This window comes from Amblyomma mixtum, chromosome 3, assembly GCF_055824585.1.
Source record: "Amblyomma mixtum isolate Tamu chromosome 3, ASM5582458v1, whole genome shotgun sequence".
NCBI lineage: Eukaryota > Metazoa > Arthropoda > Arachnida > Ixodida > Ixodidae > Amblyomma > Amblyomma mixtum.
In genome coordinates, this window is record NC_143014.1 from 413,325,911 (window position 1) to 413,902,626 (window position 576,716).

Below are 576,716 nucleotides of genomic sequence, written 5' to 3' on the forward strand. Positions count from 1 at the left end.
CGCCAAGTTTATGGCAAAATTTGTTGCAGTAGCGCTGCTCCTTTCACTCCGCCATTTTCCTTGCAATAAAAAACCGACGAGAGCACTGCACACTGCCTCACTCAAACGCTGCTTCCCAGCGACTGACGCTATCGACAGGCGGGAAAAAATTCATGCATGCGCATGAAGGTTCAAGGTCGCCTGATGCAAGCGCGCTTGTCTCATATCCATCAGGTGTTCGCAAAAAAAAATAAAGTCGGATACTTTTCTAACAGACCTCGTACTCCGCATTCTCCGAGCATTTTCTTTGTCCGCAGACAGACACCTCGCCTGTACACCAATAAAACGCAACCATATCGTTGCGAGAGTAAAATGCATACGCTTAGATAGGAGAATAGGTTAAGCATATGTCATCCAGGTGCTCTTGGAAGAATAACGAGATGAAGAAAAGGGAGAAATAGTACACAAAGAAGAAGAGAGCCCAGGTATAAAATAGGGGCGCGCGTACTACGTGACCACAACCCCGGATAACAATACAGGTCCAGCCTCACCTGGATAACGGAAGAGAACCCGTGTATCTAGATGCGTATATGCATTGCATGCACGGCCGATAAGGTATAGGCTATCCCTGTTATCCGGGCCCGCTTGGGGAAAGGTGATGAATCAGGGAAGAAGCATAATAGACGAAGAAGATGACGTTAGTCTCCAAGAATACGAGCTCCCGTGGGAGAAGCGCAACGGAAAATAATGGAAGATGTACCGTCTAATGTAAAAAAAAAAACACAAAAAACCTACTGCATTTCATGTAGTGGGGTAGCCCAGGCGTTATCGCCGCAACGCACTGAGGAGGCGGGCGACGGCCGCACGCGTTTTTCCCTTTTTAACTTGCACTTCTCGCAAGCAGCCATCGGCAGCGCAGGTCGACGCCTCGTACGTCGAAGTAAATCTTCCTTGTGTGTTCTTGGAACAACAGGAAAAATGCGTCCGTAAATAAGACGGAAGCTACAGCCACACGAACATCGCACTGTAGTCTGCGCACTGCGGGGACCTTTGAGACGCGTGGCGGAGAAGAATACGCCTGTCAGAGGCATCGCTCAGATTCCGTTGGCTTTTCGAGAAAACGGGCTGCCTAAGTCCCGCATCCCCGTATCAACTGCGGCGACGCTTTTCCCTGGGAGAACGTTGTTCGCACACACCGCTTGCGGGGCCTCGTTTCATCCTCTTCGTTTTCATACGTTATTCGACGAACGTGCGATGTATACTTTGTTACTGCTCTTCAGGAGTTTCGATCCTGAGCGGTAGATAACATGCTCTTTAAGGATCTTTGGTTTCACTTCTAGCAGTTGCTTGGCGTTTTCGCACGTACAGGATCTCGGCGGCGATACTTACACTGCTCGACTTATGAAAAGCCATCGCCTGAGCTGTCATTTAATAAAATTTGTCGATGACACGCGGTTTGAGTTCCATGTAAGAGAAATTTTTTCTTCCACCGCTTTAGGAACGGTACGCGTGGAGACGCATGAAAACTTTAAAACTGGTCTCCTTCGCTCTTTCCCTTCCCGCTGGCAATCGACGTTCTATCTCTCCTTTGTTTTCTTCCTTTTTGTGTAGTACAGTCGGATACAACTTCACTCTGCAGTGAAGCTCCGCCCACATTCAGCCTCCGCGCACAGAATTCCTCCACGACGAAAAAGTAGTCCGCAGATAAAAATTTTCTCGTTACCTAACCAAGAAACTAATCGCATGAAAAAACAATTATAAGCTCTAGAATTCTGTTACCTGGCTCACTTAATAAAGCCAAACATTAAAAAACTGGTTCCGTTTACTGTAATTGTTATTGGCTAGCGGAATAATACAGGGCGCCACGGACCGCGGCCCAGTGTTAGCAACTGCAGTTTTTTTTTTTTAAGTTGTATCTTACTATAGTTGTTTCAGCGACGCATAAACGCACAAAGTACACTGAGGATTCGGCTGAATATTTAAAGGGAAAAAAAAAACGGCACTGCTGCCGCAATCGCAGCGGCCAGTTTTGCCGGCACTCTCTTACGCCAAACGTACTCTAAGAGTTCAAATTTTTAACGCTTCGTCGCCGGCTCGAATTTCGGCGGCTGTATACCTTTTAGTATTAATCGAAAATGTGGGAGCAGCATGTTGCTCAATAGACCTTGCAAAGGCGTGCCGGCTTTGTAGCTCTGGTGATAGCAGAGGTACAAATTCGGGGGACACAAGTTCCGCGTTAAGAGTATTATTCGAGAGCGTTAATGGTTCCCTTCGGCAGTCTGGTCTCCTCTCTGCGCATCACTTCGCAGCATGCACCGACAATGTCGGACAAGACACAATCCCTTCAACGAAGTCCAACGAACGTGCCTTGGTGGCTTAGGGTTACCGTGTGTGACTCGGGACTCAAGGGTTCCGTTCCAGTCTCACCTCAATTTTCTTTTCAACGAAATAAGTTTATTTTACATTCTCACATGTCAACGACGTTTGAATCATGTTGCGACCACATATTCAAAATTTATGTGACGTTTTAATCGCTTTTTCGAATCCGCCGTTCCACGTGTGACGTCGCTACCTTTTCGACCAATCCGCATTTTCCCGCACGCCGCCGGGTTCTGCGCTGAACGGGAGCCATATATGTCCCGTTAAAACTTTATTGAGATTGAGTCTTAAAGGGTGAGTGGGACGTTGACCCGAGTCCTCCTGGCCGTTGGAGACGGGGATCCGGGTTGAAGTCACCGCTCCGAAAACTTAACTATACACAGCAGTCCCGGCGCGTACGGCTATCAGCTCACTACTCAAAAAGAGAGAAAGCGTGGAGGAAGCCACGCGGAAAGCAGCGCGCTTGTCTATTGCGCAGTCCTCGCGCTGCCTTGTGCTCTTCGCGCCATAATTTATTCAGCGCCTCTTTTTTCTCTCCGAGACTATCAACGACGTCTGCAGCGTGCACGGAATTGGCGATGAAGGCTCTCGCCAGTAGCCTTTGTCTAATGTATCGCGTGTCTGATACAATGTTGTCGAACAGAGCGGCTTTCTCCCCTTATCCCGCAAACGTTCTCATTTTTCTAGCCGCCAAGACTACACGCGAGACGGATTTAGGCCGCAACACTTGCAAACTCGAAACGCTTGCAATGTCGACCGAAGCTGCGGCGTGTAAAGAGGAAATTGATTAAGTGGACTATCGTTTAACATTTTCGGCGCACCTGTAACTCCTTTCCGTCTGGACGGAACGCCTCCTTAGCACTCACTGGTTGCTCCCGGTAAAGTGTGACCCACGACTATCGATGTTGTCGGCGAACAGTTTTGTCTGAGCGGGCGCATTTTGCGACGCTCTGTGTCGCGAAAATGATATCGAATCAGCGGGAAGGCGACATATCTCGTCGCTGTAAGCGTTGGTCACGGAGTCATCGGAGGTCATGGAGGCCTGTTAGTTTAGAGGGTGGCGGCATAATAAAAAAAATTTGTAGAAAAGCGTCTAGGTGTCATCAATCTATCTTTTAGCCAAGGTGTCTACCCGGAGCCCCGTATCGTCGCGCTGGTGCTGAGGCGAAGTGAACGCGCTGGTACCGTCCTGAAACTTCTGGCTTTACACTTGCAGTTACGGAACAGCCAGTACTGATACACAGTGAACGTGTCAGAATTTGTCAAGTACTCGAGCACGCACTTCCTGCAATAACAACAATGCAGTGCGCACCGCAAAATTACGTCTCGCAATTAAGGAACGACAGGTGTGCGGACAATGTTTTTGTTTCTTTCTTTTTATCTGGCCCCTTGTAAGTCCGGTTTCTTTGCCTTAGCGGCTCCATTTACCGACTGTCCAGCTACTGGTCGATGATAGCCACGCAAAGAAAAAAAAATGTTACACGCGGTTTCTCATAAACTTGGCTTGTAACCGTTGTAACCTATTCCGCTATCTTCTTCTCCCTGTAGCACATGCCTCAGCAGGTTGTTTCAGGTCCGACGTCCGCGCAGAATACCAAGCACGGGCCTCAGCATGCCCTCGATCGAATAAACAGCGCTCTATTCCGCAGAGAAAGAGCCTTCATGGCGCAGGTGTGTTTTCACGCGATACAAGAGATATGGAAGCCTGTTTCTTCCGTACGTTGGGGAAGGTGCCTTGTGTGACGGCGTTCCGTCCCAGCCTCCTCTGACCATCTCAAGAGATGTCGCAAAGGGGCGAGACAAGAAAGAAATTTAACTGGTACGGCCACGAAGATCTTTAACTTTTGCCAATTTTTCACGGCAGCTCGCTTCTGTAATTCTCCTTGCCGCCTTTCCCTTCTTCACGCGGGATTTAAGACACTCATTTTGCCCATCTAAAGGTAACGAGAAATATATTTATCGGATTGCTGATGTCTTTGAAAACCTATCTTACCTTTAATAGTTTACTTCTGTCTTTCTTGCGTCTTGAATACTGATTTTCGCGCTCATAGAGTGCAACGTCACACGTGTCACATGCAAACAATCATTACGCGTCTGGTTATTGAAGAACGCCACTACATGTAAGACCGAGCAAAGAGAAGGAGGAAGCGCAAAATCTTCCAAATCCATTATTTCGGCGCGCATTTAAAAAAAAAACCAGGCGTTCGAAATTAACCCCGAGCCCTTTAGCCACCACAGTGGGCGATCGGGGCCTCAGCGTTGCTTTGTGACGCCAAAAACCAAGCACCACTTGGGCAAAAATCGCCTGCAACTACATACCGCCAGCTTTATTTACACAAAAAAGCATAACTACATAAAGCGCAGGCAGGCAGGAAAGAACTCCCCAGTTCTCACAGCACAACTGAACTACTCCGTTCCTCTTCTTGTTTTCACTACCTTTTCATTTCTTTTCTTTTTTTTTCGCGTTATTCTGGAGAAGCATCCAGCCTGACCGCGCCCATAAAAAAAAAAAAAGAAACCTCATACGGTCTTGAAATTCTTATAAAGCATCGAAGAAAAACGCACTGATTGCAATGAGCGGAAATGCCGGAAGGCTTTATCTCTATACACACACTGACCGCTTGCTCCAACAAGCCATATACTGCAGCGGCACACCAGACCCTCTTCGTACAGTTTTCATGAAAAATATACGAGCTATACCTATTTTGCCCCTGGGCCGTACAGCATAGCTCGTTCTGATTCTTCACGGCTGCACTACTCAGTTTAGGAATTGCAGGTGTACAACTAGAGCTCCATTACACACCAAACCCGGTGGTCTGGATATTTCTGACAAATGGTGCATGTCTTTCGTGGGTAATTTATCATGAAATTAGTTTGCTGCATTTTTTTTTTTACTTCTGGGATGGTAAATTTGTAGGCATCGGAACACGCGCATCTTCTGTGAAAGTCTTCACACCAATGTGCTTGCGGCCGTGGTGAGCGCATGGTCGTATATGTGTCGACGCAGTGACCGCCGTCACCCACTATAGCTTCGCTATTGAACGCGGCAGAGGAGAAATTCTGTTACTGCTCATTAGCGGAGAACAAATCATGGAAGCGGGTCCACAATGCGCATGCGACCGCGCATTGGTCATGGATGCGTTGGCTTGCAAACTTTTTCAACGAATATAGCGCATCGCGACCACGCAGGAAATGAGAATTTGTTACGTGTCTCCGAACTCCGACACAGGGCATCGCAGAAAAATAAATATGCGCATCAATATCAAGGGAAACATTGTCGCGAAGTATAACGGCCGTCCAGTGTGATTAGATGTCCGACCATGCAGCGGGTCTTGTTCACAGTTTTTGGCCACGACCTCTGCCATCTGCACAGATGGGAACGACGGCCAAGTATCGTTGATGAAGAGATCGATGTGACAGTGACAACGTACGGCAAGGCCTAGATTTCCTAAGTCCTCATGGAACTGACTAACCACTTCTTATCACCGTTAACTGCCATCTCGATAGTTGTTCACTAACCACCCTGCTAACGCATCAGACAACCGCATCCTATGCGTTCCCTCTCGGTGCAACTTTTCTATACCGCCACGGTTGATGCAATAAAGCCAACTGATGACTTGCCCGCGATGTTTTTTTTTTTTTTTTGCTTCTGGTTCTGTTATTTGGCGTCCATCCAACCATCCGTCTATATATTCTGCTCTATAATCCATTCATCCGTCCTTCCATCCGTCCGTCCGTCCATCCATCCATCCATTTGGAGTTGTTGTCATAACCTGTTTCAAGTGACAGAAAAAAAAAGGAAGACACGCTTGCAACCTTTCAACACCTGAGTTGCATTTTGTTGTCGAGACGTATGGAATGAAACCCGTGGCTTTTCGCTCCGTCCTCCATTTGGCGGGCGAGTAACTCTCCCTCTCTCTTCGTTCCTTATTAGCGATATTGAAAAATCAATGACGTAGATTTGTAAAAGCAGAAGCTGATACGTGTATCTGTATGTGAAGTTGCAAACTATGTGATCCCGAACTCCTGGTTTCTCAAAGATATGTGCATATGTGCACTCCGCACAGTACGTATACACTGTGCGCGGAGAGTTTGTTTTTGCGGCGGGCCTGGGTGCTTGTCAGGTTCTATTGCTCTTAGCGTTCATTACATAACGAGAAAAAGAGTAGCCAGCTCCAGTGAAGGTTGCCAAAATCTGCTGAACTCCATATGTAAATAAATAAAAACGAATGTTCGGTCCACAACTCCGCGTCTCTTGAGATTGTATAATAGAAATTACGAACAACACAAGCGTCGTGCGGTCGATTACCTCTTCACTGCGGCAGAGCTGCGCGCACATGTTTTCAGTGGACAGTTTCTTCGCACCTTCAAGTAGGATGTCTACTTTGATTCCAACCCTGCAAATTGTTCTGTTTGATGGCTATTTCTGGCCCAGGTTTCCGGAGCGGTCGTGCTTACAGTCAGAGGAGACACATTTACGGAGAAACATATCGCTGACGTGAGAGATGCGCGGCGGTGGTTGTGCATCATCGGCGAACGGATGCATGAGTCACGCCTCTGTCAACCGATGGGTGCTTTATCTCGCCGCTTGTGCCGGCAGGTGCCCGCGGAAAGCTCAGAGGAGACTCCTACAAGTGTCGCGAACATGTGGGCCTCCGGCACGTGCTCGGCGGGGGGGATACGCGGCCGCCGCCGCCGCCGGGATGCGGAGCAGAGATGCTGGCGAGGAGCGCCGCGGCGGTGGCGCTGCGGTCGTCTCGGGGGCCGGCGCCGCGTGCCCCGGCGGCGTCCAGTCGGCTCCGCAATGCCGCCCAGGCTGCTAGCATGACCCGGCCTCTGCCGCTGCTGCTGCCCGTGGTGCTCGTGGCAGCGGCCGCCTCGGGCGCGCGCTGCCCGCAGGACCAGGACCGCTGGGACGCGAGCAACAAGGCGCTCACGGCGTCGCTCGTCTTCCAGGGTCGCCTGCTGTCCAAGTCGGAGGACGCGGCGGGCAACCTCCTGGCGCGCTTCCGCGTCCAGAAGGTGCTCAAGCCCATGCCGACGGCGGGCCTGCGCCGCCGGCAAGAGGTCGTCGTCGCCCTGGTCAAGAGCCGGCCGCCGCCCGTGCACCTGAACCGCTCGGCGTCGCGCGCCCCGCGCCGCGACGCCCTCAACGAAGCCCTGGCGCCCCGCCGGAGGACCTTGTGCCCCGTGTCCGTGCCGCAGGGATTCGTGTTCAACGCACGTTACCTCGTCTACGCCAACCCGGTGGCCGGCCGCGCGGCCCGCCGACTGCTGCTGCCGGCAGCCGCCAACTTCTCGGCGGCCGCCACCCCCGACCACTACACGCGCCGCGCGGGACGCGCCGTCAAGAAGGTCGTCTGCAACGGATGCGGTGAGTCCCCTCGGCGACCCGTGAAAGGCTTCCCCGGCGCCGCTGCTTCCTCCTTCGGCCACTGGTCCGTGTCGGCGACGTCCGCGAGTCACCCGATACAAAACGCAGACCGGCGTCAACTTTTTCGGGCGCGCTAGCCCAAGTTAGGACCTCTAACTTAGGCTATCGCCTGCCGCCATTTCCTTCCTTTCTTTCGCCCGCTCTTGCCCTGGGACATCCTCCAAGCGGCGCTTCTTCCAAGATTAGAGAGAGGCAATGTTGCATGAAACTTTCTAGACCCCACTGTTTCCGCCTTGCATGCTCCCGTGGAGAAACCTGCGGAAGCATTCAGTATCTGCTTATCCACCCAAGGTGCGCGCCTCTGCTACGCTGTGACCCTTTCTTTTTAAACTTCTTTATTTCAAGCAACAAAGCCGCCTGAGCCCGAACGGCGCACAAACTACCCTCGCCAAAAAGGACACCTCAACTGTAATCCGAGTTTCGCATTGCGGGGGCAAAAATGCTAGAAGGATACAGGCGCATTAATAGGCCGAGCAAAACGGTCTCCTCAGAAGAGAACACGCTCCTCTTTGACGTGCGACCGCCTTGTTCGGGTTCTCATCGTTCCTTTAAAAGGCTACCGAACGCTGTCTTCGCCCGCCCTTTCGGAATGCGTGGACCCATGCCCGCTTGTCAACTGTAAATTGCGATGAGGAGAAACCGTTCGCAGATCTCGGCCGGAGAATTGCGCGAGCGGCTGCGATAACGGCGGGCCCGTGCTTAGCTGGTCGGCGCGGCGTCGTGCGAATTCCTGGCAGATTAGCGTGCGCGACGGGAATACTCCACGCTTTGTTCGCAAAGATAAACGTCCCGCCGAAGAACGCTAAACAGATGCTGGAAGAATGCGGTAATGGCCACTGCTTATTTAGGAAAGAACGCTCTTTCGGCCTGCTGCCGGCGAGATGTTGCTGTAGGGCCTGGTTAGGGGGTGGGGGGGGGGGGGGCTCAAACAAAAGGTATCCGCGGCTCTTTAAACTGCTCCCAAGGAGCGCTGACGTGCGCGGCGGCTTTTTCACAACGCGGCCGCCGGCTCTTTGGAGAAGCGCTTTGCAACGCGCGCGCTTTTTGCTTCGAGGCCTGCGTGAAACGGATACGTTCCTCTCTTTCCTTTCCTTCCTCCGGTTCTCTCTGCGAGGTTCGTGGCGGAGCGTGCGTCTCCGCTCACTGACGCCGTCTGTGCTAACGAGCGCCGCTGTTATTTTCTGCTCCCGCATTTCTGCATTCTTCCCGCGCGCCTTAATATTTGCGACCTTTCGGGGGATGCGTTGTGCCTCGTGCTCTGCTCGTAGTTCGGAAAGAGGCAGCGTTGTGTGTATCTACACGCCTTACAGAAGCCGTCTGGCGCAATTGAAACTGAGCGAAATTGCTCGGGGCAGCGTTCGTGGTGTCTCGTATGCGGTCTGTTTGTCCCCGACGCCGTGCTGGACGAAAGCGATTGAAATCCACCAGTGGAGAGGGTGAACGATAAAAAGAAAAAAACACAAAGGTGTTCACTGTGCGCGGTGACTTCCAAAGGACGTCGCGCAAGCGCCATGTTTCTCAGCCTACTGGTCAGCGCCAGCAAAAGAGAAAAGGTTTGGTTTGGTTTATGGGGTTTAACGTCCCAAAGCGACTGAGGCTATGAGAGACGCCGTAGTGGAGGGCTCCGGAAATTTCGACCACCTGGGGTTATTTAACGTGCACTGACATCGCACAGTACACGGGCCTCTAGAATTTCTCCTCCAAAGAAATTCCAGCCGCCGCGGCCGGGATCGAACCTGCGTCTTTCGGGTCAGCAGCCGAGCACCATAGCCACTGAGCCACCGCGGCGGCAGGAAAAGAGAAAAGAATAACAATAGCCGCTCGTGCATTCACTATGCACAATGACGGGGCTTCAGTGCATACGCGCTCCTAGATCCGTCTGAACGGTTCCCCCTGCAGTTCCTGCAAATTACACTCGAATGCAGAGTTCTTTTTTGTTTGCGAAATACCGAGCAAACACATGTGGCAATCATTGCAGGAACGTGGATCTGGATCAAAAGCGCAGAATTCCTGCGGCGTTTTTTTTTTATGTTGCCAAGTAATAGCGTTCACATAATCAGGTGGAGGATGCGCACATGTTTCTGCTCCTCAGTCCGTGGCCACAACAGTCGACTACCATCAAGGCTTACAAGGCACTGTTCTGTTTTTTGAGAGAGACTGCCTTGACTGACAGATTGCGACTGTGTTTCCCGTTCCTTCTCTCTTCCCTCTTTAACCCCCTCATTCCCTTCCCCGGTGCAGGGTAGCCGACCGGAAATCTTTCTGGTTAACATCCCTGCCTTTCCCCCTCTCTGTATCTCTCTCTCTCTCTACTATTTGGGCGGAAGGAAAACCATCACGGTCGTCATTAATTCTACCGTTGAAGTTTGAATTGACTTTTAGTAGGGGCACGCCATCGCAAATTGTTCCACAGTCAGATTAGAGTACTTGATATCACCCCTGTGGAGACGCCGACTCGTGGGTGTACAGCCCGTATAGAAGCATGCGCGTTCAAACGTTTCAAAAACAGGTCCAGAACCGAAGTAAAGGTTCCACACCACCGTTATGAGCCTCCTCCGGTGCTGGTCATGTGAAAGTTCAAAACGAAGAGCTCAAGGCAGAAGAAGCGCAGTGTTGCAGAATTTTTCTGTGATTCGACTCGGCTTTTTCTCTCCAAGCGCGCAAACAGCCATTCATAATTTGCGCGTGCGTTACTCCCAGGGTGTGCATGAAGGCCTCCAGGAACTGACCCTTCATGATTGGCTCAGAAGTGACCCGTCTCCGCTCTGAACAAGCATGCACTCTTGAAACTGGACGGCTCTGAGAAGGTCACTGGATTATGATACTTTTGTGCTGTTCTTTTTTTCGTTCTTCTTCTTATTCGCTCCGGATGCTTGCGTTCGATTTTCACTTTCTGTATAGTGCTGCTATTATCCTTATGTTACCATCCAGAGATGTAAGGTGCGGCGTCACGTTTTGCAGCTTGCGCAATTCTTGCGGCACTCGATGGCTGTAACCACCGAAATGGGCTGCAGTGTTCTGCCGCGCGCGTTTTATGATCGGCGCATGTTTTGTTTTTTGTTTTTTTAGCCTGTCATGTCGAACCAAATACAATAAATGGGAATAGTGAACCGGAAATAGCAGATACGATAAACTGTCCTATCAACAGCCCACCAATTATGTTTTCTTGTAGCGCGATATATATGAATACCGGGTTTTTGCAATCGTCGGCTGTGCAACGAAGCAGCGACTGCGATGCGAATTGACTGGTGCCCAGACGCTTCGACAAATTCTTTCGCCTGGAAGCCATTATTGCACGTCTAATGTCGCTGCGCATTTGACACCGAGACAGTCGACAAGGCAGAAGAATTCCCTGTGGTTTCTCGGCCACTTGATTTGCTCTCACGGCAGATGCTGGAAAACAAGTTTCGAACCCGACGCAATGCGCGCGTAAGATGGTCTTTGCAGAGTTACGCCGGTGCTATGAGGCGGAGCTCGCCGACCATTGACAACGCCTCGGTGCTTTTTCAGCACTTTGTTCGCTCGTATCACAGCGGTAAAGAAATACACCGCAATTTCTGCGTACGCGGAAGAGGGAAAGTTGTGTCACTCGTCATTACGATTAATAATTAAGGGTCTAATTACTGACACGTCAGGCCGGAACTGCACGTGAGCTTGCCCCCCTTCTACGCGTGAAGTCTTCATTTCTTTCGATTTCGCATTTCCGATATCGTCGTTCCTCTGGCGCCAATATCGCGCGGACTCTATTTCAGGAGGTCAACATAGCGTGGCTTATCGCCCCTGACGGGGCACCGCCGGATTGAGCGATAACCCGTAGGCGCCACACGAGCCTTCGGCAGCATCTGTGCGATACGGAAAGTGCGGCCCGTTTCCGAGAGCCTGGTTTCTTTTCCTGCTTGTAAGATAAGTATTGATTCAGAAGTAATGGAGACGTTGATTGCGCCAACGGGAACTGGTTGGTCCAGCAACTAGACGCTGTAGAAGTGGGTATAGAAAATCACCGCTGATCGATGAGTGACGTCAAATGACAGAAAAAAAATGTGCATAACTGAGAGAGTAATTGCTCATCAGCATACGCCCAAGCGCAGCCATACGGCTGCAACGAAAAGCTGTACCCCGGACCGGGGCGGATTTTTTCTTCAAGTGCGAAGTTTCTGTGAAAGCTGTATATATCTTTCCTTTGTAGTCGTACGGCAGCGCTTGTCTGGATGGCAATGAGTTATTGCTCCCTTATTTAAAATCTACTCCATCTCGGTGTAATCCCCCACCGCCGCATTTGATAAAAATCAACAATGTGAGGAAGTGTAGAGGGGTAGGCCGGAGTAACGTCTCTGGCCTGCTACCACTCGCTGGGGTAGAGAAGCGTTGGAGAAAATGCGGAAATAGCAGCGGAGACGAGAGGAAATGATGCAGCGTTGAATGTGATCAAAAAGATGAAACAAATGCTACGAGCGAATAAATCAACGAAGAAAGCACGAATCGACCCTTTCAATACTGACAGTATCGCAACTGGCAAACCGCAGGGTGGTAAAGTGACCTGTGCGCCGGTGAGCGCGCGTGTCTGGCGCGCGCTGAATGGGAATCGCCCCCGCCGGGGACGCCCGCGGTGCGCCGAAGGCCTGTTTACCGGATCGGCCCCTTGGCAGAGGCGCGCATTGTGCCCTGACAGGTCTGCCGCGTGACGTTCGCTGTCGCACTGTTGTCGGCGGCGCGTCTTCGTTCCGGAAACGGCAGCGCAGCAGCCCGCCTCAGTCGCCACTGGTAGCGGCCACTGCCGTCATACGATTAACCTTTCGGGACGCCGCTGCCGACGGGATCCTCCTGGGCGACGCTTCGTGCACGCTCGCGGGGCTCGGGCCTTTAGAGGGCGCGTTGACTGGTCGGGACATCTGTGCCATAAACTTCGCTCTTCCCGCAACCCTCTTAACGACCTCCGTCAATGTCTTACTTTCCGCGACCCCTTTGAGTTCTTTCTTTGCCTCACGCGAAAGCCATGCAACAGTTTCAGTTATCCAGACCACAAGGAATAGTGACGAAACAAGGTGTTATGGCTTATCGTCGCGAAGATGCGGCACAGGATGCCGCCGCAAGCTTCGGGCATACATCTTCCGCCCCTGTCTGCACTGGATTTTCATCCTCGCTTTCGCTGCCTTTATCATGCTCCACACGAGTGGGGACGTTGCCTGGTTAACTTCCCTGCTTTTCCTTTCATCTCTCTCTCTTCTTTTTTTTCTTCCCCATCGTATATATGCGCCATGCTTGCATTAAAATTCTCTGAAGGTCACGCTTGTGTCCTGCTAGAAAGGCACATTTAGTGGCGGTAAATGAAGTTGGCGTGTGTGTTTCGCAATTTTAAACAGCGTTCATTTATAGTTCCTCTTTATTTTTTATTGCTAGCGCACGAATAAATTTAACGTCTGCACTGCTTACAACAAGTCGCCGTTACCATGGCGTTATCTGCTGCAAAAAAGGAGAACATGTGCGAGAAAGTGTAAATTGTTCGGTTCGTCGTCCTCCCAAAGCAGTTGGATGGTGCCTTTGGAATACTCCCGTTGGATCGTGTCGCTGCTGACTGCTTTCTGATGGTTTTCATGCTGTGCAACCTCTACCCAAGGTAGTTTTTCATGATGGGTGCATAATGCATTTAAGAAAAGTGAGCCAAGTTGGGGGGAGATGTCGGGAGGGGCAGGAACATAGGAGTGAAATGTTCGAAAGCTTACCTTATTTTCGCGCCACGACCATCACTTAAAGCTCTTAAATTACTGTCGAGTGATCCGAAACTACGCATTTGCATCGTTGGTAAACCATTTAGCGGGTGGAATTAAAGGCTCGGTAGTTCAGACCGGGGCTGAAATTTTTAGGGGTCTTGCCGCTTCAGTAACGATAACAGAGACAGCGTATGGAGCGACAGCTTCTTCCACAGCGCTGCAAGGAAGGGCGCGTACTTTAATGGGACAAACACAAACAAATAAAAGGTCAACAAGCATCTGCGTGCAACCACACCCACGGATGCGCGCGAGCGATCCGGAAAGCTCGCTGGACGTGGGCAGCACGGCCGCTAATTAAAAGTTTCTGCAGGAAGAGAGCTTCGCGGTGAATTCCCGTTTCCGGCCGGCGACTGCGCGTCCTGTGCGCGCGGGGCGCTGGACGAGAACTTCAGTGCCGTCCTCCGAGAAGGACTCGCGGAAGCGCAGTAAATCAGTGCCTCGAATCGCGTTAAGGAGACCCGCGCATCCCTTCCGCTCTGACGGGCCTTCTCCGATTGCGCGGCTGGAAACTCTCGGAGGGGGGGAAGGGTGGCCACTTCGAGCCTTTCGTCGATGTCCGCGTCGGGATAGGAAAGTTCTATCTCCCTGCCCCCTTCGCACCTCGTTCGCGGGCTTTTCCTACAGGGGCGGGAGGGCACGATAGACAAGAGGGAGGAGCTTAAAGCGCGCCGCAGGACGGGGTGAAGAAGGGGAGGTCAGTCGCGGAGCCTCCCCCCCTCTCTTTGCAGTCGGGCTTTTAAGGGCCCGAGCGCTGTTTGCTAAGTGGCTCGGACCGCGCGCCGGAGCCCCGCGGACCGGAGAGACATCGTTCGTTTTAGAGAAAGCAGCCGCGCTCTGGGAGAGGGGGGGGGGGCCTCTCCGGAAATAGGAACCGCCGGGAACCACGCGGTCGAGCAGCCCCGTCGCAGCGGCAGCCCGCTGGCGGCACCGCTCCATTTTCCGACTCCCCGCGCGCGAGCCGGGGCATGGACATCGACATCGGCCGTGTTTGGCAGCAGCGACAGCAGCGAGAGGCCAACGCGCCCGTCCGTCGTGGCCACGAGACGCGCTTCCTCCTCCCCTGAGACAATGCGCTCCCCTCCGCTTGTTCGCTGGTCCGCGGTTACTACCGTTGCGTGACTGAAACCTCGGCTGCAAACATGTGCTCACTGGAGTATTTGTATAACCGCGCGCTGCTCCCTGCACTGCTGGGAGTGTTCGCGTTGTCGGTTACGTGGTAAGAATAACTGAAGAAACTCGCCCCCGTGTTTTTGTTCTCTGTTCCTCTCTCTTTTTTTTCTCTCTCTCACCATCGGTGCAGAGGACCGATCCTTGCACCTAGGAGCGTCACAGCCCGTTCTCAGAGCGGTAACGATGTGACCGCTACATTTACGCACTGGCAGAAACGAAAAAGACCATGTAAGCCCAGATAAAAAAATAACAAGAAAGGCTGTTGCGATTTGTCAGTAGTATCGAGATAAGCCGGGGGCTGAAGCGCGAGAGATTTTCTTTGCCGCACAAGCAGCTGCTAATCAACGAGAATAGTATGATTTTTTTTTTTTTGCTGCTACCTAAATCATGCAGCTGTAGTGCCACGAGAATGCAAACATATTTACGGGTATGATTTTAAGAGACGAGGGTAGAAACGAGATCCTACTGTGTCAATGCGGCAGACATTTCCACAATGGCCACGACGCATCCTCACCGATTCCAACAAACGGTGGCCGGCAGCTCGGCTCCCAGCTCCGCGACGGCAACCAATAGGCGGCCTTTGTCCACTATCGTGGTCCCGATTAGAGCACAAGGCTTGCCAGAGAGGCTCTCTTACGTACACGAGGCACTACCTAGTGAGATCTAAAAAAAAGCATCGACGCTCTGTCTATCTGCAGATCGTTCATTGAAAATCATGCAAAGGGTCAACTGAACGCAAACACCGCCCTAGATGCCCCCCCCCCCCCCGCCCCTCATCATTAACTTCCTCAGGAACTCGAAAAAGGCTCCGAGTCCCTCCGAAACACTCTAGATTTGAGCGCCGAAGAGTAATCGCCGACGCCGCATTAAGCTTCGCAGCTTTACACGGCATCAATAGTCATCGGACCGCAACACGTTTACAAGGCGTTCACACCTGCGTCCCTCTCGAACGGAGTGCAACAGCGTCTGGCACCTTATAATATGCCTCGCGAGGTTAACAGCGGCCGCGTTGCCGCACCTCCGCGACAGAATCGCTGTGTTAGTATAGCGCCGAGCGGTAGCCACGCTCGCCGCCGGCGGGAGAGCGAGAAGTCAGCGATAGCTCACTCCGCCGCGCAGAGTCTTTCTCGGGCGCCGCGGCCGCGTTTGCGCGAGTGTGGCGGCGCGCGACGCCGCCGGTTATTGGCGCTCGTAAAAACGCTGCGCGCCGGAGTGAGTGTGAGCCTCGTATTTCTGCGCGTGGGACGTCCCTGCCTGGTTGAGCGCCCCGCCGTGTGTCTCTTCTTTTTCTCTCTCTCTTTTTCTTTGGGCACGCTTGATGGGGTGCCTCGGAAATTGGCGATGACTGCGCCGTTCAGCAGAATCTACCTTCCAATTTGGAAGCGCAGATCGGACACTTTCTCTTAGCGCCGGGGCGAGAAGCAAAAAGAAGCGTGCGAGAAAGTGTCGAGAAAGCGACAAAACCGCCGTACTGGCGGCGAGACTCAGCCAGGGTCTTTCCGGTATAGCGACAGCAGCGCGTACTCTCGCCCTCTGCCCTCCCGCCGGGTCCCTGCCTTTTTCCAACTTTTCCCCCTCTCCCTGCGACTTCCCAGGCCGACGCCGGGGAAGCTATTTTTCGTCTCGCCCGGAGTGTGCGAGGTGTCTTTTCCCCGCTGCCTCGGAGCCGCTGGAAGACGCGAATCGAAGGGAAACGCGTCTGTCGCCACTTATAAGCTCGGCGAATGACCCTACTTGGTGATCGCCATGTGTCTTGGCGGCGCAAATCACCTGGGGAGGGGGGACTGACTTGTCGCGGCAAGATGCCCGCCGGGGGTCACTGCTGCGCAATCCTTTGAACGATAGCTGTCGTTTGCAGTGCCCCCAGCTGTGTTGTCCCAGTGATGTCTGGGGAGTGAATGCCTTTGCCTCCCTTCTTCCACCCTATCGTCCTTTCGTCGTGCGACTGATGGATTCCGTCGTTAGCGAAACGAACGCAGTCGTCGCCCGGTTGCGTTCTATGTGGCTTTCGCATTTTTCCTTCCCCATCAATGTCGTCCCCATTTGTTCCCTCTTCATTTCTCTCGGCGGGATAGGCCCGAGTAGTTTCCCCGAGACGTGCGCTGCCCACCATGATGCCAGCGTGCACCGAAGCCCCGAGATCTGGTGATGGTTGTGACAGCAGGTGCACGCACGCATCCCGGAACCGGCCGGTCAACGACTCGGTCACCCGTCGTCGGCGTGTCCACGTGAGAGGGGGCCCTTGCGCGGTTACTTACCGTTGTCTTTACGGCCTCTTACTCGATTATTTATCGCTTTGTCCTCGGTGGTAACGACTTCCCCCTTAATTTCCCCGACACCGTTTTTATAGGCCACGCCGCGTAACGAAGCCGCGAACCGGGAGGAACAATAGGCGCTGATGCAGGGACGGCCCGACGTCTCCAAAGGGAGGGAAAATCAAAATGGCCGAAGATGCCGCCCCCGGGAGGCGCATACAAAGAGACAAAAATGGCTTTGAGCGGAGCAGCCGACGGGTGATATATTAATTGCAGCCCTTTCTCTCTCGGCCTTCTTTTTCTTGCCCCGGAGGGAAGGGGGAGGTCTGCGGCGCGCTCTAGTTTTCTCTTTCACGCCGCCATTGAGAGCCGCATTGCTTTGGTGGTTATTTATCGGTTTGTGCCACGTTGAAACATTAACGCTACCCCGGCCTCCGGATACATAGCCAGATAGAGGCGAAGCGCGAGCGTTGTAAATCTGGCGCCATCTGCTGGATCCAGAATCAATAACAGCGCCGACATGCATGCCCCTGACGTTTCGGGTTCGTCCACCGGGCGGCACGCTCTTCTGGGCCGCCGCCTTTCTCGCTGTTTTGTGTGCCCGGCCTTTGTCTCCTGCCGCTCGTGCATACGTTAGGAGGGGGGGCCCGTCTGCGCCTCTGACGTCACGCGTCCACCTGGCGCTGCGCTTGAACATGGGGCACGCGCGGAGGTTTCTCTTCCCCGCCAACGGAGAGAAGGCATGCGCCCTCTGTCGTCTTGGGCGACCACAAAACGAGGCCGCCTCGCTACTACAGCCAGTGCTTGAGCGAAGACGACGATGGGAACAAGCGCTTTTGAAAAGGCCCAAGAAAAGCGATTTGAGCTCACCACCGTCTCTCTTCCTAACTCCGCAGCGCTCAGCGCAACTAGTAGGAGCCGTCACCGCGCAACCCCACGGCCAGCACTGACGCGTACACCAGCCAGGTACGGGCGACGCGCGAGTGCCAACAGCAGCGGCACACCAGTAGCGCACCCGGCTTCTCGCTAATGAGCCTCCCGGGGAAAGCCAGGTAGACGGTGTCGAAGCGCGGCTCGCGGACAGGGAGCGCCTCCTCGTTAGGCCATCTCTCGGCAGTAATCCCTCACGCGGCTCCCCTAAATGCGGCCACCCAGAAATGCTTGGAGCAAGACGAATCGCTTTCGTTCCGGGGCGTGGACGAGTGGCGGGGATTTACCCCATCCCACCCGCAATGAAGTCATCTGGGCACAAAGAAGTGTTTACTTAACTCCGCGCGGCCGACTGTCGGCGGCGCACCGGTAATAACCGGATCGGAGTTTCCGCCGGGCGGTCCTCGGCTCTTTGTGGGCAGCAGCCGGCGCTGCTGCTCCTCCGAAGGGGTGCGCCGGCATTTCCGCATGTATGAGCACGCATCGCCCCGTGATGATGATGATGACATCTGCCGCTCTTCGCGCGCACGGTCGTGACCACCCTGCAGGGGCGGCTGTCGGCACCGGGCCCCTCTCCGCGAGGTGTCTGCGCTGGACTCAAAGCGCCGCCGTTGTCAACTTATTCGCCCCGTGGCAGGTCGAGTGACTTAAGCCGTCCAACTCCTGCGTGCCGCTGGTGACGGCGCAGTACAGGACGTCTATTGGCGGCCAACGCATCGTCCGGGCACGCGAAAGCGCTCGGTGGGTAGACACGTAAGCTGCTTGCTTTGTGCGTACGCGTACGAATTTTCCGTTTGTATGGCCTGTCGATGCGCAAACTGCTACACAAAGCCGATCGCGGGGAAGTAAGGAACTTGCTTTTTTTGTGCGCCTCCTTTTTTGTTTTGTTTTTCTTCTTCTTTTTTATGAATAAAATTAGCCGTCACCGAATACCTTCTGCGTGGGCAGACAATATCTTAGGTCCTTCTAGACCGACGTCAGTTGCGTGAGTTATTGTTGAGAAAACTGTCGAACCTTGCTCTGTATTTAGCAGAATGTACAGCCTGTGTGAAAAGTTTACAGTCTGGTTCACGCCGTGTGGCTTGTTATGCAGCACCAACGTTCCAAATCTTCTGAAAGCAAGATCTCTGCACCTGCCCCCTCCGGTGTATAGGACTTGAAAGGATACGACGGCCCCACTACACTTGCTACGATAGTCGAGCAGGCATTACTAGCATCTCCAAATTTGCATCCAAGCGTCGTTTTAAACGCCGACGAAAATCGAAGGTGCCTCAGGCGTGTAATTAGAAGGCGTCCTAATTTCTCTTCATCACCGCAGCTGGCCAGTACGATGCGGAAGAGTGTGGTTGAAGCGGGATAGGCTTCGCACGCTGTGCAGGGGGACCTGGATGTGTCTGAATAGACTTGGAGTCAGTCCCGAAATCGGTGGATGACGATTTCCTACGATCAGGGTGAACTAAAGAGGCCGTAGTTGATTATGACCACGCGCGAGCAAAGTCTTGGCGTCCTCCACCTACCCCATGGCTTTTCCCGCTCCCTAGCTTTCGTTCGCGTTATTCTTAACGCCCATTTAGACTGCTTTTGAGCATCTGACGTCGTTTCCCAAGCCATTTGCTCCCGCTGACGCTCCAGAGACGCACTGCAGCTCCACTGTACGCGTTTCCGCCGCCGCCGCAAACAACGCTGTATACACATCAAGCGAAGAGGCCCAGATTAAGACGTCAGCGCCATACTGCTGGCTGCAGATGTCTTCCAAAAGAGAACGGTAAGCAAATGATGATGACTGTGGAGAATAAAATACAAAAATGTGTTCGTGGTGAAATTTCGGCTCACATTAGAGAACCACAGGTGGTCAAATCAATCCAGACCCCTCCAATATGCAGTACCTGATATATAGCCTACGGCCTTGCTTCGGCACATAAAGCTCCACGAATCATAAATCACACGGATAATGAGTTCCCTGAGCATTAATCACGAATCAAGGCTAACTTTTGAGCAAAAAAAAAGATACGGGCGCTTGTTTCTCGAGGCCCACTGGGGTGGTCAGCAAGAGCGCCATTAGCGAGGTGCCTCAAACAGCGATGACAAATTGCCAGCTTCCAGCAGCAACACTGGAACCAGCGCGAGAGAAAGCAATAGACTGGGCTTCACCAGCGGCCACTTAGCAAGCGGCCACCATGTGCAACAGCTGAGCATGCCCCACGGAATACCAGACGCACCTCCTCTCGCGAAGAAGGGCTGGTGACGCGCAGAAACCACCGCGACGACCCTCGAGCAGAAGGCGGTGGTAACCCATGCACGAGGTGGTAACCCAATCTTGCCGCACTCTCCGGCGCCCAGCAGGGCGGCAGCACCATGTGGCCGGACGCAATTGCCTGCGGGGTGCCGACCGGGCGGCAGCGGCGGCTTTTTTAAAATACGAACGCTCTCTTCCCCCCCTCCTGCAGCGCCGTGGCGGCGAAGTTAAAACGCGGAGAAAGGCCTCCGGTACCTCCGGCGAGATAAATAATTCGCCGCTGGCGGCCCCTCTTTTTGCTTCTGTTTCGCGCCGGGTGCGAATGGGTTGTCGACAAGGCCCCCAGACGGGCGGCCATCGAACGGAATGCCGCACGGCCGCCGCCGCTCCCATTGGCCGAAGCCCGAGGCGTGCTCGCGCGCCGGCCAATGGGCGGCCCAGGTTTCTCACTGCCCGATACGCAAACAAGCCCCGACTGCACGCGAGGGAAGAAGCGGAACATTCTTGCAACCTCGCGAGGCGCGCCGGAGAAGACAAAGCTGTCCATTGTGACAGCAGCGGCGCCTCCCGGGGCGCGCGTGGCGGACACATCTGCGGCGTGTGCTGGCCGACTCGGGCATTTTCGCGGCCACCTCGGTCGAAACGGAGCAAGATGCGATGCAGTATAGCGTCGGGTGGGAAGTGGGTGGACGCTGTTGACTGCGTCTTAATTTTGGCGGTCAGAGATGGTTTTTCGCTCAAGCGTTCCTTTGTTCAGCTGCATCCCGTCGCGCCCCATGTACGATCTAGATTCATACTGCCGCTGTTGCTCCCCTCTACGATGGTGGATGTTGGCAGGGTGCGTGAATGGATCATTTCGAAACTATGGCATACAGTAGCGCGCTGTCACTCGTATGTGACTCCAAACCATTCCATACTTTTCGCCGTTATAGGCCGTAGGAAGCGTATGTAAACCAAATGTAAGGCTAATGTTATTGTATCAACAAAGAAGGTTCGTCAAGCTGGTGCCAAGTAGGGATTCATTTAAGATTGAAATTAGGATTTTTTTTGTCACGTAATTGTTGGTTGTACTCGTCCAGAGCGTTTTTTAAGCGAATGGGGACTGTTTGGTGCATGCAAATAACGCAGCAGCGAATAGTTAAAGTGGTGTCTGGAACCATTCTTGTAACGATGAAGATCTCGAGTTTCCATTGCCTTTCGATTATTATCCCGCCACCGTGGCACCAATGGTAGCAGCAGCCGTCTTCGGCACCCCCATACTTATTCAGAAGTGATCCGCTGGTCAGTACGCCGCTCAGTGCGCCACATGTTGCGAGTCAGCGCTCCCTGTGAACATGAGCCACTCTCTAGACACGAGTAAAAACCTGGGCCCGCGTCGAAGAGTCTGCTATAAGCCGCGACGTCATAGCCTCACTCTTTTCGTCCGACCTCGCATATTCGTGACCGCAGAATAAGAAGCTAAATAAGAAACAACCACGGGAATGTGCACGCGCGCTCACGCATAAGCGTTTGTACAGTGACACAGAAAGCGAAGACAACTTGTTTTGGGTAGGATGATAAATCGCGAATGAGGAGGCGTGCGCGTACAGGAGCTTAGCCGGGGAAGCTCCGGAGGCCCCCCCCCCCTTTCCCGAGTCCTTTTCCTCACACCGGAGGCGCCTCTCCGCCTCTAATCGCGTCTTCTTTCCCCCGCACATGGACACCGGCGGGGAGTTCTCTGCTCTCCCGGCGTTGATTCATTATTCCGGCGCGCGCGCAACGCGGCCCGTCGAAAATACCGCTCGCGCGCATCGGCGCGATATATCCGCGCGCCAGAGATCCATCAAAGTGACGGCGCGCAGGGGCTCGCGGCGGTGGCCTTTCGGTGCGCGGGAGGATGCGAGGTTATGTCAATAGAAGAGGGGCCGCCGAATAGAGCCGTCTCCGCCGCCGGGGGGCCGCTACCTGTCCGGCCCCTCGCGAAACAGGATTGCAGGCACAAGAACAAAAGTAGTGGGGCGGCCCTACAAAATGCTGTTCTCTCACCCGGAGAACACGAAAAAGATGACGCCGCGGCCGGGTCCATTAATCACTCAAAATTACGATAATCGGCCGATTGGATCTTCCTCGGTGGTCTGCCCCGGCGGCTCGCTCTCGTGCCTGACCCCCATCGGCGAGGGGGCCGCCGGGGCAGCAGCCGCGTCAACTGTCAGCCGGGGGGAAAGGGTGGCTTCCCTCGCAGCCCGGAAGTGACAGATGTTTGCGCGGCTCCAATTCGGAGGCGGACTGAAATTGTGCCACTGCTCGCCGCGTGCGGACATCCATCCGCTGCTCGTTCGCTGAAGGGCAAAGGAAGCGCGCTCTCTCGCTTAAGTCATGTGTGCCAAGTTTGCGGCACCACAGCAGCGAAGACCGTAAATGAGGTTGCACGTCACGTCGTGCTAAGCGTGTCGTCCTTGGTAGGCTGCCGTCCAGATTAATTGCTTCGGACATCAGTCGGGGGGTTGGAGCTGCTCGCTCATGAACGTATACTAGCTAAAACGGCGGGCGTTTCTTCCAGAGAATGGAGTACTGTCTACCGTGCGAGGCTCTATAACCTCCAAAAAAAAATCGCGTATGAACCGCAAGTGTTATCACATAACTTGTAAGCTACGTTGCGTTAGTAAGCCGTCCGAACAATATCGATATGCGCTAATGTCAGTGCAGACACCTTGCGTATTGCAGTGACTGCAACGGCTCTACTGCATTCGACAAAACTATCACAAAATGGCTCGGTTATCCTGGAGCGCCGGCTTTCAGTCATTGTAATGAATGGGCCGTCATGGCAGCAGTCATGCGAGCTGCGTTCTAGTGCGTGAAAAGGAGATTGCCCCATCGACACCAAACTGTTCGTGAAGTTTGAAATTTTGTTGCAAAAAAAAAAAACAGTATAACTGTTGTTCAAGAACTATCCTACCTCCGACTGCAATAATAAAACCCCAGCGCTATCTTCGCTATTAGAGCCTGAAGGAGACACGATTGTACGACTGTCGCCTACGTCGGGAGATAGTTCCTGCGCAGGGCTCTCACGGTGCACCACTGAAAGTGCGCGGAGCGGTTACGTAAGGAAGCAACATCCTCTGGTCGGAGGGTCAGCCTGCAGGGCTGCAAGGGATGCCAGGAAAAGCGATCCCTCGCGGTGGTCGCCGACTGCGAGACGCGCGGCGCTGTACCAGACGCCAGCGTCGCGCCAATAAGCGGCGCACTGATGACGCCCGCAAAACAGGCCTAAGTGACGTTGACGGACGACGGGACGCTGACAGCAGTGTTTGTCCGAGGGCCGCCCTGCCCACGGCCGCAATCCATCAGGGCCTTTGACAGGGGTCGCGCGTCTGCAGCGCGCTGCTCGCGTCCGATGTGCGCGCTCGACGACGCACGCTGGCTGCGCTGGCCGCCGCGGTGTGCGCAGTCTCGCAGCCGCCCTCATGCGCAGTTCTCATTCGCTGCAACGCTTGCCTGCTTGAATGGGAAGAAACCGAGTGTCAGTGATTGTGTGTTACTTCTTTTTTCATGCCTCGCGTGACCTAAACAAGCCTTATACGTCACAGCCATCTGAAAGCGAAACAGCACGAGAGAAGGAATTCGGCGATAAATTAGTTAGCTGTAGTAAGCAGACGTCACCTGGTGGACCAAGTGCTCTAATGTCTTATATACATCATTACAGAGAAGAAAAAGATCCGCTAAATTTAGTTGTCATAGTGCTTTAACTGCCTGCTGGAGTAACGGCAGTTGGAGCACCCCTATAGAATGGGCGAGGCACTTGCGTCTTGGGTTCCAGTTTTCGGAGTAACCGAGAGCTACAGGTCCCGGCGGCGTAGCTGACCGATCTTGTTCAAGCAGACGAGCTCTGCTGTTTCCTGCTAGGTTTTCCGTCTTCTTAAGGCGCAGGTGTGAACGCGTGACCGTCACGGGTCCTTGAGCAGAAATGAGCGTGCGAAGTGGCGCGCCCTTGTGGCACGTCACCTGGCGCTTAACCGATGCCCCACCGTGACTATGACTACTGATACGTCGCGAATATCTTGGGCCAAAGTTGGATTGTAGATTGGATGGATGCGTGTGTGGGCCCTAGCGCGTCAGGCCTGCAGAAGGAGACCGCGAGCGATTTTGGTGGCAAGCGAGGTCCTAAATGCGGCAGTTATTTTTTTAATTCTTACAGACTCGTTTACTGAGCGCATACCAGCCCGGCTGCAAATGCACAGCTCACTCGGACCCTGAAAATACGGCAGCCGCGTTTCGTGCGCGCATCACTTAGCTGGAATCGGCCGGGTTCGAGTGTGGTGGCGGAGTCCGTCGCCTTGACCCTGGGCGTTGGGGCCTTAGGGGCTCGTCCCGCGGCCCAGCGAGAGTGGCTGACAGGATCCCCGTGATTGGCGCGGCCGTGATGGGAATGCGGCCACCACCGGGGAGGGCGCATATGCTCCCTTTGAGACCGCCGCGCGGCCCCGGGGAGGCAGCGGAATTGAAAGCGTCGGGGCGTGGCGGCGGACAATCCGGCTGGCTGGCTGCCACGCGGCGCCGCAGACGGCCCGCTGAATAATCTCCGCGTCTACCTGTGGCAACGCCTTGTGAGGCCAGCCGCTGCCTGGCCTTGGCCGAGAAACGGGGCGCCGGCTTGTGTAATTTTTAAAGCAGGACCCCCGCGCCGCCGGCAAGGAGGGGAGGACCCAACGGGCTCATCGACGACCACCTCTGCGGAGCGGAAGAGCATCCGCCACTGCGCGCGACAGCGCTTTCGCCGGCTGCGCTCGCCGTGCACGCTGCTTGTGCTTATACGAAGGGTCGCAGTGTCCGAATGCGTACACGAACAAGGTGCATTTTTTTTTAACTTGTTGTAAAATAAAAAAAAAAAAGATGCGTCTGGACGGAAAGGAGCTGCCGCGTGCGCAGTTCGCTTCTGCAGTTTCAGAAACGACGGCAAAAAAGAGTATTCCAAGGCCGTGCATGGGATGCTCAAGCTCCGTATCATTCGTCGTCGTGCGTTCAGAAGCAAAGGTCTCAGTACCACGGAAGCTGTGCAAAAGTCAAACTTGCTCGCCTCCTGCCAGTCCCTGCAGTCCCATATTCCCCCAAGGAAGATGCCCTGCAGCGCGCGCCCAACTGGCTGCAGGTGATGAAGCCGTGTTTCATTTACGACCGAAAGCGTTGTTGGACTATAGCTGTATTGGCACCGAAGAATCAGCGCGAGCGCCGCTGATTCTTCAGCTTTCGTCAGAACGGCTCGACGCTCTTAGGAAAAGGGGTCTAAACGGGGCGAGTAGTCTGGCTCAGCTGCCACTGGCATTCGTCCTTTTCGGGACTAACTGCAAATTGTCTAACCGTTGGTCCCCTTGCACAGGGATGCAACAGTTAGTTCCCGGGCGCAGACGTTTAATGGAAAAAGTGCAAACGAAGCGTGATTTCCAGCGTAATTCAGAGCGGGATACTTTCCGACAGAAGTTGACACATGTGCGGAACGATGAAGGAAACAGAAACAACGATGAAGGAAACAGAAACAAACACACATGAAAACACCAGGATTCGATCCCCCAAACTTTGGATTAGGTTCAGAGCGCGGATACGACTATAGGCCACCACAGCAGGCGGTGCGAGGTAGGAAATAAAAGCCTTATATGCGAAACACGCGCATCGCCTGTCTTTACCACTCGAATTGTTGTCAAACGTATTGCTGTTTGGAGCACGGTATGGTGATTTTGCTGTCATATGTTTCCGCTACAAGCTGCGGTAAGCGCTTTAATGCGCACGCACAGTGATCTAAATCACGTTTTGGCCAAAAAAGAAGTGCTGAACTGTGTGTACATCACTACCGGTACTTCGCAACCACGGCAGTTGTTTTCTTTTCGTTTCTTTTTTTTTTTGCAGATGAGGTGGTCTTATTTCTGGCAATTGGCAGCTGCACATTACAGCCGGTTGAAAACAGATATAGAAGACCATGATGATTCACTTCGTTTTTTGTTACTGGCGGACAGCGGCGACAGGGAATTGACTGCTTGCCACTCACCGTTTCGCTAAGTGTCGCCGATACTTACACAGCATCCCATAAGCTCGCAAACAAATGGCAACGATATGAAACTACGTGTACTTGCTCAACCCTAACCTTTGCAACCCACATTCGACACGTATTGAAGCTCGCTGTATTTGTTTATGCTGTTGCACAGCTGCCAGCCGTCTCGGTTGCTCGGAGCCTTTTTCTCACGAAAAAGAGTCTATCCGCTTCGTCACAGGCAGCGGCGGTGCTCTTACTGGTCTCAGACGACATCCTGCGCTTCAGAAATCGAGTACTATTGCAGTCGAGGTCTTGTCGAGCGATTTTTGCGTGCTGCTATGCATGCTATTTGCCCCCCTTTAGTCTCTTTCTCGGCAGTTAGTCCGTTGAGTTTGCGCACGGCGCGCATTTGTGGCAAAGAGTGTCGTGTGCAAATTTAGGGACTAACGAGCCATTTTGAGGACTAAAGTTGTCTTTGCGTCCCCCTGGGCCGTTTTTTTTTTTTTTTTGGTAGAGTGTATAGCTGTCTGCGCGCCCTCCAAGGAGACTGCAGAGGTAGAAGCACCCGATTGCAATCTCGGAGTTGCACCGTTATCGCAAGGATCGGAAGCTCATTTGAACCTGCCCAGCGCTGGTTAATGCACTGTGACTCCGCGGTAGTTGCGTGCATGTGTACGAGCGCTGCGCCTCGAGAAATCGCTTCTTCGCGCTTGCAAGCGGCAGTGATTGTCCAAGCTCGTTTTCTTCGAGAGGTATCTGTTGCTGGCGTGTCTTGTCTTTTCAAAGTAAAGAATAACAGTGGAGTGTGACTGAACCCCTGATGTCATTGGCGTTCCCATAATAGCGCTGCTTGCCCTGTATATGGTCCGCGTGGTATGCCGACTGGCTATCAAGAAGTGCAGTCAAATGGCCGCCGTTGCAGGTATAACAGAAATGTCGCGATCGTAGGCTGCTCTAGGTCTAGAGGATGGCACCGCAACCATGCTCCCCCTCCCTTTCCGCAGCCATTTCCCCGCGAACGCCCACGTACCCCGGTGAAGGCAACTATATAGTCGGGCAAAGGAACGACCTGTGCACCGCGTCGGTTGCAGTGCTTCGCTGTTGGTTCGAACAACCACGCAGGCAGGCTTTGTGATCTTCCCCGGGATTATTATTATTATTATTATTATTATTATTATTATTATTATTATTATTATTATTATTATTATTATTATTATTATTATTATTATTATTATTATTATTATTATTATTATTATTATTATTATTATTATTATTATTGAAACCACGCATTAAAGTGTTCACAGGCGCGTTTAAGTGCTAAGGGAAATTGCGCGCAGGATGAACATGCGGCTCAACAGCTATACACGCGGGCCTTATTAATTGGACATAAAAAATAATAAATGCACTCACGTGCTTCGGAAGGGGCGATTAGCAGCTGGTCGCCTTATTAAGCGACTTGCGTACTGGGCGCGGGCGGTTTTGTGCTGTGTACCAACTCGTTGAGCGAACTGTTCGGCAGATAGTGTCCGTTCGGTCAAGCGCGCGTAATTGTGGTCTCACACGAACCATAGAGATCCCTCCCCCTCCCCCCCCCCCCCCCCCCCCAACCGGCACATTATGTAATAAGCGAGCCGTACGGCATTGTTGTCTGAAATATAAGGGAAGAAATGACCGCGAGTTCCTCAGTTTTGCCGAGAGACGAGGTAATAGGAGAAGCATTGTAAAGAAGGGCGTTCTTTGTCTTAACACAAATGAAACTGCCGACAGCGCTGTCATCCTAATAGGCGTCAGCGAGGGCTCATACAGGCTCACATGCATTGCAGCAGATATGCTCTCGAGCGTTCTAGTCAACACATTGCGTGATAGACGAGGCATCATTCGTCTATCGGCAGACTGGGCCGTTCTGCGAGACACGGTGTGACGTTCCCGCCTGTCGGGGGTCAGTCACAATGCAACACAGTTGTTTGTTGCCATCTACGGGTTCTGCTGAAGCGAGGAGAAATGAGCCAACACACAACGCCTCCGAGTCAACCTAATTTATTTACACTCTCTGCCTGAAGGTGTAACTGGGAGTTCCGCTCACCGCTGTCTTGTATCAGGCGTCGGTGCGGTCCGGCCCACAGGTGCCTCGCTCTCGGCTGCTCTGGCAGGGTGGCGCTCAGGCTGGTGGCGGTCCCACGTTTCGGTGACTATGACGGGTGGTGGCGTCAGGCTTCTTGGGCGTCTCAGCTGGCGGTACTCTGACGGGTTGTGGCGGCCGGCTTCTTGGGCGTCTCGGCTGGCGGTACTCTGACGGGCTGTGGCGTCCGGCTTCTTGGGCGTCTCGGCTGGCGGTCAGTTTGCAACGGATGCCCTCGGGTCCGGCCTCACCGACTCCAGACCAGCGCGATCTCCTTCTGTCCGTACACTTCGCCCGTCTCTGCCCGTTCTCCCCTTCGTTCTGTCCTTTGTCTCTGTCCCCAACGCGTCTCTCTGAGGACTCCCTTTCTATCCTTCGGTGTCCTCCTCGCCTCCTCTGCTGGGAGCCCTCTTGGTGCTAACTTGCCGGCCTCTCTCGCCACCTCGAGCCATTAGTAAGGCCGTCGCGCTGCAAGACAATGCAGGCCAGTGGGCCCGCGAACTCCTGGAAGCTGTTCGTGCCGCGAGCGTTCCGGCCTACCCTCCGCGCCGCAGGGTGCCGGCCTCTTCGCGAACGCGGGTCTCATGTTTAGCCGAAGACGCACTCCTCTCGAAGTTGACATATTTATGAGGGTCACGGCTGTCCTCTCTCTTCTCGCATCAGAACCCGGGGTGGTCTCTTCCAAGAACCGCGGCTTGGACACGTGATCAGGGCATTCGAAAACTTGGCCGTCAACGGACAAAGGGAGTCCTCCTTCAGTAGCGGAAGAGAGCAGCTGCCCGGGGAGACAGTCTGTTTTCCAAGGGCATGGGGCCCTCTTTTCTTTTGGGTTAACTTCCCTTAATAAAGACCCAACCCCCAGCCTCCTCCGAGTCCACAGACCGTCCCTCGCAACAAGGCCGTCTGCAGGCGTGCATGCGCGCACACACAAACGCACAAACGTGCCTGTCTCTGTGCCAAAGGGGGGGGGGGGAGTTGGGGACGCGCTGCAAAACGGGCCGCAGGGATGCGTGTGGTCGCGCAGGGCTCCGCGCGCGGCCTCTCCTCTTTTGCCCTCTGGCTATTTCGCACGTCTTTGTGTTGCGCCCGCTGCATTCTACACAACCGCCTTCGCTGACGGAGCAGGGCGATAATTTTGAGAAAGACACAGTGTCTCTGGTGTTCGTCGATGGAGAAAGAGTTCTTTCGGGCCATGCCTAGGCCTCCCGTACACAGTCCTTCACAACCCCCTCTTCTTATAAAGAAATTTTCTATGAAAATTTTGTGATCACCGCACTTTCACAACCAACAGTACGTCGCAAAGTTCGCAACTCAATCTTATGGCAGCAGTCATATTTCGAGCACAACAAAGCTGCCAAACATCGTCGTCGCGCACAAGCACTGGTTTCACAACACGGCACAATGTGGGCGGACCCTCAGTCACCCCAGGCAGAGGAGTAAATTTCACACGGCGGGTAATTCCGCCCTCTATATGTAAAACACGCAACCGCAGAAATCATGAGCACAGTTCAATTGTCGTGGCAACTCCCAGACTTCCCCTAGGTCACACTAAGATCAGGAGGTGGTCCATGCAATTCGCTCACCCTCGGTTTCTTTCTCAACTGGCAGTTTCTGCAGTGTTCTGCAACATCTTGTCTCAGTCCATGCCAGAAATAGCCTTTGCTAACCGCCCGGCGGGTCTTTTGAAATCCTAAATGTCCTCCGCCTTCCATATCGTGGCATAACCTGACAACTTCACTCCTCATTAGCAAAGGGACAACTACTCGGCTTGAGGCACTGTGCGCTTTGTCTCTGAAACGCAGCAAACCACAAGAATCCAAATGATACAATCTTGACTCTTTTCGTTCTGAGCTTTCGCACTCGTTTATCAATTTTAGCACAGACAAATCTTTCCTTTGCTCCTCGTACAGGCGGGTTTGCTCAATCACAGGGGGAACCTCGGTTAGCCTTGCGTCCGCCGCGCTGCTGAGCGCGTCTGAATGGTGATTGGTCTCCCTTGGCTCGCGAACTCCTTCTGCTTTGTCCGTGCATAGGCTCACTGCCGCTTCTGAACACCCTCGCTCTGCACGGCTCTCAGTAGATGTTTTATCTAGCTCCTTGATACCTTCAGGGCTCCCCTCGCCTTCCTTCTTACGCTGCTCGGTGCGGTCCAAGCGCCCTGAAATGTGCCCGTGCGATACCCGACGCAGACGACAAAAACGTGAGATGTGCCCTAACCTGCCGCACGAGAAGCAGGCGATTGATTTGACGCGTCGATTCAATTCTCGCGCCTGCCCAGATGGAGGGCCCTCACGTATCCGAAGGACCTCTTCGAGCAGCTTCTCCAGCCGATCCAGACGTTCACTAAAATCACCATTCTCCTCTCTGCTTTCTACACGTCGGACAGTCGTGGTGCTCGTGCGCGTCACTTCCTCTATTTGCTCTTCTTTAGACGCTACCTCTACTGCCTCTTCGAATGTCTTGGGATCGTGTGACAGAGCAAATCTCCTTACCGGATCGCGGAGCCCATTCAGAAAAATAGAGGTCAGCTGCTCCCTAAGGATTTCGCGCCTCGCTTCTCTCTTCGACGTGTCATCGCCATCGACGTCCTCAAAAGCCTCCGTTCCGAGCCTACGCAAGCGGCTCGCAAACGAGCGTACATTCTCATCAGTGTTCTGCTTCGCGCTTAGAAACTTCTCAAACTTCCTGCACGCCGGCTCAGTATCATATCGTTTCAGCGCGAGCGCTTTAAACGATTTATACGAAGTCACGCCTGCCACCTCTTCATCCAACCACGCAAAGTCCAGAGCAGCCCCGACCATCTTACATCTCGCCATCCCGACTAACTGTTTCTCCTGCCATCCGCCCAGATTACCGACCTGCTCTAAAATTTCCAGAAAGTCCCTTATTTTGGGACCGTTCTCACCCCCCGTGAATAAGGGAATCACAGCTCCCAACAGCATCTGATTTGCACCTATCAACCCTTCGTGAAGACTCGGTGATTCCTGTAGCGACATGTTGGCTCCCTTCTCCTCGGGTACGAGGGTGAATGTCTCGCACCACAACTTCAGCAAGATCCCACCGCTGCCACCACTTGTGACGTTCCCGCCTGTCGGGGGTCAGTCACAATGCAACACAGTTGTTTGTTGCCATCTACGGGTTCTGCTGAAGCGAGGAGAAATGAGCCAACACACAACGCCTCCGAGTCAACCTAATTTATTTACACTCTCTGCCTGAAGGTGTAACTGGGAGTTCCGCTCACCGCTGTCTTGTATCAGGCGTCGGTGCGGTCCGGCCCACAGGTGCCTCGCTCTCGGCTGCTCTGGCAGGGTGGCGCTCAGGCTGGTGGCGGTCCCACGTTTCGGTGACTATGACGGGTGGTGGCGTCAGGCTTCTTGGGCGTCTCAGCTGGCGGTACTCTGACGGGTTGTGGCGGCCGGCTTCTTGGGCGTCTCGGCTGGCGGTACTCTGACGGGCTGTGGCGTCCGGCTTCTTGGGCGTCTCGGCTGGCGGTCAGTTTGCAACGGATGCCCTCGGGTCCGGCCTCACCGACTCCAGACCAGCGCGATCTCCTTCTGTCCGTACACTTCGCCCGTCTCTGCCCGTTCTCCCCTTCGTTCTGTCCTTTGTCTCTGTCCCCAACGCGTCTCTCTGAGGACTCCCTTTCTATCCTTCGGTGTCCTCCTCGCCTCCTCTGCTGGGAGCCCTCTTGGTGCTAACTTGCCGGCCTCTCTCGCCACCTCGAGCCATTAGTAAGGCCGTCGCGCTGCAAGACAATGCAGGCCAGTGGGCCCGCGAACTCCTGGAAGCTGTTCGTGCCGCGAGCGTTCCGGCCTACCCTCCGCGCCGCAGGGTGCCGGCCTCTTCGCGAACGCGGGTCTCATGTTTAGCCGAAGACGCACTCCTCTCGAAGTTGACATATTTATGAGGGTCACGGCTGTCCTCTCTCTTCTCGCATCAGAACCCGGGGTGGTCTCTTCCAAGAACCGCGGCTTGGACACGTGATCAGGGCATTCGAAAACTTGGCCGTCAACGGACAAAGGGAGTCCTCCTTCAGTAGCGGAAGAGAGCAGCTGCCCGGGGAGACAGTCTGTTTTCCAAGGGCATGGGGCCCTCTTTTCTTTTGGGTTAACTTCCCTTAATAAAGACCCAACCCCCAGCCTCCTCCGAGTCCACAGACCGTCCCTCGCAACAAGGCCGTCTGCAGGCGTGCATGCGCGCACACACAAACGCACAAACGTGCCTGTCTCTGTGCCAAAGGGGGGGGGGGGAGTTGGGGACGCGCTGCAAAACGGGCCGCAGGGATGCGTGTGGTCGCGCAGGGCTCCGCGCGCGGCCTCTCCTCTTTTGCCCTCTGGCTATTTCGCACGTCTTTGTGTTGCGCCCGCTGCATTCTACACAACCGCCTTCGCTGACGGAGCAGGGCGATAATTTTGAGAAAGACACAGTGTCTCTGGTGTTCGTCGATGGAGAAAGAGTTCTTTCGGGCCATGCCTAGGCCTCCCGTACACAGTCCTTCACAACGGCACGCATCGTCAGCGCAGATTCGGGGCCCGAACATATATATATACTGGGCCAGCAAGGCTTCTTAATTGTCGTTTTGATCGCGAACATCGTAAAATCCATCAGAAGAAGGCTTAGTATTTAAATATGACGGAATACGGCAATTAGAGGCTCGTCAGGGGAAACATAGCTACCGATGGAGTAGGTCGCCTATAAAACTACCTGTACGCAAACGTGGTTTCGTCACTTTGCGTGTATGCAAGACTTCCCTAGATGTCAGTATGTGAGATGAAATTATGCGTCTGAACAGGGTCGCCTCACTTGGCTCAACAAATAATAAGAAAGGAAAACAACTGTAAATAGTTAATTGATTGCATATGCTATATCGTAGACAACTGACGGACCGCATGAATTTTGTCAGTAGCCGGCGGAACGTAAGTGAACCTGTATGAAGCTTGAGTTTAATTCTCCTAACCATAATTTAGGGAGAAGACAAACATTGCTACATTTGGACTGCGCAGTATGACATGAGATGCAGTATAAGTACAGTGTACTAGAAGTTTTACAGTGGCTCGAGCGGAGGCGCCTCCTATTGTGCGCCGCGTACCCTGCTTTGGAAGAAAGTAGCGGCGGCGCTGTCGTCGCCCGCACTTGAAGCGACTGCGCGCGCCTTCTGCTCCCGCAGTTGCGTGTCGTTGTTTGCGTCGTGGTGTGTTGCTCCGTGCGTGCGTTTTCTGCATCAGTGTTTACGATGCCTCCCAAGCGGCGGCTAAACCACTGTTATGCACCAGGTTGCACAACTGGCCACGCGAGAACAGCACAGGAGCGTGCTGCTACTACCTGCCTCGGAAGGAAAGATGCTGAACGCAGCAGTATTCACAAGAGCCTGTGACTTCGGTGGCTTGCTCTATCCCTCTATAAAACTTTTCAAGTTTATTACCAACCTTGAAGATATATTTACAGGCTGCTTCAGCTCGAACAAGCTCCATCACGACAGCATCATGGATGTGCTGGCTGTCATACACAACAAGCACATTGCAGCTATTGGATGTGAGGAGCACAACCAAACACTTACAGCCAACATGATTGGATTTTATGTGGTGACCCGCATGCACTTTTATGTTAAAGGCTTGAATAAGTCTCGTGATGCAGCACGCAGAAAGTCGCACCAGCATTTAAAGCTTAGTCGCATATGATGATCACATATCAACCACGCTGTTGTGCAGTGGTCGGCTTAAAAGTGGACATATTGTGCAGTAAAACTCATTGTTGTGGTCTGTGAAAACTTTGTTTGTTGTTCATGACTGTGCCAAGCACCTGTGCGTACCAAGTAGTAGTAGTAAGTGCAGTGCAAATTCCTTGTGATACAGAAGCATAGATGAAGATATTAAATGCTTTGAAAAATAATGGAATCTCCCTAATAAACCAAGAACATGTATCCAGTACCACACAGGGTATTCAGGTGCGTCACGTCCCCTGCCCCGCGCGTGCGCACGCACGCACGCACACACGCAGCACAAATAGAATAGCGCCACGACTCGGCGTAATTAAATGCCGCAGCTAGTTCCGAGGCTGGTTACAGAGGGAGGAGGTCGTATGAGTCACGGAGAGCAATTTTAACATTTTGACAAAGCGTATTTCTTTCAAAATGCTAGTAAGGAGACAATATTAATCGCCGTTTCATTTCACTCACGGCGAACTACCTTCTTTATGTGCTCTTGTCTCATGGTCGGTGGTATCTTGATCATAGACAGGGAATCCTTTTTATTTCGTATTTAATGGCGCTTGAAAGCGAGGACGCAAGCACATATTTTGTGTGAAGCGCACCATCAGTGAGATGAAATTTACCATACAAAGAGTATGAGCGAAGCGAGGAATGTATATTGCATTCAGCTATACAGCTGAGCCGCCCGCGAGAATCGTAGTGAGCGTTTGCAAAATCACTTTTTTTTTCATTTTGCTCGTTCATGGATAAAACAGGGTCAATATACTAATCAAGGCAAACTGCAACGAATACCACCGCGAAATGTGAAGCGGCTGTCCCCGGCCAGACAATTACGGAACTCTTCGGTCCGCCAGCGACAGCATCGGAATATTTCCACATGCACAACGAAGCTACACGGGACAGAAAGCGGAAAGCAAACATTTTTGTCCCTTAGTAGTTTTGCATCCCTTCGTGGTGGTAAACTTGAATCGCCTAAAACATCGGCGGAAGCGGTGTCCTGCAAGCGCGACGGCCGCCTGAAAGGTGCCGCGGCTGACGCGCTTTCAAGTGCGGGCGACTACAGCGCCGCCGCAACTTTCTTCCGCTCGAGGCCCTCTGCAGCGGAGGCGGTCGCGCCACTAGAAATATTCTAGTTCACTATAGTATAAGTGAGCATTTGGGCCCTCGATTCACTGCGCCGAATCGCTGTCGAGTCCCAGACGGCCCATTTTCCAATTTTGTCGGTTTTGCGACGATGCACGCCAAGTTCTAACGACTGCGCCAGTGCTCTGGCAGAAGATATACAAAGAAAAACTATTGCGCTACTCTCTTCAACCATCTAGCAAAGACTTGTCGAAGAAGCTGATGAAAATGTGATCACAAGACCTTTCTTTCTTTTTATTTGTCATGTCGCCCATTGTTTCTCACAAGTTCCGTGCCTCACACTTCTTTCAGAAAAAGAGAGAGAGAGAGGAAAAATTTTACCATGCACCAGACAAATTAAAAAAAATGCAGTTGCGCTTCTGTTTTTCACGCGCATACCAACACACTGCTTGAAAAATTCTTGGAGAGATCAAGGTCACCTCGAATCGCTACGCGAGTTCTCGTCTTAGCCCATTTCGCATCTGCAAAACAGCTACGCATGCCGACGCCGTCCAGTTCATTGCACCATATATCTACAGGTGGTCACGTACTGGTCGGTTACGCCAACGGCTCTGCAAAACATATCAGGCAAGCCATGTGCTTTAGACAATGTTCGTGGTAAGACGCGATTTAGTGCCCCATTTGTTTGGACGTATAGCATTAGCCGACATCGCAATCAGCGACTGCGGTCGAAATGGACCGCTTTTCTTTTTTATTTTCTTTTTTCGGCCTCGGATAGCCTTTTGGACAAAGCCGCTTACACGTGCATCTACAAGGAGTCATTATCTGTCTAGAAGGATAAGACAATTTGAGCGTGCCTTCCCCCCTCCGGTCGTCTCGCTAGGCGATCCCCTCTTCGTCCGTCGTTGAGACGGAGCGTATGACAATTCGATAAAAAGGCGCCCCCCTCCTATACCGGTCCCTGTTAAACTGCCTCCCCCATAATGCACTCTTTCCGGGTACGGGCAAATATGCACTGCCGCCGCCCGCAAAGAGCCGGCGGAATGTCCTTCTCCCGTCTCCCTTTCGGCGGCAGATTAGGGGCGGTTTGTTCTTTCTTGGAGCCGCGGCCCGTAATGATCCGACCGCCGCCGAGTGGATACAGTCTTGTTTGCCCAGGGGGAGGCAGCGGCGGCAGCCCGGGTGTTCAAACAGCGAGGCAACACTGTGTTAGCCGATCGTCGTCGGGGGGGACGACGCATAAAACCGGGCAAACCCGGAAGATTGGCGCGAGGGACAACTTTATTTACGGCCCGGGAGAGAAAAGACGCGCGAAAACCCTCGAGATGCGCGCGCCGCCGGCGGAAGGCGTGTCCGGCAAACGCGGCGAGAACGGCTTTATTGGCCGCCGCACGGACGTCAGCGGGTACTTAGCATTTTGAAGCCTAACGACAACTCGCACGTATTATTACGGGGTGAGTTATGAGAGCGGCTCGGAGGCGGCAATCAGGGCCCTGCCAAAGGGAGCCGACCGGCGACGCGGTAGGTCGGGGCAGACCACCGCCGGGCTCTTTGTTCGCCGGGGGGAGGGTTTGTTTGCTCTCTCTCTAATAGCGGCGCGCGCGCCATGTTAATTAACTTTTCGACGGACCCGGGAGTGCTGGCTTTCGCGGCCGTTTTCGGAGGTATGATTTTCAGGAGGGAAATCATCGCTTGCTTTTGTCCGGGGGGCCGGCAAGAGTGATGGAGTGAGGAAAACGGGGCGGCCTGTGATTTGCAGGGGGAGGCGCCGCCGCCGCTTGCGGTGGGCCCGTCTGCCGGTGACACGCGGTCGCGAGATTAATTGCGGCGGCCCGCTTGTTAGACTACTCCGGCTACTAATCCAGAGCGGAATCCGGTTCCCCCCCCTCCGCCGGTAACGGCTACTCCATCCGGTTTCGCCCCGCAAGCCGTTAGATGAAGTCATTTGCTCGAACACTGGCTGCCCAAGTAGCTCACCCCGACGATTCGGCCCAAGAAACGCGGGCTTCTGTCACGGAGATGCCGGCAACTTCCTCTCTCTCTCTCTGTCCCCTGTTTCCCCTTTCCCACCGGTCTCGTCGACGCAATCGCGCACACCGCCTGAATTTACGATGCCGACAATGACCGCGCGACACTTTACACTTGTGCCACTTTACGACGCGCTGCGGGTTGCAAACCATCCAGTCGGCAGCATGCATGCCAGCTGCCGCAGCCTTCCTGATATGTGCCCCATTACTGCGACTTGATGTAAAGATGGCATTCTTTGTAGCAAAGCGCGTTATCGAAAGATCTTGATAGCGCGCAGTTCTGAGATCGCCTATCGCTGTAAAAATAGAGGTGTCCCCTGGTAAAAAAAAAAATTCCAAGAACGAGAGTGCTTCCCTTTTGTGGTTTACCCTATTTCGTGAGCAACTTGAGTAGCAAGTCCTCGGTTGTTCACTTTTGTTCGCTTTCTTCGTGGCGCATGCTTTGAGGCGACAGCGTACGTTAAGGGCACCGTGCCGCAGAAAAGGCGGCGTCGTCGTCGTTGACCATGGGCGAGAAAATGCACGAAAATTCCCCAGATGAGCAACCAGGGGGGGGGGGGCCACCTTGGTCACGTGACCTTGCGACGTCATCACAAGCTGCGCACCGCACTGTGAGCGAAGTGCCCACGGTGGCTGGTCTCAGTTAAATTAATGATTAGCGAGACATTGCTCAGGAAGAGCGACCTGTGCCGCACAAGCCCGCCACCAGGGATCTATGTGTCCCCTCCAGGTTTTGCTTGTCGTTGAGTGGACAATTTCTGAGTAGTAATAGAAGACAGCGAAAACAAATCCGATCTAACTTGTGCACGGATGTCCATGGGAGGCTGTTACGGTTGGCCACGTTTTATTTGCGTCTGAACTTCACGTTCCATATCAGTGGGCCACCGCGAGGCCGTCCCGCGGACATCAGTTGCCTCTGTCGATCGCACGAAGACTCAAAGATATATCGCTCGCCTTGCGTCTTCTCGACCTGCCATTCTCTTGCTCTCTCGATGGTTTTGGTACCCAAAGGTTTCTCATATGAATCATGGTTTACAGGATTTCGTAGCGATACAAAATTCGTGGTAGAAATAGGTGTTTCGTCGTTTTTTCTTTTTTTCCCCCGCTCCTATTAAATAAGCGACGGCAAAAAAAAAAAAAGGGAGTTGGAGGGCAAATGAAGAAAAACTTGACGGCCGAATGGAGCAGAACCCAGTTTCAACTCGGGCAAGAAGCCGCGGAGAGCAGGATCGAAGCCCCTTGAGCGAGGCGTCGCCGTGATTAGAGACGCAGCGGCGGCCGGTCTCCGGGGGCTCAGTGACAGCCGCCGTCGGGGCCTCTGTCGCCACCGTCGGCCGAGCGGAATGCCGCCCAGGGGTGTGTGTGTGCACATACCTGGGCAGCAGCCTCGACCTTAGCCGCCGCACGGGGAAGACGTCCTGACCGCCCGCTGCGGACGTGGCGGCGGCGGCAGGACAGCCGACGACGCTGGCCGGCGCTGCCGTGCTGCATCGGCTGCAGGCGCGTGCGCGCGTGCGGCCGCCACATGACGCCATTAGCATTCTGGTTCCCGCGGACGTCGGGGGACTGCGTGCCGCGCGGGTCATGCGTGCTGCCTCGCATGCACGTGTCACTCCGGCGGACGCCCCGGGCTGGGAAGCGCGTCCTCGGTGCCCTTTGCGAAGCCCGCGGTGTGGACGGAGGAGGCCCACTGGCGGCCCGAGAGGACATTCGTCGCGCGACACCGCTGCTGCTGGCGCAGAGCTGAAGCGGGCGGCCGTGCTCAGCTAGGGCCGCACGCGCGGTGACAAAACGAGTCTCATCCGTCGCGCCCAGGTGGAGACAAGGCCAGCAGGGCGGCCCCGTTGGGCGCAGACCAAGGCACTGTCCGCCCCCTACGAAAATAAGCCGCGCGCCGCATGCGAGAAGAAAGAAAGAGGGGCCGTGGCCTCCACCATCCTTTGCCGCCACCTTGCTCTGCGCGTCTGCTGCAGTCACCAGCCCACTGAAATCTCGGTTATGTCCAAGTTGACTCTACCGTTGGGCGAGATTACCTTCCTAATGACTCGCCGCTGTTTTAGTGTGTTGGTGAATTGGTCCCCTTATCCATATTCTGACGAGTTAGCATAAAGGTTGAACAGAGATAACACTTCCCAGGGTGGTCTGATCCTCCAAGCTACACTTTCTCAAGTATGGTATACATATAATAGTTTGGTTTATGGTTTATGGGGTTTTAACGTCCCAAAGCGACTAAGGCTATGAGAGACGCCGTAGTGGAGGGCTCCGGAAATTTCGACCACCTGGGGTTCTTTAACGTGCACTGACATCGCACAGTACACGGGCCTCTAGAATTTCTCCTCCAAAGAAATTCTAGCCGCCGCTGCCGGGATCGAACCCGCGTCTTTCGGGTCAGCAGCCGAGCACCATAACCGCTGAGCCACCGCGGCGGCGTATACATATAATAGGACCAGCGAATAAACTTGAGGGCACTGGGAGAAGACGTACTATCAGCGTCAAATGAAACGCGAACAAAACACCTGAGACGCGATCACAAAAAATCAAGCACATTAGAGGCTGGAGATGAAATACAGGTGTGGGCTATTAACATTTCAGAAGAGCGGTCTTTTCGGCTTCGATGGGAAAATCAAGTGCTCATGTATTTTGCTTCTCTAGTATAATATCTGCGAGTTGTGCTGTTCTCGTTTCAATTGGCTTGTTCGCGTTTCAATTGACGCTGATAGTACATAGGGTAGCGCTAAGTACGTCGGTATATCGGAGGGAAAACACTCGCTATGTCGCACTCGGGCTGCTGTCAGTCCTTCAGACTCTGATTTGTGTAACACTTTGTCCACGGCGCGGACTCTCGTCAACGCTGCTCAGATGACAGACGTGTTTCTCGAGCGGCATTCCGTGCAGACACTTCTTTTCACCACTCTTGCCCATGGACTGTCCTGGAAACCTCGCGGAGCCTCTGGCTGCCACTGGCGTGGGAACGCCTGCCCAGTTAAGAGGAGACGTGTGCTCGGCAAGAGCGCCTTCAGTGCGGGACATTTGTTAGGGGGGCGGCACGCGGCGAAAATAAAAATAAAATTGTTCGGCCCGCACCGGCTACGGCACCACGGGCTTGACAGCGACAACAGAATTGTCAAGCGCAAGGCCTCGCTTCCAGCAGCCATCTACACTCTTTCTCGTGATCTCGTGGTACTGAAGATAGCGCCGTGGAATCAAGGGCGAAATTCTCAAAGGCGGCGAGGCGTTAAAATGCGCGCGTGAGTGGCCGCCACTTGCGCTACCGCACGCCGGGCTACCACGATTGCAGAAGTGACGGCTGGGAGCCGGTCACCAGCCGTGTCTAACGCGCAAACAGCTGAGGGCACCGCGATCCTGACGCCAACCGCAGCTTCCGTTGCGTCAAACTGTGTCCTGGCGAGCAGGGTTCCCTCGCCGACGAAGCGGAAGCACTGAGACCGCAGGACCCCCACGTCTGGCGCGCCGGCAGCAGGTACGGGACCGGCGGCGGCAGCCCCGTGCCCGGCGCGCGGCGGAGGCGTGCCGTGAGTAAGGGAGCGTGACGACCGCGCGTGCGAACGCCGCCGGGAGGCGCAGCGAGGGGGCCTCCTCGTCGCTGGACGCCGCAGTTCACGGATCCGTGCGCGCCGAGGTTCGAGCCTCGAGGGCGAGGAGGCCGAGGCGTCTGAAATAGCAGCGCGCGGCTTCCCCCCTCCCGGCGGCGGCGCACTCTTGGCCAGGATCGGGTTACGGAGGTCTCCTCCCGCGACGGGGACGACACCCCTGCGCCGCCGCCGCCATTGTTCGACTCACGGCACGCGACGCGCGCCCACCGCCGCACGTGCCGAGAGTGCGCACGCGGACAGCGCGCGCCGCCGCACGTCTCTCGGATGGTCGCTGTGCAACGCTGTGTAGTATATGCTCCATTCTCTGTACTGCCGCGCACTGTGCACTCCATTGTACTGCATCAGCTTCATCCACCTGTGCTTCCTTAACGAGGCAGTTCATCTAACAAGACGTAATATTTCGAGTAAACTTTCATGTCATTGAGGACAGAAGGAACCTTATGACCATGATATTAGGTAAGAAGCCGGTGAGACGCAGCCTTCTGCTCTCGACCTCCAGGCTGCACGTCCACTGCCTGGTCGTGGCAGTCACATTCGTGGGGACAAAATGCTGAATTCTGGATTTTATCCCTCGATGAATAGCTCCAGTTCGTTGGCATTCTTCCCGTAGAATGTATCGCACAGCTACGCCCTCGTAGCTCAGTGGTGCCCTGCAGCTTTGGGACGTAAATAAATGCTCGACCTAACGGCTCACTGATAGTAATGCAATTTCGCAGCCGATTTTGTTCTGTTCATCAAGTATATGGGCTGCTACTGCAGACGCCACATAGGAGGGTACTTAGATCATGTTGAACCCTCTAACCTTTACAGGCTGATCGAGAAGGCGAGTTCGGTTGTTGTCACCGCAGAAATGCTGGAATCATTAAACAAATCTTGGCACCGCAAGTATAAAAACCTGAGTTGTAACCCTTCTGCGACAGTCGAGTAGAAAGGAGCGGGCGGGGAGGGTTGTTTGCTTTTGTTATTTAGACGAACATGCGAGGAGATGCTGGCACCTGAGAGTGGACTATGGGCTTTTCGCAGAGGTTGTTTCTTCCCGTTAACCTGCCTGCCTTTCTTCATCCTCCCTCGACCGCTGACGTCCGCGTACAACGCAGCGAGCAGAGTACTTTGCTGCTGTGCTCTCCTACGCAATACTTCTCTGAGCTTCTTGACCAAGCAATGATTTCTTCCTGCAGCAAAGAATAAAAACGATACGCGGTTATTATACATGCAAACAAGAAGTGCCGTTGGCTTGCACAGTTTCATAGTTGTCATTGGGGAGGAAAAGGGGGTCATGGAAGCTAATGGCTGCTACGCACGCAGCACAAAGCGCAGCCTCGCAGAAAGACATCATCACAAATCCGGCTGTTGGTGAACGCATCTGGGATGAGGCCGTACGTAAGCTTTGGAATTTACGAATTTACAACGCAGCATGATGTTCGCGCTTCGTACTGCTGGATGCCGCGAAGTACTACATTCTCATTTCCCGGCAGAAAGTAAGCTTTGCGCTCTATACAGTGGGAACATAAATATCACACACCTTTCACAGCATAAACGCCATTGAATTTGGCCCAGTTGTATTGGCGTCTTTTAAAACACTTTCGACGCGGTCTCGCCTTGGGAATAGCTAGAGAAATTCAAACTTCTGGTGTCAGCGGAACGAGGCTGCCTGCACGCCTGTCATGCATGTCACCAGCCGTGCATCGAAACAGTTCAGCAAAAGCCTGATGGAGTAGTGGCACAAGGAAGCATGTTGTGTAAATGCACTCTGTTCTTAGCGAGACATTTTCATCTTTTTTATCCATCCCTATGCTGTTTAGTCCTAAAAGCTGGGTGCTAGTGTAGGTATGCTTTCTTGAAAACGCGAGGTGACTGAACGTTGAAACCGATGCGGCAACCGATGCTGCACTGAAAACGCACCGCTCTACCGCAAAGTCTCGTCGCTTCTTCGTGCGGGTGTGTCAGCTGCAGCAGTATGGGCGACAGCCAACGCCATCGTACGCTGAGTGACGAGAAACATCGCCTCGCGGTTACCACTTTAAGATGAAAGGAGCGGGTCACGGAAGCCGATAACTGGGAAAAGGCAGACAGAGAGGCGACAGGGACGCTGAGCGCTGATGTTGGTCGGGGCCTTCGTGTTTCAGTGGGGGAAAAAAAAAAATGTACGTCCGTCGATTATGACGGCACCGTCGCACTGTTTACAGCGCGACGCCGATTATACCGTGTAACTTCGTGAAGTGAGTATGTCAATGGGGCACCTTATAATCGCAGTGTGCGAGCCGCGCTTGGTATTCCAGCATCACATCATGTACGCACATCTGTTGCTGTTCCGTTCCTGTCCTGTTGCTTTACGTTCCTTTGTGTCCTCGTCCCTGTTCGCGGCTTCGCTGTTTCAAGCATGGTGCTATAGAGAGTATTGGTCGTGGCGGCAATCGCTCTGCCTCACAAACGAAGCGTACCTCCTGCCACTTCCCTTCAGAAGGCCGCTGCAGTGCATTCAGAAAATTTTATGCACTCAATCGGTAGAGCGCCGGAGGAGTCGATAGGTCGACGGTTCGACTCCAGACCAGATCGGCAACGCGAGAGTCTCTTCCGTATATAACGCGATGATTTAGGTGACGGGCTTTCCTCGAGCGAGAGCTGTGAGGGTGCTCGAAGTCTTGGCTGGAAGCGTTTTAGGCTAAGCAGTTTAATTCACTCGCCTCACCTTAGTAGTTAAGTCGCAGTTCACACCATGGGCATCGTTGAAGGAAGACCGAAAATCGACCCGACCCGACCCGAGTGGGTAGAGCGCTCGGCTACTGCGCCGGAGTATCCGGGATCGAACCCGGCCGCGGCGGCCGCAACCGCAAAATTCGGCCGTGTGCTGCGCAATATCAGTGCGCATTAAAGGCTCCCAGGTGGTCTAAGTTACTCCGGAGCCCTCCACTACGGCACATCTTTCTTTTTTTTTTTTTTTGCTCCCGCTTTTCTCCCTTCCCTCACGGTGCACTTGTGGTGTTCGCCGAGGTGTGAGGCAGTTACTTCACCTTTCCTTTGCCTTTTTCATTGCCTCTCTGCATTCCCGAGTGGGCTCTGCGCTAAGTCTTGTTTCATTTCAGCAGCGTATGGGCCTTCCGTCTATTGCGCACAACTGAATAACGAAGCAAGTTTAAAAACTTCCGTGGCTGTCCAGCATGCAGGTGGCAAAGATGCCGTCATCATTCCACCGTGGCTGTCCGCAAGCCCCTCACTGCGAGAAGAGGGGTAAATTAGCATGGCACGAATAAGTAGCCCGCAGACATTTGTGTAAACTCCGAAATAATTTTCACTGAAAGGCAATCTGATAAAAAAACACACAGCTAGCGTACAGCTAATCCCAGTTTGGGTTTTGCTCTCTGCATACACTGATCCCCTGATCTAATCGCACACATTCAAAGAGCTGTACGCAAGCTTTTAGGAGCATCGGAGTAAAACTGGCGGAGGGTTTAGTTCAGTCGCGCCAGATTTTTAGGGCCATTAAGCCGTGAGATGTCGCGCACTTGAACTGCGCTTTACCAGAGCTTCGAAATATTGACTTCACCCTGGATGGTCAGGTGCGGCCGTGCGAGAGCAAGTCGCCAGCCATGCCGCCGGCCGCGTCATTCGGGTTTCGGGGCGAGCTAATCGACGGGAATGCAGTGTAGTGGCGGAGCGAGCAGAAAGACCCCTTCTGCTTGTGACGCGCCCCACTCCGACGGGGTCTCGCGGCGTGACCTTGCACCTTCGCTGCTCGTTTCGGTGGCCATGACGCAACGTGGCGCAACGGTGCTCCGACCCGGGCCATCCGACGCATAATCGAGCGGTGCGTGGGAGTGGTGACGGAAAGCAGTGCGCTGCCGGCGGCTTTCCAGGGAAGCCTTCCCCAGGCGGGGTGCTTGACCCAGCGACCCGGGGCCCGGTTGCGCGCGCCTTGGAACGCGGGGTCCGGGCGGGTGCCAGGCACTTGGCAGCCACCGAATGGGGTCGGCCAATCGCCGCCCGCCATCGCGAGCGGAGCCAGCACGTGCGCTGCAGCCGCTGAATGAACCGGAGCGCCGACTTTGAATCGCGCCAGCTGCTCCGCGGCCAGCACTGCTCGCGGTGGTATACGAGTGAATGTCGCTCCCATCGTTGACGAACCTCTCACTGGGGGATTTTCACACTGCGGGTCTGGCCGTGTCTGGGAGATCTAAAGGGCTGCCATTGGACGGTCTCGTCGTGGGTGTTGCGTAGTCGTGTTGTTGGAGCGCGTGGCCTTCGGAGTCGGGGCTACATTGGCTCAAAGAGGTGCAGATTTACTGACTTCATCCGGACATCCGGACGTCTTTCCCACAACCCCACCTTCACGAGCTTATACGGGCTCTGTACGTTGTCAGAGCGTTGTTTAACAAGTACTCCGATTTTTGTTTTTTTATTTTTAGAACGAAGCAGTCTATTTATAACGAGCTTGAAATCGCTTACCATACGTTCCAGCTTGAATAATCAGTGGATGATGCAAAGGTCTGGGTTTAGCAAGAGCTATGCGTTTTTTTTTCTTGCACTCGCGACGACTGGCTCTATAGCATTTCGCGCTCTGTCAGTGCGAAAGGACGTTCGCCAGAGATGTATAGCTGAGCGGCCTCCAGGTTTGTTTGTTTTGTCGCTTTCTCGCATTTCCCGTGCACGCCTGGCTCCTGTCGATCCGTGATAATTTGTTCACCGCAAAAAAAAATTCAGGGGGCACTTTGACTGTCTAAAGTGCGTAGAGGCAAAAGCGTTTTCGGCACCACTTTGCCTGCCTCTGCGGCACTGGATGACGCCACACATAATTAAGTACTAATTACTAAGTAATGACAAATAGCTAATTAATGACTCATTACTGATTGATGACTAAATACTAATTAACTGCTAATTAATGCCGCTTAAGCTTCGCCTTTAGGAGTGGAACGCGACAGCGTGTTGTAGCACACCCAGGCAGTCCACGGAACGCCACCACCCGTTCGGCGCGATGCCTTGCCGTTTGAACGCAACGCTTTTTGAGGAAAGGAAATGGCGCTGTAATTCTCTGTCATCCCGGTGGACACCTGAACCGCACCGTACAGGAAGGGAGGAAGTGGAGTGAAGAGGGGCCGTAATGAAGCAATGGAAAATTGTATTTGAGGAACGGAAATTACGCAGTAACTGTCTGACATATCTCGGTGGACACCCGTCAAGGTGGACACCCGTCAAAAGCGGGACACATTTTGTTCATGACAATGGCGAGCCATTAAAGGCTTTCGCCATAATAGATACGAACCTTGTTCAGTGGATGTCTCATTCTGGAGTTTGATAGCATTGTGCTTGTTTCTGTGGCAGCGACGTGAGGCAGGCAAACTGACGTCAGCACGAGAATGTATCATACAACTGAGGCTGCGACAACCGTCTGCACGTGTCGCGTTGCTTTCGAGTAGCTTATATGCAGCGAATATCGTTCTCGCATCCGGCTCCTATAGGCGAGCTCGGGTGAATTAAGGGACGCATACACGAACTACTACTTGCACGCTTCTTGAACGCTTTGTCGCCTACATTGCGCGACCTATGCTGTGGAAGCAGTTATGATATTAATATATAACGCATGTTAACCCGGCTGCGACCATTTCAGAGTGAAGACTGCCCCGCTCGCAGAGTAATGACAAGAGAGAGGCGTATATGAGCGGTTGCATCCGAGTCGGGAGGGCGCGGTGAGAGAGGAGGTAGAGGAGCCCCCCTTTTTCCCGCGGAGCGTCGTCGCGCAGCTGGCGTTGCGGCCCCGCACCTCCTCGGGTGGACAGAGGAGGTGCGTGCTCGCGGGGCGCCGCCGCGTCGGGCGGCGTGTATTTTGGACCGACCTCAACCCCGAGCTACGCGCGTTCAATTTGGAGCCTGGCTGGCGGGCGACAGCCCGACGGCGCCCCCTGCGCCGACGATCGGGAAGACGGCAAGGACGACGACGCCGCATGACAGGACTCGATCGCGCACCGGCTGCGCATATCAGCACGGGCCACGTCGCCCCGGACGCTAGACAAAATTTGTCCTTTCCTTTTATTTATTTTGCCGCCGCGGTGGCTCAGCGGCTATGGTGCTCGGCTGCTGACCCGAAAGACGCGGGTTCGATCCCGGCCGCGGCGGCTAGAATTTCTTTCGAGGAGAAATTCTAGAGGCCCGTGTACTGTGCGATGTCAGTGCACGTTAAAGAACCCCAGGTGGTCGAAATTTCCGGAGCCCTCCACTACGGCGTCTCTCATAGCCTCAGTCGCTTTGGGACGTTAAACCCCATAAACCAAACCAAACCTTTTATTTATTTTTTTGTGTTCTCCGTCCTCATTTTCCTCGGCGTCACTTTTTTTGTGAGATATGACTTTAGTTGCCTCTTGTTAATGAACTTGCCGAGTTATAGTTAGGTCAACAAACAGAACGCGGCAGCAGACATATAATCCAGAGCGACTACAGCCGATGCACTCTCGCATAACTCACTTTTATTTGCGTCCTGTTAACACGCCGCATTTGATCTTTATCGTCGACGTGCTGCAGTTCTGACCAACGCATTACTTCGTGTTGCTTTCGTAAAGCGCCTCGGGTCATTTCTTGCTTTTTTTTTTTCTTCAAGAATTTAGATACGAAACCGGCTGCTATTGTCCGAAGCCAGCGGTACGATTGAGTAACAACAGCAACTGCACCTAGATGAGAAATGCTCTGCGCTTCAGATCAACTGCGACTAAAGCCACCTCACGAATCTGTACGCACCAATTACCGCCTTCCTTTGTCTTACAGAAGCAAGCCGCGGAGAGAGCAATAGCCTACTAACTTCTAAACAGACATTAATTCGAAAAGTTGTCGCTTAGAACAGCAAATCCACAGGAGCCGTTTTTGCATCAGAAGCACGCAGGAGCTGGCACTGTAACCGGCTGCAGCGAAGCGGTGCAGTATGAAGATATCATCGGGCGCATAACGGATGACCCCTAACACGAGCTGCGAGACGCGCCGGAGTGCACAGTGTCATACTCGCGGTACAAAGGAGTCGATCGGCAACTGCAGCGTCAGTAACACCGTGAGACCGCCCGAGACTCGCGCCACATTTTGGAGCTGGAAATACACAGCGACCTCGTTGCAATCGAGCGGGCGCTGCGCGACGTCACACTGAGAATGGAAAGACGCGCGATAGCCTCTACCTTTATGGCACTTGTGTATACAACGAATAACACCGCGACCTGCACCCCGTGAGGAAAGCAGACAGAAACTGGTACATGAGTCGGCGCAAATACTTGCACCCTGTTTCCATCAGGCAGAAGCTGTGCGCCGAGTACCTCGAAATCGGCCGCGGAAGCCCCGGGCATCGCTGTGGGAGTCTGCCGGTAAGAGTGGGACACACGCCCTGGGAGGCCTCCCGGCTCTCTTGCGCACCGCGGAGGCCGCCACTCGCTCGTGTTGGCTCCGAGGGCCGTTTCACACTGATCTTGTTTTCCCAGAACTCCCTTTTTCTCCCTTGCCCGCCTCCTATGAAAAGCCGTGCGCTGAGCGGCGAAGCCACGTTTCACACTTTGGGAACAGGCCTAATCTTCTTTTCGCCGGGGATAAGCGCAGCAAACACGCCCATGGTCCTCCACGTCGTCCCCTCCCTCGCTCCCCGCGCATCGCCCTGTGAAACGCCCTCCATTGAGTGGCGTTACTGCTTCACCTTGCCGGCGGGTCGTCTCACTTGGTCTCACTCGTTTCGTCGCCTCTTTTCACCGGCGCTTCTAAACGCCACTAAATGCGGGATTTTCCGCCGGTGGACACGTTATGCCGCCGGCTCCGCACCCTCCCCGCGTGCGGGGGTAGCGGACTCACCTCCCGGGAGAGGAAGGGCCACTCTTGGCTCCCCTGTGTCGTGACCGTGAAAAGGGCTTCTCTGGAGATCTGCCAGTGGAGGCTGATACTCGGCGTTTAGCAGCGCGCACAGATAGGCATGCCATGCGGTATGTGGTATTTAATAACGTCCCGAAGTTGCTCGTGAGCTATGAGAGGCTTCCGTAGCGGAAGGTTCGTGATTCATTCCTGCCCACCTGGGGTTCTTCAGCGTGCTCTGACATCGCACTGTACACGAGGATCGAATGAGGCCGAACGTGATTCGATCCCGTGACTTCGGGCTCAGCAGGTGGAGTTAGAAGACGACGCGCTCAGACGGTTAAAATCATTGTTTGCGGGGAAGGACAGCCAGCGCGAGAATAATTATCAGCGGTTCAGCGGCGGGCATCCAGTTGGCTCGGGGCTCCCCTCTGCAACATCGCCACAGAGCGCACGGCACTGGCTTTCAGAACATAATCGCCATCGGGGCAGCGCGCTCCCCCTCCGCTCTGGCTGCTTCGAGGCTTGTTTTTTTAATGCCGCAGCATCCCAGATGCCGACTTCCCAAATGCACGCGCCAGGTAGCGCCTGTTTCCGCGATAGTGCCAGCAGCGGAGAAAGTTCCGAGGACGCGTCCTCGGCACTGGCAGCTCTCTCCCTCACCTTGAGTGGCTATCGTGCCCGCGAGCCACCGCGCCACGACTAACGGCATCGGCAGCAACTGGGCCAGCCGACTGCTGCCAGCGCCATCCCACCGACAGCGGCAGCTGAACGTCTAACGTGACGTCGCTCCAAAACGGGGCAGCAGCCGTCGGAAGAGCCCTTCCGCGAGGCGCCGAAGGCCGCCGCGGAAGAGCGTCGGACGGAGGCCCGAAGGCCACTGTCCTTGGTGCTTACGCAAATGCTGTCGCCGCCGCGGAAGCCCCGGGCGCCCCCTTGGCAGCGCCCCGAAGGACGGCGGGAGACGCCGCGCAGACTGCCGAAGCCGCCGCCGCCTTTCGGGGTCCTCGGCCCTTGCCGCCGCCGAGCGCCCTCGTTGCGAGTGGGCCAGCGGCGGCGGCTCTTTGAGAGGACCTCCCGACGACCGGACCGAGAATTTCTCCCACCTCAAGGGATGCGAACTCTAGCGGCCTGTTGGATGAGGACAGAGGGGGTGCTTACATGGGGCTAGCGGCCTCATTTTTGCGGCTGGTTGGGACAATAGCGCCGAAAGTAGGCGGTGTGGAAGCTTACGTCCAATCAACTTATTTCACTTCAGTGTCGAGAAAAAAACTATTTCACTCCAGTGTCGAGAAAAAACTAATTGCGGAAAGGCGAAACGTAAGATGCAGAAGGCACGAATCAAGCTCCGAACTAGCAGCAGACTCTCTGGAGCCAACCGAATCGATTGTTCCGTATTCCTATCGTCGCGTCCGTGCATGTGCTGTTTGTTGTTCTTATTGCTACGCATTGCCCAAGCATGGACAAGCTTGCTCAGCTGAGCAGAATGTGAAGACAAGGGCTGCCGGGGTAAAAAAAAATCCCGGGGAGAGGGGCGCCTCCGACTGCAATCTGCCAGAAAAACCCAGGAGGTCCCGCCGTGCAGAGATAAGGCCACTCGCGAACAATAGGCTAAAGCTGCACGCCAAAGTAATTATCAGAGACGTGACTGGCAGACGGCTGACGTTGGTGATGGCTGTTTTATACTAGTACAGAATGGGCATGAGCACCTCTGTAGTCTGATACAAATCAAGAACGAAGCGGCAATTGCTCCTCAAAGGTTGCAGCCAATGACGCCGACCGATTTTCACGTCGTCGTAGCTAGCCGCCTGCTAGCTTGACATCCGAGGATTTGCCAGATGAAATTGTGTTAACCGCGGCGTCATGAAAATCGGTCGCGCTGGAAGGCCACCTCTGCATCCGCCGCTTCGTTCCAGAGTTATATCCGACTATAGTCGCTCTTTGCGTCTCCGTTGGGAGCCTTCCCTTAGCGTCGCTTGCCGGTGCAACTCCCGGTCCGACCAGTTGCCGCGCCCCGCGCAACCCCGACCTGCGCCGTCGTCGTCATTTCCGGCGGCAATGGGCCCGCGAAAACAAAGGCGGCGATACTCCCCGCGTGGCGTCATCGGGGGAATAATCATCGCGCCACAAGAGGGCTATTCCGCGGCTATTTCGGGGCACGCTTTCTTTCCCCCTCGCCAGCTCTCGAAACAGTAACGGCGTCCGTTTGTTTTCACTGCGAGTCACACGATAAACAGTCGGCTCCCGGACACGAACCTTAAAAAGTGGCCGCGAGCCTCCGACGGCGATCCCTCCCGGCGGCGCGCTGAGCGTCGCCGTCTTATGGGGGGGGGGGGGGGACGCCTTGTCATATCGCCAAGAGCGGATGGCGCCACGCTCTTGGCGAGACCCGGCGGTGCTTCCGGAAACAACGGCAACGCTGGCACAGGTCTCCGACGTCTCGGCCGCTGGCGCGGACTCCTGGCGTCGCGTCGGCGAGTCCACGGCCGGACGCACGTGGGTGCGTCTGTAGGGGACGGGCTTAGCCGCGAAGCGGACTGGGTAGTCATGCGTGTTTAAACGCCGCGCCGTCTAAATGTTGTGCTCGCTATAGCAATCCGCGTTGGTTATAGAGGGGGCAAAAGGCAACCAGTGCAATCGAGAACAGTTCATTCGCTTTTTCTCTGCGCCGCCGTTGGGTTGTCGGAACTTCGCTGCGCGCCCCAAAATATTGGAATAAGCGAGTTTGATAAAAACAAAACAAGGACGGCAGTAATGGATATATCTTAATATTACTGCGCTGTCGATACTCATGCAGAGCATTGCCTCCACGGTGCTACCCGAGAAAGAAAAAAAAAACAAAAGGAATTCCTTTCTTCGGGCCGGATTTACCCCTTCGTGGATAACGGTTCATTGTCGCGCCCTAGGCCGAGCACGGCGGAGCGTTGCTCCTTGCGAAGACTGCGTACTCCGACCAGCAGAGCAACAAACCGCGCGGAGACAAGCGCCCGCGTTATCGGCCGAGCGCGCACTAGGCCCGGAAAACACCCCATAACAAGGAGCACGACTTTTCGACCGGGCAGCAGCAGCCTCTTCCGCATCACTCGTGCGCGGCCTAGTACGCGTCGTCCCCCGCGGGCCCTTGTGGCCTGCGCAGAGCGTCACCCCCCTCTCCCCCCGCCTCCGGCGAAGCGTGCGCCCCTCAAAGCGCTCGTCCCTAATGGACCGCAGCGCATTGTGCGTCGGGCCGGCCTGTTTACACGCCGGCTTACGCTGCGGCAGGTCGCCCCCGCCGTCGTCAAAGGGTCCGCCGCGGCGGAGCGACAAAAACACCGCTCCATCGAGCCGAGATGCTCCGAGATGAAAAGGGGCCTTGAAAGAAAGACGCCACGAATTCCTGGGAAAAACGCGGCATCCATCACAGTGGCTGCGGCGAACTCCTCGAGTTTCCGACTCGACAATGGTCGCCCACCGGCGGCGAATCTGCATTGTCACCGCTGCGACCCACTCTCTCTCTCGCCGGCGGTCCAGTTCGCGAGGTGTGAAGAGGAGAAAAACGAACGGGCAAGTATTCCCTAGGGAGAAGAAGAAATGTCGCCCCTTCTCTGGTTCTCGAAAATCGCGTGCGCTGTCGGCTGTGTCCCTCTGTGGGTGAATGTCGCGGAGAGCATTGCTGACACCCCTCTCGCATACCTCTGTGCGCACCGCGGTCAGAGCGTGTCTAGGGTTCCTCTCCTTCAGTGGCTGTGCCCCCCTCCCCGGAAAGCGCCAATTTAGCACGGGGGACTCTGTGGGCGGTGACGGCCACAATCATAAGACGTGCGCGCATGCCTCCAACGGGGAAACATGCGCCCTCCGCGGTTGCACGCTCGGAAGGGGGTTTCGACCAGTGCTCCGCATATCGCACTGTGGCGACGTACCTGGGCACTCACGATTTTACAAACTCCTCAACTTTCAGTCAAGTCCCCACGCAGTTCGATGAAATGTGCTGGTGGCTTATTATTTGCGCATGTATTAGTGCGCGCTTGAGGATTGCTTGTTGTACAGTGGGCGCCCTTAATACGTTGACTGGCTCTTCACTGATAACCCTCATGCTGTGAACAAGCTTCCCGTGAATTAATAGCTTGCGCAAATTATCTCAAATACAGAGTTTCCACAGGCTGGCTTACACCACTGTCTGTTGTTGTGTCTTCTTTTCCCCCTACAGTCACGGTAGCCTTACGTAATGAGTGACAGATCACACTGGAATGGTACTGCAGGAACTAACTTGCCACGAATGAGGCAGACTACGTTGACATAGTCCGGACTTCGAGCCTTCCCAAATGGACCGCAATGTGAACTAAGCTGCCTTTGAAGCTGCCCTAATTTTGCGCGCGCATTAAAAAGAAAAAATCAGTGCGTTTATTTTCACCTGCAAGCAGAAATGTATGTCTGACCTGTCACCATCTCCTGAACCGTCGCATGAGTTAAACAGTTCGACATATCACGGACCAACTGCGTGTATTATGTGTTGCTAGAAAAAATATAACAGCGCTAACACATGCGACCGCACAACGAGTGTGTCTAGTGTTTCGTCTCTCGTTCTGTGGCTGCACGTGTTGGCGCTGTAATTTTTTTCTAGAATCACGATGTACCAATACGCCAAGAAAGAAGTTTTAATGAAGTATTACGTGTTCTCCACTGACGATGGCATCAGCGTGCTTCATCGGGCTCTTACAGCACGCAGAAACAGTGGCGACGACCGTGGAACAAGCGTGCGGCTCGTAGACCGGCTCTTTGCGTCGCGGTCTGGTATACCTAATCCGCGAAGGGGGCGCATAAAGGTTTGCATGGCTGTTTATCGGTACTTGACAGGCCGCATGGGGCCACTCGCAATGGCACTTTTCTTTTCCTTTCGGCGTGCCCTCTCCCTCGGCCAGAGGGCTCTCGATCAAAGCAGCGCGGGCGAGACGGTCGGGGAGAGGAGCCGCGGTCGCCGCGTTGTCGCGCGCGCAGAGGGCGTAACGTCATTTGTCAGGGCGCGCGAGGTATGCGCGCGCGGGAGTCGTTACGCTCGCCGTGGATCGCGCGTATATATTGGGACTCGGCCCACAATGAGCGCTGGCCCGGATGGCGAACCCTTTCTTCTTCTCGGCGGCTGCCTCCCTGCGGCCCACGCGATGACCGGGGACGAGCCCCGTCGGATCCCTCCCGCCGCGCGGAATAAAACATCAAACGGCTCGCTTTGTTCCAAACCGACCCGGCAAGGAAATCGACGAGAGGCCAAGCGACTCCCCCGGCCATTGTGCGCGCTCTGCGCGATGCCGCCTCTGGCCGCTCCACCTTTTGTGCGGACGCGAGTCGTGGCCGGAGCGTCGTCGCTGTGGGGGAGGACACAGTTTTCCTTGCCGACGTCGGGCTTCAAAGGGCCACCGAAGAGGTGACAGCGGGGCGTGGGCGCCCACCGCGCCTGGGCCTTCGAAGACGGGGCCCGGTCACCACGTCTCTTCTGCCCCGCGCACAATTGGCGTGTTCCAGGAACAGGGTCACCACGGGGGCCCGGGCAAGAGGCAGAGCCGATACCCAGTAGGGAGGGCGGCTTAATAAGGCTGTTCCCTAATAGACAGCCTCGCTAGGCCCGTGGGGAAGGGCCACTGTTTGAGCTCGCCGCTGCGTCCACGCTGTTGACAGTTCGAGAGGCAGAGGTGTCGCTCGCTGCACTTGGAGCCTACTGTAGCCTTTCTTTGCTCGATGCGGTGAGGAGGGGCCGCCGAAACCCGAAACGGTTTGCCCGTCCTTCTCGAGCCGAAAATTACTTTTCCCAGGGAGGGGGGCGTGGACATGAGGGACATCCACAGTGCGGTCGCTGGGCAGCATCGTGGCACGGGATTCGAACCATTCAAACAGTCTCGGTGCCGCTTTCTTCGCGAGGCTTTACGCCTTCTCCCTCTCGTCGGCTGCAGAGGGTGATTGGCAAACGATTCCGTGTAAGCGCTATGGTTAGTCGCGACAGAGCCCAGGGAATGGAGCCCATCGGCAAAGCTGTTGTAGTACTTCTTCTACGATGCCCACCAAATGAAACGGCGCGCGGAGTCACGAAATCAAACGCCCCGAACGAGAGTAACCTAACGGCACCGTTCGTTGATGCCCGTGGCTAACAGCTTCTTATGCCGCAAGGATTATCTAGTTTGCCCGGCGGCGATGTCAACTAGGAAGGAGGCCGACCGCTGCCTTTCTATATATTTCAACGGGAGTAGACGATCGTGCACTTAGATGTGGCTCAGCTCTGTTCGCTGCGGCTTTTGTATCCACGGCTTTTGGGTCATTTACTGTTAGAGTGTGGCTGTTGTAACAAGTCGTCTCCTCCACCTTTATTCCGCCCGTGCTTCTACGCCGATTAAATGTACGGCGGTATACTGAATCAGTGCTGGTTTCTCCGCAGGACTGCGCCGCTGGGTCCGCATGAACCCGCAACCGAGCGCGGTTATTTCAAGCTTACAGGCTCGAAACTTCCCTGTCTGCGGTTATGCTATTGTGGGCACGTTTCTTGGAATCAAGCACAGACCGTTGTTAGCGAATTAAACGCGCGTTCAGTTCCTCGAACTAAATTATAAATGCAACGACCAACCGCTTCGCTTCAACTCAGCTCCGCGTCAAGCGGTCACGGGAGAGAATGCCGAGTTCCTTTCCTTCAGCTTCGGGAGGTTAAATTTCAGCGCGGTTTGCCTTGACCCTGCAGCGAGAGGCGGTCATCGCGCTCTGCCGTATACGCGAAGTCGCAGTTTGACCTCCAGCAAACCCTTGTCGTTTCTGCCGCTTAGAATTGGTCCGTTCCACAGTGGCGTATACGTGCACGGGACACCCTGCAGCACGTAGCGTCGAGGTGGGGGGTCGCGCGGCTACGGCTCCGAGTTCCATGTGCGCCGTGTCTTACTCTATGCGCCGATCGATCTTGCATCGCCGAGAGAAGCTGGCCAGCCTCGTCTGACGGAGAGCGCGGCGGCAGAAGAAGCGGCTCCGCAGCAGCTGGCCGCCTTCCAATGCGCGCGCTCCGTCGCTCGGCGAGCCATGTGTTTGTTGTACGGGTCCCCTTAGCATGCTCTAATGTGCGCCGGTGCGGCCTTGGGCTCGCGCGAGCCGCTGCAAGGACGCGCCTTTCTCGCATTGTGAGCGCGCGTGCCGCGGCTATTTGTCATGCACCGCGGTTTGCACCCTCTCCCTTTCATTAACTTCTAGCCTGATTGCAGTTGCGGCGGTGCTGGATGCTCTCTGTGCAGACGATGAGCTGTGTCTCGTGTGGCGTGTTCCTTAATAATTAAGGGAACGTCGCATTTTCACTGTGCGTGTCCAGCGTGACACATGCTTGTGCCATAGTTTCGTAATCGAGACTACTAGCACTTCTTGGAATTATTAGATAACTGACTGGGCTTCTTGGAAGTATTAGATAAGTAACAGGGCTGCTCGTTCGTGATTGGGACGAATAATTATAATAAGTATGTTTATTGTCACTTTGTAAGCAAGAATCAGGCCCGTCAAAGCCAACAAGTCGCTTGAGGGACTGGGCCCGGCAGTTACGGCAAAGACGACAAAATGGCAACGGAAACATCAATAAATAACACTAATCATTGCAACACAAAATAACTACATGCAAATAAGTAGGAAACAAAGGTTCATTGAATCATCTTTGGGAACATCAATGCTATTAACTTAAAAGATTAAATCGTATAATTTCAAGATCTTCACCACAACTTCATAATCAACAAAAAAGAATAACAGTTGTAATAATAAAACAATAATAAATTTATTTCACTATCACTTCATACATGATGGATCACAAGCTCTCAGCAGCTTGACAAAACAACGGTTGATCGCATTGCACAGCAGAACATCTATAAGTACCTGTCCAACCAAATTCTGTAAAAATATTCACTATGCAAAGACATGGCCAAGGCAGATTAATAGAAAAGGCAGAAATAACATTCTGCAAAGCCGTCGGTTTTCGTTGCTTAAACGCGGAATAATTAGGAAAAGCTTACGAAAGAAAGTAAAATCTGACACACTGCGGTGTTGTATCCTGTCTCAATATGTCATGAAGAATTTGTTGAAGCCTAACAGTTTTTTGAAATGTGTAGGCCATATCGGCCATATGACGTCGTTAATATCAATCCCATGGTGAAAATTGTCATTTACGCTAACAATGTGACGCCATGGTTAACTGCTTGCAGCCTGGATGAGCTAATCATTGCAGCAAATAGAACGCTTATGGATTTAGACATATGGGCTTAACTCAACGACCTTCGTTTAAAATACTTGGAGTCAAAATACGACCTGGGCAGTCACGGGGACCACGTTATGTTAAAGTTGTCTCGTGTCTTTGGGCTGACGTACACAGATATATTCTACCGTCAAAGGTTAAACTTTTATCCTATAATGCACTATTTTACTTCCACGTAAATTATTGCAAATGAATTTGGGGGAACACCGCCAAAAGTAATTTGGAAAGAATCAAACTATTGCAGAAAAAAATGTTAAGAAATGTTGAAAACAGCCCCAGAAGGCACCCTTTCAAACCTGTTTTTGAAGTATGCTATAATGAAAAAAAGATATTACTTCCGAAATAATGTCTAAAAAGGAAATACAATTGTTTTTCTGCAGCAAAAATCATTTCATGTGATCGACTTTCCCATGTTTTTGCTTGCTGTTTGTGTACGCTACACATCCTTGGAGTAGAAATTAATGTGCTGTTCAAGGTAAACAACACGTATCAATTTTTTCTTGTCTGTCAATTTATGCATCGCTTGGTATATGCGAGTTTTTCAGATGTGCACTACTTTGTGCACATCTCCTCACTCCTCACTTTGTGCACAACTCGCTGCTCAGGCCATTCTTCTGTGCACTTACTTTATCATTGGCGTTTTCGTGCAGTTAAGTGGAAAACTTCGTTTCTCTTTTCCTTTGATATCTACAATCAGTTTTCTCAGTTTTGTGAACTAATTATTTCTGCACTATCATTTAGTTTTTTGTGTTTTATGTGTTCTAATTGCTTTAATATATATTCCTTCGGCTCTTACAGTGCGAATTCTGTTGAAATAGGCTCTGTAAATTCTTATTGGGATGCGGTAAGCATGTGCTGTTAAGATTAAAATCGATCTCACAAGCCATACCTGCAATTCGTCTATGTCACATAAAGTATAATAATTATCAGCTCTGCGAAAATGGGCATTAATTGAGCTTCATTTAATGAATTAAGATAATCGTTTATTCTCCAGAGGGATATATTTCAAGGCTTTATCCACATCTGTCACAACAAAGTATTCATTAAACTCCGCTACATTTTGCCTGACACATTCACCCCGTTTAATTCCACCGAAGAAATTTCTCTAGGATTACTATCATGTGTTATCTGATTGTTTAACTTTTTTCCAAAAAAGGTCACTGCGACCTTTAGTTTAATCGAAATCAGTCGTGAAGTATTCATTCATAGCTTAATGTTCTTTGTCCATGAGATTACGATGGCTTTTGAAAATATGCAAGTCATCCAACTCTGTTGCCTTGATAAACTTGTGGTAGAGTTCTTTCTTTCTTTTTTTTATCTTGAGCACAAAATCAGGCTTGAGCCATGGTTTTCGTTTTTTTTTTGTAAGTTGTTTTGTAACCAAGCTTTGTAAGTTGGTTTCAGAATTGTAAGGAAGTCCTCATAAGTCATTTGTGTCACGTTCAGAAAAAATAGCGTTCCACCCAGCTTCGCATGCACATTGTCTAAAACTGGAAAGGCTTTCGTCTGTGTTTGCTTGATAAGAGAATGGTTATTTCTATTTTGTACCTTGTTTTAAAACGTAATATAAGCAGATTGCTAATGTCGGAGATAATTAATCCGCATTTGGCTGACAAGGGGCGGATTTTTGGCTCACTGCTGGTGGGCCGGGTGGCGAAGGAGGTTGGGGCGGATCCCATTTCAGCCATGCATTTCTTCGATTTATTTCGCCGAAAAATGGGACTCAGCATAGTTTTTCGAAGTAAAATTTCTATCTTTGGGAGGGATTGCTGACCTATTGATAAAATTCATAATGAATAGATGTATAATTAACGATGATCTAGCTGTTATGTGTGTTGGTAGCTGAATCACGTTAGACAGCCAAATCGCTTTCCGTAATAAGTACAAACTTTATGCTCATATTTCGGCCACAAACGAGAGTGAGTTTTGTCCCAGACAAAACAAAGATTCAAGAAAATCGATGGAAACAGAACTGCAACCCTTCGGAGGACGATAGCAAACGACGGTAAGAGTATTGGGGAAGTATTGATGGAACTTCGTAATCTGCTGTTTTCTCAGTTAACTATGATTAGAGCTCAGGTTCATACTCACTTTTTTAATCACAATCAAACGCCACCACCACGCTCTGCAATGCGGTGTAAGAAGAATGTTTTGTAGTTAGGAAACCCAGGTACGTCTGAATCATTTGTAGGCCATGTTTCTGTTGTCATAATAACACCGAATGTCACGTCTAATTGTTGCAACAAGATAGTTAAACTAGGTAATTTGTTTCGATTTGGTTGGGCATTTAGATAGAGGCACCTGGAAAACTTACGAAAGGCTGGGGCAATTTGATTAATGAAGTCACTTAGGATAACATGTGATGTATCCTGTACAGGATTAATAATTAGCTAAGGAGACTGAAAAAAAAAACACGTGCAAACTCGCTCAAGTAAGCTTAGCAAGCTCACTTGCCGCAGATAAAGCAATTGTTTTCGCGCCGTCACCATTTCTGATCGCAATTTTGCCATTGTTGTGCCAGACATATACTCGCGCTGAATTAGCGCTCGTGTTGTCTGCTGTTCCTTCTAGTGTCCCGTTTTTGCTCTAAATTCACTCCAATGGAAGACCAACTAGCCAAACGCAGCAGGCGCATGAGCACACAATCTTTACGACCGCTTCGATGGTTATGGCCTCCATCACGTTCACACAGAGGCATACGCGGGAGCACACCCTTCGACGTCTCCAATCGGCGTTGACAGAAAACCAACGTCCATGTTGCGGCTAATCGAAAGCCATATAGTGTCGCAGCCCCACACCTTAGACATGCGTCACTGTGATTGACTCCAGGACCACTGATGAAGTGGGCCGTTTCGGGCCTATCAAACAAGTCGCACGTTGCTTCCGCGCTTGCCTTCAACAGCTAGCCCTACCATACGTTTCATCTTCTTACTGCAATGTTGTGCACTTTTTCGTGGACGGATTGGCGACGGCAACTTCGTCAGCGAAAGCTGTAACGGAGCCTGCAAGCGGTTCAATATTATGCACAGGACGTCTATACTGCAACTGTATAGGCCGGCAGACGAGATGAGCTACACTGTAGTAGCAGGCTCTTTACCAGTGGCCGAAATTTTGCGCCTCTAGGCCAATGCTGCAGCTGATAGGCTGTTATATCAAATGAAAGTGCGACCGATGATGTCACATAACATTTTCCTTCTTTTTTTTTTTCTTACGTGTGTCAGACAACAGTCATCACACGGTTTCAGTGGATTCCGAGCTGCGCACTCGCATAATGAACTGATACATGCAGAAGCCAAGATAGACTACAAGGCGACTTAAAGTTGGATTCTCCAGGACTGAGGTTGCAATGCACAGGACTGAGGTTGCAATGAGGTTGCAATTTATGTGCGATTGCATTGCACATAAACTGCCAAGGACGCTCGCTGCACTAATCACCATCTACAGGATCGCCTTTGTTGCCTGGGCGCTGGCTTGCGCGCTTTCAATTTTCGCTCGAGATGTGACGAAGCCTGGAAACTATAGTCTGCCTCTTAAGTTTCGGCGTGCGCATATTCGAATACACCTCCAGGTTATTGGAAATGAGTGGAGTCATGAGCACTCTCTCTGCATTACTCCGAAGACCATTGTTTGAATCATTTCCTAGGGCATTTCCTAGGGCTATTGCAACGCTAAAGACGGCTCTCGAGCTCGGATGTCGGTCAAGCCCGGCGCGCGGATCAGACTGGCGCATGGACGCCCGTCGCCCATGCCCCACTTTGCCGAAGGCGTGCGTGTGTTCTATGCGTGCATCTGCAGATTGCCGCATTGAATCCGCTCCCATCTCCATGCTCTCCCTTCACCCGACACTGTCTCTTCCTTTTCCCCAGTGTAAGATAGACACTCGGGATATATCCTTCCTCCACGCATTTGGGTTTCTGTCGCTTCGTGAGCGCGGGAGCGGGCCGAAAAGGGAAATCGTGAAGAAAAGGACGCAGGCAAATACACGCACATAAAAACAGACAAGTGAGGAGTGGGAAGCGAAAGCGGGAGGGTGGGGACGGAGAGGGGGGGGGGGGGGGATAGAAACGAGCAACGGCAGCGATCAGTTGCAAGAGTGGGGCTGGCAGGCCACACTGTCCCATGCCCCAGTTTCGGTTTCTTCCGGAGCGATCGAGGCGCAAACCGCGCCGGCGGGACGCGCCGTTCGTTTTCTTTGCTTTGTTGTTTTACGGCGCGCGACATTTGGGGATTCTCCTCGTCGCGTCGCTTCTTCCTTTCTGCGGTGTTTTAGCTCGGAGGCTGCGCTCGTTCCTCGCGTGCTTTGTGCTGTGCCGCGGCCAGCTCGCACGCCACCGAGGCTGGACCGCCGGGTTCGAATGACGTGTTTGCGCGCCTGTCCCCGGGGGATAAAAATGAGGAGGCGCCGGGTTTGTTTGGAGTAGGGGCGCCCGCGCGTGTTCCCTTGAAGCTAGCAAGATGTCGTGCGGCGGCCGCCGTCGAATACCTTCTTCTCGCTCCTGCTTCTTTCTTCTTTTATTGCTTTTCCCTCAACACCGCGACGGCGGCACACGCTCCAGCTGGCCACTCGCGGCGCGAGATGTTGCGACAACAAAGAAAACACAGCGCTATCGAGATGTGGCTCCCGTGCGGGCCCGCGTCGCCAACGCCTGCCGCGCTCCGCACGCACCGCTGGGGATGCTGTTTCGCTCGGGATTAGCGCCTGCCTGTCGGAAGGATTGGCATCCTATGGCGCGTGTTGAGCCTCGCGTTGCCCTTTCTGGTCCCAAGTAGACGCAAGGATGGGTGAAGGCCGGCCCGCTGTGAGTGCTTAGCGCTACTTCTGTGGCCATCATTTTTCATCTTCAAACACCCGCAGCCGCTGACGCTGAGTGTGCCGTTGTGAGCAGAGAAAACACGAATGGTTCAGTGCAAGTGCCTAAACTAACAAGGTCTTTGTCGGTAGATGGTCTATATTGGCATGGATAGTTATCCCCTACGAAGAAAGGTGCCATCGAATGTCATATCAGAGCACTGCCTGTGCCACAGTGGTTGGTCTGCACCAGCCGAGATCTTCCTGCTAGTGCGTTTTCATCTGTACCGCATTGAAACTAATCGAGCCGGGCTGATTTTAGAAGCCCGTATATGCGAGACATTGCAATGGCTTCTCAGTGGAGTCACCGGGTGGATAACTAGCGGTGTGGGATGACTGCTGATGACGCCATTAATAAATCCCTTCAGGCGCAGTGTCCGCATACATGGACGCGACCTAAACCTAATTATATTCTGCATACAACACCAACTTTCGCCTTTAAATTCCGTGCCCTAAACATTTAGACACTGCCTCCCAAGCCTGTGGTACCATCGCTCGCAGATACAGGGAAATGTGTTTGCAAAAAAAAAAAAAACTCAATATGCGCATCTGCATATTTACTCCCGGGACGAAAAAAAAGTTGCTTTCTTTTCGCTCGCTATCTTTCCAACTGGTCGTTTATGACGCAGTTTAACGTGCAAAATGTATAGACAAGATAATGGGCTAACGACCCTCCAGTTTTCGTTGTCATGGTCAAAAAAAAAAAAAAGGAGCCGCGGTAGACTTTCACAGTTGAACATCGCGCCTTAATGCCCAAAATCTCCAAGTGTCGTTTCCTTGTCCCTGTGCGCCGTTTTTGTGAGAAAGAATTGTACTAAATGACCTCGATAAATGTAGATGTTCGACATCGGGCGTCTGAAAGGAGAGTCTTCGATGATTTCACCTCTGCAGCGTTGTTCGTGTCGATCGCCAATTGAGATGCTTTTCACGGTTACTTTCTCGCTAATTAAACGGGTGGGAATTCTAACGAGTTGTGCTATCGGGGTCAATCGCTTGAATGGTATTTCAATAAAAATGGGGAAATAAAAGAGTTGAACATAGGAGGAAGAGGAGGAGGAGAGGTTTCCTCAAAATGGAGACCTTGTTTTCGTATATTGGCAAGCAATGGTACTGCCAACGTGGCCTCAACCATCGTGGCCATAGGTGAAGCTGGTACAGTTGAAAGCTATATAGAGTGAAGCTGCGAGTGTTCACGTCGACATTGAAATCCCTAAAGTCAGCGTCGAATACAAGTTCGTGGGGGCGTCGACCAGCTATATTTTTCATTGCCTGTACCCACTGTCCACAAAAGCAAGGAAATGACTGCGTTTGGTCGTCTCGTAATTTAATTTAATTTGTTCTTTACAACACTTGGCAGGAAAACCTAAACCTCTGAAGTGCCAACTTATATTTGCTCGCCTTTCAAACTGTTATTGCTGATATAGTATTCGCGTGCAAGAAATAAGCTCCGAAGAAGCGCAGCCGACCGAACCACGGAACACTGCAGATGGTCGCAAAGAATCCTCACAATAAAGAGCCACTGGAGACGAACCAAAGCGCTGTGCTGGGTGCAGTCAAAGGCTCCAGGGTGCGTGCCTGCCGTACCCGCAGCAGTGCAGACGTGAGGGCACTGAAAGAGCCTTATCCGGCACAGGAAATGCGGAATCTTTTTCCTGTATATCCTAAAAAAAAACAGCGCCTTTTATGTCTTTCACAAATAGCGCAGTAAAGAATAATCCTGCGAAGGACACTCTGTGATAAATAGACATTTATCAGTGTCTACGACTGAGCTGGCAAACAGGCGAAAATGCTGCCTTGGTTTTGTACATGCAACAGCTTTGAAACGCAGTGTCCACGTATGTGGGTGCAACCAAAATGTGTGGAAATGTGCAAATTTTTGCAATGCGCTTCCAATAGGTCTTCTAATCGTGACTTATGCAATAAATCATTTGTCCTCTCGGCAAATTTAATTGGCGCTCAAGGGATATAATAATAATAATAATAATAATAATAATAATAATAATAATAATAATAATAATAATAATAATAATAATAATAATAATAATAATAATAATAATAATAATAATAATAATAAAGCGTTTTTGATAAAGCGCAAAGACATAGGTCGCGTGGTTGGGCCACAATGGAGGGGCCCCAGTTAAGGGGGGATGAGGGTCTTAAAAACTTGTTCTTTATTTGTCAACATGCCTGCTGAAACTTGGCATGCAGGTGCATCTTAGAATGCTGATTTCAAATATGAATTTATATTTCAATTATCTCATCTGAAAAGAAACGTATGGCAAAATAACTTCTTAACTCGGTATTTTCTCAAATGCCTTTGTGGTAATTTCTCGGTTAAAAAAAAAGCTTTTTTAAGAATAAGTATACATTTCCAAAGGTCCACCGCACATCCTAAAGCTTTCCTTTTTTTCTCCAAGCATGACGGATTAGCAATTAGGTCAAGTGCGGCCTAATTACTGCCAGATCATTTTTCTTCCAAATTAGTTATTTAGTTACGATCAACAAACTGAATTTATAGGCATTTTGTTAGCTGTAGGATGTGTGGTGGGCGTTTGCAAATGTCTGTTTATTCTTACAAAGGCTTTTTTTTTTAGCTGGTAAGTTATCATAAAGGCCCGTAAAAAAATGACATAATTAGGATGTGTTATTTTTCCATATATCTCCTTCCATGTGAGATATTCGAAATTTAAATGCATATTCCAAAATCAACATTCTGTGATACACCTGCATGCTAAGTTTCAGCAAGATACGTTTTAAAATAAAAACACAATTTTTAAAACCCTCTTCACGCTTAAATACAACGTGCACTTTAACACCCTTCCCCTTCCGCTCGGAAAAAAAAGGAGGAGGAGGAGAAAGCTAGAGAATGCCGACGAAGAATCCGGTATGTGCTGATATACTCTGCTAGAGTAGTTAGAGCGGAACTCCACACAGCTTATACCTTATCATCCATCTCATCAAGGTTTGCAAAGCTGTCTGTGCTCAGCCACTTAGTTTAACTAACGAAGCAAAGATTGTATTCCAGTGTGCAAAAAAAGTCATGAAAAAAAAAATGAAATTATAGAGTCTTTCCTTGCCTTCAACGACCGCAATAAACTAGACGAGACCAGCTATATTTACAAACAATTTGGAGGACGTTAACCTTCGAAAGTTAACAGTGGAACGCGACATAGCGTGTTGTAGCGCTGCCAGGGAGTCCACGGAACGCCATCGCCCCTTCGGCGCGACGCCTTGCCCGTTGGACAAATCGAAATTTTTTTTTATTTTTTTTTTTTTGGGGGGGGGGGAGGAGAGAGAAATGACGCAGTAACAGTCTCACTTGTCTTGGTGGACATCGGAGCCACGCATGATACGATTTTTTTTTTACCAGCCTACATATAAGTCGCCCGTTCCCCCGATTATAGGTCGCCGGTTCGTATCCCTGCCGCGAGCTAGTCTCTAACATAAGTTTATGCTGCACGAAGCGCTGAATCGTATGACACTACCCGGATCATCCTGCGGCAATTTTTACGCAGCCCTCGATTATTTCCGACACACGGTGCTCGCAACTACTACTACTACGCCGACGGCTTTTCGACCGAACGAGCTGCATACGCTGTCGTTTAATAGAGGTAGCCATCTGAAACCACTGCATGAAAAAGTAAGCTTAGACGATAAACAGACATTGTGCGCTACGAAACAAGCAGGATTCTGGGTTGATTCCGTCTTTTTGGGGTTCTTTAACGCACTCTTGATGAGAAGATACATTCCATTTTTTGTTGTTACGCAACGATGCTACTCAAATCCTTCGCAGCCTTTCACGCTTGCGGGTACGTTTACGAGTTTCCGCTTTGTGGGCGCCCCCTTCTGAGCCGGTTTCCAGGTGCCTCGTCAGCAACACCGAGTCCGTCTTGCTGTGTTCGCAGTGTAGTATACCTACCCATCGATGAAGAGTCGGAAGAGAGAGAGACGGAAAAAAACAAAGTACCGGACGAAACCTTGGTCGAGCCGTTCTCGGGCTTCCCTCGCTGTCGACGACGTGCCATGCCGCCCTGACTACACAGTGTGATAGGGACTGCATGCGATGTCGGAAACCCGGCGCAGAGCGGGACCCATCGGCTGCCCACACGCGCGCCGATCTTCCCGGAGGGGAAGAGCACGCGCGCGTCTGCCCCCCCTCCCCCCTCCCCCTCTCTCGGGGGCGCTCTCTTTCTTCTCCCCTTTTCTTTCCGGATCTGGCAGACTGTGTGACGCCGGGTAATTACGGGTCAAATACAGATTGCGTGCCGATACCGCCATCCACCGGCGGCGGCTCCCGACGATGGGGCTTGACGTGCCTCGGAGCGCGCGCCGGCTTTTGTGCGCGCCGCCGCGTCTTCATCGCCGCCGCCGCCGCTGGCCGGCGTTCGCAGATTGCCACTCGGCGCGCTATTTTTCTCCTCTCGGGGGACGTCTTCGATCATCGCCACAGTGCGGCCAGCCTTTTCTTACGACGCGCGTGAGGGGAGACAGCCTCCGGACGCGCGCTCCGAGCGCATCGAGCCAGGCCCACCGCCGGAGTCCCAGAGCTCCCGCGTGGCTCTCTGGGGAACACACGGTGGACAACCTCGCGCAAGGGGACGGCGCACAGTGCCGCAGGCCCACTGCGCTGCAGAGAAACCTGTCTGCAGTGAAGCCGCATGTAGCGAAGGAACGGCTGTAAAGAAAAGACTCTATACGGTTACAGTTGACCTTTCACGAGCGTCAGTCCATTTCTTCCCTGGTTGAGGCCCAGCGGGGTGACATGTACGGTGCTTCGATGCAAGACATCCATTGTTCGATCGGGAGACGCCATTTTGGATCACAAGGATTACGCCGACCCCTACAATGGAAAGAAAACCTCTCAAATTTATTCTGAAACAAGACCTCGATGTGTGGGAGCTGCATTGAACGTTCTCATGTGTCAAAGAGGCCGCCGCGGCATATGTGCGGGCGCGAAATGTTTGAGCTGCAACGCTTTCCATCGGACGAAGATTAGCGACGTGTTTGGATTCCAAGCATCAACCGAAAGCTTTCGGGACGCTCTTGTTGGTCTCTCGATGGACGGTGAAAAACTTAAAGGGACTATGCAGTAAATTAATTGAGATTACGTAACGCAGAAGAGAGACAGGCAATCCATCACTCGTCACCGCAGCGCAAGAATTTTTGAGCTAGCATCAATAATAAATTGCCGGCTCAGTTCCGAAGACTCATACTTGGTGTGAATGCTTCTGGGCATCACTTCTAACATTTACAAGCGGCTTTTAATTCTTTGCATAGTCCCTTTAATGTCCATGTTTATAGCTGGGCTGTAAGTGGGAGGCACTACTGGCAGTAAAAATTTGCGGAACAGAAAGATTTTATTTCGGCGCAGTCACGTGTCAGCCAATCGCCGGAGTGTTATGAAGGTATGATGGGAAACGCGTCCTCAATCTGCTGGTAACACTTGGTCGCTAGGCAGCTCTGGAATCAATTTTCTTTTTTTTTTTCTGACAACACGCATCTCGTAAACGTGTGCATATGGCTATGGGGACAAGAGCCATTTCTTGGAACACGCGAATTTACCCACATCAAATGCGCTAGAAAATAACCGCGCAAAAGTCAGCTTTAGTTCAGGTAAAAATTGACAGGAGACTTATCGCGAGAACTCCGCGCCGTATCTATTCGAACAGTACGCTGAGTGTATGCACGCTGGGCCTATACTGGACAAATGAAGTGCCTCTAAAATCGCAGTTAAAAAAGTCGGGGAGTGATTATGGCTTTGCTAGTTTCCGACTGTCCGACGTGTTGCCCTATAGTCTATCTCTTGAATTCAAATACCGCGGTAAGTAGGCTGGCAGCTGCCCTACGTCGCTTGGCTGACCGCTGGCGAATCTGGTGGTACCCCATCGCCACTTTGCACCACGTAGGCTACAACACATAGTCAGATTTTACTTTCTTACGTCACTCATTGGCACGACGGTGAAAGAACCTCAGGCCCCATCATCCGCCGAGGTTGTGGTCATTTGTTGACCGAACGGCTTCGCTGCAGATTGAAAAGCCTTTTCTCTCAGTCAGGAACCTTTACAACGCATAACTTGCGAAATACCGGTCTGTGCCACCTGCGCCCTATTTGGCGTGTACACCGCGAACCCGACCGCGCGCATACCAGCATGGCGGTCGTTACCGGCCTAGGCACTATAAAGTCGGATGAAGCTTAATTCTGCAATGCAACTCCGGCCGCATTCAAAACTGCCACATAGTATTTCTACGCGATAAAAAAGCATTCTGTTGTTAAAGCTCTCCTTGGTACAGTATAGACGAACAAACGTAAAAAGCTGAGTGGGTTTACTGTTGTGAATAGTCAGCGGAGTAATACAGGAGGATTCCGCGGACCATAGCCCATTGTTATCTACTGCTGTTTCTTTGAGTTGTATCCTACTACAGATAACGCCACCTTCCCAAGATGGCGGCGCTCTTGATAACGCGGTCTGCGTTAAGCCACTGGGTGTGCGCTTCACACACCTTTCGCAACGGATACCCCCCCTCCCGTGTCTGTCACTCTCAGCTCACATGGTCATCTTGGTCAGACGACCATGTGAGCTGACCATCTGGTCATCTCACTTGGTCAGATGACCATGCGAGATGAGACCACATGGTCATGTCACGCACGCAGACTTTGGTCTGGCTGCCAGTGGGCCGGCAACAGTCGCCGACCTCGTCCTTTCGGGCGTACAAGTGTGGTCAGGAGTAAATGGAATGCAGGAGCTACAGCTGAATTTCACCCCAGCGCCGCCTAGCCGAGCCAGGTTTTGAAAGCTCATTGCGCTGTAGTGCCTGCACGCGCGCTCCTAACTAGAAGATTCTTCTAGAGAGCTATTGCAAACTGCCTGGGATTTTCCGAGTGCTGCGCATGCCTCGATTTCGTCGACACAGGCATGCAACGCTGCTTCAGCTGAGCCTACTCCCAGCGCAACTCTCTCTGCGGCTGCCGGCGCTTTTTTTTGTAGCCACCGAAAGTGAGCAGTGGCTCGCGTTTTATTGAGCCTGGGCGAAACACTTGACAATGCCGCTGTTGTGTGAATGCATTCGTCTTCTATTGCCGCTCGCAGCTCTGTAAAGTGCTGCTAGATTGGCGCATGATAGCCTCAGTCGCTTATGCGCCATAAAAGTCAACTCAACTGAACGAAATAGAGCGAAATGAGTGGCCAGACCGTGCGTTAGTCCAATCGGTCTTTCTGAGTCTTGTTTTCTTCATTTTCCGCAATGCTTCCTCCTTATTCTCTCCCTCTTCCTTTTGCGCATATTGGTGCATCAAAAAACGCGCGCTTCAAAACTTTCCAAAGCACGAAGTCTCGTTCCTTGAAGGGATGCTGAGGAAAAAATTGAAGTAGCCCTGTATCGAGAGACATTCTAATGACGGGGACCACTCTCGCCACGCAGCTATTGTGAGCTACAAAAGCCCGAAAAACGAAATACCGGTGTCGCCAGCACCGGCAATTTTGGGCGCTGATCCCAGAGGCTGTGTTAGATCCCCGTTTGCTCCAAACGGTGGCAACGAGGCCGTCTCGGTGTGGACACCATCAGTTTGAATTGAGAGGCGGGAAAATTTTTGATTTCAATTTCCTCAGCCTTAAATGTTTCTTTTTTTATTTCTTTGCTGCCGGACAAACATCAACGTCGCCAGAAAGAACCTCATAGCCAATTTTCGCTGAGCAAATAACTGAATGAAGCTGTCCTCAGTGCCCCTTTAAATTAAGACACCTGCGCTCTTTTGAAAATGATGCTTGTCGCTTGCACAACGTGCGCACGTTCGATGCACAAACATTCCGGGTGGAGGGCTATAGAAACGACCAGAACTCCTTGACATCACCCGCGTCGACAGAATCAAGGCGTACCAGCTGTCCGACAGTTGGGAGCGTGCACGCGCGCGAAAAACGCTGCGTTTCCGGCCGGCCCAGCCAGGTGGCGCTGGGATGCAGTTCCGCTACTTGCTTCCGTGTTCCGTTTACTTCTGTTCGTGCCTGTACCTGCCCTCGTTTACACTTTTTGTTCCCGTGGGCTGCGCATGCCGCTTGGAATGTCCGTTGGCTCATCCGCTGTGAACTTGCGTCAACGGTGTTGAGCCAGCCTTTTAAACTTGCTTCGAGGTGCTGGAATTGTTGATCGTTTTAACCCGAATACATAGGGAGGCTGCTCGCAGTTTCAGGGGCGTTGACGCATGGGATGCGACTATATCTCGGCTCGACCTGCAGCTATGGACAATGACGAGGTGATCGAGCCTTTATGTAGAGCTCAGGTCGCCTCAGTGGCCGATATTAGGGGCGTCTGATCGCGTAGGGCTGACTTCCAAATGTTTTCGACGCCGTGAGGTATGTCTGTCCGTAGCAAGACAGTGTGGTTAACCAATAGTGACTAGCTATAGTCCTAGGTTGTAAATATCCGTTCCTTCAAATGCAAAGTCGTCTGTCTACACTTGGTGACAATTTCACGCTATACGAAAGTGCCAGATGGCAACGGATTGCACCTGCGAGAACAGTGACATAGCCGGAGTTTTTTCCTGTCCCGATTAGCTCACCGTGACTATAGCCCGTACTGGCATTCCAGAAATATGCGCCAAAGCACCGATTTTATTATAGCTTATATGGCACCTGAAAACAGACGCGCGAACTGAACTCGCTATTTACTATAGTTATACAGTGTACGACTTCCCTTGGCATCCTGCGGTAGACCTCCGTTTCGCAGACTCACAACGACAGGCACTCCCTTGGGCAGCTAACGCAGAGGCATGCCTGCGCGCACAGTCTCTCTGGCACCTCGTTAGCCGAGACGTGTCTTTCCTGCGCCTCTCTTCCTCCCAGGGCAGCGTTCGCTTGAAACTCTTTCGACCCGCCTGCACGCTTATGCTGTCGGTCTGTAGCTGTTGATCGGGATTTATCGAGGCGCGAAAAGTTACGCTTCCCTATGTTCTGGGAGACCGTGCAGAGCTTGTAGATTATATATAAACGAAAAAAAAATTCAGGGGGCACTTTGACTGTCTAAAGTGCGTAGAGGCGAAAGCGTTTTCCGCACCACTTTCAGTGCTTCTGTGGCACTGGTGGCGTCACATGTAATTGAGTACTAATTACTAAGTGATGACAAATCACTAATTAATGGTTAATTAATGATTAATGCCTGAATACTAATTAACTGCTAATTAAGCTTAAGCTTAAGCTTCGTCTTTAGGAGTGGAACGCGACAGCGTGTTGTAGCGCTGCCAGGGAGTCCACGGAACGCCACCACCCGTTCGGCGCGATGCCTTGCCGTTTCAACGCAACAGCTTTTTAGGAAAGGAAATGGCGCAGTAAATCTGTCATCTCGGTGGACACCTGAACCGCACCGTAGAGGAACGGAGGAAGTGGGAGTGAAAGAAGAAAGACGAAGATGGCCCGTAATGAAGAAAATGAAAATTATATTTGAGGAAAGAAAATTACGCAGTAACTGTCTCACATATCTCGGTGGACACCCGTCAAAATTCAGGGGGGGGGGGGGGGTACTTTTTTGACCTAAAGTGTGGTCACTGATGTGTGGTTAAGATGTTAAGCTTCGCCTCTAAGAGTGGAACGCGAGAGCGTCTTGCAACGCTGCCAGGGAGTCCATAGAACGCCATCGCCCATTCGGTTCTACGCCTGGCTCGTCGGTAAATTGGTTTTTGAGGAAAGGAAATGTATTTCTATCTCATATATCGGTGGACACCTAAACCTCGCCGGAAGGGTAGGGAGGAGGATGGCAGTGAGCGAAGACATTGTATTCACTAGACGTGCCTTTGTTCATTCCAAACCATCGAGCTGGCATGGCGGAGTGGATAGCATGCTCGTCTCGCACTCCGAAGACCGGGGTTCGATTCCCGAGCTCGACCAATTTCTTACTAAGTTTTATTTATTTATATGGCCTGACTAGAGAAGTTAATTAGGCTAATTGGGTAATTAAGCAATTAACTAAGCTCAGTCCCACTTACTTGGAGCATCACTATATGGTCCCTTCAATTGGTTGCATGGTTACTAGCCGAAGTACAATTCGCCCCGTTTGAAATTGGCGCACTGTGACGTCACGACCGTTTCGACCAACTGAAAAGCGTGACATTCTCTGTCGACAACTGCTGCTTACAACGATGAGACATTAAAGGCTTTCGCCTTAAAAATTAGAGGTCGCATAAGATTCGCCTTTAGGAGTGGAACGAGATGGCGTGTTGAAGCGTTGCCGTGTACCCATCAGTACAGAAAGTCACTTCATGAAGTCAAAGACCACAACGGATTCGATAGGTCCACTTTTTATTCAGTTCGAACCAAAGAACACGCTACGAAGGCTCGTTTTTTTTCCCCTTTCATGTAATAAAGAAAAAGAAAAAGAAAACAAGCCTTCGTAGCGTGTTCTGCGCGTGCTCGCCTCGCAATCTGAAAGTGACCCAAGTTCAATTCCGCGTATCCACCCAATTTCTTTTTATTTCTTTATATATATATATATATATATATATATATATATATATATATATATATATATATATATATATATATATATATATATATATATATATATATATATATAAACGTTCCCGGAAGGCTTTATCAGTTTCCTTCACTTACACTTTTCTCGGCATTCTCCTTATGACGCTCTTCTTAAAGTCTTTCAGTACCGACACTAGTAATGACAGGCATCAATTCTAAATCTAAAACGTCTTACCAATTGACAACTGCTTTTCGTTTCGAAATGTCTCGGGGGAACGTTTTTGCCAGCGAGGTCGGTCGAGTAAGCGAGCGATTCACGAGCGGGTGATGCTTGTGCTCTTCGACGCTCTAGCGAGCACGCACTATGCGATGTAATACTTCCACACGCACATGATTCTTCGTTCGGCATGGATGCGGCCGACCCGTTCATGCGATGAATTCTTTCCTTCTTTTTTTTTTTTCTTCTCACGTGTACCAAGCGCGCGGCGCACTATGCGGCAGAGGCTCTGCAAGAAGAAAATACCAGTAAAGCGTTTCGCGTGTCCCATGTAAGCAGCTGGGAACGCAGTCGTAGTCTAGTTGTAGCGTTCGCGGTACCGGCACTAACGATATGCGCGAGACCAAAGCGTAGCAAATGTCGCGAACTGTTGCGCTGCTCGTTCCCTTCACATTTCCGTGCTTCGGTGGAGCCATGCTCTGGCTGTCTGTAGCAACCACACGCCATTGGAATTTCAACAGATGCCCTCGCCACTTTGTTTCGTTTTCTTGCATTTATTCTTCTGAGATTCTCTCTTTCTGTCTAGCACGTTTCATGCGCGTGTGTGAGAGGCTGCTGCGCTCGACAGTGCTGCGGTGTAAGTAAAATGCAGCCCCCAATAGGCGCAGAGTATGCGCAACGGCAGAGCACCGAGTGGCGTTCGATTGTTCGTCGTCCCGTTGCTCGCAGCGGCGGCCGTCGTGCAGCGGGGTCGTCCTTCGCGTGGCGGCCATTGGCATCGTCGTCGGTCACGGCCGTCCGACGGCTCCTCCGTGCGGGCCGCCGGTGCGCCCACGGGAGGCGGCGCGCAAGCCCGGGCCCGCCGCCCCGGCGGCTACAAAGTATTCGGGGGAGCCCGAGGGCGTGCTGCTGCCCCTTTTATTTGGACGACGCGCCGCTCGACGGGCCGGCCAACAGGATCTCGGCTCATTAAATGCGCGACTCTGGTGGTCAGGAAATTATGATAGGCCGCATACCGGCCGCCGCCGCCGCCGGGACCCCCCCCCCCCCCCCCCCCCCCCCCCTCTCCCGGCCGGCTGACATGTGGCCGGCTCGCCGCAAACCTCGTCGTCGGTCGCTTTGTGCGAGCACGCACGTCCCTCGCGGGCGTGTGTCTCTGTTTGGCTAAACGGAGGCCGAAACTGGTTCCCCGCTCTCGCCCCCCTCCCGCGAGAGATGTCTTTATTGCTATCGTGCTGCGGCCCCAGGTGATGCGGCCACCGCGCGCTCCCCGTTAGGCGGGGAAAACCTTATCGGACTCCACTTTGCGGCCGGGCTTTTTTTTGCTCGGCGGCCGCTGATACGCCTCTTTCGACGGGACGCCGGGCCTGTTCGCACCTCGACGCGGGCCGAAAAGCGTCCGGGACACTTTACGCCGCAGACTGCGCCGGCATTCTGGCCGAATCGATCATAAAAGGGTGCGCCAGGAAAGAGACGCTCTGCCACGTTTTGTCACCTCCGATCGGCCCTAGCGGGTCGGGGGAAAAGATGCGCCTTTAAGTGAGCCGCGTAGCTCCGCGCTACAAAAGCTTAGCCGAGCGTGAGAGGCCGTGGCTCAAGCGCGGGGCACCCTGCGCGCGCTTTCCCCACTCCCGAGGCACAGGCGCGGACTCCGGGCGCAGCGCGATAGGGCACGCGGGAGGCTCTCGCTGGCGCAGGTCGCGGCGGCCCAGCAGACACGACCGGCGGCCGAGGGAGGACCACACAGCAACACTGTTTTCAGAGCGGGTGCTGCTGCAGGGAGGGGCCCGCCGCCACCGCTGCTGCTGCACAGACGCAGACAATTTCGGAAATAGGTTTATTATGCCTCGCGCGGCTCTCTCAAAGTCCACTCTGCCTCGCGAACCTCGGCTGCTGCTGCGGATCAGGGCCAGCGGAACAAGTTCCGGGAAACGGCGGCTCTTTCGCCCAGGCGCTGCACGCCCAGCGGAGGGGCCGCCGGCGCTTCTGCGCGCGTCCTCACGGGGAGGAGCCGGCTGCAGTCGCGCCACGAAGGGACACCGACGGCACGCACGCACGCACGCGAGAAAACAAAACAAAAATATAAAGAAAAGAGCCGAGAAAGGCTTGTAATTCGTGCTACCATGCAGCGTTCTTAACTCGCTCGCAGAAAAAAAAAAGAACTCTTTTATTTCCTCTTCCTTTACTCTTAAGAGCTAACAGCAGTTCACCTCCTCCAGATTTGACTGGGAGGACCAAAGAAAGCCAGGATGCGCGGGATGAGAACTTTCCCTCACCGTTCGTCAAAACAGTACGCAGTCGCCTGCATGCCGACAAACGGCGGTAAGGAAGAAAGCGCCACAAGCGCGCATAAAAGCAAGAAAAGAGAGACGTTAACGCAACGGTATCATAACCATCTTTCTTGGCACTCCGCGGACTTCTGGGGTGAATTCCATGAACACCTTTCGCGGCCCTCTTATGTATCAGGCAAAATCAGAGATCAGCGGGCAACATTTTTTCCTTTCGTTGTTATTTCATTGTATTTGCGTAATAAACCTCTAAGAGTAAGGGGACCTCCTCTAACCGTTGCGCAAGCAACCACACTGTCAGCCTTTCCTCAACTTAGCGTCAAGAAAGAGAGAGAGCAGTACGCCATCACCGCGTAGCGTCTCGATCTGGTCGCACCATGACTGACACACAGCCCGCAGACGGGTCGCTGCCCGGGCACCGGACCTCCAGGGGCGGCGGCATCGCGGTGCCGCCGCTCTATTGCGGCCCGTCGCTCCCGCGGCCGCTGTCGGCGGCCGACCGCCTCTGGCTGCGCGCTCTCGACTCGCGCGGCTCCCTTTTTTGCTGCCTCCGCTGTCCCTCGCGCCTTCCATCAATCACGGCTGGCGTCGGACACCGAGGCTGCTCAGGAATTTCAGAGCTCCGCGGTCCTCCTTCGCGGTCCCTGCGCCAAAGGTCGCCCCCCAGCTGACTTCTGGCTCCTCCGGTCCCCGGAAGCCCCGGCCGGACTTTGACGCCTGCTGCACCGCGATCGGCCGGCCGTCGTCGAGATGCCGCATTCTGACCGACTGTGCCGCAGGCGCGTTCTCCACTTGGCGCGTTGATTGCTCGGAGGAGGCGCCTCAGGGGTGGCCTGGGCCCTGGGCGGAGTCAGCTGGCCGAGATAAGCCAAGTTAACGGCGGTCCTTCTTAACGATCGCGGACATGCTCGCAGCACCGCCAGGGAAGCCGACTCTTGCGTGTTTTGAGCTCCTCTGTTGTCCTTAAGTGCGCCCCTCTTCTTTTTCCCCGTGCTCTTGCTTTTGTTGTCGTTGGCCGAGTCCTTTCTCAGTTAGGTGACTCGTGCGAAGAGAGTCCTCGCAAAGCACTCCTTCCTTAACAGTGTAGAATTCATGATCGCGCTCTGTCTCTCTTTAGACAGCGCAGAAGCGCAACTTCAGTTCCGCACATACAGGCGTCGGTGAGGTGCGATTCAAACGCGGCTTCTGCATCGCACCTCGGGCTTCATTTCGCCGGTCACATTCTATCGGCCGCCGTTGTTTAAGGAAATTACCACTTTCCATGCCTACGAACAGCTGTCGCATTGCGGGCACCGGCCACTCTAGCTGCAATAGCCAGCGTCTCCTCAGCACCAGTTTTGCTGCTGACACGCCACATTTTCGTTAACCCAATTGTGCGTGCGCATGCTCTGCAAACTGGATAACAATAAAGCGAACACTCCTGTCTTCTAAGCCCACACTGTATAGCGTATGCTGCACAGTCGTGAGCAATGTGAGAGGGAATGAAAAGTGTTTGAGCGCTCATGTATTGATTATTAAATAATTTTGTGTTGACGAGCACACTTTTCTAGCCAGTTTTCCTTCTGGATCATTCTCAAATTCATTGGTAAAATAGCCAGAGAAGTCGCAGTTTAGCGCAAAAAAGTTTGTTCCCTCTCGTATTGATCACGACTGAACGTGTAGCGAACAGCGGGGAACGAGCGCAAGCGGCGTACTCAGGCGCACAGGTAGGAGGATTAGGTGTACTCGGAAGAAGGTGAGGAAGATAAAAGGCCTCGGCAGAATGCACGAGGCTTGTACGGCAGCTTCCGCAAGAAGAGCGGAGGGAAGCCACGGTAATCCGGCACCAGTCGCAAAGCGCAATCGGTGGTACGCATTTCTGCCCCAGCAGCAGCACCCGAAATTCCTGGGGCGCAAGTTTTCTAGGCTCTAGCCGCTGCCACATAGGCCACGCGTTTAGTAGGGTCGTAAACACCAAATTTCAATGCGCACCAAAAAGCGCCGGGCCGTCGAAATTAATTCGGAGCCCTCCGGTACGGCATGCCTTAAATCCGCCAAAGGCACCATCGAAAACAGATTATTCGGTGTTTTGAATGTGTGAGTTCACTTTTTTTTTTCAATGTGTAGTGCACACAAACACATATCTAGCCAGAGCATGCAGCTTGTCAGACACGCCTGTTATGAGCATTGCTCTTCTCTCGATCGGTGAGTACATCGAAAACCACTTCTTCGCACCCGTCCTAACTCTGCTAGGCGGCAGTATCGCTTGTTAGGTAACGACGACGTTACATCCGGGTGCCATTGCCTTGGCGCCTCCGTCCCGCGCGGGACGAGTTGACTGCTTTGTTTACATCAGCGCTTGTTCTTTTATGTCTGTTCTCTGGAGAGTGGTGGCTGATGCACCGTGTACTACGCTGTTAATGCAGTCAAACGTTTACTGTACAAGACAAGGTCTAACAAGACAGGGTCTAAAGATAACAGCGGTCTTGAGGGCACAAGCAAGAAGACACTGGTCGTAGAAACATGATGTATGGCCACGGTGCGGTTGTAGTGAATCATCATTAGAACCATTGCCACCATCGGCAGGCGTGAATATATATATATATATATATATATATATATATATATATATAAAATAAGCCACTGCAGTAAAATAAGATGCAGGAAAAGCCCACCCTCACTCTCCGCATGGAATCCTCTCCAGCAGTCCCACAGATGAGACCAACTCGCAGAGTAGTTTTTATAGGGCGGATTTATATATATATATATATATATATATATATATATATATATATATATATATAAATCCGCCCTATAAAAACTACTCTGCGAGTTGGTCTCATCTGTGGGACTGCTGGAGAGGATTCCATGCGGAGAGTGAGGGTGGGCTTTTCCTGCATCTTATTTTACTGCAGTGGCTTATTTTCCTTTCCCCGGCTGAAGACAGTACTCAACTTCAGGGGCCATATTCTATGAGCTGTCTATTTTCCATTGTCCATTTTGCATCCATCCGATCCTCTGTCAGTGGTCACTCAGATATACCCGCGGCTTTCAAGCCTCTGTGGCAAGCGACCCGGCCATTGCGTTGTTGGCGAGCGGACCTTACCACTGGCTGAAACTGGATGCCATATGCAGTCCAGGCGGCCGAAATTTCCGGAGCCCTTCACTACGGCGTCCCTCATAGCCTGAGCTGCTTTCGGACGTTAAACCCCAATTAACCAAACCAAACCAGTATGCAGTCAATGGTGAGGTGCATCGCGGTGTTCTGTCAACAGCAGGAGAACGGCCCTGACCACTGGCTACCATTGCCTGCGATATGCAGCCAAGGGTGAGGTCCTGTCGCCAACCAGCCAGTGGCCGGGCCGCTGGCCCCGAACGCTTGCAAATCGCGCGCATATCGCCCACAAAAAAAAGAATTGGTAATGTTGGTGTTTCGTTTGTGTGAGTGTGCCGAAGCAACATTGTCACCTGCGAGGCTTGTTGTATAGTGGAGAACTGCGAAGCAAAAATAATAACTGACCGAAAAAACTGCTGCTTTTTTGCGAAATTTTCGACCACTCGGTTCTGCAAACTTTACTCTAAATTAAGAAATAACGACTACACTGTAGCAGGAACAAGTGCGAATTTTGAGCGCAACTAGCGCGGATCAAAATAGCCGCCGAAAAATGAGAACGCAAACGACATAATTTGGCCGTGGAATTCTATTCGTCGCTCTGAGAGTTTACTTTCATGGAACCCCGCTCGGAATCCCTCTACCGCACCTTTAGAATAAACGATCGAGTAAAAATATCGAAGACTGAACCGTGCAGCGCTTCCGCGCAAGCAGAAGCATTGCAAGAATGCAACAATTGCAACAATTGGGTGGTCGGGCAGAAATGTATTTACGTACATAATATATACTTAGTGTTCACGCGGTGTCATGCACTGGAACTGCCTTTTGCGGCCTTGTACTTTAGGAGCTGTGTAGAAAGGCTTCAAGAAGGCAGGCACACGACAGTTCTACGAGTGAGCCATACAGGTGCAGCTTTGTGCTGGTATCGACAATTCAAAGCACATCACCGACGCGCTATAGTGTATAGTAATCGACAGGTTATACATTATTATTTACTCGGCGAAACTTGTCATCATATCGGTTACTGTTCGTCAAATGCTCAGAGGGATCCGCCCAAGGTAGAGTAGATTTCTAATAAGGGGAATAATTACTCATTGGCATCCGCCCAAACGCAGCCATACGGCTACAAATGAAAGCTACACAGATTGCACAGAAACACCGTAGTTGAAGAAAAATTCCTCCCGGTCCGGGGTTCGAACCAGGGACCACCGCTTCAGCGGAGCGGTCGCTCTGCCATTTGAGCTGATTGGGACGCCTAGCATATGGTAGAGCGAGAGCGAATTGATCAGTAACTCAAAGTGGGAACAGTTGTCCCGTCATCGTACCCAGGCAGTAATTTGATGCAGCAAAACGTTTTCTTTCTCGTCAATATTTTTCGGCGATCAGACTCAAAGAAGAGGTGGCCTTATCAGTCGGGAACACACACGATGCAATTGATCCCTCAGAGCAGGAAAACTGAGGCAGTGGCGTCAAGCCCATCAAGTGACGCCGCTATCAGAATCGCTCCGTGCTATCGCCCAGCCCCTCAACACACGCCGCAACTGAGCCGTCGCTCTATTTGCATTCCTGGCACTTAGAAGAGCCGATGGCCGCCGCGGCGCCTTTCTGGTGTCGCCCGCTTTTGTCTTTGCTTTCCTCTTCTTCTTCTCCTACTCAACGCGAGCTGAACGCTGCTGCGGCCAGCATAAATAAGCTTTCATCGCAGAAATGTGGGGCACATATACATCGGCGTACACACAGAGACGGGCGCGAGTCGCTTCAAAGCGGCCCACAGCGCGCGGTTACGAAGCATCGACTAAATCACTGTCTGATACGTGAACAGGTTCTGCCGACGACCAGATGTTTATGTCTTTATACACCTCTTCCGAACGTGCAAACAAACTATACAGCTTTGGCTGCGGCTCCGCTGGAGCCGCGCGAGCGGAGTTACGAGTCCCGATCGGAGCGCTGTCCCGTTTCGGTCCTCTCTCGTGTCAGCACGCACTTTCGGTTCACAGCTGCTACGGAAGGAGCAATGCACTGGCGCGAACTTTTCGGCTATAGCTGCGTCCCGACTTGGACCGCGTTTTGTTTCTTTGTTTGCTCGCTTTTATTTCGCCGAGGCAGCAGTGCGCGCACTATACGTGCCACATCGCGCTGCCGTCACGGATGGGAAGGCGGTGGACAGCGCAGCAACAACTGCGTCAGGGTATACCGTTGTGCTCGGAACTGAAGTGCTACCAGCGCAGAAGGAGAGGCCCGGAGCCGGAGCGCGTGTCGGGGCCTCATCCTTGAACCCGCGCGGCCGGGCATTTTTCTGGACGCGCGCTCGTCGGCGAGCGGCGGCGTTGGTGGGCGCGTTCCCAGGGGCCCGGGCGGCGAGGAGGCCCCGGGGTGCCGCCGGCTGACCGGGCCCTTGGGTGGTCGGGCACAAATCACGCGGCCGCTGACAGGCCCCCTCGAGCGGACGGCCCCACCGCAGACGTCTCTATCCCCGGCCTCGTTTCACGGATTTTAACCTGGGCGCAGGTAGGGTCACGTGCTTTCCCGCCGCCGCCGACGGGGGCCGCATATATCTCTACCCCCCCCCCCCTTCGCAGAAGAAGAGGGCTCCTGTTTGCGCTGGCCCGGCACGCCTGCCAGCGGGTCGGCCTGTTAGCGAGGTGCTTGGCGATGCACGCGTGAAATTGCCTTGTCGAGAGGGAACGCCGGCCTCTAACGACGCGCACTCTCTCTCGCCGGCGACACCCCGCTTTATTTTTCCATTAGCGGCCCCAATTAATCGCCGCAATCGGAAGTCCTTCTTGTGCAACTTTATTTCGTCTTCTTCGCCTTTTCCACTCCCCGACGCTGCCGTCAGCGTCAAAAGTGCGTCGCCTCGGTTTATGCCGTGCTCTATGCACCCGTGACACGGCCGGGCTTGCTCGCGACAGACATGGGCCCCGTAAACGAGCTGCCCGCAGGAAAATTCACCGAGTGTAATCGTGCTAAATGGTCTTTCCTCGGCTCCCTTTGAGGTGACGTGAAATACGGAATCGTATGGTGACAGCTTGACTTGCTTGCAGGACTGGACTTTTTTTGTTTTTTTTACACGTGGGAAGAAACGAGCACGTATGTTCCTTCGTGGCGTCCAAATTGTATATGTGTAACGAACGAGAGATAAATGGCGCAATCTACGCAGTGCAATAGGTTGCGGGAACACGTTGCATAAAAGCAGTCCGAATGCCCGATTTCCAGCGTCCATCCGGTATCAGGACCCGGGGTTATCCTCCACGTTGTCGTTCTAACCGTGCACCGGGGGCCGATTCTCGTTAACCATCGGAATCAGAGCCGGAGCTATGACGGCCTCGCTGTAAGCCGCACCGTCCAGTGGCCACGCAACAGTGTCCACCCACTGGCTGAGTCAGCGGTCTTTGCCAGTACGCGGCCAGCAGCAGGGAGCGTGGCTTCCTCCGCGCGCACGCTTGCCCCCCGCGCTCACCGTCGGCAGCTCATTGCCCCCTCGCGCGGTGGTGGTGGTTGAGAAACAAGCTCGCCGCTGTTGTGCCGACAACCGACGGCGGCGGCACGAGGAAGAGCTGCGTGATCGCGCTAATAAATAAAGACTCGCTGGCGGAAGAGGACAGCGGGCGAAGAAGAGATGGCGGTAAACAAAAGGACGAAATACGACGGGAGCGCGCTCGCGAGCACACGCAGGTTTCTGATTTTGTTTTTTTTTAATTCCCCTTTTATGCGCAGAGTCGGAACAAGACGCTGCTACGCGCGGGGGCTGCGGCCCCGAGGGAGCGCTCCCGTGTCGCCTTTATACACAACGACAGCGTCACATGTTTGCCCCTGCAGCAGCATGTCGTGACAGCGCGCTGTCGTCGTTCTAATTGCGCGACGCGAGTGCGCGCGCAGCCATTGTGTTCCCGAGGCGGAACCCGGAGGTCCCCCTGGCGGCGGCCGCTGCCCTGTAATTACTACCGAGGCCGGCCGGAGTCGCGTCGTCGTCTGCAGGGTATACGGCTGCGAGGCCCGACCGCCGAGCGCGACCCGCGGGTCCCATCGTTCGCCGAGGCTTCTCAAAAGAAAAGAAGAAACAGTTTAAGGACTGATGGCTTAAAAGCAGGACACGAGACTCAAAAGTAGACGTTAAGCGATGAAAGTCGGTATAGGCTAGACGCCATTAGAATCGGCGTTTAAAAAGGGTGACTTTCAGTATAGCACTTTTATTAAGGTTGAAATAAATTGTTAAATAAAGTGAGGAAAAATATTGAGCCAGGTGGCGCCGTCACCACCCCGTTTCAAAGGGGATGCCCCTAGAATTCGTGCATCTCCATCCCGCTGTGACCCAATGTCGTGGCTCTGCCGCACCGCAGCTGCACGTCTAACACCGTGCACCATGCTCCCACTGCGTGCGATATGAAGCGAAACGGGATTTAGCAGGGTATTTTGACACTTCTCTGCTAGTCACGGGGGTGAATTCTGCGTTCCGCTGTGGAGAGAGCATTATGTACCCCGTCTGCGCCGCGTCGCTTTTCGGGGCACAGCTTTCTGCTATAGAAGACAGTTCTGCGTCATTCCCACTTTCATAGCACAAGCCACTAAGCGCGGCTATGAGAAGTTTACTGTCCCACAGAGCCCGCGAATACGCACTAACAAAGCGCAGAACTTGCGTCTAAATTGCTGTTCTTTTTTTCTGAGCGAAAAAAAAAATGAATTCACCGTACTACGCTAGCGCATTCCGCTGTTTGCGTCTCTTTAATTAACTAATTCACGACACTGCTAGCAGTGCAGTCGCTCGCTATATGAAGTGTTCTGACGTGTAGGACAGCCGCGTCGGATGTCGACTTGCTGCCCCCTAGCCGACGGTGGCGCCCCTCGTATTGGCCGGCCCTGTCCCTTCTTCGGGGGAAGTTTCGTGACCAGCCAGAATGCGACCACAAGTACCCTGGCATAACCTTCGATCAGTGCATCCGGGTCAACGGCGCATGCGCTCAGCTTCAAGCATCGGCCCAGCGCTCATTTCGGCCGCAGCTTGCGGACCGTCGTGGGCTGATGAAACATAGGAGTTTGGACAGCGCGAGGGTCGCATGAACTCGCAAAATTATCCGACGGGGCTTCAAGACCCGTCGGCCGAGCGGGCCTGAAGGCGGGCCGCTTGTCCTCGCGGGAACGCGGGTCGCGTGCATGAGCGTGTTTAGATGATAGCGGGCCGTGTGGTACTACCGCTGCCGTCGGAATGCCCGCGCAGTTCCGCTGCTGCATCCCGAAAGACGGGTTCAGCTCCGCGGTTCCGTAGCAAAGTGTCCCCAGTCACGTGTGACCGCAGGCACGTGCTTACGATGGAACTTCAGTGGTCTTCAGATAAGTAAAATCAACTTCAAGGCGTGCATCTGTATCCCGTAATTGCCGGCTGCGCTAACCATATCTTCTCGCCATTGCAGGTATAGGCTGAAACCGCGGTGAGCATTTCGTGCAGAAACATGTATGCCCGCAGTCAAAAGGCTTAAGGATGCGGTAAAAACATAAAGATAACAATTTGGTTTCTGTCTTTGCGCACAACTTGGATTAGATATAAGCAGCTAAATTCTTGAATGTGCGACTTGCAGAGTGCTCCATTGAATCTAAAAAAATAAACACCCTTGATACAAAAAACAAAAGAAATTAATATCCTAGCGTTATTCCAAAAGTATATGGAACGCAAAAGGCGTTCCATATACCTTTCAAGGCTGGTGTATATGACATGTCGGAGACAGTCATGACCATATCATGTACACCGTAATTATCGTAGCCAATGTCGTTATCTTCATCATGAGACACGCGTGGTGGTGATCAACTTTAATAAATATTGAGCCATATCCTAGACTCTTGTTAGGTTGGCTCTTGGTCTCTTGAAGTGGCTGGCAGTCGGTGACGCCCGGCGACTTCCAAAGCCTAGTCCACCAGCTGTTTTTGGACAGCCGGGTCAGAGTTGGACACTGCGATCTCCCGTCGCTCGAGGTCAGTGAGTTGCCACACTGACGGCGGCTGGAACTCAGAGCATGTGCAGAGTATGTGATGTAAATCAGCTCTTGGGGCTCCACATAGGGTACACTGTGGCGAGAACAGCCCTGGCTGAATCAGTGCTAAATGGGCGGAGAAGAGGAAGGTGCGATATTGTAGCTGGCGCCACGTCACCTGCTCTATTTTAGTGAGTGATTAGTGAGGCGGAGGATAGCGGAGTCGTTTCCCCCTGTAGTGGAGTGAGATTTCGTGGTACAGGATCATCCGGTCACGGGCGCTCCCTGGCTCGGCAGCTTGCCCTGCTCGGTTGATGCGCGCGCGAGTGGTGTCATGGGCGGCTTCGTTGCCTGGATGGCCCGCGCGCGCATGGGCCCATATGAGTTGAATGGGCCTAGTGGGGGTCTGAGAGCAATTGAGAATTTTGTGACCGACGGCATGCGTCCTCCATTTGGCACATCGCGCGCGCTCGGACCGCTCAGCTGGTTCATCCGAACGCCTACCTGCACGCAATATAATGATCCTGTGCTCAGAAGGCGCAGGTTTTTGGTGATTATCTCACTAGTTTTATTTATGGATATTTTTGCATGACCGAAATTCCGACTCTGTTTCGCCGAGGTTTTCCTTCTTGACAAAAGCATAACAGATGTAATGAAACATATCTTGATTTTTGGGAAACGGTTTACCATTCCTTTTATATACTAGTATAAACATTAGCCTTCTTGTGTTCGCGAGGCGTCTAGCTGCCAGCTGCGCTGTTGTTATTTAATTGCTAGGGCAATGAAAAACACCAAGTCTGTACATTTACAGCGTCTTGTAAAATATATCGGGGATATGATTGTGAAGGCACAAATCGCTGCCGACGGATTTCATTCATCTCCATTCCACGGATGTGCGCGAAAGATTCAGTGAAAGCTGCATACGACTGAGCACTTAAGCCTATGCGCACCGTCCAGTTGGTGAGGCGGAGTATATGCTTCATGCCACAGGTTCTCGTAGCCTATAGGGAATGGAAGCCAAGGCCGCGAGGAGATAGCTTCCACAAGTTGGCTGTTCCGCATTTGCGAGCCAGCCATACACATCTTGAATCCATCGTCTCACGCCCATAGCTTCCAGCCCAGTGCAAGCATTAATTTGTGACATGGAGTATGGTTGTATGTATGCGGGGTTTGGTAAGGCGGCAAAAGAGGCTAGTTGGTTTTGCAGTGCAGCTTGACTGCGCTGTGTGAATATTTCTGTCAAATAAATTTTCAATTGATAGTTGCGCCACGTCCAGTCTTTGCCTCGTTTCGTCCTTGTATTCAGTCAGCGCAGTCAAGCTATGTGTAGTTTAACATCCCAATGCTGCACGCGGCATTTGAGAGATGCCGTAGGGGAGGGCTCCGGACTAATTTCGACCATCTGGGGATATTTAACGTTTACTAGGGACCTTTAGAATAGGGTGACGCTATCGGTTAGGGGCTTAGGGGAATAGCGGGGGGTCAGTGCGCAGTCGCAGTACAATAACCGAAGGGGCATTATTGCCCTGCGCCTGTGCACCGGCCTCCCTGCTATTCCCCTAAGCCCCTAACCGATAGCGTCACCCTATTCTGAGAGTCCCTAGTAAACGTTAAATATCCCCAGGTGGTCGAAATTAGTCCGGAACTCTCCACTACGGCACCTCTTTCTTTTTTTTTCTCCCTTCCCTCACGGTGCACTTGTGGTGTCCGCCGAGGTGTGAGGCAGTTACTGCGTCATTCCCTTTCCTCAAAAACCAATTTTATTCATTTTCATTCCGCACAGCCCACGGGCGGCTTTTGCATCGAATCCTGGCCGCCGTGGTCGGAATTTGAACCCGCGACCTTGGGCTCAGCAGCCGAACGCCATTATCACTGAGCTACTGCGGCAGGTGTTATGGTGTTGGCGATTTTCGCGACCTAGAAAGCGCGCCTCAGTTGATCCAAGATGGCGGCATCACGGGAGACTGCATCTGGGATCGGCTTAGGTAAATGCGCGCTTGTTTAAAACGTTCACAGTAAACTTGCTCTTGTTCGTCGACAGTGGCAGCCTTCGTGTGAGCCAAACAGTCGAATTGCTCGGCTTTGCAGGGGAATAAACGCGAGGTGGGGAAGAAATCGCTGTCTGGCGTATGAAACCGTTTGGCGTGAAAGCGGAGCACTAGACGAATGACGCGCTTGGGTAGAATTTGAAATCTGTGACACCGGCGATGACGACTCTTTGTAAAAGGGCAAATGACAAAACTAGAAGCGTAATTTCTGGCATCAAGCACTGGAAGCCAGCGATGGTCATGCTGTTTGCGCAGTAATGAGTCGGGTGCAACTCAGGAACGAAGCGGGGGGTGGCCCTCCTTGCCAATGGCGTCGGCAGACTTTCATGACGCCGTGGCTGTTCCCCTTTCATGCGCCACCCCCTGCGATTTCACGCTAGCAGGTCCAAGGGGGAGGATCGGTCGACGCAATTGGCTCCTTCGAGGGGCATTTACCACCTCGTTCCTGAGTTGCGACCGGCACTATCGCTTGTGTTTTAACTGGTTAAGCTGCGCCCTTTTGGCTTTCTTTCTTTTTTTGTTGCTAATCAATTCTATTAACCACCTGCTACTTTGAATATCGATTTCTGATCGTGTGTACTAGTGGAAGGAAAAAACAGTCAAGTGACACTTTCCGGCGCACTCTTTCCACGGAGCAATCAACCGCGCCTTGCGCTCTCAGCTTGTTTGTAAGCAGAGGATGGAAGGTGCGTAATCAGCGAAATACCGCTGTAATACAATTATAATCGCTCGATGCTATTCAATTCTTACCATCCACTCGTGTGACTCACTGATTTCAATGATAGCTAGGGAGGGCATGGGGCAAAAACGACGCGCAAAAAAAAAAAAGAAGTCAGAATGAAACAGAACTTTAATGACCTCTTCATATAACCCCTCGCTTTCCGTGAATAACAAATCAGCACACACGCATGCAGTAATAAGGCCTGTCATTACAGACACGATCACCTACAAATCTCTTCACCCCTGAAGTCATGTTCTCAGCGGTGTTTGTTAGAAAAGGTACTTCGTATTTACAGAGGCACTTCTAGTCCGAGAAAATCATCTTTTATAGGTTTGGTGCCTGATGTCAACTGTACTGCCATGGCCTTGCAAGCTACAGCGTTGAAAGTTGCTATTCCTATTTCCACTGAGTGTTGCTGGCACCAGAAAACTCACGTAACGACATTTAGCGGCTCTTCTATCCCGTCATATAGCGGAAACGCGTCTTTATAGCAAAGCTCGGTTTACAATGTCTGAATGTGCCGGCGAACCGCTTACACAACGGAGCAAACAGCGCGGTTCCGCGCGCGCCTCTCCTTCTTAGACTAGTTGGCGGCGCCGCCGCAGCATGGCATCGATTTCATGAAAATCAACCAAAACAGTTCGAGCAGCAAAGTAACAGGCACATAGGCTCTGACTCGCACTGAAGGAAAAAAAAAAGCTCCGATATTCTTCAAGGTTTAACTGACTACTGCGCACAACGACACATAAGCACCGCGATCTCCTCGCCACAGGGAGCGCAGCAGTGTCAGTGAGGGCAGCGGAGCTGTACACCTCCTTTATCGCAAAGGCTCCACTGAAGTTGGGGACAAACACGTGGCGGAGGAATATATATATAAGCTGGCAGAAATCGGAAGAACGCGGTCCGCTACTCGTTTCGCAATTTGCCCGAGCCGTCTTCGAGACAAGCGCCGAACGCTGGCTCCTCTTCTTCTGGCCGCGACCCTAGCGTACCGTGCTTCTTGTTTCTTTAATCCTTCCCGCGGCTAGACGCGCACCACATAAAGGATTGGCGCCCCGAAACATTTTCCACTTTCTCCTTGAGCACTGGTGGCGCGTCCTTCGAGTGCAGCGCAAACAGCGCGGAAGCGGCAACAGTGGCGTTTTGCTTGGCAGCGGCCGCTCTTGGCAGCCGCGGTGGCGAGTCCGAGTGAAAGTATCGGAGCCAAGCGGATGATCGCTCCTAACGGTGCGGGATGCTGCGGCCACCGGCTCTGATTGCGGGAGACCTTGGGGCTGCCGGGGCATAAACAGACCGGTTCACGTGGGGACCCGCGAAGAGACAGATGCCTGGCAGTAAAGTGGGCCTTAAATTAGGCGGCAAAAGGCCCCCTTTTTTGGCCGCCCGGCAGCGCCAGGGTTGGCACCCCGCCGCCGCCGCCGAGATCCGGTTGGGGGACGGACGCCGCGAATCGTGAATTGTAGCGCCCGCTATTGTGCGTGTGCCGCCGGGGGCGAGGGGCCGCTTCATCACGGAAATAGACCGGCTTCTCGTGCTCTCATTAGCAGGCCGCCATCGGCCCGACGCGCCCACACGGTGCGCGACAGCTACCAGCGCCGCCCTGACGAATGCCGCCGTCTCCGCTGCTGCTGCTGCACCCGCGGGGTCCCGTCGCATCGCACGCCAGCGGGGAACCGCTGCTGCTGCTCCCAACACTGACGCAGCGCGTAACGCGACTCTTTCTCTTTTCCTTTCATTCCTCCCTCCCCTCCTTGCGTCCTTCCTCTCTTTCTTTTGTGTGGGCTGCTAAGAAATTCGGAACGCTATGGCGCACGACTTTCGCCTCCGCGTTCCATACTGCGTCACAACAGGTCGCACTGTGTCAACAGACGGAATGCCCAGATACCTGACCTCTCAGAGCAACTAACTACACGCGACGCGCACATGTCTTGAGAGCCGTGGAATACGGTCGATGAAAGCGTGTCACAAGCTGCCGTCAAAGGAAAGGCGCGAATGTGCGGACTAGGGTGAGTCGAGTATCTCCACCGCGACAGCCGCCCACGTCTGCTCGTGGGCTTCTTTACGACGGAACGGTGCGGGCAGCCGTGTCGGAAAGAAGGAAAGCGAGAAGCCTTCCATCGCCGAAACTTTGTCGCGACCTTGAAGCGAAAGAACGACGTTGGAAACGCCGGTCACGGCACCAGTTCCATGCGGGAAGCAAGTACGCTCGTGAGGGGAATGACTCTCTCGGTGACGTTTCACAGGTAGCCGGCGTCGTGTTCGCAGGAATGCAGCTGACGCTGCAGAAGGGAAACACTCATAAGCGCCCAAGGAAGGCAGTGCGTCGCAAGTTGGATTAAAACTGACGAATCGTGCCAAAGGAGGCAGCCTTCTCCCCCGCTGGATGGCGGTGCGACTGCGGCGCCGCCTGTCCCCGGCTGCCGAGGATCGAAGGCGCAAGTGGAGGCGACGACGGGGTGGTTCGCGGGTGGCGTCCCTCATCCGGCTGGGGCGCCGCAGACCCGGGTCTGCCGGCGGCGGCCAGCCCTCCAGGGGCACTGGGGCTATATTTAAAACCTCGGCACAGCCAAGACTAAACAAGGTTCTTCTTCGACTGCTCCCTTTTGCTTGGCAGAGTGAATCCCCCGGGGTCTCTCGCGCCTTGTGTTTTGCGCGCTGCGCGGGGACGCGCGACCGGGGAGACGGCCCACCGACAGACGACGGCCAGGCACGCCGACACCTTGGTCCTCTGGTCTCGTCGCCCTCGGCCACTGACGGCCTTGGCGGGGTCTCGGTCAGCTTCGTCGGAGGCGATCTTCGGGTGACGAAGCACTACAGCCCAGCCAGCCTCGCCAGCCCGGGTGAACTCTAAGCGCCATCTTGGATAAAGATGCTGGTTCCTTGTTCATCTTTGTATAAACAACCGGGGATAGTGGGGGAGGAGGACGGCAAGGGAAATTCCAGAGCCGAGACTAAAAGGCCTCAAGGCTGTTTAATCGCATTCTGCAGCCGGGCCTTGGAAGAAGCGGGAAGCCGCGCGTGCCTCGTGCGATTGTCACGGTCCTGCAATAGCGCACCTCCTGTGCGCGGAGCTCATTTGGGAGGGGAAATGCTCGCCGCAGTTAACGGGCCCAAGTCGAGCGGGCTGGAGAGGTCGGCACCCCCCCGGCGGTTTGTGGCAGTCACCCGAGCCACGTTACCTCGGCGACATGCTCGCTGGTGCGGATACCTACCTCCGCAGGTTATGGGGCGTCGTAGCAGGTATGCTGCGCGAATGTTTTTGTTGTTTTTTTTTAGTTGTAATGCTCGTGTGCCGCTGAGACGCGATAGCCGCATGTCCCGTTAACGCTGTCGCATTGTTGCAGAACACTGCTGGCCTATGTGATGCCGCTATAGCTTACGTGTTCTGGCGGAAAAGAAACAGGCTGCTTGTTGCCTGGCATTGGAAGCTGTTTCTTCGGAGGACTAAACAGCGACTGCGTGTACTTTATCTGAATACCGGGCCCAGCTGACGCATTCCGAGTTGCGGACAAAATAACGCTCCTCGTGCAATTTAATCTTCATTTTCTATTGCCCACGAACTTTAATCCGGAAAGAGAGATTAGTAAGTAAAGCAACATCGGTTCGCGCTGGAAAAATGGCACAGACAAGGTCAGCGCGTTAGTAAAGCTTAGATTCAGTAGAGGTGACTCTTGTGACGTGAGGCAGTTATCACTGTGTCGTAAGGGGACAAACAGCTCCCACAGGTGAGCTGGTGTCAGCTTATCCAGCCGCGAGACACGACGGAACGTATTAGAGCGCTTGCATCGTGCAGTGGCGCGGCTTGCGCGGATTGCTCACCAAAATGCATGTTATTCAATGTTCCCTTTCTTTTCTTTTCTTTTTTTGCTGAATTCACTGTGGCACCATGAACCGTGTAACGACTGCGATTGCTGCGCTATTACTTTTTGCCGTGCTTCGGCAGTACACAGTCATATGTCGAAGCATAATCTGTCCGAAACTACGGCTGCATCAGGGAGCTTTTTCGGCTCTGACGTCAATGTCGCTGCGCACGTGGGAAGACTCTCAGTGACGTCAAACCCACCCGTAACCATAAGATGGAGCCACCAGTCACACGAGGAGTGTCGCCGTGACGTCAGACCGGCAGACGGTTGCGTAAGCCTGCACGTAGCTCGCATAGCGCTGAAGACGGCCACGCAAAGCGCGCGCGTCATTCGAAGAGAGTTCAACGCTCAGCGCGACGCGCTGCAGCTCGCGAGGCGGGTAGGCGCGGGGGCGAAGAAATACGTGAAACGCGAAGCGACGTCGAACAGACCGCGGTGCTTCTGTTAATGCTGGCAGAAAGTCAGGTTATGTGGGCCAGCAGCTCTTGCCGGGAGCGCTTGGTTCGGTTCGGTTTAAGGATAGTTTACGCGATGTTGCAGCTGGTCGGGGAAGGTACGCTACCTTCCGTGCCGTCTACACAGATGCACGGTGGCATGATATAACTGTTTCGGCCTGTGTCACATTTCACTTTTCTGTGGGTGTGGGTGTCTTTTCTTATACTTTCTAATCAATTATCTTTCAGTCAAAAAATGATCGCACTGCAAATTTAATCATTGATCGACACTGCAAATTAAAGAAAACCATTCCCATATGCTTTATTTGGTTTCTATGATTGTTGGCTTTCTTCATACGTATATAAAAACGAGCCCTTCAATTCCTTACTCTTGTTTTCTCTCTTCTCTCCCTCTGCACGCACGCACACATGCATACGTACATACATGCATACATACGTAACGTACGTACGTACATACATACATACACACAGCTAGAAGCAAACCATGCAACCTGGTTACTTTTGACAAAGACTGTACATACATACATACATACATACATACATACATACATACATACATACATACATACATACATACATACATACATACATACATACATACATACATACATACATACATACATACATACATACATACATGCAGGACTTCCCTCATCCAACGTGAGCTTACAGGCTTCGTAGTACACAAGAGACCTCACCGCGCTAGTCTTTTAAGCATTTTTCTCTTTTTACTTTCCATCTACCGTGCTTGCCTGAGGCAGCATCGTCACCTTACCCCCCCCCCCCCCCCGCGCCTCTTCTTTTTTCTGTATTTTTTAATGGCATCTCTTCCCGGAATAGGATATCCATCCTGCAGGTAAAATCTACAAACTGCTCTTGGCGACAACCCGTTCCTTCCATCTCCGCCTTCCCGCGCAGGTGCGTGACCCGCAGAACACTGCGAACCAACAGTGAAGCACGCTTCTCGTAGCTAAGGTTCTGGACGCATAAGCTGGGGCGGGGTTTAGGAAAACCGACCAAACCGTGTTGACTTGAGAAGCAAATCACTGCGCTTAGATTTTACCGAGTGACGGACAATACCGGCCCCTTATGGAAAGCAAAAAGTGACATTAATGAAGAAAACAAATCACAGCGTGCCCTATTACCGGAAGTAAACTGGGAAGGAAATGGCGACTCGCATCATCACTGAATGAGGAGAACGGCTTCAACAACGTGCATACGCTGCCACGGCCATCGTGCTTCGAAGTAACGCTGCAAGATCATTGATTTCGCAATGAAACAGCGCTTATTCAAGCTAATTGCGTTTTGGTCTCCTTTGCTGGTGTCACTGGTAAAATGATGTCGTTGCCGTACAGTCGCAAAAGAAAAGCAAGAAAAAGAAGCAGGGTAAGTATGTATTTAGGCCACGTGCTTTCCCGACTTGAAAACTAAGGTCGCATGCTGCGTGGCACTAGCAGCTGTCTCGCAATAAACTCGATCTGAAGCAAGCTGGGCTTATGCTCATTTGCCTTCTCTGCGAGACTGGTCGCCTTTCCACTGCCACGTGGGATGTGGCTGTGCTCTCTGAGATCAAACTCAGGCAGCAACAAAACAGTCGGCAGCCGCAGACGGTTTCCAAAGGTGCGCCCAAACCCTCCTCCTCGGTGTCTCGAGAGCGGCGGCTCGGCGTCAGTCCAGCGTCGGCTCCTCGAGTGGCGTTTAGAAGCGCTCTCTTCCCCACCCCCTCCTCCTCGCGTGCTGCTCTGATCCACTGCCGGGAGTGACCAGAGCGTGGCGGCTACTATTTTGGCTTCGTCGGACACCTGCAAGCCGGACGTAGAGAGGGGGTGCGAAGACAGGAGGGAAAAAGTTGCGTGCGTGTCGTCTAGCCTGTTGGGTTATGAAACTGGAGCAGTTTCGGCGTAGCCCCTGCGCGCTGCTTTATAGTCTTCCCCTCGGAATAAAGCTTGACTCAGCTGCTCCCCTGCGCCGTTTTTTCTTGTTCGCGGCGGCGCGGCTACTCTGGCGCTCAGCAAAGGCAGCCGGCGGGGTTTGTTTTTGCCTCCCGCTGGGGGCAGGGTGGTTCTCGCTCAGACGACGCGGCGGCCGAGGTGCGTGCGAAAGCTTATGCTAAATTTGACGAAGCATTCGACTTTCTTTTTTCTTCTTCGCCGCCGGTGGCGAGTTTTTTGGTCGTCTGGCGTGAGAAGCCGGGGCGGAGGGCGAGCCCTAAAACCGCTAAGGTCATTGCACCTGGGGAAGAGGAGAGGGGGGGGGGGGGGGCGGAAAGGCTTTAACACGCCCTTGGGATGTTGCCTGCTTTCTTTGCCGGCTTTGACAAATTGTTGACGACCTTCCAAAAGGCGAGCGCCCAGCGCCGTCTGCGACTGCGAAGAATGCGTCACGTTGGGGGAGGCCCGGCTCCTGTCACGCGCGCCATCTGTCTTTGCTGCGCGCAACTGATCTTCCCCCACTTCTCGCTCATTATGGGAAGGAGAGCGCCGCCAGCGCCGGCTCGGCGCCGCGTGGAGGAGCCCGAAATTTGCGTTTGCCCCCCTTCTTTTTGTTTCTTTTTTTTTTCGGGTTCATTTCGTGGTCGTGATTTCCGAGTCTGGTTTCGCTTAATTGGCTTTCCCGTAATTTCGGGTGAAAATTTGTACTCGCACTAGCGCAGGCCGCTACTTGAGAGGATCTCCGTTAGGCGCCTATTGGTCGTTTTTACGTGGTAGTTAGGTTTTGCTGAATGCACGGCGTTGCCGTCGTCGGTGTAATGGAAACTGTAATAGACGTAGCAGTAGCAGTCACACTTTCAGCAGGAGCACCAACACCGCGTAGTAGTGGTACAGAGGACAAAACGCTTGTCTATAACACGTTCTGAACACGCAATATCTCGCGATAGAATTTGGTTAAAAATGGTCTGGATGTTAGAATGTACATTCGGGGACAAAAGTCTCCGGACCACGTGTTCCTCAAACGAAGCTTATAGTTCTACTACCAGACAACGGCTGGAGACCGCACTTGTGGAGATGAAAGAGCAAAAATTTAACTTTTACCTACACAAGTGTGGTCTCCAGCCGCCGACTAATAGCAGAGCTATCGGCTTCGTTAGAGGAACACGTGGTCCGGAGACTTTTGTCCCCGACTGTACACCTAAACTCGTAGTATTTCATAGTCATTTTTTGCCTTCGCGGTCGCAGCGGCTTTGGGAACTGCGGAACACACAGTTCGGTAGTTCCATGTGTTCATGTGTTTTGCCCTTTGTACTAGCTGCTGGTGGTAGTAGTAGTAGTAGTAGTAGTAGTAGTAGTAGTAGTAGTAGTAGTAGTAGTAGTAGTAGTAGTAGTAGTAGCAGCGGCAGCAGCAGCAGTCACCACTGTAAACTAGTAGTGTGCTCGCCGTAAGAGAAGACACGACGACATGTCAACTCCAGGGTCACGCGATGGTTCAGTGTGTGCTGAACGCCATAAAACAGTGGCTGTGTGGGCATGTAGGTAAGCGCGTCGCTATTTCCCACTCGCTCCTTTGTCACTTGCGCGCGGTGAGCAGGGACGTGTGGACAAAGCGCGTCAGATGTGGAGGCGCAACGGTCCGTGACCGCAGCCCGTGAGTCAGACGATGCAGTCTCCTCGGCGGCGCGATCGGAAACTGTGTCGCCTCGCAGGGAGCCTCCTCCTCGCTGTCCGGGCAGACACCCTCGGAGAGCGGGATAAACATGGTTTCGGCCCTTTGAGGAGAGCGGCCCTTCCCGGCGGCGGCGGGTTTGTTTTTCTCTCGGCTCCTCGGGAGCAGCCCACTGAATGAGCACCGTGTCATCAAGTTTTATGGTGTGTTGCCTGCTCCACATAGGCCCTGGCCGGTGCCGATCGATGGCCCTCCTCTGCATATTCCATTTTTCCCGGCGGGTCTGGACGCCGGGGTCGTCGACCCTGGCGCGAGCCCCGCGTCGCGGACGGAAGTCTCCGGACGGCGGCCAGCGACGACGCGGCCTCTGCACAAAGGCCGTTTTACGGCGGTGGCGCGCGTGTGCGTCTCGTCCGTCGGCCGCGCCGCCTGTTTACAGTCGCGGAGACAGCAGCGCGTCTCCAGTTGGGAGCCCAAAGTTGGACGCCGCTGGGGAACAGCCAGAGTGGGACTCGTAACGGCTCCTTTTCCTGCTGCGTGCGTCCCTCTCTGCGGCCTCCTCACTGCATGCCCCTTCCCGCTCACGACATTCAGCACGCGCTGGCCGCAGGCACGCAACAGTGTCTGCTAATAATTTTGAGGCAAGCTTTTAGACGCACCGCCACGAGAAGATAAAGCAAGACATCTGTTTATAACAACTAAGCAGTGGTTGCACACACCAGAAAATTTTGGCGTAATAAAAACAAAAATCTATGATCTCGGTGGTGGCCTGAGTGCTATGGTCGCAAAACCTTGCGTTCTCGCGCGTTCCCGAGTCCCTGTACTTGCTGGCTTTCCGCATTATTAATCGCTCAAACCGAGCTAATAACGCTTCCTTTTCGGCTACAATGCGACCAAGTTTAGGAAGGAGAAAGCAAAAATGGAAAGGGGAGGATGGCTCAAGATGTAATGAAGACGGCGCGACGAACGAGGGCAGAAGCAGAACACAGGACCAGCGTCATGTCCTGTGTGTTCTGCTTCTGCCCTCGTTCGTCGCGCCGTCTTCATTACATCTTCAATCATGAACCAACTAGCCCGAGCAAGAGTTTTGCTTGGGAGAATGGCAGTGGACATAAAAAGGGAGAAAAAAAAGCACCGACACGATGGGCCGTTTTATGGCCCTCTCCGCGAGATGCGGCCAAGGTCGCGGGGCCAGCGGCGTCGGGGGACGTTCTGACGCAAAGGCCGCCGGCGCCCACTCGCCTTCTCATTACGGCGTCGCAGTGCGGTGTCTGCCCCCGTGGCTGACGACTGAGCGCTTTCAGCCCTCCTGAAGGCTTCCAGAGGCCCGCTAGTCGCGCGTCTCGGATAGGCGCCGCAACATGCAAAGAGCGAATAGCCGAGCGCTACAGAAACGCCAGGGAAAAACCCCGCCATCTTTGTTCAACCGCAACCCGTCACTCAACACGGAACAAGCACACATCCTCCGCAGAGTTGAGAGCAGCACTCATGCTCTGCAAGTGCGGATGACGTGACGCCGCTCACTGTTCCAAACGTCGGGATATCAGGGTAGATACAGTGCTCATTCCGTACACGTGTAACGTTCCCATTACCTCCCCACATCTCCCGTACCTTTCCCTTCCTCCTGGGATACTTGGCTCCATTGTGACTTGGGGGCTCCCGAAAGGGTCGACACCACAGCTGGCTTCCGGTAAAGTTTGTTTTTTCCTCCTCCCCTCGCTGGAAACTTGTTTGCTTGTTTTCCATTGAACGCTACAGTTTGCTCCTAAACAGCGACGCCGCTGACAAACTGGGGTCGCGGTCGCGAACCTTTCCGTGGCGGCGCTTCGGAGTTGATCCTCCGTGCCTTGGCCGTCGTCTCCTCGTGGCCGTTGGTATTGCTCGTGTTCAGCGCATTAAATAGCTTATTTTGCGCGCGCGAACATATTTCCGAACCCCTACCTCAGTCTCCTTATGATACTCTCAGAGTCCTAATTGGATGGTTTTGTCAGCTTAAACCATTTAACGGAATGCTTTAGCCCGCTAGTTTACAGACTAGGCTGACGAATAGAGTAAGGTGGGCAGCATCTCCGTCTGCGGTGTGGATCGTCGACGAGCGGCAGCGAAAGCAACGCTCCCCACGTTTTTGTTCCGACGCACGTGATGCGAGCGTTTATTGGCATTGCCCCATCCCCTCCCGACTGCTGAAAAATGGAAAAAAAGAACAAAATAGCGAGAAACGCCGAGCGCCCGTGCTCCCGAGAGTTTATTAAGGATCTTCCTTCGCTCAGAAGTTTTCCTTCTCGAGTTGCTCGGCGTCCGCTTGCAATCTGGTTTTGCTCAGTGCATACAAAGAGCCTCCTTATCGGTTCGTGTGCACGCGTGAATTGACGCTGACGCAGTCCGCGGACTAGACGGCTTCGTTCATGCAGCTCTCCGTTCTTGTTGTAGTTGACTGCTCAGAACCTGGCGCGGCGCCAAAGGAGGCAGCGCATTCAATTTGTAAACTTAATAATAGCGTCGTCAGACGCCACTGTGCGCAATTATGCGGCGAAGTGTGGTCACGTTGAGTTATTTTGCTCCGGCGCCCCGCCCTTGCTGACGAACACATCACAACGACTTATGAGGGCTACAAGAGGGCTACAAAAGGGCTACATGACAACTACACGACGGCGGCTACCAGGAGGGTCGAAGAAGAACGGTGAAGGGGTTAACAACACAAGGACACACCGTGGACTCAGCGAAAAACATTGACAAACACAGCGAAGAGCGAAGGTATACACGTCTCAGACGCTCGTACTACTCGGATTATTAAAACCGGGTTACAGTGATGAAAATGCCGGGAAGATGAGGACATTAAATATGACCACTGAAATTGTCTTTCGCAGGAACCACCGTTTCATGTGCATATTCCAACTCCTTCAAGCTAGCCCCCATTTCAGAGTTTAAAGAAAAAAATGTCGTTTATTATTGACTGGCGTATTGCGATGCGTTTGAGCAATGCCTTAGAGCCATTTCCCTTCTAATCACTGCATCCTTCATACAGACGTCACACTCATCGCTTAGCTTAGATGTTTGAACATCCTAAGCTTAATTGATATCGTTAACATTTCTAAGTAGTGCCGTAAAAACCTACTTTTTATCAGTTCGGATAAATCTAAGGGAATAATTTTCATATACAAGAAAGTAGTTGTCCAAAATGTCTTAAAGGTGCACTGAAGAGGAATCTGAACTCGTCTTTTTACCGCGGGAACTCTATCTACACGTTCCGAGCATTCTTAGAAACTTCGAATTATTGTCCTGTGCTGCAGCCGAGTTCCATAATTTAAATCGGATTACATGTGCCGGCTCCCGCCTTTTCTTGAACTCACCGCAGATGGTAGGAGTCAACTAACGCGTGGAGTGCCTTTCAGGCAGTCGCGTGGCGTCCTTGCTTTCGCTTTTGTTTTGTTTTTTTTAGGTTTCCGTGAATAAAGAGATCCAGTCAGAGGCTATATAGCCGCAAATTAGGCCCACGGAAGTAAAAATACGCATGGACTCTTTGCATTCGCCGATCGCTAGGTATCACTCCGCCGATTGCAGAGCGGCAAGCCGCCACGGCCGGATTGGCTGAAAAGTTGGTCGACTCCTCCTTCTGTCTGCGATGAGTTCAAAAAAAGGTGGGAGCCTGGACGTTTAATCCGATTTAAGTCATAGAAATCGGCCGCACAGGGCAATAATTCCAAGTTTCCAAGAATGCTCGGAACGTGTAGATCGAGTTCCTGCGGTAAACAGACGAGTTCAGATTCCTCTTTAGTGCACCTTTAACGCTTTCAATCAACTCTCGCCCCATATGCCCGTCACACCGCTCTTCATTTCTAGGTATTGAACTTAATGTGGTATCTGAAATGCATTTTACACCATCATCAGCTAGGAGGGAAATTCTTATATGGAATCTGGATACCGCTGAACGCTCGGCATTAATTCGACCTGCGTAATTTAGCCTCTTAATCTCTACCACGCCTTCATTCGTAGCCATCTAAACTGTCGTATCAGATCGTGGGTAAGAGAGATTATTCTCACCTCTCTACAGTGTTGAGCACATCCAGAACAAAGCTATTTGTGTCATCACCTCGGCTAATCGTGATGCCTCGATTACGCACTTCCACTTCCTACGTAACACTCTTCCCGGCCGCCGCGATGGTTCAGTGGTTACGGCGTTCGGCTGCCGAATCAAAGGACGCGGGATTGAATTTTGATGGAGGCGAAACACAAAAACGCCCGTGTGCTGCTCGATCTCGGTGCGCGTTGAAGAACCTCGCAAGGTCGAAATCAATCCGGAGCCCTCCACGGCCTCCAGTCATATCGCCTTACCATTTGTATTTGAGACCTTACAAATTTTATTCTTGGCGTATTTGCGAATCACATGACAAATGCCCATTGTTCTATTGCATATGTTCATGCGTGGGAACTGAGTAACGGTATCAATACGAGATTTTGTTTGCAGGATAATTTCAGACTACCGAAAAGATCGTATTAAGTGCTGAACTTAAACGGCTGGCTTTTCTCAAATGAAGTGTGGAACACTTTGGCTCGGAACATCAGAACTATGTAAAATCTGTTCTTATTTCAACGTAAAATTTGCTCGTATATTTCTAACTACTCACATGTTATCGCATAATTTTGAGCCTTATTATCTATTCCTGCGCTTTGTGTTACCTTCGTGGTCTTCAAATATACGTTTTCATAGAGAGGCTGAGCATTTCGTTAAGTTATTATCGCGCTCTTGTTCAAGTGTTGCAAGCTTTGATTTTTTTTTCCTTTGCTATAAATTTCATAAGACAATGTTAAACCTTGGGTCCTTTTTCTGCATGGTTTCTGTTTGTTTCTTTTCTTTACGCATCTTTTACTGCATATGCTTTGAATACACCTCGGAACTTCTGAAACCATGAGCAAAAGAATAAAAGAGATCTTCTTGTTTCTAATCTAACTAAAACCAACTGCCCGACCGGAGCGCGCTTCCATGCTTTATACCCGAGCAATGAAAATGTCTCAGTCAACTGTGCGCCCAGTAACAGCACGCACAGCCCAAGACAGAGAGAAACCGATGGAGGGGAAGGAAACACAGTCGTAAAGCCCGTCGTCTCGCCGGCTCCGCAAAGGGTTAGCGCTCGTCCCAAAAACTGCCTCCCATTCTCCTTAAACAGCCAGCCGTGTACAGTCCGCTTTACCTAAACTGCATGCATGCTCAAGTAACTTGGGCTGTAAAACATGGCCGCCGCTGCCACGTCGTCTGATTGGGTTCCTCCCCGTCGGAGGCTACTCAGGCGTGACCCCCCGTCTGCTGCGATGGAGTTCTCTACGTACAGAGTCGCGCCTGCTTCTTTCGAAACCCTTTGGCGACCGCGCCGCTGATCACGCCAGCGTGTCCTTTCTTTATCTTTTTTTTTTTTTACGAGACTGGCATCGCGCAAAGCCGCCAGCGTCTCCTCCCGAAATCTCATTCGCAGACGCAGACGGGGTAGCTCTGCTGGCTTCAGTCGGCGGCGCGATTGGGGAGCCAGACTTGATTTGAGTCGGCCGCCTCTTTCCACCCGCGCTGCTTTGCATCCCCGGCCTGCTGCTGTCCCCCGCAGGCGTCCGTACCGCGAATGTCGCCACCGGGTCGAGCCTGGCGCGCGTTGAAGGCATTGCGAAAGCGTGCTGCCCTCCACGGCGTGCTCGGCGGGGCGCGATGGTCCGAGCGCGGTTGTTGCACCCACTGTCCGGCCTTGGGTCTTCGCTCCTTGGCTCCGCCGCCGAAACGACCCCTAATGCCTGTCGCGCGGGATGGGGAGGGGAGTGGTCAACCCTTTTACGAGCGCCCCGTGCACTTATACTGCGGCGCTGGATTACCGCGCTTGCGTCGCCGAAATTGAAAAGTTGGACATTTAAGCGAAACAGGCTTCAAATACTTTGTGAGTCCTCTCTTTTTTTTTTTTTTGTTACTGCTTACGAAGCACGAGCCTGCTGTTCGCTTAGACAGAGCACGTCCCTAACGATCCTTCTTTCAATAACCAGCCTTCAACGCATTGCAGCGGACTTGGCTCATGCGACGCGGACTTGGGAAACCGTAAAGTCGCATTTCGCGTTCACGGTGACTGAATGCGCCCCCGCAGCAAACGGTGCGGTCATGCGATTTGCGATAACGGCCGAGTTGAAAGTGCTGCGCACTTCCATGACTGGCTGACGTCATGTGTGTTGCAAGTTGGCCGGTCGTTCCAGCTCCTGTAGGTGGCGCGGCGGCAGTTCGACGTGGCGGACGAGGCAGTGATGGCGCCGCAGCCATACAGCGTACGCCTCTAGAACCAAAGCGGCTTCTTGACGTCATGGCATGTTTCTTGTGGGGTTTAGGGCCGAGATAAGCAGCAGCGAGTCATTTTCTGATATTAATAAGAACCTGTCCTTGAGTGTGGCTGAATTACAGGCTCGCAATAAACGTTCTTCGGTATGAGCATGTAATCGTTGGTTCGCAAATGCCGCAAAAACTTCGTTGACGCAATCAAACTCGGCGCGGTAAAGTTTTTCCTGGCTTTCACTTTATTTTTTCTTACGGCGTGTTACTGCGCGGCGATTGCCGTATGAATGAGGGTAACGGACGAACTTTTTTTTTTCTCGCAATTTTGGCGGTTTTCGGCCCTTACCCGAAAGCGGAATTATACAGTTGAGTAATAAGGGAGTAATGACTCACTGGCATCCACCAGAGCGCAGCCAAACGGCTACAAAGGAAAGCTTTCCTTTGTAGCCGTATGGCTGCGCTCGGGTGGATGCCAGTGAGTAATTACTCCCTTATTACAAATCTACTCCACCTTGGGGGATTCCCCTAAACATTTGACCTATACAGTTGAGTCTTTAAGCTATTGTCTGAAGAACTACTTTATTAACTTATACAGGCTGACGCTATATTTGGCGCCTACACGATTGCGCCGCTTACCCGCTTATATACGGAATGCATATGTATTGCGCGCTGATCTTATACTAAATATCTCGGCTAGTTTGTTTGCCTGCAGTGTGCATTGGTTACATATGTGATAATAGTAGAAGAGGCAATGTGTACTGTTTGAAGCGGCAGTCAGAAGGTCATTTGAGCTTAATGAAGCAGCTCGAACTAGTGACAGAAAAGTGTGTTCGACTGGCGGAGGAAAAGCGGTGTGATCAAGACAACAGACGACAGTTGTCAATAAACGTTTGCGGTTATTCAGCCACTTCGCGCATTATAACCGAGAAATGAATACAACTATGAAAATTTTGCCATTCATATCGCCATTTCGCAATCAAGTTGTGGCCAGAAAGCCGCATTTAATCTAGACCTGAATCGACTGAAGCTGGATGACAGCAGTAACGAACAGCTGCGGTGTAGTGAAATACATACGGGAATGAAGGAAAAATGTTCGTTTGCTGCAAACGTCAGGCACAAAATATCGACAATATACTTCAGTGTTTAAACACTGCAACTGGTTTAGTGCTGCTGCAGTTCGATACGATAGTCGAATAAAGAAAACTCTGAATAGGAATGCATTGAGAACGCGGTGTCGTGGCGTCAACAAAGTACGTGTCTGAGAAACATATGAATCATGGGATTAAAACACCTCACCAACATGCCCAGCGTACTCAATCGCTGTTTTTTTTTTTTGCACTTTTCACTTGCTTGCAGGACCAACATTTTTTATTTTGTCGAATGTTCATTGATTCGCACAGCGTGGAATAGCAAGATATTATCTTTTTTGAAGCGTATGTCCACGCTCCGAACAAGTGCGGTCCCCTGCGTAGCGAAGAACGTTCACCGGCTCGATGCTTCAGAAAGAGGCCGCTTGGTGCCGCCACCGCCACAATTTTTTCAGTGCCGTCGTCTGCCGCATATAATTTCTGCTAATACAGTCCTGTTCTGTTGTTACGACTTGGGGAAATATGTCACGTTGGCGCTGTGTGCAATACGGCAACCAAAAGTACAAGGTTAATCAAATATGAAATGTATATTTATTATTTTGTATAGATTGGTGCCTGTGCGCAAATTTTCTAAGCCGTCTCTTTATGATATGTTGATGATTCTGTGCTATTGCTGAGTTGCCTTTTAGTCCTAGTCTTGAAGTGAGTCCCAGAATACCAAACTCGCCGACTTCATTTGCTCGGGGCATGCTGGGATGTGCACAGGGAAGGAACATGGAGTACATTAGCAATTAAAAAGCAGCTGCTTGTCATCCGATGTAATCTAGGAAATAAACCTGTATTTTAAATGAATAACATCGGAAGGGTGATACGCCTCGTGGAATTACCGTGAAAGAGAAGAGATTGTGCACCAATAAGCCGGCCATGCGTCTATTTTGAATTCGACCCGTGCGTGACCGCACTTCACAGGAGAGAAGTGCTTGCGAATATTAGCGCACGCGATTCGCGCATGTACGCTAGTGCAGGTACTCGTGTGTGCCCCTGAGGAGAGAGTGAAAAAAAAATAAAACAACCGCAAAAGAACCAAGCATTCGCTCTATTCGCCAGCTTGCATTGCTCTCTCCTCTTGGACGTTTCGTCTCTTGCAACTCCCTTCGAACTGTTTCGTGGTGGTTCTTTCGAACTTGAGCGCCGGGAAAACGAAAGGTCGAGTAAGTTAAAAAGGAAAACAAAACAGATCACACATCGTAAAGGGGGAGAGGTAGCTGAAGAAAGCAGGGCGCGCATAGCGTACAACGTGGCGCGTATATACGGCCAGAGGTGTGTGTGTGACGAAGCGGTCGCCGTCGTCTGTTGTCGTCCAGAACGAGCCGCTGTCATCGGCGTTGTTTTTCTTCGCCAGTTTGCACTCATCTTCCGCGGTAATCGCTGTGACCCGAAAAACCACTGGCGCCGCGCTTGCTCGCCTTTTCTCGACGCGGCGACGCGCGTTCCGCTTCCGTGACATTTTTGCCCCAGTTTAAAGTCCCCCCCCCCCCCCCCCCCCATCCCTTCCTTCACTCGCTCGCTCTTGTAAGCCGCCCTCCCTCGCCACCCCCGCTCCTCGGTCAGAGCAGCCGGGCGGGTCCTGCAGAGCCAGCGATGAGAGCGCGTCCCTTGTCGCGAGGAATTCTCGATTCCCAAGGCTTGGCTTCGAACCAACAGAGCCCCGCACCGAGGAGGCAGCGCCTAGGCGCCGCGTGGCCCTCCTTGCAGCGTGGAATTTTCGCCCGTACATATGTTTTTTCGGCCTTATTTCTTTGTTATTTATCTACGTCAGGCGGCTAGTCTTATTCTTATTGCGCCTCTTTTTTCTTTTCTTCTCACTGTTCTCGACTTTCGCGCACAAGCTTTGCTCAACTTTTTGCTCCCCTTCCCCCCTTCTTTCTCTACCTCTTCTGACGCTCCCGAAAAGAAGATGGCACAAAACTGTGCCTGTAGCGTGCGGCCTTTACTTACGCTCCTTCAGATGTGAGCATCGCTGCGGTTCTTGGCTGCATCGTCAAGACCCCCCCCCCCCCCACCCCCCTTTTTTTTTCATTCATGGACTCCACGAACTTTGCCCCCTTCGCTGCCATACACCCGCGTGACACTTCGGCGCTGCGTAAGGATCAGATAATGAGCCAGTTCTTTTTTCCGAGCTAAATTAACGACTTCAAGCTATTGATTTAATTACTTTATTGGCATCAAAGCCACGCTTTAGCGGTTCGCATGGTGGGTTTTATCACGAAAGATATCAAGAAGAAAAAAAAAACACGTGTGATGCTGCTCCTCCGTAGCGCAGTGGTGCCCAAGGAGAAGTACCCTTTGCGGGAAAAGGAAGACTTCATAATGGTTTCTGTTTCCTTCTTGTTTCTTTTCATCGCACCATTCTTAAAAAAAAAAAAAGAAAACAAAGAAAAAGTTGTTTCAAGGTTCAGTTACACTCTTGGATGAGCGACCAAAGGCGTGACATGCTGAAAAAAATGCTAGGGGGTGCTTCTTTTCTGTTGTCATGCGTAGCTTCACAACTTGGTGAGCACTCGACTTCGGGACCCTATCGCGTTTGCAAAAAAATGCGTTGAGCTTGTATTCATGTGAGTCATGCTACTCTTGTTTGCCTCAGAGACCATCGTTAAACCAACAGCGCAAAAATTTTACTGCACACGCCCGCATTTCGGCACCGCCAACAAGTTGATTTCGATCATCCAAGCGCAGCGTGCAGCGGTTTCTGGCTCGCGCCTTGGAAATGCTCGTATCGCGGGAAGTGCTGCTTTCCATCACCCTGAAAAACACCAGGGGGGGGGGGGGGGGGGGGGGTCTAAAAACGACGTCTTACCCACAGTTTTCATCCAAACATGGGGCGTTAAATCAAAATATAGTAATCTTGCAGAACTATCGAGTTTTTTTCATCGCATTCAGTGGTTGCGGAAGCGGCGCAAATAACACCACAACTAGTTGCATGAGATGCAGACAAGGGCAGGTATCTGTGCCGATCTGCCAACCGATGTATTTTCAGACCCGAGGTTCGAAATATATACACTGCAGCTGCTCAAGACAAAAATAAAGGAAACAAAAAAAAAAACTTGTAACTAGAGGTGAAGCGTTAATTCTAATTCATTTCTTTATAGCTACTAAAACTCGACGGAATAGAGAGCCACCTTCGCCTCTTCAAAGCATACAGCGCTTTCTACATCTGCATCGCAGTGCTAAACTGAACATCGTCGAATCTACAGCGAGTTCTGTCAGTCTCTGAAGCAGGGCCTCAAACAATGGCAGATTATATTGCCCTCGTGGTATAAGAACTCTTTCGCTCGCAGTTCAGATGCCCTTCACAACATCGTGCAGGCAGTGATGTGTACAATGAGCCGAGCATGTTGGTTTTGCGCCACTGTCAAAGAAAACCCTGCATTACATGTTCTGGAAATCAGCAACGAAGGGCGCTTGACTGTATGGCCCTGCAGTGTGGGAACCAGAAGGCATATTCGTTTCGCAATACTCCACTGATGGTGGCCGGCCATTCAAGGCACAATGTGGTGTTAAGCACTCATGACATTACTCAATCGCTCCCTACGAGGACTTTAGCACTTAATAAACGAAGCCAGGACCAAAATCGTGGCCCTCCTACACTTCGCGACAGAAACGGTCATCCTGAGATTATTATAACTGCCTCGCGCACCCTTTAATTGCTGCTAGGTGGTCGTGGCCCTTCCTCTTTCAAATAAAATTCAAATAAAACTTATCAGCAAATTACCCTGCTGAAGATAAGAGCGCGTGCGCGAACTCGACGCTGCATTTCGACGATGCACTCGTCCGATCGTGTGCGGTGATGATGATGTCCTCAGGCTTTGAATGCCCCATACCCACGGCGGGGGATTGGCCAGGGTGCATAGCGGATACAAACGCACCCATGTACAGGGAATGGAGTGTATTTAAAATTTTGGGACGCAGAGCTAGAATTTGTACAAAACAAAAAAAAATACGGAGAAGGAAAAGTTGTGAAATCACATTCTCGCAGAGGAATCTACCAGATGAAATTATATAATCATGAATAGGGTGTCTTTATACCTGCACTTCTTTTTCTCCCCCCCCCCCTGCTTTCTTCCTTTCCCACACGACACGGTCACGGGTTCGCCCGAAGTAAGCCAGTCACCGTGCCTTTTCTTTTCTCAAAACCATACCCTCCGCGTATACGTCCGAACTGCGATAGTTAATCCACTCGCGAGCAGTTTTGTTCACATTTACCTTTGTACACAGTCTGTAATAGGCTCTCTCTTCCTCCTCCTGCTTCCTGCCGTCGGCCCTCTCTCATCTGTCTAACTCTTTACGCCTTTAACCTCCCTCGAGTACAAACGCAGCAAGAAGGCAAAGGAGCGGCAGAGAGTCAGGTGGGCAGATGAGATTAGAACGTCTGCGGGTGTAGGGAGGGCGAAAGTGGCACAGAACAAGGTTAACTGGAGACAACTTGGAGGGGCCTTTGTCCTGCAGTGGACGTCGTAGGATGATGATGATGATGATCATGACTGTTCCTCCATTCTACTCCATTCTGCGGAGTGATCGCAAGACGACCGGTTTGCGGCCGTTGGCTCGGCAGCCAGCTCGGCAAGCCAAAACCTGGGACCAGCCAGTAGTCGTCCACATTACTTACAGGATACGGCAAACACTCTCTCCTTCTTTTTCGGCTCACCTGCACTTCGTTCTTAGCGACGCTGTCCCATGGAAAAACCCTTCCTAGAAGACTATCTATTTATCTCAAAATTCCAGCAGATTAAGCTTGGTACTGCACTGCGTGCACTGTGCACGAGTCTCGCTCTTCCTCGCTTTGTCACTGCTTTTGGTGTCTCTTTTGGGATGCGCTATTGTGTTGTGGGATGGAAAGGACAGAACAACGTTAACCTGACAAACAACACAACTCCGTGACATTGGGTGTCATTCCGCTACGCGCATTCCCAGAGGCTGCATGCGACACTGGTACGGCGCGAGCCTTCAAGGAGTGCATAGCATCTCTACATAGCATGTCTTGTCTATGATCAGCACGCTTGGAATCAAGAAAGAACAAAGACACGCAGAATGAGACTGGATCTTCGAGATACTGAAACACACACACGTACGCACACACAGGGAGAGAGAGAGAGAGTCTGTTTTTTATGCTTTTGCCGAGTTTGCTCGATGCCTCGGAACCGCCGTTGTCCACGCTTTGGATGGCCGGTTGAGGTTTGGTCTTCCTTCATTGCCGGAGTCCATTAGACCACTCGCGTCGCTGCTGAACGCCCCTTCCTGCTTTCAAAGCAAATTGTCCTTTTCTCCAATAGGACAGCATCATCAAAACAACGTTAAACGCGAAGGCCTTTCCCCAACGAAAAAAAAAAGGCAAAATGGAGAGCCAACGCTCGCAGCTAAATGTTAGCGCGCATCTCCGAGCTTCATTCGTTCCTGCTTCTGGCTAACTGCCGCCACTGCTCTGCTTGTTGGTTCGCCGTCTGCACAGAGGCGCGGCCATTTTTGTTGCCTCTTATAAGCCGCTTGACGGATCGGTTCGAGTCTAGCTCGAAGACAAGCGTTTGCGTAGAAGCAGCACCAATTCGGGAAGCGCCTGGGCTTGGTCGCGCTGGGAGCCAAGGGACCAGGAGGGGGGGTGCAGGCCTCTCTTTCATCTGCCTCACATTTTGACGCTGCTCTTGTTGCCCTTTCCGCCTCGCTGCCGCCGCTTGCTCTCGCTTTCTTTCTCTTTTCCTTCTTTTTTTTCTTCGCTCCTTTCGCGCGGAGAAGAGAACGTGAACCGAGACGTGGTTCCAAAAACGTGCGGTGACTTCCGAGTCAAGAAAGGTCGTTCGCAGCCCCCGTCTTCGCTTCCTGAATCTGCAGAGGCGCACGAAAGCGTGCTAATCTGCCCAGCCTCCGCAGGCAGTTTCAACGCTGTGGCTTTGCGCGGATTTGCGCGCTTCTCGGAGAGAGGCGCTTAGTTAGTAAACACTCGGCTGAGCTGTGCGCCTAACGCAGTGGTGCTCCCTTTTGCCAGCGCTCGCGGACCAATCCGTGTCCCTCTCGTTGCTCTGGCAGAACGACGCAAATGCGACCTTCCGTCGGTGCATTGAAGAAATGGCGAGCTTGGTAGTTTTCCTGTGCAAGTGCGCGAAGCAGCAGCCACTGCCGCATGCCCCAAGAATGGTGGCGTGGCGAGCCACGAGGGAACGCGCGCAACCGGCCGTACACGTTTCCGCGCTGCTCTCGGTGCATTGCATGTTACGTTACACAGTGTGGCGAGCCTCCCCACTGCCGGCGGTCGTTCTCAAGCGGCGTTCCGTTCCCTGTTGCAGTGCTGAAGCCGGCGCAAGCCAAGTGGCTGCGGTCCACGTCTCGAGTGGACGCGTACCGGCGGTTACAGCTGCGCTGCAAGCTCAACGGGAACCCCATACCTTGGGTGCAGTGGTACTTCATGGGGAAGCCCGTCACGCCCAACGCCAGGGTGCACATCGTCACGAAATGGTAAGATTATGTCACGTCAGCGCGCACTTGTTTAGTATGTATACCTAACAGTCACTAAAGCCGCAGCCAGACGTGTAAAACTGTGCCGTGGGAGCCAGGGAACGTACATACTTCGAAAAGGTGATCACTCTGGCACCCCAGAGTGTTCGGGCGCTATCAGAATCGAAACCAAGACAGCCTCGTCCATTTATACGCGAGACAGCTTTCGTACGCTCTTGCTTCGGTCGGCACCGATGGTTCGCGTCGAGTGGGTGATCCTTCTATGAAACTTTCTCAGCAAAAGCGCGTAACTGAGAAGTCTAATCGGCAGGAACCTCGCTCGGCGCATCAATGAAAAGAGCTGCCCAGTGAGTGGCAAGGTGCTACGCTACACACGGCCTCGATTCCCGCAGGCGCCGGTCTCGGCTGGAGATCAAGAGCGCCCGGCGGCAGGACTCCGGCCTCTACGAGTGCCGGGCGTGGAACGTGCTGCGCAAGGAGCCGTCCACGGTCTCCGTCAGCGTGACGGTGCGCGACCGCTACCCGCCGCCGCCGCCGCAGCCGGAGCCCACGCGGGCCACTGCGTCCACCACGACCAACGGTAGGCCCCGCAACCAACAGCGCTCCTGCATGCCTGTCTCGCGCCGCTTCGGCTGCTGTGTGCGCTTCCAGAGCTGCGTGCACGTACGCATGCATCACGCCACGCACGAATTTCAGACGCTGGCCGCATTTTTCTTTTCCTGCGCTGTAGCCTGTCCAGAGGTCAGTGAACGGAAAGGCAGTTGGAGAAAAGCACTATGATATGCAGGGCGTCTCAGCGGAGCCCGCCAGGAACTGTGATCTGTGAAGGTGGCTCTTGCGACATAGTAATACTGGTGGTGGAGAACGTCAGAAAACAGCTTAATCCTGTTGAACATTAAGGTGAATCGCCGCGCACTGTCACGTGATCTGGGTAAGGGGATCTGGAGCAGAAGCCCGGTAGGACAGATAAGGTCACGTGACACGTTCGCCGCCAAGTGACGTGCGCTGGTGGGCGTGACAGCGCACGTGCAGTGTCTGCGCCATAGAGTTTCTTACTATTACCTAGAGGGAAAGCTGGCAGCACGTCTGTGGGAGTTTGCATGGCGACCCCTCGAGACCACTTCAGCCACCATGGGCGCTCAAAGCATCATGGGGCGGTGAGCTACTTGTTGCGGAACTGCAACTTTTGGCCAAAAAATAATAAAAAAATAAAGCTGTTTGATAACTACAAACGTCCTAACATTCAATATCTTGTCTAATGATTGCAACAAACGAGCAGAAAAGCATTTAAGTGCAAAGTTTGCCCAAAATAAGAGACGACTCGCTCTCCTATTGGCCAAGTAGTGAACACTATAAAAACTAATATTTCGTAATTAACGGGCGCACTTTTAAAAATAAATATGTTTTCAAAAAAGATGTTGCTTAAATACTATAAGAGGTTTTTTAATAGCATTTCGGAAAAGTGAAACCTTTTATTGGCGTCATTTGTCGTGGCGTTTTCACTACTATGGGTTTTGCCCACTGCGTTCGCGCGAAAGTCGTCTGCGCACACACGAACAGCGTTTTCGGAATGAAACGTCTTAGTAGTGCCACTCCATGTTCCTGAAAAATTACGACTGTGCCGCAACAAGTAGCTCACCGCCCCATGATGCTTTGGGCGTCCATGGTGGCTGAAGTGCAGCGCCGCCAGCTTTCCCTCTAGGTAATAGTAAGAAACTCTATGGTCTGCGCAGTTTTCGAGTGAAGCGCGAGGTGGCCAGAATCTGTTGCGCCAGAGCGCCAAGCGTGACCGCGTTTTCGAAATTCCACAAACCAATATGGCTATTACTGATGGTTGGCTACAAATATCTAATCACAGCCCGACGCCTAATTGTAATAGTTAATAAGTATAACTCAGCTAACAAGCTTACTATTTAACACAATTAACCTGTTTTCTGATGTCTACCACCACTGGTATTATTATGCCAAAAAGGCCAACTTGATACCTCGAGAGCCCTTTTTTTTTCTTTGCAAAGTATTACTGGCGTGTTTTTCTGAGATACCCTGCGCGCACAGTCGGTATAACTTTCAAACAGGGTTACGCACGAGAAAGGCACGCGCAGCACCTTCGAAAAGTGAGCGACTGGCTGTGTGCACTGAAAAATCTGACACATTGAACTAATAACACTTTCATTTATCAAAGAGTTACACAAGACGAGTTACTTGACAAAGGCAACACTACCACATCCGGTAGTTGTCACTTACCCCCCCCCCCCCCCCCCTCCGCCCTTACTCTTCGCGTTTAATAATCTTCATAATATTTTTGTTTTTTACTACAGTGTGCCTGCATTCCTATAGCCCATTACAGCATATATGTCAATATTTTTAGCACTGGACTGCTTATTGTGAATGCTTAAAATTTAATTACTACTATAGCGGCACCACTGACACAAGGGTTATTTTTCATCGATTATACATCAATTAACTGCTGCGGAGAAGCCAGCTACAATCGTAGCCAACACTTTATAAAACATTGTAAAAATGTATTCACTGAAGAGGCGGTTCAATTAACGTCGTATTAACGTGCAAACGTAGATGAAGTGGGCAAACTGGCAAACAGAAACTGAGGCAATGAGAAGGAATAAGGAGCAATGCGCAGTTTAAGCGCTGGCTTAACTGCCTGCCTTCCCTCAATCTACAGATCAGCTCGCAAGCTGAGGAAGCACACAGCTTTTCTTCGTCGTGTGTGTGTGTGTATATATATATATATATATATATATATATATATATATATATATAAAACACGAAACAAGGAAGCTTGGTTGCCTCGTGTCGGTGCCAAGTAAACAACATCGGTATTGCTTATATTCTTTACCCAAAATAAAAAGCCACACGCGTTTTTCTTACGTTACAGTCATTCCCTGAGAATTCATTCAATTTGCCCTTAGACTCTGTGTTCAATTTCACCACGTAGAGGTTAAGGCAGGTATGATGAGGTATATGCTTCTGCATAAGACGCATCGTATATTGCAACAATGCTAAGCTGCTTTGCACGACCTACCTATGCATGTCGATATATCGGAGAAGGCGTCGATCATATGTGTATCTATGCCTCAGTACGGCTCATGCATTTATGTCGCATGAGAAGGACTTGCCGCATGCCATTAGCTTAGAGTAGTATTTAAGCACTAGGAGTTCCAAGCATGCATCGCAGTATGCAGCGGTATTGCTCGGCATTGTTAGCCGATTATGCGTCCCGAACCATTCAACACTGCGCGCGTCGCAATAACCATGCACGTAACAGCTAGGGTGTAATATTCATATTCACAACTGAGGACATATACAGTTAGTTATGTCTATATTCTTGAACAAGGTTCTTTCCGTTTTGCGCTTTCCTACTCTGTTACTAAATGCCTGTTCGCGAAAAAAAAAATGCGATATCGTTTATGAATCAGCCGCAGTGGCACGTATGACAAGTGCCTTCAAAGGCACTTGTTCATCTGTAGGCGAAACACGGCGCCGATTGGCAAAATACTGCTGTAAGGGGAGAAACAAATTCCAATCAGGAGTAGAGCATTTTGTCCTCTCGAAAATGTGTGCGACGCAGCGCAGCTTGACACGCAGTCGGCTAACAGTGTGCAGGAAGTGAAAAGGTACGATGAAAAAAAGAGGCATTTTGTGCATCCGGTAAAAATCTTGGTGGACTGTGTCGATTTAGTCAGGGCCCTGACCATTCAGATCAGAATAAAAGCGAGGGTTCGTTTCCCGCGTGTCTTTTGGCAGAGGTGCGCAGCTAGAACAGAGACTAAAGAAATTGTAGTTGCGAGTGGCTAAATATCAAAGGAGAAAGCTTGCAGCCCAACCTTTGCCCTGTGTACTAGGCCTAAACGTTGGTAAATTCTCCTCGTCCACCGCGGTTAAGCCAGAGTCGCAGAATCCTCGCGGGGAACGTAACGAAAACGGCATAACTGGGCTGTATCACGCTGATGCTTGGCGCACATTTTACAAAATAACTTGCGCATAAGGCGGGCCCTTGTGTGAAACTGCGCTTAGAAAGGGGATTAATGTGTCGAAGCGTGTGGAGATTTGCAATGACTGAAGCGCCATAGCAGCCGTGCGCAAAAAGGGAAGGAGACAAAAGAGCACAAGGACTTTTCAGCTGTTTCACTAGCACGGGTAATGACGCTGTAGCTAGCTGTTATACTTTAGGTGCACTCAAGAGACTCCGTCCGTGGTGTTTATAAGCAAGATGTGCTTGGTCAGGGCCAGTAGAGAGAGGAAAGCGGGCAGCACACTCCACCAAGGCGCCGCGCGCATCCGCAGTAGTGAGCTGTCGCGAGGTGCAGCGCGCATGTCCCGCCTGTGCACGTGCGCCTTATGCCGCCTCTAAGACGCTTGCCTGCACCGAGCCAGAGAGAGAGCAAGAGAGCCTGTCGGCGCAGCGCGAGTGCCCACTGACGTTGATTCAAAAACGCGCCCCTTTTGCTGTCGTTCGTGGCGTAATAGACTCTACACTATGGCCCTTGAAAGGACGGCCCTGCCCGCTGGCCTCCTACTGCCTCAACGGAGGGACCTGCATCTTCTACGAGGCCGTCAAGGAGCCCGTCTGCCAGTGAGTGCCTTTTGCTGACTAGGGGACGATGTGGAAGAAAAGACAGCGCGCGTCGCATGGGAAGGAATGTCGGAGCTCGGCAATAATAGCGAGATATATATAAGTTGCTCTGTTGGACATTTTTCGGCGCATCAGGTATGCAGTGTCATCGGTTATGAGCTTAAAAATAACGAGAGTGAATGCAATTGAATATATAACCTCGATGCCGTAAAGAGGGATAATATTGTTTTCAAGCCTAATTGTCCATAAATGTATTCATTTTGATTTGGATGCATGCTTCACCATCAACAAAACTCCATTTTATTGCGTCACTTTTTGAACATCATATGTAGGATAAAGCGTTTGGGCGTTATGGCAGGACAGATGGCAAAATTAAAACGAAGTAAGGCTGGCTGCAAGTCGTGCCTTTTCTGGAGAAAGCTATAGTACGTCCATTGGACCTGAAATGAGTGTTTCCGTTCTTGTTGCCGCTACCTTGAGGGTTAAGTGCCCATAGTGTCACACTCGTGTCGAATGTGAAATGCTTCATTAGGCACTCGGTGCACCTAACTGCTCCTGTGAGCGAGATTATAAGAGGGATAAAATTAAGTTGTGCATATGCATATATGCATATGCAAGACAACGACTGACGCAAGCCAGAAGCACCTGAAGCGGAGGCGACGCGCACGAGCTTTCTAGAAGGTTCTTCCATCGCACCACAGCTCACCCCACTGCACCTCTGCCCTCTCCTCTGACATCATGGTGACCCCATTTCAACGAGACGGCATGATGTCACGTGTTACCATGACAACTACGTTTGTTTGCCACCACCGCATTTACAGCCATGGTATCACTTGGCTCTACCTCTCTCTAATTACTCCACATCAACAAAAACTTTTTTGTTTGATTAATTAATATTAATTAATAACTTTTTAATCTGTTTCAAGCCTCCATCCGGCTTGGTTGCGTATTTTCCCACAATTTCGACGCCTACAGTGGTTTTGACGTCTGCCCACTATATCAACGTCTGGGGCTATTTCAATGTCTAATCGACTTTTTTGCCTCTAATTAATTAACTGAATATTCCACATCAACCAAATTTGATTCACAGTGATGTTTTATCATCCTCTATCACATACAATCATTCTTTTACTCCTAACTCTTCCTCGAACGACGCAAGGGCTGCAGGCATGTTTTGTGGACACGAAACCGTGAACATAGCCAAGAAATGCTTTCGCATTAAAAAGCTAGCAGCCTTGGAGCACTCTTTTCTACTGATGCATGAAATATCCAAAATTTATCAAGCCACGGCTCCGGGGTAATCACATTTCGGAATTCTAAAAACTGATTTGGGTATTAATAATGGCCAGCTACAAATCTCTAATTGCAACCAGGTGCCTAGCTGCAAAAGTTAAAAAGCTAGCTATAACCAGCTTATACTAGTTAACGTGATTCACTGTATTCTGACACCCGCCGACATTGGTATTGCTCAGAAAATCTATTTTAAAAACTACAGTGACGGCTTCACTGAAACACCTAGTATAAATGGCTGAGAGTAATTGACATGCATTGAAATTTATTTATTTCAGTTTCAAGCACAGTGTAAGATTATATTTGCTTTCAAGTAACCATTTCTTTTTTATAATAAAAGCAGTTCCAGTACGCAAGGCTTTGTTTAACGCATGCCCTTCAAGTGCGAATGCAGGTACAGGCTATTTCAGCGAAGTCGCCAGCAATTTTTTAAAATAGCCTTTTTGATATATGAGCATGGCCTCTGCGGCATAGTTAATACCAGTGGTGGCGACCATTAAAAAACAGGAGAATCATGCTAACTAGAAAGCTGGTTAACTTTTCACATTTGTGGCTGTTCGTAAGAGCCAAATCAGTCTGTAGCATTTTGAAAACCGATTACGTGTCGGTGCTGTGACGCAATGAATTCTGGTGCCCCCCTGCACCAGATTTCAAAACCGCGCATCTCTGACGTGCTGAGTATCGCCTGCCATAATATACACGTCACTCCGTGGGGCACATGTAATATGACCTTCCCTGTCCCACCTTGGCCCCTGCTCGCTGCTCCAGCCCCCAAGCAAGGGCGGGACCAAGAAGGTCACGTGACACATGTGTTGCATGAGTGACCGTCTGGTGTTGGGTGTGCCTGCGCACTCTCCACAGTTGTGCAATTTTCAAATGACGAGCAGGGTGGCCAAATTCCATTGCACCGCAGCTCAAAATTCTACAAACTGATATGGTGTTATTGCTGATGGTAAGCGACAGATCTCTGATTGCAACCAGGTATCTGACTGCAACAAGTTTACAAGGATTTAGTTCACCAGCTGTACCAGTCAACATTATTAACCTGTTTTCAGATATTCATCGCCACTGGTACAGCTATATGCCACTAAAGCGTTGTTATACATCAAAGAGCCTATTTTTAAACATTGGCTGGTGCACTTTGCTGAAACATCCTGATGCTGTTGTCATCACATTGCAAAAACTCACAAGGCATTTCCAGCATAGCAGAGGGTTCAGCTGCTGCCCTGGTGTTGCCTTTGATGTGAATATACTCCCAAACAACTATGTTGTCTCAGTGTATGGAACAGAATGTCACAGGGCATAAAACTCAGCAATTTTTGTTATTCTGTTGTGTAATGCGTATTGTGCAGTATTAGCTCTAGATGTTTTTGGCATGCTGTGTATGGTGACATATGACAGTTTACTGCAACCAAAGCTTTGCCTCCATCATCATTTGCAACAGTGTACAGTAAAAATACAAGGCATCTCGGATAGCTGGTGCACTCACAGGAGCCATGCTGGCCTTCTAATTGACCTCTAGCATGTTTCCAAGTGCTCGCTGCCATGCCAGTGAATTGGATGCAGAGTTTGTAGTCTATGATTGTGTTCTTTCCTTCAATTTTCTCTTTTTTTCTTATATTATGAATGTGGAAAAACAAGTTTTTAGAGTGGCGTATGATTTTCCATGGTGAGACTTCGTGGAGTGGGCCATATTAATTAAAGGCCATGAGGGTGTGCATTTATTGTTTCTAGGCAGCTCTGTATTAGCAGCTTGCAACATATTTATGTGTGCTCTTGGGGCCACATGTGCTCATGTGGCCATATCTACAATGTGCTCGGATTGCCACAGAAAAAAGCTGGGAACTCTGTAGAGCTCTTGTCTAATGCATGCCATGTGAACATATCTAGTTCACATGACACCATCCTTGGTCAGAGAAAAAAGCTGAAGGTGCACCAAAAGCTGTCTACTTTAGTTACCACTCATATATCTAATTTATCAGCAAGGTCCAGCATTTATTAAAGCTGTGCTACTGCTTTGTTTTCCTTCCCAGATGTGCAGAAGGATTTATTGGGCAGCGCTGTGAAAACAAGGACACTGCATCGCTGAAAAGTGAGTTCACACTTTGGTTCCTCTGTTTCTTTTCTCCAACTTTTTCTTTGACAATTTTCAAATGTGCTTTGAGGAAGACTACTGCGATGCAATAAAAATTAAGGGCCCCTTAAGAGTGGTTTGCTTCTCACTAATGGCAGCTAACTTTCTTTTTCGAGGTGCTTATTATTACATTTAATGATATAATACTCTCATATTTTACTTATTTTTGAAGCCTTTCTTAAAGCAGCCTGACAGTTAACATCAATCTGTGCTTCTTTTTTTCTCTTCCCAACTACGCTCGATTTCCCTGTTATCTGCTAAGATACCGAAGGTATGTCGTAGCATTTTAGCTTTAGGTTGATGCTTTGTTTTTTATGGTTCTTGACTATGCTGCTTTGCTAGCTTTGCTGCACTCTGTTGTATAATGTATATGCTCCATTTATGTTGTAGTGCCTGTTTTCCTTATGTGTGGCATATTAGGTTGTATACCCTATTAAGCAACCTGAAGTTACAGTTCCTCACCTCCACATTTGACAAAGTAGCAGTACCGTATGTATGTGCCACTGATAGAGCTGCACAGAATGGAGGAAGAATCAGTGCTACTCATTATGACTGGGCATGTGTGAGCATGAAAAAAGAAAAAAAAAAAAGAAGTGGGAAAACCGCGGTGTAGAAATGTGATGTGCAAAGCGTTTCTGGCCATAAGTGAGGGCTTGTTGCATGAAACACCAAAGCATCTATTTTTGTGCTCTTTTCTTTGTTTCACTACTCAAGGACATAGTGTGTAGGTGGGCTGTATGTACATACTTTGTAGGCAGTGAATTACTTTTCCCTATCATGCTAGTATCTGTGCACAGTGAGCAGGCGTGCAGTTTGCCGCTGTTAAAGCACCTTGTGATAGTGGTAGAGCTCCTTTTTGTTGCCATGCAAGCAGTTCCATTTCTGCGTGCCTCACTGTGCTCCCCCTTTTCCCCAGCAGCGCCTCCTGAATTTGATACGACGATCCAAATGATGCAGTCCTACTGGATCCGATAGGCGTCATCTGCTCTAGGAAACTATTTATACATATATATATATATATATAAATATATATACATATATATATGTATATATATATATATATATGAGACGGTGTATGTACATAGGCTTATTTAAAGCAAGCAACAAAAGATTCGCTGAAGAAGAAGAGCCAACAAAAAATCAAAACGCTTCGAAACGTAGGTTGCTTTTTTGTGTTTTGTTTGCACTTTCCTTTTCGTGTGTATTGTTTTACGTCAGCTTTTCTCGTTCAGTTGTTTATACTGGTTTGCTTTGCTGTGCATTGAGTCCCACATGGGTGCATGCATGAATGTGTGAACGTCTGCTGAAAGGAAATTACAGGTTAAGAGTTACCTTTTCTTTTTTTGCATCTTTCAAGCCTACAGGGTTAAGAAAGATAATACATTATGAGAAGTTAAATCACATCCAGAAGTCCTAATGCTGTAGAACTTGGTGCGAGAAATACAGGTGCTCTGGCAGTGATGCTCAGGCACATGTGCACATTGTGCAGGAACAGCACATTTTGAGGCATTTTCTGAAAGCGACAAACAAAAATTTTCAGTGTTTTATGCCACTGAATAAATTTTAATAAAATTTTTTGTCAAGTTAGTGAGCAGCTGTACTTTGTATATTCTGCCCAGACCGCACCGTGTGTAATCTCATGCATTCTCCACTATTGCAAAGATGCAGTCTAAAGTGAAGTTGAGGTGATAGGCTGTGCATTAGCTGAACCAGACTGATGAAAAACTTTGCCCTGTACGTAGGTCCCATGCTCTCCCGTAGGAGTGGTAGTGCAGGATAGAGGAATTAAAGGGTATGCTGTGCTGATGCATTTGTTTTTTTTTTTTTCATCTCGTCACAAAAGTAAGCAGGGATGGAATGATTCAAATTGGGTTAAAGTGAAAGTGATCAGTTTGGAACTGCTTTAGGGCGTACTTTTGCAGGCAAATAGCCGGCCTGGAGTAAAACAGTTTGAAACGATACATGACCAGTGTACCTAAAACTTTAAAAGTTATATATAAGTTATATATCATGAGAGTGGTATTAAGGCTACTGCACAAGAACCCAGCAGGCTTCTCCCAGCCTGTGCCACTGATGCACTTGTAACCTGAATGAGAGCCACCAAAACAGTTGCTGACATGTGTAGTGCAGCAGGCATGGCACGCACATTGGTTGCTCTTTTGTGACAGTGAATTAGGTGGAGAGACATGAATAAATGCACATTTCAAATGAGGGGACTAAATTGAGCATTTCTGCCTACCAGGCCATGCCCCTTAACATCAAGTTGCCGATTGATGTAAAGTGCAGGTTTGCAAACAGGGAGAGCTGAGCAAATACAGTATGGTGTCGCAAGGGCAGTAAAACAAAAAAAAAACAAATTGCTGATCTGAATAGATTCCCAAACATGACTGCACTGCCAAATCACCTGTCACTCTTGCATTTAATTATGCAACATACACTCTACATGCCATATCCTGAACATGTCACTTGTAAAACTCAGCATAGCAGCTATCATTCAAAAAACACTTTTTGTGCATGAAAAAGGCACTGTTCCTCAAGTAGCTGAACTACAACTTGGCACAACATCATTCTGGACTGCTTCTTGCCAACAGGTCGCTCTGAATCCTAGTTAACTCGTGATAAATGACAGCAAGTGGCTGTGCCTCGGGATTTAGTGTTGCAAGTGCTATTATTAACTCGGCCCCATGTGACCTGACCCATTATGAAAAAAGAAAGCACAACAGAAGGAAGTGTACACGGAATTCCAATGATACAATTATGCACAACTGTTCTGCAGACAAACTAACGAAACTGAACTATATTAGTTACGTTAGTATTAGGTACTACATTCCTGTTGTTAATAAACCTCTGAAAGAAGTCTTGCCAAAAGATAAAGTACAATTTTTTTTTAAATATCATTATTTTTAAGCCTTCTTATTGTTTTTCCGAGGAGCGAAAGTGATGGACAGCACAAAACAGTCGGAGAGCAATGGCCATTTCATGCTTCAGCTCACTACAGTAACTTCTTACAGCACACACTGTAGAGCCGCATCAGGCAGTAGCTTGTGAGAAGGAGATCTTGGCTAAGGTCCGGAATAAATCAAGAACTGTAGCACTGTGTTCACTGTAGCATAGAAGGGCTGGTACACAGTGAATGTGAGGTATGAGAGCAGCATGCAAGTGTTATCCACCATGATCTCATGGGCGTGGTGCCGGGACTGAGAACTGCAGGCATCTGCCACAAAGAGGAAGGGGGAAAATCACATCTAGTACCATTAGATGTTTGTTTTTAACGATTTAATTGCTCAGGTCCACACGTGGCCCTATTCCAGCTAGCAGATTTCAATTGAGTCCCTCTAGGTCAAAACCATTAGTTGCATGTAACTTGAATTATCAGGTAATATGTTAACTGTTTGCTTTAACCTAGTAGTAAGTGCATGTATTTTGTACTAGTATGGAAGTACTTGCATTTGAGTCATAGGCTGACATATAACGGCTTATCAGGAACTGGATCGAGCATGGGAATCTGCTGACGGTTCTGAGCCTCACTGACTAGCTTAAACTAGCAGGGCGAGAAGAGTTACATTTTGAAGATAAAGTGATTTATATCTCAGTTAGAAAAGTATAAACACAAGTGAACAAGGAAAGGGAAAGCCTCAGGGAGCTTGCCAATGTTTTGACAAGAGAACTTGCCTTCTAGAAAAGTATAGAAACTTAGAAAAAACTTGGAAACTTTGAATGTTCGAAATTGGGGTACGAGTCAAATATTACCAGCCATGTTTTCATTTGGTGCACACTTCGGTGTGTTTTATCTTTCTGTTCTGTACCAAAATGTGACTAGAGGTGCAGATGGCAGCAATATCAGACACATTTGCAAGCACAGTTCAGAGCTGATATGCAGTTGCTGCAGGTTTGAGCTGCATGTGTTGCACATACATATTAAAGCAGTGAAGACAAGCGTCAGGTGGTGTAAGAAGCCATTCCACACCTCACTCAACAGGCCAGAACTGTGCTTGGAATGCCAGATGAAAGGATGCAAGACAGACGAGAGCAGCAGAGTGGATAGACAGACTTGGGTGTGCTGTCATCACTAGAAACAGGGATATTGCCCCATTTACTTTAGGGCACACAAGTATTCATTGCACACAAAGAATAATGTGGGCAAGAAAAATAATTTCCCTGTGTGCTGCAATTTGCAGGGCTTTTTTTTGTGCAAACAGCTTCACTGTTTTATTCGAGTGGAGTGAACTCAAGCTGCAGTTTCTTTTTTGAAGTTATCTAAAGCTTTCAGAGAGCAGTAAGCTTTTGAAAACCAACGCTTATGAGCAGCAAGTTATGCATGAAATAAGACTTGAAACCTGTTTAATTTAAAAGAAAAGGAACATAATGCAGCGCTCTAATTGAAAGCCATTACACATCTCCACATGTTCATAACCTATACTACAGCATATCTCAACAGAATATTTTAGTAGTTGGATATCACAGGACGTAATTAATTTCACTAAACTTTAACAGTTTCATGTGAAGCAAAGCACTCCTATGCTTCAAAAATATGGGCTGCCAAAGGTAGAGGTTGCATAAACATGCTGAACTGTCAGCTTTTGTCAAAAAGTGTACGCATATGTGACATGCTGTGTGTGAATGTTCAAGCTAATTGTGCTTCTTTGTTTGTCCCTTGCCCCTCTTTGCTTTGGAAAGGAACAGATGTGGAAGCAATGATTGAACCATGAACATCGTGTAAGTTATACTTGGCATGCTCATTACTCATGCTTGTAAATGCTCTGTGGGCACTGCTTATGCTTGGATACTGTAAAGTGATTAACTGAGAACAACATTTGTGTTAAAAGGTTTAGAAAATTTCTTCCTTTAAGATGTGCAAACGCATAATTTTACCATACCTTGTGGAATGGCAATAATACAGTAATACATTGTTAAAATGAAACTACTGAGGGAATTGACAATGATTGTGTAATCATTGTTTCACTTCAGCTCTACATGCTTACAGCCATACAGCTAGTGGTACTGCAGTGCTTTAATTTTGATTCATTGTGTTGTGAAAAAAATCTTCATAGTGTGAATACTACTTCAGACATCAACTTTTTAGGAATGAGCTAGGATGTGCACATACATGATCATATGAAAAAAGTGACCAGCTGATGACCAGACCAGAGCAGACACTAGAAAAGCCACAAAACTTCAGCTTGCAGTAGTGCAAAGGACTAATGTAGCTGTTGCTATATTTAATGGCACTGGTTTTCACATTGTATTTACACAAGCTATCTTTCTCATGACATAGCTCAGCAAAATAAAAAGTTATGTGTGCTGCAAACTGCAAGCTTCCACTGAATAAATCTGTTTCTTGCCACAGTAGCTTTAAATTATCAGAATGGAGTTACAGCCACTAGCGACTAAAAAAATCCATCCACTTATACCCTAAATACATCAGAAATATGCATGTAAAAAGCAGTGCAGAGATAAACATTAAATTTTATCTGTTCAAGAACTACATTTACCCCTACAGCTGGGAAAAAGAAAAGCAAAAAGAGAGCACCTTCTTCCCTCAAAAGTTTAAGGAAGCAGCGCATACACATACTAAAGTTAATGCAAATTAAGTCTGATGCAATTTGAAACCCACACACTGTACATCATTAAAAGCTGCAAAAGACTATGAACATTGGCCTAAAATTTGGCTACTTGAAAATACTTCCTCATCATGTCACACTCGTGTGAAAGCCTGAGTGTATCGATGCACTGCATACTCAGTTCAGAGAATACAGCTACATTAAAATCACTGAGGAGATGCCTCCTCATATTATCAGTGTGTGCTAAAGCATGCAGAAAAGCACAATCTCAATATGTGGGGATTTTGCATCTTCACATATGTTCACAGAATTCCAGAAGTATGCTATATTTTCTGGCACATACATTTCGCATTATTCTACAAGCTCTCCTCTTTACACTACTATTTTTGTGGAAAATATTGTGCTTAAATCACACCTTTGTGTGAGGTTGCACCTCTGTGTAGCAGTGATGAAATTGCAATGACAAACGCATATGGGTGCCATGTGGTCGGTGAATATTTTCAGGTGCAGACCAATTTTTTATTTAGCCAGCAAACCACTGCCACATGTTGAAATAAAGAGTTGCTTACGATTCATTTTTGCACATTCAAAAGATTTATTTGTTGGAGGTGTTTATCTGGCTAACTAAAAAATGCTAGTTATCTTATATATGAGGTTGTACCAGCAGTCACTAACAGATTCTTGCTGTTCTGACTGTCACTTCTGTCAACTGACTCAGTAGTCATCCTAACAAAAGCCCCTGCTGCCCCATTAGTGTCAATATTGTTAGTGAATGTTAAAATTGTTACAGCTGTAAACCCCTGATGTGATAAGCTTAGTGTGAAACATGTAAAAAGATCTCCAAAGCATAACAATGTCTATGTGGTAAGCCCTGTAAGGCATAGAAGCCTGTGTAAAGAGCATGGTGAACTGCAGGTGATGTCTCAAAGGATTAATTGCATTGCTCTACCATTGTATCAATCCAACATGGTAATTTTGCTGCAAAATGTGGGGAACTTGTTTTGGAAAACCTCACTAAAACTGCATAGTAAACTGCACAGTCATCATGCAAATTTTATGCTTGATATACCTAACAAATATGCATGCCAGCAACAGTGACAGATATTTGAAAAGAAAAAAGTTGATATGTACATCAAAAAATATTGTTTGACACCCAAGAAAACTTTCCAGTAGATGCTTTTTAAAGCAACAGTAGTCGTAGTATAACTTCAGCCTAATTCTGGTATCTTGATATCAGAGAAATGCCAAAGTGATTTTCATGTGTGCTGAAGCATGATGTAAATGTGCAACATGCATCTTCGGTGTTAACTTAAAAATTTTTGCAGTGTGGTGACGAGTGATGGAATACTGATCGCTCATGCACTTTTCCTAACCTGAGTAAATATCACTGCATGGTCTCTTTAAGTCTGCTACTACCTGGTTATGTGCGCACTGCTTGGCAACTCCATTGTGAAGTCAAGAAAATGACAACTGGAGTTGTTGACAGATGCCAAGTTAGTTGTGCTTCTTGAAACTGCGACCTACAGAATATTTGAACATCTGCTGCTTGCCCCTATACGGAAACTACAGCTGGGCACAACTGCAGCTGAGTGAAAATGATGCTTTCAGCATAGTACAAAGCCTATTTCTCTTTATTATTGCCTTTGCACTTGTAGTCAATGGCAAGTTAAGCTTTCCCACACTGCTCAGGGCATGAAAGCACAATGTACTTGCCTGTTACCTTTATTGCAATGAATTTCATCTTTGACAGAAAGCTTATATGTACCACGACACTCATGATGATAAACTTACTGGTTTATTGAAAAACACTTAAACTTCCCTTTGCAGTGCAGCAACAATTCAAATGTTGAGCACGTACCAAGAACCCAACTTTCTATCCCTGGGAAGGCAAAGCACAGTGGTTTCAAAAATAACTAAGATAAGGAGAAGATTCTAGTTTTTGTGGTGCCATGCTTTCAAAAATTTTTCACAAACACTCTCCATCTTTTTCTTTTACAGCCTTACAGGCAGGGAGTCATGCTTATATAGTATTTGTGGCCATTTCTATGGGGGTGGTGCTATTCCTGGAAAACTGCCTCCTAGTAGCCTGGACTGCCAAAAGGTGTGTATACCATCTGCTGAAGAGCCTTGAAGGAATGCTACACAACTGTAAACTAACTGGCAATATACAACAATTAAAACTGACAAGGAATAAAAATTTTGAACAGTAGCATGGCACAAAGATAGGGTAGTACAAGCTAGACCACATTCAGTTACCTTGGTCAGCTGCACATAAAGAGGCCTACCCTGTGCTATAAATTTTATTTTTTTTTCTAAACTATGTTTCATTTTTTTTTAGGCACATGAAAACTCACAAGAAAAGAAGGCTGTGGGCCACATCTGAGCAGACATCTAAATGTACCCAAAAAGCCACCATGCTGCCAGCAATGGTTGGTATAACCTAGCTGTTTTATGTCAGTCTTACTTTTGAAGGAAAGTAAAGCTGATAAGTGATAAAAAGTCATGAATCAGAATGAATTCGCATCAGGAAACCTGTAGTACAAATGACTTTTAACCACCAGGTTACGAGCCAAGTTTAGAGGTTTGTCATGAATTTTGGACAACAAAACAAATACCAACTGCTTCGTTCATGATCTGCTTCTTCTATATACTAGTATTGAAAACATGTTCATCTGGACTTTACGTCACAAGAGGCCGCAAAATGATGGAAATTAACTAAATCCATTCTGTATGCAATGCCAATCAAGGTTCGCAAAAGTCACATTCTTTGTGTGGTGCTCACTTGCTTTACAGATGGACTGTCTGCCAGTTTGTGACATCCCTTCGGATGAGCGATTCTCTCGAGGTCAGTGCGACAGTGCACAGCCCGCAGGCCCACAAACAAGAAATCTCGCCAGTCCAGAAGACTGAATATTGGCAGCAATGAGGCCAGTCCTTGCCGACAGCACAGCAGCAGCTACAAGTGGAGCATTCCAGTGCCATTCGTGCAGTTCGGCAGTGCAGGAGCTTAGACTCATGTGCCAGGGCAAGTCTTTTTGACGAAGAACTTGAGCACCACGTGCACAACGTTGTCAGCGAAGTACAGCCTGCGTTTGTTCATGCCGGTACCAAAGAAATAACTTGAACAGTACATTGCATTTTTGTTGTCCTTGTCATCAAAAGCTGTGCCTCGCTGACGACGTATGTGAACCCCCCCCATCCCACCCCCCAACCCCTTCCTCCCAATGGCAGTTCGTTTCTGGGCAGATCTGAGGACGGCCACACAAGCTCTCAACGAAAATGGATCGTGCTTCAGCAGTTTCCTTGTTTTCTCTTCTCGATTGATGCCATTCCTGCATTTATTACTGTCGTGTGTTTACGTTCGTGCAGCGTACTTTTGCAACATGCTGAACAAGTGAACAGTAGGTTTTCTTTTTATTAGTCTAAACGCTTGCCCCCTGCTGTCGTTGAAATGCGATGAATGCAATGCACATATCGTGTTGCCTACAACAACAGACGATGGTGCATTGTGAACTATGTATTTATTGCAGAGAGTTCAGCAGTTCATTAAGCTGTGGATGTGACTTACATTTGGGGAAAGCGTTGTGTTTGACTTTACCTCAGCAATGTTCGGTCACATTACCTCCTTCATGTGACGAAAAAAAAAATGCTTGCAGTCGGTTAGCTTTAGCACAGTTTTGTGCTGACTGCATGTTGCTCGCTCGTGCTGTGTTGTGATTTACTTTTTTAACTTATGAGTGATGTGTGTCTGGCTGGCTCTTGTACTTATGTGGGTCTAATGTAATGACTGAACATGTCTCACTATCAGAGACTTAAGTCTGTTTTAACTACTCGCTATAGTTGTTGCGTCAGTACACTACTGCCATAGTCTCTCGGTGGCCTCTCCTGTGGTTACTGATGGCTTCTTTGGTGACAAGAGCCTGTCACAGGCGCGAGTTTATACACAGTATTACATTTTGCCTGCAAACTGCAGCGCAGCATTTTGTCCTTCGTACACAAGTTTCCTCTCTTAGCCCCCCAAACTCTATGTTCATTACCACCACAAAAAGGGTTGTGCATGCATTAATAATGCTTGTCCCTCCAGGTGTACTTGCAAAACAAACAAGCAGAAATGCAGTAGCATGAATGTTTATAATGCACTGATTTCAGGCACCAACAGTCATGCTTCCATAACATTCTAATAATGTGGGGCAAATATTCCACTGAATCAATTTTACTCTCAAAGTTTCGCTGAATTTGCTAGGTAGCAGTCATTGCACTAGAATTACAAAAATAAGAATTAGTACATGATCTGCGTAAACATTGAGGAAAAATATTTAGCAAGTTATCAAGGCAGATTCACAGACACTTATTATTGCAGGCATTCTTGCTTCAAGAATAGACATTTGCCACGCAGAACACAGAGGTTGTGTTCCTTCCATTCAGTTCTACAAAATTAACTACAGTAACAAAAGATGGGACAATTAGATGTGGTATGCCCTTAGAGCAAATCTGCTCAACTATTATCTAATAAATACAAAACAGAGCGATGCCTGGTAATGTCAAAACCTTTGGTTTTCTAAATGTCCATTGAGCTCCAGCTTTAAAGTTGCCAGAAAAAATAGAAATTTAGTTGCATGTAAAATCAAGGCAGGTCCCACATCTGCCATAGCAAATGGCAAGTAAACACAGCCTTTTAGTAAATTTTTTTCAGCATGGGTAGCCCCTTTCCAACCATCCTTAAATGCTGCTAATGACAGTGCAGGCAGCATAGTTAATGCTATTGACTGGCTCACGCTAAAAGCAAATTTGCAAAAGTCCACACAGCTTGTTCTTAATTGTTCTTGATGTCCCAATTTTTTTTCGGCTGTCTCAGCAAGAACCAAGTGGCTGTAAGCCAAGCTGTATTTAACTCGTGTGAGAAATAGAGATCTGGTTTTTAAGCCACCGAGGGACTCTGCTACTGCCAAAGTGGGTACAAGGTTTTAGAGCCATGCCACAAGCTTTTAGACTGCTGATTGTGAGAAAGCATAGCACTGTGTTGAGGTAAATGTAAGCATGTGTATGTGGCCTTGAACATAATGATGCGATACAGTGTTCCACTTGTTTTTTTGTGCTTTGTGAGAAACGGTACTTGTTCAAAATTCTTATGCCATGAACCGCATTAGAACAGGAAAATGATGAAATACGTGCTCTCAAATACAACTTCAGGAAGCTCTCATACAACCAAAGACTGTGTGTGTTGACCAGTTCCGCAAAGTGTCTTGCTGATGCGGCATAGTATATAAGCCAACTTGAAAGTCTGAAACTGATAAAGCATAATTCAACTTACGTAATTGTTAAGCAATGTTATGAGCAATAGAAAAGTCCTTTTCTTTTTCGTGGCACTCTAAGGGTCTGAGCAATGGGGCCCCGAGGTCCCTTTTCACACAACTTGGCCAACACTCCTTCTACACCCCTTGATCTCATTTAGTTCACTGCGTCCATGTAACGTTGTGTCACCAATTAGTCAGCCCATGCACATGCAGACAGCAGCTCAGCTTATTTCAAGTACGAAGTACGCCTACTGCAACAGCACTTTGAGGTCACACAATGGTTCAGTCATGAGACTCATTACAATCGCTGGAAATAGCCTCTCTTCATTGCAACAGTCGTTCCTAAACTTTGCTGAGGACATCATTGTATCTATGCTACTCTCATTTCTTCCGATGAGCAACACTGTTCGAGCTTCGATGCGAGTCACTGTTTGTAAATGCCTTGATTGCTTGTGATGGTTATGCAGCAGCTTTGTATGCTTCATCAAAAGGTGCTGAGTGAGTTTGGTAAGAAAAGGTTCAGAACTATAGGAGTGTTTTTTATGGAGATTCCACAGCTACCAGTGTGCATTTGAAGCGGTTGTACATAGAGTGATGCAGTTTGGTTTTTGTACATACAATTTTTCTTTTCCTGAGACAGTAACCTTACAAACACAACTTTCACTGCTATATTGTTGGTGAACACACATTTGGGAAAACAAAATAAAAAGCATTAATGCCTTAGCCTGTGAAACAAGGGTAGGCACATGAATGAAAATAAAATTTAACACTGGCTCTGCTCAAAATGTTTGTTGTAGAGATGCCTCATGAAATTTTGCCTAAATTAGCAGATGATCAGTGTTAACATGCACCGAAAAAACATGCAGTGATCATGGAATCAAAGCACTGTAACTGGGTGGATGGTAAAAATGCAAGGAAGGAGTGTAACGGAATACAGGGTGCCAGTTTTACTTGTTGCTCTGCTTTCCAAAACGGTTTACTTTCTAACTTCCTTCTGTTTTTTGTAAGCAATGAAGACAAGCATCGAAGACTGTGTCTTAACATAGCAGTATGAAGTTTTAAGCTTGTCTTTTACCCTTACATGCCCCAGCATGGTGCTCCAAGTGTTCCACAAGATTTTGTGCATGGAAAAAGTGATGGCAGCTTTCAAAATGCCTTCACGAGTGTAAAAAATGAAAACTGCCTCTGCACCAATTCTGCGGTGCCCAGAGATGGGGTTCTGTGAGAAAATTAAGAACTGCTAAAATAGATCATTGCCAGCATAAAAAGTTTACGAAAAACTACTAAAAATGTGCTGTTTTAAAGACATGCACAATGACAGGTTTAATGCACTATTGCCGCCCTCTTGACTTATTCAGATCTCGAATGGTGCTAACTTCTGCATTCACTTGCTTAGCAGCTACAATAGACAAACTTAAGTTGATTACAATAATCTCATGCATACTGATGCAACATGATCGCTATCAATAACCAAAAGTGGATGCGCAACAAATTTCCAATTCCGAACATCAGATGAAAGCGCGAGATGTGGATGTCGAAAATTCTGCTGGGTGAAAAACTGTTTGGACACATTCACGATGCAACATGGGGCGAACAAAATAAAAAGGCGACTTAGGTCTCCATTTTAGCATGCAAGAGTATTCTCCAAGTGCCCCTTGTTTGCTGTTCTTTCCATTTCCATGCAAAATAATATTGCGAGCGAAAGCAAGGCGCAATTGCGCGTCCAACTTCAGCAGATGGTACTGCTTAGGAGGTGTGTGTATATCACAGATATGAAATGCGAGAATGTTTTTGTCTTAAATTTGAGCAGTGCCAATGCAAAGCATTGTATTTGTGAGCTCAGGGAGCGCGGGAACACTGCCTTCATTGTTGGTGCTGTGTGGGGAGACTTGCTACTCTGCGTGGAAATAATACGCAATCACCTCCGATGGCCAGAGTACTGCTTCAAGTCTACAACTCTGGTGGTGTTTCCAGTTTTTAACCTGTTTCTGAACGTGTGCGAATCCTGAAAGGCAGCTCGGTACACGCGCTGCTTTTAATGAGTGACAAAGGAAAGACTGCATTCACACCACTGCATTTTTCGTTTTTTTTTGTTTACATTTTAAAGCCCACTGAGTTGCATTGTCAGTCCCTTTACTAGCAGAGTGGCATACTCTAAACAAAAATGTTGAAAATGGTGCTGTCCCCTACTTCGTTGTTTCTTTTTAAGTTTTTTTCTTTTTTTCAGATGCCATCACCTACACTTGTTACAGTATGAAACTAAAGTGTCATTCACTGTGGAACTGTGTGCCATATGTTTCATAGCACATTCGGATGCATTTTATTTATTAATAAAATAAAAGTCGGTTATACGAGTTGTTTTCCTGGCAGCAAAGTGGCCCTTCTAGATAAAACACCTACCAACACATGCAAGCATGAATCCAATGCAAAAGCAGCCAACACTGACAAAACATGACGCATCCTTTACAGAAAAGTGAAATTGAAGTACTATACCAAAATTACTTTATTCGCACACATCAAATTCATCAAGGGACACAACGAAAAAAAAAATCACATGCCACTAGTCTTCAATGTAATGCTGCATGCTACTTTGGCCAAACACAAAAACTAGTGGCTGCAGTTTTCATGAAGAGCATGTGCGGTGTAAAAACTCAAAAAGCTGCTCTTTGGGCTTGCTTGCTTGCAGCATCTGATCGCTGCCATACTCCACCAGAAGTTCATAGAGGCCACCTGCAATGAAATATCGGAACATGGCTAGTAATTGCACATCACCACAGCCTCAATCAGGAGTTCACAAACCATGTGGCAGTTGTCGAGCAGGAACTATCCCACAGGGCTGCACTGACTGTCTTTCAAGTGTAAAAAAAAAGTGCACATTTTGTCAAAAACAAAATTAATAAAACACACCACCGCAAACATCAACCACATGTAACAAATCACCGGACACTTTCCTTCAATACGAGTAATGAAGATCCTGAGATGAGCAAGCCGATTAACTAAGCCTAAAAATTGGTTTCAAAGATAAAGGAACAATCGGAGCTTGATAAAACAAGAACGCTTAGAGTGACACTGGAATAATACAATACAAAAAGAACAGCAAGGATGAAAGAAAAACCTCTCACTCGTGCTGCCACGGGCAACCATCCCAGTCAAGGCACGTGTTTATAAGTTGTCACGTCTCAATCCAGAAATTTAACAACAAAGTAATTTGCTCATTTAATCTTTTCATTAGTATGCCACTGGCGACTCAGCAATGTTATTAGTAGCCTTAATTACTCGGTCTAAAATGCAACTTAGCATTTTTGAGCAAGTCATCATCATCAGCCTGACTACGCCCACCGCAGGACAAAGGCCTCTCCCATGTCTCTCCAATCAACCCTGTCCTTTGCCAGTTGCGGCCACCGTATCCCCACAAACTTCTTGATCTCATCCACCCACCTAACTTTCTGCCTTGCCCTGCTACATTTGCCTTCTCCTGGTATCCACTCCGTTACCCTTAAAGAACCTTTGGGCAAGTAGTACCATGCAGTGCATTGCCTGAAAACTGCTGCTTCACTTTCAGTCGAATTTATCATATTGCGCCATGCAGCGTAGTTTCAAAAACAAACGTCGACCTTAAGTGCCAACTTCAATTATCGAACAAGATGTACACCACACACCATGTGCCGCAACAATTCCAGAAGCAAAATTGCTGTGTGCCGGCTGTGGCTAAGGGTTTTTATTAACCCATATACGCCGAAACTTCAGAAATTTGCAAAACCGAAATATTTCCTGATATAAAATGTTTAATTCCCGCAAAAATTCAGAATCATTCTTTTATTAGTGAAAATAATTTTCTCAGAACCAACTTCTAGCCATCCTATAATGTTGGATACTAGGCAAATTCACTACCTGTCACGTGTGGTAAAGCTTCATACGTTTGACACCGCGATGGACTCGAATTTCAAAAATGGCGCTCACAGAAGACTGGTGGATCTTTGGAACGCACACAATGCACAAAACTGGGCACATACAACACAACCATTGCACAGGAAAAGTTTAGTCTCTCTTGAGCCTTTGCTAGTGGGTGCAAGTTTTTACACAACAGTTTTAGAGCTATGTACTGCGCAAAAAAGCGATGTCCTACATGTAGGGCGCCAGGCATATATCGGTTAATGAAGTAGGTAGCTAGTGAAAATAAGATACTGCTGGAGAGTGTGCTCATAATTCTTTGCGCAATGCTTCGTTATAAAAGCTGAGACTTTGGTGGGTGCTTGGTGGCAAGCACTGTTCTAGCTTTTTTACTGCAACGATAAGGCACCCAGATTTTAGTTCGCATTGTAAGTGCTTTACTTTTTAACCCTGGGTTCTCAACAGCAAATGGAGTGCATAAATGATTAAATACTACACCCATCATGCAAAGCTGCAGCCCTCACAGGGATGCATGTTGCTAACACATCTAAAGTCTGCAGAAATATTGAGACTACTGTTTATAACTGCCATGATAATATTTCATTTGAAAACTAATAAATTTTCAATAAGATATACTGGAGGAAACATTTCAAGTTATGACCTAGCTACAAATGCAAAATTAGGCCACCTTGTCATCAAAGCACCTTGCTGATCCAGCACATCCTTAATCCTGGGAGCTGCACAGGTTCCTAACAGAAGTGTGTAAAAGAAATGGAAATGCAAGCAGTGGAAAATTCATGCTATTTACTGGAGAATAAAAATAGAATGTAGAACAACGGTGTTCTACATGGCACTCTGTGTCAGTGCTTCGTGCAACTTCCTCACCAAATGGCAAAGGTGTCACTTACCATATAATCTCATGTAAGGGCCGCACCCATGTATGGGCCACACAGGATGTGGTTTTCCTTTTTTTTTTTATTCGTCTATTGGCCGTACCATCAAAATTCACACCCGAATTTAAAAAAAAAAGTGCAGCCCTTACACGAGTTTATACAGTATGAGCTTCATGGCTTACAAACAAACTGAATTTCTGAACACAATCTGACCAAGCCAGTCACAGTTGTGGGCATGGCAGACATTTTTTTTATTTTAGACTACCACTGCACAGCTTAATGCACCTAAACGCCTTTTGCACATGTTATTATCTGGGTTCGTTCCTAATTTTGTGAAAAAATATATAAAAACTAGGGTGCTAATCACTTTTACAAATTTTCAAGTCCAGCCAATATGCTATATTTTGATGTATCACAATGTTTAATACAGCAGCAGTTTTTAAAACGAAATGATGTCGAGAACCGATGGAAATCAGTACATTTCCCTGCTGCAGGAAAGAAGCAAAATGCAAAGTTCCCTGGTTAAAAAAAAAACAAACCAAAAAAACAATTGCTTTCCAATTTGAACAAAGGGGTAGACAATTACAAGGGGCTCCACTGTTCAACTGCACTAAAGAGATGAAACTCTCAAGACAAGAGTTAACAGAGTAACTTTCAAGTAGGATGATCCCTATCAAGATGTGCAACCGGCCAAATCTTTAGCTGGTGTGCACAATGGCCACTTTTTCTGTGCTCCTGCAGCTTATGACGAAGCAAACTTGCGAAAATATGAATTCTAAGCGCAGGCTCACTAAGCCCGTGCTTAGAATTCATATTTTCGCAAGTTTGCTCCGTCATGAGCTGCAGGAGCACAGAAAAAGCGGCCATCGCGCACACCGGCTAAAGATTTGGCCAGCTGTACATGGGCATGGAAACTATGCGTGTGGCCACGACTCAGGTGAGAAAAAGAAGTGAGTTCACAGAGGGTGCATTACGATGTCAAACCCATTCCCTCAACACATTTGTAAACAGTGTGCCAGCAGCCTTCTGTTTGGACAGCTTGGCCATGTGAACACAATCAGAGCTGGGCATGTTCAACACAATCAAGCCAAACCATGCACTACGTTGGCATGCTATGCATGCCCCTCCCCACGCGCCAAGTTTTGTGCTACACTGACAATGACACGAATGCAACTGGGAAGTTCCTACAACAATTACTGGTGCAGAAACAAGTCGTCCAGAAGTTCACCACACAAAACAGGCTGCACGAGACTAATGCACTGCACATAAATATGCCTTTCCATTTGTCAACAGATGAAAAATACCCTCTGCCCTGTTCTCAAATAGATCATGAAGTGGCTTTCCCTTTTATTCATCAATCCCTAGGAGTGTAAAAAATTGTCTTTTTAAAGAAAGGAAATGCTGCAGTAATTGTCTCACATCTCTGTGGGACACCCGAACTGCACCGTAAGGGAAGGGAGGAAGGTGAGAATGAAACAAGAAAGAGGTGCCATAGTGGAATACTTTTGACCACGTGGGAATCTTTTAATGTGCACAGACGTCGCACAGCACATGGGCGCCTCTTTCGTTTCACCTCCATCAAAATGTGGCCACTGTGGCCGGGTTCGAACCCGGGAACTTTGGCTCAGTAGCCAAGCACCCTAACCACTGAGCCACTGCGGTGGGTGCCTAGGGGTGTGCAAATATCAAATTTTTGGCTGCGAAGCGGAAATGACTAATAATAACACTGGACGCAAACTGATTCGAATATTTTTGAATATAGTTCTGAATAACAATAAAGGCACTTTAAACTAAAAGACACTTTTCCACAAAACACAGCTATGAAAAGAAAAAGATGCACTGCAAAGAATTTTTGTTTCACCCATCATCAACATACAATTTATTACCTGTTTACCTGCTACGCCTACCAGGCATTAAAGGACTATAGACACCAAAATTTTATTGCGCATTTTCTCCTTTCAAATGATGCTTCAGACATTAGAATACATGGATCACCACATGGTTTTCACCTACAACTGCTAAATAATTTATTATTCAATTTCCTCTTGACACTGTTTCAGTTTCATCAACTGAATGATGGCTGTGACGTGCGGTTGATGTTTAGGTCACGTGACGGACAAAAAACGGCAATATAAACGCTGATACATACTTGTAACTTAGTGGAGCACTTAAACTAGCCTGCTTCAATAGCTAGAATTACAACAAACGACGTATCAACAGTTATATCGCCATTTTTTTGCGCCTCACGTGACCTAAACATCAACTACACGTCACAGCCATCGTTCGGCTGATGAAACAGAAACAGTGTCATAAGGAAATTTAATAATAAATTATTGAGCAGTTGTAGGCGAATACCAAGGGGTGCTTCATGTATAACGCATCATCTGAAAGAAGAAAACACGCAAGCAAAAATTTAGTGTTTATGGTCCTTTAAATAAGAAAGGGGGAATCTTACAGTAGTAATAGCAGTAGCTTTCTTTTGTAGACTATAATAGGCACAATTCTTGAACAACTGAATTCTGCTCAGTGAGAAAAAGTCTACTATGACAGTTTAACTTAATTCTTACATGCTTGCCAATAAAACACAATACGATGGCTCATAAAATGAAGCATGAACACATTTTTTTGTCTCCTTTGGCTAAAAATTCAGTTTCTAGGTTCTAATAGGAGAGGACAAAAGCTGTTGCTACGCAACAACGCATGCAGCCTGAGCCACAGCTTCACTCATTCTGCCCGTTTCCGTGTGCACTGTGTCCTTTACCATAGCAATCGAAAATGACAGCAGCACCCATTCGCTTTCCTCACGGGCTAGTTTGTGATCAACATATACAACCATGTCAGTGTGTTCCTTTGTGGCACAAGAACAACAGCGTGGTCAGTGGTACCTACCCTAGCCCAAAGCACAAAAGAGGTAAAGCTTGAATTGCAGCACGCAGCCCAACCAGCTGAACCAGACAGTGCTGACACCAGGGCGAGACCAGGGGGGCTTTTAAGTGTTCAAATAACTTTCCATGCAGACACCCTTTCTATGTGTTAGCAGGATGGTCAACTGCTACCCCTTCATGGCTAGCACCAGGAGTAGCTAACATTTCCCCACCTTTCTCTTTTGTGTGCCAGTGTGTGCCACATTCCTGTATTACACAATTTTCTTTTGCTGTCAAGGACAGGACATCCAAGTGTTCACCAATCGATCTTGGAAAGAGTGAGCATGGCTTAAATAAAGAAGAGATTTGAGGTATGGCACTGGCAGAGGTGTATCATGCACAGAAAAAATGCAAAAACCAGCTAAGAACTCTGCCCACACAGGGTAAAAAGACCAACGAGGAATTTCAGGAAAAGCACAAAAATCAAGTGCATACAAGGTTTGTCAAGACAGGCAAGTACGATGCACACGGAAAGCATCGTACACTGGTCTTTTGACAAGTTTGTATTTCCTTCTGGCTTCCAATTTGGTACAGTTTGCTTGCTTCTACGCTAACCTTCCAGCTCTAGCATTCAGCTCGTCATACAACAGTCGACCCAGGCCTCCCTCATCCTGAATAAAGCCAGAACAAACAAAACAACCAATAAAGGCACGCACCTGAGACAGCAACTCTCAGCCAGACCTGTAAACTTAAACTGTCAATTGGTCCCTTTATACAACTTGAGAAAAGTGTAGTACTAAACGTGATGCTCTTACCTACAGTGATGCCCCGGCTGCTGAGGAGGCAAAGCACAGACTGCAGGCTTCGGCCCAGTCGCCTGTCACCAAAGGTGAAGTACACCAGGTCACGGCCTGCTGCCGATGCTGCCATGACCTGAATGATGGCCTTCAGCTGGGGGTCCCCCCGGAAAGCACCACAGCCCCAGTTGCCTGTGGCAATGGCCGAGCGCCGCATGCGAGGTAACTCGGGGCACATGAACCCACAGTACGCCTGCAGAAAGAGAACCTTTTTTTGGCACCGGTGCATTTGTCAACCCTTTTTACCCCTTCTCCCCAACACCTGTGATAAGTACTGAACACACGATAAAACAGCCACGAGTGAGATACACTCATTTATTTATTGTTACTCGAAACAGCTTGCTGGCATTACAGTGGATGGTCCACATACAAAAGATAAACACACAACAGCAATGTTTGCAATTGTGCGTGCGTGTGCACACCCTCGACTCGGAAAAAGAATAGCAGCAACAAAACAAAAATTACAACATGAAAAGAGTGCACAAGCAAGAAACAGTCAGAGCTCTTGGAAGAGTACTTCAATACCATCTACAGTTCCAACAGCACCAACTGAATAATAATAATAATAATAATAATAATAATAATCTTTATTCATTATTATACTATTATATATTATATTATACTAAATAGATACTATTTAAGAAATATTTGGGGGAAATAGGAATCTTGGAAAGGATTTCTTTTATGCCTATGATTGTAGGCCTTACGCACATGGTTTATCTGCAGATATCTGGACAGAGTGAGGCAAATGTAACATTTTGATGCTTAGCACCCCCCAAACATTCGAAAGTGCAACCAATTAATTTGACATTCATCTGGTGTTTCCTGCCACTGCCCACTTCAACTCAACTTTAGGCTGATGAGACTGTTCATTTCTAAACAGAGAAACAAATTGTAAAGTGAGCCTTGGTTTTTGCGAAAGTGGTAAAAAAAAAAAGCATGAATTTCAGCATGCCATATTTTTCTGCCAGCTCAACTAACCAACTGTCCTTGATTTAACAAAGCATTTAAATAATGCAATTGGTTATTGGTCTCATCTTATGCTAAGTTTAATTATGTTTGCGTTTAGTGTTCTTACAAGCGAATTACAGTAAAACCTCGTTAATTCAAAGTCACTGGGACCGCGGAACATATTCAAATTAACCGAGGACAACAAAAATATGGGACTCAGACAAATAACTTCATTGCAGGAACACGCTGCCTGTATTGGACAAACTTAGCAATTACCATATACTGCCATGTTATGCTCTACCCTCAGGCCCGTAGTCCCTGCTGGCCAAAAAAGAAAAAAAAAAAGTTGACTCCAATTACAAGTCGACGCACGCACCCACTCGTCGCACTTTGTTTTGTAGTTTCCCGCGAGATAGAATCGCGGTGCAACCACAACCCAGGTGAAAATCCTAACTGGTCAAACTGGTTTGAGGAACAATTTCCACTTGATTCCAGTTGTGTCGTGTTTTATGGCACATAGGCAACTAAGGCCATCATGCACCAAACCCAACGTTGATAGCTGATTCCAGTTGTTTCCACGCTGAATCCCAGCTAGAGTCAACTGGCAGCCAATTGGGAATCACCTGCAAGCAACTGGAAATTGTGCCTCAAACCAGCTTGGCCAGTTAGCATTTTCACCTGAGAAGGACAAAAATTATTGTGGGGCCATAAAAAGAACAAAAAATAAAGTGTCCCTGCTCATGCCACTAACCTGAGAAGGACAGCAGTCTAAAGCGAATGGAGATCAAGAGCAAAAAAACAGTGCTTCATCCTGTCTTCCATACTCACGTGCGGCCTGATTGACTATAGTGGCAAAGTGAACTGCGAACAGTCCTGCAGTTTCAGATTACAGCGCTACACATGCTTTGGAGATCATCGAATCTCGCTCGTCCGAGGAAGCGACCACCAGCCCAAACAAACCAAGTAAACGGCGCGCAATTTGAATTTTTTTTTAGCGGAAACGATTCGCATACGAATTAATGGCTTTTTTTTTCATTCCTGGAGGCCCGTGTGTCGTGCCGTAAACGGACACCGGCACGGGGCACGTACTACCCGCCGCTCGTCAAAACTACCTCAGGTTGCGTGGTTGTTTTTCCAAAGAAAAGACAGATTTACATGCAACGGTACTAAGGTAATAAGAGATGCTGGTAAGCTAACCGTCTAACCGAATACACCACTCAAAGACACGGTGCAGGCCAGCTTCAAGCGAAGTCGCGGGCACGCACCAAGAAGGGTCGCGGAACAAGCGTAGCCGTGCGTTTCAGCAGTCTGCGAGCCATACCATAGACGGGTTCTTGTGCTGGGAGTATTGGAGCTGGGGTGCTTCGCATGTCAAGCACCGGCATCGCTCTGGCACTGGTCTGTGACGAAATTGGGACCGGGATTCGCATGTCGCACCCCAGATCTTTGAATCATCTGGTCGAATTTGCATTTGAAATCAAGGGACCACAGAAATTCTTTGCATTATCCAGGATTTCAAATTAACCGAGTTCAAATTATCAAGGTGTTACTGTACTTGAGTAGCTGGGTACACGTGGGGTAAAAAGCAACAATGCACTGTTCTACAAGGCCTTAGGGAAAGATAATGACTTTCCTGCTTGCTCCAAAACCCCTTCCTTGTTTTACTGCTCTCCGAGATCATCTGAATGTGCAAAAGGAAAACACCGGTTTCAGACAGTGTGAAGAAGACATGAATAAAGCTCTGGGGAGCATCAAGCAACGCCGGTGCCGACAAGTATTTTGGTGTCCCTAAAGATACCCACCACAGAACAGTAAAGAACATAAAAGACAGAAGGGCAGGAACTACATAAAATTTCTTTGGAACCTTGGGCGCACTCTTTCCAGAGGGAAAGATGGCTGCTTAATTGTACGACACATTCTGGCAACGGAATAAGCTCTATTCAGTCTGACCTGCACTCATGTTCAAAAGCTCGCGTTCATATACTACTGCGGATAAAACCAAATTGCACGTTCGTTTGACAGGGCTGAAGTGGAAAAGCAACAGAACACTAGAACAAAACATTTTTGAGGAGAGCAGGAAATTCAAAATGACTGAGTTGCCAAGGTACATGCAAAGCAAGGCTATGGAACTACCCTATCTACCCTGTCTACATAAAAGTTGGGTTCTGTCCGGACATGGTGTTTGTCATGCGGATAACTGCACCACCTCACTTTGCTCTGAGGGCAGGGGGAAAAATGCAACATTCTGGACGGTCGAACCCGAATAGATCGAATCCGAAGGGGATCTCAAAATAGTTCTAATATCCTCATCACTCTGCGTGCATTATAATGCACATTATTCCCGCAGCCTAGGTGCCATTGGAAGTCAGAAAGCACTTACTGCACTCCCATGCAGTCAACTTTCCGACAAGTGTGACATGATAGGGGCGTTCTGAGCAGCCTCCCAAGTTGGTGGAGTTGTCTAAACTAGATTTCTGCTCCCAGCGGCCAAACAGCTCCCAAGTTGCTCGTGCTTTTTCATGAGACTTCTTGTAATTTTCATTCAAATGTGCATTCTCTCGTGCTTGTTTACGTAGGCCCAGAGGAACATACAGAGACCATAGAGAAACTCATAACAGTTTAACTGTTGGACCTGCAGCTGCTGCCAGATTTTGTGTACCATCATGGGACAGCCGAGGCTTAAGATATTTATTTTGATTGACGCTGAAAGGCAGAACTTTTTTTCGGGTCTGACGAGGATATATAAAAAAATTTACAGATAAACATTCCTCTAAATTAAAAGCAAGAATACACTACACCCACTCTAGCGGCGCACCTCTTGCAATGCCGGGTGGCACGGTGACAGCACACTGCTCTCTAGGTGCTGCTGGGCACAAACTGCTCCACATTGAAGCCACAGCACATGGTAGTTTGGAACTAGCCACTGACTATCACGAGATGCCTACTTGTGTTACAAGTACACTATAAATAGAATAATCTAATTAAAATTTGAGGCACAGTTAGCTTCCGCAATGCCTTCAATGCCGGAAGGTGTTGCAAGGGCATATTATTGTGCAGGTTTGGAAAAATGGGCTCTTAAAGTCTTTCAATAGCGTGATCTTTCAACTGCCCCTGAAGGAACTAGTGCATGTGAAGGAAGTAGCACAAGGTGAGATCCTGTCGCTTCCCATGACTTGGCTGAAGCACATGTAATGAACTCTTCCATCGTGACCTACCATAAATAGAAACATAGTTGCCCTGAGTTTGAGAGGCAGGTTAGATAGTTCCACCTGCCCATGAGCATCTCACATTTCTTCTCTTTCATACCACACGGTCTTTCCAACCCTCACAGCGACCTCGAATTGTGTGTAAACCGTGGCCACGCTATGCACGCAAGGCAGAAATTTTTTTCTTTTCCTAGCATTTGTGTAGCTTGCACCCTTTTGACATTCTTCACTTGGAAAGCAGAGGGTGCTCAAGTTTCAATGCTCATATACGTCCACAGCATAGACCACAGCCATAAAGTGTGACCCCACTCAAGCTTTCGGTACCTGCACTGCTACTGCAGCTAAGTTCCACATAAGTGAATGGTCATTCTAACTTGCATAAAATATCACAGCCCTTATGAGAGTAACCCCCCCCCCCCCCCCCCATCCCGTCCCTCCATAAAATCACATTAACTTTCATTCATATTGAGCAAGTTTCCATTATAAGTGAGGCCATTATGGCCGGGCTCGACTGTATATTTGTTTTGCATCAATGTCACTGCCAAATAAATACCATGCTACTAGATTTTGTACTCTTTCAAACATGTCGCCTCATTCCCTTCCCCAGTGCCGGGTAGCCAACCGGAAACCTTTCTGGTTAACATCACTGCCTTACCCCCCTCTCTCTATCTATCTATCACACATGTCCCAGTCACTTTGAATTGGTGGCTGATACCAGAACATTACGCGTAATCAACGAGTAACTTGCTGAAGACGTGGTCCAGTACAAGACATGCTAGTAAGCCTTACCAATGAGTGACAGTTATGTTACACTGCTTGCTAGAGCTGGTGCAGGAAGCCATTCTTCAAGCTTTGACTACGGATTACAAGTGTCTCCACAGCTACCTTGTCACACCCATAGCAATGAAAGGGGTCACAATGAATGATCTTAGTTACCTTGTTCAGCTCTCTTCTGATACTGACAGGTTTATACTGCTGGCATGGCTTGGCAAAGCTAAGAGCATCCATGGCAACCACTTCTGTGCACCTCCTTTGAAAGGAGTCCCTGCAAAAATACAGCTGCTTTAAGAGAACTCGAAAGCAAGGTAATAGAGCAGAGAGAAACAATCAATGTACAATGACACACATTATCAATTTTTCCTTGATACAACCAATACTCAGAGAGATTATTCCTTCCGGCACTGCCATCTTTGCAGTGCCACTTGGCCATCTGCCGTCTCACAGCTTACCACCTTGTCGTCATGCCAATGCCACACAGCAACTGAGTGCTTTTTTTACAGAGCTGCCACTATGGAGAATTTAAATAGTACGCTCCCCTTTCAAGAAATGCCAAAGAAAGTCAATTCACAGCCTCCAGACTGCATTCATTGCAGTTCATGCACATTAACTCTTTCCCTACTATGGCCACTGAACATCGTTAGCCCACTAACGATGGACACAAACGTCATTTTCAAACGGTTCCTTGCCGTTCTTGAACAAGCTGCACCATCTTCCTTGAAGCTAGAACTCTACATTCTCTTGAGTTTGTCTTTTTTATCTGCATGACAGCAATTTCTGAACCACTTGTGAAAAAGAGCACAGTGTAGAAGTTCAGAATGGCCGCCTCCACCAGTGTGGCACGCGCCCTGAAACGCAACAAATCTCGTGATTCAGCTGCGTCTACAGCTGGTTTTAGAGCAAAAAACTCTACTCTTCCTATGCTGAGCCTGAAGGTCAACTGGCTCTTAGATTTGGCCTCGAATGGGAGGCGCACCGCATGTGGCTGTAACGTCACGCCCCATGACTCGCCAAAACCACAGCTGCGTGCTCGGCAGTCACGTCCGCCGCTGCGCTGGCTGCTGCTCGGCTGCTCCTCCTCATCAGTAGTGGCATGTGATGTGTCACGTGATTCGCTCCTGCACTTGGCAGTCACATCCACTACTGCGCCGACCGCCGCTCTTGACGTTCGCTCTTGCACTTGTGGCACATGATACATCACGTGATTTGCGCTCGCTCTGTACACCCTGGCTCAGCTGAGTTGAGCCACAGCCACTCTTTTGTCAATGATCTAGGTACCAGTGACTCTTGAGGTTGCTGCCTCATCATCCGACCTTTGTTCAGTGTGTGAATACACGAGGAACCGGCTCAGAACACCAGTGGCAGCACCTCAGTTAGCTCCCCATTTGGGCCCGTTTTGCTCGACTCAGTGGCCATTTTGAAAAAGGTACTGACGTTGCCAGTGCTACTAGTCTCATCTGAAGGATTTTCACATCATCTGGGCAGGATTTGATATCACCTACACCATAAAGAGTTCGCCTGACTGTTTCCCCCAACGACGTGGCCAATAAGTGATTGTTAAACCTGTACAAGCTAGACTTTTGACTTCTTTTTTTCAGAAGTATTTGCTATTGGATAGGCAGAAATTTTGTATATTCCAGATTTTTTTTTTTTAACCAGAGAATTTGATTTTGAAAATATAATTTGACAATGCGATATGAAAAACTTTACTGAGGCTCATATTAAAAATATGTTTAATTGGCTTCATTAAACCTCATAGTTCTTGGACCCCCAAAAAAATTAATGAAAACCCAGAAAATACTGCATTTTTCCTATCCTAAGGACAGAGTTAAGACGCATAATGTGGTTTCAATGAGACTGCTGGTATATTTCTGCACTCTCAAGACAACTGTTCTCACCTTCAATGAGACAGTGCATAAACTGTGATGGGCAAGCTTCGGTAGTTATTAATACCGGATAAAACTGTCGTTTGGCTTGACTAAGCCAAGCTGGCTTAACTAAAGGCACAGTTTAAAAAAAATGGCATCTGACCTGTTAATACACCAAGCAAGCACAGATAGCATCACTGGCTTTGCTTGCGCATTCTATAAACAAATGAAAGCTCTATAACATAGGCAAATGGTCTAGTGTCTATTCTACAACATACAACTAAATGAATACAAGCTCACCTCAAAGTATCTTGAAGGAGACAATTCTAAGTAGTATTTCCCCTTTCTTTTTGCCTCTGCTGGCCGCAATGACTACAGTGCTGGCCTTGTGCTCAAGCATCCACTTCACATTTAACGGGAGATACTCACTTTTAAACTGAGTGTTGCTGTGTGCCCACTTGTTTTTCTAATCAGTGCCGTATGTCCTCATGGCCAAGTCAATGCAGAGGTGACACTAATATGCCCACTTCCTACAAGCAGCAGCCTACACTGCATCCAGCCTCATTTTACTACAAACACCATTGCATTAAGCTCATGATTTGCACTGTCCTAATGGGTAGTAGAAAATCATGAGCGGACACAACAACGTGACATTGTTTTGTGGCCATAATGGAGCGAAGCCATAATTTTACAGTTTGCTACCAAAAAGTGGCAACCAAATGGCTCCAGCAGCAGGTATGCACTGAAGAGTAACAGTGCATGAAGAGAAGTCTCAGATATCCTGGACTCCAGAAATGTTTCCTGTTTCGTTCATTGGGCAATTAAAGTTCCCCAGCTGCAGCTGAACAATAGTTAAATTTTTAGTAACCAAAACTACCGAAACCACCTGCAGTTATCACTAGGAAGAGTGGCACAAGACATCACAACATAGCTTATGACCGGTACAGTTCAGTCTACAATGCAGTTTCCAGTCATTCGAGTGCTCATTCATGTTACAAACCAAGACGTTCACTGTAGTAACTGCTACTGGCATCTCCATTAAAGGAACCGACCAGTGAATTTTCAGCACCTAATTTTTTTTCAACGCAACGGAAAGCTTGCTGTCTGGTCTACGGTGCTCAATTCCACAAGAGTTTTATTAGAAACACTGCAGAAAACTTTTGCTGGGAATTTTTTTTTATCAGTGTATGTGCCCTTTTTTTATGTATCCTGATGATGGAAACCATGATCAGCGAGTGCGATAGTGATTTCCCATCGGCAAAAGTGATGCATCAAAGACTTCAAGGCGTCATACGATGCACTTTGTCGCTTTTTTCCTATCTGTTTTGTACTGCACAGATCATTATGTAAAACAGTGTATATTCGCCTTCAAAAAACTAATAACTGGCCTGAAAAATCTGCAGGTGCGATACCTGCCAACCTGAAGGCTTTCAAATTCATAAAACCTTCGTGACTGTCGGGGGGGGGGGGGGGGGGGGGTTGCCAGCACACTTTTTTTTAAAACAAAAACGTTCAACTGCGTCGCTTCTTTTCAGTGTACGACACGAGATTCTTCACACGTGGCGTCGCACATGAGGAAGTGCACAAACGGCGAATAGCACGCGACAAGCACGGAATTTTGGCACGCTGGAATAATGAAAGTATCACGCGGACGGAACTGAGGGAGGCACGCATTGGTTTCACAGCCTTGCCACAGTGGCATTAACACACCTTCAATAAATCAATAGACAAGCAAAAAATGGCCGCGACAATGCAATCGTCGTTCTAAACGGCGTGCAGCTCGGCTGGTGGACTGATGAGCGCAGCCCGCTGCCGCTCCAGGCTGGAGGCGAAACTCTGAAAACGAAACTACGCAGCCAGACTCTATTGGCCTATCACCAGGGTCCTGCCGATTGTCAAAACACCTACAGTTGCGCACATGTCAGAGGGGCGCCAGAAGCAACGTAACATAAGGTTCACGCTCGGGGAAGAATATTTGAGCGGGTGGTCTGTTGAGCACCTCATATCACGACACTGCGCCATTCCAGGTGCCCATCCGAATTGACCAATGCCAGCCCCTGGGCGTCCAAATAAATGAGTTCCTGAGGCCATTGTCAGTCCGGATTATCTGAGTTAACGGGGGTTGAGGAGTAGGAATAAATGTTTATTTGGCTGGGACTAAGTGCCAATGTTATACTGTGGAATGTTCCAGCTGGTGTATACTCCTCCCTCGTGACGGCTCAAGGTACCGTTGGCAATGGTGTGGCTTTGTTTAGAGAATTTGAAATGTTTTCACAAATAAACTTTATTTTCAGTAAAATTTGAAGCATGATTCATTTCATCATAATATGGGTCCAAATTCGTACATTTTATGAAAAATTTGGAAGAGTTGGCAGGCATGAGGTGCTTATTGCTTCCAAGTTAAGCTGTCCTGTTACTGCGACCCTCAGAATCTACAGAGTACATAGGGGCAGGTGCTAACCATGTCAGAATTAGCTACAAACCGAGAATTGCTCTTTCCTATTGTTACAACATGACATGACAGAAACCTTGCCGTCATTTGGGAATGAAGCAGCAAAAAATATGCTTTTCTGGCCGAAGCCAACAGGAGGACGTGCACACATGCCATCATTATGACTTAGGGCACATTCACACTTGTCCAAAAACCTGGTGAGCGAAGCGGATTTGCTTTTCCACACGCTTCCCGGCCACCACGTCACCACTCACGGCGCACACAGATATGGTTAGATAAGAGCATAAATTGATGCTGTCTATGTACCATAACTGCATGCACGCCTATGTACGTTAAACGGAGGTACATTCTCACTTTTAGTTTAGCGTATGTAAACAGACACGCAACAATACGCCCAGCCTAGTGGCGCCATCTGCTTGTCAGGACCAGAACCATTAGTTTCAACAAACTGACGCTCCTCTTAAGCCTAGTAGCGGCAGAATCACCACTCTGAATAAAAAAAATAAAACAAACTTATCACTTATACGTTTCCTTAGAGGTGAGATGAGACAAAGCGAAAGACCAGTGCCCCATTTGTGGCCAGTGAATGCACTGAAAAAGGCAGCAACAATGACGAATTCAGTCCGAAATGAGGGGTCCTGCTTCGAAAGGCACCGCCATGTTTGTCGCCGCAAAATTTTTCCCACGGCGGAAATCGGTCCTGACCAATCGGCCTCACTGCGCCACTTTCCGCTCTGGTCAGCATCAATAGCGGCCAAATCCGCTTCGCTCGCCGGATTTCTGGTCAAGTGTGAACGGGCCCTTACAGTTCTGCTAGACCTCCTCCACTTCTCGCAAATAGGGTTTTTAGTACAAGCACCAAGGTTCTCCCAATAGAGAAAAAAAAAATGTAATTGGCTGAAATTCGTATGACACACGTTGACCACCATCATCAACAAAGGACAGGACAAGATATGGGCAAAGTTAGAGACACTGCACGAAGAAATAAGCAGAAAGGAGACAGAACTTGCAAACAAGAAAGGCTGCATGACTTGCCTTCAACGCTCAGGTAATTTTGTCTGAAGAAAACAGTAAATATTGACTCTATTCCTCCAAATATAGGCACATACGATCTACAGTCACAAACAAGTATGCCAATCACAAACTACACTACGTGCTCACCTGGGAACTTGGTCTTTGAAATCACCTTGCCATGAAAATTCATCACCATACCCAGATGTAGCATTGAACTGCTCTGCACCTGAATATAAAAGAAAAGCATGTTAAACAGACTAATTTTAGTTTACAGTTAAACCTGGATTTAACAATGTGCACACACTGTAATGCGCACAAAACATTACGTAAAGTGAGCTATAATCTACAAGAGTTGTATGCTCATCTAAAATACACAGAACTACTACAGTTACTCACATTATGAAAGCACCTGTTTCTGGAGAAATGCACAAAAATTTAATGGAACTGTTCATTATGTGTGGACTTGCAGGTCTAGGTTTTATGGGGTTTAACATCCCAAAGCAATTCAAGCTATGAGGGATGCCGTAGTGGAAAACTCCGAATAATTTCAACCACCTGGGGTTCTTTAATGTGTGTAGACATCACAAGGTACACAGGTCTCTAGCATCTCATCTCCATTGAAATGTGACCGCTGCGGCCGGGATCGAACCTGTGTCTTTTGGGTCAGCAGCCCAGCACCATAACCACTGAGCTGCCATGGCGACACAATATATAATGAGATAATAAAGCAATCTGGCAGGATAGAGACTGCACTGGGCACAACTAACCATTTGAATAAAAAATCCAAATTGGAATTAAGCTGGAGACACTGGCACATGACTGCAACCTGGTGCACGACCAGTCAGAACAACTGCTTGGAACAGCACTCTGTGCGTGCAACCGGAGCCCACCAAAAGCAAGGTGGCTCTTGCCTGACCTGCTTGTCTGCTCGATCATCAGTCGACCAAGCGCTCTGACAATGTTTGTCTGGTACTTTCTGGTGCAAATGAATAGTACGTAACAATGAGTTTAGCAGTGCTGAAATACTGCAACACACTGGCAAAGCCATCATATGACAACAGTTCTAGGTGGAGCTTGAGCAGAACAATGTGCATCACTGGCACGTTTGTGCTGTGCCTCACAAAATGTGCTGAATAAGTCAGAGCAGCCATATTACTGGCATACTATATGAAGCACTGGATGATTTTAACATGCATGTGTTCCCTGCTTGTAGTGATGTGAGCACACACAACTTCCTTGTTGATGCCAAAATGCCTCCTGGCAGCATGGCATCCATGCTGGTTTCTATGCTTTCATAATGCGAATGAGGGGGCATGCATTACGCTAATAGGAAAAAAATTGAACATTTTGGCAGTAAAAATAGTTGGCGCATCCATTATGCCCATAAATACAGGAAATGCACAAAACTTTCGCTTAAGAAATCCTTCAACAGCCAAGCCATGCACTTAAGGGAGATGCAGGTCTTGAAATGAACATTTCCAGTTTTAAAGATATCGTAATGAAACTAGGCGTGTATATGTGTTTCCTCTTCCTGTTTTCAAAAAATATGATTACTTTCAGTATATCTAAATTAGTTCCCATATTACAGGAAAATAACTGAAGCCTGATTAGTTACAATTCTTAAGGGTTGTTATGACACTTTCTTTCTACATTTTTTAATTTCGATTAAAATGGGGCTGCAGCCAAAGACCTGCCATCTGGAGCTATGCTAATTATATTGTTGTTGAAGTACATCACCATATAAAAATGTTCAGTTATGTCCAAGCACCATAATTGTGAAGTATAGTTAGGTGACATTATGGTTTACAAAATCTGACATGTTTGACTCAGCCAAAGAAAAACATCATAGCTCCACAGTTTAGTCCTTTGTGAATTCAACGGTATAAGATTAATTGAAATTGCACCATAAAATCCCAATAAAGATTCCGTAACAATAGTCATGTTCGCAAAAAACACAAAGCTGAGAAAATCACATTTCCAGCGCACGCACCAGCCATTCGGAGGTCGTTGTAGAGGCCTAAAATAACGCAGAATGCAGACGTTCCAAAATATTTCCCACCAGTAAGTAATACGAGGTAATGGGGAAGGGGCCTAGCTTTCAAATAAAACCAAGATGGCGGCCATTGGGGACGCGGTCATGGGAAGCGATGGGCATGAAGTCCTGTCACATTTCACTTCGAAATCACCATTTCCGGGCTTTGTAGGCACGAAATATATAGATATTTTAGTAGTTGGAGGTAGAATTTAGACCTTGAACCTTTTTAGCCAGGAGCTTCAGAGTGTACTGATCCCGAATATGCCATTTTTGCAAGATCTAAATTTTCACATTTTTTGATCATTTCAAGACCTGCATCTCTCCTTAACTAGGTAACTAGGTTCCCGCTGAATTCTGCACACGACACTAGGCCCTTTTTAACAATTTGACAGTAAAAAATCTCTGACATGGAAAAGGTAGAAAGGGTACCAAACAACGGCATACCACAAGGCTGAACGTTCACTCGTTCTAATGGGACAGCGTTAGAGCGCACGTTTGGCAGCAGCCCCAGTGGTGTGAAAACGAAATTCCCACTGGTCGATGATGACGTGACGCCACAGGCTCTGGACCAATTAAAGCGGCACGGCGATGTTTTCCTCAGTGCCGATTAAGCTGATTAAATCGATTCCTAGCGTGTTCCAAAGACCAGTGCAAAAAGAATTAGTGAAATCAGAGCATGCTAAGGAAAGTTGTTCTGCTCACAAAATTCAAAATAAAAAGGTCACACGAAAACACATTTTCACTCGCCAAGTGCCACCAATCAGAACTGCACCTTCCATACATGCAGCAGAAGCTTGCATGCAATTGTTGCTATGCCGGGATAGTGGACTGCATTTTGACAGGAAACTCCCCTATGTTTCTCTGTTGGTAGGATTGGAAGGCTAACCCCTCATCCAACCTTGCCTCCTGTCTCCTAATCGGCTTTTCTCTTCACATTTTTGTGCAAGGTGCGTTGACTGGCTTTTCTTTTTTTTTTTCACAGCCCTCTTGGTGTGCTTTGATTAGCACTTGCCTGAACGAAAGCTTCAAGTCAAATAAAAAGCGTCACCCCTAGCATTATTCTTATTAGTTTTCATTCGCTTTCACTGCTACTTTCCAGTATCTGTGGCATGAAGAAGCTTACAGCACACAGAGACAAAATATTTTGGATCAATTTTGAGAGTATAATGGAACTAGGCTCAAACTGGAAGCTCAACCAATCAGAAAGGCCAATCAGAACCAATCAGAATCACAATGCTATGCATACAAAGAATAAAAGCCTCACGCTTGATTAACATCACAGGGCCCATTAAATGATGCGCGTGATGTCACAAATAAAAGAAAAATTAAAAAGAAATACTACATAAAAAGCAAGAAAATAAAAATGGAAAACAAATAAAAAATAAAGTGCAAAGCTTGAAATATAACAAAAATAACAATACAATTAAAAATATAGCAAAATAAAGAACAGCCCGTGCTTGTGAAGTGATAAGCAAAAAAGGACCCCAGGCTGCTGGCCCACTAATGTTATTGGGTCAAATTTTCGTTGCAGTCACTAAACTCACAAAAGCCAATACCAGGCACGTTGCCATTGCTCCCTGGCCATGAATGTTGTCAAAGAAAGATACCAGCTGAAAAGGTGACATGAGGGCAACATTCAAATGTTGACCTGAGTTCAGCAGCTGTCGCTCCATCTGCTTGAGGTGACAACTTACAGCAGCCAGCTAGAGACAGCCTTCAGGTGCACTGATAGCAATTGCAACTGAGTGCAGCTTCACTACCTTGGTCACAAGTGCACTGATAAGGTACACACTGACATTCTGTGTACAGCTGCTGAGGCAAACAGTTTTGGCGCATGCATTGTGGGCTTGCATGGGGTCCACGTTTGTTCCAGTAAAGCAGCTCTAAGTCCAGCAGTGTCCTGTCGCGTCTTTTCTGTGTGTATTGCCTTTCCAGCTAGTTTTTCCATATGAACAAGAACAACAAATGTGCCTAGCAACATACCCTTCTACTCACAATGAGACTTATTTGAATCAATGAAAAAATAATAGCTGCAAGACAACCAGTGACTTCGGATAGCCAAGATTCCCACATCCCATACTATTTGCTGGTGTAACATATCTTGACTATCAGTGAAAAGACTGTTACCAGTAATGAGCAAAACTTCTTTCGATCCAAGAGCTTCAGTGAAAAGCCGAGACACAATCAGCTCTGGGCACATCATGAACCGGATCTCCTCTTGTACACAGCCGCCACCCAACACTCCACCGCCAACCAACTTGTTTGCAAAGTCAACCTAGAACAGAAAGCAACAGATGAGACCAAATGGGAAATATGGAAAGCTGAGCATAATAAATATGAGAAAATCCAAAATCTTATGAAAAGTCCAATGTCAGCTTACACACGACAGTGACTCAAAACTAAAACCAATCTTTTGTCACAAAATATATTGAAAAAAAAAGTTTAATAGAAACAATCACTGCCGACCTGCGCAACTGAAACACTGCAGCCTGAAACAGCCTCAACTTCCTTTCATCAGACAACAGAACGTGGGCTCCCACCAGTCAAGGTCACCTTCCACACTGTTGCAAATATTGGCACAGTACTTGTACAATCTCTTGCCTTATTGTTTTTTTTTTTTTTTGCGACAGCCTCCAAGGCAGTTAATGCCGACTTCAAGCAGTGGCCGTTTGTGGCACTCTCACTTTCATTTAAGCACCATCTGGTCCAGCACCTTCCTGGAGCACAGCACCACCACTAATGCCACAGTGCTTCGGTAAGAACAGCCCTTCAAACACGGTGGACCTGGAACCTGAACGCAGCGTAGCAGCATCAGCCTGTTCAGCACATGCTGAACAAGCTGCAATATAACAACAGCGACTAAGTCCCCTACTTATGAGTGCAAAAAATCGCCACCTTTTTTGCGAAATTGTGTGTAAGCAGCCACATTCTATTTTTTTTTTGATGAGGATATTGTGTTTGTGGATGGCAGTAGGAATGATAGAACGATGGGAATACAATTATTCTAATCGCATGAATTCTCTTGAAACGTGGAATATAGTAATGAACGAAGTTCTGCTGGTATCTTGACATGCTTCCTCCCACGCCTGCTCAAGCATGCTAGTGCATCAAGCACTGTCGCTCTGGCAGCAACACGCCCATACACTTCTATGGGATGAATCACGATAGTGGTGCCTGTCGAAAGAAATATTGCCATATTTTTACAAATATGAGTTTTTTTTTTTAATCATTAAAAAGCATCTCACGTTATATTTCGAACTAAACTGCGATAGCGTGAATTTACTTTTATTTTTTGCTGTTTTTCGGGACACAGAGAGTTCACCTGCTAGGTAGGATACTACAAGGAAAAGCCGGCTTTTTAACAACCTTGGGCCATCGAGACAAAGCACGCAGCCGCTTCTGCACGAAAGGCCACATGTGTTAACTTGTGAGAGGCTTCCTTCAGAATTGCTGATTGTTTGTTCTTATTTCGCGAAAGCTAAATTTTTCTGCCACAGAAAACTAGAAACTTTAACAACGCCAATGCCTTCCTTTCAATATGGCTGATGTGAAGCATTCATGGTGCAACTGAGACTGTAGTCTGATTGTTTCAGAGTAAGTCTGTAAGACTGCAGCATTTTTAAATTCCTGCTAGTAGTGAAATCAAACTGCGATAGCGCAAACTTACTTTTATTTTTTTCGCTGTTCTCTGAGATACAGCGAGTTCACCTACTAATTACGTAAGCTGCAAGGAAAAGCCAACTTTTCAACGACCTTAGGTCATCGCAGCAAAACGCACGGCCACTTCTGTGCGAAAGGCGGCATGTGTAACTCATGGGAGGCTTCCCGTGGAATATTACAGATCCTTTGTTCTTATTCGGCAGAATCTAAATTTTTCTGCCACAGAAAACTAGGGACTTTAACAATGCCAATGCCTTCCTTTCAATATGGCTGATGTGAAGCATTCATGGTGCAAATGAAACTGCAGTTTGATTGTTTCAGAAGCAGTCTGCAAGACAGCAGCATTTTTTTAATTCCTGCCACTAGATTCAACAACTATGACACTTTCACTGTCATGGGTCACCAGTGGGTCATGTCATGTATTCCTACTCTGCGGCACGAATACTGAGTGGCACTATGAAGCCGCGGGACAGCTCAGATTTTTCAAAGGGCCTGCAAAAAGCACACATGCCAGGTTGCTATTGCCATCTGTTGACAGTTCCAATAAGATGGCTTCGCCGGAGGCTCACTAATGAGTCACGCCACACAGGGGTTACAGCCCCGAAAATCGCTGCCGCAGTGAACGTGTTAAAGTGATGCTGGCAGAGCAAGAGCGTGCTCGCCACAATTCTTTTCCGCAGAAGGCTAGCCAAGGATACACTTTGGCACTGCACTGTCAGACTGCGCTGAAAAATGTTTGATGTGTTCAGCACAAAGAGGCACAGCACAGAACAGAGAGATGTAACAGTGCAGACGATTTTCACAAAAACGAAAGAAACAGACCAGCTAGTGCCACAAAAGAGGTGCTTCTACATGAATGCCATTTTCCTGACAGGTTTGAGATAAAGCATCATTAGAGAGCTTCAGCCATGCACAAGGTGGCTGCATACACTAAAAGGTAGCATGCACTGCAGTGCACACCCGTCAAACTCTTTTTGAGACCAAGCTGTGTATGTTCGGCTGTCAAGACTATTCTAAAACTCACAACTGGCAAAGTGATCACAATGCAACGTGTGCAAAGATATGGTGTGGTATGTGTGTTTAACATCCCAAAACACATGTGCTGGGAGAGATGCCGTAGCAGAGGGCTCTGGATTAATTTACAACACCTAAAGATCTTAACGTACAAAGCTCAGCAGAATACACAGCTTCTGCTGCAACTGTACACAGCACCAACACTAAGCAAACAAATGGCATTCAAATAATCACCTAATGTTCTGTAATAAGCTACAAGTAAAAAAGAAGCATGACAATAAGAATGAAGCTTTGTACACATTACACCTGTGCTATGAGGCCTGTGGTGCTGAAGGGCTATGAATTAATTTCAGCCACCCCACCGGATGTTGTTAACGTGCACCGACATGTCAGTAAACAAGCATGTAGACATCACAGCTGCACCTGCCGCATGTAATCTCTGTTAAAATGCAGCAGTTAAGGCTGTGAGAAAACCACAACCTCATGCTCACCAGCAGACCACTAATGACACTATTCAACCCTCCTCCCTCCCATACTCCAAGGAACGGGAGGGGGTGCCCACCTACATATATCAAACCTGCAAAAAAATGCCCACGAGATCGACATAACGTGTATTCGATATAAAAAGATCAGTAAATTTAACAACATACAGACATACTGAGATGATCAAAAATAAATTTCTTCGAGAGGCACTTAGTGCGCACAGATTGCCGAGCGAAATAGTCATGAATTTTTTGTTTCATCTTTGTTGCCTCAGAGAGAAAACATTTTTCAATGTTGTCGATGGACTCCATACAGCTGAGACCGCAACCTTCTATCAACACACACTAGTGACAAACCATGCTGAGTGCACAAAGCACGTCGAAGCATGTGGGCACAGGTTCTCTCAAATCCTCGTCGCAATTCGCATCAGTGGTATCCTGCTTATCCGTCACGTCAGCAATGATTTCTTCGCATGCAAGCTTTCTCGCTGTCTCAACGTCGTCGTCTGCAGAGACAAAGTCGCATCCAGCTGCCTGATCACAATAGCACCAGCAATTCAGACAACTGGTTCCACAATTCATCCAAGACCCGCGACTCTTCGTCGAGCTCACCCAACAAAGAATTTATTCCATCTAGTCAAGGAAAGCAGAGACCAGAATGCTGGAAGCAAATGCTGGAAGCAGATCTGCACAGCTTCGTTCTGACATCATTCCATGACCTACACAGCACAGTGAGGGCATATTCTTGGGTCTTTTCTAGTTCTTGGGTTCTGCAGGAGCCGTTCAATCAGATGTTTCCTAAAACCAGCCTTCATCAGGCGGATTATTCCTTGGTCCAAGTGCTGAAGCACCGATGCTGCGTTCAGCTGCAGGATGTGAAATGCAACGTTGCTGGATCTAGCACTGCAGCAGTGGCCACAGACGTAGCGATCTTGGCCTATTACATAGTCATTCCAAGCCTTCAGCTACTTGGCAAAAAGTTTGCGGGTCATCCATGCTCTTCAATCGGACCTGTAGGTCACCAGAACTGAAAGCGCATTTTGCAAGCACCGCAGCGACTTGCTTTTTTTCTATCACAAGTAGTCAAAGCTTCAGCAATCCATCCATGCTGGTGGTGAGCAACTTCGGTTTTCTTCTCACCCAGTTAAACTCACTCGACAATTTCCAGTTTCATAGAAAAGGGGATGTTCTGCCATTTCGCGGCTGCCGTCGTATGCACACGCAGACAACGAAAACCATGCGAAATTGCCAATGGCAGCACAATGCAAACGCGTGAACTGCACGACAACGGAGGTCACACCGGCATAACTGACGCAACACGTTGAAAACGCATAATATATTCTGGTTGGCTAGTTGCACGCCCGCCGCCTGCGTCACAGAAAATCCGTGCCATCATTGGTCTGCATGCACTACGGAGCCCCCTAGCACCAATAGCACCTGCAGGTCCATGCGGAAAAGCTAACCTTCAGAAATGTGCTGAAGGAAAGCCAGCTTCTTGAATCGACCAGAGTTGTTTGAAGTTCAATCGGACATGTGAGGATGAAATAGCCGTACATTTTCCTATATATTCACTTTGTAGATTTACGGTGCTCAGAAATTATTCAATACTAAAGATAATTCAACCTAACTGAGTTAGACATAATTGGGTTCGACTGTATTTGAAGTCAACTTATTTTTAGTCAGCAGGGCTATGAGTAGGCGTGGCAACTTATAAGCAGCAATATATAGTATTTCATTTCCTGCACTGTGTCTGTTTGGCGATTATTTAAAAAATTGTTTAGGATGTTTTTTTTTTCCACTAAAACAAATCTATCTGCACTTTTTAGGATTCAGGGTCGTGTTCCAATTTCTGCGCCATATTAATATCCAGTTAAGGTCTCTTTGCAAAGCGGCTGTCTATGTCTTGGTAGTCATCAATCAGTAGCACGTCACGCCTAAACCAATGCCATTTATAAGGACCACAAAGGAAGTGGTCCTGACATAGATCCTTGTCAGACGGTGGAATGTGACTGATACAAAGTGTGACTGTGAGCCATTAATGACGACTTTTTGAGTGTGGCCAAGAGCAGTCTTTTCTCCCGACATTATCTGGAAAACCTAGGCAAGAAAGCTCGAGCGACAGCAAGGAGTGGGATACAGTGTCAAAAGCTTTCTGAAAGTGTAGCATTAAGCAGTAAACCTGTTTAGTGGAGGCGCAGTGATGGCGTAGAGGAAGAGCATCTGCCTCACATGCAAGAGAACTGGGGTTCAAATCCCGGTGCCACGCAAATCTCCATCGGATTAAAATTTTAAAAATCCATGTGCCGATGGAATTCCATCACCAGGCATGGGATGCGGCCTGATCTCGGTGACCAGAGCCAACAATGCACTCCCTCACCAGAACAGGATTTGGCCACCCTGGTGCAGTACTTGGTCACAACTTCCTATAGGAATACACCAATTAACCCTTGGAAACTGAACCTGGCAACGTTTAGAGCTGAAACCTTAGCCAGTGAGGCTAGATTAGCAGTGCTGTTCAAGGAACCAGCGGGTATTAATTGGGATGTCATAGGGCTTAGTGAGGTTAGGAGGACAGATGAGGCGCATACAGTGCTAAAGGGCGCGCATGTTCTGTGCTATCGTGGATTAGCGGACAGGCGAGAACTAGGTGTGGGATTCCTCATTAATCAGGATATAGCTGGCAACATTACAGGAGTTCTATAGTATTAATGAGAGGGCGGCAGTTATTGTAATTTAGCTTAATAAGAGGTACAAGCCGATGCGCATGATGACCAGACTGTCGAAAGCTTCTATGAATGTGAAATCAGCAATAAGCAAAGTAAAAATTTAAAACACAGTACGCTGTACTGATGGGTGACTTCAATGCCAAGATAGGCAACAGGCTGGAGATCAGGCAGAGGGCGACTATGGCATAGGCTATAGAAATAGCACGGGGGAGTTGTCAGCAGAGTTCGCCGAGAGAAATAATTTACGAATCATGAATACCTTCTTTCCCAAATGGAAGAACAGGAAGCGGACTTGGAAGAGCCCCAATGGCAAGACTTTCATACTGTGCGCTCACCCTGGCATTGTGCAGGATGCAGAGGTCCTCGGGAAGGTGCGCTGTAGCGACCAACGGGATGGTAAGGTCTCGAATTAGCCTAGACTTTAAGAGGGGAACAGGAGAAACTAGTGAGGCGGAAGCCCATCAACGAATTAGCGGTAAGAGGGAAAGTAGAGGAATTCAGGACCTTGCCGCAGAACAGACATTCGGCTTTAACTGAGGAAGACGACCTTATTGTCTAATCAATGAACAATAATCACACAGCTATCTCATTATGGAGTGCACAGTAAAAGTAGGCGGCACGATGGTTAACACAGGATACCAGCAAGCTCTTTCAGGAGATGAAAGATCTGATTAAGAAATGACGAAGCAGGAACGGCTCTAACCCCACCAACAGAATAAATCTGGCAGAGCTACCAAAGCTAATCAATAAGCACAAGGCAACCGACACAAGGAAGTTTAATACAGAGAGAGTAGAGCACGCTCTGAAGAATGGAGGTAGCCTAAAAGCGATGAAGAGGAAGCTAGGCATAAGCAAAAATCAGACGTACATGTTAAGAGACAAAGAGGGCAATGTTAATAGCAACATGAATAAGATAGTTAAAGTAGCTAAAGAATTCGACACAAATCTATACAGTAATGAATGCAATCAGGACATTAATAAGAGAGCCAGTAGTGCACAGCAATGGGACATCCCACCAGTAATGAAAGAGGAAAAAGAAAGCCTTAGGGCTTTCATGCAAAGGGGGAAAGCAGCTGGTGAGGATAATGCAATAGCAGATTGGTTGCAGGACAGTGGGGAGATTACGCTAGAAAAACAGGCCACCCTGTATATGCAACGCCTTATTTCTTCAAGCATACCGGAAGCTTGGAAGAACACTAACATCCCCATAAGAAAGGAAACGCCAAGGACTTGAAAAACTACAGGCTGATCAGCTTACTCTCCATTGCCTGCAAAGTATTTACTAAGGTAATCGCTAATAGAGCCAGGACAACCTTCGATTTCAATCAACCAAATGATCAGGCAGGCTTTCGTAAAGGATACTCGACAATAGACCATATTCACAACAGGTGATAGAGAAATGCGCAGAATGCAACCAACCCCTATATATAGCCTTCATAGATTACGAGAACGCATTTGACTCAGTAGAAAACGCAGCAGTCATGCAGTTATTGCGAAATAAGGGTTCAGATGAGCCTTATGCAAAAATGCTGGAAGATACCTATAACAGCTCCACAGCCACCATAATCCTTCACAAAGCCAGGAATAAAATTCCAATAAAGAAGGGTGTCAGGTAGGGAGACACATTCTCGCCAATGCTATTCACTGCCTGTTTACAGGAGGTATTCAGAGGCTTGGATTGGGAACAGTTGGGGATAACAGTTAATGGAGAATATTCCAGTAATCGGCGACTCACTTGTGACACTGCCTTGCTAAGTGTCAGAAACTAGCAACACATTGCGTCGGCCAGCATTGCCAGCGATGAAGACCACGATGTCCGCATTAAGCCTGGGCCGAAGAACAGCGCATGGAAGGAGACAGCGGAGCAGACTTGCTGAAGACGGACAACGCGTTTCATGCTCTGGAAAACCCCGTCCTGCCAGATTTCAAAGTGGTTGATCCTACAGCCGTCTTGGGTGACCAGCTCTGAGTGCCCGCCGTTCCAGACCAGGAGACCTGGACTTGGGACTTTGAGTAAGAACACTCGGCGCCGTGCTGTGCTCTCTTGCCGAGGCATGTCTTGGCCGCACTGCATTCCGCTGGTACCAGCTGTTGGCTCATGGCACTGGCGCTCCTTCCCTGGCTCAGGCAGCTCCGGCATCACCAGGGCATCATCTCACCAGACCGAGGCATCTGCTTGCCTGGTGCCAAGGAGTCCAGCCACACTCAGTCAACCGATTCCCTACCCGTGCCCCTTTCATCCCGCAGCCTCCCAGGGCACCCCCAGGACTGGTTCCCCATGCCTGCACCACTACACTCCCCTGGTGATACCGCCTTGCCCCTTCCTATTATCCGTCATCCTAGATATGTAACAAATAGTCTGTGTTCCAAGCTGGCCGGTTTGGGCTGTTTTTCTGATCCTACCATAGCGACCAGACGGCGGTGACACTGTTTGCTTCCGAACCTCACACTAAGTAACTCAGGGGATGGATTGCAAAGCATGATCAATGACTTAGACAGGCAGAGTAGAACAGTCCGTGTAAAAATTAATAATGCAGAAAACCAAAGTAATGTTCAACAGTCTAGCAAGGGAACAGCAGTTTACAATTGTTAGCGAGGCGATGGAAGTGATAAGCGAATACATCTACTTAGGGCAGGTAGAGATCCAGATCACGAGAAGAAAATAACTAGAACAGAATTGGGTGGAGCGCATTTGGCCAGTTCTCACAGATCATGAGTGGCAGTTTACCAATATCCCTGAAGAGAAAAGTATGTAACAACCGGTACTCACCTATGCGGCAGAAACGCAGAGGTTAACACAAAAGGTTCAACTTAAATTGAGGACAAGACACCGATCAAATGATAGGTGTGACTTTAAGGGACAGGAACAGGGCAGAGTGGGTCAGAAAATAAACACAGGTTAATGACATCCTGGTTGAAATCAAGAACAAGAAATGGGTTTGAGCACGGCATGCAATTACAAGGCAAAATAACTGACGGTAGGTAAGGTTAATGGACTGGATACCAAGAGATGGCAAGCGCAGCAGGGGGCGGCAGAAAGTTAGGTGGGCAGATGAGATTAAGAAGTTTGCAGGGATACGGTGGCCGTAACTGGCAAAGGACAGGGTTATTTGGAGAGACATGGGAGAGGCCTTTGTCCTGCAGTAGACGTAGTCAGGCTGCTGATGATGATGATGGTGGTGATGATGATGATACTTACTGCAAGGAAAAGAGAAAAAACTGTGGTGACAAAATTAAACTAGCAGATCGATGGTACAGGACAAACTGACTCTCAAGCCATGATGAAAATTAATTTAAAAATTTTGAACCAGTAAGTGACAAAATATACTAGACTAAAGAATGTTTGGTTTGGTTTATAGGGATTGACGTCCCAAAGCGACTCAGCCTATGAGGGACGCCATAGTGGAAGGCTCTGGGATGATTTCGATCACCTGGGTTTCTTAACGTGCACTGACACTGCATACTGCATGGGCATCTAGCAATTTGTCTCCATCAAAATGCAACTACCACGGCCGAGATAAAAACTGTGTTTTCCATGTCAGCAGCTGAGCAACATAACCACTGAACCACCGCAATGGCTCTAGACTAAAGAATAAGCTCTAATAATTGGTTAGTGATACTGGTAGACCATTTTTATGTGCTGGCACAATATTGGCTACTTTCCATTCATGAGGCAGGGTATGTGAGGCTAAAATCATACTAAACAGCATGACCAGAAATTTGGCTACGACTGGGACGCAAGGTTTTAGCACGACATGGGTTGTTGTCAGGGCCAGTGGCTGTGTTAGTTTAATTCCCAAAAAAATTTCAGTACCAAGTCATACAAAATATTTAGGTCTACCACAGTTTCAAGGCTCAGCTGGGGTGTTATCAATATGTGCAGAAAACATGGATTTGAAAATAATTATTGATGTGATTTGCTTTTTCAGGGTAGTCAGCAATTATAGTCCCTGAGCAGTTGAGACTGCAGGGATGAAGCTGTCTTAGATACGATACATTTTTTCCCCATTTCTTTTGGATTACATTTGAGTTTGCCACCAAGCAAGCCAAAGAAATGATCTTTGGTTTGTTTTATCTTTATTATGATCTCTTTCCTGTGGTTTTCTAACTGTCTATATACCTCAGTATCCTTTGAGCTGATGTATCATTGGAACAGACATCATCTTCGATTCAGCAGAAACTTTATTTCTGCTGTGAACCATGCTTTTTTACACCTCTGTTCGCTGAATAGTATTTTGGATGGTATGTGTTTGTTGGCCAGCGAAAGCAGCTTGTTCCTTAATAGCTCCCATAACTTATGCATACTGCAAAGAATTACTGTATTAAAAGTACACTTTTACAGCAGGACTTTAATCGAGGACAAAAGCCTACAGGAAATTTGCGCCAAGGTGTTTACACCATGGTGCTTATACCAGGAATGGGTAAGACAGATCCCATCGGTCTATCAAAGTTTGAAAAAAGCAGGTTAAGTGTGGAAGCGCAATCACCACAAAATCTTGTAGAGAAGTCTACAGACTAATAAAGACAATTTGCAGTGGTCATGTCATTTAATTTTAGCAAGAGTGTACTACAAGAAGGCAACACGAGGGATTTGTCAATCAAACGCAAGGAAGGCATATTAAAATCGCCGCCAAGCAGAAAATCTGTCTTCCGACTCTGCACAGCAAACTGTTGCTGCTAGGGCTGTGGCAGAAAGCGCCAAATGCAGCATGCATTGTTTCATGCAGCCTGAAATACCTAACAGAGGGAGAAACATGAAGCAGCAATATTAACCTATTTATTTTGCGCACTCATACTTTGTTTACAATCCTTTGAATAAGAGCGTCTCTCATAGCCTTAGTCGCTTTGGGACGTTAAACCCCATAAACCAAACCAAACCAACCTTTGAATAAGAAAACTGCACTCATTCAGAAAAGTCTAATAAGACAGTTAGACTTAATACTAACATCACAAAGCAGCGTACTGAATGCTGCCATGAAGCTTTGCAATCCGTCCGTCCGTCAGTCCGCCCGTCCACCCACCTGCCTGCTCGTCCGCCTACCCGCTTGTCTGCCCGTCCGCCCGCCCGCCCACCCGACCAACCGCCCGCGCTTTGAGCACGGTTTGAGCTATGTGGCGGTAGTGACAGAGAGATGTGCACTGCATGCATTGGTGTGGACAACGTTGTAGCAGAAACAAGGCACTAGAGCAATACGTGTTGGAGTTGACAACAATGCTGCAGAAACGTGGCAATGGAGCATAGGCCGCCGACGTACATTGGGTAAATAGGCATTGATGATGAAAAAGTTAAGGCGCACATAACCGACACCCTGGGTCAGTGGAGACCTTAATCGCGCTTTCAGGTACGTGGCGATGGTGTCCGCCTGCAAAAAACTATGCTTTCGCACAATATGTCGTGCTTAGCAATGCTAAACTGCCAGCCATTTTTTAATGCCCTAAAGGCTTTTCAAAGTTGGGCACAGATGTTCATTCAGGTATATGGGAGACAAGCTGTACAGACCGGTGTTCTTGTTAGCCTAAGCTTCCTTGCCACTTTCAAGATCTTGTTACGTTTTGTACAGGATTTGAATTTTACAGTGATGTTAGTCTGAGTGGAATTCCGTACAGGCACTTGATGGCAGGATTCAACATCCATTCAATTGATTGGTTCCTTGATAGCAACACCAATCTCGAGAAGCTCAAGTTTCGAGCTTCTTGAATAATGTTCAAGATGAACAGGCTGCTTTTCAAGGGCTTTGTCCCTTTTTTCAACGCCTCTTATCACTCCTGGAATGCACCATTTTCATCTCTCAACTTGGTATTCTTGGGAATTCCAGCCCCTAGTAATTTTTTCAGTTTATCAATGTCGGCCTGAGAGTTTTAGAGACTATGGATTATACTCTTCTGTTCATCGCAAACTTCGATTCACATATCTTTCAAATGGTTCACGTGATGCCTTTAGTTCCAGTCAAAACTCATCCTTGAGTTTAGTCAATTCAGTTTTCAATTCCTTCGACACGTTTCGTTCAAGTCACGAAGTATGCAGAATAAACACATATTTAAATATGGCAGCAGCGACGATGCAAATACACACAAAATGCTATAGGCAGTAATATCAGCAAGAACTAACCTGCAGCAAGAAATTGGGTGCGTTAAGACACGTTCTGCTACTGGTCATCGCTGCTGACAAGCAGGGACTGTAGCAGTGGTCGGCGTTTTTTTGCAGCTTGCTTCCCTGATGTAGGAGCAGATTGTTGACGCAGATACGGAATTCCACCAATGAGCAGGTTTCCAGTGATAGCTGGGCTTGGCTGGTCACATGATAGTGCAGCTGTGTGGGTGGAAATCTGCAGCTGTGTAGATGTGGTCCGCTGCTGGCCATCGTTGCTTCCACGTAGGGACTGTAGCAGTGCTCGGCGTTCTTTTGTAGCTTGCTTCCATGACGTAGGAGCTGACTGCTGTCGCAGATACGGGGTTCCATCGATGAGCAGGCGTCGAGTTACAGCTGGGCTTGGCTGGTCACACGGTAGCGATGAACAGTCAGCCTCAGGTGGTGTGAAGTGCAGCTGCACGGGTGGAAATCTCCAGCAAGAAATCAGACGCACTTAAGACGTGCTCCGCTGTTGGTCGTCGCTGCTGCCAAGTGGCAATATGGCCAAGTACCTCAATACTGCATGAGTGACTTTAGGAGTCGATTATCAAAGGGGCAAAGCGAAGAGCATTACTGGCAAGCAAAATAAACTCAAGAGTGGCGACTTTAAAGGGAAGCTGAAATGGTGTCTTGAGAATTAGAGGTTATTCAAGTATTCGAATCTATGAAGGTTCTAGGTAAATCATGCAAAGCATTTTTGCCCTAGCATTTAAAAAGGTGAAATAATTGTAGATTAAAATCGCTACAATGTTCAGGCTTCTCCTCACTGCACTGGAGAATGCGGGGAAACTCGTAGTGACGTCATTATTGCAGAAATTTCAGATGTCCGCTGCCTTCGCCTGCACGGTGCTGTACATCATCCGATGCCGCCACACAGTGCTTCGTGAGCTTCACCTTCGATGGCATCAATTTTCCTCCATGAAGCAACTGTCTCTTTGCTAGAAACACAATGCCGTCATACGTGACGTCATTATCAGGGCCTCTGACTGCCGTTGTGCACTGCAGAGAAGCCTGAGCGCCGACACCACTTTACCGTATTTACTCGCATAATAGGCGCACTCGCATAATCGGCGCACCCCCAGTTTGGTCGCAAAAAATAAAATTTTTTTATTTCCGCGCATAATAGGCGCACCCCGAACTTAGCACTCTGATCAATACTGTATTTACACGATTGCAAACTGACGCCCCCCCCCCCCCCCCCCCCCCCCACCCCCCTGATCTTTATTTTAACAACGTTTTTGCTGAACTGACTACTAGTCCTCACTAAAGCTGCTGCCATCGCAGCTGCTGCAGACCCATAGCACGTACAGCGACATCACGTGGAACAGCCGCACACAGTTTTCAGGGATGCTCACTTTAAACGTCTGTTTGGAAAGCTTCATTTCAAGCCGAAAACCTTCCCGACTTTGGCCCACGAAAACCTCGCTGATAGGAGTCGCATACAAAAATTTTGGCATGCCGCAGTCGCAACTTCTGCACTTCTTGGCCACGTCGAATTTCCGGCCTGCCGCACGCTTGCCGTGTTCGAGAGCAAACTCCCAGCCGAGTAGCTATTAAGGTGCTTGCCTGTCGTGCTAAGATAGCAACGCTCAGCGGCAGCACACAAAAGCCACAACTAGGAAGAACTAACACGCTACCACAGATGCCAGGCCATTGACAGCCACAAAAAAAAAATAAAAATAAAATAAAATGGAGCTGGCGATGCTGATATGGATAGCAAAAGCTCGCGGCGGAGAAAAAAGTTGATGATGATGAACTCGGCCTCGGGCGCTCCTTTGCGCGTGTGTGGCCTCCGCGATCACGGGCACGTTGCTCGCAGCTGGAGCCGATCGCGGAGGCCACGGCGCGTGCATTTTGAAGGCTGTTCCCGCATGGGTCGTAGAAAGTTTGGGTGCGGCTCTTACACGGTTTTTTTTTTTTAAATATTTCCTTTAGGAAAATAGGGTGCGGCCTGTACATGGGTACGTTTATGCGGTATGTTCAATTTTGCGAGTCGAAAAATTTCCGGAAATTTTACCCCGCGTAATAGACACACCCCGAACCTTGAGCCGGATTTTCTGGAAAAAAAGTGCACCTATTATGCAAGTAAATATGGTATTCAGCAATTATGCCACCATTTCAAATGCTAGCACGAAATGATTTCGCAGGATTTACCTGCATGTATCACACATTCGACCCATTTTAACTCAGCGAATTCTAGAACCACTTCAGTTGCCCTTTAACTGCAACACGAGCGGGACCACCCCTTCCGCATTCCCTCGCAACACCTGAAGACAAAGCGCCAGCTGCAGAATTCCCCCTTAAATGCTGTGCTCATGATGACACATAGCCTGTTTACCACTCGCAGTTCAGTTTCGTAGGACTGCAAGCCCTGCAATCGACCCAAACACCATCACAAACTGAAAGCGCAAAAACGAAACCATGCTGCTACACGTCCCAGCGTGCTTGGCTTGCTTTGGGGCTGATATGTCTATCACAGGCTTTCTTCTTGTCCTCTGTGGCCTAAGATACACAGTTTCTTGATTCTAATAGAGAAAAATTCAGAAGGATCAAAGCGGTCACTACGAAACAACTGCAGCAGTGCATGTGCAGGCCGCAGTTTCACACATCTTGTGCAAGTCCCACTTTCATGAGCGCCGCATCTCTTAATGTAAAGATCGAAAATGAGAGCACAGCTGCCAGTCATGGATTGCACCATGGCACAACACAATGACGTGCCACGTGGTGCTGCACTCACATGGGAGGCTCTCGGTGGCTGTCAGTACACTTATTTTATGCAAGGCCTATAATTACCGCTCGCTTGCACTTTTTCCACGTGCTGGCAGCTGATTTTACGAGGAAAGAGCAAGTTAACTGATCCTACAAGTGCAAGATACTGCCGTTTGCAACTGTCACGATATTTTGCTGCGAGTTCAGATGAACAGGAAATTTCATAATTTTTTAATCTTTAAGAGGTCTGAACACATTAAGGTGAAAATCAAATCGAGTCCAACAGCAAACACTATTCACAAACCCATAATTTTAAGACCTGTCACATCATGCAAAAATAAAACAAAAAAAATGACAAACACAAACCCCCCTAAAGCTAGCATGCAAGTAATAAAGAATATTTACCTGGAGCATACCCTGCCCTTCCCGCTCAATGAATCCAGATGCAGATACAAATACATTGGCCAGCTCATTCTTCGCACCAGCCCACTCAAAGGGTTGAGCCAGGCAACGCCGATGAAATGTCAGCATTCCAGAAGGCTCTATGCAGTAAAAGAAAAGGGTTCTGTTAAATCCTTCCAAAGCAACCAACTAGGTGCTTCAATATGATGCTTAACCAAGGTTGCAAGGATGATCACGATCAAAAGTTTATAGGACATGTGTGTGTGAAAAAAAACTTTATTTCGGCGCAATCACGTAATCCAGCCGCCTGAAATGTGTCAAGGTATGAAAGGATGTGCATGCTCTATTCACAGGTAACAATACCACGCGAATAGGTCACGAGGCAGAGCTACAATTAACTTTTTCACGAGAACAGGCAGCCCGCAAACTTCTGATCGCGTTAGTACACAGTATTTGAGAGGGAAAAAAAAAGCACTTTTCAGTGAGCCCCACATCCCTGCGATATGCTCCAAGTTCAAGTTCAAGTGGCATAAATGAAACAAACAATCAGTCAAGCCCAATTATATTGAACTTGGTTAGATTGAATTATCCTTTATATCAAACAATTTCTGAGCAGAGTAAGGCTATAACGTGAAAATAAAGGGTCTGTTCTGAAAGTAGTAGGACTGGTTTTTTCCTGGGCGAACGGGCGGACGAGAAGTGGTCTGCGCGCGCAGGATCGTTGAAGGGGGATATTGGGAATGCTGGGGAAAATCGGCAGTCGGCTCTCGGCCGTTGAAGAGAGGAGGTCGCTTGTACTGTGAACCCCTGTCGAAACACCTCGTCACGCAGAATCGTCGAGTGTTTACTGGATCAGCGATACGCGATCAAATTTTGAGTAAATCTTGGTAAAACGGGTAAAGAGACTAACAACATGATTAAGGAGGCCTACGGTGACGCTTCCATGGGTAGATCAGGTGTTTTTTGAGTGGCACAAGCTTTTCCGAGAAGGTAAGGAAAGAGTGGAGGAAGACGACCGCTTCAGACGCCCTTTGACCAGAAAGACCAACGAAAATGTGTAGCGAGTGAAACATTTACTTAACAGTGATCGTAGAATGAATATCAGAATGATTGCTGATGACTTGAGCATTCCTCAAACCCAAGTTTTTGAGATCGTGACAGAAAACTTATCCATGAGGAAAGCGTGCGCGAAGTTGGTGCTGGTAGTGTTGTCAGAGGAGGAAAAGGCCAACCGATAAGATCTTCTTCATCATGTGAATGAGGACCCCGATGTTTTGCCCAGCACAAGGCGGCAACGCTGCCTCAGCCTCCCTAGGGCCTCGACTTGGCCCCGCCAGACTTTTTTCTATTCCCGAGAATAAAATCGACGCTCGAGGGGAAACATCACGGATCGGTAGAGGTGGTTCAACAGGCCGTGACGAGGGAGCTAAACAGCATTCCGGTTTAGGCGTTCCTGGAGGCGTACGAAAACTGTAAAACTCATTGGCAGCAGTGTGTAGGTGCGGAAGGGTGCTACCTTGAAAAATTGTAATCGTTTGTACTATTCTCTTGAATAAATTTCCTTTAAAAAAATCAGTCCTACTACTTTCAGAACAGACCATGTATAAGAAAATGTACGGTTATGTCATACAAAAATTAGCCATCACATGTGATAGATCGAACTTCGGGCAACATCGGGCGACTCAAAAACTGACTTTCCCTCAACATATTTCTGGGGGTTAGTTTCCCCGCAGGTCCGATCGAACTTCAGACAACTCCGGTTGGCTCAAGAAGCTGGCTTTCCCTCAGCACATATCCGAAGGTTAGCTTTCCCGCATAGACCTGCGAGTGTTACTGGTGCTTTGGTGCTACGTAGCGCACGTAGACCAATGATGACATTGTTTTTCCATAATGTAAGCAGCGGGCGCGTAACCAGCCAACCAGAATATGTGTTTTTAACGCACTGCATCAGTTGTACCTCAGCACCCGCGTTGTTGTGCAGTCCGCATGTTCGGTGCATCGTGCTACCACCGGCAATTTCACATGGTTTCATTGTTCAAGTGTGCGCGCGATGGCAGCCACGAAACGGCAGAACCTCCCCTTTTCCATGAAACTGGAAATTATTAAGCAAGTTGAATGAGGTGAGAAGAAATCAGAAGTTGCTCCCCACCAACATGAATGGATCGACGAAGCTTCGACCACTCGTGATAGAAAAAGCAAGTCTCGCAATGCCTGCAAAACACAGTCGGTTCCGGTGACCTACAGGTCCAAACAAAGAGCGTGGATGACCCACAAACTTTTTGGCAAGTGGCTGCATGCTTGGAATGACGACGTAATAGGCCAAGGTCACTACATCTGTGGCCACCACTGCAGTGCTTGTTCCAGCAACATTGCACTTCGCTTCCTGCCACCGAACGTAGCGTCGGTGCTTCAATCATTGGACCAGGGAATAATCCGCACGATGAAGGCTGGTTTTAGGAAATGTCTGATTGAACAGCTCCTGCAGAACAGGAGGACTAGAAGAGACGCAAAAATCAACCTCTTAGGCGCCCTCTGTCTATGCTGAGTGAGTCGTGGAATGATGACAGAAATGAAACTGTACAGCTCTGCTGACGTCCTACATCCTGGACTCTGTTTTTCTGGAGAAGACGGAGTAAATTCTTTGTCGGGTGAGCTTGACGAAGCAATCATGGGTCTTGGATAATTAGTGAAACCAGTTGTTCCAATTTGCTGGCGCTATTTAGATTGGCCAGCTGTAGGCGACTTTGTCTCCACAGACGACATTGATACCGCGGGAAAGCTTGTGTACAAAGAAATCATTGCCGACGTCGCAGATAACCAGGATACCACTGATGCGAACTGTGACGAGGACTTGAGAGAACCTGTGCCCACACGCTTCGACGTGCTCCGTGCGCTCAGCATGGTTTGTCACTATTGCGTATCGATAAAAGGCTGCGGTCTCAGCCATTCAGAGTCCATCGATAACATTGAAAAGTATGTTCTCTCCGAGGCTGTGAAGATGAAAATAAAAAATTCACGACTATTTTGTTCAGTAATCAGCACACAGTAAGTGGCTATCAAAGATATGCATTTTTCACCACCTCAGTATATTTGTATGTTGTTAAATTTACTGCTACTTTTATAACGAATTACACGTTATATCTAACTAGTAGGCATTTTTTTTACGAGTTCAATATATGCGGGTTCATCTGTACACCTGTATTGTTTTCCTCTAACTGAATGATAAACCTACAGGATCACATCTCACCCAGTGCTGCAACTTATACATAAACAAACCCATCTGTTATCTTGAGGTGCTTTTGTAAGGTGCCCACCAATCTCATGCAGCAGAGATAAAATCCTGAGCACCATGGACTATTGAATAAGGCTTTTCTGTTCAAATTGTGCCGTAGTATTAATGGCATTCTAGGTGAAACAAGAAAATTTTGCCTGCTTCATTGTTGCAGAGACACACACACGCACCAAAATATCAGAACTTAAACAGTGGCAATTATGTAACGCGGCTTACAAGCAGTCACACACAAAGACTTGGTTGCATAACACTGCATGGGAATTCTGAGCAGTGGTGTGGTAGAGACATGCCCATTTGACCAGCAAAGTGAGGATGCAGAGAATAAGGTGCCAGCTAGAACTACGGCATGCTTGAAATCAAACTGAGTGCACAAGCAAAGAAAAGAAACAAAAAAGGTGCAGAAGACATAATATGATATGTGCGTGCATGCACTCACATACACATGCAGACCCAAATTTCGTGATAATTGTTACGGGGAACTCAAGGAAGCAGTCAGCCAACTTATAGATGTGTCACTTTTACCTTCACTGACAGACCTTTGAGACTTGCTGCATGCACTAGAACCTAAAGCAACCTACCCATGTGCTTAAAAGCAGTAAATGACATGTGCAACCAAACCACTGCCTGCCTTGATTAGAGTAATAAGTCTAGCCTGGTTATAGCGAAACAGCGGTTATAATGAAGGAATTTTAATTTCCAATTCCCATTTTTGCATTTTCGATACAATTTAGATCCGGTTCTAACCCACCCACCCAAACAAAACCAAACCAAACAACCAAAAAAGACTGAGTGCTATAGGTGAATGAAATCAACAGAGTGCTGCTAAGAGCCATGTGGTAGAGACTAAAGCATTTTTTTGTTCTGCCAAGTTAGTTAATTAGCTGAGACTCACTACAGTAGGGTACAACTTAAAAAAAAATGTGAGCTGTTAAGACTGAGCCCCGTCCGCAGCGTCCTGTATTGTTCCACTAGCAAATCACAACAATAAACGAAATCAAGTTTTTAATGTTTGACTTTATTAAACAAGCCAGGTATCAAAACTCTAGAGCTTATAACTTTTTTCCTGTGATTAGATTCTTGTTTAGATATCAAGAAAAGTTTTCACAACGGACTACTTTTTTGTCGTGGATGAATTCAGTGGAGCAGTCCTGAATGTGGGCGGAGCTTCACTGCAGACTTAGGTTGTATCCCACTATAGCTAGCTTTCTAAATGCTGCCTTCAGGAAAAATTTTCAATTTGGGAGTTGCAGGTGATGTTAAAAAAAGAGCAGAATGAAATGTTTGGCACAAGGCATCATTTACATAAGATTTTTTTTACCAGCCTAAGGAAGCCCACAAAATACAAAAACTACGACCTAATAACGATGATAAGTAAAGCTGAAATTTGGGCGAGTTGGTAAGTATTCATCTTATAGAAAACAGCGCAACAAAAGCGGGACACACATACAGAAGACAAGCGCTGTCTTCTGTGTGTGTGTCCCGCCTTTGTTGCGCTGTTCCCCATAATATAAACGATGTTACTTCAGCGCCCAGGACACGCTCTCTGAGAACAAAATATGGCCATCTCCAGAGCCTTGTTTCTGACGTGGCTTTGCGTTTTGCAGTGGCTGCAAGATAAGTGCTAGAAACAGCTAACCCGCCGGTGGGCTTTCTTTTTAGGCCAGCAAAAAAATCTACGCAAATGGTACCTTGTTGAAAGCACTTCAGTCTGCTTTCGACGAACTACAAGCTCCGCATTGCTCCTTTTCCTGTAGCCATTATTTCAAAAGCTAGCTAATTAGACTTTACTATAACTAACTTTGCAGAATGAGACTAGGTCACACAACTCTGGACAAGAGACAGTTGGTTTCACTCACCTACAACACTCCATCTGCTTTTAAAACTTTGTCACATTCAGCTGGCACGCCCGGTATACAGATTTTGCATGTTGCACAACAGCTACCACAGAGAATGATAATTATGACATTAAAAATTTTCATTAACTTTTTAACATTGGTCCTTTCATTATTCAGAAGAGGAAGAAGTAGATACTGATAACATGATGTAAACCATGATTCTAAACTTTTTTTTTTTTCCTGGCACCACATTCGTGCTGCAGTTGTGCCTAAGCAGAAGCAAACCACAGTGCATGCTGAATTTGTGCTGACCAACTCACCATCCTTTGTAATTCTCCTGAAGTAGTTTATAATGCATTTTAGTTTCTCCATCTTCCGAACTTCATCCTTGGGACCAGAAAATAGCCTGAAATAAATAGACATCAAACTTAGGCACTTGACAGGGATGAGAATGCACAGCAAAAAGCGAAGAAAAAAAAAGCCATAGTCAACAGGACAGACCTCGCAACTCTGAGACATGCACAAATTTTATGCATCAAGAGTAAGGGTCGAGTTTTTCGGTTTGAACCAAAAAAAAAAAATGATAATAGTACACTGCATTCAATTTTCAAGATTCGGTTTTAACTGAAAAAGGTCAGTATCCTTGACATGCATGATGCAGCTAGCTGGCTACTGAGTAGGAGTTACACTCAAAGGAGAAAATGAAGAAAGCGCAGAAACCAAGGGTGTGGCGAGATGGCAGTACTATGTAGAAAACCAGCGAAAAGGACACATTCACAAGGAGGTGAAGTACACAGGACAACGCTGGAAACACAACTGAAAATTCTTTACTTGGTGGATCGCCAACATCAGAACAGGGTGCACAAGCGCAAGAGCACCACAAACGCTATCAAAACAGCAAACACAAAACTGATTAAGCGAGCGAAGATTGCATGTGGCAACCTATGTCCCATTCATGAAACTGTACCCTTTTGCCGTGAACCTAACAGAGCTGTCGCTGACGCATTCAGTTCCTAACTGCTTGATTTTAAAAGCTTCTAAGATTTCTCGTTCTATCTGTGTTTTGCCGCGGCCGATGATTTTGACATTTTGGAACAGAGGGGTGCAGTCTTTGCAGTGGTTGCAATGTCTAGGAAGATTTGCTATGTTGCCTGGCTGTGTACACTTTCATGAATGGGACATAGGTTGCCACATGCAACCTTCGCTCGCTTAATCAGTTTTGTGTTTGCTGTTTTGATAGCGTTTGTGGTGCTCTCGCGCATGTGCGCCCTGTTCTGATGTTGGCCATCCACCAAGTAAAGAATTTTCAGTTGTGTTTCCAGCGTTGTCCTGTGTACTTCTCCTCCTTGTGAACGCGTCCTTTTCGCTGGTTTTCTACATACCATGCACCAACTGGCCCAACAAGCTACGCTTCTTCAATAGCAGTACTGTTGTGTAATTTTGTGTGTGAGGCATTGGTTTGCCATCTCACATGCCTCTGCAGACCAGAAGGCTCCACTCCTGCTGTCTGCTAACAAAGTGCTGTCTGTCCACTGCCATAACCCGCTTAGAGCAGTTACCTTAAGCAGGTTCCTCCACTGCACATCAGTACACTGGCGCGAAATCATGCACTGGCATCACAAAATGTGTCATGTTTTGGCTAGCACAGTGGTTCACCAGCAGCTCCATCGCAAGTGTCAACAAAGACCACGTGGTGCCCTGCCCTCTCGTTCAACTGAACGCAACAACCCAAAGATAACACGACAACCTCGATTTTAAAAGTAAGTTTCCTTAGAATGGCGACAGCCCGTCCTTCTACAAGCACAGCTCTAAGTAATAACCCTTTGTGTGTAGATTACTAATAAATCGCCTGCTCATGCAAGCAAAAAAGTAAAGATAAATTCTAGGTGACTTTTTAGCACACAGGAATGCCGCAATATATCACGAAAACAAGCTAGTAATTCATCTGTAGAAAATAATAGTTGCTGAAAAAAAAAACGAAAACTGCAATCTGAAATAAACACTGCAAAAAGGCCACCGAATTTTAAAAAATATATAAACCGGAAAATCTAACCCCTCATCATAACCCCAAATTGTTCCTTACTTCGGCTTTTTATGTATGATTACGATGCAGAATACCATTTGCTCAAGGTGTACCAGACAGCAACAGCTGAACACAATACTAGAGGCAAAATGAATTATTGCAATGCTCCACTTTGGCAAGACATCAAGCCAGACTACTCATAGGTGCCCACAACAAATACAGTGAAACGTAGTTATAGCGAACAAGTAAAAAAATCGTAAAACAGTTCGCTATAGACGAAATTCGTAATATAAAATTTCGTCCAAAATGCGCGCAACAGCGCCACAATTTAGTGAACGAAGGGACAGCAATTCTGGCGATCCTTACTAGAGAAACGGAGAGATGTTTTCCCACGTTTTGGTGGCGTTTCGAAGACGATCGCGGCTATTCCAAAGACCGCAAAAAGTTATCAGTGGCTTAGCTCCGCTATGCCAGGATATACGCAGCGTGAGCAGTGACGTCGCGTGGCTCTGCGCCAGCAGCGGCAAGTGCGCGCGTCGAGGCACGCCAGCTGTGGGCAGTGACGTCACTCGCGCATGCGCAGTATGGTCGACGGAGGGAGCAGCACGCGAAACGGCGAGACTGTGGCCAATGTAGCTCACGCTACAAAAACTGAGCGCCAGTTAGGTTGGCTTTCCCGCATATCACCGCAAGCACATGCTAAGCGCCGGTTACTGTGGCTTCTCCGCATCACTGCTGTGTCGCGTGGAAAGCGGTGCGTCAGAGCGAAAGCTGTCATCCTTTTCACCACCTCCGCGACAGCCGACATGAGCGCAGGATTGTTACTGCAAGCTTACAACCACTGGTGTTGCTTCCATGGCGTTGTCGACAGATGCCAGAAGCGTGAATGCGTGCTGACTGCCGGACTTCAACCCCTACGCGCTGCTGCTGGCGAGTGCGAGTTGAAATTGCAAACCTTGGCGCAAACGCGTGTTGCACCACCACCAGTCACTTGTGCATTGCGGCGAAGCCTGCCGCCTGCCATCCGAATGGGCACAGTTTGGCGCTGGGGAATTCGATATTCCCGTTTCATGATCAACTGCGTTCGACATTTAAAGTAGAAATTGCATGAATTTGCCAAAAATATGAAGAGTTCGATATGGCCAATAATTCGTAATATCCCTGATTGTTACATCGAGGTTTGACTGTAGCACAGCTACACTGTCACCAAGATTCACTCTGTGCAATGCTTACCTATTGAAATTGATGTTGGGGTAATTGCAGTACTCAGAGTTGCTTTTAAGTGTATTCCTCCGAGGAAATGTGCAGAAGAAGGCGTTTGCCAGCAGGCAGCCAGCCTGCATCTGGCTCATGGAAAGCATACGGTCCTGGCTGGATTTCAGAAGTGGAATTGGCTGGAAGGTGAGCACAACAGGCATCATCAAAGTTTGCACTCGGTATGATTACAAGACTGGAAACCCTCACCTGAGTAATGAGGACAGGAAGGCGAAGTGCCAGGGCAATCATCTTGGGGAGCAGCACTTGAAAGAAGTTGCTGGACTCCCTGTCATCCAGTTCCTGGAGAAAGGTTTGCCATCAATTTCTGCAATTGTCTGCCATAACCACAAAGACCATTCTTAATTTCCTTCACCACTCACAGGAAAACATTTGCCAAGCCAATGCAACACACAAAGAAAGGAAAGCTTAACTTATATGGTTCATGAGTGAAAACTTGATAGAAGCAGTGAGCCTAATGCCGCATTCAACTACCTTATGGCGGATTTGTTCTGATTTCTCGAGTTATGTACTAATACTTAAAATTAATGTTCATAAGTCAGCATGAGCAACCTCTGATTCAGAAGTAGTTCAACACAACTGAAGCAGTGCTTTGCCGACTGCCTGTAACATGCAAGACCACTAGACAACACTCCGACCAAATGCACAATTCACAATGCTCAGGTATAGAAAAATTGAAAGAAAAAAATTCGCCAGAGATTCACCCTTGTGGCAATGAGATTTCCAGCGACAGCTGGGTTGGTGCAAAGTACCGATGCCAGTTGGAGGGCTTAGTAACTCTGGGCAAGGGTGTGGATGTGAGCTGCGTTCACGCTGCCGCACTTGAATTAGCGCACACGAGCACTAGACAATTCCTTTATCTGAACTGTTGAATCACCCAGGTACAGTAACCAGTCATGGTGTGGCAGTACAATCATGCAGGATGCGCATGTGCAGGAGGAGTACGCAGACATCGAAACAAACGATGACGATCTAGCAAGATTAAATGTCACAAGTGGACACAGGCCTAATGTATAATATGTAGAAGTGTGCAAATAGTCCTTTTTGGACAATGAATAAAATATGAATAGTGCAGTCAAATACCGAATCGAATATGAATAGAATATTTTTGTGACTATTCGCTAATTGTACGAGTACTTGTACAAAACAAAAAGCCATGCGAATCAGCGAAGCACTAGTGGTGGCGCTATAAGTCATGAAAATCTTTGCGTGTCAGAAGGTGCAACACTGACTGACTGCCAGTACGGGACACGCAACACGAAGTCAGTTGTACTCTTTGACCGACACGTCATAAGCATAGGAAAATTACCATTCACTACTGATGATGACAATGAACAAACAACCACCAAATCGTGGTTGATGAGAAGACAAGGGTTTGAGTTATGGCCTCAGATATCAAGCATGAATGCAGGGTTTGCTAAACTTGGCAGAACCCAGTCTCATTTCCCAATATTGAAGGCAATATGCAGGAGTATTATGACTGCTACCACATGAACCCTCTTACCTGCACAGACCTATCGCGGCAGCATGCTGTGCGGCGCCGGAGTGAGCAGGTTTTGAAACAGTCGCCAAAAAAAAACAAAAAGCCAAGCGTGCCCTATTCAAACTTAAAGCAGATTATTCAAAAACTATTCACAAACTTTACACCCAATTCAATCTGTTTCACATAATTTTTAAAATGCCCTATCTGATTCATTCGGCAAATTGAATAGAAGGATATTCAATTCGCTACTTCAAATTTACGAATATTCGCGCACCTTCAATGGTATGTATACAGGTGATTGGTGGTTTACAACAGCAATAGGACAGGCACCAAGGGAAGGAAATGCAGTCAGGAGCAGCACAGACACAGATGGAGTGATAAGGTTTGGAAATCTGCACAGGGTTAAGGATGGCACAGGCCAAGGGCAAGTGGAGATTACCAAGAGAGCCATTTATCCATCAGTGAAGCTCATTTGGCTGCCGCTGCTGCTGCTGATGATGAAAGTGAATTACATCTCAGTGTTATCCCATGCATGGAAAAACAGGGCCAACAATTCATACAGAATATCCCACTCAATTCAAATTTAACCCTTTGAAGGTTTTTGCCGTATATGTACGGCGGCGGTTTTCTGTCCCGCAAGGTCTTTGCCGTACGGGTACGGTTTCGATCTTCCGTTTGAAATTTTGCGCCAAAAGAACAATGCGTGCTCACTGGGGGGTGCTGCCACCTCTTAGGACTTACAAGAAGTGTTTTAATTTTGTGCTGCCTTCTTACGGAGATAAGCAGAACTTATGTTTAGCTTTAGCGCGGCGGCACAGACTGCGGCAACTCCCCTTTTGTAGTTTTGGTTTCACCGCGTGATCACAACGGAGTCGCGCGAAATTTGAGTTTTCTTTTTGTCAGCACTATCTTGCAGGGGCTTCCGAAGTTGATTTCTATCTTTATTGGCGCTGCTCTTAGCTTGCTTATCACCGTTGCTCGCGAGGTATTCTCGCCCTCTGTGGCAACGCGCCTACGCGGTTTTGATTCCGCCGAGGGATCGTAACGGAGTCACGCGAAACGTGTTTTCTCTTTGTGGGCACTGTTTTGCAGAGGCGGCGAAAGTTGATTTCTATCTTTATTGGTGCTGCTCTTAGCTTGCTTATCACCGTTGCTATTCTATTCTATTGAACATTTTCCAGTTGTGAGTGATGCTGTGACCAAAGTACTGTTCCTAATTTTTTTTTACTATTTATTCTCGATTATATACATTTTGTAGATTCAAGATCCACAATAAAGTAATTTGACCACCTGGGAAAGTTTTCTTCAAAATAATTTGACCCTCAAAGGGTTAAGTAACAGAGTGATGGACTACAAGCTAATAAGTTCAGCAGCCTTGATTCTGCATTACCTGCTCAAGAAACTTGAGAAGGCAGTTGAAGTTCCACTCAGCAGTAGCACGGTCATTATACTGACGAATGGCTCTCTGCAAAAATAAAAGAAAACATACTGGAAATGCACAATAACTTGGGTAGCACTTCAGATTCAATTCCAACCATACCAATTGTACACTGCAAAAAGTTAGCCATCTATGTAGCTTTATTTCACAATGCAAATTTATGCAAACTGAGCATTTAATTATTGTAAAAGATGTACCGTGTAACACCATGGTGACACCACTTCTCATGAGGGAGAGAAGGGAGAAAGGGTTCCTTTCCTCCTTGTCTTCCTGGCAGTCACTGGGCTGGGAAACACTGCAAGAGCGGGGGCTAGTTGGTGCTTCATACTCATCAATTGGCGCTACAAGGAACATACACACATGCGCTCCGTCCGTTTGTGTTTCCGTGTGTATGTTCCTTGTAGCGCGAATTGATCGGCTGGGAAACAGTACGCTGTCCTTACATCTCTGCAGTGAATTCTCCAAGCTCTGAAGCCGGGAATCGAAGCAGTGCGTGCCAGCACTGGAACTGTGCAGAGTACAGAGTGGCACAGGGCAGCAGCTAGGGACAGGAGCATACTTGCTGCTTTGTCACCTGACCTGTGGGCCACATAAAACTGCTGGCTGATGGACCTTTTTTCGAGCTTAACAGGCCACATTTCGAGATGTTCACCATGAAACGCTTTGAAGACAAGCAGTGACTAACGCGTGGTACCTATTACAGCTTATTGCCGTAAAATGAAATATTTTCGGCTTAACCAGCATTTCAAGATACGCAACCTCGAGTTAACAATAATTTACAGTAATGTACATTCCAACACTTTCTGAATGATACATTAAGGCAGGAGCAGCAGTCTCCAGAAGTTTTTGTCTCTTATTGTTACTGTAAGCATGCCTACTACTGCTGTATATATGTAGGGTTCTTCATTTTGGGTTTAATTTTCTCCAGAATTTGGTGGGGGGAGGAGGAAATCAGTCGATAATTTTTGGCTTCAAATTCAGGTACAAATCGAGTTATTCAGAAAACGGTAACATAATTCAAGTTTTATCGGGTTATATTTTGTAGCAGAATACAATCTGCTGTAAATGCTCGTTTTTGTGCAGGACATAAATTTATGTATTTACACGTGGTACTGTAAACAATATTTATTTATTATGATCATTTCACCATGCACTTAACTATCATCTACTGCATTGCACTTCTGCGTCCGCGAAACACAAATCTGCCTCTGTTTGTACACTGCGACAACATTCTTTCAACGCCAATGCGATCACATTAAACGCAGAAAAGCCTAGCCTGGAGCAGGCCACCGTTACCACAAGTATAGCCCTTGATAACAGTGATGCCAATAATACGTCTCTTGCACTTTTGCTTCTCGCTTCAGAAACGTACTGTTCGTATACTTGGCCCCAAATTACGCACCGTCTAAATAAAAAGCCTTAAACGAAGTTTAAAATGATCGCTCAACTTAAAACCCCCCTCTGAATTTTTGCACAAAGTGTCTGTCACTTTTCTTGCAGTGTCTTCAGCTTCGTCCACATGGAAACTAAGTTTCCTAGAAGGCTTATTTTTGGGTAGAACCTGGGTTTAACCCTTTTTTTTTTTTTTAATTTGCTCGGGGTGCAAGAAAACAAAGGGCCCTACATGCAAGTAGAGAGCATTGGTGTCAAATGTTTACTGTATGTGAAAGTACCAATCAGAAAGAATTCCTGAACAAGCAAAAGCTGCACTTAGGCCACAGGTCCAATTTCACCAGCCTCATAGCCGCCACTGCCACAGAAGAGGCCGGCAGTTGGAATCCTTAGCGGCCCCTGAATGGCACTTATGGCTGAAAGCACTGATGCAGAAGGCACAATCGGTCTCATGACTGAAACCTTTTTATCTTCATCTACATTCCTTCCTGAAGTAGTCACAAAATTTTCACCCCAGGAAATGTGCACAAGATATTTTTCTCTCGACTAACTGCATTAGAAAAAAAGCACCTAAGGATCTTTGCGTTCACTTTTTGAAACTTTCAACATGTTCCACAGTGCATCATGAACACAGTAACCTGCCAGGCTTACCAGTAGTAAAATACTATCCAGTTGAGACACGGCATGTGTCTCAAGGTTGCTACAAAAGCCTGTGTACAGTATATGTACTTAGGGCCTTTCATTTTCAGATTTTACTTTTTACGGGTAAAAATCGGGCAACATTTTGTGAGCTGAAATTCGGGCACAAATTGGGCAATTCAGAAAAATGTTCCACAATTCAGGTTTCATCAGGTCATATTTTGCAGCAGAAGACAATCTGCTATAAGCGCTCGTCTTTGTGTGGGACGTGAAATGCTCCATTTTTTGCACATTGTTTCGCAAACAATATGAAAATGGCAGGTTCCACTGCAATCCTCCAATGAAATGAGACATTTCTTTTTTTCTCTCATTCATTTTTAAATATTTCGCCAGACATATTACCATCTGCTGAGTAGCACTTCTGCATCAGTGAAACACCTTTGTATGCCTTTGTTTGTACACTGTGACATTCATTCAACTTAAATACAATCACTTTAAATGCAGGAGAGCCTAGCAGCAGGATGCTGCTAGCGTGAGTAGCGCTTGGTACAGTGATGAAAATTAGACATCTGGTCAGTGTCCATGGATTTGCTTGTCGCTTCTAAAATGTACTTTTCCAACTTGGCCTCAGATAAGCACTATCATGAATAAAAAGCACTAAAAGAAGTTTAAAATGGCCAACGTTCTGAAAACACTTCTTTGGATGTCCACTGAAGATGTCCGCCAATTTCTCTGCGGTGTCTTCCGCTTTGTCCACCAGGAAACTAAGTTTCCTACAGAAGCCTTATTTTCGGGTGGAAATCGGGTTTAACCCACATTTCAGAAGTCTGTTCAGGGAGCAAGAATCCGGTAAAATCAGGTTTTACTCAAAAACGAAGGGCCCTAAGTATGCCGAGGTGGTGAGGCCGATCAGCATCATGGTGCTCACAGAAACAGTGGCCATGCAACTCAGTGTAGTGGTAGTCTAGTTTCTGCTATCAGAATGTTACATCCATATACACACCAGATTCAGATTGCAGCATGCACCCCTGTTACACAAGCAGTTTCAACTGCCATTCAGATGAACAGCTGCTCACCTTTCTAACCAACACTGAACTGAACGGCAGTCGGCTGCACTTACACAGCAGGTTCTGCAAAACTCTGTTCACCCTCTGGATCCTGCAATCATGCTATGTGCTGGTGACCTAAAAATATAATTTTTTTATTTTTAACTTTAAACATTGCTTTCATGCCTTTTTTGCACGGAACTACAACTTCTGAGTACGTTTTGTGCTTTGAGTACGCTGCAACTGAACACCACACAGAGCCAAGACAATCCAATGGAGGCATGTCTGGTTTCAGTGCTTAGCCATCGTTTTTCTGGTGCTGCTTTGCGGGTTTACGTGTTTACACCCATTCGATTAGTGAAAGTTTAGACTGGGACTTATACTAGCCAGGATGACAACCTTTTACAAGATCTGAGAACATATGGCAGTGAGAAATGCCACAGACTCAGCCAATGTGGCAGGTCCACTATTGTCAGTCAACCAGCTTAACTGTAGCCCCGACCTCAGTTGAACTGAACTGCCGCTGAAAATGCCCATGTAGCAGGGATATAGGATAGCTGCTTAATTACACTGATCCACAAATGAAAGAACTACAGCATTTCCTCACACATCTTGGAGTTACTGTATACAGTAAAACCTTGTGGATGTGTTCCCGGTTCATATGATTTCCCGGTTCGTACGCTCAAATCGTGGATATTAAAAATGTCCCATAGAGTTACACTATATCTCTCCCAATTATTATGTTCCCGGATAACACAATTTCCCGGCTGCTGCATTTAAAATTTCGACAAACTGTGGTCGCATAACATGTTTATTGACCAAACACATGTGAAAACATATAAGTGGGCCGAATGTGTGGGCACGCAACATGAAAAGCTTAAACACAGCAGTAGTCACCCTCCGCGGTGGCTTCTCTGCAGTGCATCGATACACTGAGGCGAACCACCACCACCACCACCAATACTAAAAATAAAAACGGCACGCTAGCATTTGAGACGGCCGTTTTCGAGGACGTGATATGAAAAGGAGAAATACCGAGGTTTCTTTGTGGTGCATAAGGGCAAGGAGTCGAAGTTGCTACGAACTACAGCTTATATACGAGCGGGCCAGGTATAGAAAACGCAGCTTAAAAAGCAGAAAAGCTGTGACAATGAGCGGCCGCGGTTGCTTCACAGCAGTACTTAGGTGCAAAAGAACGAAGCATCCGAAAATACGAGGGAGATTTTGGTTACATTTGTCACTGCCGTTGACGGACCAGATGCGTCACGAAGTTCCTTCTGCGCTTAAGAGGGGGTCGTGAGTCTTGAGCAAAATTTTTCTTAATACTCACACTACCAACATGAAATTTGCAGGGCTTTGTAATTTTGTGTGCTCGTTCATATATGCTGTTGGTTACCTTCGACATAAAATTGTTCAATAGTTAGGACTTTTCCGTTCTGATTTGCAGGAAGCCTGCAGAAAGATCCACTGAAGGGAAATGAATAAAATATGCATGAATCTATTCCTAGACATCTAAGGAACACAATAAAATTAGTTTTACATTCCTATTTTTCTTCTAGCCAGAGCTATGGAAGTTGAAGTTTCAACATCAAGAGTACAAGCTTCCCTTTCTACATTCTCGTACATATTCAAAATGTCTGTGCACTTGGAGGCCCTGTGTGGTAGCTTCACCGCGTTCCTTACAAACTCGAGAGTCAGTAAAAAAGAAATCGTTAAAATCTGTCAAGTAGAAGAGTTGCAGCGCCACCCACAAAATAAAAGAAGGGTAGGAAAATTTTACATGTTGAGAAAAAAGCAAAAAAAAAATTGCAATCTCAAAAATCATTTTAATGACACAAAAGTTTACAATTATAAATCGCTTTGACTCAGAATGCTCCCGGAGAGTAATCGGCATCAGTTTTGCCCCTCTGCCTTCAATGCGCTGCACTCCGAAAAGCTACCGAGGCAGCACACTTTTTTTCGGCCCACACATTGCAGTCCGTGTCTTTCTCGGCTGCTCTTTGGCTGCTTTATTCACCCTGATTTAGCTGCAGCTCTTCCAAGATGGCTGCGTTAGCTTTGTGTGTTCCCATGTTGATTATGGTTTCTGCAACTGCAGTCTCCACAGCAAACAGTGATGCATTTTTGTCTTTGGGTGCACGACTCCATATCAGGGCGTGCAATGCCTCGTTTGCCCATTTGGATTCTGTCTTATTTCTTTGACAATGCTTTAGTAGCTTTCTGTCAGCCAAGCGCTGATACACTCGCAGCAGTGCAGTGCCAACACACTCAGGGAGGTTGTACTGTGTTTTGGTGGCAGCTCATTTTGCGTCTTGGCGGCATCGTACTTGCACCAAGAATCTTGGTCCACTTGGACAGAGACTGTCTAATGTGATTATAGCTAGCCATTACAGCTGAGTGCATCCCGTCCAGATTCTCTACGTGTGATTTCAGAGCCCAACCATAATAACTGGACAACTTGGTAATCAAGTCGCCAGTCAGTTGCCCCTTGCCATTTCTCCATCTTTAGTCTTAAGCTTCTGCACCAAGTTGCAAAGTGCAGCTCCCATGTGCTTTTGCACGTGGTTCATGCAGTCCTCTTCAAGGACATCCACAAACCTGCACACTTTAGCTTATTGAACAATGTATGAGCGGCTGTCACCATCGCACAGCATTGTAGTGTACCTGAGGCCGTGGAGGGACAGTGAGCCCTGAAAAAGCACCAGTGTTGCCTTAGAGGCCTGAGAAAGAGGCCTCACTTCCAGTGTTCACACTCAACACATATTTGCCATGAAAACTGGGAGGCTTACCACCAAGCTGTGCGAGTCAACAATGTCTCCCAAAAGTGAGTTCTCTATCAGCTCCCACCGGCTTCGAAGATTTGATCCCCCATAGAACTGCAATGAAGATGTCGCCATGCAGTACTGCAATGAAGATGTATCCATGCAGTATTAAAGAAAACAGACAACAAATAACTGAGCATTGGCAGCTGACAGATAATGCGGCATAAAATAAGGGCACTTAAGGGGGGACGACGGTCTTAAAACTGACCTTTTTATTTGTGGCTAAAATATGATGAAATTTTGCACACAGATGTGTTTTTCTCTTCCGATTTCAAAAATGTAGTCGTAACTGAGCTGGTGGTCTTAGATCAAGAGTTATCTTAAATTGTAGAGTGTAATTGGGTAATTTCTAACGCAGCTTTAATGAACTTTCTAATTGCATTTTGTTGCTTTTAATTACATGAATTGATAGCCAGCAAATTCCCATACCCGATGACTTTCTTACTTTTTTTGTTTAGGCCACATATAAATAGCAATTTACAATTAGCTTAACAAGTTGCAGTGTAAAATACTGCAACCTTTTACTCTCGACATAGTACATCAGGATGACATGCCTTCAGAAAAAAACAAAGAATGTCATCGGATATGGGAACTCTCTGGCTATCAATTCATGTAAATAAAAGCAACAAAATGGAATGAGAAAGTTCGTTAAAGCTGCGTAAGAAATTACCTAATTACATTCCAGACTTTGTAAGATCTAAGACCTCCAGCTCAATTGTGATTACACACTTGGAATCAGAAGAGAAAAATACATCTGTGTGCAAAATTTCATGAGATTCTAGCCATAAATAAAAAAGTTAGTTTTAAGACCCTCGTCCTCCCTTAAAGCATTCAAAGCACACCATTCCCAGTATCTTGTATTGCTCCGCTACCACCGCAATTATCCTAACAAGACTTTTAAAACACTCCAATCCTAATTCTCTCACTACTCAAATGTCTCGTATTAGCGCAAAATTAAGAGAGCTGACATCACAAACTTATTTAGCTTGTTCAGCCTATTTATGCATACAAAAACACTTCCAAATAGTTTTTTTTCCCCTATACCATCGAGTATTGACTGTCGCTCCCTTCTGCTCAACTAATTTCTCTCTCTGCTGGCAGATAGTTTTGCAATTCTGTTACGTTTTGTTTATGCTGTGCAACTTGACTAGTGAAATGAAGTGAAGGTAAGCGAAAAACTGACCAATGTTTACGCTATGCTCCATAATGCGAGAGTACAATGGTAGCTGTCATGCTGCGCTGCAGAGCACCTCCACTTTCCCTCCTTTCCACTCCATGCCCTCTTTTGTCATGCCATGGCGCCTCATCCTCTGCACCTTTGTATTCCCTCACCCTTGACACACAGCACCACAGATGGTGCTCCCTCTAGCCCCCACTGCACTACAGTGCATAGCTCCATTAACTTGCAGTGTCTATTCCCTTCCCCCAGTCCACATCCTACGACCCCTTCCTCTCCGACGCCACTCTTTGTGCAGAAGTCTATGCCCACACTGTGGATACAGGGCTTCCGCCCAATAGCGGCAATCACTGTTAAACAATGAACTATTTTTTTTTTTTTTCAGGAAAGTGAAGGCCATATTAGAAAATGTTACCGTTACAACAAATACATGTTAACACACAATGACACGCCAACACATGATCATTTGGTTTATTGGTCTATTGGGGTTTAACGTCTCAAGCCGTAGTGAGCGGCTCAGGAAATTTCGACCACCTGGGGTTCTTTAACCTACACTGACATCGCACAGAGCACGGGCCTCTAGAATTTCGCCTCCATCGAAATTCGACCGCCGGGGCCGGGATCGAACCCGCATCTTTCGGGCAAGCAGTCAAGCGCCATAACCACTGAGCCACCGCGGCGATAGCCAACACATAATCATGCTCTGTTCAAATCCTTCACAATACCTGGTACCACTGAACACTGACACATTAAGACGACCCTGCTCCGTTGTAGCTTTTAATACCACATACTTAGCACTCACAGGCCCGATGGTGGCAACGCATACATGCTTGCAAATGTGCTCTTCCCTCCTGCCCTGATGTGGCTTTGGTAGGCACATTTCTATTTCACAAAAATGCCCATGTGCTCTGCAGTGCCGGTCGCACGTCAAGGAACCCCAGGTAGAAGAAGTTAACTCAGAGCCCTCCACTATAGCATCCCTCACACCATACTCTTCCCCTTTGCAAGGAACCAACAAATGATGACATTATTCCCCGAAATTGCCCTGTGACAGAACAAAGTCACATGCAAGCAAGACAAAAAATGATGAGTGTTTGAACAAATTCACGAAGAAAACACAAGAATGCGTTAGGGGCTTACAATTTCCCTTGTAGGTGCGCACACCCTATAGGCCTTTAAAAAAGCCAAGTGTTCGGAATGTCTCCATGAGATACCAAAGAAATAGGTAGATATTTAATGCAAAGTATGTATGCATAACATACTGTACTACCTCCAATTTTTTTTTATTATACATTAATTAAATCTGGCTCTGAAACATTGGGTTTCAAATAAAAGTTTTTTAGTTGGAGATGTGTTAGAATTTACTGTAGTTAATTCCTGTGTTCTTTTCCAAGCAAGCGATTTCTCAAGCCACATATAGTCTCTTTTTATCCCATTATATGGTGACCAAAGAAAAGCATTATTATTTCAGGCTCAAAATGTCATCAGGAAAGGCAAAAAAAATGCAGAACACTATTAGAAGACTTTAGTGAGGTGCCATTTCTACATTTCTCGTGAAAAGCAAGCACATGTCATGTAATAAACGTGTTGAGGGGATTTTAGTTTTGTGCTAGGCTCAGGAGCCAAAAGAACTCAAAGAATGCTGTTTCAGTAGCCATCAGCACAGCAGGTTTCCATGATTAACACATTTAACTAATGTGAAAGTGACACCATATTGTGTCAATATACATTCCAACTTGAAGCTCATGAACATTTACCACAGACATGTCATTTGCACATTCATCATCTTGTAAGGTTCATAACTGCAATGTTCAACTGTATTTCATATCACTGCCTATAAAACTGGTATGTGAGGATGGACACTCACTGAAGCCCCTTCATACACGTCCAGACTTTGTTCCCAGTTGGGAAAGCAAGTATTGCAACCATGGGCCACATAATTTAGGGGTTTACCACTGGGAATGCCAAGAACGTCCGATGGGTGCCACGCATATATAACCTTAAAAGCAACGTGCCATTACTCCCTGCTCGGCTGGGTACTGGCTGTGAGGTGAACATGGCATCCGGACATGTGCACCATCCCATTTGTCGACACGAACACGGGGGTGGGGAACTAGAGGATATGGCTTCAGATGACCTGCTTCATCTCGTGTCACCTGCAGTTTGAAAAGACAAGGCCTTATGAAATCACAAAATAGCCCAGGTAACAACCAACAAGAAAAGCCTGATGCCAACCTTGCAAAGAACTGTGTGACTTTGGCCCATTTCAGGGTACACGACTCCACAACCTGGTGTCCGCCTGAAGCTCTCCGGAATTGTGCTCTCCTGAAAATACGGAGGGGAGTGATAGGCAACACAACTTGCGCCCCAAAGCAAATGATGAAAAAAAAAAAAATACCCTTCACTTACATCTGGAATGCTCTCCTCAGACTGAGATGACTCCTGCGAGTCTGACGTTACTCCACAGCTGCCTGGTATTGTCCTATCCTAGAAATAGATTGATTTCGCACATAGAAAGTAAACGTGAAATATGGATCATTTGTAACTACAGCAGGAAGCAAGTCAAGAATGCAGAGGCAAATACCACTCAAAGAAGGCCCTGGTGCAAATGCTGTCGACCGATTATCATGTCACGGTTCATCCTGTTTCATGGAGGCACTTGCCAGTCATCTATGTTTTCACGCTTGAGAGCTGCAACATCGTCGGAACTGTTCGATGCTATTGGCTGGAGGTTCTCCTTTAAAGGGCATCCACTGCTGCATCCTTGAGTTGTAACACACTATCAGATCATTTGCTGCAGGAATAGACCAAAAGTTGAGAACAAAACAAAAAACTTGCTTCTATGTGCGAGCTTTGAGAATCCAAATTAGATGTTTCACCACGCTTCGCGCCTCCAGCCTGAAATGTGAGGTTACGATGCATTCAGTACAGCAGCCAGTACGTGACAAGTAAAATACGACACTACACACGACGTAAACGAATGAACTCACAACATCGGTATTTTCCGAGTCCAAATCATGCTGACTGTGCTCAGTGCTTTCGACTGTCTTTTCGCTACTCTGAAATGAAGAGACAAAAGTACATCTAGCTTTACCAGCAACAGATGAATGAGCTATAAAATAAGGCACCACGCACGCTTAGATCAATTTCTGTGTTTTCCGAGTCCGACGAATGCCCTGACGCTTGCGAATTAGAAGCATCAAGCCTGCGTACGAATAAAAGCACGTGCTCGTGTGATAAGACCTCGTGAAATAATAGAACGGCGCAAGTGCAAAATGTGTAGCATACCCAGGGAAGAGTTCTTGAGATGAGTCGACATCTTCTAACTTGCTCGGGTCGAGTTTTCTCGCGCAAGCGGGTGATTGCCCGGATGATCCTTCTGTGCTCGGAACATGCGAATGCTCGTCTTGTTCACCGGACGCGTTTTTCTCCGTCTTCTCGTCCGTGGCTTAAAAAAAAAAAAAATACACGTTAATCTTTCATTACAAGCAACCGGCAGAAATCAGAGCGACGGGCGGTACCTTTGCATGACTCACAAGTTTCTCGCATTTTTCCAAGGAATGATCTCAAGTCAACTTGCTTAAATCGTTTCCTGCTAGGTCCTAAACCATCGCTCATTTTTTCAGAACATCTTCTGATGATGGTATGCGTCAAACTCGAGGGATGCACTTGTGTTGACGAGATGATCGCCACAGAAATGTAGTTGAAGGCCTTGTGAGCAGAACACCGTTTCACAGCAATGAAATACAAGCAAAATTATAACCTCTACTGCACCACTTCAACACAACCGAATAGCACATTCTTGAATGAATTCTACAGCACGTTCCCCGCGCGCACACTCACACGCGAGCGCTGCACGCGCGCAACCATCTACCCTAGAACCACTGGAAACGGGCAGAGTATGGCATTCCTTTCCTCGCACGCCGCCGACGAGCCGGTTGCTCGACGCGAATCGCGAATCAAACGGATTTTCCCTCTCTGGCGTAGGAAAACTTTCCGAACGTGCGCTGCCGTCTGGTCTGGCTACCATTGGAAGACATTTGCCTATGTTTGTCGAGTTACACTTTTTATTGTGCTCGATATAATCCAGCGACATTTTTTTTTTGTGTGCCTATGCCGACAATGAAGGTTTTATCCTCCTCCCACTCTGCCCTGGACACATGGCTTTGACTCATTTTTCGACAGCAGTAGCGAGTAAAGAACTACAAACACTGACGGTTCTGATCAGCTTAGTTTGAATATAGTGTACTAGAATAGTTTGAAGAAAATCCTTGCTTTTAAAACGCTCCAGCATAATTTGCTACACGTAGTACACGTAATTAAGTACGTACATGACTTGTTGGGAACATGCACGTCTCCAATCGGGAGAAGAAAAGCAGCGGGGAACGCTCGAAACATATACCGAGGCGAAAGTACACGCGAATTCGCCCATTGGGTCATGCTTCTTTGCTTGAAGTGAGCTCGTGCTGTGAGCGTGATATGCAGCTGTCGGAGATCAAGCTATGAGGGTATATAGTTCAGAGAAAACCGACGCCAACCAATATTTTAATTTTGTCCAACGTTTCGGGACCAACTCGGTCCCTTCTTCAGGGGTCCAGCAGCAGCGGGGTGCTGCCTTCGCTCTCCCTTTGTTAGCACGTGACGCAGTCCACTAAGCGGAGGGGAGCGTTCCTGGAGTTCTATTCATCTCTGCCTTTGAGAGCCGGATGTGCCATGACAGCTCTTGAACAGGCTAGGCTCCACGGCCAAGACGCTCACCTCCTCGAACAATAATGCCTACATGTTGCGCCGTAAACTGCACGAGGAGGCCAAGTCTTCGGAAAAGACGTTTCAGAATGAAGGGCCCTAAATTTGTGCCTCAATGGGACACAACTTCGTGTGCTTAGACGACAGGAGGTCGCTATTTTTGTTTATTCACACAACACGTAGATAACTTCGTCTGCTCAGCTCTGTGTCGTCGGGTCGCGCTAGTGTCGCCAACGCTTGTTCCCTCGTTGGGGATAAATTTTAGGAAGGTATACATGGAAAGCAGCGGACTCCAGTCACCACTTTACTGAGTTGCGTTTCGATCGAACTGGAGCGACGGTGCGGCGGCTAATTGATGGGGTGCCAACGGTGTTTTGGTTCACATGAGCATTTATATTATGTATGGTGCTTTTCGAATGGAGTGTATAAAGTGCTGTTTCGTATTGTACCAAATTATGACTGAATGGGCTTTATTCGTAATGCTTGGTCCAGCTGACTACTAACACCGCATGTCCTCCATTCTTTTTGTCGTCCATTTCTCTCGCGCTGTGAAAAAGGCACGCGCTGTGCCATTCGTCGTTCTTGTCAGTCATTTCCCGCCAAACATTTTTTGCGTGCTTCTTGTAGGTGGAGTTGTGCAAACGCGGCTGTGCAATAGAGGGAGGTTAGAGGCACGTACGGTCGGTAAATGATGTTCTAATGTAATAAACATCTTCACGCATCATCGACGAGATGAAAAATCGGCTGCTTGAAACTCGAAACTATTGCGTGTTGCGTAAATCAGAGAAAATCGAAAAAAATTCTCTCGGCTTAACCGCGCGTTTGTTCGGGCTCAAATTTCGCAGAGAGGTTGCATTTGGTGGTCAGTATTGTTTTATACTACATTTGAGTGGGGTACTTGCCTGATTCAGTCAGAATTATTTGGAAATCCCCGTCGTATGTGGCGACGACGATCCAAAACTAGGGTCCCTAGCAAGTATTTCTAGGGACCCTACCAAAACTGAAAGACATCGAAGCAATGCATGCAGCAATGGTACCCGTGGCGCCATCTCGCACTCAGCAGAGAAACCCAGCTGTGCTAAATTGGTGAGCAAATTATCTTTGCTTGGTGCTCTCTGCTGCGAAGCAGCGCGAGACATCACCGAAAATGCGATCGTACAGTGATCATGAGAAGGCCATGGCAGTGACTTGGCTATGCGCATGGCTAAAGTGGCATGGCTATGCGAGGCCAACTCCTCCCCACCGCCCTCCCCGGTAGAGAGCTCGTTTCTCCGATGGGTGCGAGATGGCGCCACGGGTACCACTGCTGCGAAGTCTTTCGGTTTTGATTCGCCGTCACCGCATACGATGGGGATTTCCTGATAATTCTGACTGAATCAGGCAAGTATAACCCACCTAACTATAATAGAAAACAAAACTGGCCATCAAATGCAACCTCTGTGCGAAATTTTAGCCCGAACAAACGCGCGGTTAAGCCGAGAAAATTTTTTTTTTCGATTTTCTCTGATTTGCGCAACAGTCGGTACGCACAAGGGACGAGCGTGCGGATACTCGCAATCGTTTTTTTTTTGTGCTACACGAAAATTCGCTTTTAAAATGGTTTTAGCCTCATCGTCATTTCACTAGTGTTCTTTTATACTCGGAAGGCAAGAACCAGACAAGAACGCAAGGTATCACGTACCCCTTCACCGTAGTAGGGTGAAACCTGAATGCATGCCTGAATGCCTGTATCGCCTGCATTCTCGATTTCTCTGAAATTACAAGGTTTTCCAAAGGCTACTCACATTTTTCGCGGTAAGCTTGCTTATTCCTTTGATACAACAGCAGATATTACATAAGAACAACGTAAAAACTGCAGACGAAGGGACTAAAAAACGCGACTTTTTGCTTTGAAATACACAGAAACCTTGACTTCCTGGGCAAGCCGAGTGGGATACAACTTAAAAAAACAGCAGTTGCTAATTACTCCGCTGGCCAATTGGAACAGTAAGCGAAATCAGCTTTTTAATGTTTGACTGTATTAAACAATCCACGTATCAAAATTATAGAGCTCATAATTTTTTTTTTTTTGCGACAAGCTATTTGTTTAGGTAATAAGAAACAGTTAAGCAGCAGAGGCTAAATACAAGTGGAGGTTCACTGCAGACTCAAGTTGTATCTGACGCATCCGACTGCATCTATCCATCATCTTGACCGCCAGCGCCACCACGGCGAGCTTCCGTACTTCCGTTTATCCGTTTATCCGTCCTCCGGCAGTTGGCAACCCCCTTTTCCGGCGCCGTTCCTGGTTGAGGTGAAAATGGTGCGTACGCTGTGCTGTTAAAATCGGCTTTAATCTTCAATTTTACATTATTATAATTGATGAATTAGTTGTGGATTGCAATGCGACAAGTACGCGTGTCGTTTCAAATACGTATTACATTACAGAAATCTGTGTAGTGCAATTTTTCGCGCCTGTATGTTGTCCGCGGTGCACTGACGCTGTGCCGATGTGTAGTATACGGCGAGGGTTCGACGTGAACGTGCATGTTTAGAAGTTAAGCCGTAGCTGGATACTGCAGTGTGTAATTTTTTTCCATCACATGGTAATGGTATTTTTGAGCTAGGTTGTTGTGCTCTGCCTTAAACTGAGTGCATGGTTGTTGCGCCGGTGCTTAGGCCCATTGCTTTCTTTTTGTTTCAGGCGGACTCGTCAGTTACAGTGCGCACCCGCAAATACATGACCAACCGTCTGCTGTGCAGAAAACAGATGGTAAGAATGAGACTGTTGCAATTTGGTTGTGTTTAGTAGGCTTCCGAAGTTGTAGGTACTCGCTGGCTTAGTACGATTGTGCGATTAGCCTCTAACTCGACTGGGAGCACGTGTAGTGTACCGCGGTAATGATCGGGTGGTGATGGCTCGTTTACTGCTGCTACTGACTTGCATTGAAGTTTTTCAGTGCATGTCGGGCTTGCAGTGGGCGCGGAACTTACGAAAAATGTGTTGATGAGATTGGAGTTATGGTGGTCTTATGAGTGGACTGAACAGCCGCAGCATTCGCATTGGCGTGTTTGGAGCTCAAATCGCATTGAACCGATTTATATAAGCTTGTAGGGCCGGGATGTGACCAGGCACGTCTGTATTGTTGATTTAATGGTAACTTTGATAATGGGGATACTAACAAGCTGTGCAAGAAGTCTTTTTTTTTTTTTTGCCGTGCTTTTTCGAGTGTTAAGTTTTTCTGACGTGTAAACAAAAGGCCGGGACGCGGCATTATTTCAGAGGAGGTGTGCATTGCTAGCGAGAGTTTGAAAGCGAGCTTTTTCTTAGCGCCATAAATGTTTCATTTTGCTTTCCAGCAGGAAGACTCTGTTGTAAGTGTATCTCGACAGTTGAAAGGCAGAGGTATCTTTGTTTAACAAACTCTTACATTTCTCTTGAAACGCTTGTAAACGTAGATGTGGAGCACTTACTGCATAGTGCTTGTACTTTCCGCGTGAAGCCCCCCCCCCCCCCCCCCCCCCTTTTTTATCTTGTTAGAGTTCAGAATGCATATTGGTGGTGCAGGCGCTGTGTGTGGCCTGACCTTCCCCTCTGAAGCTGTCTGTCTCTTTAGTTTGGGATATTCGAACAGTGCATTATAGGGATAGTCAGAGTGTCTATATGAACTTGATGCCCTACTGGGTTGGTAGCGCGTGCATCTTGCCACCCCACTCTACAATTGGAGAACGCAGTGGCTAGCACCCCTCAAAGTCTCCTCCATTTTGCATGTTGTGCACTGGGGTTTTGTTAGCTTTGTGGGGGTCGAGTGGGAAGAAACAGTACATTATCGCTTTCCACGGTGCAAGCACACATCTCAGCCTTTACCAGCGTTTTGCTGGACATAGGCGTCTGATGTTCATCTTGGTAAAGGCTGAGAGGTGGTGTGCTTGTAGTTCTGGCTGCCTTTTGAAAAGCCCGGAAATCTTGTCTGACTTTTAGAGGGCGAGTACAAGAGTTCCTCTCACCTTCGAGAGATTTTTAACACTGGCATGCATAATGAGCCGCACAGCATGGCCTGCAAGCGTCTCTGTACACTTGACAAAGACTGCATGCAAAGCATTTGTATGGAAGGTCTGTTTTGGGTTAATTTCTTGACAGCTTTTTTAGACAGTCTAGGTTCATTCTCTTTAGTTTACACAGTGCTGTCGTGTCCCTTGTGACCATGATGCAGTTAACAGACATTGAAGGTGGTGTAGGTCTGGCTTCACTGCGGGACAGATTCGTCTCAGTTGACCCAGTGCTGCTCGAAACCAAGCCAGTTTCTAAAGCATGATGGAATTTTTGATCTGGATTGAAGAGCTGCCACTGACACCCTTGGGCTCGTAAAATGCAGAGTTCAAACTGAATTCTTGCGCTTAATGTGGAGATTAAATGGCAGTTAAGTGTTTTTTTTTTTGCTTACTGCCGATTACAAACCTTCTTGTTTGCAGCTATGGATGCACGTAGTGCGTATGAAACTTCAGGTGCGCTGAGTGCCCTCATGACAGTTTGCTGTATCAGGCGACCTGCATGCTTTGTGAACCTGTGTAGTGTGCACATTTTGTGTTGTTTTGTTGCTTGATGGACTCCTTGCCAGTGCGTCTGGTGTGTGGAACTACGTTGCTTGCAGTGCAAGAAGGCGGGATAATTGGAGTGAATTTGGTTGGCTGTGGTATTCTGATCAAACTTGCTGAAGTTGTTGTGAAGGGGAGCGTATAACTGGTTTGCTGTTAGGGTTCTTCTGGTTTGTCGTTTTAATGCTTCTGCAGGAACAGTGCTGTGGGCCAATAAAATTGTACAACACTGTTGTTGCCAGGTGAGAGCCTAAATGTAGGTAACCTGCAATGCCCAGTTGGCTCTGCAGTTGTTTAGGTTGTGGCATTATGCACAAGAGATGCACCTGATTTGGGGCTCCATTCTTGGCACTCCACGTATGGCTTTGAGCAGGGTCGCTCTTTTCCTTGAACCGTACAATAGCAGGTGGCTTCGTAAATCTATGCATTTTGCTCAGAGACGCTCCCTCTGCCAGCTACATTGTGGTACGGCATTGCTGGGGCCTTGTGCAAGTTTATTTCAAGTTGCCTCTATATATATAATCAGTGTCTTGTGCAGTTTCTGCTAACACGTGTATTTGCTTCGACTGTGTCATTCCGCTTTTAGTTGAATAATTACAGAACCAGTCTGTTCATGAAAAGTCGAAATGTGTTAATGACAATATTTAAATGGCAGTGTTAGTATCTAGAATGTATAATTTAAATGTCATTCCTGGTGTTCCCTTTGTTTAGAGCTGACAGCAAAGCTTTAAACTGCACAGACTGTTAATGACCATGAAAGCTACCCATTTGGTACTCGGTGTTCTTTATTGGGTTTCTGAAAATCCCATTCTTGAGCATTTCGGGGCACTTTGAATTGGAATACTCCTGCACTCTAGTACTGTGCTTAATGGGTGGCAAGATTATCTATGTGTTGTCGGGAAACATATTTCAATACTTTTCTTTGGGACCAATTCAGCCGTTATCTCTCTCAAGAAAAAGCCGCCGCGGTGGCTCAGTGGCTATGGTGCTCGGCTGCTGGCCCGAAAGACGTGGGTTCGATCCCGGCCGCGGTGGCTGAATTTCTTTGGAGGAGAAATTCTAGAGGCCCGTGTACTGTGCGATGCCAGTGCACGTTAATGAACCCCAGGTGGTCGAAATTTCCGGAGCCCTCCACTACGGCGTCCCTCATAGCCTTAGTCGCTTTGGGATGTTGAACCCCATAAACCAAACCATCTTTCAAGAAAAGCAGAAGAATTGGAGTTTGGTTTGCCATCTTCTGTTCTGTAGAGCTGCTGTTTTCGTTGTTTGTAATGCACTGCTTTTATGAGTGGGGGCATAAACGTGATGTGATTAAATTCTGAATAGACAAAACGTAGGTGAGGGTGGGTAAGTGCAAAGCTCTGAGCTGGCATTATAATTGAAAGACGCATGCCAATTAAATGTGACAAAAAGAAGGGCACAAACTGTGTTTCTAACAGTTGCTCACAATTCGAAATTGTTGTCTTTTGCTATGAGACATTTCATTTGCGCACAGTGCTATTCACAGTGATGTGGAATGCTTCTGTCGGTTGTCTCGCTTGCAGTTTCAATTTTGTGCGAGTACAACACATTAGTGGTATCAAGGATGGCATTGCCTTGTAAAAAAAAAAAAAAAAAAGCAGGCTGGCACCGAGTGTTAGTGACGTGCAACCATTAGGGCTGTGCAGTTTTTCTTCCAGCCCAGTTTTAATTCATTTAGTAGATATTCTTTTTTTTTTTTAAATCCTGCATGTGAGCTTAGTTCTGGTTGTGTCTAATTTAGTGAGTTGTTCCTATTAGCAGATTACTCTATTCATGAATATAAGTGCACTTGCAGTATTTCATTTTAAAGTGAGAAAGTATTTGAGGTCACTGCAATGTGGGTGTCTGTAATGAAGTCCTCAACCCCCTGACGGACATATCTTTTTTTCTTTTCCAAAAGGTGGTACCAAAGTGCTCATTTTGTACTCATGCTGCCACCTGTCTGCAAACTAAAGAAATGCTTAGCCCAAGGCCTACTCACTTCAAACCAGACAGAGTGCAAGAAAACACAAGCTGGACTCATCATGAGCCAGAAATGAGTTTGCATATGACAAGCCTGGCTTAGTAGAACGTTAAGTTGGGCGAGTTGGTATAGGTTCATGGTTGAAAAACCGCGCACAAAAGACTAGGGACAAGAGTAAAGGCAACGACAGGACAAGCGCTTAATGTTCTACTAAGTCATATTTCTTGTGCAACGGGCTCTATTTACGTTCCTATCAGCGCTTGTCCTGTCGTTGCCTTTGCTCTTGTCCCTAGTCTTTTGTGCACGGTTTTTCAACCATGAAGCCTGGCTTGTCGGAGCCCACTAAGGGGCTCAAGATATTGTTGGAAGAGCACGTTTTCAAATCAAATACTTCCTTGGAGCACAATGGCATGAGTGACGGACGGGCCGGGACTGTTGTCCTCTCCGTGCGGTGTGAAAGTGACCTCTTTTGCACTCTTGCAAAGGGGCTGCCCTCTGCAGTTTTCAAATCCCAATGCCCTGCTCTGCCCTTGCCAGGTGGTGGACATCATCCATCCCAACCGGGGCACAGTCTCCAAGACGGAGGTGCGGGAGAAGCTGAGCACCATGTACAACACGACACCCGACGTGGTCTTCTGCTTCGGCTTCCGCACCCAGTTTGGAGGGGGCAAGACCTCTGGCTTTGCCCTCATCTATGACACCCTGGACTATGCCAAGAAGTTCGAGCCCAAGTACAGGCTGTGCAGGGTAGGGATTCTTTTTTCCTCCTCCCTGTGTCCTAGGCAAAAGCAGCCTCTGTGCAGATCCACAGCATTAGTTGCCGACTTTAGGTCGTCTTTCAGAGCTTGCTGGGGTCGCTGTGAATTTTAATTAGACTTCGAGCAGACTCTTATCGGCAGGCCTGGGCCTGCACTGTGTAACCTTTTCCCCTCCTGATGTGTATGCACCTTGGGGTGCAGTGAAGAGTTGTCAGTTAAATCGTGTCAAAACAACGGGCGCATTGTTTGGAGTATATTTTGCAGCGAGAGGTTGCTTAGTGCCAGATTTCCATGAATTATTCTTATTCATACAAGGCAGTCTATTTGTCTCTTTCAATAGAACTGTAAATGCTCATGCTTTAAGCCAGTTGCTGTATGTTATGGAAGGATAGTCTGCTGGTATTGGAAATGACTGGCTCCTAGAATTTCATGGCTGCAGAACAGAGCATGCTTTAGTCTCATCATGTGGTCAGTTCAGCAGATTCTCGAAGCCGTAAGTAGCTGATACCTGGTTCGTTGTAGTAAACAAATTGTAGTGGTACAGCCGGTCAAATCTTTACCTAGCATGCGCTACAGCCGCTTTTTATGTGCTCCTGCGCTTTGTGATGAAGAAAACTTGCGGAAATCTCAATATTAAGCCTGGGCTTAGTGAGCCTACACTTAGATTTGATATTTTCGCAAGTTTGTTGCGACGCAAGCTGCAGGAGCACGGAAAACGTGGCCGTCGCACTCGCAAGCTAAAGATTTGGCTGGCTGTACAGAAGGCTGCAGGTGCTTTCATGGCATCATGAAGCAAAGTCACACTTCTTTGTAAGGACTTATTCTAATTTTGCGTGTTGAATTGAGAAAGCAGTGTTTAGTAGCATGACATAGGGCTGTTGTCATACCTGTGCCCCGCCGCGGTGGCTCAGTGGTTACTGCGCTTGTCTGCTCACCCGAAAGACGCGGGTCCGATCCCGGCCGCGGTGGTCGAATTTTGATGCAGGCGAAATCCTGGAGGCCCGTGTACTGTATGTCAGTGCAAGTTAAGGAACCCCAGGTGGTCGAAATTTTCGGAGCCCTCCACTACTGCGTCAGTCATAGCCTGAGTTGCTTTGGGACGTTGAACCCCAGCCAACCAATCATATATGTATTTGGGCTGCAAGTAATGTTTTCATCTAGCACCCTTAAAGGGGCCCAGAAACACAATCTTATTTGACTGTTTTGCCTGTTGATCGCATACTGTGAGTTATAATGGTGCTATTAGCGTCGGTAATACCGCATATATTCCGTTTTTTAATATTTTAATGTCCTCCCAAAACAAATTCATGGCTCTGATGGTGTCCCCACACAGTGGTGGGTTTTAGCAGTGGATATGACATCACCTGGCGTGAGCTTGATGATTGGACAAACAGTAAATATACTGCAAATTGTGTGAATAAATAGATACACATTTTGTCACCTGTCTGGTTTTATTTTTGATCAACAAAAACAACTTGTTCGTCTTTGATAAAAGCCCTGCAAAGCAAGTAAAATAAAAATACACCACCAGGGGCTCTGGCATGGAAACGACGCTGCCAGTCTCAGCAAAAACGAGTTACAGAGAGCAGGCAACCGTGGAGTGCAAACTTCCGTGACGTGCTCTGGCGGGCTGTTTTGATTGGTTGCGCCAGGTGCCGTCATTGGGAGAGCGAAATAGGAGTGGGAAGCCCCACCAAAATCGAGTTGAGGGCAGCGTTTTGTTTGCTTGTATTTTGAAATTTCTTCATTGAATAACTCCCGTTCCTGTGCATTGATTCCTGTCATTCTTTTTAAGTCAGCATCTGTGTGACAAAGAATCCACCTGAAGTATAGCCGGTATCCCCTCAAGCAGTGTTTCACAGCCCCTTTAAGTTGGCACAGGAATTGTTTGTAGAGGTTGTCGAGCACAAGCAAAGGGGATTGGCAACCAGTCTGGTAGGGCCATTTGGCTTTGTAGTGCTTCCCATTTGCTGTGCTTATTACCTGTCCACGTAGAGACTACTCGCTTCTCATAGCTAAAGCCTTTTATTTTCTGCGCGGGTAATTTATTCTGTTCTTAAAGTTGAAAAAATTTCAATATTTTGTGGGAAGCCTCCTGCATGTGTTAATGCATGCGGCCTTTCGCTGAGAAGTGACCGCGCATTTCACCTCGGCAGCTAGGTTTGTCAAGAAGTTGGCTTTTTCTTGTCTCACAAGAAGCGTATTATTTGGGATTTAATTCTCTGGTTTTGTGAATTCAGGATTTACTGTAGCTTTTAGTGCATTTTGAAGTAAAAAAAAAGTGCATTCTTTAACATGATTGCTGTTTGTGTGCAGAATGGGCTTGGTGAGAAAGGCAGGACAGGTCGCAAGCAGCGAAAGGAGAGAAAGAACCGTATGAAGAAGGTTCGAGGAACAAAGAAGGCCAAGGTTGGGGCAGCCAGTGGGAAGAAGGTAAGCTGCTGAACATGTTTGCATGCTGCATGATTTCTTCCACACTCTGGCAATGCACAGCTGCAGTTAGTGTTTGGCCTCATTGGCTTTTTGCTTTTCCCGGGTTGAACTTGTCAGGTTCCGGTACTTTTTGTGCCCTAATGGCTTCTGTGTAATGCATTTCGTCGATTTCATAAACTAGGCATTCAAGATCACTGTGGACATGGGCATTTCCTTCAGGCTCAAATTCTGCATTGTGGACAGTGCTTGCTGTTGTCCCTTGGAAGTGCCTGCACAATGGCTGTTGCATTGGACAGTGGAGCACTCACTAAAATACGCGGTGCAGGTGGTCTTCTCCCATAGGCAAATTTTATTGTGGAATTGTCATAATTTTTGCTCTATTGAGCCCCCCCCCCCCCCAACCACACATAACTGTGGTTATGTGTGGTTATCCAACCACACATAACTGCTGCTTCCAAAGTATAGCAAACAAGACTGTCACGCAGGGTTTGTGAGTTGTCCTGAAGCTTGCATGCTGCATAAGTGGACTAATATATTGCACGATGCAATGCGGCACTTCTCCAGAGTGCTAAATCAATGTTCCCTTGCTCCAAAGCGCTGATTCAAAATTTTAGTGCCCACTTCCACCGTGCTCCTGAATAGACATTCGACTGTTTCAAAGTGCTCAGCATTGGAATTTGCCAGTAGCATCACTGATTACTGAGATTCTTTTGCTGGAAATTTAAATACAGTAAAAGCTCGTTAATTCGACACTGACGGGACCGCGAAAAATTGTCGAATTATCCAAATGTCGAATTATCGAATGAACCACAAAAAAAACGAATGTTTGCCACAGTAGGACGTACCTTTATTTGGCAAAGAAATTTGTTATCACCGTCTGCTTTTTCGAGCGAATATGAGCGGCTAGGACAGCTCTAGCAGCTGCCAGGTGCTCCGCGGCACACGCACCGTCAGGGGTTTGTTTACAGAAGTCCTTCCGCATGGACAAGGCTTCTGCGGCTTCTTTCACCTTGCACTTCGGCATTTGGGGCAACTGCTCACAATCGTCACCTTCCAACGAATCGTCGTTGTCAGCGCCTGTCACTTCAATTATTTCATCCTCGGTCAGCTGACCGGACACAAAGGCGAGGCGTGCAGGCACTGTGCGCTACCCACTCGAAAGCAGCGCGGGGAGGAGGTGAAGCGAGCACGGCTTCAGCCGCTTATCTGTTCTTTCAGCCAGCGTCCGCTTGGCGGTTGTTGCTGCGACGCGCGTCTTATCGTTCCCCTGATCTTTTAACTCTCCTCTATCTGAACGTAGCAGCGGTGGTGGCTCGGCTGAGCCAGTAGGCAGGCCCGTGCAATTTCCTTTCACCCTTCTCTCAGTCGCAACAAAACAGCAACAACAAGCAGCGCAGTAAACACGCTGACGAAGCGCACAATTACCAAAAAAGGCGCCGCCTTATGGTTAAATAACCGCGATCGTAGCAGCAAGAACACGTGGAAACGACGACACACGCCAAAACGAGACTTAAGCGGACGACACCAACACGACTGCTGCGATACAACAAAGCACAAAAAAAAAGACGCCAGCCGCTTCGGCCGCCGCTAACCTCGCTTCCCTCGCCCTCACTGCTGACGACGATGACCGTACGGATGGCCTATCAGCTGTACAGTAGCGCCGCTCGTTTTTTCTTTTTGCTCTCGGCGCACCGGCTTGGCAGGCTGCAGAGTGAAGTCGAATTAACCGACGCATGGCAAAATTTGTGCGAATTAACGAGAGTTTCGCCCCATAGACTCCTATGTATAATTGTAGGGACCTCACGTGCGCGTCGAATTATCTGATTTTCCGAATTAACGGGGGTCGAATTAACGAGCTTTCACTGTAATTGTTTTGTCAGCAATCATACGCAGTCATAAGTCTCAACCCCTGCTGGTTGAGCGGCTGTATGTGTAGCACTTTTGCCAAATGAGAATGGCATGCCCTTGCTTGGAAGCAATTTTTTTGTCCTTTTTTAAGATGGCATGTTTGTATTAGGAACTGTCAGAAAACTTTTCCAAGACATTGGTAGGCTATGCATGCCTAGTGGACTGAAACCATTATGAAACTAGGTCATAGGAACGGTAAATGGCATAGCAATGCGGATTTGCATTGAGAAATGCAGTTGGTGAGTCATGCTTAGTGCTTCTTGACGAGTTGTGGAGTTTGTCAGCTCACAAAGGCTTCTGAAGCTTTCACTAGGCTGCACTTATGGGCAGTAGAGCATTCTCCTTGCAAGATGTATTGTTTGTTTTAAGAAAGAGCAGTGTGAGTGGTGCAAGAAGGTCACGATACAGTGGAATCATGATTCAAGCTGTAGATTTGAGTCTGCCGATTTTGAATATTTACACTGGGGCTCAGGCTTTATCAGAATTGTGTGTATTGTAAGTGGAGCCCTTCAAGCTGAGATGTAATTGGAATCTGTTAGTGTGAAATGCTGGTCTCAAAATTTTCACAGCAAAAGCTATTTAGCTGTAGTGATACCTTGCAAGGCGTTGTGTGCTGCCACCCTGCTCAAAATTCCATAGGTATTGATCGCAAATCTGTGGCCATCATTTGCCCAGTGCAGATGGGCATACCTTTAGAAGCAGCGCATTTGTAGTCTAGCAGTCGGGATACATTTACAGTAGGTGGGCATGCCTACAGCTAGTGTTTCTCTGGAATTTGCTGCTGTTATTAGACTGGGGCATGTTCAGTGGTGGGAATATATTTTCACCCTGCCTTCTGTAATTTAACCCCTATGGCATGACTGTGCAGATTTCCATTATGTACTATATCTTTAGGGAGATGTTTGCAGTATGGCCAGCCCACTGGGAACATTGCCCCTACCATGCAGTGGCTCATTTAGTGTCAGCTGCACTAGTATTTTGGTTCCCCATTAGAATTTAAACGGGTGGTTTTCCAGTGTATTCGCGTTCTTGCCACAACGCTTGTTGCAGGAAGCAAAACTTCTAGTGGGAAACTGGGCACACGTGTCAGGCTCATGGATGGTTTTTGTGGTGGCCGTAAGTGTTGCCGAATTGAAAGTAAGACTCCCTCCAAATGAGGTTAATCAGTGCACATTATAATTTCTACAAGTCAAGATTCCACTTTATCGGGCTTCCTCCTTGTGTGGGTTTTACCTTTCTCAATGTCGTAAACGGTGTATTATTTAAATTTAGTACTGTTTCTCTTACATTAATGGTGCATTGTTATCGAGGTGCTAGTAACTGGGTATTAAATTTGATGGGCATTTTTTGTAGCTAGCACTGCCTAGATGTAAATTGCCAGCTAGGTGCAAGCAGCATATGTCTTTTGATGCGTGTTGGTGAAATAAACCAGCTCCCTTGTAATCAAGTGGCTAATTTCTTGGGAACTCTTGTATGGGTGTTGCATTACACAGTGGCATTGTCTTGCACTGCATGTTTGGCATTGTGCATACTATAAAGCAGGGCACAGATGTCGTCTCCTGGAGGCACTTGTGTTATGAAGGAGCTGGGTCTACTTTGAGAACATTGCATTGGATGATGCTTTTCTGACACTTTTTCTCTTGCTTGTCTTGCAGCGCTAACGGGGCTCTTGCTTTGCTCTGCTCTCAGTGGCTTTGGCTGGTGTGGTGCTTTCAAGGTGTCTGCCGCCTTCTGTCCCTCTCTTTGTTCTTGAACTGCACTGTCTTCTATCTTGGTGATGGCTGGGATCCTCACACACACACACACACATTACTGAAAGAGTGCATTCTGCCTTGCCTTGTTGCCAAGTGCTGTCCACGATGGCTGCATGATGAGGTGGTTACACAGGGTTGCCAGACTTCAAGTTCTCTTGATGCTGTTAGTTTGCAGAGCTCTTTGGTCATAAGAGTTGCGAAACTCTGCTTTGAAACCTGGCTGTTTTCTCGTAGCCACTTTGAATTGTGATGAAAGTGGTGCCAGCCAGCTGTTGCGTTTTCCACATTTGTTCAAGTTGTGCTGGGCAGCTTATTAGGACGATGCGGGTGGCTTGACAGTTCTAACCTACAAACTTTGGCCCTGTCTGAGCACCAGATTTTGGTACACTGGCTTTGTGAAGAGTTTCAGTACTGGTATGACCAAAGAGCTGTGGGTAATCGGAAGCCCTCTCTTCAGCAAACTTCAAGAGGCTTCCTTCTGTCACTTCTTGAAAATTTGCAAGCTACGCAGTCCTTCTCTAACTTTGCACTGAAGCCTTTGTTCTTGTGTTTTGTTTTAAATGCTGTACATGCTACTTCTAGGGATGCTATGGGCAGGAGAGGTAGATGGGATCTAGTTTGGTATTGTAGTCAATTTTATCATAATGCACAGTCCTGCTGCCAAAGCAGTGGTCTGAGCTGTGAAAGCTAAAACTTCAGAATTCGTTCGGAGGTGTCGGCTTGCAATTGTGTAAATATAGTATTTGTCATAGTGCCAAGTTCGGGGTGTGCCTATTATGCGAGTTAGTAAATGGTTAGTTGCCAGTGTGTTGCATGGGAGGTTGTAAATTGCGCTTGTGGTTGAATTTCAATTTCAGATTTGTTTTATTCAGTTATAATAAAGGGAAGATACCCTGTATACTCGTGCAAGGGCCACACTTTTTTTTTTTTTCACTGCTTTTGTCGGGGTGCAGTCCTTACATGGGCCAGTATTTTTCCATAAAATTTTCCCGCCTACATCGGAGCCTCAATTATGCGTCTTTTTTTTTATGCTACGGCACACATTTTTATGACAAATCAGCAGTCTGAATTCATAATACATTGAAAGTGTGGATGACAGGATATGCGCCTGACGACCAACCCGATTAAGGGGGGACACGAGCCTTAGAAACCGAAAAATCGCCAAAAAAATCCATTTTTGAAAACATCATTTGCGAAGTCTGCAGCCCGTTGTGCACCTGTCTGCAAAATTTCACACTTCTAAGTTCAGTATTTTGCCCGCAAGAACAATTAATATTGTCGCTGTTGACCGAATTTCAACAGAAATCTATGCCAAAATGGCAATTTTCCCCGTGGTGCGCAGCTCCTGTTCTATGCATGCTACTGCAGCCGTCTTGGTCTCTAATGAAAAAGCAGCTTTCCCCTCTTTGAAGTCCCGCCACAGACACCCCTGCCCATTCATTGGCCAAAGAAAAAAAAAGGGTGCCAAAAAAAAGGTCCTAATGCACAATCCTATTCGTTACTTGGGGCACGTGATGTGAGGGCGCGACCCGATTGGCTGAAACACTTGTCCCATGTCGGCATTGGCACGGTGATTGCGCTTTGTAGTGGCTTGGTGCTTGATTATGTTGTTTTGAGCAATAACTGTGCTGGATGCGAGTCGGGCCCCCCAAAAGAGGGTGACCCTTCATACCTAGCATGGAAGCCAACCCATGTCTTCCAAACAAATGCTTCAAACAAGGCAGGAGAAATGGAGTGGGAGGCCTCCTTGATCCTTTTCAGGAGGTTGCTTGAGCGCCACAACTTGCAGTACACAACAGTACTTTCTGATGGCGACAGCAGGTTTATGGGTTCATACCCACTGAAAAAGACTCTAAAGCATGTGCAAACGCGCATGGGTACAGCTCTACGCAATGCCTTGGCCAAACACACAGGCTCTGGCTCTGAGAGCCTTAGTGGCAAAGGGAAATTGGCTGGAGACCTGATCAACAAGATGAGCTCCTGCCATTAATGGGCACTAAAGACCCATAAAGATGTGGATGTCATGCGCAAGGCAGTGATGGCCGCATTTTTACCCTATCACCTCTAGTGGCGCAAAGGCCTATCGTACATTTTGCTCATCGGGACCTAGCTCCTGGTGCGAGCAAAATGCAGCAAAGTCTAGGGGTGAGCCAGCACCAAGGCATCCCCGCAACCTGCCTCCCCATGTCTGTGAGGCCCTGCTCTTTACATGCGAGCATCACTCAGAAAAAAAAGCTGCTGGAGCAGTGCTTGCGGGGCAAGACTCAAGATGGCAATGAAAGCCTCCACTCCATGATATGGGTGCTTGCTCCAAAACAGTCCGCCTCATTGTTTACGGTGGAGGCTGCAGTAGCTGAAGCCATTATGAAGTTGAACGCTGGTAACTCAAAAACACCTGCAGCCTTCCTCCACGAGCTGAGCCTGAATTCAGGTGTGGAAAGAGCAAAACGCAAGCAAGAAAAAGACGCGTGGAAGCAGGGCATCTGCTTTGAAGCATGCATCCACCTGTAGCAGTCTCTGAAAAAGCACCATGTTGATGGCAGAGGCCATTTAGACTATATGTTTGTTGCTTATTAGCCTTCTGCAAATGTAATTGTGTAAATATTTCTTGCTCTCACTCATTAAATTTAGTCTTGTGCATTTTTTTCCCTTTCAAAACTGTTTTGTGTTGAGTTACAAGTGTGCCCAAAAGATATCTCAGCACCTAGAGTAGCTTGGGCTATAATTCTTTTTGCATTGGAAAGCTGAGATTATAATGGATGCAATGTTACAAGCAGATTTTTTGTTTACATCTAAAATTTTTTGTTTTATCTTGAATTTCTTATATAGTCACTATGGCTGTGAGCGCCAAGTTCAGTGGGCTGCCTAATCTCTAATATTAGCTTGGATTGAAAACTACTTCCAGCATTGCACTTGTTACACTTTATAGTATCTGTCTGTATATTAAGAGTAAATATCTGATGAACGGTTTCTTTCCTGTTGTTTGGGCAGACAATAGCAATAATTTTCTAATATTCTAATACTTCCAAAACTAATTTTCCTCGAAGGAAAATTGTTGCGTATTTGAAATTGGCAGAAAAGAAGTGAACAATTCTGTAGGGTTTAATCAAATTTGGTCTGTTAATAAATATTAAAACCTGTGTCCCCCCCCTCTCTCATAAGCTCCCAGCACGTATCGATACGCCAACACGCGAGCAAAAACTTATCACGTGGGCAATGTTATGCACACATGAAGAAATTCTTTTTACTTTTTTTCTTTTGAATTGCTGGTTGCCGTGTTGTGGGTGTGGCCCTTACACGAGTATATGCAGTATCGGATCAGGGTTGTTTGCTTGCTTAAAGGCCAACTTCGGGGTTTTTTAGATCATTTCGAATTGATAATCTGATGACATTTCTTGGAGACCCCCCACTCCGGTACAAAAAAGTTTTTTATAATACTCGGTAGAAGTATTTAAAAAAATGCAAAAACCAGGAAATAGAAACTGGATTTCAACCAAACGATGACTTAGCGACAGACTATCCTATGTCATTGGTACTGTCGCAAATCCTATTGTGTGCACGTTGATTGGCCAAACTGCTGACTGCGAGAGCTCTAATCAGTGTTCGTCTGAAATGACCAAAAGCCAGCTCTGAACATTGACAGCCGTGTGTCCAGTGACATCACGCGCACAAGTTTGCCCATAGAAATCTCCCTGATTGAGGCCACATAACGAGAAATTTAAAAACTTGTTTGCGAAGCAACAAAACATGCCTTGCTGTGAAATTTGGCAGAAAGGGCGATAAAACTGCAGAGGATGTATCATGCAAGTTTCAGTTAAATTGGAGGAGGTAGAAAAAACGCTGCAGTTGTCCTTTAAAATTACGCGAAATTTCATTGCTTTTCTATTTCATTTGTTATGTCTGCAAATTGTGTTAAGAGGCATGGGCAATGGTGCTGGGAACGGCTTGACATCCTAGTTATATACATGGCAGCATTGGGAATGCAAAAACCCGCATTTCGGGCATAAAAAAAGAAACAAATATTGCTAAGGATATGAAACAACGGTGCATCAGATACAGTTGATGCCAGATGAATGACATTCAAAGGGTGCCATGGAATGCAAACGCTGATATCGAGCGCTGATGTTGTTAATGGAAGATGTAGGCGAAAAATGTGATTTTCATTTTAGAAATCAGCTTCACGTTTTTGACTTTGGTTAGCCTTGATTTACCCACTTGCACATATAGGCGCCGACGGATTTTTGGTCTTGGTGGGACCTGAAAAAGGGCTCAGATAGACAAACAGTTAGAAAAATTGCTGTATAGTGCAATAGCACTCGTTCTATTGTTGGCCACTTCAGTGGCAAGCGTGCCTTAACCCTTTAACTGACACGATAAAGAGCAATGCAGTATTTTTAGCCCTTTGTGTTTTTATTGGTCTAAGTGTGTGCATTAAGCAAAACAAAGCGTTAAGAACAAGGGTTATATAAAATGCGAAAAGTCAACAATTTTGTTGATCTGCGAAGATAGGGAGCTGACAAGCTGATGTGCATCACTCAGTCCTACTTGTAGTGGAACCAAAAAAAAGTTTCCCACTCTTCAGGCTCAGAAAGACGTCACATTGGATGCACTTGAAACCTCGCACACCTTTATGACAGACAGCACAGGGCCCTTTGACATGGCAGTGTAGCGGGACAAGCAAGATTCCCTTATTCACCCTCAGTGCTGTTTAAAAACAGTAGTGTCCATTTTTGCTAGAAGGTAAATACGTTACTCATCACTTATCAGCAGAGGAAAACAATATGATGTGATGACAGAGCTAAAGTTTTGCTGTCCCAATTTCGCATTTGCCCAGCCCCTAAAAAGAATGTGATCCTAGGCAGGTCACACGCTAGTGGTAATGTAGAGCAAGCCCCGAGCTACTTTTTCCAAGTCCCTTTTACCTCTGTGGTGTCGCATTCAGAGCAGCTGGGGACATACGGAATGCACATAATTGTCGGCCGGACCCAAAAGACATCTGTTCAATCCTGGTCACGGCGCGAAATTCTAGAGGCCCATGTACTGTGCGATGTCAGTGCACGTTAAAGAACCCCAGGGGGTCGAAATTTCGGGACCCATTCACTACGGCGTCTCTCCTGAGTTACTTTGGGGCGTTAAACCCCATAAACCAAACCAGCCACACCTTATTCTGGCAGCTCAACAGTTTTGTAGACTAGCAATATTGTTGAGCAGTGCAGGTTCTGTTGCACAGTAGGTTATGCGTAGAATGACCCTCTATGCATTTGCAGTGTGCAGGGTCATTCTATGGACTTTTTTTGTCACGGAGATAACTTTGCAGGAAGTTTTTATTGTGAAGCAGAGCTGAACAAGTGCTGTTCATGGTCTACACTGCACAATCCTTACTTGGTTAACTGACTTCAGAGCTGAATGCAAATTGCAAAGCTTCAAATTTGAATTCCGTCCCAAAAATGTAGCAGTCAACAGCTGTGCTAAAAAAAAATGAGCGTAGTGTTTCAAGTGTGTTTGGCATCAGTTGTCTTTCAAAAGCATTTTGAGGGAAGTTAGGGGCGTTCAGAACTTTATTTTGATGTAAACTGCATGCATACTTGTTCTTCTGTTGGCAAATAGCAAGGACAGTTGTGTGAATGTTAGTGCTTTTTTTCTTGCGGTTTCATAGTGCTTTTTTTTTTCTTGCGATTTCATTGTGGCAAACAAAATGGGACAAAGCTGATCAAAAATGATGCCAAACAGAACAGTTGTTGCTCTCTTTGTCACCATCTGTCAATTGGGAACAACAGATTGACAAGTCTTGCTTGACTGTTATTTTTATGAAATGATTTTTAGCTCACAGGCTGTATCTGTTCAACTGAAAATCTTGATTAGTACTTATCCACAGCATTGTGGGTTAGTTGGCTATAACTCTGCCAAATTTTGTGGCCTCTTGTTGCAGATCGTGATAATCGTGCTGGTTTAAGTGGTGTGAGGATGCCACGCACTTGTTGAATGCAGCTGGCTTGGTTAAACAAAGCCCACTAGCTTGGGTGTTGTGTTACCAAAAGTGTGCCTTGTAGATGTGCACTTGCGGTAATGCAGAAACTTGCCTCTACTTGGGCAAAAATTGACTTTTTTTCTTTTCCTTTTCAGTAAACCTGAATGCCAAGAATGGTTGCGTCACCACGTGTATATTTGGGTCATCACCAATAAATGTGGGCTCAATACTTTTGTGTCTTGTTGCTTTGATTGTATCTTTAGCATTGTGAGTAAAGCATCCGCCTCTTAGCATGAGGCAATGGAATCTGACGGTGCTGTATTTAAGCCCTACCACGTTTTCTGTGTGGTTTAGTGTCGCATGCCCGGGTGCAGTGCCCAAAAAAGCAGCAGTGGCTGGTGTTAGCACGGATGACACAACTCAGCCATGCAAGTGCACTGGGTGAAATGCAGTTGGGCCATTTATAGACCAGACTTGTAAACTACCACTTAAGGGGGGATGAGGGGATCGAAGGCAACTTTTCCATTTTTCGACTGATGAAATTTGATAGAGTGGCTTAAAACAGCATCAAAGAATCAGATATAAAGTTTCACAATGACAGCTTCAGTAGGCTCCCTTTTATCATTGCTTATATGTTGGCCTTAGAGCTGTGCACGGGCCGCAAATTTCAGCCCGCGCCCGGCCCGAGCCCTACACTACTGACGGAGGCCCGGCCCGGCCCGACACTGAAGAAACCTAAGCCCGCCCGGGCCCGGCCCGAGTTAAGGCCCGGCCCGGACCCGGCCCGACCTGCAAAACTGAAATTGAAGTGATGATGAAACAGAAAGAGATAATTTAAGGAAAATCAGTTTATTTCAATGTTTTTAAAATGCTCGGCTCTCATGGTCTAGATGAAAATTAGTGAGTATATGCAAACACGGCGCATGTAGAGAGTTATCACTCCAAGTTATTATGTAAAAACAAATCGTCCATTGATGACAGCTTGAGGCAAGTGCGGCGCTCCTGCATAATGAACCCGGCAGCGCTGAAAATTCTCTCGCTGCTTGAACTGGTAGCCGGAATGGCTAACACTTTCTTGGCAAGAAGAGAAAGCTTTGAGTACGTCGCTGCTTTGCTTCTCAAAAACTGTGATAGCTCAAACTCTGAGCAAGGGGTCGACTCTGTGGCAAAGTACTCGGTCGCGAAGCCCGGCCGGCCCGTCGGAGACAAATATACCGTGGCCCGAGCCCGGCCCGGGCCCGGGTGAATGGACTTCCGCAAGGCCCGAGCCCGGCCCGCGGGCCGGGCCGGGTACGGGCTTTCGGGCCGGCCCGAGCCCGTGCACAGCTCTAGTTGGCCTCATGTTGCTTGCTTGTGGAAAGCCTGGCATGACAAAAAACTGTCTACAGGTCTGTAAATGCTTTTAATATTTACTAAGAACTGTGCTGTAAGTCAAAACTCGCTTTTTTAAGGGACACAATATGCACCTTCTTTTATGTCTTGAATGTATCATGCTCTAATTGCTGTGTAATAAAAACATGTGAGCCTAAATGGTAAATCTGAAATTGTCTTGACACAGACCACATTTCAGTGATCACAACAAAACAAACGGGGTAAAAATCCATGCACCCATTGCTGTGCTACGCTTTCCACGAGCTCAAAACCTTCGAGAAAACAAGCCTGAAAGTTCTAAGCTAACACACACTGTCTATGTGTAGATGCCGACAAATATATTTATTTGGAGCGCTTAAAGTTTATCTTTGGGTGAAATATTTGAGTACAGCATAGAAACAGTGTTGGAGATGCCAAAAAATGTACATTTGAAAAATCAACTTTTTTTGCGATATGATCCCCACATCCCCCCTTAAAGACACAACCTGGTGCAGTTCACTCGGTGCACTGGTGGATGCAAGGGGAGGGGATCCCCCACTCAGAGTTCAGTTCTAGCACATGCCGAGGCGAGCGGCGCTTTCAGAGCAGCAGCATGGGCGTCCGGAAGGGGGGGCAAGGGGGGGCGGTTGCCCCCCCTTGGAATTACGGATATTATTTATGCACTAGTAGAAAACAACTACACATCTGCCGCCTCCCCCATAAGTGGCCATCGGGTGCACCCCCCTGGAAAAAGTTCTGCGGACGCCCTTGAGCAGCAGTGAACAAATCCCAGCTCTTAGCCAAAGAAGTGGTGAGAAAGGCTTCCCCGTTGAGGGAGCGTTTCCTAACCAAAGAACCGGTGAAGTTTTCTTGACATCTAAGGCCCACTGGGTGCATTGTCTTCTTAAGTTTGCCTTCCTAACTGGCAGGAGCAGAGGTGTTACTTCGGTGGCCGACGACTCGCGAAGGTTCCTCTGAAGTGGGGAAGGCGGCCGTTCCAACTCCCCTCAATAGTCAAACAAATGCAGTAATAAGCTACTCTGGTCTGCATCCGGCTCTTTCTGTGGCTGTGCCCAGAGGAGGGGGTCGCTGGTTGCATGTTTTTCACGGTCGGAACCCATTTTGTGTATGCGTGTTCCAACGCTTGCTTTTGAGGTGACGATTACACTTTCTCGGTGTCTGCGTGAGCTATGGGGCTGAGATTTATTGTTGATGCTCGGAGTTTTGTTTTGGTGTGTGAATGCGTCGAAACTGGCGCCGCTAAATGGGGCGCCTAGGGAGTTTCTGAGCTTTCATAAGAAAAATTGGTGGTTTTTGAGGAAAGGAAATGGTGCAGTAACTCTTGCTTATCGGTAGACACTTAAGCGTGCCGTGAGAGAAGGCGAGAATGAAGAAATTCATTTCATTTCATTTCATTTATTTTTCCCTTAAAGGCCCGAGGGCATTACATAAGGGGGGAGCAAACTCAAGATTTGTACGAACAAGACAAGAACACTACAAAGAAAGAAAAAAAAATAACATTGAAAAGGAATAGAGATGTACAACAGGTAAGGGGCGTCGAAAAGGTTATACAATATGTAACAAGTAAAAAAAATTTAACACATGTGCCGTAGTGGAGGGCTTAGGAATAATAGGGACCTTTAGAATAGTGTGACCCTATCGGGTAGGGAATAGCGGCGCGCCATTGCGCATGCGCTGTACAATAACCGGAGGGGTGTTATTAGGTACTTCTCGAATACGGTGGTGCCATCGATTACAGGAGTAGCGGGGGCCCTAGTGCGCAGGATTGTAGGAACCTCCGCTGATGCCACTTTGAGCCATCGCCCGCTATGAACAGAATTGGAGGAATAGGCGCTAGCGTCTGTAATAAGGAATGAGATGGATCCAAGAAAGGCACCCCTCTATCTGTGGTGAATTTTTGAGTCGAGCGGCCGATATAACGGCCGCGCGCCGTTGTGCATTTCGTCAGCTCCGTCAGTCGCATTATCCTGGACGCTGTCATCTGCTTTCCTTTGCAGGTCACTTTGGCATCGTGTTCCTTAATGTGTGAGTGATGTCGTTACAGGGGAGCTACGGTGCTCTTTTTTTTTGTGCTTGGGACCTTTGTATATCTCGAGCTCTAGTTGGGCCTGTGGTTGAAGTGCAAAGAGCCGGTGGAAGCTGTTGATGCGACTGAAGGAAGAATGGAAAAGAAAGCGCACGGGCCTGCCCACTGGTTCGAGCTCGCTCATAATTGCTGCCACGTGCAGACAGAGGAGAGTTGAAAGATGTGAGAGGAAATATTGAAAGAAAAGACGTGCGTTGCAACAACCGCCGCCGCTGAAGCGACGACGTTGGTCTTAGCAACAGATACCCCTGCCGCTACCATAGGCCTCCATAAAGTCGGCAATAAAATTCCAATAAGAAAGTGTGTCAGACAGGGAGACAATTTCGCCAATCCTATTCACCGCCTGTTTGCAGGAGGTATTCAGAGGCCTGGATTTGGAAAAGTTGGGGATAAGATTCAATGAAGAATACTTTAGTAATCTGCGATTCGCTGATGACATTGCCTTGCTAAGTCGTTCAGGAGATGAACTGCAAAACGCGGTCTATGAGTTAGGCGAGCAGTACTGTGGATCTAAAAATTAATATGCCGAAAACCAAAGTAATGTCCAACAGTCCCGGAAGGGAGCAGCAGTTTACATTTTGTAGCGATGTGCTGAAAGTGTTAAGGGAATGAATACGTCTACTTAGACCAGGTAGTGACCGCAGATCCGAATCACGAGAGCGAAGTGACTAGAAGAGAAAGAATTTGGTGGAGCGCATTTGGCCGGTTGAATTTGAATGGCAGTTTACCATTATCCCTCAAGAGAAAAGTTTACAACAGCTGTATCTTACCTGTACTCACCTATGATGCAGAAGCGTGGAGGCTAACGAAAAGGTTTCAACTTGACAGCGCAGCGAGTTATGGAAATAACTATGGGTGTGACGGTAAGACCGGAAGAGGGCGAAGTGGATGAGGGAACCAGCGCGGGTTAATGACTTCCTAGTCGAAATGAAGAAATGGTCTTGGGCAGGCCATATATTGGGAGGGCAAGATAACCGGTGGTAAGGGTAACGGACTGGATTCCAAGAGAAGGCAAGCGTGACGGGGCGGCAGAAAGTTAGGTGGGCAGATGAGATTAAGAGGTTTGCGGGGATAGGGTGGCCGCAGCTGGCACAAGGTGCGGTTAATTGAGAGATGGGAGGGGCCTTTGTCCTGCCGTGGGCGTGGTCAGGCTGATGATGATGAGCCCTACCGACTGGAGTAGGGTGACGATATCGGTTAGGGCAGTAGCGGGGGGCCAGTGCGCAGGAGAGTAACGCTTCTCCCTCCGGTTATTGTCCTGCGCACTGCCCCCCCCCCCCCCCCCTTCATTTCCCTATAAGTCCTCTATAACCGGAGGGAGGGCCGTTATGGTCCTTTCTTTTATAGTAAATGCGATGCCCACTGTATTAATCACGTAAACCTGGCTTATAGAGTCTCCATCATCCGAAGTTTAAACGCGTCTACACCATCAAGCGAGACAGCAAAGCGTGGCCGGAGGGAGCAGTTCACTGCCGACGAAGTACGAGGCCACCGCAATGCAGCGAAACAACGTTCACCCCCAAGCCCCCGACAACAACTCGGTGACAAGTATAAATGCTCTCGCATTTACACAAGATTTTTTTACACTGCTGACTACTAAATATGACTACAGTTTCTCCTCTACCCTCAATACCTTCCCCTAGTTTCAATTTCAGGGGGGAACCCCTGACGGCAATTAAAAATACACAGCCGGCCGGCTAACTTAAAGGCGGAGGCAGGGAGCGCGACAGGCTTTCCAGTTCGCGCCACTCCCACGATCGAAACTCGACACAATTAGTGTCCTCAGAAAACAGTTTTTGCGGCCCGCACGTCATGCCGTGAAGCAAGCAAGCCTACGCTAGTGCGCCACGAAGTTCAATTTCGACGCCGCGTTGACGGTCGACGCGCTCCACTACACTCCCGTTTCGGAAGCTTGGCGCGCTTGGCAAATTCAAGGCAGAACTGGAACAATATCGGCGGGAAAAATTTATTTTTTTTTAGGAAAGGAAATGGCGCGGTAATTCTCGCATCTCGGTGGACACCCGAACCGCGCCGTGAGGAAATGTGGGATTGAAAGAAGAAAGAGATGCCGTGGTGGACGCCTCCGGAGTAATTTTGACCACCTGGGGATTTTTAACATGCACCGACATCGCACAGCACGCGGGCGCCTTTCTGCGTTTCGCCTCCATCGAAACGCGGCCGCCGCGGCCGGCTTCGAACCCGGCAACTGCGGCTCAGTAGCCGAGCGCCCCTAACCTCTGAGCCACCGCGGCGGGTACTAACGGCGTGACTTAGACGATTTTGTTAGCCTGTGCAACTGGGACAGGCGGGCAGACTAGGGAAGGGACACACGAGGAAATGCCAGCCCCACTTCCCTTTTTCAGATGGCGGCGCCGCGGTGAATCGCGCGCTAATGCCAATTCGATCTCGGCCGCGGCGGGCGCGACGATGGTGGCGAAACAAGATGCCCGTGTTCTGTGCTATGTCAGTAGACGTTAAAGAATCCCAGGGGGTCGAAATTATTGCGGAGCCCGCCACCCTCCCTTGCTTCCTCCCTTTCCTCGCGGTGCGGATGCTGTGTCCGCCAAGAAGTGAGACAGTTACAGCGTTTTTACTTTCCGCAAAAGCTTCAAAACCAAGCACAAACAAGATGCGCTTCCCGTCGGCCGCGCTTTGTGTGCTTGTTGCGCGTATAGCAGTTTGGACTGATTTTTTTTCTTTTCCGAGCGAAGATGCATATTTTTCCTTTCTTACAGGCCAGTTACCATGTTAGGGATAGATAGCCAGTGCTAGTAAGTTTGTTATTTGCATTTGCTATTCTGTACAGCGTGGCGTTTTCTATATCTGCTCTGCAGGTCAGCGGCATTACACATTTTTTCCAGTTCTTTCATTCAGTTTTAAGTTCATGACAATGTTTTGTTAGGCGAGCTGCTTACTTTTTGCTGCGTGTTGTTGTGTAGTGGTTGTTTCGCTGGACAAAAGACCTGTCCTCTAATGTCCTGTTTTTCCATATAATCTTTTAATGCGAAAAAATAATGTGGCTCATCGGCAGCGAAACCCGGCGTTGTTGTCCAGATATGAAACGGTCCCAAAACTATATATAGGCCTATAGGGTGAAGGCCTTTAGGTAAAACGCGTTTACCCTAAAGGCCTAAATGCCTTTAGGGGGGAAGCCTTTAAGTTATAGGCCTTAGGGTCAAATATCTTTAGGGTAAGACCTTTAGAGTAAACGCCTTTGACAAGTCTTCACCTTTGACGGCTTTGACCTAAAGGTCTTCAACCTCAAGGCCTTTTTACCGTAAAGGTCTTCATCGAACAAGCCTTCCACCGAAAAGGCCTTTGAGGCATTAGCTACTAACTAGTCTTGAGTGCTGTCCGTAATTTTTTGGTCTAGTCAGCTTTTTCGGGCTTACTGCGCGTTGTGTTTCTGATGCCTCTGCTGCGGATCAAAATAACTTTTCAACAGTCCTGCTGCTACAACTTTGTCGTGGTTTCTCTTCTTGTTTGTTTTGGCGTCGTGAGCCATTCCCCGCAATTTTTTCCATCGCCACGAAGAGGCATATCCCCATTTTCTCAAAGTTCTCTGGGGACTTTGTGGTCATATATACTCAATTTCATTTTGATCTGCTGTACTGAGCTCGCTTGTATTTTTTAATTTTTGATGTCTAAGGGAGAGAGAGAGTTTTACGAAAAAAAAAAAGGCTATGGAACAGTCATTTAAGCTTCTTTTCTGAGGTTCGTGTGTTTCAGCACTGCAAAATGTTTGGCCAATGCCCCAAAGAGATTTTCCGAGCACTGATGAAGGTGGCGTGAATGATGCGTGCGTGCCAGACAGCAATAATGGTGGGAGGATCTGTGGCGGAAAAGCAAGGAAGCGTTAAGTGAGGGTCGGATTCGCTATAGCCTAAAGGTTTTCCCGATTTTTTTTTTTTCGGAAGTTTAAAAATTTGTTGAGCTTGGTGGTCCTCGCTGCTCCCTCGTTTCGAAGGAGTAGCGGTTCAAAGGCACTCTCGACTCGCATGTATCCGAAATCGAACGGACGCGCATTGATACTTATGCACGGAAGCTGCGTCCTTATCGTGCTTTGTTTTGTAATCGCACCGAACGGCTCAAATACAAGCCACTGCTGACCAGCCGACTTTCCTTTCGTTGCGAAAGAATGAAAGAGTTTGTCACAACTCCGGAGTTCCTGCATCGCACACACGCACGTACAACGCATGGGGTGTGTACCGTCTCCGTGCCATATGATAGGAGCTCAGTGAATCCCGCGACGCATTCGCAAAAATTCGGCAGAAGCGGAATTTCGGCGCTTCTCACAGCTGCGGCCGCTGTACCCTGGCGTGTCGGAGGAGGAAAAGGGTATGCAGAAAAATGTCAAAAAAAAAACGTAGCAGACACACAAAGTTTATTTTGGGAAAACACTGCGCACTTTGAAGAGAGGGAAAGGCGTGCTGTATATGATACAGTGCGGTCCATTGTTGGTTCCTTCATAGTGTCCGCGGTCTTACTCCGGCGGACTACGGCAGAGCCGATCCGGTAGCAATCGAGACACTCTAGTTCGACGACTTCGTTGATGGGCCAAGGCCGCACGGAACAGTGGGCTCGATTACCAAAAGTTAAACACAATTGCCCTGTATCCGGCAACGGCTCTGCAAATAATGCGAAAGCATTTTTTTTCACATATACATCGCTGAGAAATTCCGCTCTATGGGTGATGACCATTCTGTTGCGATTCTTGAAAAACTGAAAGATTACGAGGGTCATGCACGCGTTTATGTGCTACAGAGTAATCTCAACTTTATCTGGGATCTCAAAGGCGTTGCGTAAAGCTCGGTGTACCGGGCCTTTTCCTTGTTCAGCTTGGGCGGCGATGTGTGAGAGCACATCTCAGATTACATTAGGTCATGAAAGATGCGGTAAGTGTATATTTGCGTGTATATATATAAACGCAATTCGGTTGACACACAGTAGAAAAACAACAATTTTATTCTAACGTTTCGACCAGGGTCTGGCGTTCGTCAGAGTGAGGCCTTCGTCAGAGTCAGAGTGATCACTCCGACGAAGGCCAGACCCTGGTCGAAACGTTAGAATAAAATTGTTGTTTTTCTACCGTGTGTCAACCGAATACGTTTATGTTCGACCGGATCCATCCGATCTTCACCCTTTTCTTATATATATATATATATATATATATATATATATATATATATATATATATATATATATACAGGGTCTGTTCTGAAAGTAGTAGGACTCATTTTTTAAAATGAAATTTTTCCATGCGAGTGGTAAAAACGATTAGAATTTTTCAAAGTAGCACCCTTCCGCACCTACACGCTGCTGCTAATGAGTGTTCCAGTTTTCGTACGCCTCCAGGAACGCCTGGACCTGAATGCTGTTTAGCTCCCTCGTCACGGCCTGTTGAACCGCCTCTACCGATCCATGATGTTTCCCCTTGAGCGTCGATTTTATTTTCGGGAATAGAAAAAAGTCTGTCGGGGCCAAGTAAAGGCTGTATGGGGCCTGAGGCAGCGTTGCCGCCTTGTGCTGGGCAAAAAATTGGGGTCCTCATTCACATGATGAAGAAGATCCTGGCAGATCACTTTCCGGTTGGCCTTTTGCTCCTCTGCCGGTTGGCCTTTTGCTCCAACTTCGCGCACACTTTCTCATGGCTGTTTTCTGTCACGATCTCAAAAACTTGGGTTTGAGGAATGCTCAAGTCATCAGCAATCATTATGATACTCATCCTACAATCACTGTTCATTAAATATTTCACTCGCTACACATTTTCGTTGGACTTTCTGGTCGAAGAGCATCCGGAGCGGTCGTCGTCTTCCACTCTTTCCTTACCTTCTCCGAGCAGCTTGCGCCACTCAAAAAACACCTGGTCTACCCATGGCAGCGTCACCATAGGCCTCCTTAATCATGTCGTGAGTGTCTTTGCCCGTTTTACCAAGATTTACACAAAATTTGATCGCGTATAGCAGATTCGGTAAACGCTCCATGATTCTGCGTGACGAGACGTTTCGACAAGGGTTCACAGTACAAGCGACCTGCTCTCTTCAATGTCCGCGAGCCTCACTGGCGATTTTCCCCAGCATTCCCAATATCCCCCTTCAAAGATCCTGCATGCGCAGAGCGCCTGTCCGCCCATTCGCCCAGGAAAAAACCAGTCCTACTACTTTCAGAACAGACCCTGTGTGTATATATATATATATATATATATATATATATATATATATATATATATATATATATATATATATATATATATATATATATATATATATATATATATATATATATATATATATATATATGCGGGTGTCCCAGCTAACTTGGACCAAGATTTATAAAAAAAACTAAGTGTTCTTCAGAACTGAAATCGCGTGGATGTTGTTGAGGTTTATCTAAAGTAACTGAACCATTTTTTCGCTCCTCCTATTTGAATAATTAGTCGAGATAAATAAATTAACTTTTTAAATATAGCTTGAAACGTTCTGGCGTCAATAGGAAAGTTGTGGAGCTCCACAAATATCGTCCAACCCAGGCGCTTCCAACGAGATAGACCTAGCGTGGCCATTTTTATTCGGGAAAAACAAAAGCCCGCGGAGTTTAAAAAATACCACGTGACAGCGCGCTCCGCGCGCCCGGATGCGCCGCGATTACAGCGCTCTCATCCGTGCTTCGTAAGAAACATCACCCGCTTCGGGCATTTCGTGCTGCCCAAGACAGGGCTTCGCGATGTGCTTGGTTCCAAGATAAGCGCCTGTGGGTACGGGCGGCAATGGAAAGAAAGCGCGGCTCCTGTTTTTCAGCGCAATTCACACGACGTTATCAGGCTTGTTATATGCGTCTTTGCTTGTTGGGATCTTGCTCCCAAATTCAAACTCATGAGATTGTCATCGTTCCTCCGCATGCATTCTGCTAACGTGAGTGTGCAGTTATTGCCGCAGAAACGGGAGCCGCGCTTTCTTTTAACTCCTGCCCGAACCCAATGGCGCTTATCTTGGAACCAAACACATCGCGAAGCACTGTCTTGTACAGCACGAAAGGCCCGAAGCGGGTGTTGTTTCTTACAAAGCACGGATGAGAGCGCTGTAATCGCGGCGCATCCGGGCGCGCGGAGCGCGCTGTCACGTGGTATTTTTTAAACTCCGCGGGCTTTCGTTTTTCTCGAATAAAAACGGCCACGCTAAGTCTATCTCGTTGGAAGCGCCTGGGTTGGACGATATTTGTGGAGCTCCACAACTTTCCTATTGACGCCTGAACGTTTCAAGCTATATTTAAAAAGTTAATTTATTTATCTCGACTAATTATTCAAATAGGAGAAGGGAAAAAATGGTACTGTAACTTTAGATAAACCTCAACAACAACCACGCGATTTCAGTTCTGAAGAACGCTTAGTTTTTTTTATAAATCTTGGTCCAAGTTAGCTGGGACGCCCTGTATATACGAGGTCTGTTAGAAAAGTATCCGACTTTATTTTTTTTTACAAACACCTGATGGATTTGAAACAAGCACGCTTGCACCAGCCTACCTTGAACCTTCGTGCGCATGCACAAATTTTTTCTCGCCTGCCGATAGCGTCAGTCACTGGCATGCAGCGTTTGAGTGAGACAGTGCGCAGTGCTCTCGTCGGTTTTTCATTGCTAGGAAAATGGCGGAGCGACAGGAGCAGCGCTACTGCATCAAATTTTGCCAGAAACTAGGCGACAACCAAGTGGAAACCATTCGGAATATTCAGACGGCTTTCGGTGACAATACTATGAGCAGCACACAGATTAAGCAGTGATACAATTGATTTAAAGACGGCCGTACATCGGTGCAGAGAGAGCCACGCTCCGGTCGGCCATCAACATGCCGAAATGACCAGGTCATTGCCTAAGTGAATGCTGTGGTGACGCGGGACCGTCGTGTGACTATCCGAGAAATTGTGGAAGAGGTGGACATCACCAATTTTTCTGCACATTCCATTATCACCAAAAATTTGGCCATGGAGAAAGATGCGGCGAAATTCGCGCCGAAGCTGCGCACGGTGGAGCAAAAGCAGCTTCGTGTTGAAGTCTCAAGGATATGCTGGATTCCACAAACAGTGACCCCGACTTTACCAACACCATAATCGCTGGTCTTGGGTGTACAGGCACGACCCGGAAACCAAATCCCAGTCGTCACAATGGCAGAATTCCACGTCACCAAGACCAAAGAAGGCCCGCCAAGTGCGCAGCAATATCAGAGTGATGCTGACTGCTTTCTTTGACTCCCTCTGTGTGGCACACCACGCGTACGCACCCCACAAAGTAAACAGTGACCAAAAGAATACTACAGGGATGTCCTCCGTCGCCTGCGTGGTGCTGGGCGGATCAAGAGGCCGAAGTTGAGGTCAACAGGAAATTGGCGCATCCATCATGACAATGCTCCTGCACATTCCTCGCACTTGATTCAGACTTTTTTTGGCGAAAAACCAGACTCCTGTAGTTCAACAGACTCCTTACTCTCCTGATATGGCCCCCTGCGACTTCTAGCTGTTTCCCAAGGTCAAGAGGACATTGAAAGGAGCGAGATTTTAGACAAGAGAGGACATTATGGCTGCAACGACAGCTGAGCTAAACTCCATTCCGAAAGAGGTCTTTTCGGAATACTTCCAACAATGGCAGCACCGCTGGGAGATGTATATGGAGCCCCAAGGAGACTACTTTGAAGGTGATTAGGTTTACAACGCTCCAGTTATGCCAGTTTTTTTCCTTCGCCAAAAGGTCGGATACTTTTCTAACAGACCTCGTATATATATATCGGTTCGGTTCCCACCGGCGACATGTGGTTTTTCTTCTGCTTTTCTAATAAATTATCTTTAAGCGATAACATGTTCAGTAATATTCTCCATTGATCAACACCACAAAAGAAATAAATATAAAATAAAAAATCCCCTGTGTTCCTTGGTTTCTGTGTCTGTTGGCTTCTCGTATACGTACGTATACGTACCGCTCTGGACGGATATTTGAGCCACACCGTGAGAAGTGCTGCACTGACATCGCACAGTACACGGACCTCTGGAATTTCACCTCCATCGAAATTCGACCGCCGCGGCCGGGATCGAACCCGCGTCTTTCGGGTCAGCAGCGAAGCGCCATAACCGAGCCACCGCGCGGCGGCCAAGCGTGAAAAGATTTAGAATAATCAGTTAACAGAAAACGCCCCTCAAGGATAAGCGCAAGATATGCACTAATTTCCGCGTTGTGTCTTCAGCGCTGTGCTCTGAAAAGCTACGTTATTCTAGAAGGCGGATTTTCGGGTATATCAGGTGTAACCCCATTTTCGAAAGAAGTGGGGTGCAAAAATGGGGTAAAAGAAAACGAAGCGCCCTATGCATATGTCACGTATTCCATGCGGCGCAAGCACGATGCCGACAAGCCATGAAAACACTGGAAGCTACCTCGGTGTATGCTTTTGCATTTCAAATAAGCTGCCAGGAACTGTGTACAACTGCCTCTTGCGAGCACACCAGAAGTGATTTTTGTTTTTTTTGATTCGATTCTTTACTCTTGTGGTCGGATCCGTGCCTACCCTACCCGTCGATATTCTGTTGCATCATCGCCATCATCATGGAGCTTTCCTTCCTTGTCAGCATGCTTGTAAGAATGTTTTGCCTGAACGTGTGCGCGTGTGTGTGTGTGGTAGAGAGGGGAGACTGTGTGACCGACGTCAACAGCACATCGAGCTATCATTGCCGTCTCAGACGCCTTTAAGGTACTTAACAACGCTCTGCTTTGCCACTCCCTCCGACCTAGTACCGTGGCACAGAAGTCTGCCAGCGACTAGAAAAAAAAAAAAACGCGCTGCTTAACTGCTTTTCTCGAGTTCGCGAACGCAGCCCACGCTTCTGCATCGAAAAGGCGCACAGTTACAGAGGTGTCCGTGCGTACAGCTCTTTCCTCAGCTTTATACTGTCAACCATTTTTTACTGTCAGCCTCTATGAGTATTGGGGGAGGCGGCTGTAGACAGGCGACAATTGGCGCTCCGCTGTCATCACTCGGACCGGGTTCGCCAGCTCCGCGGTGCGTGTGCCGCTTTTTGACCGACCAGGTGAAGCACACTGCGCTGGCTAGTTTAAGAATCGTTTTTCTTTTTTTTTTTTGCAATTTATCGTGAGCGAGGAGCAATTTTGAGAGTTGTAAGTTTTGAAACTGCGAATCCGAAATATCTAGTACTGCGTAGTAAAAAAGATTTATTGCTTCGTTGTGGGATACAATACACTGTTGAGCCACCATTGGAAGGATAAAATGAAGGGGTTAGATTGCATATGCTTATACTGCGACAGAAGACGACTCGCTGCAGCAAGGGGTCACCACGAAGCTTCAGGCGAGTAATAGTTGACCGCTGCTCTGTAGTAAGGAATTATTGAAGGCTGCGTGCACGAGTGGCTCCGAAGTACCGACTGCTCTTCGAGGATCCAGGTGAAGCAGCCCCGTGTACCTCACTGATTACTAAACATGTTCTTGGCACACCCGCTGCAGAACAGTCGCAAGCCAGCAGCTGTACAGTGTCGGTCCCTCTGACCATGAAACAAACTCTACCCTCGAAGCTCGTCTGTTGTTCTGGTGATCCAATCAAGGTAGTCCTGCACCTTGACGTACACTCCAGGACGGTTAGGCAGGCCGCACTGCTCTCCCCAGCTGATGATGCCGAAGACTGCGTACCGACCTGTGGAAAGCGGAGCCGAGAGTGGCATGTAGAGCGAAAGTTCTCGGCAATTCTACAAGAGCTACGAGAAATCTGCGCTACTTGTCTAAGCCCTTCGATTTGACAGCTGTAGCAGGAGGCTATATTCGCCAGAAAGGCTCGAAGTGGCGCCATTCTTCCGAAGGGCTTCGCAAGAGCAACTTCAACGAACACGCAAGGATATGAAGGTGCTCAAAGCATACGAGGTCTGTTAGAAAAGTATCCGACTTTATTTTTTTTTGCGAACACCTGATGGATATGAAACAAGCGCGCTTGCATCAGGCGACCTTGAACCTTCGTGCGCATGCACGAATTTTTTCCCGCCTGCCGATAGCGTCAGTCGCTGGGAAGCAGCATTTGAGTGAGGCGGTGCGCAGTGCTCTCGTCGGTTTTTTATTGCAAGGAAAATGGCGGAGTGACAGGAGCAGCGCTACTGCATCAAATTTTGCCAGAAACGGGATGACAACCAAGTGGAAACTGTTCGGAATATTTAGTGCGGCTTTCGGTGAAGATGCTATGAGCAGCACACAAATTAAACAGTGGTACAATTGGTTTAAAGATGGCCGCACATCGGCGGAGACCGAGCCACGCTCCGGTCGGCCATCATCATGCCGAAATGACCAGGTCATTGCCGAAGTGAACGCTGTGGTGATGCGGGACCGTCGTGCGACTATCCGAGAAATTGCGGAAGAGGTGGACATCAGCAATTTTTCTGCACATTCCATTATCCCCGAAGATTTGGCCATGGAGAGAGTTGCGGCGAAATTCGTGCCGAAGCTGCTTGGCGGAGCAAAAGCAGCTTCGTGTTGAAGTCTCGCAGGACATGCTAGATTCCACAAACAGTGACCCCGACTTCATAAACACCATATTCACTGGTGACGAGTCTTGGGTGTACGGGTACGACCCGGAAACCAAATTCCAGTCGTCACAGTGGAAGCATTTCATGCCACCGAGACCAAAGAAGGCCCGCCAAGTGCGCAGCAATGTCAAAGTGATGCTGACAGCTTTCTTTGACTCCCTTTGTGTGGCACACCACGAGCACGCACCCTACAGGGTGAAACAATGATCAAAGAGTACTATAGGGACGTCTTCCGTCGCCTACGTGGTGCTGGTAGGCGCAAAAGACCGGAGATGAGGTCAACAGGAAATTGCCGCATCCATCACGACAATGCTCCTGCACATTCCTCGCACTTGATTCAGACTTTTTTTGGCGAAAAACCAGACTCCTGTAGTTCAACAGACTCCTTACTCTCCTGATATGGCCCCCTGCGACTTCTGGCTGTTTCCCAAGGTCAAGAGGACATTGAAAGGAGCGAGATTTTAGACAAGAGAGGACATTATGGCTGCAACGACAGCTGAGCTAAACTCCATTCCGAAAGAGGTCTTTTCGGAATACTTCCAACAATGGCAGCACCGCTGGGAGATGTATATGGAGCCCCAAGGAGACTACTTTGAAGGTGATTAGGTTTACAACGCTCCAGTTATGCCAGTTTTTTTTCTTCGGCCAAAGGTCGGATACTTTTCTAACAGACCTCGTATACCAAAAAAGTGACCTCAATAGTACGCAGTCAGTAGCTGTGTACTTGCAGGCTCCAAAATGCCCCACCTCAAATCAGCCTGGGGAAGACCTGTCTTCGTCGAGGATACACCAAGAAGTCCTGGACGGAGGCGACTAAAGAGTTCTGAGGGCGGCGCCTTCGGATCACAAAAGGGGCTTGGTCTGCGTGTTTTGAGCTGAGCAATACGAACACCGATCTTTGCGGGCCCCCCGGCACTTAGCGAAGCAAGAATCAGCGTGGTTTTTGTGCTCCCGCTCACCGGTGGTAGATCTGCAGATGAGCGGCCCCCCGCTGTCTCCATGGCAGGCGTCCATGCCGCCCTGTGCGTGGCCCGCGCAGAACATGCCGCGGTGTATTCTCTTTCCGTACACCCAGGGCTGCTCGCATTGGCCCGCGTGGTACAGGGGCACTGCAGCTGTCTGAAGCACTGCCGAGCCTGATGGTGTGAAGGAGGACAATGTGCGGTTGGCGTTAAAGTTGAATCGGGCGCTCGAGCAATGAACATGGGGGGAGGGGGGGGGGGGGAAGAAATGCGATATTGCACAGTAGCTGATGGTTTTCTGGTTTTTAAATGGACACACAGTTTCAGATGAAAAATTTATTTTACAGCATCAGCTTTGAATACATCTTACTCCGGTTTGACGGCGTAGGTGGTCCCCAAATAAACAGACCCGCCTCCCCTCTCCCAGACAGATTTGTCGAGTGCTCGAGGATTCTTGAAATCGAAAGAATCAGTCAAGAACATCACACAAACACTCAAACATTCCCTACTGCCCACAAATTAAACCCGGTTTCTGAAATTCCTCCCTTCCGTTCTCCCGCGGTACCTAACGCGGAATTTTAGCGTTGCGGACTCGTAACCGTGCTCAGAGTTTTGTAGCGAAAGCTACAGTAGGCTAGCAGAAGCGCATGTCGCGGTGCCTGCCAAAGGCCACTACCGCGCATGCGCCGTTACCAAGGCAACTAGTGCCATGGCGCCGCAGCCGCTGCGCCACACTGCGCATGCACAGAGTCGCACCACGCAGCTGAGATATAAGCCGTAAGCGATGCGCTCGCTCCTCAGACTTACACCATGGAAGGAAAGCGGCCTTGCTCGTCACGACAGCAGTGCAGGCTGCGTGAAATTGAGTGTTCCTATCCAGAAGTCGTCGCATGGTACAAGGCCGGCAGACAGCGTGAAAACGAGGCGAGAAAGGCTAAGCGGGCGGTTGAGACGCCCGAAGAACGAGAGGAACGTCTCTCGCGAAGAGACGCCGCCAAGCTGCCGAACGACAACGACGGCGTGTCGCTTCCGAAACGTCAGTAGACGAAACTGCTTTCGCTACGTATATCCTGGCATAGCTGAACTAAGCGACTGCCATTTTTTTTTTTGTTCAGAAAAGCATCAGATTTTCAGGTAATACGCCTACCCAGAAGATACATGAGGTATATAATACTAATAGAATTGCTAGATGGGCAAGTTGGTAACAATGAACGAATGAACAAATAAATAAATAAATTAAACTTAATTTCCATAAACGAAGGGGACTAGAGGATCATGCTGAAGCACTGCGCACAACAAAACACACACAAACGAATGAAGAAGCAACGCACAAAAGCAGAAGCAACTATAGCGCTTATTCGACAATGCAGATAGAATTTACAGATAACAACAAACAAAGAAAAAGAAGTCGTTGATAAAAGAAAAAAATGGTTATCGGCCAGCCTTCGATTTCCTTGAATTATGAGGAAGTGAAGTTATTGGAGTAACATTTGTCTTTTGCGTCTTTCTGTGTCTGGCATGCACGCTCTCTTTTCATTCTGTATACTGTTCTCTATAAACTCCATCTGCATTGTGTAACAAACTTTAGTTTTTTCTGCCCTTTTGTGTTGCTTCTTCGTTGTTCTCCGTGTATCTGGTAAGTAGTGCGCAGTGTTTGAGCATGGGTAACAATAACAATTAATGAACTTATGAGAAAGACAAAAGAGGGGTTATGAGGAGTAGTGTAAGCGCGCTAACCTGTGTAGCCCTTAATTTAAGTGTAAAGTTTCAAAAATTTTCCGCGCATCTATTTTAGGAGTCGGTAACCTTCGGCAGTGTATATAGCCATTACGCAGGCGCACAGCTTGCAGGAAACCTTTTAGCAACCCTCCTCGTCCCTGCGCCAAGGTAGTTAAGGTAGATTAGCTAGGATAGCTAAGATAGCCAAGATAGATTTGCTAGCGAAAACGCTAGCAAATCCTGCCGCCGCGGCGCAAAAACGTGTTTTCAGTCGTCGCGGCGTTGAGCGGCGATACGCGCTTTTCAGTCGCTTGCATGTGAACCAGCCTTAATAAAAGTTAAGCTTAGACAACATCTGTATGCAGCACGAAGACTGGGAGCCGCGCACCAATTTTAAGGTGGTGCAGCAGAGCTTATAACAGCCGGGCTGTTGGAGTGACTGAACGGGTGTCAAGGGCACCCATATGGAGCTGGAGGAGGCGGCAGAGAATAATGGGGAGTGGCGAAGTTTGGAAATCCGCCCCATCTATGAGGCCCAATTATTTGCTTACGTGGTTGCCGGCGTTGAGATGAAAAGGTCTTTCCCCAGCCGGCAATGATGCAGTAGCTGCCGCCAATGTAGGTGTCTTGCTTTGTTGGTAGGCACGCGGGCTTGACGAATTCGTTGAATAGTATCCTGTGCGTTTCCGTGGTCCGAATTTTCAGCACGCAGATGTCGTTGTAGAATGTGTCTGGTCCATTTGGCACGTTTTAGTTGATTCCAGGGAGCATTTTACAAAAAAAAGGAGAGAGAGAGAAAGTCAGTGCATGGTTATAGGACAGATGTTCAACATTTGCTCCGCAGTGAGTGTTGAGAGCTAAACAGTAAGGGTTAAGAAAATCTTAGGCCGAATAGATTATCACCCCTTCCATCAAATATGAACTTTTTGTTTCTACCTTTGTTTAAGTTTAAAATCGCCGACGCCCTGCTGCTTTTGAGTCACACACTTGGAGGAATTTTAATGCGCTAGCGTTACTGGCCGCGGTGAGCGATTTCAGCGATCTGTGTGTGGTCCTCCTGCGTCACACAAACAGAAGAAATTGACGAAAAAAACTACCACATGTCGGATTCGTACCCAGGAGTTTCTCGTGGGAAGCGAGTACAGAACCCCATAGCCACTACGAGTTTTTTTTTTTTTTTTACGTTCTGCAGATGTACACAAGTTAAACATAGTCTGTACGGCAAGGCAGCGACAGTGGCGGCGGAACTTTCCATGACGTCAACCTGGGTGGCGTGAGCGAACAGAAGATGGACGACGTATACAAACTCCGCCTCCGATGACGTCATGGAAAGCTACCGCGCGCTCACCCAGTTGCATCGGCCTGGTGGACCAGGCAAAATGGGCAATGCATTGGCATGTCTTAACATCACCACAACTAAATTTGAACCGGGCCCCGACCCGAAATTTCACCTTGACTTGAAATTCAGAAGAGTGGCGGATCGCGGCTAGTTGGAGCACGTTTGACATTTTTCGAAAGCGCTAAAACAGCACGGACAACGAAGGAACAGACAGGAACGAGCGCTCGTCCCTGTCTGTTCCTTTTTTGTCGAAGTTGTTTTAGCGCTTTCGAAAAATTGACTTGAAAACAACAAAAGAAGAATAATGCGGTGTGAACAAGACGGTGGGGGCAGTGGTGGCAGTGATTTGGCAGTAGTTGAGTAAATAAAAGAGTGTTTGCAATGGCCAACAAAAGGTGTTTGCAGTGGTTTGAAAAATAGCCAAGCAGTCGTTAGTGTGGTCAACTGCTTGCTAGCGCATGCATACCTAGCTCTTGCAGAGCATGGCCTGTCTTTTTTTTTCTTCCGTGTTGATTAAAACGGCACTTTGCTAAATACCTAACACATTCACTCACTACTGCGAGTGGTCGGAGACTGTAGAAGCAAGAAATGCGACTTGTCCGTAGGAGCTGCTAGCATCTACAAACCCCTTACGTCGCGTGGTGCGCACGGACCATGCCAAGTTGCTCACCTGGATTGAAATTCTCGTGCAAGCGCAAGGCCTCCACTTCGAATTCCAGCTCGTATGGATCGGGTGTGTATAGCTTGTACTGTCCGACGCGTACGACCAGCTGTGCCACATTTGGTGAGAACCTGTCGCGCGAAAAAACGACAGAAACGATAAACGAAAGGGGTGTCGGAACTTACGGCAACGAAACGGCCACTGCACGCTGCCGCCGGGGACACCGTCGCTAACTTTCTGACTCGCTCAAGGACCCTCCGTGCTGCAATTTGTTTAGAATTGCGGCTTTGTTCCTATTTCTAAAAATTAATGGCGGGCTTCCCTGAAACAGCTGGTATAATTAGTCATGGAAGATATGTGTTCATATATGAATTCGGATATTTTATGCTGTTGCAGAGAAACACGTCTGATATGTCTTGCCTACCCCATACTGCCGGCTATCGCTTCGTTTTCTTTTGTTTGTTGTTTGTCATGTAGCATACTTTAGAGTGTTCTATACCGCCTGCATTTTAAAGACATTTCTGGATCTGCGAAGAAAGAGCAGCGTCCAGATGTCGATTCTTTTGCGGTTTAAAGGGACGCTAAGGGCAGCTTCATACGGCGTTTATTTGCTTCCAGAAAGTGGAATCCAAAGTTTCTAGACCTTGGTTTAATGCGTTTTGTGCGAATTGAAAATGCGCCGTCAGTGAAGCCGTTTTTTTTTTTTCAGTCATTCGCGCATCAATACAGAAATCCTGATGGATGTAGTTTTGACGATTTTTGTTGTGATTGGTTTGGTTTATGGGGTTCAACGTCCCAAAGCGACTCAGGCTATGAGAGACGCCGTAGTGAGGGGCTCCGGAAATTCCGACCACCTGGGGTTCTTTAACGTGCACTGACATCGCACAGTACACGGGCCTCTAGAATTTCTCCTCCAAAGAAATTCCAGCTGCCGCGGCCGGGATCGAACCCGCGTCTTTCGGGGCCGAGCACCATAACCACTGAGCCACCGCGGCGGCCTTTTGTTGGGATTAATGCCGTCGTCTCAGCTGACTACCTGCACCACTGGTCAAGGCCATTTACTGAAATCAAAGGGCAAAAATGACATGCGATTCATTACTATACGTCGTGCGAGAGTTCTTGCGAGCGCCGATGGCGTCGCCAGGGGCTCTGCCTATCCCTGCCTTTTATAAATGGCGGAAAGTTTTGAAGCACGGCCTGTTATAATAATTGTGTGTTATATGCTTAAATATACAATACACAGCCATAATAATAATAATAATGAAAAAACTTTGTCAGTGACGTCCCTTTAGTGTAGCTACCTTGAAGTTTTGTCTCATAAGGTGCCGTTTTTTTTGTTTTTTTTTAGTTATCGCTTTCGTGCGTGTTTTTCGACACGTTGCCATCTATGCTGCATGCTACACGACCGTTTCGTGCAAACCTCTGAAGCATTTGCCGTATCTCAGAAAATAAGTAAACGCAGCAGTGCCATCGTGTTGAAACCCCATACTCGGAATATAGAGCAAAGCGTGCGCACTTGAAGCAGTGGGCGGCACTCAGGATGAAGTCCGGAGACAGGATGGTGCCTCCACACCAGTGCATGGTCTGTCCCGAGATGTCGCGCAGCCTGATGTCCACCAACCATGGATGGGCGCCGTAGTGTGCCGGGATTCCGTCGACAATGCGGCCAGTGATGCGCCTCCACTGAGGCCTGTCTGGGCAGACGAGGAAAAAAAGTACAGGTGTCCACTTCTGTGAGATTACCACCCACTTCGACCTTTACGACAGCACTGTGTCGTTCGCGTATGTTCTTTTCTTTTTTTTACAGTAAGTGCAAATGTTTCTAGCATTTTAACCTTCTGTTCAGTTTTATTCTTTCCCTTGTTCACTACCTCACGAGGGTTATTATATGTGTGCTATCTGACACTGGCGTACGTAACGCCAAACAACCACAGCATCCTATGACATGATTTTTTTAACAAAGTGTATCCTAGTGCTTAGACACCAGATTTTCACCGAATTTTGTGTCAGCAGTTGCCATCATTTTTGCGTCCGCACCACCAGGGCTCATCAATAAATAGCTGGTGCAAACAGCGTATATCGTGCGTATCCACTTTCTTTTTTCTTCACGTCCTCATTCGCGGGGTTTGCTCCTGAGCCGTTTCACGCTAAATGTCCCTTCCAGCCGTTGCACTCAACCATCGTCGGCTTTTTCGAGAAAATTCACAGCAGTGCTTTGTCTTGTCTTGGATAGCCCTTTCCACGAAGTATATTTACTAATCCCCCCCCCCCTTTCCTCCTTAAAAAAAAACTAAAACAAACATACTGTTATGAGAGCGGTGTTTCAAGTTCCCGATGCCACTAGGTATCGATTAAAAATAGCAGAAATGCATTTACTAGCAGACCTCGATTCCAGCCTGTGAAGCGCGCACCCCACAAGCGGCGCCAGAACGGGCGACCTGGTTTGTTCGACAGCGACAAGCTCCTAACGCGATGACGCCGATCCTCAACATGAGAAATGTGAGCTCATCGAAAAATAAACAGTCAAACTTTCGAAGCCGTAAGCCATGACAATGCTGTATTTTTTCATTCATACAAGGTGTATTTTACATGGGACATCACATTGTGTTATTTGCTATAGTTTAGACGCTGCCTCTGTTGTAATCGTACGGCTTTAATATAGGGAGATTTTTTTTTTGTTCTACAGATTTCTATTTTTAAGCAAAAATATGCCGTAAATACTGCCTGAAAAGATTCGTAACTTTGCCTAGAAATCTTGGTGACTTTAAATAAGAAGCATTGTTTCAACACACAACATGTTTTCGTGTTCCCTTCAAAGGCCACCCAAAAGCCACAATTTGGTACCCGCACAGAAAAAAAAGGGGGGCTTCGCATGAGAGATCTACTTCATACCATTGCGCAGCGCTAGCGTCCAGTATTTTCCGCAGCCTTTGAGGCAATACCTGGTTTTGAGCACTTTTGCAAAAAAAAAAACGCAATGTATTAATCGCGCGGTGAACCGCCAATCATGCGCGCCTCATTTTCTTGATCCGCGTGCAGCTACGCGGTGTCCGTGACGTTGAGAAAAGGTGCAGAAGCAATTTTCAGCGCTCGTTTAAGTTCAAGCGTGACATATACAGCTGGTGACAGCCTCCTCTCGTCGTATACGCATTCACAGTTCTCCTCCTCCCAATACTACTTACTTGCGTTTGAATTGTGGAAATGAATCCTGTTCCTGCTTGCATGCTGGAATAGTACAGATGCCTGGTCCATCTTGGGCTGGTACTTGGGCATCCCGCAGATATCTTTATCTGTGACACAGAGATAAAAGAACGTCAAAAGCTGATCGCTGTTTGGCTTATCGCTGCCGATTCATGGCTGGATGTGTGTGTAATCTAGGAACTTCCAGCTGTGTGCTTCCCCTCATGCACAGTGCAGTACATGTATTATACACATATGGAACATATTGTAGGCATTTCGTAGGCACCTTGAAACAGGCAGCACTTGAATACAAGGCAGCAGAGAGAACGACACGCACCCCAATGCGCTGCGGGGTTCCTTCTCTCTTCAGTCTTGTATTGTTGTGCTGCTTGCTTCGAGGTACATGTAGCTTGATCAGAAGGTCAACATAATTTCACGCTTCAGAGTGACACTATACGAGGGCTGCGGATTAATTTTCATCCTCTAGGGTTCTTTCACGTGCGCAGACGGTTTAGAGCTAAAGCTCTACTTCACGACAAGAGCTACAAAACCGTTTCATCGCTGAAGGCTGACCTTGAATTGACCTTGTGAGCCTAAATAAATAAATAAATGAAGTAAATATTGTCGCGACTGGATTTCGAACCCACGGCGGCGCGAACAGGTAAGCTTTGCTGGCCTCTGCACGGGAACCCATCGTCGCAGCCGAACACGCCTCGGGTTAAACTGCAGCACACTCTCGCGCTGTGCACCGCACATCGTCGTCTTCATCAACTTCCATCTGTGCGCAAGTCATGAAAGAAAAGGAAACGCGCTTTCAGTCGAACTTTCAGGAACGTGGCCTCGGTGTCCACATGCAAAAACCTGCTTTCGCGCAATATTTCGTGGTTAGCAATGCTAAACCGCCAGCATTAATTCTCCTGCATCAAAATGCGTCCTACGCAGCCGGTTTTTAGCCCGTGGACTCATGCCCAGCAGACGCAAGTAGTGCCCGGGGAATCAGAAACCGCGATGGAGGTCACAGAATCTGCATTTTGCGCACCTTATGCTACAGGAACGAAGATGGAAGTAAGTGGTTTTAGCGTAGGTTCATATCGGGATTAATTTGTATTGAGATAGTCTCGGACCGCTTACGCAACGAATAATGTGCTACGTGCTAATAGTGGGTGAATAATCGGGTGGTTCAACCGCGAGTTGCCTTCGGCAAACGGGGCACATTTTCCAATCGCTCAGAGCTGGAAAGGCATTATTTCATCGTACAGGATGCGATGGCGGGAGCCCTGGGCAGGGTGTGGTCTGGGGTGCACGCAATCGCCACGTCTTCGCTGTGGGCGCAGTCGTTGTGTCCCCAGGAGCTGCTGCGGCATTCTTCGAGGGACCCCTCCCTGCCGGAACAGCTCACGTCGTCCAGCCAGATGGGGCCCCTGCCAGGGCCGTAGGGGGCGCTTCCGAGCACGGCGACGCTAGCACTGGCTCAGCAAAAAAAGGCGAACAAATTATTATTGACTTGTAAGTCAACCTTTTACTGGGTGTGACATCCACAACACGTTCCCGGCGGCACCAGTCACGCCTTTATGTTGAGGGCGGCTGCTGTATGGGCCATCGCTAGATATCACCGGACGGGAGCTCTAGTTTTGAGCATGCATGTGGAAGAGCTGATAACAGATGTTTCTTCTTATGCGACATAAATTAGCGGTTTTTAATCTTTCCAGTTGGGAGACTCCGTGCAAGTCCCTTCTTTCAGTGGCTGACCCGCTGATATATACTGAAATTTGGAAATCCACAAGTCGCTGCGCTACGAATGGCCGTCAAATAAATTGTTGAAGGTCTTTGAAACACTGAGGCACCGTCGACAGCTTATTCCAAAGGTCTTTGGGGGCGCCTAATGGGTAGCTGCCAAAGAGTGGCGAGGAGTCCGGGTTTTGAAACAAGTGGCGTACAAACCGAATCTTTTCCAGTTTTCAAAAGGCGAACTGGCCGTCATTAGATGTGACCGAGAATGGACGGTGGCTATGATTCGTGCATCGTTACCGATCACTGTAATTTTGCTGAATGCATTGTTGGCAGAGGCGGCTAAATGAAAGGTTTCGAGGTGAAGCTGCCTGAAAATCACCGCTACGCCACTTTCTTTTCCTAGCTCTCGAGCGGACGCCGCAAAGATTTAACTCGACGCGATACTTGGTTGTCGGTCGCTTCTATTAGGCCATTAGCCCTGAAAGCCATGATGTAATCTATGTACTTTCTTCTGCCACTCCTGCAGGGTTGCCTGCCGAGATTTTCAAGGCAGCAAGACGATCCGGGCAGGGAAGGTGGCAACAGTGTACAGTGGGTGCTCTTGCAAAGGCACTGCTCAGGGAAGCTGTCCTCTTTGTGGCTCAGGGAAGCTGGCCTTAGAGAAGCGAGCAAAGCCTGGGAGTCTAAGCTGATTAATGTTTTGTTTAATGTTTTCAATTCACGCGAATGCCGCGCACTAGTCAGGCATGGCACGCGTCCTCCGGCACCGTACGAGAGCTTTTGACAGACAGTTTGCCGGCTTGATCCACAGTCTTCTACAGACGCGGTACAGTAAGGGTTTTCGGCCATTTGGTACCTGAAGTTGCAGGAGTAGGTTTTACAAAGCTACGAAACAAAGAGAAAATGGTGTGGAGAGAGACAGGACGAATCGCGCGCTTTAGCTGGCTTCTTAGCGGAATATAGCAGTTGAAAGTGCGCGCGAAGCCGCAGAGACAACGTACTTGTCTACGCCCAGCATGGTGCAGGCGACGCGGGCCTCGGCCTGTCCGAAGCCGTCGTCGCACACTGTGCCCCATATGCCGTGCTTCCGCAGCTCCAGCCTCCCCGAGAGCGGGTGTGGTCCTCCCGTCAGGCGGACCTCCAGCTTGCCTCGAGGAGAGAAAGACGCGCTGAGCGCCCGCGCCGCCTTGGCCGGCGCGCCTGGCTGGCGCGGTGCGGAGACGTTTCGGCTTACTTTCGCACTCCAGATCCTCATCCGAGCCGTCGACGCAGTCTCGCTGCTCGTTGCACACCGCGTAGTACGGGATGCACCCCCCGGAACACTCCAGTTCTGACTCCCCGCAGACTGCAGGAAAGGCAAAAGCGAGCTGCCATCACGCACCCGGCCGTGGGTGAACTCTACCGTCGTCACGCTGCAACCTCTCTGCTGCAGGCTCTCAAAAACAGCGGCCACGTAGTTGGCAATTACTACGCCTTCTCTTGCGCCGAGTGACGAGGAAGAATAAAGTGAACTCTGAGGTAAAATACCGAAGCCGGCTTGACGAATAATATAAACTATGGACAAGTTGTTGAAACGAATGAGCAGGCCGAATTGTTTCATGGTCAGAACGAATTCAACCACGGTCTAATCACACAAGGTGAATATATTGAAGCCACAGCGAATAAAGCGAGAAAAGTTTCTATAGTTGTCTGGCCAGTATAGTAACATGATTTGTTTGATATCGTCTAAAAAAACTGAAACACCGAACTTGCGATTCAAGACGACTAATTGTATAAGAAGGACAGCAGCAAGTAGGTTGATTATATTTACATAGATTAGCTTTTCTGAAGTTAAACAGATTTAAGTGACTGGCTATGTCCTTTTTAAGAAGTGGGGCTGAAAGCCTCCAGTGGAAAATGAGGGAGTAAAATCTGCATAGGCTTGAGGCCAACTTTGTTTCATGCAGTCTTCTTTTTTGCATTTTCTTATTTCTTTATCAGTGAGCAGCTATAGTTTAAGGGAAGTCTACAAACGAAGTGTTGCAGTAATTGATAACATTCTACTTTGACCTTTTTAGAGAGACACTGTTTTTTTAGGCGCGCTTACAGCAGGCGAATAATTTTCACTATTTAATTTTTGCTTTCACTTTCGTTCGTTCGTTTTGTTTGTTTCTGTGGGTTTAACGGGCCTCTAGAATTTCGCCTCTATCGAAATTCGACAGCCGCGGCCGGGATCGAACCCGCGTATTTCGGGTAAGCAGCCGAGAACCATAACGACTGAGCCACCGCAGCGACTTGCATTCACTTTTGTGTCGCTAAAATGAATCCACTACGTTGGTTTATGTCAGGCACTTCACTTACGAAGCTTCTACAGCAATATCTGTTTACGCGCGGCCCCACCTTGATGCGCCTCTTGATGCGAAGATCAGTGCTTTGGTGCGATTGAGTGAAATAACCACATTAGAATCCTGGTCGAGCGAGGGTTTGGGCTACACTAAAGAGGTCCACAAATATGTCTTTTGCACTAGTCCTTTCCTGATAATCAGAAACTTCCGTGCAGTTCCAACGCTATACTACTGCAAATTTTGGATGTGAGCTTTATTCTAAACGCTGAGCATTATTAAATAATTGTCGTGTCCGGTCGCTGTGTTGAATGCAGCGAAAGACGCACACGGTACTTTTAGACTTTGTTTATTTAAAGCCGATGAGGGTGCGACCAGCGTCGACCGAGGCAGGAGCCGAACTGGCCGCCCGAAGAAAGGAGGGAGTGGAGAAGCGTCCACGGCAGGGAGTGGCTTCCCAGAACAGGAGGAGGGTGCGGGGGCGCACCGTGGGGGGGCATCCGGCGACAGCGTGCGACGAGGGGCAAGCGGTCGTTAGGAGGAGGATGCGAGTGGTCGTTAGGAGGAGGATTGAGTGGTCGTTAGGAGGAGGATGCGAACTGTCGTTAGGAGGAGGACGCGGGGGCGCACACACACAGTGTCCGGTCGCTGTGTTGAATGCAGCGAAAGACGCACACGGTACTTTTAGACTTTGTTTATTTAAAGCCGATGAGGGTGCGACCAGCGTCGACCGAGGCAGGAGCCGAACTGGCCGCCCGAAGAAAGGAGGGAGTGGAGAAGCGTCCACGGGAGGGAGTGGCTTCCCAGAACAGGAGGAGGGTGCGGGGGCGCACCGTGGGGGGGCATCCGGCGACAGCGTGCGACGAGGGGCAAGCGGTCGTTAGGAGGAGGATGCGAGTGGTCGTTAGGAGGAGGATTGAGTGATCGTTAGGAGGAGGATGCGAACTGTCGTTAGGAGGAGGACGCGGGGGCGCACACACACAAAAGCAATAAGGGGACACAACACTTCCTTCCCCCTTAGAAAGTTGCCTGGTATCGTGCAGGGGGTCGGCACTCACGCGTGGAGGCGCGCTGGCTTTGTGCGCTCGGGGGAGAAACACTTGTAGGCTGGCTGTTGTTCGCTGTGTCTCCTGGGTCTGTCCTGGGCGAAGTCTCTTCTTCCGGGAAGAGGTGCCAGGCTATGTGGGAAAATGGTGCACGTGTTCTCTCCGCTGGCGGACAGCTCTCAGACGGCGTCGTAAATCTACGCAGCTGGTTGAGATGTCGGCGTGCTACTGTGCCATGTATGTTGACGAGCCAAGAGCGCAGGCCTATGCGTCTGACAATTGTAGCTTCCTCCCAGCGTGGCTTTTTCAGAAACTGTCGGGCGAGGACGCGCTGCCCCTCATTAAGCGTGCCGCAGCGCGGAATTGCTTTTTCTTCCCGGAACGTCTCTGCCTTTGGCTCGGGGAGGATGGCTGTGAGCTGGGTTCGCATTTCACGCTCGAACATCATTTTCGAGGGGGTCTCGCCTGTTGTGCTCTGAACCGTCGTGTGCTGCTTGAAGAGAAAGCGCGCAAGGCGGCGCTGCAGCGAGCCTGTCTGATCTCTTTCAAGGGCGCGTTTTAGCTCGGCTACGTAGCGCTCGGCTTGTCCGTTTGTCGCTGGGTGGTAGGGGGCCGATGTAACTGATGAGATCCCGTTGTCGCGATAAAACTTGAGGATCTCCGCAGACACAAACGGTGTTCCGTTGTCCGACACTACCTTGCGCGGCAGGCCGAACGTTGCAAATAGTGATCGGAGGTTGTCAATGACTGCTGCCGAAGTCGTCTGTCCCATTTGCCTTATCTCAAGCCACTTTGTGTAGGCATCTATGACCACAAGGAAAGTGCAGCCCTCAATTGGTCCTGCAAAATCAATGTGCAGTGTGTGCCATGGTGTGTCTGGCTTTTCCCATTCTGGGACAGGAGCTTTCGGCGGGGCGCTCCGGCTGCTCTGGCAAGGCTTGCATTCTCGCACCACTGTTTCGATGTCGTTGTCAATGCCAGGCCACCACATGTAGCTTCTGGCACACTTTTTCATTGCAACGATGCCCCGATGTCCGGCGTGGATGAGAGACATAGCTTGTGCGCGTAGTTCTCTCGGCATCACAACTCGGGACCCAAATATGATGCAGCCGCGATGGGTGCTCAACTCTGTAGCTCGCCTGCGGTAAGCGTCGAAGTTGTCCCCTTTGAGTTTATGCACGTTGCCTTGTTGAACAGCTGTGTAAACTAGCCGGAGAGCTGCGCACTTCTGCGTAGATGCTGCAACTGTGCCTGCTGTAAGCGGAGGTTCTGGCAGTGCTTCGAACATCAGAACGTCTCCTGGTGGAAATGGTTCGTCAACAGTTGCGTCTAGTGGCAGACGGCTTAGCGCATCGGCGTTTTGATGTTTACTCCCATTGCGGTAGACCAGAGCGTAGTCGTACGCTGAGAGTTTGATGGAATGCTGCGTCGGCTCGATGACACCTTGCTGCTCCAGTTTGTCCAACTCTTTTTCAACTGAATCTCGGAGAGCAAACGGCACCGGCCTGGCCTTCAGAAATTTGGGTTGCGCGTTGTCCAACAACTCCAGTGTGACCGGGGGCCCTTCGTTTCCTGGAATCTCTTCCGAGAATACTCTTTGGTATTTCTCTTGCAGTTGCTCAACCATGTTCTGGCTCGGCGTCTGGTGTATGCCGCATATCATCACGCCTAGTGGAGAAAACCAATTTCTCCCTAGAAGGCTTGATCCTGTGCCCTTCACAACAAGCAGAGGTAGCGTATGGGTCTGGCCGTTGTAGTTAACCTGCACGTTGGCAGAGCCCAATAGTGGCAGATTCTGTCCTGACCACGTTCGCAGGTGCGTGTCGTCTTGTTGCAGGGCGGGTGCGTCAGATGGCCATGAAGTTCGGAACGTGTCCTCACTGATCAGAGTACAGGCTGCGCCGGAGTCCACCTCGAACTTAATCAGCTGGTGATGTACGCTTACTTCTGTAAAAATCTTCGGTCGCGTGCCGAGATTCATGGTGTTCAGGTCGTACAACACAGATGGTGTTGCTGATGTTGTTCCATGGAGATCAGATAGCGGCGTATTCTCTGAGGCGTTGACGCTGTGATTAGGCTGGGAAGGTGACTTTATCTTGGCAAGTCTCCGTTTCGTAATGCATGCTCTTTCGATATGCCCTCGCTTGTGGCAAAAATTACACGTGGCTGACTGGAATCGACATCCCTGGGGGTTGTGTTGGTCGTCACACCGCCAGCAGCGTTGTGCCTTTTTGACCGATTTTACAACAACAGAAGGCTTGCGCACCTGGTTGCTTGTCTGGTGTACCGGCTCGGTGTTCCGGCGAATCCCTCTCTGCTGGTGACCGGCGCTCTCCGCTCGAACGGCGATGTCGTAAGCTTTGCTGAATGTGAGGTCCTTCTCAGCGAACAGGCGCTGCTGCAGTGACTCGTCACTCAGTCCGCACACAAATCTGTCGCGTAACATCACGTCCAAGGGAAGCATGGTGGTGTTAGCAGAAGAAGCTGCGTCTCCCTCCTGCCCGGTAGCTGTTGTCGACAGCGTTCCAAAATTGCAGTCGGCAGCGAGCTTCTTGAGCGCGGCTACGTAGGCGCTCACAGTTTCTCCTCCCAGTTGATCTCGTCGTTGGAAGCGAGCCCGGCTGTAGACCTCGGATGGCCTTGGGTCGTAGTGCTTTTGCAGCGCTTTTACGATGTCGTCGTAAGACACTGCCGCTGGTGTGCTTGGCTGAATAAGGGCGCAGACAGTATCGTAGGTCTGCTCCCCGCACAGCGTCAGCAGGTTGGCCCTCTTCAAGGCTGGGTCTGTGATGTTGTTAGCTTCAAAGTAGAACTGAAGGCGTCCAACCCACGATGACCACGATGAGCCGTTGAATTCTGGTATCTGATTGGGAAACCCTCGCGTAGCCATGGCTTGTCAATAGCGTTGCGTAGCGCGGGTCGAATCCACTTTCTCGTCGCCACTGTCGTGTCCGGTCGCTGTGTTGAATGCAGCGAAAGACGCACACGGTACTTTTAGACTTTGTTTATTTAAAGCCGATGAGGGTGCGACCAGCGTCGACCGAGGCAGGAGCCGAACTGGCCGCCCGAAGAAAGGAGGGAGTGGAGAAGCGTCCACGGGAGGGAGTGGCTTCCCAGAACAGGAGGAGGGTGCGGGGGCGCACCGTGGGGGGGCATCCGGCGACAGCGTGCGACGAGGGGCAAGCGGTCGTTAGGAGGAGGATGCGAGTGGTCGTTAGGAGGAGGATTGAGTGGTCGTTAGGAGGAGGATGCGAACTGTCGTTAGGAGGAGGACGCGGGGGCGCACACACACAAAAGCAATAAGGGGACACAACAATAATGTAAAATGCAGTGGATAGACTTATTTATCACACTGAGATTGCAATGTAAATATTCGCTCACGTGTGGCAGCTTTGGGCGTACGATATACCTTTGGTTCTGCATCTCACTCCAGCTGTCTCGTTGATGAAGCAGTTGTGCTTTTTCCAGCCAGGGAACGTGCAGTGCGCCAACGATGTCTCGTTGCCAACGCAAAGGACGTCGTCCATGAAGATCTCCGTGGCGCTTTCCTCAGCAGGCAGTCCGTGGATCGATTCCTTGGTTGCTTCAATAGCGCCCCTGCAGGGCACGAGTGGACAAGTCAACTTTATGGTGCAGGGTTTGAGCGTAGTCCTGAATTTCGATTAACAAAAGCTAGACATGATAAGAAAGGTGCGGATTATCTGCGCTTTGAGTGTAAGTGAACGCGCGCTCTGGCCGATAAATACCACTGTTTTTTTTTTTTTTACTGTGCGGGAGCTTTTAGCCGCTATAAAACTTTATATCTCAGTGGAACTACGTCTACGTTTCTAGTCGTTTGCGAGCACTCTGAGGTCGCAGGATACGGCTTCGTGGAAAGTGTCCGCGATCCAAGTTGTGCCCCTCGTTGTTGCCCGGCACTCACAGCGGAAAGCCGAGTTCTCTGCAGACAACGTTTGCCGCTTCCACGTCCCAGTTGTCGTCGCAGACTAGACCCCATTGGTCGTGAACTTTGACCTCCACACGGCCTTCGGCCTGGCGGCCCGGGGAATGGGGTCCACCGCGTAAGCGCACCTGGAAGTCCATCCGGGTCACTGCAAGTGAGGGCGCTGGTTACTGCGTGACAATTCGAGCTGCGACATGTGGTCTCACCGCAGCTGGTCTCGTCCGAGCGATCACCACAGTCGTTGGCAATGTCGCACAGTAGCTTTCGCTCGATGCATTTTCCATTGTGACAGCGGAACATTTCCGTGCAGTTGTCTGCAATTTCGCAGAACAAAAGAAAAATAAGCACATACCGACGCTTATCAGGGTGCAAAAAGTTTGCTGTTGCTGGCTTTCCGATAGTTCGTTCAGGACTGAAGGGACAGTCGGCAGGGGCCGTATTTTCGAACGATCAATTTCATTTGGCTATGGCACAGTACACGGCATTTGGCACAGTGCACGGGCCTCTAGAATTTCGCCTCCATCGAAATGCAACCGCCGCAGCCGGGATCGAACCCGCACCTTTCGGGTCAGCAGCTGAGCGCCATAACCACTGAGCCACCGGGGCGGCATACGAACGAAAAATAAGTAATATTGTTAATATAAGCAATGACAAAGTACCCCAGGGCGACTGAGTGCCTGTCAGAGTGCATCGTTTTCATGAAATGAAGCAACATATGCGCATATGCGCTTAGCACCCAACGAGCAGCGTGCAGCGGTCAACCGCGTGGCGCACTTGAAGCAGAGTTCTGTTCTTCTCGCCGCTGGATCAGCGGAGTTGTCCGCGGTAGGTGCTGCCATCAGGGCGTCGTCACAAAAGCTCTCGCGTGCGCAGAATGCGCGCAATGCGCCGTCTCCATGCACTTGCCGGCGTGGACGGTGCTCTCGTAGTAGTCGAACCGAGTGTCGGCCACCAGCGAACCCGTCCGAGCCACGTTGCGGTCGCTGAGAATGCACAGGCTGCCGGTCGCCATGTAGCTGAACGAGCGGCAGGTGAACGCCGCTGCGTTGACGCACTTCGCCGCGCACTGCGTGTGCGGGAAGAAAAGAACGGAGTAGTCTTTTCACACGGGCTTCGAGCAGTAGAACACCAGCTATAGCATAGCGCCGTGCACGAGTATAGGGAAGTGCACAGCAGCGGATACCCAACAATTGTGGACAAAAGCAGTTTTAAGCGGTAAAGAGTTTATGAACGCAGTTTTTTCATTTGAAAGATTTCACTATAACAGTTAATATATACGCAGATCACCCGACTGCAGTCTTGTGTTTTTTTTTAGTAACAATTTTGCTTTCGTCAAAAGCGTTCCCCATTGGTCTTCTATGGAAGTCTTAACTGTTCGATGTTTTCGATGGAAACACTTTAAAAGAAAGATTTTGCTACACGTCGGAAGAATGAACCATTGCCTTCGATATTTTCTTGAGATTATCTTACAATTTTCCAATTTTCAAAAACTTTGTCCGGGAATGTTGGACACGCGGGAGTTCGCAGAACCCTGAAATTAGCTATTTGCTTGTTACTATGCGAAAGCGCAAGAGTTTTGAAAAGAAGCTTGAAGAGGTATGCAGCCGGTGTCTTGCGCCGACGTTAAGGATAAAGGGAAAGAGGAAAGATGGGTGGCTGCGCCCTCAAATGGGCAAGCAATTCCGATTGAAGCATCAGGACATCGCTTTTTGCGGCTAAGCCTTGTAATGAGACCCTATACCTTTGTGACGCTGGCAGAAAAGTACCTCGCAGATTCGTATCGGCTCATCCTCCTCATCGGTGTCTTCTGAAATAGCTCCAGGAGACGGTCTGAAATGAAACGGAAACGCGACTCGTGACACTTTCATACAAAGCTGTCTTCATTTTATCTTTTATCACTAAGCATTGCTAATTTTGTTATAAATTCATTATGTGCTTAACTTAGACTGCGCCACAGTTCCCTAAACAGTCTTTCGTGCTGGGTACGCCACCTTCAAAAAAAGCATTGCGAATCGCCCAAGACTCACCGCAGCCAGCTTCGTCCCTTCCGTTTCGGCAGTCTGTGTCACCGTCACAGATCCATTCCTTCCGAATGCATCTGAATGCAGAGGGGTGTAGAGAGCACTGTCAGTTTTGGGCTTAACGGCAGAAAGTGAAGAGGGGGTGGAAGTGAACCGCTAAAATGCGCTGTCACATGCTTCGCATACCTGTACCAGGTTGGGGCTTTCACCTGGAATGGCTGTATATTTCACCCTCAACTTCACTCTCTATTTGCTCACATTTTTTTTTTGTCCAGGATTTTTATGTTTCGCTAAAACAGGATTCCGAAGCAGAGAAACAACCCCGGATGAGGCACTGCTTTTGTGCCTGACCTTGAAGACACGTTCACACGGATTGCTCGTAGTACGTGCTAACACCTGCGGCATCGTTTCACAAATTGAAACCGCGCACAGATACCAAATCGCTGATCTTCTTTTAAGGCGAAAGCCTTTAATGCCTCATCGTTGTAAGCAGCAGTTGTCGACAGAAAATGTCACGCTTTTCAATTGGTCGAAACGGCCGTGACGTCACAGTGCGCGAATTTCAAACGGGGCCAATTGTACTTTGCCTAGTAACCATGCAACCAATTGAAGGGATCGTATAGTGATGCTCCAAGGAAGTGGGACTGAGCTTAGTTAATTGTTTACTTAACCAATTAGCCTAATTAACCTGTCTCGTCAGACCAGATAAACAAATAAAAACGAGTAAGAAATTGGTCGAGCTAGGGAATCGAACCCCGGTCTTCGGCGTGCGAGACGAGTATGCTATCCACTCCGCCATGCCAGCTCGATGGTTTGGAATGAACCAAGGCGCGTATAGTGAATACGGTGTCTTCGCTCACTCTCATCCTCCTCCCTTCCCTTCCGGCGAGGTTTAGGTGTCCACCGCGATATGAGAGACATACATTTCCTTACCTCAAAAACCAATTTACCGACGAGCGAGGCGTAGAACCGAATGCGCGATGGCGTTCTATGGACTCCCTGGCAGCGTTGCAAGACGCTGTAGCGTTCCACTCTTAGAGGCGAAGCTTAACATCTTAACCACACATCAGTTACCCCACTTTAGGTAAAAAAAGTGCCCCCTTGAGTTTTGACGGGTGTCGACCGAGTTATGTGAGACAGTTCTTTCCTCAAATACAATTTTCATTTCCTTCATTACGGGCCCTCTTTGTCTTCTTTCACTCCCACTTCCTCCCTTCCTCTATGGTGCTGTTGAGGCGTCCCCGAGATGACACAATTTCTGCGCCATTTCCGTTCCTCAAAAAGCGTTGCGTTCAAAGGGCAAGGCATCGCGCCGAACAGGTGGTGGCATTCCGTGGACTCCCTGGCAGCGCTACAACACGCTGTCGCGTTCCACACCTAAAGGCGAAGCTTAAGCGTCATTAATGAGCACTTAATTAGTATTCAGGCATTAATCAGTAATTAAACATTAATTAGTGATTTGTCATCACAGTAATTAGTACTCAATTATATGTGACGCCACCAGTTCCACTGAAGCAGTCGAAGTGGTGCGGAAAACGCTTTCGCCTCTACGCACTTTAGACAGTCAAAGTGCCCCCTGAATTTTTTATCGCATGCTTTTTGTCGTCGTGTGTACTTGAGGATTACGCTATGGTTCGATCGATGCCATATGCTGGTGGTAGTGTTTTTATTTTAGAGCGTTAAGCTCTACTTCTCGCGCTTCGGGTCTCAGCGTTAATAACGCGCAAGTCGTAACCCAGTGGTTGCCATGGTAACCGAGGCGGTTACATGACGGAATAAAATAGAAACAGACGGCAGCGCGATGTCCCGAGCACCATCGGTATATATATCCCTGTCTGGCAGGCCTCAAAGTCGGGCCACTTAGTCCCGACATTCGTGTAAAATTTTTGGGCCAACCGTTTGCCGCGGAATATTCAGGATGGTGTCATATGATTCAGCGTTTCTGCAGCATAAATTTACTCGTTCAGTTAGCGTCTAGCTCGTGGCAGGGATTCGAACCGGCGACTTATGTACCCCCGATTTCACGTCTTTAGGAATCTTCATATGAACATTGCGGCTCAACTGTTTGTCGCACAGTGTTGGGGGTGGTCGCATACGATTTCGCGTTTCGTGCAGCACAAACTTACCAGTTAAGTTAGTCTAGCTCGCTGCAGGAATCGAACCGGCGATCTATGTTAGTTGTTTTAACGCTCGATATTCGATCGCTGCCTCAGCGTCGGCTCATTTTTTTTGTTTCGTTTTTGACGGGGTACAGATACCTAACTTCGAACGCAATCAATTAAATGATTTGTATCATGGGCGTGAGGAAATGCCCTCCAGCAAGTTTCTGTCGCAGGTGTTGAGCGTAACATCATTTAATATATTTTTCAATGCTTTTCGAGCTGCCACCCGGCATTAACTCCTCACATCGAGTGACGTCAGGGTGCACTTGCCCCAATTATTGTGACGTCACCGAACCCAGTGGTTGTTCGCGGGAACAACCCGTGCTTGCCGGCGGCGCCGACATCATCAAGAATGTGGTTATTCATGTTGGCCGGTGGACTGTGACATCAAGGTGCACTTCAGCGCTTGCGCCGACCGAGACCGCAGCTGCCGGTAAAAAAATCATAAGAAACTAATTTTTAACGCTGCGCACTGGTTTTCTGAGCTCATTTTCATGATCACTAGGCCCGTAGCTAAACAAACGGGCACCCAAAAAACTTTGTACCTGTACCTATTTAACGCAACATTTGCGTTTTGAGCACTGCCGTTTTAGTGTTTTGTGAGTTGAGAAGGACGAGTGCATCGAGTTGCGCTTACTGGTCCGGGCTGCATTGGAACTCGTTTTCGGAACATTTCTTCACCACGACTGTGACACTTGGGCCTGTTGGAAGGCGAGCATTGAAATCCCACTGTCAGCGTTTCCATCGCTGTCTATTGAATGTTGCCAAAGAGAGAACCCCGGAGACACATTGTGCGTACCATTGGCTTGCGAACAATCTGGAATATCGCAGTGTTCGTAGTCGTGTTCGTTCACGAAGCACCAAGGTGTGCTGTCGCCGTCAGGAGAGCGGCAGTAGTTATGCCCTTGCAGTTCCTGGAGTAAAACGGGAAATGAATGTTTTTAGCATTACCGATTGTAAAGCTCCCTAAAGATCATAAATCCCAACCGAGGAACTTCGAATGCGGCACTCATTTCTTGCTATGCTTCCGAAAATTCTTATGGCTGGCCCTGTCATTGCCGACTGAGTTGTTCTCTTGAGCGGAGCTAGCGGATATCAAAGGGGGCATATGTAACCGCTCGGATATAACAGCGAAGTTAGAGTGATTGCAACCATAACCGACCGAATGAATATTTATCTTTCAAAATCGAACATTTATATTGCTGATCCGAGCGAGTGCAACTTTCCACCATTTGACACTTTTTCGAAAAGGCTTCGAACTTTTACTGAAGAGAAATTTCTTGACAGGCAGTTTGTCTTCAAAAGTTGCAAGAAGGAAGTCTGAAAACTGCACTGGTCACTGAACACTTACCAGGTGCGATTGCGGGTAGTTTCTTTTGACTAATTCACCAATGCGGGCGTGCACCCAGCGGAGGCACGGCTTCCCACTTTCTGTCACGTTTGCTATTCCGGAGTAAGCGCCGTCGGAATGACGGCACCCTGGAACGAATGGGCAAGACATTCACAATTTAGGCGGCAAACTTGAAGTCATTCGAAGTGCTATGCCCTGGCTGTATACATTCAGCTCGTAAAATAATAACTTGATCAAAGGAATCCGGCAGGCCTTGCGCACTTACCTATGGGGAATGCCGGTCTCTCGCATATGAACGGAAGCTTTTCTGAGCAGTGGGCAGCGTTCCACCCATGCCGGGCGTCATTGAGTTGCGCTGCTCGCGTCTTCTCCCTTTGCAGAATGAGACATTCGTGCGTTGAGGGAATCGCAGCACTTCCGAGTGGCCGAGGCTGGTCGGCCGCCAAGCTGAGTTTCGTCGTCTCCCAAATCCAGCCGCCGTCAACCCTTACGCCATCTGTGTGCCAGCGGTCAAGGCCTGCGCGCGCGACGGTCCAGAGTCTCTCGCTGTGAATAACATGCGCTTTATCGGCGCTTACCTTTGTGGAGAGCCGAAAGCAACGCCGATATGAAGCTGCTTTTGACGTCGGAGTGTGTGGTGAGGAGTCGGGAGCCCCTCGACTGGCAGAACAACTTGGCCTCGGCATGCGACAAACTTGGTGCTCCAACCACTAGGTGGCACATACCTTGGAAAGGGTGCTCTCCAGGATTGCAAGCGGAGGCTGCAGGTAGATAGCACAACGTGGTACGACAGGCTGGGCTAAGAATGTTTCTGCAAGGCTTAGTGTTCGATGGTCTTTACTTGGCATTTCATAGAAAGTACTTTTGTAGAACAAACTTGCATCCCCCTTCCCACCCGCCTTCTTCAAAGAAAAGAACCTGGCTTAAATGGACATTTGAAGTTTGAAGTTTATTTCCATTTCCTTTGCTTGACTGAAACGTGCCTATTGCAGTCTTAAGGCGCTGTTTTGTGACTGGTCCTGCGTATATCCAAAAAACCCAGAATGTTATCACACGCACGCACGCACGCACGCACGCACGCACGCACGCACGCACGCACACACACACACACACACACACACACACACACACACACACACACACACACACACACACACACACACACACACACACACACACGCACGCACACACGCACGCACGCACGCACACGCACGCACACGCACACCACACGCACGCACGCACGCACACACACTGAGAAAGTTTGGTTAGAAGGGTTGAGGCATTCTTGGCTTTTCTTGGCGGTCCAAGCTTGCTCTGTGCCACGTCTGGAATGCCTTTTATAATGTCTCGAATATGTTTTTTTCCTTAAACTCGCATTGCAGTGAAACACATTCCACTTAATTGTCCTTCAGCTTGCTACTGAGGCGTGCAATTAGGTCCACGAGAGGGAGTAAGAGTGTCAATGCAGTTGGCGTTTTATATGCGAGATTCGAGCCCTCCGTCATATGCAGCACTGAGGGAAAGGAACATGAACTGGCACTGCTCATCCATCGCATCAAGCACATTTAGCGAGCGCATGTACTCACCGTAGTCCCGAAAGCAAGAAACTTTAATTCGCCGCGTGCTGGAGCACAGAATTCTTTGAACGGTGCACTGTCCCATTTTATTCACTTCCTTCGGACAGTCCACGTCAAATCCGTGTCGAGACGTCAACCAAGGATACTTTCTTTGGATATATTCTCCACCTCTTGAGAAAAAAAGAGTCGTGGTTAAAATTTGTGGCAAGCACGTGGTATGTTACGTATCCCAAGCTCACCTGGTGTAGCCCATTTCCTCGCACGCCATTGCTGTCAGTCGCTGGTCCCAAGCATCGCCGCACAACGATTGCCATTTCCCCGCAACCTTCATTTCTAGAAAGCCTTCGTGTGGCAGTCTTCCTCCGTGAAGGCTACGAACGAAAATTATTGAATCAAGGTGATTTACGAGCTTAAATATTTCTTTATTGCTATAACTTAGCGCTGATCTGTGCTAAGAAGCTTCCGGAATCGTTATTTTCGGAAAAGTGGCGGCTCTGCCTCACAGCAAAGACATCTCCAAGCAGTGTGTTGATATTTGAAAGGAAAGTCGGCCTTGCATAGTCAGCAGTATAACGCTATACTGTATATGTTCATGTATGCTCTGCCTATATGCTTCATACAACACGACTCTGAAGCTTTTTTTTTCTGCCAAAAAGCGTTAATACCTGTTGCGTGATTGGCCCTGTTAGTTTTATGGCGTCACCTGTACAAGCCACATGATTTTGTATGGTCACTGAACGAGGGGTTGTGCGCACATCCGAAAAGGCTTCTGAAACATTCCTTTTGGCTCAGTTTATTTCAACCTTTCCCTGTTCGTCGTGGACTGCGTATGGTGCGCCTATTGTTACGCCAAAAATCGGCCCCATTTTCTTGCACAAAAGACAAAGAAAAAAAACATGCACATGAGCGATCTGTGAGAAGCAACAAAAAGGACGAAGCATGACAATATGTGGTTGGCCGTGAACTGCCTACGTTGTTGTTTGCAACGATGGAAAATGCCGAGAGGAGGCGGATAATCTGGGAGAGAAAGGCTGCACGTCAACGACGTTGCCCTGCGGTCACAGGTAGTGCTGGCCGGGTGAAGATTAGCGCTTACCGGACATCTTTTCATCAGCGTTGAAGAAATAGGCAGTTGTATTTTGCAATTAATTAATTGAGTTTTATTAGTTTACCTATTTTTCTAGCGCCGTCTTTAATGTCCGTGTCACCGACATCGTGCTCCTTTCTACCTATCACTACTGGCGTCGCAGGCTTAGTGAGGAATGACAGGATTCGTTATTGCGGACAACTCGCTTCTGCAGTGCCTATACTAACAAGGTAAGACTTATCTGATATTGCATTCATACTATATTTTGTTCCTTTAGTTGAAGTCCGCGCTTCTCACCATGCCTGTCCCCAGCTGAACTGTGGAACATAAGAAAATGAACAAGTAAATAAAAATAAATACTTACCGAATAGTATGATTTGAAGCCGGCAGTACCAAGCTTCGCGTTGGCAGCTCAGCTCGACGAGCTGCGAAGAAGGAGCCAAGCAAAAGTCTAGATGATGCTTTGTCCCCAGCAGGAAAGTGTGCAGAAAAATAGGCGCTGCGCTTTTTGCACTTGTCACGTTCATACCTGTTTCGGCGTCACTTCTGGCTGGCGGCACATATGGAGGAGGTGCCCAGTGTGGTGACTTTGCAATTTTAGCATGCCTCGGATCGAACCAATGGCTGAACCACGAGGGCCAGCCAGGCGCGAAGACGTTTAGACGAGGCGGCGACGGCGGTGGTTCGTGGAAGGCCGGCGGAGGAAGATGCCGAGTGAGGTCTGGTCATTTCGGGCCCGTCATTTCCAGCCATTGGGTTTGGCAGAAGCAGCATGCCGGAAAAGAAGGTAGTGAGCGAAAGTTTTCTTGTCACGACAAACGAAGGCAGCGTTTTGAGAAAAAATTGGCAGTGGTTTAGCTCTGGTTAAACCTGGGGGACTGCGAAAGCAACGAGGAGAGAGAGGCAATGGAGAGCGCGCGGCAGCGGCGGCGGCCCCGGCACGCTAGCTGTGCGCCGCTACTGCGCATGCGCAACTGGTGAGCGCGGCGGCGGCACCTCTGAGTCAACCGCGCAGCGACGGCGGCGGTACGTGCGCCAGCCACTGCTCCTCGCGCATGCGCAGTATGCCCGTTCCTCAGCTCCACGAAATGTCTCGGCGACTCGCGTAGTGTTGCTTTCGCAACAAAAGTTAACATAATGAAGGGGACGGAAAAAAGGGAGAATTGAAAAGGAAGTAAGCACTGAAATAGAACAAGATTTGTGAAAACCGGCAAATGGCAGTTACACGAGGAGTAACAAGTACGAAGCTATTAGACGGCGCTGAGACATGAAAGAGCGCATTCTTGTTTCACGTTATTAAGTAATCCCTAAAGAAACCTTCCTTATTTATTCGATTCAGCCTGTCTTTAAACCGAGACTAGTTGTCTAGTGAACACCTTACAAGTCAATTTTGGCGGTCTGGTGTATTTATTTTCCCCTACGTAAACCAAAAAATGCTCGCACTAGAGGTCGATCACAAAATTTCCACAGTTCTTAATGCAGAATAATACTACTTATATTCCAATGCACAGCATTGGATCATTGGTTTCCGTCAATGACCGATTGCTTGATTCCAGAGGACCAAAACGCAAAAAAAGCATAAACCATTGACAATGATAGTGAATATCTTATTGCAATCTTAATTACAACAGCGCGCATTCATGTAGCTAGTACAATTATTATATACCTTCACTAAACATGGATGTGCAAATTTTATTACTGAGCGTGCGAAAATAAATACGTCCCGTATTAGTATACAGTTATATATTTTTTAACTGTCAGATTTGCCGTTGACACCGGCCTCGTTGAATTAATCTGAATGCCACTACAATAAGTATAATAGCATAAAGCGCATCACTCCTCATTTGCATGGAGGTCTTCTCTCCGTGTTGGAAGCCACTCACCATTTCGTCGTTGATAGATGAAATGCAAGCCTGGATACACTGGCGACACTAGACAGCTCTGAAAGGAATTTGTGGAAAAAAAGGGGGCACTAATAAACCTTGCGTGTCGAACAGTCTGATTATTTATAGATTTAACAAACGGAAATAATAAACGTTACGAGTGACAACTTTCGCTACATCCTCAGTGACCTCTCGATAAAAGGACTTAAGGCACAGTTCAGATCAGCCGAATATTTTGACTTACTTTAACTTCAGCGTTTACTCGTAACGTTTCCTTTCTTTGCTGAAAATGCCTACGTATGAAAATCGATCACCTTCTTTTTTGCGCCTTGCGTCACCGAGTTGATAGCAGGAAGCGTGACGCTACAGTTATAGAAAGCAGCGCGATATGATTGGGTGCTGCGGCTGGTGCTACGGCTGCTGACAACTGGAAAACAAAGTAACGTGGTCACAGCACGAAAACAACGTCGCGAAAGGGAGCACAGGACTCGTGATGTTGTGATTCGTGATGTCGTTTTCGCGCTTTAACGTCGTTGCCTTGAACAACCAGCATGTCCGCTCTTTTACCCTTTAAAAACAAAGCGCCGTATTTACCTCTAATGCGCACTGCTTTTGGTGCGACAACACTAATTTACGGGGTCAAACCTAACTATGAATCTTGTGCCGTCCCTGACCTTGAGTGCGCAGAAATAACATAAAGATCGCCGTGACTAAGTTTCAAACCCACGACGGCGTCAACAGATGGGCTTTGCTGGTCACTGCACGAGAGCAATATATGATATCGCCGCAGCCGATCGCGCCTCGTGTCAAACTGCAACGCACTCTCTGCATTGCACATCGTAGTCTTTATCCACTTCCATCTGCGGGGCGAAAAGATCAGATCACCTGAACCTCGATCAGAGCTTAACCTGAGTTTAATATCGTTGTCAGACGAGCCGACGACCCAGCAAAGCAAAACCATGAGCCAACCAGGCTAAACACATACTTTCGCACGTCTAATCGGTGTAACTACGCTAAAACCCTACCACTTCGTGAAAATTGAACCTCAAAACGGCCGTGCGATTTACGGGCGGATACAAAACTGAAAGCACGTTATGAACGTGTGCGCGTTAGATTCAGGGGCACATTAGAATCGGATAATTTCGCGAGTTGTCGCAGTCGGATCGCTCGCGAATAGCACCGCGCATCCTCCTTCACCTACATGCCGTAGGGGAAAACTGCTAATTAGATTCGTGCTCCTGGTGCTCGCCAACGTGCAGCCGAATCTCAGTACAGGGAACTCCTGCCGGAAACCCAAAGAAACACAGACGCACCTGTCGCCGCGCATACTCGCCAAAGAAGAGGCGTACACACCGTGTCAGCGTGCGTGTTTATCCTTCTTCTATCAGCAGTTCTTCTTGGCGTCTACGCAACGAGTTTTGAAGTCTGATTAACCTCCGCCGAAAAGTGCGGGCCTCAAGCGTGTTTCGACCGGGGTACGCGGTGGCCTTTAGTTTTCTCCGCCACAGAGTGACTACGTACTAAATTAATCAAATTTTTTTCCTTGTGTTCTGCCGGATGACCCTTGATGACTTGGTATGATTAAGGGGCCACAAAACGTTAACGTGGCAGTCTGTCCCGTTTCCGAGGGTGTAGCGAAGGTGCGTGCTCAAGGTTACGAACCTGGTCCTAAATACTTATTTATAGAAAAAAATTATGATACTAGTGAGAGTAGTGCGAAAAATTGTAAAATAAACGCATAATGAAAACCAAATTCTGTTTGCTAACGTTACTAGATATCGACCGTTAAAAAGTGTACCGGTCACGAATTCGGCCTCCAACTGAATATGTGTTGTAGCATATTAGTTAGCACAATGACAAAATTTAACAAAATAATTCAGAAACTTGCATTAGCTTATGGGCCCCGTTTTTATTACGGTCAGACGTTAACAAGTTCCCTATATTGCGTACTCTCTCTAGATATTGATAAAGCCAGCAAAAAAAAAAATCTATTCCTAACTTAAACTTTATAATGTTATTACAATGTTTACTTTATGTTAGTATTGGTTAATGTGTACATTTATTTCCTGTTACTTTATATCAATTTTATGTCACCGCTGCCGCCGCCCAGAAATTATTGCATATGCGTTTTAGGATGGCGACTTTTTCGAATGACATGGAATCTCAGTGCCTCGATGTGGAACGGCTCTTTTAACAGGTGAGTCAATCTAGGCTGAGGCAGGAGCAGGAGTGGGCTCGGGTGAAATCCGACAGTATTACTTTCTTGAGTTTCTTTACACAGGGCATTGTTTGGCAGCGCACATTAGCCATTAACGGTCTCATCTTTTATTTATATGATGTGTTAGGGTTATTAATTAGGATGGTCTTAGGCGGCAAAGTCATTCGGCAAAAAGCATCCTGAAGGGAGGAGATCATTTCGCATCGGCCATCTGGAACCCTCACCAAGCATATCTAACAAACGCCCTCGAAGCTGTGCAGAACAGGGCCACAAGATTCATTCATTCCTCGTATTCATACGACGTTAGCATATCATCTCTAAAATTGCAATCAGGTCTATCTAATCTTTCTGCTCGCCGTCGCTCTGCCAGTCTCGTCTTATTTCACAAGTTTTTTTATTCGCCACTCAGACAAGAACCCTCCATCTGCGCACCCCCGCCGCGCAGATCCCATCGCATCAGTCATCCTCTTCAAGTTTTGCGCCCACGTGCCCGTACTACTGTTTTCTCTAATTCATTTTTTTGCCGAGTAGCAGCTGACTGGAACGGCCTTCCCCACGATATCGCTACCATCACCTGCCCTGGAACATTCATGACTGCATTGAACACCTGTACTTCTTAAAAACCCACCCCTTATGTAACACCCCGCAAGGGGTCTTTAAGGAAAATAAAGTGATGTGATGTGATGTGATTTCGATTCAGTGTCTCAGACCAGGATGTCCTAGACAAATTGCGAACATCTCCGTTGTTCAGGGGCATGACTTCGTTTCCCGTAAATCGTATTACGAAATAAGATGGAACGATTCGTGTCGCTATTCTCCACAGTGTACGGTCCTGCACAAGACCGTAAACTAGACAATAACTGATTGCACCATGGAACGGTTGTGTAGGCCTCAAAAGCTTTGCGTACAGTCTTTGTCAAAAGTAAGCAAGCTGCACGGTTTGCTTCTCATTCGTATAACAGACCCCTCACGTCTTCTCTAAAGATCAAAAACTTCTTTGAAGGTGAGGGCAGGGGTTCTCCTTACCAACAGATATTTAGAGCTTGAGGTCTGGCATAATAGCTTTAATATACGACTGAGAAGAAAAACGTGCAGCCTGGTTACTTTTGACAAAGACTGTACATTGCATTTAATTGTTTACATGCGGAGCATCTGGTCATCCTACTTTTTTGCCATTTTCACTCTTCCATCCTGTCCTGAAAGTCAGTAAGCTGACTTAGCACCCGCCGCGGTGGCTCAGTGGTAAGGCGCTCGTCTACCGAGCCGGAGTACCCGGGTTCGAACCCGACCGCGGCGGCCGCGTTTCGATGGAGGCTAAACGCAAGAGGCGCCCGTGTGCTGTGCGATGTCAGTGCACGTTAAAGATCTCCAGGTGGTCGAAAATATTCCGGAGACCTCCACTACGGCACCTATTTCTCTCTTTCTTCTTTCACTCCCACCATCCTCCCTTCCCTTACGGCGCGGTTGAGGTGTCCGCCGATATATGTGAGACAATACTGCGCCATTCCTTTTCCTCAAAAAACCAATTTACCAATTTACTGACTTAGCAGAAGGTCGTGAATGTCGATATCGTTTAGCTTCCTTTGAGTGCGCCTACGAGGCCACTGGCTGTTTCTAAGCCCTCGTTTTCAGTCGAGAGCAAATTGTTGAGTGCTTGTAAACTTGCCCGAACTTTACGCCCGCCATCCACGTTGCACGAAGTTTTGCCCTGCGTACAACGGCAGCCATGTAACGCGTTACGCTTTATTGAAGCGGACACCAATGCCACGAACCTCGCAGCGCGATTGAGGTGTCACCTGACCCAGTGAGGCAGTTATACGCCTTTCCTTTCGTCATGACCAGCGGAGGATTTAGACTGCGAATAAGAAAACGCTGGAAACTAGTAATCTGCTTCGTGCAAGCGAGCTCTGGAGTCTGTGAATTGTGCAGGGAACGCGACTGAACCGAAGACCGCAAACGGAAGACCGAGAATGCAGGTGAGCGCATAGACGCCAAGAGGGGCCTGTGAGACAGGCCTGTCACTCCAGACCTCTAGCTAGCTAATGCAAATCAATTTTCGCTGATTAGTGCGCTAAGCCAGTAAGTTTAGGCCTGATAATTTTTTAAGGACGATATCTCTTAATGGTAACTGATTAAAATATGGTCTTCATTAGTCATTTCATTGTATAGTTTGAAAACAATATAACTCAACTTTACTTTTTCTTTAGAATTACCAGGTACTAAAGGCATTTCAGGTGAATTTTAGAGAAAGTCGACTACTGAGTTTGTTTTCTTAATGTGATGTAAAATTGGCCATTTTTCGCGATATTTGAATCCCAGCAGATTTCAGCACGCAGATAAAGAAAGTTTAGCCGCCTGGAAAGAATTCAGCTGTCTAGAAGTACGAATTTTCTCTGACTGTAGTAGAAAGGAGCGATGAACACTGACGGAAAGTTTCAGCGTCAAGTTCTTAATGCTTCTTGTCCCACTCCACATTGAAAACTGCATTTCTTGCAACGCATAACTTTTCGAACAATGTTCGCAATTTTTTTGCTGTGAAGTTTCAAGAACCAAAAAGTTGTTTACGCTGATTCACATAGAAAAGTTGGCATATAACTGAGGAAAAAATGTTCAGGTTCCAAAAAAAATTGTTTCGTTCTGCGCGGATCCGAACTTGCAATTTAGTAGCAAAAGGGGCGTTTTGAAAGTCTTGTGGTGTACGATTTTTTTAATAAAAAAACGACAGCGTTCCTTGCAAAACCAAGGTCTATTACTTTGCGTCGGCACATTTTCTCATCATATATAAAAATTTAATTGAAAGCAGAACATGGCCATTGGACTTCAATAACCGACCTTATGTGTGCACCGTAATTGATTACAGAGTGAACGACTGTTGCATGTCAGCTGGGCCTTCCGCTAGAGAAACGTTTGCAAAATAAACAAGCCTAGACGTTTACCTTATGTACACGGCTTCGAATAAAATAATCGTAATTGCTACTACTGTTGTCGCCTTTCCAAGTTCACGACTCTTAAGATAGTGAAAATCGCTTCGAAACAAGGTAAATATATCCTTTGAGGATCCACAGTCCGCATGAGCGCAGGTACGTGGCTACAAGGTAACCAAAGACTGCTTTGTGCCGAAGCAAAATGTTCCAGCGCTTCCCGATAACGAACCACGAGCATTGCACTTCAAATGTTGAGTACCTGCCGACGTTCGACTCTCTACGAACTGTCATTCTCAAGAGATGCCCACAAGGAGGCTGTCTACGTTGATAGCTTAGCGGAGAGGGAAGCACGATAGAGAAGGTATTAAGAACTAAATGCGTCGCGTTCTGTACACTTCTGCATGCACGCAGAGAAGACGGCGTGTATAATGGTTTCTCTCAGCGAATGGCTATCAAAACAGCCGAGCATTACGGTAAAGAATAGCTAACGCAACAAAGGGAGAAGAAAATTAAGGCGGCTCCGCAGATAAAAATTGGCCAGGAAGTCAGCCTTTGCAATGTGCTCTGCGTACCGCGAGCTGAAACAAAAGCGTAATTCGTCTCTTACCATCTGTCGGATCACAATGGCCATCACAGTAATCCATTTCACCGCAGTCATGGCAGCCGCAGACACGGGCGCTCCTCTCTGTCTGGAAGAAGCACTCTGCACCCAGTGCACCCTCAATGAAGTGACCCCTTGTGAACCGTGCTGTACGCGAAGAGGAGTGCGAGCTCTTTCTTGCAACCTAGGCATTCGGTTATCGTTTCTGACATGCGGTCCTTGCTTTAGCGAAGCAGTAGATAGCCGGCGTGGCGTCGATAGGGTGTTTCCGTCCAACCCAAAAAGAAGAAGACGGAGAGCAAAAAAAAAAAAAAAAAAAACGGGGCGAGCGCGCGTCTACGAAGCGTAGTCTGTTTGCTTAGCCGAAACTTGATCTCCTGTATTTACTTACAAGTGGATTAGGCTGTTGATGCAAATGCCTCGCAGCCTTGTTGTTTGCCATATTCAATCGCTGTGCGTAACATGCACAAAGTGACCAGACATTGCTTGATGACGCATTTTTAATATTAAATTTTCAACGCAGTTGTAGTGGGAAGGAGACGCGGATCGAGGACGTTCGCTATACCGCCTGAATGTCCGCTCTTCTGCAAGCTATACGTAAACACCGAGTGCACGGCATATCAGCCACTTTAAAAGGAAGGAGTTACTTTAGGCCAGGTATTTACGCCACGTGCTATTTTCTTAACAGCGGGAATTTCTGAGCGTTAGGGCAGAGGTTCTGACGTGAAGAGGGCTGTTATGTCATGACCACAGCTTTTATTTCCACGTATTAGGTGGAAGACACAATATAGAACACAAAACAACATAATGCATCGACAGCTATAATAAAAAAAACGCGTTATAATGAGGCATATGACGCGCTTACAACGTGTTTTCTTTCTGTGTTTTCTCTCTTTCTTTGCACATTTCTTATATCTGTCGATGAAACTGAGGCGCAGCTCTATGCTGCGGAAGCACTGAATGCACGAGCCTGGGAGGGACACCGGGTGTGCTTTTATGCACCCGGAGTATTATGTCCTCGCTAGAATTCATTCGTAGGAACGATAACTTTAGCCTTAGTAAAACGAGCTTCTGGACAAGTTGGTTACTTTGCTTCTACATAACCTCAGCGTAAAAAAAGACGAACAAAAAGGAAGAAAACACCTACGACACGGACAAACGCAGCGTTTGTACTATATATATATATAACATTCTGAAAGTGTTCGTTGAAACACCCGGTGTGTGTGTGCGCGCGTGCGTGTGTGTGTGTGTGTATATATATATATATATATATATATATATATATATATATATATATATATATATATATATATATATATATATATATATACATACACACACACACGCACACACGCACACACACACACCGGGTGTTTCAGCGAACACTTTCAAATATTATTATTATTATTATTTGGGGTACAAACTATTGTTATGCATGTAAAAGTGTGCACATTTCACACCTGTTTGTTACTGATGCCTGCGTTGTTTTCTACACTCATTGCATGGGCCCAAACTAGCAACTTGCTAAGGGCTGAGACGGTTTTGTCACCCGATTTTGTATATACATGGTGCAAAGTAAATAAACTGAATTGGATTGAATTGAATGAGAAGCCCCCAAAAATATTCTTGTGCGAATGTCGCCTCCTCTGCAACAGAAAGTGTCATTGCAGGATAAAGGAACGAAGGGGCCAGCTATGCTATGGACTTCCTTCTGTCTTCCTGGAGAAATAAAAATTGGCAGTGGTTTAGCTCTGGTTAAACCTGGAGGATTGCGAAAGCAACGAGGAGAGAGAGAGAGAGGCGATGGAGAGCGCGTGGCAGCGGCGGCGGCCCCGGCACGCTAGCTATGCGCCGCTACTGCGCATGCGCAACTGGCGAGCGCGGCGGCGGCACCTCCGAGTCACCCGCGCAGCGACGGCGGCGGCGCGCCAACTGTGCGCCGTGTGACGTCACTGCTCCTCGCGCGTGCGCAGTATGGCCTTTCGTCAGCTCCGCGAAATGGCTCGGCGACTCGCGTAGTGTTGCTTTCGCAACAAAATTTTACGTGATTCACTTCGCATAAGGTAAGCCGAGAGTGTTCACCTTGGTATTATGACTGTACGCCGGGCTGTCATAGTCACCGAAGGGCTCCAGCCAGTCAAGAATCAGCCTTGCGAGCGAGGCGCTTTGATAGCTCGTCCCCCTTGCCCGTTGGAATCAGCTGTAGCTTCTGCTTGAAAGCCAACAAATTGTGAGGCGTACGCATTCCAGCGACTGTACCGCAGTTTGACGACGAAAGATTGCTATCAACACGCGGAATTGCACGATGTTTAGGATTTTTCGCGCGACAGAGCACACTCACAAAGAGCGCGGCCAAGAGCGGCGAATATTTATGTCTCGACGACTGCCAAGTACCCATGCCACTATATAGCCACCCGCCGATCATGCGTTGTCTTGCGTGCACAAGTTCGTCCAACAAACGGTTGTCTTTCTGAGCCATCGTCTGCATGCTCGATTGCCTACATGTCCTTGCAGTCACGTCGCAGTATTATCTTTGTAACATTTGGAAAATCCCAGCATTACAACCTTCACATGAAGTGTCTTGCCCAGAGCTGTAAAAGCAGGTAGTAATATATTTATGCGAGAGTTTCTACCGTTGTTTATAGCATCCCTTTCTTGTTTTCAAGTACAATATCTAAGTGCTGCAGAGTACTCGAAGCGGTAGTTTGGCGTCTTACGAAGTGCTTCAAGCTGAGCATGTGCAGCATGCGCACAGTCAGGTGAAATAACTCGCGAATTCGGATTGTATAGATAGTATAGGCTTTTTTGTGTCTTTTTCCTGTTATACGCAGAATTATTTTAACGCATGCATTTGTACTTGCTACAGCTTTTCGTATTTGCGTTCATTCGGTCACTGACGCCCACAGCGCCAGTGTAGCAAAAAGCATAATGACATCATTACAAAGCTATATGCAAGAAAACATTTATTCGAAAGCGCATCAGGCATACGTGCTCCGAGAACAAGTTCAGTTCATCCGTTCAGAGATGTCATGTAGAGTTGACAGCAAAAGTGTGCGGGATGGGGGCATGCAGCACAAAAGAATCATTTCGACAAAGTCACGCAAGCCAACCGCCTGAAGTGCTTGTATTTATGAGGGGTTATGCGTGCTCACCCGCTGATAGTAATACCAGGCTAATGTGTCGCGAGGCAGCGCTGCAATAATTTTTTTGGAACCGTGGGAGCGACTTTCAGCACGGTAAAGAGCAGCGGCGTTCTGTAGCATCGTCTTTGTTGTCGTCATCATCATCCCAGTTGCTGCCACTGTTTCTTTGAACTAGAAGTGTACGGGTAGCGGAAAAAGCGGGAGCTGCAGCGTGAAGTGTTGACTGCCGGCAGGTGCACTGGCGTGGAGTTAGTGGCGCTGGTGTGCTATTACCCGAGCAGCACGAAGCGTGGTATCTGATTTTCAATTCTTTTTTTGTTTTCAGGAAAGATAAATGAAGACAACAGCGCCTTCGTAGAAACCATGCACAGCAGTCGACCTTCGCGAATTAAGAAACTATCGTACCAGGGCGCGGCTTAAACCGGCCGTCTCTCAGCCGCAAGCGAGCTGAACGGCCTCGATGGTTCGTGAGCACCGAAGCGCATACCCAACAATTCTGGACAAAAGCATTTATGAACAGGAACCAATTTATGAATGCAAGTTTTTTTCATATATTGTAAGATTTCACTAAATCAATCAATATGTCCGCAGATCTCCCGTCGTCAGGCTTGAATTTTATTGCTATTAACGTTTTTTTCTGCCGTCAAAAGCGTTCCCCACTGTTTTCTATGGCAGTCTTAAAGGAGCCCCAGAAACACAATCTTAGTTGACTGTTTTGCCAGTTGATCGCACACGGTGAGTTACAATGGTGCTATTAGCGTCGGTAATACCACGTATATTCCGTTTTTTAACATTTTAATGTCCTCCCAAAAACAAATTCATGGCTCTGATGGTGTCGCCACACAGTGGCGGGTTTTAGCAGCGGATATGACATCACCTGTCGCGAGCTTGATGATTGGACAAGCAGTAAATATGCTGCAAATTGTGAATAAATAGAGACACACGTGCACTAGATTTTGTCACCTGTCGTTGTTTTATATTAGATCAATAAAAACAACTTGTTCGTCTTAGATAAAAGCCCTGCAAAGCAAGTAAAATAAAAACACACCACTAGTGGCGGCAACTGAAAAAGGACAGGGTTAATTGGAGAGACATGGGAGAGGCTATAGTTCACTATAGGAGAAGCCTTTGCCCTGCAGTGGGTGTAGTTAAGCTCATGATGATGATGATGACTAGGGGCTCTGGCATGGAAACGACGCTGCCAGTCTCAGCAAGAACGAGTTACAGAGAGCAGGCAACCATGGAGTGCAAACTTCCGCGACGTGCTCTGGCAGGCTGTTTTGATTGGTTGAGCCAGGTGCTGTCATTAGGAGAGCGAAATAGGAGTGGGAAGCCCCGCCAAAATCGAGTTGAGGGCAGCGTTTTGTTTGCTTGTATTTTGAAATTTCTTCATTGAATAACTCTCGTCCCTGTGCATCGATTCCTGTAATTCTTTTTAAGTCAGCATCGGTGTGACATAAAGAATCCACCTGAAGTATAGCCGGTATCCCCCCAAGCAGTGTTTTGCAGCCCCTTTAACTGCTGCATGCGAGCGATGGAAACACCCTAAAATAAAAATATTGCTACACATCCGAAGAATGGACCGCCTTCGGTACTTCCATAACAACACCTTACAATATTTCAACATTTAAAATTTTTGCCCAAGAATGTTGGACATGGACGTAGCGGTGGCGGCGGCAGCAGAATGGCGTCGTCTGCTCGGGAAGGAATAAAGCCCATCAGCGCCATTAACTCTGTGCCAGTGCCCGTGTCGACACCCGATGCATTCTGTTTTACGCCACCTATGCGCCGCACCTCCAGCTTTTTACGCTGGAGGTCACCTTATCCCCCAAAACTTAATCTCATCCGTCCACATACCCCCCCCCCCCCCCCCCCCCCCCCCCGCTACGCTTGCCTTCTCTTTTTGTAATCCACTCCGTTACCTTTAGGGACCAGCGCGGTTATCTTGCCTTCGCATTACGTGCCCTTCCCATTTCTTCTTGATTTTGATTAGTATATCTGTAACTCGCCTTTGTTTCCTGACACATTCTGCTCTCTTCCCTTCTCTTAATGTTGCATTTTCCATTTTCTTATCGAAGCTGGCAGCGCTGTCCTCAGCTCAACTCTTTTCGTTAGCCTTCACGTTTCTGCCCCGTAGGTGAGTACCGATAAGATACAGCTCTTATACCAGATGTTTCAGCGAAGCCCGCCACTAATTTTTAAATATGAGGTTTTTGAGGTGAAGAGAAGGTTTTTGCGAGAGAGTAATGGCAGTTTTGGCGGATGTCAATGAAAAGGCGAATCATGTTACTATTCATGTGATTAATTAAATTTTAACAACTTTTTAACCGTTATCGATAGGCGTCCTATTGCATTTAGAGATCTGTAGCCGGCCTTTGCCATATCATATAGCCATATCAGTTTTTAGAATTTTGCTTCCAATCGAAATTCGACCGCTGATAAAAATGTGCACGATAACTGCATACCATCAAAGGGCTTCGAATCAGTGCAAGTTGTTCAGTGTGTACTACTGGTAAGATGCCAAATGAGGATTTAATGTTGCATGCACTCGGTTGCGACAAGGGCTGCAGTTTTGTGGCATCTTTTGGTTCGCATTAAATTTTTCTTAGTTCCAACGAGGTTTCTTTGCGTTCCATTAGGTTCCTTCGAGTTAGGCAGTGATCGCTGGAAATGAGTTCATGTTTTCATCTTCGCATCCGCGCTGTCAGGGAAGATACCTTCGTGGTCATATGGGAGTTTGCAGTCAACAGTTGTTCTATCAATAAACACTGAACTGCTCACAATGAAGCGTGTTTTTTTTTCTATACTACGAACTTAGCTACAAACCAGCGACGAATCCTGGATTGAATGCGCAGTCTCGCTCTTATCAGTAGTCTGCGTATATTGCACAAATACTGCAGGCTTCCTTTCCAAAATATTATTGATGGCACAGGCACTCAATTTTTTTAGTGACACCCTGCCAACTGATGAATCGAAGTTGCCGAACCTGCCGCGCTCCCATATTTTGTATTTGTCATCTAGATTAATTAAATCATATTTCTTGATAACGCCTGCTTGCGGATACTGACCTTTGGGCTATCCAATATCGCAGCTCACGGGCGTTACAACGCCTTCACCTTCGCTGTATGTGAAAGCACTTGTGACTGCAGCGCATTCGCGGCTTTTCCTAAGTCGTTTAACAAGTAGGCAGAACGCGATCATCATCATCAAAACTACGTCTAATTGTAGGAAGGTCTCCAATTAAGCCTGTCCTGTTCCAGCGGCGGCCACCTTATTTCCACCATCTTTCTATTCTCCTCCTCCCTACCTGACTTTCTGCCACCCCTTTCTACACTTGCCTTCACCCATTTTTTCTTCTCGGACAACTGATGAAGCATGTATCATACTAAAGTAGGGACCATTCGCGGCTCTAATCTTTATTGACTCCGATATACGCGCCGTGGCATGAAGCAGCAAGTGGCATTCGCAGGTTTCTGAGAGACGGTCACAAGGACGTGACGATGCTGAGTGAGCGTGGCTGGGCGACCGTGACATGAGAGGAGACGCATTTTCTGAGCCCGCCCTCGTTTGTCACACAGACTCGCCGTTTTCCGAGGTCAAGGTGATAATGTTAGCGGTGCTGTTTCTTGTGAGATTATTTATGAAAAGTGGTTCGTAAGAATTGTTTCATTGACTGGGGACAGAGCAGCGAGCTGTGCAGAGGAAAATACGTGCAACGTTAAGAGAAAGGAAGAGAGCCGGCTTAGTAAGGTAACAATTAAACGCGAGTTAATTATATCCTAGCTTAAGAAGGGGAAATGAGGGCATGCCATGCGGAGAGCAGATAACCAATGGTCACGAGGGTGATGGAGTGAATTCCAAGAGAAGGCAAGCGTATAGCAGTGTTAGTCAGACAGTCAGGTGGGCTGACGGGAAGGAAGTTTACGGGGATAAGGTGGCCGCAGCTCGTGCAGGACGGGACAAGGTTAATTAGAGAACAGTGGATAAGGGCTTTGTCGCGCACTATACGTAGTTTGAGTCAGGGTGATTTTTTAATTAGGGTACTTACATATACTGGAGACAGCAGCGCTGCCCGCTGGAGAGGGTGGCGTGTGCTGCAGTAGCAATTCAGAAAATATTTTTTTCATCTAAAGACTCAACAATCAAGAGTGTCAGACTTTTCCACTGGTGCGCTGTGAAGGGAAAGGAGTATTTCTGATAAAGTTTGGTCCTGGCGATGTATGGGCGTATTACATTGGAGGGGTTCAGTCTAATTGGTCTATGGGTTACAGAAAAAATGAAGGTATCGCGTAATAAACCAGATTTGTTGCGACACAGCATGTAAAAGAATAGCAGCGCCTGGAAACTTGACGGTGTACATGAAGGGGTTCCAAGTTTAATCAGGTAGAATAAAACTGACAGAAAGGCACCTGATGCGCTCTAGTTTAGCAATGTCCTCTATATAGCACGCATCCCATACTTTCGAAGCACACTCGAGCGCAGATTTGACTAGCTGCTAGAGGTCCAGAGCTTCAAGCTTATCGCCTGGAGTAGATCTTTTTAATTTTCGAAGAAAACAAAGCTTATTAAATGCCTTAGGGCTAACAGGGCCAATATACGCGTCTCATTTGAGGTTGCCTATAGTAGTTAACCCTAGATATTTAACGGCCGAAACAGAGTTCATAAACTGGTCCCGTATGTGATAACTGTCATGATAATGATTGTGATGGTATGTGATTATGATGAAGATCGCTTGATCATTTTACCTTCTTCGAACGAAGTCGGACCGAAATATGTTTCTCTTCTGAGACAAACCTGCATCCATTAGTGTGCAGCAACCGCTTTCCCCCAGCGCGTCCTCTGATACATCACAAACAAGAAAAAAGAAAAATGGTCAGCTGTTGCGCTTTAAGACGCAGGGGGCTGCGCCTATCTTATTTCGTTGTCCAAAGCTGCCTGCGGTTTTTCGCAACTATTTCTAACAGCGTTATGCGTGTATTCATGGCTTCGTTTTTCCTTCTTTCTTTTTATTTTCCCTTCAGAATTGGTTACACACCTGCGCTGGCAAAGAACATGCGGCTGCAGGTGCGCGCACTGATTGTCTCCCAGTGGCAGGCCGTCCGTTGACTTGTGCGAGTGTTGTTCCCACTTGACTTGCTAGAAATAAACGGAAGTATACCGTCGCAGTAACTTTGTTCGCGAACAATTGCACGGATTTGTGTATGCAGCTAACGGGTTACCATTCGAACTGACGTTTACGTTAACACTTTTTACGACCTATTTTTCTTTTGCCCCGAATGAGCGAGTCCGTGATTCTATGCATCGCGTTCCGTCTTTGAAATAGTGGCATATTCATAGGCTTAGCCGCCTGAAGCACCTATTGAACGAAGTGATTCGAACGCGAAACTAAAGGTGGTGTAATCTCAAGCCATTGTTCATGTTGAAACCGAGAGTTGTGCTCAAAGCGAAACCGATCCGCGTTAGCTTTTGCGATTTCGTTAGGGCCTGTGACCTAGGAGGGAAAAATTGATATAATCGAGTATTCTCCGTCTATTTTTTCCATGATAAAAGCTTGGAATTTTAGTTATCCGCGCGGATTAACTTTGTAACAATGCAAAAAGAGAAGCGTCCCGGGGATGTGAAGAAAAGTGAGGTGGGATGGGTGAGGACGACTAAAATTGATGAGGGAGCACTCCAGAAGCGCGTGTTGGTTCTTTCAGAGCCTGACAGCCCCCTGCCTTGAGGGCGACTCACAAGCATGAGGCATATCATAGCGGGCGCCTTGGACCGTTTGCTCTCACCAGCTCTCACGCTTTCGAGAGTGAGCGTGTTCTTCGCTAGCGCTTAGGGTGGTGCCAACTACTTCTCGATTTCTAGACACCACTCTGTTCCACAAGGAATGCGTAGGCTTCTGGTATAGGTTCGAACCTTATAAATTTCTACATCAAGTAGGACTTCTATGTCTGGCAGCTTTATAGGATGACCTTGTGTTCCTGACAGCCGAAAATGCGGCCTTTTGAAGTAATATTGCGGCATGCTAAACTAAGCCTGTGCAATAAAATGGCGTCACCCTAAACAGGCAAAATGAACGTTGGGGAACCTATATAGTTAGCACTCTGGACGCATCATGCGCCATAGGTGAGTGTATGTGCAGTTGAATTCGTTTTTTGTGCTTCTGGGCTCCTGAGCACACTGAGAGTTGATCTGGCAAAGTTTGACGACTTTGCCTGATCACCTTTCAGCGAGCTCAAAAGCACAGAAGCATTACTTCGAGGGAGGGGGTGGGGGACAACCTATACCTTTCCGATTCTTTCGCTCTAGTACATAGTGACCTGCGCAACATGATATTCGTTCTTTTTTCTTGGTGTTCTATATTGCGATGATTCGTGATCGATTTACCATGTTTTCTTATTATTTTATTACTTTGTTCCCTTTTTTTTTCAGCGAGACCTTTACACACGCCACTCGGCCACCACAAAATGTATGGTTCTCCGCAGAACCAACTCCCAACGTATAAATTTTGCAGTGAGACATCTCTCCCCTTCAAATATTTAATGGGATGACCCAGAATCAAAGTTATTTGCCAAAATCTGGTAGAAAAGATATTTCCTTGGCTTCGGACCTTTGTGGCTGGCTCTAGCGACGGCTTTACAGATAAGTTAATTTCAGTCAAACATACTAAGTTGAAGATAATAAAATTATTCCGAAAAAGATTAAGGCCTTATGAAATGTGCATTGCAACCACACCGACACCATAACTCCGGGAAAAAGACCCTGGACATTGGGTCTCTCATAACGCCAACTATCATACAAAGTTTTATTCTCCTCCAACGGTGAAGAATCCCGGTACACTTCCACACCTCAGTGCCCAAACTGTCCACACACATATGCAGACATAGAACACTGCCTTACACAGTGCCACGCAGCCTTCCAGCTCCCCGCCTACCCTTTCCCCCCACACCCACCGCCTCCCAGGATCTGAAGCTGCAACGTGCCCTCGTGGTCTTGGCCCAGGACCTACTGAACGCCTAACAGAAAGGATGTTCTAATAAAAGTGTCACACCACCACCACCACCTCCAACGGTGACTTTCGTAGGTTGAGGTTGAAATTGTTATTGGCTACAGGTTTCATTAGCCTCAAGGAGTCAGCCTGTTGGAATGTCTGAATTCCCGAAGCCGGGTTGGAGCCTAATGGTCAACAGGCCCTCAATATCGTCATTCTGCAGCTTCTGACCACTTTATTTAGATACGGGAAAAGATTTTCAGATAACAGCATCATTGTCCTGAATATGCAGCGCATTTCAACATCCTGCGCATTCTGTTCGATAGCCTTCGCTGTTGTGCCTTAGGCCAGAGCTCAAAACACGCGCACTACGCGTCTGAATGATGACTGGCAGACAGAAATAGCTGTATTAGAGGAGTTCGTACTACCAGCAGCGACCTTGGCTTTCACTTTCGCACAGTACGTTAGGTTTATTTTTCTAGAGCTCCACGCAAAATAGGTCGATCCCCTGAGCGTTGATGGGGGCTCTTCGCACACGTTGAGCGACATGGCCGCCGAAGGCCTCCGCCCGAGACATTCTCCATACAAGAGATCAGGTGCTCTAGAACACAGCGCAGTTGAACTGCCTAACGTAACCAGCTTCCTGTGCTTCGCAGAATCGGAAAATAGCCCTTGAAGCTAGTTAAGCGCCGGCGTACACCCATTTTCTTTCTTTCTGGCATGTATTTACTTCAACAGGACTTCAATATACATTCGACACATGTTTTGCTGTCTATAGGCGTCGACGTCGGTATTGGACTGTCAAGCACTCAGGCGTTAGTGCACCACGTAGAAGGAAACAAATACTGCATTGTGCCTGCCATTGTCTTTTTTTTCTCTTCTACCTTTTATGCGCACACTAATGCGATTCATAAGTTTTCTTGTAACTATTGCGCATAAAATTTTGGTCATCTTCGCTGTTAGCTGCTGGATCGAGATATGGTGTTATTTGTGCGTTCAGATAGCAGACAAGGTACTGTTATAAATATCTGCATTAATAGCTCAACTATTGCAAAAGCTAACTTGTCAGCGAAACAAAACGGGATTTTTGCATGCCTTTCTTGGGATATATTTCTGTGCTACCACATGTAATGGTAAGCAGTGTGTGTGTGTGTGAGGGGGGGGGGGGAGATGCGGGAGGAGGGAGGAGTAATTAAATTAAATAGAGCGCTTTTTTTTCATGCCAGCATTTCTTCCCGTGCTGTTGTCGCTTCACAGACGGAGGTGCGGCCCTTGTTACGCTAGCTGCATTCGCGCAGGTTGTACTCACACCCTGCTCTATCGCTTCGATCCAATTAAAAGATATCGCAATATACTTTACATTTATATACTCGCAGTTATAGATTGATATGGGCCACATATCAGTTATGCGTCAATATGGGCCACATATCGACAATACAGTGACGCAACTTCCAACTTTATTGACAGAAAGCGGCATGCGTTCCTTGTTCTATGCCCGTGTTTAGTAAGCGCAGTCCACATTTCTGAAGCTCACGAACCAACTAGCCCGCGAAAAAGCTCTAATATTTAATACATAAAGAACAATATGAAGGCGCCTTCTACATGCGGGGGACAGGCTGAGCGATACAAGTAAGAGGGTCGATAGTGCAGTAACAGCGCACAGCAATGCTACAAACATGCGTTCAATGCCAGCGGTGTGTTCCAATCGGCGTTCGAGATTCATTTCCGCAGGCGACGGGCGAGGAGGAAGGCTGTGGCTCCAACGACCACTGCGTTGCTGAGGCGAATGCGTGACCGGCGCCCTCCCCCTCCGCGCTGCTTTCCTCTCGCGGCCGGCTCGCTGTCCGACTGCCAGAGCCTCATCGAAGCTCATCGCGACCAACGTGCGGCTATGAACGGCGGTGCAGCGGCGGGGTTCGCGGCGCCCGGTGCCGCGACGGAGGCGGCGGCCGCGGCGAGCGCCTTGCGGGCCCCGAGCGGCCGGCAGCCCAAATGCGCCCGGTGCCGCAACCACGGCCGCCGGCGCCTGGTGCGGGGACACAAGAAGCAGTGCCCTTTCCGGGACTGCACCTGCGAGAGGTGCGAGCTCATTGCGGAGCGCCAGCGGGTCATGGCCAAGCAGGTGGCCCTCAGAAGGTGACTCACTGCCCCCCTTTCGCGCGCCGGGACTCCGACCGCGTGCAGGGTTTGTCCGTGCATGGGCCGCGAGGGGAAACACTTACGTTGCTTTCGCAGCGCACGGAACGTAGGGGCAAGCTTGGACTTAATGAGAGAGAGAGGTAAAAACTTTTATTTAGCCAAAAGAAGAATTTGCAGGAGCTGGGTGGTCGCGGTGCCCCTAGCGGCAGCGTCAGCGTCGCTTCTACCCGTGCAGTTGAGGCATTTTGTGTGTTGAGTGTCATGTGGAAACCGTCATTTGTTCTGATTCGGTTCAGGGGCAACTATCGCGCCTCTTTCGACGCATAGAGCCCCCCTATTAGCAAAACGCATTTCTTGAGCTTTCTTCGTAAAAAAAAAAAAGAAAAAAATGCGGGGCCCATTTTGACTTTGCAATGAAAAGCCAACGTTCAGGGAGTAATATTTTCACATGACTGCCTTCTTAAAGCTGCTCCTGCCTCAGCGCCCATTTTACTGATATAGTGTATGTCATTATAAATATTTGCCAACATTCGCTACGGGACCAGGAACATGAATTCAAGTCGCACGCGTATTCGCGTGCAAGGAGGTTGCTAATGCGTACAGCCGGTAGCACCCAATTCCGGCGGCGGAATTCCTCGTATCTTTTCATTTTGTTTGTACGCCATCTCTGTAGCACAACAAATGCAAATATATCTGCTGTAGGAAATTTATTCTGAAAATATTTTATGGGTGAAAGGTCGTAGTTCGGATGCTGCGACTATTTCAATGACGTAACTGGGCTCAGTGTAGAGTATACTTAATTTTCCACCGGTTCAAAGCATGTGACCCAGCGTTATCCTACTCACTGGTAGCGTCAGCGTGCACTCCAAGCGTATGAATAATTCAACAAGGATGCGCTTAAAACAAAACCTCAACCACGCCGTGAGAGAAAAACACGAACGCTAGCTGGAAAGAAGCTTTTAGTCGGCGTCCTTGCTTTTCGCTCATGGTGCGATTGAGGTGTCCAGAGGCAAAATGAGTCACTTATACGTCTTTCCTTTCCTCAAATATAGTGGCGGGTCTAAACTGCGAATCAGGCTAGTTTAGGAACTTGAGGAAGCTGAGGAAAGAAATGGATCATAAATGGCTCGCTTTTTAGGTGGACACCTCAACCTCGCAGTGAGAAAAACACTCCGGTGTCGCCGCGCCAGTCTTTTCTCCTTTCCACATCGTAACGCGTGATGCTGCGTGGTGTTACATTTAATCCGCCGTTTTACCCGCTATGTTTGGCTCTGACTAAGCCAATACAGCTTTCGCTGTAACACAGCGCATACAGTCTTTGTTGAAAGTAAGGCGCCTAACAGGTTTGTTTCTAAGCCACGTCCCGTAGGGTTCTTGTAGCGGGTGGACGGGTATGGGTGAGAGGGTCTCTCCCCTTCAAGAGATCTAGCCGCCGCGGAGGCTCTGTGGCTGCTGATTGTTCGGCTGCTGTCTCGAAAGATGCGGGTTCGATCCCGGCCGCGGCGGTCGAATCTCGATGGAGGCGAAATTCTAGAGGCCCGAGTACTGTGTGTTGGCAGTGCAGGTTAAAGAACTCCAGGTGGTCGAAATTTTCGGAGCCCTTCACTACGGCGTCCCTCGTAGCCTCAGTCGCTTTGGGACGTTAAACCCCCATAAACCAAATCTTCAAGAGAAGGCTCATGACCCAGTCTGTACACTGTATATTTCTCACGCTAATGCTGCTGTCCACAGCACATCTTGGTTTCCGCATAATAGAAGGAACACAGGGGCCCTTCACAGAACGTGCCTCGTAGCCTCAAAAGGCTGCGTCATAGGACTAGCGATGAGCGTACGCGTTCCACGATTTCGTGCGTGCAGAGCCCAAGCCGCCGCCGAATCCATGGGGGACCGGCTGGTGACTGACGACGAAGACTTGGACCCACTGTTCCCTGAGTCCACAGTCGGCCCTCCGAGCTCCGGGGCTTCGCAGTGGAACTCCAGTGGCGTGCCTTTGCCGGACCAGCCTTCTCGGCTCGCACGTGAATCACCATCGGCTTTCGGCGCTGCAGGTGAGAACATTCTGTCAGTGCTACAGCGTGACTATTAGTATTATCCTCACGGCTGAAGAGGTATGACGGCTTTCATCATGGCCAAGTGGCTGCAGCAGTACGCCTGGTAGCTTCATAGAGCTTAGTTATGCTATCGGTTCAAGCGGCCCGCCTCCACATTGTCCGGGCAGTTCAGGGGCCATTCGCAGTCTATTGCATTTTTAATGTAGCACATCAATGATCAAAAATACCGAAGGACTCGCAAAATTTGGCAGTAGGCCAACCTCCAAAAAAATTGTCCCTTGGCACATCCCAAAAACTTGGCAGGTGGCCCACTCACAAAATTGGAGAGTTGGCCCATCTCAAAATTTTGTCACTTGGCCCACCTAAAAATTTGGGAGTTGGTTCACCTCTAAAAATATGACACTCGGCCCGCTCCCAAAATGTCGCAGTTGGCCCACCCAAAAATTTGGTACTGGCTCTACCCCAAAATTTTGAAGTTGGCCCACCTCCAAATAACTGCCTCTTGGCCAACCCCAAAAATACGACAGTTGGCCAACCTCCCAAATTTTCCACTTGGCCCACACCCAAAATATGGCTGTTGGCCCACCCTAAAACTTTGGCGGTTTTCCCACCATCAAAAATTTGGCAGTTGATCCGCCTCACATGACTTCAGTGACATGGTTCATCTTACATGGGCTGACATGGCAAACGCTGCTCATTTTAATCGCAGGAACGACATTGGAATTGCAGAGCAGACGGCAAAACCGAACACGTAAATGCTCTTACATTTCCTTCGTCACGGAATCGTTAGGAAGGCCCCCGATTTGTTTAGCGTTTTATAAGCCTCGAATTGCACCCAAACAGTGGTTCCCCGGCAGTGGTTCCGCTCCTCGCCACTTTACTGCTCTGGCGGGGCAGAGATTGTCATCGAGTGACGCGATATGATGAACGTCGCGTTGCGCTCTCCGCAGGCGCGTGGTTTTCGAATGGAACGAAAAATGGCCCACATCTGTTGGGTTGCAATGGCAAGGGTAATCGGGTTTTAGAAATGCTAAAAACTGATCAGGCTATTACTAACTGCTAACTACAAATATCTAATTGCAATCAGGGGCCTATCGGTAACAGTCAAAAAGTTAAATACTAGAATTTAGTTAATCACCTTATACTAGTTAACATGATTCGCCTGTTACTGACGTCCGCCAACACTAGTATTACTATGGCGCAAAATATTGGCTGTGGTTTGACCAATGGCCATCCCGAGTAGAACTGCGGAAGCAACGGCGCGGCAGTCGCAGCGGCGGCGGCATCTCAGGGGGCACTTTGACTGTCTGAAGTGCGCGTAGAGGCGAAAGCGTTTTCCGCACCACTTTGACTGCCTCTGTGGCACTGGTGACGTCATCACTAGATGACGTCACACATAATTGAGTAATAACTGTTGAGTAATGACAAATCGCTAATTAATTGCTCATTACTGATTAATGACTAAATACTGATTAACTGCTAATTAATGACTCTTAAGCTTCGCCTTTAGGAGTGGAACGCGACAGCGTGTTGTAGCGCTGCCAGGGAGTCCACGGAACGCCACCACCCGTTCGGCTCGATGCCTTCCCCTTTGAACGCAACGCTTTTTGAGGAAAGGAAATGGCGCAGTAATTCTCTGTCATCTCGGTGGACACCCGAACTGCACCGTAAGGAAGGGAGGAAGTGGGAGTGAAAGGAGAAAGAGGGGCCGTAATGAAGAAAATGAAAATTGTTTTGAGGAAAGGAAATTACGCAGTAACTGTCTCACACTCGCTCCTCGCGCATGCGCAGTTGGGGCTCTCCTGGGCTACGCGAAATCGCTTACACCTAGCGTAGTGTTGCTTCCGCAACAAAAGCCTCGCTTCACCTGAGGAATCCTATTATTAAAGATTAGTGGTGAGCTTCCTTCACGCATTGAACAACCTAATGCATTGAACATTCGGAGGTTCAATGCATTAAATTAAGTCTACGTCGCGGAGGGTCACTTTCAGACTCAACAAAACATGTTGCGGTCCTAATTGGTGGTGCATGTTTTCCTGAAAAAGTAATCCAGCGCTGCACTTAAGACGAGGACACAGAAAAAAAACTTCACAGGACGGACGCAGACTAACTATTTTTATTGGCTAGTTTCATTTCCTTGCAGGGTATGAGACCTAAGAGTGAAAGATCGGAACTGTCTGGCACTCTGGCTATCGGCATGTTTGTCAACAAACGTTATATTTATGAAGAATGAAGGTACTGAACGCACGCGCATTCATGACTGTAGAAAAAAAAAACCTGAGCATTGCTGTAACTGCGAGAATATGTCAGTGACGAGAAAAAAAAAAGCGAGCGAATTCACTATCTCAAGAAACGCAGACTGGTGGCTAAATCATACCATGCATTTCCTGCAATTTTTTCATAACTCCTTCGCCCATGGACCAGTCGCTCGATCAATGGTCTAACTTTTAAGGCTGGAAGTTTGCAGGGCAGTGAAGGATAGTCACTGATAATTTTTCCCTGATATCTGCTCCACCGTGGTGATGCCCCTAAACACGCCGAACCAATAGCGTTCCTGCTCTGAATCAGAGATCAATTTGGCCTCGCACTGCCAACTGCCAGTCGTTCCTGCTTAGCTTATTCGCTACAGCCACATTCCTGCAAAGGTGGGGGCTCGTGGATTCGAGTCACGAGCAGGGATTGATTTTCCTCAACTACGAAGGCCTTAGCAGACTGCATTGCTTCCCATTCTAGGTATATGCGGCTGTGTTCAAGTGTTTATGAACGGTTTGTTTGAAATCCCCCCAACCATGGCGAATTCCCTTAAAACGCGTGTTAGGAGGACTGATAGTAGTCGATGTTTTCCAGTGTTATTCTTATCGCTTGCCATGACATCTCGGTATCAGCCGGCAAACTTTTCGAGCCTATCGCCGTACTTACCATAAGTGATTCGAAGGAACGAACAAATAGTGCTATTTCTTGGGATGCTCTGGGCATTGACTCGGGACATCTTTATTAGCTCGAGGGCTGCCTCTGGTGATAACGTTGAGCTCATGTTTCATAGATATAATCTCTACATAGTTGTTATCAATAGACAATACTTTTGAAGAGAAATGACGGCCCGATGGTCTGCACAAAAATCTGCATGTTCTACGAACGCTGTGTCAGGACTCTGCGCTAAAGGGAGAGCAGGGGAGTTGCGTAGGAGGCGTCCTTCATTAAATTTGCCGAGGTGCAATGTTTGCTCAAATGCTCCGACAGAGAAGCTTCTTTCCTGGCAGGGTATGAGCACCTGCTAAGAGTGAGAAACAGGAAAGGTCTTGCACTCTCGTTACCGCTATGTTTGCCAACCAAAGCGCCGCACGTTGCCATTCCGCCGTTCCAGTGATATGTCACTTGTTCTAACCTCACTTACTCGCCACTGTAAAACCACGTACATTAATTATTTTCTTGGTGAACGGCGGCGATGTGGAACGCAAGCAGGCCGCAGAGATGCGAAAAAGCTCCCAGTGTTTCCGTCGTTCACTGGGGTCGAACAAGTTGAGAACGAGCAAGAAAAAAAAAATCAATCAAATATATTCGAGCCCTCTTTTGAGGAAATAGGTAAGAACAGAAAATGTGAACAGTGGTGATGCATCGCATGTCCCGCGATGCCTAAATTTCCGACAGCGTTGCGTATATAGTCGTCTTATCTTTAAGTCATTATACCAAATAGCGCAATCGTACGCCTAGAAGTCGAAAAACAGCAACAGCGAAATAACGGCTTCGAAACAAGCAAAAGCTGTTTCCAAAGGCAACGCTGCTACGCCTGCGCGACTAAACGTAATTTCATTACGGCAAACGTGAAGCAAAAAAAAAGTGCTTTGAAAATATCGGCGAGTGGTCACGGCCTAAACTGCACGCATGCCATCAGCGAGTACCAGTACGCTATGTTATGCGGAACTCGCGAACACGCGCGGACGGAACGCTCCGCTTACTCTACGCAGTTGCCGACACGTTCGCGCCTCTGCTCGAAGTCAAAAACTACCTTCTTGTGTTCCCTTCGTATCGGACGACAAACATGCCAGTCACTGTCTTGAGCCTGGCACTTTGTATGCACCGGCCGGAGGAGCACTCCTCTCGCATTCGAGGAATGTCACGTCTGCGACGGAAGCGCAACGTGACACCGAGCTACGAGGCATGCTGAAAATTTGCGCGTATTATTTTCCACCCTCCTCCCGGTGCGGATGTTTGCCTGAATAACTGGAGAAGCAAATGGTATATCGTTTTGCACCTACTGCCACTGAGAAGACGTGCTAACTAATGAGCATACCGAATCGGCCGTTGCGTGAGTCATCTTTGTTTACCGCGACAAACGAGTGCTTCGAACGGGGTGCCACTTTCGGGAAAATTCGCGACGTACGCATACGCACAACTCACGCACACAAGAAAAACAAAGGTTAAGAGCTAAATAGGCAAAAAAAAAAACAGTGCCGGCCCTAAATTAAGGAGGCTGGGGGTTGGATTCCTGTTGCACTTTGCACTCAAGGTGCCTGGTTTTATCAAATTTATTACTCCTGGAAGACTGAATAGGCCGTGTTTTAGCGAGGCGCTGTGGGACGGCACGACACTTTGTATACTACTGAGCTTGGGAGAGAGTGCGTGTTTCGGGAGAATAAGCGACGCTGTGCGAGAGTTTGGCATGAAGCTTGATCGACTTCATTTGTAAATATTTCATGCATGCACACAGAGACGAGAGTCTTTGGTTCTCCTGGCCAGTTTTTCGAAAGAAGCTGAACGAGAATAATGTATTTCGATAACTTTTCTGAACCGGATAATCGTGTTCAATGCAGCGCTTCATACTGCGATACGATCATGCGCCGTCATTGCGCTGAGCCGTCGGCAGGCTAATGGAGCCGCTTATCTAAGGACCAACAACGCTACACCAGCAGGTTCGCGACGTCACCAGAGGCTCAAACATGAGAGCATCAGTTTACCCATGTGCAGCAGTCAGTACTGAAGCCGAAGCAGACTGAACGAAGTTCGGTTTGGTTTGGTTTATGGTGTTTAACGTCCCAAAGCGACTCAGGCTATGAGAGACGCCGTAGTGGAGGGCTCCGGAAATTACGACCACCTGGGGTTCTTTAACGTGCACTAGCATCGCACAGTACACGGACCTCTAGAATTTCTTCTCCAAAGAAATTCCAGCCGCCGCGGCCGGGATCGAACCCGCGTCTTTTGGGACAGCAGCCGAGCACCATAGCCACTGAGCCACCGCGGCGGCGTTGAACGAAGTTCCTTCAGCCTGTCGTCGTGTTCTGACCTTTCGCTATTGGCTACGACTGTTGGTCTGTCGTTCTTCTGCCTTCTTCATTCCCAACACGAATACACGCTGACTTACCCATATCTGCATTCAACTGCAACTAGTTTTGCTACGCCAATTTCTCTTAGTAACTTGCAGTTCTCGTACAAGGCGCGTAAAGAACACTGCCGATCTTACAACACTCAGTGGAAGTTGAGAATTTTAGTCGGTAGAGTTTTATTTTCCTCGAAAGCAGCGACAGAAAGCGGCGAAGACGACTGTTTAGGTGTGTTCGTGTGGCAGCGTTCATCACGACGTAGTGCAGGCAATGCATCGATCACACGTCGGCGCTGCGGTATACGCTCTATAGTGGCCAGCCACACCGGCGAGAGCACAGGCTCGGAAGCACGACGATAGATCCTCCTGAGCGTATACGTTCGTCAGTGAGGGTGGAGATGATGCGTCTTCTTCGGCTCCGCCGCCTGCTCCTCGGACTTGCATCGGAAGGCAGCCGGAAGTGTCTCGTAAATCAACCGTCGCTAACTAGAGGCGTCGGGCCACGATGCAGCAGGGTCGCAGATTAGCGCCCGCGAAAATGATCGGCCGGCAAAGACAGAATACGTTACTCGCCCCTCTCTTTCGCTGTCTGTCGCTCGGCCACAATGTGGCAGTCAACGCGATGGCGGTCAGCGTGCGCCGGGAGCCTTCGAGATAGCGGCTGGCGTGCTTAAGGACGTGACTGCAAGTTCGCACGCAGCCTCTGAGTTCGCGAACGGGCGTCACGATTTGGACTGGCCTCACCGGAGTGCCTTCCTCCCGGGAGCCCGTGGTTTCGGTATACATTATTGGCCTGCGCACTGAGCCAAGGAGCTTTGGGCAACAGACGCTTACTTGGCGCGATAACTGAACACTTACTGACGTCCAAGTTTGCTTTACAAGTCCGAAGTAGGACAATTTCATCGTCACGTAGACATCGCTAATAATAAGGAACATATTAGTGTACTCTTTATTTTGTGCCTGAGAGTGTAATAGCTACTGAACTCAGAAGAATCTTTTTGCAAGTCTAACTCATTCTGTATGACATGGTATATGTAGAGTTTAACGCCCCAAAGCGACTCATGGGCTATGCGGGACGCCGTAGTGGAGACATCCAGATTAGTTTCGACCACCTGGGGCACTGACATCGCGCAGCACACGGGCATTTTTACGTTACACCTCCACCGAAATGCGACCGCGGCGGCCGAGATTAAATTCCGCGTCCTAGGGCTCAACCGAATGCCATATAACCATTAAACCACCGAGGCGGGTCAACCAACCCATTCCGTAACGTTCCCATAAGAGAACGTAATTAGAGACATTCATCTACCATCGTCGCCGGTCACCTCATTATGCAACAAAAGTTCCAAGTCTGTAAACGAACCAGGCCTCGATTTATTTAACGTGAGGATCATTGGCGCTTACTTTTTGAAGTTTCTAAATCAGTTGGCTGGCAGATCAACCTCTGTCAGCTAGTGCCGCCTCCTCGCAGTGAAGCTTCACACGCGGTAATAATATGCCACCGCCTTACGGCTATGGTGAGTCAGCTGGTATGTAAACTGATACTAATCAATGAACGCCAATTTTGACGGTGTTGTGAGATTAAAAGCATCAAGGAAACATCCCTAAGCCAACAGATGGAAGAGATATATAGTCAGCCTGCTGTCAGCGCACTCAATCTGTTTTAGTTGTTGTTTTTTGTTATTTTCCGTTTCAACTTCAAACTGTGTACTAAGAAACTCAGATCAACAATATTCCTTGCAAGGTTTATACATGAATGAGCTTTGCATGTTCACACTCTGCAGCACAACAACCGAGGTGGAACTGGACTGAAGCCTTGGCAGTAAATTTACCAGAAATAGTACGAACACTTATTACAGTTTATTTCACAGCCGACCAAATGTTATGCCGTTTTACGCCGCTGTATGCGTCAAGAAGAACAACTTAATAAGCGAATGAATGAATGAATGAATGAATGAATGAATGAATGAATGAATGAATGAATGAATGAATGAATGAATGAATGAATGAATGAATGGCCGATAACCTACATTTTTTTCTCAATAATTGTCAGAAGTCTGGGTGCCGCCAACACACACAAAAATGCGAAGCTGGTCGAAGGAGGTTCAGCAGTACAATGGGTTCGAAATTACACTTTCAGAATGACAAGCAGCACATGAAAGCTGTTTTCGCGCTCAAGCTATGCGGCCATGGGGCACATAGTGAGAGGTTAACTGTTGTCGTCAATCTTCTGATTAACTAACATCGTGTAATAAACTTTTTATTTGGTGCAGTTGGCGTTCTTGTTTATACTGGAAATTTAGAGGCGACCGTGTACTGCTAGTCTCCCTTTTCTACAATTTTCACAGCATGCCTTCGATCCAAGATCTCGCACCAAAAAAGGTTCTCAAACCGCGTTATTAGTCAAGGAGGGGGAAGTACTAAAACCTGTGAAAAACAGCTTGACAAGGCCCTGGCCCCCTTAGAAGAAATGGTAGAATGACAGGCACGAGGCAAATCAGTTTGGAATGTGTAGGACAACTTCATTCATGGAAAACTTCCGTACTATTTTTTTTTGTATGTATGAAAATAAGATACACAATACAGCACAAAGAAATCAAAATAGAAACGCCCCAAAGTTCAGAATAATGAAATTAAGAATACATGAAGACGAACACTTTCCAAACACAAAGCAAGATTTTATTGATGACAATTGTCCACGGCAAAAACAGACGAATTTGGGGATTTTGCTCAGTAAATGGATCGAATCCAGCATCGTGCAACTTGTTTAATACCTTTGGTGCAGTTCCGCATAACGATTGAGTGTACGAGTGCGCACGCAGTACTGAAACGAGGTATTTTTTCTTTATGTCATGTTCGTCATTCTCGGATTTTTTTTTTTAATTCTGCAAGACTAATGCTGCCACAGATTTTAAGAAATGTTTAAAATCTACGATGACCTTGTTACCAAAGGAGGAGAACACAGAGAGCGCATTATACCTCAAAAAAAGCTCTTTGGTTGGGTGACAGTAAGACACGCCGGCATCATATTGTAATGCTCTTTTCTGCAACAAATGTAATTTGGATAAGTTGGTTACCCCTGTGGTACACCAGACTAAGCTGCAGTACTGCAAAAGTGGTAACACAAGCGTGTTGTATAGCAAGAGTTTTATTTTAGGAGGCAGCAATTATCTTGTTCTGGTGATGGAGCCAACGACTGATGCAATTTTGGACTGCAGATGATCTAGGTGGTCGTTCCCTGTAAGGTGCCTCGAAAAGACCACTCCGCGTACTTTGACAGAGTTAAAAATTTCAACTTCTTATCTTCATAAGCGTACGCTCATGGCATCAGATAATTCCTTTCTTTTTTGCCGCGTATGACACTGCTTTTGTTTTGCTTGTGCTTATTTTGAAGAGGTTTGCTTTGACCCAAACGTCCAAAGCCAGAAGCGCTCTACATCTGATTGCGTGCTTGGTAGCGTGGTACCGTCCACATAGGAATCAAACTTTACGTTCTGTGTACAATCTGCCGTATCTTTAACATCAATAAGGAATAATAGGGGTTTGAGTATCCTTCCCTGTGGCTCGCCGGTTTTAACGCAGTGCAAAGAAGATTTGATGTTATTTCGACATATTGCGTCGAGCGACGCGCGCAAAGCGGCGACGATATACCTGCAAAACTCCAAAAAGGTCTGACGTAGTTAACTGCTGCGTACGGCGTTTCTTTTTTTTTCGCTGGCCGAAAGTGGAAGAAAAACGCTAATCAACTTCACCCGCTGCTCTACTCCGTTAGCAGACGAAACATCACGCGCAAACTGCGTCTCCACATCGCCAGCAATTCTGCGCCGATCGCCCCACCGCCTTGCATGCGCACAAGCATGCGCGCTTAAGCCGTGAAAGATATGACAGCGTGGTCTTTGCAGGTGCACTGTGCGTCATGGTGGACGTTACGTCCGTGGTAGTGGGTAATTGAAGGACTTAGCTATTACTACCTAATTAAATTTATCAATTTTGGTTTTAGTGTGCAATATTGTATTGCAAAATCGGAGACCTTCAGTATCCTAAGCGAACCCAGTTTTTTGCATGTCTAAACGGGGATTGTTGTTCGAGAGGTCGAACGTGCAGCTGTCTGTGTGCCCAGGTGTCCTCCATGAAGACGTCCGGAAACGCCGGCATGTCCAGGATGCTCTCGCCTGCCTCGTCAACGCTCTCCGGGTGTCCGGGGCCGACGCGCCACCGCTCGTCTACCTGTACGCCCTGCTGCGAGAGGCAAACTTCAGCGTACACCGCGCCTTCTCCATGCTACTGGAAGGTGAAGGCCCGCTCTGTACGCCCTAGCTGCCTGCCTCCAATTGTTTCTCGCGGACTCCTGCCGATGTCTTCTCTTTTGCACTGCAGTGTCTTTCGTTTTTCTTCGCAGATACGTTTCTTTAATGCGGAAATGCATTCTATAGGAGTTCGAGGCCAGACTTTCCCCCACTTTTGAGTCCGCACCCCAGAGTTGGATAAATTCCAGGCACCACCTCATCTGGGTGGTCTACCCCTAAAAGCGTGCACTGTACGCGTGGCCACACTGAATACACAGCCGCGTTGGTCGTCTGCGTTCCAGCTGAGCTTGGGCAGATGAGGAGACGAAGAAGACGTAGAAGATAGAACGCAGCGCGGTGAAGATGCACTGAATGTTTCGTATACGTAACTTCTTTCTTTTTTTACCTTTTTTGACGCAGTATGCCACTTGCGCTCCTCCGACTGGTGCGGTGAGAGAACACTGTGTACGCCCTCGCATAGGCTGCCCTTGCAATCATTATTATTATTTATTTCAATCGCTTATTTAGGAAATCAATAAACGCGCCAAGCAACACCCTGCCGATTCAAGTTTCCGCTTAACGATGCGCGCTCTGATTGCTACTCCGTCTGGAAATCGCCCAAAGCTCGCGTGTAATTATGTTCTCGCAGCAGTTGGCAGTCTTCGCAGGCGCTCGTATGATAACGCGCATCCCGGTCATGGGCTGACGACTGCGAACGGCAGCAAACTGGATCGATCTGGCAGGGGAATAAAAAAAGATGTCAGAGCTGCGGGGACCGACACATGCTCGTGCGTTTTAGTGTTGTTCGCTGAGGAAGCGAGGAGGGCTATTTCACTTATGCCTGCCCAGACATGACGCGAACGATTCGACTTGCTGTTGCAAGCTCCGATAAAGGTAAAGAGCCGGCTAATAATCTTGACTTTCGCTCAGAGTAATGACTCTTTTGGGAAAACCGGCGTTGAATTATAAATAAGAATTTGACGTCTCTTTTTGAAAGCTGGTGACAGCATCGACCAACGAAAGCACGCCCGTTTTCGTATCCTCCATCTTCCTTTTTTCATATTTCTCGGCGTAATCGCCTCTTTTTGCTAGACGAGTGGCTATTTGGCCAGTGTGTTTCTGCAACTTTAGCGATTCCCCGGTCTCGCTATCAGCAAGAAAAAAGGGCGGGGGGTGCGTGCAATAAGCGTTCTCCTAAGCAGAGATACCAAAACATGATTGCTCCATGTGCGCTTGCTCTCCGCCTTCTGTTTCTTCGAAACGTTTCCGTTGTTTACCTTTGCGAGGCTCACATCTCCCGCCATGTGTGAGCGCAAGCGATGAGGACAGTTATTTTCATGACGGTAGAGACGTAGTAATTTTTACTGCTTTCGTGGGGCGAGGAAACAGACAAAACTAGCGCAGAAAAGTCTGTAAGGGTACCGCCCGTTCTGGTTCGCTTTACGTTTTGTGTAACAGTTAGATGCGTGGCTCGAGAAAGAGGCTGAACTGAAAGAATGACAGAAAAAAAAATTATTTCAATAACCTCTAAATAAACCTCGCTGCGCAAACCAAACAAACAAAAAATGCTTTTCTGACATGTGATGACATACCCGCCGCGGTGGCTAAGTGGTTAAGGCGCTCGTCTACCGAGCCGGAGTACCCGGCTTCGATCCCGACCGATGGCGGCCGCGTTTCGATGGAGGCGGGACGCAGAAAACACCCGTGTGCTGTGCGATGTCAGCGCGCGTTAAAGATCCCCAGGTGGTCGAAATTATTCCGGAGACCTCCACTACGGCACCTCTTTCTCTCTTTCACTCCCACTTTCCTCCCTTCCCTTACGGCGCGGTTCAGGTGTCCACCGAGATATGGGAGAGAGATATTGCTCCATTTCCTTTCCTCAAAAAACAATTTGCCAATTTGCATATGATGACTCGAGCGGATGAAAAAGAATACAAGTTTGCCTGGCACAAAAATGATAAACTGTTCATACACCGTGGTCCTCGGCTTCGAGTTATTAGAGTTGTCACAATGGAGGACCTCGACAAAGTTAGATAGAAGCAGTCAACAGTTTTAGTTATTTGCTTACTCATCTCTCAGATCGACAATCCTTTTTCAAGAAGGCGAGTACTACGATAAGCATTCTTTTAAGGATAGCAGAGCCTTGCGTCCCAACAACCAGTTGTCCTTGTTTCATTTGAATGCACATATTTTAAAATGTAGCACAATTATGTCTGGGTGCTCCTAAATGAATTAGATTCCGACTTTGACATTTTAGCTTTCTCTGAGACTTGGTTTTGAGATAATTACGATGCAGTCCACTTCTCAGGGTGCAGGTGCTCTTCACTGCCCAAGAAAAATTAAGAAAAAAGGGAGGTGTAGCCTTTTAGATTAAATGCGACTTTTGCTTTGATGTCGTTCCTGATTTCTCTTTGTTATAAAAATCTGTCATTATAGAATGTGCAAACGTTATGCTTGTACTTTTTTAGAGGCTACATTCGGGTGTCATATGTTATTACGTTTCAGTGAACGCATGCTAGATTATTTTTCACAGCTTGGTAAACCTCTCATTGTTACAGGTGGTTTACAGGTAGCTGAAGGCAGCTAGGAAGGGAAGTGCTGGCTTGCTGACGATCTTTGATACGAAGTCTCTGCACTGAGACAAGTCTAAAGAGTAAGAGAAGTGAGGATTTTTTCTTCTTAGTTCGCATCGTCTCTGCGCCCTTTCCTCTCAAAGATGAATCCGTTTGAAATAACAAAGCCCGATAAGGCCGCGATTCAAAGTGAGAACAGGTAGCGGTCCTCCTCTCACGCAGTAACCGAAAACAGACTATATGGTCGATTTTTTCGTGGACCGAAATATTGTGATTATTCTCGTCGCATTTATATCGCCGCATTCCTGTTTCACTCAGTCGGTAATGGATTCCGAAGACGGCACAAAATGGGAGCAGGGACTAAGAAGACACATAAAAACGACAGGACCGGCGCCTTGGAGCCTTCTTTGTTCCTCTTCCCCTTACGTACGTGCTGCGCCTTCAGAATGCGTTAAAGATATGAACTAGCTAGCCCAAACCAAAGTATAACCTTACTGCCCTAACTTAGCGTTTACACCGAAAAGCATATTTTTGCCTAGACAGACAAACACGCGCCTTAGCCCTTTGCGGCACGGCGTCTACGATTGTGCACGCGACTTAATAATTTTGTTTTTCTGAGCTCTGTTTTCACGAAGTCATTGATGCCGGCTACATTTGAAATCCATACTGGACAGAACAGCAGGTCCATTTCGTGCCTAGAAAAAAGAATCGCTTTTGCAAACAAGGAGTACAGATGGACGTCCCGAAGTTCTACGCCGCACCGAGCAAGTGTTTTCTGGTTCACTTATTTCTTCTCTGACGCGGTGGAATGTTTTACTAAAGGACACTGTAGCTGAGTTTCAGTTCCGGAACCAGCTTCGGATGATAAGGAAAAAAAAATTTGGCGATACATGTGTTCGATAGAAGAATAAGGCTGGAATTCTGTTAGCCTGCAAGTGCGCGGCGTGCGTGAATTCCTACAGTTCTTGAGCCACTCATGTTGTTTTTGTGGAATATAGGGTTCTCAACATACGCGAAAAAATTTTATATGTTTTTCAATAATGGGAAATAATGCGCGTTTGAAAGGCTTAGAATGAACGCTGCCACGTGGTTTCATCAAAGAACATTTTTACGAAGGGCCACATGTCCCTTCAGACAGTTGACGCTTTACAAAAACATTGTTTGCCGTTTAGTATAGTATTTCGTAGCGGTGTGTGTGGTTTAACGCCCCGAACCTACGTATGGGGCCTATGACGGACTCCATGGTGTATGGTTATTTCTGGTTAATCTCGACCACCTGAGGTTTTAGTGACAAGGCACGGGCGTCCTGGCATTTAACCTACGTTGAAACGAGGCCACCACGGAGTATTAAAGGGACACTGAGGGGAAATTGAAGTTGGCTTGCATCGCTAGAATACCAGCTCCTAAACACAGACGCCACTCTTTCTGAAAACAAAGCTCTTGTAAGGTAGAAAAAAACTAAAATACAGGTATCGCCGTAACGGGCCAATCTCGCAAGTACAAGCGTGATGATGAAATAGGCGAAAAGTCCCGACAGGTCTCCGAGGTTGACAATGGTGCATGAAGGTTACGTGTTTGATCGATAATGAAGTATATAAGTTTTGTTTGTAAACCACTAGTGCACGTTTATCACACGAGGAAGACGTAAAAGGGCAGCCTGAATGTTGCAAGTCAAAGAAAACCTGCAATTGGCGGCGTGACAGCTGGCGGCCAGCTGAGTTTCGATATGCTTTGGGGTGCTTCGCAGCTATGCGTTCTGCGTGCCCGCGTGGTTTTTATGCGCCTCGATTTGCAAGGGCGGAGCAACAGAGGACCTCCAAGTGCCTCTCTAAGTGCTCCTCGGACGAAGTGCGTGCAACAGCACGCAACTGCGACTTGGAAATAGAGCTGTGTATAGCCAATGCTTAACGCGCCTCCACGTTAGCAAATGCACCACTCGCCGTGTTCACATCGTCAACGTACCATGACCAGCCTTACGGGGACTACTGTTGCAGAACTTAAATATGCCCGCAAGTACCAGTCGCTCATCAGTTTTGACGGTGGCTAGGCGGTGGCAGTGACGCTGGCGACTCCTCGGCGCTAGGACTTTCTTGCTGGACCCGCCGCCTCAGCCCTCAAAAGCATCGCACGCTGTGTAGGGTTGAGGTCCCTGAATGCAGGCCGCAGTTTTTTGCGAGAACTCCGTAGTCTGAATCGGGAACGGGATCCATCGTAATGTTGGTGCAAACGTAAACGAACTGACGACGGCTGATATACGCAGGCCAGGCAGTATAGTTTTCATTTCGGCTGTAGCTAGGCGGGAGCGCAGCGCTCGCAGCCAGCAGTCACGGAGTCCTCGCTTCCGTTTCCGGTGCTTTACGTCACTCTTCTCCTATTTCGTCATCAGAGAGTCCCGAGTTTGAATCGTAGCGGCGCGAAAAAGTTCTTCAACTTCGAACCCAAACCTCTTAGCAATAAATGCACCTTTCGTTTCCGAATTAAGCGGCAACAAAGCCACGAAATGCCGAACTATCGGATTTTGCTAACAAAAAAAATGATAGCGCTGTACTCAGTGTCCCTTTAAGGCTCTATTTGGACATACTGTTCAGAAAGTTGACGAACGTTTCACGAAGTTTGGGCGGTCGCCATTTCTGGTGCAGCTCGACTTGAAATCCAGTCCCTGGCCGTCCAGGAGGCGCTGCAGAAGGACGCGGCGGGACCAGCGGCTGCCGTTCACCTGTGGCCGCAGGTGCCCTGCCACCCGTGCCCACCTTCAGCTCCCGGTATGCTGGCAGTGCCCGGTTTGCCCTCACTGCTGGCGCCTGCCTTCTCGACGCCCCTGCCTCAAGCGTTGCCCATCGGGGCGCGGTCTAGCGCGGCCATCGGCCACGCCTCTGCCCTTGTCGGGGCCCTTTCCCCGGCCGAAAGACGTCCACCAAACCACGGCGTTCGCAGTCCCTGCAGCGGCTCTTCGGACGAAGACCTACTGCTGTACGTCGAATGCGAGCGTGACCGACCTTCCGGGCTCAGCGGCTCACCCAACGCGTCTCAAGAACGGATCAGGCAGTGCGCCTCGCACAAATCGAAGCTTGATCCGAAGTCTGTCCTCAAGTGATGCCCCCGTTGTGTGACTGATGTGTATTCCTCGACGCGGCGTCGTAAGATATAGTGTGCGAAAAAGTGCACTCCACCGGCTCGTCCCAACGACGGTGGCAAAACCCGTGGTGGGCAACACATGGAAAATGCCTTAGTCGTGTAACCTATGCATGTTCACGCTTTGTTTCCCTGAACCATGCTTTCTCACTAGGAGTGATTGTGCAGGCCACTACGCAACAGCTGTGTCAGACTGGGGAGTAGTTTCGACTTCGATCGCCACCGCCATGCATGCGTAATTACGCAGGTTGAGTTGAACCTTTCGCTGCGATTATCTCGAAACGCACGCGTGTTAGGAAAATACTAGCCAATGAAGTGGTTTGGGAACACGACCTCCTATAAGTTTAAACTATAAACATGCGCGCTAGCTGCGCTGGCTAAGAAGTTTATTACATAATTAAGTTATTTAAGAGGCTGATGACGACAATTATCCTCACACTTTGTGTCCACTTGGTCACATAACTTCAGTGCTAAAAACAGCGTTCGTGTACATGAGTATCATTTATGCAAAATAAGAACCCCGGAAATTCTAATTCTGAACGCCCTGTATAATTGATTCGAATCAAACACCGAGGAAAAAAACACGATTTATGAGCGATTTTTCCAGCCCAGAATCCGCAAGCATATGCGTTCAGGCCGTGTTCGGAGCTCTTGCGATTTCTCTTTTTTTTTGCGCGAGAAAAGATTCCCCAGAAGTTGGTGATTGCGCTTACAGGCATACCATCAAAGCGCACTTAGGTTGTGCGCATGCGCACCCTGCAAAGTGGCGTCGGTCGGCGTTGCGCTTCTTGGTGACGGAGAACGCGTTCTTTCACGCCTCGAGCCATTTTACAACCCTACCCACATAATCACTCTTTTAACTTACGCGATAATAAATGTCATACAAGATGCCTTTGTACTCACACCGTAACACTAACACAAGTATCTATCATCAAAGCCATTCGCAATATACGACGTCGACTACTAGAAACCCCCTACATGACATTCTATTAGAATGTTATGTTATTATTATTCTATTATTCTATTGTTATTATTCTATTCTGTAACCGCAATCCGAACATGACATAAGAGACTTCATGCTGGCCTAGTTGGGAATTCATTGTAATATAAAGGCGCTAAAAACCGCACACACACACACACAAGACAAGAGAACGGGACAGAGCGCCACTCACAACTGGTTTATTTTGCAGAACCCACATACATATATACATTCCGCCAGCGCCTACGCAAGGAACAAATTTACGCCAATTTGTACGTGATAACGAACGCTCAAAAAACTTCTTTTCCGCCTGATACAGAGATACAGAAGTTTCGCTGACACAGAAACTGCCTTTCTTGTTGATATAGAACGCTTCAATCAGTTCTCTGGCTTTTATATTGCTGCTTCATGGCAAGGATCCGCACGGAAGAGAAGCATGGCTCACAAGAGCGTGAAGGACAGGATCTGATATGTTTCGGTAAATTTGGGCGCTCTTTATTTTGTTCGTTCATGCTCCCTGATTTGCTCATTAACGCAGCGCCCTGTTTGTCCTATATAGGAACGACCGCACGAGAGGGGAATTTCATAAACTACCCCTTCGGCACATCTCATGAACCGAACATTACAGACACCCTGTGTTGGACACCTGGTTATGATGGGATCGAGGGAAATGAGTTGGTTCATCGAGTGGCCCGCGAGATTAATATCCAAGCGCCCTCGATCCCCTGGTCTAATCCAACGTCAGGGGAAGACGTCGCAAAATAGTACATAGCTGAACACTACCAGAACATCAGGTAAACTGCACAATTTTGCCAACTCCCACACGTTCTTCGCAAAGTTCAAAATATATCGCTCTCCTTATCCGACTCCATGCTCAGCAACTTCGGATGACGTGACACAGCTCACTGTCCAGAGATCAGGGCAGACTCAGAACACATTCTCTACTCGTGTAACACTGCCATTGCCTCTCCTTATTTCACCCACCCTCCCTCTTCTTCCTGGAGTGTTCGGCTTCACTCGGGCTTGACAGATGCAGCGGAGAGAGCATGCTTTTTCACTGGGCATTAGTGCTGGCATCAAGTTAAGTTTTTCCTCCTCTTCTTCACTTGTATGACGCGCAGATGCTCGAGCGTGCAGCTTGATCTGTGGCTGTTCTGTTGTCTTCGCAAATGTCACACTGCGGGGGAAGAAAATGCTTAACTGGGTGGAAGGGAGAGAAGGGGTGCTGAGGGGTGACGGGACAGTGAAACCTGATTACTTCTGAATCCTGCGCTAACAGATGACGCCACCAAATCTGAGAGTGAGCTTCGGCACATGCTTGCCCGCTTAGATCTTAGTCATTGCTGCAGCATCCTAACGTACCATGAGAAACTGAAGGCTGCTTAGTAGATCACTTTCTGGAAGTTTCTCACGTTGCTGTATTTGTATGACGAATGCTGTGCGACCGCGAAGCGTATGCCAGATCATGCACTCCGGCTGCATGTAGCACACTGTAGTTTGCTAATAAATACTTCAACGTACGTTTACTCGAACAGTGAATCGTCCTCATAGCTTGGAAAAAGGCAGCGCCACCTAGGCCCCGCCTTCGGCAGCTAGCGCCCTCGCCCAGCAGTACCGCGCTCCAGACGTGTCATCCGGCGGTCACGACATCCTGGTTACTTTCGGCATAGACGCGGTATATTAACTTGTAGCACTTGGGACTCTTTTTTTATTTCATTCTTTCAAAGTTTGGTCGTAAATGCTTAGCAAAAGCGCGTTGAGTGGTGTGTGCATCCTTCTGCATGCATGGGCAATGATGAAACAAAAGAAAGAGTGGACTCCACGGGGAGGCGATGGGGATTGCAAACGAGGCCTTTCGCGTGCAAAACGAACGCTCTATTCTGCTGAATTACACCCTCTTACTTTTATTGCCTACACGGGGGAAAAAAACAAAACGAAGAAAACATGCAATATTGGAATCGCAACAGGGAACCGATTACGGGCGCCTTAGTGTTATTAGAGCTGCTCGAAATCTGCAATTTTCTCAAGCACATTTTATGCAAGGTATACACAACGAAATTTTCCACACTTTTATTATTAGTTTGCGCACGGATTCGCCGAAATAATCGCGAACATCTCCCACATCACCATCAGCACGGCCAATAGCCTTGTGGCCTTTCCACGTGTTAGGTAACACTTTTAGCAGTAACATGTTGTTACAAGCAGAGGTTTATTGAATCCAAAACGAGCGACTAAAGCCAACTGGGTCCGCTTGCCGAGTTCAGCACGAGACGCCTCAACCTGCATGGTCGGGATCGCCTCTTCATCGGTGTTACAAAATCATACGAAACACCGTCAACTTGCACTTCTCTGATGATATAGAGAGAAACCATTTTGTAAAGCCCTCTGTAGAACGCCTCAAAAGAAAACCCCGTGCCAACAGTCTAAAAGCGCATGTTCAACATCATTTGGCTTTCACGTAGAATATGATTTACACCTCACGATACAAGGGTGTACGTTTCTGCAATCCACATTTTTACTATGTGCAGAAGTTCCATAAAAGCCGCTCGTAGTGACTGCGTGCACGGATATAGCGTGCGTAACCTGATCGGAAGCTGCCGATCCGGTCTCATTCATTCATTCATTCATTCATTCATTCATTCATTCATTCATTCATTCATTCATTCATTCATTCATTCATGGGCCTCGTGAGGCCCATTGTCCCTAAAGCCCCTCCATGATGTTTTCCGCCAGCGACAATAGAGGGGCGTTATTGGCCCCCCCTGGGGCTCTGTGCAAAGGCTTCGCGGAACGCGCGCGTATTCGGCAGCGTTCGGGTGCAGGCATGTGTTCCCGTGCGCGACACCACTCGGCATGTAGGGCAAGTTCTTCACCAGGAGCGAGGTGAATACGCGTGTGACCGCAGCAGCGGGTGCGTAACGGTGAAGTGATCGGCCCACCAGTGGTGTTCAGAGCGGGAGCGCTAGCCGCGCACAGTGATCATGATGAGGCGGCACAGCACCACCGAGGACGCGTTGCTGGACCGTGTTTGGTGAGCGGCGTCCTAGGGCGGACTACCAGCGGCTTTCCTGATGTCACCGATATTAATTCTGCTACACCGAAGGCACACGAGGCCTGCCCAGTATCAGAAGGCTGGGATCCCCAAGATGTTGCGAGTGTGAGCGACGCAACCTGTTGAGACACGCTTATTTAATGTGGGACAGACTCGGGAGTTTCCCCAGGAATTGAGATTAGGAGGGGTGTCTAAATTTCTGTAGGGGTGCGGTGCTGAGGGTAGAGGAGAAGCAGTAGTCGTTTTTAATTTTTTATTTGTGTCGTTAATGCGTCGCGTAGGACTAGCAATTTTTATGATTCCAAGAATCCTGCATGACAAAGAGGACAAAAATTCCCCGTCGTTTGTAAAAAAAAAAGAAAAGAAAAATCACTGGATCGTGGTATACCGCCCCTACTCCCACTCCACTGACTGAACGGTACCGCGTTCCAAGGCTTCGTCTATTCTGCGATGCTCTATAAGACGCTGTCCGTGCAGCTTCAGTGGTCAGACAGTGCATGCCAGACATTTGATGCGGAATCGCGCCCCGTCAACAAGCTTTTGCTTGGAAAAGCTGCTCTCACAGGTGACTAAAGTACGCAGCTCTTGTTGATTTCAGGCCTACCGCCCGTATATTGATAGCAGACTGAAAAGCCTGAAAAGCACTGGCATAGAGTGCATTTTAAGACCCAAACGACTTGCTTAGTAAAGCTCTGGTGTGTCACGCAAACTCTCTGGTGTGTCATGCTCTGGTGTGTCATGCAAAGAGTTATGCCGAGTTTTTCCTATGTTTGGGCTTCGAGGTTGGGAAAGGGAAACCGGGTTTATTGCGCCTTACTGCAAACTGTTGTTTACGTGTTCTTCGCTTCCGTCCATGCACTCCATCACCTAAGGTGTGTGGCTGTGTGCTGTGCATCACTACTCACATTTTCCCTCTACCAGACAGTATACTGCTGTTATCTGGCGCGCATTACAACGAGGGTAGTCGAACAGGTAGGGTACGGACTGGAAACTGGTATTTATCAACAGATTTCTGCGCTGGCTTGTCGTTTGTTGCGTGCGCCACCATCTCTGATAATTTTATTCATCAGAATGCAGATTTATTGATTTGGCTAGACAGTGTAGTGATGCGCAAGCGGTAACCGGATAGGCCAGCTCCAGACTGAAGGTTATCCAGGCGAAGCGCGTGCTTTCTATCACCAGTACGTCTTTGGCATCCAATGCGCTGAGCTTGCTATTGTTCCCACTAAACACATTTCGGGTACAGGAATGTGAGCGCGACCGCTACCAACTGCTATTTACGCACGCATGTCAGAGGGATCGGCGGGGTAAAGGGCTGACCGTAGTATCTTTCTGCTGTTGGTATCTGCCTGAGTCACAGCAAAATGCACACGATTTTATTACATTCTATGACACTTGGCCAAGCGGCTACGCGACGCTGTCACACGCGCCGAGAGCTCCCGAATGAAATAAACGCCACATCGGACCGCAGAATTCGTGAAAGCTGACTTCTCCGCTAATTTTTATTCAAGCTTTGATAAATTAAGCGAAAGTACGTTTTTATGCGCCAGACAGCATAAACCATGACACAATTTTTTTTCTATTAGTCCTGCGTCTCAGTTGAACTCACAACAAAAATTTGTTGCTCTGGCGCACCACCACGAAGGCGACAACAAATCACTATTTGTGTTGTGCTTTATGGCCGGTAGGAAGGAATAAGAGTGCATTGGGATTGGAACTGCATGCTAGCCATACACCTAATGCTTGATATTGACCAAAAAAGTTTTTTCTGCGATCGAGCACCAAGACAGTAGCAATAGCACGAGCGTGCACATGTGCTAAGCGCCGGCACAATTAACGTGAATGTAAAACTAAATGTCACAATTAACACATCAATTTTATCCCTTCGATAACGCAAAGACTTCCTGCAACACAACCGCGCTGTGAAAGTATGGGCGGCCATGACAGTCTCACAGTCCCCAAAGAAACGCCCGCACCGCGGCGCGCCAGTCGGCGGAAAATGGCTGCGCCGGAGAACGGCTCTGAAAAAGTCTACCCGCTTTTGTTGAAAGGCACAAACTATAAGCGGTGGTTTCCGATTAGATGTCAAGCTAAAACCACTTAATAGAGATGTTTAGTTTGACAGGGTCAGCCCGAGTCAGGCTGTCAGTAGTTATTTTTATTGTCTGCTATTCGTGTACACTTCAGCTGTAATTGATCGTCTTTTTGTTTGAGTTGCGTGCGTGCGTGTTTGTTTGTTTTTAACGTCAGGCCGCGTCGGGCTGACAGCTGCTGCTTTATTGTATACGTTTCGTGCTCACTTCGACTGTATTCTTGTGTGTGTGCGCTAGTGCGAGACACAGAGAGAGAAGCGGGCCGGGGCTCCTGCCCAACTTTCCAGCCTCCGACCAGGTATAGCGCAGTAGACCTCATGTATGGCATACTTCATGCTTGCAAACGACCTACTACAGTACCTGCGAAGGTCTATTGTTAGCCACCCCTGTGAGCTCAGCGGGGGTGTAGCTCAGTGGTAGAGCGTTCGCTTTGCATGTGAAAGGCCCCGGGTTCAATCCCCGGCACCTCCAAGCGGTCGGCGCTTTTTTTTTTGTCTTACGATCGGTCATGATGAAAAAAAAAAGAAAGGATAAATACTCCGCTAAATCCGTTTAGGTTTCGTGTCCGGGGTGGCTGTGGCCAGAGGTGGAAAAATACCACCAGTTTTACATTTTTCCTCGCCCACCCTCCCCTATTATTCTCACACCCATCCCCACTTGGTTATTTACTGGCCCTTTCTCGTTCGCAATTTGCTGCTTTCTTCGACCCACCCTGACCCTTAAACATGGCCGCCCGCCAGTGTCGTCACCCTCACTGGAGCAGCTTAACGCTAGTTTTTTTTTTTTTTCTCTCATGGTGCCAATACATGCTGCCATTACTGAATAGTAAACGTATGGTAGAAGTCCTCAGCGCGCTTTTTGGACGAGGAAATTTGAAGGTGGTCGTGCGAAGCCTTTATATTTTGATAAAAGCTTACATATAGGAGCAGCGGCTCAAGCTGCTCGGTTAACAGGCGCCTTTAATTACTTCATGCGGCACTACATTGAAATAAGGTTAAGTCTAGAAAGCACAAAGCGGTCAACACGACTCCTTTGTTGAAGTTGTTGTGGAAGAGCCGGAGATGGGGAAAAAGAAGAGAGCTTTGTGGTCGTCGGAGTTCCTTTCTAGCAGAAAACTCCCAACACAATAATGAAAAACGAAACCCACAGTGGTCCATATGGCATGCCTTGCGATGCATTAAGGAGCATTTCGACTCAAAATTACTTCTGACATCCGCTTTTAGTGGTGCTTTGCAAGGTGGTGCCTAAACAGCATTGCAGGTCAGTTCCCAGTTGCATCCCGTCTGCCGGTATACGTATAATCCATAATTCTTTTCAGAACTGTCGCTGCTCAATTTTGGGAGCCAACACTTTCAGTGGATTTGATTTTCATCAAGGAAAATGGATATATTTGATCCTGCGCAGAGTTCATGCTCTGAAATTCACTTCGGAGAACTTCAGCCCACCCTTCTCCTAAAAAAAATAAAAAAAATCCCATACTATGCCGAGGCCTGGGTTCTTCATGACAAGACGGTAATAAAGGTTTGCTTAGTGCAACACATCTGCTTGTTTATCTATGAACTGCGGTTTTTACTGGTGAATATGGGCTGAAATGAACAGCTCGGTTACTATACACGTCGCGTGAACATGAAACGGAGCGCGTAACGGTCGTCCTGCCTGCATTGTCGGTCGGAAGATAAAGGAATGTACTCGATGAGTGCGCGATACAACAACTTGTTCATATCGCCGAGTTCATTGCTTATCGTTTTTTATTTAATCAACACCATCCGATTTTGACAAAACAATGTCACAATTCACAGGTACGTCTTAAAGTATAGCTCTCCGCTTTACTTCTGAGTCGCGGCCGCGACTCAGAAGCCGACGACAGCTGCATTTGTACTGCGCGATCCTTGATTTATGTTTATGTTGCGCTGGGCGCCTTCAGAGTTGTATCGTCAACTTCGGCTGAATCATTGGCCATTTCAGAGCCGCTTGAACGTCTGTTTCTCTGCAAACCATAGACAGCGGTCATTCTGTCTGAGTTTGCACTAGAGGGCCTGCAACGCGGGACTTCCGTTGATAAATTTTATTGCCTCTGGTCTACAACCTAGAGTTCAGATGACTTAGTTTGCTTCTAGTGCCAACCATCTCAGGTTGGAGCCGCTGGTAACACGGTAGCAGACCTTCGTGCCCAAGAAGCCCGGTCTTATCCAGCTTCAGTGGCTGGACGAGAACTTTGCAAGGCATCACTTTTCGACCCTTCGGCCGTCTCTGCAGCTCCCTTGTGTTACACGAAACTTGTCACACGACACAGCTATCTCTTGTACGAACTCCGCCTGTACGCCGGAATGGATGCACAAGATCCACCGCGCCACCTCATCTATAGCCTCGGTTACACGAATGCGACAGAAGTCGACTCCGGTAAACTTTTTGAGCGAAAGAGCAGACTTTCAGAAGGAAAGACGTGACTCGTGCTCTACTATTTTCCTCGACGTTTCTGCACTTTCCCCCAAAGTGTGAACTGGAGTCGACTTCTGTCGCATTCATGTAAACGTGGCTTATGTGCGTAAACTGGGATGTTAAGGGTGATGTGCAGCATTTCGGTTTAACGTGCCTGCGTTTTCGCGCCGAGCATGAGACGTTCCTGGGCAACCTATATGGAGATTGGACGTTGAACCTGACGTGTCTCGCATCGGGTACCCTGAGGGTTCCTGAACTGAGCGGCGGTCAGTATCACAATCGCTCTAAGTTTTTAGAGGCACTAGCCTTATGGAACAGTGGTACAGACATAATAATTAAAAACAGCTACTCAGGAGGAGCATTTGCCGACAGGCCACTGTAACGGTAATCCAGCCTGCATATACACACCCCCACCACCACTTCGCGTCCACAACAGTTTTCTGCGCCCGAAGGGCAGTAAATCGACGCGGAGCTATCCCCAAAGAAACGCCCGCACCGCGGCGCGCCAGTCGGCGGAAAATGGCGGAAATGGCCAATGGAAATGGCCAGTCGGCGGAAAAGCGATTGGAGGATTGGTGGCTGAAAAGCAGAGATGTGGCATAAGGTTAACACAGTAAACAAAAAAATAAAGAAAGAAAAGCTGAGCATGGTGGCAATTGCCACCACCCCGTTTCAAAGGGAGCGCTCCTATCCATCCATCCATCCATCCATCCATGGCTGCGCCGGAGAACGGCTCTGAAAAGTCTACCCGCTTTTGTTGAAAGGCACAAACTAAAAGCGGCGGTTTCCGACTAGATGTCAAGGTGAAACCCCGTTATAGAGATGTTTAGTTTGACAGGTCAGCCCAAGTCGGGCTGGCTTTTCGTGAACGCTTCAGCTGTAATTGATCTTTTTGTTTGAGTTGCGTGCGTGCGTGTTTGTTTTTAACGTCAGCCCGCGTCGGGCTGACAGCTGCTGCTTTATTGTATACGTTTCGTGCTCACTTCGACTGTATTCTTGAGTGTGTGCGCTAGTGCGAGACACAGAGAGAGAAGCGGGCCAGGGCTCCTTCCCAACTTTCCAGCCTCCGACCAGGTATAGCGCAGTAGACCTCATGCTTGCTAACGACCTACTACGGTACCTGCGGAGGTCTACTCTTTAGCCACCCCTGAAAGTTCAGCGGGGGTGTAGCTCAGTGGTAGAGCGTTCGCTTTGCATGTGAAAGGCCCCGGGTTCAATCCCCGGCACCTCCAAGCGGTCGGCGCTTTTTTTTTTTGTCTTACGATCGGTCATGATGAAAAAAAAAGAAAGGATAAACATTCCGCTAAATCCGTTTAGGTTTCGTGTCCGGGGTGACTGTGGCCAGAGGTGAAAAAATACCCTGAGTTTTACATTTTTCATCGCCCACCCTCCCCTATTATTCTCACACTCATCCTCACTTGGTTATTTACTGGCCCTTTCTCGTTCGCAATTTGCTGCTTTCTTCGACCCACCCTGACCCTTAAACATGGCCGCCCGTCAGTGTCGTCACCCTCACTTGGAGCAGCTTAACGCCAGTTTTTGTTTTTTCTCTCATGGTGCCCATATATGCTGTCATTACTAAATAATAAACGTATGGTAGAAGTCCTCAGCGCGCTTTTTGGACGAGGGAATTTGAAGGTGGTCGTGCGAAGCCTTTATATTTTGATAAAAGCTTACATATAGGAGCAGCGGCTCGAGCTGCTCGGTTCACAGGCGCCTTTAATTACGTCATGCGGCACTACATTGGAATAAGGTTAAGTCTATAAAGTACAAAGCGGTCAACACGACTCCTTTGTTGATGTTGTTGTTGAAGAGCGGGAGAGGTGGAAAAAGAAGAGAGCTTTGTGGTCATCGGAGTTCCTTTGTACCAGAAAACTCCCAACACAATAATGAAAAACGAAACCTACAGTGATCCATATGGCATGCCTTGCGACACATTCGGGAGCATTTCGACTCAAAATTACTTCCGAGTGTCGCTTTGCAAGGTGGTGCCTAACAGCATTGCAGGTGAGTTCCCAGGTGCATCCCGTCTGCCGGCACGTATAATCCTCAGAACTGTCGCTGCTCAATTTTGGGAGCCAACACTTTCAGTGGATTTGATTTTCATCAAGGAAAATGGATATATTTGATCCTGCGCAAGAGTTCATGCTCTGAAATTCACTTCGGAGAACTTCAGCCCACCCTTCTCCTAAAAAAAATTAAAAAAATTCCCATACTATGCCGAGGCTTGGGTTCTACATGACAAGAGGGTAATAGAGGTTTGCTTAGTGCAACACTTCTGCTTGTTGATCTATGAACTGAGGCTTTTATTGGTGAATGTGGCCTGAAAGGAACAGCTCAGTTACTATACACGTGACGTGAACATGAAACGGAGCGCGTAACGGTCGTCCTGTCTGCATTGTCGGTCGGAAGATAAAGGAATGTACGCCATGAGTGCGCGATACAACAACTGAGTGCCATGAGTGTGCGATAGCCCTCCCCCGCGGTCTTACCCGTGCACAGTAGGTTGCGTTTCGGAGGACCCGGGTCGGGGTTGCCCTCGCGCCTGGCGTCACTCGGACGTGGCCTCACTTTCGCCATTTACATCCCCACCCCGGGTGTCCAGTCTGCAAGCACCGAAATCTTGAGGCCGACATTCACCACCTGCTGGGGGTTTGCCCGGCGCTGAAGCCAACGAGAATTCCGCAATGGCAGCAGCGGGCCTGGCGCTTAACAACCCATCCCATATATTGCCTGGACGCAGGGGCCACATCACAGCTTCCTCCTTGCCTTATTAGATCGGCCCACCTTTTCTTATTCATTGAACACCCACTGTTTTTTTTCTTTCTATTTACCCAACTCCCTTTATGCCCTGATGTAATAAATAACGTTATCAAAATATTATATACTCTTTCATTTTTCAAAAATGTAAACGAACTACCAAACTATATACATATCAGAAAGCCAGAAACAGGAGTCAAAGAGCAAAGGTTGTAATGACGAAGCGGAAACATAGGGAATTTAATGCCAATTTCATGGGAGAGGATAAACTGAGCTCAGGGGGAAGTCTTGAAGGAATGGCGTATTTTACTGTGATGAAGTTCTTTGTGACGGAGTTCAGAGCCAACACAGAGCTGAGTGAGTTGGTAAACGCAACTGATTTCTTGTATATACGCTGGGCTATATTGTTTACAGTTGTCAGCAACCCAAAAGGTTCTGGTGAGAAAATAGATTCATTTCGGTTTATTCGTCTGATCGATCGCGAGGTCTCTCCAGCACCTCCCTACTATTACTCAGGCACAGAAGTTGCTGACTCCAGCCTTTCCTCCCTGCACACTCTCGCCTCTAAAGATCCAACAGTTTATACTAGGTGTGGGTGCGAAGAGTTGCATGCCACAGGCCGCGCTACTGCAAGCTGTTCTGGCCTACTCAGCCGAGAAATATTCACAGAGCACTCAAATCTTTACCGATGGCTCAAATTCTTAGCAAACTTCCTACTGGGGCCTTCATGTGCCTGCAACAAGCAAAATGCTTTCTTATCGCCTGCAGCAGAAGATACCCTCCACGACAGCGGAGCTTCACGGAGTTAAAGAAGCTGTCACGGACTCCAAAGCAGCGCTGCAAACCCTGTCCAACCTGTTGAAGAACCAGCCAGTTTCTCGCTACATAGCATACATCACTTGGCTGCTGCCGTAGGCCACTATATAACATTTCAGTGGATATCAGCTCACTGTGGCATTGCAGCCAAAGAAAATGCAGATCCCAACAAACACAAAACCTCCTCTAAGTCTCGCAAAAACAACCCATCGGGACATTTGGAATTTCCCCAGGAATTGCTCATTTTTCTCGAACGCATACAAAAAACGTCCTCACAACCAGCAGTGTCCAAAAAGTTGCGCGTCCCAGGGAAAACCCCAAACTGTTAGTGCTCTCTTTCTCAGCTCTGTTTCAATAGAATTATTCCTCCTTTTGTATGCGGTCTTCAGGCAACTAAACGCACATATGTGCCAAATTTTATGGTTTACAGTCTACGAGGGACGCCGTAGTGAAGAGCTCCGGAAATTTCGACCACCTGGGGTTCTTCAACGTGCACTGACATCGCACAGTACACGGGCATCTAGAATTTCGCCTCCATCGAAATTCGACCACCGTGGCCGGAATCGAACCCGCGTCTTTCGGGGCAGCAGCCGAGCGCCATAACCACTGAGCTACCGCGGCGGACCCAAATTTCAGGCCCGTATACTTATGTTGCAGGCGTTGTAATACACTACCTGTCCACTTGTGTGAATGCGTGCTGGCTTGACCATCCTGCACTTACCTTAGACATGAAATGTCCTTACATATTTTACACAAAGGAAATACAAATTCGAAAAGTCACCCGACCTTGCCCATATAAGCGCAAAACAGCGCAGTAAGTCATTTCAGTTACTAAAGCTGTGCTCTTTACATTTGAAAGAATACAAGCAGCAGACACATGTATGCCCAATTTGATACACAATGTAGTTAGCACTACGGCATCTGCATATAAGGATGGCTACTTTTTTCTCTAGCTCTGAGAAATGTGAAAAATCAAGCAAGAAAAACATAATTCAGTCTGAAAGTTGCGGCACCTTGAGCAAACATTCTAAAGACTACAAAAGCAAACACATGTAAAGGGCAACTTGGGAGACCAAAAGACAAGAAGAGATGGGCATACGCTGCAGATACGCAGTTTCAGGTCACGTGTTTCTACAAGTTGAAACCCCACTCTCGCTTAGAGACATGCACGAGTTTCGGAGCAAGCTTCAGCTACGTGTTATTCAAATAGAAAAAAAAATCATTTTAGTTCTCCTAGGCGAAAAAATTACGAGGAACTTTAGAGGCTAAAGTAGTGAAAGGCGAAAGCCTGAGGGCTGCATTCTGCTACACGATTGTTCACTTCACATTCTGTTGGTGCATTTTTTAACTGCCAATTAATGACGCTTAATCTTTTCCCTTAGGAGTGGAACGCGACAGCGTGTTGTAGCGCTGCCAGGGAGTCCACGGAACGCCACCACCCGTTCGGCGCGGTGCGTCGCCCTTTGAACGCAATGCTTTTTGAGGAAAGGAAATTCTCTATCGGTGGACACCTGAACCGCAGCGTACAGGAAGGGAGGAAGTGGGAGTGAAAGGAGAAAGAGAAAGAGGGGCCGTAATGAAGAAAATGAAAATTGTATTTTAGGAAAGGAAATTACGCAGTAACTGTCTCACATATTTCGGTGGACACCCGTCAAAACTCGCGCGCTGTGACGTCACGACCATTTCGACCAATCTGAAACGCGGACAAATTTGTTAACACGTCTAACACAAGGCATTTAAATACTTATACAAAAAGAGCGTTGACTCACAGTCGGAAAAAAGTAGGAAGCTAACCACTAAATGCCGGACTCGAGGACGGAGAAATAAAGAGCATTAAACGGCAGGTTGAAAACGCGGAAGTTAAAAATTGGATTAATTCAATGGAAAAGAAGCATAGTGTAGAACTATATCGATACTGGAAAAGGCGGATCAGGAAGTGATTGTTCTATGATAACTCAAGAGGCAGTGCCCTTCTCTTTGAAGTTAGGTCAGGGTGTCTTAGAACACGCAGCTACAAAAAAAAAATAACGAAGATGATCACACATGTGCTGTGTGTGGTAGATCTGTAGAAACAATTAAACACCTCATACTCAAATGTGATGGTATCCAGGCACAGTCACTCTTCCTAAGGCCCTAGGGTTTAGAGATAACGATGGCCATGTAAATAAATCTGCGGTGGAACTTTAGAAAAAAGCGATTCGAAGATTGGTGGCTGGAAAGCAGAGAGGTGTAATAAGGTTATAAGTGAAAGAAACAGCAGTGAAAGAAAATGGCAAATTTTAATGACAGTTTAGAACACAGTTAAACAAAAATAAACAAAAAAGCCGAGCATGGTGGCAACTGCAACCACCCCGTTTCAAAGGGGACGCTCCTATCTTCCATCCACCCACAAAGTACGGCGTGGGAGCCTAGATCAAGGCACAAGTAATCTGGTGTGTGAGTGACGGAGGTGGGGGGGGGGGGGGGGGTGTACGCACTAGCGATGCGGAGACAGGATGACTGGGCGACGGCAAACTAGGCAGAGCGGTTTAATCCATGTGCACTCCCTGCAAGAGGGTGGTTGGCTTCCGAATGTCCCTCCCGCCGATGACCGCAGTGGACGGCCACGCTGACAAAGCACGCTGCAGTAGTCGGAGGCGCTGATTGCAGGGTTCGTGCTAGGAGTCTCCCATTGCCACGAAATCCGCCGCCGCGAACGCCACCTGGAGCAGTCTCATCATGGAGTAGGCCCGTGAAGATGCGCAAAGGACTTGCGATGCGCCGCCACTGCATCAGTTCCGAAAGGGATGGTGTGGGCAGGCCGAGGTGCGCGGGAAAGCTGCCATGAATCCGTAGCTATACGAAGTCCACGACAGCCCCGTGATGAGAGCAAAAGCTGCCGCGCGCTGGGGCTTGCGCGCATGAGGGCCGCGCAAGGTGGCTTCCGTCCAGCGAGGAAGCCAGGTGAGCGACGGCACCTCTGCTAGACAGCGGCGCAGCGGGGACTGCCAATAGTCGGAGATGCGTGCAGGGACCGCCGCACCATGTTGAAGTTGGGCGACAGCAGGGAAACTAGAAGACGGGCCCGCTGGTGACCGCCGTTTCCGGCGGCGCTATGAAAAGGGCGCCGTCGCATTGCCTGCGGCATGCGACGCAATCGCATGCGTCGAGCGAGAGAGATTCCTTCGGCTATTCGAACGAAACTCTCCTTTGATGAAGGCAAGAGTCAATCCACATCATGACTACCATCCAGTCTTCGGCACCATCTGGAAAACATCACCGTCATCGTCTGAACACCGCATTTACAAACAGCTTGCGGTAACGTTTAGGAGAAGTGAGCAGTCCTCAGTGCGACAGCTGCGGCTCAATAGAAACAGTGCAACATATTGTGCTTGAATGGCCAGCTGAAAAGTGTGGATACTTTGAACATTGCATGGAGAAACATGAAGGCTATGTGTTAGGTCCCATACCCTGCTTTACGCGGCAGAGACGTGCCATCAACTTTTTATTTGCCTACTTCATTGCTCATGCAGTGACCTTAATTTGTTTTCCCTTTGTAGGACATGGAATTTCACCACTCCAGTTCTCATAACATTACTCGTCGATGCAACTCAGCCCAAATTCAATACAAATTTATTCTTTTCATTATGATTTTTCTTCTCATTTCTTTACTTTTTTTCTATACCACATTCCCTCCCCCACGCGGAGTATCATCTCAGGGAATTTTTCATGCCGCCTAAAATCTCTGTTTTTCAATAAACGGTCTCTCTCTCTCTCTCTCTATGATCAGGGCTTTTTGATCCATCCATAAACAAACTGCCCTAATCCTTATACATTGTGTTTCACGTAACGTGAACCAAGGATTAAAAAAAAAAAGCGGCTCACCAGAGCGGGCGAAACCAACGACATATTGTTTCCCGTCGTGTGGCGCTCCTCAGATTATTTTTTTTTTTAAATTCTGCTTCATTATCTAATGAAGTAAGAATCATTGTGAAAATTTTTTATTGTTCACTTTATGGTCACAGGCATGCCCTTAGGTTGTAGGGGAGCTTAAGAGAGAACCAATGCAGTTTTTTGCAGCAACGTATCTGCTACGTGGTCATTTCTTTTCCGGTATTTAAAGAATGCCCGCGAAATATAAAAAAAAAAAAAAACACGTGACTGCGCTCATGCGCAACCATATTCCAGCGCTGCCAACTGTGTTTTGAACGAACGAAGTGTGCGCGCTGACCGTGCCAATGCAAGTGGGCGGCCGCCGCTCAGTTACGACGGCCTGCAAAATAATAATAATAATAAAAAAACGGAGGCTGCCTTGAAATACGCGACTTCACTGCTTTCCCTTTCTTTTTTTTTTATTTTGCCTATGTGATGTCTCAATAAAAAGGCCCTCTGAGGCGGCTGTTGGTGGCATGCTTATCACTTATCGCAGATCACGGCGCGCGCTATCTATATTCACGAAAAATGTGCTGACGCACTCTCAGGACAATGCTGAGAGTGGCGTCGGCCGCTCACCTCGAGACGGTGAGCGCGCAGGCTTCGTTCACTCAGGACACGCTGGGCAGCGCTACAATACCACAGCGGAAGAGCGCAATCACGTTTTTTTTTTCATATTTCGCGGGCTTTCTTTAAATGTTGGGGAAAAAAAAGGACCACGTACAGACATGGACAAAAGTTTGCGGGATGCGAATTTGCGGAAAAAAAAATTATCTCTGCCCTGCCTCAGAAGACAGGCAGATTGTATTTTTGTAGCAGATGGAGCACGCATGTCTCCTCATGTTCATACGCATTTCCGTGATCTGCTATGCTTGACCTCACCGCAATAAAGTTTTTCCATGAATCCGCATCCCGCAAACTTTTGTCCATGACTGTACAAGATATGTTTCCAGAAAAAACTGGATCGGTTGTTCCGTAACCCCCTATTGAGACTCAAGTTGCCCTAAAGGGAACAATAAAATTTTTAAATAATTAATCGAAGGTAATTAACTAATTAAGCGCAATTTTAAAAATACTCTGAGGAGCGCCACACGACGTGAAACAATATGTACTTGGCGACAACCTTCTTGCTATATTTTGTCAAAGTCAGGTTGCACGGCATGTCTGCCTCCTCCGCGGGAGCAAGCCTTTGCTATAAGCTTCAAGAATGGGGGGCAGAACTGTGGTCGGATGCACGGCCAAGAAGTCAGCTGCGAATGCCCCTCAAAGGAGGCCGACTGCCTTGACGTCGCAGTTGCGATTCAGCAGAGCAGGAAAGGAAAGGAGACGGTCCTTTGTCCCTGCGGTGCCGTGTGGGTTGTTCGTTGGCCGGGCTAAGGGTGCGGAGGGGTGAAGGGAGTGACGGTTGGAGTGACGGTGCGGGATCCCACTCCCCGCAGCACGGGGACGAAGACCCGTCTCCTTCCTTTTCCTGCCTATAAGCCTCTGCTGCACTGGCACAGAAAGTTGCCCGCAAGTATAGAAATCGCAGGTGACTGGCGAGTGCCTCCGTGAAATGGGATTAACTACAACATCATGGCAATCGGTAGACGTCATTGGCTGGAGGGCATCCTTTTTTTGCGCTGTTTTGTTGTCTTGTACCCTACTGTGCGGGCTGGGCAATATTATTTTTATTTCTTTTTATCTGCCAGCACTAATTTATGCAGTGCCAGCTGTCGGTGCAGGCTGGGCACGTTTACATTTCTTTTTACTGCTCAGTCTAACGTATGTAGTGTTGCGACCTCTGGTGGTGCGGGCTGGGAAACTTTCTTTTTAGTTCTTTCTTTTTTTGCCATTCTACTCTTCGCGGTGTTGCGATGCGCTCATGCGAAAAGCAAAAGGCGGAGTTACAGACGTATTATTTTGGAAGGTGTGTTCACAGTTGATGTTTCTGGTAAACACATGATTTGGCTGTTCGCTGAAGACTCGATGCTTTAGAAAAGACTGTGCAACTTAGAAAAATCTGCGCTTATCAATGGCCATTCATGTGAATCTGCATAGAGGCTTGGAACAAGAGACGTACCTGCGGAAGTTTAATGCTATTATTCTTCCAACGTTTCAGACATTAGACATTTACGAGAGCTGGTGGATGTCTTCGTGCCTTGTCTGGTTTTCACGCTGACTTCACGTCATGCAATTTCAACTAGTCCATGCATGCTCTCTTGCTCTGCATCTATGCCCGTTCGATTAACGCTCTTTGTGGCCTCGTGAGATACAGAGTGCCTTCTTGAAACAATTACTACGTAAATTAGGGGTTTTCTATAAGATAATGCCCCAAGCCACTCCGTTCGCTTTTATAAAACCCGCCAACGGCCGACCTGAAACATTAAAATAACTTTTCAAACTAAACCTAATAAAACTTTCATTATTACCAATTTTTATGCAGATGTGAGCAAAAACACGCCAAAATATTTTAAGGTTAGTTTTATTGAAAAACTTTAAAGCTAAAATCGAATCGTTACTCGCGCTATATCTTCACCTGCCGGTGAAGCTTCCTGTGCCGCGTGGGCAAATGCCAGCACCAGGGTACACCACGGGGCGGCGTGAATTCGGTGGGCAGGTAGACAGCTGCTCGCAATCTTAAACATGTGTTGCTTACGCGCACCTAATTACTAGCTAGTGTCTAGAACAGATTTGTAATTTTTTCATTGTTTGGAGCGAATTGACGTTACTGTAGCGCTTGTGAATCTGCGTATTTTCTTTTTCCTCGGAAAGTGCCGTGTAAAGTGAGCCAATCGGCTCTGCATGTCATGTTATAGCTGTTGCTATCAGCTGAAAGCTGCGACAAACATTTATTCGTTAGGTTGGGTGAGATCTGTTGCACCGCAGACATGATTCACAGCGTTTTCGTCATAAACGGCTCAGGGTGAGATATGCTTGACGTGTTTTCTGTGTTTCCTCGTATGCCGCTCATCAAATTTGCTGATCGCTTTTCGTAGCGATCGTGTGTCTCCGTCGTCGGACGGCCTCGAAATCAATTGGAATTGCTTTTTGTATTCACTGTTTAAGCTTAATTTGTGCCGCTAAACATATGCTTTGAAAAATGTACGATTACCTCTCACTGGTAGCCGAGTGCCCGCTGTCTTGTTTCATCGGAAACACGTTTGCACGGTGCTGTAGCCAGAAATGCGTTTGGAGAGCTTCAGCACTGTTAGCCGCCCCTCCGCTACGCCCTTCGTTACACCTGGTTTATAATGCCCCCTTCTTGTTCTTGTGGTACTTGTGCACAAACCTCATTATTTGCGACTGCGAAACTAGGGACGTTTACTGGAGCACATCTGTACTAAACGGTGGAGTCACACTGTAGCCTTAGCTGTAAACTGAACCGTATTGTTGCTAACTCAGAGAAGCCTTACGGAGAACGAGCAGGAGTTCAGGACGTTAACTTGTTCTCAAGAGTGCATATGTAGCAACCCCAGCGCACATACGTGCCTCCTGTGTTTGTTTCGGTGATACCAGGGAAACAGCAGTTCACATTTGAAGTGTCTGGGCTGTTTATTTCCTGGCCTTACCTGTTTGTGCCAAGTTTCGCCATTTAGCCACTGAGGTGGCACCGTAGCGCTGTCACGAGCATGGAAGTCTTATGGACTGCAGTGTATCCGTTCAAGTCGGTCGTCCTGGTTGTGTGCATGTGTGCCAAGAAGGATCCCTGCTGTCCCGTGACTTTTGAGCTTTAGACGACATTCCTGGATGATGATTGTGATTGGTTCTGCATTCTTTGTGAGGCAGTTACAGTGCAAGCAGAAGGAAAGGACGTAAAAATAGAAAACAGTGCTGTATGAGAATATCTTGAATTTTAACCCTGTGCCATTTAGTTACTTTTGAATACAGAGGAGGGGCTTTGTAGATTGTTTCAGTAGCATAGATAACTGCCGAGCTTGCTTCTACGAGCTTGCTTCTCTTTCAAGTATGTATTCTGCAGTTACGGGATGTAAGCCCTGAGTAAGCATGTTACTTAGGGTAATTCTGGGAGGTAAAGCCACCTCGGTGGCTCAGTGGTTATTGTGTTTAGCTGCTGACCCGAAAGACACAGGTTTGATCCTGGCCGCAGCGGTCACATTTTGATGTAGGTGAAATGCTAGAGCCCTGTATACTGTGTGGTGTCAGTGCACGTAAAGAACCCTAGGTGGTTACAGTTACCTGGAGCCCTCCACTGCGGGGTTCCCCATAGCCTAAGTCACTTTGGGAGTTTGAAACCAACAAAACCAAATCAGATTCTTGGAGGTAATGATAGTTGCACAATGTCATCGCTGTGCATGTCGGGCTCGTGGCTCAGAAAAATTGCTAAGTGTTTACTTACGCTCTGCTGTGTAACGTTCTGTGCTCAGTGAAAGCTGTGATTGTGCTGCTGCCTGTGGTTTGCTAATGGCTAAAAAGTGCAGTACAGTCCAAGACCTACAGACTTTGCAGCAACCTCGGCTACCACAACAGTAGGCAGTGGCTTCACCTCACTGCCTCCCGTCTGTGTCGAGGTGCTTGTAACAGCTTGGCTGCCATCTGGTTAATTTTACATATGCTTTGGGAGCCATCATTAGAGGGATGAATTTGGCGCGATGTAGGGGAGGAGCGTGGGATGTGAATACAGGATGATGTGGGGCTTTTCCATAGATGGTGCCCCATAACAACTTTCATTATAAAAATTTGTAACTCTTCTTAGGTGATGGCTGGAAGAAAATTTTGGAAAGGTACTCTTGTGTTCTTCCATTCACAGTCATGCTTGGTGCGCTTTTCTTGCCCTTGCATATTGTGCCTCTATTGAATGCTAACGTGTCATCCAGTATACTCAAGTGGTTTCCAAGGACCTCAACTTTTGCTTTGCATGAATTGTATATAAATGGTTCCTTTGGGGCAATCTAAACCTTTTTTTCTTGCATTTGTAACACTAATCGTATGGTCAGTGGCATCCCTGTACTTCATTGTGCCTGTTTATGTGGTGTGACTTCTGTTTTTTCAGCCTTATGCTTATAAAAATGCTGTCTGGTTGCAGAAAAGCATCGTGGATAATTCAGGCTTAGAATAGAACTGAGGTTGTTTATGCACAGTTTGTGTTGCTTATTGCAGAAATGTTGAAACACGAGAGCAAGCCGCACTAGTGTTAAAGAGATAGTCGCTTCATTTTTGAAAAAGAAAAAAATCAAGCAAATATCTTTAAGACCAGTGTGGCCTACACACATAGAATTGCTTCAATATTTTACTTGAGTGTTTTGTGTGCATTTCTTGTCTGGTCTACCCACAAGTAATAGTTTGCTGCAGCACGGTGCTGCAGTCATTGAGTGTAACGTCTGACCTAATTTTTGCTCTAGCCAATGGTCAAGCTGTTTTCTTGTGGGTATGCTTGTGAAATGCAGTGTCAGGGCAGTTGGATTAAAGGGAATTGCTACTTCTGCAGAATACGGTAGCTTACACTGTAAGGTGATCTACTAGCTCACGGCTGGCTGATTTTCATGGCAGGGGCTAGAGTAAGTTGACTTCGACTGAGCTGAACTACTCTCTCAGTGGTTTTGCAGCTGCTGCGATAGCTCAGTGGTTAGGGCGCTCAGCTGCTGACCCGAAAGAAGCAAGTTCAATCCCGGTCATGGCAGTTGCATTTCGAAGGAGGTGAAATGCAAGAGGCCCGGGTACTGTGCGATTTCAGTGCATGTTAAAGAACTCCAGGTGTGAATTTAAATTTGGGCCTGTTGGTTTTCCATGAAAACATCTAGCTAAGAAACGGGACGAGAGAAGGATACACCCACAAGCGCTCGTGGTGTGTCCTCCTGTCATCCCGTTTCTTGCGCTAGCTGTTTTCATGGAACCCCAGGTGGTCGAAATTGTCTGGAGCCCTCCACTGTGGCATCCTTCATAGCCTGAGTCTCATTTTGCCATTAAATCCCACAAAACCAAACCAGATCTTTCAGTGGTCTCAAAATTCCTTACATAGTGGGACTGGTAACATTGCATATTTATTGTTTCGTTGATATTATGCTGGTGCTGTGTGCAAGAGTTGGAGCATACTGAAGATAAAGCACTATTATTTCCTTTTAAGCAGTTGCTTCATGAGAAACATTGCTGTGGTTTAGGCCATTGCCCATTTTTAGTGTAGTACTTTACAACTGAAAACTCCTGTGCGTACCTGCCGGTCAATGAGAATGTGATTTCAGTGGGCCTGAGCCATGGGGACCATGTAGGCTTAGGAGGAGCAGTTCAGCTGCCACTGGCCCTTGTCCACCCTAGGGGAAGGCAACAAAGCCTGGGAAAATTTGTATTTCAGTTACGTTCAACTTTGCCTGATGTTTTAGGTTTAAAAAGAGCATTATGTATTTTTAGAGTTGTCTACCTCAGGGGTTCTCAAACTTTTTTGCTTGGAGGAACCCCAAAAGCCTTCAATAAGTTCCAGGGAACCCCCCCCCTCCTTTCACTTACCAGCAATGTTGTCGAGTGCATTTCTGTAAAGAGAGAGCTGCAAAAGTTAGATGTTTATTGCACAGATTAATACAAATACTAATGTGATGGGTGGTACTGCTTCTCTTTTGAGAGCAAGTCAAAGCGTGGCTCAGTAGCACTCAGAGCCAGTCTCATATCAGCTGCCGGGTCAGGGCCGGTGAGGGTTCTCGTGGAACACAAGAAGACAGCCCGCGGAACCCCTGTGTTCCGCGGAACCCAGTTTGAGAACCCCTGGTCTAGCTGCTTACCCTAAGGAATCTTGGTGTGTGTGCGTGCGTGCGTGTGTTTTTTATAGTGTGCAAAGTGTCAAGGCAATGGTGTAGTGGATATAATGGATGGCCATACAAATTGCATAGGTTAGTCCAATCTTGTGTTGCGCAGTGTATCCCAGGCATGTCTGTTTTCCTGGGCCAGTAATGGAATAGGCAACAAGGATGGACTTTTTTTTCTTTCTGCTTATTGTGGCTGCAGTGAAAAAGCCAACCTAATGAGGGGGCACTGGCAGCCCCACAGTGACGCATGCTTCCTGTCTCATACATCAAAACGGCTTTTCTTTGGAACAGAACAACTTTGCACAAATATCGTTGTACTGCGGGTAACTTATTCGTGGCCACAGCTAGGAAAATAGGCTTAGTGATTGCTTCTGTGCTACACTATGCGCTATACTTTTGGGAAAGGTTGAGATGCTTTCCACACATTTGCAACTCTGGGCTAGGTCTTACCTACTTAAGTTAATTACGTGTAGTGCGTTCTGGAGCCTTCTTCTGTAGCAGATGAATGCGAAGAGTTATGCTGGACATTTGGTTTTCTGTACAGCGTTTAACCTGAAAACTTCATCTGAAGTATGATGTTTATTGCGTATTCTCAAAATTGGATGTGGTCAGGCAACACTAATGTGCTGTTTGCTGGTATAGGGTGCCTTGATTTCACTGCTGCTTGCGTCAGCATTCTTTTTTTTTTGAAAAAGTGGCATCCTTCGGGTCTAGAGTGCTCCCCCCCCACTTGTGTGCCAACTGCAGGGATGTGTTTATGGAGAAGCACTGGAAGAGCGTCATCCACCGCTCTGTCTGCGACTACTTCTTTGATGTGCAAAAGAAGGCTGCTAGTCCTGAGGACATCCCTCCTGTCATCTCGGCCCCACACCACTACCTCATCAACATTTACCGCAACAAGATGTTCTTTGTGGCGGTCACCATGTCTGAAGGTGAGAAGGCATAATGGAAAGGAACAGCTTTGTGCTCAGTACTGAGTGGCGGTCGTCAGATGAGGCAGGCACTCCTGATAACTTCTGCGTAATCATAGTAAGCTAGTACTAAATACAGGTTTGTGCCGAAAAATTGCTTTGTGTGTTTTTTTTTTTATGCACTGCTTCACTCATGATTGTGTAGGTGTGTAGCTGTGCATGGGTACGTTGGTTGACATTGCATGTTTCTGTCTGAAATTTATTGTGCGCCAGTCTGTAGTTTCTTGGGGAACTCATCTGAGAGTTTTAGTGTAATGTAATAGTAATGAGGTTTTTTTTTTTTTTTTTGCGACTGAGGTGAGGGGTTTTGCAAGTAGCGGTGTCAGCAAAATGTTGCCTGCTAGGATAATGCTATTTGACCTGGCACTGGTATTGGAAATTTGATTAATGCCATCTCAACAAAGGCATAGTTCTTTTCGTGCTTCTGTAAATGAGATGCGGTTATCTCCTCGGAAGTGGGCACTGTCAGATTCGTGTAGTTCCCCTGACATTAGAAAGGACATGCACAGGAAATCACAGCTTGCATGCACTTCTTTTGCTGGTGCTGCTGAAGCAGTGGAAGAAAACAAATTCCTTAAACCATGGTTCAGACAGTGATGTTGACTTTGTGAGGATCTATTGAAATACTCAGTGCATTTTTTTCATTTTTTTTTTAAATTTTTGTCGACGTTCCATGTGCTTCCCTTGTCCTCCATCCAGCCATCCTTTTTTGGAAAGTTAGTGACCCTAGGTAGTACATACACGTAGTGCACAGTGCTGTTCTGGTTGTTGCCTTTTTGACGAGAACTAGCTGTTTCTTGAAAAAGCTGGATTTGTTTTAAAAGTCTGTTTTTCACATTATTTTGTTTTGCTTTGATGCCAATTCTTATGCCAATTCATTCATTCCCCGTACTATCACTGAATGGAATGGTTTGCCATCAGTCATCGCCACAGAAACTGACAAAAAAAAAATTTCAAGAGCTTCTTGGCTGTGATGGAAATGTGTAAAAGTTTGCTGTTTTTGTTAGTGTTCACTTTTTCTTTGTGTGATGCCTTATGTTTTAATTAACGTTTTTTGTTACACTTATTTATTAAAATGTGTCGCGATTACTAATGATTGTACCCCCCCCCTCCTATGTAATACCCTCTTCTGGAGGGCCTTTAGGGGTAACTTGAATAAATAAATAAAAATAAATGAGTAATGTGTGTGTACTCTTGGAGACAAACGTTTCCAGTACAGGCGAGCAGAAGCCAAAGCTGGTAGCTCGAAAGCACACTTGTGGAGGTGAAAGTCTCGCATGCTGTGATGTGTAGTTGTGAAATGAGGTGGTGAATAGCAGACAAGGCACCAGTGTGCCCAGTTTGCTTTTCGCAGGCCCTGTAAACTTTTGTGCCCGATATTATACATGTTACAGCCAGCAAGAAAAAGACGTGTGGCGTATCACCTGGGTTTCTATCTTGATCCGCTTTGTTTGTATTTTTATTTTCGTGTCTGTTTTCTGCTCCTTCTTTCTGTGTTTTGGGCGCAGGGAGAACTGTGCTTGTCGGTACTGAGTATTGTGTCTGGGTAGTGTTTACTGTGCTTGGATAGCTGCGTATAAGGAGTGCAGACAACAGAAATAGACCATCGTCGTGATGAAATCAGTCATAAAAACCAGCACACTGACTTCTCTGCTGGTTCTTTAAATTTTTTCTGTGGCAAATGGTGGCTGTATTCTTGCCAATTCTCTCCTTCTCAACACATGTGCAGTGCCACCGCTGTTCGTGATAGAGTTCCTGCATCGCGTGGTTGACACATTTGTGGACTACTTCAGTGACTGCACAGAGTTCCTGATCAAGGAGCACTATGTGGTTGTCTACGAGGTATGTGAAACGTGAATCTCCCTTGTTTTCTTGATTTATTGCTGAAGGAGTATGGTGTTATGTCTGCACACTGCACCACTCATTTTTCACTAAGCATGCTGCGTAAGCAGTTGTTCGGTGGTAGTTTGCTCAGGCGTACGCAAGAAAATGTGTAGGCTCAGTGGAGCAGGCTGTGGAAAATGGCTGGAGTTTTTCCTTTTTTTTTCTTTTTCTCACAAACAAAGATGTTTAATCCTATAAAACCAAACCAAACAGAGATCAGGATCTATCTGTTCGTATGTTTGCAGCTGTGTATAAAAAGGATCGGATTGCGTTCTTTCGGAATTCTATTGACATGTCTGTGGGTACCTGTCACTGCTGCAATTTTACCTGAGTGCCATGTTTGTTTCATTTCATAATGGTCTGTCCAAAAACGATGAATTGGTATAGGTACCTGCATAGCCTCAGTATTGTGCAGCATTTCCTAGTGAGCATTGACTGTTTAAACTCAGCAAAGAGGTTACTGTGAATTTTCAGGCGTGTATATGGTTATTTAACACGTTTTGGCGGGCTAGTTGGTTAAGCATCTTGAATAAACAGCGCGAACCAAGACGAGCACAAAAGACAAGAAAACGGACGACACAGCGCTGACTATCAACTGAGGGTTTCTTGCTGATCATACAGGTATAAATACATAGATGTCGGCAGAAAGGGAAAGGTATACAAAGTGCAAAACAAAAACAAGAAATAAAAAAAAAAAACAAAGCATAAATGTGACAACAGCAACAGAAGCGCGCTAGAAATCAGCGGAGATTATCAGCCCCCAGGAGTGATAGCTCTTTTTGCAGTAGTGTTAGCGAAGGAGTGCTTATACATGCATTTCCCTGCTTGAATATGTTGTAGGCCTCGATAATTTCCCCCACAGTTTTTTCCCGATTTTTGGCAATGACCTTAGTTTCATGATATAGCGGTACGTACTGTTTTTTCTCTGTCTTTGCCCATTCACAATGCTTTGTTTTTTATTTTTTATTATTTTTTTTCTCCCCACTTTGTATACCTTTCCCTTTCTGCCGACATCTATGTATTTATACCTGTATGATCAGCAAGAAACCCTCAGTTGATAGTCAGCGCTGTGTCGTCCGTTTTCTTGTCTTTTGTGCTCGTCTTGGTTCGCACTGTTTATTCAAGATGGTTATTTAGTTGTTTTCGATAAACTTGGCAGTTTTGAATTTCAGGACTCTCTCCGAACCATTTTGGTGCTTTTCAGTCCATGTACTAGGGGCCTCGCTCTTATGCATGAGGCTCCAAGCCCTGGTTCCCTCTAGTGTTTAGATATTGTTGTTCAATTTTTGCTGCCACGTCATGCTTGCTGGTGCTGCCCTTGCTCCTGCAAACAGCTGCTGCCTTTTGATTGGCCCATTCTGAGACTGTGGAAAGGGCCATCAACCCTTGCTTTACTCTGCTTTCCTGAAATCCTGTGTGCATGGTGTGCGGAAAACCTTTTACAATCAGGTGGCCTCACTACAATCAACTGGTTGCCTGCCTTTTGTGGTTGGTGGGGGGGAGGGGGGGCGTAGCTATAGCGTGGCCCAAAGGAGCCTAAATTCTGCCCTGCAGCCAGGGGCACACGCGCAATTCTGGGGACACTTTACAAGCTATGATAAGTGAGTCAGCAGCGCTGCATTAGTTGCTGTCATTATGTAATGCGCACGAACCTTAGAGCACAGCACAGGTCCCGTGGCACCATCCATCAGCACGGCCAGTAGCTGGCTCCAGTTTTGTGTTCTACGGCGTGGCGGTCAGCAGAAGTGCTGACGACGGCGTCTGGCTGTGTCCTGCTGCGGCAAATGTCCCAGCGCTGTGGCGAGCGCTGGTAACGTGGGTCACCATACATAAAAAGTGGCAAAGGAAGCCAGACATGCTGTCGTTCATGAACAAAAGCTAAGGAAAGAGAATTGGTCAAGGAGGGATGCTCCCTAAGACTTGTGTGCGACTGTCAGTATCCATCAGCCTTCTTATAATACGATATGCCTTTCATGCTGTGCATTTCATGCTCTCCTCTACTTTTGGTGATGAGGTAGTCTGTGATTTTTCTTTTTAATTAATGCGATCATTGTTTAAGAGCCACATGCTTTTAATGCACGGGACACACATGTCCTTTTATGCGGCTCCTCATAGCTGCCGGTATTCTGTTGCACTGATAAGTTGCTGAGCATTGATGTCATGTGAATGACATCTGCATTGGACATGTATACGCTGCTAGTGAGGTTATAGTCTTGCAAGAGCAGCTTGGTCTTGTCATGTGGGGTCACTGGTCTTGTCAAGTCGGCTGCAACGCTGTACAGATAAGTTCGGACTAGTGATGGTCCGGACTAGTCGGATGCTACTCATGTGTAAAGGCACCTTGAAGTGCAGACAAATTTGTTTGCAGTTTTAATACCAGCTTTTCTTGTCGGATGCTACTCATGTGTAAAGGCACCTTGAAGTGCAGACAAATTTGTTTGCAGTTTTAATACCAGCTTTTCTTGTTTGTTTTATGTTCCTTTGTTTAGTCCAATAAATATCCTAAGGTTTGGATCAGTTGCTTGTGCAGTTTTGCTCAAATTGACATCTACCTTGTGGGTCTCTGCAGAATTCATTGGTCACAGGTTTACAGGATCTTGCCCACTAAAGCTAAAACATAATTGCACTGAAGTTAGTTTTTATGAAAGGGGTTTTAAAATCTATTTTTTAACTGTCTTAGTTGAATGGTTTGTAGCTTTGCCACATTGCTGGTACTAATTCTAAATAATTCCTGTAAATATTCACATCTCTCATTTTTTTCTTCCAAAAGTAAGCTTTCTTCTCTGTTAAACTGCTCCCAATTTGGAGTTTGTGTGTGCCGAAATTCATTTTTTTCCCCGTGACCTGCTGTAAATTTGGATATGTCGGTTTGAAAACAAAGATTTTCCTGCTCCAAAAATTGCTCCAAATCCCACTTTAGCTCTTGCATCCTTGGCTATGTGTGATGACTTGTGCAAGGGTGTTGGTGGCAAGTAAAGTATTTTTTCTGTTACCTGATACAGTGAAACCTCATTATAATGAACAGTTAAAAACTCGGAAAATAGTTCGCCATATCCATAATTCGTAATATAAAATTTCGTAGAAAATACTTGCAAGAGCAGCAAAATTCAATCACAGAAGACAGAGTAACTCGGAGGGTGCTTACTTGGGTCACGTTCATTTATTTAGGCGCAAAGAACTGCGTTATTGCGGCCTGCTTTTTTGTGTTGATCGCATTCCGTATCACGCCCTGTTCCACAGTTTGCAAACACTCAACAAGGGCAAACCCACTGCCCTCAATAGCACTGCAGAGGCGGCGCGGTAAATCCAATGCAGCAAGCGTTTCTTGTGAAGTCGGAATGTTATCGTCTGCAGGGTCAGCCTCAGCTTCGTCTGCGGGATCTTCAGAGACTTCTGCAGCGATTTCGACGTCCGACAGTACAGCCGTGGTCTCTGTGATGTCATCGCCACCTACAAAGTCTTCTACAGTTGGGGATGTCACTAAGAAGACGCGAAAAATTGTTCCAAGCCTCATCGAGCTCGCAGAGCTCCGTTTCTGCTTCGTCGGGATCGTCACCATCGTCACTTGATACACGGGCCTTTGCTGGAACAAAACCTGCATGCCGAAAGCAGTTGGCAATTGTTTCGCCTTTCACATTGTCCCATGCCACTTTAAGCATCTGGATTGCTCCCAGCAAGTCGATCTTCAAGTCCTGCTTCATACGAAGCTTCACGAGAAGAGTGTCAATCAGTCTCCTCTTGTAAACTGCCTTGAAGGCCCTGATGACGCCTTGATTTAAAGGCTGCAGCTTGGTTGTAGAGTTAGGTGGAAGAAAGCAAACTTCAATGTTATTGAGTGCAACATCTGTGTTGTGTGCAGTACAGTTATCAACAAGGAAGCACACTTTGCGACCCTCGCGCACAAGCTCGCAGTCCCAAGCATGCAGCCACTTCGCGAAAAGTTCACGCGTCGTCCAACATTTCTTGTTGGAAGCATACTCTACGGGGAGTATGCGGCCCCCTTTCATGCATCTCGGGGTTTTAAATCTCCTGATGACGAAGGGTTGCAGCTTCAGAGTGCTGTCCATGTTGGCGGCAAGCAAAACAGTGATCCAGGCCTTTCCTTGCTTCCCGCCATGGCATGGTTCTCCACGCGCCTCAAGGGTATGCCTGGGTAGCATCTGCCAAAATAGGCCCATTTCGTCCACATTAAAGATGTCCTTGGGCTGATATTTTGCAAGGATTTGCAGCCATTCCTCTTCCAACCACTTTTTGATGCTCTTGCAGTTAACTGTCTCACTTTCGCCAGAGATCGTTTTGCCTATGATGTCATTGCGTGCCTTGAACCTTTGCAGCCATCTGGAGCTGGCGACGAAGTTTTCGGCATCAAGGATACAGGCAAAGTCTTTAGCTTTTTGTTGAAGCATCGGTCCCGACACCGGTATGTTTCGAGCTCTGGCATCCAAAAATCATTTGTAGAGCACCTTCTCCACGTCGCTGAACGCAGGGGGCCGAAGATACTGTGCATTTGTCCGTGTGGCCTCTTGTGCTTGTGCCTTGATGACAGCTTTGTTCTTCAGAATGGTACTCAAAGTGCTCCTTGGGATGCCAAATAAGTCCACAAGAACGCACTTCTTTTCGCCGTTCTCCACACGCTGAATTATCTCAAGCTTGGTCTTTAACATCAGTGCTGCTCTCTTTTTCACGTTCGCCGCCATCACAGCACTACACACACCCGCGCACCACACTCGACACGACCACCGACGCAGCCTCCACAAAACGCTACGACGGCCACGCCACTGCTAACACTAAAACGCAAAAGACGCAAAAGGGCAAAAGCAACATTCGATCGCGCCGCTGTTGCCGCTGCTGAAGCGGCGCTGTCAGCGATTGTGAGATGCGAATGATTTCTTTGGCTGTCAACTCTCAATGCCGACGTGGCATCTGTGGCGCTGTCAGCGCCTGCAAGGTAGTCCGGAACGTTTGCCGCGCCACATAACACACTTGTAGTGCAACGAAGCCTGCCTCCTGCTATTAAAGTGAGGTAGTGCTTGGCGTCATGAAGTTCGTTATATCCGTTTTATGCTCAACTGTGTTCGCTATAGGAAGTTAAAAATACATGTGTTTGACAAAAATGTTTCGGAAGAGTTCGAGATATTCAATAATTTGTTATAGTATGCATGTTTGTTATATAGAGGTTTGACTGTACTGTGTTTATTGACATACTGCATCTGCTTTTTTTTTTGTACAAATTAATTCATGAAGTAGTGAATTTGTGCAAGTAAGCTGCACTGCAAGAGCTTGCAGAGGGAATTAAATGAATGGTGAAAATTTGCAGCTCCTGGACGAAATGCTGGACAATGGCTTCCCGCTTGCCACGGAGTCCAACATCCTGAAAGAGCTCATCAAACCGCCAAACATTCTCCGAACACTTGCCAACACTGTCACAGGTCGCACCAAGTAAGTGGCGCACACATTCGTCTCATGCTTGTTGCCACACTTTCATGGTATTGCTCTGAATATCATCTTTACTAGCATGATTGTGAAATTTTTTTAGGGATGTACAGTTGCGATAAAAAGAAATTCGAACAGCGCAGCACCTACATGCTCCGCTTTTCGAATTTCTGTTCATCGTGCTTGTGCCTGAGTGGTAAAAAAAACTATGCTAGAGTCGTCCATGATTGTATCATAGACCACTCTGTTGGGGTGCAAGCGTGATAAAAAGTAATTCGAAAAGCTGACCATGTAGGCACTGCTCTGTTTGTATTTCTTTTTATTGCCCATGTACATGCTTGAAATGAAAGCACCCTACAATGGGTTGTTCTTCATAAAAATTGACGAAAAACACAGCTGTGTTTCTGCTACCAACATTGGTGAAGTGCGCAGTGAAGAACTGCCTCATATAAGTGGCACATCATAGTTCTGCCATCTCTTCAGGCTGCTCTCTTTGTTGTCAGTGCGATCCTCATTGCGCAGTGCTTAAATGCCCCTTGTTGCATTAGCCCTCACTGGTTCTTTTAGCATTTTGAGCCAAACATTACCATTTAGTGCTAGTTAAAGGACAAGCAAATTAGAGTGCATTGGGTGAGGAAAGCCCCAGAATGGGTGGTATTGACTCGACAGTTCATACGTAGTTTGCTGAAGCAAGTGTTGCCTGGCAAAATTTATTGTTTCATGAATTCTTGAAACAGCACTCTTATGACCTGGACGTGCGATTCCACAAATTCTTCAAGGGCAGTGAGCTACAAATATAAGTGAATTATTCTCTTGGGACAGCAAGCACATTAGCTGGGTGGCACTTCTTGCTGCTGCACTTTTTTGTGTTTGCCAGAAACAGCTTCTCGTTTCTTTCAATTTTTTTGTGAAGCTTTCACACAATTAGCAGCATTTGTATCGTGCTGCTTGTATCTTCGTAAGTTCTGAGAAGAAAAACACAGAGTGCGCGTGCACAGACATCAAAAGGCCTATAAACACGGGGCAATGTGTAGGCCTTTCGGAGACCGAAATGCATTCCGTGATTGAGTTGCCTCATCTTTAGGTTTACTGGTTGTTCTTCAGTGGTTACTTTTGAATGCAGTGCAGATGGCTGCTATTTGTTTAATTACTGTTCGTAAAATATAGCATATGCTAACGCCTGCAGCGATAAGCAGTGGTAGTACCAGGAGACAAGCACACTTTTTGCGTCTGCCAGCCACAGTGGCGACGTGCAAGACGTGCAATGTGCCAGGCAGGGATAGGGGCTCGTGACACCAGTAATCGTATGTGCCAAGTTTGCACAGGGAGGAAGGAAAAAAAAAATGGACCAAGTTTTCCAGTACAGGTTGGCATCAGCGTGACATGGCCTTGTGAGATTAGGAGGCATTATTTGAGAATTTGAGGATTACTGAAATTCAGATCGGCATATTTGATGATTGATTACTATATTTGATTTGAAACTTAGGCGTTTGCAGATCCCTTAGCTCAATGTTTTGGTTTCCTAATACAACCTCAGGTAGGAGAGCACCATCCAATTTGTGTTCTTAGGAAAAATTAGGGGAGCGCAAATACTGAAATTTTGGAATGCAAATTGAATATCGCATATCTGTTCTGTATGAAAAAAAATTTCAGAAAAAAATAAGTATGCAAATGTTGGTGGTCTTATTTGTTTCAAAATAGTAAACGATCTTTGCAACCGAAGTAAATGAAGCAGGATTGACTCAGCACCATACTAAACAAGCACGACATGAGCAGAAATGTGTACTGCTTGATTGGACATCATGAGTGTGTGCAACCTGTAATGTGGTCACGCGAAATGAGTCACAAAATGAGGTCCATGAAAAGCGTATGTCTGGCAACTAAAAATAACGTGATGGGTAGTAAAACCTTATTAATTCACACTTGAAGGAACTGGAAGAATGGCCAGAATAATCTGGAGGTCAAATTATAAAATGCTGCCGGCCCTGTAAGGGATCGGTAGTGTACGCGGGGTCATCGGAACGCGGCTGGGGGCGCTCAAAGCGAAGCGTCTCCTTTCTCGGAACGCGGCCGCTCGCGAATGCGCCGGGAAATACGGGTGTCCCCCCGCCCCGCGGTACCGATTCGCGCACATGCTGTCACGAATGTGTATTTGTGTTTGTTTTTATTTTTATTTTGTGGTGGAGAGGGTGATTTACCCTACGGTAGTTGGAGGGCTGGCCATGCTCTCTATTAGCCAATCATATGAAGAATGTAGAATGATTGGGTGCTACCAAATGTGGGCCGGGCCTTGAGGTCTTTAAAACCGGGCTCCGGCGCCAGAAAACGGGTTCTGAGCTGAGGTGAGATGCTATGCATCTTCGGCTATGCCGAGTAGGGGCCTCCCCTAGTGTTAGCCAGTTCCGCCTTTTTGTTGTTTGTCCTTTACTGTTTAATTTGTCTCTAGTGCCTGAACTTGTATGCAATGTAAATATCTGTACATAAACCTCAGTTGTTCCCTTTATCCCTGCATCATAACTCATCTTGAGACCGTCTCTGACGGGGCACCCCTGGTGCGAAGGAACGCTTCAGTCTTCAAGTGAACAAACCGTCTCTGGCGGGGCACCTCTGGTGCGAGGAAGATAAAGAACTTGTGAAATTTACTGGCCCCGAAATAAAAAACTGCCGAAAATGCAGTGAAGCCTCGTAAGGAGGCTCCATCACGAAAATCCAGTGGTGAGCATGCAGTTTTGATGTGCTGTACGAGTAATGTGGATGTAAGTGAGGGGAACGCACACTGGCGTTGGAGCGTCGAGGCTACTCCTACAGAGAAAAATGACCACTGACATGCCAGTCGGCTTTCGAAAGTGTCGTACAGCTTGGGTTGGATGGCTGGCGAATTCCCAGCCAATTGCTGCTATACCCGCCAGCTGGCCGTGAAGTCTAGAAACCGAAGCAATATTTTTTGGTCAGGTGACTGGGGCCCTCCATTTGTCGTCAGGCCTACTGTTGCACACATTTTAGGCAGTTGTGCATGGTCTACAATGCAAAGTGGGCTTTCTCGTGTATCAGTTGACCAAAACAAGGTGGCGAAGCCCGCTCGAAGGGTTCTGAAGGCGACAGGAGTGTCATGGGTGTGGGCACTAAGCATGTAACACATTATGGCAGGATCAAACAAAAAGCCGTGCGCTTTCACGTTGCAGTTGTTCGAAGCGGGTGGCTGGCCATCTTGTTCTCATCCCGTGTGATACGTGGAAAAGCCCACTTCTGGAATTTCGCATGAGGTCCAAGCCTGTTCACGTCCGAACGTGATCGGTCCACGCGATAAACAACGGAGGAGAAAGCCAAGAGGGACGCCCTTCGTGGCACTTTTACCTCAATCTTCGAATAATTTGCTCAGGTGCTGTGGTTTGACATGGTTGGAATTTATAAAGTCGTAGAGTTATTCAGTTGCTGCTGTATATTCGGAGATTTTAGAATATTCTGAAAGTCTCAGATCAATTTCTCGAATTGAATATGAACCAAATAACAAACATATTCTATTGGGATTTGAAATTATAAATATTCACACACCCCTAGCAAAAATCAATTCTGTGGCTCTTTCTGGCTACGTTAATGTTTGACCAGCAGCAAAAGACTGCCTTTTTGCTGAGAAAATTGCGTTTAAAAATTTTCCCACCACTCTATTCAAACCCGTACCATCTGCACCAGAGAGGACTGCGCGACCACTGTTTTAAGGTGAATGACAGGGTAGTCTGGTCTCTGGGATCCGTGCCCAAAAGTTGCCGATGCACCAGAGTTGACTTGCGAAATTGGCCGGTGATGTACCCTTGTTTCGTTTTTTTAGCTTTTTCGTTCTTATAAAAGCTCTTGTTTACAGTGCAGGTAGTGTCTTTGTCGTTACGATGGACTAACCTATTGAAACAGACAAGTTCAATTTGTCCTCACTGTCCCTTTCATTTTCTTCTAGAAATAGATTCAGCTTAAAAAGTTCAAGGTCTCAACGCCAACCGAGCATCATATTCGGGGGTACTGAAGCCATGTTGCAGCTGTAGCTGTCTGCAACTTTTGATATATTTCTGCGCTTTTTGGGGTGTTTTTTTTTTTCATTTTTTGCTAATCTGCATCGAGACTGCTTCTAGAAAGAAAAAAATGATCACCGACGTGCCAGTCGGCTTTCGAAAGTGTTGTACAGCTGGGGTTGGATGGCTGGCGAATTCCCAGCGAGTTGCTGCTATACCCGCCAGCTGGCCGTGAAGTTTAGAAACCGAAGCAATGTGGCCAGGCTTCTGAGTCAGTCATTTGCTTCGGATGTGTGTACAAACTAGGTTGCCAGAAAAGAAAGGAGTAACAGTTGTGTAAATGCGTTTACCTTTCAGTCACATCTTTGAAAACAATGCGGATGTGTAAGGAAACGCTTTATTTGTCCATTTTCATGCTAAGGGCCCAGTACACAGAGCGTGCATTGTTGTTGTTGTTTTTTTTTTGTGAAGATGATTGTTGAAACTGTAACGGTGGTGTTTGGGACATTAAACATCCCTGACTTTGGCATCACCAAAAAAGGAGGATGGGGATGGGTTGATCAATTCGCTCTCGCCCTGCCTTAAGCTTGCCGTCCTGGTTAGTTCAGTTGGTAGAGCGACTGCGCCGGTGAAGCGGTGGTCCTGGGTTCAAACCCCGGACCAGGACGAATTTTTCTTTAACCGCGAAGTTTCTGAGAAAGCTGTATAGCTTTCCTTTGTAGCCGCATGGCTGTGCTTGGGTGGATATCAAGGAGTAATTACTCCCTTATTACAAAGATTGAAGATGAGTAAAAAAAAAATAGTCGTTCGATAAAAGCAAGTATTGCACCCTCAGTTTCATTTGAATCTCTTCGTGCTGCATTGTTTGTTGTTGCATGTCAATTAAACTGCCGCGTATCTAGAGCATACTGAAATCAGCTTTATTGGTTCTAAGACAAAGTTTATTTAACACATGCTTAATGTAGTGCAGTTTAAGCTGTATATGAGACAAAAGTTATCAGTGGGAATTTTCTCACTAATACTTGCGGATCTTAGTAAAATTTTCTAGTGTTTGCTCGAATAGTGGCGAGCTGTCTGGGCTGAGCATTCGCCACATATTCTTCCCTGTTCAGCCTGAGCAGCACCCTGCCCACCGGTCAGCTGTCCAATGTCCCCTGGCGTCGGACTGGTGTCAAGTATGCCAACAATGAGGCCTACTTTGATGTGGTCGAAGAGGTGGACGCCATCATCGACAAGAGTGGGTCGGTCATCTCCGCCGAGATTCAGGGATATGTGAGTAGCGCAATGTTTCGTTTTAAACGACAGAGCATGTGTTCCATGCGTGTGTGTATCTTGGTATGAAGGCCACGCATGCTCAAGACTCTCCCCTTCCACCTGGGGTGAAGAGGTGATGGCTATAGCTGCACCTCTGTAATTTGACATACATGACGGAAGCCAACAGTCACTGAAACCAAAGAGCATAACCAAGGAGCATATTCATCAATGGGAGGTTAATAGGGTAATAACTTTATAGATAATTGATCAGAAAGCAGAAGCGAAAACAACCACATGCCACCGGTGGAATCTGAACCTACGATCTCCGAACGTGCCTGGTGGTTTGCCAACTGAGCTACGACAACGGCCGTCCAGTCTTCTGCTTTTAGGGGTATTTATGTGTAGAGTTACCTAACCTTGAGAGTGTTCACCAGCACCACCTTTGTCTATAGCATCAGACGTAGTACATCCTGTATTACTGTGAGTGCCATGTAGGAATGTGATCGAATGGTGAGGGCAGAGGCCGTGTGAGAAGCCTCTAATGCTACTTATGGCATCAAGACTGCCAGATTCGAGGCCCTGGTTCAGATCTCACCAGCAGCATGTAGTTGTTTCTTCTTCTTCTTTGTGATCAATTATCTTCAAAATTATTCCACCTTTTAATCTCCCATTGATGAATACAAAAAAAAAAAAAAACCCATCCCCTATGCTCCTTGCTTTCGGCGACTGTTGGCTTCCGTCATGTATGTCATAATTATCCCCTCTTTTCCCTTCCCTTGTCTTGCTCTCTGTAATCTGAAGTTATCTATCTCTAACTTGCAGTTAGACAGCATCATTACTACATACATGGTGTCATTTTGTAGGCATTAGGTTTCTTGCTTATGATGCTAGAGGGTCACCATAGGAGTGACAAGAAATGCATAGACTTTAACGGGATCAAAGGTGAACTTTTATATTTTTCGACTTAGAGCAATGAATTTTGGCAGACTGGCTTGAAATAGTACCAGACAATCAGATACAAAGTTTCACAATGATATCTTCATTTGGTTTTGTTTTGTCATTGTTTATATGTTGTTCACATGTTGCTTGCTCATAGAAAGCTTCACTTCACAACAAAACGAGCTGTGGGTCTGTAAATGCTTTTAATATTTACTAAGAAGTGGGGTGTAAATCAAGACTCTTTTAATTTTGTTTTTAATTTCTCTGCTCTTTTTTTAAAGGACACAGTATGCACCTTCTCTTTATGTTTAGAATGTGTCACGCTCCGATTACCGTGTAATAAAAGCATGCGAGCCTATATGGTAAATCTGAGACTGTCTTGATAAAAACCACATTTCAGCAGTTATACAACAAAACAAACGGGATAAAAGTCCATGAACCCGTTGCTGTGCTAGGCTTTCCACGAGCAAGGTGATAGCTCAAAACAAACTTTCAAGAAAACAAGCCTCAAAGTTCTAAACTTGCACACACTGTGTGTAGATGCCGACAAATATATTTATTTGGAGCTCCTAGGGTTTGTTTTGGGTGAAATATTTCAGTACAACCTAGAAAGAGTGTTTTAGATGCCAAAAAGTGTAGTACTTTTCAAAAATCGCCTTTTTTCGCAATTTTCGCGGCCTGATCCCCGCCTTAAGGCATCAAGCCGTGAAAATTGCTGTTGATCTTCACGATGTCACCGTTCACAATGTCTCTGTGCTTTTAGGATAAGTGCTTGTTTGAAACGAAGTTGCAGATATGGTGTGTTTTTTTTGCACAGCCTGCCCATGAAGGGAGGTCCTTTTTCCACTTTTTGAGGAACGCTTAGGGCAAGGTAGAAAGCTAATAGTGGCCATTCTTATCTCTTTTGCTGCTAGTGCTACCACCCTGCGTGAAGCAGGTCGTCATACTTGTTGAATTTCAGCTCTTCATAGAGGGTAAACAGAGCCACACTGCTTAAGTGCTTGGAAGTTCGACAATAACAACACTTCCTGACAGGGAGCGGCTGCATGAGTGGTAGTGGTTAACGTGCTGTTCATGGCACCTTTCAAGCTTCTCCTTGATGGATATCAAACTGTGAACGAGAATGACTAGCCGTTACTGAAAGCCAAGAATGGAATAACTTGTCAAGAAAACGAAAACTGCACGCACAGCAAACCATCTGCCACCTTATCCGACGAGATGCACACTGTCACCTTCACCGTGCAACGGCCGTGATGGCGCAACCGTCGACTGCAGTGCCCTCACACTCCCTAGGAGCAAGCCGCACCTAGGGCAGATCAGTAAATAATGAAAGCACGGAACCCTGCTTATAAGAGCCCTCTTATGTAACAGACAAAAAGTGGTGGGGATTTAACGTAGTTAAACAGAGTATACGGGCAAAAGCAGTGTTCATTCTTCAATTGGAGGGGGCACTTAATCTCTGCCTTAAGGGTACGATGTGATAGCTTTAGTGGGTTAATACCCATGTAGGTAGATTTAGTCATTTTGTACTTAACATTCATAGATTGCTGTGAGTCCTCATACCACTCCTGGCGCAGTGGCGCAGCGGTTAAGCGATGTGCCAATACTTCAGCAGGTGGCTGTTTGTATCACAGCTACCGGTCAGGATTGTAGAACCCATCTTGCTCTTCCCGAGCAATCTCTCGCAACCAATCATTAATTTAACTGCCACTGCCAAAGCAGGTTGTGATGATGCCACAACGTTACGTGACCTAGGTGGTGTGATGCCCTCCTCCCATTGGCTCCTCCGAAGCTTCTTCCCATTGGTTGCAGCTTGCGCGGTATTCACACTCCTCCAAGCTTACCTGACTAACTCAGTTTAGCTGTGGTTAGTTCGGAGCACAAGGCAAGATGACGAGGGTCTTGCTCGGGGTTGGTACATCTAGAATAGTGCTTTCGCACTAAAACTCCTTCTTCACTATGTGTCTGTTTTAAAGGGGTTCAACTGTATAACAAACGATCAAAGCGGAAAAGCCTAATATATAGGATGCCACAAGGACATTTAAACCTCTTTAAAAAAATTGCACAGTTCCCTTTAATATTGCTATACTGGTTGAACTGGCAGGTTGACACAGTCCACTTACACTAGCACTGCATTTTCTTTCATGTCGCAATTTTTGTGCGAAACTTGGCTCAACACCACAGAACACCACAGTCATGTCTTTGATACTAAGCTCTATTGTGCAACAGATTTGCAGCTGCTGCTGTAAATTACTGTGCTGTTTTGTTTGATTGTGTGTCCTGCTGTATTGCGTGCATTTTACTTGTTTATTCGTGAGTTGTAGTTTTGTTCTGTCCCTGACGAGTGTAAGCAGGCTGGGTTAACAATGTGAAATAATTTCGCGATTGCTATTTTATTATATCTGAATTATTATTTTTGATGTAGTAAATCCTCCTTGTATCGAAGTCCACCCCCCTCCCTAAATTACCACACTGCTTGTTCAGGTGGACTGCTGCATCAAGCTGAGTGGAATGCCTGACCTCAGCCTGACGTTTGTGAACCCGCGCCTCTTCGACGATGTCAGTTTTCATCCCTGTGTTCGTTTCCGGCGTTGGGAGGTAAGCTCACGTGCGGGGCATTGTTTTAAGAAAAATTGGTGCACAGCTTTTGGATTTAAGCGTTACATTCCATCCTGCTACTTGTTTGCAGTGGAGTGGAAGTTGCGAAGGGCATTGAGTTAGTTTTGCCTCCCGAGCTCTGACTTTTGGTAACTCATGGAACTGAAAAGTACTGCTGTGGAATTAAAGTTTAGAATGTCCTCTTTTTCCAGGACATTTCTGTTAGATGTGTCTCCTCCACTGATGCACTGGTCCCTGCATTCTGCTGCAAAAGAATGGGGGCGGCCGTTTTTCCTTGCCCACCTTTGCGTCTGACAAAGCACCCACCAATGTAGTGCACCACGGGTGGTGAACGCCTGCTCTCGTTCTCATCTGGCAGCATTGCAGATGCCAGGGCACTATGGTTGCAAGTGCACATCCGCAGGGAAATGCTTCCACGAAAGAACATTCTTTGCCTACCTTTGAACATGGCATTTTTCAGTTCCATCAATTCATATACAAAAGTTACAAGTCAGTGGGCAAAAATTTCTGTATAACCCTCGGTTACGAGCGTGAGGCAACACCTGTGACAAGTGTGCTGTTTCATGCGCTTGCAAGCCATCTACACAGGTTTGGGAGCTGTTGCCACACACTTGTAGCTTCCACTTCTCTGCAAGCTAGCTGTGTAGCTGAGTATGCATGTTCTTCCTGTGGTTTCTAGCCATATCGAGGCATCTCAGTGTTGAATGTATACTTTTTCTTTGTGCGATGCGTTCACATTAGTGCATGCCTGCCGCCTATTCAGAATTTCGACCGGACCACCGAATTGCACGAACATGATCTTATTTCTCCCTACACTTGCTCATGACTTTGTTCGAAATTATTTTCTCCAAAATTAACTTGCTGCGTGCATTGTAGGTGAACCATAGCCACTAGCATGTGCCTGTTATATGGCCGAAGCCAAAGTGACCACAGCTGCTGGCAAATTTTTTGGACTTCAAAAATTTGGACTTGGATCACGAGCCACCAACTTTCCTATCAGACTGTAATACGTATTTACGAGCAATTTATCATAAGCAATGAAGTCCAAAAGTTTTTTTTTTTTTTTTAAATAGCTAGAGTCTGTCGCTGAATCCGCGATGTGAGAGCCATCATGTTTAATTTGATGTCGATTTAGTGCGTTTCTGTGACCTTTTATGAGGCACTTCCTGGCTGTTCGCAGTTTTCCTAGCGATCGTTAGATGTGTTGGGAGAAAGCGAAAGGCAGGTGGAAAGGGTTCAACTTGAAGGGCATTGTGGTCACCTGTTGAGTCACTAGCCACCTGAAACCATCAGCGATCTCACATTAGATAAAAGAAACAATGCGGTGCGTTGCCCGTGATAACAACTGTGCTGCTTAAGATAAGCATTGTTTAACTCTTTCGTTACCACAGGAAAAATGACTGGTTTTCATAGATATGAAAGAAGCCAACAGCCACAGAAACCAAGGGGCACAGGGGATTTTTAATTAATTTATTTATTTTGTGGTGTTTATCAATTTAGAATATTACTGAATATGTTATCGCTTAAAGGTAATTGATTAGAAAAGCAGAAGAAAAAACAACCACATGCCGCCGGTGGGATCCGAACCCACGACCTCCGAATTACGCGTCCGGTGCTCTACCTCTGAGCTACGGCGACGGCTGTCAAATCTTCTGCTTTCGGGGGTATTTATGTTTACAAATAACCTAACCTTGAGAGTGTTCATCAGCGCCACCCATGTTCATAAGCGGCGGACGTAGAACGTCCTGAGTTACCGCAGGTGTGACGTAGAACGTCATCGAACGAAGAGGGTGGAAGCTGCGAGAGAACCCTCTTATGCTACCTATGGCGTCAAGGCTGCCAGAACCGAGGCCCTCGCTAAGCAATTAAGCAAACAAGGGAAGGGGAATGACATAGGTGTAATGACATAGGTGTAAGAATAGGTGTAAGACATAATTTTTTCTTATAAAATATGTGAGTTGTACGAAAGCGAAATTTGCACGAAAAGGATGGCAGTAGAGTGTGCCTTCTGAAGGCATTTTTTTCAGCACAGAGACTTTGTGAGAATATTGCGAAAAAAATCTGCAAACACACACAAAATTAAATATTTAGAAAAAAAAAATTGTATTGACAAGGCAGTGTCTTGGAAAAAAAAATTAAAAACGTTCTGGAATGAACAAAATGTTTCCAATTTATTTATTAACTAGCCACCAAAAATTTAAATTTATAACTCAAACTTTTCGAGCTAGAAATTTTTTTCTGACACTTTCTCCAGAAACACGCACTGGAGATGCAAAATTTAATCGGCGACGGAACAGCAACTGGGAGGGACCTTTTCCATAGTTTTAGCACCATTTGGAAGCCGGCCGTTGCAGTAGCAGAGCCTGCAAAAAAAAAAAAATGAACGGGAAACATTAGCTAGGTTGGCTTCTCCGTAAAGCACTGCAGCACGCGATGGTGGCAGATCAAACACCAGCTAGGGTTCCAGAAGAGGGCAAATACGGGCTGGTTGGTACATGTTTTACGAATTGGAAAAACAGCGCAATCAAAGACGAGACACAAGAGAAGGACGAAACACCAGCGCTGACTAACATTTCATTTAACATTTCATTTATATGCTGCCACACCTGTAGCAATAAACCATTTGGTTGTTAGTCAGCGCTGGTGTTTCGTCCTTCTCTTGTGTCTCGTCTTTGATTGCGCTGTTTTTTCCAATTCGTAAAACCAGCTAGGGTGGCTTCTTCTCACTACAGCAATGTTGTGTAAAAAATCGGATGCCAGGACGAAAGCTATTGCCATTGTCCTTCGCCCCACCCCGTGGCAGAGGATGGCTGCTGGAAAGCAACAACCAACCATGTCGCTGTCAGTGCACGTTAAAGAACCCCAGGTGGTCGAAATTTCCGGAGCCCTCCACTACGGCGTCTCTCATAGCCTTAGTTGCTTTGGGACGTTAAATCCCATAAACCAAACCAAACCAAACCAACCATGTCGCTGATTCCGAGGCACTATCTACGGGGGTGAGAGGTGCAAGCAGGTTCTTAAACACCTGGCTACCAGCTGTTCTCGTTGCTATATCTCATGCGGCGCTGTTGGAAAAAGAAAGATAAAGCATGAAGCCAGACGCTAACACTTGCTGCACCACCACTAATCACTCGTGTAGTGAGGCAAAGCCTGCTGCCTGCCATCCGAGCGGGCACAGCTTGGCACTCTGCAGTTCAATTTATCATATAAGCCTTATGGCAAGCCGCGTTCGACATATAAAGTAAGAAATGCATGTATTGTTAAAAATGTTTAGTAACAGTTTGATATAGCGAATAATTCATAATATCTGTGTTCGTTACGAGGAGGTTTTACTATAAATTGCTTGAAAATGCTTCACAATGCTTTGGTTTTACAAGAAACCATTTCGAAAGACATTTCGGACTATTTATTTATTTATTTGCAAAATACTAAGTCCAAGCAGGGCGGGCATAAAGGTTAGCGAAATTACAAAAGCAACACTGCAAAAAAAAAAAAGGCGCTTGCAGCATTAGCTGGTTAGACCTCACGCGGCAATAGTTCAGTTATCTGATTCCAGTCAGCTGTTATGTGTGGAAAAAGTGAAAATTTGTAAGTGTCTGTTTCAGCATATATAGGGGTTAGAGAACTTTAAGAGGACCATTCTGAAGACATCCATAGCTTTCGCGAATAGCTTTGGGCTATTACGCAGTGTCAATCTGAGGTCGGTGCCCTGATTTCCATTGGCCCTTGAGTCCATTCCTTTTTGGGCAGAGGGAAGTAGACCTTGCCCATATGATGTCGAGACACTACAGAAACCAGGCATATCATTCATGACATCAGTGCGATGTGTAAGCTGGCTCCATGAGCAAAAGACAGGCAGCAGCGGAAAACGAAGCCTATGGGCGGACAGGTTCCCACATTTCGTGCTGAGGTTGCGCAGTTTCTTTGTCGGCATCAAATTCTGATGATGCAATACCATCGTCCGAGTCACTGCTGCTTCAAGCGCCAAAAAAATTCTGCTGTGGATGCAGCAGAATTGCAGGAAGTGGGATTTTTCCAAGCGCACGCCATCACTGAGACTGATGCCGTCCCATGAGTGCACTACACTGGAACCTCAGCTTCAAGGGCATCTCAGAAATTGCCGCCTGGCAGGAAAAATACAAACTACGTAAGAAACTGAAGTAGTGTCTAAACAGCAAACTGGATAGCACAACAAATCCTCAGCAGCCCCAGTAACATTGAAATCGTGCTTCGAATCCGTCAATTACCGGTGATCGATGCATAGTAGTGTGGTAACGAAAGAGCTAAACCGGCCAGGTTACGCGCATGCACTCTGCAAGTCTGGCATTCATATTCGAGCTGTGTTCATTTTGGGGATTGAGAAATTGTGGTTTTGTTGCGCAAATATTAGAACGCAGAGTGATGATGGCAGAGCTTGCGGGCAGCCCGCATTGTTGCGGGAATTGTCCGTTACGGTATGGAAGAACCCTCTGAAACAGTCAGCCTTTCAGAAGTGGTCCACCGTGAGTAGTGCAGTGACCAGTGAATCTTGTGAACGAATTGTCTTTGGACGCTCGCTGCCATTTCAACCCCTCGTGACCGGAGCATGCAGAAAAAACTCACAGCAGAGGCTGCTGGTGTGTAACATTAACTCGACACTTCGAAACTGTTGTTCGTGCAGCACCACTGGTTTTAGGAATACCTTCAGAAAGCCGTCTGTGCAAAATTTCTGATGTGAGCGAAGACTTAATATGGAAAAGTAACTCTTAAAGTAGGCTATAGTCGTATACAACTCAAGAATGAAGCGGCCAATGGCCGATTCTTATGAGCCTGCTAGCGTGGCAATTTTTTGCAGAGGCATTTTTTTCATGTTTTTCCTGTGACATGTCATTCATTTTTTGTTGCCCTTTTGACAAAATTGAGATGAGCACATGTTAGATTCTAATTAGTGCTTTCACTGTCATGCAAAGCCTTCCCAGGCCTTGCATCCAAATGGCATTTCGATTCCTTACTATGCCTGTGTCAGTGGTTTGAACCCAACAGGAGGGGAAAGGCCGAAATCCTTGCCAGCGTCAGACATGGTTAAGTTCATAATCTGTCGTATTAACAAGAATAAGGTGGCAACATTTGTGCCTCCCTGGTAAAGCTTAGAGTATACCGTGGTACAAAGGATTTCGTTGCGGAGCACATGCCCTTGCTGCCATAGTGGAGTCTTGAGTAAGTGAAATGCATTCCTAGTAGTAGTATCAGTGTATTTCGTAGTAGCAGGTGGTCCTGCATAGCTGTTCATGCATTTTTAACCTTTGGGACATGAGTAGAGAAGAGAGCTGTCGGCTGTCCACCGCACAGTGCCAATGCCCAGCTGCGCCATTCTTTGCAGTCGGAGCGGGTGCTGTCCTTTGTGCCCCCGGATGGCAACTTTCGGCTCATGTCCTACCACATAGGGTCCCAAAGGTAGGATGCGTTACCACTGCTCTGTGTCCTAGTTGTGTGCATGCGAGTCCTGTAAGGGCGCATTGTTCTTGCTTTGCTTGCTGCATTGTTCTTGCCAGAATTTTACCTTAATGAGTGCCGGTTTGATGATTACCAAAGAAAACACTAATAACAGTGAGGTATCACAAGTACTCACTACTGTTTTTTTTTTTTTATTGCTAAGAAAGAAGTGTTCTTTGTTGTTTTTCCTACTATTATGACCACGGAGAACTTGTAAATGTCTGTTTCTTGCTCTGTATTCACTGAACTAAGGAAATGAATGTGTAGAGTACATACTTTTATGCGCTGGAGTAGTGCAGTAGGCTGCCAACTAGGCCTTTGCAATTATTCAAAGTTTCAGATTTTAATTGAATAACTCGGCAGCTTATTTTGGCTTTTGAATTTCTTCTGTTTTGTTTTACGTGTAGTTGGCTGGAACACTCCTGAGCTTAAGTATAGTGTGTCATTCATGCTTCCTTACTTTCACAGTGGTTTCATTTTGAATCTGTGCGCTGTTCGTTGCATGATCCGTGGCTCTTGGTTTGCTGCTTCTGCAGTTCGTGCTAAGCAAGTTGGCCTAAGCGAACTTGTGCACCTTCGCAGTGTAGAAATAAACCATGGCAATTTGTTTTAGTGCAACGTTTCCAGCTTATTATTCAGTAGCCGTGCTGATCTTCCTGGATTGTTGAATGCATGGAAATAGCTGTTTGCCTCTGAAGTCATTATAGGCCAGCACCTTGTGTAGCTGTTGTTGGGTGAGGGGGGGGGTTGGCCATTGCCACTTAATAATGGGTGGGCTGCCACCATCTGTGGGGTGCGGGTGCTCTACACTCCTCTTAAGTGCACCTGGTTTGCATGGTGGCACTAACACATTTGTTATTAGGAAAGCTGACTATGCTTTTGGCAGTGGGGGGAGTGGTCTTCTAGCAGTGGACCAAGACTTGCATGGCTCATGATGTCATGGCTTGATTTTGTGGTTTTTTGGAGTTGGGTATGTAAACCCAGCAGTCTGTTTTTATTTTATGGTGGCAACTACCGTAGCTGAGCTCAGTTTTGTCGCACAATTCATATTGCTGCTTATTATCTGCAGATGGGGAGGCATGTTGCAGTTATGTCACATAGTTTTGTGTAATTTTTTTGGACTGTCCCCAGGCAGAGAATGTACTGTACATTGAAAGGGCTGCATGAGTTTCCGACGTAAGTATTGCTGACAGCTGACAGTGAGTGGCTGGGCTGTTCTGCATGTGAAAAAAATACTTGTGTACATGGCAGGAAACCTAACAGTATGAGCTGTGTAGCCAAAACAAACTACTAGGCCAAAATAGATTACAGTCGTGAAGAAACCTGTTCCGCAAGTTGAGTACCTGGGCAGAAAACCACAACGAAGAAAGTGCATTTCCCTGCAATGTAGAGCCGGTGCAGTTCAGGGTACAAATTTTTTTTAGAGCAATTTCCCTATAATTTCAGCAATTAAACTTCACCCTGTGTTTCTGCGCTGTTTTTCCTTCTTGAAGCTATACCAACTTGTCCAAGTATCCACCATAACACAGTTAATAAAAACGAGACGTACAAGCAGATACAACAGTTTTCAAAAAATTTTTTTTTTTTCAGCTATTGGTCTGGATTTGAAAGCTGCATGCCCCCTTAACGATGCCTTGTGCTAGTTTTTGATTTGGGCCCCAAAGGGCCCAGATGGAGAGCCAGCACAAGTCAGCATTGGGAGGTGACTTATCAGAGATCTAGTGGTATTAGTTGACGTATTCAAAATGCTGCCAAATGCACCTTTTGTGCTGCGCATCAAATATTCAGCATTGGTGCACTTGAAGGCAGTGCAGATCGTACTGTGTTTCCTGCCTGTTCAGTGCCTGTGGTTCATGCGCCAAGAGAGCCAGAGGTCACCGCAGTGGAAACCGCTAATGCTCTAAATGAGCAATGAGCAGTGATGAAGCGGGCCAACAGCATGAATCACAAAGCTGCTGCGCAGTTATAGACTCAGCTTTTTCTAACTTGCTAGCTTGAAACAGAGTGGGCCTTCTGCCTTCATGCGCTTTTGTTTCCCACACTCTGGTTCATTTTACGTCTACCCTGAATTACTTTCATGCTTATTTAAAATGGAGCAGCAGATCTATGCTGAACCTTGTCTGATTTGTTCATCATTCATGTTTGAGTTTAGGCTGATACTTATCACCTTTTTTTTTATCCCCGCATTATTTCAGAACGTCTGTTCTGTCTTCATTCTGCCCCTGAGAGATAAGAACGTTCAGTGGTGTGCATTCATTCTGTATCTCGGGTGACAATCCCAGACTTCAAAAAACGTCAAGCGTGGGTAATGGGGTGATGCATTTGCAACATGCCAGGTGTACCTCGCACGAACGTGTGTCATACATTCGGCCCATGTGTTGTGCAGTGTGGTGGCTGTTCCAGTGTATGTGCGGCACCAGATCAGCTTCCGGGAAGCAGGCGGTGGTCGGCTCGACATCAGCATTGGACCCAAGCAGACAATGGGAAAGACGGTAGGTGGCAGTTTTTTCTTGGTGTGGCATTTCCTTTGGTGCTGTTTCTTCTTATGATGTAAGCCTGGGTACACAGATTCATTGGCCATCTTGCATGTATTGATCTGCTATTGTGCCTCAGGTGAACAGGCTTTTGTTGTTCCTATTTGTTCTGAGTGTTGTCTTGGAAGTGAGCAGCACTGTGAACCAGAAAAAAAAAAAGATTTGCAGTATTCTGTATATATAGTAAAAGCTTTGTAGTGCAGTGAAATTGTGTCCGCGCAGCACAATCATGTGCCTTAAGATGAACCCAGCGTTTTATGCATGGCAGGTGCGTTTTGGAAACTGTGTGCAGAGTATATGAGGTGCTTTATATGAGAAGCACGGTGTGCCTTTTTTGCTGAACTGCTGTGTGGCTCGTGCCTGCCAAGCAATCATTCATGCAACATTCAGCTCACTTGCCCCAGAGACTGCATTATTCTATTCATAAGTTGCACTCCTCCGAGGAAGTTTCATTTCTTGAATTCCTCGTCGTATATGTCAGACATTTGTAGAGTAGAGCGCCGCTATAGTAAACTCGGATAAGTAAAGTGAAACTCCAGTCCCATTTCACCTCCCATAGACGACTGTACATTTTTTTTCAGTTGCAGTAAACATTAAAAAAAAAGAATTGCCGACAATTATGTTACTTCCTAATGCTAAATTTGAGCGCAGCTCGTCAGCTGTTTCAGCTTTTCGATAGATTGAGGCAAAGAATTCAAGCAAGACGTGTGTACAATTACAGACAACTTGTTATTATTTCACACATATCCCTTCTTCAAGAAACACTCCACTAACAGTTCTTGATTGTCATGAAGGAAGTTTTGTAGTCGGAGAAATAGATGGATATATGCTCGATTTGCTGCACCAATGCGTGGTTCTCAAGGATGAGGTCTGTGCAAGTATTTCGCGAGGTTGTCACAGCTGTGGGAGGCGTTACGAGCGAGAGGAACGGGATGTTCTCTCGCATAAGTGGTAAGAAATTCCTGTTGGTCTTTACATCTACACTAAAGTCCCCACCCACCCTGCCACCCTGGCACATGCGAGGCCTACATTCGGAGGTAAATGCATACCAAAGACGATAAAATGGTGCTCTATAAGATATCTTCACCACCAAGCTCGGAAGCTGTGAGGAGAAGCCAACTTCTTAAAGTCCTTGAGGACGTGAGGCAAAGCGCACATTGCGCACGAAAAAAAAAAAGTAAAGCTAGCTATGAACACAGAGAGGAGGAGCCGCGAGTTGCTGACAAAGGAAAGAGGATGAAAATGCAGTCAAGAGTAGGGAAGGGAAGGAAAGGGCGAACCTTCGCAGCACGGCAACACAAAGCACAGGGAAGCGGCAGCAAGAAATGGAGGCACAGTGGCACTGTGTGAGTGCCTTGACTGTGTCGTACGTTTAACTGTTGCCTCTTAAACAACGCTGAGGCTGCGGAAATGATGCCATGTTCACTCAAAACTTTGGTTTTTACATGAATTTACATGAAATCAAACTCTCATATTCACAGGCATGTCGTATTTGTGCAAATGTGGTACAGTCGAGCCCACTTATAACCAACAGGACGGTCGTGCAGATTGCGTTCGTTTTATCCACGGTTCGTAATAAGTGGACTTATCATTTTAGAGCCAGGCTAAGGCCATCGAAACTGGCATTTATTTCTTACAAAAGTATGTTATGCGCGTCGACTTCTTCAAAGTAGACCTTATCACGGTGCTTTCCAAGCCTTCCGCATCGGTTCTACTTTATGTTCCTCACCGAGGACCAAAGTGTCAACAATTAAGCTGCTTTAAGAACAGGATATCACTAATCGTGGTTAAAACGTTCTCTGTGACTAGTGGCAGGTCAGCCACCTCCTCATTGGCATCAGATTCTCAGCAGTCTGGCAGCACTCGTACTTCGCGTACTAGGGCTTTTTCAGTTATGACTTAACGATGCCTGCATCATAATCCGTGCTGATGAAGTCATCTCAGCCGAAATCACGTTCGGCCATCTGTGTATCAACAACGCATCGCTACAAATCCACATGCGTCTAAGACGCGGATGTTCAGCAGTCTTCTCAGTTGTTCCTTGGTGGATACAACATGCTTAATTACTGAAGCAATTCATGATGCACTCCGCAGTCAGTCCCATCCACATGGCCTTAATTATTTCCACAGCAGTGAACAAAGATATCCAAACTGGAACATCGCCATCTGGCGGTGAACTGCTGTCAGCATGAGTTGGATGATTCACCAATGATAGTACATCCTGACCCCATGAATGACGCCCATGTCTGGTGGCTGGATCTTTCACTTTTCATCTGGTAGCGTGAAGAACATTGTCACCACAGCCAGAGAAGGCAGCACTTGGTGTGTTGCAAAGTTACCAAGCACGACTTGGAGCTCATATTTTTTTGCCATGTCATGGTTGAACTCAACAAGCAACTCTGCGAGCAACTTGTGCGCAGTACCCATTTGTGCCTTTGTAACTTATGTCTGGTTGCATGCTCGTCGCATGAAAACAAAAAAAAAGTCACGCTTATTCAGGTGTTTGTGTTCGGCTTGTAGCGCATGAAAACATAGCTCCCGATGCATAGTAGTGCGTAAGATTTGCAGGTGACAAAGAGCCGCTGCTGGTTGCTGCCATTCCTTCTTGTGCACAGTAGAATGTTACCGCAAATACTTTCCCTGTCTTTCACCAGTAGAGGTGTCGCCTTTCAGGGCATGCATTGTCGATGGCAGCATTTCGTAAAGCTGTGCTGTTTTATCGCGCTTTTGGGTCCTCGCGTTCCTTTGGGGGGAAGGGTGTCACGGACGCCCGGAGGCCCGAAGGTGCTCTTCCATCTCCACACTTACCGGAAGTGTGAGTTTATGGCACCTCTTCATTCAGTCTAACCGTGTTACGCAGCCACCGTTGTTTGTTGTATCTGAGATGCAGTCCCATTGCCCTAATGCATGTTTTGACTGTAGCACCATCCTCATTTCTAATAAGTGAGTATTCGTTATAACTGCTGCTATTATAAATGGGCTCGACAGTATTGCCTCCAGACATGAGCAAAATCGTAAATGTGACAACATAAGATGTGAATACTGAAAATAAATAATTATCACGTAAAGGGACAGCAACAGCAGAATGGAAGGTGTTTGTGTGTGTTTCTTTTATTAACTAACACTGTGTTTAGTACAAAGCCTAATAATTACCAGAGAGCATCCTCAGAGCCATGCCGTCACCAGCAAGTGACATAGTAAAGATTTTTGTTGGTATGAGTCACTTTACTATAGGGGGGCTCTACTATAAGCCAATTCCCGCGGCCTCTTCCCATCAACCCTTAGCCCATTCCCTATTCCCATCCCTTCCTGCTACACCCTAGGGGAGGCAAGGGGAATCCCCCCGGGTCCGATCCCCCGGCTGTGGTGTTGCCAGTGTAGAAACCCCCCCCCCTTTTATTTTCCGTTTTTCTGCCTGTGGACAAGCCAAACAAACGTTTGTCCCTCCGGACCAATTCGTTTGTTTTACAATTGAATTAAGCCTGTTATGCATAGCGGCATTCCTTTTGTTTGCCGCATCATACTCTTTGTATAAAAACGCTTGGCCTGACGATAAACCTCAGTCGGCAGTTGATACAAGTCCTGTTTTTATATGTTATATGTCCGTATTTTGTGCTAAAGCAGTTTGATTTAGGAATGCACACCAACTAGCCCTAGTAAAAGCACTGTTGCAGAGTGAGCGCTTCTTTTCTGGCAACAGCTTTTTCATCCACCCTATGTGGGCATGGAGCAGCAGCCACCCTGCGATGCAGGCACCTGCGCTTCTGTCTGCCAGCAGGGGCACGGCCCCTTGAGGAAGGGGTAAAGGTGGTGTCAACCTGGGTGATGTTGACCAGACACATTCTTGATCGGCAGGGCATCAGTCCCGAAGGCGCAGGTTGAGAGAATACTTGGGAGAGAAAGGCAAAGGAGGGGAAAGGAAAGGGTGATAAATGGAGGGGAAGTTAAGAGGTAAGAAACGGGAATTCAAAAACTGCACAGGCAGGTTTAGCTTGTGTCCTCTGCGGTGGCATTTAGGAAAAAGAAAAACTTTGAGAACAATATTGATTTTAAGGGGCCATACTGAATTCAAGGCACATCTTAGGATTGACGAAACAGTCTTTCAGGGACCCCTAATGTAAATCCCCAAACAGTGAAGATAGTCCATTTTGTTCACTGGCATAGTGAAGGAGCGCTTCCCAAAGTGACGTGTTGGCATGTTTGATATGCCATTGCAAAGCGGCAGCTAAGATTGGACTTAGTACATTGAGTAGGACCATGCAGAAGCGAAGCAGATGCATGCTTCCATATTGCTTACCTACATTGATTTCCTTCTGTTCACCTGAGTACCAAGTGGTCAAATGCCAAAGGAGGTACTTTGCACTGCAGTTGCGGTTAAGACCAGTGATTCTGCTAACGTATGAAAGTTGAGTAATACTGACGTCAATCAATGGTTATTTAGCAGCCCAACATTTCAGGACCCATTCTTCAGGAGCTGCCAAGAGATGAGTGAGCAGTAGTAGGCAGTGGCCTTTACTTCCCCTTTGTCGTCATGTAACAACCATCCATTCACATGTGCAGAGGGGAGTGTTGCCAGAAACCTGTTCCCTGTGAATGGCCTTAGCTTCGCGACAACAAAGGGGGAAATGAAGGCCGCTCCCTGCTGCTGGTCGCTCATCTCTTGATAGCACCTGAAGAAGGGACTGAGTGGGTCCCAGAATGTTGGGCTGCTAATAAATATTGGTTAGTGTCAGTATTTCTCAAATTTTATATTTCAAACCCTACTAGGTGGACTTTCATTAAAAATGTTCTCGTTCTGTTAAAATAGGGCGCCGTTTTCTTGGTGCCCTGCTAGACGCAAAAGAACCGTGGGATTAGAATTTCGAAGTTTAGGCTGGCTCCGGTTAGCCGTAGCATGGAAAACTGCAGAGGATTTGTGGCCCTGCACCAGGAAGCAAAGCCACCCGTGCTCTTTCTATCCCAGGTGGACGAGGTGGTCCTGGAGGTGCCGCTGTGCAAAACGGTGCTCAACGTGACCTTGACAGCGAGCCAGGGAAAGCACAGCTTCGACCCAGTCTCTAAAAACCTCGTCTGGGAGGTGGGCCGCATTGAGCCAGGCCGACTTCCCAACCTCCGTGGTTCGGTGAGTATCCCCCTTGTTCATTTGAGGACTGCCGAGAGTCATCAATGAGGTGCCCCTCAGTGGCACTTACCTGCTGTGAGTGCAGTGAGGTTGAGTTGAGTGTGGAGTCTGCTTTTTTCCCTAAATGTTTGTCAAGAAAGGCAGTGAAACAGTGTAGTGCTGTGATGTCACAAATGACAACAATGGTAGTATTCCATGTTACTTGTGTGGACGCTACAGCACATTTTGTGCAGCTTCAGTCGCATTTACAGTTGTACTATCTAGTGTAGAACGTGGGCAGAGAGGCAGATTCATTTGTTGACTCGTTTGGGCCTCCTCAGAATCAAGCTGCGGGTACTTAAGATTGAGCGAGGAAAAGTGAGCCTGATCTGTGCAAGTCTAAGTCCAAATTAAAATGTCTTTGTCCAAGCAAGTTTGAGCTCAAGTGAGTCTTAAGTAAAGGGAATGTTAATTTGTTCTGAGCACTGGTGGGTTTTATACTCTGTGGCAACTATTTTTGGCAGTGAAGAGAAAGCCACAGGCTCAGGGCATCCGCATCTGTGTCACTCTGCCAGTAGTTTGGCTGCAGGACGCCCACCTGGCACACTGCTTGTTGTGCTGTAGCCTCGCTTCGTTGCTGGTGTAGCTGCTGCCATGTATGGAATCAATGGACATGCCTAAAGAATTCATTGTAATCAAAGAAACGGTTTTTAATGTGACTGTCTAATGTTGAAAATGTTTAGTTATTTAGAAATGTGCTTTAAATAACGATTATTACCAGTATATTGCATTTGGAGAAGTAGCTATTAAACTGCAACTGGGGACTGTATTCCACTCTATAGGAAGAGACTGTATGTTGACTCTGCTCTGTAGCGTTTGCTTCATTGTCAAGAAGAGTTGTCGCGGAGTGCACTGAGTGCAGGTGAGCTGCTGCTGTCGCGCGGTTGCTTTGGTGAGTTAGGCTGCTGAGCTCAAGGTGGCAAGGTTCAGTCCTGGCCATGGCAGCTGCAATTTCAGGGGAGGCAAAATGCAAAAAGGGCCATGTCTTGTGTGATGTCGCTGCATGTTGTTGACAGACCCTAATGGTAAAAAATAAAATAAAAATAAAAATAAAATTCTGAAGCTACCATTGCAGCATCTCTCACAGCCTAACATAGCCTTGGGGCATTAATCCCCTCACACCATTGAGCACAAGCAAGTCTCGGTCCAGAAGTCCCATGAACGTCAATGGTACTGTCATGCCCAGTGGTAACCGAAATAAGCCCAGTGCTTTGAATGACTGCATCAGTCTAGAAAACTAAAGTTTACAGATGAACTAACGGTCCTGCAAGGCCATGGGTCAGGGTTCAGGAATTGTTTCTAAGTCTCCACCTATTAAAATGAAGGTGTTCAGCTGGTGTGGGCCGTGTTCATAGTAGTAATTAGCGTTACAGCAGCATGTTGTACTGTGTCCAGTGCTGCCTCCTTTCTTAGCTGCTTTGCCACATCTGTGTTTCTCCCATGATATTCCATTCCCACTGGTTTGCTTTTTCTTAAGCTTCATGTTCCCTTTGTTTGACCTCAGTGCAACCCACCCTTGTGTTCGGATGCCTTCTGATCTTTTTGTTGCCGCTGGGCCTCATTCTTAGCTAGCCTCGTAGTGAGCTAGCTAAATGCAGTAGAATCGCAATGATTTGAACCTTACTGTGTCGCAAAAAATGTCCATATCATCCGAAATTCGTATCATCTAAAAACGAATATCCACTAGCCAGAGCACGGGAAACGCATTTACGCAGATCTGTTTTCGGCTGGCAGGGTTTATTTGTTGCTGTGTACCACCGTTTACTGCTCATGGTGCGTATTGCGTGACTGGGGATTGCAGCGTTAGCGATGTGCACCACTGCTCAGTGCTCATGATGCGTACTGTGTGGCTGGCAGTCGCGGTGTTTACGATGCGAGGGCAGCTCTTAGTGCTTGCAGGTGCGGTTGTGGCACCCACATTTGTGTGATTCCTAATGGTGCTGCAGTGTTTGCACCATCTGAAATTCTATCCATTGTACACAGTGTACTTTGGCTGGGGAAGTTTACGATTTCATATCATACCGAAATTCGTATCAGCCATGATTGGATCATTGAAATTCGACTGTATGTATTAATTCAGTGCTTCTCAAGCATCAAGTGGTTGCTTTTCTGTGATTCCTGAAATGTGGCTTTTTTTATTAGTTCTAGTCCTCTCATCAAGGACACTTTCAGGTTATGCCAGGTGTGAGTAATGGCAACCTTTGTCAGTGGCAGAACTGGAGAACGATACTTTTATTACAGTGAAGTGATGCTACTTTTGGCAAATGTGGACGTAACTTTCTAGTTTTGGTTACAGACTCTTTGGCTTAACTCTTGACATCTGGAGAGAAACAAGTCTGGCCATTTGTTTTTTTCGCTGGCTGCATGTGTAGAAATGGAAGTTACAGCCATCCTCAAAATAATGCTCCAGAAATGGTGACGAATGCTTTACGGTAACTGCAGAGCTGTTTGCAGCTGTGTTCATCTAGCGGTTCACACTGGTGTCTTTTTTTGCATGTCCAGATGGCTCTGCAAGCTGGTGCTCCTCCCCCTGATGCCAACCCAACTATCACGGTGAGCCCCAGCTGATGGATGGCAACCGTTCTGTGTACTGTGTTGCTGTAACTATTTGACTGAATAGTGAGAGATGCAGTAGGTTAGGGGTTGGCTCTTATTCAGTCAAGTTTTTTCTTAAGTTTATTTCCTTTTTGTAGCCATTGCAGCACTAGTAAACTGGCAAGGTGGTAATGCTGCTGTTAATTCCAAGCGTGATTATTTTGTACTTACTGTGTAGCCAACTAGCCAGCTGCAACCTGAAACGAGTTCTTATAGTACTCTCACTACAAAGAAGGGTATTGTCACCATGAACTGAAAGCAGTTTGCCGGAGAACATGTCAGCAGCTGTCGTTTTTCGGAAACTTTCATTGGTTGGAATAAGTTACTGGAAAGCTGTATACTATGCTTGTATCTTCGCAGTACAACTCTTGTTTGGTTTGTGTAAGTCCACAGCGTGATGGAAAACGCAGCACGTTTGCATTGTTCATGGCATCCAGGCGTCAGTGAGCTGTCACCACCCCAGAAGGTCTGCCATAAAGATACTTAGACACTGTTGTGAGCCAGATTTCACTCTGCTTTATGACAGTGATGTCTCTTTTCAGCATGCGAGAGTGATCCTGCTACCCATCAGTGTATAGCCATGTTTTTTTAATCATTGATGATTGGCATTATATTAAACACATGTAACTACTGGGAGAATGCCCGCTCCTGACTTCAAGTCCATTCAGCCTTATTGATGCTTAGCCTGAAGAAAACATAGGCATTATTCCTGAGAATCATATTCAGTTGGGCTTGGTATTGCATTATTGGCTCTGCGAATGAAGAATTGTCTCTTCAGTGAAGCACCTTGTGTGTCTTCACTTCTATCTGTCCTTGTTTTTGTGCATTGTCAGAAGCAATAATGCATTGTTCCTCTCCTTCTGTTTTGTCCCGAAGTATTTCAGCTTCCGTACTAGAAAGGCCTAGCTGAATTTTATTAAAGAGAACCAGAAAAGTGCACCGGTGACGTGAAACAGCCTAAAAAAAAACTGGATGACAACTCTGATATTCAGTAATGCGTAATTTGTGTGCAGCTATTGAGGTAGGTATTTGAACTGTAGGCAATTTCATTCGGAGCATGCAGTGCCGAATGTCAGTGGCTCTTGGCCTCAACATCGGCGGCGTGCCTCTGCTCAGCCAGCACATTTTGTAGTAGCCACCACAGACGAAGCATGACAGATGCCACCAATCTTGCTGGGCCCTCCTCCTTCACTTCCCTCCCGCCTACTCCCACCATTCCCTCTTTTGCTGTCCTGCTCACGTTTCTGCCGTACACTCATCCTCCGCTTTCCTCCCTTCTCCACTGTACCCTCCTTCCCCACTTTCCCCCCTCGTACTTTCACCTTATTTTCTTCTCTGCTGCCCTCCTCCACTCCCTCCATACCCTACTCATTCACTTTCCTCCTCGTGTTGTTCTTTGCTCTTGTAGTGCTTTCATCCTCCTCCCCCACTTTCCTCCTAGGGCTCTCGTCGCTTCTGTCCTCTTTCATCCTTCACTTTGTTTCCTCGTTCGCTCTGCCAGTGGCACCGAGGCCAGTGTCTACGCTCAACTCGGGGACAAGTGCCTAAGAGCTACACACTGAAATGCGGGTCTCCGGAGTACAATCCAACTGTAGCAGACTTGCTGGGACATTGCTACTTTGAGGGGCATCATGGCAGTAGCACCTGTCAGGTGTTATGGTGTTAGGCTGCCATCTTGTAAGCTTGCAGCAGAAGTGTGGTTGGTGTGCAGCTGTGAAGAGCCAAAATTTCTGTAGTAAGAGACTGTGGCAACAAGCTCAATCTACTAAGTTTGGGAAGCTGGTTTGGCTTTTAGCCTCCATCACTTTTCGCCGCCACGGTGGCTCAGTGGTTATGGTGCTTGGCTGCTGATGGTCCGGGAAGACGCGGGTTCGATCTGGACCACGATGGTCGAAATGATCCAGAGCCCTCAACTACGGCGTCCCTCATAGCCTGAGTTGCTTTGGGGTGTTAAATCCCCAAAACCACTCACACCTCCATCGCTTTTCAGAATTGCCCAAGTCTTGTAAATATGTGTACTTAGCAGACTTGTGCCACGAGCTTTTGCCGGTCAGCCTTAGAGCAGTCAGTTAACCTGCAGCGTATAGTCTGCCTTTGCAAGCTGAGCTTGTAGTTTTGTTCAAATGCTTTGCCAAGAGGGTCTTGATTTAAGTGGGGACGAGGGTCTTAAAAACTTTTTATTTTATTTGGCGCTGTATCTTGCTGAAAGTTAGCAGTGAAAGCTCATTAATTCAAACCTCATTAATTCAAACTTCTGGATAATTCAAACTGTGTGACTTGGTCTGCCCACTCTTCATTGGAGTTTATGTAAAATATAGCCCATTGATTTGAATGTGAATGGGTTGCGCTACCAATAATTCGAACTACGCGCCGCCGCACCTTGGTGGCCTGGGCACACAGCGAACCAAGCAACGCTCCCGTGAGGCTGCATCGCCTCTTTGGAGGAGATGGGGAGAGGGTAAAATTGGCATGAGAGGTGGGAGGCCGGATAATTGGAGAAGGGGAGAGGGAGGGGCCTCTCTTTCTGTGTTAGCGGCGACATGGGGACAGCAACTATGCATCTATGCATGGACTCCGAGATTTGAATTCGGCTGTTGCTTGTAAGCACCGATCTCAAAGGCTTCAGTAGCTTGCTGCGGTAGCTTTTGTTGTTTAACAATGGATGACTCGACCAGCGGCGAGGTACAGAAATCCAGGCACGTTGCAGCATCTCTGGCACTCCGAATTCGAAACCACGCAGTCACAACAAAACTGCGACTTGTGGGAAATGAATGAATGGAGCTTTCGCTGACATTTGCTGTGTATCTTTTCTTCCGGTGCCCTTGGCGTCACCTTCCGTTTGATGGTTGCAGCCATAGTGGCCAACCTCCGCAGTGTGTCGCAGTGTAGTGGTTTAGAAATGTCATCTTGCACCAAAATGCTGTAAGAGAAAATTTAAACCATGTGTGAAGTCAACGCCAGTGCGTATTTGAAACAGGATGTCTCCAAAAAGCATGCTCATTGGTTTGGCAGTTCACGGTCTGAAGGCTGGAAAGTCGGACAATGTACGTGCGGCCATCCTGGCAACTTTCGCTTTGCAACCTTAACGGTCGCGCAACATCCGTGAATAGCAAGTGTAAAATTTTGTAGGTTGCGGTGTTGTTTTTGTAGAGAAATGGTAGACATGCAAGCTCAGAAGCGGTCTCGCACTGCGCCTCTGGGTGGCCTTCCACTGCGCAAATTGGGATGCACTGAACCCCATCCATCTCTTCTTCAGCTTAGAATGCAAAAAAAAAAAAAAAGAAAGGGCCCTCCGGTAAGCCCGGGCTTTGGAACAGAAGGTGTTGACCGTTGCCTTCTGTGAAAAAAAAAAAAAAAGGTAAAAGGTGATGATTGACTATTTTAGAACAATAAAATAGGGTATTCTCAGTACCTGGCTTCGTGATTGCAGTATAGTGCATGTTCTGTTCACTTTCGTTCGTTCAAACTTCGGTTAATTTGAATTGCGTCGATGTCCCCGTGGAATTTGAAGTAACAAGTTTTTACTGTATATCACAGAATGCTGATTTCAAATGTGCATTTAGATTTCAAATATCTTACCTGGAAGGAAGTTGTATGGCAAGCTAACATATCCTAATTAGGCCCTTTCTAAAGGGTTTTCATAGTAATTTCTCAGTTAAGAAAAGCTTTTTTAAGAGTATGCAGACATGTGCAATGGCCCACCGTACATCCTAAAGCAAAGGAAGTGCCCATAAAGTTATTTTGTTGATCATAAATAGATAACTAGATAACTAGGTGGCTCACCTGTGTGCACTATGATGCCCAGGGGGTACAGTAAGCCCTCGTTAGCTCATAAGTCACAGAAACAAAGAATTTCAAGATAAGTGGAGTTTTCGAGACAAGTGATGTGCCAAATTTTAGTTCTGTTCGTGTGGTTTAAAAGTTTAATATTTTTCAGTGCAAATTCCACTGCACAAAGCAGGCGCTTAATTATAGCAAAAGGGATCCTGTGTATAGGCGTAAGGTAGTGCTAGAAACTCGGCCTGCAAAGAGAAATGCATACGCTCTGGGTGCATGGTCACACTGCTAATGCAATGGTAGCAACAGCTGCTGCCATTTCTATGCTGGTCAGATGATGCCGGAGTGTAGGAAGGAGCAACTTCTCTCACGTCTCCTCTTTTTCTTCCCATTCATCATTGCCCAGATAAACATACTCTGTCCTTGCTTTGCTTGAAGTACACTACAGTATACTTTGGCGCAGAATAATGGCAATGAGTGCACATTACATTGCGCTGGAACAGACTCACTCGTTGTTTCACGGCATGATCAGTTTGGCTGCTGCACAAACCACTGGCTGATGCCCCCTTTTTTCTCAAGTTCTTTTCAGCCCACATTTTGAGACACCCAATTTCATCAGGGAAACCTTTCATCACAAGCTGGGAACAGTGCATTACGATTGCAGCTTATTGTTAGTCATGAAAAACTTTCAACTTTACAATTTTTCAGGAGGTTTGAGTTGACAAGGATTTACTGTTACTCTTTGTGAAGTGTAGGGGATATGGGCATTTCTTGGAGGAAGACAGGTGAAAAGGCCTGAATGTTTGTAATTGTGCTGGGATGTGCAGGACAGTGTTGACGACTCTTTTGCTGCAGGTGCGTTTCACCATCAATCCCCTGGCGGTGTCTGGCCTCAAGGTGAACCGGTTGGACATGTATGGAGAGGTGAGGTTGGCCTGCCTTCCAGGGCTTCTCTTGCGCACTGATGTGTTTCACAATCATGCCATGGGCTCAGCTCTCTGCGTGAACACCCGTGGAATGCAAATGCATCCCACTGTTGAGCATTCGGCATAATTTAATTCCTGCTTATTACTTTCTGCATTTGTCCCCAACATCCGAGATCCCGTCGAGTCGTGTTGCCCCCATTCTTCTCTGTAATATTAGTTAGCATTGTCAATTTTGAGCAGGTTATCTTGCATTAACACACTGTGATGAAATGCAAGCCCCACGAGAATACGGAATACAAGAATACCTTCCTCAAGGGAAAATATGACAGTACATAAAATTGTGTTCAGTTGGCTGAAAACTGCGCCTATGTTCGAAGCACAGTAATACTACATGAGAAGTGGGGAAAACATTAAGATTACCGCTGTGTTCATTAATTTATACTGCACAATTCTGTGGTGTCGGAAAATACTATCTGCATGAAAACATTGAATCCAGTATTATTTACACTAGAAATTTACAATCTAGAAATTTTAATTGCAGGGTGCTGGGTGATGTGTGTAAAAAGTTTATTGAGCTATAAGTTTAAACATTTTGCGTTATTGCAGCGCATCGGAGTGTAGCTAATAGAGACCTCATTTGCAGCGACTAAGACAAAATTTTTTCAATGGAGTTCAATATATTCAGTCAGGAAATTGGATAGTAAAAATTCTAGAATATGCATTTTATGTCTTAATGTGTCTGAAACAAGTATTCAGGGGTAGAGAACTGTTTATGCTAAAATTAACATTTTGATCAGAAAAAAAAAGAATCAATTGCTGATGCGAATTGCTTTCCACTACTTTACTGGGCAATGCCAAGGCCAGCCTCAGGCCGCCACCTTGGAGAAAACTTTATCCGATTTGCTGCTGGTGGCAAGGAATCATTCAGAACATGTTCAGTACATTCACCAAGGCTCAGAAAACCGTGAATGTTTTCAGCAGCAGCGAAAACGAAATTTGTCGTCCGACACCTGTTGACGATCCTGGCTGGGCATAACAGCCGTCACTGTCTGAACTAAAATCAGATGAATGAACGGCATTTTCAGACGCATTGCATCTGCAAAGTCAAGTTTCGTGAAGTGTGGCTGATGCAGAATCTCGAGATAAGCACCATTTCTGAGCATATTTGATGTGAGATGAGGACACCATTATTGCGGTCATCACTCCACATTGAGGGATTTCGCAGGAAGTTTAAAAATATGCACGCATGCGGCAGACACAAAAGCCGAATTCAGAACTGGAGCTCAGTTCCTTGGCTACAAATTGGGCTGGACTACCTGTCAAAAAACTGCTTCAGTTGCGTTTCTTGGGCCAGTTTGCGCCGCTGATTAGATTGATTGAATTGAATAGGCGCAGTAAGGAAAGAGCCTACATGTAATGGCCCTGTGTTTGGCATGTGATACAGAATACCATTGCTGCAGTTGAAGGAAATGAAGTACTATTACTGTGCTAATGAATAAAGGAAGCTGTGTTGGCACCCTTTACTCAAAAAGTCCCCACAGACTGGTGGTGGAAGATTACTGTGCAGTAGATGGCAGTGAGCAAGTTGTAGCATGGTGGCTTTTCTTTTTGTGTCTTTCATTTTTGCTTCACGTCATTCATGCTGTTCTTAAATTGCAAATGAGAAAGTGAACATCTGGAATATGCATGAAGCAAGAGCTCTTTAGGATGATAATGAATTTTGGTCTACTGTAGGCTGCTGTAATCAGTCGCACCATGTGTACGCCTCTAGCTTGAGAAGGGGACTGACCATGCTCAGATGGCCACTGTAGAGTACTGACTGGGTGCAGCTAGGCCTGGTGCTGGCAGTGCTATGGCTGGGGATGCTACATTCTGAATGCGTAAAAGCGATGGCCAGGTGTGCAGATGGGGTGTGAGCACCCCTTGAGTCTGTTTCAAGTTGCACCCCATGGCTTTGCATGTGCAGTCTACCCTGGCAGACCTGTGTTGCTGCAGACTTGACCCTAAGCCGCATGTTACAGCATCTCTGGTCTAGTCTTTCTGGTGGTCCTGATGTTTTGCAGTGTGCCAAAACAGTGGTGCATGCAGTGGAAGGCAATTCTAAGTTGAAACCAAAACTTATGTGGGGCAGCAGCTGCACTGCAAGGATTACACTGCTTCTTAACACTAGCAGCCTAGCCGTGGGAGGGTGTGGCTAGTGGAGGAATGCGCATGAAGATGGTTCTGAAGTGATGAAGGTTCTCTGCACATTGCTGAGGACCGCTGCAGCTTGAGCAGACAACCCTTCATTTTTGTTCTTTGTGGCGAAGTAAATAATTGTGAAGCGTAACATTTTGTCATGAGGTTCCAGCAGAGAGTCAGACTTCACTTTCTTTTATGTGTAAAGCATGCTGCACTGCCCCGTCAAAGTAAACATAGCATGCAGAGGGGCAATGAGCTATGTAACAGACAAGAGCATATGAAGTTGTGTAGTGTTCCACTTAAGGGGGGACGCTACCTTTGAAAACCGAAAAATCGCGAAAAAGTCAATTTTTGGAAAAGTATATATATTCCATTTGTATATGTTATAAACTACCTTTTCTGTAATTATCAATGCCTAATTCGCCTTAAAAATATTGAAAATTAGAAATATAACAAGCCACGGCGGCCCCTGAGCCGCGAGCAAGCGCCGAAAATGCCCCAACTTCGCGCACGCGCCATTCCTCACACGCTGAACCGAGCGCCGCCATTTTGGTCTTGTTTTGTTCGTGAATTCTTGCGCTTTTCTTTGCTGCCGGTGGCGGCGACGGCGGCAGCGTGCTCGAGGCGTGGCTAGCTTTTGATTGGGGGCCTCGCGGCTGCTTTCGAGTTTCCCGCGTCCGAAATCCGAGGCTACGATTGGACCAAGCGCGCGCTCCTCGAGAACGCGGGGGAACGGGCGGCTGCTATTAGGTGCTGCGCGCGCTGACGCGATGGTCTCCGCCAGCTGCTCCCTGCGCGTCGTCTGCTCCGGCTGCTCGCTCTCCTTTGTGCGGTGTGTTCGCCTTTCGCCATTTTCGCGATCGCCGTCTTTACAGTCTGTCGCCGTGCCCTTTGAACAGTGTCGTGTAGCTTGTTGATCGTTGCGCAGTCGGTCACGATGCCTACAACGAAATTCAAGACGCGACACGCGTCTGGTGCACAGACGCATTCTATGAGGTCCATCTGCATGGCGAAGCGCGCTGCCGACGACTGCATCGACGCGACGCGTCCAGCGTTCTAGATATGTACAGGTCGGTCAGCGGCGGAGAAAGATGCCCTGCGCATGGGCAAGGCTGAGGAACAGAATGAAGTGACAACTCAGAGGCGGCAAAAAAAAAAGAAAGCACGGAGACAGCTCCAGCTATTCAGCGGGATCATTTTAGACCTGGAAATGTCACAACTTTTGAGGGTCATTTTCTCTGAATTTTTTATTTTTTTCCTTGTATGGCTGCTCACCCCAGCATATCTCAGAAACCACTCAACGGATTTCTGTGTGGTCTTTTTACCCTGTACGTAAATAAATCTTGGGGGGGGGGGGCAAGAAAAGCCAATTTATTGAAATATTGTGTTTCGAATTGTTGATAAATAAAATTTGGTTAATTAGTGCATGTCTAAGTAGTAATTAAATTCAGTGATGTGCTAAAATTTTTTACCAAAGAATTTTCGAAGGGCCTTGTTGTTGCCTGAGGTGCCTATTCAGGAATTATCATAAATTAACTTCATAGTGCCAACACATTCTGCATATTCTCCTGGCCTGTCCCAAAGAACCCTTGTAAACCACTTCAATATACTCCTGTAACTTCAGAACCAGAGGGCACAACTCTGTGAAACTTAGTAATTCTTCAGGTGTTTATGCTGTGAGCCTACCCTGAAAATTTCTTCAAGATATCTCAAGAAACAAAAAAGTTGGTGTTCTCTCAATCTTCTAAGGCCATTTTCTCAGAATCAATATTTTGCCTGGCGTGGCTGCTAGGGAAAGCCATATCTTGGGAACCACTTATCAGAATTTCATAGGGTTTCTTTTGCACCATACCTGAATAAATTTCTGAGGGCAAGACAAGCCCGTTTTTTAAAGATATTGTCTCTGGAATTTGTAATAAACAATTAAAATTTGGTTAATGAAGGTCTAATAAGTAACACTAAATTCAGGGCTCTGCTAAAATTTTTCAGCAAAGAAATTTACAAAAAGGGCCTTGTCTTGCCCTGGGGTACCTATCCAGGAATGACTGTGCTGAATTTCAAAGTGCCAGCAGATTTTGCAAATTCTCCAGGCATGTCCCAAGGAACCCATGTAAACTACCCTGATATACTCCTATAACTTGAGAACTAGAGGGCACAGCTCCACGAAATTTGGTAGTTCTTCAAATGTTTGTGCTACAAGCTTACTCTGAAAATTTTATCCAGATATCTCAAGAAATAAAAAAGTTGATGCTCAAGGGTAGCCTCCCCCCTTAAGGATTGAAGGGCTTTTACTGTATTAATACTTCTAATGAAGTTTATGTAGCTCATCTGGTCATCATCCAAGATCGAAATGTCAAAACTGAAATGGAGATGCCCTCGCATGCGGGAGGTGTGGGGTTCGATCCCCAGTGCTGCCGGGTACCCACTGGTGATACGGAGGGTACAAGCTTTCTCCCGGTCCAGTGCTCGGCTTATTCAGGGTGCAATGCTTGGGAAATGGTCTTTGACCCCACCTTGAGTAGAGAAGAGTACCTGGTACCATGGCGCTCTTTGGCCGCAAATGCCTTTGTGCCTTTGTGTCATCATCATCATGAAATTGAGAAGAACAGTAAGTGCTATTAATGGGGCAACAAATTTTTTTTTTTGTGTGTGTTTCACTTGCTGCAGAAGTACAAGCCTTTCAAGGGCGTCAAGTATGTCACCAAGGCTGGCAGGTTTCAAGTCAGGACATGAGGGGCCTTCTGCATCCAGCTGTGGCCTATGGTAACCGTGGAGTGAAAGCGTGTTCTTCCAAGGCGGGGGCACTTTCTACATTCAGCGGGACTCTCCAAGCACCGCATGTCTCCAAGTGCTGAGATCAGCTTGAAGCTTTCTTACTTGTATGTGCTGTACAGATCAAGTTCAGCTTGAAGAGCCAAGACAGTGTTATGTCAGTGGTGGTAAATAGTCCGCTCTTGTGTGCTTTTCATTCAGCCAGCTAAGGAGTGAGGACATCGGGGCAGGCAGGTGGAAAATTTGGTGGCTTTACTAAAACATTTTCAGTGGTACAGCGTAATCGTAGTGCTGATAAGAGCCAAGACCGCCCCTTGTTTGTTTCATTAAGCTGGCTGGACTTGTAGAGACTAAGTGAGGTTTTACCAGGGCAGTGTGCACAAATCCTTGTTCAAAATGTACATTTCAAAATGCGGTCTTGAGTTACCTTGCAGTATCCTAGAAGTAACAGCAAGCTGCATTCTGGGCAAGGGCTGCATAGTGATGGGGTAGAGCGAAGTCTCAGTGCTCACTTGATGGTGTTTTGGCGGCCATAGTCATATTTGATTGGGTCATTCCATGAGTTGAAACCGTGCGTTCAGCATTTGGGAACAGAAGAAATGGTATGGGTGCCAGTGCAACCTTGTTTTTTTAGTTTGTCGCAACACGTTCCAGCATTGAAAACATGGACACAAACAGTGCTCGGCTTTACCATGATGTTTTGTCCATGGGAAGAAACTTGAAGCGAGATCTGTATTTTTAGTCATGCCTGTGCCTGATAACATTTCTTTAAAGGTGCACTAAAGAGGAGTCTGGGCTCATCTTTTTACCACGGGAACTCAATCTACATGTTCCGAGCATTTTTAAAAACTTCGAATTATTTTTCTGTGCGGCCGGTTTCCGTAATATAAATCGGGTTAAACGTCCCAGCGCCTGCCGTTTTTTGAACTCTCCCCTGAAGGTAGGAGGAATCAACTAACGCGTGTAGTGCCTCTCAGGCAGTCATGCGCCGGCTTCACTTTCACTTTTGTTTTTAGGCGTCTATGAATAAATAGATCCAGTCAGAGACTACGTAGCTGCAAATTAGGCCCACAGAAATAAAAATACGCGCGGACTCTTTGCTTTCGCCAATCGCACGTATCACTTCGCCGATGGCACAGCGGCAAGCCGCCATGGGACTGGCTGAAAGGTTGGGTGACACCTCCTGCCGTCAGCGGTGAGTTCACAAAAAGGCGGCAGCCAGGACATTTAACTGATATAAATTAGGGAAATCAGTAGCACAGGACAATAATTCGAAATTTCTAAGAATAGGCTGAGAACGGGTAGGCTGAGTTCCAGTGGTAAAAAGACGAGTTCAGATTCCTCTTTAGTGTACCTTTAAAGGGAAATCAACAAAAATGGTTTCAGGTGATACAGACTGTTATTGCACACATGTAAGAAGCGTCTTTTAGTATAATGAAGCATTGTAATCTTTCTTCTTTCTTCAAGCACAATATAGCAATGCTTCATGTTTTTCTTCATTTGCATGATTTTGTGCACGTGAATCAGTGACATCGAATTGTGAAGGTTTTGTATGTTGAAGCTTAGTTTATGGTAATTCATTTGCACCAACTTGCCAAGTTTGGCTTTTCTCAGTGACTTAGGTGTAGGACTTGGATGTGGCTCTGTGATGTGTGGAGCAATGATAGCCACTTATCGCTCATGCATTCCTGGTGTCATTGACTCAACACTTGAATTGACGCTCATGTAATATGAAGGAAGTATCTTGGGAGCAATGCCATCTTTCCAAACCGGAGGAATGACTCTAAGCAGAAAAGTGGGAACAGACAATAAACTTCGACTGTTCTGTGACTCTTATTCCAAATAGGTGTTCAATGGTTGCTAATTTTTCAGGCCATACTTGTGTGGCAATAAAGGGATCCCTGGTGGTTCAGGGTTGTGTCCTTGAGTTTTGTATCGGTTGCGTTTGGAATCATGTGTCTCATTGGTTTGGAGTCTGCTTGTACAGTGGATTCTGGTTGTTTCGAACTCAATTGAAATTGAAACTTTCAGTTTATTAGAACTAATGCTTTGGTCCTGTTGACATAAAGTGTAATAAAAAGGCTCCTGTTAATTTGAATTGTGTAACTCGAACAAATTTTTGGTCTCCTTCAAGTTTCAACTACTGAGAATGAGCTGTAATTGGTATTATTTTTCTGCGTTACAAACATAATCTTAACACAATACTCTCACTACCAGGAGCCACCAATTTTAGACAGAGAATGCTGGAAAGTGCTAGGGGAATACCAACTCAATGGCTTCATAGAAATCAAGAACAGCACAAATTTAAAAGATATCTTTGTTAGGGCCATGAGTAACCTGACATAGAGAAGGAGAGGCCTGACTACTTGTTTGGCATTTTGCAAGCCTGCTTTAGTCTCCATTCTCAACTCTGCTACATGCTGTGCAACACAGGTCACTTTAAGAAATTTGCACATCGTTTCAAGCAGTGCAGTGACGTCAGTGGAAGTCATGAAGAGTACCAAGAATGAAACTGTCTCGCCGGTTGCAGCTTGGGAGGGAAGTGGGCAGTGCACTACAATATAGTGGCTTTGTCATACCGGCATCAGCTTTAGCTTAGGGTTTTCTTTTATAGTAGGTCTCCATGCCAAGTGGTCGAAGGCAACGCAATGCGAACACCACCACCGCGTGTTTGCTCAGGAAGGTGCATCTGCAACTGCTGAAGGCATGTTCAAGCCTTATCTCTACTATGAGCTAAGCTGACTCGCCGCAGTGGCTCAGTGGCTTTGGAGTTTAGCTGCTGTTCTTAAAGTCGCAGGATCAAATCCTGATTGAGGGATTGAGGTGACATTCCAAAGCACCCGTGAGCTCCAGGTGGTCTGAATTAATCCGGAGCCCTCCATTGCGGTATCCTTCATAGCCCATGTGTTGCTTTGGAACTTGAAGCCCAACAACATATTGCAATCTTTTTTTTTCTATGAGCCGAGGGAAGAAGCAGCATTCTGTGTTACCCCTGAATGCAATGCGTATACTTGTCACCAAAATTGTATGTATGCGTATCGGGCTGAGGCCAGGAACACAGGCTGCCAATTCCTGATAAATAAAAATTATATATTAATTACTGGTATAAAAAAGTTAGTTGAAGCTCAAGCTGAAAGTTGGCCATAATTGATAGTAATGTGTACTACATGACATGGCTTGGCGGAATGAATGAGGAGATGCCTCGCAATAATGGCATGCAAGCATAATTCAGTCACATTTTCAGGAACGCCCGTCAAAAATTGCAAGCGACAGGAAGGTGCATCTGGCATCTGGCTTGATCTAGCATAGTCGTAGTTACTGTATAACCTTCCTGCCCATTCTCTGTCGCTAACAAGCTGGGCTTGTATTTGGCTAATGCCACGTGCGTGTGCAGCAGCCTATGTTATTTTGTGCCGTGTGTGTCGCACTGCAGAATTTTCAGCCATTTTGTTCTACTTCAGCACCGAGTTCAAATATGAATGGCGTGTTAAGTTCAGCCTGGAGCATCTATGTGACCTGGCCTTCAACCTGCATACTCACAGCACGAACGTTTGAAATAGTGACTTTAGTTTGAAAAGCATTACCTGGCATGGTGATGACGATTGCTGCCCTCCAATCATTCAATGATGCACACTGTAGTGATTTTCAAAGCAAAAAATAAACCTAAACTGAAAGTAAGCAATCATAAAACCTTGAAAATCCATCACATTTTTTTTTCGATTGTTGCTTGGCTGAAAAGAAACAAGCCTGTTTTTTTTTCTTACCAAAAATTGAAGTTTTTTTCAGGCCTTCCCATCTCTAGCCAAAACGGAAAAGAAGTGTCCTGAGGGTATGTCTGTGCATGTTAAAGGACTCCAGATGGTCGAAACCAATCCAGTGCCTTCCATCTACTAGGCACATCTTTCTCCCTTTCTTCTTTCACTCCCTCCTTTAATCCTTCCCTTGCGGCGCGCTTGAGGTGTCCACCGAGATGTCCGACAGTTAATTACTCTGCCATTTCATTTCCTTAGGGCCTGAGGTGGCCGCCGAGAGCGGGGTACAGTGTAGCTGCGCCTTTCCTATAAATCAAGAGCCCTGCACTGAGGAGTCATGCATTTCCGTTCTTTCAGGCCCTCCCTTGCCTCGATGTTCGGTACGGGGGCCACCGAGAGCGAGCACAGTAGCTGCGCCTTTCCTTTCCTCAAATCCTCATTTTCATACGGGTCCGCGTTTTGATGGGACGCAAAAGACGCCCGTGTGCCGAGTGATATGTACTCCAGAAAGTCTAAACCAATCCGGAGCCCTTCACAACGGCACATGTCGTCTTTCTCCCAAATTTTCCTTCATTGCTTCTCTCACGGTGCGGTGAGGTGTCCACCGAGAGCGACAAATGTGGCTGCGCCTTTCTTCACAACCAATTCTCATTTTCACAAGGGGCCGCGGTGGCCCTGTGTCAGTGCGCGTTAAATGACGGGAGGTATAAATCTAGAGCCCTGCAAGAAGGCATCGTTCTCCTTTCGTTCTTTGGCTCCTCTCTTCTATCCCACATCTTCGCGGCGCGGTTCACGTGGCCACCGAGAGCCAAGACGGCAGCTGCGTCTCGCCTGACGTCAAGACCTATTTTCATTTTCATACGGGGCCGCGTTTCAGTGGGGGCAAAATGCAAAAGCCGCCCCTTTCCTGTGCTGTGTGATGGCAGTGATTGATTAGTGGTTTTTAAAACGCAAGCTTTACTAGCCTAGCGGCACCGATCTCGCTGTGTGCACGAATGACCTTGAAAAGCTGCGTAAGCAACACGTGACGTACCACGTGATTCGCAGCAGCTGCAGCCGCTTGCTTCGCTGTCGCCGCAGCCGCTGCGCTCTCTCCGCCTTTCTCGCTGTGGACGAAGCAAGTCAGCCGGAGCCGACGCCCTCGAGAGTGGGTACTCGCAGACGTCGGGCCGAGTCTGATTATCCGGTCGACATTGCCAACCGAGCGAGGGATTTAGCAATCAATCGATAGGAAGCGTAAACGCGCTAAACGGGCAGCAGAAACCGACGAAGAGCGGGAGCTTCGCTAGCAAAGGAAAGGTGCATATAACTGGCCCCAGGGACAGTGTGGACATCTCAGCCGCGCTTCTTGGGCTGCGTGGCGGTAGTGACAGACGTGCGTTGCATGCGTTCGCGTTGACAACGTTGTGACAGAAACGGGTCACTGAAGCTATACGCCGTTGGCCTTCATTGTGTTCATTCGCGTTGGCGTTGACAACGCTCTAGGCTCAGATGATTTTGAGGAAAGGAAGGGCGCATAATTGGCTCCCTGGGTCAGTGGACGCCTCAGTCGTGCTTTGAGGTACGTGGCGGGGGTGAGAGAGATGTGGGCTAGCTGCATGCGTTAGCACTAGAGATGTGAAGGCCTGAAAAAAACACTGCAATTTTGAAAAAAAAAAAAAACGTTTTTTTTTTCGTTTTCTTCAGACGAGAAAAAATGGAAAGAGACATCGAAAATTTCACAATGCAATTTCAAGGTTTTATGAATGCTTGCTTTCAGTTTAGGTCTTTGTTTTTGCATTGAAAATCATTACAGCGTGCATCGTTGAACGATTGGAGAGCAGTCGTTATCGCCGATGCCAGATAGTGCTTTTAAAACGTTCGTGCTGCGAGTACGCGGGTTGAAGGCCAGGTCACATATACGATCCAGGCTTGGCTTAAAAACACACTAATACTTGAACTCACGGCTGAAGTAGAACAAAATGGCTGCAAATTCTACAGCGCTACACACACGGCATAAATAGCATAGGCTGCTGTGCACATAAGCGGTTTTAGCCAAATACAAGCCTAGCTTCTTGATTTCCAACGTAGCAGAGTACAGGGCATCCGCAGGAATTTGATCCAGGAAGGGGTCTGGGACTCAGCGAAGCACGTGGCCCCATCTACCTGGTGGCAAGGCCTTTGCACCAACCAGCCGCTAACTCCTCTGGCTTGCCGACTGCTGTAGATGTCACAATCAACCGCCAGCTGCGAACGAAACTGGTCACGTTTCGGAAACGTGCGAACAAGGATTCGCAACAGGCTTTCAGTGGAACGCATTCGAAAGCTCGTGTATGTGCAGTCGAACCTAGTTGTAGACACAACTTCAATCCATGCTGCTGCGCGTAGTGCCGCATCGAGCGACAGTGACTCTGAAACCGATATGGAGTGACTTATAGATCAGTTTTCGTGTTACCTTTCTCGGTGCAATATAGAACAAAAAGTTCGTTCCACAAATATGATATTTATATCTCCATATTCGCCTGAAGTGCAAATCATTATTTATCTTCTCGGTGCAATAGAACAGGAAGTTCGTTTCACAATATGATATATATAACTGCATATTCGACTGAACTTCGGAGCATTATTATTGATCGTTGTGCTGTTCCAAATAAATCTGTTTTTAACACGTTTTGCAAAATTTCCAATTTTTCGTGAAAAAAAACCCTGAAAAGAATGGTTTTTTTCATGCCATTCAAAATTTCTTGAAATTTTACATCTCTAGTTAGCACTGACAACGTCAGACATGCGGCACTGCATGCAGCAATACGCCGCAGCGTGATTTCACGCTGGTATTCTAAGTGTGACTTCCACTTGCATAACCAGGGTTAGCTGAGCTAAGCCGCTCCCATTTTACGCGACAGCATATACAGCTCATTCCGTCGAAAAGCCGTCGGCAGCTGCGGGCACCGCGAGTCGGAAAAAAACCGCAGAATGTTCTGGATTGTGTCATACGATTCAGCGTTTCGTGCAGCATAAATTTACTAGCTAAGTTCGAGACTAGGTTGTGGCAGAAATTTGAACCGGCGACCTATAATCGGAGGCTGCGGTTGTCCACCGAGATATGTGAGACAGTTACTGCGTCATTTCCTTTCCTCAAAAATAAGTTGCGTTCGAAGGTGTTTCCAACGGGCAAGCTGTCGCGCCGAACGGGCGATGGCGTTCCGTGGACTCCCTGGCAGCGCTGCAACACGATGTCGCGTTCCACTCCTAAGTTTTTATTTTGAAACTCGATGAAGCAATGTCTCGCGCATGTACGCGGGCCCTAGAGGGAAGCCTCGAGGGTTCGAAAGTTTGAATGCTCACCTCTCAACGGGGAGGGCACTTCTCGGCCCTTCGGGGCTGGGATTTACAGCCTCTCCCCAGTACGACGAGGGCTCTTTGCCATGGGGGTGTCTGTTGCTGATGTCGTCGTTTAGGCGATCGCGGTTGTTTCGACGCGCGTCTCTTGTTTCAGTCCATGCTCTGACACCTATTTTAACCATCCTACTGTATGCACGTGGCAGCGAATGGGATTTAGCTCGAGGCAGTCGACAGGCCCATCCTTTTCGCTCTTGCCTCAATCGCCGCACACTCACAAACCGGGTTTGAACTGGAGCGCGGCGGCCGCGCTCCGATGCAGGCGAAGTGCAAAAGCAGCCCGCTTAACGCGTCACGGCTGCTGCTGTACCCTCCAAATGGATTTTAGCAAAGCTATTATAGCAAATAAACATCGGTGTCGCCGTCACCGGGCGATTTCGTAAGTAAACTTTGTGTCGAGAACGAAATTCCGACGCGGATCCTAGAGGTTATGCTATACTCCGCCATTTACTTGAAAACAGCGGCAACACGTCCGCGCTCTAGACGATGTCAGTGCAATCTAAACGCTAGGTACTAGACACCCACAACCCTCTACTACGATGCCTTTCTCTTTCCCTTCTTCCAGTCGTTACTCCATTTTTTTCGCTGGTTGTGGATAGCCACCGAGAGTAAGCGTAGTAGCTGTGCACCCATCGCGGTGGTTCAGTGGGTAGCTAGGGTGCAGTTGTGATCGGAGGTCCAGCCAGCGGTGTCAGACGAGCCAGGCAGGTGCCATCGAGCTACCTTGACCGAAGGCGCTGCTGTTCGCAGAGGACTCCAGAAACGCTGCCGTGGGGGCGGCTTATGGCGACGGCGTCGCCGTGAACAAAGGCATCTAATCCCTTCGCCAGTGATGCTGAATTCGGCGCTTCTCGCGCCCGAGTGGCGGCGGCTGCGACGGCGCCAACCCACCGCCCGCGTGCCCCTGAGCGGCCCGACAAAGCGGGGGTGGGCACGGCTGATTCGTCCTTCCCTCCTGAAGAGTCCACCGGTGCGAGCCGTCAGAACTCGTGTCTCCCACGCTCAGGACCGCCGCATAAGGAGCCAACGATATTTTGGGACTGGTCGGCCCGCTGGAAACCGCAGTCCGCGACTGCAAAGCGCCGAGGTCCCTTCTTGCCTGTGCGTGTTTCTGTGGGATGTGCGCGGTCACGTGGTGAGGGCGGAGCCTATGAAGGGGCTAAAGGCCCATTGGACGCTCAACCAGCTATGAGATTCCCTATAGCTAGGTGCCTGGGGACTGTCAACGTTATTTAAGCCGCAATCTGGTGTGTCTCAGCGCTTCTTTTCTCACATTCTCCTTGTTATTTCGTAAATATGTGAAATAAACCTTAAGGTTTTCTGACTGTCCTGAAGACTTCCCTCCGCTCTCTGCCCACCTCATCCTCATGCGGTGAAGGCCTCGGCCCCGATCCCCGATCACATCATTGTTTAGCTACTGAGCCGGAGTACCCGGGTTCCAAACTGGCTGCGGCGTCCGCGTTTCGATGGAGATGAAACGTAAAAAGGCGTTCGTGTGCTGTGCGATGTCTCGGGGTTGAGTTATTCACCGAGAACTGCGATTATAAGCTGCGCCTTTCCTCTTCTCATTATCATCCCTCGCCCTAACTCCATCCTGTACTCTCTGTACCGAACATGGGCGTCCGGAGGGGGGGGGGGGGGCAAGGGGGGGCGGCTGCACCCCCCTGGAAAATCACTCACTCGAACCGTGAGTGATGGCCGCACGCCAGGGGCGGTGGTGCGCTCAGTCAAAAGGGTAAAAGCAGCCCCGCATGGTCACATCTGCGAAATGCCGCGTCCGGGCGTGCGTCGTTCCGCCGTTTTCAAACCACGCCATCGTTAGCTCTACTGAAGGGCGACCTGTTCCAGACATACAGCGGCACCGGCGAGCATGTGTTTCGAGCCGCCTTGAGATGGGTGTCTGTTTCTTTGATCTCTAGAGAGATAGCGACACGGAGGCAGACAGTGCACGGGGCATCTTGTTTTCGCCTATCGTTGCGCCGGTCACCGATGAATTCTTAAGGAGGGAAGGTAAAATCAGCCGTGTCCACCCCCGCTTTGTCGGGCTGCTCAGGGGCAAGCGGGCGATGAGTTGGCGCCGCCGCCGCTCGCTGTCTCCTCCGATCCACGGGTAGCGCAGTTCGGTAGAAGCGCCGCTTTCAGAATCTCCGGCAAAGGGGATTAGCTGCTTTTGTTCACGGCGACGCAGTCTCCCGAGGCGCCCCCACACCAGCGTTCTTTGCGTCTTCTGCGAAAACCAGCGCCTTTGGTCAACGCAGCCCGATGGCGCCTGCCTGGCTCGCCTGTCACCTCTGGCTGGGCCTCAAATCACAACAGCGCCCATGTACTGTGCGTGTCAGTGCATGGTAAAGAGACCCAGGTGGTCGACATTACCCGGAACTCTGTACTACTCCATCCCTCATAGCCTGAGTCGTTTTGGGGCTCTGAACCCCATAAAAACACAAAAACAAATTTTCCGACTGGAGTGGTGAGTGTCCCTTCCCCTCGGAAGTTGCGCGGCGTTCCTTTCACCCCCAAAGTGCGCATTCGGGGATACTGCGGCAAGTAAGCCCTTGCACGTGTGCGCGCCTCTGTGTTTGTGCTTGGGTGTTTTTAGTGGCCGGTTGTCAGCGAAGCTGAGAACAACCAAGACAGCGGACGAGAAAACGACGAGCGGAGAGCAGTGTGTGTGCGGTTGCTCGACTGTGCGGATGCGCAAGCAAGATGGAGCGAGGTGTATGAAGCTGCGAGCGTGCATTTATCTTGTAAATAAGTTTTCGTTGTATATATAGTCATCTTTTGTTTTCAACGTACGCGTTCAACAGTTTTTCCAATCAATGTGTATGATGAGTGTGCACCGAGAGCGTGTAATGAAGCACAGAAGTGAATTTATCACACGTGTAATTACGCAATTCGCCCAGAAAAATCCGAGGCGCCTACAGTTGCTGTTCAAGGAAGACTGACTGAGTGACTGTAGTTGCGTGTTTGTGAACATATTGTGCTGTGTGCTGGTCATCAATCCGGGTGAGTCGAGAACCCGTATGCAGCAAGACTGAGCACTCTTCTCCACGAAGTGATATAGCATCTTTTTGCATTTTTATTAATTTTAGTTGTTTCTTCGTTGATAAACTCCAATGTACCTCTCCTAGCCGCGCTTTAATTTGCTGTTTGTAATTTTTCTTTCATGTGTGCATTTTGTTTAATTTTTCTTTATATATAAATAAATAAATTTACTCCGCAAATAGCGCCTTTCTGCTACGAACATACCCCCCCCCCCCCCCCCCCCCGGGCACCAACGGGGCCCCCCCCTGCAAAAAATTCTGCGGACGCCCTTGGTACCGAACCTCTGGCTTCTGCTCTCCATCTCCTTCCTCATTTCCCCACGGATCCTCCCCCGCATGGCGCAGAACACCTCAACACCTGGGAGGACTGGGAGAGCCGGCTGTCCTCTGAGGACCCTATCGTGCTGATCATCGCTACCGACAGGACTGCTGGCGTTATTGACTGCAGGAACATGCACGCTTGAGTGCAATGGGGCCGTAAGGGAGCCCGGGAGCCAACGTGGTCCATACTGCTCAGTTCTTTAATAAAGTTGTCGATGATGCTGATTCTCTCTTTCTTATTTAATTCTCTCTTTCCTCCTTTCGCTCACCGCACAGTCGAAATTTCCACCGTGAAGTGGCATAGTCACTGCGCCATTTCATTTCCTCAAAAACCAATTTTATCACACTGGTTCAGTGCAAACAAATGAAACTATAGTAGTCACGAGAAGCAATCTGAGGCTTGGAATTGCTCCAACTGTGGATCTCTTGTAGAAATCTGGCGCAACTAGCGGAGTCCTAGATATTTTCGGCCTTGAAATGGAAGGCCTCCCATATACACAAGCAAAAATAGCAAACGTTTCGAAAAGCAACTAGTGCACCGTAGACTGTCGCGTATCTGAACGTGAGAGCCTTTCATAGGACTCGATCGGCTTCACTCGCACTTGTGCGTCCGAATGTGTCGTTCAGTACTGGTTTCATGCAGTACAATGTATTTTGCGATATGTGCAGTGTGCTAAAAAAAATAAGGTCATGGTGTTTCCGGGCGGCCACCCGTTTTGTATGCATTTGTTGTGCCCCCAGTCATGAGTTTGTATGCAACGTTTTGTTTGTTTGCACTGTCCAATAAACTAAAACTTATTGGTACATTCGTTTTTGAGGAAAGGAAATGGCGCAGTATCTGTCACATATCTCGGCGGACACCTGAAAAGCGTCGTAAGGGAAGGGAGGAAAGTTGGAGTGAGAGAAGAAATAGAGAAAGTGGTGCCGTAGCTATTGGTCTCCGGAATAATTTCGACCACCTGGGGATCTTTAACGTGCACTGAGAGAGAGAGAGAGAAAACATTATTTACACAGGGATTCGGAGCACGCCCCAGGGTCCCCGCACGACCCCACTGCACTCGAGTGTTTATATTCCGGTTGAGGCGAAACGCAAGAGGCGCTCGTGTGCTGTGGGATGTAACACTGGCAGCACCACCGGCCGTGCTGCCAGTGTTAACGTGCACTGACATCGCACAGCACACGAGCGCCTCTTGCGTTTCGCGCCCACCGAAACGCGGCCGCCGCGGTCGGGTTCGAACCCGGGTACTCCAGCTCGGCCTTACAACTGAGCTACCTTTGTGTGTTTTAGAGCGCAGCTCTTTGGCGCCCATTTCTGCGTTTCGCGGTGCCGCAGTCGCCGTGGTCTGTTGTAACCAGCAGTGGGCACCTTAGTCGCGCTTTAAGCTGCGAAACCAATGGAGCGGGAGCTTGGAAAGCAGAGGGCAAAATGGGTAAATTGGTTTTAAGGCGAAAGCCTTTAATGGCTCATACTTTCGTGACCAAGACGTGTTAGCAAATTTGTCTGCGTTTCAGATTGGTCGAAATGATCGTGACGTCACTGCGCGCGAATTTTGACGGGTGTCCACCGAAATATGTGAGGCAGTTACTGCGCAATTTCCTTTCCTCAAATACAATTTTCGATTGGTTTCCATCGAGATACGTGAGACAGTTGTTGCGTAATTTCCTTTTATTCAAATACAATTTTCATTTTCTTCAATACGGCCCGTCTTTCTCTTTCGTCTTTCACTCCCACTTCCTCCCTTCCTGTACGCTGCGGTTCAGCTGTCCACCGAGATGACAGAGAATTACTGCGCCATTTCCTTTCCTCAAAAAGCGTTGCGTTCAAAGGGCAACGCATCGCCCCGAACGGGTGGTGGCGTTCCATGGACTCCCTGGCAGCGCTACAACACGCTGTCGCGTTCTACTCCTAAAGGCAAGATTAAGCGTCATTAATTGGCAGTTAATTAATGCACTAACAGAATGTGAAGTGAACAATCGCGCAGCAGAATGCAGCACTCAGGCTTTCGCCTTTCACCAGTTTAGCCGCTAAAGTTCCTCGTAATTTTTTTTAGTTAAAGGATATGGCGCACTATCTGTCTCACACATCTCGGTGGACATGTGAACCAGAGGGAAGGCGCACAACTGCCCTCTTGGAACAGTGGACACATCAATCGGGATTTATGCTACGTGGCGGTAGTGACAGATGTGCGCTCCATGCGTTGGCATTGACAACGTTGTGCCAGAAACGCGGCGCTGAGGCCGCGTTTCTTCGACGTTCGTTGTGTTCATTGGCGTTGGCGCTACACTCCGATCATTTTAAGGAAAGTAAGTGCGCATAACTGGCTCCCTGGGTCAGTGGACGCCTGAATCGCGCTTACAGGTACGTGGGGTTATGAAAGAGAGATGTGGGCTAGCCTAGCCGTATGCGTTTGCCCTGACAACGGTGAGCGATCTCTCGCGGTCAACCATTAACTGCCACCTGCCAGGGTGGCAGGGTGGGTGGGGACTTTAATGTACAGTCAGGGACAAAAGTCTCCGGACCACGTGTTCCTCAAACGAAGCTTATAGCTCAACTATCAGACAGCGGCTGGAGACCGTACTTGTGGTGATGAAAGAAGAAAAATTGAACTTTTACCTCCACAAGTGTGGTCTCCCGCCGCCGACTAATAGCAGAGCTATCGGTTTCGTTAGAGGAACACGTGGTCGGGAGACTTTTGTCCCCGACTGTAGGTATAAAGAGAAACAAACAGGAATTTTTTACCACTCATGTGGGAGAACAACCCGTTCCTCTCGCTCGTAGCCCCTCTAACGGCTAGCTGTGATAAACACGCGAAATACTTGCATTGACCGCTTCTTTAAGATTGGTGTATCAAGTCTAGCATATATTTATCTATTTCTCCGACCACAAAGCTTCCTTCATGACAATCAAGAAATGTAAGCGCAGTGTTTCTTGAGGAAGGAATATCTGCGAAAAATAAAAATTAAGTTGTGTGTAATTGTACACGCATGTCTTGCACGAATTCTTTTCCTCACTCTATCGAAAAGCTGAAACAGCTGATGTGCTGCGCTCAAATTTAGCATTAGGAAGTAACGCAATCGTCGGCATTTTTTTTGTGTGACGCAATGCTAACGCTCCCGTCATTTTCTGACCACTTTCACCACATATGCAGCACTGTCCGGGTCGGAGATGAATTCCTCCAAGAGCATGGGCGTCCGGAGGGGGGGGGGCAAGGGGGGGGCGGCTGCACCCCCCTGGAAAATCACTCACTCGAACCGTGAGTGATGGCCGCACGTCAGGGGCGGCGGTGCGCTCAGCCAAAAGAGTAAAAGCGGCCCTGCTTCCACGCTTTGGGTCACATCTGCAAAGTGCCGCGTCCGGGGACGCGTCGTTGCAGACATACAGCGGCACCGGCGAGCATGTGTTTCGAGCCGTCTTGAGATGTGTGCCTGTTTCTTTGATCTCTAGAGAGATAGCGACACGGAGGCAGACAGTGCACACCCCGACCACCGATGAATTCTTCAGGAGGGAGGGACAAATCAGCCGTGTCCATCCCCGCTTTGTCGGACTGCTCAGGGGCAAGCGGGCGATGAGTTGGCGCCGCCGCCGCTCGCTGTTCCTCCGATCCACGGGAGAGCGCAGTTCGGTACAAGCGCCGCTTTCAGAATTTTCGGCAAAGGGGATTAGCTGCTTTTGTTCACGGCGACGCAGTCTCCAGAGGCGCCCCCACACCAGCGTTCCTTGCGTCTTCTCCGGAAACCAGCGCCTTTGGTCAAGGCAGCCCGATGGCGCCTGCCTGGCTCGCCTGTCACCTCTGGCTGGGCCTCAAATCCCAACAGCGCCCATGTACTGTGCGATGTCAGTGCATGGTAAAGAGACCGTCCGTCCCTCATAGCCTGAGTCGTTTTGGGGCTCTGAACCTCATAAAAACACACAAAACAAATTTTCCGACCGGAGTGGCGAGTGTCCCTTCCCCTCGGAAGTCGCGCGGCGTTCCTTGCGTGTGCTGTAATGATCGGAGGCCCAGCCAGCGGAGAACGGCGAGACAGTCAGGCGTCATCAGGTATGCGGCCAAAAGCGCTGCTGTTTCTCGGAGAAGACGCAAGGAAAAGCTGGCCTGGAGGCGGCTTCTGGCTCGGCGTTTGCGGGGACAAAGGCTCTAATCCCCTTCGCCGGCGATGCTGAATGCGGCTCTGGTGCCGGACTGCGTTCCTGGGGACTGGCAGCGGAAACAGGCGAGCCAGACCGGCGTCATCAGGCTACTGCGACGGAAAGCGCTGCTGTCCGGGGGAGACAAAAGAGACACTGCGTGGGGCAGCTACTGGCGACGGCGTCGGCGTACACAAAGACGTCTAATCCCTTCGCCGGGAAGGCTGAGCGCGGTGCTTCTCCCGGACTGCCCGTGGACTGACCGACGAGACCCAGTGGCGACGACGGCGGGGCGGCGGCGCCGCTAACTCATTACCCGCGTGCGCCCTGGGCAGCAGACAAAGCCGAGGGGCGACACGGCTGATTTGTCCCTTCCACCGAACTGAAGAGGTCACCGGTGTGAGCGGTCAGCGCTCGCGTCCCCATCGATCAGGATCGTCACTCAGCAGCAAACGACCTTTGGGCCTGGGAAAACAGTTCGCGACTCAGAGACGCCAAGTTCCTCCTTGCCCGTGTATGTGTGTGTCTGTGCGGTGTGCGCCGTCACGTGGGGAGGGCGGAGCCAAAGAAGACGCTAGCAGCCCATTGGACGCTCAACCCGAGATCAGATTCCCTACCTGGGTACCTGGGGAATCTGAACTGCATTTAAGCAGCAATCTGTGGGGTGCCAGATCATCCTCCCTCATTTTCTGACTTTGGTCTCCGTGCTACTGTACAAAATGTAAAATAAACCTTCCAGCTTTGCTATTCCTCCCGAAGGCTTCCCTCCGTAGTCTGGCTGCTTCGTCCTAATGCGGTGAAGACCCTGGTCCCGATCTCCGAGCACAACAGTGCGCGCCTCTTTGTTTGTGCTTCGGTGTTTTTAGTGGCCGGTTGTCAACGAAGCTGAGAACAACCAAGACAGCGGACGAGAAAACGACGAGCGGCGAGTAGTGTGTGTGCAAATACTCGACTGTGCGGTTGCGCGAGCAAGATGGAGCGAGGTGTATGAAGCTGCGAGCGTGCATTTATCTTGTAAATAAGTTTTCGCTGCATACATAGTCATTTTTTGTTTTCAACGTACGCATTCAACCGTTTTTCCAATCAATGTGTATATATTTTTAACACTACCAACCCCGAGGAACTCCATAGCCAGCTTTGTCTCGCGCGGTCCCGAATGATGGATATTCGACGCTTCTTCAAGCGTCAGCGGTTGTCTGACGAAGCATTATCCAAATGCGCCCCTGCAGATTCTGGTGTGACATGTGACAACGGTGTAGCATTTGAACAGAGTGATGCAAGCTTTTATCACCGGACAGTAGCTGATGTCGTCGACTCCATGGAAGGGACTCTGTCAACAGTGAGTTCAGGTGATGCAGCAGGCCGAGATGATTCCATTTCTCCTTTCTTGGGATTCAAGTCCGGATTTGACCAGAGCGATGCAACCTTTCATCACCGGACAGTAGCCGGCGTCGTCGTCTCCATGGAAGGAACTCCACCAGCGAGCTCCGGTCACGCAGTAAGCCGAAACGATTCCCTTTCTCCTTGCTTGGGATCGAAGTCCGGAGACAACATCAAGAAAACAAATAACTTGCCTCAAGAATATGACTTAGGAGAGTTTCTAGGCAAAGCTAAACTCACTGGCATACCGGACTTTTTGAAGTTACGTCTTCTTACTAAGCCATGGTCGCCAAATGTCACATATGATTTTAAGAAGGATGTAACACCTGGAAAGAGGCCTTTTCGACATCAGTGGCTGGGAGATTACGCCCCCTGGCTTGCGTACTCAGCGACAGCGAAAGGCGCCTTTTGTCGTTTTTGCGTCATTTTTCCTCCGCGTGTTCACCGGGGTACTCAAGGTAGTTTTATCGTGCGCGCTTTCAGTAACTACAGAAAAATGCACGAGGCGTGCAGGGATCACGTAAAATCCCAATGGCACCAGGAGGCAATGACGGCCTCACAGAACTTTATGGATGTGATGAAAGGCAAGCAGCTACCCGTTGTACAGCAGCTGAACAGAGCACTGCACGCGCAAGTTGAAAGGAACCGTGAGAAACTATTTCCAATAGTTTCCACCATTGTCTTTTGCGCGACGCATGACTTGCCGATTCGCGGCAAGCAGTCCGATAGTGGAGTCTTCAATGATCTGCTTGACTTTCGTGTAGAAGCTGGAGATACTCTACTTCAGGAGCACTTCGCTTCTTCTGCTGGCAATGCCAAGTACACTTCTGTCCGCGTCCAGAACGAGATCATCACAATCTGTGGCGACATCCTGAGAGAGCAGATAGTTACCGAAACTAACAAAGCGTTTGCTTTTTCCGTTCTTGCTGACGAAACTGCAGATATTTCAGGAAAAGAGCAGATGTCTATAGGCGTTCGCTTTATTGACAAAACGGAAGTCGAAGTGTGCGTTCGAGAGCAGTTTTTGGGATTTGTAGAGCTGGAGCAATTAAACTCCGCTTGCATCGCCGCGGCAATCTTGAAGCTTTTGACGAATGTCGGACTGATTCTTTCGAACCTCGTTGGACAGGGGTACGATGGATGCTCTACAATGGCTGGAAAAGAAGCTGGAGTGAACAAAATTATACAAAAACAGTTCCCGAAGGCACTATTTTTCCACTGTGCAAGTCACAAACTAAATCTCGTCATCAACGATTTGAACGACGTCTCTGAAATTCGAAACACAATTGGGATAATCAAACAAACCATAAACTTCTTCCGCGAGAGCGTGCTCCGGAGAAAATTGGTGCCCAACATTCCGATGCTGTGTGAGACAAGATGGTCTGCAAAGTACAAGTCTATTAGGATCTTCTCTCAGCATTACGTGGCCATAGTCGAAGCACTCGAGCAGCTCGCGTCCACGGAATCATGCTCGAACGCTGCAACTAGACAACGAGCTCACATCCTCTACTGCGCAACAACAAGCTCATCTTTCATCGTCTGCTTGCATATTGTAGCGAAGTACAGCGCTCGGCTCGAACCAGCTACGAACATTCTGCAAGGTGTATCCATGGACTTCCATTCTGTGCATGGCCACATCACTGAGCTACAACGTATTTTTCGCGGCCACCGGACAAACGCTGTAGAGGAGTTCTCTAACATCATGAATGCAGCAAGGGAGGCAGCCAATCACTTAAATGTGGTGATATCTGTACCAAGACAAGTCTCTCGTCAGGCCCACCGAGACAACTACGGGATTCAGTCGCCAGAGGAATACTACCGTGTGGCAATATATGTGCCGTACTTGGACTCCCTCACTGCTTCTTTAGCTCGGCGCTTTTCTGAAAGCAATGAGAGGAGCTTCAAACTTCTCCAGCTGCATCCATCAAAAATGAAGCACTTGAGCCGTGTTGAGTTCGCTGTTCTCGCCGAAGAACTCCAGTGCTTTTACGGCATCGACAACTTCAAGGAAGAGGCCATCTCTTGGTACGAGATGTGGTGCAACAAAACTGGGGACCCATCAGAAATAACTTACTGCGAGCTTCTACATCAGGCCAAGACATTCTTCCCTGGTGTTGCAAAAGCCATTGAGGTGGCTCTGGCTTTGCCAGTTACTACCTGTACGGTCGAACGCTCCTTCAGTACAATGAGGAGAGTGAAAACGTGGCTACGCTCAACGATGACAAACGACAGACTGGACGGCCTTTGTATGATGAGTGTGCACCGAGAGCGTGTAATGAAGCACAGAAATGAATTTATCACCAGTGTCATCACGCAATTCGCCCAGAAAAATCCGAGGCGTCTACAGTTTCTGTTCAAGGAAGACTGACTGAGTGACTGTCGTTGCGTGTTTGTGAACATATTGTGCTGTGTGCTGGTCATCAATCCGGGTGTGTCGAGAACCCGTATGCAGCAAGACTGAGCACTCTTCTCCACGAAGTGATAGTATCTTTTTGCATTTTTATTAATTTTAATTGTTTCTTCGTTGATAAACTCCAATGTATCTCTCCTAGCCTCGCTTTAATTTGCTGTTTGTAATTTTTCTTTCATGCGTGTATTTTACTTATTTATTTTATTTGTATATAAATAAATAAATTTACTCCGCAAATAGTGCCTTTTTGCTACGAACATACCCCCCCCCCCCCTCCGGCGCCAACAACCAATGGGGCCCCCCCCTGCAAAAAATTCTGCGGACGCCCTTGTCCAAGAGCCTATAGGCCGCCGCTTCGGATGTTTAAGCGGCCTTCTGCCGATTCCCATCCCTTTCGTGGGGGCAACGGGCGTGCTTGAGGTGTCGTTCGAGCAGAGCGGCGTCTCTCCCCCTACGTTGGTTGTCGTCGTATCAAGAACGACAAGCGCGCTCGCCGGGGCCGTCCAGTCTGAACTTTCTCCGGGAGCGAAGGTGCCAGTGGTGAAGACTCGTGCCTACGCCTTTGCTCTCCGCGTCGAGGAGCCGGCCGACTTGCGCCCCTGGTCGCCGCCTTCATCTGGGAGGACGGTACGGCGCTAATCGCGCGTTACCTACTGCACCTTCCAGAGAACAGAGGAGGACTGCGGATGCCTCGAGTAGCCACGGTAGCTCGGGCGCTCAGCATCAGTGGGTGGGTACGCTCGTAGCAAAAGTGTCTTACCGGGGCGTTCGCTGCTGCTCTGCCTCCTCAGAAGCTGCAGATGAACTCGCCATTGCGATTGACATCTCCCGCACGGGAGCCTGGTACATTTTAACAGACTCTGAAAGAGCAATTCTAGATTTTGCGCAGGGCCGAGTCCATCTCCCTGCTTTTGGCATACTGGGCTCGCCCAATGCGCCCCCGCCCCGCCAAGTGAAGCTGACATAAGGGCGCTTGCGCATTCCGGGAAAGCCGAAAGAGAGGCCGCCAACCTTCTCACCCGAAGTTCTTTCAACCGGGCTCAGGTGCCTCAGATCCGTTATTGACGAAAGAGCGCATGCACTCATTCAGCGAGCTGACACAGGCCTACAAAGTCTTGCCCCAGATAGACCCCTGCCCGACCCCTAACTAGATAACAGACACAGCAGTTTGGCGCAGACTACCGACGCGCTCTCACTCCTTATCCTAGCCCACTATCATCTCTCCTTCCCCTCTCCAGCCTATGGCAACAACACTTCGCCTCTTCCCTCCACATCCTCTCCATCTGCCTGGTGGGCCCTCCCGCGCGTGTCCCTGAGAACCTCAAGCGCTGGGAGGCCTCGAAGGAACCGGTCCTGCATTCTATCGCCACCGGCCGGGCTGCCAATGTTACGGACGTTAGAAACATGAACACTTGAGTGCAGTGGGGTAGTGCGGTGACCCTGGGGCGTGCCCCGAATGCCTTCCTAATAATAAAGTTTTTCTCCCTCTCTGTGTTCCTAAGGTCCATAACAGTGGCGGCCCGGCCAGTAGCGGTTGTCTGCATGACCTGGTCCTCCGGCGTCAGCAGGGTCTCCCAGTACCACATGAGTATCGTTAACGTGCAGCGAAATCGCACAGCACACGGGCACCTTTTGAAACTGTTCCGCAGTCCTCCTCAACGGCACGCCTTTCACTTTTTCTTATTAAACTCCGTTCTTCCTCCCTTCTCTCACTGCGCGGTTGAGGCGTCCGCCATGAAGTGAAGGAATTACTGCGCCGTTTCCTTTCCTCAAAAACCAACATTATCACACTGACTCAAAGCAAACAAATGAAACCATAGTAGTCACGAGAATCAGTTTGAAGTACTAATAAACTATATATAGGTCTGAAACTGCTTCGATTGTAAATTTCATGTAGAAACCTGGCGCAACCAGACGAGTGCAAGATATTTTTGGGCTTGAAATTCAATGTCTTCCATATACACAAGCAATAATAGGAGGAGTCTCGAAAAGCAACCAGCGTAGCGTAGACTGTCATGTATCTGAACGTGAGGGCCCTTCAAAGGCGACAATTGGATTCAATCGCACTCTCTTGCCGTATCTGTCTGTTACTGTTTTACAGCGAAATCTTCCGTCTTTTTCTGACCAATTTCACCACATATGCAGCACTGTCTGGACGCGCATTGCCAAACCATGTCCCGTAGGCGCACTCGAGCAGACGACGTCCAGGAGTGTGATCACGTGACATGACGCCACACTTTCGTCGACAGCAAAAATGGCTGCTCATGTGTGGCTGCCATGGTGGCTGCTGCGGCCGCGGTGTTTTCACGCCGCTGTAAACAAGTGGTTCCAAGACCAAGAATCTTTGCAAACCGCCTAGTTGGGGCACTGTACTTGCCTATGGATGCTTATACTGCGTCGATTCCAAGTACCTATGCAAGCCGCACCGTTGCGTTCCCGATATGCGTGGTCCAACGGTCTTCAAACTGACGGAAAACCTTTGCTGTGGCGATGTGAGGAAGCGTTTATTTGGAGCTGTTTGTGATCTGGCTTTCCGCAGGCTATCGGCGCACTAGACGGCTGCCACTTTGCTGTCTCTCCACCCAAGAAAGATGCAGCCGATTACTACAATTATAAGGGCTGGTACGTATTTGTTTTGTTGCCTTTAAATTAATGAATAGCTGAACAGGGCAAGGACAAAATTACCAAAAACTGCGCAACCAGTAAATGGTTGTTCTTTATTGTACAAATTAGTATGCAGGCCTGAAAGCAGGAGCCATAGAATTGAGCATTCTTTAAAAATGCAGATTTGGAATATTGAGGTCTGTGCAACTTTCCTACTCAAATGAAGAATGCTGTACTGGCACGTTGATAGGTGTGGTAATCTTTTTCCCTGCATGTGATGACTGGTACACAGGCCCTTATATTTATTTTTTTTTTAAATAGAGAATGGCGTGCAAGAGCTAGCGTCTGTCTCGTATTTCTTCCTTCACACAAGTGCAGTAAACATTTTTAGCAAACCTACCACCTCAGGTTGAAATTGTAGTTGCTTCTGTTTGAAATTGTTGCTAAGAAATGTAGCGTCAACCTGAAAAGCATTGCAAATATTTCTGTGTATGCACCTGTAGTCAGTATTTAAACCTCATGCTGATGGAATGTTTAAATTTTTTAATTCACTTCAGATAGTTTCTATGCCATCGTAATAAATACTTCTTACATGCAGGTACAGCATAATACTACTGGCAGTTGTGGACCATAACTACCGCTTCCTGTACCTGAATGTCGGGAGCCCGGGAAGATGCCACGACGCTCACGTTTACGGCCGGTCAAAGTTGAAGGAACTTGTCGAAAGCAACAGCTTCAACTCTCCCGTGTCTGTCATCGAAGGGATTCCCATTGCGCCAATCATATTGTGCGACCAAGCATTCCCTCTCACGGCACATTTACTCAAGCCGTATCCAAATGCCCCAAGCGGTTCAAAGAAGGCGCTTTTCAACTACAACTTATCTAAATCAAGAAGAATCGTTGAAAATGCGTTTGGACGTATGAAGGCACGCTTCAGGTTCATTATGAAGAGGACAGAATGCAAACTTGCGAATGCAAAGCAAGCCATTAAGGCATCCTGTGTTTTACACAATATCTGTGAAGCCTTCAGAGATAATGTGGAGGAACAGTGGGTGCAAGACGTGTACACTTTTAATGCACTTTATCAGCAGCCGTCCCACAACAGTCATGCATGCACTGGTGAGGGCCAGGATGTGAGGGCTGCACTTGCAGAGTATTTCTGGAAGCGGGCCCAGTAAGCATGGCGAACCACGAACAGAGAGCTCAAATGCACACTTTATTTCTGCATGTATTTGAGCAGTGCCTCAGTCAGGCGTTTCTCATTGGCTGCAGATTCCCGAAGAATCTCCAGCTCCACTTTCCTAAGCTCCATTTCCTGCCTTCTGTTCTCCCTTATATATGAGCACAACTGCTGGTTGGTGCGGACAAGCTGCGCTAGAAGCGCCTTTTGTGTCGCGTTCCGACTTGACCTGGCTGCCTGGGGACTTGCTGCTGTTGGGGCTTGTGCCCTACTGTCCTCCGAGTCGGATGTTGGTGGTGGTGGAAGTGCAGCAGCTTCATGAGAATCATGCGTTCCCGTGGCTGGAGGCAGCTCGCAGGCAGTGGCTTCACACACATTGTCTTCATCACCTGGTCCATATTGCATGCCATCGATTAGCTGGAAAAATGAACAATATACCACACGTGAATGTCTCTTCTGGTTAGTTCTGAAGCAGAAAATGCATGCACCCTTCACATGCATTCACAATGCATGCAGCCTTCACAACCTGCGCAGGCATATCCATTCCTACACTGAATATTCTATGTTACTCCAGCATTCTGCGCTAACTGTGACATTTCTCTGATTCTCTTACCACGTGCAAGTTGAATTCTTGTGTACATTTTTACACAGCCACAAGAAGCAGAGTAGGAAATGAATAAATACGATGCTCCCCATGTGTCATGCAACACAGAATCAATGCGTCTCCTTCCTGAAAAGTGATAGAAAACAGAAAAAGTATTTCTCGCTCTGGGTTCACAGGAACCGTGTGTCGTTTTATATATAAATGCACTTACCATTGCAACAGTGGCACCATCGTCGCAAGTCGTCTCGTCAACGAGGCTGCTATTATTGATGGGCAGGTTGCCAAGAAACCTCGCTATATCTCTGTAAAAGCGCCATGTAATGGCACCTTGCCCAGTAGTTTTCCAGCTGAGCATCCTGCAAGAAACATATGCGATTCTTGCAGTGGCATTAAATCTTTCGAGATCTCCACTACGTCAATGCTACTAGGAAAGTAGCAACCCGTTGTCAAAATTCAGTCTGGCAGTGATATCTGCCCAGCAATGCATTGCATTTATGCTACTTTCACTGCATGTAGCACGAGTCAATAAGGGGAGCGAAGCTATAACGAACACTTTGGAAACTGTGCTTTCGCACAGAAGGAATAAATTTTCCGTGTTTCATGCACCAGGCAGTGGCCATAGGGTATGGTTTGACATGGGAAACGCAAGGCAGAAACAAGATTCCTTGCGAAAAGAGCTATGTAGTACCGACAGCACAAAGTCAAAATAAACACTGAAGTCTTGCGATAAAAATTACGCGCAAATGCACCAAGCAGCGTTTACAAACCAAGCTATAGTACATGCACATATCATTGTGATGCAGCGGCGTATGTTTGACTGCGACTAAGGGCATTTATAGACTGATGCCACATTATTTCTAAATAGCGCCGGGCACACGGCGAAACGGATGACCTTTGTTTGCAGTACTGTTGTCAAGCGTGGTACACTCATGAGCTGCTCAGTACGCGAGGAGGATCGGAATGCGCAAAAAAATTCAATCGACGCATGCGTCTACCGGTATATACTCCGCTAAACAGCGTGTGACGCTGCGGGTGGGCACCTTCGCGTCTGAATGCAGCACGCGTGGCTGAATGCGGTGACCAGCGGCACGCGGTGAATGAGCGGCACCTTGCACAGCAAAATGAAAGTTTTCACTTACCGGTACCTGTTCCCGAGGTTCTCGATCTTCGATTTCACTTCTTTTACTGTTCTTTCAATACCCTGAGCCCGCAAGCGCTCTGTGATAGCTACGTATACGCGCATGTTGCGCTTAGCCCGCCGCAAATCAGTCAGGTGGTCCTCCCAAACCTTGATAAGAGCGCGTGTCTCTTCATCGGTCCAGTGCGTCTTCTGTCTTTCGCACTGTGCTGTCGAAGGTGAACCTGCACAGCCTCCTTCCATTGCGAAATACACTGCTGGAGGAAGGTAGGATAGGATAGAATAGGATGCAAGAGCACGCCGCCACCCACGCTTCGCCGACGACGGCAACGACGGTATACAAACATGGCCACATGGCTGACAGCAGCCGTCGGCGACTGGGAAAAAGAGTATAGTTGCGTAAATTGCTTCAGATGTCGTGCTTTATGCGAAAATATAATCAAATATTTATTTTATCAATTATTTACAACATTTACATCAATTATACATTATTCTTACTTATTGATTTTTGCTAAATATCGGCAAGCCGCTGGCGTCGAGAGTACGCAAGTCGCCAGTGAATGAGTTCGGGCAGCACATTCACTGGGCGAATGGGATTACCTGTAAATGTCATTTGCTATGCACGTGTAGCAGCAAAAAAAAAAAACGCATTAACACCTAATGTCATTCGCTGCGAATGACATTACATGTACCGTGTGACAGGGGTATTACACTGCTCCACTGAAACGCAATAACCGTGAAACGTGTAGTAACGGTTTCAGAATGACTAGGCGATTCATATCGCGGATTCTCCATCGCGCCCAGCACATTTACTGGAACAAGCAAGGCTGCAGTAAAAGCTGTTAATAACGATCATAACTACAAAATCGCTTTTTTGAAATCGCGAAGATTACATTCCTTAAATTAAGTCAGTAATTCAAATAGCGCACTGAAGTGGATTTACATTGCTAACAGAGAAAAACAGTGATTGTACTTGCAGCGTTTCCGAAGCAGTGCACATGAGTTGTCACTGTAATTTGTAAACAGGCTTCCTTCCTGCCTCCCTACTGACAGTATTGCAAAAGACATATGCGTGTCTATTCATTGTATAATGTGTGTGTGTATCTGAGGTGTGCATGCATTAAAAATTCACATTTCAGCACACTGCTGTCAATCGCGAATGCAAATGCACGCCAGAAAATTGTGACGTTTGTAACCATTTGAAGCATGTACAATCAGAGGTAACTAAAGCAGTTCTACATTTCACAGAACAGTGACAGTGCAGCAAAACTTATTTATTTTTGTTGTATTTTTCAGGCCACTATAAAAGCCAAACTAGAAATAGAACTCTGTGGCTGTAAAGGGGCCGAGACGTGTGTCATTCGGCTTAAGTGATTGGCTTCACTCGCCCCAGTGACAGCTGGACATCAGTTCTATTGTAGCGGTCTTTCCTGAGCTCACATTGCAGTTGCACAAGCCAGAATGCAGTGCGGGACGTTCTGCCGAATGCGAGTCATTGTTGACATATGCAGAACAAGCTGGCGTGTAATCTGTGCAACTCCAAAGCATTCTTGAATGTCCCTGTGCATGCAGAACAAAGTGGGCGCCCAGTGTGTATTGCATGAAATTCTAGACATGCCATCCTCATTAATGTCGACGTAATGAGATTTGGGAGCCAGTGAACTGTATTACAGGTAGAGGAAATGCAAGAACTAATTTGGAGGGTTTAACTAGTGATGGCTCATGGCTTAGACTGGGTAAGAATTCTTCACATTGTCAGGGAAACAGGATACGATGACCATAATTTCTGATTATCTCGAGCAAACCGTATCATTTCAAACAGAATTTGTGAAATTTGATTTCTGTTATAAGAGCTATGATGTCGCAGAATAAAATCAAATTAAAAATGAGTCATTTAAGTACGCTACAGGCTTGAATGTCCATGTTCTCGGATACAACCTTGGAGCAACATTTAATAGTTGTCTTCACTGATTATCAAAATGTAGTACAGTATGACTGATCGTAACGGTGACCAGGGTATATATCCACGAAAGGTTCGCTTTGGAACCTGCTCGTTTCTCCATGTTTGACCTCGCGCGAATGGCCGCTTCGCCACCTGACGTCAGGCCGGCTGACGTTAGGTTGCAAACCGTTTCGTGGATATTCCCCCAGTTCCCAAAGTAGCAAGCAAAAGTGAGCATTGCTACGCGTCCTCGTTAACTGATGTTTGTAGAATCTTAGAGTTGCTATTCGTCAACATCTTCAGCAAAATACATCTATTTCATGGCTAGTCTGATTTTCAAGGAAAGAAATTAACTGAGGCTAAGTGAGGCATTGATAGGCATCAGAAACTCGGAAAAGACCAAGTTGAAGTTGGGCCAAAGAACGCTGAAGAAAAACAAAAACAAACACACTGATGGATTGTGTCTGTTACTGGCGTCTCATTACTGCAGATTAAAGTTGATGAGTTCTGGGTTTAAGGTGAACCAACAGCCCATTTAAAAGGAACCTGAATGTCACATGCACAAGCATACAAGTAGCGTTCTCACTGAGCCATGTTAGGAAGCCTATGCTTTACTTAGCGAAAGAGAGAAGCACTAAGAAAAGACCGACTCAGATAGGCAGAATAATGCTTTACTTTGCATTGCATTGATTCAGCTGGCTAGACTTAGCTTGTGCACAGTGTGCAACTTAGCCTAAATGCAACTATTATGCAAATATGCCTCCATATCACTTAAATAGATTATGAGAAAAGTTCTCGATGCACACATTATGCATAAGAGAGCATTGTATTGGTTTGCCAATGTGGGCGAGAGAATAAGCTCTTCTTTTATTATACCTCAACAGTCGTATGTGACAGTACTTGAGCGGTGAACTTTTACATGGTATGGCAAGTAGGAGCTTGATGAAATCGCTTTTAACTAAAAAGATAGTAATTACTGCATTAGCATTCAAGTACAGCCATATGGCTACAAAGGAAAGCTTTGTAGCTTTCTTGTGTAGCCATATGGGTGCGCATGGGTGGATGCTAATGAGCAATTACTTTCTTATAACAAATCATTTCAGCCTTGAGGGGTTCCCCAAAAATATTGGACTAAAACTGCTCCCACTTCGAGCTCGCCCCATCATATGCAAGCCATCCTGGTTTCCTTGGTTGTTAGCGCGACTACCTCAGTGAGGCAGTGGTTCTGGGTTCGAACCCCAGACCAGGGCAAATATTTCTTTTATCTACAAAATTTCTATGGAACCTGTGTAGCTTTTCTTTACAGCTGTATTGCTTCGTTTAGGTTGATGCTAATGAGTAATTACTCCCTTATTACAAACGTTCTCCACACAGGGTGATTCCCCTAAAACATTCGACTAACATTGTGATTTACTGTGTGGATTTCTGCAGTGACCAGTTCAAAAGAAAAGAGGTTAGTAAGCATAGCCTTGTGAGGTGAAGCCCATTTCAGCTTTTCATGGCAAAAACAAAGTGAATCTCGAAATGCAGTGCCGTGAGCTAACTGCAGCGGCACAACAGTGCTTGTGCAGCTATTGCAGAAAGAACCATGAGTCGTAGTGGGTTAGGTTAGGTAAAGGGTAAAAAAATCTGCAGTTTCTGCATTAGACGAAGAAATTTGAAGTCTCACCTTTAGTGCTACAACACTGGAGCTTGAGCAATACTTTGGGTGGATAAAACAAGCGGCTATGGTCTGAATTCACCTTAGGATCTTAGAATAATTACATTTGTGCCATGTAACATTAGAATACCCTGCTGATGCCGCACAGGGGTCTTGAATGAAAGAAGCATTGAAGATGGATTTGCTAAGGACATGTTATGGCGTGAGGATCCTAGGTTGGGAAGGTGCATAAGGATTAATAGGTGAGACCACGTTACATTGTGAGCCATATTAATGGTTGAGTATTTGAACCAGTATGCAGTGAATATGCCTTTCTTGGCAATCCCTTATAAGTAGGCAAAATGTAGTTATCTTGACAGTAAAAAAATATCAGTGCATTCTTAATAACTATAGCAAACATGCCGCTCGAGAGCATCCAAAATAATGTTCTGGAGGATTTAGATGCTGGTATTGATTGCAGATGGCAGACTCCATAGTCATCAATGAAGGCTTGTCATGAAACGCTGAAAGGAAGGTGGTAATGTGTGTAATAAAAAGCTGGCGCCCAAGGGCAATGCCTTGGGGGATACCCGAGATTGCAGAAAGAAAGCAGGATGCGTAAGAATCAGCATAGGAAATCTGCCTAAGTCTCATTGTTAGAGCTTGCATCCAGTTTAGAGTTACTGGATGCAAGTTATAGCATGGGAAAGTCAGCCGTACATAAGTGAGGGATCTTATCACATGCTTTTTGAAAGCCAAGAAAAAAAGCGTTGAGGCGGCTGTTGCAGTCAAGGTGCAAGTGCATGTTGCAAAGAATGAGAGCAAGTTGGCTTTAGCAAAGCCTTTCTGATTTGTATGACACAACTTAATGGGCCAAAACACTCTAGGAGCGCAACAATACAAAATGTGTTTTATGATTTGGCGCGCATGTCGACGGCACAAATAGGGAGGTGCTAGGTGATGACTGAAGGGACGGCATGCATATCTTCACGGCATGCACAAGATATATGTAGACGCTGTTTCCGGTTCTGTTGTTGCCGTCTGCTAGTTTCACACACATTGAGCTGAGTGTACTCTCATGTGGGCAAGCCGGTATGTTGACACTGTGCTAAGGGACGCAAACGACAGAACAAGGAAGGCTATGCGGTGGTGGTGTTTGTTCTTTCCTGTCGTCTTTGTTCCTAGCGTAGGTTTGCAAGCTCCACAGGGCTCATTTTCCTTTCTGCAGTTTCAGAGTGGCGTCAGGTAAAGCCAACTGTTATTCTTCAACCGCCGAACTGCTGTACCATACAACACATTCTTCTAATCAGCTTTCATAATTTGGTCAAATTTACTTCTTAGGTACCCTAGTTAAATAACACAGCAAAATCACTTGTGTCATCATGACAACTAAAAAGAACCATAATTTCATGTATATGGTCATGCCTTGTTAGTATTCATCATTAAATTCAAAGGCGCCAAACCATGCATACACACACACACACACACACACACAGGAGAAGGAAGAAAGACGAGACAGAGCGCCACTCACAACTGATTTAATGTGCAGGAAGACACGTACATATATGTCAGTGTCGGCGCATGCGTAAGGAAGACATTCAGCTTCGTGAAGATAAGCAGCGATCAAAAAACGCTTTTTCAGCCTTATACAGGTTTATCGATGTTTCGCTGACGCACAAGTTGCCCCTCTTTTCGATATGGAATGCTTCTATCAGTTCTCTGGCTTTTGTCACACTACTCTTTGCCAAAATCTGCACATCAGAAAAGCATGGTTCACAAGTGCGCGACGGGCAGGTTCTGATGTGCATGGGTAAATGGGGGCTGTTACGCTCGACTCCTTCCGCTAAAGCGCCGAAGCATCGGGACGGCCCCTTGGCGCCGTATGTGTTAAAGACGCGTAACGCCGGTCTGCAAAGAATCTCCAGACATCTGGAAACTGTCAATAGAGAGGACTTCGGAGAGGCGTCGGCGTGGCGGCCCCGGCACCCCGAAAGCAGGGAGCGGCGTCAACAAGGGGACCCCCTGGTGGTTTATGGGGGGACATCCGCTGCACGGGAACGGTCTTCGGCTCAAGTCCCATTAGCGGTGCCAAACCCAAACGCAACGCAACGGCATGGTGTGTCGGCGGCTGTTCTGTGTTGTTTGTGGCCAGTGCGGGTGCTGGCGTGCTCGCGCCTCGGTAACGGCTTCCGGTCTTCCTGGAATCTTTCGGCGCAAGTGCGACGCCGGCCCTCCGTCCCCGCGGCTCGCTGTGAAGTGCAGGCGTCAGACTCGTGTTTCGGCTGACGAATGGCTCGAACTCAACGGCTTGTCATCGTTGCCGCGAGGGATCGGCCGGACAGCATCTTCGAAGAAGTGGCGAGGGTGAACTGGGGGACGTCCTTGTGGGCGGACCACTACGAATGGACACGTGACCCAGTTCACAGTGATTGGACACATTTTCGATTAACCAATTTCCCCAACTAGGGACCTGGGGACAGGACACGCTATTTAAGCCGCTGTTCGGCATGGGAATGGGGCTTTTTCTTCAATCTTGTAACCTTGTCTCCCTACTTTACCTTCTTTTCTTACTTTCTTCATGTAATTAAACCTTTGTATTTTACCTGTTACCTTGTCTGGGAAGTTCGTTCTATGTGCCGGCAGAGAGATGGAAATTATGGTTATGGTAGGGAACCCAACTGGCGCAGTCGACAGGATCTGCTTAGGCTGAGCGGAAGAACTTCACCGGGGACAAGCGACAACGACGACGAGAGTGGCGGAGGGAGCGACCGAGCTACCAAGGAGACCCACCAGACCTCCAGGCTCATCTGACCCAGCCGGGGCACCGACAGCGACGCTTCGGTAGCTAGGCGAGTACCCATTTGGTTTCTTGTGTTTGCGTGTAATGTCAAAGCCTTGGGTTTTGAGGAGTGACATCGCTAAAGAAACCGTAATGGAGAACCCGGGTGTAGATGGGGAAGGGGGAGAGGTGCCGGCGCTAACAAGCGAAATGGTAGAAGGCCGTAGTAACGCCTCGCCACAGACGGCGTCGGAGCAGCAAGAAAGGCTGCTGGAGTTACAATTGAAAATTGCTGAAAGGGTCCTAGAAACAGTACGTTTGCAATCGCAAAGTGGAGTCGCGTCCGTCGAGGGGAGCAGCCGCTCAGGTGCGGATATGCGGTTGGAGGAGGACCGGAGACTAAAATTTGCTAGCCTGTTGAAGGGGGTACTCGCGACAATGCCTACTCAAGAAGCACTAGTGCCGGGTTGGTTCGAAGACATCGAGGCAACATTGGAATCCTACGATGTACCAACAGAGTGGTGGGCCGGACTTGTGTTGCCGCGACTCAGTGAGAGGGCGCGGGGACTCCTTACACGTCTGTCTTCAGATGAAAGGCGAGAGTACGCCATTCTAAAAAGCAAAATTTTGCAGGGACTCAGATTATCAACTGCGGAGTACAAACGCCTTTTCCAATCATCCATCAGAAGACCGGAAGAGTCGTGGGAGCAATTCGCGGTCAGATTAGAGAATTATTGGGAGTACTATGTCGAAAGCAGTGAAGCAAACTCGTTGGAGAAAATTAAACAGCTGGTAGTCTCAGACCGTCTGAAGGATTGTCTCAGCGCAGACGCAAGAGCACACATTGTGCTAAATCAAAGCCAAAAGCGAGGATTCCTTAAGCCCGAAGATGTTGCTACGATAGCACAGGCATTCGAGGAGAGTGTCAGGTGCAGAGTAACAGCGGGAAGGACATCAAGTGCGAGCGAAAAGCAGAAAGCTGAAGGGACACCGACATCGCGGCCTTCGGAAAACACTAGCCCCCATTCGCGGCGCCGGAAACAATGTTTTAATTGCCACAGCTACGGGCACGTAGCAAAGGAATGCCCGCAGGGTGCATTATCAGCGAGGGAGGCGACAAAGAAAAATTGTAGCGAGAACAGAGAGGTCGTTGCTCGGGTAGCCGCACCACTTGAGGCGGGGGACGCGCCAGTGCGAGTAACAGAAGTCCGCGGGGCCAGCACAGTTACGATAAAGAGTGCAGGTCGAACATTCGACGCGCGAATAGACTCTGGGGCGGACGTAACCGTCATTCGCAAATCACTATGCCCAAGGTACGACAGCGCGGGGTCGACTATCAAACTGACAGGCGCGTTTGGGGAGCAAGTAGTTGCCGAGCTGGCATACGTGCCGATGTCGACTACGGAGGGCGCTCCAGGTGTCTCATTTTACCCCTCGGAGAAGGGCATACTGTGTGCAATCACCGACAAGTTGGCAAAGGGCATAGACGCGCTGATAACCCCTAATGATTACGAGCAGCTCTTGGAGGACAGAGGGGCAGCACCACCTATCGGCGAGCCTGAGGGCGAAGATGAGAACTTAGACCCAGGGCAGGAATCGTGCGAGAACGAGAGCGAGGAAGTGGTGCGCGCAGGCGAGGTGACCGTCGAGAGCACCTCGCAAGAGGCAGCGCAAACGACGCGGCAGACATTCCGCGAGGCGCAACGGATGGACGAAACGCTGAGAGAAGCATGGACACAGGCGAAGGAAGGCACGCACGGCATGCTCGTGCGCGACGAGTTGCTTTATCACCGAGAGCACGTCGCCGGGCACGAGGGCTGCCAGCTCGTTCTGCCATCAGAACGCCGCAAGGAAGTCCTAGAAATGGCCCATAATTGTCAGATGAGAGCCCCTATGCTAACACAGGACCGCGTGCCGATCTCACCTTTAGCTAGACCGGGCGTCGCATTCCAAGTGGTAAACATGGACTGCGTAGGCCCGCTAAAGCCGCCTTCCGCTAGAGGACACCGTTATGCTTTGTGTGTAGTGGACGTCCATTCAAGGTGGCCAGAGGTAATATGTTTGAGGGCCTTGACTGCGAGGGCTACCTGCGACGGGTTACTTCAGATATTTGCGCGACTAGGTGTCCCAGAGACGATCTGCTGCCATCAGGGCACAAATTTCACAGCTAAGTTGACTCAGGAGCTCCTTGCAAAGCTAGGCCCAAAGGGCATTCGACGAGGTCAAGGCTAGGCTAAAGTCCGCGACAGCGCTACGCGCGCCAGATCCCACGCGAGAATATGTTCTCGCCACAGACGCGTCCGACTTCGCCGTCGGCGCGTGTCTAGCGCAACTCGACGAGGAGGGTAGGGAGTGCCCCGTAGCCTTCCTGAGCAGGAAACTGAGTCCGGCCCAGGCCCGTTGGGCCACCATTGAAAAGGAGGCTTATGCCATCATTTGGGCACTAGAGAAACTCGATGAGTGGGTGTTCGGCACTAAGGTGCGAGTGATCACCGACCATAACCCTCTTCGCTACCTCACCCTTTGCAGTCCATATGGTGCTAAGCTCACTCGATGGTTGTTGGCTCTGCAAAAGTACAACCTCACAATAGAACACAAAAAAGGGATCCAAAATGCCAACGCCGACGCCATGTCAAGGCTTGTGGGTGCCGGCTAATCTCCAGCGGGATCTCTGTGTGTACGGGGGAGGGGTCAAGTAGTTTTTTTTTTTTTCTTTCTCTCTCTCTGTCTCTCTCTCTTTTCTTTTGCGGTATGGGGAGATAAGTGGGAGAAGGCTTTGACTTTGCACGCGGCGCGGGAGGCCATCGGGAACTCCCGGCCGCCGGGGCTCGGGCTTGTCGAGCTATTCTGGTGTGTTGTGTTGCACGCTAGGAAAACCATGCAACACAGTTGGGGCGGAGGTGTTACGCTCGACTCCTTCCGCTAAAGCGCCGAAGCATCGGGACGGCCCCTTGGCGCCGTATGTGTTAAAGACGCGTAACGCCGGTCTGCAAAGAATCTCCAGACATCTGGAAACTGTCAATAGAGAGGACTTCGGAGAGGCGTCGGCGTGGCGGCCCCGGCACCCCGAAAGCAGGGAGCGGCGTCAACAAGGGGACCCCCTGGTGGTTTATGGGGGGACATCCGCTGCACGGGAACGGTCTTCGGCTCAACTCCCATTAGCGGTGCCAAACCCAAACGCAACGCAACGGCATGGTGTGTCGGCGGCTGTTCTGTGTTGTTTGTGGCCAGTGCGGGTGCTGGCGTGCTCGCGCCTCGGTAACGGCTTCCGGTCTTCCTGGAATCTTTCGGCGCAAGTGCGACGCCGGCCCTCCGTCCCCGCGGCTCGCTGTGAAGTGCAGGCGTCAGACTCGTGTTTCGGCTGACGAATGGCTCGAACTCAACGGCTTGTCATCGTTGCCGCGAGGGATCGGCCGGACAGCATCTTCGAAGAAGTGGCGAGGGTGAACTGGGGGACGTCCTTGTGGGCGGACCACTACGAATGGACACGTGACCCAGTTCACAGTGATTGGACACATTTTCGATTAACCAATTTCCCCAACTAGGGACCTGGGGACAGGACACGCTATTTAAGCCGCTGTTCGGCATGGGAATGGGGCTTTTTCTTCAATCTTGTAACCTTGTCTCCCTACTTTACCTTCTTTTCTTACTTTCTTCATGTAATTAAACCTTTGTATTTTACCTGTTACCTTGTCTGGGAAGTTCGTTCTATGTGCCGGCAGAGAGATGGAAATTATGGTTATGGTAGGGAACCCAACTGGGGCCATCTTTATTTTGTTCTACATTTCTTTGGTGTTCTCTGATCCGCTCTTTGACACATCGCCCGGTTTGTCCGATGAAGGAACTGCCGCAGGAGAGGGGAACTTCGTACACAACCCCTACCGCACATTTCGTGAACGGTCGCCCATGCCTGGTACCGCAGCCACTTTCTTTTACTTTTTCTTTTCTTTTGGCTATTCGAGAGCAAAGGCTTCCGAGCTTTTGGGGAGCGGTAAAAACGAGTGGCACCCCATGCCTACTCGCAACCTTCTTCAGGTTGTGGGCCAACTTGTGCACATACGGCACGGCCACCGGTCTCACCTCTTCTCGAGGGACCTCCTCCCCTACTCCTACTACCTTCTTCTTCAACTTCCGTAGGAGGCTTTCGGCAACCTGTGCCACGACCGAACCAGGGAACCCGGCTGAAGCCAGCCTAACCAATTGATTATCAAAACTCTGTCGCATCTTGTGAACACATGACTTCCCTAGAGCAGACTCAAGGCAAAGTGAAGCAATTCCTCTTTTCTGGTGAAAATCTTTCCCAGCCTAACTGGTTTATGGAACAATTTCCAGCTGGTTCCAGTTGGAACCAAGTGGAACCCAGATGGTTCCAACTGGAACCCACTGGAAATTGTTCCATAAACCAGTTGGGCTGGAAAAGATTTTTGCCAGGTGACTAGTTCTGAATGCGAAGAGTCGAATGGCAGAAGCCCCTTTTTTGCACGTGGAGCATATGCCCAACACACCTGATCCATACAGAACTCAATGTTTAAATCTAAAAACTGTAAAAGATTGTTTTCAGGCAGTTTGTAAGTAAAATCCAAGCCTTTTCCGTGTTGTCTAAAAAGGGATAAAACACTGTTTACTGTACCAGCGAAGTTAGAGCTGCCGTCCTTAGTTAAAACAATCAAGAAATCGTCAATATATCTAAAGACTTTAAAAACATGGTTAGTTGGCAAAACCTGCAGAAGCTTTTCGTCAATTTGTGACAGAAAAATGTTGCATAAAACCGGGGCGACACACGAACCAATGCAGATACCGGCCTTCTGCAGAAAGAAGCCTTGGTCAAAAGAAATAAAAGTAGACTCTAAATAAAACTTTAACATACTTAAAAAATTATCAGTAGAAATACCAGCTGAGTTCTGAAAGGACACAGGATCATTTCTTTCAATACAGTCCCGAACAGAAGTAAATAGGGCATCATGGAGCACGGAATAAAATAAATCAACAACATCGACTGAAAAGGCACGCCCAATCCCAGTCTGAGATTTCAGGAAATCGCAAACATCTTCAGAATTCTTGGTAAAAAACTGGTCTTGTAAATCTAGCTTGCTCAAGTGCTTCAACAAGTAGAGACTAATATGCTTCTGCCACGACCCCTTTTCCGTAACTATTGTTCTGAAAGGTAAACCAACCTTGTGTGTTTTCACCGAGAAGAACACATTCAGGGCGTTATTTTTGGTTTTCTTGATTTCTTTAGCAAGGCTGGACAAGCCCAAACACTCGCACATGGATACTGCACGGTTTTTAACTTTTGTGCACTTTACAGGGACAGGCGTAAAATTCATCTTCACGAAGCTGAATGTCTTCCTTGCGCATGCGCCGACAGTGACATATATGTATGTGTCTTTCTGCACATTAAATCAGTTGTGAGTGGCGCTCTGTCTCGTCTTTCTTCCTTCTCCTGTGTGTGTGTGTGTATGGTTTGGCGCCTTTGAATTTAATGATGAATAACTACCAACTAGCCCAACAACAAGTTCTTCTTGTTAGTATAGGCCCCTTTATTATGAACTCAAGTTATGGACAGCATTTCTAAGGACAAAACTTTTTCATTTACATGGAAACTCGGTTATGAGACTGTAGACACAGTGAAAATGAACAGAACCCATTGTCGCACGTATTCTCGTCGCACAATTAGGGAGAGTGCAAAGACTATTTCAACTTTTTGGATTTGAACAGGTAAGTCAAACACTGCTTCAATCATACATCTTTGTTACACACTGGAGTTGCCATCATACTGCTTCTCGCACTGTGTGCACAGAGTTTTGTGTTAACCCATCAACTGCCAGGCACACCGACTGCTCCTGCTCACACACTTGCTGGTTGCCAAAGCACTTCTTTTTCTGGTGTCAGAATCATTGTCAGTGCTTGGCAACTTGCATCCTGGCACAGATTGCTCTTGTACAAAATGAATTTAGCTGCTTAAAAATAAAACAACAAGCCACTTGCTTATATTATAACCTCACTCTGGAGTAGCATGGTAGGCTCGTAACCAGGCAGACCTCTCCTTTATTCATTGAAGCCTCTATAACCCCACAGATGCTTTTCTGCAGCCCAGAATGCTAAGTTAGCACTTTTTAAACAGTATACTATGTTGTCACGACCTAAAATTAAAACTACTCCTCTTGCTCAGCCCACCATCATGCAGAGAAGTTTGTGTTGCCGCCAATTCTTCACGCAAACAATTTTGCAGACATAGGTTCGCTTAGGCGGCAGGAAATAAGAAAAAGAGGGTGCTCCGGAAAAGACTGTTGCACAGCACTCCTTGAGTACTCGTCATTTGCTGCGCTACAGTTTATTGGTATTAAAAAAAAGCCTGTTTTTTCTTCCCAAAAAATTTCATTTTTTTTTTCAGGCGTTCCCATCTCTCGCCAAAACAGAAAAGACGTGTGCTGCGGGTATGTGGTGCACGTTAAAGGACTCCTGATGGTCAAAACCAATCCGGAGCCTCGTTTATCCCTTCCCTTGCGGTGCGCTTGAGGTGTCAACCGAGGTCTCGGACAGTTAATTATATAATGTGCTATTTCCATTCTTAAAAAAAAAAAAACGATTTTTCCTCGGGGCTGAGGTGGCCGCCGAGAGCGAGGGCTGTAGCTGCGCCTTTCCTATAAATCAAGAGCCCTGCACTAAGGCGTCTTTTCCCGTCCTTTCAGCCCCTCCCTTTTCCTCGCTGTTCGGTTCGGGTGGCCACCGAGAGCGAGGGCTGTAGCTGCGCCTTCCCTCTCCTCAAATCCTCATTTTCATACGGGGCCGCGTTTCGAAGGGACGCAAAAGTCGCCCGTGTGCTGTGTGATATGTACCCCCAAGCACACATCATTACAGACTCGCAAGAGGCGTGCAGAAGATACAGCAGTGGACGCATATCCACTGCAGCCATTCACATACTCAAGGCGAGGACAATCACTTTTACGAGATGCTTCATCACGTGGACACCAGGCCATGAGGCTGTCAGAGGGAACCAATGTACGGACGCCAGTGCACGAGCATACGCCAACCGGGAGGCGCGCACCGAAGGGGAACTGGACGCAATCACTAGACGGTATGGAGCCATATCTTAGAACACCAATGAGCCCTCCGCCTACCCTCCTCCCAACAAAGACCTTAGTAGAGAGCAGTCGGGTTGCCTGGAGACAACTGCAGACTAATACATACCCAAATCTGAGTTTACTCAGCAAAATCTATCCTTCCACATATGACAACAAATGCCCGCTATGCGGTGAACACCCAACGCTTTACCACGTTACATGGGCCTGTCAGAAAATGCAGGCAGCGCCGATAAACAACACACCTACGCCGGAGCAGTGGTAGGCTGCGCTGTCCAGCTCGAAGCCTGAGGAGCAGCTCAAGCTGATCGACAGGGCTCGAAAGACTGCAAAGGCCGCTGGGGCCCTGGATAGAGGCCTCCACCTACGCTGCGAGAAAGAACCCTTATAGAATAAAGTTTTTCATTCATTCATTCATTCATTCATTCATTCATTCATTCATTCATTCATTCATTCATTCATTCATTCATTCATTCATTCATTCATTCCAAAATGTCGAAACCAATGCGGAGCCCTTCGCTACGGCACCTGTCGTCTTTCTCCCAAATTCTCCTTCATTGCTTCCCTCACGGTGCGGTGAGGGGTCCACCCTTTCTTCACAACCAATTCTCATTTTCACAAGGGGCCGCGGTGGCCGTGTGTCAGTGCGCGTTAAACGACGGGAGGTATAAATCTAGAGCCCTGCAAGAAGGCATCGTTCTCCTTTCGTTCTTTTGGCTCCTCTCTTCTTTCCCATATCTTCGCGGTGCGGATCACGTGGCCACCGAGAGCCAAGACAGCAGCTGCGTCTCGCCTGACGTCAAAACCAGTTATTTTCATACGGGGCCGCGTTTTAGTTGGGGCGAAATGCAAAAGCCGCCCCTGTCGTGTGTTCTGTGGTGGCAGTGATTGATTAGAGGTTTTTAAAACGAAAGCTTTGCTAGCCTAGTGGCACCGATTTCGCTGTCTGGACGAATGACCTTGAACAGGAGCGGAGCTGCGTAAGCCGTGATGTACCACGTGACTCGCAGCAGCTGCAGCCGCTTGCTTCTCTTTCGCCGCAGCCGCTGCGCTCTGCCTGTCCAGTGTAGCGCACTGCACGGGCTCGGGCCAGCCCGGGCCCGGCCCGCGGGCCGGGACATAATTTGTTTTGCCGGGCCCGGGCCTGAAGTTGCGGGCCAGGGCCGGGCTCGGGCTCAAAGCTGCGGGCCCGAGTCGGGCTTGGGTCCGTACAGAAATGGCTGGTGTCCGACTTTTCATTCACTATTGCAGGGTGAAGTACACAACTACGGCACTGACTGAAGCAGTGACACGGATGAGCTATGAGTTATAGTACTCGCCGAGAAAAAAACTAAGATTTATTCATTGACTTATTTATTTCCTTATTTCCATGCCGCGGTGCAGTAAGAGTAAAATTCAACCGGCCTTAATTGGCCATTGATCGTTCGTAATCCCAAAACATACCTATACGCTATTAGAAATGCATTTGGGAAGAACATATTAGTTTATGACACTTATAATCTTCAAACACATACCTTGAAATACTCAAGCCTGTTAGCTTGTCGTTTCTGCTGAAAGTCGACCAGTTCGGCTATGAGCTCAACCTTTGAGATTGTGTTCACTAAAAAAATGTCATCGTACTGCTTGCTAGGCAGCTTTAATATTTATACTTCGCGGGCGGCAGAATATAACTGATTAAAATCACGGGGGAACGCAAAGTAGACTACTACGCGTGTATGCAGCCCTTTTTATTTAGCTCTCGGAACTTCCGAGTTTATCTTTGCCCACCTACACGAGATCACTGTCCAAAAGACGGGCCTGGCGCGCACTACTCTTCATCGCTTCCTTCTGGGTTGAAAAGAACCAACTTTTTGGAAGCCAAACTGCGGTTTCAGAACCTTTGTCGGCCAATTCCTTATCGGTGTAGTAGCTGTCTACTTGCTCAGAGAGCAGTATACCTCAAGCGTTACTGAGAAACGGGCCGTCCCGGGCCCGGGCTGGGCCTCACTCCGGGATCCACGGGCCGGGCCCGGGCTTGAAGCCGCGGGCCTGGACCGGGCTCGGGCTTGAGGTCTCGGGCCCGGGCTGGGCTCGGGCCGCAGATTGAGGCCCGTGCAGTGCTCTAGTCCCTTGCTGTGGACGAAACAAGCCAGACGGAGCCGACGTCCTCGAGAGTCGGTACTCGCAGACGTCGGGCCGAGTCGATTATCCGGTCGGCATTGCAAACCGTACGAGGCATTTTGCAATCAGTCGATAGGGAGCGTAAACGCGCTAAACGGGCAGCAGAAACAGACGAAGAGCGGGAGCTTCCCTAGCAAATGAAAGGTGCATAACTGGCCCCCAGGGACAATAGACACCTCAGCCGCGCTTCTTGGGGCTACGTGGATGTAGTGACAGATGTGCGTTGCATGCTTTCGCGTTGACAACGTTGTGGCAGAAACAGGTCACTGAAGCTATACGCCGTTGGTGTTCACTGTGTTCATTCGCGTTGGCGTTGACAACGCTCTAGGCTCAGATGATTTTGAGGAAATGAAGGGCGCATAATTTGCTCCCTGGGTCAGTGGACGCCTCAGGTGCGCTTTGAGGTACGTGGCGGTGCTGAGAGAGAGATGTGGGCTGCATGCGTTAGCACTGACAAAGTCAGACATGCGGCACTGCATGCAGCAATACGCCGCGGCGTGATTTCACGCTGGTTGTCCAAGTGTGACTTTCACTTGCATAACCAGGGTTAGCTGAGCTAAGCCGCTGCCATTTTACGCGACCGCATATACAGCTCATTCCGTCGAAAAGCCGTCGGCATCGTAGTAGTAGCTGCCGGCACCACGCGTCGGAAAAAATCTTGTCATGCCAACCGTTTGCCGCAGAATATTCTGGATGGTGTCATACGCTTCAGCGTTTCGTGCAGCATAAATTTACTAGCTAAGTTTGAAACTAGCTTGTGGCAGAAATCTGAACCACCGACCTATAATCGGGGGCTGCGGTTGTCCACCGAGATATGTGAGACAGTTACTGCGTCATTTCCGTCCCTAAAAAATAAGTTGCGTTAGGTGCTTCCAACGGGCAAGCTGTCGCGCCGAAGGGGCGATGGCGGTCCGTGGACTCCCTGGCAGCGCTGCAACACGCTGTCGCGTTCCGCTCCTAAAGGCGAAGCTTAAGTGTTCTTCAGTTTTTATTTTGAAACTCGATCAAGCAACGTCTCGCGCATGTACGCGGGTCGTAGACGGAAGCCTTGAGGGACTGAAAGTTTGAATGCTCACCTCTCAACGGGGAGGGCACTTCTCGGCTCTTCGGGGCTGGGATTTACAGCCTCCCCTCCTTGCCATAGGGGAATCTGTTGCTGACGTCGTCGTCGCTTTCGCAATCGCGGTTGTTTCGACGCACGTCTCTTGTTTCACTCCATGCTCTGACACCTATTTTAACCCTCCTACTGTATGCACGTGGCAGCGAATGGGATTTAGCTCGAGGCAGTGGACAGGCCCGTGTACTTTCCTTCGTTCTTGCCTCAATCGCCGCACACTCACAAACGGGGTTTGAACTCGAGCGCGGCGGCCGCGCTCCGATGCAGGCGAAATGCAAAAGCAGCCCGCTTAACGCGTTACGGCTGCTGCTGTGCCCTCCAAATGGATTTTAGCAAAGCTCTTATTGCAAATTAAACATCGGTGTTGCCGTCACCGGGCGATTTCGTAAGTAAACTTTGTGTCGAGACCGAAATTCCGACGCGCATCCTAGAGGCTATGCTGTACTCCGCCATTTACTTCAAAACAGCGGCAACACGTCCGCGCTCTAGACGATGTCAGTGCAATCTAAACGCTAGGTACTAGAAACCCACAACCCCCTACTACGATGCCTTTCTCTTTAACTTCCAGTCCTTACTCCATTTTTCGCTGGTTGTGGATAGCCACCGAGAGTAAGCGTAGTAGCTGCGCACCCATCGCGGTGGTTCAGTGGGTAGCTAGGGTGCAGTTGTGATCGGAGGTCCAGCCAGCGGTGACAGACGAGCCAGGCAGGTGCCATCGAGCTACCTTGACCGAAGGCGCTGCTGTTCGTAGAGGACGCAAGAAACGCTGCCGCGGGGGCGGCTTATGGCGACGGCGTCGCCGTGAACAAAGGCATTTAAACCCCTTCGCCAGCGATGCTGACTCCCGCCCGAGTGGTGGCGGCGGTGGCGGCGCCAACCCACCGCCCGCGTGCCCCTGAGCGGCCCGAAAAGCGGGGGTGGACACGGCTGATTCGTCCTTCCCTCCTGAAGAGTCCACCGATGCGAGCCGTCAGAACTCGTGTCTCCCACGCTCAGGACCGCCGCATAAGGAGCCAACGATATTTTGGGACTGGTCGGCCCGCTGGAAACCGCAGTCCGCGACTGCAAAGCGCCGAGGTTCCTTCTTGCCTGTGCGTGTTTCTGTGGGATGTGCGCGGTCACGTGGTGAGGGCGGAGCCTATGAAGAGGCTGAAGGCCCATTGGATGCTCAACCAGCTATGAGATTCCCTATAGCTAGGTGCCTGGGGACTGTCAACGTTACTTAAGCCGCAATCTGGCGTGTCTCAGCGCTTCTTTTCTGACTTTTGGTCTGCTTGTTATTTCGTAAACGTGTAACATAAACCTTAAAGTTTGCTGATTCTCCTGAAGACTTCCCTCCGCAGTCTGCCCACCTCATCCTTATGCGGTGAAAGACTCGGTCCCGATCCCTGATCACGTCAGTGCTTAGGTACTGAGCCTTAGTACCCGGGTTCGAACCTGGTTGCGGCGTCCGCGTTTCGATGGAGATGAAACGTAAAATGGCGTTCGTGTGCTGTGCGATGTCTCGGGGTTCAGTTATCCACCGAGAACTGAGATTATAAGCTGCGCCTTTCCTCTCCTCACTATCATCCCTCGCCCTAACTCTATCCTGCACTCTCTGTCCCGAACCTCTTTCTTCTGCTCTCCATCTCCTTTCTCATTTCCCGGCGGATCCTCCCCCGCATGGCGCAGAACACCTCAAGACCTGGGAGGACTGGGAGACCCTGCTGTCCTCTGAGAACCCTATCGTGCTGATCATCGCTACCTACAGGACTGCTGGTGTTACTGACTGCAGGATCATAAACGCTTGAGTGGCATGGGGCCGTAAGGGAGCCCGGGAGCCAACGTACTCGATACTGCTCAGTTCTTTAGTAAAGTTTTCGATGATGATGATTCTCTCTTTCTTATTTAATTCCCTCCTTCCTCCCTTCACTCATGGCACAGTCGAAGTTTCCACCGTGAAGTCAGATAGCCACTGCGCCATTTCCTTTCCTCAAAAACCAATTTTATCACACTGGTTCAGTGCAAACAAATGAAACCATAGTAGTCACGACAAGCAATCTGAGGCTTGGAATTGCTCCGATTGTGCATTTCTTGTAGAAATCTGGCGCAACCAGCGGAGTGCTAGTTATTTTCGGTCTTGAAATGGAAGGCCTCCCATGTACCCAAGCAAAAATAGCAAAAGTTTCGAAAAGCAACTAGTGCACCGTAGACTGCCGTGTATCTGGACGTGAGAGCCTTTCAAAGGGCTCGATCGGCTTCACTCGCACTTGTGCGTCCGAATGTGTTGTCAATGTATTTTGCACTCGCAGAGGCGGCCCAGTTCGAGCTCTCCTTTTCAGCGAAAGTGGCCGTCGTCAAAACGCGAGCGTACGCTTTCGCCTTCTACGTCGCACGTGTCGCTGCGCTACCGCGCCGAACAGCAGGACGCCTGGCCTCCTTGGTGGGAGCCTTCATCTGGGATGGTCGCACGGCGTCCGTCGCCCGCCGCTTCCTGCAACTCCCCGCGAACCGAGGAGGCCTCGGGCTGCCTTGTGTGGCCACAGTTGCTCGGGCGTTCAGCGCCAAGTGGGTGGCAACACTCGTTGCCGACGCGTCTTACCCGGGGCGCTCGCTGCTCCACTACTGGCTGAGCACAGCTCGCCGAGCGTTCGCCCCGGGTCGGCATTCAGGCCCGCAGGCCGAGCGACCCCTTGCCTTCTACCGTGCCGCCGCGGGTTTCCAGCTCAGCCTTGCGGCGGACCTCCCGGGCGTTGAGCTCGCCGACCCGTCAGCTTTGCGCATAGGTGAATTGGTCGCGTGCGCGCAGCTCAGCCCTGACGACCAGAGGCGCACCGCGGTCCGCAAGTGGAGGGCGTGGGCCGCGAGTTCGCTACCCAGCGAGGTCCGAGACTTCGAGTGGAAGCGGCGGTGGGGCGTTCTCCCGACGCGAGAGCGCCTTGCAGCGTGGGGCGTTGTGCCCAACGACAGGTGCCCCCAGTGTGGTGCATCTGAGACGGCGCACCACGTTTTCTTTGAGTGCCCGGTCGCACTGGTGATGTGGCGCCTCGTGTGGCGTATGTTTTCCGTGCGCGCCGGCCCCGGAGCTCGGCGTCAGCGCGGCTTGTTTTCGCGCCTTGTTGTTGCCTCTGTTTATTTCGTGCTGTGGCGCCGCCGCTGCCTGGCTGAGGCCCGCAGGCAACCGGCGCGCGCAATGTATCCAGCGTTGCAGAATCTCCGCCTCCTCCTTTGGACTTACCTGTCCCACCGCCTTGAATTGGATGGGGAGGCGCGGTTCCTGCGACGCTGGCATACGCGTTTCTTTGTTGTTGAAGAGGGCAGGCTGGCGATTCCAGTCTTGCCCTATTAGTTGTACGGGGTGTGCCTTTTTGTAGAACAAGTGTGTTCACTGGTTGTTTTCCTTTTGCTCTGCCTCTGCCCAAATCTTTTAAGGCAGGAGAAATTTCGGGGAGGACGCCCCCCCCCCTTCCCTCCCTTTCAGTTGTCACCTTTCATGTAATTTTTAGAATTTATTGAGTTTCCCGTGTACATTGTTTGTGTATTGTTACTTGTGTGTAGTATCTCGGGCGCGGCCTGCCTGCCCGCTTTAGTCATGTATAGTACTACATGCATTGTTCAATTCTATTACTGTCTTTTTGGGCCTATAAGAGACTACCGTTTCTGTCACGGTCTTCCTTTTGTCCTGACTGTCTGGAAGTCAATAAACTTCTCTTTATGTATTTTGTCATAAGGCGGGTGCAGACTACAGTTTTTTCTTTTTTTTGGTCAGGCGGTACCGAGCTTGTGGCTCGTGCCGTTCTTGGACAACCACGGGAGAGAGGAGGTTTTGCCTTTCCAAATTTGTCTGTTACGTCCTCGCTGTTAGCTTTAAAGGGTATTTTGCGTATCCTGCTAGGAAACGCGTCTCCGGCGCGAACCCTGACTCGGTACTTTTTGGGCCCTTCTTTGCGCTTTTTGGATCCCGCGGCCCCTGTTAATCATGGACCTCAGTGAGAGCAACCTTCCGCTTTCTATGCCTCGTCCGTGGCCTTTTACAGGCATGTAACAGCAGTAGCACCTGATGTCAACATCGTCGCAGACCGTGTGGTGGACATTATGGGCTCGCTATTGTTGCCTGTTGTGCCGGCGGCTCGCCGCTCACTTATGCGCCGCGTTCAGTGGGCGCGCTTAGCGTCGACACCTCTCCCAGACCATCTACGCGACTTTGTCTGGAAACTTGGCTGGGCAGTGCTCCCTACTTGTGATCGGTTAGAGCGATGGGGTGTTTTACGCTCCAGTACCTGCCCGAATTGCCCACTCCCGGAATCTAATCGCCACGCTACAGTCACCTGCGTGGTAGCGCGTGTCTTTTGGCGCGCGGTTCATGCGGGATTCCGTGGGCAGGGCATTTCGTACTTCGTCTCCCGCGGCCGATTCCCCAGCGGCCGTTTTGCTCGCCTGTTAATTGTTGCGGGTCTTTTTAGTTTATGGCGCAGTCGATGCGCCGCGGTCGCTGGTGGCTTTCGACGCCGTGCTGTGTGGCCGATTCTCGGCCGTCTCCGACGGGAGCTCATCAGTTTTTTGTCCGAGGAACTCTTTTTCTTGGGTGAGGAAGAGTTCCTCCGGCAATGGTCATGCCCATTCATTTCTGTGAATAATAGTCGTCTTGTCTTGGTTTTTAGGCCAAACTGGCGCTAAGGTGTCTTTTTAAATATTTCAATGTCAAATTATTGTCTTTTCACCCTTGTGTCAATAGGTATTCTATTCTGTTTTACATCGCCCACGAGCAATTCATATTAGTTAGAGATGTTTATGGTAGCTGTTTAATTGGCTCGCCTTACATGCTTATTGTCATGTGTTCTTGGAAATGTCACTGTACCTGGCAACCTTGGCATGTGTACATATGTAAATAAAATTTTTTCTAAACAACATGTATTTTGCGATATGCTAAAAAAAAATAAGGTGTTGGTGTTTCTGGGCGGCCACCCGCTTTGCATGCATTTGTTGAGCCCCCAGTCATGAGTTTGTATGCAACGTTTTGTTTGTTTGCCCTGTTAAATAAAGTAAATTTAATTGGCAAATTGGTTTTTGAGGAAAGGAAATGGCGCAGTATCTGTCACATCTCGGCGGACACCTGAAAAGCGCCGTATAATTTCGACCACCTGGGGATCTTTAACGTGCACTGAGAGAGAGAGAGAAAAAAAACTTTATTTACACAGGAATTCGGGGCACGCCCCAGGGTCCCCGCACGACCCCACTGCACTCATGTGTTTATGTTCCGGTTGAGACGAAACGCAAGAGGCGCTCGTGTGCTGTGCGATGTCAGTGCACGTTACCCACTGACATCGCACAGCACACGGGCGCCTCTTGCGTTTCGCCTCAACCGAAATGTGGCCGCCGCTGTCGGGTTCGAACCCGGGTACTCCAGCTCGGTAGTCGAGCGCCTTACCACTGAGCTACCTTTGTGTGTTTTAGAGCGCAGCTCTTTGGCGCCCATTTCTGCGTTTCGCGGTGTCGCAGTCGCCGTGGTCCGTTGTAACCAGCAGTGGACACCTTAGTCGCGCTTTAAGCTGCGAAACCAATGGAGCGGGAGCTTGGAAAGCAGAGGGCAAAATGGGTAAATTGGTTTTAAGGCGAAAGCCTTTAATGGCTCATACTTTCGTGACCAAGACGTGTTAGCAAATTTGTCTGCGTTTCAGATTGGTCGAAATGGTCGTGACGTCACTGCGCGCGAATTTTGACGGGTGTCCACCGAAATATGTGAGGCAGTTACTGCGCAATTTCCTTTCCTCAAATACAATTTTCGATTGGTTTCCATCGAGATACGTGAGACAGTTGTTGCGTAATTTCCTTTTATTCAAATACATTTTCATTTTCTTCATTACTGCCCCTCTTTCTCTTTCTTCTTTCACTCCGACTTCCTCCCTTCCTGTACGGTGCGGTTCAGCTGTCCACCGAGATGACAGAGAATTACTGCGCCATTTCCTTTCCTCAAAAAGCGTTGCGTTCAAAGGGCAATGCATCGCCCCGAACGGGTGGTGGCGTTCCATGGACTCCCTGGCAGTGCTACAACACGCTGTCGCGTTCTACTCCTAAAGGCAAAGATTAAGCGTCAGTAATTTGCAGTTAATTAATGCACTAACAGAATGTGAAGTGAACAATCGCGTAGCAGAATGCAGCACTCAGGCTTTCGTCTTTCACCACTTTAGCCGCTAAAGTTCCTCGTAATTTTTTTGAGTTAAATTAGGATATGGCGCACTATCTGTCTCACACATCTCGGTGGACATGTGAACCAGAGGGAAGGCGCACAACTGCCCTCTTGGAACAGTGGACACGTCAATCAGGATTTATGCTACGTGGCGGTAGTGACAGATGTGCGCTGCATACGTTGCCATTGACAACGTTGTACCAGAAATGCGGCGCTGAAGCCATATGCCTTCGGCGTTCGTTGTGTTCATTGGCGTTGGCGTTACATTCCGATTATTTTAAGGAAAGGAAGTGCGCATAACTGGCTCCCTGGGTCAGTGGACGCCTGAATCGCGCTTACAGGTACGTGGGGTTATGAAAGAGAGATGTGGACTAGCCTAGCCGTATGCGTTAGCCCTGACAACGGTGAGCGATCTCTCGCGGTCAACCATTAACTGCCACCTGCCAGGGTGGCAGGGTGGGTGGGGACTTTAATGTACAGTCAGGGACAAAAGTCTCCGGACCACGTGTTCCTCAAACGAAGCTTATAGCTCAACTATCAGACAGCGGCTGGAGACCGTACTTGTGGTGATGAAAGAAGAAAAATTTAACTTTTACCTCCACAAGTGTGGTCTCCCGCCGCCGACTAATAACAGAGCTATCGGCTTCGTTAGAGGAACACGTGGTCGGGAGACTTTTGTCCCCGACTGTAGGTATAAAGAGAAACAAACAGGAATTTTTTACCACTCATGTGGGAGAACAACCCGTTCCTCTCGCTCGTAACCCCTCCAACGGCTAGCTGTGACAACCACGCGAAATACTTGCATTGACCTCTTCTTTAAGATTGGTGCATCAAGTCGAGCATATATTTATCTATTTCTCCGACCACAAAGCTTCCTTCATGACAATTAAGAAATGTAAGCGCAGTGTTTCTTGAGGAAGGAAGGAATATCTGTGAAAAATAAAAATTAAGTTGTCTGTAATTGTACACGCATGTCTTGCACGAATTCTTTTCCACACTCTATGGAAAAGCTGAAACAGCTGATGTGCTGCGCTCAAATTTAGCATTAGGAAGTAACGCAATCGTCGGCATTTTTTTTTGTGTGTGACGCAATGCTAACGCTCCCGTCATTTTCTGAGCACTTTCACCACATATGCAGCACTGTCCGGGCCGGAGCTGAATTCCTCCAAGAGCCTAGCTATAGGCCACCGCTTCGGATGTTTAATTAAGCGGCCTTCTGCCGATTCCGATCCCTTTCGTGGGGGCAACGGGCGTGCTTGAGGTGTCGTTCGAGCGGAGCGGCGTCTCTCCCCCTACGTGGGTTGTCGTCGTATCAAGAACGACAAGCGCGCTCGCAGGGGCCGTCCAGTCTGAACTTTCTCCGGGAGCGAAGGTGCCAGTGGTGAAGACTCGTGCCTACGCCTTTGCTCTCCGCGTCGAGGAGCCGGCCGACTTGCGTCCCTGGTCGCCGCCTTCATCTGGGACGACGGTACGGCGCTAATCGCGCGTTACCTACTGCACCTTCCAGAGAACAGAGGAGGACTGCGGATGCCTCGAGTAGCCACGGTAGCTCGGGCGCTCAGCGTCAGTGGGTGGGTACGCTCGTAGCCAAAGTGTCTTACCGGGGCGTTCGCTGCTGCTCTGCCTCCTCAGAAGCTGCAGATGAACTCGCCATTGCGATTGACATCTCCCGCACGGAAGCCTGGTACATTTTAACGGACTCTGAAAGAGCAATTCTAGATTTTGCGCGGGGCCGAGTCCATCTCCCTGCTTTTGGCATACTGGGCTCGCCCAATCCGCCCCCGCCCCGCCAAGTGGAGCTGACATAAGGGCGCCTGCGCATTCCGGGAAAGCCGAAAGAGAGGCCGCCAACCTTTCACCCGAAGTTCTTTCAACCGGGCTCAGGTGCCTCAGATCCGTTATTGACGAAAGAGCGCATGCACTCATTCAGCGAGCTGACACACTGCAGGCCTACAAAGTCTTGCGCCAGATAGACCCCTGCCCCTCCCCTAACTAGATAACAGACACAGCAGTCTGGCGCAGACTACCGACGCACTCTCACTCCTTATCCTAGCCCACTATCATCTCTCCTTCCCCTCTCCAGCCTATGGCAACAACACTTCGCCTCTTCCCTCCACATCCTCTCCATCTGCCTGGTGGGCCCTCCCGCGCGTGTCCTTGAGAACCTCAAGCGCTGGGAGGCCTCGAAGGACCCGGCCGTGCATACTATCGCCACCGGCCGGGCTGCCAATGTTACGGACGTTAGAAACATGAACACTTGATAGCAGTGGGGTAGTGCGGTGACCCTGGGGCGTGCCCCGAATTCCTTCCTAATAATAAAGTTTTTCTCCCTCTCTGTGTTCCTAAGGTCCATAACAGTGGCGGCCCGGCCGGTAGCGGTTGTCTGCATGACCTGGTCCTCCGGCGTCAGCAGGGTCTCCCAGTACCACATGAGTATCGTTAACGTGCAGCGACATCGCACAGCACACGGGCACCTTTTGAAACTGTTCCGCAGTCCTCCTCAACGGCACGCCGTTCACTTTTTCTTATTAAACTCCGTTCTTCCTCCCTTCCCTCACTGCGCGGTTGAGGCGTCCGCCATGAAGTGAAGGAATTACTGCGCCGTTTCCTTTCCTCAAAAACCAACGTTATCACACTGATTAAAAGCAAACAAATGAAACCATAGTAGTCACGAGAAACAATTTGAAGTACTAATAAACTATATATAGGTCTGAAACTGCTTCGATTGTAAATTTCATGTAGAAACCTGGCGCAACCAGACGAGTGCAAGATATTTTTGGCCTTGAAATTAAATGTCTTCCATATACACAAGCAATAATAAGCAGGAGTCTCGAAAAGCAACCAGTGTAGCGTAGACTGTCATGTATCTGAACGTGAGGGCCCTTCAAACGAGACGATTGGATTCAATCGCACTCTCTCCCCATGGCTATCTGTTACAATTTGTTACGTGCTTATGTGAGTGCAGTGTTTGTGTTTACTGCGTTGCCGCGAAGTTTTCGCCACGTTACCTTTATGTCCACTCTGAACCGTTTGCCTCATTTGTTCATGTAACGTTTGGCCGGTACAATAAACTTCCCTTTATGTTTTACAGCTTCCGTCTTTTTCTGAACAATTTCACCGCATATGCAGCACTGTCTGGACGCGTATTGCCAAACCATATCCGCGTTGGCGCACTCGAGCAGACGACGTCCAGGAGTGTGATCACGTGACATGACGCCACACTTTCGTCGACAGCAAAAATGGCTGCTCATGTGTGGCTGCTGCGGCCGCGGTGTTTTCACGCCGCTGTAAACAAGTGGTTCCAAGACCAAGGATCTTTGCAAACCGCCTAGTTGGGGCACTGTACTTGCCTATGAATGCTTAAACTGCGTCGATTCCAAGTACCTGTGCAAGCCGCACCGTTGGGTTCCCGATATGCGTGGTCCAACGGTCTTCAAACTGACGGAAAACCTTTGCTGTGGCGATGTCAGGAAGCGCATACTACAAAACTATAGAGGCAGAAGAATGCGATATCCCCCACCGCACAAATCTCTCAGCAGAGAGGAAGCTGTCACTTGGAGACAATTACAAACAGGCTCTTTCCCAAACCTACATATACTAAACAAAATGCACCCTACGATATACACGAACAAATGTCCCTGGTGCGACGAAAAACCTACACTATACCACATCACATGGGCCTGCCAAAACATAGACGTGGTCCCCAAAATACAAAACCCGAGTGCGGAGCAGTGGGAGACTCTGCTGTCCAGCGACCGCTGCGAAGACCAACAAGGTCTGGTACAGCGAGCTCAACGGGCGGCAGTGGCCAGCGGAGCCCTGGACTGAGGGCAACCGACCACTGGTTAGAGGCGGACGACTTCAACAGAGAAGGCTCCTGGGGGTAGAACCAAGACGTCTCTGAAGAAGCCCCCAAACCGCAGAAGAACCATTACTGTAAATAAAGTTTTCCCTTCTTCTTGGAGCTGTTTGTGATCGTCGGAAGCGTTCCTGATTCCTGCAAGGAGCATAATGGACAGCGGCGAGTAACAGCCGCTTACGGTGAATTTGCTGTGCGTCCGTAAGCTGCACAGCGAGTGACAAGTGTCCGCGTAGTGAAAGTGAATGCGATCGGAGCGAGTGCTTATTCGTCAGGTAAGAGAAACGTGCCCCTGCGAAAGCTCACTACGTACACCGTGTTTTCCGAAGGATGAAATGAGCTTGGCGTTATGCAGGATGTCGCATTCGTGGCGTTGGTTGCAGTGATCGCGACCGAGGCGCGCGGCACACGATGTTGTTTCTGCTACGTATCCGTCACTGATTTTGATACTGTGCTTGAAAGGAGAGCAAAAAGTTGGCCATGTTTGTATTTCTGTGCTTGAGAACTCGCTGGAAGTTACACTGCCTCCTCTGAAACGCAATAACCATGAAACGTGCAATAACAGATCCAGAATGACTAGGCGATTCATATCGCGGATTCTCCATCGCGCCAAGCACATTTACTGGAACAAGCAAGGCTGCAGTAAAAGCTGTTAACAACCATCATAATTACACAATCGCATTTTAGAAATCGCGAAGATTAGATTCCTTTAATTAAGTCAGTAATTCAAATAGCGCACTGAAGTGGATTTACATTGCTGACAGAGAAAAACAGTGATTGTACTTGCAGCGTTTCCGAAGCAGTGCACATGAGTTGTCACTGTAATTTGTAAACAGGCTTCCTTCCTGCCTCCCTACTGACAGTATTGCAAAAGACATATGCGTGTCTATTCATTGTATAATGTGTGTGTGTATCTGAGTTGTGCATGCATTAAAAATTCACATTTCAGCACACTGCTGTCAATCGCGAATGCAAATGCACGCCAGAAAATTGTGACGTTTGTAACCATTTGAAGCATGTACAATCAGAGGTAACTAAAGCAGTTCTACATTTCACAGAACAGTGACAGTGCAGCAAAACTTATTTATTTTTGTTGTATTTTTCAGGCCACTATAAAAGCCAAACTAGAAATAGAACTCTGTGGCTGTAAAGGGGCCGAGACGTGTGTCATTCGGCTTAAGTGATTGGCTTCACTCGCCCCAGTGACAGCTGGACATCAGTTCTATTGTAGCGGTCTTTCCTGAGCTCACATTGCAGTTGCACAAGCCAGAATGCAGTGCGGGACGTTCTGCCGAATGCGAGTCATTGTTGACATATGCAGAACAAGCTGGCGTGTAATCTGTGCAACTCCAAAGCATTCTTGAATGTCCCTGTGCATGCAGAACAAAGTGGGCGCCCAGTGTGTATTGCATGAAATTCTAGACATGCCATCCTCATTAATGTCGACGTAATGAGATTTGGGAGCCAGTGAACTGTATTACAGGTAGAGGAAATGCAAGAACTAATTTGGAGGGTTTAACTAGTGATGGCTCATGGCTTAGACTGGGTAAGAATTCTTCACATTGTCAGGGAAACAGGATACGATGACCATAATTTCTGATTATCTCGAGCAAACCGTATCATTTCAAACAGAATTTGTGAAATTTGATTTCTGTTATAAGAGCTATGATGTCGCAGAATAAAATCAAATTAAAAATGAGCCATTTAAGTACGCTACAGGCTTGAATGTCCATGTTCTCGGATACAACTTTGGAGCAACATTTAATAGTTGTTTTCACTGATTATCAAAATGTAGTACAGTATGACTGATCGTAACGGTGACCAGGGTATATATCCACGAAAGGTTCGCTTTGGAACCTGCTCGTTTCTCCATGTTTGACCTCGCGCGAATGGCCGCTTCGCCACCTGACGTCAGGCCGGCTGACGTTAGGTTGCAAACCGTTTCGTGGATATTCCCCCAGTTCCCAAAGTAGCAAGCAAAAGTGAGCATTGCTACGCGTCCTCGTTAACTGATGTTTGTAGAATCTTAGAGTTGCTATTCGTCAACATCTTCAGCAAAATACATCTATTTCATGGCTAGTCTGATTTTCAAGGAAAGAAATTAACTGAGGCTAAGTGAGGCATTGATAGGCATCAGAAACTCGGAAAAGACCAAGTTGAAGTTGGGCCAAAGAACGCTGAAGAAAAACAAAAACAAACACACTGATGGATTGTGTCTGTTACTGGCGTCTCATTACTGCAGATTAAAGTTGATGAGTTCTGGGTTTAAGGTGAACCAACAGCCCATTTAAAAGGAACCTGAATGTCACATGCATAAGCATACAAGTAGCGTTCTCACTGAGCCATGTTAGGAAGCCTATGCTTTACTTAGCGAAAGAGAGAAGCACTAAGAAAAGACCGACTCAGATAGGCAGAATAATGCTTTACTTTGCATTGCATTGATTCAGCTGGCTAGACTTAGCTTGTGCACAGTGTGCAACTTAGCCTAAATGCAACTATTATGCAAATATGCCTCCATATTACTTAAATAGATTATGAGAAAAGTTCTCGATGCACACATTATGCATAAGAGAGCATTGTATTGGTTTGCCAATGTGGGCGAGAGAATAAGCTCTTCTTTTATTATACCTCAACAGTCGTATGTGACAGTACTTGAGCGGTGAACTTTTACATGGTATGGCAAGTAGGAGCTTGATGAAATCGCTTTTAACTAAAAAGATAGTAATTACTGCATTAGCATTCAAGTACAGCCATATGGCTACAAAGGAAAGCTTTGTAGCTTTCTTGTGTAGCCATATGGGTGCGCATGGGTGGATGCTAATGAGCAATTACTTTCTTATAACAAATCATTTCAGCCTTGAGGGGTTCCCCAAAAATATTGGACTAAAACTGCTCCCACTTCGAGCTCGCCCCATCATATGCAAGCCATCCTGGTTTCCTTGGTTGTTAGCGCGACTACCTCAGTGAGGCAGTGGTTCTGGGTTCGAACCCCAGACCAGGGCGATTATTTCTTTTATCTACAAAATTTCTATGGAACCTGTGTAGCTTTTCTTTACAGCTGTATTGCTTCGTTTAGGTTGATGCTAATGATTAATTACTCCCTTATTACAAACGTTCTCCACACAGGGTGATTCCCCTAAAACATTCGACTAACATTGTGATTTACTGTGTGGATTTCTGCAGTGACCAGTTCAAAAGAAAAGAGGTTAGTAAGCATAGCCTTGTGAGGTGAAGCCCATTTCAGCTTTTCATGGCAAAAACAAAGTGAATCTCGAAATGCAGTGCCGTGAGCTAACTGCAGCGGCACAACAGTGCTTGTGCAGCTATTGCAGAAAGAACCATGAGTTGTAGTGGGTTAGGTTAGGTAAAGGGTAAAAAAATCTGCAGTTTCTGCATTAGACGAAGAAATTTGAAGACTCACCTTTAGTGCTACAACACTGGAGCTTGAGCAATACTTTGGGTGGATAAAACAAGCGGCTATGGTCTGAATTCACCTTAGGATCTTAGAATAATTACATTTGTGCCATGTAACATTAGAATACCCTGCTGATGCCGCACAGGGGTCTTGAATGAAAGAAGCATTGAAGATGGATTTGCTAAGGACATGTTATGGCGTGAGGATCCTAGGTTGGGAAGGTGCATAAGGATTAATAGGTGAGACCACGTTACATTGTGAGCCATATTAATGGTTGAGTATTTGAACCAGTATGCAGTGAATATGCCTTTCTTGGCAATCCCTTATAAGTAGGCAAAATGTAGTTATCTTGACAGTAAAAAAATATCAGTGCATTCTTAATAACTATAGCAAACATGCCGCTCGAGAGCATCCAAAATAATGTTCTGGAGGATTTAGATGCTGGTATTGATTGCAGATGGCAGACTCCATAGTCATCAATGAAGGCTTGTCATGAAACGCTGAAAGGAAGGTGGTAATGTGTGTAATAAAAAGCTGGCGCCCAAGGGCAATGCCTTGGGGGATACCCGAGATTGCAGAAAGAAAGCAGGATGCGTAAGAATCAGCATAGGAAATCTGCCTAAGTCTCATTGTTAAAGCTTGCATCCAGTTTAGAGTTACTGGATGCAAGTTATAGCATGGGAAAGTCAGCCGTACATAAGTGAGGGATCTTATCACATGCTTTTTGAAAGCCAAGAAAAAAAGCGTTGAGGGGGCTGTTGCAGTCAAGGTGCAAGTGCATGTTGCAAAGAATGAGAGCAAGTTGGCTTTAGCAAAGCCTTTCTGATTTGTATGACACAACTTAATGGGCCAAAACACTCTAGCAGCGCAACAATACAAAATGTGTTTTATGATTTGGCGCGCATGTCGACGGCACAAATAGGGAGGTGCTAGGTGATGACTGAAGGGACGGCATGCATATCTTCACGGCATGCACAAGATATATGTAGACGCTGTTTCCGGTTCTGTTGTTGCCGTCTGCTAGTTTCACACACATTGAGCTGAGTGTACTCTCATGTGGACAAGCCGGTATGTTGACACTGTGCTAAGGGACGCAAACGACAGAACAAGGAAGGCTATGCGGTGGTGTTGTTTGTTCTTTCCTGTCGTCTTTGTTCCTAGCGTAGGTTTGCAAGCTCCACAGGGCTCATTTTCCTTTCTGCAGTTTCAGAGTGGCGTCAGGTAAAGCCAACTGTTATTCTTCAACCGCCGAACTGCTGTACCATACAACACATTCTTCTAATCAGCTTTCATAATTTGGTCAAATTTACTTCTTAGGTACCCTAGTTAAATAACACAGCAAAATCACTTGTGTCATCATGACAACTAAAAAGAACCATAATTTCATGTATATGGTCATGCCTTGTTAGTATTCATCATTAAATTCAAAGGCGCCAAACCATACACACACACACACACACAGGAGAAGGAAGAAAGACGAGACAGAGCGCCACTCACAACTGATTTAATGTGCAGGAAGACACGTACATATATGTCAGTGTCGGCGCATGCGTAAGGAAGACATTCAGCTTCGTGAAGATAAGCAGCGATCAAAAAACGCTTTTTCAGCCTTATACAGGTTTATCGATGTTTCGCTGACGCACAAGTTGCCCCTCTTTTCGATATGGAATGCTTCTATCAGTTCTCTGGCTTTTGTCACACTACTCTTTGCCAAAATCTGCACATCAGAAAAGCATGGTTCACAAGTGCGCGACGGGCAGGTTCTGATGTGCATGGGTAAATGGGGGCCATCTTTATTTTGTTCTACATTTCTTTGGTGTTCTCTGATCCGCTCTTTGACACATCGCCCGGTTTGTCCGATGTAGGAACTGCCGCAGGAGAGGGGAACTTCGTACACAACCCCTACCGCACATTTCGTGAACGGTCGCCCATGCCTGGTACCGCAGCCACTTTCTTTTACTTTTTCTTTTCTTTTGGCTATTCGAGAGCAAAGGCTTCCGAGCTTTTGGGGAGCGGTAAAAACGAGTGGCACCCCATGCCTACTCGCAACCTTCTTCAGGTTGTGGGCCAACTTGTGCACATATGGCACGGCCACCGGTCTCACCTCTTCTCGAGGGACCTCCTCCCCTACTCCTACTACCTTCTTCTTCAACTTCCGTAGGAGGCTTTCGGCAACCTGTGCCACAACCGAACCAGGGAACCCGGCTGAAGCCAGCCTAACCAATTGATTATCAAAACTCTGTCGCATCTTGTGAACACATGACTTCCCTAGAGCAGACTCAAGGCAAAGTGAAGCAATTCCTCTTTTGACTAGTTTTGAATGCGAAGAGTCGAATGGCAGAAGCCCCTTTTTTGCACGTGGAGCATATGCCCAACACACCTGATCCATACAGAACTCAATGTTTAAATCTAAAAACTGTAAAAGATTGTTTTCAGGCAGTTCGTAAGTAAAATCCAAGCCTTTTCCGTGTTGTCTAAAAAGGGATAAAACACTGTTTACTGTACCAGTGAGGTTAGAGCTGCCGTCCTTAGTTAAAACAATCAAGAAATCGTCAATATATCTAAAAACTTTAAAAACATGGTGAGTTGGCAAAACCTGCAGAAGCTTTTCGTCAATTTGTGACAGAAAAATGTTGCATAAAACCGGGGCGACACACGAACCAATGCAGATACCGGCCTTCTGCAGAAAGAAGCCTTGGTCAAAAGAAATAAAAGTAGACTCTAAATAAAACTTTAACATACTTAAAAAATTATCAGTAGAAATACCAGCTGAGTTCTGAAAGGACACAGGATCATTTCTTTCAATACAGTCCCGAACAGAAGTAAATAGGGCATCATGGGGCACGGAATAAAATAAATCAACAACATCGACTGAAAAGGCACGCCCAATCCCAGTCTGAGATTTCAGGAAATCACAAACATCTTCAGAATTCTTGGTAAAAAACGGGTCTTGTAAATCTAGCTTGCTCAAGTGCTTCAACAAGTAGAGACTAATATGCTTCTGCCACGACCCCTTTTCCGTAACTATTGTTCTGAAAGGTAAACCAACCTTGTGTGTTTTCACCGAGAAGAACACATTCAGGGCGTTATTTTTGGTTTTCTTGATTTCTTTAGCAAGGCTGGACAAGCCCAAACACTCGCACATGGATACTGCACGGTTTTTAACTTTTGTGCACTTTACAGGGACAGGCGTAAAATTCATCTTCACGAAGCTGAATGTCTTCCTTGCGCATGCGCCGACAGTGACATATATGTATGTGTCTTTCTGCACATTAAATCAGTTGTGAGTGGCGCTCTGTCTCGTCTTTCTTCCTTCTCCTGTGTGTGTGTGTGTATGGTTTGGCGCCTTTGAATTTAATGATGAATAACTACCAACTAGCCCAACAACAAGTTCTTCTTGTTAGTATAGGCCCCTTTATTATGAACTCAAGTTATGGACAGCATTTCTAAGGACAAAACTTTTTCATTTACATGGAAACTCGGTTATGAGACTGTAGACACAGTGAAAATGAACAGAACCCATTGTCGCACGTATTCTCGTCGCACAATTAGGGAGAGTGCAAAGACTATTTCAACTTTTTGGATTTGAACAGGTAAGTCAAACACTGCTTCAATCATACATCTTTGTTACACACTGGAGTTGCCATCATACTGCTTCTCGCACTGTGTGCACAGAGTTTTGTGTTAACCCATCAACTGCCAGGCACACCGACTGCTCCTGCTCACACACTTGCTGGTTGCCAAAGCACTTCTTTTTCTGGTGTCAGAATCATTGTCAGTGCTTGGCAACTTGCATCCTGGCACAGATTGCTCTTGTACAAAATGAATTTAGCTGCTTAAAAATAAAACAACAAGCCACTTGCTTATATTATAACCTCACTCTGGAGTAGCATGGTAGGCTCGTAACCAGGCAGACCTCTCCTTTATTCATTGAAGCCTCTATAACCCCACAGATGCTTTTTTGCAGCCCAGAATGCTAAGTTAGCACTTTTTAAACAGTATACTATGTTGTCACGACCTAAAAATAAAACTACTCCTCTTGCTCAGCCCACCATCATGCAGAGAAGTTAGTGTTGCCGCCAATTCTTCACGCAAACAATTTTGCAGACATAGGTTCGCTTAGGCGGCAGGAAATAAGAAAAAGAGGGTGCTCCGGAAAAGACTGTTGCACAGCACTCCTTGAGTACTCGTCATTTGCTGCGCTACAGTTTATTGGTATTAAAAAAAAGCCTGTTTTTTCTTCCTAAAAAATTCAGTTTTTTTCAGGGGTTCCCATCTCTCGCCAAAGCGGAAAAGACCTGTGCTGCGGGTATGTGGTGCACGTTAAAGGACTCCTGATGGTCAAAACCAATCCGGAGCCTTCCATCTACTAGGCACATCTTTCTCCCTTTCTTCTTTCACTCCCTCGTTTATCCCTTCCCTTGCGGTGCGCTTGAGGTGTCAACCGAGATCTCGGACAGTTAATTATATAATGTGCTATTTCCATTCTTAAAAAAAAAAAAAAAACGATTTTTCCTCGGGGCTGAGGTGGCCGCCGAGAGCGAGGGCTGTAGCTGCGCCTTTCCTATAAATCAAGAGCCCTGCACTATTTCCCGTCCTTTCAGCCCCTCCCTTTTCCTTGCTGTTCGGTTCGGGTGGCCACCGAGAGCGAGGGCTGTAGCTGCGCCTTCCCTCTCCTCAAATCCTCATTTTCATACGGGGCCGCGTTTCGATGGGACGCAAAAGACGCCCGTGTGCTGTGTGATATGTACCCCCAAGCACACATCATTACAGACTCGCAAGAGGCGTGCAGAAGATACAGCAGTGGACGCATATCCACTGCAGCCATTCACATACTCAAGGCGAGGACAATCACTTTTACGAGATGCTTCATCACGTGGACACCAGGCCATGAGGCTGTCAGAGGGAACCAATGTACGGACGCCAGTGCACGAGCATACGCCAACCGGGAGGCGCGCACCGAAGGGGAACTGGACGCAATCACTAGACGGTATGGAGCCATATCTTAGAACACCAACGAGCCCTCCGCCTACCCTCCTCCCAACAAAGACCTTAGTAGAGAGCAGTCGGGTTGCCTGGAGACAACTGCAGACTAATACATACCCAAATCTGAGTTTACTCAGCAAAATCTATCCTTCCACATATGACAACAAATGCCCGCTATGCGGTGAACACCCAACGCTTTACCACGTTACATGGGCCTGTCAGAAAATGCAGGCAGCGCCGATAAACAACACACCTACGCCGGAGCAGTGGTAGGCTGCGCTGTCCAGCTCGAAGCGCCGCGGTGGCCGTGTGTCAGTGCGCGTTAAACGACGGGAGGTATAAATCTAGAGCCCTGCAAGAAGGCATCGTTCTCCTTTCGTTCTTTTGGCTCCTCTCTTCTTTCCCATATCTTCGCGGTGCGGATCACGTGGCCACCGAGAGCCAAGACAGCAGCTGCGTCTCGCCTGACGTCAAAACCAGTTATTTTCATACGGGGCCGCGTTTTAGTTGGGGCGAAATGCAAAAGCCGCCCCTGTCGTGTGTTCTGTGGTGGCAGTGATTGATTAGAGGTTTTTAAAACGAAAGCTTTGCTAGCCTAGTGGCACCGATTTCGCTGTCTGGACGAATGACCTTGAACAGGAGCGGAGCTGCGTAAGCCGTGATGTACCACGTGACTCGCAGCAGCTGCAGCCGCTTGCTTCTCTTTCGCCGCAGCCGCTGCGCTCTGCCTGTCCAGTGTAGCGCACTGCACGGGCTCGGGCTAGCCCGGGCCCGGCCCGCGGGCCGGGACATAATTTGTTTTGCCGGGCCCGGGCCTGAAGTTGCGGGCCAGGGCCGGGCTCGGGCTCAAAGCTGCGGGCCCGAGTCGGGCTTGGGTCCGTACAGAAATGGCTGGTGTCCGACTTTTCATTCACTATTGCAGGGTGAAGTACACAACTACGGCACTGACTGAAGCAGTGACACGGATGAGCTATGAGTTATAGTACTCGCCGAGAAAAAAACTAAGCTTTATTCATTGACTTATTTATTTCCTTATTTCCATGCCGCGGTGCAGTAAGAGTAAAATTCAACCGGCCTTAATTGGCCATTGATCGTTCGTAATCCCAAAACATACCTATACGCTATTAGAAATGCATTTGGGAAGAACATATTAGTTTATGACACTTATAATCTTCAAACACATACCTTGAAATACTCAAGCCTGTTAGCTTGTCGTTTCTGCTGAAAGTCGACCAGTTCGGCTATGAGCTCAACCTTTGAGATTGTGTTCACTAAAAAAATGTCATCGTACTGCTTGCTAGGCAGCTTTAATATTTATACTTCGCGGGCGGCAGAATATAACTGATTAAAATCACGGGGGAACGCAAAGTAGACTACTACGCGTGTATGCAGCCCTTTTTATTTAGCTCTCGGAACTTCCGAGTTTATCTTTGCCCACCTACACGAGATCACTGTCCAAAAGACGGGCCTGGCGCGCACTACTCTTCATCGCTTCCTTCTGGGTTGAAAAGAACCAACTTTTTGGAAGCCAAACTGCGGTTTCAGAACCTTTGTCGGCCAATTCCTTATCGGTGTAGTAGCTGTCTACTTGCTCAGAGAGCAGTATACCTCAAGCGTTACTGAGAAACGGGCCGTCCCGGGCCCGGGCTGGGCCTCACTCCGGGATCCACGGGCCGGGCCCGGGCTTGAAGCCGCGGGCCTGGACCGGGCTCGGGCTTGAGGTCTCGGGCCCGGGCTGGGCTCGGGCCGCAGATTGAGGCCCGTGCAGTGCTCTAGTCCCTTGCTGTGGACGAAACAAGCCAGACGGAGCCGACGTCCTCGAGAGTCGGTACTCGCAGACGTCGGGCCGAGTCGATTATCCGGTCGGCATTGCAAACCGTACGAGGCATTTTGCAATCAGTCGATAGGGAGCGTAAACGCGCTAAACGGGCAGCAGAAACAGACGAAGAGCGGGAGCTTCCCTAGCAAATGAAAGGTGCATAACTGGCCCCCAGGGACAATAGACACCTCAGCCGCGCTTCTTGGGGCTACGTGGATGTAGTGACAGATGTGCGTTGCATGCTTTCGCGTTGACAACGTTGTGGCAGAAACAGGTCACTGAAGCTATACGCCGTTGGTGTTCACTGTGTTCATTCGCGTTGGCGTTGACAACGCTCTAGGCTCAGATGATTTTGAGGAAAGGAAGGGCGCATAATTTGCTCCCTGGGTCAGTGGACGCCTCAGGTGCGCTTTGAGGTACGTGGCGGTGCTGAGAGAGAGATGTGGGCTGCATGCGTTAGCACTGACAAAGTCAGACATGCGGCACTGTATGCAGCAATACGCCGCGGCGTGATTTCACGCTGGTTGTCCAAGTGTGACTTTCACTTGCATAACCAGGGTTAGCTGAGCTAAGCCGCTGCCATTTTACGCGACCGCATATACAGCTCATTCCGTCGAAAAGCCGTCGGCATCGTAGTAGTAGCTGCCGGCACCACGCGTCGGAAAAAATCTTGTCATGCCAACCGTTTGCCGCAGAATATTCTGGATGGTGTCATACGCTTCAGCGTTTCGTGCAGCATAAATTTACTAGCTAAGTTTGAAACTAGCTTGTGGCAGAAATCTGAACCACCGACCTATAATCGGGGGCTGCGGTTGTCCACCGAGATATGTGAGACAGTTACTGCGTCATTTCCGTCCCTAAAAAATAAGTTGCGTTAGGTGCTTCCAACGGGCAAGCTGTCGCGCCGAAGGGGCGATGGCGGTCCGTGGACTCCCTGGCAGCGCTGCAACACGCTGTCGCGTTCCGCTCCTAAAGGCGAAGCTTAAGTGTTCTTCAGTTTTTATTTTGAAACTCGATCAAGCAACGTCTCGCGCATGTACGCGGGTCGTAGACGGAAGCCTTGAGGGACTGAAAGTTTGAATGCTCACCTCTCAACGGGGAGGGCACTTCTCGGCTCTTCGGGGCTGGGATTTACAGCCTCCCCTCCTTGCCATAGGGGAATCTGTTGCTGACGTCGTCGTCGCTTTCGCAATCGCGGTTGTTTCGACGCACGTCTCTTGTTTCACTCCATGCTCTGACACCTATTTTAACCCTCCTACTGTATGCACGTGGCAGCGAATGGGATTTAGCTCGAGGCAGTGGACAGGCCCGTGTACTTTCCTTCGTTCTTGCCTCAATCGCCGCACACTCACAAACGGGGTTTGAACTCGAGCGCGGCGGCCGCGCTCCGATGCAGGCGAAATGCAAAAGCAGCCCGCTTAACGCGTTACGGCTGCTGCTGTGCCCTCCAAATGGATTTTAGCAAAGCTCTTATTGCAAATTAAACATCGGTGTTGCCGTCACCGGGCGATTTCGTAAGTAAACTTTGTGTCGAGACCGAAATTCCGACGCGCATCCTAGAGGCTATGCTGTACTCCGCCATTTACTTCAAAACAGCGGCAACACGTCCGCGCTCTAGACGATGTCAGTGCAATCTAAACGCTAGGTACTAGAAACCCACAACCCCCTACTACGATGCCTTTCTCTTTAACTTCCAGTCCTTACTCCATTTTTCGCTGGTTGTGGATAGCCACCGAGAGTAAGCGTAGTAGCTGCGCACCCATCGCGGTGGTTCAGTGGGTAGCTAGGGTGCAGTTGTGATCGGAGGTCCAGCCAGCGGTGACAGACGAGCCAGGCAGGTGCCATCGAGCTACCTTGACCGAAGGCGCTGCTGTTCGTAGAGGACGCAAGAAACGCTGCCGCGGGGGCGGATTATGGCGACGGCGTCGCCGTGAACAAAGGCATCTAAACCCCTTCGCCAGTGATGCTGACTCCCGCCCGAGTGGTGGCGGCGGTGGCGGCGCCAACCCACCGCCCGCGTGCCCCTGAGCGGCCCGAAAAGCGGGGGTGGACACGGCTGATTCGTCCTTCCCTCCTGAAGAGTCCACCGATGCGAGCCGTCAGAACTCGTGTGTCCCACGCTCAGGACCGCCGCATAAGGAGCCAACGATATTTTGGGACTGGTCGGCCCGCTGGAAACCGCAGTCCGCGACTGCAAAGCGCCGAGGTTCCTTCTTGCCTGTGCGTGTTTCTGTGGGATGTGCGCGGTCACGTGGTGAGGGCGGAGCCTATGAAGAGGCTGAAGGCCCATTGGATGCTCAACCAGCTATGAGATTCCCTATAGCTAGGTGCCTGGGGACTGTCAACGTTACTTAAGCCGCAATCTGGCGTGTCTCAGCGCTTCTTTTCTGACTTTTGGTCTGCTTGTTATTTCGTAAACGTGTAACATAAACCTTAAAGTTTGCTGATTCTCCTGAAGACTTCCCTCCGCAGTCTGCCCACCTCATCCTTATGCGGTGAAAGACTCGGTCCCGATCCCTGATCACGTCAGTGCTTAGGTACTGAGCCTTAGTACCCGGGTTCGAACCTGGTTGCGGCGTCCGCGTTTCGATGGAGATGAAACGTAAAATGGCGTTCGTGTGCTGTGCGATGTCTCGGGGTTCAGTTATCCACCGAGAACTGAGATTATAAGCTGCGCCTTTCCTCTCCTCACTATCATCCCTCGCCCTAACTCTATCCTGCACTCTCTGTCCCGAACCCCTTTCTTCTGCTCTCCATCTCCTTTCTCATTTCCCGGCGGATCCTCCCCCGCATGGCGCAGAACACCTCGAAGACCTGGGAGGACTGGGAGACCCTGCTGTCCTCTGAGAACCCTATCGTGCTGATCATCGCTACCTACAGGACTGCTGGCGTTACTGACTGTAGGATCATAAACGCTTGAGTGGCATGGGGCCGTAAGGGAGCCCGGGAGCCAACGTACTCGACACTGCTCAGTTCTTTAGTAAAGTTTTCGATGATGATGATTCTCTCTTTCTTATTTAATTCCCTCCTTCCTCCCTTCACTCATGGCACAGTCGAAGTTTCCACCGTGAAGTCAGATAGCCACTGCGCCATTTCCTTTCCTCAAAAACCAATTTTATCACACTGGTTCAGTGCAAACAAATGAAACCATAGTAGTCACGACAAGCAATCTGAGGCTTGGAATTGCTCCGATTGTGCATTTCTTGTAGAAATGTGGCGCAACCAGCAGAGTGCTAGTTATTTTCGGTCTTGAAATGGAAGGCCTCCCATATACCCAAGCAAAAATAGCAAAAATTTCGAAAAGCAACTAGTGCACCGTAGACTGTCGTAGATGGTGGACAAGAGAGCCTTTCAAAGGGCTCGATCGGCTTCACTCGCACTTGTGCGTCCGAATGTGTTGTCAATGTATTTTGTCATAAGGCGGGTGCAGACTACAGTTTTTTCTTTTTTTTGGTCAGGCGGTACCGAGCTTGTGGCTCGTGCCGTTCTTGGACAACCACGGGAGAGAGGAGGTTTTGCCTTTCCAAATTTGTCTGTTACGTCCTCGCTGTTAGCTTTAAAGGGTATTTTGCGTATCCTGCTAGGAAACGCGTCTCCGGCGCGAACCCTGACTCGGTACTTTTTGGGCCCTTCTTTGCGCTTTTTGGATCCCGCGGCCCCTGTTAATCATGGACCTCAGTGAGAGCAACCTTCCGCTTTCTATGCCTCGTCCGTGGCCTTTTACAGGCATGTAACAGCAGTAGCACCTGATGTCAACATCGTCGCAGACCGTGTGGTGGACATTATGGGCTCGCTATTGTTGCCTGTTGTGCCGGCGGCTCGCCGCTCACTTATGCGCCGCGTTCAGTGGGCGCGCTTAGCGTCGACACCTCTCCCAGACCATCTACGCGACTTTGTCTGGAAACTTGGCTGGGCAGTGCTCCCTACTTGTGATCGGTTAGAGCGATGGGGTGTTTTACGCTCCAGTACCTGCCCGAATTGCCCACTCCCGGAATCTAATCGCCACGCTACAGTCACCTGCGTGGTAGCGCGTGTCTTTTGGCGCGCGGTTCATGCGGGATTCCGTGGGCAGGGCATTTCGTACTTCGTCTCCCGCGGCCGATTCCCCAGCGGCCGTTTTGCTCGCCTGTTAATTGTTGCGGGTCTTTTTAGTTTATGGCGCAGTCGATGCGCCGCGGTCGCTGGTGGCTTTCGACGCCGTGCTGTGTGGCCGATTCTCGGCCGTCTCCGACGGGAGCTCATCAGTTTTTTGTCCGAGGAACTCTTTTTCTTGGGTGAGGAAGAGTTCCTCCGGCAATGGTCATGCCCATTCATTTCTGTGAATAATAGTCGTCTTGTCTTGGTTTTTAGGCCAAACTGGCGCTAAGGTGTCTTTTTAAATATTTCAATGTCAAATTATTGTCTTTTCACCCTTGTGTCAATAGGTATTCTATTCTGTTTTACATCGCCCACGAGCAATTCATATTAGTTAGAGATGTTTATGGTAGCTGTTTAATTGGCTCGCCTTACATGCTTATTGTCATGTGTTCTTGGAAATGTCACTGTACCTGGCAACCTTGGCATGTGTACATATGTAAATAAAATTTTTTCTAAACAACATGTATTTTGCGATATGCTAAAAAAAAATAAGGTGTTGGTGTTTCTGGGCGGCCACCCGCTTTGCATGCATTTGTTGAGCCCCCAGTCATGAGTTTGTATGCAACGTTTTGTTTGTTTGCCCTGTTAAATAAAGTAAATTTAATTGGCAAATTGGTTTTGGAGGAAAGGAAATGGCGCAGTATCTGTCACATCTCGGCGGACACCTGAAAAGCGCCGTATAATTTCGACCACCTGGGGATCTTTAACGTGCACTGAGAGAGAGAGAGAAAAAAAACTTTATTTACACAGGAATTCGGGGCACGCCCCAGGGTCCCCGCACGACCCCACTGCACTCATGTGTTTATGTTCCGGTTGAGACGAAACGCAAGAGGCGCTCGTGTGCTGTGCGATGTCAGTGCACGTTACCCACTGACATCGCACAGCACACGGGCGCCTCTTGCGTTTCGCCTCAACCGAAACGTGGCCGCCGCTGTCGGGTTCGAACCCGGGTACTCCAGCTCGGTAGTCGAGCGCCTTACCACTGAGCTACCTTTGTGTGTTTTAGAGCGCAGCTCTTTGGCGCCCATTTCTGCGTTTCGCGGTGTCGCAGTCGCCGTGGTCCGTTGTAACCAGCAGTGGACACCTTAGTCGCGCTTTAAGCTGCGAAACCAATGGAGCGGGAGCTTGGAAAGCAGAGGGCAAAATGGGTAAATTGGTTTTAAGGCGAAAGCCTTTAATGGCTCATACTTTCGTGACCAAGACGTGTTAGCAAATTTGTCTGCGTTTCAGATTGGTCGAAATGGTCGTGACGTCACTGCGCGCGAATTTTGACGGGTGTCCACCGAAATATGTGAGGCAGTTACTGCGCAATTTCCTTTCCTCAAATACAATTTTCGATTGGTTTCCATCGAGATACGTGAGACAGTTGTTGCGTAATTTCCTTTTATTCAAATACATTTTCATTTTCTTCATTACTGCCCCTCTTTCTCTTTCTTCTTTCACTCCGACTTCCTCCCTTCCTGTACGGTGCGGTTCAGCTGTCCACCGAGATGACAGAGAATTACTGCGCCATTTCCTTTCCTCAAAAAGCGTTGCGTTCAAAGGGCAATGCATCGCCCCGAACGGGTGGTGGCGTTCCATGGACTCCCTGGCAGTGCTACAACACGCTGTCGCGTTCTACTCCTAAAGGCAAAGATTAAGCGTCAGTAATTTGCAGTTAATTAATGCACTAACAGAATGTGAAGTGAACAATCGCGTAGCAGAATGCAGCACTCAGGCTTTCGTCTTTCACCACTTTAGCCGCTAAAGTTCCTCGTAATTTTTTTGAGTTAAATTAGGATATGGCGCACTATCTGTCTCACACATCTCGGTGGACATGTGAACCAGAGGGAAGGCGCACAACTGCCCTCTTGGAACAGTGGACACGTCAATCAGGATTTATGCTACGTGGCGGTAGTGACAGATGTGCGCTGCATACGTTGCCATTGACAACGTTGTACCAGAAATGCGGCGCTGAAGCCATATGCCTTCGGCGTTCGTTGTGTTCATTGGCGTTGGCGTTACATTCCGATTATTTTAAGGAAAGGAAGTGCGCATAACTGGCTCCCTGGGTCAGTGGACGCCTGAATCGCGCTTACAGGTACGTGGGGTTATGAAAGAGAGATGTGGGCTAGCCTAGCCGTATGCGTTAGCCCTGACAACGGTGAGCGATCTCTCGCGGTCAACCATTAACTGCCACCTGCCAGGGTGGCAGGGTGGGTGGGGACTTTAATGTACAGTCAGGGACAAAAGTCTCCGGACCACGTGTTCCTCAAACGAAGCTTATAGCTCAACTATCAGACAGCGGCTGGAGACCGTACTTGTGGTGATGAAAGAAGAAAAATTTAACTTTTACCTCCACAAGTGTGGTCTCCCGCCGCCGACTAATAACAGAGCTATCGGCTTCGTTAGAGGAACACGTGGTCGGGAGACTTTTGTCCCCGACTGTAGGTATAAAGAGAAACAAACAGGAATTTTTTACCACTCATGTGGGAGAACAACCCGTTCCTCTCGCTCGTAACCCCTCCAACGGCTAGCTGTGACAACCACGCGAAATACTTGCATTGACCTCTTCTTTAAGATTGGTGCATCAAGTCGAGCATATATTTATCTATTTCTCCGACCACAAAGCTTCCTTCATGACAATTAAGAAATGTAAGCGCAGTGTTTCTTGAGGAAGGAAGGAATATCTGTGAAAAATAAAAATTAAGTTGTCTGTAATTGTACACGCATGTCTTGCACGAATTCTTTTCCACACTCTATCGAAAAGCTGAAACAGCTGATGTGCTGCGCTCAAATTTAGCATTAGGAAGTAACGCAATCGTCGGCATTTTTTTTTGTGTGTGACGCAATGCTAACGCTCCCGTCATTTTCTGAGCACTTTCACCACATATGCAGCACTGTCCGGGCCGGAGCTGAATTCCTCCAAGAGCCTAGCTATAGGCCACCGCTTCGGATGTTTAATTAAGCGGCCTTCTGCCGATTCCGATCCCTTTCGTGGGGGCAACGGGCGTGCTTGAAGTGTCGTTCGAGCGGAGCGGCGTCTCTCCCCCTACGTGGGTTGTCGTCGTATCAAGAACGACAAGCGCGCTCGCAGGGGCCGTCCAGTCTGAACTTTCTCCGGGAGCGAAGGTGCCAGTGGTGAAGACTCGTGCCTACGCCTTTGCTCTCCGCGTCGAGGAGCCGGCCGACTTGCGTCCCTGGTCGCCGCCTTCATCTGGGACGACGGTACGGCGCTAATCGCGCGTTACCTACTGCACCTTCCAGAGAACAGAGGAGGACTGCGGATGCCTCGAGTAGCCACGGTAGCTCGGGCGCTCAGCGTCAGTGGGTGGGTACGCTCGTAGCCAAAGTGTCTTACCGGGGCGTTCGCTGCTGCTCTGCCTCCTCAGAAGCTGCAGATGAACTCGCCATTGCGATTGACATCTCCCGCACGGAAGCCTGGTACATTTTAACGGACTCTGAAAGAGCAATTCTAGATTTTGCGCGGGGCCGAGTCCATCTCCCTGCTTTTGGCATACTGGGCTCGCCCAATCCGCCCCCGCCCCGCCAAGTGGAGCTGACATAAGGGCGCCTGCGCATTCCGGGAAAGCCGAAAGAGAGGCCGCCAACCTTTCACCCGAAGTTCTTTCAACCGGGCTCAGGTGCCTCAGATCCGTTATTGACGAAAGAGCGCATGCACTCATTCAGCGAGCTGACACACTGCAGGCCTACAAAGTCTTGCGCCAGATAGACCCCTGCCCCTCCCCTAACTAGATAACAGACACAGCAGTCTGGCGCAGACTACCGACGCACTCTCACTCCTTATCCTAGCCCACTATCATCTCTCCTTCCCCTCTCCAGCCTATGGCAACAACACTTCGCCTCTTCCCTCCACATCCTCTCCATCTGCCTGGTGGGCCCTCCCGCGCGTGTCCTTGAGAACCTCAAGCGCTGGGAGGCCTCGAAGGACCCGGCCGTGCATACTATCGCCACCGGCCGGGCTGCCAATGTTACGGACGTTAGAAACATGAACACTTGATAGCAGTGGGGTAGTGCGGTGACCCTGGGGCGTGCCCCGAATTCCTTCCTAATAATAAAGTTTTTCTCCCTCTCTGTGTTCCTAAGGTCCATAACAGTGGCGGCCCGGCCGGTAGCGGTTGTCTGCATGACCTGGTCCTCCGGCGTCAGCAGGGTCTCCCAGTACCACATGAGTATCGTTAACGTGCAGCGACATCGCACAGCACACGGGCACCTTTTGAAACTGTTCCGCAGTCCTCCTCAACGGCACGCCGTTCACTTTTTCTTATTAAACTCCGTTCTTCCTCCCTTCCCTCACTGCGCGGTTGAGGCGTCCGCCATGAAGTGAAGGAATTACTGCGCCGTTTCCTTTCCTCAAAAACCAACGTTATCACACTGATTAAAAGCAAACAAATGAAACCATAGTAGTCACGAGAAACAATTTGAAGTACTAATAAACTATATATAGGTCTGAAACTGCTTCGATTGTAAATTTCATGTAGAAACCTGGCGCAACCAGACGAGTGCAAGATATTTTTGGCCTTGAAATTAAATGTCTTCCATATACACAAGCAATAATAAGCAGGAGTCTCGAAAAGCAACCAGTGTAGCGTAGACTGTCATGTATCTGAACGTGAGGGCCCTTCAAACGAGACGATTGGATTCAATCGCACTCTCTCCCCATGGCTATCTGTTACTGTTTTACAGCTTCCGTCTTTTTCTGAACAATTTCACCGCATATGCAGCACTGTCTGGACGCGTATTGCCAAACCATATCCGCGTTGGCGCACTCGAGCAGACGACGTCCAGGAGTGTGATCACGTGACATGACGCCACACTTTCGTCGACAGCAAAAATGGCTGCTCATGTGTGGCTGCTGCGGCCGCGGTGTTTTCACGCCGCTGTAAACAAGTGGTTCCAAGACCAAGGATCTTTGCAAACCGCCTAGTTGGGGCACTGTACTTGCCTATGAATGCTTAAACTGCGTCGATTCCAAGTACCTGTGCAAGCCGCACCGTTGGGTTCCCGATATGCGTGGTCCAACGGTCTTCAAACTGACGGAAAACCTTTGCTGTGGCGATGTCAGGAAGCGTTTATTTGGAGCTGTTTGTGATCGTCGGAAGCGTTCCTGATTCCTGCAAGGAGCATAATGGACAGCGGCGAGTAACAGCCGCTTACGGTGAATTTGCTGTGCGTCCGTAAGCTGCACAGCGAGTGACAAGTGTCCGCGTAGTGAAAGTGAATGCGATCGGAGCGAGTGCTTATTCGTCAGGTAAGAGAAACGTGCCCCTGCGAAAGCTCACTACGTACACCGTGTTTTCCGAAGGATGAAATGAGCTTGGCGTTATGCAGGATGTCGCATTCGTGGCGTTGGTTGCAGTGATCGCGACCGAGGCGCGCGGCACACGATGTTGTTTCTGCTACGTATCCGTCACTGATTTTGATACTGTGCTTGAAAGGAGAGCAAAAAGTTGGCCATGTTTGTATTTCTGTGCTTGAGAACTCGCTGGAAGTTACACTGCCTCCTCTGAAACGCAATAACCATGAAACGTGCAATAACAGATCCAGAATGACTAGGCGATTCATATCGCGGATTCTCCATCGCGCCAAGCACATTTACTGGAACAAGCAAGGCTGCAGTAAAAGCTGTTAACAACCATCATAATTACACAATCGCATTTTAGAAATCGCGAAGATTAGATTCCTTTAATTAAGTCAGTAATTCAAATAGCGCACTGAAGTGGATTTACATTGCTGACAGAGAAAAACAGTGATTGTACTTGCAGCGTTTCCGAAGCAGTGCACATGAGTTGTCACTGTAATTTGTAAACAGGCTTCCTTCCTGCCTCCCTACTGACAGTATTGCAAAAGACATATGCGTGTCTATTCATTGTATAATGTGTGTGTGTATCTGAGTTGTGCATGCATTAAAAATTCACATTTCAGCACACTGCTGTCAATCGCGAATGCAAATGCACGCCAGAAAATTGTGACGTTTGTAACCATTTGAAGCATGTACAATCAGAGGTAACTAAAGCAGTTCTACATTTCACAGAACAGTGACAGTGCAGCAAAACTTATTTATTTTTGTTGTATTTTTCAGGCCACTATAAAAGCCAAACTAGAAATAGAACTCTGTGGCTGTAAAGGGGCCGAGACGTGTGTCATTCGGCTTAAGTGATTGGCTTCACTCGCCCCAGTGACAGCTGGACATCAGTTCTATTCTAGCGGTCTTTCCTGAGCTCACATTGCAGTTGCACAAGCCAGAATGCAGTGCGGGACGTTCTGCCGAATGCGAGTCATTGTTGACATGTGCAGAACAAGCTGGCGTGTAATCTGTGCAACTCCAAAGCATTCTTGAATGTCCCTGTGCATGCAGAACAAAGTGGGCGCCCAGTGTGTATTGCATGAAATTCTAGACATGCCATCCTCATTAATGTCGACGTAATGAGATTTGGGAGCCAGTGAACTGTATTACAGGTAGAGGAAATGCAAGAACTAATTTGGAGGGTTTAACTAGTGATGGCTCATGGCTTAGACTGGGTAAGAATTCTTCACATTGTCAGGGAAACAGGATACGATGACCATAATTTCTGATTATCTCGAGCAAACCGTATCATTTCAAACAGAATTTGTGAAATTTGATTTCTGTTATAAGAGCTATGATGTCGCAGAATAAAATCAAATTAAAAATGAGCCATTTAAGTACGCTACAGGCTTGAATGTCCATGTTCTCGGATACAACTTTGGAGCAACATTTAATAGTTGTTTTCACTGATTATCAAAATGTAGTACAGTATGACTGATCGTAACGGTGACCAGGGTATATATCCACGAAAGGTTCGCTTTGGAACCTGCTCGTTTCTCCATGTTTGACCTCGCGCGAATGGCCGCTTCGCCACCTGACGTCAGGCCGGCTGACGTTAGGTTGCAAACCGTTTCGTGGATATTCCCCCAGTTCCCAAAGTAGCAAGCAAAAGTGAGCATTGCTACGCGTCCTCGTTAACTGATGTTTGTAGAATCTTAGAGTTGCTATTCGTCAACATCTTCAGCAAAATACATCTATTTCATGGCTAGTTTGATTTTCAAGGAAAGAAATTAACTGAGGCTAAGTGAGGCATTGATAGGCATCAGAAACTCGGAAAAGACCAAGTTGAAGTTGGGCCAAAGAAAGCTGAAGAAAAACAAAAACAAACACACTGATGGATTGTGTCTGTTACTGGCGTCTCATTACTGCAGATTAAAGTTGATGAGTTCTGGGTTTAAGGTGAACCAACAGCCCATTTAAAAGGAACCTGAATGTCACATGCATAAGCATACAAGTAGCGTTCTCACTGAGCCATGTTAGGAAGCCTATGCTTTACTTAGCGAAAGAGAGAAGCACTAAGAAAAGACCGACTCAGATAGGCAGAATAATGCTTTACTTTGCATTGCATTGATTCAGCTGGCTAGACTTAGCTTGTGCACAGTGTGCAACTTAGCCTAAATGCAACTATTATGCAAATATGCCTCCATATTACTTAAATAGATTATGAGAAAAGTTCTCGATGCACACATTATGCATAAGAGAGCATTGTATTGGTTTGCCAATGTGGGCGAGAGAATAAGCTCTTCTTTTATTATACCTCAACAGTCGTATGTGACAGTACTTGAGCGGTGAACTTTTACATGGTATGGCAAGTAGGAGCTTGATGAAATCGCTTTTAACTAAAAAGATAGTAATTACTGCATTAGCATTCAAGTACAGCCATATGGCTACAAAGGAAAGCTTTGTAGCTTTCTTGTGTAGCCATATGGGTGCGCATGGGTGGATGCTAATGAGCAATTACTTTCTTATAACAAATCATTTCAGCCTTGAGGGGTTCCCCAAAAATATTGGACTAAAACTGCTCCCACTTCGAGCTCGCCCCATCATATGCAAGCCATCCTGGTTTCCTTGGTTGTTAGCGCGACTACCTCAGTGAGGCAGTGGTTCTGGGTTCGAACCCCAGACCAGGGCGATTATTTCTTTTATCTACAAAATTTCTATGGAACCTGTGTAGCTTTTCTTTACAGCTGTATTGCTTCGTTTAGGTTGATGCTAATGATTAATTACTCCCTTATTACAAACGTTCTCCACACAGGGTGATTCCCCTAAAACATTCGACTAACATTGTGATTTACTGTGTGGATTTCTGCAGTGACCAGTTCAAAAGAAAAGAGGTTAGTAAGCATAGCCTTGTGAGGTGAAGCCCATTTCAGCTTTTCATGGCAAAAACAAAGTGAATCTCGAAATGCAGTGCCGTGAGCTAACTGCAGCGGCACAACAGTGCTTGTGCAGCTATTGCAGAAAGAACCATGAGTCGTAGTGGGTTAGGTTAGGTAAAGGGTAAAAAAATCTGCAGTTTCTGCATTAGACGAAGAAATTTGAAGACTCACCTTTAGTGCTACAACACTGGAGCTTGAGCAATACTTTGGGTGGATAAAACAAGCGGCTATGGTCTGAATTCACCTTAGGATCTTAGAATAATTATATTTGTGCCATGTAACATTAGAATACCCTGCTGATGCCGCACAGGGGTCTTGAATGAAAGAAGCATTGAAGATGGATTTGCTAAGGACATGTTATGGCGTGAGGATCCTAGGTTGGGAAGGTGCATAAGGATTAATAGGTGAGACCACGTTACATTGTGAGCTATATGAATGGTTGAGTATTTGAACCAGTATGCAGTGAATATGCCTTTCTTGGCAATCCCTTATAAGTAGGCAAAATGTAGTTATCTTGACAGTAAAAAAATATCAGTGCATTCTTAATAACTATAGCAAACATGCCGCTCGAGAGCATCCAAAATAATGTTCTGGAGGATTTAGATGCTGGTATTGATTGCAGATGGCAGACTCCATAGTCATCAATGAAGGCTTGTCATGAAACGCTGAAAGGAAGGTGGTAATGTGTGTAATAAAAAGCTGGCGCCCAAGGGCAATGCCTTGGGGGATACCCGAGATTGCAGAAAGAAAGCAGGATGCGTAAGAATCAGCATAGGAAATCTGCCTAAGTCTCATTGTTAAAGCTTGCATCCAGTTTAGAGTTACTGGATGCAAGTTATAGCATGGGAAAGTCAGCCGTACATAAGTGAGGGATCTTATCACATGCTTTTTGAAAGCCAAGAAAAAAAGCGTTGAGGGGGCTGTTGCAGTCAAGGTGCAAGTGCATGTTGCAAAGAATGAGAGCAAGTTGGCTTTAGCAAAGCCTTTCTGATTTGTATGACACAACTTAATGGGCCAAAACACTCTAGCAGCGCAACAATACAAAATGTGTTTTATGATTTGGCGCGCATGTCGACGGCACAAATAGGGAGGTGCTAGGTGATGACTGAAGGGACGGCATGCATATCTTCACGGCATGCACAAGATATATGTAGACGCTGTTTCCGGTTCTGTTGTTGCCGTCTGCTAGTTTCACACACATTGAGCTGAGTGTACTCTCATGTGGACAAGCCGGTATGTTGACACTGTGCTAAGGGACGCAAACGACAGAACAAGGAAGGCTATGCGGTGGTGTTGTTTGTTCTTTCCTGTCGTCTTTGTTCCTAGCGTAGGTTTGCAAGCTCCACAGGGCTCATTTTCCTTTCTGCAGTTTCAGAGTGGCGTCAGGTAAAGCCAACTGTTATTCTTCAACCGCCGAACTGCTGTACCATACAACACATTCTTCTAATCAGCTTTCATAATTTGGTCAAATTTACTTCTTAGGTACCCTAGTTAAATAACACAGCAAAATCACTTGTGTCATCATGACAACTAAAAAGAACCATAATTTCATGTATATGGTCATGCCTTGTTAGTATTCATCATTAAATTCAAAGGCGCCAAACCATACACACACACACACACACAGGAGAAGGAAGAAAGACGAGACAGAGCGCCACTCACAACTGATTTAATGTGCAGGAAGACACGTACATATATGTCAGTGTCGGCGCATGCGTAAGGAAGACATTCAGCTTCGTGAAGATAAGCAGCGATCAAAAAACGCTTTTTCAGCCTTATACAGGTTTATCGATGTTTCGCTGACGCACAAGTTGCCCCTCTTTTCGATATGGAATGCTTCTATCAGTTCTCTGGCTTTTGTCACACTACTCTTTGCCAAAATCTGCACATCAGAAAAGCATGGTTCACAAGTGCGCGACGGGCAGGTTCTGATGTGCATGGGTAAATGGGGGCCATCTTTATTTTGTTCTACATTTCTTTGGTGTTCTCTGATCCGCTCTTTGACACATCGCCCGGTTTGTCCGATGTAGGAACTGCCGCAGGAGAGGGGAACTTCGTACACAACCCCTACCGCACATTTCGTGAACGGTCGCCCATGCCTGGTACCGCAGCCACTTTCTTTTACTTTTTCTTTTCTTTTGGCTATTCGAGAGCAAAGGCTTCCGAGCTTTTGGGGAGCGGTAAAAACGAGTGGCACCCCATGCCTACTCGCAACCTTCTTCAGGTTGTGGGCCAACTTGTGCACATATGGCACGGCCACCGGTCTCACCTCTTCTCGAGGGACCTCCTCCCCTACTCCTACTACCTTTTTCTTCAACTTCCGTAGGAGGCTTTCGGCAACCTGTGCCACAACCGAACCAGGGAACCCGGCTGAAGCCAGCCTAACCAATTGATTATCAAAACTCTGTCGCATCTTGTGAACACATGACTTCCCTAGAGCAGACTCAAGGCAAAGTGAAGCAATTCCTCTTTTGACTAGTTTTGAATGCGAAGAGTCGAATTGCAGAAGCCCCTTTTTTGCACGTGGAGCATATGCCCAACACACCTGATCCATACAGAACTCAATGTTTAAATCTAAAAACTGTAAAAGATTGTTTTCAGGCAGTTCGTAAGTAAAATCCAAGCCTTTTCCGTGTTGTCTAAAAAGGGATAAAACACTGTTTACTGTACCAGTGAAGTTAGAGCTGCCATCCTTAGTTAAAACAATCAAGAAATCGTCAATATATCTAAAAACTTTAAAAACATGGTGAGTTGGCAAAACCTGCAGAAGCTTTTCGTCAATTTGTGACAGAAAAATGTTGCATAAAACCGGGGCGACACACGAACCAATGCAGATACCGGCCTTCCGCAGAAAGAAGCCTTGGTCAAAAGAAATAAAAGTAGACTCTAAATAAAACTTTAACATACCTAAAAAATTATCAGTAGAAATACCAGCTGAGTTCTGAAAGGACACAGGATCATTTCTTTCAATACAGTCCCGAACAGAAGTAAATAGGGCATCATGGGGCACGGAATAAAATAAATCAACAACATCGACTGAAAAGGCACGCCCAATCCCAGTCTGAGATTTCAGGAAATCACAAACATCTTCAGAATTCTTGGTAAAAAACGGGTCTTGTAAATCTAGCTTGCTCAAGTGCTTCAACAAGTAGAGACTAATATGCTTCTGCCACGACCCCTTTTCCGTAACTATTGTTCTGAAAGGTAAACCAACCTTGTGTGTTTTCACCGAGAAGAACACATTCAGGGCGTTATTTTTGGTTTTCTTGATTTCTTTAGCAAGGCTGGACAAGCCCAAACACTCGCACATGGATACTGCACGGTTTTTAACTTTTGTGCACTTTACAGGGACAGGCGTAAAATTCATCTTCACGAAGCTGAATGTCTTCCTTGCGCATGCGCCGACAGTGACATATATGTATGTGTCTTTCTGCACATTAAATCAGTTGTGAGTGGCGCTCTGTCTCGTCTTTCTTCCTTCTCCTGTGTGTGTGTGTGTATGGTTTGGCGCCTTTGAATTTAATGATGAATAACTACCAACTAGCCCAACAACAAGTTCTTCTTGTTAGTATAGGCCCCTTTATTATGAACTCAAGTTATGGACAGCATTTCTAAGGACAAAACTTTTTCATTTACATGGAAACTCGGTTATGAGACTGTAGACACAGTGAAAATGAACAGAACCCATTGTCGCACGTATTCTTGTCGCACAATTAGGGAGAGTGCAAAGACTATTTCAACTTTTTGGATTTGAACAGGTAAGTCAAACACTGCTTCAATCATACATCTTTGTTACACACTGGAGTTGCCATCATACTGCTTCTCGCACTGTGTGCACAGAGTTTTGTGTTAACCCATCAACTGCCAGGCACACCGACTGCTCCTGCTCACACACTTGCTGGTTGCCAAAGCACTTCTTTTTCTGGTGTCAGAATCATTGTCAGTGCTTGGCAACTTGCATCCTGGCACAGATTGCTCTTGTACAAAATGAATTTAGCTGCTTAAAAATAAAACAACAAGCCACTTGCTTATATTATAACCTCACTCTGGAGTAGCATGGTAGGCTCGTAACCAGGCAGACCTCTCCTTTATTCATTGAAGCCTCTATAACCCCACAGATGCTTTTTTGCAGCCCAGAATGCTAAGTTAGCACTTTTTAAACAGTATACTATGTTGTCACGACCTAAAAATAAAACTACTCCTCTTGCTCAGCCCACCATCATGCAGAGAAGTTTGTGTTGCCGCCAATTCTTCACGCAAACAATTTTGCAGACATAGGTTCGCTTAGGCGGCAGGAAATAAGAAAAAGAGGGTGCTCCGGAAAAAACTGTTGCACAGCACTCCTTGAGTACTCGTCATTTGCTGCGCTACAGTTTATTGGTATTAAAAAAAAGCCTGTTTCTTCTTCCTAAAAAATTCAGTTTTTTTCAGGGGTTCCCATCTCTCGCCAAAGCGGAAAAGACCTGTGCTGCGGGTATGTGGTGCACGTTAAAGGACTCCTGATGGTCAAAACCAATCCGGAGCCTTCCATCTACTAGGCACATCTTTCTCCCTTTCTTCTTTCACTCCCTCGTTTATCCCTTCCCTTGCGGTGCGCTTGAGGTGTCAACCGAGATCTCGGACAGTTAATTATATAATGTGCTATTTCCATTCTTAAAAAAAAAAAAAAACGATTTTTCCTCGGGGCTGAGGTGGCCGCCGAGAGCGAGGGCTGTAGCTGCGCCTTTCCTATAAATCAAGAGCCCTGCACTAAGGCGTCTTTTCCCGTCCTTTCAGCCCCTCCCTTTTCCTTGCTGTTCGGTTCGGGTGGCCACCGAGAGCGAGGGCTGTAGCTGCGCCTTCCCTCTCCTCAAATCCTCATTTTCATACGGGGCCGCGTTTCGATGGGACGCAAAAGACGCCCGTGTGCTGTGTGATATGTACCCCCAAGCACACATCATTACAGACTCGCAAGAGGCGTGCAGAAGATACAGCAGTGGACGCATATCCACTGCAGCCATTCACATACTCAAGGCGAGGACAATCACTTTTACGAGATGCTTCATCACGTGGACACCAGGCCATGAGGCTGTCAGAGGGAACCAATGTACGGACGCCAGTGCACGAGCATACGCCAACCGGGAGGCGCGCACCGAAGGGGAACTGGACGCAATCACTAGACGGTATGGAGCCATATCTTAGAACACCAACGAGCCCTCCGCCTACCCTCCTCCCAACAAAGACCTTAGTAGAGAGCAGTCGGGTTGCCTGGAGACAACTGCAGACTAATACATACCCAAATCTGAGTTTACTCAGCAAAATCTATCCTTCCACATATGACAACAAATGCCCGCTATGCGGTGAACACCCAACGCTTTACCACGTTACATGGGCCTGTCAGAAAATGCAGGCAGCGCCGATAAACAACACACCTACGCCGGAGCAGTGGTAGGCTGCGCTGTCCAGCTCGAAGCCTGAGGAGCAGCTCAAGCTGATCGACAGGGCTCGAAAGACTGCAAAGGCCGCTGGGGCCCTGGATAGAGGCCTCCACCTACGCTGCGAGAAAGAACCCTTATAGAATAAAGTTTTTCATTCATTCATTCATTCATTCATTCATTCATTCATTCATTCATTCATTCATTCATTCATTCATTCATTCATTCATTCATTCCGAAATGTCGAAACCAATGCGGAGCCCTTCGCTACGGCACCTGTCGTCTTTCTCCCAAATTCTCCTTCATTGCTTCCCTCACGGTGCGGTGAGGGGTCCACCCTTTCTTCACAACCAATTCTCATTTTCACAAGGGGCCGCGGTGGCCGTGTGTCAGTGCGCGTTAAACGACGGGAGGTATAAATCTAGAGCCCTGCAAGAAGGCATCGTTCTCCTTTCGTTCTTTTGGCTCCTCTCTTCTTTCCCATATCTTCGCGGTGCGGATCACGTGGCCACCGAGAGCCAAGACAGCAGCTGCGTCTCGCCTGACGTCAAAACCAGTTATTTTCATACGGGGCCGCGTTTTAGTTGGGGCGAAATGCAAAAGCCGCCCCTGTCGTGTGTTCTGTGGTGGCAGTGATTGATTAGAGGTTTTTAAAACGAAAGCTAAGCTAGCCTAGTGGCACCGATTTCGCTGTCTGGACGAATGACCTTGAACAGGAGCGGAGCTGCGTAAGCCGTGATGTACCACGTGACTCGCAGCAGCTGCAGCCGCTTGCTTCTCTTTCGCCGCAGCCGCTGCGCTCTGCCTGTCCAGTGTAGCGCACTGCACGGGCTCGGGCCAGCCCGGGCCCGGCCCGCGGGCCGGGACATAATTTGTTTTGCCGGGCCCGGGCCTGAAGTTGCGGGCCAGGGCCGGGCTCGGGCTCAAAGCTGCGGGCCCGAGTCGGGCTTGGGTCCGTACAGAAATGGCTGGTGTCCGACTTTTCATTCACTATTGCAGGGTGAAGTACACAACTACGGCACTGACTGAAGCAGTGACACGGATGAGCTATGAGTTATAGTACTCGCCGAGAAAAAAACTAAGCTTTATTCATTGACTTATTTATTTCCTTATTTCCATGCCGCGGTGCAGTAAGAGTAAAATTCAACCGGCCTTAATTGGCCATTGATCGTTCGTAATCCCAAAACATACCTATACGCTATTAGAAATGCATTTGGGAAGAACATATTAGTTTATGACACTTATAATCTTCAAACACATACCTTGAAATACTCAAGCCTGTTAGCTTGTCGTTTCTGCTGAAAGTCGACCAGTTCGGCTATGAGCTCAACCTTTGAGATTGTGTTCACTAAAAAAATGTCATCGTACTGCTTGCTAGGCAGCTTTAATATTTATACTTCGCGGGCGGCAGAATATAACTGATTAAAATCACGGGGGAACGCAAAGTAGACTACTACGCGTGTATGCAGCCCTTTTTATTTAGCTCTCGGAACTTCCGAGTTTATCTTTGCCCACCTACACGAGATCACTGTCCAAAAGACGGGCCTGGCGCGCACTACTCTTCATCGCTTCCTTCTGGGTTGAAAAGAACCAACTTTTTGGAAGCCAAACTGCGGTTTCAGAACCTTTGTCGGCCAATTCCTTATCGGTGTAGTAGCTGTCTACTTGCTCAGAGAGCAGTATACCTCAAGCGTTACTGAGAAACGGGCCGTCCCGGGCCCGGGCTGGGCCTCACTCCGGGATCCACGGGCCGGGCCCGGGCTTGAAGCCGCGGGCCTGGACCGGGCTCGGGCTTGAGGTCTCGGGCCCGGGCTGGGCTCGGGCCGCAGATTGAGGCCCGTGCAGTGCTCTAGTCCCTTGCTGTGGACGAAACAAGCCAGACGGAGCCGACGTCCTCGAGAGTCGGTACTCGCAGACGTCGGGCCGAGTCGATTATCCGGTCGGCATTGCAAACCGTACGAGGCATTTTGCAATCAGTCGATAGGGAGCGTAAACGCGCTAAACGGGCAGCAGAAACAGACGAAGAGCGGGAGCTTCCCTAGCAAATGAAAGGTGCATAACTGGCCCCCAGGGACAATAGACACCTCAGCCGCGCTTCTTGGGGCTACGTGGATGTAGTGACAGATGTGCGTTGCATGCTTTCGCGTTGACAACGTTGTGGCAGAAACAGGTCACTGAAGCTATACGCCGTTGGTGTTCACTGTGTTCATTCGCGTTGGCGTTGACAACGCTCTAGGCTCAGATGATTTTGAGGAAAGGAAGGGCGCATAATTTGCTCCCTGGGTCAGTGGACGCCTCAGGTGCGCTTTGAGGTACGTGGCGGTGCTGAGAGAGAGATGTGGGCTGCATGCGTTAGCACTGACGAAGTCAGACATGCGGCACTGCATGCAGCAATACGCCGCGGCGTGATTTCACGCTGGTTGTCCAAGTGTGACTTTCACTTGCATAACCAGGGTTAGCTGAGCTAAGCCGCTGCCATTTTACGCGACCGCATATACAGCTCATTCCGTCGAAAAGCCGTCGGCATCGTAGTAGTAGCTGCCGGCACCACGCGTCGGAAAAAATCTTGTCATGCCAACCGTTTGCCGCAGAATATTCTGGATGGTGTCATACGCTTCAGCGTTTCGTGCAGCATAAATTTACTAGCTAAGTTTGAAACTAGCTTGTGGCAGAAATCTGAACCACCGACCTATAATCGGGGGCTGCGGTTGTCCACCGAGATATGTGAGACAGTTACTGCGTCATTTCCGTCCCTAAAAAATAAGTTGCGTTAGGTGCTTCCAACGGGCAAGCTGTCGCGCCGAAGGGGCGATGGCGGTCCGTGGACTCCCTGGCAGCGCTGCAACACGCTGTCGCGTTCCGCTCCTAAAGGCGAAGCTTAAGTGTTCTTCAGTTTTTATTTTGAAACTCGATCAAGCAACGTCTCGCGCATGTACGCGGGTCGTAGACGGAAGCCTTGAGGGACTGAAAGTTTGAATGCTCACCTCTCAACGGGGAGGGCACTTCTCGGCTCTTCGGGGCTGGGATTTACAGCCTCCCCTCCTTGCCATAGGGGAATCTGTTGCTGACGTCGTCGTCGCTTTCGCAATCGCGGTTGTTTCGACGCACGTCTCTTGTTTCACTCCATGCTCTGACACCTATTTTAACCCTCCTACTGTATGCACGTGGCAGCGAATGGGATTTAGCTCGAGGCAGTGGACAGGCCCGTGTACTTTCCTTCGTTCTTGCCTCAATCGCCGCACACTCACAAACGGGGTTTGAACTCGAGCGCGGCGGCCGCGCTCCGATGCAGGCGAAATGCAAAAGCAGCCCGCTTAACGCGTTACGGCTGCTGCTGTGCCCTCCAAATGGATTTTAGCAAAGCTCTTATTGCAAATTAAACATCGGTGTTGCCGTCACCGGGCGATTTCGTAAGTAAACTTTGTGTCGAGACCGAAATTCCGACGCGCATCCTAGAGGCTATGCTGTACTCCGCCATTTACTTCAAAACAGCGGCAACACGTCCGCGCTCTAGACGATGTCAGTGCAATCTAAACGCTAGGTACTAGAAACCCACAACCCCCTACTACGATGCCTTTCTCTTTAACTTCCAGTCCTTACTCCATTTTTCGCTGGTTGTGGATAGCCACCGAGAGTAAGCGTAGTAGCTGCGCACCCATCGCGGTGGTTCAGAGGGTAGCTAGGGTGCAGTTGTGATCGGAGGTCCAGCCAGCGGTGACAGACGAGCCAGGCAGGTGCCATCGAGCTACCTTGACCGAAGGCGCTGCTGTTCGTAGAGGACGCAAGAAACGCTGCCGCGGGGGCGGCTTATGGCGACGGCGTCGCCGTGAACAAAGGCATTTAAACCCCTTCGCCAGTGATGCTGACTCCCGCCCGAGTGGTGGCGGCGGTGGCGGCGCCAACCCACCGCCCGCGTGCCCCTGAGCGGCCCGAAAAGCGGGGGTGGACACGGCTGATTCGTCCTTCCCTCCTGAAGAGTCCACCGATGCGAGCCGTCAGAACTCGTGTGTCCCACGCTCAGGACCGCCGCATAAGGAGCCAACAATATTTTGGGACTGGTCGGCCCGCTGGAAACCGCAGTCCGCGACTGCAAAGCGCCGAGGTTCCTTCTTGCCTGTGCGTGTTTCTGTGGGATGTGCGCGGTCACGTGGTGAGGGCGGAGCCTATGAAGAGGCTGAAGGCCCATTGGATGCTCAACCAGCTATGAGATTCCCTATAGCTAGGTGCCTGGGGACTGTCAACGTTACTTAAGCCGCAATCTGGCGTGTCTCAGCGCTTCTTTTCTGACTTTTGGTCTGCTTGTTATTTCGTAAACGTGTAACATAAACCTTAAAGTTTGCTGATTCTCCTGAAGACTTCCCTCCGCAGTCTGCCCACCTCATCCTTATGCGGTGAAAGACTCGGTCCCGATCCCTGATCACGTCAGTGCTTAGGTACTGAGCCTTAGTACCCGGGTTCGAACCTGGTTGCGGCGTCCGCGTTTCGATGGAGATGAAACGTAAAATGGCGTTCGTGTGCTGTGCGATGTCTCGGGGTTCAGTTATCCACCGAGAACTGAGATTATAAGCTGCGCCTTTCCTCTCCTCACTATCATCCCTCGGCCTAACTCTATCCTGCACACTCTGTCCCGAACCTCTTTCTTCTGCTCTCCATCTCCTTTCTCATTTCCCGGCGGATCCTCCCCCGCATGGCGCAGAACACCTCAAGACCTGGGAGGACTGGGAGACCCTGCTGTCCTCTGAGAACCCTATCGTGCTGATCATCGCTACCTACAGGACTGCTGGCGTTACTGACTGCAGGATCATAAACGCTTGAGTGGCATGGGGCCGTAAGGGAGCCCGGGAGCCAACGTACTCGATACTGCTCAGTTCTTTAGTAAAGTTTTCGATGATGATGATTCTCTCTTTCTTATTTAATTGCCTCCTTCCTCCCTTCACTCATGGCACAGTCGAAGTTTCCACCGTGAAGTCAGATAGCCACTGCGCCATTTCCTTTCCTCAAAAACCAATTTTATCATACTCGTTCAGTGCAAACAAATGAAACCATTATAGTCACGACAAGCAATCTGAGGCTTGAAATTGCTCCGATTGTACATCTCTTGTAGAAATCTGGCGCAACCAGCGGAGTGCTAGTTATTTTCGGTCTTGAAATGGAAGGCCTCCCATATACCCATGGGCGTCCGGAGGGGGGGGGGGGCAAGGGGGGGCGGCTGCACCCCCCTGGAAAATCACTCACTCGAACCGTGAGTGATGGCCGCACGCCAAGGGCGGTGGTGCGCTCAGCCAAAAGGGTAAAAGCAGCCCCGCTTCCACGCTTTGGGTCACATCTGGGATATGCCGCGTCCGGGCGCACGTCGTTCCGCCGTTTTCAAACCACGCCATCGTTAGCACTACTAAACGGCGACCTGTTGCAGACATACAGCGGCACCGGCGAGCATGTGTTTCGAGCTGTCTTGAGATGGGTGTCTGTTTCTTTGATCTCTAGAGAGATAGTGACACGGAGGCAGACAGTGCACGGGGCATCTTGTTTTCGCCTTCGTCGCTCGCTATAATCAGGATACGTTCGTACGCCGGCCACCGATGAATTCTTCAGGAGGGAAGGACAAAACAGCCGTGTCCACCCCCGCTTTGTCGGGCTGCTCAGGGTCAAGCGGGCGACGCTCGCTGTCTCCTCCGATCCACGGGAGAGCGCAGTTCGGTAGAAGCGCCGCTTTCAGAATCTTCGGCAAAGGGGATTAGCTGCTTTTGTTCACGGCGACGCAGTCTCCAGAGGCGCCCCACACCAGCGTTCCTTGCGTCTTCTCCGAAAACCAGCGCCTTTGGTCAACGCAGCCCGATGGCGCCTGCCTGGCTCTCATGTCACCCTTGGCTGGGCCTCAAATCAAAACAGTGCCCATGTACTGTGCGATGTCAGTGTATGGTAAAGAGACCCAGGTGGTCGACATTATCCGGAACTCTGTACTACTCCGTCGCTCACAGCCTCGTTTTGGGGCTCTGAACCCCATAAAAACACAAAAACAAATTTTCCGACCGGAGTGGCGAGTGTCCCTTCCCCTCGGAAGTCGTGCGGCGTTCCTTACACCCCCAAAGTGCGCATTCGGGGATATTGCGGCAAGTAAGCCCTTGCACGTGTGAGCGCCTGTGTGTTCGTGCTTCGGTGTTTTTAGTGGCCGGTTGTCAACGAAGGTGAGAACAACCAAGACAGCGGACGAGAAAACGACAAGCGGCGAGCAGTGTGTGTGCGGTTGCTCGACTGTGCGGATGCGCGAGCAAGACGGATCGAGGTGTATGAAGCTGCGAGCGTGCATTTATCTTGTAAATAAGTTTTCGTTGTATATATATATATATATATATATATATATATATATATATATATATATATATATATATATATATATATATATATATATATATATATTATCTTTTGTTTTCAACGTACGCGTTCAACCGTTTTTCCAATCAATGTGTAAGATGAGTGTGCACCCAGAGCGTGTAATGAAGCACAGAAATGAATTTATCACCCGTGTAATTACGCAATTCGCCCAGAAAAATCCGAGGCGCCTACAGTTGCTGTTCAAGGAAGACTGACTGAGTGACTGTAGTTGTGTGTTTGTGAACATATTGTGCTGTGCGCTGGTCATCAATCCGGGCGAGTCGAGCACCCGCATGCAGCAAGACTGAGCACTCTTATCCACGAAGTGATAGTATCTTTTTGCATTTTTTATTAATTTTAATTGTTTCTTCGTTGATAAACTTAATGTATCTCTCCTAGCCGCGTTTTAATTTGCTGTTTGTAATTTTTCTTTCATGTGTGTATTTTACTTATTTTTATTTATATATAAATAAATAAGTTTACTCCGAAAATAGTGCCTTTTTGCTACGAATATACCCCCCCCCCCCTCCGGCGCCAACAACCAATGGGGCCCCCCCCTGCAAAAAATTCTGCGGACGCCCTTGCATATACCCAAGCAAAAATAGCAAAAGTTTCGAAAAGCAGCACCGTAGACTGTCGCGTATCTGGACGTGAGAGGAGCCTTTCAAAGGGCTCGATCGGCTTCACTCGCACTTGTGCGTCCGAATGTGTTGTCAATGTATTTTGCGATATGCTAAAAAAAATAAGGTGTTGGTGTTTCTGGGCGGCCACCCGCTTTGCATGCATTTGTTGAGCCCCCAGTCATGAGTTTGTATGCAACGTTTTGTTTGTTTGCACTGTCCAATAAACTAAAACTAATTGGTACATTGGTTTCCGAGGAAACGAAATGGCGCAGTATCTGTCACATCTCGGCGGACACCTGAAAAGCGCCGTATAATTTCGACCACCTGGGGATCTTTAACGTGCACTGAGAGAGAGAGAGAAAAAAAACTTTATTTACACAGGAATTCGGGGCACGCCCCAGGGTCCCCGCACGACCCCACTGCACTCATGTGTTTATGTTCCGGTTGAGACGAAACGCAAGAGGCGCTCGTGTGCTGTGCGATGTCAGTGCACGTTACCACCGGCCGTGCTGAGTGTTAACGTGCACTGACATCGCACAGCACACGGGCGCCTCTTGCGTTTCGCCTCAACCGAAACGTGGCCGCCGCTGTCGGGTTCGAACCCGGGTACTCCAGCTCGGTAGTCGAGCGCCTTACCACTGAGCTACCTTTGTGTGTTTTAGAGCGCAGCTCTTTGGCGCCCATTTCTGCGTTTCGCGGTGTCGCAGTCGCCGTGGTCCGTTGTAACCAGCAGTGGACACCTTAGTCGCGCTTTAAGCTGCGAAACCAATGGAGCGGGAGCTTGGAAAGCAGAGGGCAAAATGGGTAAATTGGTTTTAAGGCGAAAGCCTTTAATGGCTCATACTTTCGTGACCAAGACGTGTTAGCAAATTTGTCTGCGTTTCAGATTGGTCGAAATGGTCGTGACGTCACTGCGCGCGAATTTTGACGGGTGTCCACCGAAATATGTGAGGCAGTTACTGCGCAATTTCCTTTCCTCAAATACAATTTTCGATTGGTTTCCATCGAGATACGTGAGACAGTTGTTGCGTAATTTCCTTTTATTCAAATCCATTTTCATTTTCTTCATTACTGCCCCTCTTTCTCTTTCTTCTTTCACTCCGACTTCCTCCCTTCCTGTACGGTGCGGTTCAGCTGTCCACCGAGATGACAGAGAATTACTGCGCCATTTCCTTTCCTCAAAAAGCGTTGCGTTCAAAGGGCAACGCATCGCCCCGAACGGGTGGTGGCGTTCCATGGACTCCCTGGCAGTGCTACAACACGCTGTCGCGTTCTACTCCTAAAGGCAAAGATTAAGCGTCAGTAATTGGCAGTTAATTAATGCACTAACAGAATGTGAAGCGAACAATCGCGTAGCAGAATGCAGCACTCAGGCTTTCGTCTTTCACCACTTTAGCCGCTAAAGTTCCTCGTAATTTTTTTTAGTTAAATTAGGATATGGCGCACTATCTGTCTCACACATCTCGGTGGACATGTGAACCAGAGGGAAGGCGCACAACTGCCCTCTTGGAACAGTGGACACGTCAATCGGGATTTATGCTACGTGGCGGTAGTGACAGATGTGCGCTGCATACGTTGCCATTGACCACGTTGTACCAGAAATGCGGCGCTGAAGCCATATGCCTTCGGCGTTCGTTGTGTTCATTGGCGTTGGCGTTACATTCCGATTATTTTAAGGAAAGGAAGTGCGCATAACTGGCTCCCTGGGTCAGTGGACGCCTGAATCGCGCTTACAGGTACGTGGGGTTATGAAAGAGAGATGTGGGCTAGCCTAGCCGTATGCGTTAGCCCTGACAACGGTGAGCGATCTCTCGCGGTCAACCATTAACTGCCACCTGCCAGGGTGGCAGGGTGGGTGGGGACTTTAATGTACAGTCAGGGACAAAAGTCTCCGGACCACGTGTTCCTCAAACGAAGCTTATAGCTCAACTATCAGACAGCGGCTGGAGACCGTACTTGTGGTGATGAAAGAAGAAAAATTTAACTTTTACCTCCACAAGTGTGGTCTCCCGCCGCCGACTAATAACAGAGCTATCGGCTTCGTTAGAGGAACACGTGGTCGGGAGACTTTTGTCCCCGACTGTAGGTATAAAGAGAAACAAACAGGAATTTTTTACCACTCATGTGGGAGAACAACCCGTTCCTCTCGCTCGTAACCCCTCCAACGGCTAGCTGTGACAACCACGCGAAATACTTGCATTGACCTCTTCTTTAAGATTGGTGCATCAAGTCGAGCATATATTTATCTATTTCTCCGACCACAAAGGTTCCTTGATGACAATTAAGAAATGTAAGCGCAGTGTTTCTTGAGGAAGGAAGGAATATCTGTGAAAAATAAAAATTAAGTTGTCTGTAATTGTACACGCATGTCTTGCACGAATTCTTTTCCACACTCTATCGAAAAGCTGAAACAGCTGATGTGCTGCGCTCAAATTTAGCATTAGGAAGTAACGCAATCGTCGGCATTTTTTTTTTGTGTGTGTGACGCAATGCTAACGCTCCCGTCATTTTCTGAGCACTTTCACCACATATGCAGCACTGTCCGGGCCGGAGCTGAATTCCTCCAAGAGCCTTGCTATAGGCCACCGCTTCGGATGTTTAATTAAGCGGCCTTCTGCCGATTCCGATCCCTTTCGTGGGGGCAACGGGCGTGCTTGAGGTGTCGTTCGAGCGGAGCGGCGTCTCTCCCCCTACGTGGGTTGTCGTCGTATCAAGAACGACAAGCGCGCTCGCCGGGGCCGCCCAGTCTGAACTTTCTCCGGGAGCGAAGGTGCCAGTGGTGAAGACTCGTGCCTACGCCTTTGCTCTCCGCGTCGAGGAGCCGGCCGACTTGCGTCCCTGGTCGCCGCCTTCATCTGGGACGACGGTACGGCGCTAATCGCGCGTTACCTACTGCACCTTCCAGAGAACAGAGGAGGACTGCGGATGCCTCGAGTAGCCACGGTAGCTCGGGCGCTCAGCGTCAGTGGGTGGGTACGCTCGTAGCCAAAGTGTCTTACCGGGGCGTTCGCTGCTGCTCTGCCTCCTCAGAAGCTGCAGATGAACTCGCCATTGCGATTGACATCTCCCGCACGGAAGCCTGGTACATTTTAACGGACTCTGAAAGAGCAATTCTAGATTTTGCGCGGGGCCGAGTCCATCTCCCTGCTTTTGGCATACTGGGCTCGCCCAATCCGCCCCCGCCCCGCCAAGTGGAGCTGACATAAGGGCGCCTGCGCATTCCGGGAAAGCCGAAAGAGAGGCCGCCAACCTTTCACCCGAAGTTCTTTCAACCGGGCTCAGGTGCCTCAGATCCGTTATTGACGAAAGAGCGCATGCACTCATTCAGCGAGCTGACACAGGCCTACAAAGTCTTGCGCCAGATAGACCCCTGCCCCTCCCCTAACTAGATAACAGACACAGCAGTCTGGCGCAGACTACCGACGCACTCTCACTCCTTATCCTAGCCCACTATCATCTCTCCTTCCCCTCTCCAGCCTATGGCAACAACACTTCGCCTCTTCCCTCCACATCCTCTCCCTCTGCCTGGTGGGCCCTCCCGCGCGTGTCCTTGAGAACCTCAAGCGCTGGGAGGCCTCGAAGGACCCGGCCGTGCATACTATCGCCACCGGCCGGGCTGCCAATGTTACGGACGTTAGAAACATGAACACTTGATAGCAGTGGGGTAGTGCGGTGACCCTGGGGCGTGCCCCGAATTCCTTCCTAATAATAAAGTTTTTCTCCCTCTCTGTGTTCCTAAGGTCCATAACAGTGGCGGCCCGGCCGGTAGCGGTTGTCTGCATGACCTGGTCCTCCGGCGTCAGCAGGGTCTCCCAGTACCACATGAGTATCGTTAACGTGCAGCGACATCGCACAGCACACGGGCACCTTTTGAAACTGTTCCGCAGTCCTCCTCAACGGCACGCCGTTCACTTTTTCTTATTAAACTCCGTTCTTCCTCCCTTCCCTCACTGCGCGGTTGAGGCGTCCGCCATGAAGTGAAGGAATTACTGCGCCGTTTCCTTTCCTCAAAAACCAACGTTATCACACTGATTAAAAGCAAACAAATGAAACCATAGTAGTCACGAGAAACAATTTGAAGTACTAATAAACTATATATAGGTCTGAAACTGCTTCGATTGTAAATTTCATGTAGAAACCTGGCGCAACCAGACGAGTGCAAGATATTTTTGGCCTTGAAATTAAATGTCTTCCATATACACAAGCAATAATAAGCAGGAGTCTCGAAAAGCAACCAGTGTAGCGTAGACTGTCATGTATCTGAACGTGAGGGCCCTTCAAACGAGACGATTGGATTCAATCGCACTCTCTCCCCATGGCTATCTGTTACTGTTTTACAGCTTCCGTCTTTTTCTGAACAATTTCACCGCATATGCAGCACTGTCTGGACGCGTATTGCCAAACCATATCCGCGTTGGCGCACTCGAGCAGACGACGTCCAGGAGTGTGATCACGTGACATGACGCCACACTTTCGTCGACAGCAAAAATGGCTGCTCATGTGTGGCTGCTGCGGCCGCGGTGTTTTCACGCCGCTGTAAACAAGTGGTTCCAAGACCAAGGATCTTTGCAAACCGCCTAGTTGGGGCACTGTACTTGCCTATGAATGCTTAAACTGCGTCGATTCCAAGTACCTGTGCAAGCCGCACCGTTGGGTTCCCGATATGCGTGGTCCAACGGTCTTCAAACTGACGGAAAACCTTTGCTGTGGCGATGTCAGGAAGCGTTTATTTGGAGCTGTTTGTGATCGTCGGAAGCGTTCCTGATTCCTGCAAGGAGCATAATGGACAGCGGCGAGTAACAGCCGCTTACGGTGAATTTGCTGTGCGTCCGTAAGCTGCACAGCGAGTGACAAGTGTCCGCGTAGTGAAAGTGAATGCGATCGGAGCGAGTGCTTATTCGTCAGGTAAGAGAAACGTGCCCCTGCGAAAGCTCACTACGTACACCGTGTTTTCCGAAGGATGAAATGAGCTTGGCGTTATGCAGGATGTCGCATTCGTGGCGTTGGTTGCAGTGATCGCGACCGAGGCGCGCGGCACACGATGTTGTTTCTGCTACGTATCCGTCACTGATTTTGATACTGTGCTTGAAAGGAGAGCAAAAAGTTGGCCATGTTTGTATTTCTGTGCTTGAGAACTCGCTGGAAGTTACACTGCCTCCTCTGAAACGCAATAACCATGAAACGTGCAATAACAGATCCAGAATGACTAGGCGATTCATATCGCGGATTCTCCATCGCGCCAAGCACATTTACTGGAACAAGCAAGGCTGCAGTAAAAGCTGTTAACAACCATCATAATTACACAATCGCATTTTAGAAATCGCGAAGATTAGATTCCTTTAATTAAGTCAGTAATTCAAATAGCGCACTGAAGTGGATTTACATTGCTGACAGAGAAAAACAGTGATTGTACTTGCAGCGTTTCCGAAGCAGTGCACATGAGTTGTCACTGTAATTTGTAAACAGGCTTCCTTCCTGCCTCCCTACTGACAGTATTGCAAAAGACATATGCGTGTCTATTCATTGTATAATGTGTGTGTGTATCTGAGTTGTGCATGCATTAAAAATTCACATTTCAGCACACTGCTGTCAATCGCGAATGCAAATGCACGCCAGAAAATTGTGACGTTTGTAACCATTTGAAGCATGTACAATCAGAGGTAACTAAAGCAGTTCTACATTTCACAGAACAGTGACAGTGCAGCAAAACTTATTTATTTTTGTTGTATTTTTCAGGCCACTATAAAAGCCAAACTAGAAATAGAACTCTGTGGCTGTAAAGGGGCCGAGACGTGTGTCATTCGGCTTAAGTGATTGGCTTCACTCGCCCCAGTGACAGCTGGACATCAGTTCTATTGTAGCGGTCTTTCCTGAGCTCACATTGCAGTTGCACAAGCCAGAATGCAGTGCGGGACGTTCTGCCGAATGCGAGTCATTGTTGACATGTGCAGAACAAGCTGGCGTGTAATCTGTGCAACTCCAAAGCATTCTTGAATGTCCCTGTGCATGCAGAACAAAGTGGGCGCCCAGTGTGTATTGCATGAAATTCTAGACATGCCATCCTCATTAATGTCGACGTAATGAGATTTGGGAGCCAGTGAACTGTATTACAGGTAGAGGAAATGCAAGAACTAATTTGGAGGGTTTAACTAGTGATGGCTCATGGCTTAGACTGGGTAAGAATTCTTCACATTGTCAGGGAAACAGGATACGATGACCATAATTTCTGATTATCTCGAGCAAACCGTATCATTTCAAACAGAATTTGTGAAATTTGATTTCTGTTATAAGAGCTATGATGTCGCAGAATAAAATCAAATTAAAAATGAGCCATTTAAGTACGCTACAGGCTTGAATGTCCATGTTCTCGGATACAACTTTGGAGCAACATTTAATAGTTGTTTTCACTGATTATCAAAATGTAGTACAGTATGACTGATCGTAACGGTGACCAGGGTATATATCCACGAAAGGTTCGCTTTGGAACCTGCTCGTTTCTCCATGTTTGACCTCGCGCGAATGGCCGCTTCGCCACCTGACGTCAGGCCGGCTGACGTTAGGTTGCAAACCGTTTCGTGGATATTCCCCCAGTTCCCAAAGTAGCAAGCAAAAGTGAGCATTGCTACGCGTCCTCGTTAACTGATGTTTGTAGAATCTTAGAGTTGCTATTCGTCAACATCTTCAGCAAAATACATCTATTTCATGGCTAGTCTGATTTTCAAGGAAAGAAATTAACTGAGGCTAAGTGAGGCATTGATAGGCATCAGAAACTCGGAAAAGACCAAGTTGAAGTTGGGCCAAAGAACGCTGAAGAAAAACAAAAACAAACACACTGATGGATTGTGTCTGTTACTGGCGTCTCATTACTGCAGATTAAAGTTGATGAGTTCTGGGTTTAAGGTGAACCAACAGCCCATTTAAAAGGAACCTGAATGTCACATGCATAAGCATACAAGTAGCGTTCTCACTGAGCCATGTTAGGAAGCCTATGCTTTACTTAGCGAAAGAGAGAAGCACTAAGAAAAGACCGACTCAGATAGGCAGAATAATGCTTTACTTTGCATTGCATTGATTCAGCTGGCTAGACTTAGCTTGTGCACAGTGTGCAACTTAGCCTAAATGCAACTATTATGCAAATATGCCTCCATATTACTTAAATAGATTATGAGAAAAGTTCTCGATGCACACATTAGGCATAAGAGAGCATTGTATTGGTTTGCCAATGTGGGCGAGAGAATAAGCTCTTCTTTTATTATACCTCAACAGTCGTATGTGACAGTACTTGAGCGGTGAACTTTTACATGGTATGGCAAGTAGGAGCTTGATGAAATCGCTTTTAACTAAAAAGATAGTAATTACTGCATTAGCATTCAAGTACAGCCATATGGCTACAAAGGAAAGCTTTGTAGCTTTCTTGTGTAGCCATATGGGTGCGCATGGGTGGATGCTAATGAGCAATTACTTTCTTATAACAAATCATTTCAGCCTTGAGGGGTTCCCCAAAAATATTGGACTAAAACTGCTCCCACTTCGAGCTCGCCCCATCATATGCAAGCCATCCTGGTTTCCTTGGTTGTTAGCGCGACTACCTCAGTGAGGCAGTGGTTCTGGGTTCGAACCCCAGACCAGGGCGATTATTCCTTTTATCTACAAAATTTCTATGGAACCTGTGTAGCTTTTCTTTACAGCTGTATTGCTTCGTTTAGGTTGATGCTAATGATTAATTACTCCCTTATTACAAACGTTCTCCACACAGGGTGATTCCCCTAAAACATTCGACTAACATTGTGATTTACTGTGTGGATTTCTGCAGTGACCAGTTCAAAAGAAAAGAGGTTAGTAAGCATAGCCTTGTGAGGTGAAGCCCATTTCAGCTTTTCATGGCAAAAACAAAGTGAATCTCGAAATGCAGTGCCGTGAGCTAACTGCAGCGGCACAACAGTGCTTGTGCAGCTATTGCAGAAAGAACCATGAGTTGTAGTGGGTTAGGTTAGGTAAAGGGTAAAAAAATCTGCAGTTTCTGCATTAGACGAAGAAATTTGAAGACTCACCTTTAGTGCTACAACACTGGAGCTTGAGCAATACTTTGGGTGGATAAAACAAGCGGCTATGGTCTGAATTCACCTTAGGATCTTAGAATAATTACATTTGTGCCATGTAACATTAGAATACCCTGCTGATGCCGCACAGGGGTCTTGAATGAAAGAAGCATTGAAGATGGATTTGCTAAGGACATGTTATGGCGTGAGGATCCTAGGTTGGGAAGGTGCATAAGGATTAATAGGTGAGACCACGTTACATTGTGAGCCATATTAATGGTTGAGTATTTGAACCAGTATGCAGTGAATATGCCTTTCTTGGCAATCCCTTATAAGTAGGCAAAATGTAGTTATCTTGACAGTAAAAAAATATCAGTGCATTCTTAATAACTATAGCAAACATGCCGCTCGAGAGCATCCAAAATAATGTTCTGGAGGATTTAGATGCTGGTATTGATTGCAGATGGCAGACTCCATAGTCATCAATGAAGGCTTGTCATGAAACGCTGAAAGGAAGGTGGTAATGTGTGTAATAAAAAGCTGGCGCCCAAGGGCAATGCCTTGGGGGATACCCGAGATTGCAGAAAGAAAGCAGGATGCGTAAGAATCAGCATAGGAAATCTGCCTAAGTCTCATTGTTAAAGCTTGCATCCAGTTTAGAGTTACTGGATGCAAGTTATAGCATGGGAAAGTCAGCCGTACATAAGTGAGGGATCTTATCACATGCTTTTTGAAAGCCAAGAAAAAAAGCGTTGAGGGGGCTGTTGCAGTCAAGGTGCAAGTGCATGTTGCAAAGAATGAGAGCAAGTTGGCTTTAGCAAAGCCTTTCTGATTTGTATGACACAACTTAATGGGCCAAAACACTCTAGCAGCGCAACAATACAAAATGTGTTTTATGATTTGGCGCGCATGTCGACGGCACAAATAGGGAGGTGCTAGGTGATGACTGAAGGGACGGCATGCATATCTTCACGGCATGCACAAGATATATGTAGACGCTGTTTCCGGTTCTGTTGTTGCCGTCTGCTAGTTTCACACACATTGAGCTGAGTGTACTCTCATGTGGACAAGCCGGTATGTTGACACTGTGCTAAGGGACGCAAACGACAGAACAAGGAAGGCTATGCGGTGGTGTTGTTTGTTCTTTCCTGTCGTCTTTGTTCCTAGCGTAGGTTTGCAAGCTCCACAGGGCTCATTTTCCTTTCTGCAGTTTCAGAGTGGCGTCAGGTAAAGCCAACTGTTATTCTTCAACCGCCGAACTGCTGTACCATACAACACATTCTTCTAATCAGCTTTCATAATTTGGTCAAATTTACTTCTTAGGTACCCTAGTTAAATAACACAGCAAAATCACTTGTGTCATCATGACAACTAAAAAGAACCATAATTTCATGTATATGGTCATGCCTTGTTAGTATTCATCATTAAATTCAAAGGCGCCAAACCATACACACACACACACACACAGGAGAAGGAAGAAAGACGAGACAGAGCGCCACTCACAACTGATTTAATGTGCAGGAAGACACGTACATATATGTCAGTGTCGGCGCATGCGTAAGGAAGACATTCAGCTTCGTGAAGATAAGCAGCGATCAAAAAACGCTTTTTCAGCCTTATACAGGTTTATCGATGTTTCGCTGACGCACAAGTTGCCCCTCTTTTCGATATGGAATGCTTCTATCAGTTCTCTGGCTTTTGTCACACTACTCTTTGCCAAAATCTGCACATCAGAAAAGCATGGTTCACAAGTGCGCGACGGGCAGGTTCTGATGTGCATGGGTAAATGGGGGCCATCTTTATTTTGTTCTACATTTCTTTGGTGTTCTCTGATCCGCTCTTTGACACATCGCCCGGTTTGTCCGATGTAGGAACTGCCGCAGGAGAGGGGAACTTCGTACACAACCCCTACCGCACATTTCGTGAACGGTCGCCCATGCCTGGTACCGCAGCCACTTTCTTTTACTTTTTCTTTTCTTTTGGCTATTCGAGAGCAAAGGCTTCCGAGCTTTTGGGGAGCGGTAAAAACGAGTGGCACCCCATGCCTACTCGCAACCTTCTTCAGGTTGTGGGCCAACTTGTGCACATATGGCACGGCCACCGGTCTCACCTCTTCTCGAGGGACCTCCTCCCCTACTCCTACTACCTTCTTCTTCAACTTCCGTAGGAGGCTTTCGGCAACCTGTGCCACAACCGAACCAGGGAACCCGGCTGAAGCCAGCCTAACCAATTGATTATCAAAACTCTGTCGCATCTTGTGAACACATGACTTCCCTAGAGCAGACTCAAGGCAAAGTGAAGCAATTCCTCTTTTGACTAGTTTTGAATGCGAAGAGTCGAATGGCAGAAGCCCCTTTTTTGCACGTGGAGCATATGCCCAACACACCTGATCCATACAGAACTCAATGTTTAAATCTAAAAACTGTAAAAGATTGTTTTCAGGCAGTTCGTAAGTAAAATCCAAGCCTTTTCCGTGTTGTCTAAAAAGGGATAAAACACTGTTTACTGTACCAGTGAAGTTAGAGCTGCCGTCCTTAGTTAAAACAATCAAGAAATCGTCAATATATCTAAAAACTTTAAAAACATGGTGAGTTGGCAAAACCTGCAGAAGCTTTTCGTCAATTTGTGACAGAAAAATGTTGCATAAAACCGGGGCGACACACGAACCAATGCAGATACCGGCCTTCTGCAGAAAGAAGCCTTGGTCAAAAGAAATAAAAGTAGACTCTAAATAAAACTTTAACATACTTAAAAAATTATCAGTAGAAATACCAGCTGAGTTCTGAAAGGACACAGGATCATTTCTTTCAATACAGTCCCGAACAGAAGTAAATAGGGCATCATGGGGCACGGAATAAAATAAATCAACAACATCGACTGAAAAGGCACGCCCAATCCCAGTCTGAGATTTCAGGAAATCACAAACATCTTCAGAATTCTTGGTAAAAAACGGGTCTTGTAAATCTAGCTTGCTCAAGTGCTTCAACAAGTAGAGACTAATATGCTTCTGCCACGACCCCTTTTCCGTAACTATTGTTCTGAAAGGTAAACCAACCTTGTGTGTTTTCACCGAGAAGAACACATTCAGGGCGTTATTTTTGGTTTTCTTGATTTCTTTAGCAAGGCTGGACAAGCCCAAACACTCGCACATGGATACTGCACGGTTTTTAACTTTTGTGCACTTTACAGGGACAGGCGTAAAATTCATCTTCACGAAGCTGAATGTCTTCCTTGCGCATGCGCCGACAGTGACATATATGTATGTGTCTTTCTGCACATTAAATCAGTTGTGAGTGGCGCTCTGTCTCGTCTTTCTTCCTTCTCCTGTGTGTGTGTGTGTATGGTTTGGCGCCTTTGAATTTAATGATGAATAACTACCAACTAGCCCAACAACAAGTTCTTCTTGTTAGTATAGGCCCCTTTATTATGAACTCAAGTTATGGACAGCATTTCTAAGGACAAAACTTTTTCATTTACATGGAAACTCGGTTATGAGACTGTAGACACAGTGAAAATGAACAGAACCCATTGTCGCACGTATTCTCGTCGCACAATTAGGGAGAGTGCAAAGACTATTTCAACTTTTTGGATTTGAACAGGTAAGTCAAACACTGCTTCAATCATACATCTTTGTTACACACTGGAGTTGCCATCATACTGCTTCTCGCACTGTGTGCACAGAGTTTTGTGTTAACCCATCAACTGCCAGGCACACCGACTGCTCCTGCTCACACACTTGCTGGTTGCCAAAGCACTTCTTTTTCTGGTGTCAGAATCATTGTCAGTGCTTGGCAACTTGCATCCTGGCACAGATTGCTCTTGTACAAAATGAATTTAGCTGCTTAAAAATAAAACAACAAGCCACTTGCTTATATTATAACCTCACTCTGGAGTAGCATGGTAGGCTCGTAACCAGGCAGACCTCTCCTTTATTCATTGAAGCCTCTATAACCCCACAGATGCTTTTTTGCAGCCCAGAATGCTAAGTTAGCACTTTTTAAACAGTATACTATGTTGTCACGACCTAAAAATAAAACTACTCCTCTTGCTCAGCCCACCATCATGCAGAGAAGTTAGTGTTGCCGCCAATTCTTCACGCAAACAATTTTGCAGACATAGGTTCGCTTAGGCGGCAGGAAATAAGAAAAAGAGGGTGCTCCGGGAAAGACTGTTGCACAGCACTCCTTGAGTACTCGTCATTTGCTGCGCTACAGTTTATTGGTATTAAAAAAAAGCCTGTTTTTTCTTCCTAAAAAATTCAGTTTTTTTCAGGGGTTCCCATCTCTCGCCAAAGCGGAAAAGACCTGTGCTGCGGGTATGTGGTGCACGTTAAAGGACTCCTGATGGTCAAAACCAATCCGGAGCCTTCCATCTACTAGGCACATCTTTCTCCCTTTCTTCTTTCACTCCCTCGTTTATCCCTTCCCTTGCGGTGCGCTTGAGGTGTCAACCGAGATCTCGGACAGTTAATTATATAATGTGCTATTTCCATTCTTAAAAAAAAAAAAAAACGATTTTTCCTCGGGGCTGAGGTGGCCGCCGAGAGCGAGGGCTGTAGCTGCGCCTTTCCTATAAATCAAGAGCCCTGCACTATTTCCCGTCCTTTCAGCCCCTCCCTTTTCCTTGCTGTTCGGTTCGGGTGGCCACCGAGAGCGAGGGCTGTAGCTGCGCCTTCCCTCTCCTCAAATCCTCATTTTCATACGGGGCCGCGTTTCGATGGGACGCAAAAGACGCCCGTGTGCTGTGTGATATGTACCCCCAAGCACACATCATTACAGACTCGCAAGAGGCGTGCAGAAGATACAGCAGTGGACGCATATCCACTGCAGCCATTCACATACTCAAGGCGAGGACAATCACTTTTACGAGATGCTTCATCACGTGGACACCAGGCCATGAGGCTGTCAGAGGGAACCAATGTACGGACGCCAGTGCACGAGCATACGCCAACCGGGAGGCGCGCACCGAAGGGGAACTGGACGCAATCACTAGACGGTATGGAGCCATATCTTAGAACACCAACGAGCCCTCCGCCTACCCTCCTCCCAACAAAGACCTTAGTAGAGAGCAGTCGGGTTGCCTGGAGACAACTGCAGACTAATACATACCCAAATCTGAGTTTACTCAGCAAAATCTATCCTTCCACATATGACAACAAATGCCCGCTATGCGGTGAACACCCAACGCTTTACCACGTTACATGGGCCTGTCAGAAAATGCAGGCAGCGCCGATAAACAACACACCTACGCCGGAGCAGTGGTAGGCTGCGCTGTCCAGCTCGAAGCCTGAGGAGCAGCTCAAGCTGATCGACAGGGCTCGAAAGACTGCAAAGGCCGCTGGGGCCCTGGATAGAGGCCTCCACCTACGCTGCGAGAAAGAACCCTTATAGAATAAAGTTTTTCATTCATTCATTCATTCATTCATTCATTCATTCATTCATTCATTCATTCATTCATTCATTCATTCATTCATTCATTCATTCATTCATTCATTCCGAAATGTCGAAACCAATGCGGAGCCCTTCGCTACGGCACCTGTCGTCTTTCTCCCAAATTCTCCTTCATTGCTTCCCTCACGGTGCGGTGAGGGGTCCACCCTTTCTTCACAACCAATTCTCATTTTCACAAGGGGCCGCGGTGGCCGTGTGTCAGTGCGCGTTAAACGACGGGAGGTATAAATCTAGAGCCCTGCAAGAAGGCATCGTTCTCCTTTCGTTCTTTTGGCTCCTCTCTTCTTTCCCATATCTTCGCGGTGCGGATCACGTGGCCACCGAGAGCCAAGACAGCAGCTGCGTCTCGCCTGACGTCAAAACCAGTTATTTTCATACGGGGCCGCGTTTTAGTTGGGGCGAAATGCAAAAGCCGCCCCTGTCGTGTGTTCTGTGGTGGCAGTGATTGATTAGAGGTTTTTAAAACGAAAGCTTTGCTAGCCTAGTGGCACCGATTTCGCTGTCTGGACGAATGACCTTGAACAGGAGCGGAGCTGCGTAAGCCGTGATGTACCACGTGACTCGCAGCAGCTGCAGCCGCTTGCTTCTCTTTCGCCGCAGCCGCTGCGCTCTGCCTGTCCAGTGTAGCGCACTGCACGGGCTCGGGCCAGCCCGGGCCCGGCCCGCGGGCCGGGACATAATTTGTTTTGCCGGGCCCGGGCCTGAAGTTGCGGGCCAGGGCCGGGCTCGGGCTCAAAGCTGCGGGCCCGAGTCGGGCTTGGGTCCGTACAGAAATGGCTGGTGTCCGACTTTTCATTCACTATTGCAGGGTGAAGTACACAACTACGGCACTGACTGAAGCAGTGACACGGATGAGCTATGAGTTATAGTACTCGCCGAGAAAAAAACTAAGCTTTATTCATTGACTTATTTATTTCCTTATTTCCATGCCGCGGTGCAGTAAGAGTAAAATTCAACCGGCCTTAATTGGCCATTGATCGTTCGTAATCCCAAAACATACCTATACGCTATTAGAAATGCATTTGGGAAGAACATATTAGTTTATGACACTTATAATCTTCAAACACATACCTTGAAATACTCAAGCCTGTTAGCTTGTCGTTTCTGCTGAAAGTCGACCAGTTCGGCTATGAGCTCAACCTTTGAGATTGTGTTCACTAAAAAAATGTCATCGTACTGCTTGCTAGGCAGCTTTAATATTTATACTTCGCGGGCGGCAGAATATAACTGATTAAAATCACGGGGGAACGCAAAGTAGACTACTACGCGTGTATGCAGCCCTTTTTATTTAGCTCTCGGAACTTCCGAGTTTATCTTTGCCCACCTACACGAGATCACTGTCCAAAAGACGGGCCTGGCGCGCACTACTCTTCATCGCTTCCTTCTGGGTTGAAAAGAACCAACTTTTTGGAAGCCAAACTGCGGTTTCAGAACCTTTGTCGGCCAATTCCTTATCGGTGTAGTAGCTGTCTACTTGCTCAGAGAGCAGTATACCTCAAGCGTTACTGAGAAACGGGCCGTCCCGGGCCCGGGCTGGGCCTCACTCCGGGATCCACGGGCCGGGCCCGGGCTTGAAGCCGCGGGCCTGGACCGGGCTCGGGCTTGAGGTCTCGGGCCCGGGCTGGGCTCGGGCCGCAGATTGAGGCCCGTGCAGTGCTCTAGTCCCTTGCTGTGGACGAAACAAGCCAGACGGAGCCGACGTCCTCGAGAGTCGGTACTCGCAGACGTCGGGCCGAGTCGATTATCCGGTCGGCATTGCAAACCGTACGAGGCATTTTGCAATCAGTCGATAGGGAGCGTAAACGCGCTAAACGGGCAGCAGAAACAGACGAAGAGCGGGAGCTTCCCTAGCAAATGAAAGGTGCATAACTGGCCCCCAGGGACAATAGACACCTCAGCCGCGCTTCTTGGGGCTACGTGGATGTAGTGACAGATGTGCGTTGCATGCTTTCGCGTTGACAACGTTGTGGCAGAAACAGGTCACTGAAGCTATACGCCGTTGGTGTTCACTGTGTTCATTCGCGTTGGCGTTGACAACGCTCTAGGCTCAGATGATTTTGAGGAAAGGAAGGGCGCATAATTTGCTCCCTGGGTCAGTGGACGCCTCAGGTGCGCTTTGAGGTACGTGGCGGTGCTGAGAGAGAGATGTGGGCTGCATGCGTTAGCACTGACAAAGTCAGACATGCGGCACTGCATGCAGCAATACGCCGCGGCGTGATTTCACGCTGGTTGTCCAAGTGTGACTTTCACTTGCATAACCAGGGTTAGCTGAGCTAAGCCGCTGCCATTTTACGCGACCGCATATACAGCTCATTCCGTCGAAAAGCCGTCGGCATCGTAGTAGTAGCTGCCGGCACCACGCGTCGGAAAAAATCTTGTCATGCCAACCGTTTGCCGCAGAATATTCTGGATGGTGTCATACGCTTCAGCGTTTCGTGCAGCATAAATTTACTAGCTAAGTTTGAAACTAGCTTGTGGCAGAAATCTGAACCACCGACCTATAATCGGGGGCTGCGGTTGTCCACCGAGATATGTGAGACAGTTACTGCGTCATTTCCGTCCCTAAAAAATAAGTTGCGTTAGGTGCTTCCAACGGGCAAGCTGTCGCGCCGAAGGGGCGATGGCGGTCCGTGGACTCCCTGGCAGCGCTGCAACACGCTGTCGCGTTCCGCTCCTAAAGGCGAAGCTTAAGTGTTCTTCAGTTTTTATTTTGAAACTCGATCAAGCAACGTCTCGCGCATGTACGCGGGTCGTAGACGGAAGCCTTGAGGGACTGAAAGTTTGAATGCTCACCTCTCAACGGGGAGGGCACTTCTCGGCTCTTCGGGGCTGGGATTTACAGCCTCCCCTCCTTGCCATAGGGGAATCTGTTGCTGACGTCGTCGTCGCTTTCGCAATCGCGGTTGTTTCGACGCACGTCTCTTGTTTCACTCCATGCTCTGACACCTATTTTAACCCTCCTACTGTATGCACGTGGCAGCGAATGGGATTTAGCTCGAGGCAGTGGACAGGCCCGTGTACTTTCCTTCGTTCTTGCCTCAATCGCCGCACACTCACAAACGGGGTTTGAACTCGAGCGCGGCGGCCGCGCTCCGATGCAGGCGAAATGCAAAAGCAGCCCGCTTAACGCGTTACGGCTGCTGCTGTGCCCTCCAAATGGATTTTAGCAAAGCTCTTATTGCAAATTAAACATCGGTGTTGCCGTCACCGGGCGATTTCGTAAGTAAACTTTGTGTCGAGACCGAAATTCCGACGCGCATCCTAGAGGCTATGCTGTACTCCGCCATTTACTTCAAAACAGCGGCAACACGTCCGCGCTCTAGACGATGTCAGTGCAATCTAAACGCTAGGTACTAGAAACCCACAACCCCCTACTACGATGCCTTTCTCTTTAACTTCCAGTCCTTACTCCATTTTTCGCTGGTTGTGGATAGCCACCGAGAGTAAGCGTAGTAGCTGCGCACCCATCGCGGTGGTTCAGTGGGTAGCTAGGGTGCAGTTGTGATCGGAGGTCCAGCCAGCGGTGACAGACGAGCCAGGCAGGTGCCATCGAGCTACCTTGACCGAAGGCGCTGCTGTTCGTAGAGGACGCAAGAAACGCTGCCGCGGGGGCGGATTATGGCGACGGCGTCGCCGTGAACAAAGGCATCTAAACCCCTTCGCCAGTGATGCTGACTCCCGCCCGAGTGGTGGCGGCGGTGGCGGCGCCAACCCACCGCCCGCGTGCCCCTGAGCGGCCCGAAAAGCGGGGGTGGACACGGCTGATTCGTCCTTCCCTCCTGAAGAGTCCACCGATGCGAGCCGTCAGAACTCGTGTGTCCCACGCTCAGGACCGCCGCATAAGGAGCCAACGATATTTTGGGACTGGTCGGCCCGCTGGAAACCGCAGTCCGCGACTGCAAAGCGCCGAGGTTCCTTCTTGCCTGTGCGTGTTTCTGTGGGATGTGCGCGGTCACGTGGTGAGGGCGGAGCCTATGAAGAGGCTGAAGGCCCATTGGATGCTCAACCAGCTATGAGATTCCCTATAGCTAGGTGCCTGGGGACTGTCAACGTTACTTAAGCCGCAATCTGGCGTGTCTCAGCGCTTCTTTTCTGACTTTTGGTCTGCTTGTTATTTCGTAAACGTGTAACATAAACCTTAAAGTTTGCTGATTCTCCTGAAGACTTCCCTCCGCAGTCTGCCCACCTCATCCTTATGCGGTGAAAGACTCGGTCCCGATCCCTGATCACGTCAGTGCTTAGGTACTGAGCCTTAGTACCCGGGTTCGAACCTGGTTGCGGCGTCCGCGTTTCGATGGAGATGAAACGTAAAATGGCGTTCGTGTGCTGTGCGATGTCTCGGGGTTCAGTTATCCACCGAGAACTGAGATTATAAGCTGCGCCTTTCCTCTCCTCACTATCATCCCTCGCCCTAACTCTATCCTGCACTCTCTGTCCCGAACCCCTTTCTTCTGCTCTCCATCTCCTTTCTCATTTCCCGGCGGATCCTCCCCCGCATGGCGCAGAACACCTCGAAGACCTGGGAGGACTGGGAGACCCTGCTGTCCTCTGAGAACCCTATCGTGCTGATCATCGCTACCTACAGGACTGCTGGCGTTACTGACTGTAGGATCATAAACGCTTGAGTGGCATGGGGCCGTAAGGGAGCCCGGGAGCCAACGTACTCGACACTGCTCAGTTCTTTAGTAAAGTTTTCGATGATGATGATTCTCTCTTTCTTATTTAATTCCCTCCTTCCTCCCTTCACTCATGGCACAGTCGAAGTTTCCACCGTGAAGTCAGATAGCCACTGCGCCATTTCCTTTCCTCAAAAACCAATTTTATCACACTGGTTCAGTGCAAACAAATGAAACCATAGTAGTCACGACAAGCAATCTGAGGCTTGGAATTGCTCCGATTGTGCATTTCTTGTAGAAATGTGGCGCAACCAGCAGAGTGCTAGTTATTTTCGGTCTTGAAATGGAAGGCCTCCCATATACCCAAGCAAAAATAGCAAAAATTTCGAAAAGCAACTAGTGCACCGTAGACTGTCGTAGATGGTGGACAAGAGAGCCTTTCAAAGGGCTCGATCGGCTTCACTCGCACTTGTGCGTCCGAATGTGTTGTCAATGTATTTTGTCACTAGGCGGGTGCAGACTACAGTTTTTTCTTTTTTTTGGTCAGGCGGTACCGAGCTTGTGGCTCGTGCCGTTCTTGGACAACCACGGGAGAGAGGAGGTTTTGCCTTTCCAAATTTGTCTGTTACGTCGTCGCTGTTAGCTTTAAAGGGTATTTTGCGTATCCTGCTAGGAAACGCGTCTCCGGCGCGAACCCTGACTCGGTACTTTTTGGGCCCTTCTTTGCGCTTTTTGGATCCCGCGGCCCCTGTTAATCATGGACCTCAGTGAGAGCAACCTTCCGCTTTCTATGCCTCGTCCGTGGCCTTTTACAGGCATGTAACAGCAGTAGCACCTGATGTCAACATCGTCGCAGACCGTGTGGTGGACATTATGGGCTTGCTATTGTTGCCTGTTGTGCCGGCGGCTCGCCGCTCACTTATGCGCCGCGTTCAGTGGGCGCGCTTAGCGTCGACACCTCTCCCAGACCATCTACGCGACTTTGTCTGGAAACTTGGCTGGGCAGTGCTCCCTACTTGTGATCGGTTAGAGCGATGGGGTGTTTTACGCTCCAGTACCTGCCCGAATTGCCCACTCCCGGAATCTAATCGCCACGCTACAGTCACCTGCGTGGTAGCGCGTGTCTTTTGGCGCGCGGTTCATGCGGGATTCCGTGGGCAGGGCATTTCGTACTTCGTCTCCCGCGGCCGATTCCCCAGCGGCCGTTTTGCTCGCCTGTTAATTGTTGCGGGTCTTTTTAGTTTATGGCGCAGTCGATGCGCCGCGGTCGCTGGTGGCTTTCGACGCCGTGCTGTGTGGCCGATTCTCGGCCGTCTCCGACGGGAGCTCATCAGTTTTTTGTCCGAGGAACTCTTTTTCTTGGGTGAGGAAGAGTTCCTCCGGCAATGGTCATGCCCATTCATTTCTGTGAATAATAGTCGTCTTGTCTTGGTTTTTAGGCCAAACTGGCGCTAAGGTGTCTTTTTAAATATTTCAATGTCAAATTATTGTCTTTTCACCCTTGTGTCAATAGGTATTCTATTCTGTTTTACATCGCCCACGAGCAATTCATATTAGTTAGAGATGTTTATGGTAGCTGTTTAATTGGCTCGCCTTACATGCTTATTGTCATGTGTTCTTGGAAATGTCACTGTACCTGGCAACCTTGGCATGTGTACATATGTAAATAAAATTTTTTCTAAACAACATGTATTTTGCGATATGCTAAAAAAAAATAAGGTGTTGGTGTTTCTGGGCGGCCACCCGCTTTGCATGCATTTGTTGAGCCCCCAGTCATGAGTTTGTATGCAACGTTTTGTTTGTTTGCCCTGTTAAATAAAGTAAATTTAATTGGCAAATTGGTTTTGGAGGAAAGGAAATGGCGCAGTATCTGTCACATCTCGGCGGACACCTGAAAAGCGCCGTATAATTTCGACCACCTGGGGATCTTTAACGTGCACTGAGAGAGAGAGAGAAAAAAAACTTTATTTACACAGGAATTCGGGGCACACCCCAGGGTCCCCGCACGACCCCACTGCACTCATGTGTTTATGTTCCGGTTGAGACGAAACGCAAGAGGCGCTCGTGTGCTGTGCGATGTCAGTGCACGTTACCCACTCACATCGCACAGCACACGGGCGCCTCTTGCGTTTCGCCTCAACCGAAACGTGGCCGCCGCTGTCGGGTTCGAACCCGGGTACTCCAGCTCGGTAGTCGAGCGCCTTACCACTGAGCTACCTTTGTGTTTTTTTTTTGTCTTTATTGCCTGTTTTGACAGATTACAACAGATCATAAACAGATGTTCTGCGCTGCACACTCAAACAACAAGAACGGACATGTGTTTCACTCGCGTGAGAAAATCAAAACTGTCTCAGGGAACACAACTCTCCCATCAACTCGATAACTTCATCTCCAAAACATAGCTCTTTATACACTTCACGTAGCTTAAATATGTTTTCTTTGAAGTAATCGCGGACAGAACGCGCATCTTCATCACAGTGTCGTACAGCCATCCTGCTTCGCCAAATACTGTGCAGGCCAAGCAGGAAAATTACATCATATTTATAAAGATCCGGCTCTATGTCCAGGAATCGTATCCCATACGGCGTTAGGGGTAAGTCTTTCTTTATTGTACGCTGGAGCACGTCCCAAAAGAGCAGCGCATCCCAGCAATCAATAAAAACGTGTTCTATTGACTCTGGTTTGCGACACAACAAGCAGTCAGCACCCCATGGTAGAAACAATCCCTTTTCCTCCATCCATGTTTTAACCAGCAACGTCCCAGTGTGTAACTTGAAGAAGAACGTCTTCACACCCGCTGGCACCAACATTTTTCGTACTCTTTTTAAAACATTTCCTGCTTGGCCTCCACTATACATAGATCGATAGATTGGCTCCGGGAAGACAGAGTCGAGCAAATCTTTTAACAATTTCTTACGCGTGACATTAGAAAGATATTCCAAACTGAAGCGCGCATTCAGAAACCGGAAAGCAAAGACCACTTCTTTCAAAAACCTACTTGCACTGTATCTCATCCCGTCCACACTGGAAATAACATAGTTTGGCAAAGCCGAAGAAAGCCTCACTTGAATAAATGTCCGCAGGAAAGGGTCGCGTTGATCTCGAAGAAACAGAAATCTTGACACCACCTGCCTCAGGTACAAGTGTGGCAAGGAAAGACCCCCTTTTCTCAAACGCAGAAATAAATTATCACGTTTAGTCCTCTCCCATGAGGACTGCCAAACAAAAACTGCGAAGAGACGATGAAACTTTTGAATGCTAAGTCGAGAGCATGAAAGGACCTGCAACAAATAGCACACTTTTGAAACCAGATATACATTGCATATGTTTGCGCGCGTGAATACAGACAGTTCCTTCCCCGACCATTTCTGTGCACGTGTGGAGAGTTCTTGAATTTTCTCCTTCCAAAAGTCATCGTTATCTCGATACTTGTCAAGAGGTACACCTAGGTATTTGGAAGGAACATGTGACCATTTTACACTTGCATGAAACAAAGGCGCTGATGCCCAATTCCCATGCCAAAGGCCCGCACACTTGTCCAGGTTAACAACGCTATTGGTTACATCACAAAATCTACGAACAACCGACATCGCATGTTCTATGCTGCTGTGGTCACTACAGAAAACTGCCACATCATCGGCATAAGCCAATACTTTAATTTCACATGCTTCCAGTTCGAAACCACGAATACAGCTGTTATTTATTACATTTCGGCAAAGTGGCTCCAGGTACAGAGCGAAAAGTAGCGGTGACATTGGGCAGCCTTGCCGCACGGATGCTCTAACGGCAATTCTGTCTGTGAGCTCTCGGTTAACAACCAGATTCGTGGTACAGTTGCTATAGGCCATTTTAACCCCTTTTAAAATAACTTCTCCAACACAGACATGTTCAAGGATTTTAAAAAGAATGTCATGACATACACGGTCAAATGCCTTCTCTAAATCAATTTGCAACATTGCGACTCGCCTAAAGTCAGCGTCACAGCATTCCAGTATACTCCGAGTGACATGAACATTCGTGAAGATGGTCCGCCCTTGAATTCCACATGTCTGGTGGGGGCCAACCAAGATGTCCATAACTGATTGTAAACGTTTGGCTAATACTTTCATAAAAATTTTATAATCAACATTAGTAAGCGTTATCGGCCGATAACCTGTAACTTGCTTAAGCTGAGCAGGATTGTCAGTTTTCGGTATAAGTACTGTATGTGCACGAGAAAACGACGGTGGTAAAATACCAGTTCTATATGACTCTTCATAAACGCGTTGCAAAATGAGAGCAGTTTCACGTTTGAACGCCTTATAAAATTCTGCTGTTATCCCGTCAGTACCTGGCGATTTCCCCAAGTGAAGCTCATCAATAGCGCATTCCAATTCCGCTGTTGATAAGTCGGCAGACAGGATGTCAGTGTCTTCACTGGTCAGTCGGGGTAATAGACTTAAAAATTCATCCTGAAAGGCCTGTACATCTGCCGATTTGGAAGCGAACAAATCACGGTAATGCTCACTGAAAGCCTCCCTTATCGCCTTGGGATTGTCTGTCAGAATGCCTTTGTTTTCAATTTCTACGATATCTTTTCTTCTAGCGTATCTTTTTTCTGTCGTCAAATTTCGCCTACTGGGCATATCATCTGCCAGCAAGCGATCTGCTCGTGCACGAATTGCAGCTCCCTGAAACAATGTCGCATCGATAACCTCAAGCTTTGCTTTAACTTCGCTGATAAGGTCACTGTATAGTCCTGGAGCTCTATTTTCCTCTGTAATTAATTCTTTCAACATCTGTTTTAGGTTCTTCTGTTTCGCTTTCTCAGCGTGCTTGATTTCTACGGACCTTTCAATAGCCCTCATTTTGACATCAATTTTGAATTCCTCCCACTTTTCTGCCCAACTTTTTCCATAATTCAACCGAACTTCTTCTAACACGTTCTTTGTTTCTAAAACAAACGAATCGTCCTTTAGTAACTTTGCATTCAGTTTCCACAAGTCCCAGCTGAATTTCGCTTGAGGTGTCACATTCCTGCCAATGGTGAATATGACACAACAGTGATCGCTAAACGTAACCGGTTCGACGATGTAGTTATCGCAAATTGCCGCCAGGTCAAGGGAAACGTAAGCTCTATCTAGCCTAGCATGACTACACCCTTGAAAATGTGTATAATGACGCCTCATTCCGCCCTTTGCAAACTGGGCTACGTCTTGAAGTGAATACTTTTCAATGTTTTCTTTCAAGAAAACAGCACTTTCGCTTTCGGTGACTGTTGAGCCTGATCGGTCATCTGCACTGAGAACACAATTGAAATCCCCTAAAAGAATGACAAGTCTATTGCATTCCAGATACGCACATAGTTCCTGGAAAAACAAAAGTCGTTCACGGGGTTTCGTAGGAGCATACACACAGATAACTCTCAAATATTCCTCCCCGTACAACAGATCACAGAGCACAAACCTTCCCCTCGTGCAATACACCACTGCTTGTTCCTCGATATTAAGACTGTTCTTAATTAACAGAACACAGCCCGCTGATGTCCCCACTGCATGACTAGCACGCACGTTATATCGCGGCTTGAACTGCGCAACCATAGCGTCTGTCGCGCTCGCACTCTCTACCTTTGTTTCTTGTACTGCAAGAATGTCCAGGTCTTTCTCATAGAGCAGGCGCCTTAGCTGACATTGTTTACGTCTAGCTGCTAGTCCACGCACGTTTAACGTGCCGCATTTTAAATTTGACGGAAGACAAGCCATGCTGAAAATCCTGAGCACTAAAAGGTACAAGTCCCTTACCAGGCGTACGCCTTACCCTCCGAGAAGGGGCGATTAATCAGCGCTCCTTGCGCTGCGCACGGGAGACGCGGACGATGAACGACACTCAGGCACATACTTCCCCTTGGCCCCGGTGGGTCTGAGCCACTGGCGCTCAAGGCGTTGCGACCTGACCTCGGTGGAAGGTTGTGAAGGGGACGGCAACACCGTCTTGGCACGCTTAGCCGGACCGAAGGTGTCATGTGATGCCCTTTCATCCTCGACTGGCTCCGCTTCGGCGTTCATGGCAGACGCCTGGTCACTCATCGGCGGCGTTTCAGTCGCGTTGCTCAAAGCTCGTTGTTCGTTCGGCGTCTTGCTCGAAGTTTCCATGTTTCCGTTGGAGACGCTTCCCTGTTCCCCAGACGCACTCTTCTTTGGACGGTCATCACGGGCCGCCGTTTCAGCTTCCTCAACGTCCATGATATCCTCTTTATCATCACAGTCCTCTGAGGCCGCCCCTAGCACATTGGCGTACGTACGTATGCAGTCCTCACGGACATGACCAAAGGCTCGGCACTTAGTGCAGCGAGGCGTCTGGCAGTCGCGGCGGATATGCCCGCGTCTGCGACATCGGAGACAAACAGGCGCCCTACCGGGCACAACCACAAGGACGGAGCCCCCGTAGAATTTGAAAAGATGCGGTAGCTCCTCCGCCGTGACTCCCTCTTTAAGCACCATTCGAGCGACACGTGTTGTCGACTCCGCCGATTCAAATCCTGGAACACTCCATTCCTCATGCTGAATTTCCATCACTTCCCCAAACTCGCTCAGGGCCTTCCGTAGGGTCTCACTGGGTATGTGAAATGGCACCCAGTGAATCTTCACCTTGATCTCCTTTCGACAGGGATCAATAATGGCACAGTAACCGCCTTTCACACTCAGGCCCCCGGCCGCAAGTACAGTGTCCTTCGCCTTCTGGGTGCGGAACCTCACGAGCCAGAGGTGGCTCATCTGGTAAGCGCCAATGCCGCTGACATCCCTAAGGACGCCGGCATCTTCTAATGGTTGACGAAAGTCCTCTATTCGATACGGACGCTTCGAGGTATCACCGTGCAAGAAAACACACAAACGCATACCTTCGTCAGCCGGCAGTGACGGTAGCAGAAAGCGATAACCAGGAGGTGGTCCAGACACCGATTCATCCCGACCAACAAAGGCCGTTGCGACACCTCGCCCGGAGCGAGCCATTTCTGCGTCCGTCTAGCAGGGCAGCCAGAAGCAGAATCCCCCTGCCATGCCAGCTCGACGGCTCGGAATGAACCCTGAGCTACCTTTGTGTGTTTTAGAGCGCAGCTCTTTGGCGCCCATTTCTGCGTTTCGCGGTGTCGCAGTCGCCGTGGTCCGTTGTAACCAGCAGTGGACACCTTAGTCGCGCTTTAAGCTGCGAAACCAATGGAGCGGGAGCTTGGAAAGCAGAGGGCAAAATGGGTAAATTGGTTTTAAGGCGAAAGCCTTTAATGGCTCATACTTTCGTGACCAAGACGTGTTAGCAAATTTGTCTGCGTTTCAGATTGGTCGAAATGGTCGTGACGTCACTGCGCGCGAATTTTGACGGGTGTCCACCGAAATATGTGAGGCAGTTACTGCGCAATTTCCTTTCCTCAAATACAATTTTCGATTGGTTTCCATCGAGATACGTGAGACAGTTGTTGCGTAATTTCCTTTTATTCAAATACATTTTCATTTTCTTCATTACTGCCCCTCTTTCTCTTTCTTCTTTCACTCCGACTTCCTCCCTTCCTGTACGGTGCGGTTCAGCTGTCCACCGAGATGACAGAGAATTACTGCGCCATTTCCTTTCCTCAAAAAGCGTTGCGTTCAAAGGGCAATGCATCGCCCCGAACGGGTGGTGGCGTTCCATGGACTCCCTGGCAGTGCTACAACACGCTGTCGCGTTCTACTCCTAAAGGCAAAGATTAAGCGTCAGTAATTTGCAGTTAATTAATGCACTAACAGAATGTGAAGTGAACAATCGCGTAGCAGAATGCAGCACTCAGGCTTTCGTCTTTCACCACTTTAGCCGCTAAAGTTCCTCGTAATTTTTTTGAGTTAAATTAGGATATGGCGCACTATCTGTCTCACACATCTCGGTGGACATGTGAACCAGAGGGAAGGCGCACAACTGCCCTCTTGGAACAGTGGACACGTCAATCAGGATTTATGCTACGTGGCGGTAGTGACAGATGTGCGCTGCATACGTTGCCATTGACAACGTTGTACCAGAAATGCGGCGCTGAAGCCATATGCCTTCGGCGTTCGTTGTGTTCATTGGCGTTGGCGTTACATTCCGATTATTTTAAGGAAAGGAAGTGCGCATAACTGGCTCCCTGGGTCAGTGGACGCCTGAATCGCGCTTACAGGTACGTGGGGTTATGAAAGAGAGATGTGGGCTAGCCTAGCCGTATGCGTTAGCCCTGACAACGGTGAGCGATCTCTCGCGGTCAACCATTAACTGCCACCTGCCAGGGTGGCAGGGTGGGTGGGGACTTTAATGTACAGTCAGGGACAAAAGTCTCCGGACCACGTGTTCCTCAAACGAAGCTTATAGCTCAACTATCAGACAGCGGCTGGAGACCGTACTTGTGGTGATGAAAGAAGAAAAATTTAACTTTTACCTCCACAAGTGTGGTCTCCCGCCGCCGACTAATAACAGAGCTATCGGCTTCGTTAGAGGAACACGTGGTCGGGAGACTTTTGTCCCCGACTGTAGGTATAAAGAGAAACAAACAGGAATTTTTTACCACTCATGTGGGAGAACAACCCGTTCCTCTCGCTCGTAACCCCTCCAACGGCTAGCTGTGACAACCACGCGAAATACTTGCATTGACCTCTTCTTTAAGATTGGTGCATCAAGTCGAGCATATATTTATCTATTTCTCCGACCACAAAGCTTCCTTCATGACAATTAAGAAATGTAAGCGCAGTGTTTCTTGAGGAAGGAAGGAATATCTGTGAAAAATAAAAATTAAGTTGTCTGTAATTGTACACGCATGTCTTGCACGAATTCTTTTCCACACTCTATCGAAAAGCTGAAACAGCTGATGTGCTGCGCTCAAATTTAGCATTAGGAAGTAACGCAATCGTCGGCATTTTTTTTTGTGTGTGACGCAATGCTAACGCTCCCGTCATTTTCTGAGCACTTTCACCACATATGCAGCACTGTCCGGGCCGGAGCTGAATTCCTCCAAGAGCCTAGCTATAGGCCACCGCTTCGGATGTTTAATTAAGCGGCCTTCTGCCGATTCCGATCCCTTTCGTGGGGGCAACGGGCGTGCTTGAAGTGTCGTTCGAGCGGAGCGGCGTCTCTCCCCCTACGTGGGTTGTCGTCGTATCAAGAACGACAAGCGCGCTCGCAGGGGCCGTCCAGTCTGAACTTTCTCCGGGAGCGAAGGTGCCAGTGGTGAAGACTCGTGCCTACGCCTTTGCTCTCCGCGTCGAGGAGCCGGCCGACTTGCGTCCCTGGTCGCCGCCTTCATCTGGGACGACGGTACGGCGCTAATCGCGCGTTACCTACTGCACCTTCCAGAGAACAGAGGAGGACTGCGGATGCCTCGAGTAGCCACGGTAGCTCGGGCGCTCAGCGTCAGTGGGTGGGTACGCTCGTAGCCAAAGTGTCTTACCGGGGCGTTCGCTGCTGCTCTGCCTCCTCAGAAGCTGCAGATGAACTCGCCATTGCGATTGACATCTCCCGCACGGAAGCCTGGTACATTTTAACGGACTCTGAAAGAGCAATTCTAGATTTTGCGCGGGGCCGAGTCCATCTCCCTGCTTTTGGCATACTGGGCTCGCCCAATCCGCCCCCGCCCCGCCAAGTGGAGCTGACATAAGGGCGCCTGCGCATTCCGGGAAAGCCGAAAGAGAGGCCGCCAACCTTTCACCCGAAGTTCTTTCAACCGGGCTCAGGTGCCTCAGATCCGTTATTGACGAAAGAGCGCATGCACTCATTCAGCGAGCTGACACACTGCAGGCCTACAAAGTCTTGCGCCAGATAGACCCCTGCCCCTCCCCTAACTAGATAACAGACACAGCAGTCTGGCGCAGACTACCGACGCACTCTCACTCCTTATCCTAGCCCACTATCATCTCTCCTTCCCCTCTCCAGCCTATGGCAACAACACTTCGCCTCTTCCCTCCACATCCTCTCCATCTGCCTGGTGGGCCCTCCCGCGCGTGTCCTTGAGAACCTCAAGCGCTGGGAGGCCTCGAAGGACCCGGCCGTGCATACTATCGCCACCGGCCGGGCTGCCAATGTTACGGACGTTAGAAACATGAACACTTGATAGCAGTGGGGTAGTGCGGTGACCCTGGGGCGTGCCCCGAATTCCTTCCTAATAATAAAGTTTTTCTCCCTCTCTGTGTTCCTAAGGTCCATAACAGTGGCGGCCCGGCCGGTAGCGGTTGTCTGCATGACCTGGTCCTCCGGCGTCAGCAGGGTCTCCCAGTACCACATGAGTATCGTTAACGTGCAGCGACATCGCACAGCACACGGGCACCTTTTGAAACTGTTCCGCAGTCCTCCTCAACGGCACGCCGTTCACTTTTTCTTATTAAACTCCGTTCTTCCTCCCTTCCCTCACTGCGCGGTTGAGGCGTCCGCCATGAAGTGAAGGAATTACTGCGCCGTTTCCTTTCCTCAAAAACCAACGTTATCACACTGATTAAAAGCAAACAAATGAAACCATAGTAGTCACGAGAAACAATTTGAAGTACTAATAAACTATATATAGGTCTGAAACTGCTTCGATTGTAAATTTCATGTAGAAACCTGGCGCAACCAGACGAGTGCAAGATATTTTTGGCCTTGAAATTAAATGTCTTCCATATACACAAGCAATAATAAGCAGGAGTCTCGAAAAGCAACCAGTGTAGCGTAGACTGTCATGTATCTGAACGTGAGGGCCCTTCAAACGAGACGATTGGATTCAATCGCACTCTCTCCCCATGGCTATCTGTTACTGTTTTACAGCTTCCGTCTTTTTCTGAACAATTTCACCGCATATGCAGCACTGTCTGGACGCGTATTGCCAAACCATATCCGCGTTGGCGCACTCGAGCAGACGACGTCCAGGAGTGTGATCACGTGACATGACGCCACACTTTCGTCGACAGCAAAAATGGCTGCTCATGTGTGGCTGCTGCGGCCGCGGTGTTTTCACGCCGCTGTAAACAAGTGGTTCCAAGACCAAGGATCTTTGCAAACCGCCTAGTTGGGGCACTGTACTTGCCTATGAATGCTTAAACTGCGTCGATTCCAAGTACCTGTGCAAGCCGCACCGTTGGGTTCCCGATATGCGTGGTCCAACGGTCTTCAAACTGACGGAAAACCTTTGCTGTGGCGATGTCAGGAAGCGTTTATTTGGAGCTGTTTGTGATCGTCGGAAGCGTTCCTGATTCCTGCAAGGAGCATAATGGACAGCGGCGAGTAACAGCCGCTTACGGTGAATTTGCTGTGCGTCCGTAAGCTGCACAGCGAGTGACAAGTGTCCGCGTAGTGAAAGTGAATGCGATCGGAGCGAGTGCTTATTCGTCAGGTAAGAGAAACGTGCCCCTGCGAAAGCTCACTACGTACACCGTGTTTTCCGAAGGATGAAATGAGCTTGGCGTTATGCAGGATGTCGCATTCGTGGCGTTGGTTGCAGTGATCGCGACCGAGGCGCGCGGCACACGATGTTGTTTCTGCTACGTATCCGTCACTGATTTTGATACTGTGCTTGAAAGGAGAGCAAAAAGTTGGCCATGTTTGTATTTCTGTGCTTGAGAACTCGCTGGAAGTTACACTGCCTCCTCTGAAACGCAATAACCATGAAACGTGCAATAACAGATCCAGAATGACTAGGCGATTCATATCGCGGATTCTCCATCGCGCCAAGCACATTTACTGGAACAAGCAAGGCTGCAGTAAAAGCTGTTAACAACCATCATAATTACACAATCGCATTTTAGAAATCGCGAAGATTAGATTCCTTTAATTAAGTCAGTAATTCAAATAGCGCACTGAAGTGGATTTACATTGCTGACAGAGAAAAACAGTGATTGTACTTGCAGCGTTTCCGAAGCAGTGCACATGAGTTGTCACTGTAATTTGTAAACAGGCTTCCTTCCTGCCTCCCTACTGACAGTATTGCAAAAGACATATGCGTGTCTATTCATTGTATAATGTGTGTGTGTATCTGAGTTGTGCATGCATTAAAAATTCACATTTCAGCACACTGCTGTCAATCGCGAATGCAAATGCACGCCAGAAAATTGTGACGTTTGTAACCATTTGAAGCATGTACAATCAGAGGTAACTAAAGCAGTTCTACATTTCACAGAACAGTGACAGTGCAGCAAAACTTATTTATTTTTGTTGTATTTTTCAGGCCACTATAAAAGCCAAACTAGAAATAGAACTCTGTGGCTGTAAAGGGGCCGAGACGTGTGTCATTCGGCTTAAGTGATTGGCTTCACTCGCCCCAGTGACAGCTGGACATCAGTTCTATTCTAGCGGTCTTTCCTGAGCTCACATTGCAGTTGCACAAGCCAGAATGCAGTGCGGGACGTTCTGCCGAATGCGAGTCATTGTTGACATGTGCAGAACAAGCTGGCGTGTAATCTGTGCAACTCCAAAGCATTCTTGAATGTCCCTGTGCATGCAGAACAAAGTGGGCGCCCAGTGTGTATTGCATGAAATTCTAGACATGCCATCCTCATTAATGTCGACGTAATGAGATTTGGGAGCCAGTGAACTGTATTACAGGTAGAGGAAATGCAAGAACTAATTTGGAGGGTTTAACTAGTGATGGCTCATGGCTTAGACTGGGTAAGAATTCTTCACATTGTCAGGGAAACAGGATACGATGACCATAATTTCTGATTATCTCGAGCAAACCGTATCATTTCAAACAGAATTTGTGAAATTTGATTTCTGTTATAAGAGCTATGATGTCGCAGAATAAAATCAAATTAAAAATGAGCCATTTAAGTACGCTACAGGCTTGAATGTCCATGTTCTCGGATACAACTTTGGAGCAACATTTAATAGTTGTTTTCACTGATTATCAAAATGTAGTACAGTATGACTGATCGTAACGGTGACCAGGGTATATATCCACGAAAGGTTCGCTTTGGAACCTGCTCGTTTCTCCATGTTTGACCTCGCGCGAATGGCCGCTTCGCCACCTGACGTCAGGCCGGCTGACGTTAGGTTGCAAACCGTTTCGTGGATATTCCCCCAGTTCCCAAAGTAGCAAGCAAAAGTGAGCATTGCTACGCGTCCTCGTTAACTGATGTTTGTAGAATCTTAGAGTTGCTATTCGTCAACATCTTCAGCAAAATACATCTATTTCATGGCTAGTCTGATTTTCAAGGAAAGAAATTAACTGAGGCTAAGTGAGGCATTGATAGGCATCAGAAACTCGGAAAAGACCAAGTTGAAGTTGGGCCAAAGAACGCTGAAGAAAAACAAAAACAAACACACTGATGGATTGTGTCTGTTACTGGCGTCTCATTACTGCAGATTAAAGTTGATGAGTTCTGGGTTTAAGGTGAACCAACAGCCCATTTAAAAGGAACCTGAATGTCACATGCATAAGCATACAAGTAGCGTTCTCACTGAGCCATGTTAGGAAGCCTATGCTTTACTTAGCGAAAGAGAGAAGCACTAAGAAAAGACCGACTCAGATAGGCAGAATAATGCTTTACTTTGCATTGCATTGATTCAGCTGGCTAGACTTAGCTTGTGCACAGTGTGCAACTTAGCCTAAATGCAACTATTATGCAAATATGCCTCCATATTACTTAAATAGATTATGAGAAAAGTTCTCGATGCACACATTATGCATAAGAGAGCATTGTATTGGTTTGCCAATGTGGGCGAGAGAATAAGCTCTTCTTTTATTATACCTCAACAGTCGTATGTGACAGTACTTGAGCGGTGAACTTTTACATGGTATGGCAAGTAGGAGCTTGATGAAATCGCTTTTAACTAAAAAGATAGTAATTACTGCATTAGCATTCAAGTACAGCCATATGGCTACAAAGGAAAGCTTTGTAGCTTTCTTGTGTAGCCATATGGGTGCGCATGGGTGGATGCTAATGAGCAATTACTTTCTTATAACAAATCATTTCAGCCTTGAGGGGTTCCCCAAAAATATTGGACTAAAACTGCTCCCACTTCGAGCTCGCCCCATCATATGCAAGCCATCCTGGTTTCCTTGGTTGTTAGCGCGACTACCTCAGTGAGGCAGTGGTTCTGGGTTCGAACCCCAGACCAGGGCGATTATTTCTTTTATCTACAAAATTTCTATGGAACCTGTGTAGCTTTTCTTTACAGCTGTATTGCTTCGTTTAGGTTGATGCTAATGATTAATTACTCCCTTATTACAAACGTTCTCCACACAGGGTGATTCCCCTAAAACATTCGACTAACATTGTGATTTACTGAGTGGATTTCTGCAGTGACCAGTTCAAAAGAAAAGAGGTTAGTAAGCATAGCCTTGTGAGGTGAAGCCCATTTCAGCTTTTCATGGCAAAAACAAAGTGAATCTCGAAATGCAGTGCCGTGAGCTAACTGCAGCGGCACAACAGTGCTTGTGCAGCTATTGCAGAAAGAACCATGAGTCGTAGTGGGTTAGGTTAGGTAAAGGGTAAAAAAATCTGCAGTTTCTGCATTAGACGAAGAAATTTGAAGACTCACCTTTAGTGCTACAACACTGGAGCTTGAGCAATACTTTGGGTGGATAAAACAAGCGGCTATGGTCTGAATTCACCTTAGGATCTTAGAATAATTACATTTGTGCCATGTAACATTAGAATACCCTGCTGATGCCGCACAGGGGTCTTGAATGAAAGAAGCATTGAAGATGGATTTGCTAAGGACATGTTATGGCGTGAGGATCCTAGGTTGGGAAGGTGCATAAGGATTAATAGGTGAGACCACGTTACATTGTGAGCTATATGAATGGTTGAGTATTTGAACCAGTATGCAGTGAATATGCCTTTCTTGGCAATCCCTTATAAGTAGGCAAAATGTAGTTATCTTGACAGTAAAAAAATATCAGTGCATTCTTAATAACTATAGCAAACATGCCGCTCGAGAGCATCCAAAATAATGTTCTGGAGGATTTAGATGCTGGTATTGATTGCAGATGGCAGACTCCATAGTCATCAATGAAGGCTTGTCATGAAACGCTGAAAGGAAGGTGGTAATGTGTGTAATAAAAAGCTGGCGCCCAAGGGCAATGCCTTGGGGGATACCCGAGATTGCAGAAAGAAAGCAGGATGCGTAAGAATCAGCATAGGAAATCTGCCTAAGTCTCATTGTTAAAGCTTGCATCCAGTTTAGAGTTACTGGATGCAAGTTATAGCATGGGAAAGTCAGCCGTACATAAGTGAGGGATCTTATCACATGCTTTTTGAAAGCCAAGAAAAAAAGCGTTGAGGGGGCTGTTGCAGTCAAGGTGCAAGTGCATGTTGCAAAGAATGAGAGCAAGTTGGCTTTAGCAAAGCCTTTCTGATTTGTATGACACAACTTAATGGGCCAAAACACTCTAGCAGCGCAACAATACAAAATGTGTTTTATGATTTGGCGCGCATGTCGACGGCACAAATAGGGAGGTGCTAGGTGATGACTGAAGGGACGGCATGCATATCTTCACGGCATGCACAAGATATATGTAGACGCTGTTTCCGGTTCTGTTGTTGCCGTCTGCTAGTTTCACACACATTGAGCTGAGTGTACTCTCATGTGGACAAGCCGGTATGTTGACACTGTGCTAAGGGACGCAAACGACAGAACAAGGAAGGCTATGCGGTGGTGTTGTTTGTTCTTTCCTGTCGTCTTTGTTCCTAGCGTAGGTTTGCAAGCTCCACAGGGCTCATTTTCCTTTCTGCAGTTTCAGAGTGGCGTCAGGTAAAGCCAACTGTTATTCTTCAACCGCCGAACTGCTGTACCATACAACACATTCTTCTAATCAGCTTTCATAATTTGGTCAAATTTACTTCTTAGGTACCCTAGTTAAATAACACAGCAAAATCACTTGTGTCATCATGACAACTAAAAAGAACCATAATTTCATGTATATGGTCATGCCTTGTTAGTATTCATCATTAAATTCAAAGGCGCCAAACCATACACACGCACACACACACACAGGAGAAGGAAGAAAGACGAGACAGAGCGCCACTCACAACTGATTTAATGTGCAGGAAGACACGTACATATATGTCAGTGTCGGCGCATGCGTAAGGAAGACATTCAGCTTCGTGAAGATAAGCAGCGATCAAAAAACGCTTTTTCAGCCTTATACAGGTTTATCGATGTTTCGCTGACGCACAAGTTGCCCCTCTTTTCGATATGGAATGCTTCTATCAGTTCTCTGGCTTTTGTCACACTACTCTTTGCCAAAATCTGCACATCAGAAAAGCATGGTTCACAAGTGCGCGACGGGCAGGTTCTGATGTGCATGGGTAAATGGGGGCCATCTTTATTTTGTTCTACATTTCTTTGGTGTTCTCTGATCCGCTCTTTGACACATCGCCCGGTTTGTCCGATGTAGGAACTGCCGCAGGAGAGGGGAACTTCGTACACAACCCCTACCGCACATTTCGTGAACGGTCGCCCATGCCTGGTACCGCAGCCACTTTCTTTTACTTTTTCTTTTCTTTTGGCTATTCGAGAGCAAAGGCTTCCGAGCTTTTGGGGAGCGGTAAAAACGAGTGGCACCCCATGCCTACTCGCAACCTTCTTCAGGTTGTGGGCCAACTTGTGCACATATGGCACGGCCACCGGTCTCACCTCTTCTCGAGGGACCTCCTCCCCTACTCCTACTACCTTTTTCTTCAACTTCCGTAGGAGGCTTTCGGCAACCTGTGCCACAACCGAACCAGGGAACCCGGCTGAAGCCAGCCTAACCAATTGATTATCAAAACTCTGTCGCATCTTGTGAACACATGACTTCCCTAGAGCAGACTCAAGGCAAAGTGAAGCAATTCCTCTTTTGACTAGTTTTGAATGCGAAGAGTCGAATTGCAGAAGCCCCTTTTTTGCACGTGGAGCATATGCCCAACACACCTGATCCATACAGAACTCAATGTTTAAATCTAAAAACTGTAAAAGATTGTTTTCAGGCAGTTCGTAAGTAAAATCCAAGCCTTTTCCGTGTTGTCTAAAAAGGGATAAAACACTGTTTACTGTACCAGTGAAGTTAGAGCTGCCATCCTTAGTTAAAACAATCAAGAAATCGTCAATATATCTAAAAACTTTAAAAACATGGTGAGTTGGCAAAACCTGCAGAAGCTTTTCGTCAATTTGTGACAGAAAAATGTTGCATAAAACCGGGGCGACACACGAACCAATGCAGATACCGGCCTTCCGCAGAAAGAAGCCTTGGTCAAAAGAAATAAAAGTAGACTCTAAATAAAACTTTAACATACCTAAAAAATTATCAGTAGAAATACCAGCTGAGTTCTGAAAGGACACAGGATCATTTCTTTCAATACAGTCCCGAACAGAAGTAAATAGGGCATCATGGGGCACGGAATAAAATAAATCAACAACATCGACTGAAAAGGCACGCCCAATCCCAGTCTGAGATTTCAGGAAATCACAAACATCTTCAGAATTCTTGGTAAAAAACGGGTCTTGTAAATCTAGCTTGCTCAAGTGCTTCAACAAGTAGAGACTAATATGCTTCTGCCACGACCCCTTTTCCGTAACTATTGTTCTGAAAGGTAAACCAACCTTGTGTGTTTTCACCGAGAAGAACACATTCAGGGCGTTATTTTTGGTTTTCTTGATTTCTTTAGCAAGGCTGGACAAGCCCAAACACTCGCACATGGATACTGCACGGTTTTTAACTTTTGTGCACTTTACAGGGACAGGCGTAAAATTCATCTTCACGAAGCTGAATGTCTTCCTTGCGCATGCGCCGACAGTGACATATATGTATGTGTCTTTCTGCACATTAAATCAGTTGTGAGTGGCGCTCTGTCTCGTCTTTCTTCCTTCTCCTGTGTGTGTGTGTGTATGGTTTGGCGCCTTTGAATTTAATGATGAATAACTACCAACTAGCCCAACAACAAGTTCTTCTTGTTAGTATAGGCCCCTTTATTATGAACTCAAGTTATGGACAGCATTTCTAAGGACAAAACTTTTTCATTTACATGGAAACTCGGTTATGAGACTGTAGACACAGTGAAAATGAACAGAACCCATTGTCGCACGTATTCTTGTCGCACAATTAGGGAGAGTGCAAAGACTATTTCAACTTTTTGGATTTGAACAGGTAAGTCAAACACTGCTTCAATCATACATCTTTGTTACACACTGGAGTTGCCATCATACTGCTTCTCGCACTGTGTGCACAGAGTTTTGTGTTAACCCATCAACTGCCAGGCACACCGACTGCTCCTGCTCACACACTTGCTGGTTGCCAAAGCACTTCTTTTTCTGGTGTCAGAATCATTGTCAGTGCTTGGCAACTTGCATCCTGGCACAGATTGCTCTTGTACAAAATGAATTTAGCTGCTTAAAAATAAAACAACAAGCCACTTGCTTATATTATAACCTCACTCTGGAGTAGCATGGTAGGCTCGTAACCAGGCAGACCTCTCCTTTATTCATTGAAGCCTCTATAACCCCACAGATGCTTTTTTGCAGCCCAGAATGCTAAGTTAGCACTTTTTAAACAGTATACTATGTTGTCACGACCTAAAAATAAAACTACTCCTCTTGCTCAGCCCACCATCATGCAGAGAAGTTTGTGTTGCCGCCAATTCTTCACGCAAACAATTTTGCAGACATAGGTTCGCTTAGGCGGCAGGAAATAAGAAAAAGAGGGTGCTCCGGAAAAAACTGTTGCACAGCACTCCTTGAGTACTCGTCATTTGCTGCGCTACAGTTTATTGGTATTAAAAAAAAGCCTGTTTTTTCTTCCTAAAAAATTCAGTTTTTTTCAGGGGTTCCCATCTCTCGCCAAAGCGGAAAAGACCTGTGCTGCGGGTATGTGGTGCACGTTAAAGGACTCCTGATGGTCAAAACCAATCCGGAGCCTTCCATCTACTAGGCACATCTTTCTCCCTTTCTTCTTTCACTCCCTCGTTTATCCCTTCCCTTGCGGTGCGCTTGAGGTGTCAACCGAGATCTCGGACAGTTAATTATATAATGTGCTATTTCCATTCTTAAAAAAAAAAAAAAACGATTTTTCCTCGGGGCTGAGGTGGCCGCCGAGAGCGAGGGCTGTAGCTGCGCCTTTCCTATAAATCAAGAGCCCTGCACTAAGGCGTCTTTTCCCGTCCTTTCAGCCCCTCCCTTTTCCTTGCTGTTCGGTTCGGGTGGCCACCGAGAGCGAGGGCTGTAGCTGCGCCTTCCCTCTCCTCAAATCCTCATTTTCATACGGGGCCGCGTTTCGATGGGACGCAAAAGACGCCCGTGTGCTGTGTGATATGTACCCCCAAGCACACATCATTACAGACTCGCAAGAGGCGTGCAGAAGATACAGCAGTGGACGCATATCCACTGCAGCCATTCACATACTCAAGGCGAGGACAATCACTTTTACGAGATGCTTCATCACGTGGACACCAGGCCATGAGGCTGTCAGAGGGAACCAATGTACGGACGCCAGTGCACGAGCATACGCCAACCGGGAGGCGCGCACCGAAGGGGAACTGGACGCAATCACTAGACGGTATGGAGCCATATCTTAGAACACCAACGAGCCCTCCGCCTACCCTCCTCCCAACAAAGACCTTAGTAGAGAGCAGTCGGGTTGCCTGGAGACAACTGCAGACTAATACATACCCAAATCTGAGTTTACTCAGCAAAATCTATCCTTCCACATATGACAACAAATGCCCGCTATGCGGTGAACACCCAACGCTTTACCACGTTACATGGGCCTGTCAGAAAATGCAGGCAGCGCCGATAAACAACACACCTACGCCGGAGCAGTGGTAGGCTGCGCTGTCCAGCTCGAAGCCTGAGGAGCAGCTCAAGCTGATCGACAGGGCTCGAAAGACTGCAAAGGCCGCTGGGGCCCTGGATAGAGGCCTCCACCTACGCTGCGAGAAAGAACCCTTATAGAATAAAGTTTTTCATTCATTCATTCATTCATTCATTCATTCATTCATTCATTCATTCATTCATTCATTCATTCATTCCGAAATGTCGAAACCAATGCGGAGCCCTTCGCTACGGCACCTGTCGTCTTTCTCCCAAATTCTCCTTCATTGCTTCCCTCACGGTGCGGTGAGGGGTCCACCCTTTCTTCACAACCAATTCTCATTTTCACAAGGGGCCGCGGTGGCCGTGTGTCAGTGCGCGTTAAACGACGGGAGGTATAAATCTAGAGCCCTGCAAGAAGGCATCGTTCTCCTTTCGTTCTTTTGGCTCCTCTCTTCTTTCCCATATCTTCGCGGTGCGGATCACGTGGCCACCGAGAGCCAAGACAGCAGCTGCGTCTCGCCTGACGTCAAAACCAGTTATTTTCATACGGGGCCGCGTTTTAGTTGGGGCGAAATGCAAAAGCCGCCCCTGTCGTGTGTTCTGTGGTGGCAGTGATTGATTAGAGGTTTTTAAAACGAAAGCTTTGCTAGCCTAGTGGCACCGATTTCGCTGTCTGGACGAATGACCTTGAACAGGAGCGGAGCTGCGTAAGCCGTGATGTACCACGTGACTCGCAGCAGCTGCAGCCGCTTGCTTCTCTTTCGCCGCAGCCGCTGCGCTCTGCCTGTCCAGTGTAGCGCACTGCACGGGCTCGGGCCAGCCCGGGCCCGGCCCGCGGGCCGGGACATAATTTGTTTTGCCGGGCCCGGGCCTGAAGTTGCGGGCCAGGGCCGGGCTCGGGCTCAAAGCTGCGGGCCCGAGTCGGGCTTGGGTCCGTACAGAAATGGCTGGTGTCCGACTTTTCATTCACTATTGCAGGGTGAAGTACACAACTACGGCACTGACTGAAGCAGTGACACGGATGAGCTATGAGTTATAGTACTCGCCGAGAAAAAAACTAAGCTTTATTCATTGACTTATTTATTTCCTTATTTCCATGCCGCGGTGCAGTAAGAGTAAAATTCAACCGGCCTTAATTGGCCATTGATCGTTCGTAATCCCAAAACATACCTATACGCTATTAGAAATGCATTTGGGAAGAACATATTAGTTTATGACACTTATAATCTTCAAACACATACCTTGAAATACTCAAGCCTGTTAGCTTGTCGTTTCTGCTGAAAGTCGACCAGTTCGGCTATGAGCTCAACCTTTGAGATTGTGTTCACTAAAAAAATGTCATCGTACTGCTTGCTAGGCAGCTTTAATATTTATACTTCGCGGGCGGCAGAATATAACTGATTAAAATCACGGGGGAACGCAAAGTAGACTACTACGCGTGTATGCAGCCCTTTTTATTTAGCTCTCGGAACTTCCGAGTTTATCTTTGCCCACCTACACGAGATCACTGTCCAAAAGACGGGCCTGGCGCGCACTACTCTTCATCGCTTCCTTCTGGGTTGAAAAGAACCAACTTTTTGGAAGCCAAACTGCGGTTTCAGAACCTTTGTCGGCCAATTCCTTATCGGTGTAGTAGCTGTCTACTTGCTCAGAGAGCAGTATACCTCAAGCGTTACTGAGAAACGGGCCGTCCCGGGCCCGGGCTGGGCCTCACTCCGGGATCCACGGGCCGGGCCCGGGCTTGAAGCCGCGGGCCTGGACCGGGCTCGGGCTTGAGGTCTCGGGCCCGGGCTGGGCTCGGGCCGCAGATTGAGGCCCGTGCAGTGCTCTAGTCCCTTGCTGTGGACGAAACAAGCCAGACGGAGCCGACGTCCTCGAGAGTCGGTACTCGCAGACGTCGGGCCGAGTCGATTATCCGGTCGGCATTGCAAACCGTACGAGGCATTTTGCAATCAGTCGATAGGGAGCGTAAACGCGCTAAACGGGCAGCAGAAACAGACGAAGAGCGGGAGCTTCCCTAGCAAATGAAAGGTGCATAACTGGCCCCCAGGGACAATAGACACCTCAGCCGCGCTTCTTGGGGCTACGTGGATGTAGTGACAGATGTGCGTTGCATGCTTTCGCGTTGACAACGTTGTGGCAGAAACAGGTCACTGAAGCTATACGCCGTTGGTGTTCACTGTGTTCATTCGCGTTGGCGTTGACAACGCTCTAGGCTCAGATGATTTTGAGGAAAGGAAGGGCGCATAATTTGCTCCCTGGGTCAGTGGACGCCTCAGGTGCGCTTTGAGGTACGTGGCGGTGCTGAGAGAGAGATGTGGGCTGCATGCGTTAGCACTGACGAAGTCAGACATGCGGCACTGCATGCAGCAATACGCCGCGGCGTGATTTCACGCTGGTTGTCCAAGTGTGACTTTCACTTGCATAACCAGGGTTAGCTGAGCTAAGCCGCTGCCATTTTACGCGACCGCATATACAGCTCATTCCGTCGAAAAGCCGTCGGCATCGTAGTAGTAGCTGCCGGCACCACGCGTCGGAAAAAATCTTGTCATGCCAACCGTTTGCCGCAGAATATTCTGGATGGTGTCATACGCTTCAGCGTTTCGTGCAGCATAAATTTACTAGCTAAGTTTGAAACTAGCTTGTGGCAGAAATCTGAACCACCGACCTATAATCGGGGGCTGCGGTTGTCCACCGAGATATGTGAGACAGTTACTGCGTCATTTCCGTCCCTAAAAAATAAGTTGCGTTAGGTGCTTCCAACGGGCAAGCTGTCGCGCCGAAGGGGCGATGGCGGTCCGTGGACTCCCTGGCAGCGCTGCAACACGCTGTCGCGTTCCGCTCCTAAAGGCGAAGCTTAAGTGTTCTTCAGTTTTTATTTTGAAACTCGATCAAGCAACGTCTCGCGCATGTACGCGGGTCGTAGACGGAAGCCTTGAGGGACTGAAAGTTTGAATGCTCACCTCTCAACGGGGAGGGCACTTCTCGGCTCTTCGGGGCTGGGATTTACAGCCTCCCCTCCTTGCCATAGGGGAATCTGTTGCTGACGTCGTCGTCGCTTTCGCAATCGCGGTTGTTTCGACGCACGTCTCTTGTTTCACTCCATGCTCTGACACCTATTTTAACCCTCCTACTGTATGCACGTGGCAGCGAATGGGATTTAGCTCGAGGCAGTGGACAGGCCCGTGTACTTTCCTTCGTTCTTGCCTCAATCGCCGCACACTCACAAACGGGGTTTGAACTCGAGCGCGGCGGCCGCGCTCCGATGCAGGCGAAATGCAAAAGCAGCCCGCTTAACGCGTTACGGCTGCTGCTGTGCCCTCCAAATGGATTTTAGCAAAGCTCTTATTGCAAATTAAACATCGGTGTTGCCGTCACCGGGCGATTTCGTAAGTAAACTTTGTGTCGAGACCGAAATTCCGACGCGCATCCTAGAGGCTATGCTGTACTCCGCCATTTACTTCAAAACAGCGGCAACACGTCCGCGCTCTAGACGATGTCAGTGCAATATAAACGCTAGGTACTAGAAACCCACAACCCCCTACTACGATGCCTTTCTCTTTAACTTCCAGTCCTTACTCCATTTTTCGCTGGTTGTGGATAGCCACCGAGAGTAAGCGTAGTAGCTGCGCACCCATCGCGGTGGTTCAGAGGGTAGCTAGGGTGCAGTTGTGATCGGAGGTCCAGCCAGCGGTGACAGACGAGCCAGGCAGGTGCCATCGAGCTACCTTGACCGAAGGCGCTGCTGTTCGTAGAGGACGCAAGAAACGCTGCCGCGGGGGCGGCTTATGGCGACGGCGTCGCCGTGAACAAAGGCATTTAAACCCCTTCGCCAGTGATGCTGACTCCCGCCCGAGTGGTGGCGGCGGTGGCGGCGCCAACCCACCGCCCGCGTGCCCCTGAGCGGCCCGAAAAGCGGGGGTGGACACGGCTGATTCGTCCTTCCCTCCTGAAGAGTCCACCGATGCGAGCCGTCAGAACTCGTGTGTCCCACGCTCAGGACCGCCGCATAAGGAGCCAACAATATTTTGGGACTGGTCGGCCCGCTGGAAACCGCAGTCCGCGACTGCAAAGCGCCGAGGTTCCTTCTTGCCTGTGCGTGTTTCTGTGGGATGTGCGCGGTCACGTGGTGAGGGCGGAGCCTATGAAGAGGCTGAAGGCCCATTGGATGCTCAACCAGCTATGAGATTCCCTATAGCTAGGTGCCTGGGGACTGTCAACGTTACTTAAGCCGCAATCTGGCGTGTCTCAGCGCTTCTTTTCTGACTTTTGGTCTGCTTGTTATTTCGTAAACGTGTAACATAAACCTTAAAGTTTGCTGATTCTCCTGAAGACTTCCCTCCGCAGTCTGCCCACCTCATCCTTATGCGGTGAAAGACTCGGTCCCGATCCCTGATCACGTCAGTGCTTAGGTACTGAGCCTTAGTACCCGGGTTCGAACCTGGTTGCGGCGTCCGCGTTTCGATGGAGATGAAACGTAAAATGGCGTTCGTGTGCTGTGCGATGTCTCGGGGTTCAGTTATCCACCGAGAACTGAGATTATAAGCTGCGCCTTTCCTCTCCTCACTATCATCCCTCGGCCTAACTCTATCCTGCACACTCTGTCCCGAACCTCTTTCTTCTGCTCTCCATCTCCTTTCTCATTTCCCGGCGGATCCTCCCCCGCATGGCGCAGAACACCTCAAGACCTGGGAGGACTGGGAGACCCTGCTGTCCTCTGAGAACCCTATCGTGCTGATCATCGCTACCTACAGGACTGCTGGCGTTACTGACTGCAGGATCATAAACGCTTGAGTGGCATGGGGCCGTAAGGGAGCCCGGGAGCCAACGTACTCGATACTGCTCAGTTCTTTAGTAAAGTTTTCGATGATGATGATTCTCTCTTTCTTATTTAATTGCCTCCTTCCTCCCTTCACTCATGGCACAGTCGAAGTTTCCACCGTGAAGTCAGATAGCCACTGCGCCATTTCCTTTCCTCAAAAACCAATTTTATCATACTCGTTCAGTGCAAACAAATGAAACCATTATAGTCACGACAAGCAATCTGAGGCTTGAAATTGCTCCGATTGTACATCTCTTGTAGAAATCTGGCGCAACCAGCGGAGTGCTAGTTATTTTCGGTCTTGAAATGGAAGGCCTCCCATATACCCATGGGCGTCCGGAGGGGGGGGGGCAAGGGGGGGCGGCTGCACCCCCCTGGAAAATCACTCACTCGAACCGTGAGTGATGGCCGCACGCCAAGGGCGGTGGTGCGCTCAGCCAAAAGGGTAAAAGCAGCCCCGCTTCCACGCTTTGGGTCACATCTGGGATATGCCGCGTCCGGGCGCACGTCGTTCCGCCGTTTTCAAACCACGCCATCGTTAGCACTACTAAACGGCGACCTGTTGCAGACATACAGCGGCACCGGCGAGCATGTGTTTCGAGCTGTCTTGAGATGGGTGTCTGTTTCTTTGATCTCTAGAGAGATAGTGACACGGAGGCAGACAGTGCACGGGGCATCTTGTTTTCGCCTTCGTCGCTCGCTATAATCAGGATACGTTCGTACGCCGGCCACCGATGAATTCTTCAGGAGGGAAGGACAAAACAGCCGTGTCCACCCCCGCTTTGTCGGGCTGCTCAGGGTCAAGCGGGCGACGCTCGCTGTCTCCTCCGATCCACGGGAGAGCGCAGTTCGGTAGAAGCGCCGCTTTCAGAATCTTCGGCAAAGGGGATTAGCTGCTTTTGTTCACGGCGACGCAGTCTCCAGAGGCGCCCCACACCAGCGTTCCTTGCGTCTTCTCCGAAAACCAGCGCCTTTGGTCAACGCAGCCCGATGGCGCCTGCCTGGCTCTCATGTCACCCTTGGCTGGGCCTCAAATCAAAACAGTGCCCATGTACTGTGCGATGTCAGTGTATGGTAAAGAGACCCAGGTGGTCGACATTATCCGGAACTCTGTACTACTCCGTCGCTCACAGCCTCGTTTTGGGGCTCTGAACCCCATAAAAACACAAAAACAAATTTTCCGACCGGAGTGGCGAGTGTCCCTTCCCCTCGGAAGTCGTGCGGCGTTCCTTACACCCCCAAAGTGCGCATTCGGGGATATTGCGGCAAGTAAGCCCTTGCACGTGTGAGCGCCTGTGTGTTCGTGCTTCGGTGTTTTTAGTGGCCGGTTGTCAACGAAGGTGAGAACAACCAAGACAGCGGACGAGAAAACGACAAGCGGCGAGCAGTGTGTGTGCGGTTGCTCGACTGTGCGGATGCGCGAGCAAGACGGATCGAGGTGTATGAAGCTGCGAGCGTGCATTTATCTTGTAAATAAGTTTTCGTTGTATATATATATATATATATATATATATATATATATATATATATATATATATATATATATATATTATCTTTTGTTTTCAACGTACGCGTTCAACCGTTTTTCCAATCAATGTGTAAGATGAGTGTGCACCCAGAGCGTGTAATGAAGCACAGAAATGAATTTATCACCCGTGTAATTACGCAATTCGCCCAGAAAAATCCGAGGCGCCTACAGTTGCTGTTCAAGGAAGACTGACTGAGTGACTGTAGTTGTGTGTTTGTGAACATATTGTGCTGTGCGCTGGTCATCAATCCGGGCGAGTCGAGCACCCGCATGCAGCAAGACTGAGCACTCTTATCCACGAAGTGATAGTATCTTTTTGCATTTTTTATTAATTTTAATTGTTTCTTCGTTGATAAACTTAATGTATCTCTCCTAGCCGCGTTTTAATTTGCTGTTTGTAATTTTTCTTTCATGTGTGTATTTTACTTATTTTTATTTATATATAAATAAATAAGTTTACTCCGAAAATAGTGCCTTTTTGCTACGAATATACCCCCCCCCCCTCCGGCGCCAACAACCAATGGGGCCCCCCCCTGCAAAAAATTCTGCGGACGCCCTTGCATATACCCAAGCAAAAATAGCAAAAGTTTCGAAAAGCAGCACCGTAGACTGTCGCGTATCTGGACGTGAGAGGAGCCTTTCAAAGGGCTCGATCGGCTTCACTCGCACTTGTGCGTCCGAATGTGTTGTCAATGTATTTTGCGATATGCTAAAAAAAATAAGGTGTTGGTGTTTCTGGGCGGCCACCCGCTTTGCATGCATTTGTTGAGCCCCCAGTCATGAGTTTGTATGCAACGTTTTGTTTGTTTGCACTGTCCAATAAACTAAAACTAATTGGTACATTGGTTTCCGAGGAAACGAAATGGCGCAGTATCTGTCACATCTCGGCGGACACCTGAAAAGCGCCGTATAATTTCGACCACCTGGGGATCTTTAACGTGCACTGAGAGAGAGAGAGAGAAAAAACTTTATTTACACAGGAATTCGGGGCACGCCCCAGGGTCCCCGCACGACCCCACTGCACTCATGTGTTTATGTTCCGGTTGAGACGAAACGCAAGAGGCGCTCGTGTGCTGTGCGATGTCAGTGCACGTTACCACCGGCCGTGCTGAGTGTTAACGTGCACTGACATCGCACAGCACACGGGCGCCTCTTGCGTTTCGCCTCAACCGAAACGTGGCCGCCGCTGTCGGGTTCGAACCCGGGTACTCCAGCTCGGTAGTCGAGCGCCTTACCACTGAGCTACCTTTGTGTGTTTTAGAGCGCAGCTCTTTGGCGCCCATTTCTGCGTTTCGCGGTGTCGCAGTCGCCGTGGTCCGTTGTAACCAGCAGTGGACACCTTAGTCGCGCTTTAAGCTGCGAAACCAATGGAGCGGGAGCTTGGAAAGCAGAGGGCAAAATGGGTAAATTGGTTTTAAGGCGAAAGCCTTTAATGGCTCATACTTTCGTGACCAAGACGTGTTAGCAAATTTGTCTGCGTTTCAGATTGGTCGAAATGGTCGTGACGTCACTGCGCGCGAATTTTGACGGGTGTCCACCGAAATATGTGAGGCAGTTACTGCGCAATTTCCTTTCCTCAAATACAATTTTCGATTGGTTTCCATCGAGATACGTGAGACAGTTGTTGCGTAATTTCCTTTTATTCAAATCCATTTTCATTTTCTTCATTACTGCCCCTCTTTCTCTTTCTTCTTTCACTCCGACTTCCTCCCTTCCTGTACGGTGCGGTTCAGCTGTCCACCGAGATGACAGAGAATTACTGCGCCATTTCCTTTCCTCAAAAAGCGTTGCGTTCAAAGGGCAACGCATCGCCCCGAACGGGTGGTGGCGTTCCATGGACTCCCTGGCAGTGCTACAACACGCTGTCGCGTTCTACTCCTAAAGGCAAAGATTAAGCGTCAGTAATTGGCAGTTAATTAATGCACTAACAGAATGTGAAGCGAACAATCGCGTAGCAGAATGCAGCACTCAGGCTTTCGTCTTTCACCACTTTAGCCGCTAAAGTTCCTCGTAATTTTTTTTAGTTAAATTAGGATATGGCGCACTATCTGTCTCACACATCTCGGTGGACATGTGAACCAGAGGGAAGGCGCACAACTGCCCTCTTGGAACAGTGGACACGTCAATCGGGATTTATGCTACGTGGCGGTAGTGACAGATGTGCGCTGCATACGTTGCCATTGACCACGTTGTACCAGAAATGCGGCGCTGAAGCCATATGCCTTCGGCGTTCGTTGTGTTCATTGGCGTTGGCGTTACATTCCGATTATTTTAAGGAAAGGAAGTGCGCATAACTGGCTCCCTGGGTCAGTGGACGCCTGAATCGCGCTTACAGGTACGTGGGGTTATGAAAGAGAGATGTGGGCTAGCCTAGCCGTATGCGTTAGCCCTGACAACGGTGAGCGATCTCTCGCGGTCAACCATTAACTGCCACCTGCCAGGGTGGCAGGGTGGGTGGGGACTTTAATGTACAGTCAGGGACAAAAGTCTCCGGACCACGTGTTCCTCAAACGAAGCTTATAGCTCAACTATCAGACAGCGGCTGGAGACCGTACTTGTGGTGATGAAAGAAGAAAAATTTAACTTTTACCTCCACAAGTGTGGTCTCCCGCCGCCGACTAATAACAGAGCTATCGGCTTCGTTAGAGGAACACGTGGTCGGGAGACTTTTGTCCCCGACTGTAGGTATAAAGAGAAACAAACAGGAATTTTTTACCACTCATGTGGGAGAACAACCCGTTCCTCTCGCTCGTAACCCCTCCAACGGCTAGCTGTGACAACCACGCGAAATACTTGCATTGACCTCTTCTTTAAGATTGGTGCATCAAGTCGAGCATATATTTATCTATTTCTCCGACCACAAAGGTTCCTTGATGACAATTAAGAAATGTAAGCGCAGTGTTTCTTGAGGAAGGAAGGAATATCTGTGAAAAATAAAAATTAAGTTGTCTGTAATTGTACACGCATGTCTTGCACGAATTCTTTTCCACACTCTATCGAAAAGCTGAAACAGCTGATGTGCTGCGCTCAAATTTAGCATTAGGAAGTAACGCAATCGTCGGCATTTTTTTTTGTGTGTGTGACGCAATGCTAACTCTCCCGTCATTTTCTGAGCACTTTCACCACATATGCAGCACTGTCCGGGCCGGAGCTGAATTCCTCCAAGAGCCTTGCTATAGGCCACCGCTTCGGATGTTTAATTAAGCGGCCTTCTGCCGATTCCGATCCCTTTCGTGGGGGCAACGGGCGTGCTTGAGGTGTCGTTCGAGCGGAGCGGCGTCTCTCCCCCTACGTGGGTTGTCGTCGTATCAAGAACGACAAGCGCGCTCGCCGGGGCCGTCCAGTCTGAACTTTCTCCGGGAGCGAAGGTGCCAGTGGTGAAGACTCGTGCCTACGCCTTTGCTCTCCGCGTCGAGGAGCCGGCCGACTTGCGTCCCTGGTCGCCGCCTTCATCTGGGACGACGGTACGGCGCTAATCGCGCGTTACCTACTGCACCTTCCAGAGAACAGAGGAGGACTGCGGATGCCTCGAGTAGCCACGGTAGCTCGGGCGCTCAGCGTCAGTGGGTGGGTACGCTCGTAGCCAAAGTGTCTTACCGGGGCGTTCGCTGCTGCTCTGCCTCCTCAGAAGCTGCAGATGAACTCGCCATTGCGATTGACATCTCCCGCACGGAAGCCTGGTACATTTTAACGGACTCTGAAAGAGCAATTCTAGATTTTGCGCGGGGCCGAGTCCATCTCCCTGCTTTTGGCATACTGGGCTCGCCCAATCCGCCCCCGCCCCGCCAAGTGGAGCTGACATAAGGGCGCCTGCGCATTCCGGGAAAGCCGAAAGAGAGGCCGCCAACCTTTCACCCGAAGTTCTTTCAACCGGGCTCAGGTGCCTCAGATCCGTTATTGACGAAAGAGCGCATGCACTCATTCAGCGAGCTGACACAGGCCTACAAAGTCTTGCGCCAGATAGACCCCTGCCCCTCCCCTAACTAGATAACAGACACAGCAGTCTGGCGCAGACTACCGACGCACTCTCACTCCTTATCCTAGCCCACTATCATCTCTCCTTCCCCTCTCCAGCCTATGGCAACAACACTTCGCCTCTTCCCTCCACATCCTCTCCCTCTGCCTGGTGGGCCCTCCCGCGCGTGTCCTTGAGAACCTCAAGCGCTGGGAGGCCTCGAAGGACCCGGCCGTGCATACTATCGCCACCGGCCGGGCTGCCAATGTTACGGACGTTAGAAACATGAACACTTGATAGCAGTGGGGTAGTGCGGTGACCCTGGGGCGTGCCCCGAATTCCTTCCTAATAATAAAGTTTTTCTCCCTCTCTGTGTTCCTAAGGTCCATAACAGTGGCGGCCCGGCCGGTAGCGGTTGTCTGCATGACCTGGTCCTCCGGCGTCAGCAGGGTCTCCCAGTACCACATGAGTATCGTTAACGTGCAGCGACATCGCACAGCACACGGGCACCTTTTGAAACTGTTCCGCAGTCCTCCTCAACGGCACGCCGTTCACTTTTTCTTATTAAACTCCGTTCTTCCTCCCTTCCCTCACTGCGCGGTTGAGGCGTCCGCCATGAAGTGAAGGAATTACTGCGCCGTTTCCTTTCCTCAAAAACCAACGTTATCACACTGATTAAAAGCAAACAAATGAAACCATAGTAGTCACGAGAAACAATTTGAAGTACTAATAAACTATATATAGGTCTGAAACTGCTTCGATTGTAAATTTCATGTAGAAACCTGGCGCAACCAGACGAGTGCGAGATATTTTTGGCCTTGAAATTAAATGTCTTCCATATACACAAGCAATAATAAGCAGGAGTCTCGAAAAGCAACCAGTGTAGCGTAGACTGTCATGTATCTGAACGTGAGGGCCGTTCAAAGGAGACGATTGGATTCAATCGCACTCTCTCCCCGTGGCTATCTGTTACTGTTTTACAGCTTCCGTCTTTTTCTGAACAATTTCACCGCATATGCAGCACTGTCTGGACGCGTATTGCCAAACCATATCCGCGTTGGCGCACTCGAGCAGACGACGTCCAGGAGTGTGATCACGTGACATGACGCCACACTTTCGTCGACAGCAAAAATGGCTGCTCATGTGTGGCTGCTGCGGCCGCGGTGTTTTCACGCCGCTGTAAACAAGTGGTTCCAAGACCAAGGATCTTTGCAAACCGCCTAGTTGGGGCACTGTACTTGCCTATGAATGCTTAAACTGCGTCGATTCCAAGTACCTGTGCAAGCCGCACCGTTGGGTTCCCGATATGCGTGGTCCAACGGTCTTCAAACTGACGGAAAACCTTTGCTGTGGCGATGTCAGGAAGCGTTTATTTGGAGCTGTTTGTGATCGTCGGAAGCGTTCCTGATTCCTGCAAGGAGCATAATGGACAGCGGCGAGTAACAGCCGCTTACGGTGAATTTGCTGTGCGTCCGTAAGCTGCACAGCGAGTGACAAGTGTCCGCGTAGTGAAAGTGAATGCGATCGGAGCGAGCGAGTGGCCTGGCTGGGCTTGCGCTGAAAAATAAACACGCCGCCCGGCGGAGGCCTCCACGCTTCGGTGCGCGCCGTCGCGCGCGACGCGGCGACGGCGCCACCATCGCTGCATCACGTGATATGTGACGTCACGCCAGAGATGAAGCGGCGCGCGCCCGCCGTCGCGTCAGTCTCTCGGCCCGCAACCGCGCCCGCGTCTTTGCGCCGGGCGTGTATGCGGTCAAGATGCCTCCAAACGCTAAGGACGTTAATAATAGGAATGCAAAACGAAGGCTGCAGCGTGCTACGGAAAGCGATGAAGAACGCGAAGAATAAGTGACGTGCAAACCAAGAGTCATGCATTTACGGACCATAAGAGTGTGTTTATTGGGCTGCAACGAATAAAGTACGACGATTAACCTAAAACCACGTCTCCGTTACTTAGCCCCATCCACACTGAGGCAGCTGCTTAACATGCTTCGCATCCACTGGGCTTAACCTTGATGAGCCTCCAATTTTTCTCTCTTCTTTCACTCGCACCTTCCCTTCCCTTACCGGACGGTTCGGGTGTCGACCGAGATGTGAGACAGTTGCTGCGCCATTTACTTTCCTCAGAAACCAACTTTTTCCCCTCGTACGATCCGCCGCAGTGGCTCAGTGGTTAAGGCGCTCATGAACTGAGCAGGAGTACCCGACCGCGGCGGCCGCATTGCGATGGAGGCGAAACGCAAAATGAGCCCGTGTGCTGTGCGATGCCAGTGCACGTTAAAAATCATACCTAAACCAAACAAACCACTTACACTTCATAACCTTCGCCCGATTTCGCTAACCTCATGCCTCGGGAAGCTCCTCGAGCATGCTGTGTTAGAGAGACTCACAAGTCACATGGTGGACAACAATCTTTACCCGCATAGCGTGGTGGGATTTCGCCCCCATCTATCCGCACAGGACGCCATGCTGCAACTCACACACGACATTTTTGACCCGCTTCTTCCGGGTCACACCAAGGCAGTCTTAGCTTTGGGTCTCTCCAAAGCTTTTCATCGCATTGAACATCAGGCGATCATGACTGCTCTATCCCCATTGAATGTGGGTGTGCGCACGTACGCCTACATTCAAGCATTCCTCACTGACCGCACAGCTGAGATACACTTCGTTCCTCTGTCTTCCCCCTGCTACACGCTTCAGAGCATCGTCACCCCTCAAGGGTCCGTCCTCTCCCCCCTTTTGTTTAACATTATCCTCATCCCCCTCGCCCGAAAATTGTCAACTATTCCCCAGCTGAAGCACACTCTTTATGCCGACGATATCACCCTGAGGACCACCCACGGCAGTGACGGCGGCATAGAGAACACCTTACAGGAAGCCGCCACACTCACACAAAAGTACGCACGGACAATCGGGCTGTCTTGCTCCCCAGAGAAGTCCGAACTCTTCGTCATCATGCCTAAGAGCCACCGCTGCCCACGCTCCCCCATTGCCATTGAACTGAATGGCGACCCGGTACCCGAGGTTGGCACCGTCCGTGTATTGGGCCGTCGCATCCAGAACGATGGCAAAAACACCACCACCCTCAAGAAACTCAAGGAGGTTGTAGGCGCGATATCGCACCTCATCCGCAGGGTTTCGGGACGTCATAGAGGCATAAAGGGGCGCGACCTATGTCGCCTCATTCATGCCTTTGTCCTCAGTCGTGTGCTGTACACTACCCCATACTTACAACTATCCAAACATGACATAAACGCTTTGGATGCTTTGATTCGCAAAGCATTCGAGGTAGCACTTCATCTTACCCTCAACACACCCACAGACAGATTGCTAGGCCTGGGCCTCCACAACACGATCTGGGAACTGGTGGAGGCCCACCGACAGGCCCAATACATCAGGTTCACACAAACCTCCACAGGTCGGTATATCCTGGCCTCCCTCGGAATCTAAATACCGGCCAACGACCCAACCCTCCTCGCCATCCCACGGCCCCTTCACCGGGAGCTCCTCATCAGGCCGCTCCCGAGGAATACGCACCCGTCCCACTATGAGCAGCGCCGCAGAGCCCGTGCGAAGGCACTCCATCGAGCGTACGGCCCCGAGCCGGACGCTGTATAGGTGGACGCTGCCTGCACGGGTGATGAAGCGATAGCAGCTGTGGTGGACTCCTCTTTATCCGCCCTCCTCACACTACATCTCCCTTCAGACACCTCCCCAGAGGCTGCAGAGGAAGCCGCGATTGCACATGCTATCACCCGCACGAAAGCCCGGTGATTTTAAGTGATTCTAAAACTGCGATTCTAAACTTTGCTCGAGGCCGAGTCCATATCCCTGCTTTTGGCATACTGGACTCGCCCGATGCACCCCCGCCCCACCAAGTAGAGCTGATATGGGTGCCCGCGGACTCCGGGAATCCCGGAAACGAGGCCGCCAACCTTTTAGCCCGAGGCTCTTTAAACCGGGCTCAGGTGGCCTCGGATGCGGGATTCACGAAGGAGCGCATGCACTCATTCAGCGAGCTGACGCAGGCCTACAGAGCCTCACGCCAGCTCTACCCCCCGCCCCACTCCTCCCTAGATAACAAACAAGCAACACTCGGGCGCAGAGTACAGACACACTCTCCCCCCTCACCCCTTACACTAGCCCACTATCATCCCTCCTTCCCCACTCCGGCGTGCGCCCTATACCCAGAACCCTTCGCCTCTTCCCTCCTCATACTTTCCCTCTGCCCAGCGGACCCTCCCCCGCGGGACCTAGAGAACCTCAAGACCTGGGACGACTGGGAGACCCTGCTGCCGTGCTGACCGTCGCCACCGGCCGGGCTGCCAGTGTTATGGACCTTAGGAACATAAACACTTTAGTGCAGTGGGGTCGTGCGGGGACCCTGGGGCGTGCCCCGAATTCCTGTCATAATAAAGTTTTTCTCTCTCTCTACGGCACCTCTTTCTCTTTCCTCTTTCACTCGGACTTTCCTCCCTTCCCCTACGGCGCTGTTTATGTGTCCGCCGAGATATGTGACAGATACTGCGCCATTTCCTTTCCTCAAAAACCAATTTACCAATTAATTTTTGTTTACTCGACTGTGCAAACAAACGAAATGTTGCGTACACAGTCATGACTGGGGGCTCAACAAATGCATACAAAACGAGTGGCCGCCCAGAAACACCGTGACTTTATTTTTTTTTAGCACACTGTACGTATCACAAAATACATTCGATATAGCATGAAACCAGTACTGAACACAAAGAGAAATTTATTGTGTACAAACCAAACAAATAATTCAGTACTCACACATATACACTGGGGAGCCTGCTCCGAACAAAAGATCATACAGTGAGACAAATTACCCTATTGGGGTTGAACATAGTCCAATTCACAAAGTCTCAGAAAGGCACAGTGTGGTGCCTACACAAAAAAAGGGGGGGGGGGGGAGAACCTCCTCTCAACGTACACGTACAAGGTGGAGGCCGCCTACAGACAGTTGCATCGCAAGGCAGCAAACACAGCTACAAAACAGTAAAGAATTCGAAGAAACCCAAAGCAACTTGTGCTAGAAAAGAAGGGGGGGGGGGGGGGTATCAATTTCCCCGGTCCCAACACCAGACCCTCAACCAGGGTCTACAAAACCATACAATGGGAAAGGAGTATGTTCAGAGACATCCACACTTAAAGAGGGGGGCTGGTATCATCAGCCTTCCGTCGCGGACAACAAAGAAACGCGTGTGCCAGCGCTGCAGAAACCGTGCTTCTCCGCCTTGTTCTAAGCGGTCAGACAGGTAGGTCCAAAGGAGAAGTACTGAACAACGCGCTCCGACAGGCCAAGTGCGATTAAAGCCGATGAAGCCCTTTGAAAGGCTCTCTCGTCCAGATACACGACAGTCTACGGTGCACTAGATGCTTTTCGAAATTTTTGCTATTTTTGCTTGCGTATGTGGGACCCCCTTAAATTGAAAGCCGAAAATATCTAACACTCCGCAAGTTGCGCCAGATTTCTAGAAGAGAAGTACAATTGGAGCAATTTCAAGCCAGATATTCCTTCTCGTGACTACTATGGTTTCATATGTTTGCATTGAAGCAGTGTGATAAAATTGGTTTTTGAGGAAAGGAAATGGTGCAGTGACTATGTCTGTTCACGGTGGAAAGTTCGACGGTGCCGTGAGTGTAGGGAGGAAGGAGGCAATCAAATAACAAAGAGAGAATCATCATCATCGAAAACTTTATTAAATAACTGAGCAGTATGGAGCACGTTGGCTCCCGGGCTCCTTTACGGCCCTATGGCACTTAGGCGTTTATGATCCCGCAGTAAATAACGCCAGCAGTCCTGTCGGTAGCGGCGATCAGTACGATAGGGTCCTCAGAGGACAACAGGGTCTCCCAGTCCTCCCACGTCTTGAGGTGTTCTACGCCATGCGGGGAGGATCCATCGTGAAATGAGATAGGAGATGGAGAGCAGAAACGAGAATGAATGAATGAATGAATGAATGAATGAATGAATGAATGAATGAATGAATGAATGAATGAAAAACTTTATTGTAGAAGGGTTATTTCTCGCAGCGTAGGTGGAGCCCTCAGTCTAGGGCCCCAGCGGCCTTTGCTGTCTTGCGAGCCCTGTCGATCAGCTTGAGCTGCTCTTCAGGCTTCGAGCTGGACAGCGCAGCCTCCCTCTGCTCCGGTGTTGGTGTGTTGTTTATCGGCGCTGCCTGCATTTTCTGACAGGCCCATGTAACGTGGTGAAGCGTTGCGTGTTCACCGCATAGCGGGCATTTGTTTTCATATGTGGATGGATAGATTTTGCTGAGTAAACTCAGATTGGGGTATGTATTAGTCTGTAGTTGTCTCCAGGCAACCGACTGCTCTCTACTAAGGTCTTTGTGGGGAGGCGGGTAGGTCCTTCGGAGGGCTCGTTGGTGTTCTAAGATGGCTTAATACCGTCTAGTGACTGCGTCCAGTTCCCCTTCGGTGCGCGCCTCCCGGTTGGCGTATGCTCGGGCATTGGCGTCCGCACATTGGTTCCCTTTGACAGCCTCATGGCCTGGTGTCCACGTAATGAAGCATCTCGTAAAAGTGATTGTCCTCGCCTTGAGTATGTGAATGGCTGCAGTGGATATGCGTCCACTGCTGTATCTTCTGCACGCCTCTTGCGAGTCTGTAATGATGTGTGCATGGGGCTCGTCACTCTGCTGGGGACCCGGTACAGAGAGTTCAGGATGAAGTTAGGGCAAGGGATGATACTGAGAAATAGTGAGAGCAGAGGGGATAATGTGTATTTGCGATGTGCGCCAAAGGGTTGCCTGTCGGTTGCTGAGGGACGTAGTGCACGGGGGGTATAGCGGACGCGAACCTTTGGAGGCCTGCGTCAGCTCACTGAAAGTGTGCGCGCGTTCCTTCGTGAATTCCTGGTGGAAGGCCGCCAGAGTGCGTTTTAAAGAACCTTGGACGAAGAGGTTGGCGGCCTCGTTTCCTGGATTGCCGGAGTGCGCGGGCAACCAAATACCCTCCATATGGAGGGGCGGGGGTGCGCCACACGAGTGCCTGTACACAAAAAGCACGGACTTAGACTCGGCCTCATGAGAAATTTTGGATCGATAAAACGTATCGGCATTTTGAGTTGACATGGCGAGGGCAATGGCGGCTTTCTCTGCAGCTTCGTGGCAGGTGTCTGTGGGGTGTGTGTGTTTAATGATGAGGAAGAATGCGATCCACCACCACAGCGACCGCTTCATCGACCGCGCAGGCCGCGTGTCCCCGTACAGCGTCCAGTTCGGAGCCGTAAAATCGGTGGAGTGCTTCAGCACTACCTCTGCGGCGTTGATCGTGGTTTTCTGGGTGGATGTTAAGCGCAGTAGCTTAATGAGGAATTCTTGGTGTAGGGGTCTCTGTATGGAGAGTAATGTTCGATCATTGGCCCGTATCCGGATCTCAGAGGAATGCAGGATATTAAGGGCAGGGGCGATTTGTGTCAGTCGAAGATATTGTGCTTGGCGGTGTGCGTCCACAAGTTCCCCGACTTTGTTGTGAAGGCATATTTGCAAGAGTCAGTCGGTAGGTGTATTTATGGGAAGGTGGAGGGCGGCCCTGTGTTCTCTACCAATGAGGGCATTCAACGCGTTAATGTCACGGCGATAGAGCCGGTGATATGGGGTGGAGTAGAGCACGCGGCTGAGTACAAAGTAATGAAGAATGTGACTTATGTCGCGCTGCTTCATGTCTCTGTGTTGGCCCGAGACCCGGCGGATGGGGTGCGAGATCTCCCAGTACTTAAAGCGTTTAACGTGCGCTGACATTTGAAATCACTGAGGTATTTTCAGCACATTGCTTCGAGGAAAAAAAAAATGAAAATTGCCTAGGTGCTGTAACTGCCTCGTATCTCATTGTACACCATAACTTCACCGTGAGGGAAGGGAGGCAAGTGGAAGTGAAAGAGCAAAAGAGAGAAAGAGGGGTTGGCAAAATTGCGACCGCCTAGGTATCTTTAACATGCACTGATGCCGCACAGCCCACGGGCGCGTTAGGCATTTCGCCTCCACATACCCAGCAATTCTGCACAAAATCATTTTTCAACAGGAAACCGTTTATGAACGTAGTTGTGTTCATATAATGTAAGATTTCACTATAACAAACAATACATCAGGAGATCAGAAGACGGCAGTCTTCTATTTTTAAATTGAAAGCTTTACTGCGGCATGTTCTGCGAGTTTCGCCGACCACTTCGCTTTGACCTTGAGCGACCTTCAGCCGCTCCGGATCTGCGCCGAACAGATGAAGAGCGGGAACTTCGAAAGCAAAGGAAGGGCGTATAACTGCCCCCCTGGGACAGTGCACACCTGTCGCGCTTTAAGGCATACGTATCAGTAGTGAGATGCGCGCTGCATGCATAGGCGTTGACAACATCGTGGCAGAAACGCGGCACTCAAAGTATGAGCCTTCGGCGTTCATTTTGTTTAATGGCGCTGTCGTTGTGAATGTTCTAGACTCCGATGATTTTGAGGAAAGGATGCGCGCGTAACTGGCTCCCTGGGTCAGTGGGCGCCTGAATCGCTCTTTATAGTGCATGGCGGCGCCGAGAGAGAGATTCGGTCTGCATGCGTTAGCACTGACAACGCTGTGGCAGACACGCGGAACTGCAGCAATAGAACGCAGCGTTCCCTGGGTGAGCACCCTCTCGCGATCAACCCCCCTGCCAAAGCGGCAGAGCGGGCGCCTCCCCAGTGTCCGGAACACACTGAACGCTACAGACACCAAGTCGCGTCTAGTTGACTGATACACCAGAGCTTTCGCTCTCTAACCAGATTCAACAGCAGTTAAGCCACGGCTAATTTTTCTTCTACTAACGGATTTGCTGTTGGGAAAGCGTTACCCATTGGTTTTTTGTAGCTGTCATAACTGTTCGATAAGAACGTTGGAAACACTTAAAAAAATAAAGATTTCGCTACATATTAGAAGATTCAGCCATTAACTTCAATATTTAAATAACCATAGCTCTCAATATTTCAATATTCAAAAGTTTTGTCCAAGAAAGCTGGACTTGTCGAAAATTGGCTGAGAGGTAGAGACCAATACTGTCCTGACTATGGGTGAACACCTCAAAAGCGACGTGAAAGATGGAATGAGGGATGTAATGCAAGGAATACGTTATTTTGGCCATTTGGGTTCTTTAGGAGTACGCTGAGGACAACTAAAGCCATTTATTGTTTTCAGCTAAAATTTACGCTCTCTCTCTCTCTTTCTGGGTTTGATAACGTTGGCCCGGCAGCCCAAGACGCATTTATGGCTGAGAAGATGGAATCACCCATTTTCCCTCCGCCACTCGGTTCAAGCTCATGACGTCTACAGCGCGGACGTGTTGCCGCTGTTTTCAATTAAATGGCGGTGTAGCATAGCCTCTAGGATCCGCGCCAGAATTTCGGTCTCGACGCACAGTTTACTTGCGTAAGCACCCGATCGATGTTTGAGACACCTACGTTTAAATTGCTGCAATAGTTTTGTTATAATCCATTTAGACGGTACAGCTGCCGCGGTGGTTCAATGGCTATGGTGCTCGGCTGCTGACACGAAAGGCGCGGGATCGACCCCGGCCGCGGCGGTCGAATTTCGATGCAGGCGAAATTCTAGAGGCCCGTGTACTATGCGATGTCAGCGCAGGTTAAAGAACCCCAGGTGGTCGAAATTTCCGGAGCCATTCACTACGGCGCTACTGTTTACACGTGCAAATGAGGGACGCTACGGCATGGCCAACTAAAAGTGTCCTGTTTACACTACTTACAGCGTACGCAACACAGTAAGCGATGCGCATGCAAGCTAACTGCGTGCGCAAAAATAAAAGTGTGCATTGAATCACATCTCGATGGACACGCGAACTGCGCCGTAAGGGAAGGGATGAAGGCGGGAGTGTAAGAAGAAAGAGAGAAAGAGAGGCTGCAATGATGGAAATGAAAATTGGTTTTGAGGAAAGGAAATGACTCAGTAACTGTCTGCCGTGAGCTATAGGCTCTACCTTAGCTAGTAAGTTTATGCTGCAAGAAACGCTGACTCGTATGACACCATTCGTAACATCCTGCGGCGAATGGCTGGCATGACACAATTTTTTTTACGCAGCCTCCCGTTTATGTCCGACACGCGGTGCCGACTCCCCGACGGCTTTTTGACCGAACGAGCTGTATACGCTGTCGCATAATACAGCAAAACAAGCGCGGCAATGGGAGAATGTGGTAGCCTAGCACTGCAGCCACCGGAACAAGCAGTCGCACGAAAGAGCTGTAAAGAAGTCCCCCGCCGCACTCAACGGCACGAATAAACCGGCCTTACACACTTCTCAAAGTGGAGGTCACCACAAACCAAAAAAGGAGGGGGGCTTTATTCCCTCAAACCAAAAACAACTTTAAAAAAATTGGCTGTGGTTTAGCTCTGGTTAAACCTGGAAGAGTAGCGACCGTCTAGCTTCTTTCAGAGACGGAGAACTCGATTCGCCGTCATCTGTCGTCGCGGATGCATTGTCGTCGGCTAAGCGGGCCCGTCTAGCCGCGTCCTCCTTACGTCGCTTATCGAGACGCTTAGCGCGCTGTTCCTCGGTCTCCTCGGCTCGCCGCCTCCTCTTGTCTTTGTTCCTACGACGAGCCCTAGCTTCCTCCGAGCTGTCCATTTATACCACGGGCTCCGATATATATACCCGCCGCATCTCTGATGACACTCCGCGCATGCGGATGACTGACGAGGCGGCGGCTAGAATTTCGATGGAGGCTAAATTCTAGAGTCCCGTGTACTGTACGATGTGAATGCACGTTAAAGAGCCCCAGGAGGTCGAATTTTCCGGAGCCCTTCTCAACTGCGTCCCTTATAGCCTGAGTCGCTTTGGGACGTTAAACCTACATAAACCATTTCTATGATCCCACGGTTTATTCCTTCATCTATGGCGCGGTTCGGGTGTCCATAGAGATATGTGAGACAGTTACTTCGCGTTCCCTTTCCTCAAAAACCAATTTTCAGTGTTACGAAGGAACGCCATCGCCCGTTCGGCGTGTTGCCTTGCTCTTGTGCCACGGCTCGGCGCGCAGCCATGCTGATCTCGCGAAGCGGCTGGCGTGCCACATAACGCGAGCGACGGGACACTCTAAAAATACGTATTGCGCTGAGCGCCCGAGCTGCCGTGGTTACTCTAGGCATGCCGAGTATTCCTCTGTTCTCTGGAAGGTGCAGTAGGTAACGCGCGATGAGCGGAATACCGTCGTCCCAGATGAGGGCGGCGACCAGGGGCGCAAGTCGACCGGCTGCTCGACGCGGCATTGCGGAGACACGGGCTACGTGGAGAGCGAAGGCGTAGGCACGAGTCTTCACCACTGGCACCTTCGCTCCCGGAGAAAGTTCGGACTGGGCGGCCCCTGCGAGTGCCTATAGGCTCTTGGAGTAATTCAGCTCCGACTCGGACGCGTATTCGCCAACTGCAGCCTGTACAGCCACAAGGCTTGAAACCACGGTCAATTGTTCACGGTGACTGAAGATTGTCACAACGGCTTACCTAAAAGGGATAATTATTCCCTGAATAATGCTTAAAAGTGTATACCAAGCTATTCTTACTGACCATGTAATATTTAGTTTAAATTCAAAACTGATATCCCAGCGCTGTGAATAATGAGTGTAAAATTATGCAGAAAATGTTTTGAAAATCTTAAACGGCGTTATATGCCACTGAGCATCACGATTTGCGACCTAAAAGGGAAAGAAAATAAAAAATCAAATAAAAAGAAATCAATAAAAACACACTACAGAGAGCGGATTCGAACGGCCGAACTTCCATACGCAACACGTGCCTCTAATCCACTGCGCCATAGCAGCGATGTCAATCCGTCGTTCTGAATGAATATTTATAACCAGCCTTAATGGTGGCTGCTACCTGCCGGTGGGCGGCGCTGTCATCGCTGGCTGTACCGGCTGCATTTGGCGAACACGCGACCCGGACAGTGCTGCATATGTGGTGAAAGTGGTCACAAAATGACTGATGCTGTAGCATTCCCTCCCAAAAAAAGAGAAGTTTATTGGACTGTGCAAACAAACAAAAAGTTGCGTGCACACTCATGACGGGGGGCACAACAAATGCATGCAAAGCGGGCGGCCGCCCAGAAACACCATGACCTTATTTTTTTTTTATCACACTGTGCATATCAGAAAAAACATTCTAACGCATGAAACCCGTACTGAACGATCAAGATTACAAACGGGGCAGGACAAGTGCGAGTGAAGCCGATGGAGCCCTTTGAAAGGCTCTCTTGTCTACCATCTACGACAGTCTACGGTGCACTAGTTGCTTTTCGAAACTTTTGCTATTTTTGCTTCGGTATATGGGAGGCCGTCCATTTCAAGGCCGGAAATAACTAGCACTCCGCTGGTTGCGCCAGATTTCTACAAGAGATGTACAATCGCAGCAATTTCAAGCCTCGGATTGCTTGTCGTGACTATAATGGTTTCATTTGCTTGCAATGAACCAGTATGATAAAATTGATTTTTGAGGAAAGGATATGGCGCAGTGAATATATCACTTCGTGCTGGAAACTTCGACTGTGCCGTGGGCAGTGGCGGTCCTAATTGGGTACAGAGGGGGCGGTCGCCTCCCCCCCCCCTCCGGGCTCTCAAATGGCGAGATGTGATTTTTGACGCAGAAATCGAAAGCTTTTTCATCTGTGATGCGTCAAGTAGTCCCCTACGTTGTATGCTCACCGTGTTAGCCGCTGCCTTACTTCAATCAGTTCTAGGGTCGACAGGTTTATTTAGTTTTTTAATTTATTTTAGTACCTCAAGGACCCCAAACAAGGGGCATTACATGACGGGTGGGTTGTACAGAAATATCGACAAAAAACGAACATATTCAGTACAGTGCCAACATCGAGGTTCAAAATACAAATGAAAGAGGCAAACAGGTCAGAAAATCAAAATGCAAAACACTGAAATGCTTTCGCATAAAAAGAAAAAAACAATACAAGAATAAAAAAATTCGCTGTGGCTTAGCTTCGTTAAGCCCGGTAATTGCGAAAGCAATATCCGTACCTACGCCATGGTTCAGCTGGTAGTGTAGCTGGTGGTGGTGCTTGTGGTTAGACTTGTTATACAATCCAATCCAATGCAATGTAATGTAATGTAATCTAATCTAATCTAATCTAATCTAATCTAATCCAATCCAATCCAATCCAATCCAATTTAGTCCAATATAATCCAATCTAATCTAATCTAATGTAATCTAATCCAATCTAATCTTAGGCCGCCGGTGGTGGCACCGCCACTACTCGCAGACGGCGCGAGATGGTCGCCCAGCTCTTCGGCGTGACGTCACACAGAGGTCATGGGAAAGGTCATTTCATGTGCACCGCCGTCGCACGCAAAGGCTTGGAAGTGGAAGTAGTAAAGCTTTCGCTTTGAAAAACTCGGTGTGGCTTAGCTAAGGTTAAGCCTGGATATCTCGAAGCGAAAAGCTGCGGCAAGGGGGAGGAGGAGCCGCGTGTGTAGTGAATACGTTGCTGTCTTAGAAGGTTGCTTTAGAGACATGTGCTGTGGTCTGCATTCCTCTCGGGTGTACACCAAAATATGAGAGAGGCATTTGCTTTCCTTAAAAGCAATTTTCATTTGGCGCGGTTCGGGTATCCACCGAGATATGAGAGAGGCAGGAGTCGTTTCCTTTCCTGAAAAGTAATTCTCTTTTCATTTTCCTTTTCCTTACGGCGCGCTTCGGGGGTCCACGGAGATACGAGAGGTACCTCACGCACAGCTTGTCTTTTTATTTATTTGTACAGTGCGTCCCGTCACTCCTTTCGGGTTGACATTAAGATGTGAGAGAAAGCATTTCGTTTCCTTAAAACCAATTTTAATTTAATTTCATTTTCCTTAAGGCCCTTTCGGCGCGGCTCAAGGTATCCACTGATATATGAGAGATTCAGGCGTCGTTTACTTTCCTTAAAACCAATTTGCTTTTCATTTTCCTTCCCTCACGGCGGGGTTCGTGTGTCCACCGTGACGTCACGCAGTTCGCGCATGCGCACCTGTGGCTTTTTCTGAGGACGGGGCCCACGCTAGCCTCCGGGTGCTGAGAAGGCTAGTGAAGCTTTTCGCCTCAAAACACTTTCGGTGAGAATTCAGTAACGGATTAGGGAACAGCAAAAACCGCATATTAAAACAAAGTGTAGTAGGTCAACATTACAGGGAAAAGGTACACGAAAACCTAAAAGGTGTCTAAAGATTTAAGGTATCTTTGAATGCAAGCGTGTCTACTATTATTACCGAGGTATTGGGAAGGCCGTTCCCCTCTTTTGCTGTTCAGATGAAGAAAACCTGCGCAAATGTTTATGATAATTTGCAAGGGTATGACACCTATCGACTGTTTATGTGGTGAGCCAAAAAGAGGCAGTGTTTTGTGATGTAAATGCTTAGCGGAAATGAATAGTAGAAGCGATGAAAAAGGGCTAAACTGGCTAGTTTTCGACGGTGCTTTAATAATGGCAAGCTGTCGGTTCTTTAGATCGGTTACACTTGTGTAGGATGGATAATCGGAGTGAAGAAATCTAATGGCGTGATTTTGATAGTTTCCATGCTCTCAAAAAGGTATGCCTCATTTTTGTTCCAAACGACGGCTGCATATTCTAATTCTGGGCGCATTAATGTCGTGTAGACTAGTAATCTTACGTGTGCTGGCGCAAACATTACTGAGCGTTGAAGGTAGCTAAGGGACCGGCTGGATGCTGCAGTGATGTGGTTGATGTGCGTTGACCACGTAAGATCGTCAGACATGTCTAATCCAAGATATTTGTATGCTTTAGTAGCATGTATACGAGAACCGCAGATACAGTAGCTATGTAGTATTGTGTTGGAGCGTGTATGGAAATGCATTACGTTAGGCTTAGCAATATTTAAACACATTCGCCATTTTTCACGTTAGTTTCCTACAGTTAGTAAGTCACGTTATAAGCTAATATTGGCTTACAACAGTATTACTTATACAACAGGTTGGTAGTTATATGGGTGCAATTCCTACGTGACTGTCGAGGTATCGTGGTCCTGCCGTGCCCCCACAGTTACTTTTTCTCTTAATGACTTGCATTATAATTTAATTTAAAATATTATGTGATAAATGTATCTGTTTTATTTGTCTTTTATGGGGCTCCAACATCCCAAAGCGACTCAAGTTATGAGGCACGCCGTAACGAAGGGCTCCGGAAATATCTACCCCCTGTGGTTCACTAACGTGCACTGATATTGCACAGTACACTGGCCGCTAGAATTTTTCCTCGAACGGAATTCGAGCGCCGTGTAAATATATATGACTTACATAAGTTAATGGGCGAGCAATATTCATATATAAATCATTATTAGATATGAATTAAATATGCATATTGTTCACGTAACCGTTAACATTAAAAGAATGAGTAATGGTATAACATCTTATCGTTCGCCATTGATTTTTCAACAACAAAAAAATTTTAGTACATAGAGAGTGTAAATAAAAAATCGTTGTTTCTTTTTTTGTTTGGTACCCGGAAGTCCATCCCCCCCCTCCCTAGAAGCAATCGCTGGGATAGCCACTGCCAGTGAGTGTATGGAGGAAGGAGGGAATTACATAAGAAAGAGAGGATCATCATCAACGAAAACTTTATTAAAGAACTGAGGTGTATGGACCACGTTGGCTCCCGGGCTCCCTTACGGCCCCATGCCACTCAAGCGTTCATGTTCCTGCAGTCAATAACGCCAGCAGTCCTGTCGGTAGCGGCGCTCAGTACGATAGGGTCCTCAGAGGACAACAGGGCCTCCCAGTGCTCCCACGTCTTGAGGTGTTCTAAGCCATGCGGTTGAGGATCCATCGTGAAATGAGATAGGAGATGGAGAGCAGAAGCGAGAGATCCGGTACAGAGAGTTCAGGATGAAGTTAGGGCAAGGGATGATAGTGAGAAAGAGTGAGAGTAGAGGGGATAATGTGGATTTGCAATATACGATAAAGGGTTGTCTCTCGGTTGCTGAGGGACTTAGTGCACGGGGGGTATAGCAGCCGCGAACCTTTGGAGGCCTGCGTCAGCTCACTGAAAGTGTGGGCGCGTTCCTTCGTGAATTCCTGGTAGGAGGCCGCCAGAGTCCGCTTTAAAGAGCCTTGGACGAAGAGGTTGGCGGCTTCGTTTCCAGGAATCCCGGATCGCGCGGGCAACCAACTACGCTCGACATGAAGGGGCGGGGGTGCGCCAGACGAGTCCCTGTACACAAAAAGCAGGGACGTAGACTCGGGCTCATGAGAAATTTTGGATTGATAAAACGTATCGGCATTTTGAGTTGACATTTCGAGGGCAATGGCGGCTTTCTCTGCAGCTTCGTTGGAGGTGTCTGGGGGAGTTTGTGTGTAATGATGAGGAAGAGTGCGATCCACCACCACAGCGACCGCTTCATCGACCACGCAGGCCGCGTGTCCCCGTACGGCGTCCAGTTCGGAGCCGTAAAATCGGTGGAGTGCTTCAGCACTACCTCTACGGCGTTGACCGTGGTTTTCCTGGTGGATGTTAAGCGGAGTAGCTTAATGAGGAGTTCTTGGTGTAGGGGTCTGTGTATGGAGAGTAATGTTGGATCATTGGCCCGTATCCGGCTTTCAGAAGAATGCAGGATATTCAGGGCAGGGACGATTTGTGTCAGTCGAAGATATTGTGCTTGGCGGTGTGCGTCCACAAGTTCCCCGACTTGGTTGTGAAGGAATATTTGCAAGAGTCAGTCGGTAGGTGTATTTATGGGAAGGTGGACGGCGACCCTGTATTATCTACCAATGAGGACATTCAACGCGGCATGCGCCCTATACCCAGAACCCTTCGACTGTTCCCTCCACATACTTTCCCTCTGCCCGGCGGACCCTCCCCCTCGGGACCTAGATAACCTCAAGACCTGGGAGGACTGGGAGACCCTGCTGCGCTCGGAGGACCCGGCCGTGCAGACCATCGCCACCGGCCGGGCTGCCAGTGTTATGGACGTTAGGAACATAAACACTTGAGTGCAGTGGGGTCGTGCGGGGACCCTGGTGCGTGCCCCGAATTCCTGTCATAATAAAGTTTTTCTCTCTCCTACAGCACCTCTTTCTCTCTTTCGTCTTTCACTCCGACTTTCCTCCCTTTCCTTACGGCCCTTTTTATGTGTCCGCCGAGATATTTATTTATTTATTTCAGTACCCTCAGGGCCCGAGGGCATTACACAGGGGAGTGGGGTACAATAGACAAAATGACAGAAGAACAGCAGTTACAAGTAACACAAAATGACAAAAATATGGCTCGCGCAAATCGGTAGGTTACAGCAAATACAATCAAACAAATTAACAGTCATTTAACACGAAATTATGATCAAAGGATAAAAGTAAGCATACCACGCAAACAAACAAAAAAACACGAGGAAGTTGTTGAAAATGGCAGGAAAACACTGGTGCACATATTCTGCCATGCGCTTAAACAGCAGGGAAAAAAAACAAAAAAACACCAGGTCTGTTTGAACTACAACATATGCTGAAAAGAATAAATGGCAGGGCGCAAGAATTACATGTACTATGCTACCATAAAGTTAGTTAAAACTGATTTAAACACAGAATGGTCACTTATTTCGACGACCGATCGGGGAAGGTGATTCCATTGTGCCGATGTGCTGGGGATGAATGAGTTGTAAAAGTGGTTTGTTTGGCATGAAAGAATACCAACTTTATGACGATGATCGATCCGAGCTGAAACGTAGCAAGGTGGCGTTATAAATTTTCTCTTAAGGATGGGGTTATCATAGTAAATCTTATGGAATAGACAAAGGCGGGATATGTTTCTACGTTGCGTCAGTAGTGGGAGTGATAGGCTAGATTTCATGGCACTGACGCTAGAGTTCCGGTGATAATTCGAGAGAATGAAACGGGCCGCACGGTTCTGTATAGATTCGAGTTGGTATATTAGTGTCTCTTGATAGGGGTCCCAGATAGATGCAGCATATTCTAGTTTACTACGAACCAACGACTTGTAGAGAAGCAGTTTTACGGAGCTAGAAGAAAGATTAAAGTTACGGCGTATGTAGCCCAGCATGCGGTTAGCGTTATTGCTTACATGGTCTATGTGTACTTTCCAAGAAAGATTATGGGAAATGAAGACACCTAAATATTTATAAAAAGTCACAGACTCAAGGCTGCAATTATTAAGACGATATGAAGGCAATGTGGTGCTACGACGAGAAACCCGCATGTACTTGTGACAGATACTGCGCCATTTCCTTTCCTCAAAAACCAATTTACCAATTAATTTTAGTTTACTCGACTGTGCAAACAAACGAAACGTTGCGTACACAGTCATGACTGGGGGCTCAACAAATGCATACAAAACGGGTGGCCGCCCAGAAACACCATGACCTTATTTTTTTTAGCACACTGTACATATCACAAAATACATTCTATATTGCATGAAACCAGTACTGAACACACAAAGAGAAATTTATTGTGTACAAACCAAACAAATAATTCAGTACACACATATATACACTGTGGAGCCTGCTCCGAACAAAAGATCATACAGTGAGACAAATTACCCTTTTGGGGTTGAACATAGTCCAATTCACAAAGTATCAGAAAGGCACAGTGTGGTGCCTACAGAAAAAGGGGGGGAGACTCAGCGGTAGACAGGCAGAGTGCGAGTAAAGCCGATGGAGCCCTTTGAAAGGCTCTCACCTTCAGATACACGACAGTCTATGGTGCACTGGTTGCTTTTCGAAATTTTTGCTATTTTTGCTTACGTATGTGGGACCCCCTTAATTTCAAGGCCAAAAATATCTAGCACTGTGCTAGTTGCGCCAGATTTCTACAAGAGAAGTAGAATTAGAGCAATTTCAAGCCACAGATTGCTTCTCGTGACTACTATGGTTTCATTTGTTTGCATTGAACCAGTGTGATAAAATTGGTTTTTGAGGAAAGGAAATGGTGCAGTGACTATGTCTGTTCACGGTGGAAAGTTCGACGGTGCCGTGAGTGTAGGGAGGAAGGAGGGAATCAAATAACAAAGAGAGGATCATCATCATCGAAAACTTTATTAAAGAACTGAGCAGTATGGAGAAGATTGGCTCCAGGGCTCCCTTTAGGCCCCATGCCACTCAGGCGTTTATGATCCTGCAGTAAATAACGCCAGCAGCCCTGTCGGTAGCGATGATCAGCACGATAGGGTCATTAGATGACCGCAGGGTCTCCCAGCCCTCCCGGGTCTTGAGGTGTTCTACGCCATGCGGGGAGGATCCATCGGGAAATGAGAAAGGAGATGGAGGGCAGAAGCGAGAGGTTCGGTACAGAGTACATGATGAAGTTACGGCAAGGGATGATCGTGAGAAAGAGTGAGAGTAGAGGGATAATGTGTATTTGCGATATGCGCCAAAGGGTTGCCTGTCTGTTGCTGAGGGACTTAGTGCACGGGGGGTATAGCAGCCGCGAACCTTTGGAGGCCTGCGTCAGCTCACTGAAAGTGTGCGCGCGTTCCTTCGTGAATTCCTGGTAGGAGGCCGCCAGAGCCCGCTTTAAAGAACCTTGGACGAAGAGGTTGGCGGCCTCGTTTCTAGGATTCCCGGAGCGCGCGGGCAACCAACTACGCTCGACATGAAGGGGCGGGGGTGCGCCAGCCGAGTTCCTGTACACAAAAAGCAGGGACGTAGACTCGGCCTCATGACAAATTTTGGATTGATAAAACGTATCGGCATTTTGAGTTGACATGTCGAGGGCAATGGCGGCTTTCTCTGCAGCTTCGTTGGAGGTGTCGGTGGGGAGTTTGTGTCTAATGATGAGGAAGAGTGCGATCCACCACCACAGCGACCGCTTCATCGACCACGCAGGCCGCGTGTCCCCGTACGGCGTCCAGTTCGGAGCCGTAAAATCGGTGGAGTGCTTCAGCACTCTCTACGGCGTTGATCGTGGTTTTCCTGGCGGATGTTAAGCGGAGTAGCTTAATGAGGAGTTCTTGGTGTAGGGGCCTCTGTATGGAGAGTAATGTTGGATCATTAGCCCGTATCCGGCTTTCAGGAAAATGCAGGATATTCTGGGCAGGGACGATTTTTGTCAGTCGAAGATATTGTGCTTTGCGGTGTGCGTCCACAAGTACCCCGACTTGGTTCTGAAGGCATATTTGCAAGAGTCAGTCGGTAAGTGTATTTATGCGAAGGTGGAGGGCGACCCTGTATTCTCTACCAATGAGGGCATTCAACGCGTCAATGTCACGGCGAGAGAGCCGGTGATATGGGGTGGAGTAGAACAAGCGGCTGAGTACAAAGTCAAGAAGAATGTGACATATGTCGCGCTCCTTCATGCCTCTGTGTTTGCCCGATACCTGGCGGATGCGGTGCGAGATCATAACCATAACTTCACCGTGAGGGAAGGGAGGCAAGTGGAAGTGAAAGACGAAAAGAGAGAAAGAGGGGTTTGGCAAAATTGCGACCGCCTAGGTATCATTAACTTGCACTGATGGCGCACAGCACACGGGTGCGTTTTGCATTTCGCCTCCACATACCCAACAATTCTTCACAAAAGCATTTTTCAACGGGAAACTGTTTATGAACGCAGTTGTGTTCATATAATGTAAGGTTTCACTATAACAAACAATACATCAGGAGATCAGAAGACGGCAGTCTTCTATTTTTAAATTGAAAGATTTACTGCGGTATGTTCTGCGAGTTTCGCCGACCACGTCGCTTTGACCTTGAGCGACCTTCAGCCGCTCCGGAGCTGCGCCGAACAGATGAAGAGCGGGAACTTCGAAAGCAAAGGAAGGGCGCATAACTGCCCCCCTGGGAAAGTGGACACCTGTCGCGCTTTAAGCTACTTGTCAGTAGTGAGATGCGCGCTGCATGCATAGGCGTTGACAACATCGTGGCAGAAACGCGGCACTCAAAGTATAAGCCTTCGGCGTTCATTGTGTTTAATGGCGTTGTCGTTGTCAACGTTCTAGACTCCGATGATTTTGAGGAAAGGATGCGCGCGTAACTGGCTCCCTGGGTCAGTGGGCGCCTGAATCGCTCTTTGAGGTGCATGGCGGCGCCGAGAGAGAGATTCGGGCTGCATGCGTTAGCACTGAAAACGCTGTGGCAGACACGCGGCACTGCAGCAATAGAACGCAGCGTTCCCTGGGTGAGCACCCTCTCGTGATCAACCCCCCTGCCAAAGCGGCAGAGCGGGCGCCTCCCCAGTGTCCGGAACACACTGAACGCTACAGACACCAAGTCGCGTCTAGTTGACTGATACACCAGAGCTTTCGCTCTCTAACCAGGTTCAACAGTAGTTAGGCCACGGCTAATTTTTCTTCTACTAACGGATTTGCTGTTGGGAAAGCGTTACCCATTGGTTTTTTGTAGCTGTCATAACTGTTCGATAAGAACGTTGGAAACACATTAAAAATAAAGATTTCGCTACATATTAGAAGATTCAACCATTAACTTCAATATTTAAATAACCATAGCTCTCAATATTTCAATATTCAAAAGTTTTGTCCAAGAAAGCTGGACTTGTCGGAAATTGGCTGAGAGGTAGAGACCAATACTGTCCTGACTATGGGTGAACACCTCAAAAGCGACGTGAAAGATGGAATGAGGGATGTAATGCAAGGAATACGTTATTTTGGCCATTTGGGTTCTTTAGGAGTACGCTGAGGACAACTAAAGCCATTTATTGTTTTCAGCTAAAATTTACGCTCTCTCTCTCTCTTTCTGGGTTTGATAACGTTGGCCCGGCAGCCCAAGACGCATTTATGGCTGAGAAGATGGAATCACCCATTTTCCCTCCGCCACTCGGTTCAAGCTCATGACGTCTACAGCGCGGACGTGTTGCCGCTGTTTTCAATTAAATGGCGGTGTAGCATAGCCTCTAGGATCCGCGCCAGAATTTCGGTCTCGACGCACAGTTTACTTGCGTAAGCACCCGATCGATGTTTGAGACACCTACGTTTAAATTGCTGCAATAGTTTTGTTATAATCCATTTAGACGGTACAGCTGCCGCGGTGGTTCAATGGCTATGCTGCTCGGCTGCTGACACGAAAGGCGCGGGATCGACCCCGGCCGCGGCGGTCGAATTTCGATGCAGGCGAAATTCTAGAGGCCCGTGTACTATGCGATGTCAGCGCAGGTTAAAGAACCCCAGGTGGTCGAAATTTCCGGAGTCATTCACTACGGCGCTACTGTTTACACGTGCAAATGAGGGACGCTACGGCATGGCCAACTAAAAGTGTCCGGTTTACACTACTTACAGCGTACGCAACACAGTAAGCGATGCGCATGCAAGCTAGCTGCGTGCGCAAAAATAAAAGTGTGCATTGTCTCACATCTCGATGGACACGCGAACTGCGCCGTAAGGGAAGGGATGAAGGCGGGAGTGTAAGAAGAAAGAGAGAAAGAGAGGCTGCAATGATGGAAATGAAAATTGGTTTTGAGGAAAGGAAATGACTCAGTAACTGTCTGCCGTGAGCTATAGGCTCTACCTTAGCTAGTAAGTTTATGCTGCAAGAAACGCTGAATCGTATGACACCATTCGTAACATCCTGCGGCGAATGGCTGGCATGACACAATTTTTTTTACGCAGCCTCCCGTTTATGTCCGACACGCGGTGCCGACTCCCCGACGGCTTTTTGACCGAACGAGCTGTATACGCTGTCGCATAATACAGCGAAACAAGCGCGGCAATGGGAGAACGTAGCCTAGCATTGCAGCCACCGGAACAAGCAGTCATACGAAAGAGCTGCAAAGAAGTCCCCCGCCGCACTCAACGGCACGAATAAACCGCCCTTACACACTGCTCAAAGTGGAGGTCATCACAAACCAAAAAAGGAGGGGGGCTTTATTCCCTCGAACCAAAAACAACTTAAAAAAAATTGGCTGTGGTTTAGCTCTGGTTAAACCTGGAAGAGTAGCGACCGTCTAGCTTCTTTCAGAGACGGAGAACTCGATTCGCCGTCATCTGTCGCCGCGGATGCATTGTCGTCGGCTAAGCGGGCCCGTCTAGCCGCGTCGTCCTTACGTCGCTTATCGAGACGCTTAGCGCGCTGTTCCTCGGTCTCCTCGGCTCGCCGCCTCCTCTTGTCTTTGTTCCTACGACGAGCCCTAGCTTCCTCCGAGCTGTCCATTTATACCACGGGCTCCGATATATATACCCGCCGCATCTCTGATGACACTCCGCGCATGCGGATGACTGACAAGGCGGCGGCTAGAATTTCGATGGAGGCTAAATTCTAGAGTACCGTGTACTGTACGATGTGAATGCACGTTAAAGAGCCCCAGCAGGTCGAATTTTCCGGAGCCCTTCTCAACTGCGTCCCTTATAGCCTGAGTCGCTTTGGGACGTTAAACCTACATAAACCATTTCTTTGATCCCACTGTTTATTCCTTCATCTATGGCGCGGTTCGGGTGTCCATAGAGATATGTGAGACAGTTACTGCGTGTGCCTTCTCCTCAAAAACCAATTTTCAGTGTTACGAAGGAACGCCATCGCCCGTTCGGCGTGTTGCCTTGCTCTTGTGCCACGGCTCGGCGCGCAGCCATGCTGATCTCGCGAAGCGGCTGGCGTGCCACATAACGCGAGCGACGGGACACTCTAAAAAGACGTGTTGCGCTGAGCGCCCGAGCTGCCGTGGTTACTCTAGGCATGCCGAGTATTCCTCTGTTCTCTGGAAGGTGCAGTAGGTAACGCGCGATGAGCGGAATACCGTCGTCCCAGATGAGGGCGGCGACCAGGGGCGCAAGTCGACCGGCTGCTCGACGCGGCATTGCGGAGACACGGGCTACGTGGAGAGCGAAGGCGTAGGCACGAGTCTTCACCACTGGCACCTTCGCTCCCGGAGAAAGTTCGGACTGGGCGGCCCCTGCGAGTGCCTATAGGCTCTTGGAGTAATTCAGCTCCGACCCGGACAGTGCTGCATATGTGGTGAAAGTGGTCACAAAATGACTGATGCTGTAGCATTCCCTCCCAAAAAAAGAGAAGTTTATTGGACTGTGCAAACAACAAAACGTTGCGTGCACACTCATGACGGGGGGCACAACAAATGCATGCAAAGCGGGCGGCCGCCCAGAAACACCATGACCTTATTTTTTTTAGAGCGCAGCTCTTTGGCGTCCGTTCCTGGGTTTCGCGTCGTCGTCGGCGTCGGCGTTGTCGTCGGCCTCGTAACCAGCTCCGCCCCCCTTTCATCCCCCCAGCGCTATCGGCGTCAGCGCCATCAGTCAGTCGCTGCTATCTCTTCCCTCCTCCCTTTATCGTGTTGTCCGCTTGCTGCGCGCGCTTCTGCCCCCATCGTTTGCCGCTGGGTGTACACGCCGCCCCCCTCCCCCCTGTTCCTGCGAGTCTCCGGTTGTCAAAGCGCCGGCTCGAACTTAATTCCTTTCTTCGCTCCTCCTCCAATGCAACCCCTGTGCGGTGGCAATCAGAGAGCCAGATCGGTGGCGGCATATCTGTATATGTGCACCGCCCGAGCCGAAATTGCGAATACGTGTGAAAAAAAAAAAAAAAATTCTGTGATAGCGCATACATGTGTTGCTCGATTTCTTTGCCTCAATCTATCGAAAAGGTGAAACCGCTTATTTGCTGCGCTCAAATTTCGCATTAGGAAGTAACGTAATTGTCGGTAATTTTTTTATCACACTGTGCATATCAGAAAAAACATTCTAACGCATGAAACCCGTACTGAACGATCAAGATTACGAACGGGGCAGGACAAGTGCGAGTGAAGCCGATGGAGCCCTTTGAAAGGCTCTCTTGTCTACCATCTACGACAGTCTACGGTGCACTAGTTGCTTTTCGAAACTTTTGCTATTTTTGCTTGGGTATATGGGAGGCCGTCCATTTCAAGGCCGAAAATAACTAGCACTCCGCTGGTTGCGCCAGATTTCTACAAGAGATGTACAATCGCAGCAATTTCAAGCCTCGGATTGCTTGTCGTGACTATAATAGTTTCATTTGCTTGCAATGAACCAGTATGATAAAATTGGTTTTTGAGGAAAGGAAATGGCGCAGTGACTATATCACTTCGTGCTGGAAACTTCGACTGTGCCGTGGGCAGTGGCGGTCCTAATTGGGTACAGAGGGGGCGGTCGCCTTCCAACCCCGCAACCCCCCCCCCCCCCCCCCCCCCCAACCCCCCGGGCTCTCAAATGCCGGTATGTGATTTTTCACGCAGAAATCGAAAGCTATTTCATCTGTGATCCGTCAAGTAGTCCCCAACGTTGTATGCTCACCTTGTTAGCCGCTGCCTTACTTCAATCAGTTCTAGGGTCGACAGGTTTATTTAGTTTTTTAATTTATTTTGGTACCTCAAGGACCCCAAACAAGGGGCATTACATGACGGGTGGGTTGTACAGAAATATCGACAAAAAACGAACATATTCAGTACAATGCCAACATCGAGGTTCAAAATACAAATGAAACAGGCAAACAGCTCAGAAAATCAAAATGCAAAACGCTGAAATGCTTTCGAATAAAAAGAAAAAACAATACAAGAATAAAAAAAATCGCTGTGGCTTAGCTTGGTTAAGCCCGGTAATTGCGAAAGCAATATCCGTACCTACGCCATGGTTCAGCTGGAAGTGTACCGTGTGGTGGTGCTTGTGGTTACACTTGTGGAGATGCATCGGTTATACAATCCAACCCAATCTAATCTAATCTAATCTAATCCAGTGTAATGTAATCTAATCTAGTCTAATGTAATCTTATCTAATCCAATCAAATCCAATTCAATCCAACACAATCCAATTTAGTCCAATCTAATCTAATCTAATGCAATGTAATCCAATCTAATCTAAGGCCGCCGGTGGTGGCGCCACCGCTACTCGCGGAGGGCGCGAGATGGTCGCCCAGCTCTTCGGCGTGACGTCACACAGAGGTCATGCGAAAGGTCATTTCATGTGCACCGCCGTTGCACGCCAAGGCTTGAAAGTGCAAGTAGTAAAGCTTTCGCGTTAAAAAATTGGGTGCGGCTTAGCTAATGTTAAGCCTGGATATCTCGAAGCGAAAAGCTGCGTCAAGGCGGAGGACGAGCCGCGCGTGTAGTGAATACGTTGCTGTCTTAGAAGGTTGCTTTAGAGACATATGCTGCGGTGTGCATTCCTCTCGGGGGTAAACCAAGATATGAGAGAGGCATTTGCTTTCCTTAAAAGCAATTTTCATTTCATTTCATTTTCCTTAAGGCCCTTACGGCCCGGTTCGGGTATCCACCGAGATATGAGAGAGGCAGGAGTCGTTTCCTTTCCTGAAAAGTAATTATCTTTTCATTTTCCTTTTCCTTACGGCGCGCTTCGGGTGTTCACGGAGATATGAGAGGTACCTCACGCACTGCTTGTCTTTTTATTTATTTGTGCAGTGCGTCCCGTCACTCCTTTCGGGTTGACATTAAGATGTGAGAGAGAGAGAGAGAAAACTTTAAAGCATTTCGTTTCCTTTAAACCAATTTTAATTTAATTTCATTTTCCTTAAGGCCCTTACGGCGCGGCTCAAGGTATCCACTGATATATGAGATTCAGGCGTCGTTTACTTTCCTTAAAACCAATTTTCTTTTCATTTTCCTTCCCTCACGGCGGGGTTCGGGTATCCACCGTGACGTCACGCAGTTCGCGCATGCGCACCTGTGGCTTTTTCTGACCACGGCGCCCGCGCTAGCCTCGGTGTTGACTAGCCTAGTGAAGCTTTTCGCTTCAAAACACAGGATGAAGCGCTGAACGGTCGGTGAGAATTCAGTAACGGATTAGAGAACAGCAAAAACCCCACATTAAAACGAAGTGTAATAGGTCAACATTAGAGGGAAAAGGTACACGAAAACCTAAAAGGTGTCTAAAGATTTAAGCTTATCTGTGAATGCAAGCGTGTCTTCTATTATTACAGAGGTATTGGGGAGGCCGTTCCCCTCTTTTGCTGTTCAGATGAAGAAAACCTGCGCAAATGTTTATGATATTTTGCAAGGATATGACACCTATCGACTGTTTATGTGGCGAGCCAAAAAGAGGCAGTGTTTTGTGATGTAAATGCTTGGCGGAAATGAATAGTAGAAGCGATGAAAAAGGGCTTAACTGGCTAGTTTTCGACGGTGCTTTAATAATGGCAAGCTGTCGGTTCTTTAGATCGGTTACACTTTTGTAGATGGATAATCGGAGTGAAGAAATCTAATGGCGTGATTTTGATAGTTTCTATGCTCTCAAAAAGATATGCCTAATTTTTGTTCCAAACGACGGCAGCATATTCTAATTCTGGGCGCATTAATGTGCATGGTGTAGACTAGTAACCTTACATGTGCTGGGGCAAGCATTATTGAGCGTTGAAGATAGCCAAGTGGTCGGCTGGATGCTGCAGTGGTGTGCTTGATGGGAGTTGACCACGTAAGATCGTCAGACAGGTGTAATCCAAGATATTTGTATGCTTTAGTAGCATGTATACGAGAACCGCAGATACATTAGCTGTGTAGTATTATGTTGCAGTGTGTACGGAAATGCATGACATTAGGCTTAGCAATATTTAAACACATTTGCCATTTTTCACACCAGTTTCCTACAGCTAGTAAGTCACGTTATAAGCTAATATTGGCTTACAACAGTATTACTTATACAACAGGTTGGTAGTTATATGGGCGCAATTCCTACGTGACTGTCGAGGTATCGTGCCGTGCCCCCACAGTTACTTTTTCTCTTAATGACTGGCGTTATAATTTATTTTAAAACATTATGAGATAAATGTATCTGTTTTGTTTGTGTCTTTTAAGGGGTTTCAACGTCCCAAAGCGACTCAAGTTATGAGGCACGCCGTAACGAAGGGCTCCGGAAATGTCTACCCCCCTATGGTTCACTCACTTGCACTGATATTGCACAGCACACTGGCCGCTAGAATTTTTCCTCGATCGGAATTCGAGCGCCGTGTAAATATGTATGCATTACATAAGTTAATGGGTGAGCAATATTCATATATAAATCATTAATAGATATGAATTAAATATGCATATTGTTCACGTAACCGTTCGGATTAAAAGAATGAGTAATGATATAACATCTTTTCTTTCGCCATTGATTTTTCAACAACAAAAAAATTTTAGTACATAGAGAGTGTAAATAAAAAATCGTTGTTTCTTTTTTTGTTTGGTACCCGGAAGTCCATCCCCCCCCTCCCTAGAAGCAATCGCTGGGATAGCCACTGCCAGTGAGTGTATGGAGGAAGGAGGGAATTAAATAAGAAAGAGAGGATCATCATCATCGAAAACTTTATTAAAGAACTGAGGAGTATGGACCACATTAGCTCCCGGGCTCCCTTACGGCCCCATGCCACTCAAGCGTTTATGATCCTGCAGTCAATAACGCCAGCAGCCCTCTCGGTAGCGGCGATCAGTACGATAGGGTCCTCAGAGGATAGCAGGGTCTCCCAGTCCTCCCACGTCTTGAGGTGTTCTACGCCATGCGGGGCAGGATCCATCGGGAAATGTGATAGGAGATGGAGGGCAGAAGCGAGAGGTTCGGTACAGAGAGTACAGGATGGAGTTACGGCGAGGGATGATAGTGAGAAAGAGTGAGAGTAGAGGGGATAATGTGTATTTGCGATGTATGCGCCAAAGGGTTGCTTGTCCAGCAAAGCGGAAAGTTGGGCAAGTTGGATAACGTTCATGATGTAAAAAATAGCGCACAGGGAACACACGGGACGGAAAGTCTGCGTCGTTTACTTTCCGTCCCGTGTGTTCCCTGTGCGCTATTTTTTACATCATGGTTGCTTGTCGGTTTGCTGAGGCACTTGTGCATGGGAGTATAGCTGACGCGAGCCCTTGGAGGCCTGCGTCAGCTCGCTGAAAGTGTGGGCGCGTTCCTTCGTGACTCCCTGGTGGGAGGCCACCAGAGCCCGGTTTGAGGAACCTCGGTCTAACAAGTTGGTGGCCTCGTTTCCAGGATTCCCAGAGTACGCAGGCCACCAAATATGCTCCACATGAAGGGGCGGGGGTGCACCAGGAGAGTCTAGTATGCAAAAAGCAGGGACCTGGACACCAACTCGGGGTCTTTAACGTGGGCTGACATCGCACAGCCCAAAAACGCAAAGTGCGCCCGTGTGCTGTGCGATGTCACTGCACGTTAAAGATCCCCAAGTGATCGAAATTATTCCGGGGCATTCCAGTTCTGAACCTCTTTTATGCGAAGCATATTAACGTAGGTTTCGGGCCGTCGCGCGACGCCCGGCGGTGGCCACCATTGACCCTGAAGTGGGGTCACGTGACATGACGTCACGTGATGACGTCACACCGGCTGCAGATGGGGCCTCATATCGCGCCGTCGGTCGCCTCCCGGCGGTGGCCACCGTTGACCTTGAAGTGAGATCACATGATGTGACGTCACGTGATGACGTCACACCGGCTGCAGATGGGGCCTCATATCGCGCCGTGGGATGTCGCCCGGCGGATTGATTGTAAAACATTTTATTCGCCGGGAAGAGCTTGGCAAGAGGTCGCGTTAAGTGGTCGAGAGTACATAGCCCTCGACGACTTTGTCAGCCCACTCCACCGCCAAAACTTGCGTTCTGGGGTCAGAGCTAGCCAGCACGGTCTCCCACCGCTCGAGAGAAGGAGCTGTAACTAGATCACCCGGAGGTGGCTCTATTTTGCAGTCCCACAGGATGTGATCGTAGGTAGCACGTTGGCCACAGTGTTTGCAGTTTGGGTTGTAAAGATCTGGATAAATGCGCGCGAGGAGTGATGGGGTGCGTATCGATCTCGTCTGTAGACGACGCCACGTAACCTCTTGTTCTTTACTAAGTCTTTTGTCTGGAGGGGGGAAAATTCTCCTCTCTAGTTTAAAATGATTGGTGAGATCATGATATGTGATCATGGAGTCCTTCGTGAAATTCAGGGAGCCAGACTCATCCACTGCCCGGTCGACGAAACCTCGGGCTTTATTGTGGGCTGCCTCGTTCCCCGGATTCCCCGAATGGGCTGGGACCCATATCAATTCGGAATAATTTGGTGAGAATTTGGTTGCGTTAAGGATTCTAAGGGAGGTGTTTGTAATTCGCCCTTTAGCGAAATTATTGATACCCATTTTGGAATCGCTGAAGATGATGCTTCCTTGGGTATGCGCTAGGGCGAGGGCTATAGCCGCCTCTTCTGCCGTTTCAGAGGATTTCGTTTTGATTGTCGCCGAGACGATGTGGTCACCATTCTCGTTCACAACCACAATTGCAAAGGCATTGGTATTTTTGTATTCTGCTGCATCTACATAAAGTGTTCCAGCGCACTGTCTGTATTTGTTATGTAAGGCTTTGGCTCTTGCTTGTCTTCTACCCTCATGGTGTAAGGGGTGCATGTTTTTGGGGAGTGGTTTGATTAGTAGGGCCGTCCTATAGTCGCGGGGTAAGTCTACTTTAGCATCGTTATTCGTAGGTTGAAAGTTAATTCCGAGCCTGGTAAGAATACTCCTGCCAGTTCTGGAATTGGCTAATCGCGCTGTTTGAGCCATTAAATGGGCTTCTTTCAGTTCATTGTAGGTGTTATGTATTCCTAACCTCATAAGCCTTTCAGTTGAGGCATTTAGTGGGAGTCCTAACGCAGCCTTATAGGCCTGCCGTATCATACTATCCAATTTGTCCTTTTCTGCTTTCGAAAATTTGAGATAAGGGGTGGCATAGAGTATCCTGCTTAGCGCAAAGGCCTGCACTAGTCGGCATAAATCTCTTTCCCTCACCCCTTGTCTGCGGTTAGCTATGCGGCGGATTAATCGCGCCGTCGCTTCTACCGTGCGTTTTAGCTTAGTGAGTGTGTCAGTATTCTTTCCATTTGTTTGTAAATACAACCCCAGTATTCTCATGGTCTGTACCTCTTTGACAGATCGTCCATTAACATAGACGTTTATTTGCGGGGGGGTTGTCGTGGTACGCCTACCTCTTTGTTTACGACGGATCACTAAAAGTTCAGATTTTTGCTCAGAACAAGTGAGGCCGGATTCCCATGCGCATGCCTCAATGATGTCCACTGCTGCTTGGAGTGTGTCTTCTATGTAGCCTTCGCATCCTTTGGTTACCCAAAGTGTGATGTCATCTGCATAGAACGTGTGATGTAGGTCTGGTATTTGTGCCAGTTTGGGGGGAATTTTGATGAGGGAGAGGTTAAAAAGGAAAGGGGACAGGACGGAGCCCTGTGGCGTTCCTTTACTTCCTAGTGTGATTGGGGCGGACTCTATTGTTCCGACCGTTATCACTGCTGTTCTGTTAGTGAGGAAGGATCGGATGTAGTTGTACGTCCTTTCTCCGGGGTTGATTTCTGACAAGTTTGTCAAAATGGCTTTGTGGGTGACGTTGTCGAAAGCTTTAACAAGGTCTAAACCCAATATTGCTTTCGTTCCTGTTCCCTCGTCAGCTTCAATTATGTCCTTGTTAAGCTGCAAGAGTATGTCCTGGGTAGATAGTTGGGCCCTGAATCATAACATTGTTTCAGGTAGGAGTTTCATGTCCTCCGCCCGGCGGAGGCCTCCACGCTTCGGTTCGCGCCGTCGCGCGCGACGCGGCGGCGGCGCCACCATCGCTGCATCACGTGATATGTGACGTCACGCCAGGGATGAAGGGGCGCGCGCCCGCCGTCGCGTCTGTCTCTGTGCCCGCAACCGCACCAGCGTCTTTGCGCCGGGCGTGTATGCGGTCAAGATGCCTCCAAACGCTAAGGACGTTAATAATAGGAATGCAAAATGAAGGCTGCAGCGTGCTACGGAAACCGGTGAAGAACGCGAAGAATAAGTGACGTGCAAACCAAGAGTCATGCATTTACGGACCATAAGAGTGTGTTTGTCGGGCTGCAAAGAATAAAGTACGACGATTAACCTACAACCACGTCTGCGTTACTTAGCCCCATCCACACTGAGGCAGCTGCTTAACATGCTTCGCATCCACTGGGCTTAACCTTGATGAGCCTCCAATTTTTTTGTTTAACATTAGCCTCATCCCCCTCGCCCGAAAGTTGGCAACTATTCCCCACCTGAAGCACACTCTCTATGCCGACGATATCACCCTGTGGACCACCCACGGCAGTGACGGCGGCATAGAGAACACCTTACAGGAAGCAGCCACGCTCACACGAAATTACGCACGGACAATCGGGCTGTCTTGCTCCCAAGAGAAGTCCGAACGCTTCCTCATCCGGCCTAAGGACCACCGCTGCCCACGCTCCCCCATTGCCATTGAACTGAATGGTGACCCGGTACCCGAGGTTGGCACCGTCCGTGTATTGGGCCGTCGCATCCAGAACGATGGCAAAAACACCACCACCCTCAAGAAACTCAAGGAGGTTGTAGGCGCGATATCGCACCTCATCCACAGGGTTTCGGGACGTCATAGAGGCATAAAGGGGCGCGACCTATGTCGCCTCATTCATGCCTTTGTCCTTAGTCGTGTGCTGTACACTACCCCATACTTACAACTATCCAAACATGACATAAACGCTTTGGATGCTTTGATTCGCAAAGCATTGGAGGTAGCACTTCATCTTACCATCAACACACCCACAGACAGATTGCTAGGCCTGGGCCTCCACAACACGATCTGGGAACTGGTGGAGGCCCACCGACAGGCCCAATACATCAGGCTCACACAAACCTCCACAGGTCGGTATATCCTGGCCTCCCTCGGAATCTAAATACCGGCCAACGACCCAACCCTCCTCGCCATCCCACGGCCCCTTCACCGCGAGCTCCTCATCAGGCCGCTCCCGAGGAATATGCACCCGTCCCACTATGAGCAGCGCCGCAGAGCCCGTGCGAAGGCACTCCATCGAGCGTACGGCCCCGAGCCGGACGCCGTATGGGTGGACGCTGCCTGCACGGGTGATGAAGCGATAGCAGCTGTGGTGGACTCCTCTTTATCCGCCCTCCTCACACTACATCTCCCTTCAGACACCTCCCCAGAGGCTGCAGAGGAAGCCGCGATTGCACATGCTATCACCCGCACGAAAGCCCGGTGATTTTAAGTGATTCTAAAACTGCGATTCTAAACTTTGCTCGAGGCCGAGTCCATATCCCTGCTTTTGGCATACTGGACTCGCCCGATGCACCCCCGCCCCGCCAAGTAGAGCTGATATGGGTGCCCGCGGACTCCGGGAATCCCGGAAACGAGGCCGCCAACCTTTTAGCCCGAGGCTCTTTAAACCGGGCTCAGGTGGCCTCGGATGCGGGATTCACGAAGGAGCGCATGTACTCATTCAGCGAGCTGACGCAGGCCTACAGAGCCTCACGCCAGCTCTACCCCCCGCCCCACTCCTCCCTGGATAACAAACAAGGAACACTCGGGCGCAGAGTACAGACACACTCTCTCCCCTCACCCCTTATCCTAGCCCACTATCATCCCTCCTTCGCCACTCCGGCATGCGCCCTATACCCAGAACCCTTCGCCTCTTCCCTCCACATACTTTCCCTCTGCCCAGCGGACCCTCCCCCGCGGGACCTAGAGAACCTCAAGACCTGGGAGGACTGGGAGACCCTGCTGCCCTCGGAGGACCCGGCCGTGCAAACCGTCGCCACCGGCCGGGCTGCCAGTGTTATGGACCTTAGGAACATAAACACTTGAGTGCAGTGGGGTCGTGCGGGGACCCTGGAGCGTGCCCCGAATTCCTGTCATAATAAAGTTTTTCTCTATCTCTACGGCACCTCTTTCTCTCGTTCCTCTTTCACTCCGACTTTCCTCCCTTTCCTTACGGCGCTTTTTATGTGTCCGCCGAGATATGTGACAGATACTGCGCCATTTCCTTTCCTCAAAAACCAATTTACCAATTAATCTTAGTTTACTCAACTGTGCAAACAAACGAAACATTGCGTACACACTCATGACTGGGGGCTCAACAAATGCATACAAAACGGGTGGCCGCCCAGAAACACCATGACCTTATTTTTTTTAGCACACTGTACATATCACAAAATACATTCTATATTGCATGAAACCAGTACTGAACACACAAAGAGAAATTTATTGTGTACAAACCAAACAAATAATTCAGTACACACATATATACACTGTGGAGCCTGCTCCGAACAAAAGATCATACAGTGAGTGAAATTACCCTTTTGGGGTTGAACATAGTCCAATTCACAAAGTATCAGAAAGGCACAGTGTGGCGCCTACACAAAAGGGGGGGAGAACCTCCTCTCAACGCACCGGTACACAGCCAGAGTGCGAGTTAAGCCGATGGAGCCCTTTGAAAGGCTCACTCGTCCAGATACACGACAGTCTACGGTGCACTAGTTGTTTTTCTAAACTTTTGCTATTTTTGCTTACGTATGTGGGACGCCCTTAATTTCAAGGCCAAAAATATCTAGCACTGTGCTAGTTGCGCCAGATTTCTACAAGAGAAGCAGAATTAGAGCAATTTCAAGCCACAGATTGCTTCTCGTGACTACTATGGTTTCATTTGTTTGCATTGAACCAGTGTGATAAAATTGGTTTTTGAGGAAAGGAAATGGTGCAGTGACAATGTCTGTTCACGGTGGAAAGTTCGACGGTGCCGTGAGTGTAGGCAGGAAGGAGGGAATCAAATAATAAAGAGAGAATCAGCATCATGCCATCGTGCCACATAACGCGAGCGACGGGACACTCTAAAAAGACGTATTGCGCTGAGCGCCCGAGCTGCCGTGGTTACTCTAGGCATGCCGAGTATTCCTCTGTTCTCTGGAAGGTGCAGTAGGTAACGCGCGATGAGCGGAATACCGTCGTCCCAGATGAGGGCGGCGACCAGGGGCGCAAGTCGACCGGCTGCTCGACGCGGCATTGCGGAGACACGGGCTACGTGGAGAGCGAAGGCGTAGGCACGAGTCTTCACCACTGGCACCTTCGCTCCCGGAGAAAGTTCGGACTGGGCGGCCCCTGCGAGTGCCTATAGGCTCTTGGAGTAATTCAGCTCCGACCCGGACGCGTATTCGCCAACTGCAGCCTGTACAGCCACAAGGCTTGAAACCACGGTCAATTGATCACGGTGACTGAAGATTGTCACAACGGCTTACCTAAAAGGGATAATTATTCCCTGAATAATGCTTAAAAGTGTATACCAAGCTATTGTTACTGACCATGTAATATTTAGTTTAAATTCAAAACTGATATTCCAGCGCTGTGAATAATGAGTGTAAAAGTATGCAGAAAATGTTTTGAAAATCTTAAACGGCGTTATATGCCACTGAGCATCACGATTTGCGACCTAAAAGGGAAAGAAAATAAAAAATCAAATAAAAAGAAATCAATAAAAACACACTACAGAGAGCGGAGTCGAACGGCCGACCTTCCATACGCAACACGTGCCTCTAATCCACTGCGCCATAGCAGCGATGTCAATCCGTCGTTCTGAATGAATATTTATAACCAGCCTTAATGGTGGCTGCTACCTGCCGGTGGGCGGCGCTGTCATCGCTGGCTGTACCGGCTGCATTTGGCGAACACGCGACCCGGACAGTGCTGCATATGTGGTGAAAGTGGTCACAAAATGACTGATGCTGTAGCATTCCCTCCCAAAAAAAGAGAAGTTTATTGGACTGTGCAAAGAAATAAAACGTTGCGTGCACACTCATGACGGGGGGCACAACAAATGCATGCAAAGCGGGCGGCCGCCCAGAAACACCATGACCTTATTTTTTTTTAGAGCGCAGCTCTTTGGCGTCCGTTCCTGGGTTTCGCGTCGTCGTCGGCGTCGGCGTTGTCGTCGGCCTCGTAACCAGCTCCGCCCCCCTTTCATCTCCCCAGCGCTATCGGCGTCAGCGGCATCAGTCAGTCGCTGCTATCTCTTCCCTCCTCCCTTTATCGTGTTGTCCGCTTGCTGCGCGCGCTTCTGCCCCGATCGTTTGCCGCTGGGTGTACACGCCGCCCCCCTCCCCCCTGTTCCTGCGAGTCTCCGGTTGTCAAAGCGCCGGCTCGAACTTAATTCCTTTCTTCGCTCCTCCTCCAATGCAACCCCTGTGCGGTGGCAATCAGAGAGCCAGATCGGTGGCGGCAGATCTGTATATGTGCACCGCCCGAGCCGAAATTGCGAATACGTGTGAAAAATAAAAAAAAAAATTCTGTGATAGCGCATACATCTGTTGCTCGATTTCTTTGCCTCAATCTATCGAAAAGGTGAAACCGCTTATTTGCTGCTCTCAAATTTCGCATGAGGAAGTAACGTAATCGTCGGTAATTTTTTTATCACACTGTGCATATCAGAAAAAACACTCTAACGCATGAAACCCGTACTGAACGATCAAGATTACGAACGGGGAAGGACAAGTGCGAGTGAAGCCGATGGAGCCCTTTGAAAGGCTCTCTTGTCTACCATCTACGACAGTCTACGGTGCACTAGTTGCTTTTCGAAACTTTTGCTATTTTTGCTTGGGTGTATGGGAGGCCGTCCATTTCAAGGCCGAAAATAACTAGCACTCCGCTGGTTGCGCCAGATTTCTACAAGAGATGTACAATCGCAGCAATTTCAAGCCTCGGATTGCTTGTCGTGACTATAATAGTTTCATTTGCTTGCAATGAACCAGTATGATAAAATTGGTTTTTGAGGAAAGGAAATGGCGCAGTGACTATATCACTTCGTTCTGGAAACTTCGACTGTGCCGTGGGCAGTGGCGGTCCTAATTGGGTACAGAGGGGGCGGTCGCCTTCCAACCCCGCACCCCCCCCCCCCCCCCCTAACCCCCCGGGCTCTCAAATGCCGGTATGTGATTTTTCACGCAGAAATCGAAAGCTATTTCATCTGTGATGTGTCAAGTAGTCCCCTACGTTGTATGCTCACCTTGTTATCCGCTGCCTTACTTCAATCAGTTCTAGGGTCGACAGGTTTATTTAGTTTTTTAATTTATTTTAGTACCTCAAGGACCCCAAACAAGGGGCATTACATGACGGGTGGGTTGTACAGAAATATCGACAAAAAACGAACATATTCAGTACAATGCCAACATCGAGGTTCAAAATACAAATGAAACAGGCATACAGCTCAGAAAATCAAAATGCAAAACGCTGAAATGCTTTCGAATAAAAAGAAAAAACAATACAAGAATAAAAAAATTCGCTGTGGCTTAGCTTGGTTAAGCCCGGTAATTGCGAAAGCAATATCCGTACCTACGCCATGGTTCAGCTGGTAGTGTACCGTGTGGTGGTGCTTGTGGTTACACTTGTGGAGATGCATCGGTTATACAATCCAACCCAATCTAATCTAATCTAATCTAATCTAATCTAATCTAATCTAATCTAATCCAGTGTAATCTAATCTAATCTAATCTAATGTAATCTTATCCAATCCAATCCAATTCAATCCAACACAATCCAATTTAGTCCAATCTAATCTAATCTAATGCAATCTAATCCAATCTAATCTAAGGCCGCCGGTGGTGGCGCCACCGCTACTCGCGGATGGCGCGAGATGGTCGCCCAGCTCTTCGGCGTGACGTCACACAGAGGTCATGCGAAAGGTCATTTCATGTGCACCGCCGTTGCACGCAAAGGCTTGAAAGTGCAAGTAGTAAAGCATTCGCGTTAAAAAATTGGGTGTGGCTTAGCTAAGGTTAAGCCTGGATATCTCGAAGCGAAAAGCTGCGTCAAGGCGGAGGACGAGCCGCGCGTGTAGTGAATACGTTGCTGTCTTAGAAGGTTGCTTTAGAGACATGTGCTGCGGTGTGCATTGCTCTCGGGGGTAAACCAAGATATGAGAGAGGCATTTGCTTTCCTTAAAAGCAATTTTCATTTCATTTCATTTTCCTTAAGGCCCTTACGGCCCGGTTCGGGTATCCACCGAGATATGAGAGAGGCAGGAGTCGTTTCCTTTCCTGCAAAGTAATTCTCTTTTCATTTTCCTTTTCCTTACGGCGCGCTTCGGGTGTTCACGGAGATATGAGAGGTACCTCACGCACTGCTTGTCTTTTTATTTATTTGTGCAGTGCGTCCCGTCACTCCTTTCGGGTTGACATTAAAGGGCCACTGACCAGGGTCCGGACATTTTTGAAAAACAAGCCCACTGCATAGATGAGGCATCGAAGATAACCTCTGCAAAATACTAGAGCCATGCGCGCCCCGAAAAGCTGCGAAAATTCAAATCAAAGCCCGTTCGTTCTTTCCTTCCTTCAAAAACGGGCCCGGCCCACTACTCTGCACCCCGCTGACGTCAGGGGGGGCTACTTTCGCTAAAGGCACTCCATTGGTGCATCGTTCTGACTGACGGGAGAAGGTTGGGCGTAGCCTTGGCGTCGCGTCGTCTGCACAACGCTTTCCGCAGCGCCTTCTGTTCTGGCTCATGCCTACAAACCCGCATGAAGGAACAAAAAAAAAAAAAACTGCGGAGGGAGCGTGCGGCGACAGCCTTGAACCCTAGCCATAAAAAGTAAAAAAACAGTAAAACTGAGGGAGTTGGCTCGCCCCCCCCCCCCCCCCCCCCCCCGCCGTGATCCCGTCACGAGACACTCTGCGTGCGCGCTCCCTTCTCAGTTTCTTTTCTTCTATGCGAGCCCCCCAAAACAAGGTTTTAATTAGTAGTGCAGCAGAGCCTTTCCCTCGCTCGCCCACTTTACCGCTCCGCACACATACCGCTTATCTTTCGTGCATCTTGCGTACGCCTTGACTCCAATGAATGACATATGCTTTGGAGCGGAGAAAAGACACAAACACACAGAACACAAACACGCATGGAGAAAAGCAAACGGGCGGTTGCCGGGTCCGCGCTTCGCCGTGTGTTTCGAACACAACCGACTTCCGCCCCTCCGCTCGTGAAACGGTGGGGAGGCCTAAAAGAAAATGAAAAGGTGGCTCGTTAAGTGGGAATGACAAACAGATGTATGAAAGGATGCGCTCGCTAACAAGTCTAGGTGGTCGAGCCGATCGCGCCTCTCGATCGTTCAGTGTGCGGAGAAAATGCAAAAACCAAGAAAAGAATTCTATTGAAGGCGGGGCCATGACGTCACCCTGTGACGCACTCCACAGACACCACGCCTCCGGCTTACACCGGAAAAGGAAGGGGTGATTTTGCCTTGCCGAGCCTACTCGACGAGGAGCGGGAGAGAAAAATTTCGAGGAGGGAGTGGAAGGAGAGGAGGCTCGCTGAAAGAGAGGTAGAGAGTGTCTGCTGAGCTGGGGTGGTCCGTGGCCCTTTAAGATGTGTGAGAGAGAGAGAGAAAACTTTAAAGCATTTCGTTTCCTTAAAACCAATTTTAATTTAATTTCATTTTCCTTAAGGCCCTTATGGCGCGGCTCAAGGTATCCACTGATATATGAGATTCAGGCGTCGTTTACTTTCCTTAAAACCAATTTCCTTTTCATTTTCCTTCCCTCACGGCGGGGTTCGGGTATCCACCGTGACGTCACGCAGTTCGCGCATGCGCACCTGTGGCTTTTTCTGACGACGGCGCCCGCGCTAGCCTCGGTGTTTACTAGCCTAGTGAAGCTTTTCGCTTCAAAACACAGGATGAAGCGCTGAACGGTCGGTGAGAATTCAGTAACGGATTAGAGAACAGCAAAAACCGCATAGTAAAACAAAGTGTAGTAGGTCAACATTACAGGGAAAAGGTACACGAAAACCTAAATGGTGTCTAAAGATTTAAGCTTATCTTTGAATGCAAGCGTGTCTACTATTATTACAGAGGTATTGGGAAGGCCTTTCCCCTCTTTTGCTGTTCAGATGAAGAAAACCTGCGCAAATGTTTATGATAATTTGCAAGGGTATGACACCTATCGACTGTTTATGTGGCGAGCCAAAAAGAGGCAGTGTTTTGTGATGTAAATGCTTGGCGGAAATGAATAGTAGAAGCGATGAAAAAGGGCTAAACTGGCTAGTTTTCGACGGTGCTTTAATAATGGCAAGCTGTCGGTTCTTTAGATCGGTTACACTTGTGTAGGATGGATAATCGGATTGAAGAAATCTAATGGAGTGATTTTGATAGTTTCTATGCTCTCAAAAAGGTATGCCTCATTTTTGTTCCAAACGACGGCTGCATATCCCAATTCTGGGCGCGTTAATGTCGTGTAGACTAGTAATCTTACGTGTGCTGGGGCAAACATTACTGAGCGTTGAAGATAGCCAAGGGATCGGCTGGATGCTGCAGTGGTGTGCTTGATGTGCGTTGACCACGTAAGATCGTCAGACAGGTGTAATCCAAGATATTTGTATGCTTTAGTAGCATGTATACGAGAACCGCAGATACAGTAGCTATGTAGTATTATGTTGCAGTGTGTACGGAAATGCATGACGTTAGGCTTAGCAATACTTAAACACATATGCCATTTTTCACACCAGTTTCCTACAGCTAGTAAGTCACGTTATAAGCTAATATTGGCTTACAACAGTATTACTTATACAACAGGTTGGTAGTTATGTGGGTGCAATTCCTACGTGACTCTCGAGGTATCGTGGTACTGCCGTGCCCCCACAGTTACTTTTTCTCTTAATGACTGGCGTTATAATTTATTTTAAAATATTATGAGATAAATGTATCTGTTTTGTTTGTGTCTTTTATGGGGCTTCAACATCGCAAAGCGACTCAAGTTATGAGGCACGCCGTAACGAAGGGCTCCGGAAATATCTACCCCCTGTGGTTCACTCACGTGCACTGATATTGCACAGCACACTGGCCGCTAGAATTTTTCCTCGATCGGAATTCGAGCGCTGTGTAAATATATATACATTACATAAGTTAATGGGTGAGCAATATTCATATATAAATCATTAATAGATATGAATTAAATATGCATATTGTTCACGTAACCGTTAGCATTAAAAGAATGAGTAATGGTATAACATCTTATCGTTCGCCATTGATTTTTCAACAACAAAAAATTCAGGGGGCACTTTGACTGTCTAACGTGCGTAGAGGCGAAAGCGTTTTCCGCTGTGGCACTGGTGGCGTCATATGTAATTGAGTACTAATTACTAAGTGATGACAAATCACTGATTAATGGTTAATTACTGATTAATGTCTGAATACTAATTAACTGCTAATTAATGACGCTTAAGCTTCACCTTTAGGAGTGGAACGCGACAGCGTGTTGTAGCGCTGCCAGGGAGTCCACGGAACGCCACCACCCGTTCGGCGCGATGCCTTGGCGTTTGAAGGCAACGATTTTTTGAGGAAAGGAAATGGCGCAGTCATCTGTCATCTTGGTGTCATCTTGGTGGACACCTGAACCTCACCGTAGAGAAAGGGAGGAAGTGGGAGTGAAAGAAAAAAGACATAGATGGCCCGTATTGAAGAAAATGAAAATTGTATTTGAGGAAAGGAAATTACGCAGTAACTGTCTGACATATCTCGGTGGACACCCGTCAAAATTCAGGGGGGGGGGGGGGGGGCTTTTTTGACCTAAAGTGCGGTCACTGATGTGTGGTGAAGACGTTAAGCTTCGCCTCTAAGAGTGGAACGCGACAGCGTCTTGCAACGTTGCCAGGGAGTCCATAGAACGCCATCGCCCATTCGGTTCTACGCCTCGCTCGTCGGGAAATTGGTTTTTGAGGAAAGGAAATGTATCTGTCTCTCATATCTCGGTGAACACCTAAACCTCGCCGGAAGGGAAGAGAGGAGGATGGCAGTGAACGAAGACACCGTATTCACTAGACGCGCTTTTGTTCATTCCAATCCGTCGAGCTGGCATGGCGGAGTGGATAGCATGCTCGTCTCGCACTCCGAAGACCGGAGTTCGATTCGCGAGCTCGACTAATTTCCTACTCGTTTTTGTTTATTTATTTGACCTGACTAGAAAAGTTAATTAGGCTGATTGGGTAATTAAGCAATTAACTAATCACTCTATCACTCTATGATCCCATCAATTGGTTGCATGGTTACTAGCCAAAGTACAATTGGCCCCGTTTGAAATTGGCGCACTGTGACGTCACGACCGTTTCGACCAACTGAAAAGCGTGACATTTCTGTCGACAACTGCTGCTTACAACGATGAGACATTAAAGGCTTTCGCCTTAAAAAATTCTAGTACATAGAGAGTGTAAATAAAAAATCGTTGTTTCTTTTTTTGTTTGGTACCCGGAAGTCCATCCCCCCCCCCCCCCCGCCCTAGAACCAATCGCTGGGATAGCCACTGTCAGTGAGTGTATGGAGGAAGGAGGGAATTAAATAAGAAAGAGACGATCATCATCATCGAAAACTTTATTAAAGAACTGAGGAGTATGGACAACGTTGGCTCCCGGGCTCCCTTACGGCCTTATGCCACTCAAGCGTTTATGATCCTCCAGTCAATAACGCCAGCAGTCCTGTCGGTAGCGGCGATCAGTACGATAGGGTCCTCAGAGGACAACAGGGTCTCCCACTGCTCCCACGTCTTGAGGTGTTCTACGCCATGCGGGTGAGGATCCATCGTGAAATGAGATAGGAGATGGAGAGCAGAAGCGAGAGGTTCGGTACAGAGAGTACAGGATGGAGTTACGGCGAGGGATGATAGTGAGAAAGAGTGAGAGTAGAGTGGATAATGTGTATTTGCGATATATGCGCCAAAGGGTTGCTTGTCGGTTTGCTGAGGCACTTGTGCATGGGAGTATAGCTGACGCGAGCCCTTGGAGGCCTGCGTCAGCTCGCTGAAAGTGTGGGCGCGTTCCTTCGTGACTCCCTGGTGGGAGGCCACCAGAGCCCGGTTTGAGGAACCTCGGTCTAACAGGTTGGTGGCCTCGTTTCTAGGGTTCCCAAAGTACGCAGGCCACCAAATATGCTCCACATGAAGCGGCGGGGGTGCTCCAGGAGAGTCTAGTATGCAAAAAGCAGGGACCCGGACACCAACTCGGGATCTTTAACGTGGACTGACATCGCACAGCACAAAAACGCAAAATGCGCCCGTGTGCTGTGCGATGTCACTGCACGTTAAAGATCCCCAGGTGATCGACATTATTCTGGGGCCTTCCAGTACTGCACCTCTTTTATGCGAAGCATATTAACGTAGGTTTCGGGCCTTCGCGCGACGCCCGGCGGTGGCCACCATTGACCCTGAAGTGGGGTCACGTGACATGACGTCACGTGATGACGTCACACCGGCTGCAGATGGGGCCTCATATCGCGCCGTCGGACGTCGCCCTGCGGAGGCCTCCACGCTTCGGTGCGCGCCGTCGCGCGCGACGCGGCGACGGCGCCACCATCGCTGCATCACGTGATATGTGACGTCACGCCAGAGATGAAGCGGCGCGCGCCCGCCGTCGCGTCAGTCTCTGTGCCCGCAACCGCGCCAGCGTCTTTGCGCCGGGCGTGTATGCGGTCAAGATGCCTCCAAACGCTAAGGACGTTAATAATAGGAATGCAAAACGAAGGCTGCAGCGTGCTACGGAAAGCGATGAAGAACGCGAAGAATAAGTGACGTGCAAACCAAGAGTCATGCATTTACGGACCATAAGAGTGTGTTTGTCGGGCTGCAAAGAATAAAGTACGACGATTAACCTACAACCACGTCTCCGTTACTTAGCCCCATCCACACTGAGGCAGCTGCTTAACATGCTTCGCATCCACTGGGCTTAACCTTGATGAGCCTCCAATTTTTCTCTCTTCTTTCACTCGCACCTTCCCTTCCCTTACCGGACAGTTCGGGTGTGGACCGAGATGTGAGACAATTGCTGCGCCATTTACTTTCCTCAGAAACCAACTTTTTCCCCTCGTACGATCAGCCGCAGTGGCTCAGTGGTTAAGGCGCTCATGAACTGAGCAGGAGTACCCGACCGCGGCGGCCGCATTGCGATGGAGGCGAAACGCAAAATGAGCGCGTGTGCTGTGCGATGCCAGTGCACGTTAAAAATCATACCTAAACCAAACAAACCACTTACACTTCAAAACCTTCGCCCGATTTCGCTAACCTCATGCCTCGGGAAGCTCCTCGAGCATGCTGTGTTAGCGAGACTCACAAGTCACATGGTGGACAACAATCTTTACCCGCATAGCGTGGTGGGATTTCGCCCCCATCTATCCGCACAGGACGCCATGCTGCAACTCACACATGACATTTTTGACCCGCTTCTTCCGGGTCACACCAAGGCAGTCTTAGCTTTGGATCTCTCCAAAGCTTTTCATCGCATTGAACATCAGGCGATCATGACTGCTCTATCCCCATTGAATGTGGGTGTGCGCACGTACGCCTACATTCAAGCATTCCTCACTGACCGCACAGCTGAGATACACTTCGGCCCTCTGTCTTCCCCCTGCTACACGCTTCAGAGCATCGTCACCCCTCAAGGGTCCGTCCTCTCCCCCCTTTTGTTTAACATTATCCTCATCCCCCTCGCCCGAAAATTGTCAACTATTCTCCAGCTGAAGCACACTCTTTATGCCGACGATATCACCCTGACGACCACCCACGGCAGTGACGGCGGCATAGAGAACACCTTACAGGAAGCCGCCACACTCACACAAAAGTACGCACGGACAATTGGGCTGTCTTGCTCCCCAGAGAAGTCCGAACTCTTCCTCATCCTGCCTAAGAGCCACCGCTGCCCACGCTCCCCCATTGCCATTGAACTGAATGGTGACCCGGTACCTGAGGTTGGCACCGTCCGTGTATTGGGCCTTCGCATCCAGAACGATGGCAAAAACACCACCACCCTCAAGAAGCTCAAGCAGGTTGTAGGCGCCATATCGCACCTCATCCGCAGGGTTTCGGGACGTCATAGAGGCATAAAGGAGCGCGACCTATGTCGCCTCATTCATGCCTTTGTCCTCAGTCGTGTGCTGTACACTACCCCATACTTACAACTATCCAAACATGACATAAACGCTTTGGATGCTTTGATTCGCAAGGAATTCGAGGTAGCACTTCATCTTCCCCTCAACACACCCACAGGCAGATTGGTCGGCCTGGGCCTCCATAACACGATCTGGGAACCGCTGGAGGTCCGCCGACAGGCCCAATACATCAGGCTCATACAAACCTCCACAGGTCGGTATATCCTGGACACCCTCGGAATCAAAATACCGGCCAACGACCCAACCGACCTCGCCATCCCACGGCCCCTTCACCGGGAGCTCCTCATCAGGCCGCTCCCGAGGATTATGCACCCGTCCCACCATGAGCAGCGCCGCAGAGCCCGTGCGAAGGCACTCCATCGAGCGTACGGCCCCGAGCCGGACGCCGTATGGGTGGACGCTGCCTGCACGGGTGATGAATCGACAGCAGCTGTGGTGGACTCCTCTTTACCCGCCCTCCTCACACTACCTCTCCCTCCAGACACCTCCCTAGAGGCTGCAGAGGTAGCCGCCATTGCACATGCTATCACCCGCACGAAAGCCCGGTACATTTTAAGTGATTCTAAAACTGCGATTCTAAATTTTGCTCGAGGCCGAGTCCGTATCCCTGCTTTTGGCGTACTGGACTCGCCCGATGCACCCCCGCCCCGGCAAGTGAAGCTGATATGGGTGCCCGCTCAGTCCGGGAGTCCCAGAAACGAGGCCGCCACCCTTTTAATTTAGCCCGAGGCTCTTTAAACCGCGTTCAGGTGGCCTCGGATTGGGGATTCACGAAGGAGCGTATGCACTCATTCAGCGAGCTTACGCAGGCCTACAGAGCCTCACGCCAGCTCTACCCCCCCCCCCCCCACTCCTCCCTAGATAACAAACAAGCAACACTCGGGCGCAGAGTACAGACACACTCTCCCCCCTCACCCCTTACACTAGCCCACTATCATCCCTCCTTCCCCACTCCGGCGTGCGCCCTATACCCAGAACCCTTCGCCTCTTCCCTCCTCATACTTTCCCTCTGCCCGGCGGACCCTCCCCCGCGGGACCTAGAGAACCTCAAGACCTGGGACGACTGGGAGACCCTGCTGCGCTCGGATTACCCTGCCGTGCTGACCGTCGCCACCGGCCGGGCTGCCAGTGTTATGGACCTTAGGAACATAAACACTTTAGTGCAGTGGGGTCGTGCGGGGACCCTGGGGCGTGCCCCGAATTCCTGTCATAATAAAGTTTTTCTCTCTCTCTACGGCACCTCTTTCTCTCTTTCCTCTTTCACTCGGACTTTCCTCCCTCCCCTACGGCGTTGTTTATGTGTCCGCCGAGATATGTGACAGATACTGCGCCATTTCCTTTACTCAAAAACCAATTTACCAATTAATTTTTGTTACTCGACTGTGCAAACAAACGAAATGTTGCGTACACAGTCATGACTGGGGGCTCAACAAATGCATACAAAACGGGTGGCCGCCCAGAAACACCGTGACTTTATTTTTTTTAGCACACTGTACGTATCACAAAATACATTCCATATAGCATGAAACCACTACTGAACACAAAGAGAAATTTATTGTGTACAAACCAAACAAATAATTCAGTACACACATATATACACTGTGGAGCCTGCTCCGAACAAAAGATCATACAGTGAGACAAATTACCCTTTTGGGGTTGAACATAGTCCAATTCACAAAGTATCAGAAAGGCACAGTGTGGTGCCTACACAAAAAGGGGGGGGGGGAGAACCTCCTCTCAACGTACACGTACAAGGTGGAGGCCGCCTGCAGACAGTTGCATCGCAAGGCAGCAAACACAGCTACAAAACAGTAAAGAATTCGAAGAAACCCAAAGCAACTTGTGCTAGAAAAGAAGGGGGGGGGGGGGGGTATCAATTTCCCGGTCCCAACACCAGACCCTCAACTAGGGTCTACAAAACCATACAATGGGAAAGGAGTATGTTCAGAGACATCCACACTTAAAGAGGGGGGCTGGTATCATCAGCCTTCCGTCGCGGACAACAAAGAAACGCGTGTGCCAGCGCTGCAGAAACCGTGCTTCTCCGCCTTGTTCTAAGCGGTCAGACAGGTAGGTCCAAAGGAGAAGTACTGAACAACGCGTTCCGACAGGCCAAGTGCGATTAAAGCCGATGAAGCCCTTTGAAAGGCTCTCTCGTCCAGATACACGACAGTCTACGGTGCACTAGTTGCTTTTCGAAATTTTTGCTATTTTTGCTTACGTATGTGGGACCCCCTTAAATTGAAGGCCGAAAATATCTAACACTCCGCAAGTTGCGCCAGATTTCTAGAAGAGAAGTACAATTCGAGCAATTTCAAGCCAGAGATTCCTTCTCGTGACTACTATGGTTTCATATGTTTGCATTGAAGCAGTGTGATAAAATTGGTTTTTGAGGAAAGGAAATGGTGCAGTGACTATGTCTGTTCACGGTGGAAAGTTCGACGGTGCCGTGAGTGTAGGGAGGAAGGAGGGAATCAAATAACAAAGAGAGAATCATCATCATCGAAAACTTTATTAAAGAACTGAGCAGTATGGAGCACGTTGGCTCCCGGGCTCCTTTACGGCCCCATGGCACTTAGGCGTTTATGATCCCGCAGTAAATAACGCCAGCAGTCCTGTCGGTAGCGGCGATCAGTACGATAGGGTCCTCAGAGGACAACAGGGTCTCCCAGTCCTCCCACGTCTTGAGGTGTTCTACGCCATGCGGGGAGGATCCATCGTGAAATGAGATAGGAGATGGAGAGCAGAAGCGAGAATGAATGAATGAATGAATGAAAAACTTTATTGTAGAAGGGTTATTTCTCGCAGCGTAGGTGGAGCCCTCATTCTAGGGCCCCAGCGGCCTTTGCTGTCTTGCGAGCCCTGTCGATCAGCTTGAGCTGCTCTTCAGGCTTCGAGCTGGACAGCGCAGCCTCCCTCTGCTCCGGTGTTGGTGTGTTGTTTATCGGCCTTGCCTGCATTTTCTGACAGGCCCATGTAACGTGGTGAAGCGTTGCGTGTTCACCGCATAGCGGGCATTTGTTTTCATATGTGTATGGATAGATTTTGCTGAGTAAACTCAGATTGGGGTATGTATTAGTCTGTAGTTGTCTCCAGGCAACCGACTGCTCTCTACTAAGGTCTTTGTGGGTAGGCGGGTAGGTCCTCCGGAGGGCTCGTTGGTGTTCTAAGATGGCTCCATACCGTCTAGTGACTGTGTCCAGTTCCCCTTCGGTCCGCGCCTCCCGGTTGGCGTATGCTCGGGCATTGGCGTCCGCACATTGGTTCCCTTTGACAGCCTCATGGCCTGGTGTCCACGTAATGAAGCATCTCGTAAAAGTGATTGTCCTCGCCTTGAGTATGTGAATGGCTGCAGTGGATATGCGTCCACTGCTGTATCTTCTGCACGCCTCTTGCGAGTCTGTAATGATGTGTGCATGGGGCTCGTCACTCTGCTGGGGACCCGGTACAGAGAGTTCAGGATGAAGTTAGGGCAAGGGATGATACTGAGAAAGAGTGAGAGCAGAGGGGATAATGTGTATTTGCGATGTGCGCCAAAGGGTTGCCTGTCGGTTGCTGAGGGACGTAGTGCACGGGGGGTATAGGGGACGCGAACCTTTGGAGGCCTGCGTCAGCTCACTGAAAGTGTGCGCGCGTTCCTTCGTGAATTCCTGGTGGAAGGCCGCCAGAGTGCGTTTTAAAGAACCTTGGACGAAGAGGTTGGCGGCCTCGTTTCCTGGATTGCCGGAGTGCGCGGGCAACCAAATACCCTCCGTATGGAGGGGCGGGGGTGCGCCACACGAGTGCCTGTACACAAAAAGCACGGAATTAGACTCGGCCTCATGAGAAATTTTGGATCGATAAAACGTATCGGCATTTTGAGTTGACATGGCGAGGGCAATGGCGGCTTTCTCTGCAGCTTTCTCTTAAGGATGGGGTTATCATAGTAAATCTTATGGAATAGACAAAGGCGGGATATGTTTCTACGTTGCGTCAGTAGTGGGAGTGATAGGCTAGATTTCATGGCACTGACGCTAGAGTTCCGGTGATAATTCGAGAGAATGAAACGGGCCGCACGGTTCTGTATAGATTCGAGTTGGTATATTAGTGTCTCTTGATAGGGGTCCCAGACAGATGCAGCATATTCTAGTTTACTACGAAGCAACGACTTGTAGAGAAGCAGTTTTACGGAGCTAGAAGAAAGATTAAAGTTACGGCGTATGTAGCCCAGCATGCGGTTAGCGTTATTGCTTACATGGTCTATGTGTACTTTCCAAGAAAGATTATGGGAAATGAAGACACCTAAATATTTATAAAAAGGCACAGACTCAAGGCTGCAATTATTAAGACGATATGAAGGCAATGTGGTGCTACGACGAGAAACCCGCATGTACTTGTGACAGATACTGCGCCATTTCCTTTCCTCAAAAACCAATTTACCAATTAATTTTAGTTTACTCAACTGTGCAAACAAACGAAACATTGCGTACACACTCATGACTGGGGGCTCAACAAATGCATACAAAACGGGTGGCCGCCCAGAAACACCATGACCTTAATTTTTTTAGAACACTGTACATATCACAAAATACATTCTATATTGCATGAAACCAGTACTGAACACACAAAGAGAAATTTATTGTGTACAAACCAAACAAATAATTCAGTACACACATATATACACTGTGGAGCCTGCTCCGAACAAAAGATCATACAGTGAGACAAATTACCCTTTTGGGGTTGAACATAGTCCAATTCACAAAGTATCAGAAAGGCACAGTGTGGTGCCTACACAAAAAGGGGGGGAGAACCTCCTCTCAACTCAGCGGTAGACAGGCAGAGTGCGAGTAAAGCCGATCGAGCGATTTGAAAGGCTCACTCGTCCAGATACACGACAGTCTACGGTGCACTAGTTGTTTTTCTAAACTTTTGCTATTTTTGCTTACGTATGTGGGAGCCCCTTAATTTCAAGGCCAAAAATATCTAGCACTGTGCTAGTTGCGCCAGATTTCTACAAGAGAAGTAGAATTAGAGCAATTTCAAGCCACAGATTGCTTCTCGTGACTACTATGGTTTCATTTGTTTGCATTGAACCAGTGTGATAAAATTGGTTTTTGAGGAAAAGAAATGGTGCAGTGACTATGTCTGTTCACGGTGGAAAGTTCGACGGTGCCGTGAGTGTAGGGAGGAAGGAGGGAATAACATAACAAAGAGAGGATCATCATCATCGAAAACTTTATTAAAGAACTGAGCAGTATGGAGAAGATTGGCTCCCGGGCTCCCTTTAGGCCCCATGCCACTCAGGCGTTTATGATCCTGCAGTCAATAACGCCAGCAGTCCTGTCGGTAGCGGCGATCAGTACGATGGGATTCTCAGAGGACAGCATAGTCTCCCAGTCCTCCCAGGTCTTGAGGTGTTCTACGCCATGCGGGGAGGATCCATCGGGAAATGAGAAAGGAGATGGAGGGCAGAAGCGAGAGGTTCGGTACAGAGTACAGGATGAAGTTACGGCAAGGGATGATCGTGAGAAAGAGTGAGAGTAGAGGGGATAATGTGTATTTGCGATATTGGCCAAAGGGTTGCCTGTCTGTTGCGGAGGGACTTAGTGCACGGGGGGTATAGCATCCGCGAACCTTTGGAGGCCTGCGTCAGCTCACTGAAAGTGTGCGCGCGTTCCTTCGTGAATTCCTGGTAGGAGGCCGCCAGAGTCCGCTTTAAAGAGCCTTGGACGAAGAGGTTGGCGGCTTCGTTTCCAGGAATCCCGGAGCGCGCGGGCAACCAACTACGCTCGACATGAAGGGGCGGGGGTGCGCCAGACGAGTCCCTGTACACAAAAAGCAGGGACGTAGACTCGGCCTCATGAGAAATTTTGGATTGATAAAACGTATCGGCATTTTGAGTTGACATTTCGAGGGCAATGGCGGCTTTCTCTGCAGCTTCGTTGGAGGTGTCTGGGGGAGTTTGTGTGTAATGATGAGGAAGAGTGCGATCCACCACCACAGCGACCGCTTCATCGACCACGCAGGCCGCGTGTCCCCGTACGGGGTCCAGTTCGGAGCCGTAAAATCGGTGGAGTGCTTCAGCACTACCTCTACGGCGTTGACCGTGGTTTTCCTGGTGGATGTTAAGCGGAGTAGCTTAATGAGGAGTTCTTGGTGTAGGGGTCTGTGTATGGAGAGTAATGCTGGATCATTGGCCCGAATCCGGCTTTCAGAAGAATGCAGGATATTCAGGGCAGGGACGATTTGTGTCAGTCGAAGATATTGTGCTTGGCGGTGTGCGTCCACAAGTTCCCCGACTTGGTTGTGAAGGCATATTTGCAAGAGTCAGTCGGTAGGTGTATTTATGGGAAGGTGGACGGCGACCCTGTATTATCTACCAATGAGGACATTCAACGCGGCATGCGCCCTATACCCAGAACCCTTCGCCTCTTCCCTCCTCATACTTTCCCTCTGCCCGGCGGACCCTCCCCCGCGGGACCTAGAGAACCTCAAGACCTGGGAAGACTGGGAGACCCTGCTGCGCTCGGAGGACCCCGCCGTGCAGACCATCGCCACCGGCCGGGCTGGCAGTGTTATGGACCTTAGGAACATAAACACTTGAGTGCAGTGGGGTTGTGCGGGGACCCTGGGGCGAGCCCCGAATTCCTGTCATAATAAAGTTTTTCTCTCTCTCTACGGCACCTCTTTCTCTCTTTCCTCTTTCACTCCGACTTTCGTCCCTTTCCTTACGGCGCTTTTTATGTGTCCGCCGTGATATTTATTTATTTATTTCAGTACCCTCAGGGCCGGAGGGCATTACAGAGGGGAGTGGGGTAAAATAGACAAAATGACAAAAGAACAGCAGTTAAGAGTAACACAAAATGAACAAAAATATGGCTCGCGCAAATCAGTAGGTTACAGCAAATACAATCAAACAAATTAACAGTCATTTAACACGAAATTATGAGCAAAGTATAAAAGTAAGCATACCACGCAAACAAACAAAAAAACACGAGGAAGTTGTTGAAAATGGCAGGAAAACACTGGTGCACACATTCTGCCATGCCCTTAAACAGCAGGAAAAAAAACAAAAAAAACACCAGGTCTGTATGAACTACAACATATGCTGAAAAGAATAAATGGCAGGGCGCAAGAATTACACGTACTATGTTACCATCAAGTTAGTTAAAGCTAATTTAACCACAGAATGGTCACTTATTTCGACGACCGATCGGGGAAGGTGATTCCATTGTGCCGATGTGCTGGGGATGAATGAGTTGTAAAAGTGGTTTGTTTGACATGAAAGAATACCAACTTTATGATGATGATCGATCCGAGCTGAAACGTAGCAAGGTGGCTTTATAAACTTTCTCTTAAGGATGGGGTTATCATAGTAAATCTTATGGAATAGACAAAGGCGGGATATGCTTCTACGTTGCGTCAGTAGTGGGAGTGATAGGCTAGATTTCATGGCACTGACGCTAGAGTTCCGGTGAGAATTCGAGAGAATGAAACGGGCCGCACGGTTCTGTATAGATTCGAGTTGGTATATTAGTGTCTCTTGATAGGGGTCGCAGATAGATGCAGCATATTCTAGTTTACTACGAACCAACGACTTGTAGAGAAGCAGTTTTACGGAGCTAGAAGAAAGATTAAAGTTACGGCGTATGTAGCCCAGCATGCGGTTAGCGTTATTGCTTACATGGTCTATGTGTACTTTCCAAGAAAGATTATGGGAATTGAAGACACCTAAATATTTATAAAAAGGCACAGACTCAAGGCTGCAATTATTAAGACGATATGAAGGCAATGTGGTGCTACGACGAGAAACCCGCATGTACTTGTGACAGATACTGCGCCATTTCCTTTCCTCAAAAACCAATTTACCAATTAATTTTAGTTTACTCAACTGTGCAAACAAACGAAACATTGCGTACACACTCATGACTGGGGGCTCAACAAATGCATACAAAACGGGTGCCCGCCCAGAAACACCATGACCTTAATTTTTTTTAGCACACTGTACATATCACAAAATACATTCTATGTTGCACGAAACCAGTACTGACCACACAAAATGAAATTTATTGTGTACAAACCAAACAAATAATTCAGTACACACATATATACACTGTGGAGCCTGCTCCGAACAAAAGATCATACAGTGAGACAAATTACCCTTTTGGGGTTGAACATAGTCCAATTCACAAAGTATCAGAAAGGCACAGTGTGGTGCCTACACAAAAAGGGGGGGAGACTCAGCGGTAGACAGGCAGAGTGCGAGTAAAGCCGATGGAGCCCTTTGAAAGGCTCACTCGTCCAGATACACGACAGTCTACGGTGCACTAGTTGTTTTTCTAAACTTTTGCTATTTTTGCTTACGTATGTGGGACCCCCTTAATTTCAAGGCCAAAAATATCTAGCACTGTGCTAGTTAATTGCGCCAGATTTCTACAAGAGAAGTAGAATTAGAGCAATTTTAAGCCACAGATTGCTTCTCGTGACTACTATGGTTTCATTTCTTTGCATTGAACCAGTGTGATAAAATTGGTTTTTGAGGAAAGGAAATGGTGCAGTGACTATGTCTGTTCACGGTGGAAAGTTCGACGGTGCCGTGAGTGTAGGGAGGAAGGAGGGAATCAAATAACAAAGAGAGGATCATCATCATCGAAAACTTTATTAAAGAACTGAGCAGTATGGAGAAGTTTGGCTCCAGGGCTCCCTTTAGGCCCCATGCCACTCAGGCGTTTATGATCCTGCAGTCAATAACGCCAGCAGTCCTGTCGGTAGCGGCGATCAGTACGATGGGATTCTCAGAGGACAGCATAGTCTCTATCCCCACTCCTGCTTGCGCCCTATGCCCAGAACCCTTCACTTCTTCCCTCCACATCCTTTCCCTCTGCCCGGCGGACCCTCCCCCGCGGGACCTAGAGAACCTCAAGACCTGGGAGGACTGGGAGACCCTGCTGCACTCGGAGGACCCGGCCGTGCAGACCATCGCCACCGGCCGTGCTGCCAGTGTTATGGACCTCAGGAACATAAACACTTGAGTGCAGTGGGGTCGTGCGGGGACCCTGGGGCGTGCCCCGAATTCCTTTGTAAATAAAGTTTTCTCTCTCTCTCTCTCATAGTCTCCCAGTCCTCCCAGGTCTTGAGGTGTTCTACGCCATGCGGGGAGGATCCATCGGGAAATGAGAAAGGAGATGGAGGGCAGAAGCGAGAGGTTCGGTACAGAGTACATGATGAAGTTACGGCAAGGGATGATAGTGAGAAAGAGTGAGAGTAGAGGGGATAATGTGTATTTGCGATATGCGCCAAAGGGTTGCCTGTCTGTTGCTGAGGGACTTAGTGCACGGGGGGTATAGCAGCCGCGAACCTTTGGAGGCCTGCGTCAGCTCACTGAAAGTGTGCGCGCGTTCCTTCGTGAATTCCTGGTAGGAGGCCGCCAGAGCCCGCTTTAAAGAACCTTGGACGAAGAGGTTGGGGGCCTCGTTTCCAGGATTCCCGGAGCGCGCGGGCAACCAACTACGCTCGACATGAAGGGGCTGGGGTGCGCCAGCCGAGTCCCTGTACACAAAAAGCAGGGACGTAGACTCGGCCTCATGAGAAATTTTGGATTGATAAAACGTATCGGCATTTTGAGTTGACATGTCGAGGGCAATGGCGGCTTTCTCTGCAGCTTCGTTGGAGGTGTCGGTGGGGAGTTTGTGTGTAATGATGAGGAAGAGTGCGATCCACCACCACAGCGACCGGTTCATCGACCACGCAGGCCGCGTGTCCCCGTACGGCGTCCAGTTCGGAGCCGTAAAATCGGTGGAGTGCTTCAGCACTCTCTACTGCGTTGATCGTGGTTTTCCTTGGAGGAGTTCTTGGTGTAGGGGTCTCTGTATGGAGAGTAATGTTGGATCATTGGTCCGTATCCGGCTTTCAGGAGAGTGCAGGATATTCAGGGCAGGGACGATTTGTGTGAGTCGAAGAGATTGTGCTTGGTGGTGTGCGTCCACAAGTTCCCCGACTTGGTTGTGAAGGCATATTTGCAAGGGTCAGTCGGTAGGTGTATTTATGGGAAGGTGGAGGGCGACCCTGTATTCTCTACCAATGAGGGCATTCAACGCGTCAATGTCACGGCGAGAGAGCTGGTGATATGGGGTGGAGTAGAGCAAGCGACTGAGTACAAAGTCAAGAAGAATTTGACATATGTTGCGCTCCTTCATACCTCTGTGTTTGCCCGATACCTGGCGGATGCGGTGCGAGATCATAACCATAACTTCACCGAGAGGGAAGGGAGGCAAGTGGAAGTGAAAGAGCAAAAGAGAGAAAGAGGGGCAGTAGTGGAGGGCTTCGGCAAAATTGCGACCGCCTAGGTATCTTTAACATGCACTGATGTCGCACAGCACACGGGCGCGTTTTGCATTTCGCCTCCACATACCCAGCAATTCTGCACAAAAGCATTTTTCAACGGGAAACCGTTTATGAACGCAGTTGTGTTCATACAATGTAAGATTTCACTATAACAAACAATACATCAGGAGATCACAAGACGGCAGTCTTCTATTTTTAAATTGAAAGCTTAACTACGGCATGTTCTGCGAGTTCCACCGACCACGTCGCTTTGAGCTTGAGCGACCTTCAGCCGCTCCGGAGCTGCGCCGAACAGTTGAAGAGCAGGAACTTCGAAAGCAAAGGAAGGGCGCATAACTGCCCCCCTGGGACAGTGGATACCTGTCGCGCTTTAAGCTACGTGTCAGTAGTGAGGTGTGCGCTGCATGCACAGGCGTTGACAACATCGTGGCAGAAACGCGGAACTCAAAGTATAAGCCTTCGGCGTTCATTGTGTTTAATGGCGCTGTCGTTGTGAATGTTCTAGACTCCGATGATTTTGAGGAAAGGATGCGCGCGTAACTGGCTCCCTGGGTCAGTGGGCGCCTGAATCGCTCTTTGAGGTGCATGGCGGCGCCGAGAGAGAGATTCGGGCTGCATGCGTTAGCACTGAAAACGCTGTGGCAGACACGCGGCACTGCAGCAATAGAACGCAGCGTTCCCTGGGTGAGCACACTCTCGCGATCAACCCCCCTGCCAAAGCGGCAGAGCGGGCGCCTCCCCAGTGTCCGGAACACACTGAACTCTACAGACACCAAGTCGCGTCTAGTTGACCGATACACTAGAGCTTTCGCTCTCTAACCAGGTCCAACAGTAGTTAAACCACAGCTAATTTTTCTTCTACTAACGGATTTGCTGTTGGGAACGCGTTACCCACTGGTTTTTTGTAGCTGTCATAACGGTTGATAGGATCGTTGGAAACACTTAAAAAAATAAAGGTTTCGCTAGATATCAGAAAAATCAACCATTAACTTCAATATTTAAATAACCATAGCTCTCAATATTTATATATTCAAAAGTTTTGTCCAAAAAAGCTGGACTTGTCGAAAATTGGCTGAGAGGTAGAGACCAATACTGTCCTGACTATGGGTGAACACCTCAAGCGCGAGGTGAAAGATGGAATGAGGGATGTAATGCAAGGAATACGGTATTTTGGGCCATCTGGGGTTCTTTAGGAGAGCACTGAGGACAACTAAAGCCATTTATATTTTTCAGCAAAAATTTACGCTCTCTCTCTCTCTCTCTTTCTGGGTTTGGTAACGTTGGCCCGGCAGCCCAAGACGCATTTATGGCTGAGAAGATGGAATCAACCATTTTCCCTCCGCCACTCGGTTCAAGCTCATGACGTCTACAGCGCGGACGTGTTGCCGCTGTTTTCAATTAAATGGCGGTGTAGCATAGCCTCTAGGATCCGCGCCAGAATTTCGGTCTCGACGCACAGTTTACTTGCGTAAGCACCCGATCGATGTTGGAGACACCTACGTTTAAATTGCTGCAATAGTTTTGTTATAATCCATTTGGACGGTACAGCTGCCGCGGTGGTTCAATGGCTATGCTGCTCGGCTGCTGACACGAAAGGCGCGGGATCGACCCCGGCCGCGGCGGTCGAATTTCGATGCAGGCGAAATTCTAGAGGCCCGTGTACTATGCGATGTCAGCGCAGGTTAAAGAACCCCAGGTGGTCGAAATTTCCGGAGCCATTCACTACGGCATCCCTCATAGCTTGAGTCGCTTTGGGACGTTAAACCGCAATAACTAAAAATTCTTCAACCCTGCGTTGATTGCCTTTGACGTCTTGATACTAGATGGCGCTACTGTTTACACGGGCCCATGAGGGACGCTCCGACATGGCCAACTAAAAGTTTCGTGTTTACACTTACAGCGTACGCAACACAGTAAGCGATGCGTACGCAAGCTTACTGCGTGCGCAAAAATAAAAGTCTCACATTTCGATGGACACCCGAACTGCGCCGTAAAGGAAGGGATGAAGGCGGGAGTGTAAGAAGAAAGAGAGAAAGAGAGGCTGCAATGAAGGAAATGAAAATTGGTTTTGAGGAAAGGAAATGACTCAGTAACTGTCTGCCGTGAGCTATAGGCTCTAACTTAACCAGTCCGTTTATGCTGCGGGAAACGCTGAATCGTATGACACCATTCGCAACATCCTGCGGCGAATGGCTGGCATGACACAATTTTTTTTACGCAGCCTCCCGTTTATGTCCGACACGCGGTGCCGACTCCTCGACGGCTTTTTGACCGAACGAGCTGTATACGCTGTCGCATAATACAGCAAAACAAGCGCGGCAATGGGAGAACGTAGCCTAGCACTGCAGCCACCGGAACAAGCAGTCGCACGAAAGAGCTGTAAAGAAGTCTCCCGCCGCTCTCAACGGCACGAATAAACCGGCCTTATTCTCAAAGTGGAGGTCATCACAAACCAAAAAAGGAGGGGTGCTTTATTACCTCGAACCAAAAACCACTTAAAAAAATTGGATATGGTTTAACTCCGGTTAAACCTGGAAAAGTAGCGACAGTCCAGCTTCTTTCAGAGACGCAGAAGTCGATTTATCGCCATCTGTCGTCGCGGATGTATTGTCATCGGCTAAGCGGGCCCGTCTAGCCGCGTCGTCCTTACGTCGCTTATCGAGACGCTTAGCGCGCTGTTCCTCGGTCTCCTCGGCTCGCCGCCTCCTCTTGTCTTCGTTCCTACGACGAACCCTAGCTTCCTCCGAGCTGTCCATTTCTATCACTGGCTCCGTATCGTTATATATACCCGCCGCATCTCTGATGAAACTCCGCGCATGCGTATGACTGACGATGCGGCGGCTAGAATTTCAATGGAGGCAAATTTCTAGTGTCCCGTGTACTGTGCGATGTGAGTGCACGTTAAAGAGTCCCAGGTGGTCGAATTTTCCGGAGCCCTTCTCAACGGCGTCCCTTATAGCCTGAGTCGCTTTGAGACGCTAAACCTTCATAAACCATTTCTTTGATCCCACAGTTTATTCCTTCATCTATGGCGCGGTTCGGGTGTCCATGGAGATATCTGAGACAGTTACTGCGTGTTCCCTTGCCTCAAAAACCAATTTTCAGTGTTACGAAGGAACGCCATCGCCCGTTCGGCGTGTTGCCTTGCCCGTGTGCCACGGCTCGGCGCGCCGCCACGCTGATCTCGCGAAGCGGCTGGCGTGCCACATAACGCGAGCGACGGTACACTCGAAAAAGACGTATTGCGCTGAGCGCCCGAGCTGCCGTGGTTACTCTAGGCAGGCCGAGTATCCCTCTGTTGTCTGGAAGGTGCAGTAGGTAACGCGCGATGAACGGAATACCGTCGTCCCAGATGAAGGCGGCGACCAGGGAAGCAAGTCGACCGGCTGCTCGACGCGGCATTACGGAGACTCGAGCTATACGTCGAGAGCAAAGGCGTACGGAAGAGTCTTCACCACTGGCACCTTCGCTCCCGGAGAAAGTTCAGACTGGGCGGCGTCTGCGAGTGCGCTTGTCGTTCTTGCGACGAGGACATCCCACGTACGGGGAGAGACGCCGCAATGCTTGAACGACACCCCAAGCACGCCCATTGCCCCACGAATGGGATCGGAATCGGCAGAAGGCCGCTTAACTCTTTCGCTACCGCAGAAAAATGGCCGATTTGGAGTGTACGGAAAGAAATTTTTTTTTCACAAGAACTAATACACCCAGCACATATTGCAATGCATGAAATTGTAGCTTATTAGCTACACTTCTGAATGAAATGAACAGAAGAGTTGTGTGTGCGAAAGTAAATGAACATTTATTTTTGACATTTGCTAAAAACACAAAAAAAAGTATATAGCAAAAACAAAAATTACCGGCTGCACTAAGCCAGAACTTGATTAGAGGAAAACTGGAATATACAAACTGTTGCCCATGTTTATAGCTGTCATTATTGACAGTTTCAGCTATGAGAAAAATTTACTGCACTTTCCATGGCCTGTCATGTAAGGGGTCATGACTGTGGTGCCAATGTGAAGAGCAATCAGGGGTGAAGATGTGAAGCAGAGGTAGACTGACAGGTGCTTCACATAAGGTTTTATCTTTGTTCCTCCCTTGTTCTCTGATAGCCGAGCTTGCAGTTTCTTCTTTTTTAATTTTTTTCGGTTGGTGTTGAATGGATTCTATGGGAGGATTGGGGGCGTGAACTTCATTTCCCTCATCATACCCGAAGATTTCTTGAATGAGCTGCTCCCTGAAAGCCAGCTGATAAAATTTGGCATTTTAGGCAAGCTCTAAAACATCAGAATCAATGAAATAAGTTTTAGTGATGTGGTTCGAAAGCCAGGACACTTTCCAAGTCTTGCCATTAGATGCTGCCGCCACTAAATCATCCGGGTCCGTTACGTGCAAAAAAAACAAACAAAAAAGCGAAAAACCAATTTTTGAGAAATGATTTTTGATGGCAGAGGGCCAGAATAGATTATTCTGGTATTTCAGTAGAAATAAAGTCGCGGCAGGTCAACAATTCCAATGTATATGATGATTCCAATGAACATCAGCATCTCCAACAGATTCACGTCTTCCCATGAGCCGTCACGCCGAACTTGCTGAAAATCTTCATTTATGCATGCTTATTAGTGTTTCCGCACACGGTATTCATCATTTCCGCCGTGAAGAGCATCAAAAAAAAGTCGAGAAGTCGAGCTAATCTCCGAGCGCCGCTCCGCAGCGATGTGCCGATATGGACACCTAGCTGTCGTCTTGGTTGAAAAACGCAACGCGACCTTGAGCATTTGGCAAACTGCCTTCGCCATACGTTTTCAAGACCCTGCAGCACAAAAATAGACCACTCTCATCAATTACAAACCGTATGAACCGCAGAAAACCCACAGCGAACAAAAACAGAACTTACATGCAAGTACGCGCTGGCGTTCCAGGCTCCCGAGGCGAAGTCTCGCTGTCGAAACCGAAATCCAACGTTTGTACATTGTTGCCCGACTAATAACCGCTGCTTTCGTCGCAAAAAACGAAACCGAAACCGGCCGACGTACTCGGTGTCAGCTTTCGTTTTCGAGGAGCGCGCGGCGACGCGGACGCCATTTTCTCCAGCGGACGCCGCTGCGGCCGTTCAAAGTTTTATTTTTCACGGCGCCCCCTCATGTCAAAACACTGAAACCAAGGCTGAAATCGAAAGAGCAGTTGTTGAGCTCGCTAGCTAGATGGCGAAGCACGTACACGACTCTCCAAAATGAGCTTTTTTGCGCGGGCGATTTGAATCGATCATATGCGATCGATGGCCTATGGCGCGGTAGCTAAAGAGTTAAACATCCGAAGCGGGGGCCTATAGGCTCTTGGAGGAATTCAGCTCCGACCCGGACAGTGCTGCATATGTGGTGAAAGTGGTCATAAAATGACTGATGCTGTAGCATTCCCTCCCAAAAAAAGGGAAGTTTATTGGACTGTGCAAACAAACAAAACGTTGCCTACACACTCATGACGGGGGGCACAACAAATGCATGCAAAGCGGGCGGCCGCCCAGAAACACCATGACCTTATTTTTTTTTATCACACTGTGCATATCAGAAAATACATTCTAACGCATGAAACCCGTACTGAACGATCAAGATTACGAACGGGGCAGGAGAAGTGCGAGTGAAGCCGATGGAGCCCTTTGAAAGGCTCTCTTGTCTACGATCTACGACAGTCTACGGTGCACTAGTTGCTTTTCGAAACTTTTGCTATTTTTGCTTGGGTATATGGGAGGCCGTCCATTTCAAGGCCGACAATAACTAGCACTCCGCTTGTTGCGCCAGATTTCTACAAGAGATGTACAATCGCAGCAATTTCAAGCCTCGGATTGCTTGTCGTGACTATAATGGTTTCATTTGCTTCCAATGAACCAGTATGATAAAATTGGTTTTTGAGGAAAGGAAATGGCGCAGTGACTATATCACTTCTTGCTGGAAACTGCGACTGTGCCGTGAGCAGTGGCGGTCCTAATTGGGTACAGAGGGGGCGGTCGCCTTCCAATCCCCCCCCCTTCCCTCCCCCCCCCCCCGGGCTCTCAAATGGCGAGATGTGGTGTTTGGCGCAGAAATCGAAAGCTTCTTCATCTGTGATGCGTCAAGTAGTCCCCTACGTTGTATGCTCACCTTGTTAGCCGCTGCCTTACTTCAATCAGTTCTAGGGTCGACAGGTTTATTTAGTTTTTTAATTTATTTTAGTACCTCAAGGACCCCAAAGAAGGGGCAATACATGACGGGTGGGTTGTACAGAAATATCGACAAAAGACGAACATATTCAGTACAGTGCCAACATCAAGGTTCAAAATACAAATGAAACAGGCAAACAGCTCAGAAAATCAAGATGCAAAACGCTGAAATGCTTTCGAATAAAAAGAAAAAACAATACAAGAATAAAACATTCGCTGTGGCTTAGCTTCGTTAAGCCCGGTAATTGCGAAAGCAATAACCGTTCCTACGCCATGGTTCAGCTGGTAGCGTAGCTGGTGGTGGTGCTTGTGGTTAGACTTGTGGTGATGCATCGGTTATACAATCCAATCCAATCCATCGTAATGTAATCTAATATAATCTTATCTAATCTAATCTAATCCAATCTAATCTAAGGCCGCCGGTGGTGGCACCGCCACTAATCGCAGACGGCGCGAGATGGTCGCCCAGCTCTTCGGCGTGACGTCACACAGAGATCATGCGAAAGGTCATTTCATGTGCACCGCCGTCGCACGCAAAGGCTTGAAAGTGGAAGTAGTAAAGCTTTCGCTTTGAAAAACTCGGTGTGGCTTAGCTAAGGTTAAGCCTGGATATCTCGAAGCGAAAAGCTGCGGCAAGGGGGAGGAGGAGCCGCGTGTGTAGTGAATACGTTGCTGTCTTAGAAGGTTGCTTTAGAGACATGTGCTGCGGTGTGCATTCCTCTCGGGGGTAAACCAAGATATGAGAGAGGCATTTGGTCTTCTTGAAAGCAATTTTCATTTCATTTCATTTTCCTTAAGGCCCTTACGGTGCGGTTCGGGTATCGACCGAGATATAAGAGAGGCAGGAGTCGTTTCCTTTCCTGAAAAGTAATTCTCTTTTCATTTTCCTTTTCCTTACGGCGCGCTTCGGGTGTCCACGGAGATATGAGAGGTACCTCACGCACTGCTTGTCTTTTTATTTATTTGTGCAGTGCGTCCCGTCACTCCTTTCGGGTTGACATTAAGATGTGAGAGAAAGCATTTCGTTTCCTTAAAATGAATTTTAATTTAATTTCATTTTCCTTAAGGCCCTTTCGGCGCGGCTCAAGGTATCCACTGATATATGAGAGATTCAGGCGTCGTTTACTTTCCTTAAAGCCAATTTTCTTTTCATTTTCCTTCCCTCACGGCGGGGTTCGGGTGTCCACCGTGACGTCACGCAGTTCGCGCATGCGCACCTGTGGCTTTTTCTGACGACGGGGTCCACGCTAGCCTCGGTGTTGACTAGCCTAGTGAAGCTTTTCGCTTCAAAACACAGGAAGAAGCGCTGAACGCTCGGTGAGAATTCAGTAACGGATTAGAGAACAGCAAAAACCCCACAGTAAAACAAAGTGTAATAGGTCAACAGTAGGGGAAAAGGTACACGAAAACCTAAAAGGTGTCTAAAGATTTAAGCTTATCTTTGAATGCAAGCGTGTCTTCTATTATTACAGAGGTATTGGGAAGGCCGTTCCCCTCTTTTGCTGTTCAGATGAAGAAAACCTGCGCAAATGTTTATGATAATTTGCAAGGGTATGACACCTATCGACTGTTTATGTGGCGAGCCAAAAAGAGGCAGTGTTTTGTGATGTAAATGCTTAGCGGAAATGAATAGTAGAAGCGATGAAAAAGGGCTAAACTGGCTAGTTTTCGACGGTGCTTTAATAATGGCAAGCTGTCGGTTCTTTAGATCGGTTACACTTGTGTAGGATGGATAATCGGAGTGAAGAAATCTAATGGCGTGATTTTTGATAGTGTCTATGCTCTCAAAAAGGTATGCCTCATTTTTGTTCCAAACGACGGCTGCATATCCTAATTCTGGGCGCGTTAATGTCGTGTAGACTTGTAATCTTACGTGTGCTGGGGCAAACATTACTGAGCGTTGAAGATAGCCAAGGGATCGGCTGGATGCTGCAGTGGTGTGCTTGATGTGCGTTGACCACGTAAGATCGTCAGACAGGTGTAATCCAAGATATTTGTATGCTTTAGTAGCATGTATACGAGAACCGCAGATACAGTAGCCATGTAGTATTATGTTGGAGCGTGCATGGAAATGCATGACGTTAGGCTTAGCAATATTTAAACACATTCGCCATTTTTCACGTTAGTTTCCTACCGTTAGTAAGTCACGTTATAAGCTAATATTGGCTTACAACAGTATTACTTGTACAACAGGTTGGTAGTTATATGGGTGCAATTCCTACGTGACTGTCGAGGTATCGTGGTCCTGCCGTGCCCCCACAGTTACTTTTTCTCTTAATGGCTTGCATTATAATTTAATTTAAAATATTATGAGATAAATGTATCTGTTTTGTTTGTCTTTTATGGGGCTTCAACATCCCAAAGCGACTCAAGTTATGAGGCACGCCGTAACGAAGGGCTCCGGAAATATCTACCCCCTGTGGTTCACTAACGTGCACTGATATTGCACAGTACACTGGCCGCTAGAATTTTTCCTCGATCGGAATTCGAGCGCCGTGTAAATATATATGACTTACATAAGTTAATGGGTGAGCAATATTCATATATAAATCATTATTAGATATGAATTAAATATGCATATTGTTCACGTTACCGTTAACATTAAAAGAATGAGTAATGGTATAACATCTTATCGTTCGCCATTGATTTTTCAACAACAAAAAAATTTTAGTACATAGAGAGTGTAAATAAAAAATCGTTGTTTCTTTTTTTGTTTGGTACCCGGAAGTCCATCCCCCCCCCCCCCCCCCCTAAAACCAATCGCAGAGATAGCCACTGTCAGTGAGTGTAGGGAGGAAGGAGGGAATTACATAAGAAAGAGAGGATCATCATCAACGAAAACTTTATTAAAGAACTGAGGTGTATGGACCACGTTGGCTCCCGGGCTCCCTTACGGCCCCATGCCACTCAAGCGTTTATGATCCTCCAGTCAATAACGCCAGCAGTCCTGTCGGTAGCGGCGATCAGTACGATAGTGTCCTCAGAGGACAACAGGGTCTCCCACTGCTCCCACGTCTTGAGGTGTTCTACGCCATGCGGGTGAGGATCCATCGTGAAATGAGATAGGAGATGGAGAGCAGAAGCGAGAGATCAGGTACAGAGAGTTCAGGATGAAGTTAGGGCAAGGGATGATAGTGAGAAAGAGTGAGAGTAGAGGGGATAATGTGTATTTGCGATATACGCCAAAGGGTTGCCTGTCGGTTGCTGAGGGACTTAGTGCACGGGGGGTATAGCAGCCGCGAACCTTTTGGAGGCCTGCGTCAGCTCACTGAAAGTGTGCGCGCGTTCCTTCTTGAATTCCTGGTAGGAGGCCGCCAGAATCCGCTTTAAAGAACCTTGGACGAAGAGGTTGGCGGCCTCGTTTCCAGGATTCCCGGAGCGCGCGGGCAACCAACTACGCTCGACATGAAGGGGCGGGGGTGCGCCAGCCGAGTCCCTGTACACAAAAAGCAGGGACGTAGACTCGGCCTCATGAAAAATTTTGGATTGATAAAACGTATCGGCATTTTGAGTTGACATGGCGAGGGCAATGGCGGCTTTCTCTGCAGCTTCGTTGGAGGTGTCTGTGAGGAGTGTGTGTGTAATGATGAGGAAGAGTGCGATCGACCACCGTAGCGACCGCTTCATCGACCGCGCAGGCCGCGTGTCCGCGTACGGCGTCCGGTTCGGAGCCGTAAAATCGGTGGAGTGCTTCAGCACTACCTCTACGGTGTTGATCGTGCTTTTTCTGGCGGATGTTAAGCGGAGTAGCTTAATGAGGAGTTCTTGTTGTAATGGTCTCTGTATGGAGAGTAATGTTATCATTGGCCCGTATCCGGCTTTCAGGAGAATGCAGGATATTCAGCCCGGGCAGGGACGATTTGTGTCAGTCGAAGATGTTGTGCTTGGCGGTGTGCGTCCACAAGTACCCCGACTTGGTTGTGAAGGCATATTTGCAAGAGTCAGTCGGTAGGTGTATTTATGCGAAGGTGGAGGGCGACCCTGTATTCTCTACCAATGAGGGCATTCAACGCGTCAATGTCACGGCGAGAGAGCCGGTGATATGGGGTGGAGTAGAACAAGCGGCTGAGTACAAAGTCAAGAAGAATGTGACATATGTCGCGCTCCTTCATGCCTCTGTGTTTGCCCGATACCTGGCGGATGCGGTGCGAGATCATAACCATAACTTCACCGTGAGGGAAGGGAGGCAAGTGGAAGTGAAAGACGAAAAGAGAGAAAGAGGGGTTTGGCAAAATTGCGACCGCCTAGGTATCATTAACTTGCACTGATGTCGCACAGCACACGGGTGCGTTTTGCATTTCGCCTCCACATACCCAGCAATTCTGCACAAAAGCATTTTTCAACGGGAAACCGTTTAAGAACGCAGTTGTGTTCATATAATGTAAGATTTCACTATAACAAACAATACATCAGGAGATCACAAGACGGCAGTCTTCTATTTTTAAATTGAAAGCTTTACTACGGCATGTTCTGCGAGTTCCGCCGACCACGTCACTTTGACCTTGAGCGCCCTTCAGCCGCTCCGGAGCTGCGCCGAACAGATGAAGAGCGGGAACTTGGAAAGCAAAGGAAGGGCGCATAACTGCCCCCCTGGGACAGTGGACACCTGTCGCGCTTTAATCTACGTGTCAGTAGTGAGATGCGCGCTGCATGCATAGGCGTTGACAACATCGTGGCAGAAACGCGGCACTCAAAGTATAAGCCTTCGGCGTTCATTGTGTTTAATGGCGTTGTCGTTGTCAACGTTCTAGACTCCGATGATTTTGTGGAAAGGATGCGCGCGTAACTGGCTCCCTGGGTCAGTGGGCGCCTGAATCGCTCCTTGAGGTGCATGGCGGCGCCGAGAGAGAGATTCGGGCTGCATGCGTTAGCACTGAAAACGCTGTGGCAGACACGCGGCACTGCAGCAATAGAACGCAGCGTTCCCTGGGTGAGCACCCTCTCGCGATCAACCCCCCTGCCAAAGCGGCAGAGCGGGCGCCTCCCCAGTGTCCGGAACACACTGAACGCTACAGACACCAAGTCGCGTCTAGTTGACTGATACACCAGAGCTTTCGCTCTCTAACCAGGTTCAACAGTAGTTAGGCCACGGCTAATTTTTCTTCTACTAACGGATTTGCTGTTGGGAAAGCGTTACCCATTGGTTTTTTGTAGCTGTCATAACTGTTCGATAAGAACGTTGGAAACAGTTAAAAAATAAAGATTTCGCTACATATTAGAAGATTCAACCATTAACTTCAATATTTAAATAACCATAGCTCTCAATATTGCCACGTATCATTGTAGTGTTTGTTCGTTCACGCTCAAGGCTGCAGGAAAGGGTTGTTATCACTTTTGTTCGTGGCGCGAGAAGCGACCAGACTAATCTCGATTGATCGCAGCCATGAAGGGCTGCATCTAGGTTTTTCTAGATTACTGTAGATGATCTTGTCTTGTTATCTGGAAGTTTCCTTGCCGCCTTTAAATTGAGCGATGCCGCGAGCGGCGGGCATTCGTAGTTCGACGACCGCCGAGCACGCCTGTTGCTTACGCCGCCGCCGAGTGATTCAGTTCTTTTGAGGGCGCAAGTCAGCCCAAATAAAGAGCTTCGTTTGCAAGTATTTCTGGTGTCTTCCTGACCGCTGGACTGCCGTCACTACAACGTGACATCTGGTGGAGGTGCTGGGTAGCCTCCCATGTTCCGGACACCCCCTACAAGTCGAGACGCCAGCCCTTTGAGTCATCTACCGCAGGACCTGAGTCCAGTCCACCGCGCAAGCCGACGCCTGCAAGGGGACGCACCTGAGTTCGGGACCCTGCCGGACCCTACCCGGAAGCGAAAGCAAGTACCAACGTCCATCATGACCTTGCCCCAGACGACCACTCCAATCATTCTGCAGCAGCCCCGGGTGCCACCAACCTTCGACGCTTCGCCTGGCGCCGACCCCGAGGAATGGCTGGAGCAGTTCGACCGTGTGGCTGTCTTCAACAACTGGGACGACGCCATGAAATTTAGGTACGTCTTCTTCGCCCTGGAGGGACCAGCAAGAGTCTGGTTCGAGAATGAGGAAGCCAGCCTTGCCAACTGGGAAACCTTCAAGGAACAGCTTCTGAAGACCTTCAGAAACGTCGTGCGAAAGGAGAGAGCCCAGCAGCTGCTACAGTCTCGCATACAACACCCAAACGAGACCGTTGCAGTGTACACTGAGGAGATGAAGCGTCTCTTCCGGCGTGCCGACATGAACATGAAGGAAGAAGAGAAGGTGAAGTTGCTTATGCGAGGAGTTAAAGAGCAACTATTTGCCGGCCTCGTTCGCAACCCACCGAAAACCGTCGCTGAATTCGTAGAAGAGGCTTCCACAATGGAGAAAACTCTCGACGCCCGAGCCCGCCAGTATGACCGCCAGCAGCGCTTTTTGTCAGCAAGCTGCATGAACAAACACTACAATGATACGTGGCAATATTTCAATATTCAAAAGTTTTGTCCAAGAAAGCTGGACTTTTCGAAAATTGGCTGAGAGGTAGAGACCAATACTGTCCTGACTATGGGTGAACACCTCAAAAGCGACGTGAAAGATGGAATGAGGGATGTAATGCAAGGAATACGTTATTTTGGCCATTTGGGTTCTTTAGGAGTACGCTGAGGACAACTAAAGCCATTTATTGTTTTCAGCTAAAATTTACGCTCTCTCTCTCTCTTTCTGGGTTTGATAACGTTGGCCCGGCAGCCCAAGACGCATTTATGGCTGAGAAGATGGAATCACCCATTTTCCCTCCGCCTCTCGGTTCAAACTCATGACGTCTACAGCGCGGACGTGTTGCCGCTGTTTTCAATTAAATGGCGGTGTAGCATAGCCTCTAGGATCCGCGCCAGAATTTCGGTCTCGACGCACAGTTTACTTGCGTAAGCACCCGATCGATGTTGGAGACACCTACGTTTAAATTGCTGCAATAGTTTTGTTATAATCCATTTAGACGGTACAGCTGCCGCGGTGGTTCAATGGCTATGCTGCTCGGCTGCTGACACGAAAGGCGCGGGATCGACCCCGGCCGCGGCGGTCGAATTTCGATGCAGGCGAAATTCTAGAGGCCCGTGTACTATGCGATGTCAGCGCAGGTTAAAGAACCCCAGGTGGTCGAAATTTCCGGAGTCATTCACTACGGCGCTACTGTTTACACGTGCAAATGAGGGACGCTACGGCATGGCCAACTAAAAGTGTCCTGTTTACACTACTTACAGCGTACGCAACACAGTAAGCGATGCGCATGCAAGCTAACTGCGTGCGCAAAAATAAAAGTGTGCATTGTCTCACATCTCGATGGACACGCGAACTGCGCCGTAAGGGAAGGGATGAAGGCGGGAGTGTAAGAAGAAAGAGAGAAAGAGAGGCTGCAATGATGGAAATGAAAATTGGTTTTGAGGAAAGGAAATGACTCAGTAACTGTCTGCCGTGAGCTATAGGCTCTACCTTAGCTAGTAAGTTTATGCTGCAAGAAACGCTGAATCGTATGACACCATTCGCAACATCCTGCGGCGAATGGCTGGCATGACACAATTTTTTTTACGCAGCCTCCCGTTTATGTCCGACACGCGGTGCCGACTCCCCGACGGCTTTTTGACCGAACGAGCTGTATACGCTGTCGCATAATACAGCGAAACAAGCGCGGCAATGGGAGAGTGTGGTAGCCTAGCATTGCAGCCACCGGAACAAGCAGTCATACGAAAGAGCTGCAAAGAAGTCCCCCGCCGCACTCAACGGCACGAATAAACCGCCCTTACACACTTCTCAAAGTGGAGGTCATCACAAACCAAAAAAGGAGGGGGGCTTTATTCCCTCGAACCAAAAACAACTTTAAAAAAATTGGCTGTGGTTTAGCTCTGGTTAAACCTGGAAGAGCAGCGACCGTCTAACTTCTTTCAGAGACGGAGAACTCGATTCGCCGTCATCTGTCGTCGCGGATGCATTGTCGTCGGCTAAGCGGGCCCGTCTAGCCGCGTCGTCCTTACGTCGCTTATCGAGGCGCTTAGCGCGCTGTTCCTCAGTCTCCTCGGCTCGCCGCCTATTCTTGTCTTTGTTCCTACGACGAGCCCTAGCTTCCTCCAAGCTGTCCATTTATAGCACGGGCTCCGATATATATACCCGCCGCATCTCTGATGACACTCCGCGCATGCGGATGACTGACGAGGCGGCGGCTAGAATTTCGATGGACGCTAAAATTCTAGAGTACCGTGTACTGTACGATGTGAGTGCACGTTAAAGAGCCCCAGGAGGTCGAATTTGCCGGAACCCTTCTCAACTGCGTCCCTTATAGCCTGAGTCGCTTTGGGACGTTAAACCTACATAAACCATTTCTTTGATCCCACTGTTTATTCCTTCATCTATGGCGCGGTTCGGGTGTCCATAGAGATATGTGAGACAGTTACTGCGTGTGCCTTCTCCTCAAAAACCAATTTTCAGTGTTACGAAGGAACGCCGTCGCCCGTTCGGCGTGTTGCCTTGCTCTTGTGCCACGGCTCGGCGCGCAGCCATGCTGATCTCGCGAAGCGGCTGGCGTGCCACATAACGCGAGCGACGGGACACTCTAAAAAGACGTATTGCGCTGAGCGCCCGAGCTGCCGTGGTTACTCTAGGCATGCCGAGTATTCCTCTGTTCTCTGGAAGGTGCAGTAGGTAACGCGCGATGAGCGGAATACCGTCGTCCCAGATGAGGGCGGCGACCAGGGGCGCAAGTCGACCGGCTGCTCGACGCGGCATTGCGGAGACTCGGGCTACGTGGAGAGCGAAGGCGTAGGCACGAGTCTTCACCACTGGCACCTTCGCTCCCGGAGAAAGTTCGGACTGGGCGGCCCCTGCGAGTGCCTATAGGCTCTTGGAGTAATTCAGCTCCGACCCGGACGCGTATTCGCCAACTGCAGCCTGTACAGCCACAAGGCTTGAAACCACGGTCAATTGATCACGGTGACTGAAGATTGTCACAACGGCTTACCTAAAAGGGATAATTATTCCCTAAATAATGCTTAAAAGTGTATACCAAGCTATTGTTACTGACCATGTAATATTTAGTTTAAATTCAAAACTGATATTCCAGCGCTGTGAATAATGAGTGTAAAAGTATGCAGAAAATGTTTTGAAAATCTTAAACCGCGTTATATGCCACGGAGTATCACGATTTGCGACCTAAAAGGGCAAGAAAATAAAAAATCAAATAAAAAGAAAACAAGAAAAACACACTACAGAGAGCGGAGTCGAACGGCCGACCTTCCATACGCAACACGTGCCTCTAATCCACTGCGCTATAGCAGCTTTTTTTATTTATTGAACACTGCGCTATAGCAGCGATGTCAATCCGTCGTTCTGAATGAATATTTATAACCAGCCTTAATGGTGGCTGCTACCTGCCGGTGGGCGGCGCTGTCATCGCTGGCTGTACCGGCTGCATTTGGCGAACACGCGACCCGGACAGTGCTGCGTATGTGGTGAAAGTGGTCACAAAATGACTGATGCTGTAGCATTCCCTCCCAAAAAAAGAGAAGTTTCTTGGACTGTGCAAACAAACAAAACGTTGCGTGCACACTCATGACGGGGGGCACAACAAATGCATGCAAAGCGGGCGGCCGCCCAGAAACACCATGACCTTATTTTTTTTAGAGCGCAGCTCTTTGGCGTCCGTTCCTGGGTTTCGCGTCGTCGTCGGCGTCGGCGTTGTCGTCGGCCTCGTAACCAGCTCCGCCCCCCTTTCATCCCCCCAGCGCTATCGGCGTCAGCGGCATCAGTCAGTCGCTGCTATCTCTTCCCTCCTCCCTTTATCGTGTTGTCCGCTTGCTGCGCGCGCTTCTGCCCCCATCGTTTGCCACTGGGTGTACACGCCGCCCCCCTCCCCCCTCTTCCTGCGAGTCTCCGGTTGTCAAAGCGCCGGCTCGAACTTAATTCCTTTCTTCGCTCCTCCTCCAATGCAACCCCTGTGCGGTGGCAATCAGAGAGCCAGATCGGTGGCGGCAGATCTGTATATGTGCACCGCCCGAGCCGAAATTGCGAATACGTGTGAAAAAAAAAAAAAATTCTGTGATAGCGCATACATGTGTTGCTCGATTTCTTTGCCTCAATCTATCGAAAAGGTGAAACAGCTTATTTGCTGTGCTCAAATTTCGCATTAGGAAGTAATGTAATCGTCGGTAATTTTTTTATCACACTGTGCATATCAGAAAAAAACATTCTAACGCATGAAACCCGTACTGAACGATCAAGATTACAAACGGGGCAGGACAAGTGCGAGTGAAGCCGATGGAGCCCTTTGAAAGGCTCTCTTGTCTACCATCTACGACAGCCTATGGTGCACTAGTTGCTTTTCGAAACTTTTGCTATTTTTGCTTGGGTATTGGGAGGCCGTCCATTTCAAGGCCGAAAATAACTATCACTCCGCTGGTTGCGCCAGATTTCTACAAGAGATGTACAATCGCAGCAATTTCAAGCCTCGGATTGCTTGTCGTGACTATAATAGTTTCATTTGCTTGCAATGAACCAGTATGATAAAATTGGTTTTTGAGGAAAGGAAATGGCTCAGTGACTATATCACTTCGTGCTGGAAACTTCGACTGTGCCGTGGGCAGTGGCGGTCCTAATTGGGTACAGAGGGGGCGGTCGCCTTCCATCCCCGCACCCCCCCCCCCCCCCCCCCCTAACCCCCCGAGCTCTCAAATGCCGGTATGTGATTTTTCACACAGAAATCGAAAGCTATTTCATCTGTGATGCGTCAAGTAGTCCCCTACGTTGTATGCTCACCTTGTTAGCCGCTGCCTTACTTCAATCAGTTCTAGGGTCGACAGGTTTATTTAGTTTTTTAATTTATTTTAGTACCTCAAGGACCCCAAACAAGGGGCATTACATGACGGGTGGGTTGTACAGAAATATCGACAAAAAACGAACATATTCAGTACAATGCCAACATCGAGGTTCAAAATACAAATGAAACAGGCAAACAGCTCAGAAAATCAAAATGCAAAACGCTGAAATGCTTTCGAATACAAAGAAAAAAACAATACAAGAATAAAAAAATTCGCTGTGGCTTAGCTTGGTTAAGCCTGGTAATTGCGAAAGCAATATCCGTACCTACGCCATGGTTCAGCTGGTAGTGTACGGTGTGGTGGTGCTTGTGGTTACACTTGTGGAGATGCATCGGTTATACAATCCAACCGAATCTAATCTAATCTAATCTAATCTAATCTAATCTAATCTAATCTAATCCAGTGTAATGTAATGTAACCTAATCTAATCTAATGTAGTCTTATCTAATCCGATCCAATCCAATCCAATTCAATCCAACACAATCCAATTTAGTCCAATCTAATTTAATCTAATGCAATCTAATCCAATCTAATCTAAGGCAGCCGGTGGTGGCGCCACCGCTACTCGCGGACGGCGCGAGATGGTCGCCCAGCTCTTCGGCGTGACGTCACACAGAGGTCATGCGAAAGGTCATTTCATGTGCACCGCCGTTGCACGCAAAGGCTTGAAAGTGCAAGTAGTAAAGCTTTCGCGTTAAAAAATTGGGTGTGGCTTAGCTAAGGTTAAGCCTGGATATCTCGAAGCGAAAAGCTGCGTCAAGGCGGAGGACGAGCCGCTCGTGTAGTGAATACGTTGCTGTCTTAGAAGGTTGCTTTAGAGACATGTGCTGCGGTGTGCATTCCTCTCGGGGGTAAACCAAGATATGAGAGAGGCATTTGCTTTCCTTAAAAGCAATTTTCATTTCATTTCATTTTCCTTAAGGCCCTTACGGCCCGGTTCGGGTATCCACCGAGATATGAGAGAGGCAGGAGTCGTTTCCTTTCCTGAAAAGTAATTCTCATTTCATTTTCCTTTTCCTTACAGCGCGCTTCGGGTGTTCACGGAGATATGAGAGGTACCTCACGCACTGCTTGTCTTTTTATTTATTTGTGCAGTGCGTCCCGTCACTCCTTTCGGGTTGACATTAAGATGTGAGAGAGAGAGAGAGAAAACTTTAAAGCATTTCGTTTCCTTACCCTTAAGAAAAAATCTAATGACTTTCTTAAGAAAGTCTAGTGACTTTTGACATTAGGATCTTATGCCTTTCTCATGACTTTCTGGTGATTTTCCTAATGAATTCCTAATGGCTTTCTAAAACAAATTGGCCACCGTGGTTCTAGTGTGTTCTTAATGTATGCTTTTCTGATGATTTTTTCTTGACTCTCTCGTGTCCTACCTGCCGTTCCAAAACCTGACCCAAATATGGGGATCACTAATGCAAAATAAGAGCCAAAATAAAAAAAGTGGAGCAAAAGCAAAAAACACAAAAAAGTTAAATAAAACTGCCGACCTTCACGAGGATTCGAACCGCTGACCTCAGACTCCCCATCTTACCACGCTAACCACTACACCACGCCACCAGACGTTAACTAATCAGCTTATGTGGCGTGATATGCGCAGCCACAGTTGTTTCTTGTTCTTTCCATTGCGAGCATCTACATGTTCGCACGGGACAACAACGTTGTTCAGAAGGACCTTTCAGGACTGTTGGAAGTGCCAACGTATTCTGAGCCTTGACATACAGCGCATTGGCCGTATCAAACCGCTTGGGAAACTACAAGTCTCAGAGCGACAGCTGTCCGTTTTACTGTCTTAGCACTCCTAATCCTTGGTACAGACCACAGCGTTGTGCAAAACTGCACTCCGGGGCACAAATTACTCGAATATGCGCTAGGTAGCTTCAAAACCTGCGAGCATGTTAGCGACTCACATCTTTCTAATCCAGCTAAACGTTTGAATGTTGTAAACACACATGAGGAGGTGACTGAAGATCGAGAGACTGCGCTGTCTTCTTTTTTTATCTTGTACACTGGTACATCGCATGCTTGTCACTTGTTTTTTTTTCTTGTTGCGTTCCTTTCTGCACAGCTCGGAGTTATATTGAAAACAGCGCGCGCTTACGCTTTCGACGTGACGCACTATATGGAGCCTGCGACTGAGCCAGCCTTTGATATTAAGTTGTTCGTTGCTGTATCAGTGTCTTCAAGCCTATATTTTGCACTTTGCAGACAAAAAGAAAAGTTCTTCCTTTCACCCTTGCGGGTAGCACGTTTTTTGGTCACTCGTATTAACGCCACCGCGCGGTACGCTCATCGCATTGAATAATGATCACAGGTAACGACTACTAATCTGGACACTAAAGAGCAAAAAAAATCGAATTTTCCGTGTAATGTTTCAATAGCTGTCGACAAGCATGTTTTTTTTTTTTTGTCAAAAAAACCTTCACTGACCAGTAAACAACCTCTCTCTTTCTAGAGCGCCGACACAGTCATAAAAGCGTAAATTATAGCACCCCCCCCCCCCCCCCCCCACGCACCCCCTTCCCTCTTAGTGCCTCTGGCGCTTGCTGCATTTATTTCATGCATGACTTTGTGCGTACCACAAAGGCAATGGCATGAGAGAAATTCGTGTGAAATAACATCTGAATCTGTTGTGGTATATTTCTGCATGGGGGTTAACGGCGAGAAAAGTCACTTGAGTGTCTGATGGCCGATGACATCAGGAAATCTTCTGTTTTAACGCCAAAGAGTCTCTGCTGAGTTTTTATTGTCGAAAGACATGAATACCTGACTTCGTGGTGACTTTCTAATGTGTCACAAGGAATGCATGAACATGACACCAGAAACTCTACGCCCATTTTTGTAAGGGTAAAACCAATTTTAATTTAATTTCATTTTCCTTAAGGCCCTTACGGCGCGGCTCAAGGTATCCACTGATATATGAGATTCAGGCGTCGTTTACTTTCCTTAAAACCAATTTTCTTTTCATTTTCCTTCCCTCACGGCGGGGTTCGGGTATCCACCGTGACGTCACGCAGTTCGCGCATGCGCACCTGTGGCTTTTTCTGACGACGCCGCCCGCGCTAGCCTCGGTGTTTACTAGCCTAGTGAAGCTTTTCGCTTCAAAACAAAGGATGAAGCGCTGAACGGTCGGTGAGAATTCAGTAACGGATTAGAGAACAGCAAAAACCGCATAGTAAAACAAAGTGTAGTAGGTCAACATTACAGGGAAAAGGTACACGAAAACCTTAATGGTGTCTAAAGATTTAAGCTTATCTTTGAATGCAAGCGTGTCTACTATTATTACAGAGGTATTGGGAAGGCCGTTCCCCTCTTTTGCTGTTCAGATGAAGAAAACCTGCCCAAAAGTTTATGATAATTTGCAAGGGTATGACACCTATCGACTGTTTATGTGGCGAGCCAAAAAGAGGCAGTGTTTTGTGATGTAAATGCTTAGCGGAAATGAATAGTAGAAGCGATGAAAAAGGGCTAAACTGGCTAGTTTTCGACGGTGCTTTAATAATGGCAAGCTGTCGGTTGTTTAGATCGGTTACACTTGTGTAGGATGGATAATCGGAGTGAAGAAATCTAATGGCGTGATTTTGATAGTTTCTATGCTCTCAAAAAGGTATGCCTCATTTTTGTTCCAAACGACGGCTGCATATCCTAATTCTTGGCGCGTTAATGTCGTGTAGACTAGTAATCTTACGTGTGCTGGGGCAAACATTACTGAGCGTTGAAGATAGCCAAGGGATCGGCTGGATGCTGCAGTGGTGTGCTTGATGTGCGTTGACCACGTAAGATCGTCAGACAGGTGTAATCCAAGATTTTTGTATGCTTTAGTAGCATGTATACGAGAACTGCAGATACAGTAGCTATGTAGTATTATGTTGGAGCGTGTGTGGAAATGCATGACGTTAGGCTTAGCAATATTTAAACACATTCGCCATTTTTCACGTTAGTTTCCTACAGTTAGTAAGTCACGTTATAAGCTAATATTGGCTTACAAAAGTATTACTTGTACAACAGGTTGGTAGTTATATGGGTGCAATTCCTACGTGACTGTCGAGGTATCGTGGTCCTGCCGTGCCCCCACAGTTACTTTTTCTCTTAATGGCTTGCATTATAATTTAATTAAAAATATTATGAGATAAATGTATCTGTTTTGTTTGTCTTTTATGGGGCTTCAACATCCCAAAGCGACTCAAGTTATGAGGCACGCCGTAACGAAGGGCTCCGGAAATATCTACCCCCTGTGGTTCACTAACGTGCACTGATATTGCACAGTACACTGGCCGCTAGAATTTTTCCTCGATCGGAATTCGAGCGCCGTGTAAATATATATGACTTACATAAGTTAATGGGTGAGCAATATTTATATATAAATCATTATTAGATATGAATTAAATATGCATATTGTTCACGTTACCGTTAACATTAAAAGAATGAGTAATGGTATAACATCTTATCGTTCGCCATTGATTTTTCAACAACAAAAATAATTTAGTACATAGAGAGTGTAAATAAAAAATCGTTGTTTCTTTTTTTGTTTGGTACCCGGAAGTCCATCCCCCCCCCCCCCCCCCCTAAAACCAATCTCAGGGATAGCCACTGTCAGTGAGTGTATGGAGGAAGGAGGGAATTACATAAGAAAGAGAGGATCATCATCAACGAAAACTTTATTAAAGAACTGAGGTGTATGGACCACGTTGGCTCCCGGGCTCCCTTACGGCCCCATGCCACTCAAGCGTTTATGATCCTCCAGTCAATAACGCCAGCAGTCCTGTCGGTAGCGGCGATCAGTACGATAGGGTCCTCAGAGGACAACAGGGTCTCCCACTGCTCCCACGTCTTGAGGTGTTCTACGCCATGCGGGTGAGGATCCATCGTGAAATGAGATAGGAGATGGAGAGCAGAAGCGAGAGATCAGGTACAGAGAGTTCAGGATGAAGTTAGGGCAAGGGATGATAGTGAGAAAGAGTGAGAGTAGAGGGGATAATGTGTATTTGCGATATACGCCAAAGGGTTGCCTGTCGGTTGCTGAGGGACTTATTGCACGGGGGTTTATAGCAGCCGCCAAACTTTGGAGGCCTGCGTCAGCTCACTGAAAGTGTGCGCGCGTTCCTTCTTGAATTCCTGGTAGGAGGCCGCCAGAATCCGCTTTAAAGAACCTTGGACGAAGAGGTTGGCGGCCTCGTTTCCAGGATTCCCGGAGTGCGCGGGCAACCAAATACGCTCCACATGAAGGGGCGAGGGTGCGCCAGACGAGTCCCTGTACACAAAAAGCAGGGACGTAGACTCGGCCTCATCAGAAATATTGGATTGATAAAACGTATCGGCATTTTGAGTTGACATTGCGAGGGCAATGGCGGCTTTCTCTGCAGCTTCGTTGGAGGTGTCTGTGAGGAGTGTGTGTGTAATGATGAGGAAGAGTGCGATCGACCACCGTAGCGACCGCTTCATCGACCGCGCAGGCCGCGTGTCCGCGTACGGCGTCCGGTTCGGAGCCGTAAAATCGGTGGAGTGCTTCAGCACTACCTCTACGGTGTTGATCGTGCTTTTTCTGGCGGATGTTAAGCGGAGTAGCTTAATGAGGAGTTCTTGTTGTAATGGTCTCTGTATGGAGAGTAATGTTATCATTGGCCCGTATCCGGCTTTCAGGAGAATGCACGATATTCAGCCCGGGCAGGGACGATTTGTGTCAGTCGAAGATGTTGTGCTTGGCGGTGTGCGTCCACAAGTACCCCGACTTGGTTGTGAAGGCATATTTGCAAGAGTCAGTCGGTAGGTGTATTTATGCGAAGGTGGAGGGCGACCCTGTATTCTCTACCAATGAGGGCATTCAACGCGTCAATGTCACGGCGAGAGAGCCGGTGATATGGGGTGGAGTAGAACAAGCGGCTGAGTACAAATTCAAGAAGAATGTGACATATGTCGCGCTCCTTCATGCCTCTGTGTTTGCCCGATACCTGGCGGATGCGGTGCGAGATCATAACCATAACTTCACCGTGAGGGAAGGGAGGCAAGTGGAAGTGAAAGACGAAAAGAGAGAAAGAGGGGTTTGGCAAAATTGCGACCGCCTAGGTATCATTAACATGCACTGATGTCGCACAGCACACGGGTGCGTTTTGCATTTCGCCTCCACATACCCAGCAATTCTGCACAAAAGCATTTTTCAACGGGAAACCGTTTATGAACGCAGTTGTGTTCATATAATGTAAGATTTCACTATAACAAACAATACATCAGGAGATCACAAGACGGCAGTCTTCTATTTTTAAATTGAAAGCTTTACTACGGCATGTTCTGCGAGTTCCGCCGACCACGTCACTTTGACCTTGAGCGACCTTCAGCCGCTCCGGAGCTGCGCCGAACAGATGAAGAGCGGGAACTTCGAAAGCAAAGGAAGGGCGCATAACTGCCCCCCTGGGACAGTGGACACCTGTGGCGCTTTAAGCTACGTGTCAGTAGTGAGATGCGCGCTGCATGCATAGGCGTTGACAACATCGTGGCAGAAACGCGGCACTCAAAGTATAAGCCTTCGGCGTTCATTGTGTTTAATGGCGTTGTCGTTGTCAACGTTCTAGACTCCGATGATTTTGAGGAAAGGATGCGCGCGTAACTGGCTCCCTGGGTCAGTGGGCGCCTGAATCGCTCTTTGAGGTGCATGGCGGCGCCGAGAGAGAGATTCGGGCTGCATGCGTTAGCACTGAAAACGCTGTGGCAGACACGCGGCACTGCAGCAATAGAACGCAGCGTTCCCTGGGTGAGCACCCTCTCGTGATCAACCCCCCTGCCAAAGCGGCAGAGCGGGCGCCTCCCCAGTGTCCGGAACACACTGAACGCTACAGACACCAAGTCGCGTCTAGTTGACTGATACACCAGAGCTTTCGCTCTCTAACCAGGTTCAACAGTAGTTAGGCCACGGCTAATTTTTCTTCTACTAACGTATTTGCTGTTGGGAAAGCGTTACCCATTGGTTTTTTGTAGCTGTCATAACTGTTAGATAAGAACGTTGGAAACACTTAAAAAAATAAAGATTTCGCTACATATTAGAAGATTCAACCATTAACTTCAATATTTAAATAACCATAGCTCTCAATATTTCAATATTCAAAAGTTTTGTCCAAGAAAGCTGGACTTGTCGAAAATTGGCTGAGAGGTAGAGACCAATACTGTCCTGACTATGGGTGAACACCTCAAAAGCGACGTGAAAGATGGAATGAGGGATGTAATGCAAGGAATACGTTATTTTGGCCATTTGGGTTCTTTAGGAGTACGCTGAGGACAACTAAAGCCATTTATTGTTTTCAGCTAAAATTTACGCTCTCTCTCTCTCTTTCTGGGTTTGATAACGTTGGCCCGGCAGCCCAAGACGCATTTATGGCTGAGAAGATGGAATCACCCATTTTCCCTCCGCCTCTCGGTTCAAACTCATGACGTCTACAGCGCGGACGTGTTGCCGCTGTTTTCAATTAAATGGCGGTGTAGCATAGCCTCTAGGATCCGCGCCAGAATTTCGGTCTCGACGCACAGTTTACTTGCGTAAGCACCCGATCGATGTTGGAGACACCTACGTTTAAATTGCTGCAATAGTTTTGTTATAATCCATTTAGACGGTACAGCTGCCGCGGTGGTGGTGGTGGTGAAAAACTTTAATCAAAGAGAGCTTGAGGGTTAAAAAAATAAATAACCCTGCTGCATGGTCGGTATCCTTAGTCCGGGACACCGCATGACGAGGCCCCGTCTCGCGCCCGCTTGACCAGAGCCCTTTGGGACTCCAGTGTGGAGCAGTTGAGGAGGACAGTCTCCCATGCCTCTCGGGTGGGGGTGGGGGAGGGGGGAAGGTGAGGATTCTGAGTACATGCCCACACCATGTGAAAGATATCGCAGATCTCTCCACAGTGCGGGCAGCGCCCATCTGTGTTCGGATCGAAGTGTTTTGCTATTGCAGGACAGAGAAGGGTTCCTGTCTGCAGGCGCCGCAGAGTTCGCTCCTCCGCCTTACTCAGCCCCTTGGCAGGTGCCGGGTAGAGACGGTGGCTGTCGCAATAATAAATTAGGATTTCGCGGAACCGCAGAAGCGGTTTATGAGCTTCTGTTCAATGGCTATGCTGCTCGGCTGCTGACACGAAAGGCGCGGGATCGACCCCGGCCGCGGCGGTCGAATTTCGATGCAGGCGAAATTCTAGAGGCCCGTGTACTATGCGATGTCAGCGCAGGTTAAAGAACCCCAGGTGGTCGAAATTTCCGGAGTCATTCACTACGGCGCTACTGTTTACACGTGCAAATGAGGGACGCTACGGCATGGCCAACTAAAAGTGTCCTGTTTACACTACTTACAGCGTGCGCAACACAGTAAGCGATGCGCATGCAAGCTAACTGCGTGCGCAAAAATAAAAGTGTGCATTGTCTCACATCTCGATGGACACGCGAACTGCGCCGTAAGGGAAGGGATGAAGGCGGGAGTGTAAGAAGAAAGAGAGAAAGAGAGGCTGCAATGATGGAAATGAAAATTGGTTTTGAGGAAAGGAAATGACTCAGTAACTGTCTGCCGTGAGCTATAGGCTCTACCTTAGCTAGTAAGTTTATGCTGCAAGAAACGCTGACTCCTATGACACCATTCGCAACATCCTGCGGCGAATGGTTGGCATGACACAATTTTTTTTACGCAGCCTCCCGTTTATGTCCGACACGCGGTGCCGACTCCCCGACGGCTTTTTGACCGAACGAGCTGTATACGCTGTCGCATAATACAGCAAAACAAGCGCGGCAATGGGAGAACGTAGCCTAGCACTGCAGCCACCGGAACAAGCAGTCATACGAAAGAGCTGTAAAAAAGTCCCCCGCCGCACTCAACGGCACGAATAAACCGGCCTTACACACTTCTCAAAGTGGAGGTCATCACAAACCAAAAAAGGAGGGGGGCTTTATTCCCTCGAACCAAAAACAACTTTAAAAAAATTGGCTGTGGTTTAGCTCTGGTTAAACCTGGAAGAGTAGCGACCGTCTAGCTTCTTTCAGAGACGGAGAACTCGATTCGCCGTCATCTGTCGTCGCGGATGCATTGTCGTCGGCTAAGCGGGCCCGTCTAGCCGCGTCGTCCTTACGTCGCTTATCGAGAGGCTTAGCGCGCTGTTCCTCGGTCTCCTCGGCTCGCCGCCTCCTCTTGTCTTTGTTCCTACGACGAGCCCTAGCTTCCTCCGAGCTGTCCATTTATACCACGGGCTCCGATATATATACCGTATTTTCCGGTGTATAAGACGCACCCTTGTATAAGACGCACCTGCCATATATGCAAGCTGTCACTGAAAAAGTTCGTATATAAGACGCACCCGTGTATAAGACGCACCCCAGTTTAACCAGTTAGGCTAGTGAGGCTTAATTAAACACGCTTGCGCTACTATCGCGAAATGCACCGTACCTGTGAGCAATTCTTAAGCAACGCTAAGTGATCGAAAAAGCAACGCTCACGCCATACCCGTCCACGTTTTAGCAAAAAAGAAAGAAAAAACGATACAGCTCCCCATATGTCCATAACAACATTTTATTTCTACTTGAAACCTTCGAAGTCTTCATCTTGAGATGCGCTATCAAAAGGTTCACCCATTTCTGGACGCAACTCGGCTGAAACATGCACTACGTACACGGAGCAAAAAAAGTTGCAAAGGGTGACTAAAAAACAACGCCGGCTTGTCTTGACAATGGCGAGAAGCGCGATTGTCACCATCTTTTAGCGCTTATCATTGCTTTTGCTTGGGGCCTCCGAAACTGCCGCGCGTTTGTGATCCCGGAAGTCGTCATCCCCGCCGTTTCATGATAAAGATCACCTAGAAAGTCGCGCACGGCGGTCCCGGTATTGAAGTATTAACCGTGTTACAACCGCGTTATTGGTAGTGATATTTTTTAGGTGAAAAAAGCTTGAGCATGAACCGGAGTAATCGATGAACTCGCAAAAAAAAAGAGGAAAAATTCGCATATAAGGCGCACCCTTGTATAGGACGCACCAGCAAGATTTTCGAAAAAAAGCCGCGTCTTATACACCGGAAAATACGGTACCCGCCGCATCTCTGATGACACTCCGCGCATGCGGATGACTCACGAGGCGGCGGCTAGAATTTCGATGGAGGCTAAATTCTAGAGTACCGTGTACTGTACGATGTGAGTGCACGTTAAAGAGCCCCAGGAGGTCGAATTTTCCGGAGCCCTTCTCAACGGCGTCCCTTATAGCCTGAGTCGCTTTGGGACGTTAAACCTACATAAACCATTTCTTTGATCCCACTGTTTATTCCTTCATCTATGGCGCGGTTCGGGTGTCCATATAGATATGTGAGACAGTTACTGCGTGTGCCTTCTCCTCAAAAACCAATTATCAGTGTTACGAAGGAACGCCGTCGCCCGTTCGGCGTGTTGCCTTGCTCTTGTGCCACGGCTCGGCGCGCAGCCATGCTGATCTCGCGAAGCGGCTGGCGTGCCACAGAACGCGAGCGACGGGACACTCTAAAAAGACGTATTGCGCTGAGCGCCCGAGCTGCCGTGGTTACTCTAGGCATGCCGAGTATTCCTCTGTTCTCTGGAAGGTGCAGTAGGTAACGCGCGATGAGCGGAATACCGTCGTCCCAGATGAGGGCGGCGACCAGGGGCGCAAGTCGACCGGCTGCTCGACGCGGCATTACGGAGACTCGGGCTACGTGGAGAGCAAAGGCGTAGGCACGAGTCTTCACCACTGGCACCTTCGCTCCCGGAGAAAGTTCAGAAGATTGTCACAACGGCTTACCTAAAAGGGATAATTATTCCCTAAATAATGCTTAAAAGTGTATACCAAGCTATTGTTACTGACCATGTAATATTTAGTTTAAATTCAAAACTGATATTCCAGCGCTGTGAATAATGAGTGTAAAATTATGCAGAAAATGTTTTGAAAATCTTAAACGGCGTTATATGCCACTGAGCATCACGATTTGCGACCTAAAAGGGAAAGAAAATAAAAAATCAAATAAAAAGAAAACAATAAAAACACACTACAGAGAGCGAAGTCGAACGGCCGACCTTCCATACGCAACACGTGCCTCTAATCCACTGCGCCATAGCAGCGATGTCAATCCGTCGTTCTGAATGAATATTTATAACCAGCCTTAATGGTGGCTGCTACCTGCCGGTGGGCGGCGCTGTCATCGCTGGCTGTACCGGCTGGATTTGGCGAACACGCGACCCGGACAGTGCTGCATATGTGGTGAAAGTGATCACAAAACGACTGATGCTGTAGCATTCCCTCCTAAAAAAAGAGAAATTTATTGGACTGTGCAAACAAACAAAACGTTGCGTGCACACTCATGACGGGGGGCACAACAAATGCATGCAAAGCGGGCGGCCGCCCAGAAACACCATGACCTTATTTTTTTTAGAGCGCAGCTCTTTGGCGTCCGTTCCTGGGTTTCGCGTCGTCGTCGGCGTCGGCGTTGTCGTCGGCCTCGTAACCAGCTCCACCCCCCTTTCATTCCCACAGCGCTATCGGCGTCAGCGGCATCAGTCAGTCGCTGCTATCTCTTCCCTCCTCCCTTTATCGTGTTGTCCGCTTGCTGCGCGCGCTTCTGCCCCCATCGTTTGCCGCTGGGTGTACACGCCGCCCCCCTCCCCCCTTTTCCTGCGAGTCTCCGGTTGTCAAAGCGCCGGCTCCAACTTAATTCCTTTCTTCGCTCCTCCTCCAATGCAACCCCTGTGCGGTGGCAATCAGAGAGCCAGATCGGTGGCGGCAGATCTGTATATGTGCACCGCCCGAGCCGAAATTGCGAATACGTGTGAAAAAAAAAAAAAAATTCTGTGATAGCGCATACATGTGTTGCTCGATTTCTTTGCCTCAATCTATCGAAAAGGTGAAACCGCTTATTTGCTGCTCTCAAATTTCGCATTAGGAAGTAACGTAATCGTCGGTAATTTTTTTATCACACTGTGCATATCAGAAAAAACATTCTAACGCATGAAACCCGTACTGAACGATCAAGATTACGAACGGGGAAGGACAAGTGCGAGTGAAGCCGATGGAGCCCTTTGAAAGGCTCTCTTGTCTACCATCTACGACAGTCTACGGTGCACTAGTTGCTTTTCGAAACTTTTGCTATTTTTGCTTGGGTATATGGGAGGCCGTCCATTTCAAGGCCGAAAATAACTAGCACTCCGCTGGTTGCGCCAGATTTCTACAAGAGATGTACAATCGCAGCAATTTCAAGCCTCGGATTGCTTGTCGTGACTATAATAGTTTCATTTGCTTGCAATGAACCAGTATGATAAAATTGGTTTTTGAGGAAAGGAAATGGCGCAGTGACTATATCACTTCGTGCTGGAAACTTCGACTGTGCCGTGGGCAGTGGCGGTCCTAATTGGGTACAGAGGGGGCGGTCGCCTTCCAACCCCGCAACCCCCCTCCGGGCTCTCAAATGGCGAGATGTGATTTTTGACGCAGAAATCGAAAGCTTTTTCATCTGTGATGCGTCAAGTAGTCCCCAACGTTGTATGCTCACCGTGTTAGCCGCTGCCTTACTTCAATCAGTTCTAGGGTCGACAGGTTTATTTGGTTTTTTAATTTATTTTAGTACCTCAAGGACCCCAAACAAGGGGCATTACATGACGGGTGGGTTGTACAGAAATATCGACAAAAACGAACATATTCAGTACAATGCCAACATCGAGGTTCAAAATACAAATGAAACAGGCAAACAGCTCAGAAAATCAAAATGCAAAACGCTGAAATGCTTTCGAATAAAAAGAAAAAAACAATACAAGAATAAAAAAAATCGCTGTGGCTTAGCTTGGTTAAGCCCGGTAATTGCGAAAGCAATATCCGTACCTACGCCATGGTTCAGCTGGTAGTGTACCGTGTGGTGGTGCTTGTGGTTACACTTGTGGAGATGCATCGGTTATACAATCCAACCCAATCTAATCTAATCTAATCTAATCCAGTGTAATGTAATCTAATCTAGTCTAATGTAATCTTATCTAATCCAATCAAATCCAATTCAATCCAACACAATCCAATTTAGTCCAATCTAATCTAATCTAATGCAATCTAATCCAATCTAATCTAAGGCCGCCGGTGGTGGCGCCACCGCTACTCGCGGAGGGCGCGAGATGGTCGCCCAGCTCTTCGGCGTGACGTCACACAGAGGTCATGCGAAAGGTCATTTCATGTGCACCGCCGTTGCACGCCAAGGCTTGAAAGTGCAAGTAGTAAAGCTTTCGCGTTAAAAAATTGGGTGCGGCTTAGCTAATGTTAAGCCTGGATATCTCGAAGCGAAAAGCTGCGTCAAGGCGGAGGACGAGCCGCGCGTGTAGTGAATACGTTGCTGTCTTAGAAGGTTGCTTTAGAGACATGTGCTGCGGTGTGCATTCCTCTCGGGGGTAAACCAAGATATGAGAGAGGCATTTGCTTTCCTTAAAAGCAATTTTCATTTCATTTCATTTTCCTTAAGGCCCTTACGGCCCGGTTCGGGTATCCACCGAGATATGAGAGAGGCAGGAGTCGTTTCCTTTCCTGCAAAGTAATTCTCTTTTCATTTTCCTTTTCCTTACGGCGCGCTTCGGGTGTTCACGGAGATATGAGAGGTACCTCACGCACTGCTTGTCTTTTTATTTATTTGTGCAGTGCGTCCCGTCACTCCTTTCGGGTTGACATTAAGATGAGAGAGAGAGAGAGAGAGAAAACTTTAAAGCATTTCGTTTCCTTAAAACCAATTTTAATTTAATTTCATTTTCCTTAAGGCCCTTACGGCGCGGCTCAAGGTATCCACTGATATATGAGATTCAGGCGTCGTTTACTTTCCTTAAAACCAATTTTCTTTTCATTTTCCTTCCCTCACGGCGGGGTTCGGGTATCCACCGTGACGTCACGCAGTTCGCGCATGCGCACCTGTGGCTTTTTCTGACCACGGCGCCCGCGCTAGCCTCGGTGTTGACTAGCCTAGTGAAGCTTTTCGCTTCAAAACACAGGATGAAGCGCTGAACAGTCGGTGAGAATTCAGTAACGGATTAGAGAACAGCAAAAACCCCACAGTAAAACGAAGTGTAATAGGTCAACATTAGAGGGAAAAGGTACACGAAAACCTAAAAGGTGTCTAAAGATTTAAGCTTATCTTTGAACGCAAGCGTGTCTTCTATTATTACAGAGGTATTGGCGAGGCCGTTCCCCTCTTTTGCTGTTCAGATGAAGAAAACCTGCGCAAATGTTTATGATATTTTGCAAGGGTATGACACCTATCGACTGTTTATGTGGCGAGCCAAAAAGAGGCAGTGTTTTGTGATGTAAATGCTTGGCGGAAATGAATAGTAGAAGCGATGAAAAAGGGCTTAACTGGCTAGTTTTCGACGGTGCTTTAATAATGGCAAGCTGTCGGTTCTTTAGATCGGTTACACTTGTGTAGGATGGATAATCGGAGTGAAGAAATCTAATGGCGTGATTTTGATAGTTTCTATGCTCTCAAAAAGATATGCCTAATTTTTGTTCCAAACGACGGCAGCATATTCTAATTCTCGGCGCATTAATGTGCATGGTGTAGACTAGTAACCTTACATGTGCTGGGGCAAGCATTATTGAGCGTTGAAGATAGCCAAGTGATCGGCTGGATGCTGCAGTGGTGTGCTTGATGGGAGTTGACCACGTAAGATCGTCAGACAGGTGTAATCCAAGATATTTGTATGCTTTAGTAGCATGTATACGAGAACCGCAGATACATTAGCTGTGTAGTATTATGTTGCAGTGTGTACGGAAATGCATGACATTAGGCTTAGCAATATTTAAACACATTTGCCATTTTTCACACCAGTTTCCTACAGCTAGTAAGTCACGTTATAAGCTAATATTGGCTTACAACAGTATTACTTATACAACAGGTTGGTAGTTATATGGGCGCAATTCCTACGTGACTGTCGAGGTATCGTGCCGTGCCACCACAGTTACTTTTTCTCTTAATGACTGGCGTTATAATTTATTTTAAAACATTATGAGATAAATGTATCTGTTTTGTTTGTGTCTTTTAAGGGGTTTCAACGTCCCAAAGCGACTCAAGTTATGAGGCACGCCGTAACGAAGGGCTCCGGAAATGTCTACCCCCCTATGGTTCACTCACTTGCACTGATATTGCACAGCACACTGGCCGCTAGAATTTTTCCTCGATCGGAATTCGAGCGCCGTGTAAATATGTATGCATTACATAAGTTAATGGGTGAGCAATATTCATATATAAATAATTAATAGATATGAATTAAATATGCATATTGTTCACGTAACCGTTCGCATTAAAAGAATGAGTAATGATATAACATCTTTTCGTTCGCCATTGATTTTTCAACAACAAAAAAATTTTAGTACATAGAGAGTGTAAATAAAAAATCGTTGTTTCTTTTTTTGTTTGGTACCCGGAAGTCCATCCCCCCCCTCCCTAGAAGCAATCGCTGGGATAGCCACTGCCAGTGAGTGTATGGAGGAAGGAGGGAATTAAATAAGAAAGAGAGGATCATCATCATCGAAAACTTTATTAAAGAACTGAGGAGTATGGACCACATTAGCTCCCGGGCTCCCTTACGGCCCCATGCCACTCAAGCGTTTATGATCCTGCAGTCAATAACGCCAGCAGCCCTCTCGGTAGCGGCGATCAGTACGATAGGGTCCTCAGAGGATAGCAGGGTCTCCCAGTCCTCCCACGTCTTGAGGTGTTCTACGCCATGCGGGGCAGGATCCATCGGGAAATGTGATAGGAGATGGAGGGCAGAAGCGAGAGGTTCGGTACAGAGAGTACAGGATGGAGTTACGGCGAGGGATGATAGTGAGAAAGAGTGAGAGTAGAGGGGATAATGTGTATTTGCGATGTATGCGCCAAAGGGTTGCTTGTCCAGCAAAGCGGAAAGTTGGGCAAGTTGGATAACGTTCATGATGTAAAAAATAGCGCACAGGGAACACACGGGACGGAAAGTCTGCGTCGTTTACTTTCCGTCCCGTGTGTTCCCTGTGCGCTATTTTTTACATCATGGTTGCTTGTCGGTTTGCTGAGGCATTTGTGCATGGGAGTATAGCTGACGCGAGCCTTTGGAGGCCTGCGTCAGCTCGCTGAAAGTGTGGGCGCGTTCCTGCGTGACTCCCTGGTGGGAGGCCACCAGAGCCCGGTTTGAGGAACCTCGGTCTAACGGGTTGGTGGCCTCGTTTCCAGGATTCCCAGAGTACGCAGGCCACCAAATATGCTCCACATGAAGGGGCGGGGGTGCACCAGGAGAGTCTAGTATGCAAAAAGCAGGGACCTGGACACCAACTCGGGGTCTTTAACGTGGGCTGACATCGCACAGCCCAAAAACGCAAAGTGCGCCCGTGTGCTGTGCGATGTCACTGCACGTTAAAGATCCCCAAGTGATCGAAATTATTCCGGGGCATTCCAGTTCTGAACCTCTTTTATGCGAAGCATATTAACGTAGGTTTCGGGCCGTCGCGCGACGCCCGGCGGTGGCCACCATTGACCCTGAAGTGGGGTCACGTGACATGACGTCACGTGATGACGTCACACCGGCTGCAGATGGGGCCTCATATCGCGCCGTCGGTCGCCTCCCGGCGGTGGCCACCATTGACCTTGAAGTGAGATCACATGATGTGACGTCACGTGATGACGTCACACCGGCTGCAGATGGGGCCTCATATCGCGCCGTGGGATGTCGCCCGGCGGAGGCCTCCACGCTTCGGTTCGCGCCGTCGCGCGCGACGCGGCGGCGGCGCCACCATCGCTGCATCACGTGATATGTGACGTCACGCCAGGGATGAAGGGGCGCGCGCCCGCCGTCGCGTCTGTCTCTGTGCCCGCAACCGCACCAGCGTCTTTGCGCCGGGCGTGTATGCGGTCAAGATGCCTCCAAACGCTAAGGACGTTAATAATAGGAATGCAAAATGAAGGCTGCAGCGTGCTACGGAAACCGGTGAAGAACGCGAAGAATAAGTGACGTGCAAACCAAGAGTCATGCATTTACGGACCATAAGAGTGTGTTTGTCGGGCTGCAAAGAATAAATTACGACGATTAACCTACAACCACGTCTGCGTTACTTAGCCCCATCCACACTGAGGCAGCTGCTTAACATGCTTCGCATCCACTGGGCTTAACCTTGATGAGCCTCCAATTTTTTTGTTTAACATTAGCCTCATCCCCCTCGCCCGAAAGTTGGCAACTATTCCCCACCTGAAGCACACTCTCTATGCCGACGATATCACCCTGTGGACCACCCACGGCAGTGACGGCGGCATAGAGAACACCTTACAGGAAGCAGCCACGCTCAGACGAAATTACGCACGGACAATCGGGCTGTCTTGCTCCCAAGAGAAGTCCGAACGCTTCCTCATCCGGCCTAAGGACCACCGCTGCCCACGCTCCCCCATTGCCATTGAACTGAATGGTGACCCGGTACCCGAGGTTGGCACCGTCCATGTATTGGGCCGTCGCATCCAGAACGATGGCAAAAACACCACCACCCTCAAGAAACTCAAGGAGGTTGTAGGCGCGATATCGCACCTCATCCACAGGGTTTCGGGACGTCATAGAGGCATAAAGGGGCGCGACCTATGTCGCCTCATTCATGCCTTTGTCCTCAGTCGTGTGCTGTACACTACCCCATACTTACAACTATCCAAACATGACATAAACGCTTTGGATGCTTTGATTCGCAAAGCATTGGAGGTAGCACTTCATCTTACCCTCAACACACCCACAGACAGATTGCTAGGCCTGGGCCTCCACAACACGATCTGGGAACTGGTGGAGGCCCACCGACAGGCCCAATACATCAGGCTCACACAAACCTCCACAGGTCGGTATATCCTGGCCTCCCTCGGAATCTAAATACCGGCCAACGACCCAACCCTCCTCGCCATCCCACGGCCCCTTCACCGCGAGCTCCTCATCAGGCCGCTCCCGAGGAATATGCACCCGTCCCACTATGAGCAGCGCCGCAGAGCCCGTGCGAAGGCACTCCATCGAGCGTACGGCCCCGAGCCGGACGCTGTATAGGTGGACGCTGCCTGCACGGGTGATGAAGCGATAGCAGCTGTGGTGGACTCCTCTTTATCCGCCCTCCTCACACTACATCTCCCTTCAGACACCTCCCCAGAGGCTGCAGAGGAAGCCGCGATTGCACATGCTATCACCCGCACGAAAGCCCGGTGATTTTAAGTGATTCTAAAACTGCGATTCTAAACTTTGCTCGAGGCCGAGTCCATATCCCTGCTTTTGGCATACTGGACTCGCCCGATGCACCCCCGCCCCGCCAAGTAGAGCTGATATGGGTGCCCGCGGACTCCGGGAATCCGGAAACGAGGCCGCCAACCTTTTAGCCCGAGGCTCTTTAAACCGGGCTCAGGTGGCCTCGGATGCGGGATTCACGAAGGAGCGCATGTACTCATTCAGCGAGCTGACGCAGGCCTACAGAGCCTCACGCCAGCTCTACCCCCCGCCCCACTCCTCCCTGGATAACAAACAAGGAACACTCGGGCGCAGAGTACAGACACACTCTCTCCCCTCACCCCTTATCCTAGCCCACTATCATCCCTCCTTCGCCACTCCGGCATGCGCCCTATACCCAGAACCCTTCGCCTCTTCCCTCCACATACTTTCCCTCTGCCCAGCGGACCCTCCCCCGCGGGACCTAGAGAACCTCAAGACCTGGGAGGACTGGGAGACCCTGCTGCCCTCGGAGGACCCGGCCGTGCAAACCGTCGCCACCGGCCGGGCTGCCAGTGTTATGGACCTTAGGAACATAAACACTTGAGTGCAGTGGGGTCGTGCGGGGACCCTGGAGCGTGCCCCGAATTCCTGTCATAATAAAGTTTTTCTCTATCTCTACGGCACCTCTTTCTCGCGTTCCTCTTTCACTCCGACTTTCCTCCCTTTCCTTACGGCGCTTTTTATGTGTCCGCCGAGATATGTGACAGATACTGCGCCTGTTCCTTTCCTCAAAAACCAATTTACCAATTAATCTTAGTTTACTCAACTGTGCAAACAAACGAAACATTGCGTACACACTCATGACTGGGGGCTCAACAAATGCATACAAAACGGGTGGCCGCCCAGAAACACCATGACCTTATTTTTTTTAGCACACTGTACATATCACAAAATACATTCTATATTGCATGAAACCAGTACTGAACACACAAAGAGAAATTTATTGTGTACAAACCAAACAAATAATTCAGTACACACATATATACACTGTGGAGCCTGCTCCGAACAAAAGATCATACAGTGAGTGAAATTACCCTTTTGGGGTTGAACATAGTCCAATTCACAAAGTATCAGAAAGGCACAGTGTGGCGCCTACACAAAAGGGGGGGAGAACCTCCTCTCAACGCACCGGTACACAGCCAGAGTGCGAGTTAAGCCGATGGAGCCCTTTGAAAGGCTCACTCGTCCAGATACACGACAGTCTACGGTGCACTAGTTGTTTTTCTAAACTTTTGCTATTTTTGCTTACGTATGTGGGACGCCCTTAATTTCAAGGCCAAAAATATCTAGCACTGTGCTAGTTGCGCCAGATTTCTACAAGAGAAGCAGAATTAGAGCAATTTCAAGCCACAGATTGCTTCTCGTGACTACTATGGTTTCATTTGTTTGCATTGAACCAGTGTGATAAAATTGGTTTTTGAGGAAAGGAAATGGTGCAGTGACAATGTCTGTTCACGGTGGAAAGTTCGACGGTGCCGTGAGTGTAGGCAGGAAGGAGGGAATCAAATAATAAAGAGAGAATCAGCATCATGCCATCGTGCCACATAACGCGAGCGACGGGACACTCTAAAAAGACGTATTGCGCTGAGCGCCCGAGCTGCCGTGGTTACTCTAGGCATGCCGAGTATTCCTCTGTTCTCTGGAAGGTGCAGTAGGTAACGCGCGATGAGCGGAATACCGTCGTCCCAGATGAGGGCGGCGACCAGGGGCGCAAGTCGACCGGCTGCTCGACGCGGCATTGCGGAGACACGGGCTACGTGGAGAGCGAAGGCGTAGGCACGAGTCTTCACCACTGGCACCTTCGCTCCCGGAGAAAGTTCGGACTGGGCGGCCCCTGCGAGTGCCTATAGGCTCTTGGAGTAATTCAGCTCCGACCCGGACGCGTATTCGCCAACTGCAGCCTGTACAGCCACAAGGCTTGAAACCACGGTCAATTGATCACGGTGACTGAAGATTGTCACAACGGCTTACCTAAAAGGGATAATTATTCCCTGAATAATGCTTAAAAGTGTATACCAAGCTATTGTTACTGACCATGTAATATTTAGTTTAAATTCAAAACTGATATTCCAGCGCTGTGAATAATGAGTGTAAAAGTATGCAGAAAATGTTTTGAAAATCTTAAACGGCGTTATATGCCACTGAGCATCACGATTTGCGACCTAAAAGGGAAAGAAAATAAAAAATCAAATAAAAAGAAATCAATAAAAACACACTACAGAGAGCGGAGTCGAACGGCCGACCTTCCATACGCAACACGTGCCTCTAATCCACTGCGCCATAGCAGCGATGTCAATCCGTCGTTCTGAATGAATATTTATAACCAGCCTTAATGGTGGCTGCTACCTGCCGGTGGGCGGCGCTGTCATCGCTGGCTGTACCGGCTGCATTTGGCGAACACGCGACCCGGACAGTGCTGCATATGTGGTGAAAGTGGTCACAAAATGACTGATGCTGTAGCATTCCCTCCCAAAAAAAGAGAAGTTTATTGGACTGTGCAAAGAAATAAAACGTT

General features: G+C 48.3%; 7 protein-coding genes, 2 non-coding genes and 2 pseudogenes across 19 annotated transcripts; 7 read left to right on the forward strand and 4 right to left on the reverse strand.

The window, feature by feature from the left end:
* Nucleotides 1-7,146: 7,146 nt before the first annotated feature.
* Nucleotides 7,147-129,399, forward strand: LOC149357690 (pro-neuregulin-2, membrane-bound isoform-like). Of its 7 annotated transcripts, none has more exons than XM_089584839.1 (10): nt 7,147-7,732; nt 108,012-108,180; nt 108,573-108,760; nt 112,666-112,771; nt 116,095-116,153; nt 117,112-117,352; nt 120,873-120,911; nt 123,755-123,857; nt 124,095-124,185; nt 124,550-129,399. In XM_089584839.1, exons 1-6 carry the CDS (start codon nt 7,183-7,185, stop codon nt 117,168-117,170), a joined length of 1,131 nt encoding a protein of 376 aa, XP_089440965.1. In that variant the 5' UTR covers nt 7,147-7,182; the 3' UTR covers nt 117,171-117,352; nt 120,873-120,911; nt 123,755-123,857; nt 124,095-124,185; nt 124,550-129,399. The 7 variants fall into 7 exon arrangements, with proteins under 7 accessions (XP_089440965.1, XP_089440964.1, XP_089440967.1 ...); XM_089584838.1 differs by having other exon boundaries at nt 120,879-120,911; XM_089584841.1 differs by having other exon boundaries at nt 117,115-117,352; nt 120,879-120,911.
* Nucleotides 129,400-129,535: 136 nt separating this feature from the next.
* LOC149357691 (poly(ADP-ribose) glycohydrolase-like) lies at nt 129,536-187,301 on the reverse strand. 4 transcript variants are annotated; one of them, XM_089584837.1, is made up of 20 exons: nt 186,925-187,301; nt 186,692-186,851; nt 186,539-186,608; nt 186,394-186,462; nt 186,242-186,301; nt 185,813-185,890; nt 185,639-185,728; nt 185,419-185,559; nt 182,194-182,307; nt 176,280-176,354; nt 173,596-173,688; nt 173,365-173,525; nt 170,429-170,514; nt 164,985-165,121; nt 149,986-150,133; nt 145,971-146,049; nt 140,649-140,757; nt 135,514-135,748; nt 131,630-131,690; nt 129,536-129,780 (listed from the first exon to the last, which is right to left on the reverse strand). In XM_089584837.1, exons 1-20 carry the CDS (start codon nt 187,019-187,021, stop codon nt 129,768-129,770), a joined length of 2,076 nt encoding a protein of 691 aa, XP_089440963.1. In that variant the 5' UTR covers nt 187,022-187,301; the 3' UTR covers nt 129,536-129,767. The 4 variants fall into 4 exon arrangements, with proteins under 4 accessions (XP_089440963.1, XP_089440961.1, XP_089440962.1 ...); XM_089584835.1 differs by lacking the exon at nt 131,630-131,690 and having other exon boundaries at nt 186,940-187,300; XM_089584836.1 differs by lacking the exon at nt 131,630-131,690 and having other exon boundaries at nt 182,194-182,280; nt 186,925-187,300.
* A 3,064-nt stretch (nt 187,302-190,365) lies between these two features.
* On the forward strand, nt 190,366-207,758 carry RpS24 (ribosomal protein S24). 2 transcript variants are annotated; one of them, XM_089584846.1, is made up of 6 exons: nt 190,366-190,451; nt 190,833-190,901; nt 195,246-195,455; nt 197,783-197,899; nt 201,463-201,524; nt 207,685-207,758. In XM_089584846.1, exons 1-5 carry the CDS (start codon nt 190,449-190,451, stop codon nt 201,466-201,468), a joined length of 405 nt encoding a protein of 134 aa, XP_089440972.1. In that variant the 5' UTR covers nt 190,366-190,448; the 3' UTR covers nt 201,469-201,524; nt 207,685-207,758. The 2 variants fall into 2 exon arrangements, with proteins under 2 accessions (XP_089440972.1, XP_089440973.1); XM_089584847.1 differs by lacking the exon at nt 201,463-201,524.
* A 13,438-nt stretch (nt 207,759-221,196) lies between these two features.
* Nucleotides 221,197-255,313, reverse strand: LOC149357693 (neurotrypsin-like). The gene is made up of 25 exons (XM_089576653.1): nt 255,277-255,313; nt 248,174-248,365; nt 248,009-248,069; nt 246,797-246,928; nt 246,567-246,727; nt 245,559-245,741; nt 245,246-245,497; nt 244,981-245,108; nt 244,429-244,543; nt 244,267-244,330; nt 241,474-241,544; nt 241,188-241,276; nt 240,353-240,512; nt 239,653-239,760; nt 239,426-239,594; nt 238,913-239,100; nt 233,371-233,481; nt 233,138-233,285; nt 231,663-231,871; nt 230,408-230,515; nt 228,742-228,919; nt 227,235-227,356; nt 225,777-225,956; nt 223,504-223,680; nt 221,197-221,667 (listed from the first exon to the last, which is right to left on the reverse strand). Exons 1-25 carry the CDS (start codon nt 255,311-255,313, stop codon nt 221,537-221,539), a joined length of 3,474 nt encoding a protein of 1,157 aa, XP_089432779.1. The 3' UTR covers nt 221,197-221,536.
* Nucleotides 255,314-267,283: 11,970 nt separating this feature from the next.
* Nucleotides 267,284-285,015, forward strand: LOC149357694 (uncharacterized; annotated as a pseudogene).
* Nucleotides 285,016-291,416: 6,401 nt separating this feature from the next.
* On the forward strand, nt 291,417-291,488 carry TRNAA-UGC (transfer RNA alanine (anticodon UGC)). The gene has a single exon. It is a non-coding gene; the product is annotated as a tRNA-Ala (tRNA).
* A 3,128-nt stretch (nt 291,489-294,616) lies between these two features.
* Nucleotides 294,617-294,688, forward strand: TRNAA-UGC (transfer RNA alanine (anticodon UGC)). The gene has a single exon. It is a non-coding gene; the product is annotated as a tRNA-Ala (tRNA).
* Nucleotides 294,689-303,503: 8,815 nt separating this feature from the next.
* On the forward strand, nt 303,504-352,124 carry cm (AP-3 complex subunit carmine). The gene is made up of 12 exons (XM_089584848.1): nt 303,504-303,849; nt 308,426-308,610; nt 310,379-310,491; nt 315,851-315,972; nt 321,080-321,239; nt 324,645-324,758; nt 330,139-330,212; nt 332,638-332,743; nt 337,749-337,907; nt 340,449-340,499; nt 345,174-345,242; nt 350,093-352,124. The coding sequence occupies exons 1-12, from the start codon at nt 303,815-303,817 to the stop codon at nt 350,156-350,158; spliced, it is 1,254 nt and encodes a 417-aa protein (XP_089440974.1). The 5' UTR covers nt 303,504-303,814; the 3' UTR covers nt 350,159-352,124.
* A 20,886-nt stretch (nt 352,125-373,010) lies between these two features.
* On the reverse strand, nt 373,011-374,829 carry LOC149357698 (myb/SANT-like DNA-binding domain-containing protein 1). Its single transcript, XM_089577959.1, has 3 exons — nt 374,133-374,829; nt 373,205-373,349; nt 373,011-373,119 (listed from the first exon to the last, which is right to left on the reverse strand). Exons 1-3 carry the CDS (start codon nt 374,372-374,374, stop codon nt 373,033-373,035), a joined length of 474 nt encoding a protein of 157 aa, XP_089434085.1. The 5' UTR covers nt 374,375-374,829; the 3' UTR covers nt 373,011-373,032.
* Nucleotides 374,830-457,144: 82,315 nt separating this feature from the next.
* Nucleotides 457,145-461,009, reverse strand: LOC149357699 (uncharacterized). The gene is made up of 2 exons (XM_089584849.1): nt 459,753-461,009; nt 457,145-457,253 (listed from the first exon to the last, which is right to left on the reverse strand). The coding sequence occupies exon 1, from the start codon at nt 460,959-460,961 to the stop codon at nt 459,786-459,788; it is 1,176 nt and encodes a 391-aa protein (XP_089440975.1). The 5' UTR covers nt 460,962-461,009; the 3' UTR covers nt 457,145-457,253; nt 459,753-459,785.
* A 25,396-nt stretch (nt 461,010-486,405) lies between these two features.
* LOC149357700 (uncharacterized) lies at nt 486,406-501,004 on the forward strand (annotated as a pseudogene).
* The last annotated feature ends 75,712 nt before the right edge of the window (nt 501,005-576,716 follow it).

Excerpts from the sequence above, each read along its gene's own strand:
- cm (XM_089584848.1), top strand. The coding sequence starts at position 303,815 with ATGATTCACAGCGTTTTCGTCATAAACGGCTCAGG. Across the intron at positions 308,611-310,378 it reads GGCGGTCACCATGTCTGAAG|TGCCACCGCTGTTCGTGATA; the intron begins GTGAGAAGGCAT and ends ACACATGTGCAG. Across the intron at positions 337,908-340,448 it reads TTCCCAACCTCCGTGGTTCG|ATGGCTCTGCAAGCTGGTGC; the intron begins GTGAGTATCCCC and ends TTGCATGTCCAG.
- LOC149357698 (XM_089577959.1), bottom strand. The coding sequence starts at position 374,374 with ATGGAAGGAGGCTGTGCAGGTTCACCTTCGACAGCACAGTGCGAAAGA. Across the intron at positions 373,350-374,132 it reads AACCTCGGGAACAGGTACCG|GATGCTCAGCTGGAAAACTA; the intron begins GTAAGTGAAAAC and ends TGTTTCTTGCAG. Across the intron at positions 373,120-373,204 it reads ATGGTGCCACTGTTGCAATG|GAAGGAGACGCATTGATTCT; the intron begins GTAAGTGCATTT and ends ATCACTTTTCAG.
- LOC149357699 (XM_089584849.1), bottom strand. The coding sequence starts at position 460,961 with ATGGCTCGCTCCGGGCGAGGTGTCGCAACGGCCTTTGTTGGTCGGGAT.
- LOC149357691 (XM_089584833.1), bottom strand. The coding sequence starts at position 187,021 with ATGAGCGATGGTTTAGGACCTAGCAGGAAACGATTTAAGCAAGTTGAC. Across the intron at positions 173,526-173,595 it reads TTCCTGTCCTCATTACTCAG|CCAATTCCACTTCTGAAATC; the intron begins GTGAGGGTTTCC and ends CTCACCTTCCAG. Across the intron at positions 146,050-149,985 it reads AGAAGTTTTGCTCATTACTG|GTGCAGAGCAGTTCAATGCT; the intron begins GTAACAGTCTTT and ends TTTTATATTCAG.
- RpS24 (XM_089584846.1), top strand. Across the intron at positions 190,902-195,245 it reads TGCTGTGCAGAAAACAGATG|GTGGTGGACATCATCCATCC; the intron begins GTAAGAATGAGA and ends TGCCCTTGCCAG. Across the intron at positions 195,456-197,782 it reads CCAAGTACAGGCTGTGCAGG|AATGGGCTTGGTGAGAAAGG; the intron begins GTAGGGATTCTT and ends GTTTGTGTGCAG.
- LOC149357693 (XM_089576653.1), bottom strand. The coding sequence starts at position 255,313 with ATGGATTACTGTGATGGCCATTGTGATCCGACAGATG. Across the intron at positions 246,728-246,796 it reads GAGGAAATGGGCTACACCAG|AGGTGGAGAATATATCCAAA; the intron begins GTGAGCTTGGGA and ends TTTTTTCTCAAG. Across the intron at positions 239,761-240,352 it reads CGAGAGCACCGTCCACGCCG|ACAACTGCACGGAAATGTTC; the intron begins GCAAGTGCATGG and ends GCGAAATTGCAG.
- LOC149357690 (XM_089584839.1), top strand. The coding sequence starts at position 7,183 with ATGACCCGGCCTCTGCCGCTGCTGCTGCCCGTGGTGCTCGTGGCAGCG. Across the intron at positions 7,733-108,011 it reads GGTCGTCTGCAACGGATGCG|TGCTGAAGCCGGCGCAAGCC; the intron begins GTGAGTCCCCTC and ends TCCCTGTTGCAG. Across the intron at positions 112,772-116,094 it reads GTCAAGGAGCCCGTCTGCCA|ATGTGCAGAAGGATTTATTG; the intron begins GTGAGTGCCTTT and ends TTTCCTTCCCAG.